General features: G+C 42.5%; 1 protein-coding gene and 1 long non-coding RNA gene across 2 annotated transcripts; one reads left to right on the top strand and one right to left on the bottom strand.

Moving 5' to 3' along the window:
• Positions 1 to 105490: 105490 nt before the first annotated feature.
• CACNA1E (calcium voltage-gated channel subunit alpha1 E) lies at positions 105491 to 487836 on the top strand. The gene is made up of 49 exons (XM_042925223.1): positions 105491 to 105930; positions 178841 to 179107; positions 205909 to 206014; positions 206893 to 207032; positions 265984 to 266087; positions 267123 to 267275; positions 268466 to 268647; positions 339558 to 339661; positions 398541 to 398656; positions 402988 to 403041; positions 403898 to 403987; positions 405485 to 405694; positions 406432 to 406544; positions 408260 to 408372; positions 408728 to 408859; positions 409339 to 409411; positions 411233 to 411350; positions 413146 to 413213; positions 413970 to 414067; positions 418223 to 418279; positions 419407 to 420054; positions 420485 to 420798; positions 423080 to 423239; positions 424381 to 424510; positions 425210 to 425269; positions 426052 to 426158; positions 437197 to 437208; positions 438876 to 438972; positions 441142 to 441302; positions 441818 to 441955; positions 442790 to 442991; positions 443802 to 443966; positions 444641 to 444751; positions 448631 to 448714; positions 449498 to 449623; positions 453113 to 453178; positions 457286 to 457377; positions 457972 to 458137; positions 462310 to 462437; positions 467581 to 467677; positions 469732 to 469837; positions 470701 to 470808; positions 471375 to 471475; positions 471760 to 471866; positions 475746 to 475857; positions 479201 to 479329; positions 480356 to 480536; positions 481567 to 481757; positions 483223 to 487836. Exons 1-49 carry the CDS (start codon positions 105491 to 105493, stop codon positions 483763 to 483765), a joined length of 7380 nt encoding a protein of 2459 aa, XP_042781157.1. The 3' UTR covers positions 483766 to 487836.
• LOC122211804 lies at positions 334887 to 363168 on the bottom strand. The gene is made up of 3 exons (XR_006198847.1): positions 363091 to 363168; positions 335912 to 336056; positions 334887 to 334975 (listed from the first exon to the last, which is right to left on the bottom strand). It is a non-coding gene; the product is annotated as an uncharacterized LOC122211804 (long non-coding RNA).
• Positions 487837 to 576716: the final 88880 nt, after the last annotated feature.

Genomic DNA, 576716 nt, shown 5'->3' with positions numbered 1-576716 from the left:
GTGATGCTTAAATAAAGGCATGACTTTATCTTCACCAACATCAGAGCCGGAGAAAAGGGGCTCTCTTTACTGGGCTGGGAATGAGGGTAGATGCCAGGGGAAAAGTTCCAGTTGACAGTTCCAAGAGGAATCACCAACGGAAAATATAGAAGTTCCTTTCTGCAAGTGTATAGATCTTGTAGGATTGTGCGGCTGTCTCGAGAGCCTAGAAGAAGGCAATCTTTTCTTGTTTGATTCCATTCTAGAGTTTTCTTCACACGCTGAGTCTCTGGCCTGGTAAGAGGTTTTCTTTTGTTTTTGTTTATTTACTTATTTTTTAATACCACTTGGTAGTAATGGGTGATCATGTAATTTATTGTTCAAGCCAGGGCACTTTTGAAAGTGGACAGAGACATTAGTAATGGTTATGTAGGGACAATAGAGGCTGTCCAGACAGGGATGAATGATTGCCCTAAGAGTGACTATATGGTCAGAGGTAGGGACAGTTGATGACATAATATGTGTTACTTTCATGTCATTTGGATCTTGCATGTTCCCTCCTGGCATGGTTCTTTCTGACTCAGATCTCAGATGGACTTTATTTCAGTTCCATCTAAGAGTCCAGCTCTGAATACGAATCTCTTGCCCTTGATGAACTTTTTCCCCCCAGCTCCATCAGTCCCTCTGAAAATCCCATTCCCAGCATGGGACTTCATGCTTTGACTTCAGGGATTGCAAGCAGAGGGTGATTTACATGGAACTGTTTCTATCCCTCTGTCTGCTTCTCTGTGGTATTTATGAGCATGGGGATCCAAGGAGGTGATCCATCTGCCAGGAATTCAAGTGTTGTGTTGACGGCAGTGTGATATACAGTGACCCTCAGAATCACACAGTTGAGTTATTGGATTACTGCCGTCATACCTCCTTGGCTCTCCTGCAACTGGGAATGAGGTGTGTGTGCTTTGGTTTCAAACTGAGAAACCTGTGTTCAGGAAATGTCCTGTTACAGGGTAATACCTGGCTTTGACTTCTCTCGCTTGTGTGCAGGAGTGATGGGGATTCTTAGGGGGATTCTTCATTCCTCTGGGGGCCCATGGGTCTTTCAGGCAGCCAAGTCCTTGCAGGGCTTCAAAAACTTGGCCACCGCTTATTAAGTGCTTATTATTTTCCAAGCAATTTCTAGACTTTATCATAATTAATCCTTATTCAACCTTGTTCAGGAGGTATCTCCATTTTATAGATGAGGAAACTGAAGCTCAGAAAAGTTAGTAACTTGCTCAAGTTCACCCAGATAGTAGGGGGCAGAGCTGGGATTCAAACCCAAAGCTAGCTGACTCCCTCCATGCAGTGGTGCTTTTTTGTGACTTTGATGTGGTCAGTGTTTGGCTCACAGAAATAATCCCACCTATTTGGGGTTTGGGGGGTGAGGGGCAATTCTAGAGTGGGGTGGATAGGGCAGTGCATTTGTCCATCCTGCCTGGTTCTTGACTCATGTTGCCCCTGTCCTTTCTGTCAGCGTTGTTCTTTCTTGGTCTCCATGAAGTTTGTGTCTCTTGTTACCTGCGTTGCTGCTTAGACCATCACTGGAGGGGTCTCTTTCCTGGATCCTACTGCAGTGAACTCATGATTACCTGGGATGGTAGGATTGTTTCTTGGAAAGATAGAACATGTCACCATCTGGTTTTTAGGGTCTGTCTACACCTTAGTTATTAAAGCCTAAGGTCTCTCACTGTCACAGTTCACTGAGTCCAGTTTTTTTCAGAGATTGACCATGACCTGGGCTTGGAGAGATCATCACTACTCAGAAGTAATTCTACAGATTAGCAAAGGAATGGTTGCCCCGAAGTAATTTTATAGATCAGCAAGGAAAGCTGACCATACCCGCTGGCAGTGTCTTGGCCAGGTCCCTCAGATTCTTTCTCTATCATATGGGTGAAAATATACCATTAAGTAGATAGTCCCAGACATTGTTTACACCTAGTCATCATTCTTATTGACCTTGTAGCACCACAGTCAGCCAGACCAAGAACAGCATGCTTGGGGGGAAGGAGGGCATTATCAGGTGGGGGGGGGGGTAGATAAAAAAAGCACTGCTCTGGAAGACTTGATTTCTAGCCTTGGCTCAGCCCCATTAAGTAGCCATGTGACCTTGGGCAAATCATTCACCTCCCTGGGCCTCTTTTACCTTGCCTGAAAATGGAGGTTGGGCAGATGCTCCCCAGGTATGTCCTTGTTCAACCATCTAAGATCTCACAGTTCAGGAGGGCTTTGTGCTCTGTGCTCGCTCTGCAAATCCTAGGCAGAGCCCTCCTCCCTTCTCCTCTCTTGGTGAGGCTAGGGGTGGGTGGGTGGGGTTGATGGATAGGTGTTAGATGGAGGGGCTATGAAAGAGGCATCCTGGGGAGGAACAGAACAGTGACTGCCCTTGGCCTCTTGTGGGCAGGCCTGAGTCCAGTTTGTGTCTGGAGAAATGAGGTGGTTTATCTGGCCAGGGGAGACTCTTTGCTCCCGCCTTGTGTTACCTTGGCATCCCGAATAAGTTATATTACCTTGCATCCTCAATAAGTGGCAGAGAATTGAGAAGAGCAGGAAATACAACACTTTACTAACCAACATCTACAATATGCCCTGAATGATGAGCTAAGCACTGAAGGAGGAGTGGGTTAGGGAGCAGGAAAGTAGGAGATGGTCTACCAAAAAAAGGTGGAGGGGGCACAGTTTTTGTTCTCATGGCACTTATAGTGTGGTGGGGAGCCTGCATCTAGGCCATTGGATGAAGTATACATGTGACAAATTATAAAGCCATGTGGAACCAAAAGGCTCATTTAAAACTATTTGTTACAGTAGATAGTTGGTTATGTGCATGTCAGGTATCTTCCTGGTGGAAGCAAAGGTATGTGGTACCTTTCTCACTGTCACCTGGAAAACATATACCAGGCTATAATCCTCATCTCTGACAGGAGGATTCTAAAGGGTTCTGTTGTCTCCTTACATGCATGGACATGGAGGAACCACAATGAATGAGATTCTAGAACAGAATTGGGCTTTACCAAGGAAAGGCCTTCCCATTTACATTCCTATGGTATTATTGGAAAGATTCATCCTGTGGAATCACAGAGCCTCTGTAACTACTTTGATCACACTTGAAAAAAACATTTTCTCCCTATAAATGCTAGCCTGGTACTGGAGTAAAGAGAGAATGCTCTAGATTATTAATATGGAGTTAGTGTTGGCAGCAGCTCCTAAATGGGTTTTCCGGAAGGGCATAGAACTGGGGAGCACCAGGAGGAAGGCGTGATGCTGTCTTGGGCACAGTCCAGGCACCACGGCCTGTGGCAGGGCAGTGAATCTATCCCTGTGACTTTTTATGTAATTTCTAACCTGGGTAACAAAGTCTAGGGCTGTACTCACGGACACATCTGTCAGCGATGGAAGTATCACTGTTGTTGCAAAAATCCAACTTGATGCCAAAGTAGTTCTTTGTGTCTTCTGTACTACAGAGGCTATATTTATTCTCTCGTATATCTTTTGGGGTTTCCCCCCTTTCTCATGAACCACATGTGTACATGGCCTTTTTCTAGGAGGAGTGGGAAAAAAAGATGAAAATGACATGGTTCTCACTTTCAAATAATTGGTTTCTAGCTCTCAGTACAGTACTTTGAAGAAGTCTTTTTTCTTTTACTAAATTGTATGTTATCTGGCCATGATGTAGGGGATCTGGTCTTGCTCCAGTCCTTACTGGCTGTAGACCACAGACAAATCACTTAACCCCTTGGGCCTCAGCTATGTTATCACTACACAGGCCCAGTACCCCACCTTACAGAGAAGGGGCCTGGAGCCTGTGGTTGCTGGAGATTCCTGCCCATTTTAAGAGTAATGACTGTTCTATGATTTTGTCTCCCATCCCTTTTCTCCTCCTCTCTTTGTTCTTTGTCTCTCCCTCTTACCCTGACACATAATAGAATTTTTTTTTGTTTGCTCTATTTACTGAATAGGAATTTTATTCTTTTTCCTTAATTTAAAAAGTGACGAAGAACATTTTATATTTCTGCCTCTTAAAAGAAGGTAAATTGAATCTCTGTTGACTTATTTGGTTCTTGATTGATGTTTTCTTGAGTATAATGAACCTAGATACAAAGTTTCATGCCTTCCTTAGTGAAGGGATTTGTAATGACAGGTGAACACGTATCCAACAACTTGCTTCTCTTTTTGTCGCATCTCAGACTCTGGGTTAATGAGCTGTTCAGCGCTGATGTCTGAGTCCTGGATACATCTGCCTCTGTACCCAGGCAAGGAAAGTCAGCCTGCCAACCTCAGAACCTGGGCACTGGCCCAGAGTGGTCCCCAAGGTGTGTGGAGGGGAAGGAGTCTGGGCTGGGGAGGGGATAAACCCCCAGATGTAAGCCTCATCTCTGTTATTCTCTGCTGTTAAGCAGCCTCTCTCTGCTTGCCCCCTCCCTCCCTTCTCTTTTCCCACCCTCTCTCCCCACCCTCTTTCCTTTTGCAAATATATCCCGAGTGCCTGTTCTGGGCCAGGCAGTGATTTGGGTACTGGGAATATAGCAGTGCACGAGGCAGAAAAATCTCCTACTTTTGTGAAATTTATATTCTGTTGCAGGGAGAGAGAGGGGAGGGGGAGGGAGGGAGGGGGAGAGAGAGAGAGAGAGAGAGAGGGAGAGAGAGAGAGAGAAAATAGACAAGTAAATTTAAAAAAATGTGGTAAATGTCACCCAGAAAATTAGTATAGGGTGACGTGGCAGTGACTGAGTAGCTCTTTAGATTGGAATGTCAGGGAAGGCTTCCGAGGACGTAATATTTAAGTGGAAGATCAGAATGACAAAAAATGAGATAGGATCCATATCACTGATTCTCTGTGGCCATTATGAGGAATAACTACCACTGCACAAGAAAGTGTTCTGTAGACTATAAAATAAATGCAGCACATTTTATATCTCATTAGCGAAATTCCTTAAGGGCAAGCATTGTGATTAATTAATATTTGCAATCTCAGTACCTAGCATGGTAGTAAATGTGAATTGAAAAAATTTAGGCTTATAAAATTGGGAGTTCAGAGGGGATTTTTAAGAAATAAAATAAGGTGGTGTCTGTGGCAGGCCTTTGTTAAAAGAAAATTCCTTCTGCTCTTGCAATTCCTGGGATTTCCTGGAGATTTCTATACACACTGCTCTGGGGAGAATGGAGAATTTCTCAGAGAAGGGCATCCCCAGGGCAGAGAGGGATGGGCAATACTGAGGAAGTAGACTTCTTGAGGAGATTCCATGTTGCTTTTCTTGCTTTTCGTGGTCATCTTGACCCAGAGCCGAGGTTAATTTATTTGAAATTGGGAAAAGATGCCATAGGCTCACTCTTGTCCTCCATGTCTGGGAGGAAGACTTCCTTTCCCACACATCTGCATCCTTTGTCTTCCTCCAGTCCTGGAGCCTGGCTTGTTAGGTGCCCAGAAGACCTCAGGCCATTCTGCTGATTGTTGGCTGTGACTCTATAGACCTGCTCCCCTCTCTGCCACCCTCTCTGAGACTTGAGTCAATGTAGCCCACCTACTGTATCCAGTGAGTCATGGCTTTTCAAACACCCAGGTATGAATCACTCAACTTGTAGCCTTTGAGATGTCTTGGGTGACAGCTGAGGGAGAAGACTGTGTGCCTGCCCCTGTTCCTCACCTTGCTGTTGCTTTATCACACTTCCTGTACTTAGAACCTAGAGCTCTAATCCTACAGCCCAACTCAACGAGACCAGTTGTTGGGGTATGTGGGCTATTCACTGACATGGTAGAGGTCCTTCAGGGAGACCATCTTGTCCCAAAGTATGGTTCCTGGACTAGCAGGATCAGCATCAGCCCGGACATCCTGAATCAGAAACTTGGGTTGAGACAAACCTTCCAGGTGAGTCTGACTCATGTTAAAGTTTGAGAACCACAGTTAGAAGTATTGGTGAAGGGATGTACCAGAAACATGACATATGTTACACCTGTCTGAGATATAGGAATTGTTGTTCTCGTTTTATAGGAGCAAAACCCTCCAGAGTCCAAGATCACCAGAGGTGGTAGAGCCCAAATTTGACTAAAGTCTTGGTTCCAAAGCCATAATTACTATGAGGTTTAGATGATAATATTTCTAGAGACTTCTGTTACTAACCATTAAACACTTTAGTGCTGATTGCTTTATTATCCATTTACTGTAGGCTTCTAAGAAGAGATCTGGAGCAACCCAGGTATCATTGGTATTTCCTGGGTGCTTTAGCTGCTTGGTAATTTCACTTCTGATTAGCTCTGCCTGGGTTCCTCTTCCAGATGGGAACTGAGAGACTGCTTCTTAAAGGTAGGTCCTGCTGGTCCCAACCTGGGTCCTTTCCACTTCTTATGATACACACTCTTCCAGAGGGATTTTCTCCCCTCCCTTTGCTTGAGCCATCACCCATATACTGATGACTTTCCAACTCAGGATTGTCTTTTGAGTTTCAGAATTTCCCTCTAACTGACTACTGGACATTTCTACTTCAACACTCCATAGTAGCTCAAGCTTACCTTGCCCCAAACTGAACCCATTATTATTTACAATATCTTGTCTTCTGCTTGTGTCACATTTGCTGTCATTTCATTGGCTAAAGCAAGTCACAGGGCCAAGCTCAGTTTCAGTGTGCAAAGCTCCTCCAAGAAGCAGACACCAAGATGGGATTCAATGTACAAGGACTTTATTAGGGGAAATACCTACGAAAGGTAGTGGGCAACGCTGGAAGAGCTATCAGGGCACCAAATGAATCTGACCCTGAGTGATGAGTAGAGGGAAGGAAGATTGAGTGCAAGGATCCCAGCCTGCTGTAAATCTAAGAAGGCTCAGCAAGGCTTCTGGGAAGCCCTTGGACCAAAGTCAGTCATTAGATGGGTTTCATGTCTCCTAGGAGTGGCCTGCCTTAGTGTGCTTGCCCTGTTCCTCTGTGAAAATGCAGTGATGGATTTCAGAGCCCAGAAGCTGGGGCTCTTGGTTAATTAAGTGTCCTATAGTTACACGTCTGCCAGGCACATTCTTATGTCCTGCTGCATAGCCATTAGTCAAATGGTTTCTCATATGTCCCATATTTACACTTGTAGCTCAGACCTCTGTGATAAGCTCCAGACATCCTTATCCAACAACTTTCCTTATTTTTAATACTTATTTATTTTTTGGGGGGCGAGGGGCAGAGAGAGGAGGACAGAGGATCCAAAGCAGGCTCCGAGCTGTCAGCGCAGAGCCCGATGCTAGGCTTGAACTCATGAACGATGAGATTGTGACCTGAGCCGAAGTTTGACGCTTAACCGACTGAGCCACCCAGGCGTCCATCCAAAAGCTTTCTTAATGTCTCCACTTGGCTGTCTTAGGGGCATCTCAAACTTATGATAAGACTCAATTCTTGATCTCTGCCACCAAATGCTTCTCCTCCAGCTTTCTTTGTCTTGGTGAATGGTGTCTTCATCCACCTAACAGTTCAGGGGACACTGTTGATACTTGCACCTCTCTATACCCTTAGGCAATCCATTATGAAATCCTGCCAGTCTAACTACCTGAATGCTGTTTGACCCTGTACTCTCTTCTCCACTCCTACTGCCACAACCTAGACCAAGCCCTCATCATCTTGTACTTAGATGACCATAAGAGCCTCCTAACTGATCTCTCCACTTCCTGTCTTGTCCCTGTTGCAGCTCTCTGCTCTACCTGGTAGCTCATATAATGTTGGATAATAAACATGATCATGCCACTTCTCAGCTAGAAATCCAAGATCTTAGTGATGGCCCATGTGCCATGCATGTTTTAGATCTCTACTTTCTTCAGCTTGAACTCCTACATCTCCTTCACCTACCACTCTGTAGCCATATTGGACTCCTTTGGAATATGCCAAGCTCTCTCAGGGCCTTTGTACATGCTGTTCCCTCTCTTTGTAATTCTTCCAACCTCTAACTCTCCAGTTACCTGGTGAATGGCTGTTCATCATTCCGTTCATCATTCATACCTACTCATCATTCTATTCTCAATTTGATGTCATTTCTTCAGTGAGATCTTCCTAGACAACTGTCCTCCCCCACAGTCTAATTTAGACTCTTCCATTGCACACTTTTATAGCATCCTACACTTTTATAGAACTCATCCCAGTTTATGTGTGTACACTTAATATCTGTGTCCCCAAGGCAGAAAGTTTCTTGAGGATTGGGACCATGTCCCTGTTGTCCACTGCTGTGTCCCAGAGCTCAGCACAGTGCTGGCACATAGCAGTAGCTTAGTAACCCTCACTCTTGGTTGAATGGATACAGGTCCAAGAGAGGGAAGGAGGTAGGGGAGACTGGGTCTTATGGTGATTCACCCCTCCTAGCCCCTGGCTCAGGGTTGGGAAGGACCTGGGTTGCCCAGGAAGAATTGAATGCTCTGATTCTAGACTGTGAGTTCCTTAAGGGGAAATTGTGTTTCTTCTTGCATACTGCTTCCCTTCCTTCTTCATCCTCTCCTCTCCCTCACCCCCCCTTTCGCCACTGGACTGAGGATGCTTCCATGCTGAACAACCAGCTTCCAAAAAGATAGTGTTGATCAGCTGCTCTGGGATGACCCAGTGAAGCTGCGGCCTCTTTCTTAGCCTACCCTCTGACCTGTGAGGGTCTCCTGGTGTTAGGTCTGCATTATGCCTCCAGCTTCCTCTGGCTTTTGCCCATCATGTCTCCCTGCTATGGCCACCACTTCCCAGCCCTCTATCTTTCCCTCTTCTCTGCCTGCTTCCAGTTCATTATGGCTGAAACTAAAGGCCAAAGCACCTCCAAAATGTCCTAAGTGGCTTTGCATAGGTGACTTGTTTTCTCTGAATCTCAGCTTCCTTGGATATGTGTAGGAGTAGTCCCTCCCTCACAGGATTTGTGTGAAGTTTGAATCACTATAAGCAATGAACAGATATTAGCTACAGATTATTGAGACTTGTTTTGGGTCAGAGGAGGTGGTGGTGAGCTCTCAGGGGAGGGGACAGAAGGCACAATGGCAGGAAGATCTGGCTGGGCACTGCCATAGTGCACTTGGGCCGCCCTCTTAATATGCCATATTATAGCATCTCAGAACCTCGAGCCCGTAGGTATCCAGTAAACACTGACTAAATGAGCATATAAAGTATTTGAGGGAGAGAGTCAGAGCATGTTAATCTCACATCCTGTTAGGCATGGCTCTTGTAGGCGTGTATAGTTGTGAGGGTTTGGGGATGCTTATTTGTAGAGGCCATTCAAACCATTAAGACAAACACAATTCAATTAAAAAAATACAGATTGCACCCGCATTTTATTCCTTCATTCTGCTTTTTAAAGTTTTCATAGCAAAATTCTCAAAGCCCAAATATGAAGCGCCAATGAAATTATTTGTCTTGTAAACTGTAGGGCTTGAAAAATAGGTATAATTGTAGTGGTTATGTGGGAAATGGCTCCTGGTAGTTTTGCTATTTTGTTCTGCCTATAAAGGTAGAGGTTGCTTGAGGTTTGCATTGCTGTTAGCCTGCCATTGAGGAATTGCAATTGAAAATTGAAGAATTTTAACTTTTGTTTTCACTGATCCCGATTTCTATTTTGAGGGGTGGGAGGACCTTGGAGGGAGCCCTAGCAGATGTGATTAGACCCCAGACATTACCCAAAATCTAATACATCAAAAAATTGTTAAACTCCTACTACAGTGATTCTTAGGCTTTGCCATCATAGAATCCTTTGAACATTTGATGAAGGCTGTGGACTCAACTTGGTGAAATGCACATCTCAAATATTCATACAATATCAGGGGACCCCAGAACCTCATGAAGCACTTCCTACTTACCCCAGGTTGAGAATATTCTTAGCATCGTGAATCAGCCACAAGAGGACTGGGCAGAGCTCAGAGGACAGAGATGCCAGGTGGAGAGGCAGGTCTGGGCCTTGCCCTCACCGGAGCTTCTGGTGTACAGGACTCATGCAGAGAAGTTTCCATCCTCAGCATGCAAACTTGACCTCCCTGAGGATGCTTCCTGCACCTCACCTGGACAGAGGTTCCCTTCTGCAATTGTGAGCCCTGACGCTGTCTAGAAGGCTGGCTGTGGGTCAGCTTGGCCCATAGGAAATGATCCATAGTGACACAGCAAAGGGTGGCCTGGAGGGTGGATGACAACATTTCTCAGCCCCTTCCAACATGAGCTCTGTAAATAGTCTGTGGAAGAGGTTTCCCTTGGGACTTAGCCTTAGCTTGAATTCCTTTCATTCCGAAAATGCCCTGCTCTTTCCTCTTTGCCCATCTTCCAGAGGCTCATCTCCTCTGGGAAACATTTGGCATCTCTCCCAGGTGGCCCCTGTCCATCACTGCTGTGAACCCCAATATAATTATGGTCCTCCCATCCTCTGTGCTATGTGTTCCCATATTCCTTGCCATTTTTGGTTAACCTTTCAGCTGTAGGACTTGACTTAGCAGTTAGAGGGCAGTTTCTCAAAGTCAGAGACTATACCTTCTGCCTGGCTACCTGGAGGCTCAGAGTGGGAAGTTTAAGAAGAAACCAAATATGTTATTTAGGAGAGCAGCCGGGAGAAGCAATAGAGCTCCAGTGACAGCTGCAGGGGCTGTGAAGGGCGAGTCTGCTGGAAATGACTGTGTTTTTGAAACTCCTCCTTCCTCCCCCAGAAATGGCTTCATTTCTCTTCTCAATGCAGTACGATTCCTCCAAAGAGTTACCTGTACTTGTTGGGTCTAAATTCTCTCCCTTTATTTTCTCCTTTTCCTTTCCTCTTCCTCCTTTCCTCCTCCTTTTCCTCTTTCTTTTTCTTTAGTTTTTTTTTTAATTGAAGTATAATTAATATATAACATATATATTGATTCAATATAATGATTCAACAATTCTATACATTACTCAGTGTTCATTACAATAAGTATATCCTCTTCTTATTGATTAGTTAATTCTATTGAATTAGCTTCTTATTGTGGAAAATTTCACCCAAACATATACTAGAGAGAATAGTATAATAATCCCTCAAATACCCACTACTCAGCTTCAGTAATTATTGACTCATTTGTTTTCACCTGAATCTCCCCACTGGATTATTTTGAAGCGAATTCCAGTCCTCCCATAATTTGATAAATATTTAGGTGCCAATCTCCAAAAGATAATGGACTAGAAGAATAACCAGCATTATCACACTCCTCCAAGTTAATTAATAATAATTTCTTCCGGGTATCTAGTTGGTATTCAAATTTCTCCAATTGTGTCTTCTTCTTCTTGTTATTATGTATATTATTATTATTTTTTTGTTTGAATCAGAATTCAGGGGCGCCTGGGTGGCTCAGTCGGTTAAAGCGTCTGACTTTGGCTCAGGTCATGATCTCACAGTTTGTGGGTTTGAGCCCTGCATTGGGCTCTATGCTGACAGCTCGGAGCCTGGAGCCTGCTTCTGATTCTGTGTCTCCCTCTCTCTCTGCTCCTCCCCTGCTCACGCTGTCTCTCTCTGTCTCTCAAAAATAAATAAATGTGAAAAAAAAAAAAAGAATTCAAAGAAGGGTCACACATTATATTTGATTTAAAGGTTCCTTGGGGCGCCTGGGTAGCTCAGTCAGTTGAGCGTCCGACTTCAGCTCAGGTCACCATCCCGCGGTCCGAGAGTTCGAGCCCCGCATCTGGCTCTGTGCTGATGGCTCAGAGCCTGGAGCCTGCTTCCGATTCTGTGTCTCACTCGCTCTCTGCCCCTCCCCCGCTCATGCTCTGTCTCTCTCTGTCTCAAAAATAAATAAACGTTAAAAAAAAAAAATAAAGGTTCCTTAAGTCAAAATCTGTATGTTTCCTCCCCCACTTTGTTTTTGGCTTTATAGTTGATTTGTTGACAAAACTCGGTTGCTTTTCTATAGATCTTTCCATTCTTGCATCTCCATTGTGTTGTTGAATGTTTTTGTTTCCTGTATTTCCTATAAACTGGCGCTGATTTAGATTTGATTTTTTACTGTTTTGTAAGTAGACTTCCTAGGGAGTAGCACGCACTTCCATCAGAGGTTGTTTCTCTTCTTATGACATTAGCAACTACCGAGGATCATTATCTAGATCAGGGTTGGAAAACCTTTTCTATGAAGGTCAGAAAATATTTTAGTCCGGACGCCATGCAGTCTCTATCACAGTTTTTTAACACTGCCACTATAGTGCATCGGCAGCCATGGCCAATATGTAGACAAATGAGCATACTTGAGTTCCGATAAAACTTTGTATACAAAACCAAGCAGGCCACAGATAGCCCAAGGTCCATGGTTTGCTGACCCCTGCCTAGATTGTTTATTTCATTAGGGGCTTGCAAAATATTATTATAATCCTGTTACTCCTTCTTCATTTATTAGTTGGAATAACTTATTTTTTTTTTTGGAGATTTAAAAAAATTTAAATCCAAGTTAGTTAGCATTTAGAATAATAATGATTTCAGAAATAGGATTTAGTGATTCATCACTTACATATAACACCCAGTGCTCATTCCAACAAGTGCCCTCCTTAAAGACCCTTGCCCATTTAGCCAATTCCCCTACCCAGACCCCTCCAGCAACCCTGTTTGTTCTCTGTATTTAAGAGTCTCTTCTGGTTTGTCTCCCTCTCTGTTTTTATATTATTTTTGCTTCCCTTCCCTTATGTTCATCTGTTTTGCATCTTAAATTCCACTTATGAGTGAAATTATATATTTGTCTTTCTCTGATTGACTTATTTCACTTAGCATTATACACTCTAGTTCCATCCACGTTGTTGCAAATGGCAAGATTTCATTTTTATCACTAATATTCCATTGTATATATACACCACATCTTTTTAAAAAAAATTATTATTATTATTTTTTTAGTTTTGAGAGAGAGAGAGTGCAAGCAGGGGAAGGACAGAGAGAGACGGAGGCAGAATCCAAAGCAGGCTCCAGGCTCTGAGCTGTCAGCACAGAGCCCAATGTGGGGCTTGAACTTATGAGCCGTGAGATCATGATCTGAGCTGAAGTTGGACGCTTAATTGACTGAGCCATCCAGGTACCCCTACCACATCTTCTTTATCCATTCATCAGTTAATGGATATTTGGGCTCTTTTCATACTTTGGCTATTGGTGATAGTGCTTCTATGAACATTGGGGTACATGTGCCCCTTCGAAACAGCAGGCCTGTATCCTTTGGATAAATACCTAGTAGTGCAGTTGCTGGGTCATAGGGTAGTTCTATTTTAAATTTTTTGAGGAACTTCCATACAGTTGTCTAGAGTGGCTGCACCAGTTTGCATTTCCACCAGCAGTGTAAAAGCATTCCTCTTTCTCTTCATTCTCACCAACATCTGTTGTTTACTGAATTGTTAATTTTAGCCATTCTGACAGGTGTGAGGTAATATCTCATTGTGGTTTTGATTTGTATTTCCCTGATAATGAATGATGTTGAGCATTTTTTTTTCATGTGTCTTTAGCCATCTGAATGTCTTCTTTGGAGAAGTGTCTTTTCATGCGTTTTGCCCATTTCTTTACTGGAGTATTTTTTGGGTGTTGAGTTTGATAAATTCTTTATAGATTTTGGATACTAACCCTTTATCTGATATGTCATTTGCAAATATCTTCTCCCATTCCATTCGTTACCTTTTAGTTTTGCTGATTGTTTCCTTCACTGTGCAGAAGCTTTTTGTCTTGATAAAGTCCCAGTAGTTCATTTTTGCATTTGTTTCCCTTGCTTCTGGAGACATGTCAAGTAAGAAGTTGCTAGTGCTGAGGCCAAAGAGGTTGTTGCCTGTTTTCTCCTTTAGTATTTTGATGGCTTCCTGTCTTACATTGAGGTCTTTCATCCATTTTGAGTTTATTTTTGTGTGTGGTGTAAGAAAGTGGTCCAGGTTCATTCTTCTGCATGTTGCCATCCAGTTTTCCCAACACCATTTGCTGAAGAGACTGTCTTATTCCATTGGATATTCTTTCCTGCTTTGTCAAAGATTTGTTGGCCATAGTTTTGTGGGGACATTTCTGGGTTCTCTATTCTGTTCCATTGATCTATGTGTCTGTTTTTGTGCCAGTACCATACTGTCTTGATGATTATAGCTTTGTAATACATCTTGAAGTCTGGAATTATGATGCCTTCAGCTTTGGTTTTCTTTTTCAAGATCACTTTTGCTATTCAGGGTCTTTTCTGGTTCCATACAAATTTTATGATTGTTCTAGCTCTGTGAAGAATACTGCTGTCATTTTTATAGAGATTGCATTGAATATGTAGATTGCTTTGAGTAGTATTGACATTTTAAGAACAATATTTGTTTTTGCAATCCATAAGCATGGAATGTTTTTCCATTTTTTTTATGAGTCATCTTCACTTTCTTTCATAAACTTTCTGTGGTTTTCAGTGTATATATTTTTCACCTCTTTGGTTAGGTTTATTCCTAGGTATTTTATATTTTTTTTGGTGCAATTGTGAATGGGGATGATTCCTTGATTTCTCTTTCTGCTGCTTCATTGTTGGTGTATAGAAATGCAACTGATTTCTATGCATTGATTTTATATCCTGCGACTTTGCTGAATTCATGTATCAGTTCTAGCAGTTTTTTGGTGGAGTCTTTTGGGTTTTCCACATAGAGTATCATGTCGTCTGTAAAGAGTGAAAGTTTGACTTCCTCCTTGCTGATCTGGATTGCCTCCTTGCCTTTTATTTCTTTGTGTTGTCTGATTGTTGAGGCTAGGACTTCCAACACTATGTTGAATAACAGTGGTGAGAGTGGACATTAGTTGGAATAACTTATAAAGAGAGATTTTCTCTGCATTATTTGGCTCCCTCCATTCTTTTTGAATCTTCTTTAATGAGGCTCTCCCTTGCCCTCACTCTACCAAAATTGTTCCAAGGTCATCAATGGCTATCCTGTTGCTACATCCAGTGGTTAATTTTCAGTTCTCATCTGGACATACTTGACCTAACAGCAGTGTCTGACAAAGCTATTACTCCCTCTTCCTTGAAATGCTTCACTCGGCTTTCAGGATGTACATCCTTTCCCAGTATTCTTTCCATGTTATTGGTAACTCCTTCTCGGTGGCTTTGTTAATTTTTCCTCATTAGCCAACCTGTAAGTGTTGGATATCCTAGGTTTAGTTCTCAGACCTCTTCTTTATGCACATTCTTTTATCCAGGACCCTATATGCAGAGGATTTCTAAATATATAAACATATAGCTACATGTAGGTACATATTAAGCATCATATTAATAGTATATTAAATATATAGCTTTAGCCTGGCCTTCTCTCTGAACACTACATCCAGTTGCATGAGACATTTCCACATGGATGTCTAATGAGACACGCCAAACGTTACTCATTCAAATATTAAGTTGATCTTCATAAAACCTTTTTCTTCTTCAGTCTTCTCTGTCTTGGTGAATGACTCCACCCTTTTAGCTGCTTAGGCCAAAAAAATATGAGCATCATCGTTGATACCTCTCTTTCTTTCACTCCCCACATCCAATCTGTCAGCAGTTCCTCTTGGCTGAATCGTCAAATATATCCACTTCTCACCAAGCTGTCAGCCTGGTTCAAGCTATTGTCACTCCTCTCCAGGATTGTTGCAGTAGGCTACTACTAACTGAGGGTGGTCAGGTGGTCATGCTTCCCTACTTGGAGTAAATTCTGAACCTGGCAGCTTTTGAGGATCTTTTGAAATCTGTGTCAGTATATCTCATTCTTTTGCTCAAAACCCTCCAGTGGCTTCCCATCTCATTAAAAGTAGAAGCCAGCATCCTTAAAATGGCCTATAGAACCCTACAAGGTCTGAAAGTCACCCCCATCCCTTACCTCTCTGACTTCCTGTCTTGTAACTTCCCATACCTCTCTGCTCCAATCACACGAACTCCTGATAGGCCAGGCATACTCTTTGTCTCTGGCTCTTTGCACTTGCTGTTTCCTCTGCTTAGAATTCTCTTCTGCAGGTATTAGCATGGCTTGCCCCTTACCACCTTCAGGTCTTTGCTCAAATGTCACCTTGTCAAGGAGGCCTTTCCTAGGTTATTCCCCTGACCCCTGCACTCCAGGGAAGAAGAAAGTCAGGATCTCCAGCAAAGAGAAGCCGGGCTGAAGTCAGGATCTCCAGCAAAGAGAAGCTGGGCTATTTTTCTCTGGGACCCTTAGGGAACTGACTGGCTGAGATCATGTAGCAGTTTCTTCCTGCCCATTCTTTTCATCAGCCCTGAGTTGGCCCTGCAACTGATGTGTGGACTGCAGATGAAGCCTCAAGACTGAAAGGGGAGTCCTGCCTTTCTCTCTCTCTCTCCATGCAGGACACCCTGAAACACCTCAGAAAGAGAACTTTTGCCCTTTATTTAAAAACCTGACTCTCAGAATCCTCTGGGTTGCTGGACTAGCTGTGGTTCCCAGAGCTTGGGGCTTGTGTAGAGGTACCATCTTTGGATTCACAGACAACCTTGGGGTGTTTTCTTCTTGATCTTCACTCATGAATTCTGTTGCAATGTTTTATTCCTAGACCTGGATCCTGCAGCTTGTGCTGGCCCAGAAAAAAGCTGTGGTGGCCTTCTCTTAGGGCCTTTCTGCCCTTCTCTCTGTCTTCTGGGGATGATTGTGCTTTGGTTCCTCTCCATTCATCTATGAGAAAATCGTGTCTGTCATTTTGACTTTGAGTCCACACCAGACATATGGACACTTCTGGCCCCTGCTGGGGGGAATTTGGATGATGTCATGAAGCAGATATGTCTGCAAGGCTGAAACCCTGGAGCCTTTCCCCAGCCAAGCTGCTCATAGTCTAGTCCTTGGCCCTCACCTTATAGCATCACAGACTCTCTGAACCAGATGGGGTCATAGTGATCACCTAGTCTAACCCTCTGAATCTCTTCTGCAACGTATCTGATAAGTAGTTATCCAGACTACTTACTACTTTTAAAGATAGCCCATTCTGTTTTCAGACAGGTCTAATCGTTAGAAAGCAATTTAGACTTTCACCCTAATTGAGTCTTTTATGTATCTTCTTGAGGAATACTTCCATAATGGCTTTTTAAACACTTATTCCTAAAGTGAGGGCTTGAGTGAAGATGGAATCAGTTAAGGTCTCATTTACTTAGTGGTGAGGCTTTTAAAGGCAGGAACCCATTCTGTTGATCTCTGTATGCCCAGCACTTGGCATAGTGCCTGAATATAGTAGGTACTCAATAAATATTTGTTAAAGATAATAATAAGTGAGGAACCACTACTTATGAAGCACATACAGTGTGGCAGTTACTATTCTAAAGGGCTTTATGTTCCTCAGACCAGCCCAGTGTAGTAGGTAGTGCTATTATTTTCATTTTATGGATGAGGAAACTGAGGTGTAGAAAGGCTAAGTACCTTACCAAGTATGTTAAACGAAGGTGACATAGCTCTGAAAAGGAGAGTATGTATATCAATATATATACAATATACATATTGTATATATATCAATATATATACAATATACATATTGTATATATATCAATATATATACTTATATATGTCAGTATATTCCACCTTTTGGCTATTGTGAATGATACTGCTATGAATATGAGTGTACAAATATCTGTTCTAGTCTCTGCTTTAATGCTTTTGGGTATATACCCGGAAATGGCATTGCTGTATTATATGGTAATTCTATGTTTAATTGTTTTGAGGAACTCTTTTACAATTTTCCACAGTGGCTATACCATTTTACATTACTACTGGCAATGTACAAGGGTTCCAATTTCTCCACATCCTCACCTATTTATTTATTTATTTGTTTGTTTATTGGCCATCTTAATGGGTAATGGGTATAAAATGGTATCTCATTGTGGCTTTGATTTGCATTTCCCTAATGATTAGTGATATTGAGAATCTTTTCATGTGTTTATTGGTTATTTGCATATCTTCTTTGGAGAAATGTCTATTCAAGTTTTTTGCCCATTAAAAAAATTTATTTATTTAAAAAATGTTTCTTTTTAGAGAGAGAGAGAGCAAGGGAGGGGCGGAGAGAGAGGGAGAGAGAGAATCTCCAACATGCTCTGTGCTGCCAGTGCAGAGCCTGATGCAGGGCTCCATCTCATGAACTATGAGATCATGCCCTGAGCTGAAATCAAGAGTTGGACGCTTAACCCACTGAGCCACACAAGCGCCCCTCTGTCCATTTTTAAATTGTGCTGTTTGAGTTTTTTGTTGTTGAGTCATAGGGGTGCTTTAGATATTTTGGATATTAACCCCATATCAGATATATGATTTGCAAATATTTTCTCCCATTCCATAGATTGCTTTTTCACTCTGTTGATACTGTCCCTCGGTGTCCAACAGTTTTAAATTTTGATGAAGTTGACTTTTCCTTTTTTTTCATTTATTGCTTGTGCTTTTGGTGTCATATCCAAGAAATCATTGTAAAATCCAATGTCATGAAGTTTTTCTCTTATGTTTTCTTCTAAGAGTGTTATGATTTTAGCTCCTACTTTTAGGTCCTTTTTTTTTTTTTGAGTTAATTTTTATATGGTGTAAGATAAGGGTCCAGATTTATTCTCTTACATGTGAATTTCCAGTTTTTCTAATACCATTTGAAGAGACTATTCTTTCCCCATTGAATGGTCTTGGGACCCTTGTGAAAATCATTTGATCATATACATGAGGGTTTATTTCTGGGCTCTTTAATATATTCCATTTAGCTATATGTCTGTTTTTAAGTTGTACCACATTTGCAATAAATTTTGAAATTAGAAAGTGTGAGACCTCTAACTTTGTTCTTTTTAAAGATTGTTTTGGCTATTTCAGGTCTCTTAAGTTTCCGTGTGAAGTTTAGGCCTGAATTTTCTATTTCTGCAAAAACTGTAGTTGGGATTTTGATAGGGATTTCATTGAATTTGTAGGTTATTTTAGATAGCATCAACATCTTAAGAATGTTACGTCAGGGTGCCTGGGGACCTCAGTCGGCTAAGTGCCTAACCCTTGGTTTCTGCTCAGGTCATGATCTCATGGTTCATGGGATGGAGCCCTGTGTCAGGGTCTGTGCTGATAGCATGGAGCCTGCTTGGGATTCTCTCTCTCCCGTTCTCTCTGCCCCTCCACTGTGCTCGTGCATGCTCTCTCTCTCTCTCTCTCTCTCTCTCAAAATAAATAAATAAACACTAAAAAAAGAATATCAAGTCTTTCAGTTTCTGAACACAGGATGTGTTTCCATTTTTTACTATCTTCTTTAATTTCTTTAAGCAGTGTTTTGCAGTTTTCAGGGTCTATTCTTAAAATTTCTCTTTATTTTGAAAATTTCCCCTAGTTACCTACCTCCCCTCCTAGAAGACAAGTACTATTACCATTTCTTGTGTATCCTTCCATTTCTAGATACATAAATAAAAGTATAATGTTTAGCGTTTTCAAAACCAAATAGTAACATACATAATTTAGCTGTTATGTGCTTAGATATTTTTCCACTTAATAATTAATCTTGGAGATCCTTCCAAATCAGGGCACTGAGATTTGTCTCAATCTTTTTAAAGGCTGTATATATTTTATAATTTATTTAGTGGATCCCTGCTTAATGGATATGTAATGCTTCTTTTTTTGTAATATTTCACTATTATATTAATGCTTCAATAGATAAACATATAAATGAATAAACATATATGTGCACCTATAAAAACATATATTTGCATACATGCAAATATATATATGATGGAAATTTTCCTACAAGTAGAATTGTGGAGCCAAAGAGTGAATTTAGAATTTTGCAGTATAGTCCCAAATTACCTCTCATGGAAGTACCAGTTTATCAATCTAGTAGTACAGTGCCTGTTTCCTTGCATTTTTGCCAACACAGTGTGTATTAGGCCATTGACTATCTAAGGGATTAAAGTGGTATCTCCTAGTTTCAATGTGTCTTTCTCTTATTATGAGATTAAACATCTTTCAGATAAATTAGAGTCATTGATATTTCCCTTTCTGTCAATTGATTGTTCATATCCTTTATATATTTTCTTATTGATTTGTAGAAGTTCTTTATATATTAAGAAAATTAGCCTTTTGTCTATAGTATAGATGCAGAAAATATTTTCCTAATTTGTAATTTGCCTTTTGAAGTTATGCTTTTATGGTAGTATTTACATTTTTATGTAATTAAATGCATCAGTCTTTTTTATTTTATTACTATGTTTTGGTTTTATATTATACTAACAAAGACCTTCACAACTACAAAATTTATACTTTTTTTACTTTTAGAATTTTTAGGGTTTCACGTAGATCTTTGATTCATTGATAATTTTTTTTAAATATAATTCATTGTCAAATTGGCTTACATACAACACCTAGTGCTCATCCCAACAAGTGCCCTCCTCAATGCCCATCACCCATTTTCCCTCTCCCCCACCCCCCATCCACCTACAGTATGTTCTCTGTATTTAAGAATCTCTTGTGGTTTGCCTCCCTTCCTCTCCATTTGTATCTATTTTTTCCCCCCTCTCCTCTCTCCTGGTCTTCTGTTAAGTTTTTCAAGATCCACGTATGAGTGAAAAACATATGATATCTGTCCTTTTCTGACTGACTTATTTCACTACAAAGGCAAGGGAATTAAAAGCAAAAATGAACCGTTGGGACCTCATCAAGATAAATGCTTCTGCACTGCAGAGGATTCATTGATAATTTATTTTAGTGTAAGACTTGTGGGAAGGATCCTACTTAATTTTTTCCTGTATGTTTATGCAGTTGTCCCAATATCATTTTTTCAATATTCATCTTTTCCTCAATGATCTTTATTCTTCCTCCATTGTTCTCAAAAGTATTCACTGCTCTCTATTCTGCTTCCTCCATCTAACTACCACTAGATTGGTTATGCTGACATCTTTCCTGGTGCATTCATTCATCATTCATTCATTCGTTCATTCATCCAACAAGCTTTTATTGAATGCCCACTCTATGTCAGACATGGTTCCAGGTGCAGGCAATACAGAAGTGAACAAGACAGTGTCCCTGAGCTCAGGGGGGTTGGAGGAGACAAAGAGTAAGCGACTAACCAGACGTTTAGATAAGATGGCTTTCCATAATAAAGGGTACCATTAGAAAACAAAACAAAGGGATGTGTGAGAGAGTGCATTGAGGGTGTCTTCCAAAGTAGGTGGTCAAAGGAGTTGTCTGAAGAGGTGATATTTGACTCAAAACTTGAACGACAGAAGCCGGCTATACAAGATCTGCATTCTAGGCAAAGGGAAGAGTTAAGTGTGAGGGCCCTGAGGTAGATGCTAGTATAGTGTGTTCCAGCAGTAGAAAGACTGATGAGGTGGGAACATTGTGAGTAGGGGTGAGAGAGAGAGAAGAGGATGTCAAAGAAGGAAGACCTTATAGGCCATGATAAGGAGTTTGGATTTGAAGTAGGGCAGGAGGCTTTTGGAGAGTTTTAAACAGAGGAGTGATGTCTGATTTGTGAGTTAAGACTATTGTGGCATCAAGAGACAAATAAACTGTTTGTAGCAACCCTACTCATATTATCTGAAAAACTAGAAGCATTCCAATGAGTGAAGGGAGTAGGAGGCATAGGTTCCCAGTTATGGAATGAATGAGCCACAGGAATAAAAGGTACAACAAGGGGAATATGGTCACTGGTATTGTAATGGTGTTGTATGGTGACAGATGGTAGCTACCCTTGTGGTGAGCAGAGCATAACATATAGAGATACGGAATCACTCTGTTGTACACCTAAAGCTGATGTAGCATTGTGTGTCAACTGTACTTCAATTAAAAAAACCAGAAGCAATCCAAATGCCCATCAACAGTAGAATGGATAAATAATGGGCTGCCATAAAACAATAAAAATAAGCAAACTAGAGCTACCCACACAACATGAATGAATCTCATAAACATAATGCTGAATGAAAGAAGTCCCGTACAAAATAACAAATGCAGTAGGATTCCATTTATATAGAGCTAAAACATTAGCCAAAACCTAAACTATTGCTTTTAGAGATTTGTGCTTAGTAAACTTTAAGGAAAGTCAAAGAAGGGATCATCTTAAAAGATAGGATAGTGAGAAGGAGGAGCAGTGATAGGGAGAGAGGACAAGGAGGGCTTCAGGGGTAGAACTGCTAATGCTTTATTCCTTGACCTTGGGGATGAGTTCATGTACGTTTACTTTGTGATAAACCATTGATTTATACACTTGGTTTTTGTACTTTACTGCATATGTGTTATATTTCACAATAAAAATGTATAAAAGCGTCCTTTGGCTGCCATGTGGCAAGTGTGTTGAGGGGAATGAAGAGTGGAGGGAGGACCATTACTTAGGTGACTGCATACATCTAGGTGAATGGTGAGACATCCAGAGTCTGGAACTGTGTTAGTTTTGATGGATTGGATTTGGGATGTGTTTTGGAGATAAAGTCTGCAGGGCTTGTTGATAGATTGGTTACAGTTAGAGTTCGTGATGAGGGAAGCAGCAATCAGGATGCCTCCGGGATATTTGGCTTGAGCGTCTAGTACCATTTACTGAGAAACAGAGGACTTTGGAGGGGCAGTCTTGAAGGGGAGATAAAGAATTCTGCTTCAGTTCTATAAAGCTTGAGATGCTTATATGCATGTAAGTGGAGAAATCAATTAGACACCAGCTTCCTACCTGGCTAGTTGGCCTCCAGGAGGCTGGCTTCATTGTATTCTTGCCCCCATGGTTCAGGTAGTATATCCAAAAAGTAAATCTGGAATGCTGCTTCTCTTCTCAAAAATTCCCCAGTGACTGTTGCTCAGTGGCTACAGGCTGAATACATCATTGTTGTCCCAAACCTGTGTCTGGCTGGGTCCTGCCTTTCCAGCTTTGTCTCTCCCAGCCGCTCCTCTGTCACTCAGGTCATGTAAAAGATGGCATGCTTTTCCTTGGGCTGTCTTCTTTCTCTTCAGCTTCTTCCCTCACCCTTCATCTATCACCTAGGTGACTGCAGACAACCGGGTGAGTGATGAGGGGACTGGGGCTCATTCTTCAAGTCTCACCTGAAATACTTGTTCCTCCAGGAAGCCTTTCAGCACTTCTGAGCCCCCAGGACTGGGTGAGGTGCCTGCCTATGTGCTCCCAACCCCGACTTCACCTCGCTCTTCTGTTAGCAGTCATTCCATTGCCCTACAGGTATCCCTTCTTTTTCTTTTTTGTTCAACTGCAAGCTATTTGAGGGCAGTGACTGGGCCCTGTTCACAGTTACGTCCCAAGCAGTTGCACCACACCTGTTGAGGCAAACTCTGAACAAACACCTCTTGATATTAGTATTTAATATACACCCTGCCCCGCACACATTCCAGGCACGTGCTCTTTCTCTTCTACCAGCACAACTTCCTTTTGGACTGTCTCCATGCTGAGGCACACTTCATACTGCTCCTTTCACAAGAGTCCTGTCTTGGGCTAAACCACTGAGGCTCTAAGGCAGACCTTCAAGGAGAGAGAACACTGGGAGCTTGGTGTCATCCCCTGAAGTCTTCTGAGAGTGCAGATGCTTTTCTGCCTAAGGGCTTGGAGGGTCCCTAAGGAGGAGGCAAGGATGTTATTGGAGCAGCTGCAAAGAAGAGAAGGGAGAACAGAACTCAGCTTTTCTGGTGTCCTCCCGAACAAAATGACTGAAAAATTGCCTCCGGGGGAAAACCTGGGTCTAAGTGGTTGAAAATGCTGTTTGTCCTAGGAAGAGATCTGGCAAGGGCAGTTGAATTATATTATGTGTATCTACCCTGCTTAACACCCCCACTTCCGTTTAGCTTGAATTCTGCAGGAGTCATTAAGTGGAAGAAGAGCCACACAGAGTGCACAATACAGGTTGGCCTTTTGTGGGCTGATAGTGATAAGGTTTCTGGGCTTGCTGTTTGTCTGGGAACCTGAAGTATTTTTTTTAAAGAACCTGTTGGCAGAGCCCTGGTTGCCCCTGCAGTTCATACTGACCAAGTCAGCCTAGGGATTTTGCCAGATCTGAGGTCATTCTTGCAATTATACTATGTCCCTCCTCTGGCTCCACTGCTACCTGCCATCCATAGGTGGCCCAGGTATGATAAACTGAGAAAGAGGTGAGCCACCCCAAACCCTAGAGTGAACGACAGTGGAGTAGGGCTGTCTCAGTGTCAGCTAGCTCCCCATTACCCACTTCAACCGAGGTGCCTGGGCAGGGAGCCCCCGCCTCAGCCTAGATGCACAGACTGCAGAGTCAGCTGCTCAGCTCTCCGTGCACGGAGCTGTGGCGAAGCTGCCTCACAGGGTGAGCTGTCACCTGCCGTGCTGATTGACGATGACTGCCTTGGAGTGCTGGTGGCTCATTTCCTTGTAAAGCCTTTTCATGAGAGTCCGCAGACCCTGGGATTGGAGGCTCTCATGGTCGGTGTGAGCCTTGGCAATGAAAACACTGGCTGATGAAGGGTCTCTCTACATGGAATCGCTTCATTACTCCTCATTGTTTGGCGTGGCCACACACTAAGGGGCTGGGCTGGGTGGCTGTGCCTGTGGTGTGAGGGGCCACTGAGAAGGTCATGGGCTTAAAACAAAAGCCCCCTGGCCTGCTGGCTTCAGAGCCTCCCTTGGGTACCTGGCCATGTGATGTAGGGCCACTGTTAGCATGTCGGCTCGTGGCCTGAGAGGAGACACAGATGAACACACTGGCAAGGAGGGGTTTATCGGCACAGCGTAGGGCTCACCAAGGGCTAGAAGAGGTATTAGAGGTAAGCAACGCAATGTTCTCATTTTACAACGAACAAGCTGAGGCTGGGAAGGTCTGATGGCTTGCTGAGCCCAGATCTTCTACCTAGCCAAGGACCCTCTTGACACTTTTGGGCTCTGACAGAGGGAGGAGTGGGCTCCTGGGCACTGAGTGCTACTGGAGGAGGGGCTGGAGGCACTGAGGGCAAGCTTCACCTGCCCCACGGCTGTGAGAGGCTGCACTCCTCATTACACCTCCCGCTCACGTAGGGCAAGGTGTTCCCAACATTTCACATGGGCAGTTGGGTGTGGAAGGCTAAGCCCAAGACTTTCCCAAAGTAGGTGAGCCCTGGAAGGGTAGGTAATCGAGACCCCTGCATGGCTGGAGTGGGCAGCAGGATGTCAGGAGAACTGGGAGGAGGGTCACTGAAGGTCAGTGGGGGCCACGAGCCTGTCTTCCCTCACCCCGTCACTTAGCTCTCCTTGACCTTCCCTCTGCTTCAGCCAGCAGCCTCCTCCTGTCTCTCACCTCTCTCCTAGGTCTGCTTTCTCAGGGTACCTGCATAGCTCTTCCCTTTGTCTGGAATGTACTTCCTCAGATATTTCCATGGTTCCATCCTCTATACCCTTCAGATCTTTACTCAGAAGTAACCTTCTCTAGAAGAGCTTCCTTGGTTATCTTTTCTAAAAATGTAGGCCAGTATATCTCCCTACTTTATTTTTACTCCTTAACTCTTACCACCATCTAAAATGCCATTTGTTGTGCTTGAAACAAAATCTTGGATATTGTCTGTATACCTCATTCAAAGCAGGCGATAGGAAGACAGGGATCTCGGTAGGGTTTGTTGCTTGCTATCAGCCAGGATGCCAGGCAGCCCCCTGTTAGAGGGAGGGGGCCACTGTGGGGTCACCAACCATAGCTGCTATAGGGTGCTTTTGTAGGTCCCTGTTATCCCTAATTAGTGCAGGTTACTTTAACCTTCCCTAAATCCCTCCTCACAGCTCTCTGGGCAGGGATCCATTTTCCTCAGGGCGCTTCCCGACAGAGAGTCAGACAGTCTGAGGTGTGGGTTATTGCCTTTACCTTCTGTTGGCTTTTTATTTTTTTTATTTTTTTTTATTTTTGAGACAGAGAGAGACAGAGCATGAACAGGGGAGGGGCAGAGAGAGAGGGAGACACAGAATCCGAAGCAGGCTCCAGGCTCTGAGCTGTCAGCACAGAGCCCGACGCGGGGCTCGAACTCACGGACCGCGAGATCGTGACCTGAGCCGAAGTCGGCCGCTCAACCGACTGAGCCACCCAGGCGCCCCTACCTTCTGTTGGCTTTTAACAGAAGGCTCTTGGGACCACATTTCCTTTATGCAAAGGGCATTCCAAGCATGCTAACAGGGACAGGGCCCTCTTGACCCCAGGCCTCCAGGGGTTGCCTCTCATACCGGGGCAAGTGCTGGTTGTCGCCACCTGTCACAGGACCACTGTTTGGACCTTCAGGGAAGTCCTTTTATGGAAACAAACCCTGGGCAGGGCACTCTGAGGGCAGCCTGCCCTACGCCTGGCGTACAGAGTTCCTTGTAGACTTGCTGAGAATAGAGCCAGGCACACAAGAAATACTTGTTGCTTGAATGTCCTGGGCTAATCAGGGAGGACCACAGCACTTAATAGGAAAATCTTAGCATTGCTTTATTAGGAATAAGGAAATTGCTTAGTTAGGAATAAGGAAATCTTTATTCTCCCACATTCCTTTATTTGGATCCCTTGTCTTTGAAGAATGGCCACCACCTTCCTGCACGTTCACCAAGGTCACAGAAGTGAAGCATACCATAGGCTTATTTCAGCTCTCACCTGATTTTTATTAGGACTGGTCTCCTTATCTGTAAAGCATGATTGTTCATGAAGCCAGAAGGTCCCAGAATCTTCCCAAGCTGAAGAGATACAAAATGGGGAGTAAACAATAAAATAAGAATATATTTGCAATTCTTCTCTTCTTTGTTTTTTCTTCATTCCTCCCATCCCCAGATGGTCGTTTGGTGTTTTTGCCCATGAATAATGTGTGGCTTGCTTTTGCATGGTAAGGCAGGCAGGCTTCCTCTTCAAGAAGGCTCCCATCCAAATTCAGAGCCCTTCCTTCATCTCCAACCCCAAACTAAAAACTCACAGGTTCAGGGATGGTAGGTAGTAGGATCTGTACCTACTTCTGCACCTGATTCTCCTCCATTTGTGACTCTGGGGCTTCCCAGGCTCAGGCCTTAATTCATTTTGCTTTAGTCATTTGTGGGGCCAGTGGAAATCTGAACTCAATGATGGTGTCTGCTTTCCCTGGTGACAGAGTTGTGGACAGCAAAAGGGCCTCCGCCTGTTAGGTGGGGCTGGGAGTGGCCCCTTCCACAAAGGGCTTTTCCCCTTATTGTGCTCTGTGGGGATTCCAGTCAGAGTGTTTTAAGATCATAAATATTTTCCCTTCTTGTCAAGAAATAATATCCCAGCTGGAAACATAAAAGGCACTTTGCATACTGTTAATTATTGACACTGCACGACAGTTCACCTTAGGGTGCCAGTGCAGAGGTGGCTGCCCCCCTTACAGTCAGGAGCACAAAAGCAATCCCTGGGAGAGCCCATCCGGGGCCAACCTGGGCTAGGATGTGAGCTGAGCTCTGTACCCTCACCTGCTCAGGTGACTGGTAGGTGACATTTGGGCACTATTGAGGTGGGCCGACTTTCTGCTGGATCACGCCTTTGTTTTGTTTTGTTTTTAAAGTGTATTTATTTATTTTGAGGGATGGGAGGGGCTGAGAGAGAGAGGGAGAGAGAATCCCAAGTAGGTTCCATGCTGTCAGCCCAGAGCCCGACTCGGGGCTTGATTGCACAAACTGTGAGATCACAACCTGAACCGAGATCAAGGGTTGGATGCTTAACTGACTGAGCCACCCAGGCACCCCCGGATCATACCTTGGGATTGCCACAATCTGGTCATTGATATGGACGTCTGTGGGGGTTGGAGTATGGGAAGGAGATGGGCAGGGTCATCTTCTCCAGATGCCTTCTACCTGGTGACTTGTAGTTTTAAAGTGACCAGTTGGCATGACAGTTGTAGCAATGGACTCAACCCTGTTCCTTGAAGTCATTTGTTTTGGGGGTGGGGTGTTAATGTGCCCCAGCACTAAGCTATCGTCTGGGGTCTAGGCAGATAGGATGGCCTTTAGTGGAGATGAAGGGTCATATTTGGGCACAGTTGATCACCAGAGGAAAGCAAGGGTCATATATAATGTGGGACTTCCAAACCTAAAGTCTTTGAGGGTTCCCCACGTCTGAGCCTCCTGTGAGGTTCCCCCACATCTAGTTCATTCCTCCTCATCCCTCCTTTTACAGTCAAAGAAAACATCTGTTACCTGAGGAGCTGACTTAGAGGGCCAGTGTGGTTTGTTTAATAGCAGTTCTGCTTGTTACTGTCTTAGTGATGAGCCTTGATACAAGTTGCTGGGCCACAGATCTAATTAACCATTGCCACGCTCCTGGGAAGCTGTGTGCGGTGGTGATCGAGTGTGTGTGTATCAGGTGGGTGTATTGTTGCCTCAGAGGTTTCCGTGCCTTCTAGTGTTTACTGCACATTCTCTTCTGGGAAAAGCAAGCCAGATTTCCAGGAAAAGGGCTAATTTTCCTCCTTATCTTCTTCCATACCTCAGACTTTTAAAGCTACGTTGTGCTCTCAGCTGCTCTGCTTGTCATTTGTGCACAGAGACATTGCTGTCTAATTAAGACTTTAAAAAGTATAGGGCAGTGAACCTTTAGGGAGCAGCAGTGACCTGTAACACCCTCATTTAACAGACAAGAACCCGCAGTGAGTGAACAAGGGCATGTGGCACTGGTCCCCTTTGTTCCACTCCCCACCCCTGTCAGGCAGGCAGGAGTGGGGAGTGGAACAAAACCCGGGACCCAGCCCAGAGCTCCCCATCCAGTGCTCTTCACACCAGCCACACTGCTCCTCTTCATCTCCAGGGCAGATCCAGAGAGAACACAGAATATGGGCAGGGAAGCAAGGCAGTTGTTGAATGTGCTGTAATGGAGTTCCTTAGACAGCAGTATCCTGGGGGTGCTTTGGGGGACATGCAGAGAAAGCAAGGATGTGGCAGGACTGGGCTGGCTGTTAGAAGGTGCAGAGAGACATCATAATGTGGAATAAAGTTGGTCCTTGGTTGAGTACATGTCCATTGTTTGGGTGGGGGTGGAGACACAGGTCTACTGTGGGGCTTATCCAAGGCTGCAGAAGGCAACAAAACCTGGACCGGCCTTGAATCCCTGATTTTCAAGGAGCAGACAGTGATGGTGCTCTCAATGTGTGCTGGGCTGCGGGTGGGGAGGTTGGGTAGGGGGCTGCTGAGAGAAAATCTGCATGAAATTTGCTGTCTTGTTCAGAATACGAGGTGAAACAGCTCTGCACCATATGAAACAGGGTAGAATTCAGGGCTAACGTCCAAGTGCTAGAGTTGTTCAAAGAAGGGAATGAAGGATATTAAAAGGGAAGACAGTGGAGAAGAGTGGTCTTCAACTAAGGCCTCAAGGATGGGTGAAATTGGGATGGCAGTGAAGGTGTAAGGGCTCCAAGTTCAGGGAGCATCTTGAACAAAAGCATGTAGTTACTGAGTGACATTGGGGAGACAGCTTGTATAGAAAGGATTCACACATGTGAGGGCTTGTGGGTGCATGTATGTGTGTGTGTGTGTGTGTGTGTGTGTATGCGTGCATGTGTGTGGGGGTTTTATGGATGAAGCTCCAAGAAGTGTGTGATGTAACAAGGTTGGAATAGGTATTATCCTGATAGCAAGACATTTGAATACTGGTCTCCACTCTTTCTTTTCTTTCTTTCTTTCTTTCTTTCTTTCTTTCTTTCTTTCTTTCTTTCTTTCTTTCTTTCTTTCTTTCTTTTTTAACGTTTTATTTATTTTTGAGACAGGGAGAGACAGAGCATGAACAGGGGAGGGTCAGAGAGAGGGAGACACAGAATCTGAAACAGGCTCCAGGCTCTGAGCTGTCAGCACAGAGCCCGACGCGGGGCTCAAACTCACGGACCGTGAGATCATGACCTGAGCCAAAGTTGGCCGCTTAACCGACTAAGCCACCCAAGCACCCCTCCACTCTTTCTTACCAACAGCTGTGTGACCTTAAGCAAGTCACTTACCTTTTTCCACCTTGGTTTCCTGGTGCATAGTTCTTTCCAGACCTTCCAGACCTAACTTTGAAGAGGGACATTTTGAGTGAAGACCCTCAACTCCCTGACTTTATCACCTCTGGATATTTCCCCAAGGATGACAGGTAGAGACCTGGAGGGAAGGCGTCTTTTATGACTCTGCACCCTGGCTGGAAGACCGCCTCAGAGCCATCAGTATTTATTGGGAGAGATTTAATGGAGCTCTCAGAAGCCTGTTGCTCTCAGGCAAACCAGAGGCTGAATTAATGCTTTAATTATCCAGACAGCCTTCCCAAAGGCCCTATTCTCCATTTTAATTTTGGAAAACTCATGTATGTGATATTCTTCTTCTCTTGATCTTCCATCAGTCAGGCTGAAAACACTCCCTGGTTCCTGAGTGGAAGTGATCAACATTTCACATCAGTGCCCAAAGGGGTTCTGAACTGGGCCCAAGAGCATCTGATGAGTGGGGATATTACAGCAAGAGTTTCTAGATGGTGCCATGCTTATCAGGTAGAGGTGAGTATGTACAGATGCCGTGGGTCCTGTGGTTGGACAGCTATCTGGATTGGAGCAGGACAGGGGCTAATAGGCAAATCAGGAAGTGGACGCAGCCTTAGGAATTATACAAATCTAGCTAGGGAAGAGGGTAGTCTGCCAGTCCAGAGAGCCTGTGAGGCCAACCTTGAGCATGTAAGTCCTTGGTCTTACAGTGGCCCCATTCTGCACGGGATGAAGTTGCTGGGGTCTTTGCAGGCATGGCTGAGGCTGTAGGAGACAGGCTGAAGGTGCTGGAAGAGGACCTTGGGGGGACCCCTTGGGGACTGATGGACCTTGAAGGATGGTGGAGAGGGGAGAGAGGAAGTATAGAAAGGCACAGTCAGAACAAGCAAGGGTCAGTGAGCACACACACCGTTAGCCATTCAGGCTGGGCTTCTGTCTCAACAGGGCCATCCCCCGTGACTCATACTTGGAAATGGTTGGATATGCCCCCCTACCTCCTTTGCCTCATATATCCCCATTTTTTTCATCCCTAACGTCTGCAGTTAAGGGATTAACTAAGTAATTTTACAAGTATTTATTAGGTGCCTACCATTTACCAGGCACTGTGTTGGTGCTGAGGATATAGGAGGGAACAGGACAAATGCAAACCCCTGCATTGTGGGAGGGAGGTAACCCCAAATTAAAAAAAAATCAAATAAATAATTATAAAAGGTGGTAAATCCTGTGAAGAAAGCAAACAGGAAGATGACAGAGAACAACCAGGAGGAGAACTCTTTTTGATGCTGTGTTAGGAAAGGATTCTCTAAGAATCACTTTAGTTTAGATCTGAGGAAGGAGCCAGCCACTTGGAGAGCAGGAGGAGCAGAATTCCAGCTAGAGGGAGTGGCAGGGAACTTCAGAATAACTGAAGGAGGATTGATGTGTCTGGATTCCTCACTCATGAACAGTGATGGAGTTAAGGTTGAAGGGGTGGTGGTTTATACAGGGGTGAGCAAAGCATGGGGTTTCAGCCTGGGCAACTCCCAGTGCTGAGGTCCCAAGGTCCACAAAAAGTGTTCAGGGTCCATGTATATGTCATGGAACATGGCGGGTACCCTGGACTCTTCAAGATTGAGGAATATGGCTTCAAGTTCCTGGGAATTGCAGAACTTTGGGTTTCTACTATGGAGAAAGACTGATTTGGATGTTGTATCTGTCTTTTTTTTTTTTTTTTTTTGGTGGCAGTTGTATCCAATTACCATGCACTCAGTGTATGGTAAGAAACAGAAATTTATTCTCTTATAATTTTGGAAGAAGTCATAAATCAGTATCATGGAGCCAAAATCAAGGTGCTGTCAGGGCCAAGCTCCTTCTGGAAGCTCTAGAGAAGAATCTGTTCCTTGCCTCTTCTGGCTTTGGTGGCTACTGGCATTCCTTAGCCGTGGTTGCATCACCCTGATTTCTATTTCTGTGGTCACATTGCTTTCTTCTTTCTTGCCTTCTGTGTCCAGTATCCCTTTGCCTCTTTTTTTATAAGGATGCTTGTCATTGCATGGGGGCCTACCCAGATAATTCTGGATATCTACCCATCTCAAGATCTGTAATCACATCTGCAAAGTCCCTTTTGCCATATAAGGCAACATCCACAGGCCCTGGGAATATTGGAGTGTGGACATATTTGGGGCCTATTATTCCGCCTACCACAGATGTGCTTGTAAAGGAGTTGGGGGGAGGAGTGAGGCAGGATCCACATACCAGCTTCTGGAGTAGATGATTCTTGGGGCTTGGTTGAAGCCCCAGTAAGCACTGGTAAAAATACTTGAGGCCATCTGCAGCTATGATATTTTAATTTTTCATTACATCTTAATCCTGTTATTCCCAGAAGAGAATTTGACCAGCAGGATGGAGGGATGAGAAGTTTGGGGTGGCAGAAACCCTGGGCCTTTCAGCTTTATCAACTCTTTGTGTTTTTAACAGAAAGCCTCCTGACACAGGGTAAAATGGCACAGAGCAGTGGGAAATGATGGTGTCCATGTGAGTGGGGGTGGCAGAGGGTGGCAGAGGGTTGGGACTTCCATTGGCATTAACAGGGTCCTTTGCTGACTTCAGTTCTGAGTTACTTATGGTTAGATTTTAAGAATTTATGGACTTAAATAATTATATGAGACAAGATTAAGTAAATAAGAGAATACTGTATTTCCTAGATCTGTCAAAGAAACGTTAAGGTCTCCTACCTAGACAGTCTTTTCAGAAATATTGAATTTCTTTTTATTATTCCTGAAGTTAAACAAGAATAAATTTGAATAATTAATGCATTGGTCTCCCTCTTCACCGCCTCCTCTGCCACTTGTTAGCATCTATATCATCTTAAGGTGCTGAGAGGAAAGAAATAGATCAAAGATGTGGCAGTGCAATTTGTAGGCATCAGCTAAATTGCTCACTGGGCTGTGGGTGGAGGTGGTGGTTATGATTAGAGGGTGAGGGGTCTTGGCTATAAGCTCCAGGGGGACTGTGCCAAGGTCTCCTGTCACTGATCTATCTCAGTATAGGACTTGGGTTGTTAAGCCTGTTAAAATAAGACTTTCTGGGGTGCCTGGGTGGCTCAGTCAGGTGAGCATCCAGCTTTGGCTCAGGTCACGATCTTGCGGTTTGTGAGTTCGAGCTCTGTGTCGGGCTCTGTGCTGACAGCTCAGAGCCTGGAACCTGCTTTGGATTCTGTGTTTCCCTCTCTCTCTGCCCCTCCCCTGCTCATGCTCTGTCTCTTAAAAATAAATAAATCTTAAAAAAAATAAAAAAAAAAGACTTTCTCTTTAATTGTTTTTTATTTTTGGGAGAGAGAGAGAGCGAGCGAGTGCATGAGCCAGGGAGGGAGTCAGAGGGAGAGAGAGAGAATCCCAAACAGGCTCCACACACGCTCAGTGTGGAGCCCGACACAGGGCTTGATGCAGGCGTGATCTCATGACCCTGGGATCATGACTTAAGCCAAAATCAAAAGTCGAACACTCAACCAACTGAGCCACTCAGGCATCCCAAGACTTTCTTTCTGATTGGGTTGGGGAATGGAGCTAAGTGTGGGCCAGGGAAGATGAACAGATGGGTTGGTGCCACCCAGGATCTGAGGGAGGGCAGGACAGGGTCTTGGATTGACCCTGAATGTCCCCTTCAAGGGGGGCTTCTATCATGCTGCCTTGGCTTCTGGACAACTGCTGATTATTGGCTGTGCCAATGCCTGCTGTATCTAATGCAGGTCATTGCCAGCTATACATATTGGGAATTAATGAGATGGCCACTGTTTGGCTTTTGATGAACTGATGGCTTCCTCCACTAACCTAGAAGGGCATGTGGTATATCATTTCTCTGGGGTCCTGCAATAGGCCTTTATTTATATATCCCACAAGCATTTAATGGGAGTCTACTATGGGTCAGGCTGTGGGTATACCACAAGCCTTGGTACAAGCTTGGTCATACCACAAGCTTGGCCCTAAGTAGCTTACATCTGTCACCTTGGCGGAGATGGCTGGAAGTCCAGGCTCAGCTCAGACTCTCCAAGAAAGCTGTCTAAAGGTGGCTGAGCTTCCGGCGTGGAAGCTCAGGATTTCCAGATTGAATATATTCCATGAGAGAAGAATTAGAAATTGTCAGTGTCTCAAGGCAGGGGCTCAGAAACTAGCACTGTATTATTTCCAGTGCATTCTGTTGATGAAAGCAGTCACAAAACCATTCATCGAGATTCAAGGCTAGGGGCAGAGACTATGTTTTGATAGAGGAGTGTCCTATTTGTCAAATTTGTGGCCGCCATACTAAGGAAGGAAGGCATTGGAAGGCTGTAGGAGAAAAGGCTATCCTTATTTATAGGCAAGAAGTTGGAAGAGATTCCTTGACTATTAGTTGATAATTTGTATGCACCAGTACTGCTATATTGGGTTGTCAACAATGAAATATTATTATACATATTTGATAAATAGCCACTGCCCTGAGCTCCTGAGTGTTGTCTAACTGCCCTGGAGGACTTGGTCCTTCTGCTACACAGAAATTGGAATTTTACTTTATTTTTTTATTATTTACATTTAATATTTATCTCCATATCAGACTGTAAGATGAGTAAGTGAAGAAGAGTAATATCTTCTTTTCTTTTTTTAAACCAATGTCCACTGTAATGTGCTTGCCACATAGTAGGCACTCAATCAGTGTTCGCTCAATGAATAAATGAGTGAAATGTGTATTGAATATCTGCTATGTCCCAGGCATGTTCTGGGCGTAGAGACAGAACGTAAACAAAATAAATAGGTGAAATCCATAGTATTTATGTTTATAGTATCTATGTTGATAAGTGCTGTGGAGAAAATCCAGGCAGGAGTACAGGGAGCACAAGGGAGAAGTTGCTATTTAAATTGGGCTCTCAGGGAAGCCCTTAATGAGAAGGTAAATTTTGAGAGAAGATCTGAAGGAATGAATGAACAGGTTTTGGGGCCCTGGGAATCGACCTCATCAAAATCCAGACCTTCCTGGGTCAGAAATGTTATAAGTAGAGATCCCTTCCTGTGGTTTGGGTTGTCTGTATTTCAGCCTGCCTTTCTTTCTTTCTTTCTTTCTTTCTTTCTTTCTTTCTTTTCTTTCTTTCTTTCTTTCTTTCTTTCTTTTTCTTTCTTTCTTTCTCTTTCTTTCTTTCTTTCTTTCTTTCTTTCTTTCTTTCTTTCTTTCTTTCTTATGTTTATTTTTGAGAGAGACAGAGTGTGAATGGGGAAGGGGCAGAGAGGGAGAGGGAGATACAGAATCTGAAACAGGCTCCAGGCTCTGAGCTGTCAGCACAGAGCCGGATGCAGGACTCGAACTCGGGGAACGGAGAGATCATGCCGTAGGCTGAAGTCAGATGCTTAAGCACCTGAGCTGCCCAGGCGCCCCTCAGCCTGTTTCTTTAGAGGGAGACTGAGCCGCAGGTATAGTTAGAGCTTTGCTGTGGAAGATGTGGCTGAAGCCACCCCAAGAGTAGGTTTTCATAGAGTGAGAAGGAAAGAGCCGTAAGGCGCTGGCTGCCTCACAGGGTTCTGAGGAGGAGAGGGTCTAATCGATAGGGTATAGGAGGACAGGGCAGCTCACATTCCTTTCTGGAAAGAGGAAGAGGGAAGAGGGGAAAAGGAAGATTTGTCCATGAAGAACTCCAAACAGAAAAATAAATATGGCTAACCTAAAGCCTAGTGAATGGTATTAACAAGTGAGGTTCTGGATCTTACAACCTTCTGTGCAAGACTCCCAGGAAGTGTGTTCAGTTGTGTGAAGAAAGATGACCAGGGTCTCATGGAGCCCTGCTCCATGAGGAGAGAGAAGTCTCACTGGGAGAAAAACCACAGAGGAAGGGGTGCACTTGACAAAGTAGACTAGTCCTTAGGGGAAAGAGTCCAATGGGGTGGTTAAGCTGGATCAGGCCCTGACTGCTTGGGTTTGAATCCGGACCCTGCCACACACTAGCTGGTGGCCTTCGGCAAGATTATTCCCCTTTCCCTATCAGTTTCCTCATCTGAAAAATGTGGAAAAATAATGAGACCTACCTCACAGGGTGGAGGTGGGGGTTACATGAGGCATGGTGTGGGGACTTACTAGCCCTGGACATCCTATGATGCTTATTTTACTAATGATTAGAAATTAAATCCACCTTGAAGGCCTCCTTTAAAAGAGAGCTCCCAACCACAATGCTTGTTTACAGACCAGTAACTGCTTGACAGTTGCTGGAGGATAGAGATTAAAGCTAAATTGACAGAAGGCATTGCCAAGTATGGAGACATCAGGGACGGGGGACTGTGAGGCAAGCCATCAGATCACTGAGACCCACTTTATAAGACAGTGTCCACACTACTTTGTGATCCAAAATTTCATGCCGTGTTGTTTTAGTGGCTTATTTCCCCCTCTCCTTTTCTGCAGAACCCCTCTTGTACCTTATGTTGACAGGGCATCTCTTCCCACGTCCACAACCGGATGTACCTGGGATGGGGTCCTATTACATAATCCATATTGTGGGGAGAGCTCGCAGGTGTTTCTGGTGAGATGTGGACTGATAACCTGAGCTAACCCCACTGTGCTGTGGTTAAGATAATGCTTTTAGGACAACCTGCCAGCCTGTGAGCCCTACAAAAGGAGGTACAGGTAGATGTGTTGAGAAGCTAGAGCTGGTGTGAATTAAGAATATGCATATTATGACCTGCTGTGTGAGAAGACACGAGTTACCCACCCAGGGTAGGCAGGTAGCTCTCTTAGCATCCAAGGTCTCACCTGGGGGAAATGAACCATCCCCCCCGCCACCAGGATTGTATTGGTTAAAGGTGCACTTTCAATACACCCACATAAAGGAATTCATGTCACAAGATTTATTACTTCCAGATCCCAGAAACCAGGGGGTTAGGGGCTGTAATGAGCCCTCTGTCCTGGGTCACCAGTGAGCAGGAGATAGAGAGCAGGCTAGCAAGCATTTGTTACTTATAACAAAGTTGTGGAAGTACTTTGGTGGAAGTCACTAACTTCTCTCAACTCTAAGTGGTTATTTTAAAAGGTGCCCTGGGGGAAAAGCAAAGTGAGGATTTGGGGCAGGAATCCTAAGCTTAGGTCTTTATCTAAGTATGCGTACTTTGAATGTGAGCAGGGTTGCTATGCTGTAAAATGCCAAGGCTGTGAAAGTCTTCTCACCTTTGCATCCCCAGGCCTGTGTGGTGCCTGGTGCCAGTGGGAGCAGGCACATTGAAAATGCTTGGTTGGTCTTGGTACATGGCCAACATGTGACTTCCTTGACTCATGTGGTTGCTCCTGTGGGCAGATATATAGGGAATGTCCTAGATGGCTTGGAGGTGTCATGGCTGAGTTACTTTTCTTGAACTGTTGAGAAGTGGAGCATGAGGACATAGGGATGGAGAAGGGTAGTGGGACTCTCTCTAGCCACTCTATTCCCTGGCTGTTGCTTTCCAATTGTGTATGTGTGCGTATGCGTGTGTCTAGGTTGATTGTGACCTAATAGAAGGTGGCTCCTATATCATCTATTTGCTCTCTATCTAATCCACACCATCTCCTCTTTCCCTAGTTTAACCTATGGCTTTGTGCCTAGTGCTTGGGACACAATGATGCTTGATGGACTCCTGGTCTGACCTTGTCCCTTAGTGGCTGGACCCACCCCAGCACCGTGCCCTCCCTAGAAGACATGCATGCCCTGGCCTCTGTACCATCTGTCACCAGGCCTTGCTACCAGAAGAGACTTGGAGCCTGCAGGCCTCAGCCTTATTTAGACCCCTCTGCCATCAGCTTCAGAGCCAGAGCCATCTCTGAGGCTGTTCCAGACTCCTCTGCTGTACTCTGTTCCTGCCAGGGTGGGCTCCTGCTGTACCCTGGGAGTTTCCTTGTCCTGGGGCTTGAAGTGGGGGAAGGCTAACTTCTTTACACCCTTGTCTCTTCCTCCTCCCTCCTCCCAAGCCCTGGTAGGAGCCCTTAGAATATTCTTTGGCTCCAGTAGACAAAATAAGTAGTTGCTTAAATAGGTTCTAAATATAACCAGTGCAGCAAAGAAGCTCAGTTAGAGGGTATGGAGAAGTTGTACTTGGGTAAATGACTATTTATTTCTGATTATTTTACCAGTAATTGGACCTGCCCTCTCCCAGGCATCCTCTTTGCCTGTTTTAGCAGCAAATGTATTTGTTTCCATTGAAGCTGTTCCCCTCCTCCCTTTCCACCTGCTGCTTCCTCACCCACCCACTGTTAGAAAGGAGTCTTTACTCTTGTTCTTGTTCTTGGATGAACCCCAACAGCTCAATGAGCAGAAAGATGGGCTGGGGAAAGTCTCTGGGAGCCGTGGCTGATGGAGCTAAGCCCACTCTTGTGTGGCTCACAGCCCTCGGGAATGGGCGTGACCTCACATTGCTATGCTCAGAAGTCCTCTATCAGGCACTTTGGGGACTTCTAAACATCAAAACCACTACTTCTTCCTACCTCCATATGAGAAAACTGAAGTAGGTGCATAATTCTGACTCTTTTTGGGCTCCCTGGTGAGTAGAACTGGTGCCTGCATCCTTGTCCTGGGCCACTAGCCTCTGTAGTGGGGACGGACTTCTGTTCTTGTTTCCCTACTTTCATTTTTCTTGTTTGGAAATAAGGGATGCTGCCAGGCACCCTGTGTGAGCTCAGTAGGAGTAGGCCAATGATGGTAATTCATGGATAGCATTGCCTGGGTATTGTCCAAAGGAAACCTCCCCCTGCTCTACAGGGAAATTCAGCCCTGCCTAACCCATCACTGTTCAATTTGAGGCCAATAAAAGAGTATCTGGTTTTTCCTAGATTTCAAAGCTATATGGATTAACCCCCAAACATCTGAATGACATTTGGTATCGAGATGCTGTGGATATTTGGTGTTTAGATGCCCAGCCCCTGAGGGAGCCTGGGGGGCCCACACTGGTTGGACACCAAACCTGGAATCTCTGCCTCTTGGAGTTATGAATGAGGGCCGCAGGGAGGTCATGTCTACTCCCTGAGGGATTTTTTTCCTGCTGCTCTTTCATTGTGGGCAGAGGAAACGGTGGTGGGCTACTGACATTTGCCATGCAAGGGAGTAAGAGATTTGCTACTGGAGGGTTCTGTTGGTGAGAAAGCAGAGGTCTGGTCATCTGATGAGTATACGGGGAGGGGAGGCAGAGTAGAGAGACCTGAGATGCCTTTCACGAGAACAGGAGAGTGCTGGCTATAGAAACAGACCGGACTGTGTCTGATGGAGGCTCGCTGTCTGTGTGGAGGATGCCATGTCTTCTTCAGAGCAGTGTTAACACTCCTCAGATTTTGAGGGGGACTAGGTGGAAGTAGCCTTTCTTTTGTTTAGAGCGGGTTTTACCAACTACTCCTGTTCGGTGGTCAGAAGCTATTTCTGACTTAGCTAAGACCTTGGAAGCGTGCAGAAACAACTCAGTTTTGTTTTGCTGCAAGATGTAACAATGGGGTTTGTAATGATTTCTCTTCCAGTGTATAAAGGAACATTTTAAAGAGTATCTGGTGAAATCGTATTCAATGTGTAATCTTACGAGAGTTTACAAGGCTGCAGAGGGATTTATTTTGGATAGTAGAAAGAGCTTTGTTATTGTAGGCTGGTGATCCAATGAACTAAGGAACATTCAGGCTTGTCCTTCCATGGAGATTACTCAGAAAAGCCTGGACAGCTGCTCTCTTGTAATGGGTTAAATGTGAATATTCTGTTTTGCAGGAGGAGTGTTGCTGAGTGGGGAATCTGGCTATTGCAGAGCTGTGTGTTATGGCTGATTTATTCATCATGAACTATCATTTCACATCAATGTAAAGCAGACTTCTAGAAACTGTCCTCCCTCAGAAGTACACCCAGCACACTACATAATGTCCTTGTAACATTTCCCCCATATGTCTCTTCCTCAAATGCCAGTCTAATGCATATGCCAGCAATGTTCCCCACTTGTAACACTCTTTACTTCTATCATTTTATCAGAAACTCAGGAAAGCAATTGTGGGATCAACAGGAATTTTGGATGACACCAAAATTGAATGAGAAGTATTCATTTGGATGCAACTTCATTTGGAAAGCACTCTGGATGTGCTGGGTTCGAGCACTGGCTCAGCCATACATTAACTGTCAGAATCTTTGATAAGTCTCTTACCTTTCTTGGCCTTGGGCCCCTATTTATATAATAGAGGGTTGGCCTGATTAATTCACTTAATAGGTATTTATGGAACACCAGCTCTGTGCTAAAAAGCATGGGATGTGTAGTCCAATAAGATACAGCTCTTTAGCTGGAGGGACTCAGAGGGGCTTTGGACAGAAGACAGAGACAGATAAACAAATTACAATGCCAAGTGTGTAACATGCTGAGAGGCATTAATGAGAGATGGATTAATTCTGCCTGAGAGGTCAGGAAACAACTCATTGATGGAAGAGACATTTGCACTTGGCCTTGACAGGGGAAGACAGAAAGAACAGCATGGGCATAGACATAGAGGTTCAAACATGCACCATGGATGTGGGGAAGAGCAAGCAGTCCATTGTGGCTGAAGGGGGAGGTAATGCTGGAAAGGAACTTGGACACCAGCTAAAATGGGTCCAGTTGGCCATTCTAAGGAACACAGGCTTGCACTCCCACTAACGGCCTTCTAGTTCTGATATTCTGCAGATGTGTGCATTTTAAAATGGTGCATATTATGTGATGTGAATTTTATCTCTATTTTGAAGATTGCAGAGAGAGAGAGAGAGAGAGAGAAACCCACTATCTCCATGGACACACCACACAATTATTTCTTCTCTGAGATCTTGTTGCCTCTCTAGGGCTCTACTGGGTAAAGGGGGCAAGGACCCTTAGTGCTCAGATCTCCTAAACCTGTGAGGAGGGTGGTTCTAGTGTCCTCCATGGGTGGGGGGACAGGACATAACATTCCCCTTTCTTAGAGGCTCACTACACTTCTCCACTCCTTGCTTCAGTGCTGATGGCTCCCCACTCCCCGGGGGGTGAGAACCTGTGAACTTCTTCATGTTGTCTGCTGGGTCTGCCGTCTGGGCACTGAATCTTCTCTGCTTCTTCCTGAGGGCTGAACTCTGGAAACCACAAGCTAGGAACTGACTCTTTTTCTTCCTCCGCGATTTTTCTGTGTCGTCCTTCCTGAGGCCACGCCCACAGACTGTCTTGGCAGACCCAGTGCGGGAAGGACAGAAACATGGAGGTGGGTTTGAAAAGTTGGGTTTGGAAATTTCAGAATATTATCCTACCACATGCATCCTGACCTTCTGCTTCATACAGGGCCTCTCCCCCAAGTAGCAGAGAAGGTCTCAGAAGTTTTGTGGGCCAGGAGATTTGCCTGCTTCACTCCTTTTCCCAGGACCCTCTGGGAACACTGGAGGACTGCCATTAGAAGTGAGGGACTGACTCCAGAGAGAGGCAGCATGAAAAGGGGCTTTTCAATACCCTTGAAACCACCCACGGAGGCAGCTGTTTGCTGTCCTGCTCTGTCACCTGCAAATGTATCTTCCCCAGCTGCCTGTCCCCTCCTGCAGGTGCATGCCTTGGTGCCCACCAGTCAGCCTCTGGCCAACCACTGCTCCACTGTGGATCTGAGGATGTTATAGGGAAGGAGACTCAGCTTGATCTTGAAACCTTCAAGATGGCTCCGTTACCCAAAGACTACACGGCCTTGAGCAAATTGACGAGACTCAGTATCCACATCTGTGAACAGTGACATGATTACTTAATGCATTCGGCCTTCAGTCTATGAATTAAGGATCATTAGGATTAAGTGCGTATGTTACTCAGCACAGTGCCTGGAGTGAGGCGGGAGCTCTGTAAATGGCTGAGACCGTATTGACTGTTACCACTGGATGTGTGATCTTGATCGTCACTTACCCTCTCTGAGCTTGTTTTCTCATCTGTCAAGTGGGGCCATTGTTACCTTCTTTACAGGGCTGTTTGGAAGACTAGTTACATGTGGCATTCAGTAGGTAGGTGTTAGACAATCCTTAATCTGCCCCCACATGTTTTCTCCAGCAGCTCTGTCCCTTCCTCTTCAGAGACCAAAAGGGGAGGTGCCTTGTCCCCATCACAACCTCACAACTCTGGGTCTGTTTTACTGACTCTGTTTTTCCCAGAGGCCTAGAGCCCCATGTATTTTCCCAGTGGGTACAGAGATAAAAGGATAGACTCATTTGTGTGCCTGTCTGCCGTGGCTGACAGCAAGACTTCCTCATTATGGGAATGAGCCTTCGCCTTTGTTGCTGTTGCTGACATGGTACCCTCCTTATCTAGCCTTGTCTTTGCTGCTTAGTAGGTATGTGGTCTTGGGCGAGGTACTCCCCCTCTTTAGACCTCAGTTTCCTTGTCTGTAGGATGGGGATAATGGTACTATTTGCGTCACCCATCTTATAGGATTACCGGCACCTCATGGAATGTGAACGTGAAAAGTATTTTGTAAAGTGTTGGGCAGTTGTAGGGGATTAGTGTTCTGGACTCCCTGACGACCTAAAGTGTTGCCATCCCTCTTGAAACACAAGTGTCTCCCAGAAGTGGCTCATAGCAGTGCTTATAGCAGTAGGATTGAGAGCAAAGGCTGGGAGTAAGATTTAGACATGCACATCAAGGAAGGGAAATGGGTGGGGGCGTTGGGGAGAAATGTGAAAGATAGATCTTTTGACCTTATACTTTGTCTCTGGATGACCTAGCGCCTTTGCTGGAACCTTCACCCTGGGGCATCCTCAGGAGCACCATTATGGGTTCACTGAAGAGGCTGAAGGGGAGACTGACAGGGTATAAACATTCCAGTCCAGCTCTGACATCCTGCCTCTTACAGCTCCCCAAAGGCCTTAGGGGCACAGTCTCCGGAGGGTCAAAGCTGCGTGCTGTGGATGGTCACCTGTCATTGCCTTCTTTGAAGCCCCTATTCCAGGTTGCTGTGCTACATACAGGACACAGATAAGCATGCATTCATTTCAGGTTTCATTCTGTAGGTCTTGAAAACATATTTTGTGCCTAGTCTGGTGCAGAAGGTTATAAAGAAGCCAAAAGATCCATCGCTGTTCTCAGGGTAGCCTGATCTCATTAGGAAGGTAAGAAATAGATCTATGAGGAGCGCCTGGGTGGCTCAGTCGGTTGAGCGGCCGACTTCGGCTCAGGTCATGATCTCGCGGTCCGTGAGTTCGAGCCCCGCGTCGGGCTCTGTGCTGACAGCTCAGAGCCTGGAGCCTGTTTCAGATTCTGTGTCTCCCTCTCTCTGACCCTCCCCTGTTCATGCTCTGTCTCTCCCTGTCTCAAAAATAAAAACGTTAAAAAATTAAAAAAAAAAAGAAATAGATCTATGAAAACCATGAGCAAACCCAAACCCAAACCAACCCCCTTGTGAACACTTGCCAAAATGTGTGTGAGATGTCTATTGCTATAATTCAGAGAGTGCTGCCAGAGTGGCTGAGGGAGGAAGGAGGGAATCTGTGTTTGGCAGTGGTAGAAGCTAAATTTGGACAGTGTCTTAGGTCATTTTTCTGGAAGCAGATCCTGCAATAAAGACTGGTATGCAAGTGATTTGTCAAGGAAGTGCTTCCAGGAGAAATGAGTGAGGGGCCAGGGGGAGCAGGACAGGGCAGGGAAGACACCAAGCAAGGCTGACACTCCAGGTGATGTTGCAGCCTCCATCTGCTCCCTCTGGGAATTCTGGGTCATAAATGACATGGCCGACTTTGTCCAACCTCTAGGCAAGGCTTTTATAGTCCTGCTCATTGTCTGCAGGGTGGGAGACACAGACCCTGAGCATTTCTGGCTCTCTGCATAGCAGTGGCAGGGCTCACAGGTGCCAGGGGTTGGGAAAAAGGCACGCAGAACGGAGGGCGGTGCACAGAAGCGGGGAGAGAAATTCAGGTATGGCTGCCAGCAGTGCTCACTATGTAGACAGAGGGGTGGGGGCTAGGGTTAGAAGTCAGTACCAGGGTTAGAAGTCTAGACTGGGTCCTCTGTTAACTATAAGCCCTCATAAATTCCTGAGTAGGTGATTGGCACAAGGAAAGCATAGATTAATCCAGTGGCAAAGTTCAAGGGGATGGGGGGTGTAGGGCAGAGCCTAGAGGCTGGGCAGGCCAGGCATGCACTTTCCTTTGGGGCCTTTGCACTGGCTTTTCCCCAGTGCCTGGATCCTTCACTTCCCATGGACTTGACTGGTGAACTCCCTCACTTCCTTCAGGTTTTTGTTCAGAGTATCTCTCACCAACGCCCATCCTGCGCCTTCCCCTGAATCCTGCTCTCCTTGCAGCTCACACTCCTAATTCCCTTTCTCCTGCTCTGCATTTTCCTTTTTCAGTAACACGGACCAGTTTCCAACGTACTTTATAACCTGTCTAATTATTACAACTTTTGTTGCTGGTCTCCCCTTCTTAGAAAATGTGAGCTCCATGTGGGCAAGGCTCTCTGTTTTGCTCACTGATTCATCTTGAGTGGGCGAGTGGCGGCTGGCCCACGGCACGTATGCAGCACACATTTCATATAATGGATTGCTGTGAGCCAGAGGTGGGTGGAGGCTGGCAGGGAAAGAGCTAGGTGGGGAGGCCTGGACCTCAGTGATACTTGGGGGGATGATGCAATAGGGTGGGTCGACACGGGGGTCGAGTGGAAGGAGGGAGCAGGCATGCTCATGAAGATTTGGACCAGGGAAAGCAGGATGATGCTGTGTCATTGGTGAATCGCTGTACCCTAGGACAGAGTTCTGGCTGGAGCAGCATTGTTGGAGCAACAGGCACAGTGAGGTTCCAGGGGGAAGATTTTCCCTGGAGGGGGCTGTGGGGTGTGGGAGGGGGAAGTATCTGTTCTGAGATTCGTTTGGGCCTGAGTCTGACGCCTGTGGTGGGGAAAGCCAGGTGCCACAGTGGGGGCAGACGGGAGACCTTTCCTGCTCTCCTGCCTGTGGCCTCCTTCCTGCTGACAGGGCTGCTAGGATAATGAGTGGTTCCCCAGGCCTTCCCTCTGCACAAAGGCCTTGGCATATGTTCATCAGCCAAGCTTTGCCACTCCCACTGAGTGGCCCTGGGTAGGTTTCATTTACTGCTGGCATGGTTGAGTAGCAGCGTTGAGCTTGCACTTTGGTGAGGTCAAGCTGTTTAATAGTGCATGTGTGAGCGTGGAGGCAGGTGGGGACAGCCCTACTGTGATGGGGATCCCAGACTGTAGAGCTACCTGGAGTTCAGAAGCACCAGGGTCAATCTGAGGAGCTGGGGTGGGGCGGCCGCAGCCTGTGGGTATGATTTGTTGTTGTTGCACTGAAAAGTCAGCAAGGGAAGAGCTGGGCTGGGACAGCCGCTTCTCCCTTCCCACCCCAAACGCAGGGACACGTGATCTGGGCAGCACTGGGAAGGGAGCCTTGGCAGGAGCTTGAGGACTTGAATTTGCCTTGGTGGGCAGGAAAGGGCCTTCCCCTTGTGGACCCCCTCGCGCCCTGACATTTAGCAGGAAATGCCTCACCAGCCTGTTTGCGAGCACCCCCTTGTGAGGAAGTGGGTGAGGGGGGCAGAGTGGGAGAGCAAGACCGGGGCAGATGCTCTGTGGAAACTGGCTGGTGAGCGCATGTGACTTGCTCCTTGGAGATTGTCCCCTGTGATTGGGGATGGCTTGCCAGAGCCTGTGAACTTGGGGTTACTACCTTGTCCCTCCGCCTCCACACCCCCAGGCTGGTGAGAGCTGGAGACAGGCTGTCAAAAGGAACTAGGATCAGAGCCCCCAGAGGATCTGGTTGTCACATGATGATCCAGCCATCCTCTGGATGGCTGTTCCACCTTACTCCTTCTGTTTCAGAGTTGGAGGAAAAGATTGGCACACTTGCACATATTACATCCTCCCTCTCCAGCGTAATCTGGTCATTTGCCTCTGCTTTCCCCATCTGTCCCTTTTGTCCCTGGCCACACGAGAGGCGAGCTGCCAGCCTGTCAAGTCCAAGCCTGCTGGGATGGCATTCACAGGAGCTGCTGCAGAAGGAGAGAGCATCCCCGCATATGGGTGTACTAAGTCGCAGACTGCAAATGCAAGGAGCAGCAGCGTGAACCCTGACCCCACCACCTGTTTGCTGTGTGACCCCAGACAACGTGTATCACTTCTCTGAATTTTAGACTTTTCTTCAAAGATGGGAGAGGAAACCTGTGCCTTTATGTCAGCCAACTAAAGAGATGATCGATCATTATTAATAATAATAGTAGCTACTGTCCCTTGAGGTCTGTTTTGTGCCAGGTGCTTACTTATATGATCTGTAATCTTCTCAACTGGCATCTGTGTTTTATAAGTGGAAGGACAATGTCTTGGAGGCTTGCTTGTTTTAAAACTTGCTTCTCTTTCCATCATGTGATCCTGTGTCTGTATTGAAAGAGGTGTTCCCTCCCCCCAGCCTAACATATCCTGTTAGCTCCTTTTGGGGCTACCACAGGTGTGGGCCCCAACTGGGCCCTGGACACCCCAGCTTCCTGGGACAGCACTGCACCTCCTGCTCCCCCATCCTGGAAGAGTTGCCATTCAAAAGAGTATTGTCATAGCACCTTTTACATTTGGGGACACTACTGCTCCTTGGGATCAAGGCAATTTTTAGCACAATTCATAATTTGTCAAAGATCTTTGGCCTGGTGGCTGATCCAAAGTGCTGCTTAAGAAGCTCTTTTTTGAATTGAATTGGCACCTTCTCATCTCTCCTTTTAAATTTTCTTTTTCCCATCTCAGGCCTCAGGAGTTACTTTCTTAGTTTGTCCCAGGGTCACCTGGACATTCATGTTTGTTGTGCACCACAATCTTGAAAAACATTTAGGATGCTTGCCATATTGAATGCACAGTTGTAGAAAAAAATAATAAAATACCCCGAAGCTTGAAGCTTTCCAGGTGAAGTTGATTTGGGTTAATAATTATGTTTATAATTTAGTTACAAGTGAAAATAGCAAAGGGTAACTAGTAGACTACTTAAAAGATTATTTCATAAGGGATGAGTAAGATATGGTAAATTTGCTTTTATCTTTTCATTATTTTCCAATGTAACATATAGAATTCTGTTCTAGAACCATGAGAAATATGCCAGCTTATTTGTTTTATATATATATATGTGTGTGTGTGTGTGTGTGTATACACACACACACACACACATATATATGTATATACACACACACACACATATACACACACATATATATATGTATATATATATGTATATATATATATATACATATATATATATAAAAGTCAAGTTAGCTAACATACAGTGTATACAGTGTGCTCTTGGTTTTAGGGGTAGATTCCTGTGGTTCATTGCTTATATACAACATCCAGTGCTCATCCCAACAAGTGCCCTCCTCAATGCCCATCACCCATTTTCCCCTCCTGCCCACCCCCCCATCAACCCTCAGTTTGTTCTCTGTATTTAAGAGTCTCTTATGGTTTGCCTCCCTCTCTGTTTGAAACTAATTTTTCCCCTTCCCTCCCCCCATGGTCTTCTGTTAAGCTTCTCAAGTTCCACATATGAATATGCCAGCTTCTTTGTAGTTTACTCTGCTTCCCTTGAACATGATGCCTTATTTCTCATATAGCATTTCGAATAACCTTACCAGTCCTTTTGATAGATAGCCATGTGAAGTGGTTGGCAAAGAGAAAATGCATCACAGATCTACCAGAATAACTGAAATGAAGATATTTATAACTAGGTGACAAATGAAAACTGTCTCCACAGAGAACCTGTGGTACAAATTTTGTTATCAAAAGGATCTCTAAAAAATTGTTAAAGATACCTGAATTAGAAATAATAAAAGCAGTTGAAAATCAAAATTAGCCAGAAATAAGAATATCAGTTTTAATGGGAAAAAAGGTTGTTTGGTTGTGTGACAGAAACTCTTCAGACATCCTTATGGGGCTTTAGTAAAATTGCTTTTCAAAATTTACATCTGACATTTTCCCTCTTTTGTTTTGTGAAGACAGAGAAAAGCAGATAGTGGTGGAGGATAGGCAGTGAGGAGGGTAGTGGCATTTGCCCCACACTCAGCATGAAGACAAGTGGCCGTGGAACTAATTTTGAAAAAAAGATTTGTATAAAGAAAGCAAGAAAAAAAGGAAAACCTTAAAAAAATTCTATTTACACTGAATTTGTTTCCAGCTTTCCAAAGGGAGAAAAGAAATATGTTAGAGGCAGTCAGTGTGAATGCACATGGGTTTTGGAATCAGATTGCTCAGTCCCACAGCTATAGAATGGATCTAATAATACTCTCCCTGTGGATTCTTAAAGGAGTGGAGAACATGTGTGTAAGCACTCAGGATACAGTAGGCTCATTTTAAATTACCATCAGGATTTGTATTGATGCTGACTTATCAAGATGATGACTCCGCTAAAAGAAGCATAATCAAGAAGCACATGCTGTAGAAGAGAGCGGATTCTTTTGTCTAAGTGACTCCACTAGTTCAGGTTGGGATATTTCCTCACTTAATTATGCAGGAGGACAAGCACACCAGTGAATAGTTGCATGTCAACATTTCAAAGCTAGTTGACTTTAAGGTATTTCTAGCTTGGAAATTTCCACTAATTCAAGCCTTGCACAAAATGCAGTGTGGAGGCTGAAAACTGGAGAAATTACCTGGCTCGCTCCCAAGTCTTTTTAATGGCAGCCTTCTTCAGTCTCTGTTTCCCAGTCTGACTGGGCCACAGGAGAAAATGAATACCTGTTGTGTCATAAACCTTGCTATGACTATCAATCAAAGTTCCCCTCAGAGGGAATGTAATTCTCTACCCATTAACTAAAGTGTTCTGGGACATGCCACAGTCACAGAACTTTCTCTCAAATGAATTTCTGAAAGTCGTCCTATAGTTCCAGTACATTGACCTCAAAGATGGGGACCTCATGCCTGGAGGTAGTTCCTTAGCAATTGGTGCCGGCATGAAATATGACAGCCAGAAGAGCCAAGGAGTTTCAGGTCCCTGGGGCCAGGCTGGACCAGTCACACTGCACTGAAGATCTGGGAAAACCTTGGTCCCTTCTGCAATGCCATCAACATGCCTGAGTGTCTCCTGAGACTCTAACATCACTTAATTAGTAGAAACAGTCTTGGTAGGAAATTCAACTCTGAATTGATTCAATTTTTGCCCCTAGAAGCCTGAGATAATCTGAAAGAAACTCTTTTAGGTCAATAGAGTCTAAAATAACTTGAAACAGCAAGCTTACATTCCCCACTACTACTCAAGGAATCAGGGCTCAAAAATAAAAATGAATTTGGCTTTAAAAAGAGAGGTATGTTTTTACATATCTGAGTTGTGAATATAATTTTTGCATCTCTATGTATATCAAGTAATAAAGATAAAAGACACCAAAGGATGACTACAGTGAAGGGAAAGTAATACAACATAGTTCAGGTCAAACAAAAAGCTGGCACACTGTGCACTATAAATGCCTTCATAGGACTATAAAAGTCCATCAAATGGACTTCAGATTTGGCTCTGAGCTCCTCTGCAGCCAGAATAAGAATAAAAGCACAATTAGTCCCAGGTGTCACATTTTCATAAGGTCAGAGAAAAAGTTACTTTGGAGAAGATTTCCAGACACCAAAGATGGAGAGACCAGAGGTGTTGAGTTATATAGGGGATGCATAACAATACAATGGACATTTGTTACTTCACTCAACCAATATTTATAGAATGTGAACAGTTTGCTTACCATGTCAGGTGCTGGGGATGGAACAATATGTAAGACTCAGGCATTACCCTCATACAGCATACAGCCTAGTGGATTTCCAGGTAGTTGTTTTCTGTAGGTTCGTCATGCAGACTGGGAGCATAAACCTGAAAAGCCATTCTGGCAGAAGAGGTTTCGTTAGGGGTCATATTCATCTCAGTTGGGTTTGTAGCTATTATTAGTCTTGTCTGTGTATTTATATTTTAATAGGCATCTCTTTAAAACTTAAATGGAATTCATTTGTTCCTTAAATATTAGCACTTATTTGTGCCAGTTACCAGGAGAGGCACTGAGAGCACAAAGATGAATATCAGATGTTGTCAAGGCTTCCTAGAACCTCAAATGACAGTGAGGGTAACACACACAGGCAAGCAAATCAGAGTGGAGCATGGCAGATGTTGTTATAGATATGTGAACTGAGATTTCTGGAGATGTCTGACTCTTCCAAAGGGAGTCAAGGAGGGTCTTCCAAGAGGAGGAACTTGAGCTCCTTCCTGAAGGATCAAGAACAACCACAAGGACAATAGCAAACACTAGGTACTTATCTTTTTCAGGAACTATTCTAAACCCTTTGTACATATAATATGTGTTGAATTAACTCATTTTAATCTTCACAACAGCTCTGTGAAGTAGGCACAAAGAACTTAAGCATCATGCCCTGGCTCACCTTGCTGGTAAATGATGGAGCCTCAAGCATGGAGCCTCTCATTCTTCTTGCCTCCTCTGAGTGACCTCTCCTGAGACCCAAATGAAGCCGGGTTTCCTGGTTGCATGCTGCAATGACACTGTATTTTCTTTCTTAGAACTTACTATGTTGTGTAATTACATGCTTATCTGTGCCATTATTCATTTAATGTCTACTTCGTGTAGACTACTATCTCCATTGGGGCTAGAAACTGTGTGAGCATTTTCTTTCTATTTAATCACCAGAGCAAGAATTTGGCACATAGAGGGCACTCAGCAAATACTCATTGAGTGAGTGCAGCCAGGGAAGGACAATGTGAAGAATGTACAGTGGAAACCTAGGTGGCAGAGAAGTGGGAGTGGGGTTTAGAGATGTTTGGGGCAAACTTCCTACAAATGAGGTCATCTGTGTAGATACCGTTGTTCTTGTTTTTGTTCTTGTTGCTGTTTGATTTAGAATAAACCTTGACTGGGGTGCCTGGGTGGCTCAGTCAGTAGAGTATCTGACTCTTGATCTCGGCTCAGGTCTTGATCTCAGGGTTGTGAGTTTGGGCCTTACATTGGGCTCTGTGCTGGGCATAAAGCCTACTTAAAAAATAAAAATAAAAAATAAATAAAACAAATCTTGACTAGGATTGCTCACCCAGGAAGGTAAGCCATTTACTTTCCTGGAGCAGAGACAAGAAATAGGGAAGGAGGTTGGGCAGTGCCAGTTTGCATTCTTTGATGGCATTGGCCTACCTGATGCTTCCTGAGCTAGGTAGGGGCACAGAACCTGCAAGGATGGGTTTTTATATCCTAATTCTCTGTTCCTCCCTCACTCTCTGAGAGACAGAGGCAGAGAACACCTCATGGTGGGAGGTAGCTTGTGACATGCCTTATTTGTTCTCTCTTTTCCCAACCTTTTGGGAAGGCCCCTCAGAGCTTGGGAAGTGGGAAGTGGTTCCCATCCATGGTTTCTCTCTTGCTCACTGCAGGGCTGGCAGGAATAGGCTGGTTCCCACCCTGTGACATCATGTCAATCTTCCTTTGCATCTTGAGCTTCTGCTGCCTCCCAGTTTCTATTTCCAGGGGAACATGGCGGCTGAGTCTATATTTGGTGGGATGTTCTGCTTCCCTTTGGCACATTTGACTCAGGCTGTGTTAATTAGACAAATTCAAGAGCCTGGAAACTGGAAACTGGAGTTCTGTAGCCTTTGCTACTTGTGTACCCCTGAGGCTGCCAGGGATAATGTGGCTGTTTTGGGCATAGTTCTTCCTGCCATTTGCATGATGAGGAATTCATCTTCTTCCAGGAAAAACTGTCTTAGTAAAGAATTTATTGTATGGTCTTTTGCCTTGAATGGCCTCATGAGTCTTCTGAGTCAAATTTATTTGTTCATTGAGTAGATATTTATTGAGTACTGGGTACACAGGTCTCTGATAACAAGTGCTAATAAAGGAAGTAAATAAGAGTCATGTGAAAACCATAGATAGTTGTTTCCAAGGGTGTTGAGAGGATATAGAGATTATATTTTGAAAGTGATCAGTATGGGCTTTATAAGAAGGTGGAGTTTGAGTTGGACTCTCAAGGGTAGGATTTTGATTGGGGGCAGACTTGGGTGGAGGGGGGCTATAAAATGGAATTCCAGGTAGAGGAGATTGTGTGAGCAAAGGTGGGAGAAGGATGTATATGGGATCTGGCAAATGGATCAATATTATTTGAGCAAAGGATTTGTGTGGTGATGTGGTGGTAAGATGAATTCAGAAATGAAGGCTGGGGCTAGACAGTGGGAGCACTTTGGGGGTTACATGGGGCACCACAGAAGGTTTTACAGCAGGGATGTAGTAGATGAAATTTGGATTTTAGGAAGCATCTTCTAAAAGAGCTATCTCCTGGAGGATAAATTAAAGGGAGGAGAAACTGAAAGCAAGGAGACCAGTTCAGCTCAAGTCAATAATATATGCTAATATTTATTTCACATAGGTTAAATCATTTAATTTGCACAGCAATCCTCTGAGGTTGATACTATTATTATCTCTCTGTTTTAGCCAAGAAAATGAATGCATAGTGAGATTAGATGACTTATCCAATGTTATATAGCTGGTGAACCATGTCACTAGGATTTGCACTGAGGCAGTCTGGCTCTAGCATTTACATGCTCTTTACACTGCATGATACATTTTTCTGTATGTGTTGAACCCAAACCATGTGGAAGGAACTACTAGCAACACAGACATGTAAATAAAACACAGTAAAACACATATAGTTTTGTCTTTCATCACTTAGTTGAGAGGTAATTATTTGGATAGTTCGAATGATAATTAAGTCTTGAACTATGGTGATAGTAACAGAAAAAGGGGAATGATTGACAGAATATGGTGCATCTCTGTGAGATGCATCTCTTAAAGATTACTTACGGTCCTTTTTTTTTTGCCTGATGTCCTGTGTCTTACAAACCATTATTTCATATGTTGTGTCTAATTTATGGCATTTCAAATGGTAGTTTAAATATGCTCCCTTTTGTTTCATCTTGGCCAGAAGCCAAATCTCTCATTTTTATTACACCTATATTTCAAATGAGTAAATTGAATAAAGAGCCAGCCCAAGATTCTAAATTGTAAGTGTCCTTAAACCTAATAGCAAGCAAAAAAAAAAAAAAAAAAAAAAAAAAAAAAAAAAACAAAAACAAAAACAAAAAACCACAAAAAAAAACCTAATAGCAAGCAGTCTTTAAGCACGTTCTGGTAGTTATTCTGCTTTTCTATTACCATCACCGTAGTTCAAAATTTAATTATCATCTGAACTGTCCAAATAATGGCTTAATTATTAAGAAGGACAAAACTATGTGTATTTTGTTTACACTTACGTGTTTACATGAAGTGAACTCTATGCTTGTCCCAGTTTATTATCTTGAAAATTTCCAGGCCACACTGCAGAGAAGGGAAAATCAAATAGATGTCAGACTCCTTGAAATGAGGGGACAAAGCTGAGAGTCTGGTCAGTTGTAGTTCTCAGGACAGAATAGCAGAGAGGGGAGAGTTGCATATAGATCTCCAGAGATTTTTAGGTCCCTTTTGAGGATTCAGCTGAGTACTTATGAGTGCCTGTGTGTGAGAAAACTACCTAAGCCTGGATAAAGAACTGCCTGAAAGGATTAGAGGTAACAGCCCTTACACAGAGTCAGAAATAGTGCCTATTCCCAATAGCCACACTAGAAACCTCAAGGTTCAAGGGCATTGAGTGGAGTACACAAAAGAGTTTTCTTCAGCGCTTGGGATTAATGAGCTCTAGATTGGGGTGCCTGGGTGGCGCAGTCGGTTAAGCGTCCGACTTCAGCCAGGTCACGATCTCGCGGTCCGTGAGTTCCAGCCCCGCGTCAGGCTCTGGGCTGATGGCTCGGAGCCTGGAGCCTGTTTCTGATTCTGTGTCTCCCTCTCTCTCTCTGCCCCTCCCCCGTTCATGCTCTGTCTCTCTCTGTCCCAAAAATAAATAAAAAACGTTGAAAAAAAATTAAAAAAAAAATGAGCTCTAGATTAGATACTACTCTGGTTCTGCATAACAAATGTTAAAAGCAGGACACAAAAGGACTGAATTGTTTCCAAGAAACTGCATCAAAAACAAAGATCACAAATACTTGTGGGTAAAAATTTTAGCAAAGAGTAAGATAAAATTTACAGTGTCAGCTATCCAATCAAAAATGATCAGCCATGCAAAGAAGATACAGTCTGTAATGAGATGAGTCAATCAACTGACATTGAATCAGAATTGACCCAGATGTTAGAATTAGCAGACAAGGCCATTAAAAATAATTACAACAGTATGCCATAGGTTAAAAAAGTTAAGACATGGAAGATATAAAAGGCCAGATTCAACTTTTAAAAATGAGAATTACAGTGTGTGGATAATACACTGGATGAGCCTAGTGGTAGGTAAGACTTTGCAGAAGGAAAGTTTGGTGAACTTAAAGTCATAGCAACAGAAAATATCCAGAAAGAAAGGAAGAAAGAAAGAAAGAAAGAAAGAAAGAAAGAAAGAAAGAAAGAAAAAGAACGAACGAATGGAGGGAGGAAAAGAAACAAAGAAAAAGAAAGAATAAAAGAAAGAAGAAAGAAAGGAAGGAAGAAGGGAGGGAGGGAGGAAAAAAGAAAAAGAAAGAAAGAATGAAAGAAAAAAAAGAAAAAGAAAAAAGGAAGGGAGAATTTTAAGAATGAATAGAGCATTAGTAAGCTGTGGAGCAACTTCAAGTGACCTAATATGCATGTAATTGGAGTTTTACAAAGGAGAAGAGAGAGAGAGAGAGAGAGAGAGAGAGAGGACAGAAAAAATTATTTGGAGAAATAATGGGTGAAATTTCTAAATTTGTTGAAAACTATAAACTCTCAGCTCTAAGAAGCTCACAAACTCCAAGCACAAGGAACCTGAAGAAAACTACACCAAGTCACATGACAAGCAAGTTGCTCAAAACCATCAGTAAAGAGAAAATCTGAAAAGCAGCCAGAGGAAGGAGACACATATGTACAGAGTTGGGACAAAGATAAGGATGAGAGCAGATTTCTTTTGGAAAAACAAGCAAATTAAAGGAAGAAGTACTGAAAGACAAGTACCCCTGTCAACCTAGAATTTTATGTCCAAAGAACATATCTTTCAAATATGAAGGAAAAATGAAGATTTTTCAGACATGGAAAAGACATACTTATTATTAAAAACTCTTTAAATTCTTTAAGAGAAAGTAAACTGTTTAAACAAAAGCAGTAACAGTGTAGTGTAGTGTGGGATTTGTAGTATATATAAAAATGATAGGTAGGAGAGCAGCAAAACAAGGGTTAGGAAGAGAAAATAGAAATGCACAATTATAATGTTCTTACACTATATGAAGTAGTATGCTCTCACTTTACTGCATAAGGTAAATATGCATACTATAAACCCTAAAGCAACCATGAAAATAACAAAGCAAAGAGTTATAGAGTAAACTGTGTATAAAATGGAAATAAAATAGAATCATACAAATATTCAACTTATCCAAGATAAGGCAGAAAAAGAAGAGGGAAAGAACTACTAGAATGGACAAATAGAAAGATAAAAAGATAATAGATTAATACAACCATATCCATAAATACCCCAATTAAACAACAGAGATTGTCAGGTTGGAAAAAAACTATATATACTGCCTATAGGAAATACACTGAATATAAAGACACAAACTTTATAGCACTAAAAACCTATATTAGAAAAAAAAAAGTCTCAGATCAGTGACTCAGATTCTGTCCTAAGAAACTAGAAAGAGCAAAGTAAACCCCAAGTAAGTAGGAAAGAAAGAATAAGAGCAGAAATAAATTAGAAAACAGAAAAATAGAAAAAAATTAATGAAACCAAAAGCTAGTTCTTTGAGAAGGCCAATAAAATTGATAAACTTCTAGCCAGACTGATCAGGGAAACAATGAGGGAACATACAATTACCAGTTTCAGGAGAGGTGACATCACTGTAGATTTTACAGGTGTTAAAAAAAGAATAAGGATAATGTTATGAACAATTTTTTACCAGTAAATTCTACAATTTAGATCAAATTGACAAATTCCTTGAAAGATAGAAGCTAACAAAGCTAGCTTAGAAAGAGACAACCTGAATAGCTGCATTATGTATTTAATTTTTGGCTGAAAACGTTTCTACAAAGACAATTCTAGGGCCAGATAATGTCACCAGTGAATTCTACCAAACATTTAAATAGGAAACTTACACAAACTCTTCCCAGAAAATTGAAGAGGAAGGAATACTTCCCAACTCATTTTATAAGGCCAGCATTGCACTGATAACCGAAAACAGACAAAAACACCGGAAGGAAAGAACATTACAAACCATTATCCCTCATGGACATAATTGCAAACATTCTGAACAAAATTTTAACAAACTGAATTCAAAAAGGTGGTAGATAAACCATGAAAATATGCTCAGCGTCATCAGTCATTTGAGAAAGACAAAACTTCCGTGGGGGCACCACTGTATGTCTACCAGAATGACTAAAATTAAAAATGCTGATGATATGAAGTATTGGGAGGTGTGTGGAAGAATTGGAGCTCTTAAATGTTGGTGGTGGGAATGCAAAATGGCACACCACACTGAAAGACAGTTTAGCAATTTTTTAAAAAAGCTAAACATATATCTGCAATATGATACTGGCATTTCACCCATTACTCACCCAAGAACAATGAAAGCATATGCTTATACAATGACTTGTACACAAATGTTCACTGAGGCTTTTTTTTTGGAATAGCCCCAAACTGGAAACAACCCAAATACCCATCAACTAAAGAATGGACAAACTGTTACATCAGTACAATGGAATACTACACAGTAATAAAAAGGAACAAACTATTGATATAAGCTATAACATGGGGTGAATCTCAAAATAATTATGCTGAGTAGAAAAACAGACAAAAATGAGTATATAATGTGTGATTCTATAGATCTCCATTCTAGGAGATACACACTGATGTATAGTGGCAGGAAACAGTGCTTTCCAGGAGAGAATGGAGAAGTGGGGAAGGATGAGGGGGAGATTACCAAGGGGCACAAGAAAACCATTTGGGTCAATGGATATGTTCATTGTCTTGATTTTGGTAATAGTTTGATATCTTATTCAATTATACTTCAGTAGAGCTCTTAAAAAATAATAATGACAACCTCAATGATTAAGAAGATATTGTGTGAGAACTGTATACTACACAGTGCTCCAGAAAAGTTAGTCATTAATTATATATAAGGGATTAAAGATGATATGTGATTGTAAGATTAGGAAATTGTAAGGATGGTGGTAGAAGTAATAGAAATAAAGGATAGGAAATGATTTGCAAAAGATGGTGATTCTGTTTTCCCAACTGTGACATATTGGTGGAATACCCAGAAGCTAGTTGGGAATGTGGAACCACAGCTGCAGAGATGTGAGTGTGGCCACAAATACGTGCAAATGTTCACAGAGGTGAGGCTGGAGGCAGGAGGGTAGAGGAGATATTTGCAAGGACAGCATAGGGCAAGGGGAGAGTAGAAGTCTGTGGACACTCCTAGCAGATTGTATAGCAGTAATTGGGGTACTGTTGATAGAGTAATTAGAGCTTATCTGAAATGACGACATTGGAGTTGAGCCAGCCATGTAGAGATAAAAAAGAAAAGTGTTTCAGGCTGAGGAACAACTGGAGAGACCTAGAGATGGGAAAGACTTTGATGTGTTTTAGCAACTGTTTAGGAGGCCAGCGTGGCTAGAGTTGGTAAAGGAGGAAGAAAGTAGTTTAAGCCTTGGTTAGGTTGATAGGATGTAATGAGTTTAGATTTTATCTTCAGGGTAAAATCTATGATGTGTTTTTAGAAAGGTCATTATGGATAAGTTGCAGGTGGATAAGTACTTGTGGAGGAGACAAGTGAGAAGTTTCTTTCAGTAGTTCAGATGGGGAATGGTAGTGACTTGGACTAGGATCACCATGGAGTGGATAGATTAAAGGTAGAAAGATCAGGGCTTGATAAAAACCAAGGTCAGGAATCTTGCCAGTGACAAAACCATCGGGCCTTAAAATATTAGAGTTGGAAGTGGTATTAAGGATTGCTCGGTAGAACTCCTTAACCAACTACCATGTTTCCCATTTTGCTCTGGACACATACCTTAGCACATAGCAATAATTATCTTTCAAATTAGTGTGGTCCTTCAAAGTTTCCAATGTGTGTTCATATATGGTGTTTCCTTCAAGGGCATGGTCCTACCCTCCCTTTATCTCAGCTCGTTGCTCTGGTGTTCTGCTCCAGCCTATTTGGTCATACCTTGGTACTCAGGTGCAGGGAATGGTGGTTCTTGTGTTATAAAGTGGGACCTGGGGAAGGGTAGGAGATACAGATGATGGAACAGAAGCTGAGGGAAGCAATTCCTCTCGAGACTGACTTCCAAGTACACAACCAGCCATCTTGTCTTCAGAGAAAGGCTAGCACTGCCTCCCTCTCTTCTTCGAAGCTTCTCCTTACATCCCAACCTATTGAAACCAGTCTCAGCATTCAGAAAGCATGCTATACTGTCTTCTCTTCTAGGGAGTCTTTCCCTGCTTCCCTTATCTGTTCTCATCTCACATTGTTTTGAACTCTCACTTTTGTATCTCTCTGGGCATTTGTCTCAGCTCAACATATTATTAATTATTTCAAACTTTCCCTGAGTGATTGTGTCTTTCACCTTTTTTTATGCCCTATGATCCTTACTGCATATAACTCATGCATATAGCAGGGACCTGGTGAAGGTTGTTGAATTGAACCCATTCAAGTTCAAATACAAGCTTCAGACATGGTAGGTACAGAGAAAAGTTAGAAGGGAACTAAGATTCCTATGTGAATGTTTGTTGATTCGAGAGAGAAAGAGAGAGTGCAAGCAGGAGGGAGGGAGGGAGGAAGGGAGAGAGGGAGAGGGAGAGGGAGAGGGAAAGGGAGAGGGAGAGGGAGAGGAAGAGGGAGAGAGAGAGAGAGAGAGAGAGAGAGAGAGAGAGAGAGAGAGAATGAATCCCAAGCAGGCTCCACACTCAGCATAGAACCTGACATGGGGCTTGATCCCATGACCCTGGGATCATGACCTGAGCCAAAATTAAGAGTCAGATGCTCAACCAACTGAGCAACCCAGGTGCTTCTGAATGTTTATTTTTTTAATTAAAGTTTTTCTGGCTGAGATATAATTGACACATATCATTGTATTAGTTTTAGGTGTGCAACATAATGATTTGATATGTCTATATACTGCAAAATGATTATCACAGTAAGTTTGTTACTATCTGTCACCACATATAGTTACAATTTTTTTTTTCTGGAAATGAGACTTTTAAGATAGATCTATTCTTTTAACAACTTTCAAATATACAATACGATATTGGTAATTATAGTCTTCATGTTGTCCATCGCATTCCCAAGGCTTATTTATCTTATAACTGGAAGTTTGTGCTTTTACACCACCTTCCTCCATTTCACCCACCCCCCACTCCCTGCCTCTGGAAACCAAGAGTCTGTTCTCTGTAGCTATGAGTTTGTTTTGTTTTAGATTCTACATATAAGTGAAATCATATGATATTTGTCTTTCTCTGTTTGACTTATTTCACTTAGCATAACATCCTGTAGTTCCATTCGTTGTTGCAAATGGCAAGATCTCATTCCAATGTGTATGGAATATTGGAATGTTCCAATGTACACACACACACACACACACACACACACACACACACACACACAAACGCACCACATCTTCTTTATCCATTCATCTACTGATGGACACTGGGGTGGCTTCCATATCTTGACTATTGTAAATGATGCTACAATAAACCTATGTCTTTTCAAGTTAGTGTTTTCATTTCTTTGGGTAAATAACCCAGTAGTGGCAGTAGTAGAATTACTGGGTCATACGGTATTTCTATTTTTAATTTTTGAGGAACCTCCATTCTGTTTTCCACAGTGGCTGCACCAGTTTATGTTCCCACCAACAATGCACAAGGATTCCCTTTTCTCCACATTCTCACCAACACTTGTTATTTCTTGTCATTTGATGATGGACATTCTAACTGGTGTGAGGTGATATCTCATTGTGGTTTTGATTTTCATTTCCCTGTTGATTAATGATGTTCAGCATCTTTTTCATGTATCCGTTGACCATCTGTATGTCATTTTTGAAAAAATGTCTATGTAGATCCTCTGCTCATTTTTAAATCATATATATGTGTGTATATACATATGTGTGTGTCTGCGCGTGTGTGAGTGTGCACGCGTGTGTGCACACACATATTTTTGGTGTTGAGTTGTATTAGTTCTTTATATATTTTGGATATTAATCCAGTATAAGATATATCATTAGCAAATATCATCTCCCATTTAGTAGGTTGCTCTTTCAATTTGTTGATGGTTTCCCTCCCTGTGCAAAAGCTTTTATTTTGGTGTAGTATTTCCCTTGCCTAGAAGACATATCTAGAAAAATGTTGCTAAGGCTAATGTTAAAGACATTACTACCTATGTTTTCTTCTAGGAGTTTTGTGTCTTCATGTCTAACAATTAGGGGTTTAATCCATTTTGAGTTCATTTTTGTGTATGGTATATAAAAATGATCTAGTCTCATTCTTTTGCATGTAGCTATCCAGTTTTCCCAACACCATTTATTGAAGAGACTGTCTTTTCCCCATTGTATATTCTTACCTCTTTTATTATGGATTAGTTGACCAAATAAACAGGTTTATTTCTGGGTTCTGTATTCTGTCCCATTCATCTGTATGTCTATTTTTGTCAGCACCATACTTTTCTTTATTACTATAGCTTTGTAGTATATACTGAAATCTGGGATTGTGATACCTTAAGTTTCATTCTTCTTTCTCAAGATTGTTTTGATAATTTGTGGTCTTTTGTGGTTCCATAGAAATTTTAGGATTATTTTTTCTAGTTCTGTGAAAACTGTTGTTGGTGTTTTGATAGGGAATGCATTGAATCTGTAGATTTCTTTGGGTAGTATGGACATTTTAACAATATTGATTATTCCAATCCATGGACATGGTAGGTCTTTCCATTTGTTTATATTCTCTTCAGTGTCTTTCATAGTTTTAAGAGTACAGGTCTTTCACCTCCTTGGTTAACTTATTCCTAGGTATTTTATTCCTTTTGATGCAATTTTAAATGGAATTGTTTTCTTAATTTCTCTTTCTGATAGTTTGTTATTAGTTTATGGAAAAGCAACAAATTTTTGTATATTAGTTTTATATCCTGCAGCTTGGCTAAATTAATTACTTCTAATAGTTTTTTTTTGTAGTCTTTAGGGTTTCCTATGTGTAGAATCATGTCATCTGCAAATAGTGACAAATAAGGACAGTCTAACTTATCCTTTCCCAACTTGGATTCCTTTTATTTCTTTTTCTTGTGTGATGGTTGTGGCCAGGACTTCCAGGACCATGTTGAATAAAAGTGGTGAGAATGGACATCCATATCTTGTTCTAATCTCAGAGGAAAAGCTCTCAGTTTCTCACCACCGAATATGATGTTAGCTATGAGTTTCTCATTTATGGCCTTTATTATGTTAAAGTATGTTCCCTCTAAACCCATTTTGTTGAGAGTTCTTACCATGAACAGATATTGCTTTTCTCAAATACTTTCTCTGTATCTATTTATATGATCATATGATTTTTATCTTTCATTTTGTTAATGTGTATCATATTGATTGATTTATGGATATTGAATCATTTTGCATCCCTGAAATAAATCTCACTTGATTGTGGTGAATGGTCCTTTTAATTTATTGTTGAATGTGGTTTGCTAATATTTTGTTGAGGATTTTTGCATATGTGCTCCTCAGAGATATTGGCCTGTAGTTTTCTATCTCTCCCTCCCTCCCTCCCTCCCTCCCTCCCTCCCTCCCTCCTTTCTTTCTTTCTTTCTTTCTTTCTTTCTTTCTTTCTTTCTTTCTTTCTTTCTTTCTTTCTTTCTTTCTTTCCTATCAGGGTAATGCTGGCCTCATAGAATGCATTTATTTGGAAGCTTTTTTTTACCTCTGCTATATTTTGGAATAGTTTGAGGAGAATAGGTATTAACTCTTCTTGAAATGTTTGGTAGAATTTGTCTATGAATCCCTCTGGTCCTGAACTGTTGTTTGTTGGGAGTGTTTTGATTACCAGTTCAATTTTGTTACTAGGCCAATTGGCCTGTTCATATTTTTTATTTCTCTTGATTCAGTTTTGGAAGATTGTATGCTTCTAGGATTTTATCCATTTCTTCTAGGTTGTTCAATTTGTTGGCATATAATTTTTCATTGTAGTCTCCTATAGCCTTTTATGTTTCTGTGGTGTTGGTTATTTCTCTTCTTTGATTTCTGATTTTATTTATTTGGGTTCTCTCTCTTTTTTTCTTGATGAGTCTGGTAAAAGATTTATCAACTTTATCTTTTCAAAGAACCAGCTCTTGGTTTCATTGATTTTTTCTATTGTTTTTTTAAATCTCCATTTCATTTATTTCTGCTCTTACATTTATTATTTGCTTCCTTCTGCTAACTTTGGGTTTTGTTTGTTCTTTTCTAGTTCCTTGAAGTGTAGGGTTAGCTTGTTTATTTGAGATTTTTCTTGTTTCTTGAGGCAGGCCTATATCACTACACATTTTTCTCTTAGAACTACTTTTGCTGTGTCCCAAAGATGTTGGACTATACTGTTTTCATTTTCATTTATCTTCATGTATTTTTTCTTTCCTCTTTGATTTCTTCATTGACTCACTGGTTGCTTAGTAGCATGTTGTTTAACTTGCATGTGCTTGTGTTTTTTTCCAGTTTTTTTTTCTTGTTTCCAACACCATTGTAGTTGGAAAAAATGTGTGATATGATTTCAGTTTTCTTAAATTTAGTGAGATTTATTTTGCGGCCTAACATATGATTTATCCTGGTGACTGTTTCATGTACAGTTGAAATGAATTAGTATTATGTTGTTTTGGGATATATACCCGTATATACCTGTTAAGTTCACCTTGTCTAATGTGATATTCACAGACTGTACCCTTATTGATTTTTTTGTCTGAATGATGTATCCATTGATGTGAGTTAAAGTTTCCTTCTATTATTGTAATACTGTCAATTTTCTCCTTTATGTCTATTAGTATTTGCTTTATGTGTGTTTAGGTTCTCCAGTATTGGGTACATAGATATTTACAACTGTTATATCCTCTTGTTGTGTAATAATTTTATTATTCCTAATTATAGCCTTTTCTTTTCCACTTAAAGAAGTCTGTTTCACACTTCCTATAAGGCCAGTTTAGTGGTGATAAACTCCTTTAACTTTTGTTTGGGAAACTCTTTACTTCTCCTTCAATTGTCATAGATAACCTTGTCAGGTGGAGTATTCTTAGTTGTAGGTTTTTTTTTTCCTTTCAGCACTTTGATATATCATGCCATTCCCTTCTGGCCTGCAAAGTTTCTGCTGAAAACCTAACTGATAGCCTTATGGGGTTTTCCTTGTGGTTTACTAGTTGCTTCTTTCTTGATGCTTTAAAAATTCTCTTTATCTTTAACTTTGACATTTTCATTAAAATATATTGTGGTGTGGACCTGCTTGGGTTCATATTGTTTGGAACTCTCTGTACTTCCAGAATCTGGATGTTCGTTTCCTTCCCCAGGTTAGGGAGGTTTGTAGCTATTATTTTTTCAAAGAACTTTTTTTTTTTTTTGCCACTTTTTCTTTTTCTTTTTTCTCTGGGACACCTATAATGCAAATGTTTGTTTGCTTGATGTTCAAGAGATCTATTCTTATTTTGTTTTATTCTTTTCTCTTTTTGCTGTTAAGCTTGGGTGATTCTTATTACCCTGTTTTCCAGATCACTGATCTGTTTCTGCATCCTCTAATCTACTGTTGAGTCCCTTTAGTGTATTTTTCATTTCAGTTTTTGTATCCTTCAACTACTATTGGTTCTTTTTTATATGTTTTTTGTCTTTTTTGAAGTACTCACTATGTTCATCTACTCTTCCCTCCACTCCAGTGAGCATCTTTATGACCATTATTTTGAAATCTTTGTCAGGTAAGTTGGTTGTCTCCATTTCATTTAGCTTACTTTCTGAGGTTTTGTCTTGTTTTTTTTTTTTCCATTTGGTATGTATTCTTCTGTCTCATTTTGCTTGACTTTCTGTGTTTGTTTCTATTAATTAGGCAGAAGAGCTACTTCTCCTAAACTTGAAGAAATTGTCTGGTGTATGGTCACCCCTGTGCAGACTGTGTGTGCCTGGTAATTTTGGCTGGCTGGTTGGAGTTGTGGCTGACTTGGGTTGTGGGTCCTGGGGCACTTCATGCTGTGGTTGCCCTGGTAGGATGACTAGAGTTGAAGTGGGCATGGGCCAGGGTGGCCCGAGGGTTCCCTGGCAGGACAGCTGAACTTGAAGTGGGTACATGCTGGTGGAGTGCTGGGGCTCTCCATGAAGAAGATATCCTGGGAGGACAGTTGAAGCTGACATAGGTACAGGCTAGGGTGTTGTGTGGCACCCTGTGTATGGGGAGTCCTGGTGGGGTAGCTGGAGGTGAAGTAAGGTATGGGTTGAGGGGTCCTGGCACTCTGTACTGAAGATGTCCTTGTTACTTGTCTGGAGCTGAAGTGGTATGAGCTAGGAGTGGTTCTGGAATGCTTTGTGCCTGGGTCATCTTGGTGATCTGGCTGGAGCTGTAGAGAGCACTGACCAGGGGTTTCCTGCACTGGGGCCACTGTGATAGGAGGATTGGGTTAGTGTGGCCTAGAGGCCTGTGGCTCACTGAGGTGCTAGGCTGGCTGGTCTCTGCTCCCATCCATACTGTCAAGGTAGAGGGGAAATGTAAACTGTGGCTCCCACCAACTTCTTCAACCTGAAGAGAGTTCTAGCAGCTACCCCACATTTGGCAGAGTTCTAGGGCTGGTTCTGTTATATTTTAGTTGCCCTTTTATTTTCTTTTATTTCCCCCCCCAAATTTATATTTAAATTCCAGTTAGTTTCAGGTGTAGAATTTAATGATTAACACTTACATACAATACCCAGTGCTCATCACAAGTACCCTTCTTAATACCCATTGCCTATTTAACTGGTCTCCCTGACCACCTCCTCTCCAACAACCCTCAGTTTGTTCTCTATAGTTAAGAGTCTGTTTCCTGATTTGCATCTTTTGTTTCCCCCTCACTATGTTCATCTGTTTTGTTTCTTAAATTCAAACTGCGGCATTTTTTTTTCTGTGCCCTGGGGCAAGTGAATCTACTCACAGTCTCTTAGTACTATTCCTCCCCACTGCAGTTTGCAATGTTGGGGATGAAGGTTTCCTTTGTTACCTCTGTCTCTTTTGCCATTCTCTCTGTAGTCTGTCTTTCATCGTACAGAAGCTATTAAGTCAGCCCTCTGTTCTTCAGGAGGAACTGTTCTATATATAGGTGTGGATTTGGTATGTCTATGGAGAAGGTGAGTTCAGGGTTTTCTTATGTCACCATCTTGGCTCAGAAGTCCATATTTTATTTATTTATTCATCTGTTGATGGACACTTGAGTTATTTCCATGTTTGGTTATTGTAAACAATGCTGCAGTGAACATGAAGGTGTAGATATGTTTTCAAAAGAGTGATTTCATTCCATTGGGATAAATACCCAGTAGTGTAGTTGCTGGATCATATGGTAATTATGTTTTTAATATTTTGAGGAACCTCCATTCTATTTTCCATGGTGGCTACTCCAATTTACATTCCCACCAACTTCGTACAAAGGTTACGTTTTCTCCACATGCTTGCCAAGGCTTATTATTTCTTGTCATTTTAATGATAACCATTTTAACAGGTGTGAGGTGATAGCTCATTGTGGTTTTGATTTGCATTTCCCAAATGATTAGTGAGATTGAGCACCTTTTCATTTACCTGTTGGCCATTTTGTGTATCTCCTTTGGAAAAATTCCTGTTTAGATCCTCTGCTCATTTTTTGGTTAGAGTGGTTTCTTTTTTCCTTTTGAGTTGTATGAGTTTTTTTTTTATATTTTTGATATTAACCCCTTATCAGATATATGATTTATAAATATTTTCTCCTATTCAGTGTGTTGCCTTTTCATTTTGTTGGTGGTTTTCTTTAATGTGCAGAAGCTTTTTAGTGTAATGTAGTCCTACTTGTTTATCTTTTCTTTGTTGCCTCTGTAAGGGTTAAATTGTAGTGTAGGGCTAATGCTTAGCTTGAAAAATAACAGCTTTGTGTTGACACTGAAGGTTAAGAGATAACAGCCTTGCTTTGCTCTGGTAAACTACGCCTCATACTCTTGTAAATTAGGCTTCACCAATTAAGGAAACAAAAGTTCAAAGAAAAGAGCTTCAGAGGCAGGGTCAAGGAGATCCACTGGTTGCAACTTAGAGGCAGAAAGTCTAAAGTAAACACCTCATTAGGCAACTGTTTCTAACTCATCTGGAAACTGTTTCTTTGTTCTGTTCCCAGGTGATGATAAAACGATGTGATCGGTTATAAAAACTCTGTACCCCGGCTGTTTGAGGCTGCACTCTTATCAAGAGTGTTGGTCCGGATCGGTCGGCCTTGCCTCTCATTGTAATAAACTTTGTTGTGACTGTCACTGGTGCCTGTAGCATTCTGTTTCAGGAGTCGTGTGGATGCAACAGCCTCCCCTGTGAATTTTGATTATAGTATCTCTACGCCAGGTATAAATGATGGAGTAGGAGTGGAGGTGGGGACAGAAAGGAAATAAAGGGAATAAATGGAGCACTTGGGGGTGCTAGAATTAGGAAAGTATGTATGTGGCAAAATGCCCTTAGAGAACTACAATTCTGAGTATGAGCCTGACCACCATCCTAACTCTTCCTTGTTTAAAATTTAAAATAGTCTATGGGGAGATATTCTCTTTTTAGGATCATTATTCTGATTTTATTACAGAGCTCAGTTGGGAAATTAATTTTTTATTTTAGGAATTTGCTAGAATATATCTGTGGCAGAAACTGGTAAATACTCAATAAGCTCATTTCCTCCTCTTCCTGGGCATATAGCTTGACTACATTTCTCTGTCTTTCTTCTCCCTTGTAGTTAGGTATGGATGTAAAATGGAGCCCTGGCCAGTGGAATATGGGCAAAAGTAATGGCTGGCTAGGTCTGGCCCTTCCTGCATTATCATCTATGCTTTTTCTCTTCTTGTGTGCTGGCTGAATGCCAGAGATCCAGTCTAGAGGAGCACTATCCAGTAGAACTTTTGTGGTGATGAAATGTTCTAGAGCTCTGCTATCCAATATGGTAGCCATGCATTTACTGTGCACGTCAAATACAGCTAACAGGACTGGGGTACTGAATTTTTAATTTTATTTAATTTTAGTTAATTTAAATGGCTACAAGTAGCTAGTAGCCACCATGCTGGATAGCACAGCTTTTAATGGAAGGAGTCTGGTCTCTGAGTGACTGGATTGAGCAGAGTTCTTGGCCTACCTGCACAACATGGTAAAGTGCATGAGAAATACATATTTACTGTGTTAAGACACTGAGATATAATATCTGTTCCATAAAATGAGGGATACCTGCTGATATACCTACACTAAAAATTCATATGGTATGCATCTTCAACTGGAAAGCAATGTGGCTGGACAACCCAATATCTAATATCAAACCTAATTATCTAGTGTCATTCCTAAATAGACAATTTAATCTTATTTCACCTCCCTTAAGCTCCCAGTTTTGCCCCCCATCCTATTTTCTTGGAGGGAAGTGATGAACAAAAGGCCATGAGGCAAACACTACCTACCTCCTTTTCCTACTCAGGGTAGAAGAAACTGCTCAGGGTTCTGGTTTCCTCTCCATCCTAGCTCACTGTGTAGGCTTGGGCAAATCACTTGTTATTATCTCTTGTTATTGACTTCCTTACCTATAAAATTATGATTTCTGGGGCGCCTGGGTGGCGCAGTCGGTTAAGCGTCCGACTTCAGCCGGGTCACGATCTCGCGGTCCGTGAGTTCGAGCCCCGCGTCAGGCTCTGGGCTGATGGCTCGGAGCCTGGAGCCTGTTTCCGATTCTGTGTCTCCCTCTCTCTCTGCCCCTCCCCCGTTCATGCTCTGTCTCTCTCTGTCCCAAAAATAAATAAAAAAAAAAATGTTGGAAAAAAAAAATTTAAAATTATGATTTCAGGGTTTGCTTTTTTTTTTTTTTTTAAATATATGCTCTCTTCAGCATCCTGTTTCTTCTTCTTTGCTTGGGTGATCCTTACTCCAAGTGCTTCTGGCTCAGGGCCCTTCCAGGCCTTTCTAAGTTCTATTCTGTGCCTCTGTCTTCCCACCTTCATGTCTTTCCTCTTTATCATTGATTGTGCCCATACCTGTTAATACTGCCTCACACCTCACTCACTTTCAGCCTCTCCAGCCTCATTTCCATGTCAAACTCTGCTCAGATGGCTTTTAGGAATATCACTATAATGCCCTTCTGTTCATCTTCAAAAGGGTGGGATCTGGGGACAGATGAGTCTCCCCTGTCTGAGTACTTAATCCTGTGACATGGTTTTTCTCCCATATCTATAAATTCTAGGCTTTTACTTCCTTCACTCCCAGAGTGTCTGAAGAATTAAAAGTTTGTAAATTGCCTTGAATTCCTTGGGGATAACTAGCAAGTGTAAAGAATAAAAATCATTTCATATAAAGCTGTTGAAAAACAAGCAGTGAATTGATTCACACTCTCCCCCATTGGGCTATGATTATGAGTGTCTCAGATGAAATATCACATTTCAGCAAGACAGGTGATGCCTGTGTTAGGCTGCTAATTGTAATAAAAAGCTTAATTTGCACTTCTGTTTCTCATTCCAGTGGGTTGGGAGTGGGGGTGGCAAGGATGGGGCTATTCAGGGAGTCTTTATAAGCTTGTCCTTGAGTTGGTGATGGGAAAATGATTGTTCCAGCATTGTACAGTCAAAGCTTGACTGCTGTGTGCCATTAGCTCCCCAGCTATTCTGTTTCTCAATAACATTATCATTTTTCCTGTCTCCTAAGGTATAAGCTTTGCATTCATCACTTACTCACCTACCTCTTCCTTTTATTTTCCTTACGCTTGTCCTCCCCTCCTTTCTCCTTTTCTTGTACCCCCCTTTCTCTTTTCTTTCCTTCCTTTCTTTTACCATAATTCCTTAATAATTTTGATTATCTGTTATATTGAAGAGACTGAAATAAGGTGATGAATGAGATAAAAAAGTTCCCTGCCATTGTGTAATTGCAAACTATGATGGTTGACAAACAATGATACAAGGAATTCTGACAAAGAGTTATTTAGTTGTTCATTCAACAAATAATTAAAGAGAGCTTACTGTGAGCCAGGCAGTGTTCTACAGACTTAGGATACACCAGTGAACAACTGATAGTGGGGATATGATGGGCAAAGCACAGCCTTCTCTGAGATTGCAAAGCAGGTAATCTTGTCTCACCTAAAGGGTCGAGAGGGTCCGCAGAGAAGAGGTGCTTTGATTGAACCCAGCAGGATGAGAAGAAATTAGGTTGGCCAAAAGGGTCAGGGGAAATGGTTCAGCTAGCTGTTGCAGGGGAGGAGCTTGTGAGAAAGAAGGAAAAGAGTTTCTTCACTGCTAGTGCATACGGTGTATGGGTCCAGGGTGGCAAAAATGAGTCCTGAGACCCAGGCAGGGACCAATCCATAACGGCCATCTAAGCCACCGCAGTGAGTCCAGAATTCATTCAGGGCATTTGAAGACCACTGAAGGTAAGGACAATTTGTATTGGAACTGTCCAACAGAACTTTCTGTGATGGTGGAGATTCTGCGATGCCCAATATGGTAGCAACTAAGCATGGTAACTTTTGCACACTTGAAATATGGACTATTGTGCCTAAGGAACTGAATTTTATTTATTTTATTTTATTTTATTTTATTTTATTTTATTTTATTTTATTTTATTTAAATTTAAATGGCCACACGTGGCTAAAAGCTACCTTATTGGACAGTGCATGTCTGAATCATCTTTTCAAATCATATCCAGAATTACAACCACATGTTTTCTGCACTGCACCGCCGTGTGGCCTTCTGCTCCTGTGAAGCCTTTCCCAACCACTGAGGCCCGAGGTACCAATCAAATCTCCCAGTTAATTGGATAGCAACTTCCTACAGGTTCTTATGTGTGTCTGCCTTCTTCCTTCACACTCTCAGACTGAGGACTACTCTTGGCTTTTGTTGTTATCCTATGGCAGGGCACATAGCCTCTGTTCACTGAGTAATTTTTGTTTCGGGATTGACTCTTGTTTTCCTTCCTGGGCTGATTATGCGTAAAAAGCTCAAGGATGCAGACACTAGCTTGGTCTATGGGCTGCCCCATTAGATTTGTATATCCCAGCCCCCTGAATGTGCATGGGGGACATCTGCCTGAGAAGCCAACCTGCATGGCCTCTCAGAGTCCTGCCAGAATCTCTCACTTGTCCACCCCTTGGACATTTCAATTCTGTGAATGAAGTGAGGTAGAGGGATTCTCTGCTTCTTCATGGAAAGGCAAGATGTCACTTCATGGCGCCTTGTTGCCACCCAGAAGAACTGTTGGGTTGCTCTTCTAAAAGTCTTATGGTGACAGGGGGCTTGCTTTCCATTCCTGTATTTTCTCTTGACAGTCAAATCACTTTCCCACTGGGGTTTACAGCCTAAAACTGATTGGGAAAGGGTCTTATTTCCACGCTTATGTTTTCAGCTTGAAGCATAAAAGAAACTGTTCTTATGCTTTCAATTGATTTGGGGATAATCAATGATCCACCACTTTTCTTGCTTCCCTCAGTCACCAGAGCCAAAGATGTGTGAAGCTCCCACCTGAGTTCTCTCATGTGATTAGCCCAGGGCTAGTTCTTCTCTCTCTGGAAGTACAGATAGTGTTGCCCCATTTTCAGAGTACATAGAAGATAAGGGATGTGGTAATTTTAGTGATGGCATGAAGATTTTGCCCTGGCAGAGTCTCAGTTCCCACTTGGAGAATGTATCTTCATAGAATTAACAACAGACTGTTGCAAATATCATTTAGTCAGTGCTTATATTTTCTCAGTGTCCCTTCGGTTGTTGTCACCTGCAGTGACAGGGGCCTCATTGCCACTTGAGGCTGTCCTCCTGTCCTCAGGCCCTTCTGACTATTGGAACATACTTCACTGGGCTGAACTAAAATCTGCCCATGGGAGCTTTCACTCCTGGCTTCTGGCCTTCCTCTGGGGACCTGATAAGCCCAGCCTCATCATCCCTCCTTCACATGAATACCCCTGAGTATTTGATGCTAGCCCAGTCTTCTCTTCTCTACTAGGCTCCCAGAGTTCTTTTAATGATTTCTTGGCGGATGGGATATCAAGCCCCAGTCCTCTTGGCTGACCATTTTTAGTTTCTCCTCAGAGCAAGCACCCAGAAAAAAACAGATCAGCTTTATGTAGAGATGTGGAGAATTAGCATCCTGGGCAGAAATGGCATGAAATCTTGTGTAGTTGTGTATCACAGGGAGGCCCAAAGTAGTGGTCCTGCCTGCATAGTGAGGGAATCTTACTTTTTGTCCTGTGTCCTCAGACAGACTCAGCTGTGGGAGGATATGTCTCTCATTTGCATCAACACTGTCTGGCACAGTGTCTCATCCAGAGTGGGTACTTGGTGAATATTTGCTGTTGGGCTGTGGGGATGATATCAGTCCTGCTTTAGAGCAGAGGGCGTCCAGAGAGAGAATGAAATGAGATGGGATGCATGTAGGATCTAAAGAGCACTTAAAGTGAGGACACAGAGCTTACAATTAATTCAAAAAATAAATGAAGAGGCAGTGGAAGGAACTGAAGGAAGAGACTGAAGTGGCTGCAGCCACAAGAAAGATGATATTAGGAGAGGCAGACTCTGTATTGGGATGGGAGAGGTGAGAAGCAGAATGCTTGTTTTCCATTTCTCCAGGAGACTCCTTCTTGAGGCCTCCTCCTCTGCATAAATGATGGCCACTCCTTACAATGGCTCTCAGAAGCAGGAGACAGGGCAGGACTGTTGTGTTCTTTGTTCAGATGAGCAAAGGGCCCAGGGGATTTGCCTCACCTTCCCAAGGGAACAGGATCAGTTATGGACCCAGCGTTCCTGCGGCCATTCATGTCACTGTGGGGATTGGCTTCAGTGAATTCAGGAATGTCCGGAAATGAGAGGTTAGGAAACTGGAGAAAGTTGAGAGAGCTTTTAAAAGAAGCCATGCTGTTCGTGGTGTTTGGTGGTGCCAGTTTGATTCAGTTCAGTAGCTATTTGTTGAGTCTCTGTGTGTCCTTCCTGCTGGAAAGAATAGTCATGCGCTCTATTCCTTCAGAAAAGCAATATGGGCATGAAGGTCAGTGACAGCTACCCATCAACAGGGGAATGCGTTTAATTTATGAGTTGGGGAAAGATGTAACAGGCTCAAAGTGGTTACTGAAAGCCATACCCTTTTGTATAATAAGAGATTAGAACTTGGTGTCTCTGGCTTAGAGGTGATTCTCTTAGGCTGCCAGCTCAGTGCTTGGCCCTGTGGCTCCACGTCTGAGAGCCCTAGGTCCTGTGGAAGTCACAAAGATGAACAAGATATGGTGAGCCACAACAAATTACAATCTAGCAAGGGAAGTAAGTCAAATGGACATGTAGCTATATAATTGTATTATTCCACTATGCTGTTTTTACAAGGGAGGGAGAAATTGCTTCCTAGTGAGAGGATAACTAGAAGCTTCATGAAGCAGGAGATAATTTGACATGCTGTTTGACCTCCAAACTTCCCCTGCCCTTATCTTTCTATCTCTATACTTTCCACCCAGGTAGTCAAACCAAAATTCCAGAGGAGTCATTACTGATGCTTCTCTTTTTCCTCTTCTCTGACATCCAATCTGTTGCTGGTTTGCTTAGCATCTGTCTCCAGCATAGAACTTGATTCTATCCATTTCACTCTATTCACTGTCATCACTGAAACCCTGGACACAACCACCTGTTGCTGGGACTGTTGAAAGAACTTTTTAGTGGCTTAAAATTCTGCTCATTTTCTTAGCCTATCAACAGTTTTTTTGCAGCAGCCAGAGTAATCTCCCCAAAAGGTAATTCAAGATCCTGGCACTACTCTGCTCACAAAACCTATGTGGCTTCTTGTATTAGTCAGTGAAATATTTTTTCACAGGTTTTTTTTTTTTTCCAGTTTGCATTTTGTTGATGTCAGTTTTCAGACCTTGACCACATATTCCTGCAGTGGGAACAGCCTCTCCTCCTGCTGCTGCTTCTTGGTCTTCAGGTTCTGTTTGTGCTTGGTCAGCTGGCAGCACCTGGCATATGTCTTCCTGGGCTGCAGATCCAGGGGCTTTTACTTCTTCTTCTTCTAATGTTTCTTTATTTTTGAGAGGGAGGGAGGGAGGGAGAGAGAGAGGGAGAGAGAGAGAGAGGGAGAGAGAGAGAGAGGGAGAGAGAGAAAGAGAGAAAGTGGGGGGGGGGGGGACAGAGAGAGAGGGAGACAGATCCCAAGCAGGCCCCTTGCTGTCAGTGCAGATCCTGATGTGGGTCTCAAACCTGAGCCAAACTGTGAGATCATGACCTGAGCCAAAACCAAGAATTGGATGCTTAACTGACTGAACTAGCCAGGTGCCCCAGTGGCTTGTACTTCTTTCCCTTGTACACTTTCCTGAGGTTCCCTTTCTGAGTCTGGTTAATGACAGTGAGAACATGGGCAATAGATTTGCTAACAACTCAGATCTTGGAGAGTTTGGAAGGAAGCTGTGTGGCCTGTCACTTTGGTGACACACAGCTGGGACAGTTCCATCTTCAGGTTTTCTAGCTGTTTAGACAGCTCCCTCTTCTTGCTATGAAGGTATTGAGCCTTAATCCTGGCCATGGCTACACAAGCTGCTGCTACCTGCTCCTTGGGGAAGAGAGCAATTTTAGATATTTCAAATAAGGAATATTAATATAGGATTTTGTTGCATAGATGAAATAGAGGATGGGAGGCAACCAGAGAAGGAAACCGCTTCTAACTCTAGGTTGGTAGGACCCAAACCCCAGAACCTAGAAGCTGCTCAAACCATGATGCATCCTGCCTAGTGGGAGCTGTGACCTTAGAGGAAGGGGATGTCTTGTGGGAAGCTGCAAGGACAAAGGAGATGCCACCATTGTTGTAAAATGCCAATTGAAACCAAGAAGAGGGGAATACTCCGGCCTCTCTCTTCTTCCTGTATATTAGTCTTCCATTATCAAGACACCTTGAGAAAGGCTGAATGGTAGAAATAGATTGACAGAAAGTAGGTGAAGACTGGCATACTCCCAGCTCTCTGCCATTGCCTGCAGGGCCTCACCTGATCTGCCCCTGACCACCTGTCCATCCTTGCCTTGTACCAACCTGTTTTCCTCCTGCTCTGCCAGGCCTGCTCTGCCAGTCTCCTTTCTGGTCCTGGAGTATCCCAGGCTCTTCTTTCTGTACTCCTTTGGATAATGTTCTCTCTTTCTGGAATGGGCATCCCTTGGTCACTTTCATGGTTGGCTCCTTCTTTGCATCCTTCAGTCTTAGCTCAAATGGTATCTCCCCAGGGGGCCTTACCTGACCACTTTATTTATTTATTTATTTATTTATTTATTTATTTATTTAAAGTTTATTTATTTTTTAGAGAGAGAGAGAACAGGGGAGGGGAGAGAGAGAGGGAGACACAGAATCCGAAACAGGCTCCAGGCTCTGAGCTGTCAGCACAGAGCCTGACGCGGGGCTTGAACCCATGACTCATGAGATGATGACCTGAACCAAAGTCAGATGCTCAACCAACTGAGCCACCCAGGTGCCACCCCATTTAAAGTAGCTGCCCTCACCTTACAAATGACTACTCTGTGATATCACCCTGGCATTTTGTTGTGGTGCTTATCATAATCAAACTTATTTATTTGTTTGCTATTTATTAGTTGTCTTTCCTGAGTTCATTCAGGTCTGTGCTCAAATATCACCTCCACAGGAAGGCCCTCTATGACCACCCAAGCTGAGGAGTGCCCCTTTCCTATCACATTCTATTTCACTACACAGCTTAATCAATATTCTTTTTTATATAGTTAGTCATTGCTTGGCAAACACACCCACTCCTCTCAGCCCCACCCCCAACCCATACATTTTTCTTCCCCACTAGATTATAAACTCTGTGAAAGCAGTGTGTAGATATTCACTTGAAAGGAAAGCCCCATGAAGGAAGGGGACTTAGGTGTCCCATTCAGCTGCATGAACTGTTATAAACGTCTCCAGCACTTAGAATGATGCCAGACGTGGTACACACTTAGTGAATACCTGTGGCATGAACGAATAAATAGTGTTGAAGTTGAGTAGAATCTCAAAAAGCAGTGATGGGAGAGAAGAAAGAAGATTCTCAACCAATGGAAAAGCAGAGATATTGGAAAGTGTACATTTTGGGAAAGACGAGAACTTGGTTTGTTGGAATGTAAAGACCGTGATGGGTGTTAGGTAGGGGTTAAGTCAAAAAAAGGCAGGTTGAGGCCAGATTATGGAAGACCTTAAAGGCTGTTCATGAGTTTATTCAGTTAGGTATGAGGGAGCTGTGAAATATTCAGACTAAGCCCTGAAATACACATAGAAAGTGTCTGAAGATTTACTTCACTTTTAACACCAGTGACAATTCTGTGGCTTTCTGAGAGTCATAATTGGTTTAGACAGAGGGATGCCATTAGCAAAGATTGGTGAGCTTAAGAGGAATTCTAGTTTGGTTAATTGGTTGAATCATTTATTCATCAAGGATTGAGATACCTGGTAATAACCAAGTTCTGTGCAAGGGAAGAGACATTTAAATGTAAAGCAGGATATTAATGTAAATGTAGAAATGGGATCCCTTCCCTTGGGCTCACTGTCTAATAAGGGAGGTAAACCTGTAAACAGGTCATTAATGCAGTGTGATATGTGCTATTAGAACTCTGTGTACCATGGGTGGGGGCAGAGCAGGGGGTAGCAGCCAGCTCTTCCTGGGGCTGTTAGGAAGGCTGTTCACATCCCAGGCCAAGCTTGGAAGGTGAGCAGGCAATGGCAGGAGAACAAAAGTGTGAAGGGAAATGAAAACAGAGGGGGCAGTATAAAACGTAGAGGGGTACAAGAGCCTGGCTGTCTGGGAAACAGGAAGCAGCAGTTTTGTGTGCAGAGTGTATGGGGGCTGGGCAAGTGACCAGGGCACCATGGATTGGATGTGATGAAATGTGTGAGGTCAGAAATATGGGAGCGGCCAGGTAATGAAGACCTTTATCACCTTGAGGTAAGGAGTTTGAAGAAGAGGTCTGTTTCCTCCCACTCCCTGACTTCTTCTTATAGAAGAAATGCTCTCTTTGTGGCCCCATCATACCCAATTTACACTCATTCGTGTTCAGTTTTTTGCTAAAAGTATTGAATAAGTTTCTATTATATGCCAGACACTATTGTATACATTGAAGATATGGTGGTGAATAAGGTAAACAAGTTGCCCTCATGGAGTTTATAGTCTAATGGGGAAGGTACATACATCTATATGTGTGTATGTACATATTGTGTATATTTATTTGTTACCAAGTAATGATCAATTTTGTGAAAATAACATTTATGTGTGTATATGTGTATACATTATTTTGCCAAGTGAATTATTAGTTCTTGGAAAAATAAAACTCTGTAAAGAAATAAAACACAATGAAAGGGGGTGTTTAAGTTTTGGAAGGTATTTCTGTTCTGTGGAAGTGACATGAAAAAGATCTGAATAGAGGAGCAAGCCAGGTATCATGGGGAAGAGTGTTTTAGTCAGAGAAGACAGCAAGTGCAAAGGCCCTGAGGCAGGAGGTGTTCCAGGAAGAGCAAGGAGGACAGTGTAGCTGAAGTACAGTGAATAAAGAAAGAGGGATAGCAATAAAGGAAGCAGTTAGCAACCAATCATGGTGGGCTTGCAGGTGATGGATGAAGTTACAGATTTTATTCTAAATGTGATGAGAAGTCATTGGAAAGTTTTGAACAATACATTATGAAAGAATCATGCTAATTGTTTGTAAGTAATAGCCTTTAGTGGGACAGGGGTGGAAGCCAAGAGGTAGGTTGGGAGGCTGTTGCAGTAGTGTAGGTGAGAGATGATGGTGGCTTGTTGCAGCTTAGCATTGATGCTGTTGTTGAGAAATGGTCAGATTCTAGATATATTTGAAGATGGAGCCAGTAAGTTTGCTGATGGATTGAATGTGGGGTGTTAAGGAAAGAAAGAGGGAAATCAAGGATGATTCCCATGGTTTTTGACTTGAGCACCTGGGTGAACAGCGGTGCCATTTACTGAGACAAGAGACAGTGATGGAAAAGCAGATTTGTAAGAATGTAAAGAGCAGGGAAGTCAAAAGTGTTAATTTGGAGATGCCTATCAGGCACCCAAGTGGAGATGCCGTGTGGGTAGCTGGATGCACAAATCAGAAGTTAAGGGGCAAAGTCAGAGGTGGAGGTAGAGTTTTGGGAGCATGTACATGTTGGGGTTAAATGCTGTCCCTGTGGTCCTGACCATTTTTCCAGCACAGAGCAGTGCTGCTCCTTCCATGAAGCCTTCCTTGACTGTCCTGGACCTTTCCTTTGCCTTTCTGTTATTTCCTTTAAGCTGAAGACTTTCATTTGGGCAAGCTGTGCCTTCACCTTTGATTTATATCTCTTGAAGCTTCACAGGACCTTGAATGGGGTGCTTAGGCTGAGGGGTGCCGACCTTCTATGTCTAGAGGCAGGTGGGCCATGTTTCCCAAGGTTGTCTATGGCTGATATTTGGGTCTATCAGACACGCATAAAGACAGATTCAAAACATCATCATAGAAACTAAAGGCAAAAGGACACATACTGTATGATTCTGTTTATATGAAATACCCAAAATAGGCAAATCTGTAGAGACCGAAAGCAGATTAGTGGTTGCAGGAGCTGGGGCAGGGGGATTGGCAAAAGTCTGCTTAATGAGTAGAGTTTCCTCTGAAGTAATGAGAAAGTTCTGTAAGTTGGTGATGGTTGCACAACATTGTGAATATGCTTAATGCTGTTGAATTGTATACTTTTAAGTGGTGAATTTTATGTATGTCAATGTTACCAAAATGAAAACAAAAATACCCCAACTATGTCATCAGGGATGGTTTCCACAAGACTCCTCATTGTCTTCCCTTTGAGGAAGCTTCTCCACTCACCCTGACTCCCTGTACTTAGGTAGGAATGGAGGCTAGGGGCTAGGCACTGGGGATGGGGGAGGTTGGATGTGTGTGGCTGGGGGCTGGCACTGATCTGCTTCAAAGGGCAATCTGTCTATTTATAGAGAGAAGTGGAGGAAGGCAAGGTCAGGATTACAGAGCAGGGTCAATTTATTCCTACCCAGTCTGAGGTCTGGTATGCACATGGGGTGGGATAAGGGCTGGCCACAGGGGCTAACAAGCTGGCAGCTGTGATGGCCAGTCATTTGTGGCCCACCAGTACATATCAGGGTGGTTACTGACACCCTTTCTTGCTAAGTCCTTGCTGCCAGAGGTATCTGGGAAGCTCTGGGTGACTTGTGTTGCTGTTTGCAAAGTCTGGCCTTTCTCTTTCCAAGCTAGGGAAGGAGCCCACTAGAGAACCCCATGAGAGAAGCTGGAAAAACCAAGACATTCCTAATGATCTGATTGCCCATCCCCCTATTGGGTGATCACCTTTAGATTTTTAGGGCAAGGTTCTGTGGGCTGTGCTTTGGGGTTTCCTAAGGAACCATTAGCTTGTCAAGCACCTGAAATTACCAGGTAAAATGTAAGATGTTTTTATTTTCGGGCATATATAGTGTTGCCTTTGGTAGACTCTTAGCATATGTGTTACTTGGGAGGAAGAACTTACTAGCTATTGCATTAGCACGGATGAGTGAATCAGTCCAGGGACAGTCACAGGGGGCACCAATGGATTTGAATGAGGAGGGTGGTGATATTTCCAGAGATAGAAGTGGAGGACAGAGATGGAGATCCAGAAAAGTTTGAGACCATGTGGAGTCTTCAATGAAAATAAGCAAAATAAGGGAAATTGTATAAAGATATCTGGTATGCTGATATTTCCAGCATTACTATATTAGGACTGGGTGTTTGCAGCCCCAGGTCTGTAACTTGGGTGTGACTCTGGAAATAGGAGTTGTCTTAGTCAGCTTGGGCTGCCATGACAGAACACCTTAGGCTGGGTGGCTTAAACAACATACATGTACTTCTCACAGTTCTGGAGCTGGAAGTCTAAGACGAAAGTGCTGGCAGAATTGGTGTCTGGTGAGAGCTCTCTTCCTGGCTTGCAGACAGCCACCTTCTTGCTGTGGCCTCACATGGCAGAAAGAGAGGGAGAGAGAGAAAGAGAGCAAGAGCTCTCTGGTGTCTTTTCTTAAAAGGTAACTAATCCTATCAGACCAGCACTCCACTTTATGATCTCATCCTTTCTGACACCTTAATTACTTCCTAATGACCCTATCTCCCAGTGTAGTCACATTGAGAGATAGGACTTCATCATATGAACCAGAGCGGGACAAACTCAGCCCATGGCAGGAGTGATAACCACACAGCCCCAGGAATGCTCTCTGGCAGGGTCCAGAAGTCTAGAGATGAGGCCCAGTGGCCTGGGTTCAGAAACCCACTCTAGGGATTGTGAGTTGTATCCTGGGGTGTTCTTTGTGAAAACCAGCTCAGCTTAGGACTCACCATGTAGATGAAAACTGAGGAGACCCCAGACCTGGAGACCCTGTGTCTCAGGGATGAGTCACAGGTGGACCAAGCTCCCCCTGGTATTCTGAAACACCTTGTAGGGGTCGGGACACATGTGGGGCTAGGGGCCAAGGCAGTCCTGTAGTGAACTGTGTCTGGAAAATAGAGTGCAGTAAATTCTTGGCTTATGGAATGTCTTTAAGGCTCTGGTTGAATAATATATGCAGACTGGGTTTGACTCCTAGGTGGAACAGAAAGCTGCTGAAATTGTCTGTCAGAAAGTGCCATAGCCCAGGAATCTGGTTAATGATTACAGGTGTGTGTGTGTGTGTGTGTGTGTGTGTGTGTGTGTGTGTGTGGTGGAGAGACAGATCTATCCTGGGCCAAGTGCTGGGTAAATGAAGGAGAGCCTCTTGTTGACCCTAGGATGATAGGCACAGAATATTATTCTTAAGAAAATTACATGGCAGGTCAGCACAGAAGGCGTAAAGCCCAGGCAGTTTGGTGCTTCCAGAATACAATCTCAGTGTCTTTTCATTCGACATTAAGATGATCTGATCTTCTGATCTTACCTCCCATTTTTCTCTACAGGGAAAATCTTTAAAAATGTTTATTTATTTATTTGAGAGAGAGAGAGGGAGAGAGAGAGAAAACAGGTGAGTGTGGGGAGGGGCAGAGAGAGAGGGCAAGAGTCCCAAGCAAGCTCCGTGCTGTCAGTACTGAGCCCCACGTGGGGCTCAATCTCATGAGCCTGTGAGATCATGACCGGAGCTTAAATTAAGAGTCAGGCGCTTAACTGACTGAGCCACCCAGGTGCCTTGCCACTGGAAATCTGTTTTCTGATACTTGACTAAACCTTACTAACTTCAACCTTCTTACCTTTGCATATAAGCTTCCTTTTGGCCAAATCCGACCTTCCTATTCTTTCTATTCTTTAAGAACATCTCAATCCTCACCTCCTCCATCCTTCTGATACCTCTAGCCCACAGGGATCACTCTCTCTTTAGACATCTTAAAAGGTTTAAAATTGCTTTCACTTCTTGGTAAAATCATAGCTTTTCCAAAAAGAGAGATTTCAGAGATGTCACCACTATAGTCAGCGACAGAGTGGATGACCGACCAACATCCACTGAATGGCAATTTATGCAATCCTAAAACTCAAGCAGTGTTTAAAAAAGAAGGAAAAGCTAGGCAGGTGGAAATATGTGTGATCAATGATTAATGAGCCTCCTGAAAGGGAGTGCTTTAGGAATAAGAGCAGTACCATCACTGGAAGCAAATATGAAATTGTGGCTCTTGGAGCAAAAGAAAGCTTCCCTTAATTAATGGGTAGCTGGCAAAAAATAAAGAAAACCAGTCATGAGAGGGGCTGAAATGGGGAGCAGACTGAGAAAGGATAGCTTGAAGATGTAGGTAGGTGATGGTGGCAATTTTGAAATGTCATGTTTATCAATGAATAATAAATGACTGATGTAGTGGAAGATGGAGGGCTGGTTCTTTAGAAAGGTAAGGATGGGGTTTGTGAAATGATAAGGGAGTTAAGTGTAGATAGCTCTATTAGAAGATATGTCAGTTTGCTTCCATTCTAGGTGTTGTCTGTGAGCATGAATGGATTTGCTCTGTGGAGTGCTGGAGGCTTCAACAGCTGCAGGTGTTGTTTACATGTTCCGCTCGCTTTCATGCTGAAGTGTGGTGTATCTGTTAAATACAGGCTGTGGGGGTAGGCTGTTTGGGCTCAAATTCTGGCTCTATTACTTACTAATTATGGTTCCTTAGGAATGTTACCAAACCTCCCCATGCCTCAGTTTTTCTCGTCTATAAAATGGGACTAATAATAGTAACCCCCTTATAGTGTTTTTGTGAAGATTATAAGAAGTGTAATGTATGTAAGCATTCAGGAAGGTCTGGGATGTTGAAAGAGCCAGTACAGCGTTAATTCTTATTACCATTGGTTGTGAGTGACTTCACTGATTTTATGCTGTCTTCACGTCTTTGAGGATTGGACTGATAAAGGGCTAGTGCTCTTTTTTGGTGGAGGCATTAAGAAGTTGTGGGCCAGTGTGTACTCATCTGGCCTTAAAGGCTTTGAAAGCCCTGATATTTCAAATGTTTGAAAAAAATGTTTACAACTTTTGAAAAGCGAATACCAAGAACCTCTTCCCAGGTTTGTGGGTTTGAGGGGCTGGAGCTGTTTGTGTCTCTGTCAGTCACCATGTGTCACAGGGGGGACTGGTGCCTGCACCTGGGGACAGAAAGTAAGGTAGAGATTGACTGTTGGCCTTCAGACAGGACCCTTAAGGGATGCCATGGATTGTGATATGGTGGATTCTCTGGGCCAAAGACAGTTGTTTCATGTGACTTTTTTTTTTTTTTTTTTTTTTTAAATTTTTTTTTTCAACATTTTTTATTTTATTTTTGGGACAGAGAGAGACAGAGCATGAACGGGGGAGGGGCAGAGAGAGAGGGAGACACAGAATCGGAAACAGGCTCCAGGCTCCGAGCCATCAGCCCAGAGCCCGACGCGGGGCTCGAACTCACGGACCGCGAGATCGTGACCTGGCTGAAGTCGGACGCTTAACCGACTGCGCCACCCAGGCGCCCCTCATGTGACTTTTGATCCCTGACCAGTCTAGGGTATGGGGAGTGTTTACTGAAGGAATGGTATCCTCAGGGGCTTGAATTCACATCAGGAATTGACTCCTCACCACTTGTGTGACTTTAGACAGCTACCTAACTTCTCTGGGCCTTGAAAAATAGGCGGAATAAATAAGATAACGTATGTAGAGTGTCCGGCACATAGTAAGACTGAGAAATGTTAATTCCCTTTTCCTCAGTGTCCTCATCTCTAAAATGTGGATAATAAAAAATTCTGAGGCTTTAATAATAATTATAGATAGTAGGTATAAATTCATTCATTCAACAAGGTTTTTTTTTGTGTGTGTGTCATCTATATGTCAGGCACCATCTTAAGGGCTTAGGACATAACAGTGAATTAAAGATACTTGCCCTTTGTAGTTTAAATTTTAGAAAGGGAAGATAGACAATAATACAAATGAATAAAGTTTCTAGTGTGTTAAAAGATGCTAAGTGCTGTGGAAAAAATAAAGGTAGGATAAGGAGGCTTGGGGCCGCTAGGGGTGGGGGCAGTGTGCAGTATTAAGTAGGATGGCCAAGACAGGCTTCATTGACAAGGTGGTATTTGTGCAAAGACTTAAGATGAGGAACTGAATCATAATGATATTTAGGGGAAGAGCACTCCATGCAGAAGAAAGAGCAGTGCAGATGCTGTGGGAGTGTGTGTGGCATATTCCAAGAACAGCATGGAGGTCAGTGTGGCTGGAGCAGAGTAAGGGGAGAATAGAAGGAGACCAATTCAGGGGAGTGAGAGAGCGCCAGACCATGTAGGGCTTTGCTGGCTGTTGGGAGGGCTTTGGCTTTTACTCTAAATAAAATGAGGATATGTCGCAGGATTTTGAGTAGAGAGGAATGATTATATCTGCCTATTTAAGGGAATCACACTGCACACTAGCTACTGTATCCAAAACTGACTGCAGAAAGGCAAGGGTGGAAACAGGGAGACCAGTTAGAAGGCTATTGCTGTGTCCAGGTGAGAGATGATGGTGGCTTGAACCAAAATGGTAGCAATGATAGTGAGAAGCAACTGGATCTCATATTCTTGAAGGTGGAGTCAATAGGATTCACTGATGATTGGATATGGGGTATGAAAGAAAGATAGGAATCAAGGATAGTCTGAATAACTAGGAGAATGCCATCAATGAAGAAGAATATGGAATCAGTTTGGGTGGGGAAAATTAGGAGTTTACTTTTGATCAGGTTGAATTTGTGCTAATATTAAATATCTAAGTGGAAAAGTCATACAGATAATTGGTTATATGAGTCAGAAATTTGGGAGCGAGAAATGGGCCAAAATATACATTTTGGAATTGACAACATATAATTGGTGATAATTAAAGTCATGAAGCTGGATGAGGTCACCAAGAAAGTGAGTGTAGACATAGAAGAAAAGGTACCCAGGGCTAGCTCTGGGCCTCCTTAACTTAAAAAAGTTGGGCAGAAGTACAAGAATCAGCGAAGGAAGTTGAGGGGAAGTGATCCATGAGTTAGAAGGAAAACCAAGGGTGGTTTAATGGAAGCTGAACTTAAGAAAGTGTTTCAAGGAGGGAGGAGTGATCAACTGTGTCAAATGATGTGACAGGTCAAGTATATTAGTAACCTATTGTGTAACAAATCACTACAAAACTTAGTAGCTTAAAATAATAAATATTTACTGTATCACAGAGTTTCTGAGGGTCAGGAATCTGGGAGTGGCTAAATTGGGTGCCTCTGACACAAGATCTCTTACAAGGTTGTGGTCAAGCTCTCATCTGGGGCTTCTGTCATCTCAAGTCTAGACTGGGGCTGGAGAATCCTACTCCAAATTCTTATAGTTTTTGGAAGTCCTCAGTTCCTCATTGGCTGTTGTCCAGATATCTCAGTCCCTCACCATGTGGGCTCTTCCATAGGCTGTCTGAGTGGCCTCATGACATAGTAGCAGCTTCTTCTCATGTGATCCAAGAGAAATAGAGTGTAAAAGAGCACCTAAGAGGGTAGTAATGGTCTTCTGTAACCTACTTTTAGAAGTGTTATACCATCACCTCTGGATGTTCTTGGGAAGAGAGGACACAAGAGCATGAGTACCAGAGGGTGGGGAGTCATTTTGGAAGTTGATTACCACACCAAGTATGACAAGAAGAATTGATCATTGGGTTTAGCAATGTGGAGATTATTGGTGACCTTAACAAAATCTGTGAAGAGAAATGTTTGATTGAAGTTGATGTGAGAAATATTGGGAAGAGGAGTACTGGGACAATGAGTATAGACAACTCTTTTGAAGAGTTTTCTGCAGCGAGGAGAAAAGAAATGGGGTAATAGCTGGAGAAGGAAGTGTTTTTTCCTAGGATGAGAGAATAACACTATGCTTGTATGTTGATGGGAATAGTCCAATAGAGAGTAGAAAATAGATTACATAGAAGAGAAAGTACTGTCCTTGAGTGGGAGAGATAAGAACTTGTGTCAGGAAGGAGGGGTTGACTTTAATGTATTTTTATTTTTATTTTTTTTTATTTTTATTTTTTTTTAACATTTATTTATTTTTGGGACAGAGAGAGACAGAACATGAATGGGGGAGGGGCAGAGAGAGAGGGAGACACAGAATCAGAAGCAGGCTCCAGGTTCTGAGCCATCAGCCCAGAGCCCGACACGGGGCTCGAACTCACGAACCGCGAGATCGTGACCTGAGCCGAAGTCGGACGCTCAACCGACTGAGCCACCCAGGCGCCCCATCTTTAATGTATTTTTAAATGTTTATTTGTTTTTGAGAGAGTGCAAGCAAGAGAGGGGCAGAGAGAAGGGGACAGAGGGTCAGAAGTGGGCTGTGCACTGACAGGCTGACAGCAGCGAGCCTGATGTGGGGCTCAAACTCACGAATTGCAAGGTCATGACCTGAACTGAAGTCAGTCGCTCAACTGACTGAGCCACCCAGGTGCCCCTAGGAGGGGTTGACTTTAGATGGAGGCAGGCTGGATTTTATCTATAGCGTTATTTGGGAAGATAACTATGTGGTATGTGGGCAGATATGGTTATGAGAGTTTGTGGAATTATCTTCTGGTTGCTCCATGTTTCTCAGTGAAGTATCATCAGTTGGGCTTGTTAGATAGTGTGTGTGTGTGTGTGTGTGTGTGTGTGTGTGTGTATACATCTATAAATATAAATATAAATATAAATATAAATATAAATATAAATATATATATATAATTTTTGAGAGAGAGAGAGGCAAAAGAGAGAGAGAGAGAGAGAGAGAGAGAGAGAGAGAGAGGAGGAGGAGGAGGGATAGATGGAAAGGGAGAAAGAGAGTCTTAGGCTCCATGCCCAGCACAGAGCCCCATGTGCATTGACTGTGGCATCATGACCTGAGCCAAAATCGAGAGTCAGACGCTTAACCGACTGAGCCATCCAGGTCCCCCAGATGGTATATGTTTTAAAAAATCATGGCTTTGATAGCTTTGGTAACTTTGATGATGATGAGTAACTGTGGCCACAGTAAAAGCCCCTTCCCTGCTTTAAGTTAAAAGTAGAATTTTTGTTCTCATAACTTGTCCAGATAGTGGGACATCTACTCTTCGTAGAGTAACATGGAAACAAAGAGCTATTTAACCTAAAATAAATAACTTATGCTAAGAAACTATAATAGACAAAATTAGAGGTCAATATTCTTGATGAACATAGATGCAAAACATTTCAACAAAATATTAATAAGCTGGATTCAACAATACATTAAAAAGATCATACACCATGATCAAGTGGGATTAATTCCAGGGATGTGAGGATAGTTCAATATCCATAAATCAATTAATGTGATATGCCACATTAACACAATGAAGGATAAAAATCATACAATCATATCAATAGATGCACAAAAAGCATTTTACAGAATTCAACAACCATGTATGATAAAACTCTCAACAGAGTGTATATAGAAGGAGTGTACCTCAACATGATAAAGGTCATATATGACAAACCCACAGTTAATGTTACACTTAATGGTGAAAAGCTGAAAACTTTTCTTCCAAGATTAGAAACAAGACAAGGATGTCCACTTTTGTCACCTTTATTCAACATAATTTTGGAAATCCTAGCCACAGCAATTAGGCAAGAAAAAGAAATAAAATCATTTAAATTGGAAAGGTAGAAGCAAAACTCACTATTTGCAGATGACATGATATTATACATAGAAAATCCTAAAGCTGACAACCAAAAGCTATTAGAACAAATAAATGAACTCAGTAAAGTTGCAGGATACAAAATGAATATATAGAAATCTGTTGCATTTCTATCACCATAATAATGAACTATCAAAAAGGTAAATTAAGAAAACAAGACCAAATACAATTGCATCAAAAAGAAGATACCTAGGAATAAATTTAAGGAGGTGAAAACCTGCACTATGAAAGCTCTAAGATGTTGATGAAAGAAACTGAAGATGAAACAAATAAATGGAAAGATATATTCTGCTGATGGATTGGAAAAGTCAGTATTGTTAAAATGTCTATACTACTCCCCAAAATCTACAGATTCAATGTACCCCTATGAAAATATCAATGACATTTTTCATAGAACTAGAACAAATAATCCTAGAATTTTTATGGAACTACAAAAGACCCCAAATAGTCAAAGCAATCTTGAGCAAGAAGAACAGAGCTGGAGGTATGCTCTCAGATTTCAAACTATACTACAAAACTGTAGTAACCAAAGCAGTATGGTACTGGCGTTGAAATAGACATGTAGATAAATGGGACAAAATTGACAGCTCAGAAATAAACCCACACTTTTATGATCCATTAGTCTACAGCAAAGGAAGCAAGAATATACAATGGGAGAAAGTGTCTTCAATAAGTGGCGTTAGGAAAACAGGACATGAAAAAGAATGAAACTGGACTACTTTCTTGTACCATATACAAAAATAAACTCAAAATGGATTAAAGACTTAGTGTAAGACCTAAAATCATGACATGCCTAAAAGAAAACAGATAGTAAACTCTTTAACATTGGTCTTAGTGATTTTTTGGGGGGTGGGGATCTGCCACCTGAAGTGAAGACAAAAACAAAAGTAAACAAGTGGAACTACATAAAACTAAAAAAAAATCGCACAATGACAGAAACCATTAACAAAATAAGGCAGTGTACTGAATGAGAGAAGATATTTGAAAATGATGTATCTAAGAAAGGGTTAACATTCAAAATATATAAAGAACAAAAAAACCCCCAGAATATATAAAGAACTCATACAACTCAATATAAAAAAAATCCAATAAAAATGGGTAGAGGATCTGCATAGACATTTTTCCAAAGAAGACATAGAGATAGCCAATAGGCATGTGAAGATGTTCAACATAATTATCCATCAAGGAAGTGCAAATCAAAACCACAATGAACTATTACCTTACTCCTGTTAGAATGGCTATTACCAACAAGACAAGAAATAGCAAGCACTGGAAAGGATGCAGAGAAAAGGAAACACTTGTGCACTGTTTGGTGGGAATGTAAATTGGCACAGCCACGGTGGAAAACAATATGGAGGTTCCTTAAAAAATTAAAAATAGAAATACCATACAATCCAGCAAGTCCACATCTAGGTATTTATATGAAGAAAACAAAAACACTAATTTGAAAAGACTTATGTACCCCTATGTTCATTGCAGCATCATATTTACAACAGTCAAGATATGGAAGCAAGTTGGGTGTCCATTGATAGATGAATGACTAAAGATGATGCCAGACACACACACACACACACACATACACACACACACACACACACACACACACACGAATACTACTCAATCATAAAACCAAGAATTCTTGCCATGTGTGGCAACATAGGTGGACATAGAAGGTAGTATACTAAGCAAAATAAGTCAGAGAAAGGCAAATACCATATGATTTCGCTTATATATAGAATCTAAAAAATCAAACAAATGAATAAACTCATATGAAAAACAAATGAGATAGACTCATAGATACAGAGAACAAACTGATGGTTGCCAGAAGGAAGGGGAGTGGGGGAATGGATGACATAGGTGAAGGGGATCAAGAGATACAGTGTTCCAGTTATAAAATAAATAGGACATGCAATGCAATGTTCAGCCATAGGGAATAGAGTTAATAATATTGTAACAACTTTGTATGGTATCATATGATAACTAGACTTACTGTGTTGACCATTTCAAAATGTATATAAGTATTAAATCTCTATGTTGTGTACCTGAAACTAATAAAATATTATGTCAATTATTCTTCATCAAGAAACAATTTTTATTTTTTAATTATTTACTTTTTAAAAGTTTTATTTATTTATTTTGAGAGAGGGAGAGGGAGGGAGGGTCAGAGAGAGAGGAAAAGAGATAGTCCCAAGCAGGTTTTGTGCTGACAATGCAGAGCCTGATGTGGGGCTTGATCTCATGAACTGTGAGATTGTGATCTGAGCCAAAATCAAGAGTCAGATGCTTAACAAACTGAGTAACCCAGGTGCCCCAAGAAGAAGAAACAATTTTTAAAAATAGTTTATGCTAAAACAGACAAAATCACTCACCACATTCTTATGTAGACAAGGAGTAACATCTCAAGAATTTAAGAAAAAAATTGCAGAAGAGAAATCTTAATATTGAGAAGATTCGTTCCATTAACTAATTTTTCCTCTGGGAATTGGGAAAAGACTGGACTCTTTATTTCAGGAGTATAATATACCTGTTCAACCTGGTTTGAAAACCTCTGTAAATGGAAAAACCTTGCGAGCAGAATGGCTGGGACTTTTAGGGTAGTTCAGAGCTCTGAAGATAGGCTTTCTGTCTTTGGATGAGGGAATTGAAGAGCTGACCAGAATACACAGTCAAAAAGGGCAGGGGCCTGTGGGAGCTCTCAGAATGTTTCTGGAAGAGGCAGGAGAACCAGCCCCACCTCAGCACCTCCTGTGCTCCCTTTCTGCTCATTGGATCTCACTAAAATAAATAGCAGTTAGGACTCTTCCCTGGACCCCTCAGCTGCCCAGCATCCTGCCTGGACCAGGTGACTTAATCTCCTCTTGAGCCCACTAGGAAGGCTCCAGAGAAGGAGGAGAGTGAGAGAAGCTTTTGAATGGGTCACATTAATGATGCTTAGAATCCATTTTCACAAATGGCATCCCTCCCCTTCTGCCTTCTTGTCCTCCCTATCTCCTGCCCAGCTCCTCAGCTCTAGAATCTCCAGGTGCAGGCCTGACCATGGGGTCAACCCCTGCCCCTCTTGTCCTGCAGGCAGTTCCCATGGGCACTCTCCTGGTTCTCAAAAAGCCCTTGCCCCATTGGCTGGGACAAAGTAACCCTGGAGATCCTGGATGCTCTCCTAGCAACCATGACAGAGCTGGTGGCCACCTCATTTTTGCAGAAACAGGTGCTCCTGTAACAGGAACAAAATCAATTAGCCAGCCTGATGCTAGTGTGCTAATGTTGCCCTATAAATGGCACTTGGCTCAGGAGAGTGACCTCTTCCTCCTAGGCCTCCTATCCCTGTTTTGGTGCTCAGTTTTCCATTGTTGCTTCAACCCCAGACTTCTGTGGGGCTGCACAGGCCACAGGGGTCCTGCAGAGGGCTAACTCTTGACTTCTCTTTATTCTGAAGTCAGTTGTAAAATCAAATGGCTGCCATCTCCACACCTATGAAGACCATAGGCTCTGCCCAGATGCTTCAGCTGAGGGGAGGGTCAGCTTAATTCCCATTTCTCATAAGGTCTCAGGAGTATGAGGAACAACTATTCTTTTCCTCTTTATTTCTTTAAAAACAGGAAAAAGATACAATAAAACTTTAAATTAGGTGATAACACTTTCCTCCTTAAAACATGCTTTCTCACGTTTATCTTATTTGATCCTTATAATCTGTTGGAGGCAAGGGCAGTATCCCCATTTTGCAGATGAGGGAACTGAGGCCCAGAGAGGGGGCTAACTTACTTACTGACATTAAGCTGGTAAATGGCAAAGCTAGGGATGCAGGAAAGGGCAGAAGGGCCAGGAGGACGATCTCTTTTTGTGACTTCTGGAGGGAAATCCTCCTGGCAGCTGGAGCTGGGCTGTGTGTGGGGAGTGCTCTCCCTCCTTGGGCCTCATTGAAGGAGACTGGGGTTCTATGGAGCACTAACACCTCTCTGCCCCCCCACACCCAACCTGGGTCACCTTTCACTGTGACAACCTGGGTCACCTTTCACTGTGACAACTTTCCATTCGGTCTCATTTTCAAGAAAGATGTCTGAACAGCACGGCTGGACCTACTCTTGTATTAGTTTCCAAGGACTTTCACTTTGTCAAGCAAAACGAGGCACCTCTTTTACATCTGTACCCCATCCCTACAGATCAGCTTTTCAGCTAGATCAAAGGGCAAACAGCAACAGAGAGAGAACTAGAAACAGAACTCTCTTCCTTCCAGGTGGTCTTGCTGTGCAGAATATCGCTTCAGAAATTCTGTCTACACTATGAGGGTATGACTGTGAGGGAGCATCTCCTCTATGGATTTTAGGTGAACCTTGATCTTTCAGTGAGTCCCCTCAGGCCACCTTCTGAATCCCTTAAACATTCATCCTCATATTGTGCCCTTTGTGCCCTTCTTCTGAAGTTGTGGGAGTTGATTCTTCCCAAAATAACCTGAATCAAAAAGTAATGGCTTGCAGGAAAGTTACAATTAGCTTTTCATTGGGAAAAAAAAGCTCAAAGATTTTTTTTTAAAGGAAGAGGTGAAGGAAGGAAAAGAAGCCACTGAAAAATCTGTGGTCTTCTGAGTCAATTGAGAAAACGCTGAATTATTTCAGTGGAGAGCTATTTCGACAGGAGACGCATTGATTTTTGGCTTCTCTTCATTGTTTTTATTGTTGATTACATCCTCTTTTTCTAGAGTGTCAGCAGTGGGCAGAGGTGAATGAATTACTTTTCCTCACAGTCCATTGATTTCTGTGTTGACACACATTGATTTCAACTCAGAATAAGAAAGCACATCCTAATAGAGCTATCTAAAGTTGGAATAGTTGCCTTGGGGGTTGTGAGATCCCTGTCAATGGAGGTGTTCACACATAGGCTGAATGCCTGTGCAGGGAACATCTAGAGCTGATTTGAGCAGTGACTGGGAGGATAGCTTAGGTAATCTTTAATGTCCTCTATTTCGTGTTCAGCATTAAAACCTTGGATGACTTACTCACTTTAGGTAGAGCCTGCCTGTCAACAAGGACAATGTTTCCCACATGGTGGTATGCTAGATGATTTTCATTGGTGAGGATTTATTATTAAAAACAGGAAAAATGTAAAACAATGAGATATCATTATATACCTATTATAATGGTAAAAATCCAAAATACTGACAACACCAAATGCTAGCAAGAATTGGTCCAACAGGAACACTCATTCATTGCAGGTGGGAATGCAAAATGGTACGGCTAGTTTGGAAGATAGTTTTGCAATTCCTTACAAAAATAAATATAGTATTACCATGTGATCCAACAATCAAGGTTGTCGGTATTTACCCAAAGGAGCTGAAACTTATGTCCCTACAAAAACCTGTACACCGAAGTTTTTAGCTTTATTCGTAATTGCCGAAACTTGGAAGCAAGACATTTTTCAGTAAGTGAATGGATAAACTATGGTAATCAGACAATGGAGTATTATTCAGGGCTAAGAAGAAATGAACTATCAAGTCATGAAAAGACAGGAAGTGACCTTAAATGCATATTACTAAGTGATAGAAGTCAATCCCAAAAGGCTAAATCCTGCATTATTCCAACTATATGACATTCTCGAAAAGGCAAGACTATAGGAACAGTAAAAAGACAAGTGGTTGCCAGGGGTTGTGGGGGTTAGGAGTGGATGAATAGGCAGAACAATACTTTTTTTAAGGCAGTAAAAATACTCTGTATGATGCTATAGTGGTTGATACATGTTATTATACATTTGTCCAAACCTACAGAATGCAGGCCACCTAGAGTGAACCATAATGTAAATTCTTAAAAAAAATTTTTTTTAATGTTTATTTATTTTGAGAGAGAGAGAGAGAGAGAGAGAGAGACAGAGACAGAGGCAGAGACAGACATGGAGTGTGAATGGGGGAGGGGCAGAGATAGAGGGAGACACAATCTGAAGCAGGCTGCAGCCTCTGAGCTGTCAGCACAGAGCCCTACGTGGGGCTCAAACTCATGGACTGCAAGATCATGACCTGAGCTGAAGTGGGATGCTTAACCAACTGAGTCCCAGGTGCCCCAACCCTAATGTAAATTCTTTACTATGGGTGATTGTAACGTGTCAATGCAGGTTCATCAATTATAACAAATGTACCGCTCTGGTGGGGGGTGTTGACAATGGGGGAAGACTGTGTATGCGTGAGGCAGGAGGTATATGGGAACTCTCTGTGCCTTCCTCTCAATTTTTCTTTGAACCTAAAATTGGTATAAAATATAAAGTCTTAAAAAAACTGAAAAAAAGAGTAAAAATATAATTAGCATATCAGATCATGATTTTATATATATCATTGCCAAGGATGGAGCTAAGACAATCAATGCCATGGTAACCCACATTAAGACTGTACAAATTACAGGTGGAGTCCTAAAACTTGACCTTGAATATTTAAAACCTTCATTGCTGAATTTCTGCCCTGATCATTCCAAAGAATGGATAGTACAGATGATCCAGATAAATCATATGGAGTTAGATCTACTGTTTCTCTATGCTGTATCTCAGTGCTCTTTTCAGTGATACATTGGAAGCAGATTTGAATTTGCACAGCCACAGAACTCAGGTTATAAAAATGTAGCTTTCATTAGTTCTAGAAACCTGTTTGATTTCTGAGTCCCTAGCTACATTAATGGAAAACAACTTCATTTTTATAAATTCCTGTTTTTGTTAGTTCTGGCCAGAGGTTTTCAGGTTAATTCGCAATTTATCATTCTTTTTAAAAGAATTTTTGTAAGCAATCTCTACACCCAGTGTGGGGCTAAAACACAACTCTGAGATCAAGAGTCACGTGCTGTACCGACTGAGCCAGCCAGGTGCAATTAACTAATATTTTGCCCCCCACCTTTTTCCTTCTTGGAGCTTACATGCCCTTGTATTGGGGTGGGGCATCAGGCCTATAGACCTGCAGGAGCTGGCTGCAGACTGGCCATGGCTGACATGTAGGTATCCTCCCTGTGAATGGGCATTGGCGTCTTGGCTGCTACAGCAGCTGCACACCCCGCCATGCTGCTGGTCCTTATCTGAACCTTGAGCCCCTTCAGGACAGTTGCAAGATCCCCCTGCTCCTCTCGGTGGGCAGGAGTGTGTGTAACAGATAGGAAATCTTCAGAGATTCTTCTTCACCACTCAGGGGACATGGGAGCTTTAGCGGGTGGGCCCAGGCTATCTCAAGACCTCTCTCCCTGCCTCTGCCCAGGCCTGCCCTCCCTCCGTTTTTCCTTGCGGTGTGTTGAACTCCTACTTACAATAACACGTTCAATGGCTGTCTCTGCCCAAGATTCCAGAGAGGAAGCAGGCACACTTACTGGATTATTATTGTAATAGCTGCCAACTGATCTCCTGGCCTCTTACCTTGATCCCTGACTATTCTCAGTAGTAGCTAGGGTCATGTCATAACTCTGCTTCAAGCCTTCCAGTGGCTTCCCATTTCACTCAGAGCAAAAGGCAAAGGGCCTCTGTGTATCAGCCCTTCCCAGTATGTCTCTGACTCTGTCTCTTGCTTCTCCTGTTGGAGCCACATGGTCTCCTGGCTGCTCCTGGAACATGCTAGGCATGTTCCTTCAATACTGTCTTGGCACCTCCTTTTCTGTCTTCCTGAATATCTGAATTGCTCATGCCTTCTCTTTCTTCAAGTTTACTCAAGTCACTTTCTCACTGAGGCCTACCCTGACTGCAACCCACCCCAACTCCCAGCCTCTCTGCCAGGCCCATTCTTACATAATGTACATTCTAAGCTTAAATATCCTATCTTTCAAGCAAACTCTGCAACTCCCCAGTGCCCTTTGTGGACTCTGAAATCACTTATTCTTTGTTCCCATTTGAGCCCTTACCACAGTGGCCTGTCAGGATTGGTTTACTGGTCTGTTTTTGGCCCTAATGCTAGCACAATGCTTGGCATGTAATAGGCGCTCGTCATAAGTGTGTTGTATAAATAAGGGATCAGATGAATGAGTGTGTGATTTCAGTTCATTTAAAAAAAATTAAGGACTGTTGAGAAGATTAGCTAGAAGGCTTACAAAGCCTACAGTATGGTGCTTGGCTCAAAAGGAGTTAATTCATATTTATAATTTATATGCTAAGGAAGGTCTTCTTGCCACAGAGCTTCCATATCGTCTAGAGTTCAACTAGTTCCAGTGAAAATGACACCGATTTTATATAGAAATCAGACTAAAATGCATGGAAAACATGTGTTGGATGGAATGGGCAGTCCTATATTTTTATGGTATCAAGACTAGCAGAGGCCCCTCTTCTTGCCTCACGTCCTTTTATCACTGCCTGGCTGTCAAAGAGCCCACTCTCCCTGGGGCACTGGCACCTTCGATTGTGTGAAGGTATTTCAGTGATTTTGATTTCACCTCTGAGAGCCTGGTGTTGGGGAACTCAAGTTCGAGGTGGGAAAAAAAGGTAGAAGAAAGACAGGGTCAGCTACTTTGGAGCATGTGTGTGGTGATTACATGGTCCAGTCTTTCTGGTGCTTCCCAATTTCATATAATTCTATTTTTTTTCCAACACAGGTAATTATATGAGATGTTCCATATTTGTTAAAACTTTGAAAATCAGAAAAACATCTTGTTTTCAGACCAGTTTTAATTTTTGGATAAAATTTTCTGTAGTAATGGGGAATTTTTTTTTTTTTTTTTTTTTTTTTTTTTTTTGTAAAACATTATGGTGAAGACACGCAGGAATTTGGCAACAGCCAGGCGGCAATATCAGGGTCCTGGCAGCTAAAGGGTGGAGGTGTAGTGGCGAGAAAGAGCTCAGGGACTAAGGAAGGAGTTGGAAAGACCCCAAACTCGTTTTGTCCATTTCTTTCTTGTTTCCTCCCAGAGCAGAGCAGTTCCTTGATTCTTGTCACATGATGCCATGATCTCAAGTGTCACTTCCCCTTTTCCACACATCTGGGCAGTCCTGTGATCATCCTGCATGGTGCTGCCTGGGGATGCCTGGGACTCTGTGCCATGCCAAGAGCATGCTCTGCTCCCACGAAGTGCTGTGCTTATTTAGAGTGTCCCATTGACCATGGCTCTACATCTTCTACACAGACCTGTATAAAGCACAGAGCCAAGCCTGTGGGAGGACTGGGTAGAATCTGTCATAAACGTGCAGGACTTGTTACCCCCTATACATACAGGTACACGTACATACAACCACTGAAACATGCAGATGCTCAAAGAAAGAAGAAAAGGAAGGAAGGAAGGAAGGAAGGAAGAAAGAAAAGACAAGACGCAGATGGTCTTGTACTTAAGAGATAGGACCATTCGAAATCCCATTCACTTATTTTTTTTTAATGTTTATTTATTTTTGAGACAGAGAGAGACAGAGCGTGAACGGGGGAGGGTCAGAGAGAGAGGGAGACACAGAATCCGAAGCAGGCTCCAGGCTCTGAGCTGTCAGCACAGAGTCCGACATGGGGCTCGAACTCACGGACTGTGAGATCATGACCTGAGCTGAAGTTGGACGCTTAACCGACGGAGCCACCCAGGCACCCCAATCCCATTCACTTTCAAGTGAAGAGACATTGGATGAGGAATCAGATATTGAAGTCCAGATTCAGTGTTTACTAGCTAGGTGACTTTAGGTAAGTTTCTGTTATTAAATGAGAATAGTAATAATATTTATCTTATAGGGTGGTTAATAAACATGAATTTCTAGTCCTGAATATGAGTCCAATTAAGTGAAAGTTATCATTACCATTGTTATTGTCTTAGTACTACCATTATTAGAGCCCAGTTGGTACAGTGGGTGACAGAATGGCATTTGGGGTCAAACATGGATCAGATGCTCTACCATTTAACCACAGTATGAACCTAACATTGGGGATATTAATTAGCCCTTTTAAGTCTTAGTTTTCTCATTCATAAAACTGGGTTAATAATAATTGTTTCATAAGACCTTTTCAAGAATTAAATGAATTCTTTAAATGATTTATTCCATGAAAGTCCCTTGCTGGAATATCTAGCATAAAATAAAAATTCAATAAATATTAGCCATTATATTTATTGATGATAATGATGATGGTGGTAGTGCCTACTATGACCACTAAATCCTTTTATACTGTATTTAGTTGCAACAAGTCCTTTTCCATACAATCCAATGCAGTGTTTCCTTCCCTACCTAAAACATACTGCTTGCTCGATTGGATTTAACTTTATTCTATTTGGGTTAAGTCATTTTCCCATTATACCAAGGATTCTTAGAATTAAAATCCTAGTCTCGAGAATTTTATGCAAGACTTAAGTCCCAGTGTCTATGTATAAAAGATGAATTACAACCAAAACATATATGGAGGAGTGTGAGGAGACTTTCCCCCTGCTGTGATCAAAACAATTAAGTGGTTTTGTGGGCTTGTGGAGTAGTAAATCTTATCATTGTGTAGAGCATGTGGGGGCCCCTTCAGTTAGTATATTTGGGGTAGAAGTAACAGAAAATGTAACTCCAACAAATAGGCTTTAACCATCAGGATCTGTATTGCCTCATATTGCTAGTGGTGTAGAGGAGGGGTGGCTTCCAGGTTGACTGAATCTGGTGGCTTTATTTCCATTGCTTGTGATCGTCTTGGCCCTGCTTTTCTGCAGGTGGCAGCTTCATTCTTAGGTTGGTGGAGAGGTAAACAGCTCCACTGTTTACATCTGTGCGGGACGACAAGGCACTTCCCCCAAAATCTTTCCTTACAAGTTGGGAGAATTTTCCTAAAAGCTCCAGTAAGCTTTACTTCATATTTCATTGGCCTTAAATGGGTCATGTGCCCTCCTCTTACTTCATCACTGGCGAAAGGATGGGATTCTCCAGACTGGCTTAATCTAACCAGAATCCACCCTGGAGCCCATTGCCCACACTGTACAGATACTTCACAAGGGTGGGGAATGGCAGGGTCTTGAAGAGGTAACCATAATGCTTGCTACAAGTTTTCTTTTTAAGGGTTTTTATTTTTATTTTTTATTTTAGAGAGAGAGAGAGAGCATAAGTGGGGGACAGAGAGAGAGAGAGAGAGAGAGAGAGAGAGAGAATCTTAAGCAGTCTCCATGCTGAGCAGCACTCAATCCCACGACTCTGGCATCATAACCTGAGCTGAAATCAAGAGTCAGACGCTCAGGTGACTGAGCCACCCAGGCGCCCCACTATGAGTTTTCTTTTTAGTTTATTGGAGGTATGCAGGCGCTTTCAATTTGGTTGTAATTGTTGGTCTAATCTTACAAGTGCTCTGTGTCATATTGCACAACTCCAAGGGGCACCAGTCTGAGTTGCACACGTGGGATTGCCCACACTGTACTCTGTTGTGTATTTATTGAGCAAAAAATCCTTCAGGTCATGTTATCCCTGGAAATGCAAATTTTGTTCTCAATGAATTCTTTGGCTTAAAAAACAGGTTAATTATAATATCATTATTAGTAGTTATGTGGTGAACTACACAATAAATGACCAGAAAGAAAATGCATAAAATTGAACACAGAGTACAGAGATTTTGGTACAATGAAGGAGAGAGTATAAAAGCTTTCAGAAACCAGATGGGCTCTGGAGTCATCGGTGTGTCCTTCTTCCATTCCACTGGTGTCTGAATGTCCAGCTCGTAACCTGTCATCTTTCTACGTGTTGGCGGGCTTCTTTGTATCTTCCATATCTTTGATCACAGCTGAGGAGGTGGCTGGACAGAGGCTGGGCTCTGACACAGGTCTGACATCTGGACTTGACCCCTAGGAGGAGCCAGCCCCAGCAGACAGATGCGGCAGAGCTCAGGATCTGGAATGGACAGCCACCACCATAGGGGCTCATGCCTGGCTAACATGCAAAGCCCTTAGGGGTATAGGCTTTTCCTTCTTCCTGAGGCCACACTATGGAGACCTTGAATGCCGGGCTCAGAGCTTTGCACTTGTTTCTCTATGTGGCATTTCAGACTGGCTCTCCCAGTACAAACAGAGTTCCCTGCTTCCAGCTGAAGAGTGAGGGACTGCTGCTGAGCTGGTGTCTTTGCAAGCACGCACTGGTATTGGGACTCTGATCAGAGAAGAGATTCTATCTGGCTGCACCAACGCTGCTATCTCCCACCCATAACTTTACCACGGCAGTAACTTACTCTTATTTAAAAGAGGGCTTCTTAGGAAATCAATTCAAGTAATCTGGGTCTGCATAGGTGGGAAGGATATTATCAGGCTCTAGTTGAAGACTCCTGGTGCTCCTGAGACTGATACTTGAGAAGTGTTTTGATGGAAATGAGGCTAGTGGAGAAGTTTCTGCAGCATTGTGGATTGAGTTGTCTGAGCCTGATGCTGCAGTGGTTTGGACAGATACCTTTCAGAGACCTGTGGTCTCTTAGATGTTTGCCCACCAGGCCTTCTTTGTCCCAGGTCAGGCAGTTGTGGACCTTGACTCTGTTTCCGCAAGTCCAGTGGGGTGGAAATACTTGTTTTTCTCCCGCTGTAACCATTACTGACTCCTGGTGGGTGTTTTTTCCAGACACTATCTGAGGAGTGGTATCCTGTTCTTTGTTTTCTACTCCCTTTCAGGTCCTCAGAAAAAGGACTTGTTTTGTCTTTGTCTATCTGTCTGTTTTATCTGTGTGCTTTAGGGAAATAGAAGGACTAAGAGAAGTAATAAATTCCAGAAAAGTCACAAATGCTCAAGGAATCTCAAGATAGTCTTGCAGAAGTAATTCTTACTTTATATTAAAAAGTAACTGTGCTAAAACATTTTTTTTTAATTCTGCTAGGTCTAACCTCTTGTGTTTCCTCCTGGACTCCTGTTGTGATATCATAAAGAGTTTCCAGTGCCTTTCTCAGTTCCCAGTACATAGTAGGTGCTCAATAAATATTTGTTGAATGAATCTGTTGTCTTTTCTGATGATTTCTGCACATCATGTATTAAGTCCCCTTTCCTTATTAAAGAGTTTTCCTTCCCTCTTTAAGTCGGGCAGATCCTGTGGAGGTTTGAAGCAGCTTCTAAAGCAGAATAGTAAAGATGAATATTTAAGCAAATTGGAAAGTTGCAGGTAAAAGCCCCTTAAAACCACTTCTATCCACTCAGTGTAGTTGTAAGGTTTTTTGCAGAAGGTAACTCTTAAAGAGGACTAATGTGCCACGTAGCAAAATTGTAGTATGGGAGACTGCATAGCGTCTTTTCTCTCTGCTTCCTGTCCCTGCCCTCTCTTTCCCATGCATTCCTTCCTTTTATAACTATTTACTGAATGCCTATAAGGGCTAGGTGCTAGGGGTACAGTGCTGAATAAAGCAAGTGTGGTTTCTGCCTTCATGTAGCTAAAAGGCCAGTGTGGGAAGGCGTGCCATTAATCAAATGACTGTAGAGATAGATATGTCTATGATGTGAGCTTGCTCTGTAATTTATTAGGACTCACCCACAGTATACATTTTTGAGGTCTTGTTTTCCAAATCATCAAGATCCTTTGGTGAATCGATCATTTGTCACAGTGTTTAGGGTTTCTCCTTTTACATAAAATATATCTGTTTACCTGTGTCTGTATATATTATGATGTTGCTAATTTCCAGCAGTTAATTAATACCCCACTAAATTGGCCAATATTCAGTGTATTTGATATATTTGTTTCCAGAGACTATCTGGAATATGTGGAATATATGGCTTTGTGTTACTTTTGGGGTTATATCACAATACAGATATTATAGTGTAATGGAGATTGCTAGTGCTTATTAGTACTAGTTTTCTCCTCTTCTTACTTGGCATGTAAGTAAACTCACAGTCTCCAGGTTCTTTCCCAGATGCTATCTTATTTGATTCCCACCACAGACTTCTGTAGGACAGATTATATTATTATCCTCATGGAAGAAACTGACCTAGAGAAGAGAAGAGAGTTGCCAAAGGTTACTTGACTAGCAAGTGGAAGAACTGTACCCTGAACCCTGAGATTCTGACACCAGATCATGGGCTCTTTTGACTCCTCCATAGGGACTCTGGCAGACTTAGTGATCATTCCATATTTGAAGCAGAGTGTTTTCCTTGGTCTTGGTTTACATTCAAGATGAACCAGCCTGTCAAATTGCAGTTGGACATTAGCCCGTCCTTGAACAGTCACCATAACAACATAGACATATGGAGAAGAATGTGGGATGGGCAAAACCGATGCCAGTCTAGGCAAGGATAGAGTTTTGCAGGGAGTGGGGGTGGGTCAAGAAACTCCTGGATATGTAGATATAGACTGAAGATGGGTGAGAGGGACACTGTCCCAGGGGCATTTAATATCCTAATTCATCCAGGACAACACCTCTTACCAACTTACCACAACCTCTCATAACTACTTAGTGCTTTTAGGACAGTGTTTCTTAAGACATGATTAATAGAGGAGATGTTTATTAAAACTACAGATTCCTGAGTGCACCAAAGAACTATTGCATGAGAATCTCTGGAGGGAGGTCCCAGGAATCTGCATTTAAAAACCAGCAGTGAAGATGATTCTGGGGTACACTAAAGCTTGAGCACCACAGTCTTGGGAGGTCACAGCGAATGAAAATAACATATAGCTTTTGTTCCTCCCTTGTGGTTGGGTAGCAAGCTGACTCAGAAAAGAAAAATCCCTGGATGAATATTTCTGCACCAGGAATGTCTCCTCTCTGAACAGGTGGGTGAGGATGATGAATAGGGTCATTCTCTGCCTTCCCTTTTGCTTTACAGAAAACCCATGAACCCTATCGGTTCTCATCTCTAGAGAATCGTTTTTAGAGAGGAACTCAACGTGGCATCTCAATCGTGTAGTGTCGCATTTTTAAAAAATGTTTCCTCCTTGTGATTTTTCACTTCTAATAGTTAGGGAATGGGATCCTTCTGCCCTCTTCTTGTGCAGGGCAGACAGAAGGAACAAAGCCAGGAGAGCTTCAGGGCCACCACTCACCTTTTAGTACCATCAGTCTTATTTCTGCCCACTGTCTCCCAGCCTGTGCTAGGTGGTGTTTGCAGTGGAGACTTCCTCCTCATTGTAGGACTCAAGACTTTCAGGGTATGAAGACAGTACATTCACAAGAGCATAGGCTTTGTTGACTTACTGGTGTATCTATTTTTCAGAAGGTGGCTTGAGGATGCACATGTTCTGGAGAAATGAGAAAGTGAGCAGTGGAGGGGTGGGAGTGGGATGGACATGAACCCAATGAGAGAAGGATGCATGTCCTCAATGTGGTAGACTCCCCTGCTGGGCCTGGGAGGCATGGACAAGCCAATGGGATGCATAGGCCATTATTTCTGAAGTAATCAAAAGTAGACAAATAAAAATTAAAACTGATACTGTATAAAGGGAAGGATGGTGCAAATGACGTAATATTTCTCCATGGAGGAAGATCTCGACTCCAACACTGGAAGGCAGAGAGGAGTGAAGATTTTGGAGGCAGGCAGGAGTGGCTCAAGTGGCTTTGGCAGTGCTACATGCTTGGGGTGGGGGTGGGAAGGAGATCCCTTACCCTGCTACTCTGTGTGGACTGACAAGCAAGGGAACAGTTTTTAATGGGGCTACTGGGTTTCAGATATGTCATTTTTCCTCCTTAGGACCGCTGTAATTAAAAATCCCATCCCTAGAGTGCCTGGGTGGCTCTTAGGCATCTGACTCTTGATTTTGGCTCAGGTCGTGAAGTCATGGTTTGTGGGTTTGAGCCCCATGGTTAGTGCAGAGCCTGCTTGGGATTCTCTGTCTCCCTCTCTCTATGCTTCTCTCTCTTTCCCTCTCTCTCTCTCAAAATAAACAAATCAAAAAAATTCTATCCTCTGCCCATTAGCCAAACAAAGCAATAAAGAATAAGAAGAGGGGCGCCTGGGTGGCTTGGTCAGTTGAGAGTCCAGCTCTTGATTTCCGCTGGGTCACGTAATCAGGGTTCATGGGACCAAGCCCCACATCAGTCCCAAGGCCTGATTGGGATTCTGTCTCTCCCTCTCTTTCTGCCCCTCCCTTGCTCACTTGAATGCACAGGTACATTCTCGCAAAATAAATAAAGAAAAAAGAAAGAAAAAGAAGAGAGGTGGATAGAAAGCAAGGGTTAGATGAATGAGATGGGTGCCCTTGGAGATTTCATTAGCTTATTCTTGAGCTAGTATCTCAGAACAGCAAGTCCTGTTTTCTTTCCATTAGGGGCTGGGGCTGGGGGCCACAGGACACCAACTTTGCCCTCAGGAAGCTTCTCATTTAGTATGTCCACCCGTGATTCTGTTTTATGGGTCTCCATTCCCTCTTTTTGCCCGCTGCTGTAGAACCTGCCCCCGTGGACATAGACTGAGTAACAATGATGGAGTCCAAGAGATGCAGTTGAAAGAGCAAAGTTTACAAAAGTTTATAAATAAAGTTCTATGAGAATACAGTCACACACATTTGTTTACATATTATCTGTGTTCATGCTATAAGAACAGAGTTTGAGTAGTTGAACAAAAATTACATGGCCTGCAATATGTAAACTATTTATTATCTGGTCTTTATAGAAACAGTCTGCCAGCCCCTCTAGATCTAGAGATCTCACACTGTATTTAAATGCTTAGCCTTGAAGTGAAATACATCACTCTACTCACAACTCATTGGCCAAAATGGTCACGTGACCCCACTCAACCACAGGGGCCAGGAAGTGCATGCTACTATGTGCCCAGGATGGAGGATGACCAGAATATTTGGCAAACAGTTCTAATGGCCACCACAACAGCCTACTATGTGTTGAACTCAATACTAGGTTCTGGATATAGAAAGATAAGACTTGAGGAAGTCCAGGGATGCCAGAACTTTGGGGCTGGGTGGGGGGAAGACTAAGTATAGAGTACACTCGAATGTCCTTCCCTGGAATATGTAGACTCCAACTCACCTAAATTGCCTGAGATAATAAATGTTTTCTCAGTTTGATGATAGCCAGAGCAGGAGACTGGCCGGCTTGTCAGGCAGTGGGGGTGACAGATTCCCTTGATGAACATTTATATCAATAATAGAAGGGTTGTTTAACAGGAATTCTTAAAGGAAAGATGAGATAATTTCATGTTTTGATATTCGTAAAATTGATTCCGTTGAAGCGGAGCTCTGCAGTGCATATTATTGCTGCTGTAATTTTGGCAAAGATGTGATTCAGATTGGCAAAGTGTCTGGGAAAGGGAAATCCAGTAAGGAGACAGAGAGGGTGGGGTGGGCCAGGAAGCAGATGCCAGGAGCCAGGTCCCGGTGGCCTGGCGAGAGCTGGGAGGGTGGCCGAGGAATCTCAGCCATGTAGGACCATGAGGGAGAGGAGGCTCCTGGTGGCAGAACCGGAGGTTGCTTGAGTTTCTGGTAGTGCTGAAGCCTGGCAGAGGGAGTGGGAGCACCCCAGGGAGGGGTGCGTGCATGTGTGTGGTGAGGGAGAGACATTTAAACATCGTAGGAATGAAGGATAAATTTAAAATCCATCAAGCAGAGTTGAGACAGAATGACAATGTGAAGAACATGAATCACTCTTTCTAGGGACCCACCCAACTGTTTGCAGTTCTGAAATGTATTTTTCCCGTCATTTCTCTTCCCTACCGAGCTTATCCTGGACCCTTACCTTCCTTTCCTTTTGCTCCTTTGACCCGGACTTGGTGGCCGAGTATCTAGCACTGACCAGCACGTTCCCAGAACCTCCAGCCCAGCATCACCGAAGCCTTGGGGTATGGTGCTGGCAGGGCTGGGAAGAGCAGGCCAGGTGCTAGAGATACTGGCAGGGACAGAAGAGGAGGATATCGTAAGGTCCTCTCTCCAGGGAAGTCAGATCTATTCAGTGTTCACATCAGGCTTTATCACACAGGCAGGAAGATCATCCTGGCTTCTTCTTGTCTACCTGCTACTTTAGTGTGATGTGGGGGTGGCTGGGAGAGGCATCTATTTATTCTGTTTCATGTGGTAGAGCAGTGTGGTCAATATAGTGGGAAACACTATGAGCCAGGACTTGAAACCTGAGCTCTCTCCCAGCTCTGACTTTGAGTGGTGATGTGACCTGGGGCAAGTCTCTATCTCTCTGCACATCGGCGTCCTCACTGACAACATGGTATGGCTACACCACAAAGATTCCACTTTAGTATTCGCTATTTTTGAGACTTTCAGTTCAGACCAGGGGAGGTGGTGGGGGTTCTGGAGGGTAGCATTCTGGAAAGATGCCTCCCTAGGGGGCCTAGCACAGTCCCCAGTGCACACTAAGCACGGTTGAGTGATCTGGATACCAGGCCTTTTCTGAGCATGTAGAGCATGTGGCACTGCTTAGTGCCAAGGGGCGTGTGTGTGTGTGTGTGTGTGTGTGTGTGTGTGTCACTTGTGGTCACTAGTGGTGTGGCTTGGAATGTGGGTGGGGAGGAGGCCAAGAATTCAGGTGTTGGGCTCTTGGCTGGGAAGGAGATAGTAAGAAGATATCTCAAAAAGGTCCTCTTGTATCAGAAGGTCTGTCCCCCAGACCTCAGACTTATCAAGGGAGCTCTCGATCCTTGAGTTCCCTGAATCCTCTTTGCACATGCTCTTCCTTTTGTCTGTAATCTGGTCCCATTTCTCACCTGGCAAGCTCTGTTTAAATGCAGAATGAGGGCCATTTCCTCCACATAGCCCTTCCGGCCACCTCCAAGTGGGTTTCCGTGTCCCTACTGTGAGCTCCTACAGCAATCAGGCCTGCCTCAATCATAGCACATCATGTTGTGTGGTCAAAATCGATGTTCTTCCTGTTTCTCCCACGAGGAGGATATGGACTAAATCCAGCTTATGTCAGTGTGCCCAGTCCCTGGCACAGTGCCTGGCACATGGTAAACCCTGTCAGTGTGGACTGAATGAGTACATCTTTCAGAGGCAAATCTGGCCACATCCTCCTTGGCATGGAAAAGGGAAAGGAGGCTCAAAGATGCTAGCAGAGGCATCTGATTCTACACCTGCTCCCCAGATCCTGCGGTGGATGTGCATTAGGAAAGGAGGAAGGAACCTGTACATGGGATCCAGTTCTCAACGCTAGGTTGCCTGTGTCTTGTCCTGGGGAGAGAGTGTTAGAATCAGGGCAGCAGGTGGTGGGTGGGGTTTCCCCAGAGGACGTGGGACACTAGGGAAAGGGTTAGAGAGATTCTTTCACTACAAATGGGAGAGAACAGCCAGCTAGCTTGTCTGAAGTTGGGGCGAGGACAGCCTTTGGTATTCTCTCCTTGTAGCAGTACCCTGAGACATTCATCACTATTGCACATGACTGTTGCTGTAACTTCCGTCTTCTACACTAGCCTGTGAAGTTCTTGGGGCAAAAATCAAGTGTACTTTGTTTAACTCTGGGTAACTCAGCACCTGGCACCCAGCCTGGTCCACAGTGGATTCTTCTGAGTTCAGTGATCATTTACAGAGTTCCTACTGTGTGCCAGTTTCTGGACCAGGCCTGGGCCATAGCACCGAGTCAGCCCAAAGCCTTGCTGTGAAGGACGACTTCATTAACCTCTTTCTCTTCTCTATTTCCCTCTTGCCCGCCTCTCCCTCCCCCCCCCCTCCCCGCCCATCCCGTCTCCCTTCTGTCTCCCCCGCCTCCCCTGCGCAGAGCAATGTTCTGGGATGGTGCCGGAGATGCGTGGACCGAGCCCAGGCCGCAGGCTGCCCGAGCCCGCCCCCTGCCCCGCCGCAGGCGGGAACCCTGAGCCCTGGGCCTTGGGCCGCCGCCACCGCCACGTCCTAGCCCTGCCTGAGGAGGAGGCATGGCGGCCCCAGCAGTGCGCCCTGCTCGAGGCCGACGCCTCGGACGAGGTGGGCATGCTGCCCGCCTCCCCGCGTGCCGTCGCCGCGGGCTTCGACAACTTCTTCCCGGTGCAGGAGGGCGAGGGCCCCGGCTGGGAGGGCGGCGCGGCCCTGGAAGCTGGCTCCAGCCCGTTCCTCCCGGTGAGCCCCGAGGTGATGAAGCGGCGGCGCGGGGGGCTCATCGAGCAGCGCGACATCATCAAGGCCCACGAGGCGCACAAGATGCAGAGCACCCCGCAGGCCCGGCGCAAGGAGTGGGAGTGAGTACGGGAAGGTGGGCGCGGGTGGCAGGGGCACGGGGGCTGGCCCAGTGCGGCGGCGGGGAGGATGGGGTGCGCGTGGCCCTGCTGGGGCGTCCAGTGGGAAAGGGTGGGCCCAGGGAGGCAGGTGCCTTTGTCTCTGCTGCCGCTCAAGAGGGATTTGACCCAGGGAGAGAGGTCCCTGGGGTCAGCCACAATCTCACTAACCAGCTGTAGGCTGCATTCACCGTCACTGAGGTCTACAGCCGTCAGATGGGGGCAGTCACACCTGCCCTCTAAAGCATACCTGTTTACTGAGATCTGGAGAAAGAGCTGGGGTCTGTGTCACACTCTGAGCTTCCCTGAAAAGAGGAGCTGTATAAAGCCGGGGAGAAGCCACCAAAGCATGAATGAATCATCATCCGTCACCTTTCCTCCTGGAATGTAGCCAACCCTGCTCTTTCTAAGGTCAGCTTTGGGTGAATGATTACATTTTGGGGCACGTCTTCAGTGGTGGAAGAGATTGTGGCCTCCGTGACTTTATCACTGATCATTTTGGGGAGAGCAAAAGGATTTATGTTCTTAGACTGCCTTTAACCCAGTTCATACCTGTTGGAAACTTAGGCTTCATTCCAAGGAATCCTACATTAAAGGGAGATAGGATTTCATTTGATTCTCAATTGGTGCTCCAGGTTTACACCCCACCTAGGGACTTTGTCCTTTGGATGCCAGTGTATATTTTGCACGTTTGCATGTCTTGTGGTTTGTATGTCTTTAGCTCCTCTTCCTTAGACTGTTGAGTTGTTAAATGTCATCAGGTGCAAAAAGGCAAATAATCAATGTGTTTTGATGGTGATGGTCATGGTAGGCTTTATCTAACTGGTTTCAGTGGACATTCTAGGTGGTGCAAAGGGGTGTAGATTAGCTGATCTCTGGATGTCTTTTCGTATGGATGTTAAAATATTTATTGGCTCATTCATTCATTCATTCATTCAGTGAGCCCTGATATGTGCCAGGCTCCTAGGATTTAGATAGGAGTCGGGCATCCAGCATTCAACTTCTCTCCTGTTGTTCACCTCCAAGTACTGCTGGTCTTTAAAACCCTACATAGCTCTAAGAGCCAGGCAACATCCTAAGCACCTATATTAATTTATGTTAATCCTCACCATTACTGTGAGATAGGTACAGTTATTATCCATGTTTAACCAGTGAGGCACAGAAAAGTTAGGCGACTTTCCCAAAGTCACTCCAATAATAACTATGTTGTTACTGTGATTTGCTATTGATTCATGATTTGAACCCTGGCAGTCTGGTTCTCGAATTCATGCTTTCCACAATGGCACAGGACCTTTCCTTCCAGTTCCCACAGTATTTAACTTCTATCTCAACCACCAATTGAGATGCCACAAGAGCACCGACTTGGGGGTTAAGAGACTTGGGTCTAATTCCCAGGGTGACCAAACTAGTGGTATGATGTCAAGTCAGTTACCTCATGGCTTTGAAAAATGAGGAGGAGAAAGTAGACTGTGGAAATACTGTGCAGCTCTGATAGTTGGTATTTCTTCATATTCAGAAGTATTATATTTTTCTGTACCTCTGTCTTGTTTTCCTAAGAGGGTCTGAACGATTCGAGGGCAGAGACTCTTAACATTTTTCATGTCACTCAGTGCCTGTCATATGGCCTAACTCAAGAATGTCTATAATACTCACTGAAAAACTAGCTTCACCATGACTAGCAATGCATGAGTAACTCTTATGTCTTTCTTAAAGTTAAACTTTTGCTAGTTGGGGGATATCAAGGTCTAGTAGCAGCCAACTACTTGGAGTAGTGGTGGGGATGGTTGGGAGACTGCTTTCACCTGGACAGGTGCATAAGGAAGTGAAACAGGGCAGACACATCAATGGCCTGGGGGCATGTCAACCTTCCTGAGTGTGGCTGTGGAGGAATTGAGAAGGAGGGGTCAGGGAAATAGGAGGGAAGCCAGAGAGTAAAGGGACAAGGAAGTGAAGAGAGGCATGTGTTCAGAAGGAAGGAGTCATCATCTGTGTAGGAGGTTGCTGAAAGGGCAAATAAAATGAGGATTGAGAAGGGATTACTGCTTTCAGCAATATGGAGGTGACCTTAGTGGGAGCAGTTTCAGTGGGGTTATGGGCCCAGGGTCCAGGTGGAATGGGTTGAGGAGAAAGTGAGAGATGATGGAGATGGTGATGTTACCCGACTCTCTGCCCTGCAACACTCACAGCCTCATCGCTGCAGCCCATATGTAGGCCTCCATGGTTAATATCATCATGCCTTTTTTCCTTACCATCCAAACTCCATCCTCATATGGCTCTCCATGCCTTAATCTGACCCACTTCCTGCTCCTCACCAGCTCCCCAGACCCTAATATTACATTGTCTGGAACTCATTCCATCATCAGAAAATTCTTCTACATTCTCCCACCTTCTCTGGACATTCCCGTTACCTCCTTGTTCTAACTGGTACCTGCCTCTCCCCCCGCAAGAACATGGCTTGATGAGCAGCTGCCTCATGTGGTGGTTGCCTTTCCTCCCACACTTCCTCATACTCTTGAGCCTGGAGGTGGGGTAGGTGGCTCCTTCCTCCCTATTATTGCTTCCAGACCATTATTCCTCATGCCTGTCCTAAAATGCCAGCTCTGGAGCTCATGTCATCATACAATAGCACCTGCTACTCTTTCTTGAAGCCATCTACAGACTCCCAGGTCACTCCCCTTCATTCCAGAAAGATTTTAGCTCTCAGTTTACCACCTGTCTCCCATCTCCTCTCTTGTCATCAGTCTTGGTGATTTTTGTATCCACTTAAATGATCTCTGTGGGACCCTGGCCTCTTGGATCCTTAATCTCTTTTCCCTGATGATTTTCCCTCCATGTTTGCTGCCAAGACCTCACTTGCATGGCCTGCCTGGACCTTGTAATGGGCATGGCTCCCTAATCTCAGTTTCAACCATCTTGTTGTCTGGCCACCACCTCTTTTATGTCCAGTTCACTCCCTCTAATGCTTGATTCCTAAGGTTCTTTAACCTCGCTGGCATCCACAAGAGATCGATTGTATTACGTTTTTGCTGCTCCCCTTCTCAATCATATCCTTACTTCTCATAAAAAAAAAATAAATAAAATAAAATAAAATAAAATAAAATAAAATAATCACATTAAATCCCATTGTAAGAACCAAAAAATACTTTCTGAGCAAAATGGTGATGTTGCCCTTGAAGTCTCCTCCTACCCTCTCAACCCTTTCTCCTGCCAGCTTCTCATACAGAGCCAGTCATCAGCCAAGGGCAAGGATGCTGGATGCCTCCCAAACGGCTCTAGTCTACTTCATGCTTCATCATCCTTGTTTTCACCCTCAACTTCTTTGCCCCTCTGTTGCTCCGCTATACTGGTCTGGCAAGACTCCACCTCTGCTTAAATCCCACTTGCCACCTATTCCTCCCCTGCCCTTGGGTAGTAGAGCTTGCTGTAGAAAGCTGTAGAAATCTCTACAGGGCTTGCTATAAATTCATGTAAATTCTTGACCCCCCTACCACAAGTCGGCCCTTGATCTTGCCCAGAAATCCTGCTACTTTTCCCCTTTCCATTTTACCCTCACACTCTTTTAGAGATTATTTCACATACTTACCCCTTCGTGCTCAGACCCCAACGTCTCCTGCCAGCCCATTTCTAGCTCATAACTGCAACTGCCTTCCTACTTCATTGGGAAAAGAGCAGCAGTCAAAGAGGCTTGGAGGAGCTCTTTGACCACATTGACCACCTGCACCTGGACCCCTGTTACAGGCCTTTCCTCCTGTTTCTGTGACTATCTACTCTGGATGCTCCATGCAGAGGTCTAGATGTAGAGCATGATGAGCCCTTTTGCAGTTCCCTCTAGAGCCCCTTGCAGTCAGGCCTTTGTCCCAGTCAAGCCCACAGCTCTGGCATACTCACACCATCCTCCACGTTGCTGAGTACAGTTGGCAGGTCTCTGTGTCCATCTTCTTTGATCTGGTGGCAGCAGCAGTACCATCTGTCCACTATCACACTGTCTTTCTTGGAACTCTTTTCTCACATGGCCTTTAGGACCCCACTCTAGGTTTTCTTCCTACCTTGACAGTCTTCCCTCTACCTCTTTTGCTGGTTTCCTCTTCCTTTTTCCAATCCCTAAACACCGGGGAACCCGGGGCTCAGTCCTCTACCTGTTTTCTTCTCACCAACCCTTACTTCCTGGTGACCTCACCCTGGCCTGGACCTCTAGTGACCATCACAGACTGCTGACTCTCAAATTTGTATCTTTGGTCAAGACCTCTTCCCTGGATTTTACATGCTACTCACTTAATCAGCACCTTTACTTGTACATCCATAGGCAACTCAAGCAAAACCTGTCCAACAGCAAAAGATTTTTCTCCAAATCTTCTTCTCTTCTAGTCTTTTCTTTCTCAGAAAATGGAATCTGATTCATTCTTTCTTTCTTTTTTAAGTTTTTAATATTTATTTATTTATTTTTGAGAGCGAAAGAGAGCACGCATAGGGGAAAGGCAGAGAGAGAGGGAGACACAGAACCCAAAGCAGGCTCCAGGCTCCGAGCTGTCAGCAGAGAGCCCAACGCAGGGCTTGAACCCAAGAACTGCGGGATCATGACCTGAGCTGAAGTTGGATGCTTGATCAACTGAGCCACCCAGGCACCCCTACATTCATTCTTTCTGTTGCTGGAGCCAGAAGCATTGGAGTCATCTTGATTTCTCTCACACTGACTCCCTATTCTTGCCAGTCCCCATCAGTTTTCCCTTCGAAATGTATCAGATCACATTTTACCATTTCTGCTACTATCTCCCTGGTCCAAATCACCTTTTATTTTTATTTTTATTTTTATTATGTAGACACTTATACAGTACTTCCTAGATACTCAGCACTATTCTTAATACTTTACACTTGATCTTAGCCAAAAGGCCGAGAAGCGATTTTTCTTAATACTTTAATTCCTTTAATCCTTCTAACAGTTGGATGAGACTGGTACTATTATTATCCCCATGTATGCAGTTGAGGCACAGAGTTTGAGTAACTTGTGTAAGAGGGTTACTACAGCCATTCTTAACTAACCAGCCTCCCTGTCTCCATGCATCCCTGGTAGAGTCTCTTTCCCCCACTGGAGCTAAGGATTCTTCTTTGCCTTTTTTTCCTTAAGATTTGCAGAGGAATTGGAAAGACAGTACTTGGAGTTTCCATCAGAGAGTCTTCAGAATTTATCACACTAGTCCTCTGTTGAAACCCTCTAGTGGCTGGCTCCCCATGTCCCGCAGAACAAAGTCCTTAGCACGGTCTTTAAGGCTCTACATGATCTCCCTCCTCTACCACTTGGACCTCTCTCCCACGTCCCTAAACACACACAGGCATTGTTGGCTGCATCCCTTAATCTCTTCCCATTCATTCTGCTCACCTACACTGGCCCCATGCCATTCCTTGAATATGTTCAGACCATTCCCACCTCAGGGAATTTTGCTTTTGCTGTTCCCTCCACCTGGAAAGCTCTTTCCCCATAGACTTTCATGACTCTCATTCACTTCATTTAGGTCTTTGCTCAGAGAGACCTTCCTGATCACCCTATGTAGCATAGCATTCCTCCGTTGTCACTCTCTTTCTCTCTTTATTTTGCTTTTTCCCCATTGCAGCCCTTGTTGCTACTCACACACGCACACACACAGGCACGTAAAGACTCTCTCTCTCTTTCTATATATGTCTGTCTCCCTCCACTGAAGTGTAAGCTTTTTTTAAAAATTTTTTTTAACATTTATTTATTTTTGAGAGAGAGACAGAGAGACAGAGAGACAGAGAGACAGAGTGCAAGCAGGGGAGGGGCAGAGAGAGAGGGAGACACAGAATCCGAAGCAGGCTGCAGGCTCCGAGCTGTCAGCACAGAGCCCGATGTGGGGCTCGAACTCACGAACAGTGAGACCATGACCTGAGGTGAAGTTGGACGCTCAACCCACTGAGCCACCCAGCTGCCCCTGAAGTGTAAGCTTCTTAAAAGGAGGGACTTGGTCTTATCTTCAGAGTATAGGACAGTACCTTGTATGTAGTTGGCTCACAATAAGTATCAGTTGAAGGAATGATGAAGTAAATGCACTGAGGGGAATTGATACCCATTCCAGTCAGCTAGCTTCCAGGGAAAGAGGAGTGTGGTTGTGCAGGTTGCTGACCGCCCAAGGCCCTCCAGTTAAATAATCAGCAGAGGAAGTGGGGAGTCTGTTCTCTGCCCTCCTTCAAGGCTGCTCAGGACCCTGTGTCTACTTAGCGCACCTTGGAGAGGTGGATTCTTCTGCTCCCTCCTGCCTCCTGCCTCCTGGCTTCTCCTGACTTATACTCTATAGTCAGGATCTTCCTGGCACGAGGACAGGGGCAGCCTGGTCCTTAAGAAATGGATTTGCTGCAGTAGGAAGTCAGGAAGGATTCTCTGTCGGTGGCCCTGCCAGCTTCCTGTACCTCCCTCAGCTCTAGCCCCTCCCATGGCCCTGTCCACCGCCCACACAGCTGACAGCCCATGGCACACATGCCAGCCTTACAAATCCTGCCTCCTTGGCACTGACTCAGGACTCTAGTGATGCACGAAGCAGACTAGAAACCAGCCTGGGAGGTTTCCAGCTTTTTTTGCCTTTGGCTGGATGAGCCCAATGTGGTAGGGGAATGAATTAAGAGGATAGGAGGAGCCCTCAAGTAAAGGGTCTTTGTTTTTCTGTGGACAGAGTATAGGTGATTCAGATGAAGCAGAATTTCTTGTGCAGAATGCTATTTCCCAAAGAACCTGTTAAAAGGTTTCCTCAGGCCCACTGTATGGGCTACGAGGACCTCTTGGGTAACACTATTCCTCATGGACTGAGTTTTGTAGCTTTAGTGACTGGCCATGAAAACATGTTTTACTCATACTTTAATAGAATTTCTCCCCAGCTTGCCAAATATTTTCATGTATCTCATCTTTCTCTCACAAGGACCCTGTGGACTAGCTATTATTATTCGTAATTTACAAAGGAGAAAAATGAGCCCAAAAGTCAGAGGTGGTGCTAGTCCAAAAAACCGTGTGTTAATAAAGACTGTCACCATTTATTGAGCACTGGCTATGGGCTGGGTGCTTTGCATGTATTATTTATTCTAATGAAAATCATAGGTACTATTATAAAGAGTAGAAACATTTCATATGGGACTATTATTGCATATGGATTTGGAAGAAAGAAAATTATGTGTAACTTTCAAGTCTGCGTAGGTTGGTACAACATACTCTAAAAAGAGGGAAGCAGTATTTCCATAATCATAGTACTTATCACACTACATTCTAATTGCCTATTTACATGTCTGTATCCCCCACTACACTGTATAGCAGAGCAGTCTGTCTGCTCCCCATGGGTCTCCATCCCTTGGTATAGTGTCCGGCATGCAAGAGACACTTAACAGGTATTTGCAGAATGAAAAAAAAAACCAACTCATGATTTTATACACCCGAAAACTCAGGCTCAGTGAGGTTATCTTTGTTGTCCAGTATCACATAGCTACTGAGGTTTCACTCCAGGCTTTCTGACTTCATTGTGTATCTTGTTCCACTGAGGCCTTATGCCCATATTAGTATCCACCTGCAGTGATTATATAGTGGTAAGCAAGTGACAGGAACCCAGTCATACTATTTAGCGTTAATTCTTGCCATGCTGCTTGTAAACTATGGGACCTGGGGCAAGGTGTAACCTGTCTGCACTTTTAGAGCAAAGATGAATAATAATACTCACCTTGTAGGCCTGTTGTGAATTTGGACCATGTTTACTAGGTCACATATGCTGGTGTGGGTCCTCAAGACGTTGATGAGCGCCACTGTTACTCAGGGACTCTACTCTGCCTACACAGTCTCTGACCTCAATCAGGCCCACACATCTGCAGATGACTCCCGAATGTGGATTTCCCAAGAACCCCAGACTCTTGTAGCCAAATGCGAGGCTGGCATCTCCACACGGTGGTCTACCATAATCTAAAGCTTAGCAGGGCTAAAGGAAAACTCTAGATCCTCTCCTGACCTAACCCAGACTCCTCCCATCTCAGTAGGCAGCACCACATCTACCCGGTTGCTCAAGCCAAAGATTCCCATTGTCTTTTATTACTCTCTTTCCCTTTTCTTCCACTTCCAATCAGTTGGCAAGCCTTGTCAACACATCTCCCGAACATATTCCAAGTCTGAACACTTCTGCTGCCAAGTCCCCAGTGCTACCAATCTCTTCCAAGCCACTGTCACTTAGACCAGTGCAGTGGTCTCCTAATTGGCCTCTCTCCTTATGGCTTTGTTTTTCTGTAACCAGGAATGTGTCTGTTCATACAACAGACAGGGGCATTTAAAAAAGATGTAAATTGAATCATGCTTTTGTGATGTAACTTCTCTTTGCACCTAGCCTTCTTCCTTGGGTGGCTCCCGACCTCAGCCCTACAATTCGCTCCCTTGCTCCCTACACTCCTGCCCACTTTCAGGCCAGACCCCTGCCTGCTATGTCTCTGCCTCGTCCTTCTGCCTGGAATGTTCTTTCTCCAGATCTTTATAAGGTTGGCTCATTCTTGTCATTTAGACCTCAACTTAAGTGATACCTCCTCAGTGATGTTAGTCTTCACCAAACAGTCTAAAATAGACATCTGGAAACTCTAGGTCACATCACCCTGTGCTGCTGCCTCCCCCCAAGAAGAGTGGAAATGACACACAACCCTGTCCACTCCATAGCCTCAGTGCTGGGAGCAGTGCCTGACATCTAGGCTCTCAGTGAATATTTGTGAGTGCATGAATGAATGAATGCCCAAGGAATGGTTGGTGTGGTAATAATTATGATCTGGATGCTCACTAGCCCCTGCCAGCACCCAGACATACTGTCAAGTCTAGTCTAGGGAGCTCAGGACATCAGGGGCTCTAGGTCTAGACCAGGTCAGCCCCTGGGGTGTGAAGCTTCATGGGCTGTGGAAACCCAGGTTGGTTAGGTTGCGGGTTGTTGGGGCACTGTCTCCCTTCTCACCGCTGATCATTACCGAGCCGTGTGTTATTCCACCTTGGGAAAAAGATTCAACCTTTCTGAACCTCAATATTCAACATCATCTCTGTCTATTTGCTGGATTGTGGTTGAGGACAGTCACCTTTCTGAACTGCAATGAGCATATATAGAGTACTTAGTCCAGGGTTTGGTTGGCCCCCCGATCCCCCAATGTCTGGTTCCTCATCTTAGGTGTCCGTCACATGCTATCTACAGCAGGGCACCAGAGGCTGCAGTCAGGGTTGCGATCAGCTGTGTACATCAGTGGACCCCCTCAGGTCATGAAATGAGGAAATGCACAGTGCCCAACACATAGCACAGAGTCCATGCATATCAGCCATTATTGTTATTATTATTATCACCACCACTACCACCATCATCATCTAGTCCAGCTGCCTCATTTACAGATGAGGAAACTAGGGTCCTGAGGGCTGGGTGACTGCTGGTGCTTTACACAAACTGTTCTTCTGATTGCAAGGTCAGCAGGCTACAGTGAGTGACAGGCTCTGAGGAACCAGCCTTGTAAGTCCCATCCACTTCTCCCTGCTGCTACCCTGCTGACCAGGTGGGATGAAAACTCAAATGTCCAACCACATTCTCACCAGCTTTCACACCACACCCAGCATTGCAGACAAATTCTGTCAGGAAACAAGTGTGCTAACCTTGAAGCTTTCCCATTGAATTAAAAAAAATTTTTAATGTTTATTTTTGAAAGAGAGAGACAGAGTGCGATGGGGGTGGGGCAGAGAGGGGGGCACAGAATCTGAAGCAGGCTCCAGGCTCTGAGCTGTCAGCACAGAGCCTGATGCATGCAGGGCTTGAACTCACAAACTGTGAGATCACGACCTGAGCTTAACCGACTGAGCCACCCAGGCATGCCTCAGGCCATTGAATTTTAAAAGCCAGTGGGCCAATATATGAAAGACCCATAGCTAATATCATCTTCAATGGGGAAAAAATGAAAGCCTTTCCCCTATGGTCAGGAACAAGACAAGGATGTCCACTCTCACCATTACTATTTAACATCGTACTGGAAGTGTTAGCCTTAGCGATCAGACAGCACAAAGAAATAAAAGGCATCCAAATTGGCAAGGAGGAAATCAAATTCTCACCCTTCACAGATGACATGATACTCTATGGAGAAAATCCAAAAGGCACCAACAAACTGCTAGAAGTGATATATGAATTCAGCAAGGTTGCAGGATATAAAAACATGCAGAAATTGGTTGCATTTCCATACACCAATAATAAAGCAGCAGAAAAAGAAACTAAGGAATCGATCCCATTTACAACTGTACCAAGAACAAAAAGATACCTAGGAATAAACCTAACTAAAGAGGTAAAAGATCTGTACTCTGAAAACTATAGAAAACTTAGGAAAGAAATTGAAAAGGACACAAAGAAATGGAAAAGCATTTCATGCTCATGGATTGGAAGAACAAACATTGTTAAAATGTCTATACTACCCCAAGCAATCTGCACATTAACACAATCCCTATCAAAATACCACCAGCATTTTTTTGCAGAGCTAGAACAAACAATCCTAAAATTTGTATGGAACCACAAAAGACCCCAAGTAGCCAAAGCAATCCTGAAGAAGAAAAACAAAACTGGAGGCATCACAATTCTGGAATTCAAGCTGTATTAACAAAGCTGTAGCCATCAAGATAGTATGATACTGGCACAAAAACAGACACATAGATTAATGGGACAGAATACAAAACCCAGAGACGGACCCATAACTATATGGTCAACTAATCTTAAACAAAGCAGGAAAGAATATTCAATGGGAAGATTGTCTCTTCAACAAATGGTGCTGGGAAAACTGGACAGCGACATGCAGAAGAATGAACATGGACCACTTTCTTACACCATACACAAAAATAAATTCAAAATGGATGAAGGACCTGAATGTGAGACTGGAAACCATCAAATCCTTAGAGGAAAACATAGGCAGGAACCTGTTTGACTTCAGCTGGAGCAGCTTCTTACTAAACATATTGCCAAAGGCAAGGGAAACAAAAGCAAACATAACTATTGTGACTTCATCAAAATAAAAAGCTTCTGCACAGTGAAGAAAACAATCAACAAAACTAAACATCAGCCTACAGAATGGGAGAAGATATTCACAAATGACATATCTGATAAAGGGTTAGTATCCTAAATCTATAAAGAACTTATCAAACTCAACACCCAAAAAACAAACAAAAAAACTCAGTTCAGAAATGGGTAAAAGACATGAATAGACATTTTTCCAAAGAAGACATCCAGATGGCTAACAGACACATGAAAAGATGCTCAGCATCACTCACCATCAGGGAAATACAAATCAAAACCATGATGAGATACCACCTCACACCTGTTAGAATGGCAAACATTAACAACTCAGGCAACAGCAGATGCTGGTGAGGATGCGGAGAAAGGGGAATCCTCTTGCACTGTTGGTGGAATGCAAATTGGTCAGCCACTCTGGAGAACGGTATGGAGGTTCCTCAAAAAAACTAAAAATAGAACTACCCTATGATCCAGCAATTGTAGTATTAGGTATTTACCCAAAGGACATGAAAATATAGATTCAAAGGGTGCATGCACCCAATGTTTATAGCAACATTATCAACAATAGCCAAACTATGAGAGACCCCAAATGTCCACTGACTGATAAACAGATACAGAAGATGTGGTATATAAATATATAGAAAGGAATATTACTCAGCCATCAAAAAGAATGAAATCTTGCCATTTGCAACAGTATGGATGGAGCTAGAATGTATTATACTAAGTGAAGTAAGTCAATCAGAGAAAGACAAATACCATATGATTTCACTCATATGTGGAATTTAAGAAACAAAACAGATGAACATATGGGAAGGGGAGGGAGAGAAGAGAGGGAAACGAACCACAAGAGACTCTTAATGATAGAGAACACACTGAAAGCTGATGGAGGGAAGTGGATGGGAGACGGGCTAGAAGAGTGATGGGTATTAAGGAGCGCACTTGTGATGAGCACTGGGTGTTACATGTAAGTGATGAATCACTGAAATATCCTGAAACCAATATTGCGCTGTATGTTAACTATGTAAAATTTAAATTAAAAAAAAAAGCCAGTGGGTCAGTTTTTTTCTGAGCTCTTGAAAGGCAGCTAATGTTATGCAGATCTAGTTTGATTGAGTGGGGACATCATTCCACATGCTGCCACTTGCTGGTAAAAGCAGGCATCATTTGGTTTCCTTGAATGCTAGTGTCTATAGAAATGTCATTGCCAGAAAGGTGCATGGGCAGAATTTGTTCAGTTAAATAGAAATGCCTTGTTGACTGATCTGGTAATTTTAATACAATTTATTTGTATACTCTTAGGAGGGGTGGGAATTCTTGAGGTCACTGCAGTCCCCACCCCTCTGCACTGCCTTAGATAGGGTTGATTCACTCATTAGAGGACTGGCTTGGCCCTGAGGATGCCTGAGTCTGTAACCCTGCTGGATTTCACCCCCTTGCTCAAAGATGAGGCATTTCAGGCTTATAGGGTTATAGTATAACAGACTTGCAGAAACCAGAACATATGCCAATGGAATACAAAAATCACGAGACTTCAACACACTGTGCTATCACTAGTCAACAACACGTTTGAAAACCACAAACCAAGTAGGGCCCTGTAGCATATGCCCTGCCTTTTTGGAATTCTGAGCAGAATAGGAAGTCACTGAGAATCCAGAGAACCGGGCTCCTCCTGGGAACTGACACAATTTGGGTGACTCCTTAGAGATTTAAGATGGGCCTTTTGAGGAAATGTCAACACACATTGTTGATTTTTTTTTTTTTTTTTTTTTTTTTTTTTTTTTGTCCTCCAGGGATTTGAAAATAAGGGTCTCTTTCTAGGTCTGGTCTCTAGTGACTTTCCTTTTCCCACATTTTTTTCCCTCTACAGTTCTATAAATGCTTCTTGTAGGGAATAGGCTATGGGGATATGCAGGGTGGTAAGCATGCGCAGTGGGGTTCCTGTGCAGGTGCCCAGCCCCTCACTCAGTGCCTGGTGACGATCACTTCTCAAAGTAAATGAAAGCATTACCTCTCTGCTCCTTTGGCGAAGCCATCGCTTGCCCTAAACGAAAGCAGAATCCTTTCTCCTTCTCCAGAGCATGGTTCCAGGAGCCAAGGTTTAGTGGGGTCAAATGTTTCTCTGCTGTCCTGGCTGTACCCTTCCAGGCCATGCCAGGAAGGAGGAGGCAAGGGAGAAGAGTCTGTGACTCTGCAGCCCTGCTCTCAGTCCTGATATACCCCCTGGGGTCCATTTGATGTCTGTGCCTCCTTTTCCACCACCATCAGAGTTAGGTCCCTGTTTTAGGGAGCAGGTGAGCTAATCTCCCCTCCACCACCCTAAACTCGGCAACCTCTACTCTCCTGGCTTGGGCCATGCCTCAGTATCTTCAAAAGGAGACTGTTCAACCTCCGGACTGTCAAGATCCGAACCAATTCTGCACCCTTCCTGAGTCACCCTTTTGAACAAAATGGGACAAACAGCGCCCTCTAGTGTCAGATGCACAATTTGTCACACTCCCTTTTTCTTGAGATTATTTTTCCTGTTTTACGATGCCTCCGAGTGGTCACTTTTGTGTACTGCATCCACCGTCTCTGACTTGGAAGCTTCACAGAATGCTGTGCCGCTGGAACCAGCTGAGGCAGCCTCGTGACCACCCAGCATATCACAGGTGAGGACACCGCAGCAGAGTGAGAACCCTGAGGGTTCTGGTTCCAGTCCAGCGCTACCATTTTCCTCACCTCCATTCAAGAACTTAACCTGGATGAGTAGCTGCAGATGAGTCAAGGGGGTTTTTCTTTTGGATGCGAAGGGATGGATGAAGACACTTGTAGAAAAGGAAATACTCGGTGCTGAAGCGTTGAAGTGTGAGCGCGTGCACGCGCACACGCGCGCGCGCGCACAACACACACACACACACACACACACACACACACACACTCTCTACAGTATTCCAGGCACTGCGATAAACAAGACCTTTAGAAACATCATCTCACATAATTTCACATGTAATGTTCAGGTGAGAAAGCGGAGGCGCGCAGAATGAAGCGCATCGCCCTGGGCCAAGCAGCCGGTCTGTCTGACCTTTAGACGCTGCTGTTTTCAGTGCAGCTCCTGCTTTCCGTCTCCGGGGACTGCTCCCTAGCCTGCTCCTACCCCACCGCCCCCTCTTCCTCCTCTGCTCTGCTCTTGGCCCCTCTCACCACCTCTCTTCCTCGTTTGCTCTCCAAAGCCCAGAGTGAAGAAGGAATGGATAAATACAGGGTTGGAGTCTTTTTGTGCCTCTTTTCCTTCCCTCCACTCCTACCTAGGAACCTCCGTGTGGACTCTATGGCGGTGCACCCCCCCCCCCCCCCCCCCGTCAGAATGCAGCCCGTTCCCTACTGATTTCTGTGATGGCAAAGCCACATCCCTTCCCAGATTGATGAAGAAAACAGGGAGGAGTCGGGCAAATTCCCTCTGTGTTCTTAGAGTGGAGAAATAATATACAGAAAGGCTTACTTGGGGACCATGCTCTTCCGGGCGGGGCAGTGCTGGCCAGGCACCCTTGGCTTGGGTATACCGGGGTCTAGCCCATCTTCAACCCCCTCCGCCTCATCTCAACCTTTCTCCAGCCACCATCCATTGTGCTTACTCTCTCCCCTCATCCCTGTGCTTTAGCTGAGAGAAACTTGTCCCTCACTTTCTGTCGTGAAAATGGAGTCACAGTACACATATAGGTCTACATTTTGCATTTATTTATTTATTTGCTTTTTAAAGATTAACACTGTATCAGGGGCATCTTCTGTGGCAGTTTCTAGAAAGATGTCCATAATGTCTCTTCAATGCTGTGTAGTATTCCCTAGCATGGGAGTCTCCAGTTACGAGCAGTGCTGTAGTGACCCTCAGCGTTTGTGCCTTTATGATGTGTATTTTCATTTCTCCCACAGAGAGGCCTAGAAGCCGGTCTGTGGAGCAGGCTTTCCCACACTGCACTCTTGCCTCTTGAGGACTGATGCTTTTCCCCAGCACCCTTCCTCTCATCTTAGCTTCAAATTGAAACGTGAACTTTTGCAGTCTGAGTTATCTCTCTGGCCCCACGGGAGAAGCCCCATAAATTAATAACAGACCAGCAGGAAACAGAGAGATGGAGTCATTAATAGTCAGTGTGCCTGACCTCTCCTGGTTGCTAATTAGCACACCGACAGCTAGGGTTTTATCCAGAGCCAGGGAAATACTTTGGGAGGCTTGTGGCTCAGCTTGTGGCATCCGGCACTGAGAGGGAACCCTGGAACCTTCCTGGGTGAGGTGGGGGCGACCTTGCAAGAGACTGGCTGAATTCAGAAGTTCCTTCGGAGAGCCCTGTGTGCCTCCTGGTGGGGGAAAGGAGACAGACATGGGGGTTAACGTCCAGGTGTGTGTTATTCTCAGGGCCCACGTGGCAGGTTTGCGACTCTGGTGCTGGTAAAGGTGAGTGACACTTGCCGAGCTGTGTTGAGCATAGTTGTCTCAGGAAGGATCCTGCCTCCAAAACATAGGCTCTCTTGAGGGGGAGGAGGCCCATAAAGATTGCTTCGGCATAAAGACTATTGTAACCATCCCCCACCTCTGTCATCTTTCACAACAGATACACTCTTAGGTGGTCTCACATTAAATCCTGCACTGGCACAGTGCCAGGCTCCTATAGGGTTGCTCAAGAAATGTTTCTGTAATGGAAGCTGCCACCAAGAAGCTACGAGACCCTGGCCAAGCCTGTTTACCTCTCTGGCCCTTTGTAATGTGGCTTAGAGGTAGCCTTCCTTTGCTGTCTGAGGTAGTGGGGACCAATGGTTAAGAGCACAAATTTTAGGACAGACTGCCTGTTTTTAATCCTGGCTGTAGCCCCTGGAAGCTGGGTGGCCTTAGGTAAGTTCCTTCACCTCTCTGGGCTTTTGTTCCATCATCCCTTTAACATACGGCTAATTTCAGTTTGATACTGAGGTGAATTCGAATCTGATGAAGATAAGAGTTTGTTTGTAAGCTGTTTGACAGATGGACTCCAGCTGAAGTATTTTAGGCCACCTGGTAGGGCCTCAGCCCTCTTCCTTCCCAATGCCCCCCACTCCCCTTTTTCCCAAGCAGGCTGTGGAGCCACTTTGGGACCATGGAACTGAAGACAGAACCACAACCCCCAGGCTGGGACGTGGGCCTGGCCTCGTCCTCCACTCGGCCCTGCTTGCTGAGGGCCAGGCTCTGTCAAGCCCACCATCTGGCTTCCCATGCCAGGACACCAGCCCTCCCGGCTCTGCTCCCGTGCTGCTGCAGGGAGGATGAAGCTGCTTGTGGCGGACTGCATTCCGGGAAACAGACTCTGAGATTTGGATCGATGTACAGGGGGTTTAGGGGGCTCTTGGGATCCACACTTGGGGAAAGGAAGGGAGGGACGCAGGATTGAATGGAAAGAGAAGTCAGGCTATGATGTGTCTCAATAAAGATCTCAGGGGACCTCCTGGGGTGGGGGTTGGGGGGGTCTTCTAGAGTTGTCTCGAGTTGGGACAGAGGCCAGGCCTTTCTTTCCCTCACTGATCAGTTATTGGATGCAGACTTCCTCAGGAAGGTGTCATGACCTTGGTCCAGGTGGCTAGCTTTAGCTAAGGCAGTTCCTGTGGTGGGCCGACAGCCACAGGGGACGGGGCCCGCAGTCTTGAAGGGAGATGGGCACATCACAGCATCCACTGAGCTGCTCTAAGGGCTGCTGGCCCAGAAACTTCTGTACCACATAGAAGGATGCCTTTGTGTCCCACCATCCCCACAGCCCAGACTTGCTTGTGAGCAGACGCACAGTAGCTAGCCAGAACCTTCTGGAATACCAGCCAGGCCCTGCTGTTCTGAGGGCGCTCCTCTGTTGTGAGTGCTTGCCTCTTTGCTCTTACCCCTCCTCATACCTGTGGAGATGGTTGGAACCTCTCGGACTCAGAGGACCTGAGTCTTCTCACTTTCGCCAGCGAGGATCATGTGCCCCACCATCCATGCCTGGCTCTGCATCTCAGGCTCCTCTGAGATGTTTCTGGAAGCAGAGCTTAGTAGAAGCTGAAAGCCTTTGGAATTAGGTAGACCTGGTCTGTTGTTCACTAGCCTGGCATGTCTCTTAATCTTTCTGGGATCGAGGACAGCGACGTCTCAGGGTTGCTTTTGTCTGTGTATTTACCTTTACCGATGAGTCTCATACATTCTTACACTCTTGTGATGTGCTTAATATCATTTTCACTAGTGTTTGTTATTAGTCTTTGTCTTCCTTTGTTTGGGATGCTATGACGAAGTACCACAGACTGGGTAGCTTATAAACAACAGAAATTTATTGCTCATAGTTCTGGAGGCTGGAAGTCTGAGGTCAGGGTGCCAGCGCAGTCAGGTTCTGGTGGGGACTTACTTTGGGTTGTAGATGGCTGACTTCTTGCTGTGTCCTCAGAGGGTGGGTAGAGTTCTCTGGGTTCTTCCTAGAAGGGCACTAAAACCATTCACAGAGGATCTACCCTCATGACCTAATTACCTTCCAAAGTCCTTACCAAAAACCATCATGTTAGGATTAGGATTTCAACATAGTAATTTCAGGGACACACAAACATTCAGTCCATGGTAGTCTTTTTGTCCTGCTTCCCTCAGGCTGTGGCTGGGAAGCAGAACAAGTATTTACACAGTGAACTGCCCAGTGGCCCTACCTTCCTCCCTTCTCAGTTTGCTTTAAAAAATGCAGGTGTCTAGATTCCAACTCTGAGAGAGTCATATTCAGGTATGTGTGGTTGGAGTTTTCGCATTGATAGATCTATGTGTATACATATATGTATATTGATAAATATACTTTTATGGTTCTTCAGGTGATTCTAAGGTGCAGTCATGGTTGAGAACTATTGATCTTTACAGGGTGGACAGGCACCTTTGCCTAGCCTTTGTCAGGAGTGAGTCCTACTGTTGTCTTTCCTGGGATACAGCAGATTGTCCGAGACTATCTCCTGGTGACCTCCACATATTCTGTTCTGAGACTGGGATGTTCATCTGGGTCTTTTGGAAGGCAATTAGAACTTCTCTGAGAGGTTCTGGGTCTCTGTACATGTAAAATAAGGGGGCAGGGCTCACTAGATGATATCTTATGTCCCTTAGGCTGAGTCTGGGGCTTAATGGAGTGCAGGAGTCTTATCTGGATTTGAGTCCAGTTTTAATCCAGCAGTTCTGAGTTAGCTGTCTGATCTTGGGTAATTACTGAGCCTTCTTGAAACTCATTTTCCTCATCTACAGGGAAATATGTGCCTTACAGCAGTAATATTACATTTCTGGAACATTGTATAGTTGACAAAGCACATTCACTACCTTATCTAATTTAGGTTGGTAATGATGCAATTGAGGTTGTAATGGATAAAGAAAAGGCTCAGAGAGATTAAATATCTTACCCAAGATCACACAGCTAGAACTAGGATTGAACCCACATTTTCATTTACCTTACAATTATGCTGACCTTGCCATTCCGTATGATAGTAAATAAGTAGAATCACAGACAGTTCAAGGACTAAGAGACTGTCATAAAGGAACAAGGCTACTTAGCACTTTTTGTAGGCTCAGTAGTTATGAGTTAGTCCTGGAACTGTAATGACCTCATCTGGGTTTTGGAATCCTTCAAGTACCCAGGAAAGCTGTGGAACTCTCCCCACCCCAGAAACACATATACATATACACCATCATGAACAATTTGCCCATAATTAATTTTATTAATTTATTTTACATACAATAAAATACTTTATTTTACATACATAAAAAACTCGGTTAAGCATCTGACTTCAGGTCAGGTCATAATCTCACGGTTCATGGGTTCAGGCCCCATGTTGGGCTCTGTGCTGACAACTCAGAGCCTGGAGCTCACTTTAGATTCTGTGTCTTCCTCTCTCTGTGCACCTCCCTTGCTTGCACGCTCTCAAAAATAAATAAATATTAAAAAAATTAAAGTAAAAAATTGTTTAAGTAAAACAAAAGATATATTGAAGCTCTGCCTAAAAGTAACTTTCAATAGAAGATTATTGTCATTTGCTTACATAAGGAGCCAAAATTGTGGAGTAATTTTAGACATGTCAGGGTGTAAAACATCTTTTCTTTCTAGCTGCTTTTGACTTGGTTTTGATGGCAAACAAATATTGACCCTGAAACTCAGAGGTATGTAATCATCATTTTGAAGACATCATGACTCTTAAAGTTTCCCAAAGACGCTCCCCAAATAAACAATTCTTTTGAGGTGGCATTGACATGTTCCACACCACTGAAACCCAGGGATTGACCGCCTGGCTAGAACTGGCAGTTTCAGATAGTTTAAGTTGAAGAAAACTGGCAGAGGTAATCCCTTCGTGACCTGCTTCAGGAATCTGACAAAAATACCAATGACCCTGGGTACTTACTAGATGTTACTGGACAGCAACATCACTTTCATTTTTTTTCCCCTCTGCACTAAACCACAAAGCAGTTCAGTTGTTTCCAGGGCACGTGGCTTCGGTGGGGGGTGGGGGGATGGGGTGGGGTATCTGCAGCTGCATTTGTTCTCTCTTGTTTGGCAGTCCATAGGATTTCTCAGGGCAAAGCTTTTGCCTTAGGGCACCTGAGATTAGCCATGTTCTGCTTTTTAAAAGAGTGTTCTCATAAAAGCATTTCATGATTTCATGTGATGGATACATGTAAGATGTATTTGTGTTCTGTTGTTTTGGAAATTGAGTTTGGACTTTTGAGTACAGTGACCTGAAGAACAAATTGGGGTCTTATTTTTTTCATTACAGTAAGTAGGCAGGAGGCAGGCTGGGGCTGGTGTGGCAGTTCTGTGATGTTATCAGGGTCTTTCCACCCAGCCATCTTTAGTGTGGGCTTGTTGCCTCATGGTCCCAAGCAGTAGATCTGTGTCCAGCACCGTGGGGAATATGGGAAGAAAGAAAAGGAAGGGCAAAGGGAAGCATGGTATTGGAGTCAGCCTCTTCCTGAAGAACTTCCCCGACAGCATCTATCTAGTAACTTGTGGTTATATCTCCTTGGCCTCATCTGTATCACATGACTTCCTTTAGGAGACAAAGGGGGATGGGAAGTATAGTTTTACTAGTGGGGCACCCAGCTGTTCCTTATGGAATCAGGTTTCTGTTAGGAAGAAAGGAGTAAAAGGCTATTGGGTAGGCAGTTCTCAGCTATAGAACCTTGTAAAGCAAGAAACAGTGCAGCATCGCCTATGTTTGGGAATGAAAGTAAAATCAAAACCTATGTAAGCTTTGTCTTACTGTCATTTTCCAACTTAAACTAGACCTAGTGTTAAATAAAGAATATTTCCCTAAACAAAATGGCAGGATCTAGTTTAATTTTTATCAATGGGAAACTCTTCCAGACCTCATTCCAGGGTGATAGTTTGGACTGGACTATCTGATGGTTTATAGAACGTCCCACACAACCCTACATTTGCTTGGGTTGAAACAATACATGAATGAAAGCATTTTTAAAATGTTGTCACAAAGACAGTTTTTGAAATAACCAAAGGACATTGGGGAAAAAAATCCTTAGTTGTTCCAAGTTGCCCAAACCTCAGATGACAATAACCTCAGTTGTCTGTAGGAACGAAGTACACCATTTATATGTCCCTAAAGTCAAACATGTGATGTGTATGTTGGGTCAAGAGGCAAGAGCACTGGATTGGGTGTTAAGAAATGTGAGATTTGGTCTCGTCTTTCAGTAACTAGCTGTGTGGCAGTCACTAAATAGCTCTAGCCACTTACCTTCTCTAACTTCAAGTTGGTCATCTTTAAATGAAAGGGTTGGTCTAGATCACATCAAGTTGAAATTTTATTTGAGTCACAAATGCAGGCCACATATATAATTTTAAGATTTTTAGTAGCTATATTAAAAAGGTAAAAAGAAACACGTGAAATTCATGATATATTTTATTAATCCTACACATCAGAAATAGTCATTTAAACATGTAGCCAATAAAAATTGAGGTATTTTACATTTTATTCCTACTAAGTCTTTGAAATCAATGTATAGCTACCAATTGATGAAACAGCCACATTTCAAATGCTCATAGTGCATATGGCCACTGGCTACTGGCTACTGTTTTGGACTCTGCACTGTTCTGAATGAGCTTCAGTGTCTTTCATTCTGACCCTTGGGGATTTTACACTTGGGTACTCAAATTTAGAGTATCCTTTCTACCCTAGAATATCCTTACTGTCCTTTCTGATTCAGTCTCTGAGTGTCATAGCTCCTTCTTCCAGATGGCTATCCTGCCTGGGATATTGTGATTTATAAGAAAAACATGTATTTGGTCATTTGATGACCAAAATCTATTACTCATATATATTTGGTCTTTGTCTAGTTCCCAACTCACAGCTCCCCAAATCCTTGGAATTTCCTATATGATGAGAGTGATAAAGATGTCACCGGTTCTTAATGAAGTGACTTTTGGAAAGCACTTAAGGTTGGGGGTTGGTTGCCAGGAGAACCAACCATGTGATTAGAAGGTTGGGACTTTCAGTCCCATTGCAACCTCCTTTTAGGAGAGGCGAGGGGCTAGAGATTGAATCAATCATCAATGGCCAACGAGTTTAACTGCATCTATGGAATAGACCCAAATGAGGAGAAAACTTCTGGTTTGCTGAACACTTGGAGATTGGGGAGAGTTGGTGTTCCTGGAGAGGACATAGAAGCTTCCTGCCTTTCCCCCCATTCCTTGCCCCATGCACCTCTTCCATCTAGCTGTTCCTGAATTATATCCTTTTATAATCAACTAGTAATCTAGTAAGTAATTTTTTTCCGTGAGCTTGTGAGCTGCTCTAGAAAATTAATTGAATCCAAGGGGTAGGTCCTGGGAACTTGTGATTTATAACCAGCAGGTCAGAAATACAGGTAACAACCTGGGTTTGCAGTTGGCATCTGAAGTGTGTCCCAGGGAGGCAGTCTTACAAGACTGAGCCCTTAACCTGTGGAATCTGTTATTTTCTGTGGGTACATAATGTCAGAATTGAATTGGATAGTAGGATACCCAGCTAATATCCAGAGGATTGTTGTTGGTGGAGGAATCCCCTCTCCCCCACCCTTTGACACACATGTTGGAATTGTGTCCAGGAACCTAGAAGACTACCCTGACATGGAACTCACTTCCCTTCTGATTTGGGGGAGTGGGGACCAACTCTTGAAATATAACCTGTCATCTTTCTTCACCTTCACCTCTCTGTCCTGTGCTTACCTCATTTGTAACTACTTCCCTTGCTGCTTTTTCTCAGGTTAAGTGGATGAGACCTCTCCCCACACATCTGGTCTTAGCCTGACCCTGGAGAAACCCTATTTATAGCCCCCCCATCCCTGCTTTATCTGGGCTGTTTAACATCTCTCAATTTTGCTTTCCATTACCTTTAAAATCTTCACCCATTAAAAAAAATGCACTGATAGAGTTTTTTTTTTTTCTCTCTCATTACAAAAGACATGCTTATTGGGAAACAATTGGAAAATAGGGAAAAGTATAAAGAAGAATATAAAAATCATTCACAATCCAATCACTTTAATCCAAACACTGCTAGCACTTGGTGTATTTTTCCCTCTGGTATTTTTCTAAGTATTGTATATACATACAAATGTGTTTTTAATTTCTTTGTTTTCCCCAGAATTGAGCTCTTACAGAACACATAGTTTTCTATTCTGGGTCTTTCACTTTTTATTATATTGTGAGCATTATAACAATATTGTGAAATATTGTTTGAAAACCTGATTTTTAATGGCTAATGGTCGAAGTTCAGAGAGAGATTTTGGTGCTATCATGCTGCTGTTAAGCTAGCAACTCATATAAACTTAGTTCCTGCCCTGGTTCTTAATTCTTCCTCCCCAAAGAGCTCCTGACCAAGGGAACCACCCATATAAAGAGAAGAAGCCAACTGTGAAATAAGGAACTACTTTATTAATAGCTCAGTGAACACCTGAAGCCAGCACTTCCACATTTCTGTGCTCACTGGTCTAAGTGAAGCTTAATCCCCATCCCTGGAATCTTAGATGGTCTATCTAGGTAGCCCTGTGGAACTGACTTGGAATTTACTTACTTGGCTCCCTGTGGCTTTGGACAGATAACCTCTTTGGATATTTGCTCATATGTAAAATGAGCATCACAAGAGTGCTTTCCCCATAGAGTTTTGTACAGATCAGGTGAGGTGAACATATCCTGTGCTTATCACAGTACCTGGAAGATGGTAAATGATCAACAAATGTTAGTTTTATCATTTCCCTCTCATTGGACATTTATGTGGTTTAAACATTCTCACTATTGTAAACTAATCAATGTGTCAGTATTCAACAAATATGTATCAAGTATTTACCGTGTCCCGAGTATTTCCTAAATGCTGGGAGTTACAGGTGTCTGACCTTACGGAGTTTAAATTTTAGTGGAGAAGCATGATAAATAAGCAAGGTAAGTTCAGGTGGTGACAGGGACTGTACAAGGTAAATAGTGAACTAGGGGGTGGCAACTTCAGGTAGGGTGGTCATGGGGGACCTTTCAGAATATGTGACTTGAATGACAGGAAGAAAATCTGGGAAAGGTCAAGTTGAAAGACTCTGAAGTGGAAGTGAACGTGGGGAGTTTAGTCAAATTCAGGAGCAGTGAGTGAGCAAAGAGGGGATGGGGGGGCACCTTGTCATGAAGAGCTTTGGAGGACAAGGTAAGCAGGGTGGACTTGATTGCAAATGTGCTGGACCTGGCTCACATGGGCTTGTGAGAGCCAATTACACCTATCTCTTCCCAACTCCTGTGTGGTGACATCACATGTTGATAATTTGAAACGGCCACAGTAAGAATATTTATACCACGGAAATCTGTAGCAGATGTTACGAATCAGGGCTTTATCCTTCAGAGAGCCAGTTGTTAAACCTTTACAAGCACACCCCTGGAGCGAGCTGATCTAGGTTTTAAAAACACTTTCGTTATCTTCCCTGTGGAAAATGAGTTGTATAGAAGTGATACAGCAATGACCATTCTTCAACATATGGTTTTGAATGCAGGTCTGAATATTTCCTTAGGAGAAATTATTAGAAGCGAAATGACTGCATAAAATTATCTAATTGCTCCCTACTGGAAATTTTCACCAATTTGTTTAATTTTTTTTTAACGTTTATTTATTTTTGAGACAGAGACAGACAGAGCATGAACAGGGGAGGGGCAGAGAGAGAAGGAGATACAGAATCTGAAACAGGCTCCAGGCTCTGAGCTGTCAGCACAGAGCCCGACGCGGGGCTCGAACTCACGGACTGTGAGATCATGACCTGAGCCGAAGCCGATCATGACCTAAGCCTTCGGCTTAACTGACTGAGCCACCCAGGCGCCCCTAGTTTTCACCAATTTGTATATCCACCAGCTAGGAGAGACAATTTTCCTGTGCCCTTATTGATTACTGATCACTAACAAGGGAGAAAAAAAAAGAAAAAGAAAAAGCTAAATGTGTTAGATGAAAAATGGTATTCTATTTGGTTATTAGTGATTAGATGTTTATTGATCATTTGTCTACTTTTTTTATTATTTTTTAATGTTTATTTATTTTTGACAGAGAGAGCGAGCGAGAGAGAGCAAAAATGAGTGGGGGAGGGGCAGAGAGAGAGGGAGACACAGAATCTGAAGCAGACTCCAGGCTCCGAGCAGTCTGCATCAAGCCCGACACGGGGCTCGAACTTTGGACCACGAGATCATGACCTGAGCTGAAGTCAGACAGTCAACCAACTGAGCCACCCAGGCACCCCTCATTTGTCTGTCTTCTTTATGGAATTATTTATTCATGTCCTATGCTCCTTTATGAGAACATTGGGTGTTTGTGTTTTTCTTATTGATTTGTCAGAACTCTTCATAAGTTAAAAGTACTACTTTTTGTTTGCATTATGTTACAAATATTTTCCTTAGTTCACTCTTCTTTCCTTAGTTCACTTTTTAATTTTTTTTTAGTATATAAAAGCTTAGCATTTGTATGGAATGGGATCTATATTGTTTCTGCCAGTGCTTTCAAGTTTGAAAAACTCTTCTCTAGTGGTCTGAGGAATGTTCATTTATGTTTATGTATATTTTCATAAAAAATACATCTTTAGTCAATTTGGAATTGATTTTGGTTTAAGATCTTAGGTAATAATTCAATTTCATTTTATTCTAAATGGTTTACCAATTTTCCCAGCACTAGTTACTGAACATGTATTTCGTTTCCCACTGAATTTTAATTTTACCTCTATCATCATCTACAATTTCATGTATAGTAAGGTCTGTTTCTGTTTCTATTTAGTTCCATTGATCTTTTTATTATTTCCTCATTAGCATGCTGTTTTAATTTTTAGCTTTATATTAGAATATTTGATAAGGCCACATCCGGTTTAGTACACTTTAGAATCACTTCGCAGTAATATAAAATAAATTACAACTTGGCTGGGAATTGCAACAGTCTTTTATTGGTTTAGTCAGAAAGGACATTTATAGAAAGGACATCTTGGAACTTGGTGTTTATTAAAGGCTTCTCTTACCTTTCACAGTCAAATATTATTTCCAGTTTCCTTCCTTGAGGCAAATTCTGTTTCTATGTATCTTGTTAAGGTTTTTTTTTTTTTCTCTAGATACAGTTTTTATTGCTATATGAGCAGGATACTTTTTCTGATGTGTCTGGCAAGCTATAATTTTTTTTTGTTTGTTTCTGTATATTGATCACTTACATTGGTGTCCCAGTGAAATCTAAACTTCCAGGACCTATAAACAGCTGTCTTATCTGGCACCATCTGTCCTCCAGTTCCATCTCCTGCTTCTTCTATGTTTTCTATACCCTAGGCCCCCTGACTTTCTCCAACTTCCTCCAACACCCTAAGGTCTTTGTTTTACTACTTTGTGTGATCTGTTCCTTGCATCTCAGACTTCCCAGTCTCTTCTCTATGCACATAATCCCTTTTTATTCTTCAGGTCTGGGCTTATGTGTCCTCTCCTCCCAGAGGGCTTTACTGACCACGCTATCAATCCGTAATTACTTATTTGCAAGAATCTTGGCTATTTATTTAATTATTTATTTGTTCCTACTGCCCAGGACAGTATCTGTCAGTTAGTAGGCTCTCAGTCTATGTTCTTGGAGTAAATAAATGCATCTGGCTACCTTTCTGTACTTTCTAATTAGTTCTTATATAGACAAAGGAGTTCTTTTACTTGAAATGTCCAGAATTGGCCTATTGCAGCTTCATGATTATTTCTCGAGTTGGGGTAGATTGCAGTGATTGATAAAAAAATATTATGCAATAAAATGCAGCTAAACATCGGTTATCCATGAACACATGATCAACTAAGAAATGGTGCTAACTGCGTGATTGAGAAAGACTGCCAGGTCTTCCCTTTGTGCTCGCCAGTGGCCCCTCTGACCAGCAGACCACCTCATCACCAGGGGTCACATGTGGGCCTTCCCATGTCTCTAAGTGGCTGAGGGTGTAATCTCACTTCTGCCGGTTATGTTTCCACATCTACTCTCAGTCACAGCCGTTCATTTTCCTGTGTTTTCAGTTTCTTTCTAAGAGATCACTTCCACCAGTGTAAATACATGCTATTGAATCTCACATAAAAAAAGCAACCTTCCCTTGACTTCATACCCCTCTCTATCCTCTGTCCCATTTCTCTGCTCTTCTCTGCGGAGTTCTCTTATCAAGAGTTGTCAGTAGCTGTCTCCATTTTCTCATCTGCTGTTACCCTCCTCAAGCTACTCTGAAAGGCTTCAGTTTGCTAAAACTGCTCTTGTGAAGGTCCTCAGGGGTACCATGGTTCCCCTGCATTTTCAGGTTCCTTCTCTGACTTGATTTTATTTGACTTCTTATTTGGTACAGCTGACTGTTCTCTCATTCTGGAAACATTTACTTCTCTCTGCTTTGGGGATAGCATGCTCTTCTGTAGGGTTTCCCTCCCAGCTCTGTGGCTGTTCCTGATAGTCTCTGTTGCTGGCTCCTCCTCTCTGCTAGACCCCTAAGAAAGGTGTGCCCCAGGGCTGGGTTCTGGCCGCCTCTTGTCTGCCTATACTCATCTCTAGGAGCTCATCCATTCTTGTGGGTTTATGCAAATCTGTATGCAGATGACTTCTCCATTTGTAGATCTAGCCTTCGCCTCTCCTCTGAGCTGTAAGTCCAACTGCCTCCTTGACATCTTAACTCAGGTGTCTCGTAGGCATCTTCACCTTAATGTGTCCAAACCAGAACTTTCAGCTTATCCCATCTTCCAATCTGTTCCTCCACTGTGTCTTCCCTGTTCCACAAATGACACCACCATCTATAGTGTGGCTCCAATCCCAGCTTGTGTCAAAGAGTTAAGGAAGGCGTGTGGTGGGAGTAATAGCTCTGTTCTCCAGGGGTGCTCTTACCAGGACGTGTCCTTTCTCCCATGTGACTCTCCTCATTTTGTAGTGGATGTCTCAGAACGCAGGGTGTACAGCCAGTTCTACCCACCCACCCCTCCTACTTTCTCTCCCTTCTTAGGAGTTTTGGACTCATAATGGCTCTAGAAGCAGAGGCACTGAAGGCTGGAGTGGGCAATGGTATTCGGTCTACTTGAAAGTTATACTCATGCAAGAAAAGGTTGGCCTCTTGCTTTTCTGGGTAGCACAGCCTCTGGGTTCCTGTGATGTGGAATAGGAATTGTGGGTGATGGATGGAACATTTATGGAAATTCTTTTAGGCTGGTAGGTTTGTTCTGTTCAATTCCATTCTCAGTTGTTGTTGTTTTTTAAATGCTATTTGTTTTTTTTTTTCTTTATCATCATATGCATTTTGGTGGGGAATGAGTGAGTGTAAATCAAAGACTGTCAGTCAGATGGTATTTTAAGATAGAAATCCCCAGGAAACTGCAAATATAAACAATCATGAGAAACGTCTTCATACTCGTCAGACTGGCAGAATTCAGAAATGTGGATAATTCTCTTATTGGCACTGATGTGGGGAGATGGGAACTTTCATGTATTGCTGGTGAGGACACAATTGGTACAATGATTCTGGAAAGTAATTTGGTGGAATCTAGTGAAATGAAACATGTGTATGACCTACAATCTAGAAACCCCACTCAGGTATACGTATCCTAGAGAAATTCTTTGTATGGGCCATGTACAGAGATTTCATTATTGTATAGCTTGTAAAAATAGCAGGGAGTTAATGGCAACCTAAGTGCCCATTACAAAGGGCACCCAGGTGTCTCAGTCAGTTAAGAATCTGACTCGATTTCAGCTCAGGTCTTGATCTCAGGGTCTTGATGTCAGGGTTGTGAGTTCAAGCCCCGTGTTGGACGCCATGTTGGGCATGGAGCGTACTTAAAAAAAAAAAAAAAGAAAAAGAAAAAGAAAAAAAACAACCAACAACAAAGGGAATAGGTAAGTAAAGTGTGGTGGGAACAGCTGTGGGACATGCAGTAGAGAACCAAGATCCTACATGCAGCAAGAGGGATAGGTTTTAAAAACATTGTTGAGTGAACAAAAATAGAAACTGAATGAAATTGGTAACATAATGTGACTTACATAACTGAAAAACATCCCAGCATCTTATGTTTTATAAAGACAAATGGATACTTAAGATGATGTGTTAAATATATCAGAGAGGGTGCCCATGCTGGGGGAGGGGCTTAAAAGTGTTTTTTAGGGATGAAGAGGGAAAAGCCCTGTTGCCCTCTGAGTCATTTTAGGAACAGGGAATAACATGTCTAAAATCACTCACAGAAAGTTCAGATTTGAAATATTTCCTCCGTAAATTTCAGAAAGCTAGATTTCTATTTCGCAAATGTGGTATCTTTTCTTCACAGAGTCATCTTTAAAACCCTGGTCCAGGACTAGTGTGAGTAAGACATGCCTTAGGTAATGGAAGTTTGGGGTGGGCTTTGTCTCTTTTCTGCCCCCAACCTGCTCCAAGTTGCAGAAGGTGTGAAACCACTCTGTGTAGTCACCCTATTGTCTAGGAAATGAGCACTTACAGACAGAGACTGCACCCATTCACTTCGGTGTCCCCGGCACCGGGCTACCGATTGGCAGGGAATAGTCTGTCAGCACTTCTTGCCAGTTTTAGTTGCGTAACCTCATTGGCAACTTTCCTAGTATATATGCTTGCCTTGAAAGAGGCTTATCAAAGTAATCTCCCTACCTTCCACCCGAAAAGGGTGGTCTCACACCAAGGTCTCACACCAAGAGACAGTATGGCACTGTCTACCCAGAGCATAACATGTCATCTGGTCACAGGTGAAAAGCATAAAAATAGGCTTTACTGAATGATAGATCTATCCCCACAAGGAGACAGCATCTTTTCCATTTAAGAAATACCTTTGTGGAATTCTGCTCAAGTTCATTCAATATCACAAATATATGTGAATGCCTACTAAGTGCAAGGGAACAGAAACCTAGGGAGCAGTTTCAGTGAGATGACCAGAATGCTCTAGAGTGAGCAGTATACAGAGTGGTACATCGAGTACAATCTTTTATGCAACGGTAGGAATAATAGGAAATAATAAGGCCTTACATTTATAGAATGCTTTATACCTTTCCAAAGTACTTGCATGTCAATTATCTCAGCATGGATTGGCGACCACAATATCAAACAGTACCTGTGATCAGGTAGATATTTTCTTTGGAAAATGGTCTCCAGCATTGGACATCCTACTTTTTTGGGGTTGTGTGAGTGTGCGGGGGAAAGAGTCAATTGTCGTGTGCTTCCATAGAAGGATATGGAGGAGCCAAGACTGAAAAGTTTCCCATCCCTAGGAGTGAGACCTTGCATCACTGATTCCCAGCCCTGCTTATTGATTCCCCAGGGGTGTCTTAAAATTCTTCAAAGGAAATTAATTGTAATTCACTTCAATTTTTAAAATACACATATAGACTGCATAGCACAAAGCTTCTGGGCAGGGGTGGACCAAGGGAGGTGGACTTGAAGTTGTATGTGTGTCAAAGAAACTGTCAACCAGGCAAAGAACAATAGGAATCTGAAACTCCCCCAAACTTGGGGGAGTGATTGGTCTGTGTTCACACCTGCAGGGTAGGCAGAGGCAAAAGTGGGTGGTGTTGGTTACTGAAAAAGTTGACATAACTTGTTGGATAACTGCAGTGACTCCAAACTCTCAACAGAAGATGCCCTGCTGTTCCCAGAGTCTGGAAAAGCAGTCTTCCTGGCCCCAGGAAATATATTAAATCTATGTTCTACAGTGGGTGGCAGGGCCTCATTTTGCCATTATTATTTTTAATTGGCTAATTTAATTGTTCAATGCTTTTATTTTCTTTAAGTTTATTTACTTATTTTTGAGAGAGAGACAGCATGGGCAGGGGAGGGGCAGAGAGAGAGGGAGACAGAGAGAGAATCCCAAGCAGCCTCTGCACTGTCTGTTGTGGGGCTTGAACCCACAAAATTGTGAGATCTGCTCTGAGCCGAAAACAAGAGTCAGATGCTTAACTGACTGAGCTGCCCAAGTGCCCCAATGATTCAATGATTTTAACATTTGTTTGTTGAAACCAAGAAAATGCTGTTGGGTGGCTTGGTTTAAGAACACAACCATGGTGTTGGTCATTCTTTTCCTTTCCTACCCAAATTAGAAATGCTAGGTTTGCTCTGTTGTGGCATCTGGTTAATGCAGACACACGGATCACTGCATGTTTTGGTGCTCAGAACTTAAGAGGCATCCTACCAGATGGGGAGGAACTCACTGATGACTGGGTCTCAAAGGACTGTATCAAATGCTGCCCCTGCTTTTCTCCTCTTGCCTTGCTGGGTTTGCATGGGAAGTGGGATTTGAGGGCAGCCAAAAGTATGTTTGGGCTATGTGTTCTTAGCCTGGTTCTGCACAGGAAGGGGGGCAAAGAGGCTAGCAGTAGGGGAGCCTCTGCTTTGGGAACATGAAGCAGTCTGGGAGAGGAAGAAGGAAGTTAAGGCAGGGAGTGTTAGGGAAGCCTTAATTCATTTCATCCAATAGCTCAGAAACAGAAGTTGCAATGTCTCCTCATCTGCAGGTAGTGCCATGAATGGAGTCACAGCATTTTAGAGCCCTCACGGACCTTGGACTACGGCATGTGCATTAATTGGCTGTAAGAAGAGCAGTTGTTCTTCCCATTTCCCTGGGGCACAGTGTTCTGGGTTTTGGGAAGAAGAGCACAGGTGTGAAGGGCACAGGATTTCGTCTTTGCTCCTCATTTTGTTCCTGGGCCTTTTCTTTCCAGCTGCTCTAAAAGAACTTCTCAGTGGCCTGTCTCTCCACTTCCTCTGTTGGAAGCAGGCCAACTGCCTAGCACCCAGATGGCAGGAGGCATCAAAGGCCTCATATAGCTTCAGAATGTCCTGGTTCTATAATATCCCAGAAGGAGTGTGAGGATATGATGATGTCTTGTTTCTTAGTCTTCAGATAAATTCAAACTCCCTTCATTTTCAATTTTTCCATACCCTGCTGTGCTCTTTCTTTCTACCACTCCCCAGAAGGTGGTGAATGTGGTGGGCCATTGGGCTCAATGAGGGATGTTTCTCCCTTTTGAGAGAAGGCATCTCAGTCTGCTATACCCAGCTACCTCATCCTTGGGCCACTCCCTCAGTGGAGGATCTGTTTCTGCAGACCTGCCCTACCCCTACGACTGCCTTGCTCACCCTAACTTCTCTGGCTCATTGTGACTTTTGTCCTCTCCCTCGGCATAGAGGGGGCAGAACAGAATGCTCAAAGGCCAAGGAGAAGAAAAGCACCAACACAGATGAGCTGGCCAAGAGCAAAGGGCAGCTAACATGACAGGAAACATGATAGGTGGGTTCTAGTCCTGCCTGGCTTTGCAAACTATGGAAGTTTGCATGAGTCACTTCACTTTTTGGACTCAGTTTCTTCCTCTACAAAATGCTTCTGCTTCCTCTGCCTTCTGCCTCACAGAATCCATATATAAAGTATGCAAAAGCACTTTGGAGAATATTAAATACTAGATGAAGGTAAGGTACTGGACAGGATTGTACACCTCAGGCTTCTCAACCAGGGTTCCAGGTGCAGTCCTCAGTCTGCCATGAGTAGATGTGCACTGTCCATTCCCATTGTTCCAATCTTTTAAAATTTTTTATTTAAAATCCACTTAGTTAACATACTGTGTAATATTAGTTTCAGGTGTACATTGTAGTGATTCAGCACTTCCATACATCACCTAATGCTCATCACAACAAGTGCACTGCTTAATCCCCATCACATATTTAACCCATCCCCCTTCCCACCTCCCTTCTGGTAACCATCAGTTTGTTCTACATAGTTAAAAGTCTGTTTCTTGGTTTGCCTCTCTCTCCTTCCCCCCCCCCCATCCCTTGCTCATTTGTTTTGTTTCTTGAATGAAATATGAATGAAATCATATGGTATTTGTCTTTCTCTGACTGACTTATTTTGCTTCATATAATACTCTCTAGCTCCATCCACGTCATTGCAAATGGCATGGTTTTATTCTTTTAAGGCTGAGTAATATTCCATTGTGTGTGTGCGTGTATCTCCATTATATATATGTATCTGTCTATATATGCCATGTCTTATTTATCCATTCAGCAATTGATGCAAACTTGTGCTGTTTCCATAATTTGGCTATTGTTGATAATGCTGCTATAAACATTGGGGTGCATGTATCCCTTTGAATTAGTATTTTTGTATTCACTGGGTAAATACTTAGTAGTATGATTGCTGGATCATAGGGTAGTTCTACTTTGAGCTTTTTGAGGAACCTCCATAGTGTTCTCCAGAGTGGCTGCACCGGTTTGCATTCCCACCAGCAGTGCAAGAGGGTTCTCTTTTCTCCACATCCTCGCCAACACCTATTGTTTCTTGTGTTGTTGATTTTAGCCATTAAGTGTGAGGTGATAGCTCACCGTAGTTTTGATTTGGTAATAAGTGATATTGAGCATCTTTTCATGTGTCTGTTGGCCATCTGGGTGTCTTCTTTGGAAAAATGTCTATTCATGTCTTCTGCCCATTTTGTAAATTGGATTATTTGTTTTTCAGGTGTTGAGTTTTATAAGTTCTTTATATATTTTAGATATTAACCCTTTATCAGATATGTCATTTGCAAGTATCTTCTCCCATTCCACAGATTGCCTTTTAGTTTTGTTGATTGTTTTTTCTTTGCTGTGCAGAAGCTTTTTATTTTGAAGTAGTCCCAATAGTTTATTTTTGATTTTGTTTCCTTTGCTTTAGGAGACATATTTAGAAAAAAGTTGGTATGGCCAATGTCAAAGAGGTTATTATTGCCTATCTGCCTGTGTTCTCTTCTAGAATTTCTATGGTTTCAGGTCTCATATTTAGGTCTTTAATCCATTTTGAGTTTATTTTTGTGTATGGTGTAAGAAAATGGCTCAGTTTCATTCTTCTTCATGTTGCTGCCCAGTTTTCCAAACACCATTTGTTGAAGAGACTTTATTTTTCCATTGGATATTCTTTCCTGCTTTGTCAAAGATTGACCATATAACTGTGGGTTCATTTTTGGGTTTTCTATTCTGTTCCTTTGATCTGCATGTCTGCTTTTGTGCCAGTACCATACTGTTTTGATTACTTTAGCTTTGTAATATAACTTGAAGTCTGGAATTTTGATGCCTCAGCTTTGTTTTCCTTTTTCAAGGTCTTTGGCTATTTGGGATATTTTGTGCTTCCACATAAATTTTAGTATTGTTTCTTCTAGCTTTGTGAAAAATTCTGTTGGTATTTTGATAGGGATTGCATTAAATATGTAGATTGATTTGGGTAGGATAGACTTTTTAATGATTTTTTTTTTCAATCTATGAACATGAAATGTCTTTCCATTTCTTTATGTCATCTTCAATTTCTTTCATCAGAGTTTTCAAAGCACAGGTCTTTCACCTCTTCCTCATTGCCCCAATCTTGACCTTACACTTCATGGCTGTCTCTTCCCTGGATTTCCCTCCCTGACAGAAGAGAGATCAGAAAATGTGCTTATTTTGTCTCTGAGATATTGAAATTGACTAAGAAAATGCCTTAAACACATTTTTCAGTCTTGGCACTTTAAAACAAAGTCAATTGTTGAGAAAAAGTACGAGGGGTGTTTGTTGCGGGTTTAAAAAGAGGCAGGTAACCTTTGCAGGCTGGACCACCAGTCTTATCACCTCACTACACTCTTGAGGACAACAGGTTCTGAGATGGGTGTCCCATAGCAATTGTGTAAGGCAGGGATTCTTATTCCTCTTTTACAGATAAGAAAACTGAGCCTGTGTGAGCAGACAGAGCTCATCCCAGTGGTAAGTGGTGAAGACAGGATTTGATCCTAAGCCTGTTAAGCTCCAGAATTCATCTTCTTCCCACTGCAGCATAACGCTGACTGTGCATATGATGTAGATAGGACAGCTCTCATCCTGCTGCTCCAAAATAGTTCAAAGCAGGACTTAGAACTTTGATGAATCTGCAAGATAAATCTAACTTCAAAGCACACAGATGAAAAATAGAGCTTTTACTGAATATTTTCTTGGCCAGATGAGGAAGACATTTGCACTGTATATCATCTAGAAAAACTTTCTTGAATTCCTTGAATTCATTTTTAACATCTCTATTCTCCCTAATGCTTTTCTCTCAGCTCCACTTTTAGGGTTGCTTCATCTATTTTCTCTCCCTCTTTTCCTTTGACTCCTCGGTACTCCCTCCATTGTTCTAAGCGATTCACCGCCCACCCAGGCCAACATGCACAAGGCGGCCAAGCAGAATCTCTGCAGTTAGTTGAGCTGACTTCCTTTGATAGCAATCCAGCGAGCATCTGCAGTTACTTCAGCATGTCCCCAAGTGGCTTAACAAAGTATTCACCCAAAAGAGCTGGTGTCTTCCAGGGGTAGGGAGGACTATGCTGTTAAAAATATAGGATTTTTCTCCGTGCTGTTTCACGTGGGAGAGCATGAAGAAGAAGAGACAGTTCAAAGATGAGAATTAAGCTACAGGGAGGCCAGTGGGGACGGAGAGGAGGAGAACGCCATGAGACACTGAAAGGTAGAATTATAGGACTTGGAGATTATCTGGAGAGATAGAGAAAGGGAAGAATTTTTACTACAGCAAAGAGTAGGATGAGCTGGAGAATTCTAGAAGAGAAACAGATTTGAGATGGAGTGAGAGGAAAATAGTTTAGGGAAGATAATGTATTTTCAGAACATAGGGCTTCCTTGCTATCAACTTGGGACACTGCTCCACCTGTCTGGCCCTAGCAGATGCACTCCCTGCTTTAGCCTTGGATCATCTGCTGGGGAGCTCAGCACCAGTGGGGGAGATGGGAATGGCTGGCTCAGGAGACCGGAATGCAGTTCTGCAGTTCCCCACTGTGAGTGCTCCTTAGACTGAGGACTCTGCTTGGAGTCCCCTGGAGCTGCTCCCTCTGGTAACCTCTGGGGTTACCATTTTTTTCTGGGCATGGTTCCTCAGTCTTCTCTGTCAATTTGTACTCATTGGCTTTTGATCTTTTAGAAATTTCTTGATGATGGCATTTTTGTTTTCTATTTCTAGTTATAGACTAATTCTTAAACAAAACAAAGCAACTGAAGGGAAAGAAAGGGAGACATGCACTTAGACTGCTCTCTTGATCAGCTCTCCTACAGTTGTTTTCCTGGCTTGTTCCCTTCCTGACTGAATTCCTTGAGGTCAGGAAAGATGGCTTATTCATCTTTTTGTTCCCAAGCACTGGCTGATTCTTTTTTTACATGCACTGGGGAACTTAGTATTTAAGGAATTGTATGTTTACTTCTTTTATAAACTAGAAAAAAAAAGATAAAAATATAACACATCATCTCCAACTCAAGATATACCCCCATCCCCGTATTTTCAATTCAACACTATTTCTGAGTGCCACTTCTGTCTTTAGCATGAGTTAATCACAAATGTGAGAAGAATATGAATACTTCAGAAGACTTAAAGCCTTGAAGCTATTTCGCCTGTTCCTGCCTCTAGATTTGAGGGATAGAGAGGATGAAGGATGGGTGATCAGGATGAAGGATGGCAGTGAGGATGAAGAGTGGTGGCAATTCTCTGACTAAAGGAAGTTCTTTGCGTGGCTGTCTGGTGGGGGAGCTTTTCTCAGTCCACCCATGTGTCTTTGTTGCATACCTGCCCTGTGATCAGGATGTGGTAGAGATATGTGGTGCAATGCATGATGCACCACACAGGGTCCTGGCCCTCCTGGAGCCAAAGGGATAAGCCTGACACACAGGTAGCAATTGAAAAACATTCAGAATCAGAGAGTTAAAAAATCATAGCATTTGTAAATTTTGTCTCAGCCTTACTGTACTTGCTAAATTAGTAGCTCATGCAGCAAGAATCATTCAGGTTTCAAAAAGGGAGATATCAGAGTAGGGAAAGCATCTTTGTATCTTTGCATATGGTTCCTGAATTCCCATTGGCTCCAAGAGAGTCCTCAGCAATCCTAATTTTGTGAGGTAATTGCTCTCACAGCCCACCATATTGAGCACCCCCAATATACATGGGGGAAACATACATGGGGGAAGAAGAATATAAGGATGCATTCACATTTTTTTTTCTGCAAATGACTGTCACTGAGTCATCTTGGAGCCTACCTGGCAGTCTGTTATCAAGGTAAAATAGTATCCTGTTTCTAGAATGACTCCTTATATGCTCACCAGCAGTTCTGACCTCAGAGTTTGGGGAATGGGTCAGTCTTAATTACCTTGCTGAACTGTGGCGTTCTTTGGGGGGACTTCCAGGACTGGGAGAAACATGTGACAAGGACCAGTCTGGGGTCTTCCCCCATCTGCGAAGTTACCACATAGGTGTCACTGGACTTGTAGCACAGCCTACATTCTGCTTCTGCCTGTGATAGGGAATGCAGTGAATCTTAGCCGAATGGCTCAGGATTGCTTGATGCCAAGTATTGCATTCTGAGCACGTCAGAATACAGTGGGCCTAATGGATAAAGCTATTATAAATGATCTAATTAATACAGCAGACCGCTGTTTTATTATGGGGGCTGTGGGCTCCCATCAGTGCACGCCGCTTAGAGTTACTGCCATCAGCTTCTTCTTGTTCTTGGTGTTCGGGTGGCTAATGCACTATATAGAGATTCAGAGGCATTTAATAAGATGATAAAATGCCATGCTGAATTAATGTTTAGAGCTTCTTGGCTCAGGCTCTCTAAATCTAGAAGTACTCAGGACTGAAAACTAAGAATTTGTCTTGGTCCCAATGCTCTCTCTGCTCACCCCCATTATTCTTTTGCAGCATGTCCCTCGAAGACTCTTGCATTCTGTCATCCAGTTGGAGAACACCTTCTAACATGATGGGACATATCATGGAATGTGCCATACGTGTTACCAGGGAAGCTCTACTGGTAACTCACGGGGCTGTGGCACCTCCTGGATCATTCTTATTTCCAGATACCCATGTTTGGTACAAATGGCATCTAGTTTGTTTCCTCTCTCCAAACCACACCATTCCTAAAGTGTTGTTCTTTGGAACTGTACCTGTTGGAGCCTTTCTTAATCCCAGAAGAATCTGGTCCATTGCATTTTGAGCTTGTGATGTTATCTTGGATTATAGGGTGATTTGGTAAGGCTATTGTCCCAAGGGTGTCAAATTCTTTCTAGGCGTTGTGCTACATTTCGCTAGTGGACATCAAGGGGGAGTGGCCTGTATTAGAGCCTCAGGGTTCAAATATCCAGAATATCCTGGCTTCTCTAGGAGGGGTTAACTGAGTGAAAAATAAAACAAACCTGATCATTTTTCTATTTGGGTATTTTTTTTTTTTATCAAAATAGAACTCTATTAAAAAGTTAAATCACTATATACATAGTGTAGTGTATTAATTTTTCTATTGCTGCTGTAACAAATTCCTGTGAGGTTAACACCTTAAAAAACCCACAGATTTATTACCTTCCAGTTCTATGCAGCAGAAGTCTGGTATGGGTATCACTGGATTAAACTCAAGGTGTCAGCAGATTGTTCCCTTCTAGAGGCTCTGGGGGAGAATTTGTTTCCTGGTCTTTCTGGTTGTTGGCAGAATTCATTTCTTTGGAGCTATAGGATTACAGTCTCCATTCTCTTGCTAGCTATAACCAGAGGGCATCTCCTTCTGGAGGCTGCTTTATTCTCTGGCTTGTGACCCTCTTCCTCCTTCTTCAAAGCCAACAAGAGCAGGTGGACTTTTCTCATGCTACATCTTTGGCCCAATTTTTTGACTTCCTCATCTACTTTTAAGAGCTCATATGATTGGATTAGAGATTGTGTAAATAGGTAGATGAGACCTTGATAACCCAGGATAATCGCTCCACTTTAAGGTCAGCTGAGTAGCCACTTTAATTCCACCTCCAATCTTAATTCTCTTAATTTATAGGTCCTGGAGATAAGGATGTGGACATCTCTGGGAGGGGTATTATTCTGCCTGCCACATATAGTTTCTTTGCAAAGCCTACATTACATTTAATTTAAATTCTAGAAGTTTACAATAAGGAGGAGGGAAATTGATGCTTATTGAGCACCTGCTGTATGCCAAGCATCATGCTAGACCTGCACATGCATTATGTGCATTAGGTAAGTACTGTCCTCACTCTGTTGATGAGTTAACTAAGATTTGTAGAAATTAAGTTACGTGCCTAAGATCCAAAAGGTAGTAATGACAGAGTCAGGATTTGAGCCCAGGAGGGTAACACTCCAACATCTGAATCCTGCTCTTTCTAACACATCGTATTGTTCTCTCTTGGGATTTCAACCAAGAGCCTCAGAATTAATGTCTTATTTAAACATACATGTTTTCTCTAGATTGGAGTTAGTATGTTTGAGGCCTGGGCTTCAGGTGGAGTGTAGATCTCTAATTTCCCCCTACTTCAGTCTCTCATAAGAGCAGGACTAATTTTATGTTACTCAGGTCTGGGGAAGGACAATGTAGGAAGTGAGGAAACTGTCCTGGAGCCTTTGGCTGGGCCAAGCTCAAAGTCACTTGAGTGCTTAAAGTGGAACCAGGCATCTTGTCCCTGTAGTGCCCAAACTTAGGTGTTGGAAAGCCGCTTGAAGCTCCTCCTCTGTTCTGCTCATCTCAGCTTGCCTGGGACTCTGCAGGAGGCTGGTCTTGGGCAAGTGGCACCTGCTTTCTCAGTTGACTGCAACCCATACACCCATGGTCATCTTGCCACACGTGTCAGAAATGCAGGAGCTCTGCAGGGAAAAACCTTCCAGGAATTGCAGGAACAAAGGAGACGGTACGGCAGAAGGAGGTGACAGATTTGGGACAGCTGTTGGCAGGGTCACATTTGGACACCTCCAGGTCTGTAAAACACCCCACTGATGTGATCATTGATGTCCTACAGATACACTTGGTTTGGATATGGGTAGACTGTTGATACTGTGGTATTTTGGAGGCTCACAGTTCAAGTCAGAGTTATTTGGCTTCTGCATCAATTAGAAAGATCATCAGAGATGTGCAGCCCCATCCCTGAGATAATCGCCAGAGTAATGACTCAGGGGGGGCTGCAGCTATTTCAGTCTTCAGTACATACATGTGTACACTCATGTACATAGTTTAAATAATGTGATCAGCTTATGTCCTGCCTCAGTATTCTTGTTTTTCTCTTCCAATTTTGGTACTGCTCTGACAGGCTGGCAGGGCACCATGATTCTGTCTTTGCATGTTGATTAAAGCAACTGACAGATCAGGATTACAAGTTGCTAACTCGCTTTTGGGCCCTGGCTGCTGAGGAATTTATAATGTCTATCTGAATCTCTTCTCCCTCTTAGCTTCTGTGCTGAGAGTCAGCAGTGTTGCATGAACTGATGTCAGCATCTTCTGTTAGCATCCAGGAGGGCAGAAGCCTGGGTGAGCAGATACTGGGGACCTCTTTCTATTGATGACCAATTCCTACCCACAAATCACCTGAGTGTGAAGGTGCTAGGCTGTGGGCTCCTTTGTTTCATTTCAGCAAATACTGATTAAACCTCTACTTTGGATATTCAATGACAAACCTCTCCCTTAATTAAAAAGGCAAATACAATAGAGTGTTATAAATGTTATGGGAGGTAGGGAAGTATAGGGTATTATGGGGCCACATAGGCAGGTACCCAGCCCAGTCTTGGCAGTGGATGGGCAGGAAAGGCTTTTCTTAAGGAACTGGCATACAAACTAGACCTGTAGACAAATTTGAGACATCCAGGTAAGGGAGGAATGTGTGTGTGTGTGTGTGTGTGTGTGTGTGTGTGTGTGTGTGTGTGTGTGTTTAGAGGGGTCAAGAAGAAGTGAAGAGCTCTAAGCAGAATAAAGTCATGAGTAAAAGCCCAGAGGCCAGAGAGAGGTAGGGAAGTGAAGGAATTAGAAGCAGAGATTAGAGGTGGGACCTAGCACACAGTAGGACAATGGATGGGAGGTAGAGAGAGATTAGATTAGCAGGAACTGAAACACCAGGTAATGACACATGGGCCATGGGAAGAAACTTGTGCTTTAACCTCAGAGAAATGGGATAATGATAGAAGAGTAGTTACATGAACAAATCATCCTTAAAGAAGATTATTTTAGCTGGGATGTGGCGAGTGGCTTGGAGGAGGCAGCACCAGTCAGGGAGACTCACTGAAATAGTCTTAAGTGAAAAAAGCAGTGGTCAGACTTAAGGATTGGGCTGGAGAAAGTGTTTGTATTTGAGAACTATTCAGGAATAGCAAAGAACAGGACTTGCTGATTGGTTCAGTGGGGTTCATGGAGAGGAGGTGGCCACAAGAATACCCAAATTTCTGCCTTAGGCAACTAAATATAGTAGAGCCATTAATTGCTCCAGGGACATAAAAGGCAGAGCAGGTGTGGGAGGCTGGGGTGGAAAAGATGAACGTAGTAGGGACATGTTGAGTGTGAGGAGCTGTGGGATAGCCAGGATGGAGTTTGAGTTGGTCCTGATTGATGTGGCTGGTTGGTTATTGAAATAACAAAATACTTCTGTACTGTTGATAAAGAACTGGTACCCTGAGAAGCTCCTCATCCATGTTCCCCTGTCACTGTCTTGTCTGTCCTAACTTACCCAGTCACTAATAGATCTTCCCAAGATCTGGAAACTAAATGTATAATGAGGATAATGTGCGGCGTAGTAGGACATGTATTCTGACTGGTTAGTGCCCTTGCCATCCCAGTTCAATAATTTTAACATCTCCCCTTGGAGACAGCTAAGTGTCCTGCAGGCAGTTGGTTTTAAAAAGTCAAGAGCTGAGGAGAAAGAGAGGTCATGGCTACAAATACTCTATTTCAAGCCACCAGCCTGAAGGTTGAAGCCTTGAAGTGGCCGAGAGTCTTCAGAAAGAGTGTATAGAGTAAGAAGAGAGGGTCTAGGGCTAATGAATTTGGACTTGACCCTACAGGAAGTGAGGAGCCAATAAAGTATTTTAGGCAGGGGCACAAAGCAACTAGGGAACCCTCAGGACTAAGAAGAATGCCAAAGAAGTCTGACAAGGTTGCTGTCCTCAAGGACATGCTGCTCCAGTTGGGGAAGATGAGATAAGTTGTGGTAGGCGAGATAAATACTGCCCCTTGGAAAGAAACCAGCTCACCACATGTGACGACTGAGTAGCAGGTGAGTAGCACTGTCCCACAGTAAGTAGTTCTGTCCCACAATGTGGTCCAGAGCCATCAGTGGTAAGGATCTTCCTCAACCTGATGGTTAATCTATCAATTTTCCTTTGTTAGAATCTTCAATAAACATTGTTCCTTGGGACTAACTGACTTCTGAGTTCCCCGCCAAAGCCTAGATTCTTGAATAAGTGGGAAGGGTTCTGAATAAAAAGAAATGCTTTGGCACTTTGGAGTTTACCAAACCCTTTGATGTATATTACCTCATTTTAGCATTTCAGCAGGTAAGTTATAGAGGATATTGCAGAGAAGGAGCTAAGATGTACAGAAGTTTGAAGGTAATTCATAGGTAATGGAGCCAGCTTTTAAATCTTAGTCACTGGGTCCAAAAGTTGGTGCTTTCATGCTTCTCCAGTGGTTTGCACACCATATTCCTTGAAACACTTAAGGGACTGTGTTAGGTTGCGGGTGTTGGGAAGCATCTAGAAAGCAGCGCTCAACTCCTAGCCTACCTCAGCCAGGGCTGTCAGATATTTGTCAGTTTTCTGTATCAGCCTTCTTGGGAAGTTTTCTCTCAGGAAAGCATTTCGCAGTGTGGGAAACCTCTCCTGTCTTCAAGACTTTTCTAGTTAGACCTGACTAAACCATCCTCTAAAGTTGTTGTTGGTTCCTTTATCATCTCCAAGACTTAGCAAGCCATGCCTGTTGTTCTTACCCTAACCCTTTGGCTCCAGCTCCAGCCTCTTCCATCTGGACCATGTTCCCTGGTGCTGGTTCTTCTCAGCAGGATGGCTGCCTTGTTTCTGTCCCTCCACCCCTCCTGTGGATTCCTGGCACCCCGGACACTCTAAGAATGAATATAAAATTTTACCACTTGGAGTCTTTCCTGGACGTGCATTGATGCTGAACTTGTGACCACCAGCAGTCCACTTTTAGTATCTTTAAATCCTGTTGGACTTGTATTTGGACCTTTCGTGGCAGTGTTTTCCTGAAACCATTGCATCTCAAACATTTCAATGTACCAATTTCTTTGTTCTCAGAAATTGTACCTTCATTAAAACAATCCCTTTTCCATTAAAGTGTTCTTTAAAAGGCTGAAGTTTGCCTTGATGCACCAGTAGTTATGAGTTAGAGGGTAAAGAGGAAGGACCCAGAGGGAAAGGAAATAATTTTATTTCCTAATTATACAGCAAAATTAAGAGTTCATATTTCTCCGGTTTCCATTTCTGAGAACTGCCTAGAATTTAATGGCAACTTTATAACTCACAATTTGTAAAATACAGGCCTAAGCCTTTCTCCTTTTCTCAGATACTTATTGAGCAACTATAGTGTAAGTGCAAAACTAAGGCTCTCAGTAAGTGTAGTGTGAGTGCAAGTTTTAGTCTCCATAGAGGATGCAAAGATTTTAAGAAATGGTTTCTGCCCTCAAAGGAGTTTATAATCCCAGCATGCACTTAACTAATACAAAGAGGAGGCAGGGAGGGAGGAGTAGATGGGGTAAGTGCTGAGGGTAGCCTGAACATGGAAGTAAACAGACTATCTCTAGGTTCCGAATTAGAACGTTGGTGATATGACAGGCGACCCTTTTATATCCTACTCCAGAAGTGTGGGGGTTGATGGCAGAGTTTCACTGCAGACAGAGTGGGAAAGATCCCGCCAAGGATTGTTGACACTGGTAAACCAATTTCAAATGCTGGTGGGGTTGATGGTGGGGAGTTCTGGACTCAAGTGGAATTTTTACACGAAGGCAAACTCAAGATATTTCAATCTTATGTTTTTGAAGATCCACATGAACACTAATAGTTCTTGACTTCTTAGCCTCTGACAGACTGAAGTGTGGGAGCACCACCCTCTGGAGCAGCTCACCCAGCAGATCCACTGCTAGGAGAACACAGGCTCTGGAATTGGATACCTGGGTTCAAGTCCCTGCTGCCCTTTTCCATTCTGTTGGTTGCTTAACTTCTCTTGCCTCAGTTTTCTTATGGTGCAAAAGGGGACTAATTCCTACCTTGCTGGGTTGTTGAGAGGGTGCAGAATAGTGCAGGGAAAGTACTTGGCATGTGGTAGGCCCTCAGTAAATAGTACCTCATTACTTTTACTGTGAATCCAGGAGTTTCATAGTGGAAACAAGGCACACAAGGCTGAGGTGACCTAGCACGGATGTTACCCTTTACTCTTACAAGTGGATTGAGGGTCTAGAGATCAGGCTCCTCTCCAGAGTTTCTGGGGGAACTTAGATAAGCCTGTTAACCTTCTCTGTGTGTTATTCATGTTCATATACTGATAAAATGGGAGTGAAAGAAAGTCACAGCATTCTGAGTTGGAAAGGAACTTCCAGTACAAGTGTAAAATAAGGGCATTTAACAGGAGAGGCAGCTGAGGCTAGAAGAGATAAAATGACACCCTGAAGACAAAGCAAGAATGTAACCCTGTCTTGCCTCTCAATATAATACTCCTCCTCTACATAGTTGCTCCTAAAATTGGTGACAGCTCAGGGGTTTGGGAGGTAGTTCATGCATCATGAACTAATGAACTAATGATCCCTTGGGATGGACCAGCCAAATTTGTCAGATTTATTATATACAAATCTGTTTTCATCAGCATAATTCAAGGATTCAAAGCATAAATGTAGTATAAAATGGTAGTGGAAATGTGCTATCTTTCCCATCTTCTATTTTTACTTTTATTTTTATTGCTTAACTCCCTCCTTACCTTTGGTTTCTTAAGTATTTCCCTGCTCTAATCTGGAATTCACTTACTTGGTATTTATTCCATGTACTGTGTATACTATGAGGGATACAAAGAAATATACGACAGACCTTGACCTGAAGGGTCTTACTATCTAGCATGTAGGGAAGATGTGCGCAGTTGAAAAGTTGGGTAAACAATATGAGAGCAAGTAAAAGGAAACAAAACATGCAAGGCACTATATGATTAAGTGTCAAATGAGACATCGAGATCTGTGGTTCCCAAATGCTAATTTATGGGTTGGTGCTTGTTGATGACAACATTTTCATCAGTTTTCTGTGAAATGAGGAAAATAGGGCAAGTAGTGATTATCTCATAGGTCTAAATTTATTTGTTTTATAGGATTTTCTGAGAGTATATCCTTCCAACATTTTAGTGCTAAAATGCCCTTTCTTTTTTAAAATGGTGGGGTATAAATAGTGATGGCTTTTTTTGAAAGCCCATACTTAGAAAATAAAAAGTTGGCCACGTTATATTTATTCCCTTTGAAATTTCGCTCATCCTTGAAAGCCAAAAGCAAGGAACCACTGATGTGCACAAATGTCTGGAGTCAAAGAGAGGAACAAATGTGGAGTAGTGGAGTGTTCAGGGAAAGCTCCCAGGGCAAAGACAAACATTGATAAGGAGTTGGAAGGATGGAAGGATTTGATACAGTGGAGAGGTATGAGGAGCCTCCCTGTTGAGGAATAATGTGAGAAGAGTTTTGGGAATAAGACTGGAGGGTTTATTTAGGGTGGTAGGGAGAAAGTTTTGGAAGCCTTATCCATTCACCTGCTATGGCCATAAAAAATTTGCTCTGCTGTTATCACAATAAAAACAGATCTTGGACTCCTTTGAAATAACCAAAGTCCGTATCTTGAACCACTTACTCCAGTCAATGAGTCAATGACCCAGTCCATCTTGTATTCCAGTTCTGGCCTGCTCTCTAACATGCCAAATTTGACCTTGCTTTAATACTCACATGCAGTGAGAAGTATCTCATTTTCAGTTCTGACCTCATTTTCAGTTTCAGGACCCATCCTAGACCATAATGCAGACTCATTATTGGGTTAGACTGACCTTGCTCATTCTGGGTTTGTTCTGAGATGTGCACCATAGGCCATGCCCTTGAGGATGGCACACACACTGAGTTAGTCCCAGCTTCTGAGGAGGGCACAGTGAGCAGTGGCATGCAGGGTGCATTGTGGGGGAGACTGAGAGACGGAAGGAAGCCTCAATAGGACATGTATCTAGGTGGAAAGGGAGGAACCGGTGGCCTAAGCTAGGGGGTCTGAGGCTGGAATGTTCACCATTTACTACAATGGGAAGACAGCCTGTTCAGAGGAGCAAAAGTATTTGTTTCAGGGTTATTGAGCCCAGCAATGGGAAGGGAGATAAACTGTGACTGGAGGAAAAAGATGAGGTCCATTTGGAGCCAAGACATATTCATGATCGAGAACTTCTGTAGGGAGAATGCAATGCTGCTGCAGCTCCAAGTGAGCATAGGGGAGAAGGAGACTGAAAGGAGTATAGCTTCACATGAAGGCTGGAAAGTAGTGTAGGAAGGACTGGGCAGATGGGCAGGAGGGACTGGGTACATGGGCAGGAGCCTGGGGAGCTCATGGGGGACATGATGAGGGGCAGGATGGATTGGGCACATGGGCAGGAGGCTGGAAAGCCCATGGGGGACAAGATGAGTGCAGGATGGATTGGGCACACAGGTAGGAGGCTGGAAAGCCCATGGGGGACAAGATGAGGGAAACCACCAACTTAGAGACCATAAACTTGGATCTTGGCAAGGACCCATACTTTCTGGACTGGAAGGCATGTTTCACTATAGATGAGCAGCCTGAAGATGAGAGAGAAGTGTGCTTATTTCATGGGCCCAAGTGTGATCTGTGGTATTCCCTTGGCACAAACCTCTACCTTCTTTGCTTGCTGTCTTCACACCTTTCCCTGCCTCCTATTCCTCAAGGTAAAGAAGTCCTTGCTTCTAGGAACTGAGTGGCTATAGGACACAGAGAGGGTAGGAGCCTAAGGGGCCGTCCTTCTTTGGGCCTCCCTCATGGGGTGCTAGAAGCAGTGGATCTGTTTGAGCTTATTTATGTGCCTGGAGCTGAGAGCCCATGTTTGCTTATTCAACCAGCTTCCCACGCTGCCAGAAAGGTGCTAAGCAGCAGAAATTCATATTCACCCTCTCCCCTCTCCCTCTCTCTCACACTTTCTCTGGTATTCTTCAACTCCAATGGGAGCTAATATTTACCTGCAGCATTGGCTGTGGGGCCGTGGGATGTGACAGCTGGAGGTGGAGACAACTTTTTTCTCCCTTCCTCCTCCACCTGTCTTTCTCTAGAGGTTTGAAAATGAAAAAAAATTGTAATTGTAATCTTCAAGACTGCCTGGTTGAGAATTCAGAGATTGCAGGGAAGAGTCAGGGGGTCTTGAGTTAGCTTCTCTACTAAAAGGCAAGGAAGGAAGATGAATTTGGTGGGCAAAGGGCTTTTGGGAGATGCTCTGAAGATTCAGCCAGCTACTGGGCAGCCCGGGAGGGGGAGTAGCTGCCAGCCAAGGGACACTGTTACTTACCAGGTGAAGGACTCTAGTATTGGGTATTAGAGAGTATGGATGACACTCTCAGGTATTTCTGTGACTGGTCTCACTTGGTGCTGGCCACACAGGCAACCTCTACAGGGGAGGCTTAGGAGGCTTCACACAACTAGGTGCAGAACTACCTCCTACGCCCTGGGAATATGCATAAAGGGCAAGTTCCCTCCAAGCCCACTGCCTGGTGCTGACTCAGCCTTAGTATTTACCTGCTCACCTATCAGGAGTCAAGCATATATAGTAAGTGGAACAAATGTCTGAGGCCAGGAATAGGAGAAATGCCTCAGCTCAACATGGTTTGTGAATGACAGAAAGATGAATAACTGATGATGTTCTAAGACTTGTTATGTTCCTGCAGTGGGAAAAGAGGTTTCCCAGGAATGCTGGAGGAAGGGACATGCAGGGAGATGGGGGTAGGGATGAAAAAAGGAGTCTCAAAGTTGAGAGTGGGTAGGGATGTCACTCCACGTAGGTTCTGGACATGGTGTGGGTCCATCTGTGTCTGTGAGCTGGCTCCCCACAGTGGGCCAGATGCCCTCCTCCACTCACTCCTCTAGCTGCCTTTTCCTGCCTTTCTAGCCATTTACCAGAAAGCCTGTTTCTGTTCTTTAAACTGCTCTTTTAAGCTGTGTGTCATAATTCTCTCTGCTTCAATTTGTCCTCTCGTTGCCATGGTAGCTGGCTAGGGGTCTCCAGCTGGCCGGGGGTGTCCTGCTGGCAGAGCATGGAGGCAGAAGACACAGGTGATCCTGGGCTGGCACTTCTGGAACTCCTCGTGCTACAAGTCCCCTCCTTGTCTCTCTGCCCCTGCCCCCACATCCATGAAGTTCCCACAACCTATGCCTACCAAAAGGCAAAAGCAGGGGAGGAAACAGTAGTAACATTTGTTGTTGTTGTTCTGGCCATTTCACAAATAGCCTGACAAGACATGGACAGCCTCTTTCAGGGTAGAGCTATAGGAGACCTGAGATGGGATGGCTGTTTGGGGGAAGAACCCTAAGGGATCATGATAGGCTGACTTGTCCCATCCATGACTAGGAAGAGAAAAGGAGGCAGTGGAGAGAGAGCCGGGATTTAGCCTATGAAAAGCAATTTCTAAGAAGCATGCATAATCTGACGTGCAGTGGGCTCTTGACATCTGAGCTGAGCAGCCCTAGCTGGGGCTTTCCAAGCCCATGTATACAGACATTTTCATATGGACTTGTGACTTTACTTTTGAAGGTCATGTGTTTTTGGTGCCTTGTGTCACATGTTAGCCTTTTTAGCTTTCACCCTGGCTTTTTATCATACTTCATGGCTATTTTTCATAAGACAAGATACATTGTAAATAACTTATTTACACATCTGTTAATTTATCCATCTATATCCATCTATCCATTTTTCCATCCATCTATCTATTTATTCAATAAATAGTCAAGAAATAATTATCAACTACCCACAACTATGTACTGATCCAACTATGGAGATACAGCAGTGAACGATATTGACAATCTTTGCTCTCAAGTAGTTTACATTATTTTGAGACAGATCAACAAAAAATAAACAAGAAATTACCAGATAGTAAAAAGTGGAAGATTAATAAAGGGTGATGTCATAAAGGGTATCTGGGTGCATGGTCCAGAAAGGCCACTGACAAGGTAGCATGTTAACTTGAGATCAGAGCACTGGGAAGTAGCCTTTATAAGAAGAGGAGGGAAGAACATTTCCAGCACAGAAAACAACTAGCTTAGATGCCCTAAGGCAGAATATAGCTTGTGACATTTATCAATGTCAGTATGAGTGGAATGAGTGAGGGAGAGGGAGGTAGGTGATATGGTCAAGATAACAAGGTCATTGGGTCATACATGGGCCACGTCAGAGCCTCTTGGCTTTACCTGTCCCTGGGACCTTTGGCCTTTTGCTCTACCCCAGCCACCACTGCAGTGACTGACCAATTCCATGTATGTAAAACCTGACAGCCCCTCACTTCATGCTTTGCATCTCCTACCTCTTACCCTGGAACTTCCCTGTTGACACAGACTCATGAGATACTCAGAACTCTCTTGGGCAACTGCAAGTTGGAGAAGGAAATTAACTCCCTGAATGATGAACTTTTGACCAATAGGAGAATCAGCAGATAAATTTCTTTGGTTTCCTCTTATGGACTGTCCCAAGATGCAGTTACTTGGGTTTTTAGTTCAGCCAGCTTGTAGTACATACTTGTATTGGCTCTAGCTTTTGCGGGCCTTACTACCCTTTCCCCTCACTCCTGCTTTCGTGTGATTGCATGCCTTAATAAGAGGCATCTAAGCCCCTGCCTCAGGCTCTGCTTCTTGGGAAGCTGGGATAAGACAGGCAGCCTTTAGCTGAAGTAGGGTTTTGTAGGACATAGTAAGGCATTTGCATTTCATTCTGAGAATTAGGGCCGCCGTCCTCGTTACTTTGGTGGTGAGTATCCCCGCCTGTCATTCTGAGAATTAGAGGAGGTGGTTAGAGAGTATTAAACAGAGGATTATTGATCTGACTTACTTTTTAAGAAGATGACTCTGGTTGCAGTTGGTAGAATAATTTGAAGGGAGGCAAGAGTGGAACTACACTGTAGTTCAGGTGAGAGATGAATGATAGCTCAAATGAGTGGGAGCAGTGGAGGTCATAAGCATGTGTGTCTGTGACAAGGGCAATCATAAGGTAATGCAACATTGACATTGGTGCTGGGTGGTAGGCCAGGTTGCTCTCAGTAATGGACTCACCTCTGCACAGCCTCCTTTATGCTTGGAATTCCAATATGTGCTTCAGCAAAATGACAAATTGCAACCTGCCATGGACCTTCATCTTTGTTGAAATAGAGAGGCTTCCCCTTGAACCCTGCCAGGGCAAACCAAAGACCTTTACAACAACCTCAGGCCAGCATTATTCAAACTGTTGCTTGCTCAGGAAAAAGGGGCTTGTGTTTCACACTCTCAGCTGAATCAGAGTAGTCCTCTGCCTTTATCTGTTTAATTAATTTATACTTAGAGTAGTATTTCTTTTGCAGAAAAATCTCCATGGCTCAAAATTTAAGGAGATATTGCTTCCATTGGTGAGAAGTAATTTAGCTTAATAAAACAAGACTGAATCTTGGATTCAGATAGCTCTGTGTTTCAATGTCAGCTTGACCAGTTCCTAGCTATATAGCCTAAGTCCATCTGCACTGTCAAGATTAATGACACCAGCTGCCTGGAGTTGTGAGAATTGAATGGTTTAGATGTGTAAAGTGCTTGATAAATGCCTTTTCTATCCCCTTACTGCACCCATCATAAATAAATCCCATGGAAGGTGAAGTTCAGTGGGGTTGACTTGAGGTGGGCTCAGCCTCCTTCCATGGTTGAGGCTGGAGATTCTGGAGTTTGTACCATTAAACAGGGTAATAGATCCTTACCAACCATTCCCCTGGAGATATTCAGGAGGCTGGAATCTTGCCCTTTCTTTTGAGAGGCTCAGAGCAGCATCCATCTATGAATTACTGTGATGGTGCCCGTGTGAGATCGTTTATTGAGACAAGTGTTGTTCAATCCATTTTATAGATGGAAGATTCTAATACTTTAGGCAGTTGTGCCTTTGCAGTCAAATGCTGAGGAATTTCTCCCTTGAAGCTGTATTCTTCACTTGCTCAACCAAAAATAATGGCAGCTCTTGCAGAGTAAATTATCAGATGTTAACAGTGGCTGATGTGAACAACTCTTATGAACCTTAGACCCATCTTAGATATAGTAATGTGGTTATTTTGACATTACAAAAGTATTTTGTGTTTATTTTATAAAACAAGAAAAAGCACACAGAAAAAAAATCTAAGTTATCTATAATCCTGTCATCTAAATTTAATCACTAATATTGGCTAACTATTTCTTTTAGGGTTTCTCTCCCCCTCCCATACATACATATATACAATTGTGTGTATACACACACACACACACACACCTATATACAATTTTATTATATTAAATGGGATTATGGTCTGTACATACTGCTTTTGTAATCTGCTTTACTAATTAATAGTATACTGTGAACAATTTCCTGTTCTTAAATATTATGTTACCATATGGTTTATTTTAGCATATGATTTCTAATAATTGTAAAATATTCCATTATATAACCACATTATAATATGTTAACCAGTTCCTTATTGTTGTTTATTTGGATTATAGTTTTTAATATTCAAATTAACAACCCAATGGGCAATTTTACAAATGCATCTTTGTGTACAAGTTCAATGATCTTATAAGGACCGACTTTTACAATTGGAATTACTGGGGCAAAGGCTATGCATATATTTATGACTCTTTAGAAGCATTGCCCAGTCTCCCTCAGGAGAGTTTGTACTAATTACATCCCTTGCCAGTAGTGGATGAGATTGCCCACATCTTTGCCAACTCTATGTGCTTTAATTAGTAAGAATATCTCCTGAATCTCTCTTAAACATTTATTTGAATTGTGATATATTTCAAACACTTAGTATAAAAAACAGTTAAGAAACACCCATACACCACCATTAAGATTAAATAGATCATAACATTTGTCATATTTGCTTCATCTAGCTCCCATTTTTAAAGGAATAAAATGTTATAGATGTATTTATGCACCCTCATCCCTTATCCCTCTCTCCAGAAGTCACCACTTCTCTGAAATTAAAATTTCATTACCATGTGCATTTTTGTAATTTTACTACATATATATGCATTAATAAAGTATGTGTGTGATTTTGTGTGAGTTTTAAAATTTTATATAAATGATATATTAAATCTGTCCCATTGCAGCAAAGTGAACATTAATTTTTAAGATTAACCAGTGTTATTACATGCACACTTAGTTCATTATTTCACTTTCTGCATAGAACTGCACTGTATGAATAAATTGCAGGTTGGTCATTTACTTCCCTTCTGATGAGAGCCAGGTTGTTCCAGTTCTTTTGCCTATTATAAACAGTGTTAAAACGATCATCCTTTCCCATGTCTCCTTGGGTGCCAGTGTGAGATTTTCTCTAGGATAGATGCCTAAAAGTGGAATTGCTGAGTTTTGGAATGCACATGTCCAACTTTATTAAGTATCACCACATTGCTTTCCAGAGTGACTGCCATCTACATACTCCTGCTGTCATAGATTCTGGGTCTAAAGTTCTCTCTTGTCTAGCAAGAGAATGGGACACAGGATGAAAAGCGAGAGATGGCTAATGTCTGGGAAAAGACAAGGGCCCTGAATAAGTGTCCTTGCCTTGTTTTTATTAGGATCAGAAGGCTTACAAACATCGTGATGGATGTGCACAAAGAGACAATCTGTGAACATTAACTTGCAGATGTGAGGGAAAGGGGTCTTGAAGATATTTGGGGTTAGGGGTTTGGGTTAATACAAAGCAAAATCCTGATGCTGGGCAGTTGGGCAGAAGGTTGTTTACAGAGGACATGAGGCACCACCTCTGTTTATCTTAGCTAGCCTAGGGGATGAGACAGGTAGGACAAATAACCTTAGAGTTAACAAGGCACCTTTTCTTTTGTTAATCATCTCCACTCTGGGCTGCTTCACCTGCAGCGCAGTGGTCTATAGCCCAATTTACCTGTTTACCTAACTTGGTCTTTTCTTCCTGTAAAAGCAGCTTTCTGCTATAGTACTAAATTAGGGGTGCATCCATCCTGAATATCTAATCTTGTTTGTTTCATATATCTATGTATTGGGCGCCTTTGCACTCCTCTATTTTGGGGCCTTTGCCCCTCCCTCTCTATTCTAGGGGCTCTGCACCCCCTCTGTATTCTGGGGTGCCTTTGCACCTCCTTATTCTTGGTTGCCTTGTCTTGTTTACCCAAACTTGGGTGTGAGCATCCTATGGCTTTGTAATTCTTTATGACTTGTTAATCCATTGGTGTAAGCCCAAGGAATTTCTAAACTTATTCCCCACACCTGCCATATGTAGAGTCCCCATTTCTGTGTGTCTTCCACAACACTTGATGAGAATTAGTAAAGTTTGACAATCTGATGGGTGTGAAATGAAATCCAATCATTTCATTAATTGCCTTTTCCCTGATTACTAATGAAGTTGCGCATTTATTATTATTATTTTTTAATGTTTATTCAGTTTTGAGAGACAGAGAAAGACAGAGCGTGAGCGGGGGAGGGGCAGAGAGAGAGGGAGACACAGAATCCGAAGCAGGCTCTGGGCTCCGAGCCATCAGCACAGAGCCCGACGCGGGGCTCGAACCCACGAACGAACCGCGAGATCATGACCTGAGCCGAAGTCGGACGCTTAACCGACTGAGCCACCCAGGCGCCCCTGAAGTTGAGCATTTAACATATGTTTATTGGCCATTTGGATTTTTTTCATATGTGAATCATAGTTTCATATCCTTTTCCCATATTTCTATTAGGTAGTCTGTGTTTTTTTCTTTTGACGTGTTAGGGTTCTTGTATGTACTCTAGATATGATTTGTGGGTTGTAAATATCTTCTCCCTCACATAGCTTGTCTTTTTCACTTTGTTTATGGTGCTTTTTGTCACACAGAGTTATTAATTTTAGTGTGATAAAACTTACCTGCTTTTTTTTATAACTTTAGTTGATTTTGTCTTGTTCAAAAATTATTTCCATATACTGAGATAAAAAGAAGTTATTTGTATTGTATTAAACTTTTTTTTCAGTTTTGCTTATTGTATTTGACTCTTTCAATCCATCCATAATTAATTTTTGTGTATAGTGTGAGGTAGGCTCTAATTTCATCTTTTATCCTATGATTAGTCCTTTGTCCCAACACCATTTAGTGACTAGTCAATTGGTTTCCACTGTTTCTGGGCACCTTATTTTATTGCACTGGTCTAATTGTATATTCCCTGTAGCTGTGTCTCACTAATTTAGTTTTTATGGCTGTGTAGTTTTGCTGCATTAGGGTAATTCTCTCCATACCTCTGCTAGATTGTCTTGGATATTGGCCCTTTATTCATCCATATAACTTTTAGGATCAGCTTGTCACATTTCATTTTAAAAAATGGGATTTTGATTGTAACTGAACTTATGGATTTATTTGGGGGAGGATTGTTATCTTTAAGCTCTTTTGTTTCTTCATCTCCCAATAGGACATGTTTCTTCCTATGCTTAGCTCTATCTTAAAATCCCTCAAGAGAGTTAAAATTTTTTTCTCTACATTTTTATTACATATCTTTTATTATTAAATTTGTTTTTATATGCCATATAGTTTTGATGCTATTGCATGGTATCTTTTTATCATTGTATTTTCTGGTTCTTTGCTGTAGTTATAATAGAACCTGTATGTTTATGTATTGATTTCATATCCAGCATCCTTGTAGAACTCTTCTGTTACTTTGAATTTTTCTTTCTGTTTGTTCTTTTATGTGTATACAGCATTAACCGTGAATAATGACAGCTTTGTGTTTTCCTTAACACTCTATATACCTTTTCTTTCCTTTTTTTTTTCTCTTTGTTGATTACATTGACTAGTATTTCATGTACAGTATTGAATAGAAACAGTTTTTTTAGTAAGTGTCCTGGTCACATACCTTCCTTCACTTGCTTAATTTCAAGTCTGTCCTTCTGAATAATACTTTACCTCTGATCACCCTTCCCACCTTACATGCCCTGTTGTCTAGTGGTATAGCTCTATCTTGTGTGTTTGTGTGTGTGTTCAAAATTAAACTATCTACCTAACCATCTATCTATCTAATCATTTATCTTTATTGTAGATTTCTCCTTAAATTTAGCATTATCTTTTGCTCATCATGCCATTTTCTTGCAAGCCATTCTTTTCTTCCATCTAAATTTCCTGCTTGAGGAATACTGTATAGTACTTTTCTCTTTTAAACCTGAGTAGTAAACCTTTCATTTTTCTGAGAAAGTCTTTATTCTAACCTCAATTTTGAGAAGTAATTTAGCTGAGTGTTTTTAATACTTGAAGGTATTATTCCATTTTTTTCTGGTCTCTGTTATTATAGCTGATAAGCAAATTGCTGTTTCATGTAGGTAATCTGTCTCTTTTCTCAGGATGCTTTTAGGAATTTCTCTTCATAATTTTAGATCTTTTGATATTTCACTGGAATGTGTATAAGTTGGGTTTATTTTTGTTCATCCTGCTTAGAACTCATTGATGGATTTATATCTTTCATTAATACTGGAAAATTTATCCTTTGTCTTAAAATACTGTCTCTACTTTCTCTCCATTCTCTCCTTCTAGAACTCCCATGAGACATATTTTGGATTTTTCATTCTGTTCTCTCTGCCTCTTAACTTGATATTTTCCATCTCTTATCTCTCTGGCTATATTCCAGGGAGCTTTCTTCATATGTGTCTACCTGTTCACTAACACTCTCCTTAGCTGTGTCTAACCTAATAGTGAACTTGCCTATTGCCTTTAATTTCAATAATTACATTTTTCATGACAAGAAATTATATTTGCCACTTAATATTTTTTCATTGTATCCTATTTCTTTATATACATTTTCTATTGTTTCAAGCTCTAGTGCTCTAATTCTCTTATTTATTGTACCAACTAACTTTTCCTTATAGTGAATTGTTTCCTTGCATGATTTAAAAGTTTTGATTGTAAGCTCATGTCTAGTGGTACTTGTTTTCCCTATGGAAATGCAGGAGAGTAAGAGTTGTGAGAGTAGCCTCATAGAATGGTTCATTTGTTCTCTTACTTGATCGAGGGGAGTTACTAGGACTAATTTTTACATTTATTATTATTGGCTTCAGGGGTTCTGAATCCTCCTGAACATGTAGTGTGAATTCAGTCACCCATGTAACATGCAGTCTTGGGTTTTGATTTCTCAGAGTTTTGCTTTTCATTCACTCAGAGACAGGAGCTTCATCATTATCTCCTCTTGCTTGTACAGTTGATTTTATTTGTAGTTGATTGTTTAACTCAGGGTGTAGTCTTTCAAGGGTTCCTGCTTAACACAAGTTTTAGTTTCAAATTCTGTTCACATATGCTGTTAAGACCTCATCTCTTGCTCTTAAATGGGCATTAAATCCATCCATTAAGTCCTCGAGATTACCAGGACTAATCACTGCCCATGGGATAGTAGCTGTGTTGGTTCACATGCTTAGTTTTATGTTTTTCATTTCTTCCTGGGAGTTTCCTTTCATATTTTACAAGTTCACCAATATATATTTTAAAATATATTTTTGAAAATGCATTTATTTTTTAATTTTTTAAATGTTTTTATTTTATTTTTGAGAGAGAAAGAGCACAAGTGGGGAAGGGGCAAAGAGAGAGGGAAACACAGAATCGGAAGCAGGTTCCAGACTCTGAGCTGTTGGCACAGAGCCTGATGTGGGGCTCGAACTCATGAACTGTAAGATCATGACCTGAGCAGAGGTCGAATGCTTAACCAACTGAGCCAACCAGGTGCCCCTGAACATGCATTTCTGTACTTTACCTAGTTTTCTAGAAATTTATAGCAAGTAGTTTCTCTTATTCTACCATTTTGCCAGTTCTAGATCCTTGACTGTCTTTTATAAAGAGAATACTCTAAAATAGGAGAACAGAAGATATTTCTTGGGGGATACACAAAGTCCTCCAGGACTTATAAGTGTGATATTCCTAATGGAGAGGTTAGTCAGAGTGCTGGGCTGAGCATAAGGGAAGGTTTGAGGAAGGAAGTTGGGGAGAAAGAGCAGCACATTAACGGACAGTCATTTTCTGCCTCCCTCAGATGGTACACAGGTGCTTAGCTAAGCAATTCACTTAGGAAAGTGATAATTGATTAGTCTTTACCAGCAGCTCCTAAAAATAGCTTGCCGGAAGTGATTGAGACTTTTTAGGAAATGAAAGATCAGTATCTGGAAGCAGGGAGATGGCTTTCAAATTCTAGTGAAGACAAATTCTAGAAGCAAAGTGGGGGCCACAGAGGGTGTTGGTGAAAGGAGAAGCTTTACAACTTAGAAGGGGAAGCAAATAGAAGGAGAAGCATGGGATGAGGGTGTAAAGAAAGGATTGAGTTGAAAACATGAGTGTAGTAGTTTTCCCTGAAGACAAAGCTGATTTGAGGAGGAGAACCTATTTTCAATGGGGGCCTTGTGACCACATTTCTTAGTATGCAAAGCATCAGGAAAAATGCTACTTGTCTGAGATCCAGTTGCTAAGACTTAAGCAGATAATGTTGGGTTGTGATCACCCTTATATTTTTGCCCTGAGTTTTTCCTTCAGCCACTGCTAAGAATATGTCTTTTTTATATTGAGTTGTGGAACCCCATGTAGGGCTATGAGGCATTAGAAAACCAGAGGTCCTGTTCTGAGTTCACTCCAGCTCCCAAAGGTTGTGTCTTACTAAATATGAGGGATAGCAAAGAAGGCAGTGTGTGGTGTGGCCAGAGCATTCCACTGGGAGTTACTGCATTCCTGGTCAGATTACTGATGAATTGCATGATCTAGAGCAACTCAGTTAGTTATTCTGCACCAGTGGTCTCAACCTGGGGCATTTTTGTCCCCCTAAAGGACATTAGGAAACCTGGAAACATTTTTATTTATTTATTTATTTATTTTATTTTTATTTTTTTAATATAAAACTTATTGTCAAATTGGTTTCCATACAACACCCAGTGCTCATCCCAACAGGTGCCCTCCTCAATGCCCATCACCCACTTTCCCCTCCCTCCCACCCCCCATCAACCGTCAGTTTGTTCTCAGTTTTTAAGAGTCTCTTATGGTTTGCCTCCTTCCCTCTCCGTAACATTTTTTTTCCCTTCCCCTCCCCCGTGGTCTTCTGTTAAGTTTCTCAGGATCCACATAAGAGTGAAAACATATGGTATCTGTTTTTCTCTGTATGACTTATTTCACTTAGCATAACACTCTCCAGTTCCATCCATGTTGCTACAAAAGGCCATATTTCATTCTTTCTCATTGCCAAGTAGTATTCCATTGTGTATATAAACCACAACTTCTTTATCCATTCATCAGTTGATGGACATTTAGGTTCTTTTCATAATTTGGCTGTTGTTGAAAGTGCTGCTGTAAACATTGGGGTACAAGTGCCCCTATGCATCAGTACTCCTATATCCCTTGGGTAAATTCCTAGCAGTGCTATTGCTGGGTCATAGGGTAGATGTATTTTTAATTTTTTGAGGAACCTCCACAATGTTTTGGGCAGCTGCACTAGTTTGCATTCCCACCAACGGTCCAAGAAGTTTCCCATTTCTCCACATCCTGTCCAGCATCTATAGTCCTGACTGGCATGAGGTGATACCTCAGTGTGGTTTTGATTTGTATTTCCCTCATGAGGAGTGACGTTGAGCATTTTTTCATGTGCCTGTTGGCCATCTGGATCTCTTCTTTAGAGAAGTGTCTATTCATGTCTTTTGCCCATTTCTTCACTGGATTATTTATTTTTCAGGTGTGGAGTTTGCTGAGTTCTTTATAGATTTTGGATACTAGCCCTTTGTCCGATATGTCATTTGCAAATATCTTTTCCCATTCTGTCGGTTGCCTTTTAGTTTTGTTGATTGTTTCCTTTGCAGTGCAGAAGCTTTTTATCTTGATGAGGTCCCAATAGTTCATTTTTGCTTTTAATTCCCTTGCCTTTGGAGATGTGTCAAGTAAGAAATTGCTGCGGCTGAGGTCAGAGAGGTTTTTTCCTGCTTCCTGCAAACATTTTTAATTGTCACAAGTTGGGGGTGCATCTGGCATCTAGTGGTAAGAGGCCGGGAATGCTGCTAAACATCCTGCACTGCATAGGACGGCCCCCAACCACCTTTGCAAAGAATGATCTGACTTAAAAATTTCAATAGTGCTGGGGTTGACAAACCCTGGTCTAGATGTCTTTTCTCATCTATAAAGTGGAGGGGTTAGAAGAGGAGGTTGATAATGTGTGTAGCTAGATTAGGTAAACACTATATTCAAATTACCTGTCTACCTGACACAGAATACTTCTGCCCACATCACATGCATAGAAATATGAGTCAAATGAAATGAGTTAAAAAAAATCCCTCCCCTTTCTAGCAAACAACAAAATCTAAAACTCAAAATGCTATGAGCTTTGCAGGCTCATATTCACCACTGTGTTTGCTTCCATGCCCTAGGTCATTCATCTTAACATGTTACGTTTGCAGATTGCACTTATACCTGTGAGGTAAGGGTTGAGGGCCATCTTCCTTAAGCTGAACTGATTGTTTCTAGAACAGGTTTATCACTTCTAGATTTTCCCATACAAACTTCCCGGTATGGTGCAGGTCCTAAGATGTCCATGTCCTATTTGTATCCACTTGGCTTTGCATATAATTATCACTCATTCATTCATTCATTCCGTAAATATGCAGTTAGTACCCACAGTGTACAGGCATTGGTTGCTGTGGGGAACAGAAGGGTATGTAAATATAAGTCAAGCCCCTTACGGTGTAATGGGGGAGAAGAGATACATACACCACAGTATCTGATGCAGGGGGACATAAAGTGCCAGAGGTGCTCAGAGGAGAGACAGATTATGTTTGTTGTATGATCACAAAATGCTTCATGAAGGAGGTGTAGTATGAACTGGGCTTTTAAGTCTGTCCTGTTTTTTAACAGGTGGATAGGAAAGGAGGAGAAGGAAGGGAGAAAGAATGAGAAATGAAATGCAGGAGGATTATTTCAAGGTGTGCTTGTGGAATGATAAGCAGTCCTGCTTCACTGGAGCAGGCAGTGAGCACTGCAGAGTGGTAGGAGATATTGCTGGGAGCACAGACAGGGTGGGGGCGGAACATTTTGTTCAGTCCTGGTCCTTAAAATAAGGACTTGGATTGGATGACATTTAAGTTTCCTTTTAACCCTAAGATTGTAAGATCTCATCATTCCGTCGTGATATTTGATAGGCATTAGAAACTCATTTATTTATCCAATAAATACATTTGTTTAGTGACCTCGTACCAGATGCTCTACTAGACACAGGCAATGCAACACTGAACACGCTCTTGAATTTTATTACACTGAAGGGTGGGACCAGGGTCAGAGTTGAGTTATGCAGTGAACCTCTGAACCAGGTAGAATGTGGAGGAGAAGGAAGCCTCAGAAGGCTCTTTTCCTCCTCTGAGGAGGTTTAAAGTTCTGAGCCTGAGAGGTGGTGGTGCAAACAGAAAAGAAAGGAAGATTATGAGCGTGGAATAAAGAACAAAGAGTGACAGGGCTTGGGGGATGGTTGCTGTGGGAAATGTGCAGGAGAAGAATCAAAGATGCACCTGAAGTTTCTGCCTGAGTTAGGGGGAGTCTGTGATGTTGCAAACAAAATGAGAGACCTGGGAAGGAGCTGGTTTGGAGGCAAAGAGGATGAGTGTTTTTAAATCAGTGTATTGATTCACGGTGCCATCAGGTTATCCAGGTGGGGGAGCCCATTTGAGCAGTTGTAAATGTGGCACCCGACTTTAAAAAGAATAGGGCTAAAGATAAAGATTTGGGCATCTTTTGGGTATTAGCTTTAGTTGCAGCCAGCCAGATGGATGAGATCACCGAGAGAGTGTATATACTTAGAGAAAAGGTAGGAAACAGGCTCTGAAGAATGCACACGTTTAGGAGATGGAAGAAGAAAAGGTGGAGAAGAAGATGAAGGGGCAGTTAGGGAGGTGGGATTAGAATATAGATGGGAAATGCTCCTGAGGGGGAAGCAGGGAGGCAGAGAAGCCAATTCCTGCTGAGTCCCGGATGCAGCAGAATGTGTATACACCCTAATAGCCTCCAGGGAAACAGACTCTGGTTTTAAAAATCCCTTGGATGCATTTAGCTGTAAAAGCGTTGAGCCACCTGATCATTTTATCACTTCTGGGTGCCTCAGCCAGAGGGTGAGGAGGGAGAGGGAAAGGAGGAGGCTCTCCAGTGACTCATCCCTCGTGTGTGTTAAGAGTTTTGGTTAAAAGGTTTGCTGTAAGAGAAAGCTGCTTGACTTATTTTATAATAGGTTCCTGGAGCACTGTGGCAACAGTAGGAAGCTATAGCTTCTGCCTCTGAGAGGGATGCCACCGAAGGGAAGACATTTGGGGACTGTTTGTGATCGATTATGTTTGTGCCATTTTGGAGGGTCGAGTGGTGTGGCAGGGTTTGTAGCTCATTCAAAGCCTATGGTTTCCAGGTAAAGGGACTTTTCATCTTGTAACTTTGGCTGTGGAGGAGGCTCTGTGCCCAGGGCTTGACCCTCACTGACTCCCGAGTGACTCTACACTTGTCTACCATGGTGTCTTGCAGCCATTCCTGTCTGGCCTCAGGGTTCAGGCCACACTCACTCCTGCAGCTTGTCTCTTGCAGTGAGGTGTAGTGGTGGGATGTAAACTCTGGCATCAGGCAGAACCAGGTTCCAGGTCTAGCTCTGCCACTTACTAGCTGTGTGATCTTAGTTTAGAGACTTGGTTTCTCTGATCTCAGTTGCCCCACCTGAAAAATGGTTGAAGCTAAACATAACCTACCTCATAGGATTCTTGTGCAGAGCAAATGAGGTAACATATACACAGTGCTTTCTTAGACCTTCCACAAATGTTACTTATTGTTGCTGCTTTGGAATTTTTTCTTTTTTCTGTTGAATTGTTTTCAGAATTCCTTTCCCTTTCTCCCAGTGTTTTCCACTTTTTTTTTTTTTAAGTACTATATTGAAGAAAATTGATACCTAACACCCATTAGCCAGCTTCTGTCTGGATCCCTATGGAGGGCCTTGAATGCTTTGATTGTTCAGATATAATTCTCTTTTGGAAATAGGGAGCTGTCTTTTGACATCACCTGTAATGTCTGGTGTCTGTCCCTGTAAATATAACAATGATACCACCTACAGTGGTGTGACAATGTAAGTTTACAAAGCATTTTCACACACCCAGATTTAACAATCTTAGCATCATTTGGGAAGCTGGGTCTTTCACCCCATTAAGCTGGTGACTGTCTTCAGTTTTTAGATGTTTGCGCATGCCTCTGTGTGTGTGTGTGTGTGTGTGTGTGTGTGTGCATGCATGCACGCGCATGCGTGCGCATGCATGCACACACGTGCAATCTTGAAGGATTGTTTCTTTTCTTTTAACACAAAAAGCTAAAGTTTCAAAGCAGGTGGGGTGTGGGTTAAACACTGTTCTAAATGGCAGGCCTGCTGTTCGTGGGGAGGGAAAGTGGCCTGAAAGTTTAAAAATAACCCGAACATTATAGACTCCTGTGAATTCTACAGCCCGGAGCACTGTGAGTCTGTGGGTGTCTTACCTGCTGGAGTGCAGGCAGGAAAACAACAAGTTGAGAGGCAGGAGGATTTAAATTTGCTGAATCCTTTAGTGGCATGCGTTGGCAGCAGAAGTTTTCATTAAAAAAATGAAAGCCATACCTAATAATCAGGATCGATATTCCTGAATGGTAGGAATAGTGCTACCCGTGGATTTGTTGAACACCGAACACTGGCTAATATTTGGGGCTGCAGTAAAGCAGACCCTCCTTTCCTACTGCTGAACACCATCTCTCCATCTGTTCCTTACCTTCCTTACTGACCCCTCCAGAGTTTGTCTGATAGTGTTTCTGGGAAGCTGCCTAAGACTGACCCACCAGGGAGCTCAGGGGGTAGGGCATTTTGGGTAGAGTTGGCCATTCATTGAAGAAACAGGTAAATGGTGTGTAAAACCATATTCATCATGAGTAAATTGTGCACAATAATATACCCTTTGGATTTTAAGAAGTTTTGAAGAGTGTAAACAGGTTTTGAAGTAAGACTTGGTTCCCCTTGGCATGCCCATGCTGCCCTGGGACATTGAAATGCAGAACCGCAGCAGCAGGTCAGGCTAATTACACCAGCACATATTGGAATACGATGCACTTGGGCATCTGTTGTCCCGGTTGGTCTATCAATAGTCTCCTGAGATTTAGAGGGCAGGCATTACTGTTGTCATTTTTGCACATGTGGTAATAAGCCAAACAAAGATTGAGGTGCAAGTCTCCCGTCTTGTCTCACACTCATTACTTGCTTATGCTGAGACCCTTCAACACCTGCTGTAGTCTCTGGACATTTTCTTGCATCTTGGAATTGTATGATGGTCATGAAATGAAGTGACTAGCCCATGTCTCTATTAATGGTATCAGTGAGAAGCCTACATTATGGTGGTTAAGAAAATGGATTTTGGAGTCAAATAGACCTAGGGTTGACCTTCTGCTATGTCCTTTACCACCTATCTGACCTTGAGGGAAATTATTTCATTTCTCTCAGTTTTGCTTTTCTTATCTATAAAATGCTTATTATAATAGTACATACCATACAGGATTATTCTGAGAAATAAGGAAAGCAAAGAGCTTAGTGTAGTACCTTTTTATTAAATAATAAGTGTTTAATACCCATTAAAATTAATATCATTAACCAAATTGCCTATACTCTTCTTTGTAATTATTCTTTATTTGTTTGATGCATGTCCATTTTTCTCTTGGATTTTTATAGTCTTGGAATTTGCACTATGAAATCAGGATCTATTAGAGAATAGAGATTATTTTAACAAAGAAAAACTAGCATAATAGGAAACTTTGGGTTATTATATTAATAATACTTGACCACTTCACATCCAACAGAAGTTTTTTGAAGAATGTGACTAAGGGATCGAGTGATTATGTGAAAAAAACAAGAAAAGTCTCTAAGGGAGAAGACTGTAGTATGAGCACATCCATGTGTGTGTTGGGGTTGGTTTGTTAAGGGTCTTAGAGAGGAGTATTTCAGAAATTCTCCCTTTTGATTGAGAATTACATTTTCATCTTTCCCATTTTTAAATGGCTCATTAGGAATATTTAAAAATCTTCAAAAGAACTTGTGATTCTTCCCATTTAAATATAATGGGTTACATTTATGTATAGGTCTGTCTGATAGCTCCCAACAGCATAGGAAGATCAGTTTATATATTTATACAGTTGGCTGGCAGAATGAGATCAGACCAGAATGGAATGTGTGTCTTTGCATATAGGCAAAAGTGTGTGTGTCTCTTCCACATATAATTCTTCATAAGGGAAAGAGGTCTGATGATAACATTTGCCTTTTTGTAGAGAGAAGAGATAGAACTAGTTTAAGATGATGATTGATTTCGAAGCAGAATTTTATTCTTCTGTGTTTTGTATTCTGTGGAAAGAGACCTGAAAATGTTCTTTATATGAGGGTCTGAATGTCTTTTTAAAATACGTGATTCCCTAAATCTTATTTCAACCATATTTTTAAAGAGCGGGAGATATTCCTCATATGAAAATGAACCCTATAATTTGATGATTGATCAAATGAGGGTGAGGCTGTTATTGTGCTGGAAAAGTTCCTGAGTTAGAATATCTGATCTCCTACAGGAGAGGTAGGCATCCTTTCATGCTGTAAGGGGGAGGATGAACACTAAACCCAGGATGAACAGCTGGAAACAGCTGACAAAAGAGCAGAGATTCAGTCTAGTCTAGCTAGACTAGCAGGTTCACAGTCTAGTCAGAGCTAGACTGTGTTAGGGGAAGGGCAGCCCCTCAGACAGGCACCAGCTAACCAGCTGATGCTAAGATCTTTTTCACCAAAAAGAGTTGCAGGAGACTCAATGATTCATTCATTGACGATGTATTTAATAAAGGCCTGCTATGAGTATAACATAATGCAGGCACTCTAGGTAATAAAATGAAGGGGAAGATATGTCCTTTGTACTTGAAAAGCTTATACCATAGTGAAGAAGACAAGGCACACATAATTGAAAAATTAAATGGGAATTTAGTGGTGAAGTTATACCCATGACAACAATGACAGTTAGTAAACAGGTACTATATGAATGACACAGAAGTTCTGTGAGTTTATAGGAGGTAGACATCACAGATAGAGTTGGAGAGGTTATGTAAGGCTTCATGGAAGAGGCAGAATTGAACTGAACCATACTTTCAAGGATACCTAGGAGTTAGAGAAGCAGAAAAGATGAAAGATGTTCTTGGGTCAGTCTGAAGCAGGTGCTCTGAGCAAGAGTTTTGAGGCAGGAGTGGGCATGACATGTTATAGCTATGTTGATACTATGGCACATGGGGAGATGGTGTTAGAAAGGTAGGTTGAATTCATATTTTCTTGAATTGTCAGGCTTAGGAGTTTGGCCATTTTTTAGGCAGGAAGGAACCACAGAAGTTAAGTGATTGACAGGGAGAGTGACGTCACCCCAGTAGAAACTGGAATTTTTGGAGGGGAGCTTGCTTTGAAGGAATTACAATGAATTCACTTTTTAACACATTGAGTTTGAGATGACGAAGGACAGTCTATGTAGAGATACTCATTCCTTAGTTGGGCATTTGGATCTGGAAAGAAGGTGGAAAGGTAAGGATGAGACTAGATGTGGAAGCAGAGGGGATAGTAGAAAGTGTAAGGATATGACCCTGAAAGGAAAGATGTCAGAGAAGATGCAGGGGTTGAGAACAGCCCCTTGGGGGTATTCCCACAATAAAGAGAGGAATAAAAGGAGCAAAAGAAGGAAACAGATATTGAGAAACTGGGAGGTGGGGTGCTAAGATAGGGGAACTCTGAGAAGTAGGGGCAGTCAGTGGTGCCAGATGCTACAGAGGAGTCAAGGGGGGGGGAGGGGGAAAACAGGACCACAGGAGGTCAGTGGGGGTCTCAGTGCAGTTTCAGGGGAGTGGAAGGGGCAGAACCAGCACATGGCCTGCCCAGGTGCACATTTCAAAACTGGCCTTAAGTCCATATCATATGGGAATGCCTTATTCACTCTGATTATTTTATACCAGGTGGGTGTAACCAGCTGCTCAGCGTAGGAGAGAGTGGGAGAGAAAGGGTGTGGTGATGGACAGGTGGTGGCTTAATCTGCTGATGATTCCAACCCAAAGAGTCCTGTAAGAGGCAAGACTGGTGGGTGTGGTAGAAATGAGTTCCCTTCTCTGGGCCTTTAGGGTCCTCTAGGCTCTGTTTCAGCTGTGAGCTGCTTTTCCTGCTAATCAGGACACTGTCTTTAAGAGTGAAGTGTGGGGAATGGATTAAGATCAGCAAGTTCAGGTTATAACTCAGGTACCTTCTCGTCCTGGGCACTGCCTCCTTTGCTCTAGCACCTGACATCATGCCTGACACATGGAAGGTGCTCATTTTATATTTGCTGAATGAATGAATCAGACTAAACCCACCCAGGCTGAGCAAGCTTTGCAATGTGTGGGCTGTATTTTGTTTTCTGAGTCAAGAGGCCAAGGGGGCGGATGGATGGGCGTGCTTCCGTCGGTTGTTCTCACCCTTAGATACTGAAGCATCCTCCGCTCACCCCTACCAGTAAGAGCTGGAGCTCTGCAGAGTCCTCCTGCTGCACTTTGCCTTGACCAGGAAGCAAGGCTGGACCCTGAGGATAGGTGCTGAGGTGAAGTAATGGGGCAGGGATCCTTTGACATCTGGGAATAAACATTGAAGCTCCAAAGGGACCTTCCCAGTAAGGGTTAATGTTTGTTTGATTGAATATATTTGACTTTTGTTCAGATTGAAAAGTCAGCTCGTCTTAGGGAAAAGAAAGGATCGAAGCGGTAATAGATTTTTTGTGATCCTAGTTACACTGAAACACAGTAAACATGCTGACTGGTTAATCAGTCCCGTGCATCTAGCGTTCGCTCCATAGCCTGGGCATTCATGTTCCATGCTGCTTCCATGCTGCTGTTCCATGCTGCTTCTCCCCACCTCCGGTGCCATCTCTTTCAAAGGGATCTCCCTAGTTCTTCCCTTTTCCTGGCTGCTCCCAGCTGGAGGGGATGTCTCCTTTCTCTGTTCTCCCCCTTATGGGGTACACTATTATGGTGCACACTACATTCTGCTTTGTATCAGAGCCCTTCATGGGTATGTTTCACCCTTCCTCTCTCTAAAAATGTAAGCTGTCAGAGGCTGTGACTATGTCTGATTTATCCTTGAACCTCAGAATTCCTGAGAAAAATGCCTGGCACATGAGAATGCTTTCATGAGTGTTCATTAAGGGGACTTATGTATTAATGAATAAGTAAATTAATGAATACCTCTCCCAGGTACCAAGGCCTTTGGGCTCTTTGGACTCCGATCTCTAATGTTTTTCTTTCTTTTCTCTTTTTCTCCATTTGTCCTTCTGACCAAGTCTCAGACACTTCTATTTCTCTGCGCCTCCGTCCACCCCATACACACCAAAGTCATCTCTGACCTGCACTTCTGAAATCTGCTTTCGGAAACGAAAGCTGCCAGATATGTGGTTTGCTATGTGTTACTGTGGTCACAGCTACCATTGCTGAAATGTATTTAACAAACACATATATAGCGCTTGTGTGCCAGGTAGGTAGTGTTCTAAGAGCTTTACACATACTAACTAACTTCATCTTCATAACGGTCCTGAGACAGGTGGCATGCTTTCCTCAAATTTAACCCTTTGGGAGGCTTTCTGGCTCAGGGTCATGCTCCACCTTACAAGATCAGGCCTGTAATGGACTCTGAAGCAAGGAAACCATTATTTTGACATGCAGAATGTTAATAATGGCCACCGATTGTGAAGAGTCCTGACCTTATTATCAGGAGATCCAACTCTGCTATTTCCTAGCTCTGTGCACTTGAACAAATACCTGACCCTTTGGGCCGCAGATAACAGAATGTGCCTTACAGTCCTGCAGCAAAGATGCAGTGAGATGACATTATCACAGTTGGCACTCAGGAAATATTGAGTTGTCATAAATGAATGGTTTTAAAAACATTTTTAAGCAAAATTTGCACATCTATAGTTAGCTGGTGGAGTGTTAGAGCTGTGGAGTTTCTCAAGCATGGGTTTGAGAAATGCTGCTTCTAGGGATGGACATTACATAAGGATGTAAAGTTATGTTTTCACCCAAGTGAGGGCTGTAAGGTATTGTGGAAGCCACCAGATTCCCAAGATGTCTGCATTGCCATAATGCTCCTCTGCTCTGCAATGAATTTGCACATGGTCTCCTGCCAACTTTTTTCTTAAGAACCCACTCCCAAATCCTCTCTGCATTATGTTCCTTAGAGCACTGCTTTGCATAAGAGTCTATTTCTTGGAAAAGCTCAACAGGGGGAAAAATAGAACAAAAGGGGCTCTGATAGCTTAAGCATAAGTTATCTGAGTGTAATTGTTGGAGGGGCGGGGTTGGGGGTGGGGTATGAGGAAGCCGGGATGGTGGGAGGGGCACACGCATTTTGGATGAGGTTAGATTTACAGACTCTGCAGTGACGGGCTAAAATCCCATTTGAAGATGGCCCAAGGCCTGACAGATCTGGGAAGAGCTTTATGAATGAGGGGAATAGGCTAAGTGCCTCTACAATCGCGATGCTCATTCTATCCATCTTAGTACAACCTCCCATGGCCTTCCTGGTCTGCGGGAGTGCAGCCAACTGGTTTCATCCCTTTTCCAAAGGTAACTGGAGGGACCCTCTACCAGTAGCCTTCCCTCCTGCTTGCATTTTGGATGGTACACTGGAATTGAGGGGCTACAGGGTGAGAGTTTGAGATTAAACCATCTATATGGGGTTAATAATCTAGGGAAGTTTTTCACTTGCTTCCTCAGACCCTGTTGGGTTTCTAGTTTGCAGGTGACTGCTTGCTGAAAAACATGCAGGTGGAAAAACATTTGCTTGCACCATCTTAACTGTGTGCGTATTGTCCATATGTGTGCATGTACACATGTGCATGTGCATGCAGTGTGTCGACTTTGTGCCCAGTGTGTGGGGCTGTACTTTCTAAATACTGTGAGATGGGCTGGTTGTATTATAGTGAATTTTGGGGCTTGGACCTCAGCAAAGTCCCACATGGGAGTAGAGGGCTGGTGACAAGAGGTCACTTCTTTAGGCATTACCTAGGCTCTGGAATATCTGGGTGTGCTGGGCTGCCAAGTACCTGAGCTCACAGTGATGTGCTCACAAGTGACCAGTAGATGGTGCTCTAACAACAGGGAAATATGGCCTCTGTTCCTCATGGGCTGGAAAGCGATTTTAGGAAACCGGTTTCCAATCAGTTATGACCAAATGCTGATTTTCTGCATTTCCATATGTGGGTCTTTAAGACATTGGAAAGAGGGACACTGTAAGGAGAATTCCCACCAAGTTCTCTTATGAAGAGCATCATGGCAATGACCTGTTTTTTTCTAAGGATCCTCCTGGATCTTGAGGGCAATAGATGTGTTTAGTTTAGCATCTTCCCAGCATGGTCCCAGGAACGTGTGGCCACTGATCAAATCCAAATTGAGGATGGCAAGCATAGAATTCCCATGGGCTTAGTGTGAGTGTAGAGTTTCTTCTCTTGACAGTGAGAAATTTGGAATTACACTCTTACCATCCACAAGAGATTAGACTGGGTGTTAGAAAGAGCCATAAAGTGCAAGTCAGAAGATCTGTTAGAAGCCCAGGGAAAATTACTTAATGTTTCTGAAACTGCTAATTTGTCCACCAAATCAGGGTCATAATACATGGGTTAGCGGGCTGATCTCAGAGATTTGTTGTGAGGTTTCTGTAAGCTGAAAACTATTAAACACACATAAAATGTAATTCGGCCATTAAAATTCTAGCCCTCTGGGGGCTGGAAGAATGGGGGCATTAGAGAGTCACAGATCTCAAAGGTCTGAAGAGTTGTGACTGTAGGGTGGGGGATGGTAGATGTGGTGAAATATGAGTGTATGCTTCCCTCTCAGCATTGCTGCCCTCGGACCAAGTCCATTACCAAAGACTTTTATACCGTCATGCTTGCCTCTTTCCTCTTGGGCTGCACCCTCCAGGAATTCCCCATTTATAACCTCGCTACAGAGGAGCTCGTACTCGCTGGCATAGTCTACATTATCCCCAACAGATGTGCTCGTGACTGCTGTCTCAGAATGCAAGGAAGGCAGGCCTCAATTCCACTGGGGCTACACATCTCCAAGTCTAATATCCTGTCTTGGGGATCCTAGGTCTCTAAAGAATTACAGCAGCCACAGAGAACACAGAACATTGTAGAGAGAGGAAGCAGAATTAGTACTGCCTCTCTGCTGAGTGGGTGACATTGAAGACCCAAGTCTGGGTGTTCCAGATCTTCCAGGAACCTCTTCCAGGAGGTAAAGCTCAGAGAACCCTGCTTCCTCTGAGCATTAACAAATGGGCACACCACCCTGAAGCCTGCTACGGCCCAGACACAGAGGACAGGGGTGAAGTCGTACTCTGAGAATGAGGTCTTTCAGGCACTCTGGTCGGTAAGGTTATAGAATCTAATTTAATCCAGGAAGAGGACACGTTTTTGGGGGTCATCATTTATTTTGTTCATTATTATATCCTCAGTGCCAACAGTGTCTGGTGCTCAAAAATATTTATCAGATGATTGATTTGAATAAATTTTGTACTATGGATTATGGTTCTGCCTGAAAGCACGGGTTTGCTCACTTCTGAAAGCCCTTTCTAATCTACACAGTTTGCAGGGTTACTGAGACGACCACTTGTGACCATTGTGAGTGACGAACAGGGACCTCATGGTTCATAGCAACATCTTCCCTTTTACTTCTGACTAGGTATCTAACTGAAAAGGACCCTCCAATTAAGGTAGGTAGAATGACAGAGTAAGGCAGTAATGTGAAATCAAAATAATAATTAGAGCTGACACACCTTGTGTAGTAATTTGGCCTGAAACAGGCTACCCTGAATCAAAAGGTCAACATGCCATCCCAAAGGCAGCAGTGACATCATTCCTTTGGGTTTTCAGTACCCAGAGAATTTCCCTTCACACATGTTCTCATATGTTCTCACACAGTAGACCTTGCGTCAGTGCTCACGTGGCCTTGCCCACAGACACATACACATACACATAGGAACACACGTGCCTCTCACTCAGATGTCCCCTCCCTTCCCCTCAGTTAATCTCACACACAGGGACACACTGCCTTTCAGACACATGAAGCTGCATTCACCCAACCTCTTGGACTTGGTCAGACTCTGTTTCTTTCCTCAGCCACCCACCCCTTCCTTTTCTCTAACATTGCTCATGTGGGGAGAATTTGGATAGAGCTGTGTGTTGAGGCTGAGATTGGAAAAAAGCAGAGGCAAGTGTGTTCCAGCTACTGGAGACATGAAAGGGGGCGGCTGGTACCTGTGTTCCGTTCAAACCACTGAGTCACCTGTGGACAAGGGCATGGTTGCTAAACCCTCTTTCTCAGGGCCTTGGAGTCCACCTTTCCCACTTAACGCAGCTCAGATACTAATTGTTTTTTTCTTCATTAACAGGGTGGGTTTGAGGAAGTCAGTGGAGCGGACTTATGAATAAAAGGGGTGGGTGGGAGGATCTCCTGATAAGACTTTGAGAAGGGTAGTGTTAGCCCCAAACTACCATCCCCGGCCCCAGTATCTGGGCCACTCTTCCAGAAATGGATGCGCAGGGCTCCTCCAGAGCTGAACCCAAGAAGCCGCCCCAGATCGCATTTGCCTAGGGAGGGCAGAAGCTCCCGCGGGGAGCTGGCACCAACAGCAGGGTGCGGAGCCCCCAGTGGTCCCAGCGTGCCTCACGGGGCCTGCGGGTTGCTAAGTGGGGAGACAGGGAGAGGGTGCTGCCTTCTCCGCGGAAATCCCTGGGCAGCGTTCCTTGGAGACTGGGAGGTGTGGAGAAGCAGCGACCGGGCCCTGGAGCGCGGCGCGCACGGCGCAAAGGCTTCGACTACCCGCCTGGGCGGGCACTGCGCGGGGCATAGCACCGGCCGGCGCCTCGGCGGGGACGGAAGGCGCGAGTGCGTGCGCGCGTGCGTGTGCGCCCCCGCCGGGCCTGGGCTCGGCTGTCTTGCGGGGACCGTGCCGCCAGCTGCGCCTGCCTCTCTCCTCTGGCGTTACTTGCGGGAGAGGCGACTCTTGCTGGACCTCTGCGGAGGTGGCCCGCTACCTTCTGGCTAAATAAATCTATGAGCCAAACCAACCTCACTTCCCAGGCCCCTGCAGCTGCGGCCGGCCGGGGTCCTTCCGGCTCCATCCCCGCCCCTCCTGTCCTCACCGGCCCCGCCCCCGCCTCTCCAGGCGCTCCAACGCGCGCCTCGCTGCGCCTCTGCGCTCCGCTCGCCCCCCCCTCCCACCCCCAACTCCTCGCCTTCTCCTTTCCTTCCCCACCTCTCCTCTGCTTCCCGGAGTGGGGCTGTTGGTGGCAGAAGACGCCGAGCCGTTCGGCAGGAAGTTCGGTCCTTGGACAACTCCCGTGCCAGGCCACGGCTAGGATCGCCTGCAACCTGTTCCTCCCTCGCCCAAGTGCTCGCCGCCCGCCCGCTCCCGCCCTCGCCCCGGCGCAGCCGCGGATCGCTGTTGCATGCTGATCCGGGGAGGCGGCGGCGACGGCGGCGGCGGCGAGCGCTCCGGCAGGATGCTGGCACTCGGGCTCCGCTGCTCTCCGGAGGCTGCTCAACTTCTATCCCAAGCGCAGGAGCTTTGAAGTCGTTTGTCCCTCTCCGGTTGGATTGACTTCTTCTTTTGATATTTTGGGCGTTGCGGTTTGCGCAGGAACCTCAGTATCGCTCCCCCTCCCTCTCTGTCAACCTTTGGATGCGTCTGTGCTGGCAGATTTAAAGACCCAAGTCTTGGCTGTGGAATTTCTTAGTTGGACTTGCCGGGGCTGGCGTTATAAAGCATGTCACCATAACCCCGTCCTTGTCTTTTTTTTTTTTTTTTTTTTAACTTCTTTTGTTTTCATTTTTCCCTTCCTCCCCAACCCCCACCCCCAATAAATCACCAAACTGTTACCTAGCGGGCCGGTGCCTGCCTCTCTTCCAGAACTAGGTGGTGCGTCTGCCAGAAGAGGAGCTATGTTTGAAGAGCAGCCTACTCCACCCCTCTCTTCTTCAGTCCCCGAATGCCACCGCACACTGGCATTTTGAAAAAAAAAATTGCCTCCAGAAACTGAGCACCCCCAAGCCCTCCCCCCGTTTTTTTTTTTTTGTTTTTTTGTTTTTTCCTCCTTGAGGAATGGAGCTTCGCAGAGGTTGCATTTAGATTCAACAGTTCAGAGCAGCGGGGCTGCTGCTGCCGCCGCCTCTCTCAAGAGCTCGCGAGGCTCCCCGGAGGCGGTGGTCCCCGTGCTCGTCTGGATGCGGCTCTGAGTCTCCGTGTCTCTCTGCTTGTTGCTGTGTGCGGGTGTCCGGCCGCGATCACCTTTGTGTGTCTTCTGTCTGTTTAAACTTCAGGATGGCTCGCTTCGGGGAGGCGGTGGTCGGCAGGCCGGGGTCGGGCGATGGAGACTCGGACCAGAGCAGGAACCGGCAAGGAACCCCGGTGCCGGCCTCGGGGCCAGCGGCCGCCTACAAGCAGTCGAAAGCGCAGAGGGCGCGGACTATGGCTTTGTACAACCCCATTCCCGTCCGGCAGAACTGTTTCACCGTCAACAGATCCCTGTTCATCTTCGGAGAAGATAATATTGTCAGGAAATACGCCAAGAAGCTCATCGATTGGCCATATCCTTTCTTGCCCACCATAACTCCCCTCTCTCCCTTTGCATTTCTTCCGGTAAGGGGGGAAATCTAGCATGGAATTTATCCCCCATCCCCTTCCTGGTGCCAATTTGCCCCTTTGCTGGAGTGCACTCTACTTCGGTGCACCTGAGGGGCAAGCTTGGTGTCTGTAGAGACCAGTGTGGGCACTAGTGCTTTTCAAGGTAAGACTTGGTTTTTGATTTTTCCTATGTGGAAATCTCTGGTGTCCCTGGGTGCATGGTGTTGCTGTGTCTGCCCCTTTCTGGGCTGGGCTTTGTCTGATTTTCAGGCCCCCTCAGGCCCTTCACATAGAATGGATTGCCCCAAATCTCAGGGTTTTCTTTCATACTCACTCCCCTTTCCTCCCTCAAAGACACCCCCTCTGTCTGCATCCCCACCCTCTGGAAAGACACCTGCACTGTCTGCTTGTGGGGAAGTCAAGGCTCCCTGAGGGGATTTATCAGTTCAGAAGCTTCAAGAGTCTGGGCCAAAACCCTGTAGACAAATAGACAAATGGACAAATAAAACAGCCATTTGGCTGGGGATTCAGCTAACTCTGGGGACTGAGTTTAAGTTCCACTGAGAGTGGAGTGAATGAATGTGTCAGCAGAGGCAATCTCTAATGATACAGCCCAGACAGCTCAGAGTGGAGTTTTCTTTTCAGCCAAAGAACAGCTCATCGGAGTCCATCCTTTTCTTAGTCCTGGGTTGGGTACTCCTGCCTCTGAATGTTTGACTCAGCTGAGTGCTCTCCTTGTGCCCAAGATTCAGGTTGATCTGCTGGGCTTGAATTCATCAGCTGTGCCCAGAGATGTGCAAGCTGTCTGTCTCTCCCTACCTCCAAAGGAACTGCTCTCCACAAAGAGCTGGTGGGGGTGTCTCTGATGGTGGCAGTTTCAGGGTGAACAGGCATAGAAGGAGCTTCTTTGCAGGTTTAATCAAGTGCACCAAATACAGGCTGCTGATTAGGCATCTCACCGCCTTGTTCTTCACTAAGAATTTGGGCACCTGGCAAGGTCTTTAGGAATTGGGGGTTGGTGGGGAGGGTGCTTAATAGGAAGCAAGCCAGTGGCATGGCTTTAAATAGGGGAGTAGGTTTGGAGACATGGGACTTTGATGCTTGTGGAAAGAAATTTCTTGGGAAGGATGTACCTGCAAAGGAGGCCCCTAGTCATCTTCTCTAGCCTCCTCTCTCCCCACCCCTACCCTCCAGGTGTGCAGCAGTGAGACAGCTGGAGCTGCATTGGGTCTCTAGTATCAGTGAGGCACGTGGCTCGCTTCCTCCAGGGCCTGGGCATCTCCCTACTACCCCCACCCCAGTCTCTGGCCTTCCCCTCCTTCTTCCCTAGTTCTCTGCCTCAGCAGCACTGCGATTGGCTGGTGCATGGTGCTTCTAGGCAGCACCCCTCATTAGAAACGAAGGAGCATCTCGAAGCAGATATTCTTCCTGCTGCTGCTCAAATCCTCCCACAACCACCCCTGGCTGGGCTTCCTCTCTCCTCCTTTCTGTGCTCCCCTCCTCCTCCCACCCCCACAGAGTGCTTCGGGGCCATTCCGTGCTGAGTTAAACGTATCTAGGGGTGGGGATACTGGGGAGGAGGAAGGGTCCTGTCCCTGCAGTCCCGCCTGCCCGGTGCGCAGCACAAAGCGGACAGATCTCATTGTGTTGCGTGCTGCGGCAGCAAACACTCCTCTAGTCAGGTTTCCACGGATTTCTCCCGCGGGGCTCCGTTCCCCTGTCCGCCTCTACAGTTCTCTAAAATTCCCCACACTCCAGGTGCTGCTTTACTGTGCCCCTCTCTTAGGGTCGTGTTTACCGAGGCGCCTCTCGGTTTCCTGGCGGTAGACAAAGCCGCCCATCCACCCCGCGGGTGGCAAAGGGTGCCAGCAGCCATCGTTGGCACCTAGGACAGCGCCACCGAAACTCCCCAGGCGTGCGCACGGCAGTGGGATCAGCCCGGTTCAGCACCTCGGGCACTTCCGGCTGGGCCCAGACTGGGGGGGGGGGGGGGGGGTTGGGAAATGAAGCATGGGGTCCATACTACGCGGTTGGCGCTTTGCACGTTTTCTCTTCCGCTGCAAAGACACCGCCTTTCTGCCAGGCGTTGCGAGCGCAAGGTGCGACAGTGGTTTTTACTCCGCCCTTTCCTTGTCTTTGGCCAGGATGGACCAAAGAGAGTCAAAGGAGAGAACGGGGAGTTGATTTCAGCATCGTACTCTGCCTTGGCCCAGAGCCTGGTCCCAGTGGCCTCTTCTATCCCCATAGCTGGAAGTTTCTCAGTGGTTCTTCAGCGTGTAGGCTGTTGTAACAGTGTTCAGAGAACATCTGCTAAGGTGTGTAGAGGAGCCTGGTTGGAAAATTTAAAATACACCATGTTTGCTTCTTTTCCCCCTCCTGGCTATACAGCGAGACTGTCTAATATTCCCTCTGGTGGTGACCGTGTGGAAACATTGCGCTTCTTTGGGTTCTGCGTTTTCTCCAGTACTGCATCTGAGATGCTGGTCTCGCTTTCCTTCCTACCTGGACACCCAGCTTCCTGAAATCGCTCCCTTTTTCTTACTGGGTGGCACTGTGAGCCTTGGTTAACCAGTAAAACTTTGGAGCCAGGCTGTCTGCATTCAAATTCCCCGTTCCTTCACCAGCTCTGTGACCTTGAAACGTTACTTCATTACTTTGTGACTCAGTTTCCTTATCTGTAAAATGAAGGTGATAATAATGAGTTACTGGGAGAACTAAATGAGGTAGTAAAAGTCCAGTTTGTAGAACATTGCCTAATTACCCAGTAAACACCAGCTGTTATTTTAATGGGGTCCTTCAGAAATTTCAGCATACCTGAAGAGAGGGGTCTCAGTTCTAAATGAAGCGTGCCTTCTAGATTTTGCTTCTCAAAAAGAGCAAAGAGCCAACAACCAAATCATCTGGGGGCCTGTTCCTGTTAAAAATTCCGGACCTTGAGCCCCACCTCAGATTTACTGTATCAGAATCTGCATTTTAATAAAATCCCCAGGTGGTTAGTACGCACATTAAAGTCTGGAAAGTACTTCTTTACTGTTTGTAAGGGCCAGATTTTTGAAAAAAGAAAGATTGTTCAGAAAATGTGTTAAGACCTCCTGCTTTGAACTGACATAGGAACATGTAACATGCTTGAGGACTTTGATTATTTGTGCACTTTGTCTCTGAGACTTACACATCTTTTATGGGCTGCAGAAAGTCACTGTGGGTCTAGGAGGAAAGGAACACTTCTGTGTGCTGTGTTAGCCTCTCTTCATGCTGCCTATTACTCGTCTTTAACAAATTGGCCTGAAAAGATCAGTTAAGTGAAAGGAATTATTTAATTTATACTTGTAGCATTCTCTGGCTTGCGTGGGTGGGTGGGGTAATCTTTTCCAGTTATTTAATAGGGGAAGTCTAGTTCTTATGGAAAGAAATGCCCACAATAACCCTGATTTGGCATGAAAGATGGTGGTAAGTTACAGCTCACTCTGAATGTGTTTCATTTTTCTTGGAAGCTACATCTGCATAGGGAGATAATTTTATTTTCTTATGGCACTCTTTTCTGCAGTGGATACCGTAACCTTTTTGAAAATGCTAATCTGATTTAAAATGTGTTATTACATTCTATATGATTCTTCCATTTATTTCTTGTTCATCTAATAGATGTAACAAAAGGATTTTCTTTTCCTCACGGAATTGGCTGCTCTGAGTGTCATCCCACATTCACTGCCATATGCTAACCAGCTCTAACCCATCCATTCCCAGACCCAGTTATTCTATGGACACATACAATGTCTCCCTCATGGTTTGTGAGATTCCCCACACTTGTTTGTACTTTTTTAGGTCAGAGGATGAGAGGAGGAAATATATCTGACTTGGGGACTCTGTGCCATTGATGGGCAGTGGGAGATTTCCTCCCCACTGATGATGTGGGTCATCTCAGCAGGGGAACACATGTTTCATGCAGAAATGTACAGGGCCTAAAGTAGGAAGATCAAATGTGTTTGCAGCCGCTGAGATGTTGAAGCTCATTATAATGAACTTGTAGATATTCATCCATGATTTCTTGTTGCAGAGAATTTCATTGTAGTCTCAAAAGACTCTGGCTCTGGGTCAGAGGTTATGTGCTTTATTATGGTAAATTTCCCATTGAAAAATGTGCATTTATTTTGGAGGATTTTGGTGAGGATTACTAAAAGCTTTAGTGTCCACATCTCCCATTTTGACATAAACTTTTCTGCTGTTCTGGTTGTCTATAAATATACAGCACCTTGCAGGATAGTAGACTGTAATCTTGGCAAGAATTTCAGGTTTGATGTAACGCTAATGGATCATGAGTCAGAGTGCCTTGATTAGGGCAGAGGGTGGCAGCTAACAAGGACAGAGTCTGTAATTATATCCTATGATCACATAATGCAGAAGGGTTTCGCATCTTCTGTGTACCTGGGCACAGATGCAGACAATGAAGCAGACAGTGACTGTCACTGGCCCTGCGGCTGCTAGAGAAAAGTCTTCATTTCCTCTGGAAACCAGGCTATGCCTTGTCGTGGGGACCAGTTGCCATTGGGATGCAGCCTGGAAAGCGAGCTGGAGCGAAGGAGTTTGACAGAAATGAAATGACGGGAGGCTGGAGATGAAAATATCTTGGACGCGATAGTTTTGTCTATTGGCTTGCGTGTCACCATGTCTCCTCTTCCCTCCACTTGCTTTCCCTGTAACAGGCGGGATGCACACTATGAATTAAAGGAGGAGGAGGGAAATAATGAGCACAGGTCTTTTTTATCTTCTGAAAGATTCAGACTTTGGAGTTTATTAGCTCCATCCAGAATTGCTGATCTCTTTTTAGCTGCTGCTGTATAAAATGTAGGGTTCCCCCCCCAATCTCTGCAGCTTCCCCCCTCTTCATAGGAACATCTGGTTTCTTCCTATCTTCATGTTCTTAGTTAAAATAAAACGGAGTCAAGATTTGCTAAGCTGTCAGAACTCCTGCAAACCCTTGACTCCTTGGTTTCCACCAGCAGCCCAGCAGCCTCCCTTTTGTCGTTCGCAAGGCTGCACAGGAAGCTGCGGGTCTCCAAAAGCCCAGCCACGCAAGCCAGCTATCAGAGGCCACTCTGTTTCTCACTGACCACACAGACAGGAAAGAGGGAACCTGGACGTGACTGTAATGAATACCCTTTTATTCAAAGAGAGAGACTTTCTCTTTCTGCTGTCCTCTGTCCCTTTTCCATCTTTCTGTATTTCTCCCTCACTCATTTTTAGGTTCAGCCTTTGTGAATAATTCATTATATGTGTGGGTTTTCTCTAGGATTTTCAGAAAAGGAAGGTTATTTGTCTACTTGGATACAAGCAAGGTCTCTTGCCGAGGACCGGCTTCACAGATGGACTTTTTCGTCTACATCCTCTGTTTTTTTGCAGTGGGACTAGGACACAAAGAAAGGTAGTGGGGGAGCTGGCTGGGGAGGGGGGTAGAGCTCTCTTTTAACATGCTTTTTCTTGCTGCTTTTATAATGACTGCCTCCTACCCAGTCCTGTTACATTTGGGTGCCCCATAAATATGCAGCTACCTCCCCTCTTCTATTCAGAGAAATGGTTAACTAGGAGATATTTATGTCCCCCAAGTACTTGTCACTCTGAACCCTCTTGTCATCCCAGGTCTTACGCTAATAAATGCTGAACCATAGAGCTCAGGAGGCTTCTGTAATTGTTTCTTTTCAAATTTGAGTGGGACTTCACACAGGAATTTGGAAGGGTGAGCAGGTACTGAAATTAATGTGTACCACTCCCCATCCGCTCTGTCATCTGCAACGCTACGTGGCTTTTAAAGCAGTCCCTTTTGGGGGTGCCTGGGTGGCTCAGTCCATTGAGCATCTGATTCAGCTCAGGTCATGATGTCACAGTTCATGAGTTCAAGCCCCACATTGGGCTCTGTGCTGACAGATCAGAACCTGGAACCTGCTTCAGATTCTGTGTCTCTCTCTCTGCCCCTCCCCTGCTTCTACTCTGTCTCTCTCTCAAAAATAAATAAACATTAAAAAAATCTGAAAAAGGGTTGCCAGGGTGGCTCAGTCAGTTAAGCGTCTGACTTTGGCTCATGTCACGATCTCACAGTTCATGAGTTCGAGCCCCATGTCAGGCTCTGTGCTAATAGCTCAGAGCCTGGTGCCTGCTTCAGATTCTGTGTCTCCCTCTCTCTCTCTGCCTCTCCCCCACTCTCTCTCTCTCACTCTCTCTCTCTCCCCCCCTCAAAAAATAAATAAACATCAAAAAAAATTTTTTAAGCAATTCCTGTCGAGGAAGGATAGACATGCCAGTGACGTGTGGCAACACTTCCCCTCCCAAGCATTCTGGACCAGCACAGAGAGGACTTGTGTATGGGCTCACTAGCTCATTTCCAGCATCACTCTTACTTAAGGGCAGAAAGTACAGCACTGAGTTTTTAGGCTCCTCCAACCTGATGGTCTCTTATGTGTCAGTCCTACTTTCGGGGGATGGCTGTGGTTACTTTTGCTCACTGAATAGCCCAGGTATGTTTACTTAATCTTCCATTCCCTGTATCTTTCGCCAGTCTTTGGCTATAAACCCTAATGAGCCCCCCATATCACTGTTTCTGGAAAGCAAGGAGCAGCCAGGAGGTGTGTACTTAAGAAGGAAAAATGGGCCAGATTAAGGAGAATGGCACTGAATGACTAAAACGTGTCAGTTATCCGCGATACTTCCCACCCTGCCCCTGGCAGAGCAGTGGGTACTTCTTAGGAGTGCCTTTTTTTTTTAATTGCATGTTGAGTTCCAAATTTGTAGGACTAGGCAGTTCCACTCTTAGTCCTTTGGAATATTAAAAAAAAAAAAAAAAGGTTCATTTTTAAAGTGGTAGTTCATCCCTGACGCAGGTGGGCAGGGCTTGGGAATGTGACTCCAGGCTAGGCTCCAGCTACAGGCTCCTACCGTCTAGCCAGTGCAGGGCTTCAGGGAGAGGCTGTGCATGGCACCTGTGCCAAGTGTGGTCTTTTTGCCTGTGGGTGGTTGATTTGAACTGCTGTTGCAACTCTGCATAATTTTGAGGCTACATTTTTTTTTTTTTTTTTTTGCTGCATTTGTTCATGCTGCATTTGTGGTGCCTCTGTTCTCCCCATCCCTGGAGAATTTGGAAAGCCTGTGTCAGATGTATGCCTTAGCTTTCTAAAGGCTTCTGTCAGTAGAGCCGGGAGTGGGTGTCTATATACCTCCCCCCTTTAAAGAAGGGATGAAGAGGATGTGGCTGATTGGTGGGTAACAGATTAGAGGGGAAAGGAAGAAATTCTCTAGTCAATGTCAAGAACTGAGGCTTGTAGTAATTAGATTCTGCTGTAATTTCTGTGGCTGAGATGCCAGACACTGTGTGTGCCTTGTGGACCCAGAGAAGAGGCTCTGAAAACCAATGCAGGGAGGGAGATTAGTTCTCATAAGCCTTTCTCAACCTTCAACTTAGTGTAGGTTTGAAGTGTTTCAAACTTTCTGTGCCTCTTTCTCAATTTCCACACCATTGTCTCATGGGGCTGGTCAGAGTCAAAAAGCATGAAATGGATTTTCAACAGTCACTCACCAGCATCCTGGCAATTTCCAGCTGTGTGTTGTTGGGAACTGTTTTGCTACTATTCTGTCAGAGACTGTTCCTTCCAGCAGGTGACTTCCATCAGCATCAAGGCTAATTCCTCATCTTGTTTCTTTGTGTCGAAGTCATACATATGCACTGCCCATTTTATCTACATCACTGGTTCTCTAGCTTAGTGGCACTCAGGATCTACTGAAGGCATCATAAAATACAGATTTCTGGGCCCTGTGGCCAGAGTTTCAGATTCAGTAGGTCTGAAGTAGGTCCTGGGAATATGCATTTGTCACAAGTCCCCAGTTCACACTGATGCTGCTGACCGTACTTTGAGAACTGCTGTTTGACACGGTTTCATTATCTGCCCTGCATTGCCTTTAGAGAAGGCCAGTTTTATAAATCACTGAGGAGAGTCTTCATCCCAGATTTCTCTCTCATATTCCAGCCTGAAGCCTTGCTGCTACCTTTAGGTTCAGATAGTGAGGCTTCAGGACTTCTCTGTCATAATACAGATGATCTTGGGAGCAGTGATATAGTAGCTCATACATGGCATTAACACCTTATAAGTGAAGGCAGGCTCTTCTGAGAACTGACACTGGACATTCCCCCTTTAATTTCAGCATCTAATGCAAGACTGGCTCATGTTGAGCATTTGGTAAAATTATGTTGGATGAATTAATTAATTGGTTACTCTTGGTTAACAACAAACATCAATGTGCCCAGTGTTGCAAACATTATGTGCCTAGTGTTGCAGTGACCTGGACCTGTAGGAACAGGTGTGGCCCTAGTGTGGGGAGAGGAGGTTGCTAGGAGGTAGTGAGGGCACAGGATGGCTGGTGGGGTCATTACAATGGGAATTTGGAGGTTGGAAAGACGAACTTCATCTACTTCACAATCTTGGCATCAACCACTTCAGTTTCTATGTTACCCAATAATGACTGTGAAAAAACTACACAGTATTTGTTATCTGGCATTTTATTATATAGAGCTCTTTATTAATTGGTACAGAGGTCTGTAGTATAATAACAATGGAGATTTGTTCCAGTGGCCCCCAGGCACCACAAAATGCCATAGTGCTTTCTGGATTTTACCAATGAAGCATTCGTTACATTGTGATCAGCTTGGTTTGAATGGTGTGTGCACTTTGTTGTGTTCAGAGATTTTGCAAATTATAATCCATTTTGATTATTTAAAGTAGCTCTTTATCACTTTTTTTGTTAAATTGACCAAAGTGTCCTTCTCTAGCTACGCCAGATAACAGAGGAATCCCTGCATTGTTCTAGAAATCAGTCCTTTCAGCTCTATAAATACTCTAGGACCTGGAGATGAATCCTGGTACAATTGTCATATTGTCAGGTGGTGATTAGAACAAAAGTCCTAATTTTTGAAATGGATTGATAGTTCAGCAAGATTTGGATTCACTGGGCAAGTTCTCCAGCTGGTAAACTTGTATTCTATCCGACTGGGTGTGCTTGTTTCTGTGGGCTGTCACTGAAAATGAGCCATCAAGATTTCTGAGAGAGCTTCCAATGGGCATCTCCAGAAGAGGTTGACAAATTCTCTTCTTTCTTCCTACCCCGACTTGACTGAATTATCCAACTTTAGTGCCTTGGGTTGTTTCCATGTCCTTTTATACTCATCTCATCTCTTTTCTCCTTGAACAAGGTCAGGGGATGTTTGACTCAAAATTGCTCAGTTGCAGGGTGATGGTCTTTAGATGCTCAGGTTATAGAACCTTAGAGTCAGGAATGACCTGAGTCTTTTTGGACTCAGTTGGATGATTCTGCCAAGTTGCAATTCTCAGTTGCTATTCTGCCAACTGCCAAGTCCCTCAAGTACAGCGTTTATTTGCTTTCTGTACTGGGGTCACAACTTTGATTGAAATCTGATTGGTGCTATGCACCCCTCTTTCCTGAAAGAAATACACATACAATTTGCATTCAGTTTCAGGGGGTTCATGGATCACAACTTAAAAATGCTGACTATGTTAAAAAATTCCCACATTCTGGGATGTTGGGATGCTGGACCATCAGGAATAGTGACTCCCAAACTAGCATCATATTCTTTAGATTCAAGTGTGACAGGAACTCCATGTGAAGGATCTACAGAGATATGTTTGCACTAGTGAATCAGCTGTACTGCCACGGTCAAACGCAAGCATTCTCACCAAAGAGTGTTAAGTCAATACAGGAATCACTGTAATAGTTGGCCACCAAGCTTCTAGTGATGAGATGCTCTTCTGTCACTGAGGTGTAGGACATTGAAATATTCTTCCTTATAGCTTCCACCTACTTATTTTGTTTCCTGTTTCTATTCTGTAAAGCAATACAAACCCAGTCTACTTCTCATTCACTTAATGGTCCTATGGTGCTGTAGACTACGACTTTCTGTGATGATGGGTATGTTTTTATCTGTGCTTCTACAGTAGCAGTAGCCACATGTGGCTCTTGAGCACTTGACGTGTGGCTATTATGTTTGAGTACTAAATTTTCAATTGCATTTAACTTTAATTAATTTAAATTAAATAGCTACCTATGGCTAGTGCTACAGTATATGACAGCAGAGGTAGAGAGAATAGATAGATAATGAGTCAGAAAGCCTAAGTTCCTATCTGGGTTCTGTCATTTGTTTGCTTTGTATCGGGCAAGATTTCCCTACCTTGGTGTGCAGGGCTCTACTCTACACATGGTGGCAATGTGCCTGAACCACCATAATCACCTTCTTTTCAACTGTTCCAGTGGGCTGCTAATGTCTCATGGCACCAGCCTCCCCCAGGCCTCCATGCCTGTGCACTTACTGCTTGCAGTGCCTGAAACGTCTTTCTCCCCACTTGACTTCCTGGCTTTAAGACTATACTCAGTCACTTCCTACATGAAGCCTTCCTTGATTTCTCTTGGCAGAGTAAGACCAACCCCCTCCTCTGGGCTCCCATATGGCACCCGGTTTATTGCTTTATTGTAACAGTTACCACAAAGCTTTAGTACTGGTTTATTAAAATCCCTGGAAAGGACATTGTTTATTAGTATTTAAATTACTAGAACACAGAGCATTGCTTATTAACGTTGACACATAATACATTTGTTTAAATTAAAATTTTTAGTTGTTTTGTTTTGTTTTAGAAATGGCATTGTGCTTCTGACTTGATTTGATGTCGCAATCAGCTATAAACCCTGGATCTTTTATATGAATTGATGACAGAGTTAGTTTTCTCTCACTCTCTTCTCAATTTAATTTTTGAGTCTAAATTCAGGACTCCATGTTTATTTCAAGTACATTTTATCTCCTTTTGGTGCAACAGCTCTTCCTGTAGAGATTCTTTGTAAGTGGGGACAGGGAATTAACATTCATTGAGTATCCACCAAATTTGAGACTCTCTGCATTTATACAAAACAGCAATCCAGTGAGAGAAATATTATTTATATTTTAACTATAGAAGATTAAGTCACTTGCCCAAGGTCACCACCAGTGATCTTGAACCTCAGTGGTCTAAGATTTAAGTGATTTCCACTACACATGGTCTTCAGACTCTGCTGTTTAATGAGTGAGCTCTCTACCCGGAGCTCCACATCATCTGCAGACTGGATAAACATATGCTTTATGCTTTCATTCGAGTAACTGATAAGAATATCATTAGAATTGGGGGACCTCCCTTCTGCTTATGATTAGTGCATTGGTCAGTGCCCATCAACTGTTCAGCTTTTCTCAAATTTCCCGTACTCTTCTTTAGCCAGCTTATATTTCTTTATTTAGTGAGAATTTTGTGCAAGATATTCTTGTCACATGCCTTGCTGAATCAATACGTACTTTTATGACTATTTCATGTCTATTTTAGGCTAGGGTATAGCATTCTACTTTCTCCAAAGTCCACGCTAAATATCATTTCCAGAGACTCGCTTAGACACTATTTTATCTCTTTACTAGCAAATAGAAGTGTCAAAGCCTAGAACCTCGGCATTTGAAGGGATTAGACATCATCTAATCCAGTGCCCAGCTGGTGAAAGCATCACCTTACTATTAGGATATGGCAGTCGCTGCTTGGAAGCATTAGAGTGTCAACATTAAGAACATGGCCTCTGGATTCAAATCTTGGTACCATCTCCACAGCTTCCTAGCTGTGTGCCTTGGGGAAGCTACTCAACCTTGCTGTGCTTCAGATGCCTCAAACGCAAAATGGAAATAGGACTTTTAACCTATAAGGTGTATTGTATAGAGTTTTTCAGAAGATCAGGTGGGATAATACATATAAAATGTTAGAACAATGTTTGGCACATAGCTGTGACTACAGCTTAATCGATAGTCTCTGGTTAACTCTGGGTAAATCGACATTAAACTTAAGTGTTCTTCTAACAATACCATCTCCTTTCTTCTGACTTTTGTCAGGTTTCAACCTGAGCACTGCCATTACCCAACATTTTTGTGACCTCACGGTGGTTTTGCAACCTCTTTGAGCCTCAGTGATTTCAGGTGTGAGGGGGAAATAGCTATCTCTACTTTGTCTACCTTTCAAGGCTGACATGTATGAAAGCCTTTTGTAAACATGATCTGTATTAGTGCCAGCGCTAATGTTGATAGAGTTAACAAATATCTAACATTTATTGAGTATTTATGAGGTGCCAGATTACTGTGCTAAGTTTGTCCCGCAGACTATTACATTGATTCCTCGTGGCAATTCTGTAGAGATACCCATTCTTGTTTTCCACATCCCACAGTTGGGGGATTAAGGTGTGGAGAGGTTAACTCACTTGCCCACTTACACAGCAAGCGAGAGCTGGAAGCCTGGGGTCCGGGCCCTCAACAACTGCAGATAGAAGGTTTTTCCATGAGCCTTTTTTTCTTTTCAAAGTTACTGAGTTTACTTTTTTTTTTCAGATGAGTTTTTAAAAAACCTACATCAAAGCCTATATTTCTTTGCATGTGTCTCATACAGATTTTATATTGATATTGCCCCTAAGGGCACATTAGGATTTACAGCCAAGAAAAGATATCTTCAGGAGCAATACGATGTGGAATTTTCCCAGCAAGCTTTTTATAAAAGCAGATCAGATATTCAGAACCCTCAGCTTTAAACAAACACAGATTTTGTTTTTGTTTGTACCAAGATGGTAGCCACAGTTTTCAGATAGCTTGATTGATGGCAAGTGGAAGGATCCATCCTAGAATCCAAGCTTGGCCTCTGAGCAGATTTCCTTCTAAGGGGTTGTTGGCCTTCTGGTGAACTACTCCTTACCTGTTTGGGTTTCTGTGTATTCTGGGTCTCCACCTCTGTTCTGTCAGAAGAGGAAGTCAGGATTGGACTCCCTGAACTGTGGAGGAAGCTTCTGAGAGGATTAGAGGGATGTGGGGAGGGGGAACCTCCATGGGTTAGAGCCCTTGGAAATTTGCCTAATGAGCTTGGTGAAGGCATCCAACTGGGATACCAGAGGACATTTTACCTGAGGGCACTGGATACTGGTGTGGATGTGAATGGAGAAGTAGGATGTACCACTTGGCTTCTGGAAACCAGGTGGAAGATTTAAAAGAAATTGAGGAATATTAAAGAATTGTCTCTTCTTTCTGTTAACTTTGGATTGTATTTGCATGGGAATTTGTATTTATGAAATAACTGAGCCATATGGAGGTACAAGGATGCATGTGTTCTCCTGATCTGTTGATATGAGGAGCAGTTGAAGGGCGTGGGCTTGTCTGGAGGTGGGGTGGGTGGGTAGAAGTGGTAACACAAGGAGGAGGCAGGGCTGGGGAATATGGGCCCATGTAAATTCAGAGATCTGAGCCTTTTGGCAAAATAGCATTCCCTTCTCAAAGAGAGTTATGTATGTATATATTTATTTATTTTTGAGATCACCATCTGCCCCCCCACCCAAGTTCTATGGATAAGGATGTTACATAATCTCTGGGTAACCTCTTTCCCTGGTGATGATTAGAGAGTACCAGATGTCCACCCCTGAATATACAGGCTCATAAAGACTGAGCTCATTTCTGCTGCAAATATCAATAGACAGACTCAAAAGAGCAAAACAAAGGAATAGATTGTAGGAAATGAGAACTGTCCCAATAGCTATCCACACTTCTGTGAAAGAGGCTGGGTTCACAACAATCTTGGACAGTCATAAGGGTTATCATCTCTCCTTTTCTCTTACTTTCATATATTTTTGTCATATAATTTTACTGACATTCCATATGAACCATGATCCAGGCCTAGAGAGTCATCCACTCCTCAGTATGCCTTTAATAAATGTCTATTGTGTGACACTCTAAGTGTGTTTTAGAGACATGTATCATTTAACCTAACCTCATGTGAAGTGGACATTGTTGTTCTCCTATTACTGATGATTAGCACAAGGTCACAGGTAAATGTGATCTGACCAATTCCATTGGCTGCTCTCTTTCCATTGTAGCACACTGCCTCTGGTCAGAGTAGAGACTGGCACTCTTCCCTAACAGAGCATTTTTTCAGGATGACTGTGAACTGCTTACCTGTATCTGTAGCACCCGCTGGTTATGGAAGAGTAACGGATCACTAGATGGTAGAAGAACAAAGATCTTTTATCCATCATCATGACCATCATTAAACGGATCTGAGACATCTGGCTCTGTGTCATTGGAATGTGAGCTTGGGTTGGAATTGGGGCATTTTGCCGTTTTGTTTTCCCTTTACCAAAAGTTCCATTGCCACACTTCCTTCATTGCAAAGGACCTTTGTTTTGGAAATGCCATTTCTCACTCTCTTTTTAACATTAACATGTGAAGTCCCGCTTCTTTTTTCCAGCCCTCAAAGAAGTCTACTCTTTTCTGGGATGCCCATAGTTGTAAGTTACGGTGTGGAGGAGTCAACTTTAATGACTTTTTCTTGAATTTTCATCTTACTGAATGCTTTTGCCTTTGCATATTTTTAAAGAAATGGGAGTTCGGGGGGCAGAAAAGACTCTTAGATTCTAATAGAGAGTGTAGAAAAGGCTTACAATAAATTTTTGGAGAAGCAGCTCTGTGTTCACCCCCAGGCCACCATTGCGAACATTCTACCTTTTTATTAACTATCTTTTAGTCAAGTTTTTGGCCAATTCAGCTGTTCTTCTCAGGCCAATGGAGCTCCTGTTCTTGAAAATTTAGAAACATTTCCATTGACTTTGGACACTTTCAAAGTATTCCTAGGTGTGCCAGGATTTCCATTTTGGATGTTATTGTTGGACGTCGTCATTACTAGCTTCATCAAAAATGGCTTCTCTCAGTTGTAACAATAGATACTCCTCCTTTATCCTCTACTCTCCTCCCATCATATTGCCTATTAACACTATAGAATAATAGTGTATTAGAGTAACAGTGACCTAAGAGAAACTTTTAGTGAATGACAATGAACCCAGGGCTCCTGACTCTACATCCAGGGATTCTTGGATCACATTTCCTCTTTTCTTCCCTCAGTACCCTCTCTGCTCAGTCATCTTCCTTTTAGCCCTTTCATCCTTTTCTGGGGCTTCTCATCCTTTTATTAGCTAGCAAGTATGTGTTTTGTTGTTCATCTTGGTTTGGGGCATAGAAGGCTGGATGTAGGGATTGTGATTGATAAGAAAGGGTTTAATTAAGGAGCAGGAATGGATAAGAGAAAGTTGAAGAGAGGCCAATCAGCACTGATCCAACAAGAATAGGAAGCAATGATTCAGAACAATGGTTAATGTTCTCCTTTCCCAGAAATGTTGCTAGAGAGTATCCCTTGTGAGTTGCTGGAGAACTTTATGAATTGATAGTACTGTACTCAGTAGGCACTGGGCTTCTCCCAAGTGTAAAACCAAGACTGTGTTTCAGCATATGGGAGAATGGATGCTCAGGCAAACACACATCTCAGAAATGTTTTCTGTACTCTTAAGTGGCCTTAGGAAAGGTAAACCATCCAGACCCTACCTTAAGAAATACACTCTTGAGAACAATTGAGTATTCTGGGGATGGAGTCAGTAAATGCAAATCAAAAGATCCTTTTTCTTTTAGAATCCTCAATTCAAGCCAAGAAACCAGGGAGTTTTATTTGATTGTTTTGATAATAAGTTCCTAAGCTTTTCAGGGCATGGGGCTATGAATCCAGAGAGGTTTCTAGTTCTGGCTCTGGAAAAGTCTCCTTCCACCTTGGGTCTCAATATCTACATCTTAAAATGAATATAATGGAGTAGTAAGTAGAACTCTAAGGCACCTTTCAGTTCTTACCTTTGTGCCCCTGAAAATCTAGTTTCTTAGTTTCTTCAGTTGTTATGCCACCTGAGTTGAGGACACCATTACCTTTCATGGCCTCCAGAATCTACAGAAGTGTTCTTTACCCTGGCTGTACATTAGAATCAGTTTGGAAACTTCTAGAAATGCTGATGCCCATATGGCAGCTGAGGCAAATCAGAATTTCTAGAGATAGGATACCTGTATCCTTGATTTTTTGTTTTGTAAATGTTTATTTTTGAGAAAGAGAGCATGAGCAGGGAAGGGGCAGGGAGAGGAAGACAGAGGGTCTGAAGCGGGCTCTGCACTGACAGCAGCTAGCCTGATGTGGGGCTCGAACTCCTGAACTGTGAGATCATAACCTGAGCTGAAGTCTGACACTCAACTAACTGAACCACCCAGGCACCCCTGGTATCCTTGATTTTTAAAAGCTTCCCAAGTCTGAGGCGCCTGGGTGGCTCAGTCAGTTGAGTGTCTGACTTCTGCTCAGGTCATGAGCTCGCAGTTTGTGAGTCTGAGCCCCTCGTCGGGCTCTGTGCTGACAGCTCAGAGCCTGGAGCCTGCTTTAGATTCTGTGTGTGTGTGTGTGTGTGTCTCTCTCTCTCTCTCTCTCTCTCTCTGCCCCTCCTTCACTCACGCTCTGTCTCTCTCCCCTTCGGAAATAAATAAACATTAAAAAAAAAAATTAAAAGCTTCCCAGGTGATTCTGTATGCAGCCAAGGCTGAGATCTACCAGTCTTCTAGGAGGAGAGATGAGCCTTTTACCTGATGTATTTCTATCTCTTGGGATTGTACTTTCTTCAGGTGTGTTGTCAGATTCCTCTCTATTCTTTTGTAGGCTGTGGTGAAATAGCAGGAGCCCCTGGGTATCCCAGAATTCAGCATGAGAGAGTGGGGTGATTAATTAATTGTTATGTCTACGGCACTGGCAAACCATTCACCTGTGCTGCTTCTGGCACACATCCAGCTGCATAGGTACCAGCCTTCTGTGATAAGGGTGATTTTCCAAACTTCATGAATGCAGGACTAGCTAATTGGGCAAGTTGAAGCTCATGGACAGAGTGAGTCATCTGACCCAGGAGGCCCTTGAGCAAGTAACTGAAGACCATTGACCTTGCTTCCTACCCATTTGTTAACCCCTTGTTAGCAACAAGGGTTGATCCAGCTTGACTACTATCAAATACAGGAACCTCCTTCTCAATAGCCTTGATGGTCTCCCAGAGTCATAGAACTTAACAGTGAATGATGTATTCAAACTGGCCGGCCCCAACTCTTGGGTGTTTATTGTATCTTTGTACCTCCGTGTGCATTGATGTCAAATTGGTAGCTTGAAATTAGTTATGGAGAGAATATTTATACTAGAAATTGGCAAATGCTATACTTAGACTGGTTGTTAAACATTTATTAGTATAACATTCAGTTTACTACTTAACGAAACAGTCTATTCACATGTGGAAAAGTGATGTTGCTTCTCTGTATTCCCTGAGATCTGCCTTTGGATGGGTATTCTACCCTTTGGCCTTGGTCTTACCTTCTGGAATAACTTACACAATGTTTAAGTCCCCATTATAAGTCAGCCCTTCGGATATTTGAAAACAGCTATGACGTCTCTCTCAAGTCTTCCTCTCCCAAGCTGTATACCCTTAGTACCTTTAACATTTTCTCATGTGATTTGGAGGCTCAGTGTGTGTCTTTGAACTCTGGGGTACAGTTGCTGGGTTTTCAAAGAAAAGCAAGTGTTCTCTCACAGATGATCTTTGGACCCTTTCATAAAAGACTTTTCATTTTCTTTATACATTCAAGTACTGCCTATCACCCCATGAAGCAAGTGTAGATGTGAAGGAGGGTACAGTCTTGGGTGTGGTTCCTGGCTGCAGCCCACATTCTTCTCCCCTTGATGCACACTGCTGCCAGAACTCTTGATGGGCTCGAATGTGTCAGAGTGTCATCAAAACACAGATTTTGGTTTCTGAAACAGGTAATCTTCCCACTGCTGTTTTGTTTTCTTCCAGAGGCTTTTAATACTCCCCTTTTCTTTCTTCCCTTTTCTGTAGTGTTCAATCATCTGTCCCCTAATCACCAAAACTGTGTGTTGAATGACAGCATTTTGAGTCCAGGATTCAGTCAGATACATAAAAAGTGAATTGTTAAGATATATCCACCTGACTGAAACTGAGGCAAAAGGAGGAGGAAAGCGGGTGCTGTCTTAATTCCTCAGAAATTCCACTCCCCATTCTCTTGGAATTGGGGCCCAGATGAGTCTGGAACAGAGCTCAGTATTGGTTAACCAAATTAGCAATAATGTGAACTTCTTTTCACTCATTATGTATAGAGGCAGGGATACAGGAGTCAGATGAGAATTCTTTGGTCTAAAAGCAATGGAAGGTTGAATGTGGCTTCCTTCACAGCCAACATTGAAAGGTTAGTGCTAGGGATCTTTTTTGTTGAGTAACTGAGTCCACTGACCCTCTCCATAAGAGAGCAGTGGGACTGTGCCAGCAAGAGAGAGCCTTTTGGGAGAGGGGGTCTCTGCCTCTTTGCTGTGTTGTCAACATTGCTTTCTTTGTCTTTCATTCATTAGGATTTAAGTCTTTCAGAGTAGGTGTAATGGCATCTCCATGTTCTTGACAGAGAGAGAGAGAGAGAGAGAGAGAGATCGAGAATGGGAGAGGTGTGTATGTATGTTCAGGACTGCCTGTCAGATGGTGAATTTGAACAGAAGCAGCTGTTGTCATGGTGATGGCAGGTTGCATCCCACCACCATGGAAACCAAAGTTAAAAAACTGATGTTAAGGCTGGAAGTCACATGATACATTTTTGTTTTGTTTTGTTTTAAAAAAAGAAAAGGGGTTTGGTTTTTCAATCTGATCCTTTTTTTTTTTTTTAAGACAAAGTTGGGTGGTGAGAAAAACTGCAATAAGGAAAGCAATGAGATAATGAAATGGGACGACATGAAGTACACAGAGCCTTCCACCTCATTTTTCTGTTTGTTAACAGTGCATTTCTCCTGACATGGGGGTAGGAAAGGAGGAGGGAATACAGTGTGATTTTCCAAATTTGCACCCTGTGCACTGCTAACTGTCACATGAAGAAGCCCAGGGGGGTTAGCTCTCCTGCCCTTTGGTGGCAATGCGTGGTCTGCCCTCTATTGATCAGCCCAGGAAGGGAAACCTAAAATTAAGAACTGAGAAAAGAGATGGAAATGGAATTGAAGGTGTGACTTCCTCCATAGATGAGGGTGGTTTATACATTGATAAGTTTAGATGATTAAAAATTGAAAAATTCATCTATAGCCGTCAGAACCCCAAGGAATATAATCCCTCTGCCTATTTCCTTTTCTGGATTGGTTTTTGGGCTACACTGTCCTGCTAGGTCAGCCACAGGAGCAAGTGCAAGTAAGTCTGGAAGGAGCCGAGCCAGGAGCACATTAGCCTCCAAGCCAGGTTCCTTGGACTTCAGCTTACCTCTTAACCTGGCCTTTCCCCTGCGTGGGAAGAGGTATGGTGGAGAAAGCTTGCTGAGAGGCCTCAGGAGGCCCTCTTGGATCTCCATCTTTTTGTCTCATACTCGCTCCTACTTCCTACCATGATCTGGACAAAAAGCGAGGCATCCTTCCACAAAGGGAGATGGCCTCAGGCCTGTTTTAACAGGGTGGGATTTAATTTTCTTTTCAATCTGAAAGGTTGAAGACCTGTATGCATGGCATATTCCTATGAGAATATCAGCCTCTAGAAAGGCTGAAGAGTGTGAGGGGTGCAGACACCCTCTGTGGAAATAATTATGGTGGCTCTAGCCATGTCTGGGTTTGAGACATGAAATCTGTCTCTTCAGTATTACTGGTCCCTCCAGGACAGATGTATCGTTCTCAGCAGCCCAGGCAAGGGGGATGTGATCTCACCAGCATGATCTCACTGTATTTCCATCAGGGTCTGTAGGAGCCGGAGCCGAACTTCTGTGATGGTTCAATCCCTCCTGTTCTTAGCGCTGGCCTTGGGTGTGATTAATGCCCCTTCTAATCACTGGGAGAGATTGCATCAGAGCCATCAGCTTCATAAATCCTGCTCTGGGGACTGGTGTTTGGATGTGCTTTCCATATTCCCAGGAGGTTCTGGGCCAAATGTCTTTGCTCTCTTCCCGGAGGCCCATTACCATATATTTTTTTTTTTTTAAATCCTTTATTGCAGTTGGTCTCTTCAGTGTCAGCTCCTGGCTGCAGCCAGCCAGCCCACTCCCGGAGGCTGTGACCACTAACAGTTGCTTATCCCAAGGCTTTAGAACCACAGCAGATGCTTAAAGAGTGATTTAGTAGGATAATAAAAATGACTGTGCATTTGTGTAGCACCTTATGGTTTTCAAAGGATTTTATATTCATGGATGGTTTTAGACTTTGATCCTTTTGTATTTCATGTTTGATTCCTTGGGAATGGATGGTGGTGATTTTCCCTGCTGTGAGTACCATGTTGGGGCAGATTTTACAGTGGGAACCCTGGCTCTGGTTTCCTATTACCAAGCTACGTTTCTCCATTGCATTGTAGGTCTCAAGGAAGATTCTGATTTTGGTCATAGAAAGAAAGTAGTGGGAAAGCCTTGGATAGCTGCATTTCATTATTGTTCATGTTTAAAATGTCTCTTTGGTGTAGTTCTTGAGGGAATCACAGACTAGGCAGTAACCCTTCCCTATGACTGTCTTTGAGTCAACATCCAACTTGTTTAGAATGGCCCAGGTCATCTTATGAGACTCTTTCATTTCTTAGAATTATACCTCCAAAAAATAGGCAGCTGGGATGGGAGGGAGGGAAAAGAAATAGATCTTTCAGGGAGAGTGTTCTGGGCCTGGGGTGAGAGGTGGAAATGGGTAAAGGAGGCTGAGACAAGCCTTCTCTGAGTCTGTGGGCTATTCTAGACTCTCCCAGGAGTTTACAGGAAGTGCATGAGTGGCCACAGACTGCTCCCCACAAAAGTGCAATCTTCATTAGGCCTGGAGTCGGGGAGAGAGCACAGCAGTCTGTCCCTGGTGGCCTCTCAGCCTCTCTGAGTATATTCAGTCTCCTTAGTGTGCTTTGATGCCATAGCTCTGAGAGGACACAGCTGAGAGTGGAGGAGATCTAGGGTCAGCATCCTGATGGTAGTGGAGATGCATGTTTCCCCTGGGATTCCCCAGGTGTGCTCCTTGAGCCTAAGTCTCTCCCAGTCTTGTCTACAAGGCCCTCCCAGTCCATAAAACTACCCCTCAGAGGGGCTGACAGGGGAAGCTCTGCTGCTCTGGGCAGAAGGTGGCTCATCTCCCAGGCCAGGTCCCCAGGGCTCTGTTGATGAGCAGGGCCAGCACCACAACTGTGGCCTATAGGGCAGCCCTCTTCCTTGCCCTGGCTTTCTGCGCCTTCAGGAAGGAAATGAACAAATGGTAGGTGTGCAGGCCAAGTAGCGCTGCTCAAATTAGCTGTGTTGCTAAGGAAACAAGTCAACCGTTGGAAGGAAGGAGCGTTGGGTAAAGGAGATAAATCAATAAGCAAACCTATTTTTATCATTTCCCTAATGATTGTCTTGAAGCTGCTAGACGGGAAAGGGAGAGATGGAATGGCACAGGTCCTCATTAAGGGGCTCAGAGTGAAGGGGTGTTTGGGGAGATTGCCAGAGAAGATGATGAAATGAGGCCCATAGTGAGCAGGTAGTGAGACAGGTAAGGGATAGGAGGTATCTTGGCAGGGCTCAAGGTACTGCCATGGCCATTTCCTCATTGGATCCGGTCCCTTTGTCCTCCTGCATTAGATCCTCTCGGAAATCTTGCATTGATTTCCATGACCCTCAGGTTGGAATGGTGTTTTTGTGTTGTTTTGTTTTTTTTTCAAAATACCTATAGCTTTGATTGATTTTATAATTCTAAATTAATACATACTCATAGCCCTCAAGACAGTACATAAAGGAGTAAAGAAGAAAGTGGAAATACCCCTTGTACCCCAAGAAAGCTCATTATCCTTCTAGTATGACAGATTTTTTTCTTTGCTTCTTTTTCAAAACTCTTGTTACATTCAAGGGATCTTCTATGCATGCTGCTTTCTATTTTTGAATAGTTAATGTGTATACATAATATATAGTACAGAAAGTTCAAGTGGGTACACGGTGTGGAGAAAGTGTGAGATACCTTTTGCAAGGATACCTCTGGCTCTGGTTTCTCTGTGCAATTCACTAATCAACTGATTAATTTATTAATTAATTAGAAAGCAGTTATTGGGTGCTTACCATGTGGTGGACACCAGGGTTCCAGAGGTGAATAATACAGGCAAAGCTCCTGCCCTAAGGCTCCCACACCTCACTGCCCTGGTAGTTCCATTTATTCAGGATCTCTGTCTATAGCTGACACCAGGGAGAGATACTGTTCTGCAAAATGTGTTTGGTGTCAAGCACAGAATGTAATGGGAGCCACTGAGTTCCTGGGCAGAAGGAATCAAGAGTCCTGGACCGACTTCCATTACTGTCTCATGAAGGGCCTTGTTCTTTGAGGCTTTGGCAACATGGAGCTTCCTTTGACCTTTCCCGGTCACGTCTTTGTCTAGCCTGAGGTGCATTCCCTTGGCCTATGGGCTGTTATTTGCCATCCAGGCTCTTCCCTTTGGAGATGTAGCAGAGCCTCAAGCCTTAGAGCCACGCTTATTTGGCTTGAAGTTATGATGGTAAAGGAGAAGCCATGGGAGCGGCAGCTCTGAGTCAGCTCCCAAGGGTGGGGGTAAGCTGGAGCCCGGGCCTGAGCCAGAGTGAGTGACTACCCTGCAGTCTCTGTGATGGCTCCTCCATGGAGCTGCCGCTCTAGGGGCTGGCTCCCATTCATTCATGCCTGCATTTAACACGGAGTCTGCTCCTACTGTGTACCAGGGGCTCTGGTAAGCACTGCCCTGTGGAGAGGTAAACAAGAGCACGTCCTTGCTTTCAAGGTGCAGTTTCTGGGGGAAGGAAACTATGAGGAGAGATGATAAAGTCATACAGTGTAAAGGAGTAGTGGGGCACAGAGAGAAACCTTCACAAACAAGGTGATATTTTAGCTTGCTCTTGACATATGACCAGAAAAGAGGAGAAAGACCATTGCAGGTGGAGGCAAAAGCACCAAGATATAGGTGCCCATTCTTCATGCTTTCTTCAGAAAGAGGGGGACAGAAGGGGGGAAAGGAAAGAGCTGGAAGGGAGAGTGACTGGGCCTCAGATGGAACTGGATGTTCTCTCCTGTTCTTCTCTCCCCAAATTTCCCAGTCACCATCCTTTCTGTCATGTAGTCCACAGATACACAGGATTCCCATAGTCTCCCCTCTTCTGCAGCAAAATCTCACCTCAGATTCTTAATTGCCCCAAACATGAATTCATCCTGAGGTTGAGATGATCTGTAACGCCCAAAGGGATATCACTTCTGAGGATATATGCATTTAAATAGTTTTCAAAATTTCTTTCTTTAAAAATTTTTTTTAATGTTTATTGTTGAGAGAGAGAGAACGTGTGTGTAAGCTACACGTCAGGGAGGGGCAGAGAGACAGGGAGACAGAGAATCCAAAGCAGGCTCTGCACTGTCAGCACAGAGCCCAATGTGGGGCTTAAACCCTAGAACTGTGAGATCATGATCTGAGCCGAAGTCAGACGCTCAACTGACTGAGCCACCCAGATGGCCTTCAAAATTTCAAGCCAAAGGATTGCTGCTCTGCATGGTCCTTAGACATCAGACTCTAGGCAGAGGATTTGGATGGGGGAGGGCGTGGCAGTGGGGTGTTCTCAGAAGCAATGCATTACCAAACCTTCCTGCTTTGATTGTAGCCTCCAGGGCTTTAGGCAGTGCTATTAGTTGAGACCTCATGAATTCCCAGCCATCCAGATATCTGGCCAGTCGCAGGAAGTTTGGTTCCTTAGCACCTGGAGCCAAGAGCCTTTCTCCTGCCCTAAACACCCTGGGGCGTTCTGGGGTGTGATGGCCACACCTTCCTGTGTTTCTCAGAAGCCTCCTATGTCTGCCACTGGGCATTCTGGACTAGGTGAGCTTAAAGGTCCTTGCAGGGAGTTGTATGCTTAGGTGATCTGGCTAGAGAAACACAGGTGTGGAAGCAGGGAACAAGGAGTGGGGGCCACAGAGGGGCTGCGACAGTCCAAGCGAGTATTGTGGGGTAGAGAGGCCTGGGGGCACATAGCTGCCATGACCTGTTGTGCCTGCAAGTCAGCAACTATGAGCTCATGAACTTTTAAGTCTGTGGTTATCACTTTAAGGTTTTCAGGGGAAGAAGCCCGAATCCCAGAAAGCAATCCTCGAACCCAAGCAGACCGAGGAGAGCTCCTGATGTGGGCCGCTTGAGTGAGAGCATCGTGGTCCCCAGCCCTGCTTCCCAGGTCACTTGCTGGGGTCCTTGGACCTTTTGGGCAGCTTTTGTGAACTTGCTCAGGGCACTTCCGGCCATGGTGAAGGGCAGCTGAGCCTCACACTTTGTGAACAGTTTTGCTGGGAACAAGGATGAGGTGAGAGGTGGCAGAGGCACTAGTGTCACTCCTGCCGGAGCACCGGCCCTCCTCCTCACACCTGGGGACCGGCAGTGAGATATGCCCTTTGTGTCTGAGCTCCCCAAATACGTTCCGCCAACACCATTCCCAAGAGAGATGTTCTGATAGAAGGATGATACAGTGGAGCGAGTCGGGGAATGCTGTGTACCATTCTCACCCCCTTTGGGGGAGGCGGTGCACACTGTTTACAATAGTACAGTCGTGCGAAAGGCTCCAGGAAGTCCTGCTGGGAGGACACCTGCTCGCTTTCCTGAATTCCAGCTTTCCCTCATTGATGTGATTGCAAGTTCCTGTAGTGCTCGTATCCCGTGGGCTGCATTTTAGGAACACTGCCCTAAATGCCCTCAACTTCTGTTGACGTGTGTCGTGACTGGTAGGCATGACGTGTGTCCGTGACTGGTAGACATGTTCTCAGAAAAAGGCCTGGGTGCCTCAGCAACCACTTCCTGGCACTCCCATCTTCATTCTGCCACTTGGTTCTGGGGGATCTTGGGTGGCCCAGGACCAGCTAGCCTCTTCAGAGGGCTTATGGGACAGCAGGTCCCACACTGTCTCTGGACAGTGTGATCCCTGGTCGCTCTACACTTGGTTGGAGCTCTGGGCCAGAGCCCGTGATGGGAGTGAAGAGAACCCCCTTTGTGATCAGTGGGTACTGGGGGCCCTAGGTAGGTTGTGGGTGGGGCTTGTCCCAAGAAAGTGGGCATGCACGCTAGCCGGGCATCTGTGGAGTGTGTCTGCTGGCATGTTTAGCTCTCAGGGGCCTACTTTGGTTCCCAGAGAGACTACATGAGGAGGAATGGCTGGGTGTGCTGAGGGACGATCCCTGAGGTTAGATTTCCCTCTGCCTGGGAGGGTTAAACAGACACAGTGGCATGTGGGAGGCAGGGTGCTGGCTCTGAGGTCCTCTGAGCCCATCCAGTTTTCAGATCTGGGGGCAGAGCCACAGAGCAGCCAAAGCCAGCAGAGCTGTCCCTAGAGTACGGGTCTTGGATGAACTGGGGGTGTGTGGGAAGGAAGGATGGCCAGCTGCAGAAGAGTGGGCGGTGACTCAGGGGTGCATAGTCTTGGGGAGGAGAAGGCCCTGGACACTGCTGAGTATGATGAAAATGTCTGGAGGCTCAGATGCAGCTGGCTGCCTCACCAACTGCAGCCTCCCATTCCTGCACCAGGGCAGCTCACAGCTCCTCGCACAGCACACGCACCTCTGCCTGTAGGTGCCCTGTGCCCTGCCCTTCCTCACAGACACCCTGAATGTCTACCTACCACTGATGGGCACTAACATATCATGGCAGGGATGAGGACGCATCTGGGGCATGTTTATGACTTGTACTCCCTAGGGAAGGTCAAGGCCCTACATGCTACACCGGAGGCCTGGATATGTGGGGAGATAAGGAGCATGGTCCCTTGCCTTGTCCCCACTTGGCCAGATCTACTCTTTTTTCCTGCCTGGATGCTAGAATCTGCCAGAGCATAGGTTGCTTGGTAAGACCAGTGGCAACAGCTCACTTGTGTTTGTTACAACAACAGTTATGGAATGAAATCCAATGTTTAGAATCACTTGACTCCGGAAACTGGTGATTCCCTCTCTCTCTGGTAACAGTCCTCCTTCTAACTCTCCCAGGGCTTGTGACACAACCTTTCTTCAGGATAGGCAGGATGCAGGCTCTTGAATCATAGTCCTGTCTTTCAGAGAGGCCCAGGGAGCCCCCTCATCGGTCTTCAGAAAAATGGAACACAAAAAAGCCTGAATCCATTAGCCATTCATTTGTACTTTGGTTTTTAGATGCCTTGACTTCACTGTCCTGGATTCAGACTCATGATGTGTGTCTCTGTTTGCTATCCATGTAGAAACTTAGGAGAAAATAAGGTGGGACAAGGCAAGCTTCTCCTGACCCCATTAAATATTTTTCTGGATTGGATATTGAAATAGAAGAGAGCTCACATGGAGAGAATTGTTCTTCTTCCAAGGGCTCTTCCACTCAGTTGAGCAGAGGTTCTAGAGGAGGAGACCCCAGACGTGATGCCCAGAGGCAGCAACGGACAGCCACAGCTGGATCCTTGCTGAAGCATCATCGTACAGTGCGGTGGTTTGAAGCCTGGGAAGAACAGCCTGCCACAACATCAGTGTTTCTTCTTCCCTTCTTTCTGTTTCCATTTTCAGCCCTGTTTAATTCCCGGATATGTCATTGAATTCACGAAGTATCTGAAGTATCAACCGTATGTCTAACTGTATTATTTATTGGCTACATTCTTCCTTTTCTTGGACAAGATGCTTTGTGTTTAGAGCCCACTCAGAAATGGTTATGGGTTCCCATGCTAAGGACCATCCACTGCCTTGCCTGCCTGTTTGCTGATCTAGATCTTGCAGACTGTGCAGACATAACATGGATTTTGACGAATTTTGTGTATTTATGTGCACAGCCGTCTTGGAGGCTGCATCCCTGTCTCTTTGGTGAATCTGTTCCTTAACTTCACCTTTCCTACGCCGTTTGAGTACATGATTTTGGCCACCATCATTGCCAACTGCATTGTCTTGGCCCTGGAACAGCATCTTCCTGAGGATGACAAGACCCCAATGTCCCGCAGACTGGTATGTGCCTCCTTCCTTCTTGTCTTTCCCCCTGTCCTTCCCTTCCCTGGTTTCTTCTCCTTTGCTTCATCTCCTGGCCCCCTCCCACCTACAGTTCTGTGAACCTACAGTTCTGTGAGGAGTTTGTTCTTTGCCGAGGGACAAGCTCGTGACAGATCCCATTGGGCTGTATAAGGACGAGAGGACTGACCTTTATAACTCCTGCTCCCAGGAAATTCTCAGGGCATCACAAACACTTGTGTATACACTGCATGGAAGCCAGACAAGATGGAAGGGGGGGGCACAAGGGCCATTAGGTTCGCTCCCCTTTCTAAGGGACTTTTGAAGTGAGAGGGAGAAGGGAGGGTAGAGAAGAGAAGCTGAGGGATCTCAAAGCCTATGTGCGTTCACGGTGGTGAACTTCCTAGATCTTATGTCCATATTCACCTTAAAGCAATGATTCATATGTCTGATGTATTCCCCCTAGAGAGGGCAAATTAATTGCTTAAACTCCAAATGTGTGGATAAGTGGCTCCAGCCTGATTACTAGCAGATGAGAACCCTTGAGCTTCCAATGTAAGTGAAGATCAGCGATGGAAAAGCCACCCCCTTCAAGGCAAAGCTAGAAGCATCAGTTATGCCCCTGGGAAGAAGCCTGGCCTTGGTGTTACCCCTACATCCATCCATTTCTGCAGCTGGCTTTCCTGAGCCTTCCCTTGCTCCTGTGCACTCCCTAAGTCCTTCCCACCTGTACATGGGGCTGGCCCAGGGCAGATGTCCAGCCGTCCTGTAGGAGACAGGACTGGCCAGAGTGGAGGGGGTGGCCAGGATGTGCCTTTGTCTGAATCTGATGAAGTATATTCCCTGCCTTACCGGCACCTCTGCTCCTCATCCCACAGGAGAAGACAGAACCATATTTCATTGGGATCTTTTGCTTTGAAGCTGGTATCAAAATTGTGGCCCTGGGGTTCATCTTCCATAAGGGCTCGTACCTCCGCAATGGCTGGAATGTCATGGATTTCATCGTGGTCCTCAGTGGGTGAGTCTTCTTCCTGTCTTTTTTTTTTTTTGGGTGTGAAGATGCACCTATGTTGTCATGAAGTGGCTGGTGCAAGGAACTCAAGTGTGGGAAGGCAGCAGCCCATGGAATAGGGACAGAGGAAAAAAGTTCAAGGACAAGATTCCCCATGGGGCTAGACCATAGGTAACCCACCTGCAGGGGAGTATGGGTACTCTGCGGAGATGCATGTGGTATTCTACAGAGGTTATAGAACCAAGGTATGGCTGCTACTGCTTCCGGTTTTCCATTCTGTGCTTGGCTAGTGCTGGACACATGTATCCCAGTGAGTCTTTTACTAAAGCAAGCAGCTTGCCATAGCCTGAGGGGCACCCCCAAAAGCTGGGCCCAAAGTGCAGTTTTTCTTTGAACATTGGAGAAGAACCCCAAGGATATTTACTTAACTGAGAATTGAGACTTGTGTCCTGAAAACAGAATTTTTTATGATTTGCAGATTTATTAACGTGAGGAGGTATAAAATTGAATCACATTAAAATGTTTGATACGCAGTACTAAATTGTTGCACATGCACTGTCATAGGCAGCATGTATTTATTGGCAGATTTATTTGAATACTTGATACATCGTTTTTTTGAAAATGAGTATAGTATACCTCTATTGGGGCCTGTCCAGCACCGTCAGCAGCATACGTGATGGACCTTAGGACTGGTGATAATAGGTATGTCTCACTGGGCTTTGTGTCAGGTGGTTTTCGGTTCCTGTATGAAAGGGAAGTGGTCCAGGCCTGATGGGGGTGCCCATGTCCTGTGTGGGTATGACAGCAAGGGGTGTGGAAATCACCACACCCAGATGCTTGTCAGACAGTAGCTCAAATCTGTGTGGGAAAGAAGAGAATGTAGTAGAAAAGTGAGGAGGGGGGCACTAGGAGCCACCATTATGATTGACCAAAAGGAGGGGGAGCAAAGAGGAAATTATTTTCCACAGAACAGAGGAGTGGAAGTCAATAAAGTCTGAGGAGAACAAGAGCTTGAGAATGTTCACGTCTACTCATTGTCTTGTGGAATAGACATAACACTTATACTTTTAACCTTCACACCAATTGTGAGCATGAGAAAGAGAAAAAAGTCAAAGGTGTAAAGGACTGGAATGTTCGAATGGAGCTCATAAGCAGCCAACCCCTCAATCTAGGGAACAGATAAATAGGTAGAGACAATGACAACGATGTTTAAAAACATCTGTTGCCTTACAAAAGGATTTTCTGAAGGTTACTCTTCTAAAAGAAACTTCTACTGAATTTTAAGTATGATTTAGTGTATAAAGATAATTTGTACATAGTGTTTCAGAAGTGCATGGTCATAGACGATGCAGCACACCTGGGCAATGTGTTTTATGTTTTATTTTTTTCAGCTTTATTGAGGTATGATTGACAAAAATTGTGTGTATTTAAGGTGTGCAATGTGATGTTTTGATATACATTGCACAATAATTACCACAATCAGGCTAATTAACATCTCCATCATCTCTCATAGTTACCTGATTTGTGTGTGTGTTGAGAGTACTTGAGTTCTACTCTCTCAGCAGATTCAGGTGTATAATACATTATTATCAACTATAGTCACCATGATGCACATTGGGTCTCCAGGACTTACTCATCAATAGATGACAGTTTGTACTCTTTGACCAATGTCTCCCTCACCCCCAATACCTAGTAACCACCATTCATTTCTCTGTTACTGTGAGTCTGATTTTTTCTTTAAGACTCTACATGTAAGTGAAATCATGCACTATGTATCTTTCTTTTTAGTACTTAAATTATTTCACTTAGCATAATGCCCTCCAGGTTTATCTATGTCATTACAAATGGCAGGGTTTCCTTACTTCCTTTTTTTTTTTTTTGAGGCTACATAACATTCCATTGTGCGTGTGTGTGTGTGTGTGTGTGCGCGCGCGTGTGTGTGTCTGTGCACGCACGCGCACGCACACGTGTGTATTTCTTTATCCATTCATCCATCAGTGGACATTTAGGATGTTGTCATATCTTGGCTATTGTGAATAATGCTGCAATGAATGTGGGGGTGTAAGTATCTCTTCAAGATAGTGATTTTATTTCCTTTGGATATATACTCAGAAGTGGGATTGCTGCATTCATGGTATTTCTATTTTTAATTTTTTGAGGAACCTCTGTACTGTTTTCTATCGTGGCTGTACCAATTTGTATTCCCACTCGCAGTGCACAGGGGCTGCCTTTTTTCCACATCTTCAGCAATGCTTGTTATCTTTTGACTTTTTGATAATAGCTTGGCGATATTTTTAATGTCCCTAAAATAAGTAATACATACTATATAGTGAAAGGTATAAAAGAGAATCTGAGTCATTTAGAAATGTGATTCTGTCTGGAAGAAAAATACTATTACGCATGTGTATTATATGTTAGGATTGTGTGAATTCTTGGTCCTGCTGAATTTTATATTCAGAGGCCATTTGAAATTTCTCATCTAGTCCATTTATTTTTATTTTAAGCTATTAAGTGTCCATTAAAGAAAATAGGTAAAATACTGGAAAGTCAAAAGAAAAAAGCAGTTCACGGATTAAGAAAAGTTCTTATTGTTTTGTGGTGTTTCCTTCCAACCCTTTTAAAGCTAAGGAAGCTTTTCAGTGTTTGTAATTTTGCTGCCTTTTCTGAACATAGTATGGGCATAGTACATGTTACTCCATATTTTGGTAAAAAAGCAATTTATTAAATGGATATACATAGAAGATGTGCATTTCTCCGTTTTTACAATTATTTGACACCTAGATTGCTTTCTGGTTTGGGCTATTGTGATTAATTATTAGAAGTGCTCCAATGTACATCTTTCGGCTGTCACATTTTAAGAGGCATTGTGACAGGTTGAAGTGCTTCTAAAGGAGAATCCACCATTCTGGTGTGGGGTCTGGGAGCGAGAATGTGTGGGAAGGAGGAGGAGTGGACTCTGACAGGAGGAGAGAAGACTGAGACTGATGGAAGCTGTAAGCACTGCCTTCCCGTTAGGGTTGCCATGTGGCCTGAGGAACAGATCTGTAGGAGTCAGCGGGGTCCTTCTGTTGTAACATGGCCAGGAAGGACCTCTGTGTCCTCTCCTGCATGTGTGGGGGTGCACATGAGTGGGCACAGGTGGTGAACTCTAAGCCAAGTTACTTGTCCTCTTTGTTCTTTCCCTACTCAGCCCTCCAATATCCCATTCTTAGCGGCTCTTCAGACTTTGCCAAAAGGCCACTGCTGTCCATCTGAACCAATAAGACTGTCCATCTTCTTTCTACACCTACTGATTTCCTTCTCCCTTTAATTGGCATGTGAATGTGCTCCATGGGAGGGGCTTGACACTCTTGAGATTTGTGCTGAGGGTGCTGAGGGTTGTGGTTCTATCCCACAGGGATGGATCATCAGATTTAGTCTTACGCTCACACAGCGCCCTCATGTACCACATTGCATGGCTTCTGCAATGCACATTTCTCAAGCTGGAGCATCTTCAACATCAGCTTATCTCTTACGATAATGACATCATATAGTTTCATCGACAGCATTTTTCTTTCTTTCTTCACTAAGAAGGAAATCATGGGGCATCTTACAACTGTTAGGGTCTTAGAAGCAGTGAAATACCAATAAATACCAGTTGTTATAATGCCAACCCAGGGAGGCAGGCAGATCAGGCTTTAGATGTGAATTGTCTAGCATGCAGGGTAAGTGCTCAGTGTAAGATCAGCTGCTTCTCGATGGCAGATCCAGGAGTTGGAACTGTGCCTTTTGACCCAGGCCGGTGCTTTGCCTGGCACAGCTCCCTCTCCGCACTTCTTGACGTCCGCTTCTGTAGTAGTCCCTGAAGGCAGCTCCTGCTTCCCACCTCAGCTCCAGGTGTCACCTCTCATTCTCCTCCTGTATACAGGGGGGATGACAAGTGCTGGAGCATGACACAGCACCTCAGGCTGAGGCTGCACAACTTCTCAGCTCTCAGTGTGTGACTAGAGGGGAGGGAGCAAGGAAGGGGGTGCCGAGGTGCCAGACAGCTGGGTCAGTGAAAGACCTTCTGTCACTGACCTTTGCCAAGGAATGGGTAGCTGATGACCTGAGCCACTACATTTTGCCTGTCCTCTGACCTTCTAACCTTCTGTATTCTTAGGTCTGTCAATTGAGAGAGTTCATGGTTTAGAAAGTATATATATGTGCATTCTTCGTCTAATCCTCACAGTCCGCCAAATGAGATCTTGTTCTCCTCATTTTAGATGGAGAAACTGAGGTTCAGAGAGGGTAGGTGATGTACTGGGAGGTATTTGATCCAAGACTTGAGCCCACATCTTCTCACACCACGTTCCTTCTTCAGCACTCGTTTTCTCACACCATCAGCCACCACCCAACCTCACAGCCTCCGTGGTTCTACAGCGGCATGATTGCGTGTTCCTTCAGTTCCACTGAAGTAGTGTGGGCTGGGCAGAGAGGGGCATAATTTGGCAGATGTCCCCGACCCAGAGGTAGGGCTTCACGTGTGACTTGAGGAGGACCAGAGTCCCATCTGTCCATCCTAGGACTTCTCTCTGTGGGCTTGTAATAAAACCCCCAGCTCTGTGGTTAAGAAGGCATGTTACTTAACTCCTGTGGGTTTAGTGTACAAAAACTGAATCATCAGTTCATTAATTGCCTTGTTCATTCATTCACTCATTCATTCATTCATTTATCCATTTATTAAACAGACTCGTATTGTTGAATACGCAAGCAAATGTTGTAACTAAGGAACACCAAAGTTAATGTATTCTCATTTCTTCTAAAAGACAGTGGAATTTGCCATTCCTTTAACAAACTATTACCTTACATAACTTGGGATCTCTTGTATTGGTAACAATTCGGGACATGTTGTTACTAGACATTTGTTAGGCCACCCGGAGGATTTTAAATTATTTGAAGTCATTATTGTATATTGGTTTTTGTAATAAATCAGAATACCAGCAATATGGGCAAATTATAGAGGGGACAGAACACTCAAAGATGCTCCTAAACCCTGGCTAAGAACAGGGAAGTGAAGGCGAGGACTGCCTTTCAACCCTGTTCATGTCTGTCGCCCCAGTGCCTGGATTGTAGTAGGTACTTAGTAAATGCTAATTGAGTCAAATCACTGGCTTCATCTCAGATTCTCTTGTCACCTATGGGATACAAAAGAGAGTGCTGAGGGAAGCCTGGGACTAAAAGTAGGGAATGATTGTCTATTCTCAGTTCTTCCCCTAGGTCTACAGCATCTCTCTCTCTCTCTCTCTCTCTCTCTCTCTGTCTCTCTCTCTCTTTTTCTCTCTCTCGACTCCTGCGAGCTTGCTCACATTCTGATCACTCTGTTAGAGAAAAGAAAACTGGGAACTCAATCTGTAGGTTATTAAGAAGTATGGGGATTTTAGTCACTTGGGCCTATTTACAGGGTTCTCAGGGTTACCTTCTGGGGATTGCTCCCTGGGTGATGGGGGTGGGGGCAGGGCCAGGGCTGAATATTGAAGACACAGCCTTCCAGAACTGACTATAGGGGGGTGGTAAGGAGGAAGCAGCAGTATCGGATCACCTGACATTTGCTATAGAGAGAAAGCTGGCATTTGTTAAGCTATATGCCAAAGACTGTAATACACACACACACACACACACACACACACACACACACACACGTTTGTATGTATGTATGTTACTGCTCAGAATATGCCATGCCGTCAGCGTGGCCAGCCTTGCTGTGGGAGATGACCTGTTATGACTATTCCCTTAACTGTGAGTACATGTGTGCAGACTCTGGATTATGGGCAGGTGTATCGGAGCCTGGGGCTTTTCTCCTTTTTTCTACAAAGGCCCTCATTCCAGGACCTGAGTGATCACCTGTCCCTACCCTACTGTCTTCCTTCAAGAGACATGGCTGAGTACCCACAATGTGCCAGGCCCTGTACGGAGTGTGGGTGGGATGGGGTTGAGCGTCCCCTACTGGGAACCACATGTCATGAAAACCCAGAAGAAGGGCACCCACCCTAGCTCTTGCAGGGGGGTGGTTTGGGAAAGACACATTTAAATTGGGATTGAAGATGGGCAGGTGGGGCTTAGACGAGGAAAGAGAAGAGCTTTCTTTTCTGGGGAAAGAATACCATGTCCAAATCCTTGAAGGTGAGAGAGTGAGAGCAGGCATGACAGCTCTGGGGAGTTGGCTGGCAGAGTCTGAGAGCTGAGCCCGCAAAGGTCAGCAGGGGCCAGGGCCGGCCGTGCTCTGGAGCTTGTTCGTTAGCCGGAGGGCAGTGGGGAACCGCTGAAGGCTTTGAGCAGGGCTGGGATGACTCATTCTAGCTCTGTTCTGGATGCCGCACAGGTCTTTTTTCTCCTGGACTCAGTCCACTCCCAGGAAGGGGCATGAAGAGGGGAAGGGAGCCTTTGCCGAGTCTTTAGCTGTAGTTTGGGGAGGACTTGCATAACCAAGCAGAGAGAGGAAAGACAAAAGAAGAGGGAACAGGGGAGAGAAAAGCCTGAGGAAATGCAGCAGAAGAAATGCTGGGGGCTGTCAGTGCATGTCCCCAGTTTCTTTCCAGTGGCACACGCACAGCGGTTCAGCCTGAAGCCTGTTGGCAGGAGGATGGTATCTGGAGCTAAATATACATTGATAAGTATTTTTAGAGGGTTTCTGTGAGAAGGCCGCCCTAATACACGAGTTTCCCGAGCAGCTAAAGATCGAGGAAAGCACAGTTTTCCCATTGGAGCACTGTCTCTCCGGTGCTGCGAATGTGGAGGAGGTATTGTGAACGCAGTCCCGGGGCCCCCAGCCCAATTTAAATCTCTGTGGTAATAGGACGATAACACTTGGTATTTATATAGCATCTTCCTGCCAGTGAGCCTGGCAGGATTTTACAGACCTGTCTTGTACTCATCCTCTCTGCTCTGAGTGGGCGAAGCAGGGAGGTGGGGAGCAAGCAAGGGCTGGCTGGAGGGAGGGGGCACTGGAGCTTATCATTCTGGAGATGGGGCAGCAGGCTGAGTGAGGTGCGGGGCTCGGCTTCGGAGGAGCCGAGTCAGGAGAAGGGGCCGAGGTCTCCGGTGCTTTAATGCTGGTGGCGGGGTGCTCTGCTGAACTGCTTCTCGACGTCTTGCTCCCGGCGCAGTTGGTGGCTGCTCACCCGAAGACCTCCACCTCCTCACGGGCTCCGTTGTCACGTCTAGCTCCGCACCAGGGGGGACACAGCTCTGCTTGCCGCACCTCCTTTCATCAGGACCTTAGTGTGTTTTTCTAATGCATTCTCCTCCAGATGAATGGTGGGAACCCCGGAGTTAGAATTAGGAGTTTTGGTTGGGGGCAGAGGGGGCCAGAAGGCAAAAAGTGGAGCTTAGAGGGCTCTTCTCAGCTCTGCGCTGATGACAAGCCCAGTTCCTCCAGGGAGGCCCCGAATGAGAATCCCAGTTGGTAGTTGACAAGCAGTTGAGTTGGGATTCCTCCTGGGGTGGTGGGTAATTTTGTTCTCATGTATGAACTCTGTCTTTTTTCTATCTTGAGAGCCATCATTGATTCACTCAGCAGATATTTATTGAGTAGCTACTTTGTTCTGGGAGTAAACCACTGATATTGGCACGGTTTCTCTTTCCTGAAAGACTGCTTCTTGCCTCCCCCACTGAGTGACAGAAGCTCAAACTGGAAAGAACTGAGGCCTGTATTGGCCTCCGTGTCAATAAGGAGGAGGTGGGAAAGGGACTAGAAGAGCCTTCAGAATCCACAGGGAGATTGGTTTCGGGCTATTTTTCTGGATTTACATCCACTTAGAGTTGCGTAAGGAAAACAATTATGGCAAGTTGCTTTCTAAGTCAGACCAAGGCACTGAAATGCGAACGCTCTTAGTTATGTGCATGAGTGTGTGTGGAAGAGGGTGGCAGGGGTGAAAATTCCGAGGCATGTTTGCAAAGCAGAGATGGATATGGCATAAATGTTCATTCTATAGATTTACAAGGTAGAGTTGAGAATTAAAGGGAGTGTTTACATTTCCATCTTGTGGATGATACATGTCTCCTCACTTGGGCAGAGATCTGTGCACTGGTGTCTATGTTGTAAATATAGTCCACAGTTAAGTACAAATGCGTCAGTGTGAAATGTGAAATTCAACAGCACGGTTTAATGTATGTTTCACTGAAGTCAGGAAATAGCAGATGTGATGAGTGCAGAGTGGTTGCCAACAGGAAGGGGTGAGGTGGAGCAGTGCAGATGTTGAAAGGAAAAAGGGGGTGTACTGGTCTTAAAGAGAACATATAAAGGAAAGTCAAGTCTACGGTCACTAAGACTTAATCACTGAACTTTAGGTTTACGAGGATGCTCAATTCATCCAGCTTTCCCTTATTTACTGTTTGTCACAGAAGAAAAAAACTGAGACCCGGTGGTGGCTAAGCAACTTGTGGAGGGTCTTGTAGCTGGAATGTGGTGAGCGGGGGCCCGGCTGCTGGTTTGCGAACTCCAGATCTGGGGTGTGGTTCTGGTTAAGCTTCGCTGTCGCTGACAGTGAGAAGCTGCTGTTGCTTGATCGCACTCAGGCCATCAAGCTGGGGGTTAGGAAACAAATATGATTTTTTATTAGGTAGCTGGAATATATATGTGAATTTATATGAAAACAGTTTAATCTAGTGGATTAAATTATTCGGGTATCCTGCGTTCTGGTCCTGACTGTAATATGTGTTCTCTCCGTGATGCCGGGTGATAACGTAGATGATCTTAGCTTCCGTTTCCTTTACGGAGTGAAGACAACACCTGGCCTAGCTTCTTCACCACCTCTGGTGACAAGCACAATAATGTAATGATGATGCTGATGCTGATGGTGATGGCTCCCATTTTACCAGGAGCTTACGTTGTCCTATTTTATTTTAAATTTTTTAATGTTTATTTATTTCTGAGGCAGAGAGAGACAGAGCGTGAGTAGGGGAGGGTCAGAGAGAGAGGGAGACACAGAATCAGAAGCAGGCTTCAGGCTCTGAGCTGGCAGCACAGAGCCTGACGCGGGGCTCGAACTCACGGACCGTGAGATCATGACCTGAGCTGAAGTCGGTCGCTCAACCGACTGAGCCACCCAGGCGCCCCAACGTTGTCCTATTTTAAATGGGAAAGCCTTCACATACCAGCTCAGCCCTTGCACAGATCATTTTAAATATAGAAACAAAGCAAGGCAGATTCCATCTCCATTTTGCAGGTGAGGAAACCAAAACTCAAAGAGGCTAAGTCACATGCTCATGCCAGATATTTACTAAGGGGAGGAATGCTATTTTAATTCTATTAGCAACAATTCCAAAGCCCGTGCTGTATCCACTGTATGCACAGCTGCCTTAGCATAATGTTTTGGAAGGTAAAGAAGTGAAATACCAAATCAGTGAGTGGTAATACCTCCCCCCAGGACAGTGATATTATGAAGATAAATGTTTAAATACACATGAAGTACCTTTTGGACCTTTAAAAAAAAAAGGTGTGTAAACAAGGAAAGCATTCAAAATACTATGGTTCTGTTGAGCTCATTCAGAATAGTCATTTATCTCCATATAACTTGCAGCCACAGAGACCAGTTTCACTAATCTATTGCAGTTTCCAAAACTGTGGCTAATTAACAAATTTCCATTAGTTGTCATTTTGTTTCAAGAAAGAAGTTTACCACAACTTGAACACACTGTATCTCTTACTTCCTGTTAGTAGTGTATCTAATTGCATCAGAACTAGTCAAATCCTGGGGTGCCTGGGTGACTCAGCTGGCTAAGCCTCTGACTTCAGCTCAGGTCATGATCGAATGGTTCGTGAATTTGAGCCCTCCATTGGGCTCTGTGCTGACAGCTTGGAGCCTGGAGCCTGCTTCGGATTCTGTGTCACCCTCTCTCTCTGCCCCTCCCCGGCTTGCATTCTGTCTCTGTCTCTCAAAAATAAATAAACATAAAAAAAAAAAACAACAGTAGTCAAATCCTTCTACAGTTATTATCAACAGCAACAAAGAAATTCCCAGAGTAAAAGCTGAAACAAAGCCCTTTATTTTAAATCTTATCAATAGTGAAAACATTATATTACCCAGATCCCCTCCCCCTTTTTTTTTATTTTTCTTGGCTTTGACTTCAGGTCCTCCATACTCCTTCCTACTTTGCACAGACACACACACATCAGAGGGGTCTGATTGTTACAAAGAAAGGCTGAAGAGATTACCCCTCTTCCTTCAGGAGGAATGTCCCATTGGAGAACTCTAGTTATCGCCGAGGAGAGCTGACAGGAAAGTCTGAGCTCCTACATCCTCCCACCCTTGTCTTTCATTTCCTTCTGTCTCGGCTGCCACTCTTCTGTCAGGAGCCTGGCCCTTGGTGACACAGTGGTTAGGAGAGGAGCTCAAGGCCATGGCTCTTCTCCCTGGCCTCTCACTCTGGGACTGGGACTGGGAGGTTGAATGACAGGTGTGGCTGCTTCACGCTTGAGATGGCATTTGCATTGAAGTCTCATGACTTATGTCACTATGGGAGTCCCCTGCATCTTACCTCCTTCTCCCACCCCTATGGAGCCAAGCTGGTCTTACCTTAGGGGGTAAAGCTGGTCTTAGGGAGTTGTTCCTTAGCCCAAGGCCACATGACTGGCCATGGGGAGGCTGAAACTAAAATGGACTGGTCTAGTGAGTCTTTGCTGTTGAGTCTGAGTAAAAAATCTGGTGGGTGGAGGGGATGACTAGGATGATGTCTCTCCCAGCCTGGGCCACTCAGGGCTGAGCATGCCTAGTACCCACATCTGAAACTCTGAATTACGGGGTGGGGAAGACACCGGAGGGGTCAGTAGAAGACAGGGAAGAAGGAAGGGTGAAGGCAGCCAGTATTAGTTGAGCACCTTCCATGTTCCAGACATTGTGCTGGCTATGAGGGATATGACCACAGATGGAGATGTCATTTCTATTATCTTAGAGCTTGCTGCCTAGCAGAGAAGACAGACACTAAATATGCTTAACTTTAATGGTGTCTAAAGTGCTGCAAAGGAGAAATTTTAGGGGCCTGGGAGGGTGGTTAAATTGAGAACCTAACCTCATCTGAGAGAGAATGCTCAAGAAGTTGCTGTTGATGTGGCCACCTGGAGACTGAGTAGCATTTGGCTGGAAAAAGAAGAAAAGAGGGAAGGGGCCAGGATGAGGAGAATATAGGCAGAGGGTAGCGTGGGTGGGAGAGGGCATGGCAGGTCTGGGAAACAGACAGAAGGCCAACGGTCTTGTTGTATAGTGACTGGGGTGATGGTAAGCAAGGGTGGCTGGGGAGTGGGAGAGGGGCCACATCATTCATCCAGTGCCTTGTTGGCATCACCAGGGTTGTTCCATGGGGGGCCACTGCATGGTTTGAAGCAGGGAAGTGGACAGGTTTACAGTAAATGAATGGAGATGGAGTAATGCTTGCCGAGAAGACAGAACAACTTCCCTGATTGGTTTTGTGTCTGCTCAAAATTAGGTACATAGAATTAGTGTCCTCAAAGAGTCCCCCTCTTCTATCTTGCCTCCTCCTTCCAACACTGGCCCTCAACTATAATTTTGTTTAACCTATTGGAGTTGTACCAAAACCCAGTCTGTAGACCTTATAATGTAGCCCATTATATGCTAAAGATCTGTTAACCCTGCCCAGAGCAGAGACATAGTCTTGCCTCCCGGGTTCACAGTCTGAGCATCTCCTACTGATTCAAATAATGGGTAAGAATTGATGAGTGTGTGGGCTTTTATTTTTGATATTCAGCAGAGAGATTATTTTAAAAACGCTTTGCTGAGAACATTGCTATATGATTATTACGACTTTTATTTTTCTGATAGAACAATAGTCAAAAGATCAAGCCAACCCACATGCTTGTTTATGGGATGTTTCTCTTTTTCCTGCTTTCATAGCCTGTGACACATCATGATGCTGGATCTGGATCCTAATTGAACTCTGGTTAATAACCACCATAAACATAACCCTTTGTGGTTTAGGGGCCCCATCTGGTGAGAGTTCACAGTGCTCTCTTGTTTATTCTCTACTCACTCCTCATTTGGAAAAGGGAAATACAGGCCTCCTCCTGGTTCCCTTTCTGGGTAAGTGTTATATCCTTTGTTATAGAGAGACAGGTCACCCAGATGGATGCTTCACATCTAGGCTCTGGTGCTGGAGATGGGGAGGTGCTTACTGCCTCCTCCAGTCTTTCCCAATGACTACTTGAATTCCACATCCCCTCTTCAGATGAGTGCAGCCAGCTCCTTAATGTTCTGGCTTCCTCCTCCCTGCTCTTCCCTTGTCCTCTCCTGACTCTCCCTACCTCTTCTCTGTTTTCATTTTTCGCCCTCATTCAAAATAAAAGACTGGGTAAGGTGGAGGCAGGTGCCATGGAGGGTGGTTGTGTGTGTGTGTGTGTGTGTGTGTGTGAGATGTGTGTGTATGTATGATGACAGTTCTCACTGACTCATGTTTTTAAATGTTTATTCAATTTTGAGAGAGAGAGTTAGAGGCAGAGAGAGGGGGGGACAGAGGATCCAAAGCAGGCTCTCTGCTGATAGCAGTGAGCCCAATGTGGAGCTCGAACTCACGAACCATGAGATGATGAGCTGAGCTGAAGTTGGATACTCAATGGACTGAGCTACCCATCCACCCCAGAAACTGGCTCCTTCGTAAAGTTCTATTAAAGTGAATTTGACATCCAGCTCCTCTTCTCCAACAAACAACTTCAAGTTTGGGGTGGATCCCCCCTATTTCTAATAGGATGACTCAAAGGTTTGATCAGATACTACTACAAATAAAGAAGGAACTTCCTTGACTTTAACTCCCCTGAGCTGTGCCTGACTGGAAGCCAGGCTGAAGCTACACACTAAGAAGTCACCCAGAAATTCAGATTTTAGAACCACAGATAGAAAGTTAAAGAAGCAATGTATGTAATGTGTCAGCTAGCTATTCCAGTGGTTTTCTGTCTGTGGGCTATGGGACTCTGGAGACCTCTGGGATTATTGCAGTGGGCGTGCAGATCCATGGCCACACTCAGCATTGGCTTTTTTCTGAACAATGTCTCCCACAGATATGTACCACGGTATCATTTTTCTAAAGTGTGTAAGTGCCATTGTGATTTATAAAATATAAATATATTTAAAGGCATTGTTAATAAGTAGTGGTTTTTTTCCCTCCCGTTTAGTCAGTATAGCATAGTGGTTATCAATTTGAGCTTTGTGGACAACCAAAGCTGAATTCAAATTTCTGCTCTGTTGTTTAGTAGCTCAGTGGTTGTAGGCAAGTGACCCAGCTTTTGTAAGCCTCAATGTCTACAGGACATTATATAGAGGATCTCTATAAAAAAGGAGGTGGATAATGACATCTGTTTAACAAAATTGTTAGGGGGCTGTATTAATGAAATAACTCCTCCAGGGGGCAAAGTAGGTCTTGGATTTTTGACATTAAAAAAGAGAGTCTCACACTTGAAAGATATGAGCTGATCCAGTCTGATCCATTGTTACAGATGAAGGGGTTGAGGCCCTGAGAGGGCCAGTGTATGCCTGGTACTCTTGTCTCTGGTTGTATGTTACTTGCCTGAAGCTAAAGCCTGCTTTTAGTCAAGCTTATAGATTTCTGGTATTTAGTCTGGAGTAGGTGTGATGGGGGAAGTAGAAGTAGAAGTTAGACACAGTGCTCTCACTCATGAATGGAACTGTCTGGTTGGAGTAGAATATGTATATGGATATAAGGCAGCTAAGTACAATGTGGTCAAGACATAGCCTCGTTCTGGCTTGGGTGGTCCAGTATCTAGGAGTGGCTAGAAGGGAAGGATGTAGTTTGGGCCAGAGACACCCAGATCCCTCTCCAGAGTTAGGTATTCCATGGCCAGCCTTTGGGATCTTTGTCTTTTATCATTGATGAGAAATGGCTTCTTGGATGAGTAACTCTCTTTCAGTGGTTACATGCCCATCTTTCCTTCACCCTGTGTGTGTATATATCTTGTTTTACTGTCCTAAAAGAGAAAAGCATATTTTTCTCAAGATTTTTCAGTTTGAATATAGATCTTGATTTGATTACTGCTTGATAGTGGAGAGCAATATTAGATCTTTAAAGGTACAGCTTTTTTCCCTGGAATGCAGGGCAAGAAGGTATAATAGAGAGTCTGCAAAGACTCAGCATCCTTGGCCCTTGCTTTAGGAGGATGTGGGATAGGGGAAGAAGTGGTTGGCCCCCTTTCATCATATGTATCCTAGTACAATATTTATCCAAGTGATACTCCTTTCCCACATGCCTACCCATCCACCTATCCATCTCTCCACCTAACCATCAATCCATCCATCTAAAAAAAGATCATATGTTATTTAAGTGTATACAGAATTCCAAGCACTATATAGGATACTGAATATATCAGTAATGTAACTGCTGTATTCCCTGCCCACCTGGAGCTTACCGTCAATTCAGGCTTAGGGAAGAATGAGAAAGTTTAGTCTGATGTTGCCTGGATTGTACCTGGTAGTGTGGTTTCATAAGTGTGTATCCATCCATTACCAACATCAAATCATCTTAATAGTACTCTGTGGTGGAAAGACGGAGGACTTTAGTGTTAGGCAGAGCTTGAACTTTAGTGAAGTTGAGCTTGAACTTCAGCTTTGCCATTGCAATGTTACTTTGGGCAAGTTATTTAACCTATCTGAACCTTTTTTTTTAAATCTAAAATATCCCATTTGCAAGATTTTATGTACTATATTGAGTAGCACTTGATGCTCTCAGAAACAACTCCTCCCCCTGCAAGACTGCAGTGGCTTAGGTTTATGTCTTTCCCCTTAAATAGGCCAGTGCATTCTTGGCTTTCCTTTACTTTCTGTTCCCTTCTGTCTGGTGGCCCTGCCATCTTTTAGGTTCCCATGGTTTACATCCCTTGATGGGAGTAGAAAGAGAGAGTATGAAGAAGATATACTCATCTTTTACATTTTTTGGCATAGAAGTGACATACATAACTTCTACTAACATCCCATTGGCAAGCACCAGCTTCATGACTCAACCTAGTTGCAAAGGAGACTGAGAGATCTCATCTCTAATTGTGTGGCTGCTTCCCAACAACAACCCTACACGATGGGAAAGAGACCATCAATTTTAGAGGAAGGTTGTGACCTTTTCATCATCTATATGAGAGTTAAATAAGAAAATGCACGTAAATTGTCTGATGTATAGCAGATTTACAATAAATGTCTTCTTCTAATTACTAGTAATACTTATTGATTCAAGGAATATTTGCCATGCATGTACAGAACATTTTACCAAGTATTGGGTCTAAAATGATATATAATAAGATATCTACCCTCAAAGAGCTTTCAGTCTGATATAGAGATAGTGGATAGATAGATTAGATAGATAGATAGATAGATAGATAGATAGATAGATAGATAATGTTGATTTGGACTCAACACCATTTGATCAGGAGGAAAGACTGTGCACATAAATTTGTTCTGTCCATTTAGCTTTCTCTTTGTCCCATCTATCCACCTTTATTAAGTGCTTAACATGTAAAAGGCCTACTTGTGAGTAGTAGGAGGCACAACAGCAGAGTTAAATGAGAAGGAGATGGGAAGCCACTGGGAATTTGGTTTCATTTTGCTCTGTTGACACGTTAACTAGATGCCAGTATAAGCAGTCCCTGAACTCTTTTTGCTACCTCTTCTGATCACACTTTGAAGATAAGATTGAGAAGCAAGTAGTTTATTTTATTTCATTTAATTTTTGTATTTTTTTTCCTCTTTAAGATGACAAAGCCCAGAGGTAGTCAGCCCGGTGAGCTGTTTCTAAAATATGCATGTTGGCCTGGATATCGCTGCTAGTTAACATTTGTCAAGCTTGAAACTCTGTGGCCACTAGGACAGGGTATCAGAAGCAAGTTTCAGAGGGAAAACCAGCATTTCATTTCACTAACATTTTTTTCTGTATAAGATTAAGAAGTCAGAAGTTTACTTCATGTACATCTACAACAAATAAATTGGGGAGTCAGTAACAAGTAAATGGTTGTGGCAGGTCTTTGGAGAAAGATTTATTATTGTGGCCAGAGTATTGGAAGAGTCCTTGAGGATGTTAATTATATTGCTCCTTGCTGCAGTGTATAACATGCCTTTTGTAAGGGGATTATGTAACTGATCTAGGAGAGCTGTCTTTTTCCAAGAGAAGAGGCCAGTTTGGTCCCAAGTTCATGAACTTAAGGAAAGGAGTTGCCTTGATACTTCCTATGTCTAACTCTGGAAGAGGGCTTTTTCATTCACCAGTTGGCCCTTGTCAGTGATGCCAGGTCAGGAGGCAGGGATGAGACGAATGGATAGAGAGCTGGGATTACCTAGTTATTCAAGACTGCTGACTTAGTTGAAAGCTGATCGTCAGTGCTAAGCACTGCATTAAACGTTTTAAAGTGTTTTCTCATTTAATTCTCACAACAGCCCTATAAGGTAGTATTATTACCACTGTTGGATTAGGAAACCAGGGACCTCAGTGGGTTGGGCAATTTCCCCCTTATCACACTGCTAGTAGTTGGTGGAATTAGGATTCAAATGAGGTAGTCTGATTCCAAAGCCCTTATCATTAGCCATGATGCTATCCTGTCTTCCTAATGCATATATCGTGGTGGTTGCCTGCTCTGTAGTGTTTGATCTTGATGCATCGTAACTAACAAAAGTAAAGGGATGTATCTATTGGTATGCCAGAATCCATCCAGGAGAATGTGAAACTCACTATTTGGTTTCAGTTACTGGGAAAACATCTTTTATTGAAAGGGATTAAAAAAACAATATATTATTGGATTTTCTAGAACACTTTGACCTTGAAATCATTTTAGACAGGTTTTCCATTTAGTTCTTAAAAATAGGTTAGTGTTACATTGCAGGATGGGAAGAACAAAGGCTATGGAATTACGTAGTTCTGCATTTGAAGTCTGCATCTGGCTCTGTGACTGACCACGTTATTTAACCTCTTAGCCTCAGTTTCCTCATTAGGAAATTAAGGATTCAGGGTATTTCTGGGTGTTTTATGAGCATCATAATACAGTGTATGTAGAGCACTTGGCACAGCACCTTGCACATAGTAGGTTTTTAATAAATGGCTTCTGTTACTATTCTCTAGTTTATTGATGCTGAAAGGGAAGCACAAAATGAGCAAATATATTCCCTGAGTTACTCTAAGCCCCACAGAAATGCTTGGTATAGCTGAGATGGAGTTGATGTCCCTGTATTTCTAGTCTGTTGTTACTTGCCCTGGGTCATACTAGCTTCTACAATGTCCTGAATCTTGGGCTTCACGGTCCCAGAATCACTTCAATTTGATCTGTATTCACAACTCTTAGTTTACCTAGTAGAATAACTATATTCACCTAACAATAATAAAGCAAGTCTGTATCAAATAAGGGACACTATCAGTTGGCTATGAGCAATAGCAATGCTAGGGTGATGTGTGTGGTTTTCTTTTTCTCTCCTTACCCCCCCCCCCCTTTTTTTTTTAATTCCCTTTTCAGTTCTGGTTTTAAATTTATTTACTCCAAGAAACCGATCCATTTTATTTCTTCTCTACTTCCTTGTTTGCTTCCCAACCCTTCAAACTTAAATAATCAAAATCCTGTGATAGCTCAGTTTTTTGTGTTGCTTTCCAGTGACATGCTTGAATCTTCCTCTTTTGAGAGAGTATACACATCAGTATTTATTGTAATAGGTTGTTTTCATTTCTTTCATCTATATTCTTGCTATTCTTAGATTTTTTTCATTTTTCTTTTCTTATTCTATATTGATCAGAATGTTGTAAATCAGTTTCTTATAATTATCAGCCAAATTATTAAGTTCTTATGATGGAGAATCTACGTTTTATCTTTTTTGTTTTCGCTCCCATCCCCTTCCCCACTCCTTTGTGAGCTGTAAGCATACATACATATACAGAACTAAGCTTGATCCTGCATTTGTAGAGTTTTAATACTAACTATATAACTTGGGGCGCCTGGGTGGCTGAGTCAGTTGAGTGTCAGACTTCAGCTCAGGTCATGATCTCACAGTTTGTGGGTTCAGGCCCCACATTGGGCTCTGTGCTGACAACTCAGAGCCTGGAGCCTGCTTCAGATTCTGTGTCTCCTGCTCTCTCTGCCCCTCCCCCATGCGTACTCTGTCTTTCTTTGTCTCTCTGTCTCTCAAAAATGAATGAATATTAAAAAAAAAATACTAACTGTATAACTGACAGTTTGGCAGTCAGACTTAGTCAATTGCAATGAGAGACCGTGTTTTGGGGTAGAATGCCCATCCAGGTCAAAACTGATCAAATACTGCTACTGGGCCTTATTGGTGATATGACTGTAGGCTAATTGCTTCACCTTTCTGAGTCTTAATTTTCTGCTCTACAAAAAGAAACAGAAATACTAGTCTTCTAGAAGAGTTGAGATGAAATGGAATGGCATATCTGAGAGTGTCTGGTACCTGCCCTGCCGCTAGTACTTTTGTCTGCCTTTTTGCATGCCAGTCACCCGTCGGTAGAAGGAGTCATGGAGACACCTTATGCAGTTCTCTGTATTCAGGCCATGGTGCTGCAGAGAAGGGAGTCCATTAAAGTTTGATGGTGCTCCCAGCAGCTGCCAGGCTGGAGAGGTGAGGTAGAATAAAAAGAATAAGAAGTAAGAATAAGAACTCTTGCAGCTCTTGAAGAAGATCGGCACAGGCTTATAGTTGAAGATCTGTCCATATGTGTGTTTGCTGATCTGTCACGTAGATTCCTGCCTGAAGTTGCAGCAAAGTACAGCCACATCTATACTCACTCGCATCTGTATCCTCCTCACCATGCATTATAGTAAGGAGAAGCCTAAATGCAAACAGCATGGCAGTGTGTTCCCTTAGCAACTTGCTTCCTTTATCAGTGGTTATTTTGTTAAAAGGATTTAAAAACCTTTTCCTTCCTTTGGAGAGACCATAGCTTATTTCTATGAACTATTCTAGGGCTGGATTCCCCTGCCTTTCTGTGATCTGCTCCCTTCTTCTCCCCGCCTTAGCATCCCTAGTCCCTGACCCTGACCACTTTGGTCTTTTGCCAGGACCCGATGCTAAGAATTTACTGGGAATAAACTCTCCCAGGTCACCAGTTCTGGAATGCAAATCGTAGGCCTGGGTGGACATTTGGAAATGAATTTGCCACAGCAAGGACAGCAATTCAGCCCTAATTTTATTCATGACCCTGGCCTGCTGTTTGAAGGCAGACCTGTTTCCCAACAGAGCACACTGAGATTGTCTTCTCTCTACTTATGTGAAGGGAGGGAGAATGGAAAACCTGCCTGATGATTTTTGAAAGACAAACCCCTTCCAAAATTAATTGTATATTAAAAACAAAAGCAAAAACAGAAAGTCAAGAGTTTATAAAAAAAGGTGACTTTTTTTAAGTGCAAACAGAGATTCCAGAAAGAGTAATGACTTCTCTCACTACAATTTTTTATTTCGTTTTTTTTACCTCCTTGATTTTTCTCATTGAACAGGAAATCCTTTCCTACAAAATGACACACTTTCCACCATCACTGTTTCTATCAGTAATGTCACTAGTCTGCATGGTTATGAGGAAAAGACCTTTAGGTGTGTCAGAAATACTGGGATCTGTTCCAGGCACTGTCTGTCCCTTCTAAGGAAAACCCCGTCTACAATTTACTCACCTGCAGCCTGGAAGCTTTGGATGGATGGACTTTAGGGAACCTTGAGTCACTTGAAATGCTATTAAAGGCTAGTATATGTGAGCATTTCCCCCCAGGGAAAGGGTTCATAGATTTTATCAAAGGAGGCTGTGAGCCACATTTCAGGACTATTCTGTTAAATGATCTCGAAGGAACCTACAAGCTTGAGAATTTATTTGGGTTTTATTACCCTTCCTGTCATGTAGACTTTTCTGTTATGTTTGATGTCTTCATCAATCCAAGACTTTGTTTTTCTCTCTGGCTATTTCCATCTCTGTCCTTGTCAGGATTGTCATCAGTGGATCTATTCCCTGCAAGAGCATCACAACTTGACTTCCAGCCTCAGGTTTGCCACTGCCCTGGTCTGTCATGGGAGGTGCAACTGAATCATTTCTTTATTCATATCTCTGTCATGATCAGGACCTTTGGAAAAACTTTTCTTCTTTTATGTGGAAAAGGAACACTTTAGTGTGATATCCCGGATGTGCGTCAGCTGAATGTCCTGCTCCCTGTCCTCATGTCTGTTGCCTGACTTGTGTCATTACTGCCACGGGCCAGACTCGATGCCTTTCTCATCTCAAAGCTTCTCCCCATGCTCTTCTACCTGCTGTCACCCTACCTTGTTTATATACTGTCTGCCTTTTGCCAGTCCATGCCATGATGTTTTGTCTGTGGGAACCAGCTCAAGACCCAACTCCTCAGGAAGGTAGCCTTCCTTTCCTGGACTCACTCAACACTTATCTGTGTTTGCCCTTTATTAGCAAACACTGTGCCCCTTCTCTGGTTATTCGGGTCACCCTCTTGTTACTCCATTGAGATTGAGTGTCATATTCTTCTTTCCCTCTTCTAGGGTGACTTGGGTTTTCTCAGACTTGTAATAGATGCTCAACAAATGTGGGATGAATGAGGAGGTGAAAAGCAAGGGTCAGTGTGTGCCTGCCCACAGAGCTGAGGAGTAAGGTGGGTGTGGGAATCACACAGCATAAGCCTTGTACTCTAGTTTCACTTGTAGTCTTTCCAGGTGTGTTTCCCAGCCCTAAGCCCATGTAGCAGGAATAAAAATGTGGGCCATGAACCTACGTTAGGCCCAGTAGCCATGTGTCTATGGATATTGACCTCCCAGTCAAGCTAAGGGTGGTGAGGCTAAAAGTAGAGAATGAGGTGCCATGGGGTTGAATGCTTTGATTAGGGCTCTGGGGGAAGGCAGTATGTTTCTCCCCTCCTGTTTCAGAGGCAGCCTGTATCCCATATTAGTTATCCAATTAATGTAGAAGAGGCTATTTTCTTTCTCGTTGTGCTTTTTTTTTAATTGTTGTTTTTGTTTAAAATAAATGATGTATTAATACTGCCAATTGTCAAATTGGCACAGATTCCATTTCCTTCGATCAGTCTCTTTTCCCCCTTCACCCCTCCTTCCTGGACAATTAGCAAAACGTTTGGTCTTTGGTTTGGATGAATAATTGATTCAGAAGCTTTCTGAATGATTCATGGCCCATATGGTGGGACAACAGGATATGTGTGTGTGTGTGTGTGTGTGTGTGTGCGTGCGTGTGCCCAGCACTTCATACAAAAGGTCGGAGGTTTCTCCCTTGCTCAGTAGAGGGCCGGTGCAGACCACTCCCCAGGGGCAGAGAAGGTTGCACATGGTCTTTCTCTCTGTATTCTATGAAAGGTAAGACTACTGGAGCTTCTTCTAGGAAAGCAAGATTCTCCATGAGTGTATGCATTTCAGTTCTTCATCAGTGGTTCTTTTTTTGTTTGTTTGATTAGTCAATGAATTGGAGTTTATCCTCTTTAAACCAGCTTGTCACCTTCCCCAAGATGAATGGCTAATTTGATTTTCAAAGCAGTTGAGGAAAGGGGATACATTACCTTTATTCCTTTGCATTACAATATTTCAAACCTTCCTGGTTAGGGGACATTTTTTCTTAACCTAGAGTCTTAACCTAGACACTCCCTGCTACTACATTAATTTGGTTTCCTTGTGTGTCTCCTTCACTAGAGATGGAGAACATCTGGTTACCATTCATTTTGTAGCTTTTCCTTATCTTTAAAAACTGTTAAGAAATACTTGTGTGCATGGGAAAAATGAGACGGATGCCTAGCTTATATTATAAAAGAGTGACATTCCCTACTTACAAACCCTTTCAGTTTTAGTCATTTTGTAGGAAAAATTGGGAGTCCTGAGTATGTCCTGGTGTTCGGAAGTCTGCTAAGAAAATATAATTTTGTTACCTGAACAGAGTTCATTGCCTCCTAGGCAGTCAGACTCCATCCACATTTTATAATAGGAAGTTGGTACAGGTACAGTATATGAGTAAGATGCAAGATTATGATGAAGATATGGCATGTTTATTGGTCATTCAGTTTTTTTTTTCAGGGAGGCTATAAAGATTATTTCTGTATATTTTCTAGTATAATTTAAAAACTATGCTTTTCCTATGTAGGTCCTCATCCTTGTCAAATTTATTTTTGTGTGTTGTGTGAAGTCTGAATATGCCTGTGTATTTCCCCATAGGTTCCCAACTCCATTTAGAGAATAGTACATCTTTTGTCCACTGACTTGTAATGCCACTTCTGTTCATATACAAAGTTCCCACAGGTGAATGGTTTGGCTTTAGGCTCTCAGTTCTATCCCACTGATCATTATTTGCCTATCCTATTAATGAATGTATTTTTATAATGGTTTTTGATAACCAGGAATGCTAATCATCCCCTTTCCATTTGTCTTTAAAATTGGCTAATCTAGGGGCACCTGGGTGGCTCAGTCCGTTGAGCAACCGACTTTGGCTCAGGTCATGATCTCATGGTTTGTGAGTTCGAGCCCCGTGTCAGGCTCTGTGCTGACAGCTCAGAGCCTGGAGCCTGCTTCTGATTCTGTGTCTCCCTCTCTCTCTGCCCCTCTCCCACTCATGCTCTGTCTCTGTCTCAGAAATAAATAGAAACATTAAAAAAAATTAAAATTAGCTAACCTTGAGCCTTATAGTCTCATATGAATTTAGAATTAATTTGTTCAAATCTTGAGATTGTCTTAGGAAATACAGCAATAATGAAGTCATAGAAAAATTAAGAAAACAACCCCATTTGTAATTGTGCCAAAAATAATAAAATACTTAGGAGTAAACTTAACAAAAGTAATGAGAGATCTGTACTCTAAAAACTATAAAACACTGATGAAATAAATTCAAGATGACACACAAATGTAAAGATATTCCATGCTCATGGATTGAAAGAATCAATGTTGTTAAAATGCTCATACTACCCAAAGTTATCTACAGATTTAATGCAATCCCTATCAAAATACCAACAACATTTTTCACAGAACTAGAGAGAATAATCCTAAAGTTTGTATGAAACCACAAAATATCCCCATAGCAAAAACAATCTTAAGAAAGAACAAAGCTAGAGGTATTACAATTCCAGATTTCAAGGTATACCACAAAATTGTAATAATCAAAACAGCATGGTACTGGCACAAAAATAGACACATAGATCAATGGAATGAAATAAAGAATTCAGAAATAAACCCACACTTTTATGGTCAATTAATCTTCAACAAAAGAGGCAAGAATATATAATGGGAAAAAGACCATGTCTTCAACAAATGGTGTTGGGAAAACTGGACAGCTACACAAAAGAATGAAATTATATTACCTTCTACACCATACACAAAAATAAACCCAAAATGGAAATGCAGTGTGTTTACTGACTAATATGGGGAGAACTGACATTTTCACAATGTTAAGTCTTGCCAGTATCTCTTCATTTATTTGGGATATGTTTGACGTCTTATAAGAGTCTGGGAGATTTCTCCATTTAGGATTTGTACATCTTTTATAAGGGTTATTGATTGATTGATTGATTGATTGGAGTGCATGTATGCAATCTGGGGAAAGGGAGAAGGGGAGAAAGAATCTTAAGTAGGCTTCATGCCCAGCATAGAACCCAACATGGAGCTCAATCTCATTACTGTGAGATCATGACCTGAGCTGAAATCAAGAGTCGGATGCTTAAGTGACTGAGCCACCCATTTGCCTCTTATTAAGGTTATTTCTAAGTGTCTTTATAATTTTATTGCTCTTGCAAAGGAATTGGTATTTTTTTTGCATTTCTAATTAAACATTGCTAATGTGTAAAAATGTTATTGTTTTTGTTTATCGATGTTATATCCAGTAGTCATGTCAAAGCCTTTCATTAATTGAAATCATTTATTTGTGGATTGTCTTGGGTTATCTATGTAGAAAATTGCATCAACTGCAAATAACTGTCATTGTATTTCTTTCTTTCCAATTTACTCACAATATATATTTTCTTTTCTTATTGCATTAACTAGAACTTCTAGTACAATGTTGAGTAACAGCAGCATAGAGGCTTTCATATCTTTGTTTTTGATATTAAAAGAAATGTTTTTAAAGCATCTGCATTAAGACAGATGTTATGGTGGGTACCTTTTCTAAAGTAACTAAAGGGTGACAGTTAAATTAGTTTTATGAATATCTTAATGTTTTCATTTAACTTCTAAATTCAAAGTTTTTAGAAGTTCATTCTCTAGAAGATAAGACATTGAAATTATTGTGAATGCCATTGAAAATTCTGTTTAAAGGTTTAAAAATAAGCTTACTTATTTTTGGAGTTATAATATGCATACAATTTTGATGCTATGTGGTATTAGTGTATAAACAAATTTTTTTCTAAATTAAGAAACCTATGGAATGCAAATCTATGGGGTAGTGACAGGCGCATAATTCTCAGTCATAGCCAACAAGGTTTGGTATTCTATGAGTTGAGATAGAAGCTGTAGACAAATACAACCTATAAAGAAAAAAGATAACAAAATTCAGAAAGTCCACTGAAAAGTGAGAAACAAGAGAAAAGAAACAGTTGGTAAGACAAATAAAGAATATGAATGTACAAGTAAGTCCTAACTTAATAGCAATCAGAACAAATGTAAACCAATTAAACTTAAAAACTAGAGACCCTGTGATTTTATTTAATTTTAACCTCATATTGGAAAGATTTAGCTAAATATAAATGATACTAGAAAATGGAAAATAGAGATGGTAAAAGATATGCTAGACAAATACCAACCAAAAGAAAGCAGATATGACAGGTGGTAAAAACATTAAGATGAAAGCATTAAAGGGGACAGTGGTGACTATTTTCTATAAAAACAAAATCATTCAAGAAGATGTAAAAGTTATGAGTCCTTATGTGCCATCAGCATAAATGTCTGATAAATATTGAAGGGTAACTACTAAAGAGGCTTCCAACTGGTTTTGAACAAAATGCAAGCAAAATTTCTTCTTCATAAAAAACTTTCATACCATTTCAATACACACACACACACACACGCGCGCGCACGCACACGATTATCTTTACTACTTACTGTCTTTTATCTTCTGTGATTGACAGCCATTCTAATATCCACCTGGTTATTTCTTTACAGAAAACTGACATTTTCCTCTTATCTTTGGTGTAAAATTTCACTAATATGTCTTATCTGATGGTTTTTATTTTATTTTTTTAATTTTTTTATGCCTCTTTGGGGGCCCCTTTCAAACTGAAGATTCATATTTTATTCAGTTCATTTATGGGATGTGCTTTTTGAATTGTTTTTCCCTCCCTTCAAATTGCTCCCTCCTGTCTTTCATTAAATATTGGTCTCTTTCCCTTTTTTCTGTTCTTTATTTCTAGCATTTATTATATGTGATGCTGAGACGTTTCTATATATCCTCTGTCTTTTAACTCTGCTTTTTTTCAGCTTTTTATTGCTCTATGTTGATTTCTGGGAACATTGCTCAGTTTCACTTTCCAGGTCTCTAAGTCCAGTCATCTCTTTAGCCATGTAATCTGTTTTATCATTTTTTAAATTTTCAGTTACCGAAATTTTCATTTGCACCATCTATAGCTAATTTTTAAAAATGTTTTCAATGTTCTCACACTTTTCCTAAGTTAGTAATTATATGTATTCATTCTTGTTGATTATAAGTTCTTTGGTGGTTCAGTTTCTTCTCTTTGTGTTATTGAATTTCCTCAAGCATTGGGTGACTCTTGATTGTAATGTCATCTGTCATATCTGTTTGTACTAGCTGCTTAAAGGGACTTTAGGCTTTGAGCCTAGCAGTCTAGTGAGAATTTGGGTGGGGTGAGACCTGCTGTTGGGTGGGTCACTTTGGTGGCCAGTCACCTGTTGCTTTCGGGAATAGAAAGACACAAAGATGCTGGGCTACTTCTTACCCAACTTCCACACCCATTGCTCTGGCTTATGGGTAGATATCCCCCTATTGCTGCTTTGATCTGAGGAGGGGAAGGAGGAGAGAGTAAAGTGCTTGCTTGATCTTTCTGCTACTATACCTAGACTGTCACCACATTGGTCATCCCTGGATCAACCCAGACCCCACTGTTCACCATCTGCAAGCAGGGTTACTCATGAAGCCAGACTGTATTTATGGCAGTCTCATCCTCCTCTGGGAGCTGGAGGCTGTGGTGTCCTTTTAAACATCAGACTGCATCTACTTTCTGTCCTAAGGGTATTCATCACAGTCTCTAGTCTACCAAGGGTTTGTTTCCCTTCGTGCTTTTCAGTGTGGTTTGTATTTGTAAAACGATTTCTAGGAATTTCAGGGAAGAAGAGGTCACAGTGTGTGCTCATGCTGCCTGTCTGAGAGAACTTGGGGAAACTTCTCCTAACCTCACTGTGCCTCAGTTTTCTTGTGTCCCAAGTGAGGGTGGTGGTAGTGCGGTGATACTTAGCTAATATTTAAAAGTAGAGTATATGTCAGGCATTATTCACACTGCACATGTGCGAACTCATCTGATTCCTCAACAACATTCTGTTATATATTATTGGCATTTTATAAGATGAAGCAGCTACCTACTTAATACGGCTAGTTTGAGGATTATTGAATTAATACATATGAAGCACTTAACAGGGTGCTTGAAACATATTAAAATCACAAAAGTGGCAGTTGTTATTTTTCTCAGAGCCAACCTGAGCTGGTTGAAACAGAGCTGGCTGAAAATAGGCACTAATAAAATAATAGGTGAGTGAAAAGACACCAAAAAGCTACAGTCTACTTGGTCTGCAGACCCCAAACTCTGAGTGTTTTCTTACATAATAAAAATAAACTGGGTTTCTGGACTTTGGCTGCTTGGTTCCAGCCCTACCAGCTCAAAAAATTTTAGATTTTTACGTATTGAGTTCTTGGTTCTTGAAACCATTTTAACTTTTTCTGCTTTTGTCATGTGATATGACCTAACTTATAACTTAGTTAATAAGTTTTTAAAAATCACTAGCTTTTCATTTCTCATGTTCAGAATACTGGGAAAAAAACTGACTTTTGCTTTAAGGGAATTTACACTTCAGTTTCTATATACATATGTATTATATACACATTTACATATACTGCATGAGAACAGTGTCTTTCTCTTTCATCTGGTACTGTCGTATTGAAAATCAGCGTCTAGCACAATGTCTGGTAGAGAGCAGGTGTTCGATAAACTACTGCGGAGTAAATGAGCATGTATATGTAAATTAGAAGGCAAGTCTCTGCCTTCATGGGATCCATAGTATAATAGAAGGGAGAGACTTGTAAAAAGTAATTAGAACGTATCACCGCAGTTACGTTCTGTAGCATGTATCCTGGGAGGTTGGAGGAAGAAGAAGGTGACTATGTTTGAGGGGAAAAAGAAGTCACAGGGGAGGTGGTGTTTGTTTTAACTGCACTTTGAAGATGGGCGAGGGGTTGCCATGGAGAATGTGGTGATGGGCACTCAATCAGGGCAAGTGGAGGATATCATGTGATATACAAGCAAAGTGAATTGTCAAATCCTGAGAATCTACAAAGTGAATCTATTCAATGATATCCTGTTAATTTAAAAGGCTTCTGTTGAATTTTGAAAAAAAAAATCTTGCAGAAGATGATAACCAAAATGAGATATGATCATGTAATCCTTTGCCTAAAGGCCTTCAGTGATTTGTTGTTGTGTGTGGCAAAGTACAGGAGCTGTTCAGGATCCTTCCTGACCTGACCACATGCGACCTGCTCTTTAGTTATACTGGATTACTTGTAGTTCCTTGAGTTTTGTGCTATTTTATGCCTCTTTCCTTTTGAATATGCTCTTTTGCCTGGTGTTACACCGTCCTTGCCATTCCCTTAGTCAATTCCTCATTTCCCTCCACCTCCCCTTCCTTCCTGGCCAGGTTCTCTCTGAACTTTACTCCCACAGCTGACTTTGGTGTCTCATCCACTAGATGGGTTGCTTGCTGGAGGCTTGAGGGCAGGGTTATATCTTACTCTTATTTGAATTCCTTGTGTGCCTGGCATTGATTCAGCAAATACTACTGAAAAACAGATGAATGAACAAGCTAATGCATAAATTAAGGAACGGCAGATATGAAAGGAAGAAAAATTCAAGAAAGCAGACAAAATGTTTCAAGGACATTCTTAAGGCCAAACAAAGAAATGCCAGATTGATCCAATCTATGTCCAAGGAATACCTGCATGGGAGGAAGAATGTTATCATTTCTAGTCATCTATGCCTTCCCCCTTCTCTAAAGGTCCTTTTTAATATTACTAATGCTGCATGTGAGCCCTTCAGTCCCACATGTTCTACATTGTCTGAGTCCCACTAAAGCCTTTCTTGGCTGAGTAAAAGCAACCTGAAAAAAACTGATAAGCTTTTTTCTTAGTTAATAGAAATCCTTCCTCAGAGCAATGATCTCTGAATATGAGATACAATAAGACCATTACAGTGTTTAATGGGTGAAACTCCTGTTAAAATTCACTTTTTCTCCATAGAAGACAGGGAGAGTCTAGGTTTTGCTGTCAATCTCAATGTATACAAAATGGTGTGCCGTGAAGCTGTGCTGTTTGACCGGGAGGTCTTAAGTTAAAATAGGACATGGGTGAAATCAGAAACCAGGATGTCCGATTTAAGGTCCTCAGTCTTATAACAAATGCTTCCTACAAAAAAATGTTTCTTATTTGTCCTTCTTTGGTTTCCATCCTCATTTCCACCATCAGTAGATACCAAACAAACACCTACTATTTGGGTATGATGTCCTGTTGTATCCTGGTGATGCCATGTTGTACTTAGAATCTGTTTATAATGAGGGAAATGGAAGATCTTCACAAAATCCACTTTAATGTAACCACGTTTCCAACATGCTTTGTGGAGTCCGTCTTAATTACATGCGTAGACACAACAAACATCAGAGGTCTTTGATTAGATGTCTCATCATCAGGGGTTTCCTGTATCCTCATCCCTTATGTTCACTGCTGTAGTCTTCATACCCTAAGGTAAATGGTGTATTATGTGAATTTATATTGGTAATTTTTATTCCCTGTGTGCCTGTATTTAGTAGTCATTCAGCAATATCTAATGAATACTAAACGAGCTAATGAATGAGTGGCAGATATGAAAAAGAGGAGAATTTAACAAAGCAGGCAGGCAAGTATTTCAAGAATCCTTGTTTGTTTGTTTGTTTGTTTGTTTAAAGTTTATTTATGTATCCTGAGAGAGAGACAGAGACAGCATGAATGGGGGAAGCACAGAGAGAGAGAGGGAGACAGAATCTCAGGCAGGCTCCATGCTGCCAGCACAGCATCCAACGTGGGGCTCAAACTCACAAAACCACGAGATCATGACCTGAGCTGAAACCAAGAGTCAGACACTCAATCAACTGAGCCACCCAGGTGCCCCTCAAGAATGTTTTTAAAGTCCTAATAATTTTAGGATTTAACATGGTTTTAGGCAAAAATGTTGTAATTTACATCTGGAAAGAAACTGAGGCTTTATATCAACAGTCTACCGCCATAATAATAGTGGTTAAAGCTTCACCCAAAAAAGAACAGAGGCAATTTCTAAGGAATGGGATTTTTAGGAGCTAGATGTATTAGGAGTTATGAGTTTCCCAATTAGATAGGTGGACAATGAAAGAAAAAAGAGGGGGGGTATAGATTTATAGTTTACTAGTAGCCGGATTCTTGAGAGCACAAACAGAAGTGAATTGATACTTATCTCCCAGATTAGTTAAGAACAGCCCAATTAGCTAATGAACAGTTCCAGCCCTGTGTTCTAAAAAGTTTGGTTTCTGGGCAAGCTGTAATGCTCAGCAGCAGCTGTAAGTATATAAACATGCTAACACCAAGCAGAAGAACACATTCTGAATTCTGACCTATAAAGGCTGGTCTTTTTGAAGTACCCATTCTTAAAGGAGTATCAGAGAGTGTGGTTAGTAAGAATAACAGTCACAGGCACAGTGGCCTGGACTCTGGAGCCAGACTGCCTCAGGTCAAGTTGCAGCCTTGTCAGTTACTAGCAGAACAATGCTCACCTCCTGATCCTTGTGGCCTTGTGTAGTTCTTCCCACATTGTGTCAGGGCTGGTCCATGTGACCAAGAGAACATGGCGGACATAAGGGTGTGACTTTTGAGACTCAGTCACAAAAGACATTGTCACTTCTGCCTTGGATCCCTTGCTCTGGGGGAAGCCAGCTGCCATCTCGTAAGGGCACTCAGTGAGCTCTACAGAAGGTCACGCTGTGAGGAACTGGGCACTCCAGCCAATGCCATGTGAGTGAGCCATCTTAGAAATCTGGGACAGAGTCAAACGTTCAGATAACCACAGCCCGTGGTTACATCTTGACAGCGAGATCATGAAACATCCTGAGCAAGAACCATGTAGCTAAGCCTCTCTCAGATTCCTGTCCCCCTATGTGAGATAATAAATGCTTATTGGTCTGTTAAGACACTATTGCTCTGCTGCAATAGACAACTTAAGCAAAAGCCTTTGTAAAGCACTAGTTTAAAGGATATTGTTAACAATAGACTTGATTTGATAAATAGTAGCATACCCTTTTAATTTCTTTAACAGAAGACCTTTGAAGGAGTGTTTCTCAAAGGAACCTCTAGGGAACCTCTAGGCCTATGAGATGTTCCATGTAAAAGAGGTTTCATGCTTATATAGTATTGGGAAATGCTGCACATTAGATCTCCATCTTGGAGATCCACCTGTGCATACACATTAAAGAAGCTGAGAAGTCCTGAGTAAAGGGTTTTTTGATTAGCCTAATGTTTCCCAAATTTTTGTCACTAAAACATTTCTTTATCAAATATCACCTGGTAAAATACTGTGGAGCACCCTATAAGAGATGCTATTCTACAGCACTGATTTTCGGACTGAAACCTATATCAGAATCACTTGGAGAGCTTTTAAACACACATCGCTGGGCCCCACCCCAGAATTTCTGATTCAGGAGATTTGAGGTAGGGCCTGGGAATTTGCATTTCTTTCTTTCTTTTTTTTTTTTTTTAACATTTATTCATTATTAAGAGACAGAGACAGAGAGAGACAGAGCATGAGCAGGGGAGGGGCAGAGAGAGGTAGACACAGAATCCAAAGCAGGCTCCAGGCTCTGAGCTGTCAGCACAGAGCCTGACGTGGGGCTCAGACCCATGACCCGTGAGATCATGACCTGAGCCAAAGTCAGATACTTAACCAACTGAGCCACCCAGGCACCCCAGGAATTTGCATTTCTAATAAGATTTATGGTTGTGATGATGCTGCTGGTGTGTGTGTGTGTGTGTGTGTGTGTGTGTGTGTGTGGACTGCACTTTGAAACCCACTATTTAATATGGTTCCAGGTTCTTTGGTAAAAGCTTTAAAGAATAAGTGTGCAAATGGACAATAAGCACTGGAAAGGGTGCTCAACATTATTAGCCATTAAAGAAATGCAAAGCTAAACCTCAAGGGGATACCTCTTCACATCCACTAGAATGATTATGATAAAAAAAGACGGACAATAGTAAGTGTTGGGCAGGACTGTGGAGAATTTAGCACCCTTAGACATTGCTGGTGGGAATGTAAAATTGTACAGCCACTTTGCAGAACAGTTTGTCAGCTTCTCAAAATATTAACCATAGAGTTACCATATGCCGCAGCGATTTCACTTTTAGGCATATCCTTAAGAAAAACGAAAACATGTGCCTATCAAAAACTTGTACCTGAATGCCCTTAACAGCATTATTCATAGTAGCGAAAAACTGCTAAGCACCCAGGTGTCCATTAGCTGATGAATGGACAAACAAAATATGATTTATTATATAATGGAATACTATTTGATGATGAAAAGGAAGGAAGTACTGATTTCATGCTACAACATGAATGAACCTGAAAACTGCAAAGTGGAAGTCCTTCAAAAAGGCGACATACTATATGATTCCATTTATATGAGAAGTTCAGGATGGACAAATTCATAGAAACAGAAAATAGAATAGTGGTTACCAAAGGGTGGGGGGAGGCTGGATGGGGAGTGACTGCTAATGGGTATGGGATTTGTTTTTGGAGTGATTAAAATGTCCTGGAATTATATAGCGGTGATGGTTGGACAACTCTTTGAATATATTAAAAACCACTGGATGGGAGAAAACCACTTTAAATGGGAGAATTTTATGATTGTAAACAAACTTAATAAAGCTGGTATATAAACCTGATAAATTAAGAGAGCAACAAAAATACAAATATCCAATTACAGCATATACTGTTACTCTGTTACAATCTATAAGGTGCCAGAGATGTGCTACACGTGGTGGCAGCGGTGGGATGATGGGAACGGGACACATGATAGATATGGGGGACCTTTTAGCTCTGTTCTCTCCCTGTCTCCCTTTCTGAAGATAATAACTATCATTCTTGTTTTATTGTGGCTCTAAGTGAGCCATGGAAGTGACAGGGAAGCAGCAAGCTGACCCATTGGACAGAGTAGAAGGCCTGCTTCTGATCTGTCATTTACATGGAGTAGTAAGTGACAGCAGTTTAAAGGGTCACCCTTCCCAGGGTTAGTTGGTTTGTTTTGGTCAATGTTTTTTTTGTTTTGTTTTGTTTTGGTTTTGGTTTTTTGGCATTTTAAGAAGGCTTAAAGACCTAAGCTAGAACAGTGGCCCTTAAAGCTTTAGTGTGCATTAAAAACATCTGGAGTGCTTATTTAAAAAGCACAATTTTGGCCTTACTCCAAGAAGGTCGGGAATCTGCATGTTAAGCAAGTACCCAGATAACTCTGATGCAGGTGGTTCTTCGACTGTGTTGAAAACAACTGAGCTAGAAAACACCTAGCTCTACTGGGAAGGTGCATAAATCTGTATACAACTGGTACAACCAATTCCACAACAGTGATTACTCTGGACCTAACACCTTCATACCTTTTAAAAAATGATTCGAAGCAAATACCAAAATGGTAAACCCTTGTTAAATAGGAGACTGTAGAACTGTGTACGTTGTGGTGTATGTTTTATTTTCTGAATTTCTGAAATATCTCATCGTGAATATAGTATTTTATAGTCTTCGGAATTTTAGGTTTTAGGGCCCTTTCAGGGACTCTCACATTGGGCTCCGTGTTTCTGGTAGGGCTGCAGGTGATGGTAGTTCTCAGCTGGAAAGCCCACTGGTGGGCCTGGCCCTGCCCCTCTTCTCCCCACTCTGCCTTCTGCATTGAGGGCACCCTTACAACTACTCCTGGCTCCACACAGGCTCCATCAGGGTAGGACACAGGAACTCTAGGAGCCTGAGGAGAGAATTTCTCCTGATACAACAGGAAAGAGAAGAGAAGCCAGGAAACCACAGCCTGCCTGCTTGGTCCTAGGAGCTCTCTGTTGCTGGAGTTCTGGACAATTCCTCATGTAGATCTCTATGGTTATGGATTTCCTTCCTTTTCCCTCATGGGTTTCAAGGCCTCTGCCTTTTACCCCTGTTTCTAGGAGAGAGGAGTTTTTATTTCTTGCTCAAAAGCTATCACTGGGACCCCCTCAACCCCCCATCCCCCAGTCTAACCTCTTTCTTTGCTGTTTTCCTAAAGTATATTCTTTCCTTGGTCCCCTTTTACATGGCAGTATACTGATGTGCAGATGAGGTGACCAAATGCTACTCCAGGGTGGCCACTTTGTGGGGGTGGGGCTCCGAACCTCAAACAGTCATCTTGGGGTGTAGGGAGAGGGTGGGCAGAGGCTGTGGAGCTCTGGGCTAGTCAGCCACTATGAGAGGAAAGCCCGTGCCAGTGGTGGGAAGGCGGCAGGCTGGCCTTTGACAGTTTGGTAGCTGGAGAGTTTGCATCCAGCAGACACAAAGCTTGGCTTGATGGCAGATGTATGCCAAGTCATCAAGTTCTGAAGCGGTCCCAGGCCAGTTGGGAAGCCTGCCAGTGTGTGCCATCCCTGAGGAGCACGGAGGCCTGGCAGAGAGCTCTCTGGCCTGAGTATTGAGACTCAGGCTCTTGCCAGCTTCTTCTTTCCCTGAACCTCTGCCCTCCTGTCTGAAAGCAGGCAGTGCCCTCCTCCTGCCTTGTGGAGGTGATGACACTAAGGTAGGGCATTTGGAAGCTTGCTGATTTATAATCCTATAGTTGCTGCAAGGCCTTACCTCTATCACCTTTTCTTCCCTCTTCCTGTTGCCCTCGGTGTCTTCACATGAGCCCCTGCTGAGGCTGTGCCCTCTGTTTTCTACCTCAGATTGTCCCCTTTCCCTTCTCAGACTTGCTCTCTTCTATGTTTGACGCCTCTTAAGGTTTCTAAAGTTAAATGAGGGATTACTTAAGATTCAGAGTAGGAAGCTCTCACTTAAGCAACTGCTGATCATCCATTCTGTGCCAAGCACCGTGCTAGCTGCTGTCGGAGACACGATGTTAAGTAGTCCCTCTTCTCCATACAAAAGTGTCTGTGGGGTCAGTGCACACTCGTCGGTTGCTATCCTGCCTCTCTATGTCAGCTGCCCATCGCACAGAGCACAGACATTGGTGTTGGGCTATTTCAAACTCTGGGGATTTAGAGTCTGGTGTCAGCCTGGGGTCAGGAGTGATAAGATAGGTATTGGACTCCTCACTTTTCTGCATTCTTCATACCTATATGTTCCAAGTCCCAAGTCTTGTCTTTTAGAATAAGCCCTTTGTTCTTTCCTTCAGTGTCCTCCTCCCAGCCACCAGCCTGCACCCTTATCACCTCAGTAATACAGGTGATTTAATGGCTCATTGGTTGGCTTCTTGCCTTCATTTCCTCCATGATTTCAGTCTGTTGACTGTCATATCTCCTTAATGCCCCTTCTGTGGCAAGACATGACCCTGAGTGGGAACCTAGAATGGCTGGCTATTTCCTGTTGCCTTGGGTCTGACCTCTTCTGAAGGTCTGAAGCCTTTCTCAGTTGGTGATGTTGTCTTCACACTGCCTCGAACACTGTAGCCACGAGCTCAGCTCAGTTCTCTTAAACATGCTTCCTTTCTGACCTTCACATCCCTGCTCAGGATCCACCCTCACCTGGAACCCCTTCTGTCATCCCTCCTTCCTCCTCCTTTGCATCCTTTGTCCTTCTCAAAGCTTTGCACCACGATGTCAGCTGGTTCTTCTGCATTCAGAACCACATTTGAATTGGAAGGGACCTCAGAGATCCTTGAGTCCTGCTTCTCTCTAGAGGCCCCAACAGAGGAAGTAACCTGCTCATGAGTATATACCAGGTGATTGATTCCTGGACCAAGCCCCCCAGTCCCAGGCCAGCACTCCTTTCATCACATGTGGCCTGAAGCCAAAGAGGAAGTGTTGTCATCCACAGCTAGTGAGGATGTTGCCGTTAACAGCAACGGAGATGTGGCAGAAGTAGATAACCATATTTGTGGAGGATTTCTTATTCATTGCCTTTGCCATGCAATTAGCACCTTATTCTAGCCTGATCTCATTCTTATTGTCAGTTCCACACATTGAGTCCTTTTATATCAGAATATAACATTACCTTGTTCACTAATTACTTTATGCACAGAAGTCAAAACTGTCTTAAATATCTTTTGTAGCCCAAAGCATCTCCCATGGTTCCAGGCATGGAATAGAACTCACTGTCTATTTGTTGTTTCACTGGGTTTCAAGGACAGTTCCAGGCAAAGCTCACATTTAAGCTATTAGCTATGATGGGGACCTGTCCACCCACACCAGTGTTGCCTCTGCAACTTCTCAGAACCACCTGGTTAGAATTAGGTACCCCCCTCTCTGTTCTCATAGCACTTCATTAGCACCTTGATTGTTGCTCAGATCGTGTGGATAATTTATGAACAAACCCCTGCTTCTTTCTGGATTCTGAGTTTCCAGGGACAATAAGAAGTCTTTCTCTGTATGGCCTGGAGGTTTCTTTGGCCACACAATTTCTTGCACATGGTTGTGCTCCATACATTGTTGTTGAATTGAATATTATGAATGATGACACAGTCAACACCATCTTATCCACATGTGGTCTATCTACACAGCCCAGGACCTCTTTCCACACTGTGGCCAAACCCCAGGCTGGGATGAAGGCCAGGTTGGGAGGGTTTGGGATGGTTTCCAGATGGGCAGAGATATTTGTATGTCTCTGAGTGTGTCTCTAACTGCCTCTCAAAGTCAAATGCACAATAAATGACTTTGGTTTTATCCATTATGGTTAGTTGGCTAGGTTTCTTCCTACTTTTATCAGCCCAGATAATGAAGAGATGACATTTTATTGTTTACTTTGTGGTACAGAGAATAGAGCAAGTTCCCAGGTAACAGGAGACAGGCAGCATTTTCCAAGCACCTCAACCAATATGGTCTGGGAAGGAAAGGTATGTCTAGAGGAAAAGGAAAGGAAATGCTAGACAGAAAGAGGAGTTGTTCTTCTTTGATTCCAATTCAGAGGTGGAAAGTGTGACCTCATTTTGTGAATAAGGAAATGGAGGTCCAAATAAGGAAAGCCAGCCTAAAGTCACTGGTGGTAAAGGTGTGGGTTATGATTAGCAGAAGGAGCAAGGACTTCTGAGTTATCAGCCTGGTAGCATGGTTTTAGTTTCCTTAACCCCAAAGCTCCATCAGGTGGTTAGGAGAAATGTCACATGACTGGATTGTCAAGCCATGCTTTGAGGGTATTAAGAAAAGAACCGAAGCGGGGTGCCTGGGTGGCTCGGTCAGTTTAACATCCAATTTTTGATTTTGGCTCAGGTCATGATCTCATGGTTTGTGAGTTTGAGCCCCACATTGGGCTCTGCACTAGCCATGCACAGCCTGCTTGGGATTCTCTTTCTCCCTCTCTCTGCCCCTCCCCTGATTGTTCTCTATCTCTCTCTCCCAAATAAATAAACATTAAAAACATTTTTTTAAAGAAAAGGACAGAAGTGAATGGATTAGGATAGGAGTGCAGGGAATGACTGAAGGGCTAGAGAGAGAAGGGAGGAAGAAAGGCTGAAGAGAAAGGGGCCAGCTGTGTTTGCTTTTAATTCAGCCTACTTCCTCTCTCTGGAAAGAGGAATAACTAAGGGAATAAGAGAAGGCCACATTCATGTCACTTATCTTCAGAGGTAGGGAGGTGTAGATATAACAGCTCACCTTCAGGCTGCTTCCAGATTCACTTATCTCTCCTTTACAATGATACTGCCTCAATTTTAGAACTTTTTGAAAACTTATGGGGCGTGAATCTGTCCAAAACAGAAGGATGGAAGAGGGGTGTTGCCCTTGGGGCCCCAAAATACTTGCTGGAGGAGCTATAAATAAGTGGAACCCCATGGGGCTTAGATATGTGTCTTCTGGTAGGGGAAGGGAGTGGATAACAATGATTAGATGTCCCCAGATCCCTAGTTAAGTAGATCCATAGTCCTAAATAAGTAATAAAATGAAAGGGGGAAATTGTAAAGAGCTGAATTAGGATTTTATAATTGAATAACTTAAGAACCAGATAGCAGAGCTATGACTTTCCAGCAATTCACATAAGATTTGTGTTTTTATGGTTTAATATTGTCTTAGTTTGTATTGGTAGAAATGTAGGGTCCAGATAAAAGATAGTAGCAATACATGTGTTCTATTAACTTCACTCCCCATATAAGTGATGTGCTAATTCAAGGGTCATGCTGTATAAGAGATGCTAACCATCTGGAATGCCCTCAGAGGAGGGCAGTGGGACAGTGTGGGGCTCTGGAAACTGGAGCACCTTTTTGACAGGTGTAAGTGCTTATAAAGTGGTAAAACTTCTGATAAGTTCAGGAGACACAAAGGTGGTAGATAGCCCTTCCTGCAGGATTCAGAATATCTTAGAAAATTAGACCTTGAATCCAACCATTACAATAAGGGTGATAGGGCTATGAGAAAGGAAAGTCCAAGGTGCTCAGGGAGTGTGAAGGATGAACTATCTAGCTCTTCTGGGAGGAGACAGGGAAAGAAACCATGCAGAGGAGGTGTTGCTTGAATGGAGACTTATTCAGAGGGGCTTCCTCCACAGTGTGACTGGGAAATAAAGCCACAGAGAGGGAACACAGGCAAAGGCACAGAAGCGAGAGCAGACATGCCGCATTGGAGAATGGCCTGCATATGTAGTGTGCAGGGCTGGAGTGTTGGGAGCATGAGGGAGGGTGGTTCCAGATATAGCTGAGCAGCCAGGTAGGAAGAGTGGGGTCTTGTGTACCATGATAACATGTTTGGATTTTATTGTGAAGGCAATAGAGGGTCATTAAAGGGTTTAAAGCAGGAGAGTAGTAGAATCCCTGGGTGGGTAGACCTTCCATCCTTCAGAGGCTGGTGCATGTGTGTGATTAGGAAGAAAGGTCCTCAGACTGGAACCCTGAGGACCAGTTAGGGGCTATCCTTTATATTCTTTATTGTCTAGAGACAAAATGAAGATATGAACCTGGATTGTGTCAGTGAGACCAGACTGAAGGGGACAGATACAATGTTGGGATCTTTAAATTTATGTGATGAGGGAGAGGGAAGAAGCAAAGATGAATCCAGGTTTGGTGGATGGAATCCCTTCCCTGAGAGATAATACACTGGATGAGGAGTAGTCTGGAGGTGTGAGGTATTTCTGTCTTTGTTGGTTTGGATATGCCTTCTGGACTACTGGGTGTGGAGCTCAGCACAGGCATCTGTGTGGACATCTGTGGTTCATCAGTGTGTGGCTGGCAGGTGAGACCACAGACATTGGTCAGATTGCCCCAGAGGAGGGGAGAGACAGAGAGAGAAGGGGCCAAGGATAGACTCCAGGGGAAAATACGGGGGACCTAAGAGGGAGCCCCAGGTGCAGCAGGAAAAGGAAGGGGAGGCAGATTAGTGGAGACCATTAGCAGGGAAATGAAAGAGGAGTTTCTACAAGAAAAGAATTGTTAACAGGGTCAAATGTAAGGAAAGAATCCACTGTTGGCATTTGTCTGAGAAACGCTGCCCTTTTTATTCTTCCTTGCTAGAAATAAGAGCTTTCTCTTAATGGCAGACAGTGATATACAGGGGCCCTGTCTCTGTGGGATGGAATTATTATTGCTTGGGGTGTTCAGTTCCATACATAAAGTCCATCCTGGTTCTAGGCTTTTGTCAAAGAGCAGAGAACTTTTGCAGTTTGCAGTGAGAGGCAAGGGGGCTGGGTGTGAAGGATGAGCACCTCAATTTTAGCAAGACAGTCTGAGCTCCTTGGAAGGCAAGCTTTATTTCTGTGTAAATAGAAAGCATTATTATTATTATATCCTTACACTGTATCAGAGCCAAACACTGGAGTCCTTAATACTGCATTTATTTCTCTAGGCTTTTGGAGGGGTGGGGAAGAATGGGACATTTAGGTTGCTAAGTGATTTTGCTTCTAAAAATAATGAAATTCCCCAGTGGCGCTCTCTCTCTCCCTCTCTCTTTCTCTCTCCCTCTCTCTCTCCCTCTCTCTTTTGGTTAGAGTAAGAGAATGAGAAGGTCAAGCTATGGATTTATGGATTTATGGATGACAGTCTGTGTCTTGAGGTAGCCTCAGGGCAGCCTGTTGGGGAAGGACAGGAGAAACTTCCCCTCTTCAGTCCTCCTACCTGCATCCCCTTAGGGCTCACTACTTTGGGAAATGACAGGAAAAACTGGGCCTCCCTCTGCCTGAATTGAAATGCCTTGCGAGGTAGTCAGCCCCAGTGGTTGCTATGGTGATGGTGGGCGGTTGGGGGTGGGGAGCTGGTGATGCAGCATTTGGCCTGTGTGGCTGAGGTCCCCAATGCAGGCTGCTTGGAGCCAAGGCTGCTGATGCTCTCTCAACAATTCATTGGGATTCCAGAGGGTCACTTGCTGCGGTGTTGAAATCTTCAGACAGGCCAACCAGTTCAGCCAGCTGAATCCTTCACTGTTGAATAGACATTTCACAGGCCAAATTTTGGCAGGTGTTCATGGGATTGGGAGCTCCACAGTGACCTTGATGGGAGAAGGGGTATGTGGAAGAAAGTTATTAGGAGGGCAGAGGGTGGGGATCATAGCCTCTGAGAATTGAAAATGGCTTTTAAGATCATTTCGTTCATCAGTCTCCTCAACAATATTCCTGACAGCTGGTCACCAAGCCCCTGCTTGGACTTTTCTTATGATGGAGAGCTCACTACTGGGCAAGCCACACTATTCCATTGTTGTTAGATAGCTCCTAGATTTCTTTCCTCCCTCCCTGTCTGTCTTTGTCTTTTTTTGCAAAATCTGGCCCTTTCTAATTTGATCTACTGGCTTACATTATGCCAAGAAGAAAAGCAGTGTAAGTCTTCATCCAAATGACAGCCACTTGGTGCCAAACAGAATATTCATACCTTTCTCAACTGTTTCTCACCTGACATCACCTCAAGACCCCCTGTGCTAACCTTTTCCCCCACATTTCTCCATTTGGTTCTTAAAATATGCCATCCAGAACTGAACCTAGTATTCTAATGGTCTGAGTCACATAGAAGTGCTTTTGGATGATACCATACATCTACAAACACAGTCTGAGCTTACTGTCTATCCCTTTCATCACACCATTGGCTGATATGAAGCTTGTGATTGTCATTCTCAAATCTTTCATATACGAACAGTTGTCACTCCCCTCTAGTTTTCTACATTTTTCTACATTTTTGCTGTTTTCATCTAAGCTGTTGATAACTATGTTGAAATGGATAGAAGTGGTGATAAAACTCAGTAGCGTACCTCTAGGAACCTCCTAAAGGATATAATTACATCAACAGCTAACATTTGCTGTGTGTCTGTTTGTCTGTCTAATCACTGGTCTTTTGAGATGGTTGTTGTTGTTGTTGTTGTTGTTATTATTATTATTATTATTATTATTATTATTATTTCTGATGAGGAAATGGAACTACAGAGAGGTTAGATAAGTTGCCCAAGCTCTCACAAGCTCTAAATAGCAAACTCGATACTTTAACTCCATCTTTTATTCAGTGATCAGTATAATTTGAGCAAGACTTTTCAAATGTCAGCAACTCTGATCCAGTGGTACTCTCTACCATTCTAAAAGTGTAAGAGATTTCGTCAAGGGCTGGTGAAACATAGGAATACCAGATCTTTAGCATTTATTTGATCTATTTTTCCAATAACCCTATTAAAAAAGAAGCAAGGTTAGCTTGGATGGGTTTGTTCCAAGCAATGTCTTGCTAATTCCAGATAATAAGAAACAGTGATAATAGTGACAGTAATAGCCCTTAACGTTTACTGAGCCCTCCTCACCTGTACAAGGCACTGAGTGAAGCTTTCCCAGTCAGTGTTTGACCAGCTTGCTTTCTCATTGCTCATAAACAGTTTAGCCATCTATTGTGGAATTCTTCTGGGATTGACAGTGGGCTCACTGGTTATTTTTATTATTTACTTATTATATTTATATATTATTTATTATTATTTTATTCTAGATTTTTTAAAATCAAGATATTTGTTTGGGTTTGGGTTGTTTTGGGTTTCTACAATCTTTGCTTTTATCTTCACTTTCTTACAAATTCTCTTTCAATTTTCTATATTTTTGTTGTGTTTTCAGTGCTGAGTCTAAATGAGCATTCGACTTGGGAGTTAAAGACTGGATTCAAGTCTAGTTTTACTATGGCTTTTTATCTGTGAGACTAACAGCAAATCACTCAACCATCTTGGGTTTTGGTCCTTTCATTTTTTTTAAATGGGGACACTAATCCCTGCAAAGAATATTTCTAAGGATGTCGAGATGTTCTTGTAAGAGAATGTTTATGTAAAAGTGCTTCTCAGGTTTTAAAGTTTCAGACATATTTGGGCCATTGTTATTATTGAAAATGATTAGGTAGTCTTTCTTATATTATATCCTATTTGGTTTTTACTTTTCTCATAGTAGAATTTGTTTTACTTTTTTAAAGTTACTTTATATATTTATAAGACACACAGTGGTATATGGCCAAATGTTGGTCATCAGGCACAGGAAGATATACTCACCAGCCATCTCCCCACTGATTAGTGCTTGAAGTGGAAGAAATGGAGTTGCAGACTCAAGGAGGGAGAGGGTGTAGTTTTAGAATTCTTTTGTCCACAAAAAAGCTTCTCTGTATTCCACTAAATAGCAGAAGTCCTCAAAGAAGCAAGCCACATTGATCCTGGAAGAAGAGTGCCATAGGCATTGATTTTCATGTTCTTATTTTTTCTTTTACCCACCCCCCCCCAACCGTGTCCACAGGATAATCTGGTGCCCCCTGAAATTTCTTCTGGTGTTACTGTGGGAGGGATGGCTGCATACAGAAGCAAGCAGCTTTTTAACCCTGAAGCATTAGCAGCCCCATTTTCTCACTGGGAAAACTAAGGCACAAAAAACCAGGCAGGAACTTCCATGGTGTCCTGCTACCAGCAGAGCTAGGAGCTGCCCTGGTCGCTCCTTGGTCTTGGTCTGCTGGATTGTCAGCTCTATGAGGGCAGGACCATGACCGTCTTGCTTAGCTCCTCACATTGTCTGGTACCTCATACACATGAAATGAAAACGTACAGGCTTGCAGGAATGAAGGAATGAATAAATGAGGGGAGAATTCATTTCCATGGGGACTGTGGCTCCTGTGGGCCTGAGCACCATGCAGCCTTTAAGCTCTGTGAAGAGGGAGCCCAGAAAGAAATTCACCAGAAAGTCTCCACCAAACTTTATTCCTTAAACCCTGTCAGAAAGAATGGAAATGTTCTGAGATTATTGGAAACACGGCCCTAGACTAGCAAATGATTTTCGAGTGATGTAGGTATGCTTGGTTGTCCAGCTGCTGTCACCAGTGAAGGACACTGCAGAAGTAAGGATGTAGGATGGGCTTTCTGCTTCAGATATGGTTCTGTACCACAGTAGCTCAGGCATCTTCTTACTGGTCTCGCAGCATGACACTGACACGACTTCTTCCTCTGGGATGGGAGGGGTGCAGGATACCTTCATGCAGGTTTACACTAAATACTGCTGATCCCAGAATAGTGAATTCTCATGAATTTTCATTCCACAAAACCCTTGAGAGGTACTCTTAGCTCTTTGTGTCCCCATAATAGCCACCTCTGAAGCAAGAATAGAAATAAGATGCAAAAGTTCAGGCTCCCTTCACGATCACAGCAGATCTGAACTGCTGGAAGGGACAGAGATGGGGGGTATGTGTGGGTGGGGAGGTATGGGAAGGATTGGAGCAGCCTGTCTCATTGTCTCTGGATAGCTCAGTCCCAGAAAACCTCTGTGGGCACTGGTCTTTTGAGCACACCCCTTCCCACAATAGTACCAGGCGTTCGGCCTCAGGCCACATTTTGGGGCTGGTGGGAAGAATTTGAGGAGGTATGAGGAGGCGCTGTGGTCATATTGAGGTAACGAAATGCTAAAGCTTCCAGTTCTGAGGGGCTCAGGTTCCTAATTACCTGAACAGTGACCAGAATGTGTGTAGTACCACTGCCACCGAGACGTGTAAAACCAGTTTGGAGGGAGAACTAGAGAATCTGCTAGTTCGTGACTTTTCTCATGGTTTGCACAGAATTTTTAGTCCCCCACCCATTTCTTTCAAATATGTCAGAAGCAGTGAGATGAGCAGGCACGCAGCCTTACAAGGTGCAAGAACAGGGTGCTGAGTGAGCCCCTCCTTGGCTCTGGGAGAAGACGCGTTGGCGGGGGCCCGTGGAGTGTTAGAGAATCTGCTCAGGTGGGGTCACCATTCCCTCTGCTCTCCCCCCTGTGGCCCTGGTTGCTGCCTCATGGAAAGCCCAGCTGTGGGCCTTCAGCAGGGCTTTTCTGACAGTGCCATCCAGGGTACCCTAAGCATGAGGTTCTGAGAGGAACAAATGGTCAATGCAGTGGGATCCATGGAGGGGATGGCTTGGGAGGCTCTCCTGAGCACCGCCTAATTTTTCTGTCTAGCCTTCGTTTTCCCCTCTGGAAAATTACACCAGCAACTCTCACCTTACTGTAGTCACCCTTTGCCATATAGTGGCTGCCTTGATTCTTTTTGACAGGTTCAGACATTGTAATAGTCCTGCTGACAACCATGTGGAGCAGGCACGTCCTGTCGGCAAGCTGAGTATTCGGAGAAGTCGGGGATAATGGACTTCCTTTTCATCCCAGTTACTGCCCCAAGTTCAGAGCCTCCCAGCAAGACTGTGACAGAACTTCTCCCAGCAACTGTGCCCCTGCAGCTGTCCTCTCTCTGGCCACTCCGTCAACCACTGCTGGATGACCTTCTAAAAGCATAGCTTTGCTCACATTGTTCTCCTAGTCCAGAACCATCCATGCCTCCCCATACTGAAAAGGGGAGGAAACAGAACCGTCTTAGCAGCATTTTGTGAGGAAAGGATTCACAGTACATTAAAACAGAATGGCTGCTAGAAGGGTTAATGCTATGTGGACCTGCTGTAAACGGAGTTTAGGGTCCCAAACAAGATTCAGACTGGTCACACTTTTCAACTCAGTCCTGGTTTTTGAATTGGGTGCTACCTTTGAAGAGGCAGAAAAGTTTGTCCTAATTTTGGAGCATGGGCTTAAAATAATTTCCTACACCTACTGGATCAGAGAAAGTGAACATCTTCAATGCCTGAATACACATTGTCCGATACCTTTGCAAAATAGTTGTACCAATATGCTTTCTTTCTAGTCATGGCAATTTGACAGCAGAACAGCCTATTGTGTTGCTTTAATTTGAATTTCTTTGACTATAATGCTATGGAATTCTTTTATATAATCCTTAAATATTCTATCTTTCTTCTTTTGTGAATTGTATATAGCTTGCTTTTTTTTGATGCTAGATTGGTACAGAAATTTGCCATGGTTCTATCTATACAGGATAGTTATAGAGTATGTGAAGATCAGGGCCAGGATCAGTGGCTTGCAGTATTTTCATTTTTTCATAAAATATTAACCTGGTCTCAGCCTGGTTTCTTTCATGCTCTGAGGCCATGAGCTAATTTGCATAGCTGGCAAGGTAAAAATAACTTCAGAGCTGAAAAGAAAGTTCATTGCCATTGAGTTAAACTTGGACCCTGGGTGCCAGCTCTTCTACAGGGGGCAGCAGTCCCTTGGTCTAGACTCCATTATTAATAAACACACTCCATTGTTCCTTAGAAAAAGAAAAAGGTCCTTTTTAAAATTCTTGTCTGAGAAAATAGCCATGCCTCTTAGCTCTTCTGCTGGGAGAGTAACCTCTTGATTCTTCCAACAATTCAGCATTTTATTTATTCACAACGAAAGTACAATTAAAACCACTTACTTTGTGCTTACATATCTGTATCAAGTAGATTTGGGTAACAATTAAAGAGTTCCTGTATATAGGCACAATTCTTTTTAATTATTAAAATTGCTTGTATGTTATTGTATTCCAAATAGGTGGTATGGGATGTGATATGACTCAGAAGTACTAGAATGAATTTTGGTTTAATGAATCTGAAATGTAAAAAGCACTTTGTTTTCTCTAACAAACAACTCTAGTTCATTTGGGGGCTCTACAGACAGTTGATATTTTATAACAACTTAAAGCTGTCTCTTCATCATGCACTATAATTGTGGGTTTGTCTGCTGTGCAAGTGTGGGAAATTATCTGGTATTTTTTTTTAATACTTGTCATCCTAGAATACAGATGGCATATGCCTGTCATGCAAATCAATCTCTTCAGCATTATAGGCAGAACGAGGAGAGTGGAACAATGGACAAAGATGTTTTATCTAAAATTTATGGATCCATGATTTTTCTGAAAGAGTCACTGATTTGAAAAAGTTTTATAAACTCAGATTCTTTCAGCTAGATATTCCTCATACATCCAAAAAAAAAAAAAAAAAAGCTCCCTACCCCAATACATTATGAGAAGGTAGAATTTTATTACTTAGATTTTTCTTTTCCTCCTATTTTGAAGTATCCCTTCAGTCAGTCCACCATCAAATGTTAACCTCCACTCATCCACATTTGACTTCTTGGCAGCAGGACTCTGGTTCTCCCCAGAATCATGAACATATATAATTTTTCAGTCTTTCCAAAGCTGAAGAGGGAGCAGAGCAGTGTTTCAGTATCTTAGGAGTTAAGTCACTTGCTAAGATGACATCAAGAAAAAGGTTGCACATTCTCTAATTGGTGTATTGGCTCCATGCCAGGGGCATGGTTCTGAGTTTTTCCTTGTTTTTCATGTATCTTACTTAGCTCTTGTCTGGCCAGGCCAGTTATATCAACTTTCACTTTGGTTTCTTATCCAGATAGTATTATCTGGATATAATAGGTGAATGGGTCATTGTGAGTGCCAGAAACCAAAGGTGGAGTCATTTAAGTGAGGAGGACTTTTCAAGGAAGATGTGTCTCACCAAACCATCAAGTTGCAGAAATACCAGGAAGTAGTTGGGTCTCAGGAATTTCAGGATCAAGGTGCTAGCTCCTATCTCCGGAGTCAGCTTTATTCTTCTCTCACACTACAGCCAGCTTTATTCTCTGAGAGAAAACATGAACAGTGACATCTCCTGAAGCCTTTTATTTTAGGGCTTTACCTGCTTCAGGAGAGCTCAGCCAAACTGTAGTCCCAAGTCCAAACATCCCAGGGGAGGAACTGTTCACTGGCCAGCAGTGGCATGTAAGAGCATTACAGTTTTTAAAAAGAACTGTAGGGGGCGAAATGGATGATGGGCATTGAAGAGGGCACTTGCTGGGATTAGCACTGTTCGTTGTATGTAAGTGATAAATCACAGGAATCTACCCCCAAAACCAAGAGCACGCTGTACACACTGTATGTTAGCCAACTTGACAGAAAATGCTATTTAAAAATAAAATAAGATAAAATAAAAATAAATAAAAAGTCTTATCTTTATAAGAAACAAAAAAATAAAATAAATGCAGAAAAAAATAAGAACTGTAGGGGTAGAGTATTATTGCTGGAGGAAAAGGCGGTACTGGCTGTTCAAACAATCGGTGGCCGCTGTGTGTGGGCAGTGTTGGATTATACAGCTGGTCTCTGTCATGTGATACTGGAGGTCACTAGTGCATCCTTCTAATGTGGCCTGCATTAAGAGCTTGGCCCCTACATGGATAATTATCTGGGTTCTGTGTCTTCCCTGGCTTCTGCTCTATCCCAGGCTAGCCATCTCACAAATGCTTGTCCCTGGACCTAAGGGAGACCTGGTGAGAGAAAGTGTGTGGGTGGTGGATCAATAGAAATCCCTCACCGCTACTAGAAAAACAACTGAAAGAACATGTATTTATGTTAGCGAGTTCTTATAATATGGGATTTCCCTCTCCAGCAATTCTCCGTCTTTGCCAGCTCTCTGAAGTATAGTTTTGGTAACATTCATATGATCCTGCAATCACAGGACACCATAAGGCTCTGCAGAGAGGTAGCTCTGTGGTTGTCCTAGAGAAGACATTTGTCAAATACATGTGCCTTTGGGATGTATTTCTAGCTATTAGCCATTATCTTTTGTAGCTACTGAAAGCACTCCAAATTTGGAATCTAAATTTCTGGGCTTGAGTCTCACTTTGACCATTTACTCTCTCAGTGATCTTGGGCCAGCCAGTTTCTCTCTCTGAGCCTTAATTCTCAAACTTACAAAATGGAGGATAATGGTACCTTTATGAGACAGGGTTATGTAAACTATGAAACAACAAGGTATTTATGTTTTTATCATGATCATCACCTGGACCTGAATGACACTCATAGAGTTTCTACCCATTGCTTGGCATTTCTCCTTGTGGTATCTGAGTGAATAACCAGGGACTTTCTCATAAAAAAGGGAAGAAACCTAGGGCTATTGGTAGGAACTAGACCTTTGTTTCCATTACACTGAAGCTAAGTAGATAAAACTCTCCTTTGTACGTTATTGTGTTCTTTACCTTGCATGATTTGGGGAAATTTTTGGATTACAGCTTCCTTGGTAGATATACTGGGGTTAAGCTTCATGTAACTACTAGGAGATGTTTAAAGAAGAAGGCAGAGGGTATTTTTATCAATGTTGGCATCATTGCATTTTCATCAAAATTATGACTTTGTGGCTTGGGGTCACCCTGGCAACATCTTCCTCTCTGCCTGAGGAGCTATGTGTGCTTCTCCCAGAGTGGATGAGGACTGGTTGTGAAACACACACGTTGCATTTAATCAGGCTATTGCTCAGTTAAAAAAAATTTTTAGTGTTTACTTATTTCTGAGACAGAGAGAGACAGAGCATGAGTGGGGGAGGGGCAGAGAGAAAGGGAGACACAGAATCTGAAGCAGGCTCCAGGCTCCGAGCTGTAGGCACAGAGCCCGACGCGGGGCTCGAACCCACAGACCATGAGATCATGACCTGACCAGATGCTCAACGGACTGAGCCACCCAAGAGCCCCAGGCTATTGCTCAGTCTAAAGCTATCACTATCTGAGAGGTTCTCCTTTAGCAGTAGTTTCCAACCAGGGATGTCCCCCCAAAGGACATGTAACAATGTCTAGAGACATTTTTGGTTGTTACAACCTGGGGGGGGTGGGGATTGGAGGAGGGGTTGCTATTGGCATCTAGTGGCTAGAGGTGGAGGATGCTATTAAACATCCTACAATGCACAGAACAGCTTCCTACAACAAAGAATTATCTGGTCTCAAATGTCAATACAAACTCTTCTTGGTGTGACATGCTTTGATTGTTGAACTTTCTTTTGGTGGGAAAGGAATGGGAGAATTTTTAGGCCATGACTTTTCTGTTCATCAAAAGACATATTTGTGGACCACTTCATATCCACTAAGATTCTTAGGAAATTTAATTAGGAGCCCCATTTTAAATTCCAGAAAGCGGGGGGGGGGGGCTTACCTTTATTAAATACAGAACCACTTATCTCTTCTGGAAATGGCATAGACTTTTCTCTTTTGGAAAGGGGAAAATTGACCCTATTGTCCTTCTCATTCTCCCAAGAAATACTATGACTTCTTGCTTAGAATCTTAGAAGGAAGTTCATGTTCCACTTTGGTCATAAATCAACTTGGGCCCAAGCCTTAATAAATAAATAACAGCCAACCAACCAACCAAACCCCAGAAATAGCTGCCTCGTGACAGTTTTGGAGTTAGTGGTCTTTCTTTGAGATTATCCATTCTGAAAGGTAGCAAGATGCTGTTGCTATTTCTGGTAACAGAGGAGGGAACAGGGTCTCTCCTAGACCACTGTGTGTGCAGTTATTAGAAAAGTACAGGAAAACTTTTCAAGGCAAACTGTTTCATCATTTCTAGGAAAACACTAAGATGCTACATGGTGCTATTAAAGCAGCAGTTCATGTTGGTCCATCTTGTCCTCTTTAGAACAGTCTCCTTAGAATGAGCATGTGTAATGCACCCCAATGTTTATAGCAGCACTATCAACAATAGCCAAAGTATGGAAAGAGCCCAAATGTCCATTGATGGATGAACGGATAAAGAAGATGTGGGAAATATATACAATGGAGTATTACTCAGCAACCAAAAAGAATGAAATCTTCCCATTTACAACTATGTGGATGGAACTGGAGGGTATTATGCTAAGTGAAATTAGTCAGAGAAAGACAAATATCATATGACTTCACTCATATGAGGACTTTAGGAGACAAAACAGATGAACATAAGGGAAGGGAAACAAAAATAATATAAAAACAGGGAGGGGGACAAAACATAAGAGACTCACAAATATGGAGAACCAACTGAGGGTTACTGGAGGGGTTGTGGGTGGAAGGATGGGCTAAATGAGTAAAGGGCACTAAGGAATCTGCTCCTGAAATCATTGTTGCACTATATGCTAATTTGGATGTAAATTATTAAAAAAAATTAAAAGAAAAAAATTATTGAATTCAACATGTACTCTCAACAGTAATTCAGTAAATTTTAATATTTAGATCCTTAAAAAAAAGAATGAGCATGTGTATTAGCTAGTCTCTACATTTGGGTTTTTCAAAATGTAGGTCAACCCCATTAGAGAGTCATGACATCAATTTAATTGGTTGCAACCAGAGTGAAACAAAAGATAGCTAGGAAGAATTGAAGAGGAAATGTGAATATATCATACACAGAAAGAGTATTATTTTATGAAGCATTATGTAATTTTACATACATATAACATATATACATTACATATTATATATACACATAATACATACATATTGCATACATACATACAAACATACATACATATATTCACCCTGGCTTGTGATGTAAAATGTATTTTGTACTGCAGGCTGTGTTCAAAAGAAGTTTGAAAATCATTGCTCTATACACTTTTATTTTTGTTCTAAGAACATGGGTGAATTGAAGCAACACAGCATATTTTCCCTTAAAGGCCTTTCATTCCTAAATCAGTCACTATTCAGAACAATGGATGATTTGCTTACGATAATCTAGATTCAGTCTCTGGGCTAGAGAGGCACCTAGTCTTTTTAGCAGGTGTGACTATAGGATATTTCTGTTATTAGGAAAGATTACTGTAGAGGAGGTAGGCAGCAGCAGCTGTTCCAGGAGGGGCCTAAAGGAATAGAAGTTGGCATTAATTCTGGCACAGTGACCAAGGTAGACAGTCATTCATAGCAACTGGAGCTCGGGCTTGGGGATAGGGTAAGAGACCATTTGTTCAATCAGGGGACTTCTGTGGAGCTCAGAGTAGCAGGGTGGGTAACCTGATGTTCCATTACCAAATGTAACCTGGAGCTTTTAAGCACTGCCAGGCTTGGTCCAATTTCTAATATAGGCTATGAAGTTTCCTTTATTTTACATTTTTCATACTCACCTGCCTCTCTGGTCTCCATTCTTTCCTGGATCACTAAGTTCCAGCCACACCGGCCCTTGTTTGAATTTCTCAAGTATGCCAATCTCCTTTGTGCCTCTGTCCCTTCTACGCATGCCTTTTCATATACCTGGGATGCTCTTCCCGCATTGTTTCCTCTGGCCTACTCATACTTCACCTTTGAGTTCATATGTCATTTCCATAGTGAATCCTTCCTTTCCTGACCTTCCACTTACTAAACTTGTGATCTATTTAATGTCTTTTTCATTAAGTTTCATGAGGACAGCCACCATCTCCATTTTGTTCTCTGTTATAATGCCAATGCCTACTGCATGGCATACGTTCAGTAAATATCAGTTGATTGTAGATGGGCTCTGGGTTCTGGGATTGAGCTAAGCCTGAATGGGATCCAAGAGCCCTAGCATAGGGTCTGGGGAGGAACAGGGGGCAGCTTGCAGAGACTATGTACTGTGCAAGACCTGTCACCTATTTTCCCCTTCGCAGCCTCATCCTTTTCCCTCAAATGTATTTTAGTCAAGTTGAATTTTGGGGGGAGCTTGTCTCCATTGAACAGTTTAACACACAGGGGCTTTTTTGTTTTTGATAAAATGAAGTAAAATCTTTAGAAATTGATTCCAAAATCAAATTACACTTTCGGTAATTTATTTAAAAGAAATGGAGAGCCAAACATTGGGGGTAATTTAGATTTTTGATAGATCATCATTATTTGCACACGTAGTTAAATCTCCTTCAGTTTGGATATCTAATTATATAGTTGCCTGTGGGCTCATTCACAGCTCCAGAGAAGTCCATCCAATCTGCCCCAGTGAGGAGGTATTAACACTCATTTATCCCTGAGTCAAGGGTACTTCTTGGGCACCGCTGTTGAATATTGTTAGAGAAGGGACCATAGTAGATGGAAATGTGAAAGGTACTTTCTGCCATCAAGGAGATGGCTTTGAACTGAGTTATGAGGATCTAGCTAATTATCATTAATAATCAGACTTTCGTTCTAAGACCTAAGAACAGTATGTAGTCAGGTATTAAATGTTGTACAGCTTTCAAGATGTTCAGAGAAAGGGGAGATTGCATGGGCTGGAGAAGTGTAGCAGCGTCTGGACAGGTTTTGGGTCAGAGTCTTAGAGCCAGGAGGGATCTGAGAGGTCCCTCTAGTTGATTCCTTCATTTTAGAGATTAAAAAGCAAACAAAACCCCAGATATGTTCTTTCTCCTCTTCCTTCATGACACCTATTTATTAAGTACTTTCTATGAGTCAGACTTAGTAAACACTGTTGTTTTAGCTTTCCCATGTCCAACTTCCCCAGTGGCCTCCAGTCTTCCTTTTGGGGGTATCTTTCATTGTGTGTGCTCTTGGTGGGTGTCTTGCATACTTTGGAAGTAGTAGAAGACTGTCCCAGTGCAGCCAGATGGGATATAAGGGGACATGTGACTTAAGCTCGACCACATGGTTTTCCCCCTATGACTTTTAAGCTGTCGATGTTATGATATTGATACGGTTGGTGGTGATGTGTCTAGCAATATCCACAGTGGCCTAAGAATCAGACTTCCTGGAGTCTCTGACCTTTGCCAAGTGTGTAAGTTTTTTATTCCTGCTGTAACAAATTGCCAGAAACTTGGTGGCTTAAAGCAGATGTATTCTCTTACAGTTCTAGAGGTCAGAACTCTAAAATCAGTTTACCTGGGCTGCATCAGGTATCAGTAGGACTGTACTCTCACCTGAGCCTTTAGGAAGGAAGACATTTCTTTACCTTCCCTGGCTTCTAGGGCTGGGTTTCTTTCATGTTTCCTCCATCTCCAAAGCCAGCAGCATAGCATCATGCTTCAGTCACTACATTGCAACCTTCTTTCTAGCCAGATCTTCCTGTGCCTGCCTCTTATAAGGGCACTTGTGATTGCATTTAGGGCCTACGCAGATAATCCAGAAAAATCTTCCCATCTCAAGATTCTTAATCACCTCTGCAACATCACTTTTGCCATATTAGGTAACATTCACAGCTTCCAGGGTTTAGGATATGGATATCTTTGAATCTGTTTTTCAGCCTACCACACCAAGATTTCTGCTTTCCTATTTTTCCTGCCTGGTCTTCCAGTATCCCTTCAATTCTGTGGGCTCCTGATATCTTTTTAAGTCAGTGCTATGTGAAGAAGTTTATAAGCATCTTATCTTTTTTATTTTATTTTTTTTTTCAATATATGAAATTTATTGTCAAATTGGTTTCCATACAACACCCAGTGCTCATCCCAAAAGGTGCCCTCCTCAATACCCATCACCCACCCTCCCCTCCCTCCCACCCCCCATCAACCCTCAGTTTGTTCTCAGTTTTTAACAGTCTCTTATGCTTTGGCTCTCTCCCACCCTAACCTCTTTTTTTTTTTTTCCTTCCCCTCCCCCATGGGTTTCTGTTAAGTTTCTCGGGATCCACATAAGAGTGAAAATATATGGTATCTGTCTTTCTCTGTATGGCTTATTTCACTTAACATCACACTCTCCAGTTCCATCCACGTTGCTACAAAAGGCCATATATTTCATTCTTTCTAATTGCCACGTAGTATTCCATTGTGTATATAAAGCACAATTTCTTTATCCATTCATCAGTTGATGGACATTTAGGCTCTTTCCATAATTTGGCTATTGTTGAGAGTGCTGCTATATAAACATTGGGGTACAAGTGCCCTTATGCATCAGTACTCCTGTATCCCTTGGGTAAATTCCTAGCAGTGCTATTGCTGGGTCATAGGGTAGGTCTATTTTTAATTTTCTGAGGAACCTCCACACTGCTTTCCAGAGCGGCTGCACCAATTTGCATTCCCACCAACAGTGCAAGAGGGTTCCCGTTTCTCCACATCCTCTCCAGCATCTATAGTCTCCTGATTTGTTCATTTTGGCCACTCTGACTGGCATGAGGTGATATCTGAGTGTGGTTTTGATTTGTATTTCCCTGATAAGGAGCAACATTGAACATCTTTTCATGTGCCTGTTGGCCATCCGAATGTCTTCTTTAGAGAAGTGTCTATTCATGTTTTCTGCCCATTTCTTCACTGGGTTATTTGTTTTTCGGGTGTGGAGTTTGGTGAGCTCTTTATAGATTTTGGATACTAGCCCTTTGTCCAATATGTCATTTGCAAATATCTTTCCCCATTCCGTTGGTTGCCTTTTAGTTTTGTTGGTTGTTTCCTTTGCTGTGCAGAAGCTTTTTATCTTCATAAGGTCCCAGTAATTCATTTTTGCTTTTAATTCCCTTGCTTTTGGGGATGTGTCGAGTAAGAGATTGCTACGGCTGAGGTCAGAGAGGTCTTTTCCTGCTTTCTCCTCTAGGGTTTTGATGGTTTCCTGTCTCACATTCGCATCTTATCTTTTTTAATCCTTACATCAACCCTCTTAGGAAAATATTGTCCCCATTTTACAGATAATAGCACTATAGCTCAGAGAGGCAGTTGCATAAGGCAAGACAGCTGTGTGAGGGAACAGGCATTTGAAACCAGCCAGTATGACTGGAGAGCATGTGCTTTACCACTTCCTCATCATCCTAGTTCAACTCTCTTTTGCCTGTAGATCTTTTCCAAGGAGGAGTTAGGATGCCATCTGGCTCTGAAGTCTGGATCATATTATTTAGGCAGGGAGACAAGGCAAGGGGGTGGGCATTCCAGGCAAGAAAGAGGTGGGAGAATAAGAGGTGAATCCAAGAGATGTGTTAAAGGAAGGATATGTTAGACTTTGGTGCCTCAGTGGAGGTAAAATTATAGAAGAGAAGAAGGAGCCAATCACCTCTGAAACACTTCTAAGTGGACATAACAACTCATTTTGGTGGATTACCCATGGAAATGATATCCTGGCTCAAACTGTGTTAGGAATCCAATTTGAATTAGGTCCCTCCCTGTCTCCTCTTGGTTTCTTATAATGTGGGCTGGTTAAGCACCTAATACCTTTTGCTAGTATTAATCAGCCTTTTTGCACAGATGCTGATGAACAATTTGCCTTTCGAAGGCTCATGAACTTCTCCCTTGGGATTTATATGGGCGGAAGCAAAGAAGTAATTTTGGGAGCTCAGGAGGAACTTTTGGGCCTAACGGTAGGAGACCCCTGGTTTATATCTCCTCTTCAAAAGAGAACTTACACACTTGTTTAAGGCTAGTGCAACAACTGGGAGGGAAGCTATTTACCTGGTCATCCCTTGAATAGAGTTGCCAGATTTAGCAAATAAAAATACAGGATGCCCAGTTAAATTTGAATTGCAGATAAGCAACGGATAATTTTTTAGTGTAATATTTGCATAATGCTTCAGGGAATTTTTAGCCATGGAAGTGTGAAAAGAGACTGTTAGACCTGGGTTGATGAGGAGGCTAAGGCAGAACCCAAGGTCAAAGGGACTCCAGGGTGGGAGAATTCTTTGCGTAATTGACTCGGGGAGAGGTCATTTGGTTGTGATTGCTCAGAGCATTCCTTCCATCTTCTGCCACTGCTGTAATGGGCACACAAGACCCTCAGGATCATATCAGGCTCTAGACTCTTCTTACTTGCTGACAGCTAAGAGCGAAAGCATTAGAGGTAGGTCTGAACCATGACATCCGCTAGGAAACAGTTTTTGAACATTTATAGTGTGCAGAATCCTGCATCTGTCCTGGTCGTAATCAGAGGTTTGTGTCTGTCCTCTGCTTTGGGGGTAGTCACTAAGCACCCCTCTATGTACAGAGCTCTCCACCCAGACCCTGTGCTCATAGTGACAAAAGAAATGGAAAACACAGCCGCTGTTTCTGAAGAGTACTCGCATATGCTGCATGGGATTGCAGAGCTTAGGCTTTTATTAACTCAGAATTAGAGTTTTGCGCAGCGGCCTCACTCTGATTCTGTGGCACAACTGTCTCTTCATGTGTGTATATGTGGATATTATAGCCGTTGTCACCTTAGGTGCAAGGAGCCTCTGTCTGACCTGCTCGTCCGGAGAGGTGTCAGTGACAAGTCTGTGGGAGTTAGTAATTTGTGGTTTGGGGATAAAGGGAACCGAGCTCACTGCCTTGTTGGGAGGCTAAGTATTGTGACCTTGGTATTTTTAGCAATGTACTGGACTAAAGAACAGTGGAGCTGTGCAGTACTGAGAAGACATTGCATGGCATAATGGCAGAGTGGGGAAAGGCTTGGCTTTGATATCAGAAGAGAAAGGACCTTAATGCCTAGTGTTGCCATTTATTAGCATAATTTTTTCAAAGTCCCGATTTCCTCTTCTATGAAGTGGAAACAGTAGTAATATCAGGATATGTTTGAGAATTTAATGAGATAACATATGTGAAAGATGTTAGTAGATAGTGAGCCCTGTGTGTGTTCCTGCAGTGTTCCCATTCTTGAAACACTTTGTAAACATCTCTGTTATGACACTCTTCATGGTGAATTATAATTATTTCATTTCTGTGTCTGTCTACTTCCACCAGACTGAGGACCTGGGCCGTTTCCTACTGTGGACTTACCCTGAACCTCCTGCATACATCTGAGGCCCAGAGTTTTGCTGAGCATATAGACTTTAGCACTGAGGCTTTGCTGAAGGGCAGGTTTTTACATTTTGAGTCTTCTTCCTTCCCTCTCTAACTCTCTTCCTGAGAAGATCCTGTCCTGTGGAATCTCCTTGAGAGCAGGAGTCCTAAACTATATTGGAAGATCCTTATTAGACTCTAAAATGCTCAGGGACAGATTTCTGGTACACGTGCTCCAACAGGCATGTGTTGGAACAGCATCCTGGCTTGCCACCTGCCGTTATCATTGGTAAACTCTAGGGTTTCTCTGGTACTTCTTTCCTTTTGGTTTCTGCTTCAACACATTTACTACCTTCATCAGTGCAGTTCAATCCATCAAGTATTCATTGAGCACCTTTTAACTTTCCAGACCCTGGGCTAGGTGTGGGGATAGAGATGGGGAGGACAGTGCCTCCACTTGAGGTGTTTTGGATCTTGTGGGAGAGACAGATGAGAAACCAGAGAAAACAGAGAATTTCTCTAAGATGTGGTAAGGGCAGTGATGGCAGTGGACACAGAATTCTATGGGGACTTTTTCCTCAATTATCTTTACCCCCTAAGAATTCCATTGCCCCTACTTCTAGCAGGTGGACAGGAACTCCTACCCTCAAACATGATGTGAACACTAGGAAGCAGCCATTGGCCAATGGGCATGAGCTAAAGACCTGGTTTATGAGGAGGCTAAGACAGAACCCAAGGTCAAAGGGTTGGATGAAGGAAAAGAAAATTCCAAGGGCTGGGGGGAGCATGGGCCCCAGGCAGCACAGCCCTGGCTAAAGTTTGGGGCAGCTTAGATGACTTGGGGGGCAGGTTGGTTCAGCTGAAGGCCACACTTGGTGAAAAGAGCATGGATGTGTCTTGTGGGTCACTACTCAAGCTTCTGGCAACAAATGCCATATTTTTGCCTCTCTCTCTTTCAAATTAGCTTCACTGTTATTTTCTTTCCCACATGAGAATTCTTATTTCTCTGACATTTGCTTCTCCACAAGCTCTTATTTCTTCTTATTTCCTTCCTGTTTTCATGTCCCTGTTTCCTTTCACCATTCACTTCCCTGTCCTCTTATCCTCCCTCCCCTCTACCAGTTTTATTTCTCTCTACACTTGTGCCTTCTTGCTTTTTAATTTTGTCTTTTGAACTCTACCTCCATGTTCTGAAATACACCTCCTTCAGCTCAGGGTTGGGGAGGAAATTTTCCTTTTCAGTAGCTCTTTCTTATGATATGAAAGAGCATCTCGTGTGTATCTGGGTATCCTTGGAAACAAAACTCTGGTTTCTGAACAGGGCGGATTCTCCCCACCGCGTTTGTAAGACAGAGCAAACCATAGGGAGAGCTGTCTCCCATGTGCAGTGCACCTCAGAAGACTCAGAGTATGGTGCTTCTTCCTCTGTTAGTGGATTCAGCGGAACAATGACCCCGTTTTCCTGGGGTTCTGGTTCTCTATCACTATGCTTAGCCTTGAGGTTTGTCTGTCTCCTCTTCCCTTTATTTGCTTCTTTGCCTGTTTTATTTTTTAGTCCCGTTTTCTACATTTCTTCTGCTCTCTTTTCTCTTCAGGTTTTCCCTACTTATTGGAAATAATATCACTTCCCTCCCTAATTTCTCTCTTTGGCATTGGCAGATAGAGTCAAAAGCAGCATCAGAGATGTGGCTCCTCTAAATCCCTTTTTTTCAGAGGGCAGTATGGAAGTTTGGGTCAGGAGAGGTAGAGAAGACCTGAGAAGCTTGCCTAGCTCCTGAGATCTTTTATGCGAGTAGAGTTTCTTTCTGGTTCTTATCTTGAGGTTGGGTTAATGTAGGATTATAGTCTTAAAGTTGAGAGAAATCTCTACTGGTTTTTTAGATAACCTTCAATCAATGTTGGAACATTTTTAACTTCCTAATAGAAAGTTCTACAGTCTGTGTTTGAGTACGTTTAATGTTGGGAAGTGTACTACCACATGAACAGTCCCCCTGTTCTTGGGCAGCATGGCTTGTTTCAAAGTTATTGCTCACAATTGTAGAGTCTTGGATCTGTGTCATTTGTACCCATCGATACTCTATCTGCTTTCTAGAGGTGTACAGCATAAACCTTTCATTCAAGTTAGATTTCAAGTATTGAAGGAAATATTTCATCCAAAAATAATTAAATGACATAAACTCTTCCCGCCACCCTTTGACTATGTAGAAAACTCAGTTTTCTGAGTGACTTATTTGCCCATGGCTCCAGACAGCTGAAATTGTTGTGGAGAGGTTGGGAGGGAAGACAGGTACTATTCCACAGAAAGAAGACTAAAATTAGACAAAGTTGCAAAAATAGTATTATTAATATTTGTGTTGGACGTAATATCCAGTTTGCATATTATAGCTATAGAACACTCATAGTTATAGCATCAGTGTGATTGATTTGTTTGGTAAAAACTCTTGATTGCCAAGGTGAACAAGAGTGAGTTACTCCTTTACTGCAGCTGATCCAGGGAAATTCCCTGAAGTAGCCAGGAGACAGGGGAACCTACGAATTCTGATATAAAAAATCCAGGGGCCTCAGTAGGTTGGAAAGGGAGAAAGGAGGTTGGTGAGGGATAGAGAGGAGAGGAGGGGGCAAAGATTGGAGGCAGGAATGGGATAGATGCTAGAGAGCTTGTATTTTACTCATGATTGGGAACCAGGATTCTGATGTAATGACGAGTTTTCCCTCTTTGCAAAGTAAAACCCAGATGTGGCTAAATATAATTTCAGTCGGAACCACTGATGATTCACCCCAGTTCAGGTGCACCCACACGCAGCTGGCATCAGCTCTGTGTACTTTCCAGGCTGATCCTTCTTCAACCCAGCTTCCCCCATGGAACAGGAGGAGAAAGCCAGACGGTGATAACCTTGACCTTCTTTGTTTCCATCTGCAGCATCCTGGCTACGGCAGGAACCCACTTCAACACACATGTGGACCTGAGGACCCTTCGGGCTGTGCGTGTCCTGAGGCCCCTGAAGCTCGTGTCAGGGATACCTAGTGAGCACTTGCCTTTCTTCCTTCTCCTCTGTTAATGGCTTTCCTGAAATGATAAACAGGAAGCTATTTCTCCAGTGGTAAAAAAGAATGGGGATGCAGCAATCTGGCAAAACATTTCACTCTAAAACTTAGCAACTTTTTTTCCAGAATTTAAAGATAGTGGAAGATCTTTGGAGAAAATTTTCAAAGTAAAAAAATATATGTAAAATGAAAAGGAAACACCCTCGTTATCCTATTTTTTAATTCATTTTTTCCTGTGCATTTTAACATGATTGTGATCATACTGTGTGTATACTTTTGGATCCTATCATATAAGCATTTGATTTTCCTGACACTAAAAATTCCTCAAAAATATATTTTAAAAAGTCTGTACTATAGCCCATCTTATACAAGATGACTTATTTAGTCATTTCTACTGGACATTAGATTATTTTCATTTTCCCCCCACTAGAAATAGCACAGCGACATACATCTCTTTTCTTAAATCTTATTCAAATTATTATTTGAAGTATTATTTTCTTAGGCTAGGATCTTAGAAGTACAACTTCTGGGTCAAAGTATATGGTATTTTGTGAATAGTGATTGTACTAATTGTTATCCTAAAACAGTGGATGGAAAGCCAGGTTTCAGGTAGAGTAGTGGGGGAGGTAAACTTTGTCTTTACTCTCATAAGATTTAGAGCCTAGCAAGGCCAGGCTTAATTTCCTTTAGGAAAGAAGCACGTTCTAATAAGTTTATAAGAGATAAGCAGAAAGCAACATGGGCAAAACAAATAAGGGAGGAGTAACAGGTGTGTAAAGGATCAGGGAATGGTGAGAAGGAACATGGAATTGATTCCAGGGGAAGTAGTGATGGCAGTCTTCGGCTCAACTTGCTCTGGTTGTCCCTTTGCAAATTGTCTTCATTGTCTTAGGACCAGTGGTTCTTTTCCCTCAAAGACTTGCCCCTCTCCTCCTAGAAGAGAGTAAAGGGAGCCTCCTATATCACATGGTGCTCTAGGAGGCTCCATTTGTCATTCTCTTCCTTTCCTTCTAGGCCTACAGATTGTGTTGAAGTCCATCATGAAGGCCATGGTGCCTCTTCTGCAAATTGGCCTTCTGCTCTTCTTTGCCATCTTGATGTTCGCCATCATTGGCTTGGAGTTCTACAGTGGGAAGTTGCACCGGGCATGTTTCACGAACAGTTCAGGTAGGATCGTTGTTCCTGGCCTTCTCCTTCTTTCCTTCCTCTCCCCTCTGGTCATTGGAGTAATTTCAGGTCATTGGGGGACTGAGTGGAAAAGTATATTCTATCCCAGCCCTGGGATTAGAATCACAAACTTCTTAGCAGCTTTTTGAGGCACAAGCAGCCTAGACTAAGGATCCCCAGGGGACACTGATATTGCACAGCAAATGGCCTCTTAAGTTTGCAGTCAGAGGATTTCAAACAGGAGGTTTCAGTTCCCCCATCCCATGGTAGAAGGCTATCAGACTGACTGTCAAAAACCACCTGTCTGAAGAAATACCCTTTGTACAATAGCCTCTTTGGCCCACAGGCCAGGTGGGCCTTGGAGCCCAGAGTCAGACTTGGGTCTCTCTAGGTCTGTGGAGACATTTTCCCTCCATGATCCACCTCATGACCTTCCTCCTTCCCTGCTGTGACCCACACACAGTGTGGAAAAGCTGAGAGAGCTCTGAGCGTGACTTGCCAGGGGTGCTTGTGAAATTTGCGGGGTTCACAGACCTCAAATCCGTACCTCTTTGTATCTTATTTGTTCTTTTCAAGTCCAGTAGAATACCCTAGCAGGAAAGGGGGTCAGGGAGAGGTTGAAGAAGCCCAATTTAGTATCATGTGGGTTTTTTTTGTTTGTTTGGTTGGTTTTGGTTTTTGGTTTTTGTTTTGTTTTGTTTTGTTTTTAAATCTTCAAAGGACACCTTCTACCTTGGGAGTTTTGTTTTGTTTTGTTTTTTTCTTATTCAAGACCAGGAACTTAGGCCAGAAAAACAAGGAGTTGAGACCCACTGAAGGGACTTAGTTTATAATTGTCCCCAAGAAACCCGAGAAGAACTCAGGGTCTGTACTGAGTCTGAAGTTGGAAAATCAGGAAGATTCTGCCTTCACCTCAGATTGTTCTATGTGATCCAGTCTGTCCATGCCTGTGGTACTCAGGCAAGGGTAGAAGATGTAGCCTGAAGAAAGTGAAGGCCATGTGGCCTCAGAGGAAGCTGGGAAGCACTGGGATGAACACACAGTATGTAAGCTGTGAGGTATAAAGAAGCCAGAGGTGGGAGCCCGAGACAAAGAAATAGAATTGAGTGTTTGTGGCTTCCTGAAGGTCATTTCTAGGTCATGCTAAAATATCATGTGGTTTATCCCCTACCCTCTGAATGTGTCTGCAGGTATTCTGGAAGGATTTGACCCTCCTCACCCATGTGGTGTGCAGGGCTGCCCAGCTGGTTATGAATGCAAGGACTGGATTGGCCCCAACGATGGGATCACCCAGTTTGATAACATCCTTTTTGCTGTGCTGACTGTCTTCCAATGCATCACCATGGAAGGATGGACCACCGTGCTGTACAATGTGAGTAGAGCTGGCAGGGGGCTGGATCCAGAGGGAAGAGCCCTAGAATGGGGCTTCTGGCATTGTTTGGACTGGTTAGTCTGGGGAAACGGAAGGCTGGGGATATGTCTGTGTATATGTCAGTTTGTGTGCGTGGGGGCGGTGGGGACAGTGGGGCTGGACTCCACTGTGAGAAGTCATAGCACTTCGTATCCTATTGTCTGGCCTCTTGCTGAGTGGAAGTATACAGTTTCTCAACAGAGTTAGGAAGCTACATCCCATTGGATGGGTGAACAAAGCTAGTTATATCAGATCAACTTAGTAGTGATAGAGTATGTTTTACTACAGGTTCAACATGGTGGTGGGGTTCAGTGAGGAGTACCAAAAGGTATCGATTTCTTGGTTGCTTCAAAGAGTTTACCATCAGGTTGGAAAGATATTACGGTAGTTCTCAACCCTGGCTGCAGATTAGAATCAGCTAGGAGCTTTAAAAATTTATACCTTCTGGGCTTCACTCCAGACAAATTAAGTAGGAATGGCTAGGGGTAAAGGCCCATCATTGATTTTTTTTTAAACTTCCTAGCTGATTGTAATATGCAGCTACTGTCAAGAACCACTGCATTATATGCACATAAGAAACTTAATAAATAACAATGCTTAATTGTAAGACTCACTGGGGATGCTTGTTAAAAATTCAGGCTCACGGGCCCTTTTATGCAGGTGTTGATCTTGTGTAGTTTTGAATCGTTAGTGGGCTATACTTTTTACAAGTGCTTCTGGTGATTCATATGATCAGGTATGTTTGGAAGGTTCTGAGTTAGTGCATAAGACAAAGCTGCCTAACTGCCTGTCAGGGATGGCAAGGGACTCCTGCATGGGACACAAGTTAGACAGGGTGACCACTGAAGTGTCTTCTGCCTCTCAGAGTCCTATTTTAACAAGTTATGAAAGGCATGGGCAAAGTTCAAGTTCTAAAATGACAGGGGTCGGGGAGGTGTGTGCTTTGATGCAAAGGGAACCTAAGTGGGCAAAACAGTTTGGGTAGGTTGCCTTTGTACAGGTGCTTACAAGGTCTGCACTCTCATATGAATCCAGCCAGCCCACCCTGAAGCAGGTACTCTGGAATGATCATGCCTCTTATCTCTACTTTCACAGGCTGCCTTTACCCTAAGGTGCCCTCTGTTTCCTTTTAACCTGATTCCATCTGTATAAAACTTACTGGGTGGGGCACGGTATAGGTTACACAAAACACCCTTTGCTTTTTTGTTTTTGTGCTTTGTCTTTGGTTTCACTTTTGTGGATCTCTAGATATAATCCACACTGGAGGGAAAGGAAGTGCTATGTCCCAGGAGAGACTCAACCAGATTGTAATGCCTGAAGAGCCAGGATTTGTGTAAGGCCTGTAGTGGGTGTTTAGTAAATGTTTACCAACCTAGATCCATTTCCATGCAGGTGAGCAATTCAGGCCTGAGGTTTACAGAATAGAGCCACAAGCTGTTATGCTAAAGCTCTAAAGGGCAGTGAAGAAGTCCCAAAGACGAGCTTATGCCCAGCAACCCTAAGGGTTATTTGTGACCTAGAAACACCTTGAGGACATTCTGAGATTCTCACCAGTTGTGGGGGGTAGCAGGAGGGAGGGAAGGGAGAAGAGACTGATGAGTATAGTTGTTCCCTATTTGACATATGAAGGATGTCTTTAGGCCATGTCACTCAGATTAGCCAGGCATCTCTGCACTGGCCCCACAGTGGCTGGTGTCATTTTGGGGCTCTGGGAGTGATGTATTTCAATTATATGTGTAGACTCACCTAAGTGATGTGATAAATGCATTGAAAGCCTAGAAGGAGAAGTGTTGCATTTGAACATACAGGTGTGATCCGTTGGTCCTCCTGAGCCAGGGCTCAAATAGTGCTGAGACAAGTATGAACACAGTTGAAGAATGACCAGTCATTTGCATTAGATCCTTTGTTCATTCATTCATTCAATAAATAATTAAGTGAGCGTCTACTATATGCCAAGCACTGTGCTAGGTACTAGGGAAATGTGGAGGGAAAAAGGGTGCTATGATGCTTGCTTTCATGGTGCTCTCTTTAAATTCCCATTTGTCTCCAGTTACCTGTATAACACAGGTATGGAGGTCACACAGAGACAATGATCTTGCCCTCTTCTCTAGTTTTGGTCCAGTGAGGAAGCAGGGAGGAGAAGAGGTCAAGATGCTAATTCTCTGAAACTTTTCATTACACGGGCTCCCAGGACCACAGGCTCACACTCCCTCTGACTTCCAGTTTGTCGCCACCAAATTTCAGTTTACTGACCTCCTGCTACCCCCTGTGGCTGAAAAACAAGGGTTGAGGGAATTAGTTGAGTTGTGGGGCTGGTTTCCAAAAGTAGCTTGCTGTTCATGGGGCAGAATGAACGTATGTCCACTTTGAAATGAAGTTACTTTCCATCACACTCTCCAGTTCCATCCATGTTGCTACAAAAGGCCATATTTCATTTTTTCTCACTTTCCAAAACATTAGATCTAGGGGCAGGGAGCCAGGAATCCATAGGAAGAAGTGATAGTCAGAGGTGGGTAACTATACCTTGATTCAGGAGAAACTGGATAAAAAAGACACCCATTTTTCAGCCAGTGGAACAAGGACAAGGTCTGGCTCCTTAGGAAGAAAGAGCCGGCAAAGGCTGGGCGTCAGTTGAGCAGGGAACTGGGGCGTGAAGAATGACCCAGGCAGAACTCTGTTACAGAAGCTGGATGTTCATCCTGGCGTTAGCACTGTCTGCTACTGGAAGAGCAGGTTCAGACTAGTCCATTCTTCATGGTGCTGGGGAGAGGTAGACTTACATCATACACAGTGGAGTTACATCACACATGCTTTTAATTTATCCCAATCCAGCCATTCAGCTTGGAGAGGAGATCAGGGGGTCAGGGAGAGAGGAAGATAAATAGTACAGCCTAATTCATTTATCATTCATTTCAGTGTTCCTATACATTGTAAGTGTGAGATGAGAGATGCCCAAGAAAGATGTTGGCTGAAAAAAATTGCAAGAAATAGCCAACTCAGCATTTCCTGAGTATTTGTCCTCTTTTTATTTTAACTCAAGACTTGGTAATGACAAAATTTCACATAGCTATTAGCAGTGGTTGCACACAATGGAATTAACCATGCACAACTAATAAACTCAGTATTATAAATATAGGTAATACATATGCATAGGTTTCTTCGTGTAGAAAATCTCTCTCTGCCATTATCACCGCCGCCACCAATAAGATGCAAATGTAACTGTTGGTTGCCCTTCCTGCCACTCATTCTGGGAAGGTTCAATTCACCCCGTTGGTGGATTTTCTCACATAGGCCACAAGGAACAGGGGAGCTCCTATTTCCCTGTCCAGCACCTCTTCTATTCCATGATGGCAACAAATATGTAAGATATACTGGCGCCAGTTATGCTCAAACCAGTTATTAGAACCTTCAGATTTACACGGTACACAGAAGTTCTCTCAAGCATATGGACCTAGGTTAGCCGTTTTAGATACAATTTAAATGTTTCATCCTGTTTGCATCCCTTTTCTGCTACACAGACTCTTTCCCAATGCCTCCTATGACCTTGTATACTCTGCTGCTGGTTACTTTTAACTTCATTTGCATATAGCTTTTCTCATGATAATACATTTTTGTAAGGGGCTGGGAGGGTTCTTATTGTCAGGGCAACTTGGTGTCATGCTTGCTCAATTTAGTCTACCAAAATTTCAACTCTGCTTGGTCAAACTCCAACTGTATTCTTGGCTTCCCTCCCTCTTGTGGTAGAAAGAATGCAAAGCAGTCTACAATCCTGCTGGCTGCTTCTTCCTGTTTTGACTGTCTCTGTGAAGGTCTCCTCAACTTGCAAATCCTCCCCTATTCTTACTAGTTTAATTCATTTTATTTCTCCTAACCTTGATAGGTATTCTTCAGTACAGTATATTTTCTGTCTGATCAGTGGAGTTCATTCTATAAATGCTACTGTGGCTCTCGTATTAACTTCCAACATTGGTCACCTGGATTGGATGTGGCCCTGAGAACTGGTTGTCTACTGATCTGGTCTGAGTCTTATTTCTGTGTTGTATATCTGGTTTTGTTTTGTCTGCTGTTTGTGTTGCCAGGACTAATATACAGATTGCAGGGGTTCCCAGTCTCTGTCTGCAGTTACTGAAACCTCTGTTCTTAAAGTCCATTATTTTTCATCTATATTTCCATAGCTTGAGCTATTTCTCTTCTCACTGGGTGTTGATAAACTCATGCAGGTGTGCAAATTTCTTGGAGACATGCCCTTTCTCCTGGTATGCCAGCTGTATCTGTTATGACTGAATAGGATGCTCTGTGCTGCTGTGGGAGAAGAGATTTTTACAGACTTTACTGGTTTTTTGTAAGAAGAGGGAACTTGTAGTCTGGATGCTTTCTGAGTCTTCCTCGTGTCTCAGTTCTTTGGTCTATAACAGCCTATGGCTCTGTTTTAAGTTGCCTGCTTCCAGATGCACATAGTCAATATTTGTTAAATAGTTAACAGTTATTCACTTTTTGCCTGTAGATTTTGTTCAAGTGTGTTATGCCCAATGCTAAAAAATAAAATTCAGCTGAGTAAATTTGAAGATCAAGTTGGCTTTATTCAATCATTCATGAATCAGGCAGTATCCCATCTAGCAAATAGAAAGGAACTCCCAGGAGCTATACAAAACGGAAGGCTTTTATAAGCAGACGAGAGCTGAAAACAGAAGTTTCTAAAAAGAGTGGAACGTTTCAGACAAGGTCACCTTCCTTTGGGGGCAGGGTGGGACTCTGTCAGGCAGATTACCTCACTAGTGCTGATCAGGTAATTCTAGATACACTGGTTAAAAATTACATTCCTGGGAGAGGCTGAAACTATATAATGAACCTGATTTCCTGATGTGGGGCTCAGCACAAGTGACTCCACTTGAGGTCCTTCCTTCCTTCCTTCCTTCCTTCCTTCCTTCCTTCCTCCCTTCCTCCCTTCCTCCCTTCCTCCCTTCCTCCCTTCCTTCCTTCCTTCCTTCCTTCTCTTCCTCCTCCTCCTCCTTTCTCTTTTTCTTTAACAATTCCCCCTTTTTGATCAGAATTGTGATTCAGAATTAACTGAAAGGTGTGATGAAAATTTAAAGCATTAGTGCCACTTGCAGCTACTGCCCTGAAGTTCTTATAGCTTTTACTGGTCCTCTATATGATATTCACAGGTCCTGATTTTTTTTTCCCCTGAATCTCAATGGTATTTATAGGCCAAAACTTCAGTTTTGACTTCAGTCATTTTCTTTGTTCCTTTTCTGGCATTTCTGGTCTTAGGGAGATTATTTGCTTGGTGGTTCATGGCTGTAAATTTGCATTTAAAGCTTTTGAGAGAATATAGTGTGCCAGGGAGACTACTACTGCTACTAATATAAGCAGGATAGTTACCAATGTCTACAGTGTACTTTAGAGCGATGGTCCCCAAGATTCAAACCAATCAAAATCCAATAAATCAAAGAAATACCCTGTTGAAGGAGTCAAGGCTTCTTGACTTGGCTCCTTAAGCCAAGTTCAGTGATCTTATATAGCTAAGTTCCAACTTTCCTAGAAGTGTTAGTCTAGTTCAGCAAGTGGTATTGTCCACAGCACAGACACCTTCTTGCGCAGCTAAGACAATCTAGGGCTGCCCTATTATCAAGAAAAACTTTGGCTAGAGAGTCTAAGGACCTTTGTTGGGCAGCTGTTGCTTTACCAGCAGAATCTTAACTTTCAAGAGTTAAGGAGAGTTTCTTGACCAGAGCCTCATTGTACTTGCTCCTAACCAGGGAAGTAGAAAGCTGACAAAAGAAGCAAATCCTGAGTCATAAAACACCTCCTGGTAGGTCTTTTCTAACTCAATCTTGTATATTCAGGGGAGTTGACCAATGAAGTAGCACAGTCTATTAGTGAAAAAGTAGGGGCACAGTTAGATAACCTAAAAGGTATTGCCGAGTTATATACCAGCTATCTAGGCATTCTTAGACTGTGAATGATAACCACTACAGACAAAGATAAATTCTCTGGGGCACAAACCATTCCCACTAAGGAGGCACTGTTAATGGACAAATTAGAGTTTTCGATGACAATTCTAGCTGTCTGAAAGATCACTTCTCTTAGCAATGGCCTAGGAGATACAGATGATGGCATTATCTTTCAAGACCAACGCCAGAACTAAGGAAAGAAAGAAAAGAAGAGTTTTATGTTTAGTTAAAGTATGAAGTCTTGATCCAGCGTCTTGGGTGGTCTCTTCCTCATCAATTTGATTTTGAGGTCTGTAACTGGTGTATAGGACCAGATGTTAGGTGGACCTTCTTCAGCTGTGAGGTGTATATTCAAGGTTTAAATCCCTGAAGTTTGATGTAAGCAATGAACCACAGGAATCTACCCCAAAACCAAGAGCACACTTTACCTGCTGTATGTTAGCCAATTTGACAATAAATTATATTAAAAAAAAAAAAATTCCTGAAGGTTGGCTGGGTAGTAAGGACGATCTAGTATAATGCCTTTCAAGGACATTCAAGGACAGTCTCTGTTTAAGTGATTCCAAATCAGAAGGGAACTAATTGGAAACATTAGTTTGGAGAGTTGTAGCCAGATATTTGAGGAAACTAGAACAATTCAGGATCCAGTCCAGTTTATAGGTATATAATAAAACCTCAAAGACAATTAACAAGACTAGAATCTCATACCTACAAAGGTGCAGACTAATTTTTCTCTCTATAATTACCCCTAGTTTTCTAACCAAAGATAATCGTAGTAATACTACTTTGTTTGCATTAAACATGGCCTGATTATTTACATAAGTGCAGCAAGAATAGTTATTGACTATATAAGCTTTTTAAAAGACTGCTATGCTGGAACTTTTCATAGGAAATCTCAGACTGAATTCTTAAAATTCTCTGAGGCCGGGAAGCTAAGCCAAGGGCTTGCCATAGATTTTGCCTGTAATACCTATAGTTTGGGTAAATTCTTCTCTTCTCAAGGTCCCTCAAAGGATCTTGATGTTCCTGGGTCTACCAGGCAGTGACATTCCTTAATTAACCTGGTAAAGCTGCCAGGAACCTTATAAGCAAAGTATCAGGATGATTTTTCCAAGTAGTTACTTAAGGTCTGTGGTCATATCTGAGTCTGTACATATCTCTCAAATATGACATTCTAATCAAAACCTTGGGAATACTACCAGTGTTTCCATTGTGTCCTTTTACAAAGAGAATGGATTCTTGTTGAACTTGTGCACATAACTAATTATATTGCCATGGAAAAAATAATGAAGAGTTTCCAATTTCTGGACATATTGGGTAGGGAGAAAAAGTAAATGTTTCATCTTTGTTTACAAAGATATACTTTACCAAATTGTGTAAGCCATAGATAGCTTAAGAAAAGGTTTTCTTATATCTAGAAAAACAAAACATTAAAGAACCAGCAATGTTTCAAACAAAAAGTCATAAAGAATTGTAACTATTATAATTAAACTATTATAACTAAAGAATAAACACTATCCTTGGTTTATTCAGTCCCATGTACTTAATACTTGTTCTGCTTGAATACAGTTTTTCCATTAGTTATAGAAATTCTTACCTAGTTAAGTTCTATTATCTTAAAGTTATCAGAACCTGTGCTTGCCAAATCAAAGTCCTTCCAATGGATCTCTTTGAAGATGAAACACCTTTGTGGAACATTTTTGCAAAAGCATCTAAGTAAAACAATAAATGCTTATTATAAATGACAAAAGTGTCCATTGTTAAAGGTCTGATAAGAGTTTGTCATGATGAAATTAAGAAGGAAATTTGGTTATTTCTATCACACACAGCATTTGAACATTTATCATTATGACTTATAACATTATATACCAGGACATATGAGATTTCTAGGAATTTCATACAATTTCTAGAACACTTATAAGATTTCCCTATACAAATACAGCATAAGGACTTAGTATTACTTCTTTTTGACAGTGCTTCCTATGTAATTTAGCATATCAAATAAGCCTAATTAGTTTAACATCTCATTTTTATAAGAAAACAATCTTTTCATATGTTCTAGGGACCTTCTAAAAAATCCCAAAGATAGTTCTAAGTAAAAAACAAAACAAAACAAAAAAAACAAACAAATTTCATTTAGGATTTAATTTTGTGAAGTTTGTCAAAAATATCAAAGGTTTTAAAACAGTCAAATTGGATTATAAATCATTGTGAAACAATACTTAGTTACACATTTAATCATAGTGACACTTAAAGACTTTATAGGCAATTACAGAAAATTAAGTAGTTGGGGGGAAAAAACTTAGCTTTTAAATAGAGAAGACTCAGTTTTCTTAGGTAATCAATGACCTGACATATTGTAAAGATAACATGAAGCATGGCAAATTATTTTGGTAAGACACAAAATCTTTGCTATTTAGGCAGATTACTTAAAAAGAGAAACTTTTCACAGTATGTTATCAAGAGCGGGCCCATAGTCCAATAAAACTTTGTTCTTTTAAGAGAGAGAAAACCAAATTCTAATTTCGCACCAGCTTACTTTTGATATTAAAACACATTCACTTAATTAAATTCATTCCAATCTTAGCCAGTCCTGACCATGCATAAAATTCCTTTCCAAAGATTCCTATTCTACCAACCTTAGTGGCTTTAATTACATATATTAGAATTTTTAACCCTCAAAAATCTTACCTTGTAGAGGCGCCTGGGTGGCTCAGTAAGTTGGACGTTTGACTTCAGCTCACGTCATGATCTCATGGTTCATGGGTTCAAGCCCCACATGGGTCTGTGTGCTGACAGCTGAGAACCTGGAGCCTGCTTCAGATTCTGTGTCTCCTTCTCTCCCTGCCCCTCCCCAGTTTGTGCTCTCTTGCTCTCTCTCTCTCTCTCTCTCAAAAATAAATAAACATTAAAAAAAATCTTACTTTTAGTAAGAATAAAGAAGTAAACAATTATGAGGTGTTTCTTACCCTAGCATTCTGTGGATTAGCAGACATACTTTTTTTATAATTTCTAGAAACACAGGCATTCTCATAGTAAATTTTTCAGCACGGCACAAAACTAATAGAACCAAATATCTTTAGTTCATCTGTAAAAGGAAGTCAAAAGTGGATAAACTTATATTCAGTAATTAATATTTCAGTATTTTATCTTATTTGGAAATGATCCAGATATTTAATGACTATCCATAATTTAATTTAACTTGGCTAAATCTTAAGGTTTCAGGTTACCAAAAAAGATTTGTGGAAACTATTAAAAACATCTTAAGACTTTTATCCCACTTACATCTATTTAATTCACTTCTTCTTAATGAATATGTTTAGACCACTTATGAAAATTTCATCATACCAAGTTATTTTTCTTGCTGACAAGTTTTGTAACAGAAATAATATGAGTTTGCTTGACTAGTAAACCCAGGTAGAATAAAAGTTGTATATCTGCATTATTTTTAATGTTGGTAACTTTAAAGACATGTCTATTTAATTAAACAAACAAACTAGCGTTTAATTACTAAAGATTATTTGAGATCATGGGAACCTGAAAAACATTTGGTTAGTTTTCATTATAATTCTGAGAATTTTATGAATACGGGATTCATATAAGCACTTAATTTTCTTTAGGCCAATCAAATAGAGTTCTTTTACAAATTGTTTTTGGTAATACCATCCCAAGATAGAAAGTTATCATACATGTGTAACACATATATGTAGATACACATAAATGGAGGGATGCAAAAAGACCTTATATCTTCCATTTAAAATTTTAGATATGAGTCAAGTAGTTATAGAAGAGGTTGGATCCAAAATACCTTTCTAGCAGATGGAATAATTTAAGATTACCTGCTCAGATGGCTATGCGTTTTATTAGTATTTATGGAGAAGACACTTAAGATTTTTATTTGCCTAAATTTTAAAGTAACATTTCCCCTTTCTGTTCTTCTTTTGGTAAGAATTACCTTCCTGATGTTTGCATTTCAAAGAGATGGCCTAGCTAAGAGTTCTTGAAGAAGACCAGGTAGGACACTTGTACCTCAAAGGTACAGGGAAAAAATTAAGTTCCTCCAAAGATTTTTGTTTCCCGAGGCCAGAATTTTACAATGTCTACAAGCCTTTTGAAATGAATAGGTGAGGTTGGTTGCTTATCAGAGGACTGACATACCCATTCACTTGTGTTGGAATGTTTTTTCCTTTCATCTGGGTACATATAGTTTAGGGGACAAGGTCTAAAAATATTGCTATTAGGCTCTGAGTATTAGCTTCCAACTGGGCCAGATTTCTGATCATAGTTACTAATTTATTTCAAATATCTTACAGATTTCAGCGGACAGTAAAACTTCTGGCAGTATTAAACAACCTCATAGACCCAAGAGGTGTCCTCAAAGACAGTACAAAAGATAATATCTTCGCAAGATGTAGAGTTACTCCAAAGATAGCCAAAAGAAGGAACTGACAGCTTGCATGTTTCAGGTAGGCAGATAGCCAAGCCAAATTCTTAGGGCACAGAACAAGACAAGGAGGCAGTCATCCTTGGGAGAGAAAAGATCAATAACCAATAAGTCTAGATTTGGAAAGAAAGAGACAAAGTGAAATTTTATCCTCCTTTTTCAACTGGGCCCTACAAACAGAGATCTGAGAGAGCTGACTCTGGCAAGAATTTTTACACTTAGCTGGCTTCTGCCAGTTTCCCTAGGATGTCCTCTGTAGCCTCCATATCTAGCAGAATTTGGCAAGATTTTTCATTAACTTCAATTTAGATTCTCTTGCTATTTAAGAGAATAACAGCAGTTTACCAGAAAATTCCTCAGAGTCCCATCAATCCTGGGAGGGAGCCATATGGGGGCTCTCCTTCAAGAGTAGATGAGGGTATCTATAAGCCTACTAACTTGACAGACTTTGTTTACAGTTTTGTAGCCTCTTCAGAGTGGAAAGGTAATTTGGTTGGGGGATTAGACTGTGAGTACTCAGGTAAAGAAGGATAGAGGGGAGCATGTCTCATTTTAGGTACCTCCTGTCTCTAATTTTTCATTAGCCTTTGCAACAAATTTTTTTAATGTTTATTTATTTTTGAGAAAGAGAGAAAGAGACAGAGCATGAGCAGGGGAGGGGCAGAGAGAGCTGGAGACACAGAATCTGAAGCAGGCTCCAGGCTCTGAGCTGTCAGCACAGAGCCCCACATGGGGCTTGAACTCACAAGTGGTAAGATCATGACCCGAGCTGAAGTCCAATGCTTAACCAACTGAGTCACCCAGGAGGCCATACAACAAAAATTTTTTTTAATGAAGCCATTTTAGAATCTAGAAGCCTTTGGAATCTTTTGCATAGCAATTAAAATAGGTCTACGGTCTGTTTAATACAGGAACCCTTACTTTCAAGTGTACTTCTGAAATGAATGATCTTTTCTGATTGGAATATTCCCCATAATGGCCATTGTAATTCTAGGTGGTCTTTAGTAAGATTTTGCCATTTTTGTAGATATTTATATTCTGGAACCATAGTTTGTAGACATAAAATAAGCTAGTGTGCTGGAAAGTGACACACTCAACTCTTTGGAATTTAAGGATACTATTTGTATTATTTGTTTATTTTTTAGCTAAGCCTTTGGTTGTCTTGGAGACAAATTAATCCCTAAATGGGATATACTGCTGGATTGGGGATTGTGCCATGTTTCACAGTGTACCTCATTGCACAGAAATTTTCTTGAGGTTGGCAGGTTGGCCTGTGCCTATCTAACCTGTCCTGTGACCAGCTTATCCTAACAGGAGTTTAGGGTTATGTGGTAAGTACTCCAACAGCTTTTAAATGCTCTATGTATGCCCACCAATTTTGCAGCTGCTTCTAAGCTTCCCATTAGCAATAGCGTTGGCCTACACAAAATAAGACAAACGAACATGTGCACCTTAACATAGTGGCAGTAACCAAGAGATGTTACTGCGTCTTGGCTAGGAGAAGGCCTTGTGCACACCACCAGCAATTCCTACCATGAAAGGACTGGGGAAGGGACAGAACCAGCAGACTTCAACAAATGGGGTCTGTGGGCTGGGGCTCCACATAAGTGGGGAGTTGTGACCTGCCACTAACAATTCCCATGTAGATCTTGGGACAAAATCAAGGGCTGTGAGTTTCCACCAGTTAAATGAGTACTGCAGTCTGAACTACCAGTAGTTCCCAACATGGAAATGACTCAAAGCCAATTAGGTCTGGAGCTTGATGCAAAGCTATCAGAGCTCAGAACCAAGTGGCATTTAGCAACAGCACTCAGAAATGGTGAGAAAGACAAAGAGCTCAAATAGGTTTGCAGGCATCATACCTGTGTCTCTTCTTGTCCCCAAAGCCCTCAGAAGTGCCTATAACTGCCACCAAATCTGTTAAAGAACAAAATTCAGCTGAGTAAATTTGAAGATCAAATTGGCTTTATTTAATGATTCATGAATCAGGCAGCATCCCATCTAATAAACAGAAAGAAGCCCCAAATTGCTATGCAAAAGAGAAGGCTTTTATAGGCAGAAGGGAGTAGAAAAAAAAAAGTTTCTAACAAATAATGGACTGTTTCAGGCAAAGTCACCTTCTTTTGGGGGAAAAGGAGGACTCTATCAGTCAGATTACCTCACTAATACTGATCAGGTAATTCCAGATAATACTGGTTAAAGGTTACATTGCTGGGAGAGGTTGAAACTACAATTAGATTAGATGTTAAGCCTTGTTTGCTGATGTGGGGCTTAGCACAAGTGACTCCATTTGGGGCCTGTTGTCCCTCTCCCCTCCCCTCCCCTCCCTTCCCCTCCCCTCCCCTCCCCTCCCCTCCCCTCCCCTCCCCTCCCCTCCCCTCCCCTCTCCTTTCCTTCCATCCTTTCTTCCCCAAGCAATAACATTGAAAGAATAACACCATATCCAAGGTTGATGAAAAACTGCCATTCTCTAGCTTCCTAAAGTTTCTCTGATTTTATGGGATCTATAGAGAATGTTTTTGGTTCTATAATCCATGAGACTAGGGAATGTGTCTACTCATCTTTGCTTTAGTCTTCTCTCACTACCTCCTCTACGTGTCCTGGGAGCAGAACATACTCAAAACTCATTTGACAAAGAGCAGGCAGGAAGGAGCCTGCCATCATTGGGTGGTGCTAGAATGGTAAGGTTCACTAGCTGACCTAGGATTACAGATATAGTTGATAAAATTTGTAGACTCCTATATCCAGGATCAGTCATGCTCTGGAATATATTGTTTGTTTATTTGTCCCCCCACCCCATCTGCACTATCCTCTTCCTGTGTTCTTGCAGGTGTCTGGGACCCATAATACAGATGACACTTGGAATCTGATACTAGTGTTTGTTCACCTGTGACTTGTCTTACCCACAGAGGGATTGATAAATGGATGTTAGAAGTTAGTCTGTCTCCTTTTCTGTTAAGGTTGAGAAGCAAGGTGTGTGTGCTTATAAAGAACTATGATACTTTCCCTTAATTCCTCCCAAGTGATGGGCAAGACACATTGCTTGCCAGACTCTTCAAGGAGGGGAAAGAGCAGAGGCAGGAGAAAGCTATTTTCTAAACTCAAAGCAAATTCTTCTGAATCTCCACCTTTTCTCTATTTACATTTTCTCTATTTACATAGATTCATTCATTAACTCATTTATTTAATAAATATCGATTGTTACATGCTAGGAGCTGTCTCGATGTTGGGGATGCAGTAGAGAATAAAATAGAAAAAAGTCCCTGCCCTCATGGAGCTTACATTCTATTGGGAAATACATGCAGGATAAATAACTAAAGCATGCAGTATATCTGTTGTGGTAGGTGTTGTGGAGAAAAATAAAGTGGAGAAGGAGGAAGTTGGTTGCAATTTTAAACTGAGATGTCAGGGAGGACTGTGCTGAGAAGATGGCATTTGAGCAAAGACCTGGAGCCGATGAAGTATTGAACTGGGGAGAAGTGTCCCAGGTAGATGGAACAGCCACTGCAGAGATGCTGAGATGGACACATTCTGGGTCTATTTGAAGAACAACCAAGAGGCCAGTGGGTTGGAGTGTAGAGTGAGAGGTAAAGTAGGAGACCATCAGGTCAGGAGGAGACAGAACAGCCAGCCAGATGGTGTGGAGCCTTCTAGGCCACTGTAAATGCTCTGGTTGGTACTCTGCATCCAATGGAAGCAATGGGAGGGTTTGGGGAAGAAGAGTGACATGACCTGAGTTATGTTTCAAAAGGATCCTTCTAGCTGCTTTGCTGAGTATAGACCATAAAGGAGCAAGGCCAGAAGCATGGAGACAAGTTAAGCGGTATTACAGTGATTTAAGACAGGGATGATGAGACTTGGGCCAGGGAGGTAGCAGTGGGGGAGGTGAAAGTGGCTAGATTCTGGTATTTTTTTAAGGTTAAGCCTGTGATATTCTCTAGTGAATTGGATGCATGGGGAAAGACAACCAGAAAGAAAGGTGGAGTTGATATTAACTAACTTGGGGGAAGACTGTAGGTGAAGTAGGTTGGGGGGAAAGTTAAGAACTTGAATTTGCAAATGAACTCAGACTTTGTGATGCTTATTTGACATGGTGGTGTAAGAGGAAGTTGGTTAAATAAGTTCAGGGTAGAGCCTAGGGTAGAGATGTCAAGTTGGGAGTTTTCCGTGTATAGATGGTATTTAAAGTCACAAGACTGGATAAACCATCAAGGATGTGAATCTCTAACTATAGAGAAGAGGTTCCAGAACTGAGTTCCAATTCTGATGAATTGAGAAGGTAGCAGTAAAAAGACTAATCAGGAGCAGTAGGGAGGAAAGATGGAAATCAGGGGGTGTGGTGTCTTGGAGGCCAAGTTGAGAGAATGCAAGAAAGGGAAAGTGACCAGTTGAGTCAAATACTGCTCCTGGATCAATCCGAGAGCTGGGGCAGTTTGAGTGGAGTAGGAACAGGGAAAGCTTGATTGGAGAAGGGTGAAGATTGGAAACAGTAAGTACAGACCGACCGTTGTGTTGAGGAGCTCAGCAAAATTGTACAGACCATTTTGTTTGAAAGGGACGCAGAGATGATGGGGCAAGTGGAAGAAATCCCATTTCTTGACTGATCAGAATGATCTAGTTGAGATAAAAAAAATCATTGCTGTTGTAGGAGAGGGAGGACCGTGAGTGGAGCATCGTACTGCAGCTGAGAGAATGGGGTTGGAGCACAGGTGGGGAGGGTTCTGCTTGGCTCATGCTCCGATGGTTCATCCACAGTCCTAGAGGGAAAGACTGCAGAGGCTGCCATGTGGGTAGATGAGGTAATGGAAACTTGTGGAAATTCTCCTCCTATTGCTTCTGTTTTCTCAATGAAATAAGTAGTAAGGTCATCAGCAGAGGCTGGGAGGAGGAAGAGGTTGAGGTTGGAAGAGAGAGTGTAACATAGTTTTCGAGGAGAGTGGGGGGTGAATGGAGTGGGGATCTGATCAGGGGCAGCATCCAGGACCCACTTGGGGTTAGCGTCGATGAAGGTGAGGTGAGACCAGTGAATGTGTGTATTTTCCTCTGGTCACATTCCATTACTGAGCTTCAGGCAGGGAGTAGCTAGAGAGCTGGCTTTTTTTTTGTTTGTTTGTTTTGTTTTTGTTAACCTGGGCAGTTTTGCCAGGTGAGTAAAATAAAATGAGAAGGTCAAGAGAGGGGTCTTAGCATGGTAGTGGAATTTGAGCAAGGTAGGGAGGAAAAGAGGTGGGGGAGAGACTGAAAGGGGAGTAGAATAATGGATTCTGGAATAATGGAATATATATAGAATACATATATTCAAACATGATTTGAAATGTTACTCTTAAATCTGCTGGACATATTCAGTCTGTGGAATAAGTTGCGAAACCTGTCTCATTGCATATAGGAAGTAGGAAGTGAGTTTTGAAACCAAATGTTCTGATTTCTAATTTGGTGCTCTAACTGCCCCCAGTAGAGAGAGAATGAGTGTGTGTGTGCCTGTGTGAGTGAGGTATGTGTGTGCCCATGTGCAGGGCAAGCTGTGACTAGAAGTTTCGGCACACCTCCTGTGCCCTCTGACTTAACTCCTGGCCTTGCTTCTGCCTGATTCAGAACACTGATTTGGGGAACATTTGGGCGCCCCAAACCACAGGCCCTCCCACCTTCCTCACTAGCACTGTACTCTGTAATCTTGTTTTCTTCCTCAGAGTGTGTGTCTAACTGTTTTTTAAAATGCATTATGTTTGCTGCTTCTGCTGATGCCTTTGGCAGCCTGTTCTCTACATTAATTGCTTGTCCTCTCACTAAACCCTGAAATGCCTTCCTCCTGCACCCTGCCGGCTGGGCTGGAGCCTGGGGTCTACAGTGCTCCCTGCCCTGGCTCCCTCCACGGGAAGATGCTGTGATTTTCTTTCTTTCTCCCTCATGCTCACATATTCCCATCCATAGTTTCCTCCATCCTGAAATTATCCCTACTCTTTCATATCCATCTTGCTTTCTTAATAATTTATCAAACTAGAGATGCCATAGTGTTTGGGGTTTATTCCAAATATGCTAAGTTTGCCTCCTGATCGGGTGCCTGAATTTCACACCATGCACAGGCCAATCTCCAGATCTTTTGTTTGCACAGAGCAATTAGGCTGGCTCATGGTTTCTTTCCTTTCTTTTAGCCTGCTCTAATATACAGCTTAATTTCTGATCCAAGGCCAGAGGCCTCAGGTGCCTGATGTGTCATGCAGCCTTAGGCTATGATCTCTCTAGTTTGAGGCAACACTAAGCCTTAGGACTAAGGGGCAGAAATTAACTGGGGTGGCGCATTGGTGGCTCAGCAGCTGTTTCAGGTGCTTTCCACTGGATCATTCTGGAGCCCAAAATCCTTATGAAATCTCAGCCAAACAAGGATGGTACAAGGCCATTCTCTGGTACACTGGACAAGCCAAGAGGTCTCTATTATTTTTTCCCTTATCATTCACTGGAAAAGTATTTATTGAGTACTTAATTTCAGTGCCCCTCAGAGTTTGGTCCACCTTAGAATCACCTGGGGGTAATTATTAGAACTGCAGTTTCTGGAGCCCTGCCCCAATCTAATGAACCAGAAGCTCCAGAGGTAGGAGGAAGGAATCTGTATTTCTAACAGTTCCCTCATGTTTGTGAGGCCACACTAAAGTTGGAGAACCAGCCAGTGTTGTACATGACTGTAACTGCTAGGCATGAGGAGGGTAGTGTGGGGTGCAAAGTAGGAGATAGTGAACAAAAAGCCTTCAGCCTGTCTCTCCCACCAGATGGATTTCCGTGAGGTCATGCTTTATTCAATATTTGTCTAATATAACGTGGTTGACACACAGTGGACTCTCAGGAAAAGAGTTAATTTATTGATTTGAGTCTGAAAGGGGTGATCAGTGACCTGCATGGAAACACATTCTTGTAACAAGGCAAAACAATTGGGACATACATAAGCAAAGGTCTTGTGGGAGGATTGAGGAGGGAATGGCTCATTTATAGGGAGCTTCGAGGAGCCTGTGTAGACTGAGCCTGTTTTCAGTGAGGGCCTGTGAACTCAAGGAGGGTTAGTGATATTGAATTGCAGCCATTGGACAGGCTGCTGGACAAAGAAGTCAGAGCAACTGAAAGTAGATCAGGGACATCATTTGCCTACTGTGCACTTAGAAGCTATTTTACATTTTTGCTTTCTTTCAGAGCTAACACTCAGAAACTGACTTTAAAGTTGCAGGGTATTGGGAGAGAGCTAACTCTCTTAAGGACCCTCTCCTTTTCCCTTCCTTGCTTCATGTCTGTTCAAAACAGTACATCTAGATTTACATATCTTTGCCTTCTTCGAGTTTTACATTTTGCAGATGTCAACTTTTTCTGTGTTGAAGTTCCAGCCAATGCTTTTATGCTTTTCCTCTTGACCTACACTCCTACCCTCAATTATACCTCGGTTCCCTCCCAAAGAAAGGGAAGGCCTGAACAGGAGCCTCTTTCCTCCAAGGTGCTAGGCATCATGAGGCCCCCTTTTACGTTTTGGGAACACTTTTTAAAGGGACTCCTGAGAAAGCCCACTTTCCACCGCCTTCCTCCCCCTGCTACCAGCTCCCATTATCTGTCTACAAGAGAAAACGAAGTATCCCCTGTACTCATGGAGAGACAGAGTAGTGGAATTAGTCACAAGAAATAGATTTTATATTTGACTAATAAGTTAGTTTTGGTTTATCATCTGCATATGACTATCTCTGATCTTGTGGGAAATCACAACACTTGCAATAAAACAAAGAAGCCACAGTGTTGAGACCATTCCCTAGGGCACCTGGGATGACCTTTTGATTTTTATCCCTACCAGCGTGTCTTCATTTCCTCCTTTTTTTTTTTAAGTTTTTATTATTTATTTTGGGAGACAGTGCTAGCAGGGTAGGGGCAGATAGAGGGGAGAGAGAGAATCCCAAGCAGGCTCTGAACTGTCAGCGCAGAGCCTGATGCGGGGCTCAAACTCATGAACCGTGAAATCATGACCTGAGTGGAAACCAGGAGTTGGACACTTAACCAACTGAGCCACCCAGGTGCCCCTCTTAGTTTCCTTCCTCTTGAGGAGCAGCAGCCTAAGGCTAAGCCCTTCACCCTTAGGAGCAGACCAATCACAGCAGCCAGCGATGGTCAGAGAACTGTTGGCATTTCCATCCCCTTGAGGGTGCTTTGTCAGGTGCGTCTTTCCCCTGCCCTCTGGGCATTTTGCCCTAGACTGGGGACTTGTCAACTGACATCCATAGACAGGCTTTGGAGGCTTCTACAAAAATGGATTCAAATTTTGTTTTTAAAATACATCTTTTAACTGCGACATTTCCTTAAATCCAAGACACCATTGATTATCAGATTTACTGAAAACATAATAACACCATTTCATGGTGGAAGTGAGGGAGGCCTTACTACACTCTATATGTTATATATTCATATATTTGAGTTCTAAAACTTTCAACTATGAAGAAAGGTATATTGGAGTTGAGGACGTTGGAAATTATGAAAAGAAAAAAAAAACAATTAAAAAGTCACATATCGTCAATGAGTTATAGACCACATTTTCATACTTGGAGACCACCTGTGGTCATACCGGAATAATTCCATTTTCTGCAGACCTCAGAGTAAAGCTCGCTATTCCATCTTCTGCATTCATTTGAACTTTGTGTAAATGTGCTGTTGATTAGAAAGCGTGTATTCTGTGTTAGCCTTTTAAAAAATTCAGGCTTGAGCTTGTTTGCTCATGTAAAGTGATACCAGCAAGTGCGCCATTACTTTGCTGTGTGATTCAGGATTTTCTCAATACTGTGAAACTAAAACAAAATACAGAAATAAACTGGATGCCAATGCTGATTCAAGACTGCAACTGTCATCTGTAGCCCTGGCTTCACATTTGCATCTTTCTAAAAATCATCTCATTTTTTGAGTGAACAATTCCTTATTGAATAAATGCTTTGTATTATAAACCTGTTTACAGGTTTACAGTAGATAAAATGCTTTCATGTCGGAAGGTGTCCTTTTCCAGCAAGTTTTCTGCACTAATGTTCTAATAAGGTCTTTTTTGAAAAACTGTTTTATGGTGCTAGCGGTGGTTTAACAGTGGTTAGGAAGCCTGGTCCCACCTTTATACTGTCTGTGGGATTTGGACAACTTACTTAACCTCTGTGTTTTAGTTTCCTTATCTGTGAAGTGAGGGTAATTATGGGACCCACCTCATGGCATGGTGGGTTTTTAAGTGAGATCACATGGATAAAGCCCTTGGCACCTGCCTGGCACATAGGAAGCACTATGGTGATATGATTCTTACTTGTAACATCTTGTGCCAACCATTCACCCAGAGTACACAGGCAGAACATCTCTGCTGCCGACCCACCATATGGATCTGCTCCTTCCCGTCCCTCTGCTACCTTCCATTTGCATCTTTGCCGATCTTGCACCCATGTTTTCCCCCCAAGATTTTGGTGCTATCTCTTCTAGTGAACCTTTTCTGACTATCCCTGAGAAATTCAAAGGAGAGGGGATCTTTCTGCTGAGCTGTCTCCCCCAGACCTAAATGCGAGTGGCATTTATTTGGTGCTTTTCTCCCCAGATCCTCCTACTTTGACTTGTCTTTTAGGTGTCTCTGTCCCTTTTCCATATGGGAATATCCTTCTGTCTTCTGGCATCAGTCACAGTTCCCCACACATGATTAAATATTCAGCAAATATCCACTGATGGACTGATTTCACAGAGTGTCTGTGTGAACCCACTGAAGGTGCCATGGCTTCCAGATTGCACAGGGTACGTGGTACAGGTTCTGTGTTTGGGTGAGTGAGCCACTGTCAGGAGACACAATGCTGAGGCACCACAGTGGGCTGGCACCTCTCTTACAGTCTGCTTTTCCTGCTTCACCCCAGCTCAGCTCCCTGCTCCCTTTTTCCAGTGGCAGGTAGAGGGAAAAAAATAGTGAAAAGTAGGGGGACGGTAATTATTGTGTTTACAGAGCATTTGCATGTAATTAGCAGTTTATTTCCATGACACAGTTGGCGGCCAGGCTTGGAACCTGGCTCTGAAATGCTCTTAAAGGACCCACACCTAAGCAATCTGAGAGGTAGTTAAGGTTTTGGAACATAACAAAGAAAAAGCATGCTCTGCCTTTTGTGATGAAAGGTGACCAAGAACAGCCCCCAAATTGAAGACCACACACACACACACACACACACACACACACACACACACACACCAGTTTTGCTTCTTGAATCAGTTTCTGTAACTGAATCCACCTTTGACTTGAACCTTTTACAAGCTTCATTTTTTATTTTTGTCTTGGGATTTGATACTCAACTGAGGGTAGGGGCATGGCCATTGGATCCGCTCCTGCCAGGAGCCCTGTGATTGCTGGCAAAACACTTACCTCTCTTTTTAAGTGTTGAGTGGATGAATAAATAAATGTGCATTAGTCTGCTCATTAGTAATATGGGGGTAATACCACCTAATGTTCCTACCTTAGAAGAGTCTTGAGTAATAACGTGAGATAAAACATGCAAAAGTACTTTGAAAAATACACTTATCACTTACCCTCTGAATGTTCTTTTCATGACTTTTTGCTTGAATGAGCTGTGCACTTCTAAACTCAGTTTTGCTAAGTGAGCAAATTTTATTTTATTTTATTTTATTTTATTTTATTTTATTTTATTTTATTTTTTTGCTTATTCAAAGAAAGTGTATGGTGGTTTCAAGGGCATGCAAGGTGAATTCTCCCATCACGTTTTCTGTTCCTTTGCATCTGTTTGCTGTTTAAGTCTCTGCTCTGTGTACTGGATTCTCTAGTGTCTTGTGTTTTGGTTTAGAAATATAGTGTTTATATTATGTGCATATTGAAAACCATACCTGTATTTGGTGAAAAATGGTTTCTGAATGCATTTGAAGACAGTTGTGTTCTTGCCAACTTGTATAACCTCTGAGTAACTGGCAAAATGCTGATACTGCACCGGTACCAAATTCTAACATGCTGCAGGACTTTTTGCACTTGAACTTTATCTACAGCCATATTTCTGAATGGTCTGGGGCTGAGCTCTTGGTAAACTTCTTACCGGTCTGGTACAATTAGACAATAATGGCAGTATAGTTTTTCATGAAACTGAACTTATTCAACTTGATCTTGAATTAAAATTTTAAATATTAATGGCTTTTCTTGGCAAAATAAAATGTTGACCCTATTGCAAGGCCATATTCTTTTGTTTTTGTTCTGTGAAAATTCTCTGATCTGTGAAAGGTAAAAAACATAGGTAATATAGATTTTATCTGCATCATAGATCGATCTGTTAATATAATCACGTTGATGGAAATCATTTACTGTGAATGCACAATATTACTATTAGCAGCTTGGTACTTAGGTTTTCTTTTCCATTCTAGTGACACTGAGTTTTTTACATTAATTTTAACAGAACTTAGTAGTTGCTTATGTGATGTCATTGAAGAATGAATGTCTTAGAAAACCAATGATGCTGGTATAGTGACTGCCATAAGGAATAAAGTAGTATTAGACATGGGATTGTGCTCAGGAGGCTTGGGTTCAATTCAAGGTTTTGTTTCTTATCAACTCCCTGGCTCCCACCGGTCATGAGTTAGACAAGTCACTTGACCTCAATGAGACTCATTTTACTCTTCTGTTAAATTGTAATACCAATTCAGTCCTTAGTTCATATATGGATGTAAGAATTAAGGAAGAATGTATGTGTGAAAGTACTTTGTGCACCGAGATATGCTTTATAAATGTAAGGTATTATTAAAATACTTTAAGGTTATGAAGAGTTATGTTAGGAGGACTTCTATGGAGCTTAACCATGCAGATTTTTCATGTAGCATCTTTAAATGTGTTTTGACAGATATGGTCAATGGGATCCCTTGGAATAAAGGTAGAATATATATTCAAAATATCGTTAGCATCTTTCTCTTTCCTTGGTGCACAACACATCGTACTACCGTGACCTTTTTCAACCGTTTCCTTGATGATGTAAAACAAAGCCGCCGCCCCCCAAGTAATTTGTATAAAAGCAGCAGATTTCTAGATGAAGCAGAAAAGAAAGGGAGTGTGGGAACTGGAGTCCTTCCCCAGGAGCCTCTACCTGTATCTGAATGGTTGTGGTATGTCCCCCACCTGCCTTCATGGGCGCTGCTGGTTGTAACTGTCCTATTGGATCAGAGAGCCTGCCCATAATGATTTGGCAGGAGAGGCAGGAGTCAAAGGGCAGCAGGCACATGCATACCCACCCAGGTGATCATGCTTCCTGCACCACCAGCCACAGTCACATTCAAGTTCTTGGTAGTACATGCCCCCCTGCCCCCCCCCCCCCAAACACAGATGGGGCTGGGGTAGTCAATCAGGCTGGCACATCTCTGTCACAAGCTTCCCATTCTCCCTGGGTTTTCATCCAGGGCTCTCTCTCTTCACCTTCCTCCCCTTTCCCAGATCTCCCACTTCTTCTCTCTGTGAAGGGTTCCTGTTAGCAGGTTGCACTGGAGTGGCATAACATGCCCTCATGGGGCATGCCACCTGAGCGAGTTGGGAAGGAATAGCAGAGAGGCACCCATGGCTGGCCGAGTCACCGGGATCATGCTCCCGAAAGAGGTAGGCATCCATGGCTCCAGTCCTCCTGGGATTACAAACTCCATTGCCTCATTGAGCCAGTCATTTTGGTCTACCATCTAGGACCTTAGTCTACCTGGGAACATGAAATCTGGCCTGCCATCCTGTGCTACTGGAAGCAGCTGAGACTCTCAGCAGGCCGTGCCCAGGAAGGGTTACCACGGAGAGTAATTGCCCGTGTTTAGTCTGTATGTGCATGTGTGTGACAGAGTGAGAGGGAGGGTACGTGCCTCTCTTTTGTGCCCAAGTTATTTATTGCATTTGTCTTACGACTTCCATTTAGAGCTAAATAAACTGTGAAGTAGGTTATTTAAACTGGATCTTGGGTGCCTTTAGGAAGTGGGTAAGTGGGCGGTGAGGAGGGAGAAAGACAGGAGATTGGGCAGAGGAGATTCAGAGGGGCCAAAGAAACATAATGTGGCTTTTCCCCTCCTTTCAGTAGGGCAAGCCATGTGTGCTGCAGCTTGCTACACACAGAGCCCCTGTGCTGGAGGGTCTTCAAGACTATCTGTCTCAGGCATTTGGGAAGCAGTCTCCCGTGGACTTATCTTGATTACAATTTATAAATAAAGCTAAGGCACTGCCTAGGGCTGCAGATTGCATGAAGTCTGCAGTGAGCTTCCCCACCCGGAAAGGTAGGTTCCACCTGACGCGATCCCCTATGTGCCACGGCTTTAAGTAGCCTGCCACAGGCAGATGTGTAGGGGAGAAAGAATGTCCTTTGAGTATCTTATACTCAAACAAGTATCCAAACAAGGATTTGCGGGTCTCATCCAGGGTACCACATCTCCCTCCCACCCCTCCCACCCTGCAGGTGGCTGTATATGTACATATTCAAGCTGGAACTCTCTGCAGGCCTGGGTAGCCCTTTGTCTTTTCAAGAGGCTCTTGGTGGATCAAAATCACTCATGAATTCTCTCTTGTACAGATTTGATAAAGGGTCTTTCTTGAGTACCAGAAGTACCGTACATAATTCATAACATGAAGCAAGATGAAGTAGAAAGAGCAAGAAAAGATAATAACTGGGGAATTAAAAGTTTAAGCTTTGTTACAAGCTGGGAGAATGAGTCAGCAGCACATATGTCTTGAGGGAGAGCTTTGCACAAGGCTGGTTTTGGGGTAGGGGCCTAGGTGTCCAAAAAAGGAGGAAGAGGGATGCCAAGGAGGAGTCAGAAGGAGAGGGTGGGAGGAGATGGGTTGAGGGGCAGAGGGAGGAGAGGGGGGTGAACTCTAGCTCTGACCTGCCTTCTCCCCTCCCCTCCAAGGAAGGAAATATCCTGGGGCCTTCATCATCTCCTCATCTCTCATTTCTCTCTTGGTTTAATTAAATTCCTGTTCTAATTTAGAAGAGCCTGCATATCCCTTTCTGCTGTGGCAACCAGTCTCTTTTATGAGGCCCACCCTGGCACTCAGAAGAGCTATGACCACCATGGGGATGTGGATCCTCCGTGGCTTTTGCAGTCATGGTCACTTCAGTAAGCAGGGGATGGCTCAAGGGGAGAAAGGGAATACCTTGCTCTTCTCAGTCATCTTGCTTCCCATGACTTCACTCTGCCAATTCTTCCGTCACCTGGAGTGAAGCCTCTCCTTCCATCCATATGCCTTTGCATCTTTCTCATTGTGTTACCTCTTTTGTCTCAGGACAAAACGCATTCTGTTGGGATCTCTTTGAACATTAGGGAGTTCTGGAAAGAGAGATGAAAGACAAGAAACGTAGATGATCATACTAATCACCATTTATCTTATACCTACTGTGTTCCAGGCACTGTGCTGGGCACTTTATGTGTATGACCTCTAATTCTTACAGTAGCCTTGAAGTTGACTCTCGTCATACCTTGTTTTACAAATGAGGCAGTTGAAGCCCAGAGAGGGTAAGTGATCTGCCCAAGGTTGTACAGCTATTAAGGTGGAAAGCTTGGGTTGGAACCTAGTTTTGCCTAACTAGAGAAGCCTGGATTCTTTCCACTACTCCCTGCTGCCATTTGTTAGTGCAGAAGGGGAGAGAGAATTGTGGATGATCAGGCAATTTAGTTCAACTTAATTTATACACCAAACGTTAGAGGACCTACTGATTTCCAGGAAAAGAGATTTTGTTCCTAGCCTCAGGGAGGGAAGACAGACTATGTTCAATGCCATGATAAAGTGTTTAATCACTTTTAGCATTAGGGATGGAGTGCTATGGGCACATAAAAATGATGGCCATATTCTATCTGAAGTGGTGAAGAAAGGCTTTGTAGAGAAACCTTACAGTGCCTTGCTTGGCAAAGTGGTTGCTTGATAGGTTCAAAGAACAGCAGGAATGTCAGAACACTCCAAGGGCAGCAGAGAAAGAGAGTTGGGGACAGATCACATTGGGCCTGGTTGGATTTTGTTTCTCATGTAATGGGAAGTCTTTGAAGTATTTTGAGCAGATGAGTGTTATGATCTGATAGATGTCAAAAGTTCACCCTGATTACTGTGTGGAGGACTGGTCGTGGTGGAGGCAAGAGTAGAGGTGGTTAGAAGGCAATGGTGGTGAAGTTTGGGGTGGTTGTGCTGGTGGTGATGAGCAGTAGTCAGATTAGGATGTATTCTGAAGGTAGAGCTGGTAGGACTTGCTGATGGGCTCATGGTAGGCTGTGAGAGAAAGGCAGGGACCAATGATGGCTCCTCAGCAACATTAATGAATCAACAGCAGTGCCATTTACCAAGACAGGGAAACCTAGAGAAGGACCCTGGTTGGGCAGGGTCAGGAGTTCAGTCAGGGGCATGTTAAATTGGAGATGCCTATTGGATATACAAGTTAGAGATGTCATGATGAGTGAGTGGTTGAATAGATGAGTCTGGAGTTCAGAGGAGAGGTCAAGGCAGAGCATACACATTTAAGAAGCATCAATTTATTAATCATTTTAGAGTTGTGAGATTGACAGGCTGATGTCCCATAGCGGGAAGGTGTATATAAAGAAGAGGGCCGAGGACTGAGCTCTGAGAAGCTACAACTTACTGTGTGTTAGGATGGCAGTAGGCCTGTTACTAAGCCTCTGAGAGCTTGGGGGTTTTCTCTTGGAGGTATTTCTTCTGGAATTTAACCCAAATTTAGCATTATTACTCCTGTTAGGAAGTTATTAGGATACTAACATGCTCTAGGTCCAGTGTCTTCATTATGAAGGACTGCTTGGCCCTAGCAAATGAAAATAGGAGTTTCCATTACCAGCCAATGAGCCAGCTGCAGGTGTAGGGCAGATAGAATCTCAGGTGTGGAGAATGTTCTTCAATTTGAGTTTGTTCTGGTTTGGTTCATCTTCCTTTTGTTTGCGCCTCTTCTCCTATAGAAGTTATATTTTCCCTCGAGATGATGTTGTTTGTACAGCTTGGTTTTTAGTCTGTAACTGTACTTCTTTTCATTCCACAAACTTGCATTGGAGGCTCACGGCATGCTGGACACTGTGCTCCCTTTTAAAACACATGGTTCTTCTCCTGATTCCTGTATTGCCCTCAGGGTCCTCTGCTGTCTCCAAGCTCCTCTTGATTTCTTTACATTTGTTGCATCATTCACATACCTGTTATATCATTCATTAGTAGACACTGTAGCTACCCAAACTGGAAACCACTCTTGACCTCTTTTCTTCTCATACCCCACAGTTAATTAATCAATAATTCCTGTTGGCCCCACATTTTGTACTTGTCCAGAATCTGACCACCCCCAGTTCTTACCTCCAGCATTACACCCTGCTCCAAGCCCGAGTTGCTGCAGTGCCTCCCTGATTGCATCATTGTCCCATGTCAGTCTGTCCCTATAACCCTGTTAAGTTTAAGTCAGAGCTTGTCACTCCTTCAGGGAACCCTCTGGTGGCTCCTTCTCCCTTGCTGAGAAATAACCAAAGCTCTCACCAAGTTCCACAGGACTTTATGTGATCTGTTCCCCTCACCCACCTGTTCATCTCCTACTCCCCCCACCCCCTTCATGTATGTGCTCCACCCACAGTGGTTTTCTTGTGCAGACACATCAGACATGCTTCTGCCTTGAAATCTTGGTGTTATGCTGTCTTACTGAAGTGTTCTTCCCCAGTTACCACAGTGGGCTCACTCTTTCACCTCCTCAGGTCTTTACTCAGTGAGCCCTTTCACAACCACTCCATTTAAAATTCAATATCCCCCTTCCCATTTTCTCTTTCCAGAGAATTTACCACAGTGTGTATTTTACCCATTTATTTTGTCTGTAGGTTCATTCGTCTCACTAGAATATAAGCCCCATGAGGGTTGGAATTTTGTCTCACTATTCATAGCACATTGGCACAAGGTAAGTTCTTAATAAATATTTGCTGAATAATTAAATGACAGACTGTGAGTTCGTGGCAGGTGGGTTGGTCAGTGCATTGTCTGTTACCCTCTGGTGACCTTTAGAGTGCCTTTTTGAATTGGCTGGCTGCTATAAGGGATGTGATCTGTGCTCTCAGAACAGCATTCCCATGTTAGAAGTCAGCTGGCCTCCACAGAGTTGAGCTGTTCACCTAGATGTACTTAGTATTATTAGCAAACTGCCCATCCCATTTCTGAGCTTAGATGAATCCACAGAGGGGCTTATTGAGGTCATATTAACCAAAGAAATAGTGATTTATTTGAGGGTCCACAAGAGTCGTATTTATGCATGAAGATAACTGTGGGGTCTCTGGATGGGGGATGGGGAAGAGATCAGAATTCCCAAGGGATTTGTCATGAAGCCTTCATCTAGACTCACAGCTGATGCCATAGTGAGCTTTCAACACCACTGGCTAGAGTTTGAATCTGTGAACGAACTGGAGATATTTGAACCTTAAAACCAGGAAGGGAAACCTACTGGCCTTAAGAATTGGAAAACCTCTTGTTTATATCCTTGGGGATATTTAGTGTTGGGAAAGGTCCAGGGTGAGGAATCACCCTCGTACGTCACGTATTGTGTGCCAGGCAATGTTCTAAGCATATTAGAAATATACATTCACTTAATTTTCTCAGCAACCCTTTCAGGTAGGACTTTTAGGTCCCCACTTTACAGTTGAGAAAATCAAGGCAGTCTGTGCCCAGAGTCTATGCTCTTAACCATTATGCTACAACTGTTTTAAAATAAGTGTTGCCGAAGGGCCATTTAGGAGAACAGACAACTTGTTTAATATGCTTACTTCTTATATTTTTATTTGTGATATAGTTGTAGGGAGTAGCTGTGTGTAAAAACTGACTTTTTAATGAGGTATGCATGTGTGAACACTGTAATTAGTGTTTCTAAGAGAGAACAGGTTTTTTTTCCCCCCCACTGTGCCTAGCTGGAGACTTTGCTCATGACACATCTTTTTTCTTTTCCTGCTTTCTTTTATTTTTTTAGTATTTTCATAAGAGAGAATGTTAAAGTAGGGCTGTCCTTTTGATGAAAGTCCTGGAAGGTCTGGGACACTTAAAGACTGGTCAGATGCTAGTAAGCATTTTTCACTTTTGATCCTTGGTACTAAGGAATTCTTGATTACCAGGAAGGATTCCATAGTTTTTAGAGGGGGCTATTTTTTATCCTCTCCTGTTTTTGCCTCCGCCTGCCTGCCTTTCCGTCTCTGGTGATGTGTTCTGGCTCACCATCAGGTGTCTGGGGCAAGAGGACAGTCAGGTTTGCAGCAGCCCACCTTCTAGACCTCTGAAGGCAGCTCAGGTGGAGAGTGATGGTCAAAGATGTGCAACACTTAACTGAATTGAATCTTGAAAATGGCCCTCTGATCCATTCCCCTCTGCACTTTGCTCTCCCCCATGGAAGACAGAGCTGGGCAACTATTCTCATTCTGGAAGCACTGATTTTCAGAGAAGAGTCAAGATTGTATTTGCTGGACTCATCCTGATTGAGAGGAAGGGTCTTGACTCCCATGAATGGTGCACACGTATCTAAACTTCCAAGTGTCATTGCACTTTGAGGCCGGTAGTAGGTGAGTATTTCCACCCTCACCCTGTCTCAGATGGAGGTCCCATCTAATTCCAGAGTGGGAGCATTAGGGAACTTGCCTCACCTTGGTCAGCCTTCCTTTCGGAGAAGTAATCAGGACCCTTAGACCCTACTGCTATCTTCACAACACATTCTTTTCATGGAAAGAGGCTGGCATAGAGTTGTTTAGGAATAGGAGCTGAGGTTGGCTGTACTTCCCTTGGATAAAGCTGGAAAGTGGGAAGAGATGGAGTGGTTATGCTTGGAGGCAGTGTTTACATCAGGGCTGGTGGGTTCTCTCTGCACAGTGCCAGGCCTCACGCTCATGTAATTAGGCTCCTAACGCCACTTTCTACTGACAAGGGTGAGGCTGCTGCCGAGTCACTTGAGATGAAATTAGGTCACCTGTCATAATTCCTGTGGGACTGAGGTAGAAAGGTTCTTACTATACACCTTACCCTACTTTAACCTCCAACTGGATCTGATCCCACATCCCAGCTGGAGGGAGGAGAGGAAGCCTCTCTGGGCCACTCTCATCTCCTTGGGGTGGGGATCTGCCCAAGGATGCCTCCCTTAACCTAGCACAGAGTTTCTTAATGGAGGTCAAAGTGAGTCTTTTACCATTTTTGTAGTCCAATTTGTAGAACGAGGGGGAGACAGTGACCCTGAAACCCTCCTAGTGTGGGAGAGATGAGAGAGGCCCCATTTGTCATTCTGAACGTGGAGGAAGGAATGGATGATTGTTTGTCTTCTCTTAGAGAGTCATGATCTCTGGTTGATGGCTCTTCTCTGAGAAGGGAAATAAGGAGAGCTGTCCAGAGACTGAGTGAGCAAGGGAGGAGAGGGAGAGAAAAGAAAGTTATCTTGAGTGAGTGCATGCCCATACACTCAAGTGTTTAACTTAGGATGCAATTGAGGAGGAAATGGAGAGGAATTAGAGCAAGTGGGAAGATGTCCCAAGGGGGGGTGGCGAGGGAGGCAGAATGTGGACAAAAGGCTGCCTGAAGAGGTAGTGAGAAACTGCTGTAAGAGAAAAGAAAGAGAGAAGCAGGGGATGGAGGGAGGAACAGGGGCAGCGGGGGATGGGGGGGGGGGCGTTGGGCTGGGGACTGGGAGGAAGTGTCTGCCCGCTGTGTCCCAGATGCTGGGACACCACTCATCCTGTGAGCCAGCACTTAAACCTCGAGCCAATACATGTGCAAGAAAAGAATTCCTTTTGTTGCGCTTTCCTTATGTTTTTGAAACAGGAATAACAACCGAGAAAGAAACACAGAAAAAAGAAAAGAGAGACAGGCAAAAAAGTCTGTCATGGAGGTATGAAAATTCAGTCAACATCCAGCATTCCTAGCAGTTCAGGAGCAAGCACAGATCTTATTATCTATGTGGCTATTTCGGTCACCTTGAGGGGGCCTCAGAGCTGTGTCCACCACTGCCCAGGCTCTGGGACACAGCCAGCACATGGGATCCACTGGCCTGGCCCTGCAGTGGGTAGGGGAAGACAGGGTGACCTTGGGAAGTTTCAGCACAGGGAGGTTTCAGGCTTTACACAGTAGGTTTTTATGCTTCATAGACTGATATCCTGAGGTGCTGGATATAATAATAAATAAACTTGTGATTTGAGCATTTAAACTCAACCATGTTCCCTTCAGTATGTGGATATGGATCAGTCTACCTCTCAGTGACATTCAACATAGCTCCTTCCCTCCCTCTTGAAGCTCCTGGCTTCAGGGCCATCACATCATCCTGTTTCTTTCCATTTTTCTGGTTGCTTCTTCTCCTTCGAGCCCTCATTTCTTCTCATACACTCTTTCCCTTGGGAATGCTGTTGAAAATCCCTTGACTATATGCTGATGATTCTATTTTATATTTCTAGCCCAGAACTCTCTTCTGAGCTCCAGGCGTGTATAGCTAATTACCTATCACCAGCGCGGTTGCTAAATACCTCAGATTAACAAGCCTTAAACAGAAGTATTGATCTTCCTGCTGTCCTGTTTTCTAGCCCCCCATCCTAGTACAAGAGCCCCACCAACTATTTGGTTGCGGGGCGGGAGCCAAAAACCTCCTTTTCATCCTTGTTTCCTCCTACTCCTTCACCATGTATGGCTATCACCATGTATGCCAAGTCCCATGGATGCTCCCTGCAAAATGGGTCCCAGTCCCCAGGTCTCTGTCTATGCTACAGTGACTTTGGTCCAGTAACTGTCTCCTTTCCCAGCTTACAGCAGGGACCTCCTGACTGCCAGTCCAGTTTTCTCTCTTGTGCCTCTTCAGTCCACTGTCTACTCTGCAGCCAGAATGATATTTAACAATGCACATCTCCCGTGTCACTTCCCTTTTCAAATGCTGTATTGGGTTCCTTTGCACTTGAAATATAGACAAAATTCTGTAATGGCACATGATCTGCAAGGCATATGGCCTCTGCTAGCATTTCTAGCCTTGCTGGCACTTGCTTTGTGTGCTGTGGCCATGCTGGTCTTTGTTAGAATCACAGACTTCCCACATCACCATCCTCAGAAAGTTTGATATGGAATTTCTTCCTTCAGTAGCCTCCTTGCTTTTTGGTTAAACTTCTACTTATCTTTTAGATCCTAGTTTACTTTATTTATTTTTTTTAAGTTTGTTTATTTTGAGAGAGAGAGAGTGGAGGAGGGGCAGAGAGGGAGACGGAGACAGAGAACCTCAAGCTGGCTCTGCACTGTCAGTGCAAAACAGAGCTCAAACTCACAAACCACGAGATCACGACCTGAGCCGAAATCAAGAGTCAGACGCTTAACCAACTGAGCCACCCAGGTGCCCCTAGACCCCAGTTTAAAGGGCATACCGTGAGGAAAATCTTTTCTGAACACTAGCCCTAAACAAAGTCAGCTCTCCCAGGAAATCATACTCATGGCTCTATTTTCCTTTGGAGCACTTATACCATCATTATATTATTCCAGTTATTTGTGTAATGTTTTTTTTTTTTAGCATTTGTTTGTTTTTGAGAGAGAGAAGGAGAGACAGAAAGAGAGAGTGCGGGGAAGGGGCAGAGAGAAAGAGGGAGACAGAGGATCCCAATCTGGCTGTGTGCTGACAGCAGAAAGCCGGATGCCGGGCTTAAACTCATGAACCATGAGATCATGACCTAAGCCTAGGTTGGAGGCTTAACTGACTGAGCCACTCAGGCACCCCTGTGTAATGTTTTACGTAATACCATCCCTGCTACTAATCGTAAGCCCCATGACAGCTGGCTGTGTCTGTCCTGTTCACTGTGGTGTCTGGGATATGCCACTCCATTGTAGAAACTGAACACGTGAATGAATTTGTCTTGAATACCTCTGTTCAAGGTGCTTTGATTCAAGTACCTTGGGGGCACTTTCCTTGATTCAAGTGCCTCCCACAGGGTTGGGGAGGAGCAGGACATTCAGAAAGGTGTAACAAAGAGCCCTTGGCCTTAAGGCCCCTTCCTACCTAGTCCTATTCTGTTTTGTGTTATATTATCAGCTTGTGTTCACATGCATGTTTTCTCCCAAATAGACCTTATATATTTCTTGAGTACTCTGTCTTCCACTTTGTGGTCACACATACAGTGGGTTTTATTTTCTTGAATCTCGAGTATACATAGATACCTTCAAGCCCCTGTCTTGCTGGATGCATCTTCCTCCCCTTCAACACTGGCCTGTATCTGTGGGATTTCAGTTCATCCTGTAGCCCAAACTGCCTGCATTATGACAACCTAATAGCTGCGTGTTCTCTGCCATGGCTCTTATTCTCTAGAAGCTTCAGCTCTCTGCAAAATGCGAATGAGATTATTAATGGTAATAATACCTTGTCTATCTTTCAGGGTTGTTGTGAGGAAAAGATGAGTTCATTTATGTCAAATACTTTGAAAACCGTAAAGCTCCATAAGAGTGTTGGAATTAAGTAAGAATGTTGGGGAGTGACGAGAGATGAGCAATCACTCTTAACTGCAGCGCAAAAGAAAGTTTCTTGGAGGAGGTGGGATTTGGAATGAGGCTGGAAAGATGGTGTTTCAGGCAGATCCTGATGGGGAACAGAAAACAGCTTCGGCTGGGATTTGAAGAGTATTTAACAGAGGGAGTATTTAAGATATGTGGACAGGGCCAACAAGGAGTGTTTAGATCCCAGGGACCAGCTACCGTGGGACATAATTTCCATTCCTTCCTGGGTCTGAAGGAGCCAGGGAGGACAGGGGGTTGTCAGAGCCCCAGTGAGATCTGGGAGCAGGAAGATGGACTGCCAGACTGTGATCACAGAGGGACCTTGCTTCAGGCAACAGAATTGTTGCCCTGAAGCTGGGGGGAGCTGGGAAAGACCTACATCCAACCTTCTCCTGCTGCAGGTGCCTCCTGTGAGAAGCAACAGGGCCAAGGAGCCAGGTGAGGAAGTTTGAAGGCGCTACCCTCTCAGGGCACAGGGAAGGGCTGAACATAGATGGGGGAGGGGCAGCACAGATGGGTATAGTTGGCGAAGATAGGAACAAAGAACAGTGAGGATGTCCAGGTGAGGATAATGATGTGAGAAAAGCCAAAAGCTGAAAGTTATTTAGGGGGCAGCTAGAGAAACCAATGGAAAATAGGGTCTAAGAAGTAGGTAACCTCCGCCAAGCCATGAAAAGCTGTTGTCAGACTTGGAAGTTTGGGTTTTATCCTACTGACAACAGAAGTTATGGAAGATGTTTCAACAGAGAAGATCCATTATGAAAACTGTGTGTGGAGAAATGTTTCAGGCAGAGGTATGTGGGTCAGGTTGAGGGAAGCAAGGAATGTCTGGAAGGCTGTTGTTAGGTGCTGTTGTAAGGAGACAGGGAACCCAGACTGAATGGTGGCCGTGTGAGGATGGAAAGTGCTACATGGACATGAGGAACCATTGGGAACGGGTGAGATTTGGATGTGGAGGCTGTCAACCAGTGGGTGTGTCCATAGGACACCCCGGGGCATAGAGAGGCCCCCAATCCTGGCATTTCTGGGTAGGATCCCTTTGCTTGCCCCTTTATGTCCTTCCCATCTCTTCCACTCCCATACCAGGGGTCTTTGTGACCAGAGCTTTTCTCTTCTTTTCCTTGGGGCATCGCTGCTGCAGCTGCCTGCCATCTTGTTTCTGGGGGCTCCTTCCACATCCCTGATCACACTTTATTACCATAAGACTCAGGACTCATGGTCCGAGGCTTCTGAGCCTGCGGGGCTGAGGCAGTCGTGTCTCCTGACTGTATTCCAAAACTTCTGCAGCAGCCTGGACCAGGCATGCAATTTGGGATTCCAAGGAGACAGCCACACCCAGAGGTGGGCCCCCAGGGTGTGGGAAGCTCAGGAAGAAGAAATGAAGAGGGAATATTTTCCCCTGGCTTTTTCCTTAGCACCTGAAAGGCTGCTTTACCAAGCAGGGCCACTTCCTGCCCATCTATCTGGTGCCATTCCTTTATTTTGATGCTAGTTCTTATTTAACATCCACTAAGCACAAAAGGCACATCAGGGCCACATGGAAACAAAGTGAAATACTGGAGGTGCTCCTTGGGTTTAGGCCTGAAATAAGACAAACAAGAAAGTAAAACATAACCCCAGGAGATGAGGGCCCCGGAGAAAGAAGGGCAGTGGGGCTTGCTTGCTTGTTTTCAGGCTGGCAGTGTCCTTCTATTCTCCTTTCCTTAAAACCTCTTATTTGAGAAATGTTTGTATTTTATTTGTTTCTTTTGTTTTTGTCAATGGTAGCTGGAGACAAGATGTTTGGAAGTGATGAATTTTGAGAGGGGTTGTCAAACAGAAAACAGGCAGGTGTGATGGGGAAGCATTAGGAATGATAGCCCCACATGGGACAGAAAAAAGAGAAACAGAGTGGGCAAATGAACAGGGCACACCAGACACAGTGCGGTAGAAGGGGCTCTGGGACAGGATGGGGAGTCAGTGAGGCCTTTGCCTAAGAACTTGTGTGCAAGTTATAAGAAAATTGCTAAATGATCCAAAAGAAATCATAATCATGTATTCATTATGTCATTAAGCACTATGGTTTAGTTCCTTTGTGTATTATCTCCTTTAATTCTCACAGCAGTTTTGTGAGATAGAACTACTATTAGCTTTAGTTTGTAGATAACAAAACTGAGTCTGAAAGTGAGTATCTTGCCTAAGGTCACACAGCTGGTAAGTGGCATAAATGGATCCCAAACTCAAGTGGGCGAACCCAGCATTGTCGAGGGATTGTTCCACCTGGATGTGGTTCCTTAGCGAGAACTCCTAATTGGTCTTAGATGGAGTTAAAGAAGAGTTAGTAGGACAGAGCACATCTCTGCCCTTATCACAACCACCTCCCATGTGCTTGGAGCTGGCCCAGAGATTCCAGCACAAGTGTTCATTAGATGGATGGTCAGGAAAAGTTGGGAAAAGCCCCATCAGTTTGGTGGGTAGAAAGCATCTTCCTGACCTGTAACAGATCTTCTTACTCTAAAATCCCTGATAGTCTACTCCCCATATTGTACAAGAAAAGGGGAGCAAGCCTTTAGCGCCAGGGCTACATAGAGGGTCTGTGGCTTGAGCAGACTTCCTGAAGACCAGCCCATTCACAGGGGGGCCTGGGTGGCTCAGTTGGTTAAGCATCTGACTTTGGCTCAGGTCATGATCTCACGGTTTCTGAGTTCGAGCCCCATGTCAGGCTTTGTGCAGAACAGCTCGAAGCCTGGAGCCTCCTTCAGATTCTGTGTCTCCTTCGCGCTCTCTGCCCCTCCCCCACTAGTGCTCTTTCTCTCTCAGAAATAAAATAAATATTAAAAAAAAAAGACCATCCCTTTCACAGTACCTACACATAATTTTTCCAGCCATTCCTCTCACTCCTATCCCAAATCATAGATAAGTGACCTAAGCAAATAAAGTTGAGAGGTCTCCTTCCAAACGTGTCTTTAGGTAATTAGGGTTCTACCGAATGTATATGAGGATTTGTTGGGAAATACCAAGAACATTTCTTTTTCTATAGCACTTTCTACTTTGCCTATTTTAAAAAAGACAACCAGCCTCAGAGTAGAGTATTGTGTACCTTTGGATTTTAAGCTTGATGTGCCAAATATCCTTAATCATTTTTGGAATAGAGCAAAACATTCTGGTGCAAACATTGTTTCTCACACTCAAATCACTGAAAGAGTTGAAAGCAGTCCTTGTGAACTTGATCATCTAAAGGTCTTATTTGCAAAGACACATCCTTAGGTAACTCTGTCAACACTGGTGTTCTGAGGCTCAAGAAAGCCCTGTTTTGTGGTGAGCTATGGAAAATGGCTATTGAACTTTTACGATACACTAGGCACTGTGTTGACGTCTTTAAATCTATTATTTCCAACTCTTAAAACAACTACAATGTAACATCATTACCATTTTTTAGATGAGGGAGCTGAAATTTAGAAAAATTAATAACTTACCAAGGTCACATAGTAGTAAGTCTATCTGAGGATTCTTTGGTCCATGCCCTTAACCTCCACCCCAGTATGAAAGACCTGTCTCCTGCTGCATAGTAGTTCCTGGGGAATAGTTCACATGCTAAATCCATTTCCACGGTCATGAGCATCAGAGCCAGACCTTGAAAGAATGGTAAAGTGTGTCTTCTAGCTGCGAACCTTCCTTTCCTTTCCCATATAGACCTTTTGTAAAACTCCCCACTCCCCTCACCATGGTCAGCACAGTTTTGTCAGTCAGTGCCTCTCCTATCAAATTTTATTCATTCATTCATTCGTTCATTCATTCATTCATTCCATCAAGTGATACTTGTTAAATGCTCACTGTACTGGGTACCATTGTGGGCATTGCTCTAAGGAAACGTACTCATTTTAGTTGCTTACACTTTTGCTTGATTTTAAGTCCATCTTCTCTCTTGGAAAAAAGTTCATACTAAGCACTTACTTCTAATCGGAGAATGGAAGATCTGCTCAGTTACCAGCAGGCACATGGTGAGGTGTTCTGGTCAGGTGCACCTCTGCTGTCAAGCCAGACAGCAGCCTTCATTCCTCAAGGATAAGATGAGGAGGGCACCTGTTGGGAGGAGCACTGGGTCTTGTATGGAAACCAATTTGACAATAAATTTCATATTAAAAAAGATAGGCTTGAGGTACACAGAGATTTCAAGCATGATTTGGATCTACCTGCAGAGGCTCTATCTCACTTGGTGATTTGTAGATTCAATCAGCAATCATCCCCCCCGGACCCATCCCAGTATTGGCAGCTGGGGAGAACCAGTGGTGTCATGTTTACTGCCATAATTATTCTAATGTATTAAAAGCCACAACATTGTGGTTGTGCAACTGTGTCATTAGTAGATTTTTCATTGCCAGTTGGCTCATGTTACAATTCTTAAGAGAGGACCACCATATCTAGTCATTCTGGAATACAACCAACTCTCTCTGTTACCCTTGGTAAAATTTTAGCTATGGAAAAACTGTTCTTTATTGCATACAGGAGGTAAAATAAGGTATCCTCTAAAATCACAAAAATAAGAGACGATCTCCTTCTGAACATCAGTGTTCAAAGCTAAGAGTAGAAATTGCTAAATCATGTTCCAATCTCCCTCCCAGGACAAATCACAATACTGTTGGTCGATTAACATACCTGAACAAAATATGGCCCTCAGAGGTGTGCTGGCCACCTGCAGAAGCAAGGGAAAGAAGAAGCCTGGAGAGAAGCATAAGTAGGACCCATCCCAGCATCTGTAATGCAGAAGGTGCTCTGCCTAAGGAATAGATTTCCAGATCTATCTGGGGCTTCTACTCTCCTGGAGGGAAGTGGTTAATGCCATGAACCTTTCTAATCATGTAACTCAACTTGTTTTGAGAAATATTTCGATTAGAAATTGAAATTAGAAAAATTTCAATTAGAAATTAGCTTCACAGGTAGCTTCTCTGTAGGAGAGTGATGGGTTAACCTGAGCTCATGTGGGCCATGGTTCTTTTATAGTTCTGTCATTGTAAAGTTTGCTGATGCTGAGTCTGACCTGAGAAATCAATTCTTGAGGTGAATGAATCATGTTTGTAAGCAACCCATGCTCAGGTCCAGACTCTGGAGTATATGGAGTTTCCTCGGGGAAGTTTACCACTGGGGGCCTCCTAAAAGTCTGTCTGACTCCCAAGCAATATCCCTTGGCACTGTCCCTTTCTGGTTTGATGCCACCAGCTTCTAGACCTTCTTTAGTAGCAATTATTTGGGACACTCCCATGGAGTGCAGACATGTGCACACACATGCACGCACACACGCAAATTACATTTAAAATGGTCTTTCCTTCTTAGCTACTATGATCTACAATGCCAAGCAAGATACACCCCTCCATTCACTTGTTGAGTATACACACAAGTGTCAGGTTGATTGAGGAACTTTTCCCACCTCGAGGTCAAGAAGGCCTTATTTCCTAGAAGTTTTACTTAAGGTTTATTTTTCACATTTAGTTTTCAATGCACTCAGAATTGATTTTTATGTATGTTACACATGGGAGTTAAGATTCATTATTTTCCAGGGGTGCCTGGGTGGCTCAGTCAGTTAAGTGTCTAACTCTCTATTTTAGCTCAGGTCATGATCTCATAGCTTGTGAGTTTGAGCCCTGCATCAGACTCCATGCTACTGACATTATAGAGCCTGCTTGGGATTCTCTCTCTCTCTCAACCCCCCTCCCTCCCTCTCTCCCTCTCTCTCTCTCTTCCCCTTCCCTGCTCATGTGCTCTGTCTCTCAAAATAAATAAATAAACTTAAAAAAAATCATTTTTTATATGAACAGCCAATTGAGCCAACACTATTGAAAAGGCTATTTATCATACCACTTTTATCATAAATAGAGTGACTATATGTGTATGAGTCTGTTTCTGGATAATCTGTCCTGTCGTATTGTGTCTCTTTGCACCAAACACCACCATTTCTTAATAATTATAGCTTTATAATGTATTTTGATGTGGGATAATGTAATTCCTCTAAATTTGTTCTCCTTTTTCAGATTTGTCTTGGCTATTAATTTTTCTCCTAATATTTCCATGTATATATTTGAGAATTAACTTGTCAATTTCCATCACAAAAATTCCTGCTAGAACTGCTTTGAATCTGTAGATTTTGGAGGAGAATCAACATCTTTATAATACAGGGCCGTCCCATTCATGCACTAGTATATCCCTCTATATATTATATCTACTTTTTCTCAGTAATGTTTTATAGTATGCTATGTAGAAGTCTGATGTATCTTTTCTTAATCAATGTTTTTAATGTTATAATTGGCATTATTTTTAATAATAACAATAAAAACTTTCTATCACTTATGTATTATAATAGTATATCTGAAACCCTTTTGGATTTTCTACATATGTAATCATGCCAGGTGCAAATAATGATAGTTTTATTTCTTCCTTTCCAATCCTTGTACCATTATTTTTCTTGTCTTATTGCAGTGGCTAGGACCTCTACTACAAATTAAATCAGTGGTAAAAATGAATGTTCCTATTTACAGTCTCATTGAAAAAGCTTTCAATATTTTCTCATTAGTTTGTTGTAGGTTTTTCACATATATTGTTTTTTACGCTAAGAAAGTTTTCTTCTGTTCCTAAATTGATAAATTTTTTTAATCATGAATAGAGATTAAACTTTCTTAAATTCATTTTCTCATATTTATTGCATTGATCATATTATTTTTTGCCCATATTTTAATATAATGAATTACACTGATTTTGCTAGTGTTAAACTTTCAATGCTTGATTAATACCAACTTTATTGTGCTATGCTTTTTCCAGATCACTAGGTTTGATTTGTTATATTCTGGTTTCGAATTGTATTCTTTATGTTTATAATAGAATTGGCCTGTGATTTTCCTTTTCTTGAAATGTCCTAGTTAGATTTTGATATCAAGTTTTGGTTTCTCTCCTGAAACAAGATATGTTCCTTCTTTATTCTTTGAAAGAATTTGTAAGATTGAAGGATTAGGGTTATTTCTCCCCTTAGTATTCACCCATGAAGTCATCTGGGCTTGGTGGGTTTTTTTTAAGCTTTATTTTGTTTTTATCCAACTTAAAAGTTTATTTAACAGTGGAAAATTAATTAATGGAATTCACTGTATTGAAAGAATGAAGGAGAAAAATTGTGATCAATGCAAACATCAATATAGAAAAAATTTAATAAGGTTCAAGTTTTGTTTTTGTGGTTTTTTTAAGTACAGATTTAATTCTTTTCTAGACATCAAGCTTTTGAGTTTTCCTCCTTCTTGTGTTGGTTATTTTAAGTTGTAGTTAAAAAATTATTTATGCATTGCATCTTAATTTTAAAATTTAGTTGCATAAAGTTGTTAATTATTATCTTATTTGATGTTCATAGGATCTGCAGTAATGTCCTCTTATTTTCATTCCTGATATTAGTAATCTCTGCCTTTTATTCTCTTTTATTTTTTATCAGTCTTGATAGAGTTTTGTGAAACTTATCCTTCTCAGAGAACCAATTCTTGATTTTGTTGATTTTATGCATTGCAGATTTATTTTTAAGTTTATTATTTTGTTCTTATTTTGGAGGTTTTAATATGCTATTGTATTCCCAACCTTTCTATGTATCTCTATGTCTAAGGGGTGTTTTTTAAAGCGATTTTTGTCTTTTAATTGGCACTTTTAGTGTCTGTTTTGTTCATGGTGGTAAGTTGTACCTGGAATAGTACTTAGCATATCCTAAGTGTTTCGCCAGAAAATACTGAGCGAATGAGCACCTAGGTCTTTGTGAAGAGCATGCGTTGGGACAGAGATAGTCAGGGATCTGAGTTTGTCCAACCACAAATGAATTGGTGGAATTCCTTTGGGCACCTTTGTTCTGTGTTTAGTTGCTTCTCTGACTCTCTGACTGTGATTTAGCCAGCTTTCATGCTTATCTGCTTTATACCAGTGCCCCCATCAAGGACTTGTGTTTCCCTTCCTCCCCACCCCATCACTCACAATTATAACAGTTAGAGGTGCTGCCGGCTTAAGTATATAACATATTCTTTGCCAACATTCTCATCAGCCCCTCCTTGTCAGTGTTCTTCCAAGGAAAGATTGCCTCCCACACCTCTCTCCATTACAAAAGAGCCCAAATGACTCTGGGTATTTTAAGGGGCACAACGTTGTGACAGTGACAGAGTGATGTGGTATTAGCACAGTGACTCCATTGGAAGTACCATTAGGACTTTTCATGTCATCTGGGTGACTGCTGCTTTGTCCACATTTAGCTGGGTGAGCCCCAGAGCTGAGGGAGTTTATTTTCAGTGTGGGAAGAAAAGCTTCTTGGATCTGCATGGCAGCTCCTTTTTTTTTTTTTTTAAGACTCTAAACTCAGCATGGCTTTTCCTCCCTGCCTTGTCTCTGAGGCCTAAAGCTGCAGACAATGAGTCCCCGTATGACATTTAATTTGCCTACAATGTTGTTTTGAATGTTAAAGATAAACTAAGTATGAATTGGCTATATGTCTATGTTTATGTGGTTATGTGAGACAGGGGAACTCTGTGAACCAGAAACATTATTAGGAAAGGTAGGAAGATGCCAGAGAGGGGATGACAGTGGGCATGCCAGATGAGATTCACGGTGGTAGAAGGGACATCAGAAGATCATCTGGTTGAGTCCTCTGCCTTTGGGTAGGTAAAGCATCCTTGTTCATATTTTATAGATAACACAACTGATATCCAGAGACATTCCATTACTTGATAAAAAAATGAAAATTGGATTCTGCTAGATTGCAAATTTCAGGGGTCAAAGACTATTTGCCATGATCAATGTTGTATCCCCACACCTATTTCAGTAACTAGCACATAAGTGCTCAACAAATGTTTGTTGAATGAACACCAAATACATAGCTACTGCTAGTAAAAATTGCTTCAAGGTTACTCTTTAACATGTTCTTCAGAGTACTTGCCTAATCTGGTTCTGAAGTCCTTACTGCAAGATTATGAAATTTTTTGATTCAATAGATAAACAGTTATAACAGGTAAAATAAGTGGATTTCAGTTTATTCCATTAGGTTTATTCGTATAACAAATTTTTAGCAAGCATCTATTATGTACTACGCACTGATCTAGGTAATGGGGGTACAGCAGGGAGCAAAACAACCCAAATACCTGCATTCATGGAACTTATATTCTAAATAATGTAAAAGCTAAATAAATAAATGATATACATAGTATTATAGAAAGGGATATAATCCTTGGGGATATGGGCAGGTTTCGTAGAAGTGTCTGGTAATGTGATTTTCTAAAAGGCCCCAGAGAGAAGTTGACTTTTGGATAAGGCCTGAAGAAAGTAGAGATTGAGACCTATGCATACCTAGGTAAACAAGCATTTTGAGAAGGAACAGCACATGTGAAAGCCGTGAGGTAGAAGTAGATCTAGAGAGGTCAAGGAAGAGCTAAGGGGAAAGTGTGGGTGGAACTTATCAACAGGAGGCAGTAATAGAAGATGAGGTCAGCTATGGGAGTCAGATCATGTGGGATCCTATAGGTCATGATGAGGCTTTGAGGGGTGAGACAGGAAGCCTTTGGAGAAGGCAGTGGTGTGATTCACCTTCTACTTTAACAGAGTCAGTCTCGCTGCCGTGTTGAGAGTAGACTGGAAGAGGACAGTGGTGAAAGCAGGAAGACCCAGGTAGGAGGCTATTTTGATAGTCCAAGTAAGAGATGATGGTGACTTGGACCAGGATTGAAGCAGTATGGGTGATGAGCAAAATCCTGAAGGTTCTGAAGGAAAGTTTGATAGATTTATTGACGGGCAGAAATTGGATATGAGAGATAAAGAGAAGTCAAGAATGATTTGAAGGTTTTTGGCTTGAACAACTAGTAGGATTGTATTGTAAGGGGAATATCAGGAACTCAGATTTAGATATGTTAAGTTTGAGATAGATATTGGTCATCCACAGAGGAACTTGACTAGGTAGCTGGATATCTGACTCTGAACTTCAGAGAAAAGATTTGTGATAAACATAATATTTCTGGGCTATTATAACATATAAATGACTTTATTATTTTGTATTTTATTTATATTATGTTATGATTATATCATCATTTTAGCATATACACGGCCATTAAAGTTAGATGGGAGCAAAGCTGTTATGCATTCCATTTGGATATGGCCCAGATAGGTTTTATTTTTTTTTCTTTTTTATAAGTTTTTTTAATGTTTATTTATTTTGAGGGAGCGAGAGACAGAATGTGAGCAGGGGAGGGGCAGAGAAAGAGGGAGATACAGAATCCAAAGGCTCCAGGCTCCGAGCTGTCAGCACAGAGCCCAATGAGGGGCCCGAACTCACGAAACGTGAGATCATGACCTGAGCCGAAGTCAGACGCCTAACCGACTGAGCCACCCAGGCGCCCCTAGGTAGGTTTTCTTGTTTGAAGGAGAGGGCACTGAATTGTTTCAGGGCCACTAGCCAGGCTAGCTGTATAGTATAGTACAAGTATGTGTTAACCTTACAGGTTAGCCTCATGAGAGTAGGGGAATAGATCGGCATAAGCCAGCCTCGCTACTGGGAAAGCAGCCTCATGTGGTGAGTCAGCCGTCATCGACGTCCTTTCTGTGAAGGGGAGCACATCCTGATTGCTGTGACAGATATGCAGATACAACTCACCTGGATAATGTCATTTCACCATGCTGACACCCCCTCATCCACATGTTGAGACATGGGCTGACATGTGCAATTGAATTCATTTCTTATTTTTCTTAGGGTTCATTCATCTCAAGGTGAGACTTTGAAATAGAGCTGACAAATGGGCCAGAGTAAACACAGATCAAAGCATACTAGGACTGGTGAACACTGCCTATTAAACTGGGAAGACAGCTTCTCCCAATTTATTGTCAGAAGGCATTTCCTTCAAAGGAGTCCCACATGGGTTGCACTGCCGTCAGCAATGTGGTGGGCATTGGGGGTGCAAAGAGGTAAAAGGCTTAGAGGGCCCTCTTAGGGGACTTATTATCTAATGGACTTATATGAAAGTTCAAATAATAAATAATGCAAGATGGAGGGTGCTAGAAGGCAAGGGCACAGCAAAGGCAGTGTGTGCCATGAGGAACACAGATAAGAGAGAGGCTCCTGAGTGCCATGGAGTCGGAAAAGTCTTATTTCCACAGGATATGAGGCTTGAGCTGGTCTTTGAGGAGTGGAGGCTCTTAAGTAAGAGAAGGAGGAGAAAGCCTCCCATATGTGGTTGTTCAGGCAGTACATAACAACTCTAAATAGCACCATATATATACAAATCATGTGCATAGTCAGTGACCCCAAGACAGAGAGACACTCCAGGAGGTAAGAAGCAGCATGAACAAAAACAAAAAGGCAGAATTGGGTATGATCTGGTGATTTTTTTGATGGTTACCAAACACCCATCTACTTATTCAGCAAGTACTTATTGTCTGGCATCAACGAGCAGGCCACATTGACCATAGCAGAAGATCTGTGTAGGAAGGTAGTGACAAATAATGTGTGCTTGGTGTGCTATATTATGTGAGGCTTTGAATGTCAAACTAAGGAGTTAAGTACTTTATGCTATGGGCAGTTAGTAGCTGACAAAATCTTTTTGCACAAGAGATTGAATGTTTTAAAAATAATGTGCTAGAAAGCTGTCTTGGTAGCACCGTGCTCTCTGGCTTGGGTTATGAGGTAACTCACGGTAGAGAAGTGAAGGAAGGCCATAGGCTAGGAGAAGAGTTGAGAGTCCTAGTATGCTAGTTACGGTTAATGGAAAGACATGGAACCATGGCGTTGATTGTGTATTAGCCAAAGAGGTGCTTGTTAAGTGTTTACACTGCTTGAGTCCACAGTTCTCTAATACATATAAAGGGGAGACTGGAAAAAATTGAACATATGGGTCTCTCTCTCAGTTGCTCAAAGTCTAATTGAATATAAAATGCATGTCCACGTTGCAAGTCAATCTGTCAGTAAGAGAGGACAGAACTTAGATAAGCAGAAGTTGTAGTAAGTAAATTTAATAATTGCCAGGGCAACTAGTATTTATGGAGCTCCTTAATGGCTTAAAACATGACCATATATTACACTTGATTCTCACTACAACCTTATGAGATTGGTATCATCATCCCCATCTTACAGTAAGGAAAGCAGAATGCTGAGAGGCTGAAGAACCAATTTTGTCACCCAGCTTGTGAGTGGCAGGGCATATCTCAAGCTCTTAACTGATAGTTCCAGAAATTATGCTTTTCTACTCTTATGTTGTCTTGTGCTGCATTTTGTGTATCTCTTCTGTAGCCATGGGAGACCCTGGAGCAAGTGTTGGTAGTGTGAGGAGGGGAAGGGGACATTTTCCACTACTAGCTCTATGGGGTGGTGTGGTCCCTGACCCTTGCCAGAGCCTTTGCCTGTGCCAAGTGGTCTCATCTACTCACAGAGACAGCTTTGTCAGCTGTGGTGAGGATCATGCTCAGGCCCACCATGAGTATATGCTTTTCTCAAGATGCATACAGGACCCTGCTGATCTAAGACAGTCAGTACGGGACCTCTCACTGCTCAGAATTCCCTTAGACTAATTATATAGTATCCTTGAGTCACAGAGCCCCTACTCCTTTCTCCTGGGTATGTTTGGTTGACAAGGACTCCACCAACTCTCCTTGGCACAGATCCATCAGAACTGTCTCATGTCTGTTTCCATTCTCAAGTTATGCTTGGCATATCCAAGGTAAGACCCTCTGTTTCCTTCCCCCAAGAGTCTTCTTCCACAGTGTCTTGGAAAGCCAGCTCTTGGCTCAGTAGAGGGCTATTCTCTTTCAAGGAGTCAAGGCTCTTTCATTATTGAGCCATCCTTGATTATGAGGGCAATGTTAGAGTAACTGATAGCTGTGTTCGTTTGCTAGAGAAGCCAAAAATTATCACAGGCTGTGTGGCTTAAACAACAGAAAATTTATTTTCTTGCCCTTCTAGAAGCTAGAAGTCCAAAATGAAGGTGTTGGCAGATTTGGTTTCTCCTGAGACTTCCATCCTTGGCTTGCAGACGGCCACCTTCTTGTTGCATCCTCAGTGTGTATATGCATACCTGGTGTCCCTTCATGTGTCCATAGGAAGGTTGAATTAGGGCCCATCCTAATGGCCTTATTTTAATATAATCACCTGTCTAAATACATCCTATCTCCAAATATAGTCACATGTGGTCATACTGGGAGTATGAATTTTGGAGGGACACAATTCAGACCATAAGAGTGGGGAAACTCTCCACACTTCATCTTTCTCTTGTCTCCACTTCCCCCAACACCTTTTCTGGAAGTTCATTTGGGCTGGATCCAGAGGATAAAGGGTGAAATCTGAAGTGGTTGCTTAAAAACTACACAGTAAGTTCCTTAAGGACAAGGACTACACCTTAAATGATTTTTTTCTGCCAGAGTTTAGCAAAGAGTAGACACAGAGTAGGTTCCCAAATGTTTGCTGAATGATTAATTGATTAGGGGATTTGTCTGAAGCAGGAGTATAAATTTATAAATTTCTGTTTAATCAAATACAGTGCTTAAGACTTGTATAGATTTTGTAGATTATAAATTAAAACATATCAAAATGCAATAAAATACCTTTTAAATTCAAATAATACAAAACAAATCTCATCTTTCTTAGATGTGTGGTATAAAGCAAATGATGCAAAGCTAGAAAGTTTTGCTTCCTGCTCTACTCCTCATGGGCTTTTGGATCTTGGGGGATTAGTCTCTCTCAGGACCTTTTATCATCAGCAAAACCAGGGATGGAATCTCAGATGACAACTAGGCTTCACATTGTATGCAATTTTTAGTCAATGGACACAGTTGTCTGGAAAAAGATTCTGAGGTCATGTGTAAACTCATCTTTGAAGAGTAGCTTGAATGATTAGCCTTATCTACCAAATGCACAGGAGAGAAAAGAGGTGGCATTGATGGAGATGTTCTCTGAGGTCACTCTGAGAAATAAAGTTCTATGAATTTATGATTCAGAGAAGGCACTTCAGAAACTTGCTGGGCCCAAAGTCATCACCAAGAACATCTGCTTGCATTGTACTGTTGATATGTAGGAGTGCTCATTGGCAGCGATTTCTGGTCAACCAAATGCTGGGTGAGTACAGAGTATGTGACTTGATCTAAATTCAGGAAAACATGCACAGGGCGTGGGACTTCCATATGTAAATTTATTTAATTGCATTGATGTAAAATGTGCAATTAAGAGGGTAATGAGAGTGGTTATCTCTAGGTGATGATTGTGGGTAATTTTTGTTTTTCTGTTTATGCTTTTCTTTTCATATGTTCATATATTACTTTTATGACTAGCAGAACAAAATCTTATAAAAATAATTAACATTCTAGCTCTATGGTGAAAGAACAATGAAAAATTTCAAAAGTCAGTTCAGTTCTTTCCAACAAACATTATCTGTCTCATTCAATAAACATTTATTTAGCATTTACAGTGTTACAATAGTACTGTGAGGGTTATAAGTAATTATCATTCAAGATGGATAGCACAGGATAAGATGTTTTACAGAAGAGAAAGCTATTGAACTAGGTCTTATGGGAAGAGTGAGCAATGGATAGAATGTGTAAGGTGGAAATCTCAGTTGAAGGAAATAGCACCTGTATCTAAAAAATGTATGTTATCAAGGGACTGTAAAAGGTCAGGTTTAGGTGTATGGCAGGGATCCTATCAGAGAGTAGGGAGAGGTAAGGTTTGACATGCACGTCAAGCCCAGATGGTTGTGCTCATGGTCTCCAGTTGGTGAGCAGGGCATAGCTACTGCAGAGCTGTGAGCAGAAGAAGGCCATAACAGAGCTGTAGATTGGAAGAATTGACTGTGGTCACAGAGTAGGTTAGAGGGGACTCATCAGTCCAGCACAGTTGCTCAGGTATGGGGAATGTTGTCTAGGCATTCCAGAGTTTAGAAAAATATCTTTCAAGGTGGTAGATACATCTGAGGACATCAGACTTCTTCCACTGTGTTCATAGTTATTACAAATTAAGGAAAATGAGGTTTAAGCTGTGTCACTAACATGCTTATCCAGTGGGTGAGGCTAAAGGTTGCTAAATTTTTGGAATCGTGATACAATAATTTCATTGTTTTAGTGTCGTGTCTTGTCAACCCACCTCTGCTTTCTCTGTCTAGCCTTTTTCCACCCCGTTATTGACATTTAGTTCATATTCATTTTAGTACTAAAGTGAACTAAATTATTTCTGTATTATGAAATTCACATTTGAGATCATTTAGACATATTCTGTAATTCTGGAAGCCAGAATCATAAGACTAGTTAAATCATATTCTTTAAAAAAAAAAAATCACACTAAGAAGCTAGATGGAGTGATGAAGTGCTGAGATCTGTGTCCCTTAGATGACTGGCCAAGGTCAATAACCTGCCCCAGGTGAACCCTGCTCTAGGTGAAGAGCTCAGCTGTTCTACTGCAAAAGCATGTGTCCAGTTATGATCTTTGAGGGTATTTCAAGAAGCTTTCCTTTTCTTAGATTCTTCAGCAACCCCCAGGAATGGAAACACTTTCAGGGAAAACATGAGACTAATTCAGGAAGTAAATGTCCACAGCAATTACAGAGAAGAAGCAGGGGCTGTATTCCTAAAGAAGAACTCTGTGCAACAAGATTATCTTTCTTCTATTAAAAATTGGAAATCCTTTCTCCTAGGAGTTCATTGGCAGACTTCTTTGTAGTCTTATAGTCAATTTAAAAATATATCGCTTCTGAAAGATGTGAGCTTGAAGTGAATGCTATCACATGAATCATTTTTTTTTTATCATAGAAAAGTCTTTTAGGTGGGGTGTTGATGTCAAGATTAACTCAGAGAAAATTGGCTGCAGTTAGGGCTAAATGATAGTGATCATTCCAAAACTCATTAAGAGTCTGAAAAATGAATATTTAGACTTTATCCTTGACCAAAAACCATTTGTCCCAGAGTGAAACATGGTAGCTGGAGAATGGCAGTTCAACAACCTGAAGTGTAGGCGGGCCTTTCTTTATGAACTAGGCATGTTCTTGACATTTTGTGTGTCAATCAGCTTTTTGTAAATGGAATCTTTTTTTTTTTTTTCATTAACTTACCCTGTAATTTCAGCAATGTTTAACATTCTTTCCTGATTGATGTTGAGTTGGCAGTTAACTGTGAACATTCAGCTTTGAAGTTTAGTGCTTCGTTCTCAATTTCTTGCTCTTTTGCTTTGCTCTCTTTCTTTTAATGACTGCTTGAGGAACAAATACTCTGTCAGGTGTAGTCATAGGTGTTGGGGATATAAATATGCATGACAGGTAAATAATTACCAAACGATAGGTAAGTGCAATACTGGGAAATGCAGGGAGCCCATGATAGCACAGTGGTCCTCTGTCTAAGGAGGTGAGGGAAGTGTAGGTGTCTGAGCTGAGTGCTGAAGGAGATGAAGATTAAGAGGAGGAGCTTGCTTGGGTGATGCCCACCCCAAAATGACCAGGATCAGAGGCCTGGCTGAGATCAACTGGCTGTAAGGACTTTGATGTTGAGTAGTTTCGGCATTGGGACAGGCACTTAGCAGTGGATGGTTTTTGCTTAGCCTTCTACATGGAGTGAATATCGGTGGAAATTTGTTCCCAGTCTTTGTTTCTCTAATGGTTGGGAGGAGTTGTTTTACTGTTATTTCCTCCTAACTTTTCCGTCAAATACACTTGTGGAGTTTCTATAATATGGATTGTCTTGCTTCAAGCTGTAATTCAACCTGTAAGACCAAATCTTAATATTCATGAAACAGAGCCACCCCAAATAAGATGAAAGGGAAAAGAATATCAACCTTTTCATTTCCAGTAGGAATTTGATTCTGCAACTTTAAGAAATGGTTATATAGAAATTACAATTTTTTCAGTGGCAGAGGACACCCACCGTAAGTAATGTCAAAAGACAATTGATAGACTGAGAAAAATGACACAAAATAAGCTTCTAACATAACTGATACACAAAGTTTCTACAAATTCATAAGAAAAAGTCACCTAGAAAAAAGGACAAAGGATGTGAACAAGAAATTCAAAGAAAAGGAAATCTATATGGCTAATAAACACCTGAAATGATACTAATACTCAGAAAATGCAAATTTCATAGGGTGCATTTTTGTCCATCTGATTGGCCGACATTTAAGGGTCATAACATCCAGTACCTGTGAGCATGTGGAGGAAAAGTCATTTATGAATTTATGGTGGGGAGTATTTGATGGATTGCTACAACCTTTGAGGGAATTAATACTAAAAACAAGTATTCTCTTTGATTGCGTAAGCCCATTGTTGAGACATCCACCTACTGAAATAAAAAGCTGGTTGATAAGGACATAATAGGTAAGAGAGAATATTTCAGCCTTATTTTATAGCACCAAAAACAAAAGCAAATGCCCCTGTGGTGTGTGTATTTTAACGAATTCAATCTATATGTTTGTCCTGGAGGGATATTCCTAATGTGTTTTAAATAAGAAAAGCAAGTTAGAGTAACGTGTATAGTAGGATTCCATTAAAAAATAGCAAAACACTATACATAAGTTTGAATGTGCATGGAGGTGGGTGGGAAAAGTGTGCACATCAGGCCATAAACACATGCGTAAACACAGCAGGATGGGAAGGGAGATGAGGGGAAGCTAAAGTTTTTCTTTTCTTTTTTTTTTAATGTTTATTTATTTTTGAGAGAGAGTGTGAACGGGACAGGGGCAGAGAGAAAGGGAGACAGAATCCGGAGCAGGCTCCAGGCTCTGAGCAAGCTGTCAGCACCCAGCCTGATGTGGGGGCCCGAACTCACAAACTGCGAGATCATGACCTGAGCCAAAGTCAGACGCTCAACCCACTGAGCCACCCAGGCGCCCCTAAACTTTTTCTCTACACATCTTTGTAGTGTTTGACTATCAGTTATTCCTAATATACATTGCTTTTGCAATTTAAAATATCACAAGTAAAACTGAAGTAATTGCTTAAAAATTAAGAACTGATTAGGACACCTTTGTTACTACTGTTGTTCAAACCAGCTAAAAAACAGTTACATGATGCTGGGTGAGGTGAACTCCTTGACTCACCATCCCATGGAACAGAGTATAATTGACAGTACCCACTGCACCTGTTTTAGCCTCTCTGCTTTTAGGACCTAACATTTATTCATTAATCCATTCTTCAATTTCTTACTTTAGTTATAATTTTAATAAATATGTAAACAAATATGTATGTATGTACACACACACACACACACACACATATATGTTTATCTATATGTAGATAGGTAGGTAGATAGGTAGGTAGGTAGATTGCCTACTATGTGCTAGGCTTTCCATACGTACTTGCTTTGAGTCCTGCACACTTCCCAAGCGGTAGTGTTGTGTTTTTCTAACTCTGACCTAATTCTTCCTAGGCCAGACAGGCTAGCACCTGCTGGAATTGCCCTCAGGTAGCTGAAAGGCCCTACTGGAAGGAGCTTGGTTTTTGTCACCCTCAGCTGGGTGTTGCTCCTTGGAGGCCAGCTCTCCAAGAACAAACCAACCAGGCCTACACTGCATAATAGGGGCATTTTCACAAGCTTGGTGCCCACGGTGGCGGTGGTGGTGGGGTGCCAGCCAGGTGCAGGGTCCTTGGTTAATTAGGCGATTATGGTGGTCCTGCAGTCCGGGTGTGTGCTAATGAGTCTGGGAAGCCTCAGGCTGTGAATGGACTTCTCTGCAAAGAGCTTGAATATTTCAGGTCCCAGGGTAACTTTTCTTTTGGGATAGTTTCATAGGACCACTCACACCCTTAGACCCTATCCTCCCCTCTCTAAATGCCTTTTTTTGGGGGTATATCCTTTGTAATGCCATCAATTATTGCACTTTCCAGTCTCCTTGGCTGGATCTTGGGCAGTCTGAGGTCAGGAATTTTCTCTAGGCATTTGCTCCCCCCAGCACTGTGCTTTGGGCATGGTTGGTGCTCAGTCAGATGACAGATGCCTGAAGTGTTTGAGGATCCTGGGGCAGGCCTGGGGCTGTATCCCAGAGGCGGGGGCTTGTCCTAGTAGGCTTAGTGGAGATAGTGAGGATGGGCCTTTCAGCCCAGGAACTCCTGTTAGCCCCTCAGAGGGAAGTGAACCCTGGAGAAGGTGAGGAGAGGGAGAAGTTGAGTCCTCGATTTCCAGGGAGAATGCTGAAAGCTCACCTATTAAAATGCCCACTTTATTCCCACTCACTAAAGCTGAAAGGAGAGAGTTGAGGAACCTTCCATGTGCCCACTTGTCCTGATTCATGGTGGCTGGGCCCCCAGGAGAGACGTCTGACCCACACGGCCTTTCCCAGGGCCCTTGACTGACCACAAGCCCAGAGAGATGAGGTGTGGTGTGTGTGTGTGTGTGTGTGCGCGCACATATATGCATATATATAGAGAGACACTACATACACATACACACAGAGCTCAGATTTCACGTAGCAATAGGAATACTGCTCAGTGGATCTGAAGGCCCCACAAAAACTCTATTTTGGGGAATCTCAGAGTACACGAAGCAAGAGACGGGTATAAGTAACAGCAAGTTGGTCTTGGAGTCCTGAGGTACAGTTCACCCTAGTGTGGCCCCAAGGATTTTAGACTGAACCAGAGTCACCTTGGACTGAATGAGCTGATGCAGTATTGACAGCTACACATTCTCTATGGAACATCTTTTCTCACTCTCTCTCCACCTTGTAGCCAATGCAGGGATGCCACTGAGGGAGATCAACAGGGATTTGTTGATCCCTGGCTCAGAAGGAACGATGGGTGTGCATTTTCCCTTTTATACCGACATTCCAGAGGAGCTAGTTATAAAGGCATAGTGTAACCCAAGAATGCAGGTTTCAAAATAAGAGAGCTCACTTCTATTCCAAGCACTGTCAGCAGCTTTCTGTGTCACCTTGGTAGGAGGTGGGGCAGAGGGAGAATTCTGGGATCAGCTATCCTCCAAGGAGCTTATGCCATTCTCACCGGGATGCTGGAGGATCAGGTCAGCAACACCTGTCTTTACATAAGTGAGTTTTGTTTAATATTTAACTCTTAAAGAACCAATGATAATAATAGCCTGTATAACCTACTCCCCTGCTTGATTTGTGTAGCCCATTTTTACAAAGCTAATCTGTCAGAGGAACTTCATTTATAAAGTTCCTTACTGCTGAGGCTGTGTGTCCCGACTGTGAGCCATGTATGTGGATACTGTGGAAATGAAATTTGTACCTTCTGAACCCATGCCGGGTGATTTGATTCTGAGCTGAATAGAAATATAGCCTGTACAAATCAAATATGCTTCTAGAGGATCTGTTGTCTTGAAGGTGCTTGGAGGAAAGATAAAGACATTCAAGACACAGTCCTTCTCCTCAAAGAATATGCAGCCCAGCCAATAATTTTATAAAGCTTCTAGGGGTTGCATATGCAATATGATAGTCTTTTGAGTTTGAAGACTATTATGATTACTGTTATCAATTATTCTTTATTGAATACTCTCTAAGATACAGGTATTCCCTTAGATTGAGGTCCATGGAAGTCAGTTCTGCACTGGAGAATTGCGTGCATAATGTGTATTGGGTGTACCTTGGGAAATGTACCTGAGGAAGCCTGGAGGCCAAAGTTGGACAGAGGGAGAACTGACCCACACCAACAGAGCTAGCTAGATGTGAGGTACAAAGGCAATTCCACTGAGGGGTGCAGCTGTGAGCTGTCAGAAGCAGATGTTCCCAGCAGCAGGAAGATGGGAGTGTGTCCTCTCTGAGGAAAAGAATTGGCTAGAACACATAGTGTCCACCTGCAGAATGCTTTCTGCCTGCCATACCTTGAGTTGGGTGTTTTAGCTACATTATTTTTAGTTCATATTTTTTTTAAAGGTGAGGCAATTGTTGCGCAGAAAAGCCAAGTAACTTACCTAAGAATGCACAGCTAATACTTGATGGGCTGTTAACCATCAGACTGTACTCCTCATTTGGTCTTCACAGCACTGTTCCATGATAGAGATTATCATCCCATTATACAGATTGAGAAATTGAGGCATGGAGAGTTTAAATGATTTGCCCAATGTCACATAACTAATAAGAGATGAAGCCATTGTTTTCTCATTGTCCTATAGTGTCTCACAGAGGTAGCCTGTCCAGTGAAAGACATCAGTTTGGGCTGGAATAAACATCACAGCCCTTGGGTAATATATGGACCACCAGTTGTCTCCCCTCTCCATTACTGTAGACAGAATCATGTCCTCTGTTGTGGACAAATGAGCATGGTCTTTGAAGTCAGGCAGACATGGGTTTGAATCCTGGCTCTTTGTTTTACTACTTCTCTGAGTTCAGTTTCATCATCCATAAAATGGGAGTAATAATGACCACTTTATTGGGTCATTATGAGGATTAAAAGAAATCAAATACGAGAACTCTCTCAGCACATCCGTTCCCATCCTCCTTGCCCCCCAAAGAGGGATCAAAGCTCCGCAAGGATTTTCTGAGGGCAGATACTTTGAACATAATGGTGGTTTATTAATTTATCTTTTCCAAATTTGCTTTCTTCTCTCACACCAAGGGATAGCAAGACTAAGTCTTCCATGCAGTTTGCTCAGAATTCTAACACTAGCCTGTTAGTCTAATCATAACAGAGTTCTTGGAAACAAACATAGCAACAGCAATTATATTTTACTTTTAATGTCTGATTAGCTGAAATTTGCTTTTACTAAGTTATTTCCATCAAATGTATGGAGCATTGTGCATTTGGCTTATCTCTGTGTCCTCCTCTTGCAGCCCCATCTAGCCTCATCTAAGGCCTCATCTAGCCTTTATTGTGGAAGCTGATTTGATATGTGTTTGCCTTGTGGGTGCCCTCGAAGCTCCAGCCATTCCCAGCAAAGGGCTGGGATGATCTTGTGAGTCTTCTGTTTCTCATTATCCCTCTGCTCTCCACCAGAATCTCTGGCCTTGAATCTTCATGTGAGTTCTGCTCCTGTGCCCCTTCCCCACTGGGCCTCCTCCCCTGGCTTCTAGACTAATCCTTCCCCAGTCTCTGAGCCCTGCCTCATTGACCTCTTCTGCTTCCGGCCCTGCAGGAAGGTGGGCTCCATTCCTTTCCTCTTAAGTTACTCCTCTTTTCTCACGGTTTGTCCCACAGGGTACCTGAGCCATCTGCCCAAGCCAGGCTGTGTTAGGGTATGAGCCTAGAGCAAACCCAAGTGCCTCTACATTGCTGGGTCTTCACTCCCTGTCAGGACCTATAACTATTCTGCCCTTACAAAGAAATGGTCTTTGCAGGTGGCCCAGCTGGGGGCCAGACCCCATGTGGGGAGCTTTTCCCTTAAGTTTTCCCCTCACTATGTCCTTCCTACTCAAGCTTAGATCCTTCTGCAGAGCTCAGGCCTCAGCGTAGGTGTGTCTAGTGCCTGCCTATCTTGGGGGGCAGAGCAGGGGTGGTGAGAGGAGCTGTACCTGTTGCTATGGCAGCGCCCAGCTGAGATCATGAACCCATTTCATTCCCAGGAGATTTCAAGGTGAATCAGTCTCTCCTCACCCACTCCCTTTCTCTTCCCTCTCCACCTCTCACCACATCCCTCAGTTATCTTCCCTCCCCTTCACTCAACCTCAGGCTTTCTCCTTCCTCAGATTTCTCTTCCTTTTGCTCCAAGATACATCTGCGGAGCAACTGAGGCTGTGCATGGCAGACTTATTTTGTTTATTTTCCTAGACCAGTGTTTCTCAAACTTTAGCAGGCATCCCCTGAAGAGCGTGTTAGAACACAGTTTCTGAGTGTTGAGTTTTATCCCTAGAGTTCTGATCTGAAGGGCTTCGTTGGGGCCCAAGAATGTGCATTTCCAATAAGGTTCCAAAAGATGCTGATGCTGTAGGGCCAAGGACCATCCTTTAAGAATCACTATTCTGGACTAGGTTTGCCCATGTTGAACTAGTTATGGCTGGAATATTCCTTTGTGCTTTGATTCTACATGGTTTGATTAGCTCATTCATCCATTCATACAACATGTTTATTGAGCACCTTTTCAGAGTACTGTGGCAGCTACTCTCTATACAAAGAAACAAAAAACCTTGTCCTCCAAGAGTTCACAGATTTGTACAGCGGACAGACAAGTAAATAATTATTATATGGTGTGATAAATATTATAATAACCTGCAAATAATGAAAAAGGTTTATAAGTAGGCACTGATCTTGTACAAGGAATGTAAAATATTTAAATCAGATGAACATAAATTCATTCATATAAAGTGATTCATTCTTTTTTTTCTTTCCCTCCTTTTCCAGGGTTAGGGGAATCAGAGCTTAACCTACTTAAATAACATTAACATCTAGTGTGTATGGAGCATTTACTATGTTTCAATTACTGAACCACGTACAGAATATATTGATTAAAACTGCTGGGGTCAGACTTCTAGCTGTAACCTGGTCACTTACTCTCTGTGCGGTTTGAGACAGGTTACTCAACCACTCTGTGTCCCAGTTTCCTCGTCAGAGAAAAATGCTATGGAACTAGGATCTGCTTCAAAAGATCTTGAGAAGATTATAGGTGCAAAAAGGGGCAAGATGAACATAGTAATTGCTCTAATAAAAAGTTGCCTCTTACTATCAATATTTTGTAACCTCATGCTGAATATCAAACAGTTTGCTTAAAGAAATGTATACCCTCCAGACTAAATAAATCACCAGGATTTAGCCAAGAGAATGGTTTGGGGCTAGGTCTGAATGTGGGGATTGGAGGAACTCGGAGCAAGCCTGAAAAGTGCCTGGGGCTCTACCCCTACCGGGAAGCAGCCTTAGCTGGGGCAACCAGGGACTCACTTTATCCAGATGAGGCATAAGAAAGGCCTTGAAAAGGGGCACCTGGGTGACTCAGTAGGTTAAGCCTCCCATTTAGGCTTAGGTCATTATCTCCCCATTCATGAGTTCGAGCCCTGTGTAGAGCTCTGTGCTGACAGCTCAGAGGCTGGAGCCCGCTTCAGATTCTGTGTCCCCCCCCCCCCTCTCTCTCTCTCTCCCCCTCCCCCGCTTGTGATGCCTCTCTGTCTTTCTCAAAAATAAACAAACAAACAAACAAAAGGCCTGGAAGGATGGCCAGGATTTTGACTATGCTTTTTTTCTTTTTTCTTTTTCTCCTTCTCAGGGTTAATTATCAGGATTGATTCTTAAAAGCATTTTTAGCAGAGAGAACATCCCTACCCAACAAATCTTAAGAGGGAAGAATCCTCAGGCTGGGATGTAGAATTTCAAACTTAGCTTTGCCATTGAGACAGCCAGGTTCACCTTCCTTGAGAGATGCTTTCTCCCCCATCCCCCATCACCTTCATGCCCAAATGCCATATGGTTGGTGCTGTCAGCATTAACTGGGTATTTCCTAGCAATGCCCTCCAGAGAGGCAATGTTTTCTATTGCTTCCCCTGAAGCATAGTCCTCTCCCCTCCTAGATACCCTCCCCAGCTCCAAGGGATGTGATTCTCCGTTGTGTTTTTATCCTAAGATCAGGGAGTGTTCCCTTAATCTTTGGGGCCCTCTATGGACTGCAGTCCACATTGATGCTGTGTGTCAAGTCTGAATTTTCTGCCTCCCTCAGACCTAACTTTCCAGCTGAAACTGTAGCTGGATGGGAAGGCAGAATCATAGCAGTTTTGTTTTAATCCTTTCCTGACCTCCTCAGAAATAAGGGTGACACAGCCTTTCTTCTTCCAGAGAGGATTAGAAGCTAAAGTCCTTCCTGGAAGATACACCTGGGAAGGGCTTATTAAGTGATAATCCCTGATCAACCCCCTCACATCATCTACTAACTCTGCCCTCTTAGTAATGAAATAGACTTCTAGGTATCTAATTAGCTCTTTGAGAAATTTTCTTTCTCATCACCTTTTCTTTCTTTTCTCCTTTCTGCTTCCCTTGAATTTAATCAGAGCCATGCATTCGGCTTATTAACTTATTTATTCATTCATTCATTCATTCATTCATTCAGCAAGCACTTGCTGAGCACCTACTGAGAGCTAATTTGGGTTCTGGGGCAGATGCATGGACAAATAACACCTATTACTTGTTCTTAAGGGGTATCAAGTCTTGGAGAGGAAGATGACATTCAAGCAGTAATTACAGTACAAAGTTAAGTGGTATGACAGCACCAAGTGCAGGGAGTAATGAGGGTGAATGACTCTGGGAAGGTTTCCCAGCATAGGTAACATTTATGCAGGGTATGTGTAGAGGCTTTCCAGGTGGGAAAAGTGGAGGTTTTCCAGGCGGTGGGGACAACATGACCAAAAGCACAGAGGTATGAAAGAACGTGAAATATGAGGGCATTGCAAGAAGCAGGGTGTGGTCATGTGACTTGGTCTAGGGAGAGGCAGCAGCTGTGAAGTCAACTGGAGAGTTCAGGCTGGGGTCAGTCCTGGGAGGGGATTTGGCAAGGGCGACCATTCGAGGGTGTTAAGCACAGAAGAGACAGAGTGAGATATGTTGGTTACAAAGAACACCTTTCCCCTGCTCTGAAGACTGAAGCTGACTGTGACTGGGAATCACTTGTCCCACTTTACAGGGTTACCCTGGCAACAGAGTGGCATTTGGCCTACTAGCCAAGGAACTAGCTGTGACAGTCTTCCTACCTTATGAAATGTCCATGGCTCAAAATAATCCCATGAGTTAAGATGTGCACACCAAATTACTTGAAGCAATATACCATTGGATGGGATTACCATATGCAGTTGGTCAGAAAGTGTTTACCCTGCTAGCATTGCTGTTGTAAATACTTGCATTCATAACTCTGTTCTCAAGAATGTTCCAAATTAAAACAACATTGTTATTTTTGTCTCCCACCCCTAATACAAGAAGCAACACAATATAATATCTTGAGAAGAGGCCAAATAAGAGTTTGGATATTGGTTCTATAATATACTGACTGTATAGCCTTTCTGAGCTTGGATTTTGTTGCTGTTGTTTGTTTTTAACATGTAAACTTAAAATTGCACCTCTCTTGTACATAGTTGTGAAGATTAGATTTAATGTATATTATGCACCTGGTTCAGTGTCTAGCATAGAGTAGATACGTAACAAGTGGAAGCCATGATTATTTTTCCTCCTAAGCTACACTGGAGTCTTAGGCTATAAGTCACAGGAAAATATTTAGGTAAAGATGTTTTAATCAGGTCCTCTTCATACTTCTAGAAATAGGTTTGACTGGGCCCATGTTGGAGCTGTCATTCAATAGCTTATATAGATTCTTGTATTAATCACCTATCATCATTAATCGTGGTGCATTCCACCTTACTGAGCAACAAAGATAGTTCTGCAGAGAATGGTAAAGGCAAAAACTGATTCTTTCCAGTGACTCCTAGATTGGACAAACAATGAACATCATTGTTCTGTTATCTGTATTGTTTCAACCTTGTTATACCCCAAAACCAAGGGGAATGCTCAATTGCAATGAACTTTGTGTGTCTTACGGGAGTGAGGAAGAACAAGAAGAATTTCTAGCAGCGGAGTGAAGAAGACAGTACAAAATCAAGAGATGAGAAAAGAGAAGGGTTTGGGAGAGTGGTAGACTTGGAACCTAGGAATGAAAGTCCATGAGGGAGAGGAGAAGCAAAGTGAGGAATATGGTCTGAGTGGGAAGGGATCTCACATCTGTTGTCTGATGTAGGCACCTACTCAAGTGAGGAACTCCCTCCTCAGTGTCCCTAACAGATGGTAATCTTGCACAGTTATTCCCATTTTTTTTCACATCATGGCACACATAGAAAATAATATTTGTATAACACTGAGGTAAATGGATGAGGCTGCTTACAAGTGGAGGTGACCAACCTGGGGACTCTGACAGGTGAGTAGAGCAATACCTTGAGTACACCTGTAACCCAGTGTGCTTTGAGAAACTCTAACCCAGCAGGACCAGAGTGGAGAACCTCACCCATGCACTCTCAGGACAGCACCTCAGGTGCTAAATAGACACATTGGACTGGGTATTTCATTATAATCATTCATACAAATGCAAATTTACTGAGCATGTTTTCCAGAGATATGTCTTGGATTCTGAAGTTGGAGAATCCATGGTTTCTTAAAAGCCATGGTTTCTTGCTTTCACAGTGTTCTCACTAGGAAGTAAGACAGTTTCCTCTGGCCACCAAACTTGCCTGTAGCTTCTTCAGGGAACCAACTGGGCTTACCAGCCTTGTGTAGTGTTTGACACACAGTCATTAATTAAGATAGGGATGTTCAATGATACATTAATTCACCTGCTCAGAAGCCAATGTGGAGGGAACAATGAAAGCTAAGAAAAATTATTTGAAGCTTTTTTTCTTGAGTGTCTGCTCTTATGTGCTGTGCTAAATATTTGTTAGCTAAGTGTACTTGCTATACGTCAACAGAGATGCCATTTTACAGGTGATGTATTTATTTCCAGAGAATGAAACTCTTCCAGGCCTGTGACACAGAAGAATGCTAGGGGTGTTATAATCTCCTATGAGACAGCAACATTATTGAGAATCTCTTGTTTGAAGAATAATATTCTAGGCATTAGCAGAGTGAACAGAGAAATAAAAGTTGCAGTTCTGTTCTTGAGAAACATTTAACCCTAATGGGAACGTAGGACCAATATATGAAAGAGACAGAATATATATATCTTTACATATATGTATCTTTATCTATCTATCTATCTAGATAGATAGATAGATAGATAAAGATGGTCTGTAAATAAGCACACATAAAAAACTCAAGTGCAGCACTTAATGTTCTCTTTTCTATTGTAGGTGTTCCTACTCATGACTTAGCCTAGCCTTCCTGCAGATACCAAGGCCCCTGAGGACTGTTTTACATTCTTATTCCTCTTGTGCAGAGTACACACTCAAAAGTGTTAAATGTATATGCTGTGTGGGGTGTGCCTAAGTGCTGGGGCAATTCCAGAGTGAAGTAGAGTGGTGTGCTTAAGGCAAGCCTTATAAAGGCCAAGCAGTGTTTTCCAGTATGAGAAAGCTCATGGTTTGGCAGAGGGAGGGGATAGGGAGTGAGCAGATCTAAATAAACACTTAGGCCACCATTCAGGGTCGACCATGACCTGCTGCTTCTTGTCTTGCTGTCCTAACTACTGCCAACAGCAACTATTTGTGGTCTCATTATTCCCACCCCTTTCTTTCTCCTTAGATTTTGTTCTTCCATTGATTGACCAATCTAAATCCTCCTCCTGCTTTGAGTCCAGGTACAGCCCCAGGAAGCCTTCCATGACACTTTTGCTCTCACTCCTTTCTTCATTAAATCAGATGAGAGTATTCACAGGTCTGAGCTCTGTGTTCTTAATGTTCAGAAAAAGTGGGAGACAGCATCAAATGTCTTCAACATTTGTCTTCAAATGTCTTGGTGTAGCTTCCAAATGAGATCATGAGGCTAGGTTAATTACATAAAAAATAGCCAGAGAGAATGGTGCCATGGATACATAGTTTGAGTACTGAACTAAGTGGTATAGAAGTGCTGTGCAGAGTGGGCTGCAGGACAGAAGTCCTGCATCTCAGTTAGACTTTTTTTTTTAAGTGTATTTGTTTTGAAAGAGAGGGAGAGAGAGAGAAACCTGAATGGGGGAGTGGCTGATGGAGAAAGAGAGAATCCTAAGGGCTCGAGTTCACAAAACCATGAGATCATGACCTGAGTCGAAATCCAGAGTTGGATCCTTAACTGACTGAACCACCCAGGTACCACCCCCCGCCCAGTTCTTCTATAGCCAAGTAGTGGAGTATCTTTCAGCATTCACCCAGCTTTCGATCCTCAGTTCTTCACCTGTGAAATGAGGGGTGTGTGCTATCTCTGTAATCTGCAAGATGATAAAGATTTGAGTTCTTATACTGAATGGAAAGCAGTCATTAGTTAGCTGGAGGGGACAGGGGACCAATGGAAATGCAACAAATGGTTATAATTAGAAGGATTGATCCCTGAGGACCATAAGATAGAGAAGAGAATCAGCTAGGAACTGGTGAAAGACCTGTTGCCCTGGTGTCATCAGCACAGTTTTCTGGAATACAAAGGACTCTCCACAAAGCTCTGCCAGTGTACAGATTCGATCAAGCCTCATGTACCCTTTGTCCCTGAGCCTCAAAGGAATAGTCTTCTGAGACTCTTCCTTCAATCTCTAAGCACTTTTTGCTTCCCGACTTTCTGGAAACAGTACATCAAGTCTCTCATCAGCAAGCCCTGTAGAACGGGTCAAAGGGTGATGTGTTTTAGCTAATCATCATAGGATGCATCCTCTTCAATTTCCTCTTTCAGTCACGTACTTTGGCCAGGCAGCATATGGTGCTTTCAGAACAACACACTCACCTTTTCCCAGAGCAAAGCAGCATCCCAGTCTGGATGGCTTCGCATAGGGTCAGCTGTCCCTGGCCTGGCTTTTCAGTGACTCCAAAAATGCCTGCCTGCCTGCCTGCCTAGTATCTGGGGCTGCAGTTGCAGGGAGGACCTCTCCCCCCACCTCTCTCTTTCTCACCCCACCCCCTCCTTTCCTCACACTCTCTCTCTCCCGCCCTCCCTCTTTTTTTTCCCCAAAAGTCTTTGTTTTCTTTCATTATTAAAAAAAAGTTACTGCAGGTAAGTTTCAAAGTATAGAAAGGTATAAAAACTTTTATTTTAATCGCTTGTTTCTATTCCCACCCCCATTACCATCACTGTTAACATTTTTCACTATTTTGACTAAAACAGAACTTACTGTTAAAATTTGTACATGACCCTGAACTACTTAAGTAAATTGTTCCATTTAATTTTGGAAAAATTGAAAACATTTTATTATAGAAATTTGCAAACATACACAAAGCTAGAGAGAAGAAAATATTGAGCCCCCCCTTTAACCCAAGCCCAGTCTCATAGATACAAGATCTTCCTCCGTGTTGGGCTTCTGGCCTAGAGCTCCAAAAGGGAGATGACAGGATAAACATCACATAACCATGATATTGGAATTATTAGGATTTATCCAAAGAGATTTTAAGGATTTCAGGGCCCTGGGCCATGTGGGTTTTTAAGGCCCTTGCTTATATGGACACATACAGTCATGGCTGCCTTCCTGGTCTGTTGCGGCACCACTTACACTCTCTAAGTTTGATGGCAATTACTTGAGTCCTCTTCCCAGCATCAAGCTGTATGGATGGGTTTTCACTGACGCATCAATGCTTGTATCCCCAGTGCCAACGGTGATCACCACCCATGCCCAGGATGGGGCACTGCTTGCCCGTGATGCTGAGCAGAGCTCCCTGGTATGCAGCTCCTGACCCTGGTCTCATTCACATCATACTGCTGCCTGTGGATGAGGGTGGGAGTGCTGTTTTTTTTCCTGGCTTTTGTTGCCAAACTGGTTCTGCTGTTTTCCCACTGGCAAGAGTAGGAGAGGAATACGTGGTGAAATATCCAATAGGAAGTTACTCCTCGAGGTGCTTTTGCATTGGACTAAGGCACTGCTGCATCCTTGGTGACAGTCAGTGACAATCCAGGCAAGCAAGAGAAAGTGGCTCCTGGCCATCAAGTTCAGGGGCTTGGAATAACCAGAATGTGTGCTGAGTCTTGATTACTTGTAACGGGCCCCTAGCTAAGCCAGATGCTGCCTTTGGAGCTTGTTTGTATGGGGAAGCTTACAATGTTGATTAAATATGCTCAGGAATCTGAGACATAATAAAATGCTTTGCCTTCAGGACTGACAGGTTCAGCCTCCTTGCCAGGTAGCAGCAGGTGGTTGTGTTTTACTTGGAGCTCTCTGTCCTCACTCTTTCCACCTGCTCCTCTACCCTTATTTCTTGCCTGAGGACTGGGAAGACAGCTCTTACTTTCTGGCTGCCAGATCCTAGTTTTTGGCTTTCCTATTCAGTTTTGTTCTCCCCCAGAAAGTGGTAACAGTATGGCTAGGATTGTATTTAAGAGACCTGGGACTAGGGGCGCCTGGGTGTCTCAGTCGGTTAAGCGTCTGACTTCAGCTCAGGTCATGATCTCACAGTTCATGGGTTCGAGCCCTGCGTTGGGCTCTGTGCTGACAGCTCAGAGCCTGGAGCCTGCTTCAGATTCTGTGTCTCCCTCTCTCTCTGCCCCTCCCCCACTGGTACTCTGTCTCCCTCTGTCTCAAAAATAAATAAACATTGTTAAAAAAAATTTAAAAAGAGAGACCTGGGACTACATGAGATATGGAGAGTGAAGAGTTCTAAAGCAGTTGACCAACTGTGGTTCTACATTGTGACTCCAGGTCACTTTGCTCATTTGGGCCTCAGTTTCCTCTTCCACCAAATGATGGGTTGGATAGCATGTTCTCATAATCTTCCAAGACCATTGCTGGAATTCTTGGTATGCAGGGAACCAGGTTGGATAATCCATATGCCTTTAATAGCCCAGTGGTTTTAGAGTCAGCATTTTGTGTCCTTTTCCTGGAATGTGAGTGTGGTCAGAGGAGTATAAATGGCTCTTCCCTTAGAAACACCATCCAACTCTTGACTCAGGGGTGGGGTGTTGCCTCTTTGTAAAGTTGGTCAAAACCCTGATGAGAGAGGCGCCTGGGTGGCTCAGTTGGTTAAGCATCTGACTTTGGCTCAGGTCATGATCTTGCAGTCTGTGGGTTCGAGCCTGTGTTGGGCTCTGTATGGACAGCTCAGAGCCTGGAGCCTGCTTCAGATCCTGTGTCTCCTTCTCTCTGCCCCTCCTCGCTCCTGCCCTGTCTTTCTCAAAAATAAATAAATGTTACAACAACAACAACCTGATGGGAAAAGGTATAATGTATTAAGTCAGATTCCCTGTAAACAGGTACTGGGACAGATTCCTGGGGCAATGATTTCTTGAGTGACTGCTTTCCAGAGAAAGCAGTAAAGGTATGAGGGAACCAGGATAGGTCAGGCGAAAATATTATACAGACGTGATTTCAGAAGTTTTAACCTCAGCCATATCCCACAGGCAGGTCAGGAGTGTGAATTGCAACCCAGAGTTGGTCCCACCCAGAGGAAGAGGGGCTGTGCCATTGATACCCTTATGTCAGTTAGTCATTGGATATAGGTCCCCCAACTCCAAGGGCAGGTATAGACTCCCAGGTGAGGCAGTTTTGTCATCCAAGGCCAAACTTCTGAGAAGGGTCCAGGTGCGAGCCAACACATATGGCTGCTGGAGGATGGGTGCACCTGCAGGTGAAGGGTACCTAATGGGAGCGGCACAGAACTTATGGCATCCAGGTTGGTGAGAGCCAGGCAGGGATCAGGGTAGGAGGCAGGGTGGGAGAGGGCTATTCTGAATGTAAATTCCTGAGCAAGCTAAAGTCCTAAGCAAAGATGGCTCAATGGATGGCTCAGCATATGCGGGAAAGTGCTTAGATATGGCTTTCCAATTAAACTGACATAATTGATGATAATAGAAGTCAGGCTAATGTTATATTTGAGGAAAGGGAGATGGTGTCTAGGATGGGGCATGAGGGAAGAACTGGCCTTATCTGGATGCTGGTCAGACAATTATGTACACTTTGAAAAAATCCATCAAGGGGTGCCCTTACGGTGCATAGATGTTTCAGTATAACATCCATAAAGGAGCAAGGAGACTGCTGTTACAGGGTGGTAGGAGTTCATTCTGAGAGGGCATCCCTATCCTCCTTTTTCTCTTACGTGCCCCCTCCTTCTTGGCACTTCTTAATCACCTTTTTCTCCTCTTTGTTTCCCTTCCATAATAAACCCTTCATCTGCCTTTCTGACCTCTGCTGTCTCAGCCAGGGGTTGTGTGTTAGACTATCATGTGATTCTTTTCTCTCAAAGCTTCATTGAACGTTCCAGGGAATCCTTGCCTGAGCACCTAGACCAGATCAAATGCCCCTTTGCATCCCTGCCCAGTGTGGCCCCTTTATAGCAAACAGCTGAAGGTCGTAGGTGTATATGTGTTCCTCATCTATTTAATGCAGGTCCCTTGTTGTGCTGTGTTTCACAACAGCCAGGACCTGATGCTGGTTTGCTCATCATTTATCCCCAACACCTAGGAGACTATCTGTCACAAAGTACATGGTCCACAAATTTGATGAACAAAATATGGCATTCTGGCTCCAAAACATGAACCCCAGGTCCCTTGAGGGTGGAAGAGGAGCTGTCACACTTGGTGCTGGAATTAAGCAGAGGCCAGGGAAGGCCATCCACTGGGGGATTCCTGGTATGCTGCCCTTTGAGGAAGGTGGTGCTTGGTGGAGCCAGCCTTTGGCTTCTGTCCCTTTCATTCCCATGCTTGCCCTTCCTGAACTTTCTCTCCCTGGGGTGTCAGCAGAGGCCTTGGACAGATGCTTTTGCTGAAATGGATGGGCTGGCCTTTTTGGAAGCCTACAGTGGCCATTCCGACCATGTCTTGACCCGAGATTGGTTGGTGATTCCAAAGATTTCTCCTTGGGACAAAGCCTCTCAGCCTGTCATTCTCCACTGGAAACTGTTTTTATTCCTCAGGACATTTGGCAATTCCAGAAACACCTTTGGTTGTCACAGGTGGGGGAGTGCTACTGGCATCTAGTGGGTAGATGCCAGGGATCCTGCAAATGCACCACATGGGACAGAATTAACCAGAATTACCCTCCAACAAAGAATTATCCAGCCCAAAATGCCAACAGTGCCCTGGCTGAGAAACCCTTCTGTAGGCCAGCCCAGGCTCGCCAACAGATGCTGTCTCCAGCCTAGGAAGCAGGTGTGTCCCAGAGACCCTCTCCTTTCCTGAAATGACCCTAGAATCCATATCCCCCATTTCCCCAGTCCCAGCTCACTCAGTCTCTTGATGAGACTTGCTCTATGAGAGGCATGTACATAGAAGAGGCCCTCCTCTATGAAAGGCATGTACATAGAAGGAAAACAGTATATTCCCAGAGCCCTGTGGAACCCTGATAGAGACCTGAGTTCAAGGTTGGGGGCTTGGCTCTGCATATACAGCTTCAGTCTGGGAGAACCATTGGACCTCCTCCCTTCATCTTGCTGTCTCCATCCTCCTCTTTCTCCTCAATCCTGCTCCTCCCACCCCACCTTGTACCATTTCCCCCAGTCCTCCAGAGATTAATGTGATAATTGCCATGTGTGCCTGTTTACACAGGGAGTGGGTGCACTCACCACCCCCAATCAGGCAGGTTCCCAAAGGAACACATTTCACGGTGTCAGGACTGGTACCCGCTGAGCACACCCTGTGCAGGCGGGCTGCCACCCCCAACTGCTTTCTCTGTCTGTCATTACCCCCATCATGCGCACGTGTACATGTGTGTGTCACTTGGGGAATCAGCAGGTGAGAAAGACAGCAGTCTAGGGGCTTGGCTGGGTTGGGTGGGAGGAGAATCAGCGCTTTAAGTAAGAGGACATTGCCCCAAAGAAAAACACTGTTCTGTAATGGCTGACAAAGAGTAGGTGTTCCATGAATGGTGGGGAATGAAGAGGCTGGCACTCCTTGTGCAGCCTTCTTTGCAGGGAGGAGCCTGGTTTATACTTACTTAGCTGCTCCACAGCAGCGGTCTGGGCAGGGAAGGGTCTACTGTGAGACTCTTGGGCCAGAATCTAGTGGAACATGTTCAGAAGGCTGTGGGTCTCCTTCCCCAGAATCTCGCTCAGAACATTTAGCATGGCCATCCTCTGTTCCTGAAGGAAGAATCACCAGGGTAAGTAGAGTGTGTTGATCCCGCATGCAAGCAGCTTGTCAGAGTCACAGGAGCAGAGGAGTTTGGAGAAAGGATGAGAGAGAGAGAGCTTCTCACCTAGGCAGCCTTCCTCTCTTCCCCCTCCTACTGTGACACAGGCACAGGGACACCTGAGAGAAAACACACTCATAGCTCTGAGGTTATTACACTGGCAACTTTCTCCTTGGTGTTCCTGACTCCCACCTCACATGGTTTCGGGGCTTTTGCTCACTTGAGAGTTGTCGATAACTTTCTTTTTTTTCAGTCTCAAAAGACACTTTAGTAGTTGTCTCTCCTCCACTGGATAATTTTAAGGTTTTAATAATGAATCAGAAGGAGATTGGAGTTCTAATTAGCATCAGAAAGAACCATGTCATTGTGGGGGAGGGAAATGGGAAGTCCTTTGCTCACTTCCTGCTGAGCTATGTCCCCTTGTCCTGATGGATTTGTCATTGATCCACTGAAGGGCATGTGAGATGAGGGTGAGGCCTCCTGGTGGGGAAAGATGGGAGGGAAAGAAATGGGAGGAAACCCAAGGGAGAGGAGAAAGGTGTAGAGAGGGTGCCGGCAAGTCTATTAAAAGGTTTGTGAATAATCTCAGGGCGCTGTCAAGCTGCTTTCTCCAGAAGAACCTTTTAAGCTGTCAGTCATCTATAATAATTCCCTCAGGGGATAGTGCCCCTGGCCTTGGTGTCCTCCTAGTCTTTCTCTTTCTCTTCCCCTTCCTCCTCTTCTCATCAGACAGGTCCCAATGCCATAGTGGAGGACAGTTTTTCTTAAAAAAACAATTCAGACAAAGCTTGAAAGGAGACTATCAGAATGAAAGTTTTGTGGTTTTTTGTTTTTTGGGTTTTTTTTTTGGTTCATTTTAAACACGAGAATTCTCTTATTCAAATTGTGGTTGTTTATTGAGTAGTTGAACCACACACACTCCATGTGCCAAACACTTCATTAGGTGCCAGGTATAGAAATGAACAGACAGTTAAGATTCTTGCCTTAAGGTGGGTTAAACCCAAACCAAAACATTCTCACAACACGTGGATAAAGAGACACTGTCCTTGTCATTGTTTTTTTCTGGGAGAACTGGGAAGTGCATTCTAGACTTTGGGCTCATGAGAAGAGTCTTCTTATCCCTGCATTTTCACAGGCTGTATTTCCTCATGTGTTAATAGATTTTCTTCAAAAAGAGGGGTTTCATAATCAAGGAAGTGTATGAAATGATATTGAAGTTAATAATGTGCCTTTCATGAGTCTTCCCACAGGCTAAGGGGAAAGTATAATCTGTTGTGTTTCCTAAGTCTCTTTGGTCACAGAAGCTCATTTTCCACAGAACACATTAACATCTTGCAGATCACTAGCAGTGAGAACACTTTTTGGGAAATGTTATTCACTCTACAGTGTCTCTGGCAAATCATCACCCAACTGAAATTGCTCTAGCCATTCTCAAACAGTAGCTCAGTCACTCCTGGGACCAAAGACACCTTAACAGTCACAATTTCATCCTTTCCATTTCTGGTACCAACTAATGTTTATTGGCAGCTGAGCCCTGATCTGGGTGCTGGGAGCAGACTTAGTCCTTGCTGCCAAAGAATGCTGGGGGGAGGGGGGGGGACTCTGGCTAAACCATATAGTCACTCACTCCAACTTCTGGTGCACCACTGGTGAGCCCTCCAAGCTAACCAGTCTTTACAAAAATGTTGCATTTGTAATCATGAATAAAGGTAGAGCTATTTATACATGGATCCTGTGATCCTATCCTTCAGCTCACAGGAAGGACCATGTCTCAACTGTCCCGGAAAAAAAAAAAACAAAACAGCTTCTTATGTTCTTTAAAATCCCTTGTGGCCCTTGATAACTAGTTCTTCTGCATCTTCTTTCTGATAATCAGGAGCAGCTTTCTTTGAGGTCTGGCCCACATGTTCCCTGCTTGCATTTAACTGATCAGACCTGTTTGAACCAAAGAGTTAGAACTTACAGACTGAAACTGGCAGATCCCCACTTTTGTCCCATACAGTTCAGAGGGTGTTTGTTTTTAACTTATATTCTGCTTCATTTGCAATCATCTGTCTCTGAACAGTGTGGGGGCAAGACAAAAGATACAAGTTTGGTGAAAGAGGTTTTCTTAAAAGCTATTTATAATGGAAAATTCTACTGTGCAGTGATAGCTTCCATGATCAGTGGGAAGCTATATTCTGTGGACTGACATATTTCAATAGGAGGCAGAAAGAAAATTAGATAATTTGAGAGAAAAGAAAGAATGTCCTCAGAGACCACCAGAAGCATGAGGGCAATGAACCAAAAATATGTTTGTAAAGCTTAGCAGTGAGAAGAGGAAAAGGTAAATCACAGGGATAAGAAGCATTTTGTCATAGAAATTCTGAGTTCAGATCTTAATTTTAGTAATTTAGCCTGTGAATTTTAGTCATGGCATTTGACTTTCATGGCGTTGTTTCTCCAGTGAATTAAGAATAAAATATCTTTTAATTGTTTCAAATGGGTATTACAGTTTGCATGTGAGGGGCTGGTGTGGGGTTGGAGGGGGATTTCAAAAGCCTGCATATATAAAATGCAATTCAAGGAGACTGTTTAGAAAGATTTGGGATTGATATTATGGGGAGGAAGGGTCAAGGTGAAGTTTAGTTGAGAGGCTGAAGTGTTAGAGAAGACTTTTCAAAATGCTCCCAAATGGTTCCTAGGTCCTAATAAGACATCCTGCCAAGGGTTGCTTCTTTTGGCTAAGCCATGTGGTGTAATCCTCCCTCAGCCTCTAAGTATTCAGGGGCCATGAATCTCACTTGTAGCATAAGAATCCAGAATATGGATTTCCATGCATTTTTCACTTCACTGTGTGTTCGGATTAGAGAGGAAAGGATTGATCTTTAAATCTAGATTTATTCCTTATTCTGTCCAGAGCCTTGTTGGGCCCAAGCCTGAGCCAGCTCTGTACTATTGGACTGTGATAGAAGAAAGAAAGAGTGCAGGGTCAAGGACTGAGCAGGATGTGGATGACAGTAATGTCTCCCAAGCAGTCCTGTCCAGGCTTTTGCCAGCATCCATGGAGTAGATGGACACAGCTTGCCTCTGATTTTTGAGAATTTGCCCAATTTAGACTGCAAAAGCTTAGAACCCACTTCGTTAAACACTATAAAAACCAGCAATCGTTTGTATGATCTTGGAAAAGTACTTGACCTCTCTGGGTTCAGTTATCTTAGCTGTTAAGTAAGGGTGTTGGACCGCTCCTACTCAGGGTGTTGTGTGAGGCTAATGCAGTGTCCTATACTGTGTACATGGGAGAATATGAGTTAACCCACAATAACACCAAACTGGGAATAAAGCAGGCAGTGTTTAACTGTATTGCTCCATGCTTGTTATATCACCCTATATGTGAAACTTCAGGAACGGAAGCCTTCTTCTGGCACATGGTTTTGGTAAAATATTAAGGAAGCGTTATTCTTTCTTTCAGACCAATGATGCCTTAGGAGCCACCTGGAATTGGCTGTACTTCATCCCCCTCATCATCATTGGATCCTTCTTTGTTCTCAACCTCGTTCTGGGAGTGCTTTCCGGGTAAGCCAGATGTTCCTCTCTCCTCTTAACTTCTTTCCAACTGTAAACTAATGCTCTGGACTACTGGCCAGTTCATTCATTTAACCTCCCTTTAGGGCAGCCCCTGTGTGAGGTGCTATTCGAGATGCTGGAAATGCAGTAGTGCACATTGTTTAATCATCTTTATTTTTCTTACGAGTTAAAAAAATATTTAAGCCAGGTACAACGTTGAATATAGTATCCAGTGAGAGTTCATTGATTCATATACATCCTTTCATTCAGTCATTCAGCAGTCATAGATCTTCTTTGCCCAACACCAAGCTAGTTGTGAGGGACGTGAGGTTGAATAAGATAGAGGTTTTACCCTCAAAGATTCTTACTCTATCATTTATTGAACATCAAATTCCATATTTGTAGCTTGGATTAGTGTACATCAGTCAGCAAGTACTCAGTGTCTAAAGCCATGGTAAGCATAGCAAAGAGCACATAAAGTCTAAGGCATGGTTCCTATCCAACATGGATGGAACTGGAGAGTGTTATGCTAAGTGAAATAAGTCAGGCAGAGAAAGATACCATATGTTTCACTCATATGTGGATCCTGAGAAACTTAACAGAAGACCAGTGGGGAGGGGAAGGGGACAAAAATGTTAGAGACGGAAGGAGGCAAACCATAAGAGACTCTTAAATACTGAGAACAAACTGAGGGTTGATGGGGGGTGGGGGAGAGGGGAAAGTGGGTGTGGGCATTGAGGAGGGCACCTGTTGGGATGAGCACTGGGTGTTGTATGGAAACCAATTTGACAATAAATTTTATATATATAATAAAAAATTTTATATAACTGTGTTTTGGGGACAGGGCACAAACATTTAGACAGGGAATGGAGTTCTTTTACTGACTAATATGAGATACAGATAATTTGGGGCAAGGAACAGATCTATTATATAGTCTGAGATTATTAGGAATTGCTTCATGAAGGACTGAGATTTTGCTTGGGACACACAATATGTAATAGGATAAAATAGGTTATATGTGAGTGAACATTCCATGAATGAGAGCACCACACCATAAGAAAAATTGAAGAAATGGGACTCATCTTGCAATAGGACAGGATTATAATGAGCCTAATTTACCTAGAGCATTTGGGAAATGTAAAGTGTAAAATAGAGCTACAACAGGGGTTGATTTTAGAAGGTCTTACATTTTTCTAAGCAAAAATGAATTTAATTTCTTCTCTGAGTAGCATAAGTTCTTCAAATGGAAATTACAAGGTAGTGCTTCTGTTAAACATAGAAGGTTGAATGAAATTCACCATGTCTTGTAATTCTACTAACACAGGAAAAAAATAATTTAAGAAGGGCACAGTGACAGAACGGGAGAGGAAATGACAACAGATGAGAGAGGTCAACAAAATTTTTGAAGGCAGAGAGTAAATGGTAACTGATCTAGTGGTGGGAAAGCTGAGGTTTAACTGCCTTTGGTGAGGAATGCCAATAAAAAGGCAAAATGATTTTCCTTCCGAACCTTCCACAGTCCTGGAAAGCCTCCAGAATTCAAGGCACCACATATGTCTGAGAGATGAAATATGGATGGCACTAAAAACAAGAGGATTGGTCAAAAGTCCTCATAAGGAACACTTAGAGGACATCTATCCAACACCCTAGATCTCTATCCCCATCTATCCAACACCCTAGATATCTAGCCCCAAACAAGTCTCACAGGTGTCTGCCCTCTCCAACCCCCACCCCAGCCAAAGTCAGAAGACTTACTATCTCTGTAGAGTCTGAATCAAAAATTTGCAACGGTAACATCAGGTGCTTCTGAGGGTAGGGTTGATATGCTGGAATGAAAGTCCACAAACTGAATGTCATGCTTCCAGCCCACATCTGCCTACTCTTAACTCTCAGAAGTGGATCAATCTGGTATGGTAAGGGTTAGTAGGGTTCCTCTGTGGGGAAACCATCCATCTTAAGAGAAGAATATTATGTGTACTGATACCTGAGGATGGCCAGAGAAACGGTTCCCACCCATTGCCCTCAGTGAGGCTCATATTAGTTTCCTGTGGCTGCCACAACAAATGAACACAACTAGGTGGCTTCACACTGTGAATAAAATTAATTCTCTCACAGTTCTGGATGCTAGAGGTCCAAAATATGGCAGGGTCTTACTTCCTCTAAGGGCTCTAGGGGTGAATTTATTTCCTTCCTTTTCCAGTCACTGGTGACTCCCAAGTATTCCTTGGCTAGTGGCTACATCACCCTGGTCTCTGCCTCTGTGGTCACATTGCCTCCTTGTCTTTTGTCTAAAATCTCCCTGGGCCTCTTTCTTATGAGGACATTTGTCATTGGATTTAGGGTTTCTCAAGACCCTTAACTTAATTACATCTGCAAGGACTTTTTTCCCAAATAAGGTAACATTCATAGGATACAGGAATTAGGATGTGGACATACATTTTTTTGCAGGGTCTTTCAACCCATTACACTTATCATTCTACAAGCTCCAGCCATCCACACACAAGAGTTTCTAATAAGCTTTTTTGACACTGCTCTTAAATATTAAGGCAGAGTAGGGATCATCAGCATTGGAAAAAGATATCCAAAACAAAAGACAAAAACAAAATAATATACAGAAAAAAGGAACTTGAGGGGGCGCCTGGTTAGTCAGTTGAGCATCTGACTCTTGATTTCAGCTTCAGTCATGATCCCGAGGTCATGAAATTGAGTACAGTGTTGGGCTCTGTGCTGAGCATGGAGCCTGCTTAAGATTCTCTCTCTCCCCCACTCCCTCTACCCCTCTCCCTGGCATGCACTCCCTCTCTCTTAAGAAAAAAAAAAAAGGACTACAGGGCGCCTGGGTGGCGCAGTCGGTTAAGCGTCCGACTTCAGCCAGGTCACGATCTCGCGGTCCGTGAGTTCGAGCCCCGCGTCAGGCTCTGGGCTGATGGCTCGGAGCCTGGAGCCTGTTTCCGATTCTGTGTCTCCCTCTCTCTCTGCCCCTCCCCCGTTCATGCTCTGTCTCTCTCTGTCCCAAAAATAAATAAAAAACGTTGAAAAAAAAATTAAAAAAAAAAAAAAAGGACTTGAGGGAATATGAATGATGGAGGGTACAAAAGATAACTCTTAAAAAGTGTAATTGATATTAGCAGAGGTCGAAGAGAAATAATTTTAATCACAAAATAAAAAATAAAGGAGAACATTTAGCAGTTAAGAAGAGCCCTTGGAAATTAATGTAAAATAAATAATGTAAAATTTCATTAATGCAACATGAATTAATGTAAAAAAATATAAATATGTAATGAAAATAATGAGGAGTAAATGGTTGGAATACAAGATTAATGAAATCACCTAGAAAGTAGAACAAAAATTTTTAAAAAATCAGAGGGTTAGTCCAACATTCAGCTTATAAGAGTCCATAAAGAGAACAGGGAAGAGGGCAGGGGGAAACTTACAAGTAAAAATACTAAAAATGTTTCCAGAATCAGTAAACACACATTGCCAGAGTAAAAGTCTGTTGAAACATGCGCAAGGATATTCTTTCCAGCATTAGTTTTTGGTGATGGGAAGTTGGAGAGAACCTGGGCATCCACAGTTGGTAAAGTACACGGGTAAACTGTGAGATGCATCCCATGACATACTATGCAGCAGTTAGGAGCAACAAATACTATGTACACACGAAAACATAGAGTATCTTAAAAGCATAAAATTTAGTGAAAACAAGAAATAGTATATAGTATAATGCATGTAAAAATACATGCACACAAAATACATAGATTGTAAGAATGCATTCAATAAAAAGTATACATTGAGTACAAGTTTCTCTTGAAAGTAGAGCATTCTTTGTTTTTTTTTTTTTTTAAGTTTATTTAATTTTGGAGGAGAGAGAGACAGAGTGTGAGCAGGGGAGGGGCAGAGAGAGAGGGAGACACAGAATCCTAAGTGGGCTCCAGGCTCTGGGCTGTCAGCACAGAGCCCGACACAGAGCTCGAACCCACAAGCCATGAGATAATGACCTGAGCCGAAGTCGAACACTTAACTGACTGAGCCACCCAGATGCCCCCTTTAACATAAAATTTTAAAGTAGTTTCAGATTTACAGTCTATTGATTCAACAATTCTATACATTACTTGGCACTTACTATGATAAGTGTAGTCACCATACAACATTATTACAATATAATTGATTATATTCCCTTTGCTATACTATTTGGCTTCATGACTTACTTGTTTTATAACTGAAAATGTGTAACTCTTAATATTTTTATCTGTTTTGCAACCCCCACCCCACTTACTTCCCCTCTCTGACAACCACGAGTTGTCTATATTTAAGAATCTGGTTTTTGTTTGTTTTTTCATTTGTTTTGTTTTTTTATATTTCACATATAAGTGAAATCATGTGGCGTTTTTCTTTCTCTGACTTATTTCACTTCAATAATATACCCTATGTCCATCCATGTTGTCACAAGTGGCAAGACCCCATTCTTTTTTATAACTTAGTAATATTCCATTGTCTATGTATGCCACATATTCTTTATCCATTTCTCTGTGGATGGACACTTGAGTTACTTCCATATCCTGGCTGTTGTAAATAGTGCTGCAATAACATAGGGGTGCTTATATCTTTTCAAATTAGTGTTTTAATTTTTTGGGGGTAAATATCTGGTAGTGGAATTAATGGATCATATGGTGTTTCTGTTTTTAAATTTTTGAGGAAACTCCATATTATTTACCACAGTGGTTGAACCAACTTACATCCCTACCAACAGTGCACAAGGGTTCACTTTTCTCCTTGCTAACACTTATTTCTTATCCTTTTTGCTACTAGCCATTCTGACTGGTGTGGTATGATACCTAATTATGGTTTTGACTTTCATTTCTTTGATTAGTGATGTTGAGCATCTTTGTGACTGTTGGCCATCTGTACATTGTCTCTGGAAAAAAATATCTATTCAGGTCCTCTCGATTTTTTAATCAGATTTTTTTTGCTATTTATTTGAAAGTAGAGCATTCTTGTGAAAACTTTCATATACCAATGTGGTGTAAAGCAAAGAAACAATTACCATTTTGTAAAAGCAAAAATGCCCTTTGGATTTTTTTCATTTATCAAAAATATGTACTAATGTGGGTTTTTCATGAAAGTGAAGTGGTGTAAACTTTCAGATAGCAGAGGAAACCTGTCTATTGTAAGGGCAGTTTGTATAGCAGAAATATGGGAAGAGGGTATGGATATAAAAGGGAACAAATTAATTTAATTAATTAATAATAAAAATGCCCACTGAGCATTTGACACAACTAATGAAAAGAGACCACACACCAAGATAAACCATCATAAAATTTCAGAACATTTGAATAAAGATAATATTCCAAAAGCTTCTGGTTATTGGGAAGGCAATATATTTTAACAACAAAGAATCAGGAGTTAGGGTGGCTTTGGGCTTCTCAATGATACTTAAAGTTAGAATTGAACAGAGAAGTTCCTAAATATTTCTTAAGGAAGAAAATTTCCAAGATAGAAATCTATACCCAGCCAAAATAGCAATAATTTCTGAGAATGGAATGGCAGTATTTTGAGACTGTCTTTCTGAAGAAGTTACTGGAGAATGTGAATCTCTAAAAATAAGGAATTAATTGAAGAAAGAGAAGGACATGATATTCATGCAAACAAGGGATTCGATAGAGAAAACAGGCAAAGGGGATTCCAGGATGATTATGAAGGGAAGTCTACAATGATAACTGTCAGAAGACCTAGAGAGCAGCAAATTCAGATTTGGATAGGATGACAGCTTAAGAATGATATCTTTAAGGAAAGAATTAAGCAAGTTATTCCCTGATGTACATTGTATTCAGAAAAGTTCAAAGGTTTTGTGAAGATTATATATATGAATATATAATTTATATATATGTGTATATATATATATATATATAAATGTTTGAATTGTGTATAAACATATTCATATATGTATTTATATGCACACACCTCCATCTGAGCAACTCCACAAAATACAAAAGGGTTACCACTAGAGACATGTAAGCATCGTAAGTTAGTTTTGTGTGTAGCTGAGCCTTAATAGATTGTGAAATGACCCCGTATGGTGTTATAATTGCCTTGAGAGGATGGGGGAAGATAAATAAGGGGAGGGGAAGGGAATGTCAAAGACTAAAATCTTAGGTTCCATAGTAAGAAAGTCTTTAAGCAGTATCCTAAATTGAAAAATAGGGGTGCCTGCGTGGCTCAGTTGGTTAAACGACCAACTTTGCCTCAGGTCATAATCTTGCAAGCCCCACATTGGGCTCTGTTCTGACAGATCAGAGCCTGGATCCTGCTTCAGATTCTGTCTGTCTGTCTGTCTGCCTCTCTGTCTCTCTGCCCCTCCCCCACTCTTCCTCTGTCTCTCTCTCAAAAGTAAACAAACATTAAAATTTTTAAAGATAAATATCAATTATGGAGGTATAATATTAAAAAATTAAAAAAGGATACTAGAAAAAAATACAGGTAAAACTTACAAATGATGGTTTCTGGGGAGTGAGAGTCAGGGGTGGGGAGAGGTGTGGCAGTAGATGGCTATCTCTTCATGATAAGTTTTTAAAAAATATTTGAGTTTAAAAGTCAATGTGCATACCTTGAGAAAAATAGAAATAAAATTTTAAAGTAAAATTACTGCATATACAGAAAAGTGTGGGGTGAAAGGAATATATAAGACCATTCATCTAGCATCAGTGGGGGAAGCATTGACATGGAGAGAGACCAGATTCACTAGGATTAAGGGGGAAATGACCATACTAGTCCAAGTATGTGGTATTGAGAGCCTGTGGTGACTTGTGAAATGGTTATGAAATAAAAGCAGGAAGCACTGTGAAGACATTCTTAATACTGTGCATCTTGAGTGGAAAGTCATAAGATGTAATGGGACTTCTTATATATTTACTCATTCAGTGAGCATTTATTGACATCCTTTATGTCCAAGCACTGCTCTAGGTCATTTGCTCCATATTGCCTGTACCTACAACTCAGATACTATCTCTCAGTAACTACGTATGGAAGGAGCTTGACCATAGACTTCATTTGTCATGCATTTATGCAGAAGGGATAATCTCTTATTTATGTAATCTTACTTGATGTTCTTTATCCCTACTTGTTTCCAAAGTGTGTCCATGGTTAATTTAGAAAATTCAAGCCCTGTTCTTACTATTTGAAGAGGGAGGGAAATAGATGCTATGCGAACAAATCAACCATGTTCCAAATAAGGCTTCTATATGGGTTCAAGACATACTTTAACAGAGCTGGAACTAGGACAGAGCACTGCCCTCCAGGACAATTTCTATGTCTAACTGTATCCAGTTTGATAGACCATCTCTGGTTTGGAGTTGTTTCTTTTAGTTCTCCTATGTCCTTCTCTGGATGGGAAAGAGTAGCACATTGGTGGAATCGTGATCTTTTGGCATGTGACAGTCATGAGTGAGACCCTAATCTTGCCACTTACCAGCATTGTGCATTTGAATAAATTACTCTGAGCTCACCTCCTTCTCTGTAAAATGGGATAGTAATGTCTTTCATTGACAGAGACCTAGCCCAGGGTCTGGCATCGAGTAGCCATTAGCTCTTATGTCCTTTGATAATACTGACATTCATTTTCTCCACCTGTTAGGTCTAGGTGGCTATCATCTGAGTAGCAGCCTGTGATATTTTGTGTGAACAGGCTGTAAGACCATCAGCTCCCCTCTGATGGGGAGACAGCCTCCTCAGGTTGGGAGATGAAACAGACCCGGGATGGCATATGTCTCCTTAGCACTTCTGGAGTAGCCTAGGAAGTGAAAACAGCAGCTGGGAACAGCTGGTGTAAATAAATTCTGACATTTAAAAGAGTGTTAACAATAGGGGCCTTACAGGCTGGGAGTGAAATATTTCTGTCCCTGTTTCTTTTTCACATTCTGATGCTCAACACATATGGAGTTTTACCAGTGTCTGCAGAGGGTTTAGCAGTAGCTAGTTCTGTGTACAGAGGGCCAAGGATGCTCTCTTCTGCTTGGTCTGGTTCTCACATGCCTCTGGAGGGGATGTAGACTTTCTCTTTTGAGTAAGCATTTGGTTGGGAGTTGCACTTGAAAGCTAGAGAAAAGCTCTGGAGATTTTATTTCCAGGGGACATGTTCCCAGTGACCTGAAGGCAGTTTGAATGTTATATGAGAAGGCTTTCCTAAAGCAGAGAGAGAAGGCTTTCCTAAAGCAGAGAAAGAAGGCAGTGGAAGGAAGAGCCCCTATGTTGGGCAAGTGACGAGATGAGTCTGAGCGAGAGGGGGCAGGCAGCCTATGCCAGTGCTCATGACTCACTGGATACGAAGTGTGCAAGTAACTGAGCCACCCATCTCAGAGGCATGGGACTCAGTGAAAGGAGGGCTGTGAGGTAAGTTGGTCACCCTCGATGTATTTAAAGAGGAAGTATAGATAGAAGCATTGCAGTGTTTTTACTTGTCTCAGAGGAAATGGGATTTGATGAAAACCATTAGCTTAGGTTTGAAGAGAAGCAGAGCTTCCTGTCTCCATGGAAACAAACCAGAACTGCATAAGCACAGGACTACAGGGCAGAAGGTGCACACAAACAGAAAATGGCCCTAAGCTAGCCCATTGCCTCTATCCACTGCTCCCAGGGCTTCTGGAGGGAGGAAGGTAGGCTTGGGGGAGCAGTTGTGCTGTCTCCAAACTGGGACAGGGACAGCCAGGCCAGAGATGCTTACAAATGCACACCGGAAGCAATTGGAAACCTCATGTATGTGAAGCATGTCATAGTTTTCAAAGCATCTTTGCTTCCATGTGTTTTTAAACGTATCATGTGGCCTCCATCCAGGGATATTGACAACATGGCACAACTAGAGAAAGGCTGCTGAGGGTTAGCCTAGAGTATCCTGTCCATACAGACTTTAGTGTGAGTTTTAATCTGCACATGCATTCACGCACACACTTATTCACATACACTAGTCTTCATGTACACAGTGTGACCTGGTACATACAGGGTATAAAATGCCAAGACCCACTGTCCAGATCCTCTTGCCTTAAGGACTAATGGGGAGTGGTGAACTTTCCCTATTAGAGGAGGAATTCTTCTGGTTCCATCTCTTGAGTGAGTGGAATGGCTCCCATAACAAGCATGGTTACAGCTGTCTGTCTGTCCTGCCACCAACTCATTTGCTGAGTGGGTTTGAGAATTAAGTGCAATTCAGCAAATGCTTATTGAGTATTTACTATACACAAGACACTTTGCTAGACTGAGATCACAAAGATAAAATAAGGAGATTGTAGATTGATTAAGGAAATAATTTAAAATATATGTAATGGAATCTAAATTCAAACAGATCCAGGGTTTTAGCCCTATCCAAAGCAATTTATTTAATATATATACCGTATATTTTTTTAAGATTTGTAGATGTCACATATTTTGAGCACCTACTATCTTGCAAGGCATAACTGAGGATACAAAATTGAATAGGACCTAGGTCCTGTCCAGAAGGAAGAGACCAACAAGTGTATCTTCAATATTAAACTTTGGATCTCCTGAATCACCTGTCATTGCTTCTCTTTGGATATTAGAAGATGGCACCTCAGCATCTCCCAGACCTGACTTGTGTGTAGGTGAACTATACAGTAATTTTCCTGCCGGGATTCAGACACTGGAATCAACCATAGAAATTCAATTATTCATGCAGCTAATATTACTGAGTTCTTGCTGTACATCACCTGCTTCTAGGGGCTGAGGATATATCAAACAAGGACAGAGAGCTGTTACCCTCAAGGAGCTTGTAGTCTAGGTAGAGAGATAGCACAGGGAAAGCATTTAGATTAGAAGAGGCAAAGATCAGTCAAGGCCAAGTGAAGAAATTGCCATTGAGACGTAGTTTAAAAGAATGAGTAATGGTTGACTAGAAGCAAAAGGGAGGACATCCCAGCAGGTTAGTAGTCAAGAAGGTATAAAAGGTATATTCTGAGTAACTTGAATGAATCAAGTCAGGAAAAGTAGAGAACATGAAACTTGAGGCAAAGGCAGAGGCTCATCATGAAGGGCTCATTATATGGGCTAAGCTAATGAGTTTAAATCTGATTCCGGAAGCTCTTGGGAGGTTCTCAAGTTTTAAGCAGGGAAGATGACCAGTTTACAATCAAAGATGATCATCCTGAACATAAGGGAAGGGAAGCAAAAATAATGTAAAAACAGGGAGGGGGACAAAACACAAGAGACTCTTAAATATGGAGAACAAACAAAGGGTTACTGGAGGGGTTGTGGGAGCGGGGATGGGCTAAATGGGTAAAGGGCTTTAAGGAATCTACTCCTGAAATCATTGTACTGTATGCTAACAAACTTAGATGTAAATTAAAAAAATAAATTAAAAAAAAAGATGATCATCCTGAAGAAATTATTTAGAGAAACAAGACTGAAGACAGGGAGACACTTTAGGAGCAAAGCAGAAGAAGCAGTGAGGCCCGAAGCAACCCAGTGGTGTGGCTATGGACAGGATGGGCCAGATCCAAGAGGTGTTGGTTAGACAGCACGTGCATGTCTTGGTGACTCTTTGGGTGTGTCTGAGTGTGGACTGGGGGTAAAAATAAGAGGGAAGTCTCTTGGACTGCTTCTAGATTTCTGAATTGAGTCACTATGTGGCTAGGGGAGAACACAGGACAAAGAGGTTTTGAGGGAAGGAGGATAGGTTTTAGATCTGTTGAGTTGGAGAAAGCATAACACACTTTACACCTGTTGGCTAGTTTACAGCAGTAATATAGGGCTTGTTTCAGGTTGATTTTTTTAAGCTGTAATTTTTTGAGATTGTGCTATACATTGAAAATTACACCAATGCCATGACACACATTGTTTCATTTAATCCTCACAATGACCCTATAAGGTATTACTATCTTCTTTTATGAATAGGGTAACCAAGAGGGAAGTTTGGTAATTTGCCTAAGCTCACAAAGCTGTTAGGCAGCAGGTTCAGAATTTGGAAATGAGAGATGCCATGGCCAAACACCTATGCTGTTAAACACATCCTGCATATGGTTAAATGTCCTTTTTGGAAGGAAACTAGCTGGCATACAGAACAGCACATCTTGATGGAAATGAAGGGGTCTTTGGTGGCTGGCAAGACATGTAGAACTTTCTGGCCCTGCAGACAGAGATTTTATGTTCAACACCAGTAATCACCAGAGTAGTGTTCGAAGTCCCTCCCTTGACTACAAGGACCCTTTCTTGGATGAGTTGTGTGACCATGAAGGTCACATATAAAGCTATGAGAGCTTGTTGGGAGCATCTGCATTTCCCCAAGACACTGTTTCGTATATCAGTTGTCAGAGTTGTATCTTAGATTGGGATAAAAATTATTTGAGGTAGAAGGGACTGTAAGAGACTATAAGTGGCCTCTGTGTTACAATCGAGGAAACCTGAATAGAAAGTGAAGCAACTTGCCCAAGTTATAGTCAGCTATTTAGTGGAGGATCTTGACTGGAACCTAGGTTCTCTGGCTCTCTGTCCAGAGTGCTTTCTTCCTCTGTACAATAGGTGTAGTTTAGTAGTAAAATATGGACACTGTAAACAGTATATCTGGGTTTGAATCCCATCTCTATTACTTGTCATCTTTGTGAACTTAGACAAGTCACTTCATATTTTCATACCCTTAATTACCCAACTGCAAACAAGGATACTAGTATCCACCATGTAGGATGGTTGAGAAAACTAAATCAGATCATGCATGTGAAGTGTTTAGTACCTGGGAGAGAGTTAATACTTAATCAGTGTTAGCTATTAATAGCAGATTTCTTCTCTCCAGAACCTAGTCTACACCTCAGAAGGTAGAGCTGGGAAAGAGTCATTCTTCTTACCTACCAAGTAACCCCTCTGAGTCAGTTACAGGAGCTGAGATGTTTTGGGATACCACTGATAGGGCTAATTGACTATGGCACCCTTCAGGGAATAGTAATAACATACCAGTGGACCACATGCTTGTGCCCCACATGTGGCCATCACCTTAGACATTCCTCTTCTTGCAGTTTCTTGGAAATGCCCTAGACTTTCTGCCTTCTGCTCCTTTGGTCTAGAGTAGGCCCCTGCCCCTTTAGTTTTCCTTGTTGAATTCTTGCCCTCACAGCCTGTTTCAACTTTGACCTCTTTCATGAGATATTTCCAGATCCATACCCCTCCTCCCATTCTTCAATTAGGATTAAAATCTTCCTCCCATATACTCTCATAATACTATGCATCTGTCTATTATAGAATCTATTACTCATAATAACATGCAATTTTGTTATAGAACTTAATAATATTCAAGACAAGAGCTAACATTTATTGAAAGCTCATCTGCCAGATGCTATGCTAAATACTTTATATACATTATTTCAGTTAATTTTTATAACAGCCTTATGAGTAAGGTACTGTTGTTAACCCCAGTTTATAAATGAGAAAATGGAGACTGAGAGACTTTGAGCCATGCCTAAGGCTGCACATTTAAGTGAGTGGAGTGTATTGGAGCCGTAAATGTTCCTGTCACCTGTTAGTTTTTGTTTCTTGTGCTAGAGATGGCTTTCCCTATAATTGGATCTCTCCTAAGATCTTAGTGCCTGGTTCTTGACTCAATAAATAATTGCTGAATTGAAGGGAGATCCAGTAACACCAGGCCCCTCTTAGAGGATGCCATGCCCACTGTGACTTTCTGGAGAATAATATTGCAGAGATGAAGGAAGATGCTGGTATCTTAAAAGTAAGGAGCATAGTCACTGGCACTGGAGATCCAGATGGCAGCCTCAGAGAGACTGTTTATTCTGCAGAGTGATGGCCCCTACCTGCATCTTCCAGACAAGTAATTGTCTCACATTGAGCAGTTTTTTCATGTGGCTATTGCTAGTAATATTTTTTTTTAGTTATTGATCATGTTCCTTGCCACTTTCTTATTGACATGTTTATCTTTTTTATATGAACTGAAAAGACCCATTTGTTTAGCAAAGATATTAACCTTTTTTATCATATGTAGCAATATTTAGGGAATAAATAATTGCTTTTCAAGGATAGTTAAAGTTGTTATCATATCAGTAGTTGTGGGCAACTAAGTCTGTTGGAAGCAGAAAAAGACTATAAAATGGTTATTCTTTTTAAATTTAGAGCACTTCATTTAGAAAGCATTCCATATGTGTTCTTTTGTTTGATTCTCACAGTGGTCCTAGGAATTGTGTTACCATTATTTTACAAATAAGGATATTAAAGCTCAAAGTGAACAAGTATTATGCCCTAAGTCATAAATCTGAAAGTGTGGTATTCTGGTGTGGTGGAAGCCAACCATCGTATCCAGAAAGGTCACCTTCCAGGGGCTGGGTCGAAGTGTTCAGGGAAAAGAAACAGAGAAATCAGTAAGTAGGACAATCAAGATAAATTATCAAGATGAGGGACTGTTCTATCCGTACTCACCATTTTATAGAGACATTTGAACTATTATATTGGGACTTCATTAGGTGCCTATTTGGTGATGTTGAGACAGTAGCCAAATATAAAAAGGCCTGATTGTCTTTTGAAGAATTTTTTACACATGGAATTTCTGGTTGGCTAAGTTCTTAAATTTTTTTTTTAACGTTTATTTATTTTTGAGACAGAGAGAGACAGAGCATGAACAGGGGAGGGTCAGAGAGAGAGGGAGACACAGAATCTGAAACAGGCTCCAGGCTCTGAGCTGTCAGCACTGGGCCCGACGCCGGGCTCGAACTCACGGACCGCGAGATCATGACCTGAGCCGAAGTTGGACGCTTAACCGACTGAGCCACCCAGGCGCCCCTAGTTGGCTAAGTTCTTAAATGGCTGAAACAATCGTGGCATCTCTTCTGCCACACCCTAACTAACTTCGTACAGATTCATCCTTTAATACTCTGATACCTTTATTTAATGTGTGTATATGTGTGTGTGTGTATATATACACACTGCACATATGCACACATATTTATATACATACTTAATAATACACATATTTTCACATGTTTGTGATGCTCTGTATTCATGCTGCAACTCTAATGCACACAATACTGTTCTTCAGTGTTTGTCCTTCCATGAAGTACTTAAGGACCCAGCAGAAGACTGTACCATTCTGAATTCACATTGAACAGCATACACTATATTGTATACTTGTACAATATATTTAAGCCTATTCCAAGAATGTTTCCATCTAAAAATCCCATTTTTCTTACCTGTTTTTCAGAAGAGGAGTTAATGTTTACTTAATAGAATAATATAATAAGAAATAATGTTTAAGAAGATGGCTTTGCTAACATATAGACCTGGATTTAATTTCCTGTCTGCCACTGAGCTGCAAAGAGTACCTCTTTTCTTAGATATCCCTTAGACATCTCACATTCAGAATGCTCTAAAGTGAATTCATTGTCTCATTCTTCTACCCTAAACTCAGCACTCTCCCTTTGTTACCTTTTACCACATTTATTACACAAGATAGCAACCTTAGTTAATGCCTTCTTTTCACTTATTCTCTGCATCTAATTGCTCATCAAGACCTGCTGATTCCACCCTTGAAAGGTTTCATGAACTGTATCCTGGATTGTAGGAATTGTCTCTTTAAGTGCTCTCCTTACTGGAATCTGGCCTGTTGTCCATCACCAAAGCAGTCTTTCCAAAGTAGACATTTAATTACATGATTTGTATATCTTAACTATTTATAATGGCTTCCTATTGCCTAAGTAATGGACTCATTCATGTTTTCACTTGTTCAGGTTTTCAACAAATAGATATTGAACTTCTGCTATGTGCCAGCCAGTGTTCTAGATGCTGCCTGCACAGCAGAGAACAAAACAAACAAAAAGTCCTGTACTCATGAAGCTTGAATTCTAATATGAGCATATCCAATTGTTGCATATTTTCATTTAGATAAATGAAAAGGCAAACCCTGTTCTTGAAAAGGAATATTTTAAATCACAAAGATGTTTCTTTTCTCTAACTTTAATATTAATAAACACAAATAAGACTTTCCTTTTTTAAATGTTTATTTATTTTTGAGAGAGAGAGAACATGCATGCAATGGAGGGGCAGAGGATCTGAAGTGGGCTCTGAGCTGGCAGCAGTGAGCCTGACATGGGACTCAGTCTCATGAACCATGAGATCATGACCTGAGCTGAAGTCAGACACTCAACCGATTGAGCCACCCAGGGGTCCCCAAATAAGATTTTCACTTTACTAAATTGAAACTTACTTGAACACTTATATATCTAAGAATAACCAGGGTATTGCTTATTGCTTAGAACATGAGGAACAGAGACTTTTTCTACAAGTAGTAAATTATATTCTAAAGCTATAGTAATTGAAACAATGTGGTAGGATGTAGAAATAGGAGGACCAAAAAGATGTGTGTGTGTGTGTGTGTGTATGCATGTCTGTGTGTGTGTGTGTGTGTATATATACATATATATATATATATATATATATATATATGTATATATATATGGGTGTATATATCAACACACACACATATATATGAATTTACAATAGTATATATGTCATTTCAAATTAGTGAAAATGACCTATTCAATAAAAGGTGTTAATCTGTGGCCAGCACTTAAAAAGAAAAAATTGAATTAGATCCCTAACTCTCATATCTTATACCATAATAAACTGCAGGTGGAGCTAGTACATATGTATATTTTTTAAGTAAATCATAAAAGTATTCAAAGAGATTATGCACAATTTAAAATTCTTCAAGGGGAAGGCTTTTATAAGGATGATACAAATTAATAAGCCATTAAGGTAATAATTAATACATTTGAATTTGAAAAAATAAAAATATACTACCATAATTCATTAATAAAATCAAAAGACAAAACGAGTTAGTTTTGAATTTTATTTTAATTTTTTATTTTAGAGAAAAAGAGAGTGTGAGGGTGAGTAGGGGAGGGCAGAGGAAGAAAGAGAACATCTTAAGCAGGCTCTGCTCTTAGCATGGAGCCTGATGTGGGGCTGGATCCCACAACCCTGGGACCATGACCTGAGCTGAAATCAAGAGTGGGACGCTCAACCAACTGAGCCACCCAAGTGCCCCTAGTTTTGAATTTTAGATTGAGTCTGTAGTGGATTAGATGTAAATTTTTTTTTAAAGGTGATTGGCTAGTAATAAGACTATAAAAAGATCTGTTTGTGAACAGAAGATGAGGATATCAAGCACTGATGACTGAAATATAAAGAGAAAACTCGTGAAGATTTTAGGCGGTAAAATTGTCAGGATATGGTAAATGAGCGACTGTATTGGGTGAGGAAAGATCATGGAGGATATCCCAAGATTCAGTTGTAAATGTCTTGGAGAACTTTGTTGTCATTTACTGAGATGAATAATAGAGGAGAAAAGAAAAAAAGAGAAAAAAAGCTCTTGTTCTGGGAGAAAGATGCTTTCGATTTTAGACAGAGTTTGAGGTTGGCAAGGGCCAAATAAATAGATAAGATTAGCCAATATCTGTGTTTTAAGAACAGAGAGAGAAAAGATGTGACATGCTATCAGGACATGGTAGAGCAAATGGTAAAAATAGACAAGTTTATCCAGGGAGGACATATAGGAAAGAAAAAAAGGGGCGCCTGGGTGGCTCGGTCGGTTAAGCGTCCAACTTCGGCTCAGGTCATGATCTCACGGTCCGTGAGTTCGAGCCCCGCGTCGGACTCTGTGCTGACCGCTCAGAGCCTGGAACCTGTTTCAGATTCTGTGTCTCCCTCTCTCTCTGCCCCTCCCCTGTTCATGCTCTGTCTCTCTCTGTCTCAAAAATAAATAAACGTTAAAAAAATTTAAAAAAAAAAAAAGAAAAAAAAAACAGAGCCAGAGATAGAGATTTATCAAAAATACTAACCATTAAAGAGTTGGAATATCAAGATTGGTCAAAAGGAGATCATGAAAACACCACATCATGAAAGATGAAGAAGTACAGGGTTTCAAAAAGGAAGAAGAAAATCCCAAATGTTGAATGAGTCCTAGAGTCATTTTCAGTCAGTCATCTTCAGTCAGTACAAACATGACTGAAAAATAGCTGTTGAAGTGGGCAATGTGAGGACCTGGCTGGTTTTTAAAATTTTTTTTTTAATTTTGAAATAATAGAGAACCCAGGAAATTGCAAGAAAAAAAGTACAGAGAACTCTTCATGTACCTTTTACCTGGTTTCCCTCAGTGATAACCTCATGCATAACACCATAGAACAATACCAAAACCAGGAAGTCGGCATTGGTACAATCCAAAGAACTAATTCTGACTTTGCAGGTTTTACATGCGTGTGTGTGTGTGTGTGCATGCACACACGTGTGTATAGTCTCATGCAGTTTTATCAGGTGTAGAACCTGAATTGTGCAGCCACCCCTACAATCAAGATGCAGACATGTTTCGTCACCACAAGACTTGCTCATGCTCTCCCTTTATAACACACCATTGTCCCTTAGCCATTCCCCACAACCCCTGGTGACCACTAATGTGTTCTCCATTTCTAATTCTGTCATTTTAAGAATGCCATATAAATAGAATTATATAGTAGGTAACCTTTTGAAATGGGCAGTTTTTTTCACTAGGTAGAATTTCCTTAAATTCTCCCCAGATTGTTCCATGTAACAATAGCCCATGCCTTTTTACTTCTGAATAGTATTCCATGGTGTGGATGTACCACTGTTTGTTTAACCATAAACCCGTTGGAGGACATTTGGGTTGTTTTTAGTTTGGAGCTATTACAGATAAAGTTAGGATGAATATTTCTGCATAGATTTTTGTGCAAACAAGTTTTCTTTCCTCTGAGATAAATGCTCAAGAGTACAATTGCTAGGTCATATGGTAAGTGCATGTTTAGTTTTATAAGAAACTGTCAATCTTTCTAGCATGGCTGTACCATTTGATATTCCTGCCAGCAATATATGAGAGTCCTATGTTTTCCAGGTCCTCACTGGCTAGCTTAAAAATAAATAATAGACCATGAACATTAATATCACAACTTTATGTTGATATTGTAAGACAATATAAGTAATTTGGCTAACGATGATTAAATATGTGACTTTTTAAACAATATTATGAAACAGTAAATTCTTAGAAAAAGAGAATAAACAAAAACAGAAAGGTAACGTTGAGTGTGTAGAACAGATGAATAACTTTTAATTTTAACAATTAAAGGCTTTAAAGCAAACAGATTAATCAGCACAGCTTCCACTAACTTCCCTCTTCATCTGTTTATTAAAGAATCCAAATTAATGTTCCTTATCTTGCATGACCTCTCAAAGTTTAGCGGAACCTACTTTTCCACCCTTGATCCTACATTCCTCTCCTTTAGCCTTGCCACACACCTGCTGCTACTGGATTTCCCAGGTACACATACCTCCATTTTTTGCTTTGCTTAGAAGAAGCCACCTCTCATAACCCCCTCCACTTGCGTGCTTTATTTGATTGGGGATTCATCTTGTAAGGTGAAATTCCCCATAAGTTTCCTCATCTGTTTCCATCGCACTATGTAAAATCCTCTATTAGAGCCCTTGTCTTATAGTTATCTGTGGATGTCTTTGTCCCTTTCATAAAATTATGAAGGCAGGCACCATGGTGAGTTCATCTTTCTTTCCCTAGCACTTAGCAAGCATAATTAGTATGCACACAGTAGGCTCCCAGTAAATGCCCTCATGTAAACAAATCAAAGGCCATCTTCCTGTTTGTGGGATGTCTGTATTTGTCAGAAATTTTCCTGAGATCTTGGGCATTGTTTTCAATGGGTATAATGCCCTTGAAGCCCAAGTTTAATATTGGCTGAAGAGCTGAGCACAGATTAGTGTAATAGAACTCCCATTATTTTGCTAGTATCAAGGGACAACTCTAAGAGCTGTGTAGACCTTCTCCATTACAGGGAGAAAGAGGGAACATTTGTCATTATCAGTATGGTGGACATGACCCAGTGTAATCAAATCGTTGCTATTTGAGAGGCTTTTAAATGGCTTTCTTTGCTGTCATAATTTGTCCCACATGCTCATTTCACTGTAGCATTTGTGTCAAAATCTTATGCTTTTCAAGATTAGAAAAGAATTTTATGCTTGAACCTAGGTCTCTTTTTCTGGTCTGTGGAATCTCATAGTAATTGCTTTCACCACATGGAAATTTGTAATAGTGTTAGAACCTCACTTCATTCTGAGCTTATGGCCCATAGTCAAGCCCCTATAATTAGACATGTTTTCTGTGCACTTGCAGACATGGGCACACTGAGGTGGCTGAAATAATACCTCCCAATTTCCCCAGTTGATAATCACAGTCTTTACAACTTGGTTATATACTGGGTACTTGGCATTTCTAGCTGTTAAGTTCTGATTCTGTTAGAGTTGTGGTTGAATTAAAAGTTCTTTATTTTCCCCTTGGTGTTAAGTGAGCCACGACATTCTCAACACTTAATTATCATTGCATCCTAAAATATTCCTGATTTAGCAAAAATATTGAAATTACTTTTTCCCAGTTGAAGAAGCAAACTCAGATATGTAGGGAGAACACTGAGATGTGTTCCACAGAGAACCCAGGAAATGGACAGCAACTGAGAGCATTTGGAAGAATAAGAGGGACCCCAAAGCCAGTTTAGGGGTTCACGTTACTATTACCCATATTAAACTAAACTTGATAATCAGTCTGTTTAGCCAGAGGGCACATCCATAAGCTGAAGTTCACCAGTCCAGAGGAGTTCCCCTAACCCTCACCAGAGTTGACTGAAATGGCAATAAAATAGGTTATGATCTTCCTCCCTTCTCCTCCCGTGGCCTTCTGTGCTATACACAGGGCAGTGTCTCCTCTATCACCTTGCCACTACATTTTCACATTACACTATTCCCTTAGATCAAGGTTGCCAGGGGTCAAATACAATACGAGGGAGGGGTGACCTTATTTGCAAATGTTAATATCTCAGTCAGCAAGTGTCTCTGACCAAGAACTGAGGGAAGAAGATACAGATAATTTAAGTGGAGGTAGACAAGGAGACGAAACATTTATTTGCTCCTTTATTAAAATACATTTTCAGCAAACATTTATCAAGCACATGTGTGTTGGGCACTCTGGGTTTGATAGTGAACGAGAAGATGAGGCCCAACCCCCTCATGAGCTTTATATTCTAAGACAGAAAACGAGTGAGTAAACATACAAATACCATGATATTAATGGTAAATGTCATGAAGAAAATGAGCAGGCTTTTGGAATAGCAGCTCTAACTCTCATCTTAGAATGGGGAAGAAAATCAGACTTAAGAGAATAGCTACCATTCCTGGACAGTCTGCATGGGTCTGACCTCTATGTCAGATCTGTGGATAATGCTTTTCTCAGCTGACACAGCCTCTTCCTCACTGTTCCCTACAGGAGAACTGTGTGCTTTTCTCTAAGGGATGGTGCATTTACTCTGAAAATGTCAGTTTCCAGCCAACTTGGCTACAAAAAATAACCAAGCAATAGTATCTTGAATGTATTAATTAACCTGTGTGGATCTCAGTGTCCTTTGCTCAGTGGTGTTCAAAAGGACGCCTCTGTGTTAACTAGTGGTGAAAGATACCTGAGTGGATAAAACAACTTAATATTCTTTCCAGAGATAAGGAGCCAGAATCCAGGACTGTGCTGTTACTGGCATACCCACCCTCTACATTCCCTGTGCATACACCTATGAATAGAAAAAAAAAAAAAAGTCTAAAACGGTCAGAGGGAACCTCAAGGCCAAGTTGTGTCCCAGATTGGGTACCCCCCAGAGAGGAGGTGTGTTATTCATTCAGTCACACGTTTCTGGCCTCTTTCCTCAACACTGTCCTCAGAAGTGGTAGCAAATCACTGTCCCTAGGTTGGGCTGTGCTGGTCATTTTCACAGATGAATTAAGCATAAGTTACCCCTTCTTTCTAGGAATTCTTGTCCATCTAGTCTTTCAACCTTGGTCAAGATTTGCTCCTGGCTAAATTTGAGAAGTAGGTGGTATTTATATTTGAAATCATGCACACTTGCTCTCCCCCAGTTTACTGTCACTCCTTCCTTTTCCCCATGCTTTTGTCAGCAAGGAAAATGATTTGATAGACTAACTAGTTCACATGCGGTGTTTTGGTCTGGGGTTTTCTGAAAGAAGACCCTAAGAAAAGGATTGGGTATTCGTGGTTTATTTGGGAGGTGCTCCCTAACTGCAAAAGGGAGAAAGCAGGAGAAACCGAGACAGAGAAGAGGGAAAAGCCAAAGAATACACATTAATTGAGAGGGTTACTAGTATGGACAGCTGAGGCTTAATCTACTGGGAACCTTCTAAAGAACCATATAGAATGTACCTCAGAATTGCTCTACCAGGGCTTGAGAAATTAGGATATATATTTATATATAATCTCCAACTCCTGTCCCTCCTTGAGTGATGATACTTTTGGGTTGCCCTGTTTGTGAGCTGAGCAAGCTCCCGGGGCACTGGAGAAATCCCTTAGGCAGAGAAACAGAAAGATGTGAGCACCTGAGGTAAGAGCTGTCACATCTGTCAAAGTACACAGGATCTGTCAACTGCAGCTTTAGGACAACTCAGAGGTGGTCTGAGAGGATTTGAAGTGGGACATCCAGGGCATACGCTGTATGTGGTCCATTCAAGGAGTATTTCATTTGTTCAACATTTGTTGAGCACCTATTGTGTGCCATGAATAGTTTTTCTGAGGTTAGTGTCCAGGCGAATTAAAAGAAGCAGGGTGAGAACAGATCTGAGGCATGGAGAGTCTGGGAGAGCAGGTGTTTCGCTGCCCCGAATGATGAGATCCCTCAAAGGGCTGGAAAGATAGGTGCCCTGGGAATAGGTATGTGCTTAGAAGCCATGGGCTGGATAAGACACATCTGTCACATCCTGCAAGGCCAATCAGAGACCTGAACGTTTAGGTCAACATGACCCTACCCCTCCCCTATAACCTTATTCCTCTTCCCAAGCCCACTTGATGGTCCATGCCCTGACACCTGCCATGCCAGCTTGAAGTCACTACCCTTTCCTCTTCTTCCTCCCCTCACCAGCACACCCACGATTGCATTTAATCCCAGTCTGTACTTTTCCTGCTCAGCCTTCCTGCCCTTTTCACCCTTCTCCTCACCGTGAAGTACAGTATTCCCATTATCATTACTTAGTTCCCCATCTACACAGCTAATCCTGTTAAGGACCAATTTATGCAATGCTAGAGTCTGGAGCTTTTATGACTTAAGCAATTGAGGATCTCCTTATGTTACCAATGATGAATGCTATAATAAATAAGCAGTCTCAATTAAAATACTCATTCATCATGTTTGATGTCACAGAAGTCTAATATCGAACTCAATAGGTCTGTAAATTAAAAATATTGCATTTCAGTAGCCAGATGGTCATTCCTTCTTAGAACTTCTGGATGCTGTCCCCTAATCTGTGTCTGGCCCCATATATCAGTTTCATGCCCCCAGCCTGTGTCTTCTAGCCCCAGTCCACTTCTGTTTCCCAGGGGTAAGAGAGCAGAGGAGGGCTATCAGGAAGGAGGGACTCTACTACAGTCCACAGCACTGTGCTCATCCTACCCACCTGTCTTGGGTCACCTGGAACGCAGTCCAGACAGCCAGAGCCGAGATCCTCAGAGTACCAACCCTTTGGCAGCTGTACAAACCAAACAACCATTTCACCTGTAATACTCCCTCAGCTCCCTGTGGGTGAATGAAGCAGATGGGAGCAAGCGCTAGCCTTTCTCAGGTGGCTTCCGTGCAGAGTGGAAGTTCGGGCTCTTTCTGCCCTATTTTGGTTTCCTTTCCCTCTCTGTCTCCACCTGCCTTTTGATAGTAAAGGTTAACATTATAATTAAACAATCAATTTAGCAGATTTTCTTTGGGGATTTCCTTTCTTTTCCTTTTGGCAACTGTAGCTTCTCTTATCTCCAGAGATTCCCTGTGAAGTATGTCTGAGGTGTTTGTACTTTCCTTCATCTACCATTGTTATTTTCATATTCTTAAAAAAAATTTTTAAGATTATTTATTTATTGAGAGAGAGAGAGAGAGAGAGAGAGAGAGAGAATGCATGAGCAGGGGAGGGGCAGAGAGAGAGAGGGAGACAGAGAATCCCAAGCAGGCTCCATGCTGTCAGTGCAGAGCCTGACATGGGGCTGGATCCCACGAACCATGAGATCATGACCTGAGCCAAAATTAAGAGACAGATTGCTCAACCAACTAAGCCACCCAGGTGCCCCCATTGTTGTTTTTTTTAAATGCTGTTTTCCAGGACTAACAAATGGTAAATAAGAAGTAGCATATGCATGATTTATATAAGCAGGAAGGAATATATTTACTTCTCTCTGCAGGAGAAGAGACGGAGGCAAGCTAATGGCTGTTACCCAAGGCCTTGCTCCCAAACATCATGGGGATTTGGGAGTCTAAGAATATTAATTGGATATAGCGAGAACAGTGGCAATTTCAAGTACCCAGTAGGAACATGCTGTGCTGAAGTAGAGTGTAAGAAAAATTTACCTGGTGGTGATTTGGTCTTAATTTCTTCCATGTTTTGTTTCTTGTACAAAACATATATGTGGCAAGAGATGGGAACAGGAAAAGAGAGTTCATGGAGGGGAGAAGAGAAGAAATAAACTTTGAAAATTCTAGTTGCCATGGTAACATAATGAGCTCCAAAAGTGGTATCTCTGAACTAGTTTTGCATGGAAAGGCAGGGGAGCCCAGAAGGAAGGAATTAAAATAATACAAATAATAAAACTGATCATGAAGCAAAAAGCACCTCAGAAGAGCCACTGCTTGCCACTCTCTGGGGGCCTGGACTGCTGAAGCTGCTTGCTCCTGGTTGACCACAGCAGAGCTGGTGGGATTATGCTTCGGGGCTAGAATGCTTTTCACAACCTCCTGGGCTTTGGGCGAGGCGCAGCTCAGAGACTCTGACAAAAGAAATTGTCAGAATTGTGTGTGAAGGTTAGCATGCTGAGAGCCCCCTTAAAGCCAGTCTCTCCTCCTGCCCTGTTCTCCTGCCTTTCCTCCCTCCCACCTGCCATCCTTCATAGCCCAGCATTAGACCTTCCAGTGGATTTCACTGCAGCCCAAGTGACAATGTGTGCTGTATCACTTTTACTGCAGCAGTTTGGAGCAGAGCCCCCATTGCTGAGCATTCATTGTAACTGTAAAGCTCTTCTCCCCAGCCAAGTGCCCCAGAGCTGTGTGAGCTTTAGAAAAGAGCAGGCAGCATTTAGAAGCATAAAATTAGAAGGTTGAGAAGGAGTTGTAAGTAATGGTTTATTGACCACCCTTAAATTGGAAATGCACCTAAAGCATCTTAGAAATGTTTACTCTGAAAAAAAAAGGTATTTTAATAAATCCCTCAAAACCCCCTTATTTCATTCAAATGTTGTTCCATTTTTTTCCTCATTAGACTAGCTATGGACATTGCAATACATATTCTTTTCTCATATAATCAGCATTTATTTTACAGCATTTTGAACAAATCTGTGAGTTAACTCACTTGGGCTTAGAACTGGGTGAATTTGGGGATCCTGCTGCCACCTTGTGCTTGCTCGATACTGGTCCTCACTAGTCTCGTATGTTATTAAATCTCTACCACCAAGCACAGTAGCTGGCACACAATAATTACTTAATATATGTTTGTTGAGTGAATAGAATGAGTGCTTGATTCTGGTTGAAGTATCAGGCCCTCTTTATTATATGTGCTCTGGCTAGACTCCAACAAAGAACTCTCTGGCAATGATCCACATCAAGTTCAACAGATGACGTATAGGTGTATATATACATGAACTAATACCCCCGAGGAGGGCAGCACCTCTATGGAAATAAGCAAATCATTGAGTGAGTTGTTTGGATCAGCAAATACTAATCAACTAAATTTCCAGCCCCTTTCACATATTATTGTGTGCCTAATACTTCTTATGCTTTAGAACCATTTGTTAGTGAGGGGAACCTCCTTTTCCCTGACTTCATGTTTCCATATGGTGGAACTTCCTCTAGAAAAGTCTAGGCTTCTTTCCTCACCCTTCATTCATTCCTCCTGACTTGTAATTGATGAGCTTAGAAGAACTGGCTATGCTTTTGTCAGCCTGTCTCTTTTTAGAACTGATCTGCCCTCCAGGTATATGTATTCTCTCTTCCTCTTTGTTCTGAGCTTATGGGGCCAGCACCCTGGAACAGGGCAGGCCTGGGATCATGTGGTTGTGCCTATGACAAGGTGGCTGAAAATGTTGGGGTAGACATTAGTGATAGAACTAAAGCCACATTATCCAATGGGCTTTATCGAAATATTGCTGATATCTTTATTTATCTGACTCCTGCATATCCTTTTTCTCTCAGTTATATTTAAGAGAATAAATATATTGATCCCCATAGTACTGTTGTGTTTGATTAGAAAGGCTTTTTTTTCCCCTTTAAACGTGCAATTTTCAATAATATAGTGTAGTCTCCAATGTGATTTTCATCACATCCAAGGAATCTAGAAATTCCAGTGCACATACCTTAGGATGTTTATTTTGAAGGTCAGTTGGGAAAGAGTAGTTAGAGAATAGAAATTATCTTTATTGCACACTTGATTAGTGTGTGACCTTCTGGTCACTGAAAATAGGAGAATGTAAAAGAAGTATGGGAACTGGTTCTTTCTCTTGGGGGCTTATATCCTCCCCAGGAAGCTAAAACCCACTGTTCTTTCATATTGGGGGCATCACCGCAGTAGGTATTGTGTGGCTTTTATCATAACAGCAGCTTTACAGAAGATGTGGAATTTGAGCTGGGCTTTGAAGGGTGCCTAAAGTTTACATAAGCCAGGGATGGTGTGGAGTTCAGGGAAGGAGCATTAGGTGTGGGAGTATTAGGTGGGCACCAGCTTTGAGGCAGGCCCTAATCTATTTGTGGGATAGAGAGGGCACTGCATTTGGGAGTGGGGCAGACAAGGTTGGATCAGTTGATTCTGGCCAGATTTGGGAGAGTCTCACAAAAGAGGGGATTAGGCTTGATCCTGCAGGTGGGTGATTATTGTGGGTACCAGATAAAGGATACAGGATGGCCATGTGGGTCATAGAATTTTCGTAAAATTATCTTGCAGACCTGTCCTATGCAAGGATATCTGCTTATCTAACTCCCCAGCTTCTTACTCCTCCAGAAACCTCTGAGCTACTATGGCATGAGGACCATGGCTGGGTCTCTCAGTCAGCCACTCGGAACTGTTGGCTCGATGTGCCTGGCGCAGAAGTTAGGTTAGGCTGCTTCTATAAAGACAGAGCACTTATTTTGCCCAGACCATGGCTTTGAGATTTGAGATTAGATATCAGGATGTGCATTGTTTCAAATGAAAGGTGTTTGCTTTTTGTTTAGATAAATGAAAAATCTGAAATAATAGTCAGCCTTCACCTGTAAACACACCACTATCTGGGAGCCATAGCAAAGGGCTGTATGCAATAACAATAATGGTAATAATAGCTTCTCTCTGTAAAGTGTTTCCTGCTTGCTAGGCCTTTTACTGTATTTTGCTGCATCTCTAATATGTAGGTCTCTGACAAGGACATGCCAAACTGGTGTTAGGATTTTAATGTGCTGGAAATAAATACAGACAAAAAGGCAACACCTGATGGGAAGGTTTTGGAAGGGACCCTTACCAAAAGTGGGAGGTAGTCCAGCATGGTGGTTTCGGAATTAGAGGGCTCAAACTTGACTCCTGACTCTTCATTTTACTAGTTATACGGCCATGGGTGGATTTCTCCACCTCTATAATATAGTTTCAGTTTCCCAGTCTGTAAAATGGGGGTCATAATACGTCATAGTTTTGTTGTTGTTGTTGTTGTTATTGTTGTTGTTGCAAGTGAGATAATTAATGCAACGAACTTAGCACAGTGCCTGGAACATAATAAATGTTCGGTAATTATTATTAAGGGTCTCCTTAACTAGCCTCCTGTGAATCATAATTTTTCTATCATCCATTGTATCTTTGAGTTGAGGCTTTGAAAAAGCCTCTAAATAACTAAAAATATGATATATCATCAAAGTTACACATTTTCTCCCTCATGTTCCTTGAACATCTTTGTGCAATTCGTTTATTAGCACCTCAGAATAACAGAGCGTCGGGAAAAAGGTACCCAGGAAGGACAAAATCATTTTGATAGCTAAGGACTGGAGTTGTAAAAGGTAGAGAAATCTGGGGGGGAAAAGAGGCAGGTTAAAAAAATGTACTGAATAACCACAGTATGGTAGGAAAAAGTCATGTATTATCTATTTAATCCTCATGACAACTCAGTAAGATAGGCTAGGTTCTCCTCACAGTACAGATAGGGAAATATGAACCATTGAAATTAAGTAACTTGCCCAAGAATCCCCAGATACTGAGTGGGGGATCAGGATCTGAACTCAGATCTCTCTTCATCCAAAGCCTGTGTGCTTTGTCTTATATTATGCTGGCCCTTGGGGGAATGCACAGAACAGCAATGCCTATTGTAAGAAGTCAAGCATCCTGGGGAAGCCAAGGGGAGGCTAAGAACATGGTGCCACAGAGCCCAATGTAAATGTGTAAAAGAGGCAAACATTTCCCATTAACAGGTAAGTGGGGGAAGGGTGACGAAAGATATATTTTCACCATTTCTCCTTCCAGTGTCCCTTAGGACTCATGTGGTCTGAGGAAGACAGAGGGACCGAGTCCCTGACCACACTCCCAAGTCACACAGGACAGTGCTTCAGGGACTGGGGTTCTGAGAGGGCTATTCAACATCCTTCCCCTGTCAGTGGCTGGGCATGAGCAGGCCTGACTAGGCAGGGGCCTAGGGAACTTACAATAAAGCAGGCCACCTGTTACTTGCCACAGCAGTGTAAAGAATTGACATGTCCATGTTCAGAAGGGTACCAAAGTCAGAGTGAAGGCTGATGTTCTAAAGCTGGGTCCCTAATCTGAAGAGCTAGACAAAGAACAGGAGTCAAGATACAGGCTGGGGGAGCCAGTGGGTAGGAAGGGGGATGTGAGTGAGGAGAAGCAACATGGGAATTGGGACTTGGTGTTGGAGGTATCCTCTGGGCAGGGAGTGGGCTTTCAGTGTGGTTCCTGTGTCCTTGTGAAGGTGGGCTGGACACTTTTGAAGGAGCCAGGTCTGATGTGCTGTGATGTATGAATCTCCAAACCACTGGGATAAGGGGTACGTTTTGGGGTAAGAGTACAAGCCAAAGATATGACACCCAAATGGACTTGAGTGAGCAAAAACTGCCACAATGAGAAATGTGTAGGCTTCCAACCAACAGGGCCAAAGAGAGTCAAGGAACCATGTGTTCCACCAGTGCATGTTCTCTAATTCACATGCAAACCAGTGCCAGCCCAGCCGACCCTGCTTTTCATACTCCCTGCTTCCAGAAATGAAGAGCCAAAGAAAGAAACCTCAAGAGAATGATCTATGCTTTTTCCAGATGTAAGTCCTCTCAACAGCAAATTTCACCACACTCTTCTACCTGCCCTCAGTTATCCCCAGTGAAGCCACATCACCAAGTCACATCTCCTTCTGGCATGAAGCCCTTTCACTTCCTTGAAGTGTTTAAATACACTGAGGATCTCACTGAGACCTTTCTCTTAAGTTTCTCTTTCACTGCCTGCATTTCTGATCACCCCCTCTCAGCATTAGTCAGTGTAGATTAGGCTATATTGCTGAAACAACCCCCAAATCTCATTAGCTTAAAACAACAGAGGTTTATTTTTTGTTCAGGCTTCAAGGTTGAAGTTGCATATCATAGATGCCTCTAGAGATTTCGGCTGACAGTTAAGTGTTTTGGCACAGAAGTGCCACCCAACAATCCTTCTCCCATTTCATTGGTCAGAACTAGTCACATGGTCTTACTAACATCAAGAGGGAAGAAGAACTGTCTTCCGTGTGCCTGGAAGTCAAGGAGAATGGGTATGAGCGGATATCAGTAATGTCTACCTCACTCTCTTTGCTGATTTCTTTTTCTCTAAGTCCTGGTGAAACATTGGTTCTCCACAAGGTACCATTCTGAGCCATATTGCCCTGCTCTTCCTGGGAGGTCCAATGTACTTCCATTGCTATAAGCTATTCATGCCCTATGACTCTTGGATCCATATCCCCAACTTTTGCCTCTCTCCAGGGCTACAAAGCCATATTTTCTACTGTGTGATTACTTCAAGTTCATCATGCTGCAAAACAAATTAACTTTCTATACCAAAATCCCCACCTCCTCTCTCTACTAACACACCCACTTAACCATCGTGGGGGCCTTGGGAATTTCTGGCTCTTCTAATCTGGTCTACAGGTTGCTTTTTTTAATCTTTTATATGTCTGTTGATCTGTCCATCCTCCTTTCCATTTTCAGTGCCCTTGACCATATGAGGCCCAGGTTCCTGTCATAATTTGTCAAATAATGACCCCCTCATCTTTAGTCTATGGCACAAACATAGCTATTTTCCTAAAAATAGATTTAATCATGTTACTCCCTTGTGAAAAAACCTTTGAGAATTTCCTGCGACCCACAGAATAAATTAAATCACATAAAGTCCTTGGGGAACAGGGTTATATTTGAACAGAGCCAGACAAGGATTTGAATCCTGGTCTACCACCTACTAGCTATGAGTAAGTTATTTAATCTCATTGATTCTAAGTTTATCAATCTATAAAAAAGAAGACAATAATACCTACCTCTCAGGGTTGCTTTATTTTTGTTCATGTTACATGTCCATCATCCAGTTGGCTGGGGACTCCATACCAAGTTGTTGTTGTATTTCCTCTAGAACTTGGGCTGATGGAGTACCCACTCTCTGACCTCATCACCTCCTGCTCTGTATTGGCCCACTGCTCTTCAGCCATACTTTCTCACACTGGGGTAAGGAAAAAGAGAGCTCTGAAGGTTCTAACTCTGGCAGTGAAGTATTTGGCCTCAAATTTATTTGCCAGAGTTGTTCATATGTTCATATCCAAGCTTAGGGGCTAAGAAGGCAGCAAAAGTATTATGTGAGCAGCATTAATCACTACCCCATAATCCCATAGAAGTTACCTCAGATCACTGCCCTTTGGATTGCCTCCTGACCTGATCAAGCTCTGACACAGGGACTCTATGTGACCATTAGTTAGTCAATTGGTTTCAAAGGAGGATGGATGGGATACTTTAAATATGTCAAGGACTTGAGTATAAAAACTGACCCTCAAAGATACTCTAACTAGAAGGGAGATAAACCATTTTTTAGTCAGTTCTACTCATCACAGATGAGGAAACTAAAGGACCAAGAAGAGTAAGACATCTCCACCTAGTGCTCCCTGGCATCTTAGACTCTGCATGTCCATCTCTGAACCCCCATTATCACTTCCAGCAGGCCCCACAACCCAGCCTGTATTTTCTCTGTGGCTGGTGTCATCACTGATTGTGTGTTTATCCTTTGGAACACAATATCTTCTTTCCTAGACACCTTCCCTAGTTCCTCCCATAGAGTCACAGCCTCTCCTCCTTATGTCATCCATGTTCCATTTATAGCATATGCCATTTTGCATTGATTTCTTTGTCTGTATCCTGGGAATATTGGATTTACTTGAATAAGGAATAGTATCTTACACATCTCTGTATTTTTCAATCTAGCAAGTAGTATTTTATCCAGTGAATTGACTAAGAGTCTGTGTCTGAATGATGGGATCGGGGGGGGAAGATTTCCTACAGCCACCCAGGCAGTAGCAGAGTTGGTACCAAAACCCAATACTTTTGATGTTTGTCTCCAATAATTTTCTACTGAATTTTATTCAGCTTGTAATTTTTCAGTCTCTTACAGAATTGTGTCCTGTGCTCTTCTGCTTGGGTGTAAGAGACTGTTTCTTACCAGACTTTTTTTCTTTCTATTCTTCATTAGATTTGCTAACTTGTTTTTTTTGTTTGTTTGTTTCTTATTTGGTGATAATACCACATTCCCATTCAAGATGGATATCATCCATAAACAAAAGATGTCTTGTTTTCATTTTTTGCCTTTTCAGTATCATGCTACAAGATATACACAAGTTAGTTGTAATTTGCAATCTGGCAGACTTTGAATTAAAGGGGTCTATATAGCTTTGGGGGCTTTAATGTATTGAAAATACTGAGTTACTCTTGAGATACTCTGTATGAAATTTTTTTTACAAACTGTAAAGTGGCATACTGTTAAAAGTGTTATATTTAACATTATACTTAATGCCCAGCATCACGTCTGGCAGGTGGTAGATGCCGAATGAGAATTTGGTGAACAAATGAAGACTTTTTTCCCCCAGATCTATTATTTCATGTTGTCCTCATGATAAGTTGTTTGCATCCATAGACTGCACCCCTCAGGTCAGTCAGTACTGTGTTCTAAAGGCCTTGTACAGGTCTCCAGGGGAACCATGCTGGACACTGTAGATAACTAACCCAGTGCAGTTTATTTTCTACTGACAGTAGGTTCACTGCACCTGCTTCTTCCTTCTTGGAGGTCAGTCTTCTTACCCCCCTCCCCCGACTTACTCTTTTGGGATGCCTCTTTATCACCCAGATCTTTCTCCTGATGTTCCAAATTGTCATGTTTTGGGCATGTGGTTCCATTTGTAAAAACCATATCAGAAACCCTTCTTTAGCAGATGTTCTCAGTCCTGGCCTCATTGATTCAGTAAACATATATAGTTCCTCCTCTGAGCCAGGTGCTATGTTCTGTAGGAAAAGCACAAATAGACCTACTTTTAAGAGACCCTCTCAAACTTTGCCTACAAGACTTTTTTAGAATAATTCACCTATATCCCATTATTTTATTACCCCTCACTTCCCAAATCTTCCTCATTTTATACACTGATTGTTTTGCATTTTATATAACATGGCCTTTCCTTCATATACTTCATGCCCTGCATTTTTGTCCTCTACATTTTACTCCCTGGGAGCAATCAGATGTCACTAACATTGGGCTTCATTTGACTTATAACCATAAAGTGCTCAAGCTAGCAAGTCTCTGAGAGAAAGGACATTTCACAGCTGAGGTAAAGCCCCCTGGACCCCACGTTTTGTCTTGACAAAGACCTAGAAGTGGTGAGTGGCAGAGTAGGGCTAGAATCGTAGCCCCCTGGCTGTTATTCAGTACTCTTTGACTGCCTATCCTTATCAGATGAACATTTTGATACTTGACTTCCATTCTTGTTGTCCCTTTCTCTTGATTTGGTGCCAAGACCATGGTTTCCATCCCTCATTAGATTGATTACAGAACCTTAGAGGCCAATAAGAACCCAGGTTTCCAAGCAATGGCTTCATGTCTCTGTGTGTCAGTCTTTGGGGCTGATGTGCTATGGTTGGTAGCAAGATGGTAAGCCTTTTTAAAGTCTTACTGCTATCTAGATGATGCAGCTTGGATTGCCACTGGTAGTAAATATAAGGCCCTTCTAATCTGGTGAGGACACGTTCAGAGGACAAGGTAGGGATGCTAGCAGGACTTTCATGTGAAGAGTTCTCATGTACAGAATTGTTTGGGAAGCAGGCTCATTGGTGAGGGGCAAAGAGAATTCTAAAAAGACTCTACATCATATTTCCTCTAGCTCACCTCAAAGACAGGTGTAGATCCTGAGTGACTTGTGATGCTAATTTTTATTGTTATGCATACTGGAACTATGTGTGTGTCTTTTGTTGTCTCTTTGGCAAGATAATGTGATTGGCTTGATTGGGAATATGAGAGGTTGAGGTTCAAGAGTCTCCCTCTAATTCACAGATTTCAAGAGAGATTTCAAGAAGGGCTCCCACTGAAGGGAGAAGAGCATCACCTAACCTCCATTTACCAAAGGGGAATGGGATGCTGGAGTTACTAGGGCAGCAGGTGTGGAGACAGGGAGAAGAACACATGACCACCAATCTTCACAGTCTTCTATTGGGATTTTTCTATTTTCTGTCATGCCCTTTAGTTTTCCCTTAATGATGTCTGGAATCTGTGGCTCCTTATGCTCTGGAGAGTGACGAGAGCAAAATATACTGAGATGTCAAGTTTGTTATGTACAGATTTAAATGTCCTGAGTGGATGTGTGTGTGTGTGGGGGGGGGGGGGGTTCCTCACCACACTTCTTGTCAGACTCACCCCTCAGGTGGCTGGGCCTTAGTCCTTTGAGAGGGTGTGTGCAGGAGAGGACAGTGGACCTAAGGCTCTATTCAAGTGAATACAAAGCATCAAGGTTTGAGAACCTCAGAGGTTTGCTCCTGTACTTGGTGAGGGTAAAAATTAAGATGACTTCTAACTGCATTTTTATATTTTTGAAAAAAGAGGCATTGGGGCAGATGTAAAAGATAGAGCTGACCATTTCTTGAGCTGGGAGGAAAATTTACCTTCTCTTTGTGTTTTTAGGCTTTCTGTATTCATCTATGATAATATATGGTTTATTACAATTTCTAGATCACCTTTGTATATATTTTATTCTTTATCCCCACCATAACCTCAAAAGAAATTATCATCCATTTTGTAAGAAATAGGCCATTTGGTGACTTACCTAGAATCTCCTAACTAGATTATGTTAAACTTGGGACCAAAAACCAGCCCTTCTTCCAGTCTGGTCCTTTTCTTCTTATTATTCAAGACAACTCAACTGCCTCTTAACCATGAAGCAGTGTGTTTTCATGACTCATGGTTCATTGAGAAAAACCTTCTTCCTGAAATATTTCATTTATATCCCCCCAATATTTGTATAAAGTTTTATATATGCTTTCCACCATATATGCGATATAAACATAAATAAAATATCCAGGTACTCACAATGATGCTTAAGAGAGGAAATATTACCAATAGTGGAAAACCCAGTGGCCTTTCTCCAACTTTATCTCTCCACCTCCCTCTTAATGGTAGTGCTTATTATGCCTTTGCTTTTCATTAGTTTTACTACACACAAACACACACACATATATTTCCATACACAATAAATAATTGAATGTTGGAAAATGTCGGGGGGAAGATGGCGGCGTAGGAGGACGCTGGGCTCACCACGTCCTGCTGATCACTTAGATTCCACCTACACCTGCCTAAATAACCCAGAAAACCACCAGAAGACTAGCAGAATGGAGTCTCCGGAGCCAAGCGAAGACAAGAGGCCCACGGAAGAGGGTAGGAAGGGCAGTGAGGTGCGCGCTACACGGACTGGCGGGAGGGAGCCGGGGTGGAGGGGCAGCCCGCTGGCAAAGCAGAGCCCCCAAGTCTGGCTGGCAAAAGCGGAGGGGCCAGACGGAGTGTGTTTGGACAGCAAGCAGGACTTAACATCTGGAAGGTTATAAGCTAACAGCTCTGCTCGGAGAGCGGGAAGGCTGGAGGACAACAGGAGGGAGAGTTGTTGAGCCCCGGATGACAGAGCACAGCTTGGCAGGGAACAAAAGTGCTCGCCAGCGCCATCTCCCTTACCCATCCCCCAGCCAAAATCCCAAAGGGAACCTGTTCCTGCCAGGGAACTTGATTGCACTGCGCAAACACCCAATGCTGTGCTTCTGCAGATCCATCCCTCCGGCGGGTCTGACTCCATCCCGGTGCTGCAGGGCCCCTTCTGAAGCAGATCTCGGAAGGAAAAGTGAGCTGAGCCTGCCCCTCTTGCCCCTGTGTACCTTGCCGATCCACCCCAGCTAATACGCCAGATCCCCAGCACCACAAGCCTGGCAGGGTGCAAGTAGCCCAGACGGGCCACGCCACCCCACGGTGAATCCCGACCCTAGAAGAGACAAAGAGAAGGCACACACCAGTCTGACTGTGGCCCCAGCGGTGGGTTAGGGGCAGACATCAGGTCTGACTGCGGCCCAGCCCACCAACGGAAGTTATTCAAGACAGCACAGGGGAAGTGCCCCGCAGTTCCGCACCACTCCAGGGACTATCCAAAATGACGAAACGGAAGAATTCCCCTCAAAAAAAATGTCCAGGAAATAACGACAGCTAACGAACTTATCAAAAAGGATTTAAACAATATAACAGAAAGTGAATTTAGAATAATAGTCATAAAATTTATTACTGGGCTTGAAAACAGTGTAAAGGACAGCAGAGAATCTATTGCTACAGAGATCAAGGGACTAAGGAACAGACAGGAGGAGCTAAAAAATGCTATTAATGAGCTCCAAAATAAAATGGAGACAAACACGGCTCGGATTGAAGAGGCAGAGGAGAGAATAGGTGAACTAGAAGATAAAATTATGGAAAAAGAAGAAGCTAAGAAAAAGATAACAAAAATCCAGGAGTATGAGGGGAAAATTAGAGAACTAAGTGATGCACTAAAGAGAAATACGCATAATTGGTATTCCAGAGGAGGAAGAGACAGGCAAAGGTGCTGAAGGTGTACTTGAAGAAATCATAGCTGAGAACTTCCCTGATCTGGGGAAGGAAAAAGGCATTGAAATCCAAGAGGCACAGAGAACTCCCTTCAGACGTAACTTGAATCGATCTTCTGCACAACATATCATAGTGAAACTGGCAAAATACAAGGATAAAGAGAAAATTCTGAAAGCAGCTAGAGATAAACGTGCTCTAACATATAAAGGGAGACCTATAAGACTCGTGACTGATCTCTCTACTGAAACTTGGCAGGCCAGAAAGGAATGGCAGAAGATCTTCAATGTGATGAACAGAAAAAAATATATGCAGCCGAGAATCCTTTATCCAGCAAGTCTGTCATTTAGAATAGAAGGAGAGAGAAAGGTCTTCCCAAACAAACAAAAACTGAAGGAATTTGTCACCACTAAACTAGCCCTACAAGAGATCCTAAGGGGGATCCTGTGAGACAAAGTACCAGAGACATCGCTACAAGCATGAAACCTATGGACATCACAATGACTCTAAACCCATATCTTTCTATAATAACACTGAATGTAAATGGACTAAATGCACCAACCAAAAGACATAGGGTATCAGAATGGATAAAAAAACAAGACCCATCTATTTGCTGTCTACAAGAGACTCATTTTAGACCTGAGGACACCTTCAGATTGAGAGTGAGGGGATGGAGAACTATTTATCATGCCACTGGAAGTCAGAAGAAAGCTGGAGTAGCCATACTTATATCAGACAAACTAGACTTTAAATTAAAGGCTGTAACAAGAGATGAAGAAGGGCATTATGTAATAATCACAGGGTCTATCCATCAGGAAGAGCTAACAATTATAAATGTCTATGCGCCGAATACGGGAGCCCCCAAATATATAAAACAATTAATCACAAACATAAGCAACCTTATTGATAAGAATGTGGTCATTGCAGGGGACTTTAACATTCCACTTACAGAAATGGATGGATCATCTAGACACACGGTCAATAAAGAAACAAGGGCCCTGAATGATACATTGGATCAGATGGACTTGACAGATATATTTAGAACTCTGCATCCCAAAGCAACAGAATATACTTTCTTCTCCAGTGCACATGGAACATTCTCCAAGATAGATCACATACTGGGTCACAAAACAGCCCTTCATAAGTATACAAGAATTGAAATCATACCATGCATACTTTCAGACCACAGTGCTATGAAACTTGAAATCAACCACAGGAAAAAGTCTGGAAAACCTCCAAAAGCATGGAGGTTAAAGAACACCCTACTAACGAATGAGTGGGTCAACCAGGCAATTAGAGAAGAAATTAAAAAATATATGGAAACAAACGAAAATGAAAATACAACAATCCAAACGCTTTGGGATGCAGTGAAGGCAGTCCTGAGAGGAAAATACATTGCAATCCAGGCCTATCTCAAGAAACAAGAAAAATCCCAAATATAAAATCTAACAGCACACGTAAAGGAAATAGAAGCAGAACAGCAAAGACAGCCTAAACCCAGCAGAAGAAGAGAAATAATAAAGATCAGAGCAGAAATAAACAATATAGAATCTAAAAAAACTGTGGAGCAGGTCAACGAAACCAAGAGTTGGTTTTTTGAAAAAATAAACAAAATTGATAAACGTCTACCCAGGCTTCTCAAAAAGAAAAGGGAGATGACCCAAATAGATAAAATCATGAATGAAAATGGAATTTTTACAACCAATCCCTCAGAGATACAAGAAATTATCAGGGAATACTATGAAAAACTGTATGCCAACAAACTGGACAACCTGGAAGAAATGGACAAATTCCTAATAACCCACACACTTCCAAAACTCAATCGGGAGGAAATAGAAAGCTTGAACATACCCATAACCAGTGAAGAAATTGAATCAGTCATCAAAAATCTCCCAACAAATAAGAGTCCAGGACCAGATGGCTTCCCAGGGGAGTTCTACCAGACATTTAAAGCAGAGATAATACCTATCCTTCTCAAGCTATTCCAAAAAATAGAAAGGGAAGGAAAACTTCCAGACTCATTCTATGAAGCCAGTATTACTTTGACTCCTAAACCAGAGACCCAGTAAAAAAAGAGAACTACAGGCCAATATCCCTGATGAATATGGATGCAGAAATTCTCAATAAGATACCAGCAAATCGAATTCAACAGCATATAAAAAGAATTATTCACCATGATCAAGTGGGATTCATTCCTGGCATGCAGGGCTGGTTCAACATTTGCAAATCAATCAACGTGATACATCACATTAATAAAAGAAAAGATAAGAACCATATGATCCTGTCAATCGATGCAGAAAAGGCATTTGACAAAATTCAGCAAACTTTCTTAATAAAAACCCTCGAGAAAGTCGGGATAGGAGGAACATACTTAAAGATCATAAAAGCCATTTATGAAAACGCCACAGCTACCATCATCCTCAATGGGGAAAACTGAGAGCTTTCCCCCTGAGATCAGGAACACAACAGGGATGTCCACTCTCACCACTGTTGTTTAACATAGTGTTGGAAGTTCTAGCATCAGCAATCAGACAACAAAAGGAAATCAAAGGCATCAAAATTGGCAAAGATGAAGTTAAGCTTTCACTATTTGCAGATGACATATTATACATGGAAAATCCGATAGACTCCACCAAAAGTCTGCTAGAACTGATACATGAATTTAGCAAAGTTGCAGGATACAAAATCAATGTACAGAAATCAGTTGCATTCTTATACACTAATAATGAAGCAACAGAAAGACAAATAAAGAAACTGATCCCATTTACAATTGCACCAAGAAGCATAAAATACCTAGGAATAAATCTAACCAAAGATGTAAAACATCTGTATGCTGAAAACTATAGAAAGCTTATGAAGGAAATTGAAGAAGATATAAAGAAATGGAAGATCATTCTGTGCTCATGGGTTGGAAGAATAAATATTGTCAAAATGTCAATACTACCCAAAGCTATCTACACATTCAATGCAATCCCAATCAAAATTGCACCAGCATTCTTCTCGAAACTAGAACAAGCAATCCTAAAATTCATATGGAACCACAAAAGGCCCCAAATAGCCAAAGTAATTTTGAAGAAGAAGACCAAAGCAGGAGGCATCACAATCCCAGACTTTAGCCTCTACTACAAAGCTGTAATCATCAAGACAGCATGGTATTGGCACAAAAACAGACACATAGACCAATGGAATAGAATAGAAACCCCAGAACTAGACCCACAAACGTATGGCCAACTCATCTTTGACAAAGCAGGAAAGAACATCCAATGGAAAAAAGACAGTCTCTTTAACAAATGGTGCTGGGAGAACTGGACAGCAACATGCAGAAGATTGAAACTAGACCACTTTCTCATACCATTCACAAAAATAAACTCAAAATGGATAAAGGACCTGAGTGTGAGACAGGAAACCATCAAAACACTAGAGGAGAAAACAGGAAAAGACCTCTCTGACCTCAGTCGTAGCAATTTCTTACTTGACACATCCCCAAAGACAAGGGAATTAAAAGCAAAAATGAACTACTGGGACCTTATGAAGATAAAAAGCTTCTGCACAGCAAAGGAAACAACCAACAAAACTAAAAGGCATCCAACGGAATGGGAAAATATATTTGCAAATTACATATCGGACCAAGGGCTAGTATCCAAAATCTATAAAGAGCTCACCAAACTCCACACCCAAAAAACAAATAACCCAGTGAAGAAATGGGCAGAAAACATGAATAGACACTTCTCTAAAGAAGACATTTGGATGGCCAACAGGCACATGAAAAGATGCTCAATGTCGCTCCTCATCAAGGGAATACAAATCAAAACCACACTCAGATATCACCTCATGCCAGTCAGAGTGGCCAAAATGAACAAATCAGGAGACTATAGATGCTGGAGAGGATGTGGAGAAACAGGAACCCTCTTGCACTGTTGGTGGGAATGCAAATTGGTGCAGCCACTCTGGAAAACATTGTGGAGGTTCCTCAAAAAATTAAAAATAGACCTACCCTATGACCCAAGAGTAGCACTGCTAGGTATTTACCCAAGGGATACAGGAGTACTGATGCATAGGGGCACCTGTACCCCAATGTTTATAGCAGCACTCTCAACAATAGCCAAATTATGGAAAGAGCCTAAATGTCCATCAACTGATGAATGGATAAAGAAATTGTGGTTTATATACACAATGGAGTACTACGTGGCAATGAGAAAGAATGAAATATGGCCCTTTGTAGCAACGTGGATGGAACTGGAGAGTGTGATGCTAAGTGAAATAAGTCATACAGAGAAAGACAGATACCATATGTTTTCACGCTTATGTGGACTCTGAGAAACTTAACAGAAACCATGGGGGAGGGGAAGGAAAAAAAAAGGTTAGAGTGGGAGAGAGCCAAAGCATAAGAGACTCTTAAAAACTGAGAAGAGACTAAGGGTTGATGGGGGGTGGGAGGGAGGGGAGGGTGGGTGATGGGTATCGAGGAGGGCACCTTTTGGGATGAGCACTGGGTGTTGTATGGAAACCAATTTGACAATAAATTTCATATATTGAAATAAAAGAAATTCAAAATCTAAATAAACCCATATCTATTTAAAAATTAAATTAATCAAAAACCTTCACACCAAAAAAACAAAACATAAGTCCAGGTCACATGTCAATTCTATCAAACATAATACCATTTCTCATGAACTCCTTTAGAATATAGAGGGGTATAGAACACTTCCCAACTCATTTGGTGTGGCAAGCATAGCCCCAGTATGTAAACCTGACAAATATGTTAAAAGAAAATTACAGAAGAGCAGCCATCATGAACATAGATGCAAAATTTCTGAATAAAATATTATTGGTCAAATCTGGCAGAATATAAAGATAATACATAATTAATAACTAATATTTAATCCATGAATGCAAGATGGGCTTAGCATTTGAAAATCAATGTAATATGCCATCGTAACAGTATGAAAGGGAAAAAACACAGAACATCTTGATAGATGCACAAAAAGAATTTAACAAAACCTAATACTTCTTATGATAAAAACTCACAGTAAACTTCTGATAGGAGAGAACTTTCTCAATTTGATAAAAGATCATCTAAAAAACCTACAAGCTAGTACCATACTTAATGGTAAAATATTAATACCTTTTCCCCTATGATCTGGAAATAGGCAAATAATTTGCACTTTTAGCACGTCTTAACACTATTCTGTAGATCTGAGCCTTTTAATAAGGCAGGAAAAGGAAATAAAAGGTAATATTGGAAAGGAAGAAAGAAAATTGTAATTTTTTCACAATATGATCATATATTTTGAAACTAACAATGCAATGTACCAACTACTAGAGCTAATAAACAAATTTAGCAAGATTACAGGACATAAAGTCAATATAAAAAATTAATTGGGTTTTATATGCTTGCAATGATCAGTTTCAACTTGAATGAAAAATGAATTTAAAATTTTTTTAAAGTAACATAAAATCAAATACCTAGGAATAAATCTAACAAAAGATGTGCAAAACCTTTATTCTGAAAAGTACAGAACATTGCTGAAATAAATTTAAGTCCTTTAAGAAATGGAGACATAATATCTTTATAGATTGACAGACTGAATATCATTACGATATCCATTATCCCTAAATCAATATGTAGATTCAGTATATTCCCCATCAAAATTCCAACAGGCTAATTTGAAAAAATAGGCAAGGTGTTTCAAAAATTAAGATGTCAGTGCAAAAGCCTTAGAGAGGCCAGTTTTGTAAAAGGAAAATAAATTTGTGGGACTTGCATTACTTGATTTTAAGATTTACTATAATGCTACTGTATCAAGACAATATGATATTGGTACAAGGATAGAGAAACAGATTAGTGGAACAGAATAGAGAGCCCTCATATATGTGGTTGGTTGATTTTTGACAAAAGTCAGTTTAATAAGAAAAGGAAAGTTTTTAATACATGATTAATAAATGATTTAATCAATGATTTATTTTTATTGCATACTAGATATTGGCATGTGGGGGCAGGGTGGGGTAGTGAATCCAGACCCCTGTCTCTCTCTGAGAGAGAATGTCTATGAGAATTTGGGGTAGGCAAATATTTCTTGGGCAGAATACAAAGAGCACAAACAATGAAATAAAAACATTGGTAAGTTGTGCTTTTTCCACAATCAAAAATTCTGTTCATCCAATAGGCAACATTAAGAAAAGGAAATTAGACAAGCCACAGACTGGGAGAAAATATTTTTATAGCATGTATCTATTTTTTATTTTTTGAACATGGTGATTTCTATTACTTTCAGCTTAGGAATGCATTAATTGCCATGCTTATTGCCACTTTACCCAGCATCTGGGAATTTGGGGTAAAAGGTATTTCAGAACACCAGTGGATCATTCTGCCAGAAGTAGAATCCAGTTTTTTGACTTTTCAGATTCTCTGTAAAATGCAATCACTTTCTGAGTAGCATTAGGTAGAAATACAATCATAGCATCATAGTTACTACCTTATTTCACATTTAAGCAGAATTATTTAGCCAATTCTATCTAGTTTTTTAGAAGTAAAGCCTATGCTTACTAGCTTCCCAGGTAGGAGGCATATCTGCAAAGAAGTAGGTGAACCTCTGGAAAAAAACATTGGCATGGTATATCTTTTCAGGTGCCAACCTTCCTGTAAGTGGGATCTGGCAATATATGTGTGTAACCACATGGGTACATGTACTTTTTCATAACTGTGGAGCCATATGTATGCACAGATAATGTTTTCAAATAAGACGTATTTTCAGGTAAGAATGAAGATTTGGAAAGAAGTAATAGTTAGAATTCGTTGTAATATTTGAATGTAGGATAGCTAAAAAATGATCAATGTTTATTAACAGATCATGTTTACTTGCAAAAGGATATAGCTATTTATGCTATTGAAAACTGGTGCTTTTAATGAGAATCACCTTCTCTTAACTGCTGTTGGATAATAAAAGGGCAATATACATCCCTTGTTTCCTGCATATAATAAGAATGTGAATTTAATGCCTCCGTATGATTCCATCCCCTCAACTGTACGGGGCAGGGTAGAACAGAAATATTCTGTAGCAAAGTTCAGGGGCTTTTGTGACTTCAGGTCCTATCCTTTCAACTGAGTCCATCCTCAGGGATGAGAGACAGAAGAGAAGACAGAAAATAATAAGGTAGAAAAAAAAAGAGTAACAAAAAGCAAAGGAGGGGGTCACACAGAAGGAAAGAAGAAAAAGGCACGTTGAAAAGATGTGGTCAAGTACTTCCTGGATAATCTTAAGGACCTCAAGTGGAACATGCCTCCTGCCTTCTAGATCTATTTGTGGTCAGAAGAATATTGGTTCTGTCACTGCTTCATAATGATCTTGAAGCAGGTTTTGTTTTTGTTTTTGTTTTTCAACATCCTTTGGCCTCTTTTTGAAAATAAGATGACATCCTGTATTTTGGATATTTGTGAAAATTAGACGGTGCTTAGGAAACATTTAGCAGACTTTCTGGTACAGCATAAACACAAAATAAATCGTAATTAGTATGATGATCTTAATACCACATGTTCTAGCCACAAAGAAATGGTTTTACTCTAGGAAGCACTTCTCCAACTCTCTGTGGTGAAGAATCACTTTTTAACATTCACCTGTCTAGTGTGTATGGATAGTTTTGTGAAATGCAATTGTAACAAAAATGATTACCATACAAATGAAAAAATACAAAGAGATATAAAATATAAGCCCCAATTTTTACTCTTATATTCCATAGATTAAAAAATCTATCAAATTGTTATAGAAGTTACTAACCACTTTCAATTTCTGAATGCATTTCATCATGAACTAGTAACTGTATGCATATGGGCATCAGTCCATGGACCACACTTAGAGTAACACTGCTCCATGAGGGGCAGATATGCCAATGGCATTAAATGCATAATGGCGGACTTCAGTAAAAGAAGGACCTTGGAAATTCTTAGAAGTCTGTGCTGAGGTGGGGGTTATAGTCCAGGCTGGCAGCTCCTTCCTTAATGCATTCATTTATACATATATCCCTGATTGGTCCAAACCCTGGGAAATCTTCTCTGATGGAAATCTTCATCAAAAAGCCCTATTAAAAATTTTTATCTCTTTTGAATATGGCAGTGTTACTAAAAACGTCTGTGAGGTGGGGCCCCTGGGTGGCTTAGTCAGTTGAGCATCCGACTCTTGATTTCGACTTGGATCATGATCCCAGGGTCCTGGGATTGAACCCCGCATCAGGCTCCTTGCTGAGCATGGAACTCACTTAAGACTCATATTTCTCTCCCTTTCTCTCTCTCTCTCTCTCTCCTCTCTCTCTCCTCTCTCTCTCCTCTCTCTCTCTCTCTCTCTCTCTCTCTCTCTCTCTCTCTGTAGTCTTTCCTTTCTGGTGTTATTTATATTATCCTTTACTCAAATGTCTATTTTAAGTTAACATCGAAAGGTGATAAAATAGCAGGAGTCATCCACTGATAGTGCTTTGGACTTTAAGAGTACCAGCTACTTTGAGCTTCAGATTCAACTCAAATGTATTTAAGATCTACCATACTAGGTGCTCTTGTGAGCCCACTAACACAACACCTCAGTGAGCCTGGTATTTTTATCAATGCTGTATATTAGAAAATTGAACCTCAGAAAGGTTAAATGATTTGCCTGTGGTCTGTGATTCAAAGCTAGGCATACCTAGCTTCTTTTTTTTTTTTTTTTTACTACGTGTTTAATTATCTTTTATGACATACAGTTCTTTTTTTTTTTTTTACTACGTGTTTAATTATCTTTTATGACATCTTGTTACTTTCCTTGTGTATTTATTGTGACAGAGTCCTCATTGGAAAGTGCATAGCCTACAATAGCCCTAAGCATGAAGGTCCACCACATACATGCTAGCCTTTCAGAAGAAGAACATCTTTGCTGGTACATCACCTGCTTTTGTAGCATTTGTCTCTAATAGATGTTGGAATTCAATGAAATACTAATTAATTACATTTTATCAAAGTACTTAGGCTAACTGTAAGGTAAGTTAAAGAAGTTGATGATTTATTAAATATCTCCAATTTAATGAAGACCTCTAAATAAAAGATAATAACCATCAACTTAAGTGAGTCGACAGAGGGATGAGTTGTCAATTGCAGCAAAAAAATTGAATTCCCTGCAGTGTTGACACTTCGCAGCTTTGGCATGGTTTTGAAAGTTCACATAAAGTGTCAAAGATGTACAGCTTGCTTTCAGAGTGGCTTAGTTGAGAATTAATTCTTAGAGGTAGAAGGATTGATCACACCACCAATAGATGGGATCCACAATGGTCATGACTCATAAAGGTAACTTGCCATCAGAGAAAAGAATGCATAATTCTGAATGTTATGTTCTGTTACCTTTATTCATTCATTCAACAAGTATTTGTTGAGTTCCTTCTAAGGAACTGGGCACTGAGGACATAATGTTGAACATTGTAGAAGAGACACTTTTCTCAGATAGGTTATATTCTTCTGGAAAGAAAAGTAAAAGGTGAAAAAGATCATCTTTTCATGACAAATGTTATTAATGAAATTAAACAGGCTGATATAGTAGAATATGACAACTAATGGGACTATTAACTTAGATTCTGTGATCGGGGAAGGCCCCTGGAAATCAGGGAAATAGACGAGGATCCAACCATCCGACCCATTTAGGGTCTCACAGACTAAAGAGTTTGGATTTTACCAGTGAGATGCCAGGGGGAGCGAGTGTGAAGCAGAGGGTAACATGACTATTTTGTATCTCAAAAGTCACCCCCCAGTTTTCCTTCCATGAAGGAAATAGGGGACCAGGATAAAGATGGAAATAAGAAGTCACTTAGTGAGATTATTGTAGGTTACTGATGGTAGGAAGCATCCAGGAAAGAGAGCAGAGTAGCCTGGGTTCAGGTGGTAGCAATGAGTTGGAGAGAAGGCAGTAGGTAGGACAGCAAGGAATTGCTTATAGATTGGATTGGGCATGCAGTGGGCATTAAAAATGACTATTAGCCTGGGTAGTAGTGTTTATTTATTGAGATGGGAAAGACTAGAAGAGGAACAGTTTGGGGGAGAAATCAAAAGTTCTGCTTTGGCCATGTTAAGTTTGAGATGCCAGCTTGACATTCGTGAAGCAAATATCAGGTAGACAGTTGCATAAATGGCTTTGGAGTTCACTGGTGAGTTGGGGCTGGAGGTATATGTAAATTTGGTCATTAGTATAGGATGGTGTTGACTCCATGGGGCTTTCTGAGATCACCTAGAGGCAGAATGCTCAAGGAGAAAACCCAGGTCTGGATCCTGGGACACACCAGTGGTTGAAGGAGATGCAAAGGAGACTGAGAAGAAGCATCTCCTGGGAAAAATAAGGGGAGTCACAGATCCCCCTGCACCACCCCCCTCCTGTTGACTCTGCATATCCTGGAGCCACACATCTTCAGGACTGAGACCCAGGGTGTATGCCACTAGACCCTCTCTCTCCTCTTGTTCCAAAATATGAAACTTCTCTTTGCCCAGTGGTTGCATGTGGTGTGGGGTACAGTTCATTCACTTAGCAAACGTTTCCTGAGCAGTCAGTGCTAAGTGTGACTATGAGTGTGACATTGAACAAGAACATTTTTTTTAATATATGAAATTTATTGTCAGATTGGTTTCTATACAACACCCAGTGCTCATCCCAATAGGTGCCCTCCTCAATGCCCATCACCCACCCTCCCCTCCCTCCCCTCCCCCATCAGCCCTCAGTTCTCAGTTTTTCCCCCTGAAAATATTTTTATTTATTTATTTATTTATTTATTTATTTATTTATTTTTATTTTTTTTAAGTTTCTTTTTTTAGATATATGAAATTTATTATCAAATTGGTTTCTTTCTTTCTTTCTTTCTTTCTTTCTTTCTTTCTTTCTTTCTTTTTCAATATATGAAATTTATTGTCAGATTGGTTTCCATACAACACCCAGTGCTCATCCCAACAGATGCCCTCCTCAATGCCTATCACCCATCCTCCCCTCCCTCCCACCCCCATCAACTCTCAGTTTGTTCTCAGTTTTTAAGAGTCTCTTATGCTTTGGCTCTCTTCCACTCTAACCTCTTTTTTTTTTTCCTTCCCCTCCCCCATGGGTTCCTGTTAAGTTTCTCAGGATCCACATAAGCGTGAAAACATATGGTATCTGTCTTTCTCTGTATGGCTTATTTCACTTAGCATCACACTCTCCAGTTCCATCCACGTTGCTACGAAGGGCCATATTTCATTCTTTCTCATTGCCATGTAGTACTCCATTGTGTATATAAACCACAATTTCTTTATCCATTCATCAGTTGATGAACATTTAGGCGAACAAGAGCATTTTGACACAGTCCCTACCCTCAGACAGTGGACAACATGATAGGGCCACCAACGAGTAAGTGGACAGTTATAAGTAACAGAAAGGTTTGAGGTACGGCTGTTGCTAGTACAGACTGTGATTTGGGCAAGTTTAGTCGTTGTTCTGAGCCTAGATTTTTCTGTCTGAAAAATGGAACTGAGTTTGAGGGGCTTTTTAATAAACCCTGAAGATGTGAATGTATACATGTGAGTAAAGACTCCTATATAGCCCATCATGGAGATGTTGAAAAGGATAGTGACTGGAAAAGCCTGGTCAACCTTTCTGGGTGGTAAGCTCACATTTGGTGCATAAGCCAATACCAGGTCTGCAAACCTTGTTCCCCTCCCTCGGGACTCTCTCCTTACCAGGTTCTCTCCAGCCCAGGTTTTCCTTCAGATTTCTGCTCTGTATCTCACCTCCACCACTCCCGTTCTCTCATCTGGGCCTTCTCTTTCTTCCACTTGTCCATTCTAAAGCAGAAGAAAGGATTTGTTGTAACAGGGAAGAATCTTTTGATGCTGAACCAGAAGGATTTTACCTCCCTGACAGGAATCTTTAATGTTTAAATTATCTGGGGCTGTTGAACAAAGGATTCTGGGAAATTCAAAGCTTTTTACAAAGAAAAAGGGGAAAAAAGCCCACACAGTGTTAAGTGTATAATGACTCAACTTGGTAATAAACTCTCAGTCACTCCCCTGAAGGCAGCCACACCCGTTCCTCAGAAGCCTCCAAACCTTTGGGGGTGGGGGGGAGGCACTGGTTGCTGCAGCTTCTCAGAAGAGTGCAAAAAGTGTCTCTTAAAAGAACAGCCATTTGTTCTCTGTCAAGATGCCTCTTAACTGGTGTAATTAGAGTGCTGGCAGGGGGAGGGGAAGAGGTGGAAATGAGGGAAAAAGAATATGAAATCCCTTACTTCCCCTGGCTCATTCTTCCTGCACCACAGGGCTTTGAACCCACTGAAATATTGTGACTGAAACATACACTATTCTGTACAGAGAGAAAAAGCGGCTTGTGTGCCCCTGAGTTCGTGCCTTGATAGTATCCATGTGCTACAGTGGGGTGGTGCAGACTGTAGGTAATTATACAGAGCAGGGAGATCTGAATTCCACTGTGTAACTCTGTGTCTTTCATTAAGTCACACTGATCCTTGAGGCTTTTAATTTTGTGATCTGTCAAATAGGGAGAGAAGTATGATGCCCTAGTTCCCATCTTAAAAGCTGGCGAGGACAAGCATGTGAGACCTTGTGACTTTCCCACGTCCACAGTCCATGCTATCCCTTGATCATCCCTGCTAATGGCAGGAGATGTGAAATAGTTGGAGTGGAATAATGCAGGATTCAAGAATATTTGTGGAGTTGTGTTCTCTTTTGAATTTTATTTGCAGCAATAGCAACAATAATTTCTTGGTTATATTTTGCTGAAAAATCAGTCACCATCTTTCTAGCCCATGACAGCAGGGGAGAAGGAGGAGGGGTGGTAGGGAGACAGTCTAATGTGGCTCCACAACAGATACTCCTTGAAGCAGCTGGCACATACCATGTGGATAACAGAATCGGTGCTATGGGGTAATGATTTTGATGTGAATATGTCTGGATATCCAGCTGACTTATATACACAGCTGAACTTTTGATTCCCAGCCCCCCGGAAACCTGCTCCTCTCTGTGTCTTTTCCATTGCAGTTCATTTAACTCCATCCTTTGCCTTGCTCAAGCTAAAAAGCCTTGGGGGTCATCTTTGATGCAGATCTCTCTCTCTCTTTCTCTCAATGTTTGTTTATTTTTGAGAGAAAGAGCCAAGCAGGGGAAGGACAGAGAGAGGGAGACGTAGAATCTGAAGCAGGCTCCAGGCTCTGAGTTGTCAGCACAGAGCCCAATGTGGGGCTTGAACACACAAGCTATGAGATTATGGCCTGAGCCAAAGTCGGATGCTTAACCAACTGAGCCACCCAGGCGCCCCTGACACAGATCTCTCTTATACTCCGCAAAGTGTCAGCAAGTCCTCTTAGTCCTGCCTTCACAATGTGCCCAGAACCCTGGTGTTTCTCAACATCCGCACACCTACAACTCTGTCCAAGGAAACCATGATCTGATTATAACCTGTAGGGTCTCCCTGCTTCCACTCTTAGCCCTCATCTGCCTGTTATCAACAGGGTGACAAGAGACATTCTATGAAAACTTAGGTCATTGACTTCTCTGCGGCAACCCCACCAATGGCTTCCAGATCATATCTAGTAAAAGACAAATCATTAAGGGTCTCTAAAGCCCTACGTCCTCTAGCCCTCCACCTCCCTGCAGCCTGTTAACCACTCTGACCTCATCTCATTATTGTTCTGTTTATTCAGTCCACTTCAAGCCATATTGGCCCCTTTCTGTTTTTGGAACTCTCCTCCAGGATGTTCCCTACCTCACAGCTTTGCCCTGGCTATTGCCTCTCCTGGAATGCTCTCCCTTGGATACCTGCTTGGCTCACTCCCTCACGCCTCTGAAGTCATTTCTCAGGCCTGGGCTTCCCTGGCCACTCTACCCCAAATCCCAGACCTCCTCCCCATATTTACTATTTCTCTTCCATGCCTTATCTTCCCCCTTAGCACTTAGAAGTTTATAACATACTTATATTGCTTATTTATGTTGTTTATTGTGTGTCTCCTGCACTAGAATGTAAGTTCCACGAAGGCAAAGATTTCTGCTTTTATGGTTGCTGTAGTATCCCATATTCTAAAATAATGCCAACCACACGGCAGGCACTCAATCATATTTTGGAGGCAGAATGAATATGTGTAGATCGTTGAATGGACGGATGGATGGATGGATGGGTAGATGGATGAAGGCCTTGATGTAATACGTTATATGTATTATGATACATTCTCAGGAGGGTCAGTGATACTTCAAATAGGCACTTGAAAACACCTACTCTGTACTAAATACTTTGCGTTTTCTCTCTATTATTTAATACTCACAATGCTTTGAGACAGGTATGGTATTTATTCCTATTTTACAAATGAATAAACTGAAGATTCAGATGTTAACTTGCCCCAGATCACACCCTGATGTAGGCAGGATTCAAATCCAGTTTGGTTCAGTTTCAGAGCTTCTAATTATTATGCTCCAATGGTCTGCATTATACCAACTTCAAGGTTAAAGAGCAAAGCAGGAAACATATTCCAGCTTCTTCATTATCCCCTTTGTGTTCATCGCCAGGCCTTCCCCTGCATCTACTCAAACAAATAAATGAAATTTCAATGTAGGGAAGACCAAGGAAAAAAGTAAAAAGACCACACATTCCCCAAGATCCTAAAAGAATATGCCTCTTTGCTTTCTCATGACTGAAATGTCATGAAGATGTGGTATGCACTGGCTTTGGAATCCAGAGATCCAAGTGTCCAGACAAGCCATCACGTGCTGTAGGCCTTGGACTGGCAAGCCATCTGACCCATCTGTACCTCGGTCTCCTTGCATGTCAAAGGCAAGACTTGGAGAATTAATTTGTTGGGCATACCGCACCTGATATTCTGGTCTGTGAGACCCATGGCCTTTGTTTCATTGCTGTGGGTGTCGGGTGGAGGAGTAGGGGTGGGATGCAGCGTTCTGTGTAAGGCAATGCATTTGCCTTAAAGAAGGACTTCTTCTCATTGGAGGAGCCCTCCCAAAGCTCCTGATCTCTGAGGAAGAGTGACATGGTATGAGACAGCACCTGAGTTAAGCATCCCTCACCCTTCTGGACTCACATCCATCCTGCTTATTGGAGTCAACATTGGATGGCATTTAGAGAATTGGGCACTGCTCTGGCCTTTATTTATTAGCAATGTAAGGCTCCTTAAATCCTTTCTGGAATAAGTCAAGGGATAAGGCATAAATAACTAAAATATAGCTGAACTGTGTGACCTTCAGTAAGGTGTTTACCTTCTCTGGGCTGTGTTTGCTTCTCTCAAAAATGGGAGAAAAATTTCCCCAGAGTCTTAAGAAAAACCAAAAGCTGTTTTACCCTCCATCTTCCAGCCCTCGTTCCAATGAGACTGAAATTAAACCACAGCCAACACACAATTGCCTGTCTGACTTCCCCCAATTTCTCTCAGTTTCAGAATATATAGGGTCGAAGAGGTTTTTCTTGGTGTCTAACCCCAATTCCTCCTCCTGAAGCAAACGTCTTGCAGAAGACTGGCCAAGTTCCTTTGAGAGCAGTGAAGCATTTTGAAAATGTGGTCTTTGAAGAGTAATAGGAATATGACCATGTGGCCATTAGTGTGCTTGGCAAAGTGTCTGCATATGCTTCTCCGTGCCGGTGTGAGCATGCGTGTATTTGTGCCAGTGTGTGTGTGTGATGAAGTGTACAAGTGTGTACAGGAGTGTGGGTAAACAGATCTTTGAGTCACACAGGCCAGCCCATCCTGGAGGGCTTTGTCTTCCTTTTGGTTGCCATGACAGCAGCAAAAGGCCTCAGCATCAGTAAACAAAGCTCCCTGTGTGTACTGAATCAGGAGGAGGGGTCTGGAGCTAGAGGCTAAAACAGGAGCCAGAGTCCTCCAACAGAGTGTTTCTTGTCACAGCTTCTTGTCACCAGAACGTTTTCCTCACTAGGTAAACAGATATCTGTCCAGGTGCCCTGTGACTCTGAGGTGACCCAACACGGGCAGGAATTTCAGGCTGCAGCAAGGCTTCATTGAACCTCCCAAGAGTTAGTCCCCATGAGTTAGTCAGTCACCTCATGATAAATTCTAGCAATGTGAACGACCAGGCATCCTCCCAACACCCCATGGATCAAAACCAGCCACTTTAATGTATCAATATACAGATTAGCACTTTGTGAATTATCTGAGGCAGTGGCTCCTTTATAGATGTGTGAGTTCATAAAAGAGAAATCATTTTAATATTAACCTAAATATGATTTAAAAGACAACTCTGCTTTCTTCCTATACACCACCCACCAGTCACACATGACAAATATTTTAGGTGTTATACCTTGTCTGAGATTATCTATATAATCCTTCTACTTCAACTAATTGTGAATAATTTGTAAATAATTGGCTATATAGGAATTGTTGATTTTTACAAATTATGCCTCTCATATAAAGTGCTAGAAAACAAAAACAGTCACAAATGCAAATTCACTGACTAGACTGAAAATTGTATTTAACCAAGCAGAACAAGGAGATCAGCTTTCTTCTTAGTTCCCATAACTGAAATTTAGAAACTCAAACCTTGCATATTTAACTGACAAATAGAATAGAGGCTCATCCATGCTTAGCTTCAACTCACTTTCATCTAGGTGAGAGCTATCATAGGGGGGAACTGCAAGTTATTGTCTTGCACAAAATAAGAGGTGGGGGGGTGGTAATAACTAAAAACTATGGATAGCAGAATTGGGTCTAACGAAACAGAATTTGGATTTTTACTATTATATAGTCTCTTACAAGAACCCAGTCAGGACTACCAGAGTAACCAGATTTATTCCTGTTCTTGGTCACGAGCAGAGGGTTTTTTGTGACTTTCTAATGATTGACAGGGAAATTGAGGCAGAGAGGTTACTGCCCAGTTTATTAGCACAGAAGTTACCTAGAAACCTAACTCTGAGGATAGACCTGATAGTATTTCTGTTATATCACATGGGACTTATTTTTTTTTCCCCTTGTTTGGGATTCTGGAGTCTAGATGCATCCTGTCTTGAGTTCTGTGACATCTGTGGGTGCTGCTGCCAGATGGAGCAAATGAAGAGGAGCAATTTACCCATCCTCTCACCTTAAGCCACAGGCCAATACAAAAAGGGCTGAGGGGTCATGAGCACTCTTTTATAGGCCATATTTCCTCCTTTTAAACTTCCTGTTGCTTGATTCAAAGGAATTAAATAAATTGAGATATTTGGAGGGTCACTCTTTGAGAGTGGTCATCTGGATGGCTAAGTAAGGTAGCAGCCATATACTTTATCTTTGCAAAAGTATCATCATCCAAATAATTCCAGGATCCTCTGTGAAAAGGAGAGAGAGAGTACTCAGGTGTTCAGGGAAGAGAGGAGATCCGTGGAGGGGCATGCTTCCCTTCCCTTGGGGCCAGCCACGTATATACACAATGAGAATGGTGGACACATTGGATCTAAGGTCAGAATAGATACCTATTTTTGGGAGGTAATGGAACTGAATCTTGTCTGTCCCTGTTCTCTCTAGAATGTAATATGCATAAATAAATGATGGCTATATTATGGACACAAGATCAAGCAGTACATCACTAGCTTGACTAATGCTATGAGTTTTATACTGGGTCTTTATTAACCCAACACAGAGCAATGGATTTTTGTGCTGTTCTCTCAATTAAAAAGATCGTCCTTTTAGAAAAAGCAAAGCAAAACAAAACAAAACAAAGCAACAAAAAAAAAAAAACTGTGTTTATGTCCTTATTTTCTTTGACCTTAAGCTGAAACTAAATCTCTTTTGTAGACTTTTAATGTTGAGTTCTAGATAGCATGGAAGACAGCTGAGGCATTGTGGAAACAGCCTAGCTTGAATTCCGGCCCTGCCTTCTGCTAATTAGGTAATCTTGGGCAAGAACCTTTCTGAATCTCCCAGAGTTTTTACATATATAAATGAAATGGTTTACATGCAAGTGATTTGTAAATTAAAACTTTCACAAATGTGTTATGTGAATATTAGCTGTTCTTTATATTTAACTTCCATAATCTGTGGAACCTACTGTAATGCCAAGCCTCGGATCCAGATTCATAGGGCCTTGTTGGAATGTGATATGATGTAGGTTCTGCTTGGCCTTGTGAAGCCTGTAGACTAGTCAGGGAGATAAGCCAGGGCACGAGTATGACAGCAAAGGAGGGGTGACAGATTGTATGAAAGACACTGGTGCCATACTCTCTGCTCTAGGCTCCCAGTAGAAAGAGAAAACAGAAAAGTCCCCTTGATAAACATAGTACAGAACCCTCCCCCTACCCAACCCTTCTTTGTCCACTGACACAGGGGCTGCTCAGGAAGTATCCCCACTGGTGCAGATTCTTTGCTTTACTGATTTTAGCCAAGAGGCTTCTTTAAAAGACCAGGGCAGTTTTATTGGGCTCTGGACCCTTGAGCACTGCCAAGGGGCTAGGTGGAAGGATGAGAGGACACAGGGACCTGCAGTGACAGTAGAGGAGAGCAGGAAAGCCAGCTGAAGAGACCCGGAGCCAGGAAACTGCCAAACATGCAAGGAGGCTAGACTGGGGTTTGTTGGTCTCCTTCACGGAAAATCAAGGTATGTGGTCATTTTGGGGGCCAGGTAGAAGTGACGCACTGTGTACTTCGTACACTAATTCTATGGAGATCTTCGTGGAGACGAACAAAAGAACAGTGGTGGCAGCATCCAGGAGTTACCTGGCAACTGCTGCTCTCTGGCTTGTTCACCTGCCTCCCTTTGAGTCAGTGCAGAGACGGAACGTTTCTTCATTTGAGCCTTTGGGAACCAGGGTAGAGCTATCAGTATGCTCTCCAAGTCAGCCTGGATATTTTTAATTAACAAAAAAATCTATTGGACATATACCATGTGCCAGGCCTAGTCTAGTCTGGGAGGATACAGAGTTGAGTAAGACATGGAATATTTTCACAAGAGGCTCGCATAGAGGGAGAGGCAGTCACATGTACAGCTTACCACAGTGAAGCCTGGCTGTGAGATGAACTGTAAAGGCACAGAGGAAAGAAAGAATGGAGGCTGGAGACTGGGAAAGGGAGAGAGGGAGAGGAGAGGAAAGCTGAACAGAAGAAGTGACATTTCACACTGGACTTGGAGAAGGATTTTGACAGATTTGGGCAGATAAGAAGAGAAACAGTGTGGACCAAGCCTTGATAGCCATACTGCATTCTCCAGAACAGGGAGATGGGTGCTGCCGCTGGAGCATGGCCGTGGTGACTGCAGGCAGGTGGGCGGGTGGGAATGATGGGAGGTGAGGTTTGGAGGAAAGGTTAGGATCAGGCTGTGAAAAACCGTGAAGGTCATGTTAAGTGTTTGTACTTCATTTAGCAGAGGGTGGAGGAGGCTGTGGAGGAGCAGGGGAAGAATAGGAAGAAAATGGAATGTATAGGATCTGAGGGTCATGGTTCCTTTTAGTGACTCTGTGTCCTTGGATGCTTGCTCTCTCACAGGGCCACTTAACTCTCCTTAGATTTAGTGCTCTGAGCTAGAAAATGGTGATGTTGGTAATAATGCTTATCCTTGATGCTAAAGGATTATTGTGTTCCTCTGCTCATAGCCTGCTTAAATCCTCCTTTTTTCAAGGTCTTCCTCAAAATATTACCTCCTTGTTAAACCTTCCCGGATCCCTAGAGTGTATTTGAAAAATCAAGACACATACATATGAAACAATAAAGAAAACAGCATATAAATATGCCATTGGACTAGGGAGACATGTGTGCCGCATGAAGAGCTTGGGCTCTTAGAGCAGACAGGCTTAGGGTCCAATCCTGGATCTGCTTCTTACTTAAATTATCACAAGTTGTTTAACTTTTCTTTTCTTTTCTTTCTTTTTTTTTTTTTTTTTTTTTTTTTGAGAGAGCACGAGAGTGAGAGCGTGAGCAAGTGGGGGGGGGGGGGCAGAGAGAGAGGGAGACACAGAATCTGAAGCAGGCTCCGAGCTCCAGCTGTCAGTACAGAGCCCGACATGGGGCTCAAACCCGTGAACCATGAGATCATGACCTGAGCCAAAGTCAGATGCTCAACTGACTAAGCCACTCAGGCGCCCCGTTTAACTTTTAAATTGGGGACAAAAATACCTGTTCCACCTTCTTCTCAGAGTGATTATAAAAAAATATGAGCAAAATGTATGAAGGTGCTCAGAAACTAGAAAGGGCCTCACAAGTGCTACTCACTGTGATTATTGTTTTAGGTTTAGAAGTGATCAGATCTAATGTGTGTTTTAGAAAGAGTGAGTGAGATGGATAAAACGAAGAGAAGAGAAACAGGTGGTTGCGAGACCATGTAAGTGCTATTGCAATAATCCAGGCATAAAATGATGAGGTCCTGGACCAAGGCAGTTAGGACAAAGAGGAAAGGTTGATCCAAGTGCTGTTTTGAAGATAGAACCAACAGAACATGGCACACTAATTGGACAGGAAGGATAGAAAGAAAACAAAGAGCCAAAGGTAAAAACCTTGATAGATGGTGTTACCATGAACCAATCCAACCCCTTGTTTCTTTCTAATTGTTGACATCCAGGGAAGAAGGCAAGGAAAGGCTGTGCCCCACGGCTTGTATTCTGTTATTCTGACTCTCAATGGCCCTGGACTCTTCATTTTGACTGTCTCCCTCTCCATTCCCCCAAAACAGTGTTAATAGAACCATCTGAACCTGAAGACAAGCTCATGATTTCTCCTTTTAATATGCCTTATTCCCATGCCCTCAGCCTGACCATGACCATGATAAGGTGTCTGTGCCAAGGAATCCATCTATCTTGGTAGGAGAGGGTGAATGAGGTGCCTCCTCTTCCTCTGCCCTGGGGCTGTGACACATCCCTCAACCCCTGGCTGGTATCTTCCTCCCTGGATATGAGCAATGTTTTATTTTGGAAGAAAAATTACGCTCAGAGACTGAGTTTGACTTTTCCAGCAATTTATTTAACGAAAGTTCACTGCAGGAATTTGACAAGCCAATAGTACACAGGATAATTTCTGTTAATAAGCCAATAAAGAAATAACATACTCACCGGGGCGCCTGTGTGGCTTAGTCGGTTGAGCGTCCAACTTCAGCTCAAGTCATGATCTCGTGGTTTGTGGGTTCAAGCCCCGCATCCGGCTCTGTGCTAACAGCTTAGAGCCCGGAGCCTGCTTCGGATTCTGTGTCTTCTCCTCTCTCTGCCCCTCCCATGCTCATGCTTTGTCTCTCTGTCTCTCAATAATAAATACACGCTAAGAAAAAAAAATTTTTTAGAGAAATAACATACTCGAAATCAATGATAGATCAATCACACTGTTGTTCCAGGCAAGAGGAGGTGAAAGGAATAAAGTGCAAATTTAGTTGAGGTGTACCTTTATACAAGTTGGTACTGGGGAGAGACAGCTTAGCCAAACTGGGAGCTGACGTCCAGGTACTAGTGCAAAAGTAAAAGCCCCGTGTGGCTGGAGCATGTTGCTATGGAATGGGGCCTGGTGTTGATGGGCAAGATGATCTTCATGGGGCCTCTGCACAACTCATCACTGCCTGTAAGTGACACCTTTACAGATGTAAAGTTTTATTCAACTTACTACTGGAAGCCCTAGCCACAGAAGTCAGACAAGAACAAGAAATCAAAGTCATGGAAATTGGTAAGGAAGAAGTAAAACTTTCACTATTTGCAGATGACATGATGCTATATACAGAACACCCTCAAGACTCCCTCAAGAAACTACTAGAACTGATCAGTGAATTCAGTAAAGTCCCAGGATACAAAACCTATATACCGATATCCATTGCATTTCTATACACTAATAATGAAATAACAGAAAGAGAAAGTAAGAGAACAATCCCATTTACAGTTGCACCGAAAATAATACCATACCTAGGAATAAACTTAACAAATGAGGTGAAAGACCTGGCTTCTGAAAACTATAAAACATTGATGCAAGAAGTTGAAGAGGACAAAAAGAAATAGAGAGACATTCCATGCTCACAGATTGGGAGAACAAATACTGTTAAAATGTCTATACTACCCAAAGTAATCTACAGATTTAACGAAATCCCTATCAAAATACCAACAGCATTTTTCACAGAGACAGAACAAACAATTCTAACATTTGTATGGAAACACCAGAAACTAATATGACACTGTATGCTAGTTGGAATTAAAATAAACTTCAAAACAAAAGTGTCACTGTTACCAAGGCTGGAGCTGATTGCCCAAGATCTTCAAGAAGGTATCTTAGATCAGCAAAGTATAGCCTTGCTCAGACCAAGCACTCTTGGGTCATCCTCACAAATTCTGCATTCATAGGCTAATGTGCCCTTGCCATAGTTGTTTCTTCATATGCTTTTATTGTTAAGCCCCCAGTGTGGCCCCTCAGCAGCTGAGCGACTGAGTTCTGATACGTGAGAACAGAGATGATGACACCCGGAGACAGCTTACTTCATTCTTAAAGCAAAGCAACTTTCCTTCGAAATACAACTTTTTACAGTGGGTGCTGGGCTCCCTCATTGTCAGGCTGAAGCTCTCTAGTTGTGGGGAGCACCTTGACTAAGGACAACAGCTTCCAGGTAGTAGGGACCATACCTGAGCCGAGGCTGGAGAGGCACTACACTACTAAGGGCATTGTAGCCTGGAGGGGTGTTTGATGAGAAGGGCCTTGGTAGAGGTGGTTGCTAGAGAGGCCTATTAGCAAATGAATATTTCTTTAACCCCATTTGCTCAGCCATTGAATTTGCTCATCTTCCTCTCTACCAGGAAACCCTTGTGTCTCTTTTCCCTTTCCACGCCACCCACCCTCTCCCCCCCACCCGCCACCCAGGGGTTTAGTCTTTTCATTGTCTTGTGCCACAGAGTGGCTCTGGTCCCTTGCACCTGTCAGTGGACTGTGTCTTCTCCCTGACCCTGACCTTGGCTTTCCATCTATCTCATTATCTCCTCTCATATCCCTCCCATCTTCCTACTCTCTTTCTTTTGGAGCCAAGTGCCCTTCCCGTGTCCTTCCCTTTCCTATTTAACCTCCACTAGCCATCTTCACACAGCACTCAGTCCTTCAAGGCATTGGTGTCAATGGTCTTCAGTGGCAGCCCTCATAGAGTGTCACAGGATGCAGGATGCCAGAGGAAGCACGGCACTATGGTTAGACTTTAGATCCCAGCAAGTTACTTCCCTTCTCTAATCCTTGGTTTCCCCAAGGATTAGAGGGAATTTTAATAGTTAAGTAGGAATTTTAATAGTACTTATTACTTCACATGGTGACTGTAATGGATTAAATTAGAGTCCATGGGTATGAAAAACTTCATATAGGGCTGGCACATAATTGGTCCATATAGATTAATCACTGTTGTTATTAAAAGCATAAAGGGTAGGTGTGCCCCTCAGGAGGGTTAAGGGCCTTATGTTGTAGCTGGGGAAACAGAACATAGCATTTTGAACCCTAGTTTGTCACCTGACTAAGAAAGTACCTTTCAAAATAGAGCAAGCAGAGGGTGTTAGTGATGACTGGGATGAAACTGATCTGGGAAAGCTTCTTGAGTGAGGCCGAACAAAGTATGTTTCTGAACAGCATTTTAAGGAGGTGATAGTTGCAGCCTGGAACAAAGCAAAGGGGAAATGGGGCATAGAGAGTCACCTGCTCAAACACTCTCTTGCTCCTACTTGCTTCACCCTTCCTTTTAGTCACGGCATTACCCCAGTTCACTGCTTATGAATCTCATCCTTCTCATCCACAGGGAATTTGCCAAAGAGAGAGAGAGAGTGGAGAACCGGAGAGCTTTCATGAAATTGCGGCGGCAGCAGCAGATTGAGCGTGAGCTGAATGGGTACCGCGCCTGGATAGACAAAGCAGGTGAGGCCTGGCAGGCTGCACAGACATCAGTGTAGATATCCCCCTGAGCACCCCCGGTGCCTCCATTCACAGGAGCAGCCTTGGCCAGAGCAGAGAGTAGCTCTGGATGCCTCACCGGCTTTGTGGGCTCCATGCTGGTCCCTCTTTCTTCCTCGGGGACTAAGTGTTCCTATTCTTCTACCGAACACCTTCACGAGGCTCACAGTTTAGCAAGGTGAACTGAATGAAAGGTAACATAGCTAGCTCCTGGAGCTGGGTTGGGTGGGTGACATTGTACACTACTGCTGATAATTATAATGACCACCAGCAGCAGCAACAACAGTCCATTCATTCCACAAATATTTGAGCGCTTGCTTTGTGCCAGCCCCTGTCCTAGGTACTTGAGATACAGCAATGAACCAAACAGACCACCAGCTCACCAAAGCCCCTTTCATGTGAAGCCCATTCCCCTCTATTGGAGAAGGCAGTGATAAACAAAATAATAAATGAATAACTTGTAAGAAGGTGATAAGTACCATGGAAAACAGATCAAGGTAGGGTTATGGGGTGTAGGGTAGGTTGTGTTTTGAAATAGGGAGATCAGGGAGACCCTTTTGGGGAGAGACTTGAAGGAGTTGAGGTGGTAAGTCATGGGAAGGTCTGAGGAGGATATCTCAGTGCTAAGACTCTAGTATGGAAGCAAGCCAGGAATATTCCAGGAATAGAAAGAAGAATGAGTAAAGGGAGAGGGGCAGGAAGACAGGGTGGGGCCAGTGATGAGAGGAGTGGACAGAACTTATGGGCCGTTGTAAGGGTTCGGGGCTGTGCTGTTAGTGATGCAAGAACCATTGGAGGGTTTGGAGCTGAGGTGGGGCATGGTCTGATTGAAGGTTTTGAGGGGGCCCTTTGGCTGCTGCATTGAGACTACACTGTAGGAGGGCAAGGTCAGAAGCAGGGGACCGACGGCGAGGCCACTGCAGTGAGACGGGTAATACCTGATGGTGAGAAGTGGTGATTCCTATTTCCTGAGCTATCACCAGTTCCTCACTATGAGGCTCCGCCTTGAGGATAGGTCCAAACCTATCATGATTTTGTTAACCCACAGAACCACCAGCTTCAAGTTTGACTGTGGCTCAGCTGCTCATGAAGGGGTATCGATCACCGCATATCTGTCAGTAAAATGGATGCACTTGCTTTCCTTATTATTTTAAAGATTACATTGCATTGGTGTTATATATCTTTATTTTCATCCTGAGCAAAGAGGAATTTATTTTAATAAAAAGATACACATGACAGCATTTTCCCCCTCTATTCTTGGTAGAAAGCATAGCACAGATGTGAGGTCTCTCCAGAAAAATTTGGAATATGATTTGATGCTTAGTTGCCTGAGACTTATTCTTCCATAGCAGCTTAGGAATGACACCATGGCAGTCCTCTTCTACCCACCAAGACAAAAAAGCTCTGTCTCAGCTCTGGAGTCAACTTTTGATCATCTGTCAGGGATGAGAGAGTACGTATGATTAAAAGTGCCATTTCAAAGCCAGACAATAAGCACCTCCCATTTAGGACCATCTGCATTTCTTCGCTGCTTCTAGAAGCATGTACCATACCCACTGACTATACTTTCAATTTGCCCTTTCTCCCCCGAGGTTCTCGGGTAGGGGTGAATGTGAACCTCTCCTCCTTTCCAGAATGTTAACTCAGCCTTACTGAGCAGATTTGTCTCCAGGTCTGGCAGGCAGCTTGAAGTTCCCCACTGTCCTTGGCTTCCTGGGTGGAGGAGCCATCTGACAGACCACCCCAGGGAGCAGTCTGGCAGCAGAACTGGAAAAGAATGTTGCCCGCGCTGTCCATGACCCGACTCGTGGTCAGGCAGCACAGGACGCTGTTCTTTGTGGCTCTGCTTTTCAGATACATGCAGAATTCCAAGGCTCCACTTTCTTCCAGTTGGCAAAGCCAGCTCTCTCCTTCTAAGAAAAAAGACGCACTGCAACGTCAGATTGGGCTTCCTGGCCCTTCCCTTTGCAAATGGGGTGTGAGTGAATCAGAGACATATGGGTTACATTTCCCTGGAAAGAGACTCTCAAGTTCGAGAGAGAACTTGGCAAAAGGCTATGGGGGAAGGTGGGGGCAGCTTCCGCACATCCAGAGCCCTCAAGCACTTCCCAGAGATACTCAGCAGCACCACGCACCCTCCTTCTGCCTTGGGGGGTCCTCAGATTAGCCCACCCAGCACCCAGGCACGGTACAGAGCAGATGTGCCTCCCTGGCTGAGGTCATTCATGTTGCTATGAGGTATTTTAACGAGTACCTAATCTTTAAATGATGTCCTCTGAACAACGTGTGCTGTAAATGACTTTAAAACCTCTATGTCTGCATAAAGGAGCATCTCACCAATAACATTTAACCTGTTAACTTAGAGTTTTGCCAGAGGCTGTACTAAAAAGGAAAGCTAAACATTTATGCCTTGGTATAATAGCTATTCTGAGTGGTACCCTCCGAGCTTCAAAATGTTCCCCTCCCTGGGAAATACATTATATGCTCTCAGTTTTATATGCAGGTGGAATTATGGTAATGACTTTACCCTCTTCTGCTTGTCCTTTTACTTGTTACAATTGCTTAAATGAAACCATCATTTAATAGGGACTGCTGCAAGCTTTTCCCCAGCAGCTGGAATCTTAAGGACTGATGGCTTCCAGCTTCCAGCTTCCTGCCTATGGCTGAGGTTGGGGTGAGGATTAAACTCATCTGCATCACTCCCAATGGAGACACAGAATCCTGTCAGATATGGGACAGAAGGGCTAGTTTGTAAGTTTGGAGGAATTCTAGTGAGGTTTATCCTAACAAGTCTTACTAGAAAATAGCCCACTAGTGATGATACCTCCCTGGAATACAGGACTGTTCCTTGGGAGGTCAAGAGGAAAATCCAAGGAACCATTTGATTCTTTTCCAAATACTGACAACCAGACACAGCATTCCAACACTGGCCAGTCCTTCAGTTCTCCAACTGGGTATCCAAAAATTCAATTCAATTCTGACACTAAACACCATCAGAAGTTAGTGCAGATCCCACAGATTAGGGACTCAGTCCCACAAGCCTGCCATCATTTCACACACCAGCCACAAGTGGAGTCCCCAAGTGACTTGCATTTTTACCCACTCAGCTGCCAATTTAGAGGGTTCCAGGTTGATCATTCCTTGAATGATTTCCAGAACTCAGGAAAGCTATACTTCCTATCACCAGTTTATTACAAAGGATCCAACTCAGGAATAACCAAATGGAAGAGATTCCTCGGGTAAGGTGGAGGGTAGAGGGGGACACAAACTCTCCATGCCCCTTTCAGGCATGTTACTCTCCCAGCACCTTGACATATTCACTAACTCCGAAGCTCCTTGAGCCCCCTCATGGAGGGTTTGTTGTTGTTGTTGTTGTTGTTGTTGTTTTTCCTGAAGATTCCATTATGTAGACATACTTGATTAAATCATTGGGCATTGGTGATTGTGCATTCTCCAGCCTCTCTCCCATCATGGGAACTGGGAGGGGGAATGAGGCTGAAAGTTATAACCTAATCATATGGTTGGTTTTTCTGGTGACCGATGCAGATCCTTAAGTAATGTAGACATCGTCGACATTGAGTTGTCTAATTAGCATACAGAAGACAGTAAATTCCAAGGGTTTTTGGAGCTCTGTGCCAGGAAGGTGGACAAAAACCAGATATTTATTTTTCGTTCTTTCAGAGGGCCAAATTCGCGACAGACCTGAGCCTCTTTTGCCCAAGCAAGGCAGACTGTAGTGTGGGGGTAAGAGGAAGCAAGCCCACAAGATGCCATTAGCATCTTCCGCTGCTCCTCCTCAAAGAAGTAGACTGGCTGGAGCTCAAAACATGGTTTTATCTCCTGAACGAGGCAGTAGATGTTGCCCTGGTATGCCTTGTATGTGCTGCCGACAAGAAAAACCAAGGAAGCGCCTACTGCTAGAAAAAGTTTAAAGAACCTGGATAGAAGGAAAAAAATAGAAATGGAAAATTTTCATTGCTATCAGTTTAGGAGATTTTGGTTAGAAAGAGGTAAGTTCTTCCTCTCAACAAGTATTACCTGACACAGGGCTGAATTTTAACAGTCAACCTCCAAGTGCCCCCTTACTACAAGAACTTCCTTTCTGTTCTCATCTGCACTTGGGAGCTCCCTCTGTGACCCTTGATGTCTTTCTGAAGCTGGTGCCTGCATGGAGCTATGAACTCTTTGCTCTCTCTCTGTTGCCCTGGGGCCACAGCTGGCCCTAGAGGATTTTTCATCTTGTGAAATAATTTGACATTTACAGATAATTTACTAAACCATTTATTTCCATATAGAGGAAGTCATGCTTGCTGAAGAAAATAAAAACGCTGGAACATCAGCCTTAGAAGGTAAGGAAGTGCTCCAACACTTTACTGCATTTGCGCCCTCTTACGCTGTGGCAATCTCTTGATCAAAAGAGAAAGAAATAAAAAGAGTGGTGCTCTGGGATTTGAAATGAAAGTCTCTCTGTCATAAAATCCCTCATGCTTTAAAATGAAGGGAATTGAGTCATGGATTTAAATGCTTTTTGAAGTGATGAAAATGAACTCCAAGAGCTGCTTTGTTCTAGGGCGTGTGATTGCTACTGTGCAATGAAAAGACCATCATACAACCAGTGGCATGGAAAGGGATCTTCTTTGAAAATTTGCAGGGATCGTCTTGGGACCACTTTCATTAGCAGGAAGTGGCATTATTTTGTTTTTTATTTTTTTAACGTTTATTTATTATTGAGAGACAGACAGAGACAGAGCATGAGCAGGGGAGGGGCAGAGGGAGAGGGAGATACAGAATCTGAAGCAGGCTCCAGGCTTTGAGTTGTCAGCACAGAGCCCAATGCGGGGCTCGAACTCATGAACCGTGAGATCATGACCTGAGCCGAAGTCAGATGCTTAACCGACTGAGCCACCCAGGTGCCCCAGGAAGTGGTATTGTTTATGAAGAACCAGAACAAATAGATATGGAGTGCCTATTTACAACTGCGTGTAGATAGGGTCTGGCAAGGATTCTGGAGCACATGTGTTTCAAGGTGCTGCTGAGCACACAAGTCATGTTTCTATAGACATTCGTGACTTCTGTAACCATGGCTCAGCTGTTTCAAGGCAGTCGCCTGTGTCAAGAGGCCTCTGGCACACAGTCCTCAGCTTTGACCTGAATGATCTGATTGTTCTTGTGTTCTTTCACTGGACTTCCCCTTCCCTGGTACAGTGCTTCGAAGGGCAACCATCAAAAGGAGCCGGACAGAGGCCATGACTCGAGACTCCAGCGATGAGCACTGTGTTGATATCTCCTCTGTGGGTGAGTGGAACCAGTTAGATCTTCTTTTATTGGTCTGAATCTTCTATGTAAAGAAATATCATGTCTTTTGAGAAGCGCCACAAAGAGGAACAGAATCCAAAGAATCCAGAAAAAGAGAAAGTCTTAGAAATCTAATAGATGACAGTGAGTTGCAGAGAAAAATGGACCATGGGGTTGAGGGCTAAGAATCCAACCAGATTCTTCAAGTGTGTCAGATGTATCCCTTTTACATATATATATACTTTCTGTCCTGAATGTGATAATGAGAACCCACTTTGGGATATTGTTCAGAAGATCCTGAGGATCTGATGCTTCTAGTGACCCCCATTTGAGAACCTGGAATCATTTGCTTAGCCACAGTGGCACCTACCTACTTCCATGTGATGTTTAAACAGATTGTTACTGACAACCCTTAAAAACCCTCTTCAATCCCAGGTTCCCAGACACTCTGGTCGATGCAGATTTTACCTCCCCAGAAAAAGGGAAGGATCTCACTTCAACCTTTTTAAAAATATATATATATTATCAAATTGGCTTCCATACAACACCCAGTGCTCATCCCAACAAGTGCCCTCCTCATCGCCCATCACCCACTTTCCCCTCTCCCTCACCTCCCCCATCAACCTCAGTTTGTTTTCTGTATTTAAGAGTCTCTAATGGTTTGCCTCCCTCCCTATCTGTTAGTAACTTTTTCTCCCCTTCCCTTCCCCCTGGTCTTCTGTTAAGTTGCTCAAGATCCACATATGAGTGAAAACATATAGTATCTGTCTTTATCTGACTGACTTGTTTCACTTAGCATGATACCCTCCAGTTCCATCCACATTGCTGCAAATGGCAGGATTTCATTCTTTCTCATTGCCAAGTAGCATTCCATTACACACACACACACACACACACACACACACACACACACCCCACATCTTTATCCATTCGTCAGTTGATGGACATTTAGGCTCTTTCTATAATTTGGCTATCGTTGAAAGCATCGCTGTAAATATTGGGGTATGTATGCCCCTATGCTTCGGCTTTCCTGTATTCCTTGGGTAAATTCCTAGCAGTGCTATTGCTGGGTAATAGGGTAAAAGCAGAAGAGTTGTACAGAGCTCATTGCTGCTTTAGGCTGCCAGTGGTAGAAATACCACAAATGCAGCCAATTGACTCCAATGCCTGAAGCATATTTAAAAGGAAAGGCCAGAAAGAAGCTTAATCTATGAAAAACATAAACATCATCCTGTTAGGATTCAGAACACTGGATGTATGTTTCATGTCATGCCCAGGGAATCTTTTGGTTTCCTAAAACTGAGAGTGTCCAGTGAGGATAACTAGGGATCTCTGCTATGGAAACACTTAGCCCATATCAAGGGGATTCCTTGGGCCTGCAACATGGTGGTCACTGAGCCGACTGAAGCTGTCCGTCTCCCCCTTTGAAGGCCCCCTTGCCATGGAGGGTGATCTGTTGTGCAGCCTCATTCTTCTTCTGTACTTGTCTCCCCTTAGGCACACCTCTTGCCCGAGCCAGCATCAAAAGTGCAAAGGTGGATGGGGCCTCCTATTTCCGGCACAAAGAAAGGCTTCTGCGCATCTCTATCCGCCACATGGTCAAATCCCAGGTGTTTTACTGGATTGTGTTGAGCCTTGTGGCTCTCAACACTGCCTGTGTGGCCATCGTCCATCATAACCAGCCCCAGTGGCTCACCCATCTCCTCTGTAAGTGAATAGTGACTACTGGCTGTCACAGGTGCTGCCGAATTGGAGTGTGAATGTAAGAGAGCAGGCATCCTGCTGGACCTGGCAGTGTTCTGTGAGGGAGGCTAGAGTTGTCCTCAAGGGGTTGGGATATCACATGACCATTCCCCTTGTGATTCATCATTGAACCACTAACTTATTGAGAAGTCAATAAGATAGTGTTAGCCTTGGGTACTTTAAAGCCTTCACTTAGGCTCAATGGTGTAGGCTCAGTGGTGTAGCGAGTTTGGTCACCTAAGTCCTGGGGAGAAAGTTCTTAGAGCAATGGTTACCTCCAGTAGACCAATAAGGGAACTTATAGGTCAGCTCTGAGTAAGGCTGCCACTGGGTGTCAGTGAAGATCCAGGATGCTGTCACAGTTGGGTGTGTATAGGTCGAATCCGGCTCTTGCATCAAAGCCATGGTAAAGCTCTTTCTTTCTCTCCTGAGAGCTGTATACCATTTAAAGGATAGTGACAAATCCACCTATTGAAAAAGAGCAAAGCTAATATGCGGAGTGTGCCTGCGACTCCCAGATCAGAGTGTACGCAGGTATCATCAAGTTTTGCCTGGCTTTGACCTGACACGGTCAGCGAATGTCTTTGCATCATGGGTCCTGCTGGTGTTGAGGGCTCTTCTGTAGGTGAGAGTGTCGGGCTGGGGCATGCAGGAGCCCATGCCATCTGTGGAACAAAGGCTTCTTCTCTTGATGCTTTCAGACTATGCAGAATTTCTGTTTCTGGGACTGTTCCTCTTGGAGATGTCCTTGAAGATGTATGGCATGGGGCCTCGACTTTACTTTCACTCTTCATTCAACTGTTTTGATTTTGGGGTAAGTGCTTTGGAGCCCGCCTGTCCTCCTGCTTCGTGTTGATATGCCACGGTTTGAGATAAGCAGCTTGCTCCATTGCTCAGCATGAAGCACTGAAATCAGAATTTATAAAAGGGGAATAAGTAAGTTAGCTACAGGGAGGTCAGGAATGAGTGAATCCTTCCCACTGTAGGGTTGGTTTGTTTGTTTTTTTAAAGCTCTTTTACTTTTAATGTTTTTATTGAAGTATAACACGTATACCATGGTGTACACTTAAGTGGATAGCTGTATGAATTTAACAGATCTACCCATAGTAAGTTTTGAACCACTTATTGTCTTGGGGGAAGCCTGAGAGAGAACAAAGGAACTGATTCCAGAAGGTGGTTCAGTAAAAAAAAAAAAAAAAAAAGAAAAAAAAAAGAAAAAAAAAGAGAGAGAGAGAGAGAAGCTTATATATTTGTGTATTTTTTAGTTCAGTTTAAAATTGGGAAAGTTACCTAGATATACCGTCATGCAAGCGTGCACACACACACACACACGCACACATACACACACACACACACACACACACACACACACACTTGTATTAGCAAGTTCCCACATAGACTATTTCATCCAGTGTTCACTTCCTAAATACTGTTGATATATAAATGTGTTGATATATAAATGTGTGCCTTCAAGATGTTTTGACATACATTTTTGTCCTCCACTGCTTTGGGGACTCCTAACCACTCTATTACATATCAGGAATTATCTTTCTCATTTGAAAATGAGTAAATAGAGAACATCGTGTGCAAGTTCACATAGCCAGTTAGCAGCAGAACTAGGTTGCAAAACTTTGGGTTCCTGAACCACTTCTCTTTCTGCCAAGCCCACTTCTGTTCCTGCCAAATCTTCAGTTATGTGCTAACGATTTTGAGCACTTGCCAATCTGCATTTTAACTTGGAACATATGCTTCTGGGTACGGGCAATTTTCAGGCATAACAGCTAGTGAAAGACCATTCCCTCTCTACATACTTCTCAGCGTTGCAGTGAGGATTAATTTTTGTTATTTGTCCTAGAGCACTGTGTAGAATATAGTAGACATTCAGTGAAAATATAATGAAAACAAAAGCCAAAATGTTAATTTGACACTAGTCCTTCCCACGGCAATCAGATTCTGTGCCACCAAGTAGTACTGTCACATTGGGGTACATGGGACCTGTGTGGCTAAAAGATGCTTCACATATAGGTGAATGAACCTTGTTAGTGCTTCTTGTTAGTGATTCTTGTTAGTGCTAAATTCTCGGATGGTGAGAGAATGTGGACGTTCTCTGAGGTTTTTACATTGGGATGCAACCTGCATTAACTCAAATTTGTTTCTTTGCTTTGAGTATCACTCTTTTGTCTGTCTGTTCAAGGAGTTACTGTGTAAGAACGCTTGTGGCTATCAAATTTGTGCAGAGGCACACTGGCTCTTGTAGTTTTCACCAAGGACAAAACAGCAGTCAGTGAACCAATCTCCAGCATGAAGGATTGAAGTCAGGAAGAGGAGTGGAGAGAAGTGGGGAGGGAGGCAGTAGAGTCTCATTTTCCTTTGGCAGCCTTCACAAATAGGTAGTCCTGTTGGAGCTGTGCCGGGTGGGGTGGGGAGAGTTTCAATTTCACTGTAGCCCAATGAAAAGTGCTGACTGCTGAATGCCAGAAGGCTCTGCTCTTCTCCTCCTCCTCACTGTGGCTGGGTTTGGCTCTTTAGGTCACAGTGGGCAGTATCTTTGAAGTGGTCTGGGCAATCTTCAGACCTGGTACATCTTTTGGAATCAGTGTCTTGCGAGCTCTCCGGCTTCTAAGAATATTTAAAATAACCAAGTAAGTGATCATAAACTGGACTCTTCCCAACCACCTGTGAGAGCGGAAGCTTCTCTCTCCCTTATTATATTATATTTCCTTCCATCCCCTGTTCTCCCTCGCCATATGTTCCCCTTCCCTACCATGTCCCCGCTCCATTCTTCAGTTCCTCCTTCCCCAAATATCAAACCAGAAAAGTATCTATGACGCCAGATCCCATGTCACATTCCCAAGGGGAGCCTCATTGTTGCTGACATCTCTCCTTCACACAAATATACAAATGCAGCACATTTCATACACTACCAGGCAGATTCCCAGCTGGATTGGGGATAAGTTTATATTCAGTGTTCACTGCTACAGTGTTTGGGTTTTGTAGGTATTGGGCATCTCTGCGAAATCTGGTGGTCTCCTTGATGAGTTCTATGAAGTCTATCATCAGTTTGCTCTTCCTCCTCTTCCTCTTCATCGTTGTCTTTGCTCTCCTAGGAATGCAGCTGTTTGGCGGCAGGTAAGCACCAATGAACTTTCCATCCAAAGGAGCCTCAAAACCCAGTCTTCAGCCTGTGAGCACTCGGGTTTCTAATTTGATCACCATGATATCATCTTGTTTGCTTTTTTCCATGGCCCATCAACCACTGAGTGTGTGTGGTGGTCTCTGTTTTTAACCTTTTCACACTGTACAGGATTCTGGTTCTGGAAAAGACCCCTCTCTTGGGAACTGTCCCTGAAATGTACAGCATGGGGCCTTATAACTCAGGGTCAGCCCAAACCCTATCTCATTATCCATGCCCTTCAAAGTGCACAGTGCATCAGTAATAGCCACTAATAATGCCATCTTCATAAGTTACATTGAATAGGGAGAAATGAAGGAAGAAGAGGATGTGGAGAAAGAGTAAAAGAAGTGATAAAAAGGGAACAATCTCAGGAAGGGAAAAACTTGGTATGTGAGATTTTCATTTTATTCTTCTCTCTGAACTTCTTTCTCAGGTTTAACTTTAATGATGGGACTCCTTCAGCAAACTTTGACACCTTTCCGGCAGCCATCATGACTGTATTCCAGGTATGAGGCCAACTGGCAGGTAAAAATGTTAAGTAAGATCTTTTGGAGCTCACACTGAAAAATGGTGATATGTTAATAGAATCCTACTTTTCCTTTCCAGGCTCATCCCAGGCAACTGGGATTCTTGTTGAATAATTATCAACACAATAATTCCTAGAATTTCTGTAACTACGTTCTTACCAATAATGGAAGAGCTCTATTATAACTACCTGATTGGCCTTTTCCCCATACTTGTGAGTTTGCAAGAGATATTAAGGCAAAGACATTCAGTAACTTATGTTATTTATGACCACCATCAAGTGGGCTTTATTCCAGGAATGCAAGGATGGTTTGATATCCATACATCAATTGATATGATATACCACATTAACAAAATAAAGAATAAAAGTCATATGATTATTTTAATAGATGCAGAAAAAGCATGTAACAAAATTTAACATTCATTCATGATAAAACTCTCAACAAAGTGTATATAGGAGGAACATACCTCAACATAATAAAGGCCATATATGACAAACCCACAGCCAAATCATACTCACTGGTGAAAAGCTAAAACCTTTTTCTCTAAGACTAGGAACAAGACAAAGATGTCTACTTGCACCACTTTTTTTAATGTTTACTGTTATTTTATTTATTTTATTTTATCTTATTTTTAAATTTTAGTTAGCCAACATACAGTGCAATATTGGTTTTAGAAGGAAAATTCAGTGATTCATCACTTAACATACAACACCCAGTGCTCATCACAAGTGCCCTCCCTAATACCCATCACCATCTAGCCCATCCCCCACACACCTCCCTCCATCAACCCTCAGTTTGTTCTCTATTGTTAAGAGTCTCTTGTGGTTTGTTTCCCTCTCTCCTCTTTTTCCTCCCCCTACCATATGTTCATCTGTTTTGTTGATGAGTGAAATCATATGGTATTTGTCATTCTCTGATGTGTCTTACTTAGCATAATACCTTCTAGCTCCATCCACATCATTGCAAAATCAAGATTTTCTTTTTTTTGATGGTTGAGTAATATTCCATTGTATCTATGTAGCACATCTTCTTTATCCATGCGTCAATCGATGGACATTTGGGCTCTCTCCATAGCTTGGCAATTGTTGATAATGCCTACTTGCACCACTTTTATCCTACATAGTACTGGAAGTCCTAGCCACCGCAGTCAGACAAGAAAAAGAGGTAAAAGTCATCCAAATTGGTAAGGAAGAAGTAAAACTGTCATATCACATTTATGGTTTTCTAAAATTGGAAGCATCTTCTAACCCATGTGTCCATTTAATGAATTATGTTTTCCACCCACCCCCACTATCCCCCCCCCCCACAAAAAAATATTTTTAAATCACGGGGGCAAACTCAAAAATAAATAATGCCGAGTGCTATAGAAAACACTGTTTAGCTGGAATCTGAGGCTGAACCAGAACCCAGGTTTCCAGAACTGGAGCCCATGAGGCTCTTTCTAATAATGCTGCTATCTCAAGAACTATACACTTGGCTCCCCTGGCATAGTCTGGTAGTGACCAGACCACTTGATCTGTGTGATTACCATAGACTTGGCAAAGCTGGAGATGGAGGGAGTCTGTAGTCTGAGGAATAGAATCTTTCCTTTTGATGCTTTCTTTCTATTTTTCAATGCCTTTCTTCCTTATCAGAAGAAAGTTTAGAATTGCTCATAAAAATGACTTTATTTTTTTCCCTGAAGAATAGCCAAGCAAGAGGTAGATGGAAAAAACCTAGGCGAGAATTTTCCTTTTTGCATTAGCCCCATTTTTTCAACCAACCCAGGTCTCTGACTTGCCTATTGTTTGCTTTGCCTAGATCCTAACAGGTGAGGACTGGAATGAGGTTATGTACAATGGGATCCGCTCCCAGGGTGGAGTTAGCTCAGGCATGTGGTCAGCTATCTATTTCATTGTGCTCACCTTGTTTGGAAACTGTATCCTTTTTAAGATGCTCCTCTTTGTGCTCTTTGCCTGCCTGGACCAGCATTTGAGGAGTGTGGTGATGGTGGTAGAGGTGGGTGGGTTTTTTTTAGGGCATCAGGGTAGCATTGGGGTGGATATAGTTCAGTGTACTAAGAGAAATAAGGATTCTGATTTTAAGGAAATTGTACAGTAGTTGGGTCAAGAAGACAAATATAAACAAGAAGATAAAATATTATCTATATCTACAACATACACAAATAATAACTTATGAGGCTCTTACATTGAACAGTTGGAGATGCTATCAGCTGGGGAAAATAAGAGTTGACAAAGATAACTGTAGGCTGAAATAGTGGCCACACTGTAATACTAATAAATTAATTACATGTTAATATAGAATAGGACTGGTCACATAGTAAGCTTTCAAAAATATTAGTACTATGACTAATACTAATACTCCTAAGCATAGCCAACATTTATTGTATTTGTGCTATTCATGAGACCCCGTGCTAAGTGTTTTACAGGTACTATTTCATCTAATCCTTACCTTACCATCTAATCCTTAAGACTTAGATGAACTAACTTGACCAAAGTCAAACAATTATTAAATTATAAAGGGAGACTGGAAATTGAGTCCATTTAATTCCCAAACCTATGTCTGGTCATAATATATAGACTAGGAAGATTTATGTTTTAATCCCAACAATTCAGTTTACCAGCTGTGTGGCCTTGGGAAAGTCCCTTAATCTCTCTGAACTTCTAGTTTTCACATCTGTGGGGAGGATGACAGCATTTACCCCTTTGTTGTGCATAGTAAATGATATAATTTCCTTGGATGCACCTTATAAACTGTGAACTTCTACACAATCATTAAATGTTTTGGGGGAATGAGATTTGCCTTAAAATGGGGTTGGTGGAGTGAAAAAGGAGAGCCATGTGATATAGCTGGACTTTGGCTTTTCCCATAGCCTCACAGAGAGAAGATACTCCTTTAAGTTATCTGCTGTGAAAATTTCTAGGGGTCAGAGCAGACTATGAACCAAACATGAGAAACCCATAAAAAGAAAGTTAATGCAGTGCATCACAGAAACAGAAGGTCAGTTTGTCACAATGGCACCTTGATTTTCCTATTACGCTGAGGGTAGTTAGACCTGGACTTTTATGCTGGAACCACTTCTGTGTTCCACAACACATGGACCCCAAAAACAGTTGGAAAATTGGGACTTCAGAGGTTAGAGGTTGGAATAGAAATAGGTTCTATAATGACCTTGTGTGCTCTGTGACATTTTTGTTAAATGAAATATGGAAGACTTCCAGGATAAGAAGAATGAGAGAAATAAGTTAGCATCCCATTATTGAGAACCAATCAGTGATGGAGCTGTGGAATCTCATTTCTTTTCGTCTTTAAGAACAGAGTAGTAGGATTGGTCTAGGTGGGCTTCAGTTCCAGCCTCTCAGAAAGGAGACGTGAGCTCCTGCATTGAGCTCCCTGTTGTCATGTTGTTCAGCCGATCTCTATTCAGTAAGCTGTGAGGAGAGGCCATAGCTATCTAAAGGCCTCCTTATTCCACCTTGGCCCCTGAGTGGTTGGATTTAGCTATTTCTTTGTCCTATGCAAAGAGAAGATAAGTGGAAGAGGGAATATATGTTCCCCTTCAGACAGGGCTGCATAACCCCTGCTTAATCAATGCTTTGGGGTAACTTCTGTTCCTGCTGGTATCCCAGGCAGGAAAGACCTAGAGATGCCGTCTCAGTCTTGCTGAAGCCTTTTGTTTTTCTTACTCACCCGTCCTTAACTCATCACCCCAGACACACTGCTGAATGTGTTCTTGGCCATTGCTGTAGACAATCTGGCCAATGCCCAAGAGCTGACCAAGGTAAGCATTCTCTGGGGATCTGATGGTTCTCTAATGCCATTGGGCACTTCATCAACTGGGTAGATGATGAAATGGGAATGATATATCTGTTTTGCATACCTCACAGGATTATTGTTAGGATCAAGTGAAATAATGTATGTGAAAAACAGAGCAGGCTAAGTAAGATGTGTGTTCTTAGTAGCTCTAGTCATTTCACCTGAACTGGCTTTCCCCAGTGTCATCACAAAGAGGAGACATTTACAACAGGAATATAGGTGAGGGGATGGGGTCCCTGCCTGATCACTTGGGATGATGCCACTCAGCTTGGCAGAGGAGAGGGCATGAGTAGAGGCACAGTCTCAGCATTTTACTTCACGGGGTTCTGCCTAGAAGGGCCCTGCTCCATCACTTCCAGATACTGCAGAACATCTGAGAGGTGTTGGCTCTAGCTTCTGACCTCCATAGCTGTGGGTAGCTCCACTGAGGGCTAGGAGCTTGGGGTAGAATTCTATGGATTTCCTGAAGAATTGTGAGGAAACCTTTGGGGCAAGGTGGAAACCAGAAACTGGCCATGCCAGGGCTGAAAGGGTTCTGTTTCCAAAAGGGCCTGGCGCCTGGCCTCCTGAAGTCTCTGAGCCAACCCACCTCAAACTGCCTTGGTTAACCTCTTCTCCTGCCTTCCTCATTTCACCTGGTCTCCAGAACTTGGGGGGAGAGCCAAGGCAGCTATTCTCCTTCACGGGGATACCAGCAAACCCATCCCTGTTCTGTGTCTAGGATGAACAAGAAGAAGAGGAGGCCTTCAACCAGAAACATGCGTTGCAGAAGGCCAAGGAGGTCAGCCCGATGTCTGCACCCAACATGCCTTCTATCGAGTGAGTTGGCTGTCCCCACTTCAGTGACCCCTGGGCTCCTGTGCTAACAGCCAATTAATTCATCAACTCAGAATGGTGTATTATCAGAGGATGCCTACTCCATGCCAGGAGATGTCCTGTGAATATAACAGTGACCAAGATGAAGTATCTGTTCTCCCAGAGCTTTTATTTCAGTGAGCTAGATAAGAAACATACGTAAATAATTTTAGACAGTGATAATTGCAGTAAGGTAAATAAAACAGGGTAATAGTGCAGAGGAATAAGAATTGGGCGGAGTACTTATAGGCAGTCTGGGAGGGATTCCTTGACGAGGTGATATTCAAGCAGAGATCTAAATATGGAGAAGGCAGTCATGTAAAATTATGAAGGAAGAGTGTTCTCCAGCAAGGTGCAGTGAGGCTGATATGCAGGGAGCAAAGAAGACTAGGAGACAAGGCCAGGGAGATCCTGAAGGACCAGGTAAAGGATTTTAGCTTTTATTCTAGTGGCAACCATGGAAGGTCTAAAGTGGAAGGATGGGTATGACATGATTTACACTGATAGTAGGTCACTCTTCCCTGAGAGTGGATTTGTAGGGGCCAAGAGTGGAGGTGGGGAGACAGATTTGGCCATTAGAGTAAAGTAGGTGACATATGATGGTAGTTGAGACCATCGTAGCCATGGAGGAGATGAGAAGCAATCACATTCAGTCTGTGCTTTGGAAAGAGAACCAACGGGAAGAAGTGATAGATTAAATGTCATGGGGGTGGGGATAAAAAAATATTTCTCTCAAGTTTTAAGGTTTGATGCCTAAGCAACTGGGTAGATGGTGGTGGTATTTACTGATAGTCTAGAGAACAGTGCAAGATTCATTTTGGCCACATTAAATTTGAGATACTTAGAGGACATCCAAGTGAGGATGTTGAATAGGCCATTGGTTACATGAGTCTGAAGCTTAGAAGAGAAGTCAGGGTTAGAAATAAAGATTTGGGGGGAGCCATTTGTGTTTGGATGGCATTAAACTCTCAGCATGAGTGAGCTGGCATGGAGTGAATCGTAGTGGAGACAGAGCTGCTAAGGACAGAAACCCAGAGCACTCCTGTGCCTCAAGGTCCAGCAGATGAGAAACCTGCAGAGGAGACTGATGGGGGCAATTAGGAGTACGAAGAAAGAACAAGGAAGGGTCATGTCCTGGAGACCTGGAGAAGAAAACTCTTCAAGAAGTAGCGACTGGACAGTACAGCTAACTACTGTTGAGAGATCACATGAGATGAGGACAGAGAAGGGACCATTTCTTTTGGCAAAATGAAAGTTGTTGTGGACCTTCAGTTTCAGTGGCCCGGTGGGAACAGAATCCAGATGGAATGAATTAGGGGGAGGATGAGAGATTAGAGAGTGGAGCAGCAAGTATAGACTTTGAGGATCCAAGTCTGAACCTGTGGTTGCTGGTAGAACTAGCAGGAACTAGCAGGGTGTGGGCCCTGTGTGGAGCTGGAAGAAGGTGTTGGAGGAAGGGCTGAGAATCCCTGTTGTGACTTCTGAGCCTGTGCAAGGCCTATGTGGGCATCCCTGGGGATCGATGGGGAGACTTTGAGACCCCTGGTAGGTATAACCCTATCCTGACACCAGACCCCGTTATCTATTCCCTGAAGCTGGTAAAGGAGGAGCCTTTCTTTGCCAAGTGCTCATGGGAAGGTCTCTGAATGTCTGCTGCCTTTCCCTGTAGAGGCATTCTTGGTTTTATGTGGGGGTCTCCTTCCCCTGGATGATCCTCATCTTGCCCTCACCTTTCAGAACTGAAGGTTTGGCCTCTCAGCCCCTTCTTTGTGCGTGAGAAAATACTGCCCTGAAAATTTGTTAAAGATTGATGGAGAAAGGCAGAACAACTCCTTCCTCTCTGGAATAATCTCTGGGCCTTGAGTAGTTCTTTCCCCACCTTCCTTGCACTCGTGAGTTTGGGTTAAAAATACACACACACACACAGGTATGCAAACATGCTGGTGGGTAGGGCTGGCTGTCACTTCGGAGTGGGTGGTTCTATTTACTGAGATGAGGAAGCCTGAGGAAGAGTGGGTTTGGAGACGTGAGTTGGGAAGATGCTTGGCCCAGAGTAGAAACTCACTATTTATAGAATGAAAGAATGAATGAAATGCTGGTAGGGCATAGGGCTGTAGGCAGTGAGCTGTGTGTGTATCTGGGCCTGGAGAGGTGGAGGAAGGTGCTGTAACTCTCCACGATGAACAGAGATACGGCTCTGGTTGCAGTACGTTGCTGTAGGGTATGTGCTGCTGCTGGGAACTATGTCAAGGTGGGTGTGTGCTGCTGGGGAGGGCAAACGAGACCCCTGATTTCTGGGCTGCTGTATAACCAAGGTGTGGCTGTCTATAAAGAAACATGAAAAGCGTGTTGTTACAAATCAGAAGGTCTGAGGGCTGGTTCTGTAACTCACATGCTCAGTATACTTGGAGAGAGAGCCACTTAGGATTCTAGAATGTCTGTTTCCCCATCTTTGAAATGGAAAGAACGCCAGCTGCCCTTCCTGATCCACAAGGTTCATGTAAGGTGTATGTGAGGTCACATATGCATGAGTTGGGAGATATGTCGATGCTTCTCTGTATGATTTTAAGAATGAAGGTATATTCATGATGGGGTGTGAATTTGGATCTTCGTACGTGTGAATGGAGGAGTGAAGAGGAGTTTGAAGTGTATCTGATTTGTGTGGGAATTAAAAGTTGGGTCTCTCTTTGACTGGTGTGTGTGTGTGTGTGTGTGTGTGTGTGTGTGTGTGTGTGTGTGTGTGCGCGCGCACCTGTGTGCATTCACAAGAAAGAGAATTCTTCCATGTACTTAAACTCTTACACATGTGCTTCTGGAGAACGGCTATTTGAGTATTTGAGAATTTGCAAATAGACGGCAGAATCTGCCTTCCCTAGTGGGTGTGCATGCTGCCTGGCTAGTGTGTGTGCTTCTATTTCTATATGCTACCCATGCTCCTTGGCACCACCAGCCCACGTGTGCCTTATTGCATTGCAGCTGCCTGTGCTGAAGGGTGCATGCAGACGGGGGGCTCACAGGCATCTCCACTCTGTGGATGCGTGTACACATTGTGCCTCTTCCAGATGCCAAGCGAGGCTCCAACCAGCTGCCTCTACTCCCTCCGCCCACCCACATGTCAGGCTCCCCTGTGCATGTGAGACATGGCAGTTGAGCAGTGCCGCTTTACCTAGCATGTTCTCCATTGGTCAGGGAGGGCGCAGCACTTGCCAGCCTCCTAGGTCTAGTCAGGGGCCCACTGGGCCAAACTGGGGCTGTCAGCCCGGGACTTGGGGCGAGCTCACTCCACAGGTGTCCCAGATGTGTTGTCCTCTACCTGAGCATTGATCTTGCAGTGACGGCTTTGTTTGTACGAGTCCTTTTTGCCTTTGTGGGTGATTCCCACACCCTGCCTGTCTGACCTTCTATCGAGCTTGTAAACAAAAGGAAACAGCATGTGTATGTCTGTAGAAAGATTTTTTTTTCCCCTGTGCATGACTAAGAAGGTTATTACTGTGTTTTACCTGGATGAACAGATGGAACCTGGAAGACCTCTGGCCAGGGTCACTGTGTTGCACAGTTGCAGGGGACATGGCACATATCTTGAAGTACATGGACAGCAGCTCATGGAGTGGTGACCCTGCCTCTGGCCATGGGCTACTGTGTGGCTTTGATGGTGTGCATGGCAAAGCATTTGTTCTTGCATATTTTACAGTGATTGGAGTGATGAGTTGTGAAGTCACACCCCTGTGAATATCCTGGAAATGATGGAGGGAAATACAACTTTCATGCAAGTTTATGCGGTTTCCAGAATAGCTCTCTTGAAGGGTATTTAGGTACAGGTGTGAGTGCCGGGCATGATGATCGAGCACCTGAAGCTACGTACTCTACGAAATGACATATCCATTGTGTCCCTGCATGTACGCTTCAAAAACTAGATCCGCGTGTTTGCACAGAGTAAGAATCAAAGGTCACTCCCTTGGCAAATTGAAGGTCGGGAGTCTACGGAGGGCAGCAGGCATGTGGAGAACGTACGGGCACGTAGAGGACTCTGTGCCTCTTCCTGAAAATTGGCTGGTGGCTGTGGGGCTTGTGGTTCCAGGAGGTTGGGGTGAACTGAACCTGTTCGTTTTTCTTTCCCAGAAGAGACAGAAGGAGAAGACACCACATGTCGATGTGGGAGCCACGCAGCAGCCACCTGTATGTGTGTACCGGTCTGCGTGTTTGTGAGTGGTTATGTGTGTGTGTAGGGACACCGTGTCTTTGTTCTCACCACACAGTGGGCAGAGTGGCACTGGGTGTGTATGTCAGTGTGCGTTGTGGTGTGCGCGTGTGTTCCGTGCACATGGTTTGTGGACACTATCCTCTGCACCTTCCGACATGTGCTTATATCAGTGTGTGTCTAAGGTATGTGACCCTGTGTGTTGTTCACTCCTCTGCGCGGCCTGTGAGTGGGCACGCGTTGGTGTGGGTAATTGGTGTTGGTGGGTGTGCCTTGCACGTAGGCAGTTGTGTACAGCCAGGTGTGGGCCTCAGTGAGGATGCGTGTGGGCACATGTGAGTGAAAGAGTAGGTGACTACCCTTCCGCCCGTGTGAGCCCACTCCCGCGTGCTCTCCTGCGTGCATATGTCTGCGTGTTCCTGCCGCCACATGAGATGTTCAGCAGCGGCTTGGAGAATGAGCTGCTGGTGGGCTCTACACGTGCAGCCTGTGACTTTTATCAGCTGTTGTGGAAGAGATCCACGGCACTCTTATTTTTTGAGGGGGATGACTCCGTGGGTCTGCCTGTCACTGCCGTCCGTCATCCTCCAAGAGTAGCCCACCATTGCGCCTTTCAGCCTGTGCTATCCCAGGCTGTCATCTGAGGGACCAAAGACAGGGAGAGTAGGAGGAAGAAAGATCTCTGACCTTGAATTAAGGGCCAGTGGTGAGCAGAGGGTGGGTACAGGTTGGTGCCCTGAGAGCAAAGGAGAACAGGGGAGTGAAAACCTGGTAAGCCTTCTACTCCTCTCCTGCAGGCCCTGGGGGCTCAGTCCTAGGCTGATCCCTGCCCGCCCTTCGACTACTGCAGAGCAGGGATTAGGGTGGGAAGCCCCACACACCAGGAGGCACTGGTCCAACCACCTACTCGTGCGTGGCCCACTCGGCTCCTTGCATCTCTCTGTGCTTCCTGTCTGCAGGTCCTAGGCTCTCCCGTTTGCTGCCCCCCATGTGTCCCACCCCTTTCCCGTGGCTACTGAGGGCTGGTCTACACCCTTGTTGGCTCCCTCCCTGGCCTTCAGCAGTCAGCTCCTGACCGTGGTCCTCACCCTTTCCTCTTTGGCAGGAGGGAGCGGAGGCGCCGGCACCACATGTCAGTGTGGGAGCAGCGCACCAGCCAGCTGAGAAGGCACATGCAGATGTCTAGCCAGGAGGCCCTCAACAAAGAGGAGGCCCCACCAATGAACCCCCTCAACCCCCTCAACCCGCTGAGCCCCCTCAACCCACTCAACGCCCACCCGAGCCTCTACCGGAGACCCAGACCCATTGAGGGCCTGGGCCTGGGCCTGGAGAAATGTGAGGAGGAGCGCATTAGCCGCGGGGGGTCCCTCAAGGGGGACGGAGGGGACCTGCCGAGTGCCTTGGACAACCAGAGGAGTCCCTTGTCCTTGGGCAAACGGGAGCCACCATGGCTGGCCAGGCCGTGTCATGGGAACTGTGATTCGACCCAGCAGGAGGCTGGGGGAGGGGAGACTGTGGTGACCTTCGAGGACCGGGCCAGGCACAGGCAGAGCCAGCGGCGCAGCAGGCACCGTCGTGTCAGGACCGAAGGCAAGGAACCCTCCTCCACCTCCCGGAGCAGGTCTGCCAGCCAGGAGCGGAGTCTGGATGAAGGGGTGCCCACCGAGGGGGAGAAGGACCGCGAGCCCAGGGCCAGCCACGGGGGCAAGGAACCCACAATCCAGGAAGAGGAAAGAGGCCAAGACTTAAGGAGGTAAGTTAGCCGCAGGAGTGCCCTGGAGGCATAGAGCCCTCCTGGTGTTAAGGATGCTTCAGTACAATCCCGCCTGGCCCTCACTTTTCCCTTTTATAAAATGGAAATGATACTGACACAACCTTTATAAGGCATGTGTAAATATGACACACAGTGGGCTCTGTCCCCCTGAAACCCAGAGACTGGTCTTCTAGGGCATCTCCTGTTGGGTGTGGGTCATAGGTGGATGGATGGGAATAAGGCACGGACAGCGCCCGTGGGTCTTAGCTCCTCTCTGCCTGGGTGGGTGGGGGTGAGAGGCAGCAGATGCCATGCTCCGAGCGAGGCTCCTTGCGCTTCCCCCCACTTTCCCTCTTGCCTGGCTCACCAGCCACTTTAGAACATCTTCTTCTGATCTGAGCACCAGCCGTCTCCTCCTCTGTCTCCGCAGGACCAACAGTCTGATGGTGCCCAGAGGCTCTGGGCTGGCAGGAGCCCTTGATGAGGCCAACACGCCCTTAGTCCAGCCGCAGCCAGAGTTGGAAATGGGGAAGGACACGGCTCTGACAGAGCAGGAGCCGGAGGGCAGCAGTGAGCAAGCTCTGCTGGGGGATGTGCAGTTGGACATGGGCCGGGCCATCAGTCAGAGTGAGCCCGACCTCTCCTGTGTCACGGCCAACACGGACAAGGCCACCACTGAGAGTACCAGCGTCACCGTCGCCATCCCCGACGTGGGCCCCTTGGTGGACTCAACTGTGGTTCACAGTGAGAACACAAGTCCCTGTCCCCCTTCACCCTCACCACCCATCCCACCCAGGGCTGGGGACAGTTATGGCTCCGGAGTCGCTCAGTAAAGCTACGTGAAAAACCCCACCAGCAGGACGAAATCATTCTTCAGCAAGGAAACAATAGGAGCAGTTTTATCTAGGTTTGCAGGAAAAATAAGTTAGAATTTTCTCCATCTTTAGTTTTATCTGTAAAATTTGCTTACGCCTTGGCCCCTGTGACCATCATAGAGACGTCAGAGAGATCACATGTGGTTTTGTAGCCAGATGTATATACGTGGCTATTTGATCTATCGTGTGAACACTCGATGGCACTCTCCAGGACCTCGGAGGGGCCATGTCACCCAGACAAGTTAGGGAACCCATGTGGAGCAGGAGATGGTCCAGACCGCTTAGTGTGTGGCTTCCAAACCTGTTTCTCCTGAGGCCTCAGTTTGTCAACCCTAAAGTGAAGCACTGAACTGGGTGATCACTGAGGTCTTCCTCAGCACTAACATTTTATGAATTTATTACTCTTATTTACTCTTTTCTCCTAGGAGCTTTTACTCAGTTTCTCTGATAGATTCCTCAGGCAATGGATGTTAATCTCCAGACCTCAAAAGGAAACAGCAGAAAGCCCCCATCTACCCCCATCCCTGCCCTAGCCTAACCTCACCCCTATCCTCACTTCAGCCCCACCCCCTTTCCTGCCCTAACCCTGCCTCTATCCCCGTACTAAACCCACCCCCACCCCAACTTCACCCCCACCCCTCACCCCACTTCCATTCCTGCATTAATTCTGGCTGCCGCCTCATGCTCACTGAATTATGACCAGAGGACTCTACCCTTGCTTTTTTTTCCTTCTGATTTTTCCCATATATTTCTATTTTCATAGGACAGTCTCCTCTTCCTGTTTTTCTTTCTTCTCCCTCTCCATTGCTTTACTTTCTGTACACTCAAAATGCCAGTACTGCTTTAAAAAGTGAAGTCTCCCATGTTCACTGCTCCTGAGGTTGGTTGACTTGGGCATGTCTCAGGATGTCAGACTCACAACCTCTTGTGGTGTATGTTTAATTTTATGCTTTAATAAGTAAATCTTTTGGACCCTCTCTTATGAGAAACATCAAGAAAGTTTGGCCTTCCTCTGCTCCTGTCCTGGGGCTAGTCTATGGCCTTGGTCATAGGTAAGGGCATAATGTCAGAGGGATCTGGGATCATTTACCTTTTGGAAGGACCCAGAAAGCCAGAGCTTCAGAGCTCTGCTGCTTGCACAAGGCTCCAGGGTAGAGTTGGTCACTGTGAGAGAACAGTGGGAGAGTTTGGCTGAATCCCTTGCCCACTCAACTTTAGCCTCCCTGCCACTTAACCCACACTGTAAGTTGCATGTGGAAACTGAGGGTGGCGGCCCAAGAGCTCCACTCAGTCTCTGACTCCTTCATCCTCCTAGCCCTGGAAGCCCGTCATGGTCCCATATTTGCATGAATATTGCATTCCCATTTCAACATTAATCACGACTGGAAAAAGCACAGCCAGGGAGTCAGCTGCAAACAGAGTAATGGTTTCTTAAAATCTTCCATTGCAGTGTGATATCATTGAAAGGATATAGGATTTTGAGTTGGGAACTAGCTGTATGAACTGAAGATAGATAACTTGAATTCCCTGAACTTCACTTTTCCCATCTGTATAATGGACATAATGTATGCCGCTCAAGGTGTATTGTTGTGAAAATTCAGTAAGTAAATGTAGACAAAGAATCTAGATTTTTAGATATAACTTTGTAAGCCTTACAACAGAAATAATCGTTCTGTTACCCTGGGAAACATGATTATTACTATTTTTTTAATGTTTACTTATTTTTGAAAGAGTGAGACAGAGTGCAAGTGAGGGAGGGGCAGAGAGAAAGGGAGACCCAGAATCTGAAACAGGCTCCAGGCTCCGAGCTCTCAGCACAGAGCTCGACACAGGGCTTGAACTCATGAACCATAAGATCGTGACCTGAGCTGAAGTCGGACACTCAACCTACTGAGCCACCCAGGTGCCCCACATGATTATTATTTATATGCCCAAAAAGGCTGTCATGTAAAATTAGGGTGAGGGTCAGGCTAGGAGGAGAGTAAGGGCTTCACAGTGTAATCTAACAAACCCAGTGCCTGCAGGGTGCCTGGCTAGATGCATTCCTGTAACCCCTTCCCCTCGTCTCTATCCCATCCCTATGGAAAACAAAAGGTGCTATTCTCACATGCAGTGAGGTTTCTGATGATTTCAACATGTGCCTTTCACAGTCAGCAACAAGACTGATGGAGAAGCCAGTCCTTTGAAGGAGGCAGAGATCAAAGAGGAAGAGGAAGAGGTAGAGAAGAAGCAGCAAAAGAAGGAGAAGCGTGAGACGGGCAAAGCCATGGTTCCCCACAGCTCTATGTTCATCTTCAGCACCACCAACCCGTAAGGCACCTTCCTATTGCTCGCCCTTTGGCACCATGGTAGACGACCAGGGTTAGAGCCAGAGTTGGGGTGATGAGGAGGAGAGACGAGGGTCCGCTCGCCCCCCGATCCTTCTCAGTGAACTGTGGCCAGACATCTGAAACATGCGGGGTGCTCCCTGGTAGAAGTGTGTCATGAGGTTGAATCACCACTGAGCTCTGTGCTGCATCTGAAGAATAATTTAAGACTGAGAAGCATGAGCAATGTCATGAGAAAAGGACCCTTTACCTCAAATTGTTCAGTAGGTTGTGTCGAGGGCTGGGGTGGGAGCAAGGAAATCTACTTGGGATGTGTCACCAAATATTTCTGTGGTGGACAGAACTGAGAATATGGAGCCTGGAATAAATAGACCACCCACTGGAGTTTAAGAGGATTGGTCCCACTGCCCTATATGTGGATTTTGAAATGGCATGTTCCTCAAAGCAGAGGTAGGGCCATGAGATGGAGGTGGCAGAGAAGATTCTGGAAGGTTAGACTGAGCTGCCTTTGCCCTGGAAATGAGCAAGATGTACGCATAGACCAGCTTCTGAGGCTAGGAAGACAGAAAGGTTTTCAGTGACCACACGGGCAGTATTCAACAAGCCTCTGGGAGGGAAGGAACTTGGGCTAAGGTATATCGGGTCACCTGAGTCCAGAATACAATCTATAGAATATGATCACTTTAATCAGAATACCTGGGGCTCATGAAAACCTGTTGTTCCTCTCATCAGGAATCTTAGAATCAAGGTCTATTTTTGCATTTCTGGCTTCTTATGATTTCCTTGCTATGCCCCAGTTTCTGTACAGTGGGGGAGGTGACACTGAGATACAATGGAGGGTCCCATGTAGCTATGCTGAGTGCGTGTAATCTGATGCTGGCTGCTCCCGTGCCTGCAGATAATGTATTTGGCTTGCGTACCGTAGCCTCTAACCGATCTGATTACCTTCTCCCACTGGAGCTTTAAATCAAGGGTGGTGCCTGAGAAATTAAATTGCTCTCCCCATGGCTTCCTCTGGCCAGGGCCTGGCTGTCTGGAAGAGGCTGATGAGCATGAGGGTGGGGAGTAAGAGATGGGGATGGGAGGGAAGCAGAGGCAGCTCAGAAGGCCCTTCCACCCCACAGGATTCGCAGGGCCTGCCACTACATTGTGAACCTGCGCTACTTTGAGATGTGCATTCTCCTGGTGATTGCAGCCAGCAGCATTGCCCTGGCAGCCGAGGACCCTGTCCTGACCAACTCGGAGCGCAACAAAGTGGGTGCACGGGAGCTGTTTGCAACCTCCGTAATACCCTGGTACCCACCCCATCCCAGCCCCTCCCCATCCCAGCATTAAAAGTGAATTAAGGCAGGTTCCTGGGGAGTGAAGAAGGGTTAAGAAATGGTCCATTCCAGTCCCTCAGGGCAAAGTAGGGACCATTTCAAGACCAGCCCCTTTTCTCCAGTCCCCACTCCCCAGCCACACTGTGTGCTGTTATATTTCAGCAGTGGGCCTTCTCCCCCGAGCCAGCCAGGTCTTACAGGGTCATGTAGGGTCATGAGGGATGTGCATGAAGTTGGGGAGCTGAAGCTCTACCCCAGGCTGCTGAGACATCTCCCGGAGGTCCTAAGGGTGTATGTTGGGAAGTATGAGGGAGGTCAGGAGGATTGGAACTGACAAGGATTCTACGTCCTGAGGGAGATATTTGTGGGGCCATTCAGACCCAAGAAGTGAAGTTCTGCCCAAGGGGAGGGAAGAGCCAAGGACTGACTGCTAAGTCATGCCGTTCCAGCAGTAACGCCTGGCCCCCCTCCTCCTGTGTCCAACTAGCAGGCCCAATCCCAAGCTTCTGTCCTGAGGTAGAAACGAGTTGGGGTGGGGGTGCAGGACTGCATGCACACGGGCAGTCAGGCATGTGTATAGCCTGGTGGCCACACGTGATGCTCTTCCCCTTCATGGATATGTGTCTTACAGGTCCTGAGGTATTTTGACTATGTTTTCACTGGCGTGTTCACCTTTGAGATGGTTATAAAGGTAAAAGCCCCTAGAGAAAAGCTGGGCTACGGGGTTTAGATGGGTCATGTGTCTGCTCCTTTAGTTTGGTGCCCTTCCCCAGTGCTGCCACCTACCAGCCAATGACAGAACCTCAGTAGGGCCTCCAGCCACGCCTCCTCTGGCCTCAGAATTCTGATGAAGTCTGTTATGATAAGATGTTGTGGTACAGCACGTCTGCGTGGATCTGTTTAGACTGGGGCAGACCTGTGGGTATGGCCCAAGGGGAGCCAGGCCCACTCTCAGGCAGGCAGTGGGAGTGCAGACAGGGGTGGGGATTGTACTCACCTCCCCAGTGTGCTCCCTGGTCTGAGCCTGGGCACGTGCCAAGGCAAAGGGTTGGCTAGGGATGGGTCTTCCTGGACACCATGTAGTTCAGCTGCCCTCACTGCCCCCCATTCTGTTTCCCACATCCTAACACCCCACATTTCTATTCTTTTCATAGTCTCCCTTATGTGGGGTTCCCTCTGTGCATATGTGGCGACGCCTGGTGCTCTGAGCCACTAATGGAGGAAGGAATGTGGCAGAGTTCTGTGAGAGCCAAGGAGTCTAGTTGAACCCTGGTGGCTATGACAAGGGGCCTCGGGCTTCAGAGTGAGGTGAAGAGAGACTGTGAGACATGTCCTCTTGCTCTTCAGGTCCTTGTGCAGGGTTGATTGTAGAGACAATGGCAGTAGGGGCATTGTCATGGGGAGCCCTGAGCTCAGGGTGCATTGCCGACACCAGTGGGCTCATGCCTGGCTGTTCACATCTTTCTCCTTCAGATGATAGACCAGGGCTTGATCCTGCAGGATGGGTCCTACTTCCGAGACCTATGGAACATCCTGGACTTTGTGGTGGTGGTTGGCGCATTGGTGGCCTTTGCTTTGGCGTAAGTGTAACTCTTTCTTCTTGTTTGATTCCCTTTTGTCTCTTCTTCCTGAGACCTTGATTTTAAGGCCTCTCCAAGGCCAGCCTGAGAAACAGTTCACTCAGAGTGGTGCCAAAGAGAGCTGCCCTTGAAATCTGCTTCCCGCTTGCCCTCTGTGGTACTTCTAGGAGCCTTATATCTTCAGCTCACATGCCCGAAACAGTAGCACTGGTGAAGGAGGAGCCGGGAAAGTCCTTAGGGAGAAGTCAGAGGCCCTGGGGTTCCTTTCTTGGAGATGAGGAAGCATGGGCAGGTGCTCACCCATGTGGGCAGTGCCTCCAGGGGCTCAGGAAGGGACCCAGGGACAGCTTACGTATCTCTCGTTTCTTGATTCTCTCAAACAAAGAATCAGCTTGAAAGAAGAATGTAGAGCGTAGAATAAAGTTAGGGAATCACAGAATCTTGAGCATGAGGAAACTCTCTGCTCATGAGCAGAGATACCCCAGAGAGATTTCAGGGACATCAGAACCATGTTAATACGTTTAACTCCAGAACGTAAGATTTAGGAACTTCCTTGATAACACACTGAGGAAGACAGTCTTAAACTGTTTAGGTAACTAAACCGTGTTCATTACATTTGGGGATTTTTTTCCCCCAAACATTGATCCAGCTGTAGCAGGTTTTCAACCACATTCCGACATTCCTGTGGAATCCGACGAAGGAAGGGGCTCTCATAACCCTCCAGGGTATAGCTGGGAAATACACATGGTGTCAGGGCCTTTTTCCTAAGCTGGTATGTCGAGTACCCTCAGATGAATGACAGCCTTTTGGGCTCTGTCTGTACCTTGTTCCACCACCAGAGCAGCCTCCCCCCTTTCCTAGGTGGTGCAGCAGGCTTCCCTCCAGACTCTTCAACTACAAGAGCTGAATCTTCTAAGCAAGTCTGGCTTCAGTGTGATGAGGCTGAAGAGAAACATTTGGGAGTTGTTGTCAGTGATAGCAACTGAAAGAGGGAAGGGGCAAAATACCTGCATAGGTTTGACCTTCCCAGGTCCAAGAAAGGGGTCATCCATCCCCCTCCCCCCGCTCCCCAAATACCATAAGCTTCCATTTCTGTCTACCCTGGCAGAGAAAGAGGTGGGGTGAGATTTAAGAAGAAACATTCCCCAAGTGGTTGAGGGTAGGGAGCTCTCTGTGGGAGAGATGAAAGGTCTCCAGCTGTCCTAAGAATCTAAGATCTCCCAGAACCTAGAAGTAGGCTATTTGAATTGCTGTCCCAGCCATGAGGGACCCCCCCAAAGGAGAGCCAGGGTGAATGTGGCTTATGACCCTGAGCTGACCTTGCAGATCAGTTTCAGTGTCCCTTGTCCCCCGTGTACACCAGTATATTAACCCCTATTAGAGTCGCATGGAATCACCTGTGTCTCTCACAACAGGAAAGACTCCCGTTAGACATGACTGAGCTATTTCCAAGGAAATTTCACAAAAGCATGGCATTTTCCCAAACATCTCTACCTCATATGAATTCTCACCTCAAGACAAAAATCAAGGCAGCTCTGGCTGTACCAAGGGGACTCCCAGCTCCTCTTCCTCCTTCTTAGAAAGAAGCATTAGAGTCTTTTTCCTAAGGAGGCCTATTTATTTGGTAAGGGATAAATATCACCTTTGAGTTTCTAAAAGGTCAAGTTCCCTTTTCATTTTGTCAATTCATTTGCTTACATTATTCACCATATTGTTCTTCTTATTTTGATCTCAATAAAGTAGTTTGTGTCTTTTTGAAGAAATGAAAGACAAGGAGAGAAGTATATCAAGGAATCCACCCCATCTTTAGGAATCTCATTGGGGTGACAGGACATAGTGGGAGGAAGGTGTGGGCTGTGGACTTAGGCAGGCCCTGTTTTGAATCCCAGCCCCTCTATTTACCTGCATCATGTGCTAGAGCAACATAGCAAGACAGTAACCCTTTTATCCTCAATTTCTCATCTCTGAAATGGAGTGAAAATAATGTGTATAGAGTGCTTAGCATAGGGCCTGGCACAGTGTAAGTGATCAATAAATGTTAATTTCCTTCCTTATGCTTCCATTCTCTCACCAAGCCTAAACATGGAAGACAAGTATGTGTTGATATATAATGTGTGAAAATAGTTGAAGATGAACACAGAGTGGTTTCCAAGACTTGTTTTACACACACGCGTGCACACACACACACACACACACACACCACCTTGTGCCTACGTGCCAGGTATATAGGTGCCCATGGGAAAAAGTTGCATCTTAGAGGAAGCCTTTGCATGCCTGCCCCATGTCCACAGTCCAGCTGTCTCTCCTCAGATCCAGAGCGAGGACGATGGGCTGGAGGGTTGTCACCTGTCTTGTTCTCTTTTTGTACCCTTTGAAAACATGGCGGTGGTGGCTTTGGTGCTGGTGGCAGGGAAGCCTTAACAGCCCCGGAACCGAAGCCTGTCTGTTGGTCCTCAGACCAGGTACAGTGCAGGGAACCCCAAGAACCCTCGGGTTCTGGGGTCCACACTTATGTGATGGATTGAGAGTTATGATCCATCACTTGCTTTTAGTGATGTCACTTTCTGAACTTTTTCTTAATTTCCCTGGAAATGTAAATGGTACCTGCTCACCCTTCTCCATCCACTGTCTTTTGTTACCATCCTTCCAAGCTGGCCATGCACATTTCCTCTCCCCTTCCTCCTGCTCATGGAACAGGCTCACACCCCTCTTCTCTGGCCTTCGTCACATTTGCTGAGGTCCAGGTAATGCTTTCTCTCGCTCATGTGCCATGCTTCCTAACTCTCTTCTCTCCCTTTCCTCATTAAGGGCACCGGAGAATTCAGCTCTTCCATCACTTTGGTAGGGTTGGCCAGGATCTCCCCTGCCAGCAGAGTGAGGGCCTGGCCTGGGGCAGACAGCGGAAGAAAGCCTGTGTTATACTCTGCCGGGCCATGGCAGGAGGCTCAAGCCAACAGGAAGCCAAATGTGGGGTTTTCTGCACACTTTTCAAGGACCTCCCTCCTTGTGGTTACAACTTCCATTGTTATAACCCATATGTTTGCCTCTGGGAATGTCCACCGTTCAGATGACCTTACTCTAGCCCTATCTCTCTCTCCTCTTTGCAATTGAACCTTGCCCTGCCAAGGTTTCTACTCAGGCTGTTGCTCAGTCTGAGTAGAACTGATGATGATTGCCATGGTAACACCTTTATGTGATGCCTTAGAAGTCATAGGTGACTTGGCATCCCTTCCAACACTACCAGCCAGGGCCCTCTCAGAACCCAGCCCAAGTCCCAAGAGCAATACCCCTAGCCAAGGGGAGGGAATGGCCTGTAGCTGAATTCTCAAAGAAAGCTGCGTGGTCCCCTGAGCCCTCCTGCAGAGGTCTGCACCTGCCATCATGTATGTTTTCTATAAGCATATATGCTGTTTGTGTAGTGGCTGAAGAGAACTCTCTCTTCTCTATAGCTGTGTACTTCAAGTGAAGGGATTCTTTATAATGTAAACCTGACAAATTCTGTTTGGGAACTTTTATTATTGACTTTTGAGGAGGAGGGGAAGGGGATTTATTTTCTAAGTGTGGGCATACCAGGAGATGAGAAAATAAACGGAAAGATACTCACATGGCCCCTTTCCTATTCTTCCCTGTACACTTTTACATTATAAAGCATTTATAAGAACACTCAGGTCTCCTGCCTTCAGCCAGATACCTGTGTAGGGAAGTGGGCAGAGTTTTGGCAGAGGTTGGATATGTTTCTCCTCATTCCACTGCCCTCACAACACCCCACTTTCTGGGCCATATGGAGACACAGAGTGTTTGCCAACTATAAATGTACTGACTGTGCCTTTTCCTCTGTGAGGTTTCAAGAAAAGTCTGGTGAGTGACTGGATCTATGAAACCTTTCTCTTTGATCTTTTTCTATCTGAAAAAGAGGGATTCTTCTGTTTGATAATTATTTTACACCAAAGGGCCAGAAACTGCTTTTCCCAGTGTCCTCACACCCTGTTGCCATCGTTTCTGCTTCCCAGCCTCCTGGATGGGAAAACAAAGATGGCTCCAGCCTTGGCATTTCTGGGTATCTGCATATCAGGTACATTCGGTCACTTTGGGGTGTCTTGCCGGAGTCAGCTGCCTTGTAGGGAAGTCATGTGGCCAACACGTCAGGGTGAGTTCATGAGCTTTATGGGATCTTGCACAGTCATGGTGATGCCCCCTGGCCCTCAGGTTTCATACCTTAAATGTTGAGTGAAGGGATTTGGACAGGCAGGTGGGCAGGGACAGGGTCATAGGAAGAAAGGTGAGGGACATATGTATGTGTGATCTTGCACTCCAACCCAAGCTCCTCACCTTCCTCATTCTCATTGTTCTACAACATGTTACTTGACTAGCTCAAGTCAGGTCACCAGGTGAGCTATCCTAGATTGGATTGTAAACAGTAAACTCACAGCTGATAACGGTTTGTCAACACAAACAATTAAAAAAAATAGCAATTTTGCTCCTATCTCCTCCCCCCATCTGGGGCCTGTGCATCAGTCAGAATCATGCAGGCTCTATGGCAGCTGAGGCCAAAGCTTCCCCTTGCTGTTTGCCATCTTAGCAGGGCACAAGGTAAGGTCAGGGCTCCCTGGCACACAGGGGACCTGGATCATAGCCACACTTGGCCTTTAATTATTCCATGCTTAGCCAGGAAGGAAAAACATGAGTCAATCTGCCTCTCGATGCCAGAAGGAACCAGAATTCCCACATTAGCTTTTATTGCATTCTTTTCATTGAAGTGTGTTGCTTTTCTGACATTTGACACTCTGCCCTAGTCTTTAAGATGAATAAGGCCTTCTGAATGCAGCCACAGTGGCAGAGCCAGTTCTGAATTCATTCAGTGAAATATGCAGATACAATTTTAGGTTCGGGAGGGTCCTCGGGAGCCACAGAATATGGTACCCCAGTTCTACTTTTGTATTTATAAAGGTGTGGATGCGTGCTCTGAAAAAGGAGTGGCTATTCAGAACTGAGATACTAGTGTGCACTTACACTCAGCACAGTAATAGTCGTACAGACATTTTACCCTATACCTGGCTCCTTCCTCCTCTTCCTCACTGTGCGCCTGTGTCTGAGGCAGTCCCCTCAAACCTCAAGCTTTGCTGTGCAACTTCTTTCTTGACAACCCCTATTTTTCTAGAACTGAGAGGGGTGTCTCCCAAAGGAAGCTGTGCCTACACATTCATCTTGTGGGGGAAGAAAAGGAGTGGACACAGTCCTGCTTCATGCAGAGAAGACCCATTTACCATTGAGCCAGACAGGTCATCCAGTCCCACTGTTCTGTGGAAGAAAATGAAGGATTAAAATTAAATTTAGCCATCAGGTAGCCAATTAACTGTGGATTTAGGATGCTGGCTGAGCTGGAGTTGGAAATTTCCAGCAGCGAGCAGAGAGAAGGATGTTGTTTCTCGAGACTCCAGCCTTAAGAGTCACCTCGAGAGTGACTTACCATGACTTTCTGCCCAGACAGGAACACTAAAGGTGATGAATGGCCGTGAAGTCTTGGGGTGCCTACTGCTGGATTGTATCTGAGCTGCCTTGAAAAACAGGTTTTGGGGGTGCCTGTGTGGCTCAGTCAGTTGAGTGTCCAACTCTTCATTTTGGCTCAGGTCATGATCTCATCGTTGATGAGATTGAGCCCTGCGTTGGCCTCTGTGCTATCAGCATAGAGCCTGCTTGGGATTCTCTCTCCCTCTCTTGTTGACCCTTGCCCACTTGTTCATTCTCACTCTCTCACTCTCTGTCTCTGTCTCTCTCTCAAAATAAATAACCTTGTAAGAAGACATAGAAAATGGGTTTTGGCATGAATTAGGGGTGACAGAGTAGGAGCCACATGGAGGGGATACCTGAAAGAGATAAGTTCTCAGTCTACCTGCTCTTGGCATTAAGCCCCAGCATGCATGTTTTTTTTGTTTTGTTTTGGGTTTTTTTTTTGACGAACACTGAAAAATGCGTTGTCTGTTATATACACCACTGGTGCTGCTGGGGAATGTGCATTTGGAGACCTTTATCATATGTAGGCAATGGGTGTGAATGCCCAAGCAATTCTCTTTATTAACAAGCACAAATTTGGGAGATGGTTGATTATAAATGGACCTCAGCCTGTGTCCACATAACCAAGCAAAATGAGACGGTCCAGTCAGGGAACACAGCCCCATTCACATAGTAGCCAACAATTTGGCTAACCAGCCTCAGATGCAAGAAACACCCTGCACGTGAGGCAAGCCTACACAGATGGAGGAACAGCGCAGTCCTGCAGGGTGAGTAGAAATCCACCACAGTGCCCTCCGGATTTAAAAGTAAGTTTTAGAATAGCCCAGAGCAGATGTCATGATGGGACTAGGGAAGGATCCGCTCAGATCGTGTGACCTGCAAGCCATCTGCTTAATCCACACTCACAGAGCCACAGCATAGGGGAGTGTATTGGCTGGACTTTTCCAGCACCAAGGCCTTCTTGGGAAGATCAGCACATGAGGGATCTAGGGTATGTACAGAATGTGAACACTAAGAAGCAAAATCACCATTCCCCAGACCAAATAACAAAACTGCTAGGAGACAGTAAGGGGCTTTGCTGTCTCCTGCTCCTCAGTGCTTAGACCTTCCAGTTACAGCATGGTGCAGCATTTGCAAAGGAGAAAGTTTTCAGGAGCAATGCTGAATGTGTACGGGGAGCTCACTGAGATGCATTTGCAAGAAGGAAAGTACTATGCACTAACCACTTAGCATAGAGTTAGTGCCCTGGTCACAGAGCAAAGAAAGTTGGCAGAGTCACAAAGGATTTAGGGCTCATGGGAGACCCCAAGCAATGCTGAGGTATGGGTGAGGAAGAAGAATACACAAATAGATGACCTAGTCTTACCTTACAGGTTCTAGACTTTTCTCTGGAGACTAGAATTGCCAACGCAAAGAGGTAAACTATCATTTCCATGGGTCTTTAGAATTTTTAAAGTGCTTTCTCACTAGTTGATTTATCACTCGAAAGTTTTATAGTTGAGAAGCAGATTGCTGGAGACTTTAACTACTTTGACTCATTGGATTAGTTGCAAAACCATTTTTAAACAACTGGTGCTTTTTATTTCAAGTTTAGGGGCTTTCTCTGTCACATTAAACTTCCTTCTACCTCTGTTGTTGTAGTTATTTCTAAGCCATTAACCCCTGTAAACTCAACTTGGGGGCCTGGCGTGGATCTCTCCTCAGCCTACAGGTCCATCTGTCTCTGCTTAGAGACAGACAAGACATATGGACCAGATTAAGAAGGGCGTCCCTGACCCTGTCCATCTTGCTATTCCATCTGTACCTTTTTCTTTCCATGAACCTTTGCAGACCCTAAACTGATTAAGGTTAACAGAGGATAGATAGGTCAATATTTGAGCTCAGGAACTGCTTTCTTTTGCTGTTCCTTCTTTGGTTAAAACCCCCTGTGATTCCCATCTGAAAAAGCACTGTAACATCACAAATAAGGACGTAGATTTCAGAGCCTGACTTAGTTCTGAATCCCAGCATGACGAATTATTCGCTGCCTTAACTGTCTCTATTTCCTCATCCATAGCGGGAATTAAAAATAACTGTGTTTTGGTCTTGTGAGAGACAAGATAAAATATATTCAGTGTCTGATATAGTGCCAAATACTTAGCAAGTGCATATTAAATTTTAGTTATTATTGCCTACCAAATAATAGTCCCAGACACTTTAGCAAGGCTCAAGGCTCCTCACAGTGTGACCTCCTCTCCCCGCCTTACACTCCAGCAAGCCTGGAGGCTCCTTCTCATGCAAGAGATTCCCTCAAATCCCTGTGCTGTTCTCTCTGGGACTCATGGGGGAGGGCAGAAGGCTATTCCACTTAAGGAGGAAGAGCTCTTCAGACCCCGACTCTGCCCCCCATGGAAAGAGTGGTTCCTTGCAGAAATCACTTTGAGAACATGTCCTTTGAGAAAGGGTTGGAAGGGAGGGCGCTGGAAACTGAAGAGTGAAATTACAGTGAATGATGGGTAATTATGCATGAAAGATCTGGAGGGCAACTGGACAATTGAGCTGGAAAAGTCTCATCTTTTACTGATGAGATGTAAGAGAAATGTGACTTTTTTTTTTCCTGGAGAGCAGCCAGCAACTTACCAAATAAGTAGGAAAGGCGTGGGGAAAACAGGTGGCCCAAATGAGTCCCAATTAAGGTGGGACCAGTACATCCTACCATGTGAAATTATCCTCAAATTTTAACATTAGAGTTAATTTTTAGACCTGATAAATTTCAGTAATTAGCTAGGCAGTATAAAAAAAAATTCTGATTATACATGGAGTAGCAAAGACTAACAAAGTGTTATCAAATGATTATATTTAAATGATTTGTAAAAAAGCACATGAATTATTTCAAAAATAATGTGCCTCAGTTTAAAGTGCTTTAAGAGTTTGTCCCCTGGTTTGATAAAACATTTTCCTTACAATCTTGTTAGCTTTGATAATGGCTTAAATAACTTGTATGCATGACTTTGGTAAAGGTACTTTAGCCTAGTGTATGTGTAAATTATGATATGTTTTAATTAATGTTAAAATTAATATTGGTGCTAAGTTGTTGAGACCTTTCTGGATTCTGTGGCTTTGTTATCCAGTATTCTTTTCATTTCAAATGGCAGTTTTCAAATCAGTGCTGAACATATGTTAACAAAACTGAGAAGCGAGTGTGCTTTTCTTCAACCGCTCAAAATCTGAGCCTGAGTGGCTCCTCCTGTTTGAACAATGTGGAGAGCAATGACTAATCTTTATTTTGCTTTGGGCCTCTGTCTTATTACTATCCCTGGCTCAACTCTGTGGGAGTCAGGAGGGGACAAATCTCTCTCCCAACCCCTGCTGTATATTGGCGGCTACAATCAGTTGTTGAGATCAGAGTGTGCTGTTAAGGAACCCCATTGTCCAAAACAAGAGACACACACATCATACGAGCAATGGGTCAGAGATGCTCTTTGTTCCGTAGCAGAATATTTTACTAGGATCCTGGAGCAAAATTAATTATAGAGAACAAATTCTGTCCTTTATCCAGGTGTGTGGGAAGAGCAAGAAATTTGGGGCCTTCCTTCATAAAATGGGCATCTGTGAGTATGAACCTCTGAGAACCCGTTCAGATGCTACTGGACATAAAGGTCTCAGAGTTGAGGACCTGGGCTAAGCAACAGGTAAAAGCCTGGAGTGTGTGACCCTAAATCACCTGCCCATCCATTGATCCTACTCTGTTATCTCATTTTAGGGATATGGAAGAGTCTCCCTAAGCTTTTCCTTAAGATGAATGTAGCCTAGGGAAAGGAAGGTGACCTATGTAGTTGTTTTGGTGAAATTTTCAATCAAGTGATTACATTTTTCCATGGCACGTAGCTTAAAATTATACTTTTGTTTGCTTGTTTACTTGAGGTCTGTTCTCCCTACTAGACTTGGTAACTTTCAAGAAGCTAGGGACCTCAATTGTTTTATTTACGGTGGTAAACCCACACCTAGAAGAGTACCTGACATATGCTAAGGACTCCATCAGTGCTGTTATATGAGTGGATACAGGTGTGTTGGACCAATCCACCGTGAGTCCAGGCTCGTGTATGAGAAGACACTGTTATAGCTCAGGGGAAGATATTATCTTTGCCTTCTGAACACTCAGAGGGCATCACATGAGCAATGTAAGATTTATAAAACCTTGGGTTTAATTCCCAAATAAACATTAGTGTGTCAATTATATTGAAAATTAATGTAATTTTCAATATGACATCATTTACCAAGTAAAATAATGATTAGAAGTCTTTGCTCGTGACATATAGTGATGTAACCCAGGTTTGTGATACATTAAAAAAAATTAAGAAAGGAGAAAAAGTGCCGTTTAGAGCAACCAGCAACTAAGAACTGCAGCCTGAATTCTAGACAGTTCTACATGGCTGCAGACAGGTTCACCAGTGGCACTGTGGCTCACTTATTTAGTGATCTTATGCAAGGCACATCTTCCTGGGGATGCAGTTTCCTTTGCAATTAAGTGTATTTCAGGGGCCTTTTCCAGGTCTAGAATTTGGTGAGCTGTTTGACAGAGCTTGGAACCAAAACCTGCTGCAGAGGTTTACTGGTTCAGAGCAAGAGCTCCAACCATCATATAGTCTTGGGGATAGTCATTCCTATGTCCTAAAGTTATTAGAAAGTCTAAATAAAGAGTCACACTAAAAGTTCTTAGCATAGAGTCTAGCCAAGAATTAATATTCAGAAAGTTGGCTCTCATTATTTCTATCTTAAGTATTACATATTTATGCTCTCACCCTTTTTGTTATTGGAAAGCCTCAAAATAGAGCTGGGATGATTTTTCTTCAAGCTGCACAGCAAAAACTCATGATAGACAGTCGGTCATTTAATTTATCAAAGCCATCCTCTGTGTGACATCAGGACCTTGAAGACTATGCTTTCCCCTATATTTTGAAGTGGTTTTAGGGTGTTGCTCATCTGTGCTTTTGAGGAGGTCATGCTATCCCTGACAGAGTGACTGTGTACCCCACTGCAAATGAACTCCTTCATAAGCATAGATACACCACTATGGCAGGATATGCCTTTCCCAATAGAGTTTCTGGCCCAGAGCAGAGGAGTAATTCCTCTCTCCTGGTTTCTTATAAATTCCCTGGAAATTGAGTTTGTCTGAAGACTACTAAGGAAGTAAAAGGCTATATTTAGAAAACATCAATAGACTGGGCTCCATGAAAGAAAGCACATTGTGGGGAATGCCATCTGGTTAGAGGCAGCTTCACTAGTGCTTGCAAAGAGCCTTTGCCTTTCCAGGTTGGAGAGGGGGGTGTGGAGCAAATGGTGCGCTGGCCCTTCCTTTCACAAAGCGTGTGGACTCTGCAAGTGCCAAGGCTGTAAGCGGGATCTCCTGGGCCTGTGCTTGTCCAATTCCCTGTCGCTGTAAGGTTCCCTGTCCTCCCTGAAGTTTTCTAACTGTTTCCTTCTCTCCACCCCTCCTCCTTTTTTTTTTTTTTTTTTTTAAACTGCTTTCTGCTTGGATCCTCCATAGGAATGCCTTGGGGTAAATATTGTTTTCTCTTTTCTTTGAAGTAAAGAATACGGGAAGTGGGCTTGGAGGAGGGTGCAAGTACAGTTGGGAGGGAAGGAGCCTGCTCGTTGAGAAAGGAGCGGTGAGTTTATACGAGTGGTAAGTTCTCACTGACAACCAAGAGAACAAAAGTGAGGAGTCACCAAGCCTTCTTGGAAAGTGATCATTTTTATTGGTTGAGGTATGTATTTGTCTTAGAAGTTGCCTTTTTTAGGTAGGTAGCTATATGAATGTAATACAGTAAGAGAGTTTATAAAATATACAAAACCCCTGGATGCAAAAGACCTGATAATGCAATATTTTTGGATTATCTGTATTAAGAGTTCAAATGGAATAAAAGTGGCTTACAGGCCATGGCCTACAGCCATTAAGAGGGTCTTTAAATTCACATTCTGAGCAAAGCCAACATTCCTTGAATTCTATTAAATGTCTTCTTCCTACCTTGCCTTCTGTGGAAGAAGATGATCTTTTATCTCCCTGTCAGAGGGGATGCCGGCTATGGCAGAAGGACAGGGTAAAAGGCAGGCAGAAGCCCTTTAGTTCCCATCTGATGCTCTGGATCCCATTTCCCCGGGCTGTTGGTGTAATGGTACTCTGGGCCAACATGAGGAAAGAACCAGAGCCTGAGCTCAGTCTTTAGAGTCTCATTCCCTACCATCTGTGTCTTTTACAAATTGCAATTGTGTGAATTGAATGTAAAGATCTCAGGGGATAAGAAGGGTGGAGGGAGAAATGCAGGTTGATTTATTCATTTCATTCCTAAAACTAAAAAGGGAAGCATATTTTATCTATTAGGAGCAAACATTTCCAAGTGGCTGAATAGGGAAGCTCATTAGCTGTAGGGCAAGGATAAAAGGTGGGCAGGGACTGGAGTTTGGGCCTTCTCCAACTGTATGGCTCTCTGCAGCTTGTGCTAGGTATAGGGCACCTCCGATGAGAAGGGACCGCGGAAGGAGGCAGCCATCCGCAGGTAGTGTGAGCCAGCGTCCTGGCAGGAAGCCTACGTGACATGCTTTCTCTGGAAGCGGCAGCCAACACAGCAGGGGTGTCCTGTCCCTACTGCCCTTCCTCACCCTGTTCTCCCCTGAACTAATGAGTTCTGCCAAGGTGGCAAATGTAGAGTCAAGGAAAGGACTAGCTTAAGTCCTCTGATGAGACTTGCTTTCAACCAGGGGTTCCCAGTCCATTCAACGAATATCATTTGAGAGCCTGCTACTCAAGAAGCACCAGACCAGGCACCATGGGGATCCAGAATGGGTTACCAGTCATATTCCATAGTCGATCTCTCTTCCATTCTCATTCTGCTAATGTGTTAATAACCAGCATTACTTTAGCCATTGGGGAGAGGAAGTGTTTATTAAAATACTTATTACATGGATGCCTTTGTGCGTGCTCACGTGTTCTTCTGTGTGAATATACATGAGTGTGTGTGTGTGTGCACGCACACGCGCATAAGAGTGTGTTCAAAATAGGGAGTGAATTGAATCTTTTGTGGGGTCTTCCTGAAGGGGGTCTACTCTGACCCAATATCTGGCCTCTTGCCTCACTATCCCCCCTTTTACCTTGTTGTTAATGCGGTAGTGTGAATGCCACTTTCATTTCTCCCCGTCTTCTGGTCCCTGGGGGCCTCTCCCCTGCAGAACTAACAAGGGGCGGGACATCAAGACCATCAAATCTCTGAGGGTGCTCCGAGTTCTGAGGCCGCTGAAGACCATCAAGCGCTTGCCCAAGCTCAAGGTAAGGTTTTCCGAGTCCCCTTCTCCCATCTTTTCTTTAGCCATGGTCAGCCTACTTTCAGAGAATTATTTCTGAGAATAGTCCTTTGGCTTACACAGGGACTGGGGTCCTTTCATCGGCCTGAGTGAAAGGTCTTTGTTTAAAAGAAAAATAACCAACATGCCAAGAAATCTATGAGGGGGTCCAGACCCAGGTGGTATTTTATACATATCTGGCTGTGGCATGTCACCCAGAAAGCACCCTGTGTCATTAAGGTGGACCCAGAACACCAAAATGGAAGTAGCAGAAGTCTTCTAACTGTGTTGTGGCCGAACAGCAGGTCATGCTGAGTAACCAGGGATGGGTAATTCTAGAGAAGGAAAGGATTTACTAGCCCTGCCCCTTCATATTTTTAAGGTACAGATAGGTCAGCAACTTGCCCAAGAACATAGTCATTTTTGGCAGAAGCAGAGAATGGGGAGGAGCTAACATGGATTAAGTTCTTCCTGTTTCCAGGGCCTGCACTTCCATAGGTATATTACCTTGATTCCCCTCCTTTCTAACCAGTGTCTCCCTGCTCAACCCTCCTGGGGCTTCTTCCCTGGCTGAGCCTTCCTGCCCGCAGGGTGTGCTTTACCATTCCAGTCCAGTTGGCTAACACATTGAACCCTCCTCCCCCCACACATATACTGCTGTGAACAGAAGCTGAAGCCTCACTGGGGAAAAAGTTTTTCCTCCTGAATTCCTGTGAGTGAGAGTTAGCCACCCTGAGGGAGGAGGCCAGGACGCCTGGTTCACAGCCCTGAGGTCCACTCCCTGATGCCCAGGCCACATGGCCAGCCAGAGTGAGCCACAGCACCAGGCCTGAGCATGGTCTTCAGGGGCTACGCACACTGTTCACTACAACAACCTTGTACCTGGTAATAGACCCAGCATTGTTCCAGGCCTCGGTCCATGTCCATAAATATTCATTCCTTTCTGCTCCACCCCAACAATACCGCCAGGGGGCTGGGGCCTTAACCAATGTTGTTAGCTGCAGCCCAGGCTCCAACGGTCTCTTCTCTTCTGAGCTATGTTGGGGTCCTAAGGAGATTGCAGACCACATAATTAGATTAGTTAATAGGCTGGAGAATGCGACCCCAGCCTTGGCTAATTCCACTTAATTAGGAAGCGCTGGCTTCTTGCTTTCTCTGCAGCTCCATCACCTGGGGGAAGTGTAGGTGGCTCTGATGATTCTACAAGGCTGCGTGCCGCTCACATACCCCGCAGTGTTGAACTAATTAAACCAGCGATAGTCACCCAGCGCTGTGAAGAAACAACTGTACCGATGTGGCAACTGCACAAATGCAGTCCCACCATGGGGCTCAACTCTCCAGTGAGCTAAACCTAAAAACCTAGAAAATAACCTAAAAATGGCTTGAAATGTGTCGAATTCCTGTGTAACTCCCCACAGCTCAGGGCCTAGAATGGATTCTGCAGAGTGACATCCAGGCTTGTGACCAAAGCACCAGTCTGATTCTATCCACCCAGTCCTCCCTTCTCTATGGGAAGGCTGCTCTCCATCCCTTCCTACATCACCTGTTGACTCCTCATCCCCAATACAGCTGGCTTTAAGCTAGAGAACATGTGAACATGTGAAGTATTGAACATGTTTTGATCGAATGTATGGATTAATTCAAATTATCACTAAAATAAAGGTGTAATTTACCGCGCTCTCTGATCCATTTAGAAAGGTAAAGAGAAAACCATATGCATGCAATATATAAACCAAATCTAAGAAGGCCACCAAATAGATGTAAGGTTAGGGACAAGCCATGTAATGGCTAAAATGGGCTAAATGCTCTCAGAGATCCTTTCTGCGATAGATTTCTGTGCCTCCCACTAACTGGAGTACACCTATTGGGATCCCACAAAGGACTTCCACCACTGCCTGGTGCCTTTTGGCCTCTACTGCTTTGGGGTTTACTTTCAGTTTCAGAGCACATGTGCCCTTCCAGGTGGTAGGTCCTGGCAGTGATGACCAGTTTGGAAGCCACCTCTGAATCCCATGAGGTCACTTGTTAGTAAGGTGATATCTCCTGAGGCACCTTCTCAGTGGGGCTGGCTGGTGGTGATGTGGCTCTAGCTCCGCTCTAGGCAAATGCACAGGCCATTCCAGGGACATACAGTACTCTTTACTTCTCTTTGCAGGCTGTCTTTGATTGCGTGGTGACTTCCTTGAAGAATGTCTTCAACATACTCATTGTCTACAAGCTCTTCATGTTCATCTTCGCTGTCATCGCAGTTCAGCTCTTCAAGGGAAAGTTCTTTTATTGCACGGACAGTTCCAAGGACACAGAGAAGGAGTGCATGTAAGTGCAGCCAGCATAAGCCACTCACTTTCTGCTAAAGCATGTTCCAGTGATGCCCACTTAACCCTCCACAGATAGGTCTTCTCTTTCTCTCTTACCCATCTCTCATTTCTTCTTTTAGGAAAAAAGGCAAAATAGGAAACTGCTAAACTTTTGTGTCACACACAGTACATGGCATTTTACATACTGTTTTTCATTATCAATCTTTACAGTGACCTTTTGAGATAGGTTTCATTTACATACTCTAGATGTGAAAGCTGAGGCTCAGGAAGTTTAAACTGCTCAAGGTTGCACGGTGACTAGTAAAAGGATTAGGATTTCATCTTCCATGTCTACTGGGCACCTAATACCACTTTTATTATGCAATGATAGACTGCCTTTAATAATACACTGCTTTCTTCCTTGCATTTGTATCCTGATTATGACTTAGCCACATGATTGAAGTTTGTAGAATTTCCTTACTCTCCCACGAGCTGTAGTGAAGAGGCCCTATTTCATTTGTACTCTTGTTTTAGAGGCAATTATGTAGATCATGAAAAAAACAAGATGGAGGTGAAAGGCCGGGAATGGAAGCGCCATGAATTCCACTACGACAACATTATCTGGGCCCTGCTGACCCTCTTCACTGTCTCCACAGGGGAAGGATGGCCTCAGTGAGTGATGGGTTTGAGTTGGCATGCTTGTCTGTGAGCTGGGATAGGGCCACATGGTTGCCTTGAGAAGCTTATTCAAGATGAATGAGGCTAACCCTTTGTTATTATACCAGGGAAAGTAAGTGGTTATGAGTGGGTGAGAGATGGAAGAGAGGAGGAATGAAAAAACCTAAAGCAAAAATCAAAAGGGAGATAACAAAGTCAGAGATGTTTGAAACTCTTCTTGTTTTAGCCAATTGAGTTGAGTGGAGTCATCTGACTCTTGTAGAGCAAATGAGTTTTGAATGGCTCTGCACCCCTTAGAAGAATTCCCTGGGGACTGTTTTGAATACATTTATCCTCCACGTTGGCCCTTCACCTTGGGATTGAGGGTTAAGAATGAGTTGGAAGACTCAGAGACACTTTCTGTGGTCACACCTCTATGAAGAAGACAACAGAATGCAGTTTCTTAGGCTGCTAATGTCTGATTTTTCAGAGACTTGGCAATTATTAAGACCCCACTTTCTGGTGGCAGCATACTCTAGTTGGCAGTATGCCAGGAAGTCCAGGGGTCTCTTGGTATTGAATATGACAACCTAAGCTATAGACTAATGTCACTCTGTTGTTTAGCAGTTGGATGCATGATGGAACAGGGCATAGAAAAAGCAGTGGATCTGGGGTCACTGGATCTTCACCACCTTGATTATGGACCCTAAAAATTATGGTGGATCTGCAAAGTCAAAGAAGTCATATAAGAAAATATAATAGGTGGCACATCTCTTAATGAAGCCTTGATTCAGAGCCACTGCCAAGATTTCCATCCACCATCCAAGCCCCCTCATTCTGTCCCTACAGAGTCTTACAGCATTCTGTTGATGTGACAGAGGAAGACCGAGGACCAAGCCGCAGCAACCGCATGGAGATGTCCATCTTTTACGTGGTCTACTTTGTGGTCTTCCCTTTCTTCTTTGTCAATATCTTTGTGGCTCTCATCATCATCACCTTCCAGGAGCAAGGAGACAAGATGATGGAGGAGTGCAGCCTGGAGAAGAACGAGGTAAAAATAAGTGGTCTAGAGCATGGGACAGCAGGGGCTCCCGAAAGGGCTCTTGGACAGCAGTGGTAGGAAGGAGGACTGAATTTTCTTGACTTTATGAAAAAGGACAAAGAGATGGGAAAGATTAATTATTCAGTCATTAAGTAAACATTTTTTTAAGAATCAGCTCTTTTAAGACTTAGGCATGAGGCACAGAGAACTGGAAGGTTTAAGATGTAGTCCCTACCCTTATGCCGTGAGTAGTCTAGAGGTGGTAGTAAAAGATGTGTGCCAAATTTACAACATTAAGACATTTGCGTACCTGGCTCTGTCCCTCTGTGGCATGTATTTGCTATAAGGATAGGGAATATGACTTGCTTATTGCTGCTTTTCCAGTAACAAGCATAGTTCTGGCACATTGTCGAGCTCATTATTTTTGTAATGGAAAGGAACCAGAGACTGTTAGAGACTATGAGAGAAATACAAATAAAGTGCTCGGGGAATGCGTAGGGAGATCGTTTTACTTCTGACCGAGAGCATCAGGTAAGGCTTCCTGCCTAATCATCTCAGCCACAGGCTGTGTAAAAGGACATTACTAGGAACCATAAAGTCCATATCCCATATGATATCCCAGTGCTGTGTACAGTTAAAGTGACCATGCACCTGTAGTTTTGTCTACATAATCCCTGTTGCCATCTTTCCTTTTGCTTGTCTAGCCCTATCTTTGTTTTCATACACTGTCCTGTTTTTCTAGCCACCTAACAGAGAGCCCACCAATGTGCAAGGTTTAGGGAACTTGAGTTTGAGCTAATAGCTGTGACTTTCCTTCAGAGGGCGTGCATCGACTTCGCCATCAGTGCCAAACCTCTCACCCGCTACATGCCGCAGAACAGGCATACCTTCCAGTACCGCGTCTGGCACTTCGTGGTGTCGCCGTCCTTTGAGTACACCATTATGGCCATGATCGCCTTGAACACCGTCGTGCTGATGATGAAGGTGAGGGGGTGGTGGCTTGCAGGCATTCAGGAGACTGAGCCTTGGGGCCCGTTCCCTCACAGAGCAATTACATGTGCACTCAAGACACTGGGCAGACACTCCAGCATTCAAGTCTGTTGCCTCCTTACCTCCTTTAACACTGTGGAATCTCTTTTTGATCTTGTCCCATTCAACAGCCCAGCTTCTGGATCTTTAGAACAAAATGCAGTGAGACACATTGTAGCAAAGAAGTACAGTAGCTCCCAGGACCAGAGATGCTGATGGCAGTCAGATTCAGTCAGATTCAGACAAGAGTGGAAATGTGTGATCTAGGTGATCATGGGGTTCTAAAGGAGTGTTGGAAGAGGTTTGATCTTATTTAATAAAAACTGGTAAAGTAATTAACTCCAGAAAATGTTTCTATCCTGCCCACCTTCACCTCTAGGAAGACTGGCTATTTTGCTAATAAGTAGCCACAGCTAGGCATGGTCTGTGCTCTCCTCTGTTTTGTTTTGTTCTGCTACATGGGATCCATCGTCCTTCTCTCCAGCACTCGATGCACGTCTCTCCTCTGACACCACACACCAGAGTGTCCCCCAAGGGCAGGAATGAGAGATGGCCAGCCTCAGTGACAAAGAATAACCCCCTTACCTTAAGGGTTTGATTCTTTTTCTCCTCTTTTCTCTTCTTGGCAGTACTACTCTGCTCCCTGTACCTATGAACTGGCCCTGAAGTACCTGAATATTGCCTTCACCATGGTGTTTTCTCTGGAATGTGTCCTAAAGATCATCGCGTTTGGCTTCTTGGTATGTCATGGCATTTATCCCAGCATCACACTTGTCTTCCCTTCCTTTTGGATGCATTCCCAGCCTTTGTTGGAAGGGGGGTGGTTACCGCTATTCCAAAAATGGTTCACCTGACCTAATTGTGGGCCTGTTTCAACTCTCAATAAACTGCCATAAAGACAAGAGGATGTGTGAGGGTGTTAGGAGAAAGGGCAAAGGATCCCCAGCTCCAAACTCATCTAGCCATCAGTTCTGGTCCTTTCAGGTTCTGTCAGTGGCTTAGGGGTGACAGTCATTGGGTCTTGCTAGAACTACAATTTATTTGTTGATAGGAACCAAACAAAGATTGGACTAATAAGCCTTGAGTGTTTGTTTATTGGTAAAAGGTATGAGATTTTATAATTCATATGGGAAAATACCTGTCCCTCTTAGCCTCAAACATAGCAGATGCTAGATTTTACCTAATTGTCCTCCTCCCGTTAGTTACATGAAGCGTAATTTCTGCCTACAAAAATAAATGTTTATTGCTTAAGTTTACAAAGGCTAATGACCTTTAAAGTGTGTGTGTGTGTGTGTGTGTGTGTGTGTGTGTGTGAAAGAGGGGGCGTGGAGGGAGAGAGAGGGAGGGAGAGAGAGGTTGATAGGTAGGTATACTGGAATTAGGTTTGAGGGGGATTGGGATGAGTTTTTCTTGTATGAGTCTTTTACTTTTCTTCAACTATTAATTATAATTGCTTGGCACATTCTTGCATCTACTCTCAACAGTGTTAAGCAAACCTAGCCCTTTGCTTCAGTGTCCTATAAACAAAATAATTCTCTCTGCACCCCCCCTCCTTGCTTCAGCGTTTACAGTGAGATCAGTGGGATGCAGATAAACCCACTTGACAGCTGTTTCACACTTATTTAGTGTGTGAGCTACCATTTCAAATTGTGTGTGTATGTGGCTTTCCCTGCAAGAAAAGAAACTTTGCTTATTATCTGAAAACGGGCTTGTCTGGTAGCGGTTTTAGCAGGGACTCTGGGCTGGGCCTGATAATTGTGAGTGTTGATTGTAGGGGCTGCTTTTGGTCTCCTGATGGGTCTTTGAAAAGTCATTAACTTGATGGTTTGGGGAGTGGAGTTGAAGAGAACCCATTGCAGGTGGCTCTATTGTTGTTTGCTTGACTCCCCTTTGAGTATTTTGAGACTTGAGGAAATAAAAAAGTAAAAAGAAACTGCCACCAACAAAGATGCCTTTATAATACAGTCTAGCCGTGAGCAGGGTGAGCAGAGTGAGGGAGAAGCTGGTGCCACAACAGGGAAAGTTTTTCTATGCATCTTGATTACTTGCATGTACTATTGACATTGTCTGTGACTTAAGTCCCCAACTGTGTGTTAATTATGGTGAATGCTGAATACATACTTACAAGCTTAACTAGACTGGCCCCAGAGTCTGCCTCCTTCCCACCCTCACCTCCATATTTTTATTCAAGGTCTAGAGGCATTTTCACCCGTTAAAAGGCACATTAGGTCCAAACAAGTCTTTACACTGATATAGTACTCTAGGTTTCCAGAATATCCTAATGTATACTATTTTGTTAGATCTTCCCAGTGACTCTGAAATACACATGGCAGATGCCATCATTATCATTGTCGATGTTGTTCATTTAAATGAGGAAATTGAAGTTCAGAAAAATGGTATAGCTTTTTTTTTTAATTTTTTTTTAACATTTATTTATTTTTGAGACAGAGAGAGACAGAGCATGAACGGGGGAGGGGCAGAGAGAGAGGGAGACACAGAATCGGAAGCAGGCTCCAAGCTCTGAGCCATCAGCCCAGAGCCCGACGCGGGGCTCGAACTCACGGACCGCGAGATCGTGACCTGAGCTGAAGTCGGACGCTTAACCGACTGAGCCACCCAGGCGCCCCTGGTATAGCTTTTTTAAAGATGACACAATAGGGGCACCTGGGTGGCTCAGTCATGTAAGCATCTGACTCTTGATTTTGGCTCAGGTCATGATCTCATGGTTTGTGGGTTTGAGTCCCATGTTGGGCTCAAAGCAGTGCAGAGCCTGCTTGGGATTCTCTCTCCCTTTCTCTCTGTCCCCTGCGCCTCTCATTCTCATATTCTCTCTCTCTCTCTCTCTCTCTCTCTCTCTTTCTCTCTCTCTCTCTCAAAATGAAAAATAAATAAACTTAAAAAGAAGATGACCCAATAAAAGGCAGTAGAATTGGAAAGTAGGATGGGAATAAAAAAGGAAGAAGAAGAAAGAGGGAGAGAATGAACATATATTGTTTGCCATATTAAGTATTCATTTTAGCCTTATAACAGCTCTTTTAGATAGGTGATACAGTTTCTTGTATGGATGGGTTAGGGCTCGTGAAAATTCAGTACTTTGCCCAAGGTTACTAAAAGGCAGAGCCAGCATTCAGATCCTGGTCTAATCTGACTTGAAAGCCCATGATCTGTCCACAAGAATCTACTAGTCTACACTACACTAAAGCTCCTTCACCTGGAATCCAGAGCTTCTGTCCTCTAAGACCTAGAGTCGTGTTCTCTCTACTGTATGAGGGCCTAAGATCAAGAAGCTCACTCCAGGTTGGGAATAGTAGAGCCCTGAGAAATTATGAACTCGGAGACTCAACTTAGTTCAATTCCTGAGGAAGTAGGTACTCTTCATGGAAAGTGAGTTTGTGAGGCTGTGTAGCCTGTTTCTCTACATGCCCAGCAGATGAGCCTCTCTAAGCCTTAGTTTTGTCTTTCAAAACGAGGATCACAATAGCTATCTTAGAGGTTTATATACTTTATTGTGTATACCCAGTTAGGCAATGTACCCAAGGTCCTTAGGTTCTAGTCCTGAGAAGGTGCTCAATAAAGGTAGCTTTGCTCTTACCACACTCCTTTGCTCTCCCAACTGCATGTCTCTGCTGATTCTTCTTGCCACTCCTGCCACTGAGTGTTTTATGAACATAAGATATTGATCTTGACATACCTGTAGGATCTGTGGGAGACAAAAATGAACTGAAAGAATGCCAAGGGACTACCCCATATCTGGGACATGTCATAAAATTCATTAATGCTCATTGTGAGGGTAGGGGAGTTAACTTCAGCTGTGCTCTGAGAGTCTCCTATGGGAGGTGCTGCCCAAGGACAAGCCAGTGACTTTGGAAACCCAAGTATTCTGTTTCTTTTAAGGAATGTAGTCCAAGGTCTGTGTTCACCTGAGCACTGGAGATAGGAGGAAAGCCTCCTCTCTCTGTTAAGCAGAGTGTTACATGGCTGGTGCATCTTCCAGGTCCTTTATTTCTCCTCCATTTCCTTCAATACACTCATTTTATTACTCAAAAGCTGTAATAAAGCAGAGAAAGAGGGGAAAGATGAAGTCTTGTTTGTCCTATTGCCCCGTGGAGTTAGGAGGAGATTTTTGGCACATCTTTGACCTTTAATCACTTAGAACATCTCTGTGATTTTTATTAATAGTTGAAAGTCAGAACTGTATATTTATAGAATCACATGGTATAATATAGATGACTTAAAGTTGTAGAAAGCCTTAGAGTGATATTGTAAATAATTTTATTGCCTTATGGGTGACAATGATCTTGCCTTTTTTTGGACTTTATAATGTTCTTGGCCACAAATCTCTTTCTTACATATTTTTATGTAGCTTTTTAGTGACAGATTCAAAAACAAGGTCTTCAAGTAGTGATGAGACTGCTTCCCAAATGAGAAATGCCCAAATCAGTAAAGGAGAAATAGCATTTCCGATTAGACATAGGAAACTGAAGTCAAAGTTAGGATGACCTTGTACATGAACTGACAAGTTTTAATTCCAAGTTACAAACTTACGTAATGAAAGGTGTCTCTTCACCATTTCTTTTCCTCCTTTTTCTGATGCTCCCATGACCGAATTCACATGGCAGAACTATTTTCGAGATACCTGGAATATCTTTGACTTTATCACCGTGATTGGCAGTATCACAGAAATCATTCTGACAGACAGCAAGGTGAGTGGCTCATACATCCTTGTCTTTAAGCTTGGCCCTGGAATAGCAAAAAAAAAAAAAAAAAACCTTCTGTGCCTACAGCCCATTTTTAACTCATCCAGCCAAATGTGTAGCCCTCTTGGTGTTGGGAGTTCATTTCCTCACTCCTGAGCATCCACCAGAAAATGCAAACATTGGAGGGCACTGACTGGATCTCATGGAAGGTTCTGTTTCATTTGCGTGACTCAAAAAGCAGCTACTTAATGGGGTGAGTGCAATAGACCATACCAGAAGAGGGCTCGTGTACACAGTGTCCTGCTAGATTCTTTAGGAGGCACAAGAGAGGCATAGTATCTTTGCCATCAAGGTTGTTAGACCTGAATTGTTACCCTAAAACTGTTTATCCTAAAGAAGACTTGGAGGGTTCATCATAACTCTCTTTGAATGTTGACATGGCCACCATATGTCCTGGAGGGGTTATTAGGTATGTTCTTGGGCATCTAAGTGCAGTTAGGACCACTAGGCCTGCTTAGAAGACTAGGGAGGCTAGTTTTGTATGATATATGCAGGGCACTCTTCTGGGGTCCTACCCATACCCTTCTACCTGGGAATAGAGTGCAGGCCTGGGAAGGCTTAGAGAGATGGTCCTCACTGGCCCATCAGTTGACGATGGGGTTGAAAACAAGACAGAATCTGTGTCCAATTCCATGATCTGAATGAGGGATACATATGCAAATACTAGTGCTTAGTTTTTGCTAAATGACCGTAATGTCACTAATTATATGCTTCCTTTTGGTCCACCAGCTGGTGAACACCAGTGGCTTCAATATGAGCTTTCTGAAGCTCTTCCGAGCTGCTCGTCTCATCAAGCTTCTACGTCAGGGCTACACCATCCGTATTTTACTTTGGACTTTTGTACAGTCCTTTAAGGTAAGCAGCACCAGATCCTCCTCTCTTTCTTATCAGACAGCACAGCCGGGCCACACAGTGTCATTACACTGGTCCCTTCACCTCGAGGAATGAGTGTTTGTCAGAAGCATTAAATAGATACAGCAGTTCTTAGTTATAATGCAGCTCAGCCAGGCAGCAAGCAGCTTGTGTTTAACTGGAGAGAATCTCATTCTAGAAAAACACCTCCACATTATAACTCAGTTCCCTTCTTTGTTCACTTGAGGCCTATTTTATCAGGTGTGCTCCCTCTCGAGGTATTCCAAAGCGCCCCCAGCGATCCTGTCCATGTAGAGAGCCAGACACCTGTAGTAATGCATCTTCTGCATTTTGAGGGACTTGCCAATGGCTGTAGGTCACATTAAAAGTTTTTCAACGTGGGGCACCTGGGCGGCTCAGTCGGTTAAACGTCCGACTTCAGCTCAGGTCACGATCTTGTGGCTTGTGAGTTCGAGCCCTGTGTCGGGCTCTGCACTGACAGCTCGGAGCCAGGAGTCTGCTTCTGATTCTGTCTCCCTATCTCTTTACTCCTCCCCTGTTCACGCTCTGTCTCTCCCTCTCCCTCAAAAATAAATAAACATTAAAAAAATTAAAAATAAAAAGTTCTGCGAGATAATTCATAAGTCCCATCCATGTCTTCATCAGTGTGTGTTTCCTGAACCCCTGAATGTATAGCATGCTAATGGTCACCTCTGTGTCTTACTATCTAATAGGATGCTTGGGCAAGGTTAATGTGGTGAGCTTCTTTGAATGGTCTCATGGGGCTATACAGAGGTATATGTGTAATAAATGTAAGTTTTAAAGATACCTGAAACCCACTTTAATGACAGAAACTTCCCATAAAAGAAGTTTCCCAAACATACTTAAATGTCTTCAGGCTGTAGCAGATATCATAGTTTGTTTTTAAGGCTTTGGGAGTCTAAGTGCTGCCCAAATGCCTACTATTTCCTCTTAAAGCTTTTGGGAGCACCTGGGTGGCTCATCTGGTTAAGTGTCCGACTCTTGATTTTGGCTGAGGTTGTGATCTTATGGTCATGAGATTAAGCCCCAGGTTGGGTCCCGAGTCAGGCTCCATGCTGGCCATGAAGCCTGCTTAAGATTCTTTCTTTCCCTCTCCCTCTGCCCTTCCTCTGCTCACACATGCTCGTTCGCTTTCTCTCTCTCTCTCAAAAAAAGCTTTTCAATGAATGTGCTTTAAAAATAAATTTGATGAAATTGATTCAAAGATGAGAAATCATGAATTTACTAAATTGGCTCCTTTATTTTAATTGTTTATGTATTTTAATTGAACTGAAGAGGTTAAGCCAGTGAATTCAGTGATTTCTTCTTCATCATTTGGAAAAGTGTGCACCCTACACCATCATTACTGACTTATTCTCCATTGAGATCCTGCGGGTTTGATATATGAGAAGAGTTGTAAGGATGTTCAGCCTCCTACCAGCAACCTTGACATTTGTATCATATCCATAGTAATTGTTTGGTGTCATAACCCTCTCAATGGGGTTTCTCATCTATTCTCACCTCAATGGAAAGAATTTTTCCAAAGCCACATGACAGAGGAGAAATCTAAAACCTTAGCAAGAATTTACCGAGTCTCAGGTCAATTTGGATTTAGAATCTGATACACAAGCCACTCTTTAAAACCTTTGTGTTAGAGACCTTTCAAATAAGTTACAGTTAGTGAGTCTCTCAAGAAATATGTGTCAGCCTGTCACATTATCATGCTCGCCAGTTCTCTGTAAAACTGCATACTGTTGAGGGCAAAGAAAAGCATGTCAAAAAATTGATGGTCAAATGGTTGGCTTATTGCAGTGAATATAGAACAGTGAAGACAAGGTGAATCAGCCTCTAGGTGACACTGTGATGGATAGGTGTTTCCTTTTCAGAACAGTCCCAGGACACAGTATAGAAATTGTTTTCTGAAAGTCGGCTTAACAAAGGCTCCCTCTGCAAATACACAGCAAGGAGCCACACAATATAAACTGCCCCCTGGGGGCCATGGCGTAGCCACGCCCTCCCCCCCCCCCCAACCAGCCGTGACCATAGCTCAGTTCTCCAACCAATGACTCCTACTTTGTTCTTCCCTCTTTATCCTTATTATGAGTTAGAATTTATAACATGATAAGAAAGGAGATCAGAATAAATCTTTGATCTTTTCCCAAAAGCTGGTGGGGTGTGGTAGGGAGAGATGAGCTAGGGACTGGAGACCTTGGAGTATAGAAGGTAGAATAAGGGCAGAAAGTAAGCAGAAGGTGATAGAAGGTAGTGACACCTCAAGTGGTAAGAAACCTGCCTCCCAGCCCTCTCCTTTCAGCAGACGGAGTCGTCACACGGCCCCTTGAAAGGCAGCCATTTCCCTTATAGATCCTGGGAGTCAGCACCTCACTGGAGAAGGGATTCTCTAGGCAACTTGGTCGCATTTTAATTTTATCCTTTATTCTAAAGTCTATTCTAAAAGTCTCCCAAGGCTCTTCATTTAGTTAGCTCTGTTGATAAGCCCTGCCCTGCCCCTGCAGTCTGAAAGCCTTCAACTAGTCTCCTGGGAGGTGCATTGCACACACTCAGGATAGAATGGAGACTGCAAGCTGCACGGTCCTCCAGGAAGCTTCCTGAATGGTAAAGGAGAGAGGCTTCCATGTCAGCATGGAGATCACCCCCAAATCATAGAGCCCTCCCTGGCCCCCAAAGGAAATTTCCCTACATCCTCCCCCAGCCAGTTCTCTGTAGGTAGGCAGTTCCCTACCTCGCATCTCTTTCACTTGCCCCCTTCACCCCTACAATTGAAATGTTATCATCCCACAGTGGCAGTTAGCTTACATGATATGGAATTTTGTGCCACATGGCTTCATGGCAGAGTTTTGCAGTGGCTAACACTTAAAGGGCTTTTCAGAATTTTGCATGATATGTAATGAAGTGCCAGGAGGCTTAAACATTGGAAAGAGAGTTTCATCGGAAGATGAAGGGGTCTTCTAGGAACTGACGAAAAACTGAGACCCCTAGCCGGCTTCTTTGCTTCCAGATTCTCTATTATGGGCTTGGCATTGAGTGAGGGAGTGGTAAGGGGTAACATAGGTATATGAGGACCCAATCTAGGTGCTTTCTGTGTAATTTGCATCACAATTGCCTTGGTTATTAATATTCTGCATGCAAAGTGGGATGAATCTCAAGCCCAGGAAGTTTCCCTAGCTCTCCTTAAAGATCTGGGCCACACTTCTGGGTGAATGAACATTCTTGACAGAAAGTGAATGACAAGCCTGTCTATGGACAATAGCTTACATATTTGTCAGAGGACATGGACATCTGCAGAAGTGTGGCACTCCAAATCAGAATAGCCCCAGGGAATAGGGAGTCCCAGCCTTCCATTAAAATCAGCTTTAGGGCAAGAGTTCTAGTACTGCCTGTAACTGTGGGTGTGGAGCCTGTGAGCTGCCTCCCTTTGAATTTATGGTCCTATCTCTGCTTTCTCTCCAGGCCCTCCCCTACGTCTGCCTTTTGATTGCCATGCTTTTCTTCATCTATGCCATCATCGGGATGCAGGTGAGCTGGTATATTGGGGCCTGGTTGGGGACAGTGACAGATTGTTACTGGCTCACCAGCCTTAGCATCCAAGGTGGAGGGTGCTTCGAACCCCTTTTTGCCTATGGGCATGCTCGCAAGATCTTATTGCAATGTCACCTTGGGAATTTTACATATGCACGGTTCCCCACTCAGGTTACCAAGGTATTTGCAGTACAAATCTGGTACAGGGGTTTCATCTGAGGTTATCAGATCATGGTGCTGACTTACAAGTAGTGGGACTTCTGTGAACACAACAAAAGGACTAAAGCAAAAGTGACACCACTGTTCTTAGCCAGAGAGGTCTCGCATAAGACTAAGGAGGGGGTGAGGCTCATGATGATCCATTTCTCAGCATCTCCCATATTTGAGCTAGACCTAAAAGAAGGTCAGATGGTTGTTCCCTCATACGCAACAGCACAAAATATATCTGAGTTAAGTCTTGAATGGCTGAGATTTACACCCTAAGACCTACTACTGGGAACAACTCAAAGGGATCCTAGCAGCCTGCCTAATCCTAGGGACACCCAAAGGCCATGTTTCCATCCTGGATATTTATGCAGGTAGCCAGAGGTCCACTGAGCAGAAGATGTCATAAGATCTTCCTAAAGTGACTGTCATTTGTGGCAGGTGGACTCCTACTATAAACAGTCAGTGACACATCCCATGAACATATCCAGTTAGATACACTGGACTGTCTGCTTGTTTCAGGGGGGCTAACTTTCTGACTTGGAGATGTTGAGACTAAAGCCTAGCATGGAAATTCAGCCAAGTGGCAGTCTCCTGCAGTCAGGCAGTCTGGCTGCCTTTGGACTGCCAGCTGCCTTCTCAACAGTGCCTGCCATCTGGAGCCACTGCACACATCTCCCATGCTTGCTGTGTCAGCAGCCTTTTGCCAAAGCATCTCTGAAATGTCTCTTCTTTATGCTCCTCTCTCTTGCATGCACTTCTTAATTTTGTTCATCTCCTAACTGTATTACTGGAGAGATTTTTGTTCTCCCAAAATACAATAGAATGTCAAGTATCACAAAGCGTGAGACTTGGTTGAGAAGTAGTGAGTTCTCCTTTAATGAAGATATTTCAGGAGAAATACCATGATGGCGTCAGAGCTGTGCTGTAAGCAGAATCCCTATGGAAATTTACGATCAGCTTGATGATGTCTATTAAGTCCCTTCTAACTCTCAAATATTTGATTCTAGAATTTAAATGTTCTTGAACAGCCAAATGAAACTTAAATTTTTGTCCATGATTAAAATAGCTCTTACCTCCTTTCATCTTCAGTCAAAATAAACTAGAATAACACCATCTCTAGTAGTAAACTATTAGCATTATTGCTGATAATGATGATAATGCTATTTACCAATACTTGAATTCCTGGGTGTGCCAAACACTCTCCAAAATGTTCTAACCCCATTCTTCCTCCCTGTCTGCAGGCACACGCACAATACGTGACTAACGTATTTGAAAGTGATGTGAAAATGTTTATGGGTGGGTTTCATTGTCTCCATTGACGCTTAACATGGTTAAGTAACTTATAACATACTGAAGGTCCCAGTAAGTGGGAGAGCTGAGTTTAATTAAATCTCAGCTCTGTCTGCTGTACAACCCATATTCTTAGTGTACTACATGTTCTCTCTCCTCCCACCAACAAGCAAATACAAGTATTTATTTGACCTGTTGGTGGGAGGTGGGAGCTGTTCAGTCATGAAATTGTGTGCAATGTCTAATATCTTATTGCCCTTAGACTTCTTCCCCCAAAATAGGAGCACTGTTTCCATTACACAGGGACACAAATGGCTTTCCCACTGTGATTTGCCTTTAGAGAGCCATCCTCCTCCTGGTGCATGATAGAAACCCCACACTGTGCACAATGCAGATACGTAGCTTGTGGCTAAAGAAATTGTATCTGGTATAGTCACAACAAAGTAGAGGGATCCATCCAAACAGAAAGACATAAAGGCAGGAGACCAGTATTGGAAAAATAAATAGGAACAGGATGAATCTGTGAGAAGAACCATTATTCTGAACTTTCACAGTCATCTTGGAAGAAGAGAATTTTGCAGAGGAATCTGAAGAGGGAAGGAAGGAGTAACTTGCTGGGTATGGGAAACAGTCCAGGGGCACAGATCATTAGGAGGTGAGGCTTTCCGCCTCAGCTCCTCCACTGACCAGCTCTACAAACTTGGTCAAGTCACCGAACCTCTCTGGGCCTTAACACCCTCACCGGAACCATAGACAAGTTGGATAGATGTCTTCACAGGTCATTTTATGTTCTAAAGTTCTGTGATTCCGAGTGAAAGTAGATTTAAGCTTGTACTTCTGTTAAGCGTTCTGGTGGGTCTCAGTATCTCTTCTTTTTCTTTCATGCCCTTTTGGTGTAGGAAATTTGGTCTGGGACAAGGACTAAGTGAAAAGCTAAAAAATAAAAAATGAATAAATAAATAGAAGGTGGGATTTTAAAAACTGCCTTCACAATAAATATGTATTTATACATTTTTGGCTTGATAACTATAGTCGATTCAAAACAGCTTCAGTTTCTTTGACTGTTACCCACACACCTCATGCAGAATCACAGCATGCCCTCCCACTAGTTGATAACTGGATAAGGTGTTTGAGAAAATCATAGTGAGGACAATTAATGGTGGTTTCAGGACTGTCAGAGGTAGAAAAAAACATTGTAAGTTGTGTGGATGTGATGTGATAAATTGCAGATGTTGGGCCAAGAGAGTGAAAAGGAGAGAAGGTGATGTGAACACAGGCATAAGGATGTATGACAGTTTCCTCCTGGGGTGCCTGGAACTAAATGTGGTTGTTGGGGATTTTTTCAGTTCTACTGTCTGTCTGTTTGTGGGCCCTCCACCCTCTTATCTTCCTCCTTCCTTTCTTCCCCTGTGCTGCCTACCTTGCCACTTCCGTTCTCCCTGAGAGACAAGTAGTATTTGGGTTTTGAAAAACAGTGTGGAGAACAAATCCCCAAAGCAGGTGTCAGTGGGAGTTACTTGAGTAAAATAGCTGGGGGCAGAGATCGTTCCTCAACTGCACATTCTAAAAACTGTTCGGGGGAAAAATGTGTTCCATTTAGCATATATTAGATAAACTGAAGTATGTTAAATATAGTCTGGAAGGTGTCTCAAAGGGCTGGAAAAGTGACCTGTAAGCCTTCAGTTGTACCATCATTGACTTGTAGGAATAGATCCTGATACCTGAAACATGGTTGGGAGGAAAGTCCATGTGGAAGGGTACCCCTCTCATCCGAAGAGACTTAGGGTCTCAGAGTTCAACATTATTCACTGTCTGTGGATAAAGATCTCTGAGTTTTCCCTTCTTTTTTATCTTTCATGTGAATTTGCATGGTGACCACATTCTGGGCTCAAAGACCGAAAGCGGATTAGCAAATTCATTCTATAGCCAGGTCTGCCCATTCTTTCTCCTTTTCTAAGTATCCAGTTGTCCTGACTTTCTTCATCCTATTAGTCTGGACTTTGCTTTGTGTGCATTCGTTGTCATGGACTCTAGATTATAGATGTTTTGACTTTCTGAAATTGGACTCTCTGGATGGAAACATATCCAAGGAAGATAGAGGTGCCCCTCTGTGACCCAAACCGCTTGCAAATTCCAGGGCAGCACCTGCCCAAGCTGTCAATCACATGTTCTACAAATACACATATTCCAATCATTACTACCTGAGACAGAAAGACAGGGGTAGCTCCTTCCCTGCACTTCTGTTATGGGGTATGTCTTTGATAGACTGCTTGAGTACCATGGTGACAGGTACCATGGAAATAAAAAGACCAAATTAGGTGTGGGAGGAACTATGTACAGGCAGAATGACTTCAAAAAGATCTTGCCTTCTATGGTCTTTGGTCCTCTCTGCTGCAGAAGAATATAATTACTTGTTCATGTCAGGCCAGGAGCATGGGATCCATCAGCCTATTTGGGTTTGAGTTGTCTGCTTCAGGATTGGGCCATTGGGAAAGGCCATGCATATAGATTTGCCAACCCCATTAGATGAGGTGCATCTAATATTCATATGCAGGACACATCACACAGCTCAAGTCATGCTCTTTGTTTTTTGTTTTTCTCTTCAAGGTATTTGGAAACATAAAATTAGATGAGGAGAGTCACATCAACCGACACAACAACTTCCGGAGTTTCTTCGGGTCCCTCATGTTACTCTTCAGGTATCTGGATGCAAAACTCTTATACCGCGGCTCTCTTGTCAAGGGAGACAGAGTTACTCTGCCTCCTCCTCCTATTTGTCTCCTTGTTCTGCGTGTTCTGATCCTATCAGGATGTACAGTAGACTAGAGGCAGGGGTGGGGAGGTCCAGTGCCTCTGAAAAAATGCTCTGATGACAAGAGAAAGTTTCCTTGACATCTTAGACTCAGCAGTTAGTTTGTAAATTGCAAGTTCAGAACACGCATGCCAGGACTCTGAGTAGGGAAGGTGGGGACAGTTTCCTGCGGACCAAATTCCATTTAAGGGCCGAAACCCTGGATGGCCAGGTTTATGTGGCCCTAGAGAGTCCCATCACTATCTCTACCACTGTCAGCAGAGACTCCTGAAAAGACAGAGAAGCAGTGGGTGAGGTGACAGAGCCCAAGAGAGATCTCCTGGGCCCTCTTCTCTGGATAGAAAGTACTGGAGGGACACTAACTGGTCACAAAAGGAACCTGCAGAGAAGAGAAAGGGGTGGGTGAGTTGGGGAAGAGGGCCAAGGAGAGGATGAGACACGCAGACCTGATACTACTAACCAAAATCTCTTTTGGGCTCAGGAGTGCCACAGGTGAGGCCTGGCAGGAGATAATGCTGTCGTGCCTCGGGGAGAAAGGCTGTGAGCCCGACACCACTGCGCCATCAGGGCAGAATGAGAATGAGCGCTGTGGCACCGATCTGGCCTATGTTTACTTTGTCTCCTTCATCTTCTTCTGCTCCTTCTTGGTGAGCAAACCCTGTGCTCTTGGCTTGAGATGTGGCCTACTCTACCCTATCCCGCCCCATCCTCCAAGAAACTCTTATTTATTTTGAAAGAGAGAGAGAGCAGGGAGGAGCAGAGAGAGAGAGGAGAGAGAGAGAATCCCAAGCAGGCTCCACACCATCAAGTACAGAGCCCGATGCGTGGCTTGAACTCATGAACCATGAGATCATGACCTGAGCCGAGATCAAGAGTCGCATGATCAACCAACCGAGCCACCCAGGTCCCCTCCCAAGGAACTTTTAAAGGCCAGGATCCTTAGCCGACTCCTGGGTGGGTGACTTCCCATGGCTGACACTGGACAGTTCTTGCTGCTTCTAGGGAAGGATTACTGTGAGAAGGAACAACAAGTGGAGTGGAGTTTAGGGAATAGAGTATTGAGCTTCATGTTGAATCTGTTGTGACCTGGAGTAAATCTGTCTTCTCTATACTTCAGGTATAGTATCTTACAGGGAGGACTAAGAATATCTTATCTCTCTTTTGGAGACTTTCAAAAGAGAAAAGGTACCTTGGAAATACAAAGTGGTAGCATTAATAAGGTAGAGTGATGACAATATATGATGTAATAGATGTGATCTCTCTTCTGTCATTTTGTTTGATGACAGTTGGCCAGCTTGAGAGGCATGAAAGGAAATGGACTATTTTGGGCATTAGTAAATACTAAGTGATATAGGTGAAGCATACCCACTTTGAAAATGGTGAGAAGCCCTAGATGGCCTTCTTAATTCTTTTTGGGAGAAAGCATGAGTTAGCACACCAGCATCCAGACATCCCTGCCCTGCACAGTCATGGACAAGGTGCTACCAGATAGGTTAAAGGGTCGGTCTGATGTTTCTGGCCACCCTGACACCCCTCAGCTTGGCTTTGCTGCTAATGTCACTCGCTGAACAAGTCTAAAACTAAGGCAATACCACTGAAAAGTGGTTAATTTCACAGCCGTGCAGCAAGTGAATTATCTCATGGCCAAGCGTTTCTACTTCCCTAAAGTGATCATGAGGAGATCTGCCACATGTCTAGCTCTCTGGTGTGGAAAAGCAGCTTGCAGGCAGACTTTGGAGGGTGGTCAGCAGGTTAACGTAGCAGAGAGTGAGCCAGCTAGAGACTTGGGTAGCCTGCCTTGTGTCTTGGCTTTGTTGCTGTTCTAGAATGGGCAAGACACTTTCCCTTTTGTAGCTTCTGTAAATGGGAGGGAAAATGAGTCGATATAAGGGTATTATTTTCATGGTGAGCGGGGATTTGTTTGAATACACTCTCTTCTTGGGGGTGTGAAAGGTTTTCAATGAAAAAGAACACAAAACAGTGTCTTAGAGGCCCTGGGGAGAAACTGTGAGTGGGTTATAGTCGCTCTGTCGGCTGGAGTCCAAGGGAGAAAGGCATACGGGGATATGAGTGCTTGTTGACGGGGCTGCTGTGGGGGTGATACGGAGCAGGTAGAAGGGCATGTGGACATCTCAGCTTTATCCTACATGGTGTAAGTGTTTAATAATAAATATTAAAAGAAACCAAGATATAACTGGAAAATTAATTAGAGACTATAAAGGTACTCAGAATTTTGAGATGGAGGGTGCTGCATAATTCACATTAATGTTATTTTTAAAGAGGCTATATTCAGGATGAGATGATCTGCTTTCAAATCTCAGCCCTGCATGAGACCGACTTTGTGACCTGGGGCAAGTCACACAGCTTCTTAATTCAAACCAACCACTCTAGACTTACTGATCTGCTGTGATGAGCCAGGCTGTGTGCTTGGAGGTGAGAATACAAATGTGTCCTTGGAGGCACATGTGCCCTCGAAGGGCTGATGATAATTAAGCCTGCCTCACAAGGTGAGAGGAGCATTAAAGCAAATAATAGGTGTGAGTGTGCACACCACGCTATAAAAGACTATACAAATATGAAGCGAAGATAATACTGTTTTATTAACATTAATAATAAGTACCTTGAAAGGAGTGTAAAACAAACGTGTGGCTATGTGGAAACCCCTTTAGAACCCAGGCAGTGATTGAATATATGTATTCACGGCGGCTCCAATCTCAGTGACAGAAAGAAAGGCCCAGCCCATGATTAGGTTCAGGTTTCATGAGACAGAGCTCCCCGAATAACAGTGATTTAACCAAAAGAGATGTTTGTTTCTCTTGCACACCAGTGAAGTCTGGAGGAAGGCAGTACAGGCTTGTTTCAGTCGTTCCACAGAGTGGTGAGCACCCCAGACATCACCTCCAGGGGCTACACGGCTAGGCATCTGCTTGTATTCTAGGCAGTGGGACAGAGGAAAACAGAGGAAGGCAAGCAGGAATGAGAGTGGTTGTTAGGAAATAGCCAGCAGTCTGTCTGTATTGCGGAGAAGACTCCAACCACGTCCTGTCTCCAGACTTTCTCCTTATCTTATATGCCGTCTGCATATCTGGCACCTCCATCCACCTGGCCATTTTGCCTGGGAATCAACAGAGATCCAATCCTCTTGTCCCCTCAGGCAGTTCTGTCTCTCAAGCAGGACTGTTTCACTCGTGAAAGACAGGACACGAGGCTACATCTGGCCTAAGCAAAAAGGGATTTTACAGGCATATGTAAATGAAGAGTCTTGGGGCAAGGAGAGGCATTAGCAGGCTTGATCTGGCCCTCAGATGACATCACCAGGACCAAGTTTCTTTATTTATGGATCTCTTCCTCCAGGCTCCTCCTTGTGAGCTCTTTTCCAAACACCCCCAGCCTCTGGCTCCAAGATGGCTGTAGCAGCAGCTCTAGACCCCAGTCCTCACACATTCAAGACTCACAGGGAAGAACAAGTCTATTGCCCAGAAGGTTCAATACCATTTTATTGGCCTTGATTGGATCACCAATCACTGTGGCCCAGGAAAATGGGGTTCAGTGGCTGATTGAGACCTGGGTCATAGGTGGTACCCCACTGAACCATATTAACTGGGTATAGGCGGCTGGGGGGATGCAGGGGGGGTGGTCCTCAAGAGACCAGATGTATAGTAAATGAGTTCTAGGCAGCCAAGAAACAATAAAACAGTGCTATTCAGGTGGTCTAGTTCTGTCAATACCATGTCCTTCGATTCTCCTATCTATACTACTCTCCTGCTACTGCCTTGGTTCAGAAGCACCACAAAACTCTCCCCTGCTTCCAGGGGCTCCTTCTGGATAAAATATATCTAGGTCTTTATCCTAGTTCAAAACCCTTTAGTGGATTCTGTTGCCTACTGCAAAATTGAGACCGGAAATGGGAGAAATATAGCCCGTGGATCATATCCGGCTTGCCACCTCTTTCTGTATGGCCCATGAGCTAGTGGTTTTTACATTCTTAAATGGTTAAGGAAAAAATAAAAGATGGATAATATTTCATGAACTGGAAATGATACGAAATTCACATTCATACCCCTTTCTGGTCCCATTGTAACCTGTCTGTGTATGCTTCTTAAAATGGCTCATAAAAAATTTTACACCATTTGTGTGTTCCTCATACATCACAGTCTGTGCTAAATACTAAGTCTTTAAGAATATTCAAGGAACAGGTGAAGGTCTGCTCTGTTTTAAGCAATGTGCTAGGCATAGGAATGTATCTCTGGACAAAACTTTCTTACTTCCCATCCTTAGCACCTGGATCTCTGCAGCACAGTGGGTGCACAATAAATGCTGTGCAAATGTTGTGCAAATAAGTGAGACAACGGGGTCTTGGAAGCCACTTCAGGGCGTGAACGGCTTCCAGGTCTTCACACAGTAAGCCACGCAGTCAGCTCTAAGGCATCTTACCAGTTCTTCTGTTGGCTCCTTTTGTGGAGCAGGGTTGGGGGTGGGGGAGGCTAGAAGGGAGGATTGGTGTCAGGCCTTGACTTCGAGAATGTTGTCGCTCTTACTGCTCCCTCTGCTGCAATAACAAATTAATTGAACAGATAATGAAGTGACTCTTTTTGTGGGGTTCTTTCCAAATATAAAGTGGCATGGAAGAGTGAAATAATACACAGTGAAATGTGTGGAAATTCTGATGAAAACATGTGGCATTCAACAAGATGAATAGGGCTTTAGTTAGGAACTTCAGCCTCACACACTTTTGAATTCTTTATTGGCCTTGAAACCTGTTTTACTGTGTTAGGTTTGTTTGCACTACTTAACTCTTCTTCTCCCCCATGCCCTCCAGATGCTCAACCTGTTTGTGGCCGTCATCATGGACAACTTTGAGTACCTGACTCGGGACTCATCCATCCTAGGGCCTCACCACTTGGACGAGTTTGTCCGCGTCTGGGCAGAATATGACAGAGCTGCATGGTGCGTAGGCCTCTCGACCATCCCAGTGGGGCCCATATCAAGGGCCTGTGGGGTTCCCAAGGAAGGGGTTGGAACCAGAGCCACCTAAAGGTCTGCCTGTTACAGAAGGAGAGGAGATTCCTCTCAGTCCTGGCCTGGGGAAGAGCTCAGGCCCTCAGATTGGCTCTGGTATCCAGCCAGCCAACAAAAACATAGCTTCTTTATCTTCCTTTTCCCTCTCATTCCTTCTGACAGGCCTTCCTTTTCTTTGCCAATCTCATCACACAGTCTGCACCTCAGAGTGCTTGGTTTCAATCACCAGAGGGGCTTCCAGTAATCTTTTTCTTTTTCTTCCCTACCAGTGGTTAGTGGACTCCTTTGAGTCATTGGGGCGGGGAGAGGGGTGGGTTGACAGGGGTCTTCTGGGCCAGAACATCTGGCCATCACAGTAAGTGACATTAGCATTTTATCTCACTCATCCCTCTCGAAAGACATGGTTTGAGATTGACTAAAATTATGTAGAAAACTGAGCAGGCTGTTCTTCCAACTGATCCCCTAAACACTTAAGGATTTTTATATACAGAATTGAATTAAATGGCAGGAATTTGCATGAATAACCTCCCCCGATTTCTTTCACCGTCCAGTATTTCTCAGATGATGTGCCTCCTGGGCTTCCGAGCAGGGGTTGGCAAACTTCAGCTTCAAGGCTAAACATGGTCCACTGCCTGTTTGTGTGAGTAAAGCTTATTAGAACACAGCCATCCACTCATTTATGTATAGTCTGTGGCAGCTTTCACACCATAAGGAAGAGTTGTGTAGTTGTGACAAAGACAGTGTGACCCTCAAAATACAAAGCATTACCTGATCCTTTACCAAATAAGTTTGCCGATCCCTGCTTTAGAGGACAGAAACAGCATTTTGGCCCCTCACGGTTGAGGACAGGGTGACTATTCTATAAGCACTTCCTTCACAGGAACTTTTCTGTCCCATGTCATTTTAGTTCTAGGATCTTATCTCACCAATCTACCCATTCTGGTCCCCCTCTGAAAATACTACAAGAAATGCCATCCTTCACAGGAATGGCCCACGTTGCTTCCACCTGGAGCCCCTTCATAATCTGAGACTCATCCTAAAATCTTCCCTCCTGTGAGGCTGTTGAACTTGGGTCAAATGTCAGAAGAGTGAATCAGAATTCCTCTTCCCCTCAGTAATTATTAATGACTTAGGGCACAGAGTTCCCTAAATCCATTCCTATTACGATGGCTGAGCAACAGCTTTTCCTCTCAGGATCTACTTTCTGGTAGATGGGCTGCTTAGAAAGCCATGGGTGCTGTGCTAGAGGGAATGTAGCCAGGGCTTGCATCAAATCAGCCCTGTGGCCTTGGACAAGTCACTTAACTACTCTGAGCTTCCTCATCTGTAAATGGTGTTGATACCTGCCTGCTTTGAAGGGTGGTAGTAGGGATGATGTGAAATCATGTATGTAACTGTTGCTATAACTGACAATAACTATACAGGAAAACAACCAGAAACTATGGAAAATTGGTTTGGAAAGCATGGATGGCCATGGGATTGGGAGCCTGAGAAGGGATGTCTTCACTCAACCTGAGAGGAGAACTGCTAGCAGAGAAGTTCATTGCTCACCTGGCCTCACTCAGGTGTCTTTAGCTCTCTGAAACCACAGCTTCCTGTGCTTTCATATTATCTTGGGACCCAAATACTATGTGCATTAAATGTGTTCCTCCCGACTCATTCTGGCTGCTGGGAAGAAATGATTCCATGAGGACTAAAACAAACAAACAAAAAAACAAAAAAAAAACCGTGAGACTCAGATATAGGAGCTGTGAGAGAGCAAAAATAGAATGGAGAATCTCTTCTGCTTTGAAATTCACAGCGTCATGTTCTGGTTAGAGTTTCATTGGCCTTCTTTTTGGGATACAGGGGAAAGAACTAACAGGGATAACGTGAGCCAATGTGTTCAAAAAGAAGACTCATACAGGATGCAGGGAACACCAGCCTATAGGCAGTACCAACCCACCCGCATCCCAATCTCAGTAAGAAACAAAGAGCAAATGGTGAAATGAACTTCCTCTCAAGAATCAAGAGACTTGAAGTACCGATGAGCTGTTATTTAGAAAAAGAGGAGGAATTAACACCAAAATCAAAAAAAGGCTGGAAAGAGTAAAGCTGGGGCAAAGCCTCACGTGGCTGCTGGCAAGGACTGGATGCTCAGAGGTGAACATGTGTGTTTATAATTTCCAGTGGAAACCGTGGTCCATACTGGGATGTTGCTTCCTTGTTCTGGTCTCTGAAAGAGCAGATGCTGTAGTTGCTGAAAAGGAATCAGTTGTTGATTCTGTCCTTCTCACGGAAAGCCAGGACTCTCTAGCAGGCCCTTGTGAAAGAAGGTTGGCGAGATAGGTCACCTTGTTCCTGGAATTCTGGCTGGATCTGACCAGGCTGCCTGTGGGCTGGCCGGCAGGAGCAGAGCCGGAGGGAGAGTGTCCACGGCTCCCTCCCAGGCTGCTCTCCCAGCACAGATCCAGGCGGGCTCCCACCGAGGGAGCAGAGCTCGCCCAAGCTGAACTCGGGAACAATATGCCACCAAGAGAAGCAAAGCCCTATGCAAATTCCCTTGTGCCAACTGAGCTCCTTGCTAATTAGCCTAATGGGAAATTTGTCTCTCACAGTCTGCGGAAAGATGCTGACTTCCCACTGCCCCTGACAAGCGGGTCTGAGTAACTGACTGTAATCAATGTCTGCGAAAAGCAAACAGTTGGGCAGTCCACTTCACGGCAGCCTGGCATCTGCTCTTGACAGCTGTCAGAGGCATTTGTGTGAACTCTCAGGCTGTGCTCTTCAAGGCCTGGCTCGAGCCAGAGTCCATTTTCTGCATCTGACAAAGTGTGGGCCAGATAGGTGTCTCGGGGTGCTCTTGGTCATGCAGCAGCCCCTCTGGGCACTGGACGGGTTCTGATTTCCTTAGAAAATTGGGGGCAGTGCAGTTCAGCAAGGTGATGGTTCTCTGAGGCTCACTGCTCTCAGTCTCTCCTGGTTGGGTTTTACCAGGCCGGAGGGAAAAAGCTGCTCTCCCTCTTCCAGCCCTCAACATCATGGCTAAACTGTCCTGTCTTCCCCACCCTTCTCTGAGTGTCCTATTAACCCACCTGTGCTTCCTTTACAGCGGCAGGATCCCGTATAAGGATATGTACAAATTAGTGCGGGTGATCTCGCCGCCTCTGGGCCTGGGAGAGAACTGCCCCTACAGGGTGGCTTGCAAGGTTTGCCTCCCAGTCCCCAGCCATGACCGGCGGTGGGGTGCCACTTCGAACCCACCTCTCCGTTCTGCTCCACCACCGCTGCGCCACATGAGGGAACCTTCATGTTGCTTTCCTTTGAGTTTAAAGAGGTCCAAACACTCCCAGAACCAGCAGCTGTTACAGAAGGAAGAAGGGCACATTTTGGGGGGAAGACAGAAAAAAGGACTTGATATGGAAGGCCGATTTGACCTCTCTCACTTTTCTGCACATGCACACACTCAGTCATGTGTACGCACACACAAACACACACACACACACACACACACACACACACACACACACACTGTCTCTCTCCCTCTCCCCACTCCATCTTAATCTGTAGATTTCACCAGAAGGACCTCCCGTCCTCCAGAGAATGCAGACGTCTTCACTGGAGAACAGAGAACCTCCTTTTGGTGAAAAGCAGCAGCATCCTCCCATGTGCAATTTAGCAAAATGTGATTCTAGTTGTCCCTACCTCCGCCCATTCTCCAGCCCCTGGATAGTTTGGTCAGAAAGGACTGTAAAAACCTGAGGACAGAAAGGAGGGGAGAAACCATAATGAATCAGGGCAGGAGGTGAGAGTGGTAAGCGAGGGTAGACTTGGGGTGTGTAGAAGAATGCAGTAGCTCAGGGGGTCTGCGAAGGTCTCTGCAGGGCAGCGGAGGCTCCCGAGCAGATTTCTTGCCTTAGGGGTCTTATGTGTAGCGTTGAGGGGATCGAGGGGGCCTGTCATAACTGCGACATCACTGCTTGTTTGTGAGACCAAGGACATTGCTCAGGGGCACATAGGACCCCCTCTTCAACTCTGCCAGACCCTGGGAACTGGAACAGGAGCGGCTCTGCCAAGCCACCGTCCGAGGCCAAACCCGCTAGCTAAGGAAGCATCTCCTGGTGCCGCAGGAGAGAAGGGTGGGCTCTCTGGGCGTAGCTCGGTCCGGCAGCTGGCAGAAGACTTAGGCCCAGGAAGATGCCAGCCGGGGCAATGGGAAGGAGCTGGCGTGGGGTGGTGACACAGTGATTCCTGTACTCAGGAGGCCAAACAGCTGCCTCTGCTGAGACTCTTTAAACTCCGCCCCGGTGAAACCTGCAGCCGCATGTGGGGAGAGCCGGGAGGGCAGCATGGCATGCAAGATGCTCTTCCTCCTCCTGGTTTGGTTTCTTCTGTCCCCAGCATGCCATTGCCCTGGGGCATGCCCGGAGTAGAGAGCACTCTTCCCCGCAGAGCCAGGTGGAAGCAACCGGCCGGCTCCGAAAAGCAGCGCGCCACTTTCAGTGCAAGTTGCCGCCTCCTTTCGCACACACACCACAGAGGGAGATACACGATGTTCCGCCTGTGGGTTCAGAGGAGGAGAAGGGCCTGACATGCAGGTCGGGGCCCCGCCCCAGCTGGGGCCAGAAATCCTAACCCGTGGCTGGAGCACCGTCTATCCGTTTTATACCGCTCGCACACAGCCCTGGGAATTGAAAACAGGCTTGTGTTGTATGGAGGATGGCTAGAGTGAGTAGCGAAGTAGGTAACAATCGACCACGAGGAGAAAACGCGTCCCCATGACTACGCAGCAGAGTCACGGGGACCAGAGGCTGCCACCAACGTTCCCGGGTCTGTGTGGGGCGTGATATAAATCCGCACCAGGATGGAGTCCCGTGTACGATTTGCCTCGATTAACAGGTTTCCTATTCTTTTTCTGTTTGTCCATTTTGTTTTGTTTCTCTTCTCCTGTTCTCTGTATTATTTTGTTTGTTTTGTTTTGGCTCTCTGGGAATGCCTGTTCTCCTTTCCTCCTGGTCTGCATCCTTCTCCTCACTTCCTTCCCTGCCCTGCCCACCCACCCCGTCTCCACTTACCACCCCTCCATGAGCAGTGGCCGCATCCATTACACTGAGATGTATGAAATGCTGACTCTCATGTCACCACCGCTAGGCCTCGGCAAGAGATGTCCCTCCAAAGTGGCATATAAGGTAGACCACCCCTTCCTTTGTTCTGGGCTAGAGACCAACAGGAGGGAGGCCAGAACATGGGGAGGAAGCTGGGCCGGGGAGGCGGAGGAGGGAACCAAGGGGAAAAGGAATGATGAGGTCAAAGGGCAAGGAAGGTTCCTGGAAGTATGGAGTCCCGAAACAATATGAGGAATGATTGGCAAGAGTCTTCACCGTGGGGCTTGTTATGTGTTCTTCTGCGTGTCTCCAAGCGTGTGGCTTCTTGTGAGCAGATGACTAGAAAGGAAGTGTTAAGTAGCGTGTTTGCTCAGAGGAGGCAGAGTGGTGGCCTGCAGGATAGCATATATGGGCAAGAAGGAAGCGAACAGCAAAACTGCTATCAGAGCCTAGAAAAAACCTCCAATCAGATAAGCTGAGGAAATGATGCAGAAATTTGTCTAAACATGGTTCATTTTTAGGAGAGGGGCAAACCCTTAATGCATGTCTTCTTCTTTGATAGAGGAAGGAACTGTGGCATGGTTCCTTCTAGGTATTAGAAAAAAAGAAGAACGCGACTTCTAGGATACATGATGAAGGATCCAGGCCCCTTCCCCCACCAGCCCAGCTGCCCGGTTCTCTTGTCAGTACAAGGGAAAAGGTGACATTGGGCACAAGTTGCACTCAGCATTAGATTTGCATTATTGGCATGACTGATTTGGGGGCTGGCCCTGGAGTTATGGGTGGATTCCCCATGGCTTGCTCAGAGCAGCAGCATACATTGGAAGTCACCCGCCATTAGGGTACTCAGAGCTTTGGGGCCTGATTTTTTTTCCTCCACCCATTAGTAATAGTTACTGTTTGGTGTTTAGACTGACCCAGAACTCTGGAGCTCTTTCATCTAGGAATATACCACAGCAATGTGGCCACTTCTCTAGAAGCTTAAGGAAGTGGGAGAGAGATGGAACTCAGATACAAACAAGAAACTGACTTTACACTCTAAGACATCATGTCTGTAGAATCACATTAGGCCAGATGTTCCACTGGAGCATTAGAGATCCTGCCTTGGGAAGAGACATGTCCCTCCCTGCTAGGCTGGTGGTTCTGCCAGAGGACCTGCTGCTGCTGCTGCCTCCAACTTGTACAGCTCCAGAGAGCATCTCCTTGGAACAGGGCCCTTGAGGGCCCAGTACATGGCTCTTCATGTGCAGCTTATGGGCTGGCATCCTTTTTGCTCATGATGGCCACATCCCAAAGTACCAGGTGGTAGAATGTGGCCTTGAGTTTTTTGAATGTCGGGGATGAAGCTTGGCGGGTTGAAGGGGCGTGGGGACTGGAGGAAAAGTTAAAGGATTCCAAAAGCAATATACTCTCTGGAAAGTGGATTTGGCCATTTCAGTTTGATCCCTTCTTTTGGGTGAGGGGAACAAGGCCTGCCCACTCTGCTCCTGCCTTGGTCACCCTTCTCTCATTCTCTCTCCTCTGCTGTTCCCAGCTTTCTTCCCCTGTACCCTGTTTGCACTCTCCTCCTTTTCCATCCTGCTCCACCTCATCCACCTTTGGATAAGTTGGACTTATGCATGTTCAATCACGTGCTGGCAAATTTCACCTTTTAAAGACTCAAAAAGGGGGGCATCAGGATGCATATTTCAACAGATAAGCAAAGCAAAATCTCTCCCATCACTACCTTTCCATGTGAGTTTTGGGGGTATCCATGGGACAAGGGGAAAGAGAGAGCAGCCTTGCATCAGGGAATGGAGCCACCTCCCAGAGCTGACTCCTTTCTCTGAGCCATTTCTTTTAGAAATCACTTTCCATCCCTATTAAAGACATTCTTAGGACCATGGAGGAGTCCTCAAGAATGATTAGTCCTCCTTCTTTTGGAATTTGGCAACATTCTCGGGGGGGGGGGGGGGGGACTAAACAGCAGCAAATGAGCCATAAGTGAGAAGCAGGGAGAGGAGGTGGGACCGGGGATGGGGAATCCTTGCCCTTCTTTTTTGTCTCAGCATTGACCTCCACACTTTTCTTCTCTTCTCACCAAGGTTTCTTTCGATATTTTTTTCCCTCCTGCTCTTTCTTTTCTCTCTTTCGCACAGAGGTTGGTCCTGATGAATATGCCAGTAGCTGAGGACATGACAGTCCACTTCACCTCCACACTCATGGCTCTGATACGGACAGCACTGGACATCAAAATCGCCAAAGGTAAGCCAGGAAAGGAAAATGGGACTCTGGAACGACTCACCCAAGGTGGCACAGGACAGAGCTGTTTGAACATTGCATCCATCTGACAATGTCGTGATCTGAAAATCAACTATCAGGGTCTAGTTTCACCTCTGACCCAATCACTATAATGTCTGCCATTTCTTCCTGGAAAATAAATGACTGGTCTGACAATCTCTAAGGCTCCTTTCAGCTTTACCAGGATGTGGTCTTCAGTGAATGGTACATAGTAGGCATCTTAGAAATATTTGTTTATTGAACAAATGAGTTTTAATTTTGTTCTTTTTGTTTCTTATGTGGTATCTCTAATGCTCTGGAAGGTTTGTGGCAGATACCATCAGGGCCGTTCTTTGCTCTTCTTGATTTCCGGTTCAGTGATTTAGGAGAAAAAAGGTTTATTACTTCCAGATGGGCATCCAGCCTTCCTGCTCTTGCCTGATCCAAATCCTTCTTAAAATCAGGTCACTCAGACTATGGAGTCAGAGTTGCCGGAAGAATTGATGTATGTATAATGAGGCAGGGGAGGTTCCTTGTGGCTCTTTTCATCTTTCCCTCTGATATATTAAGCACCTGGGAGGTATTTCAAATGAATGAGGAAGCTGATCTTGGTCTTGGGGCCTCAGATCTTGTGGCAGGATATCCCTGAGTCACTAAAAATGGGAGCCAAAATGTGTTCTGCTTCTTCAGCAGAAAGACGTGGTATTACAAGATCCACTATCACGAAGTGCCAAGATTTCCTCTGAGACTATGAGGTGCCATGCTGATTCAGCTCCTCCCCCCACCTGCTCCCTCGGTACTGGTTATTTGTATGTCTTTTTTATTTATTGAAGTTTATTTTATTCTAGGTGGTGCAGACAGACAGCAGCTAGACTCAGAACTACAAAAGGAGACCCTGGCCATCTGGCCTCACCTATCCCAGAAGATGCTGGATCTGCTCGTGCCCATGCCCAAAGGTGTGGGTCTCCTCCTGGGTATCGTTGTCACTTTGAGCTCAGCATACCAAGGCCACATCTTTTAGGACACTGAGTGATCAAGGAGATAAGGGAAGGTTGCTCTTTTATTCTTAGGAAACCCAAATCTCCCACTCCTTAATCCCTTTGGCATGAATTGAAAACATTTTCTCAAGATAGGTCACTGTAGTTGTGGGTGAAACTTCTTGGGTGCATAGCTCTCTCCCTACCCATAAAACTGTTCAGCAAACCCTCATGCAGGTGGGAATAGGGTGCCGTTACTTAGGCATGGAAATCTAGACCAGTGGAGGTGATGCTTACTCACTGTGGTTTCTCATCAGTACCCCTACTCTCACTGGGTGGCTATGGAAGCTCCCAAAGATAGATGTGCAACCTAGTCACTTTGTATCCTCAGGGTCTGGTGCATGTGGAGCTCTCAATAAATACTGGCTAGGTGGATGGCTGAGGGAGCAAACCTGGTTCAAAGAATGGGGAAGCTTGTGAGGTATCCTCACTCTCTGCCACCTGTCTTCTCCCTGTTCCCTTCCATGCCACATTTGTGTTTTTAGCCTCTGACCTGACTGTGGGCAAAATCTATGCAGCAATGATGATCATGGACTACTATAAACAGAGTAAGGTGAAGAAGCAGAGGCAGCAGCTGGAGGAACAGGTGAGGGTCACTGACAGTATGGGAGGTGGGTGGGCCGTGAGGAGTCACATGACTCCCTATAGGGACGGGCCTATGCATAGCTGGGGCACAGTGCCCTGCAAGTGCTTAGAAGCAGAGGTAGGGGTGCAGTGTCCAGGAACTTTCTAGTTGTGGGGATTAGAAACCCAGTGGATCAGAGTATCAGGCATGTTCCTATCTTACCCAAGTGAATTGTATTCCCCACTCCACCAACACACCCCAGGGTCATATGAGTTCCTTTTTCCTCCTTCCTACTTTTAACACAGAAAAACGCACCCATGTTCCAGCGCATGGAGCCTTCATCTCTGCCTCAGGAGATCATTGCTAATGCCAAAGCCCTGCCTTATCTCCAGCAGGACCCTGTCTCAGGCTTGTGAGTATAACCAATGGGTCCACAGCTGCCCTGTTTGCATCCTGTCACCCATGCCATTGTGCAGGCCCAGAAATGCCCCAGAAATAATAGTCTGAGCCAAATGACCCTTTCTCTGAGGTGAAGACGTTTTTTATTTTTATTTATGTATTTAATTTTTTTAATGTTTATTTTTGATAGAAAGAGACAGAGTGCAAGTGGGGGAGGGGCAGAGAGGGAGACACAGAATCTGAAGCAGGATCCAAGCTGTCAGCGCTGAGCCCGATGTGGGGCCCAAACTCACAAAGGAAGTTGGACACCTGACCGACTGAGCCACCCAGGTGCCCCATTACAATTTTTATTTTAAAATGGTTATTCAGCAGGGGTAATAAAAGGCAGACAATGCATATTTGGTATTGTGGCCAGCTCAAGAGACAGCACTGGGAATGGACAAAGGAAAAAGGGCATAAGTTAGTGTCATCATTCAAACAAATAAGAAATTGGACATTAAATTAGCTGCCAAAGCTGAACTGGAATTTAAGTTTGTTGTTCCTAACCTCTAGAGTATTCCCACTACGGTGCTATCTGTAATGAACAAAAGCAACCTTAGATCAGGCACAAAAAAAAAAAAAAAAAAAAAAAAAAAAAAGATGTGTATATTGGAAGCAGAAACAAAACCTCAATTAAGGAATTTGTCAACTCTTCTGAGTTACAAGCCTTAGCCCCTACTTGTTAGTCATAAATGCTTTATTATGCCGTCCCTATCTCATTATAACATGGTTTTTCTCTCCTCAACAAGCATGTACAAGTACCCAAAGGGCAGAAATTCCTCTACCCCATGTAAATGAGGTTTTGTTGTTGGGTTTAACCCAGTCCTGGTTCTCATGGAGCCAATAATGACTAAATATCATGACTTTAGGAATCATCAGGGGAATGAAAGCTATTTGGAGTCTCTCACCATGAGTTCCTTTCTGCCTGTGGTGTTGGATGCCTGTTTTTGAAAAACATTGATTTCAGAGGTCATAATCCAACACATTTACAAGAGAAGCAAAGGACCAACACCATGACCAAGGCAATTCCTCATTTTTACAAATATTTGATGTGATGAGGTAGCAAGGTATGGATTCTCCTGTCTACACAAAACCGGCAGATGTTTATCTTTGATCTGTGCGGGAAGGAGGTATGCCTGGAGCAGTGGAACCTTCCCAGTGGAAGGGTGTGCAGCATTTTTCAAGAGTCCTTGGCTTAGAAAGGAGGCCACCCCTCTACCTAGACCTCTCTCACCGAAACATTTTGCTCTACATAACTCCCATATGGCATCAGTCCAACTTCTCTCTGTTTATTGATTCATTTACTCATTGATTTGACCAATATTTATTAAAACCCAATATGATGGAAAAGCTGGCTCAGGCACTAAGTATTTAGCAGTCAACATGATCACAGTCCCCATGGAGACAAATCCTGAAAAAGAAATTTACAAAAGTGATGAAAGTTCAAATGGAGAAGGGTCGCCTATTGGAATACCACAGGAGGGAAGCAGCACACCTGGTCGGGGGGTCAGGGAAGTCTCTCTGCAGAAGTAATGTTTAAATGAGACTCAGAGGCATGTTCTTCAAGAGAAGGGAGAAGGTGATAAGCTTCAGGAGCCTGATGGCTGGCTGGAGCACAGAGAGCGCAGTGAGGCAGCAGGTGACGAACTCCACTGGGGCCAGCACGTGGGAGCATTATAAATAGGATACGGGAGTGGGGTTTTACTCATCAGTGTGACATGATCAGACTTGAACTTTTCAAAGATCATTCTTGAATCCAGTGTGGGCTTGGATCAGAGGGGAGGAGTTTGAGAGACAGTACTGCTTTTGGTATGTGACTGCAATTGTGTAAATTATTAATGACTGTTCCTTAGACTAACAAGAGGGAGATGGGGAAAGATGCAAAGACTTGAAATATTATCAGTAGGGAGACTGGATGGGAGTTGGTGATTGATTTGCCTCAGGGAGTAAAGGAGGGGGAAAAATAAAAGATGACCCCCAAGTTTCTGGCATGAGCCTTTGGGATCGATGTTGGCACATGTCCTGAAAGGGGGACATTGGTCCCTCCGTACCTTCTGCCCTTACTGAGCTTACACCTGGTGGGAAGCCAGTCATGAAACACAATTATTGGAAAGAAGAAAAGCTGTCATTTTCAGTCATTTGTATAGGAAGAAAACAGCGTGGCAGAATCTGAGTCCATGTGAAAAGGGTACCTGCCAGTTCCAGCAGAGGGAGAGATCAGAGAGCATTTACTTAACAAAGTGAATTTTGAAGGATGAACTCAAAGTAACATGAACAGAGTTTGTGGAGGGCAGAGGAGTTGGAGAGAAGCATTCTGTTCTCTGGGAACAGCCTGTATTAACATCTTGAGGCAGAAAGAAGCCGGGTGGGCACATTCAGTGAACTTAAGAGCATGAAATTCAGGAGCGGGGGGTGAAGGGCAAGAGGAAGCTGGAAAAACAGGAACTAGATCATGAGCAGCCATGTTCCAGACTTTATCCTAACGATGAGAAGACAGACAAGGTTTTTAAAGTTTGAAGCCAACTCTCGGTTGAAGTTAGTCAACTCTGAGGTTGTTCAGTGATTCCAAGGGTCCTCTCTACCTATTAGGGATTCTGTGATTCCTCATACAGCAGTGCCTATCCTACTCCTAGTGGTTCTCAGGAGAAGACACACTGAGTAAGATGAGTAACATGTAAGCAGGTCATTTAAATATCAGATCACTCTGTATCAGTTGTGAAAATTCAGCAAACCTCCTCCCGGCAGCAAGGGGCCAGACAGGGGGGGTGACTCTCTGCTCTTCAGATCTCTCCTTGTGATCCAAGTCAAGGTAAGATTGTGCCTATGGATTATTTTCAAGTAACTGGAACCCCTTGTTTATGCCTCAAATTTTCCAGTGGATGCATTCATGAGTACAGTAGACTCAACCATGAAAGGGCTCTTCCTCGTAGCTCCACCATTACTGAGAGCTGTGGCCCAGCCCCTGACCTTCTTCCCACGATCAGGAAGCCCACTCTGCATCCTTGAGTAGGTCAGAGGGCACCTGTTATTTTACAGCAGCTATCTTCTCAGGAAAGACTGGCTATCTCTTTTTCTCCTAACCTGCCCCATGGATCCCATTGGCTAAGAGTGTCCACAGGTACCCAACAGTGGTTTAATATCAGGCACACAGGGACAGCTGTCCATACCTTTCATTCAGAGGCCTCTTACCTCATCACCACTCAAGCATCCCTGTACATAGCCATCAACCCAGAAGTTACCACCTCCTCACCAGCACCTCTGAGATCATTCCACACGTTCATAAACCAACAGATACTATGTCTGGCACAGTAGTCCTTCAATAAATGTTCATAGCATTGAATTGTTTAGTTTGGCCAGGGATGTTGGCACAATAAAACCATATTTCTACTGAAACTGGAGGAAATTTTTTAAAAGACCATGACTGCTTAATATTTAAACAAATTGTTCGCTGTTTAAACTATGGCATTTTTTTCTGCTGAAGGGAGAAACTGAGCAGAAACAGGTTTGCAATCCAGCATTGGTCTTCCATATGGCTGAGTGTGACAAATAATGTCATTTGTCACAGATACACCAGTCACCAGCAGAATACTGAATGGTTCCCAACACAGGTTGAAAACAGTGGTTTCTCCGGTTTCTCCTTTCCAATGCTTTTTTTTTTTTTTTCACTTTTTTATTCTAGGGTCCAGCTGCCTGTCAGTTACCAGGCTTACAAGCCAGCCAGTATTAAAGGGTGTTACCCTTGGTGGGAAGGAAGTCTTGTCTGGGGTGGGAATTAATAGTGGTGCCTATGACATGGCTTTCTCTCTTTTTCTCTCATGTACACATTACCTCCTACTTTGCCATTGCTTTTCAGGAGTGGCCGTAGTGGATACCCTTCGATGAGTCCGCTCTCCCCCCAGGAAATATTCCAGTTGGCTTGTATGGACCCAGCCGATGATGGACAGTTTCAGGAACAGCAGTCTCTGGTGAATGAATGAGTTACATGACCTCAAAAATCTTTCCTTGGTTTCCTGATCCCTCCCATTCTCATTTCCAAATTTTATTTCATAGCTATGGTTTTTAGGAAAACCCTTTCCAATAGTCCTGCCAGTTAGTTACCCCAGGAGTTTCCTGCTGTCTCTCCTTTCATAGCTGAATTTTTGATGTTCTGTGACAAATGCTTCCTCTGCAGATTTTACAATCCCAGAGGCGCCTTACCTACTGCAGGAACTTACACTGCTTCAGGCCAAACCTTCTTAACTTATGCCTGTAGGCAGCAAATGTAGAAGCAAGAGTCAAAATCTTGCCTTGGATATGGGGCCTTAGGATGGACCGTCAGAATCAATGGCACCAAATGGACAGCTTAGTGTAGCCAGGTACTGCTTCTGGGAACACAGGAATACCCTACACCAGCCCTTGGGAGACGCCCTGCTCCTGGATCACTCAGGGGAGCACGTGTGAGTGACCGGCTGTCAGCCAAGAGTTACAGAACAATCTCTTACCTCTTTTCTGTGTGTCCCTTTGGGTCACAATTCTACCAGCCAAGTACATTCTAAGAGGTCCCTAAAATCCTTCCCATAAGCCTAGAGTTTTGTTTTTGTTTTAATGTTTGAGAGACAGAGCGAAAACGGGGTAAGGACAAGAGAGATGGAGACACAGAATCCAAAGCAGGCTTCAGGCTCTGAGCTGTCAGCACAGAGCCTGATGCGGGGCTCAAACCCTCATGTGTGAGGTCATGACCTGAGCCAAAGTGGGACGCTTAAGCACATGAGCCACCCAGGTGCCCCAAGCCTATAGTTTTTTATTAGCATAAATGATAAAATTCCTGAGAAACCTCTTGAGTCAAGTTTAAGCTTGGAGAAGAGGGGGCACACTGACCTTTAGATTTTGCTAATACAAAGCTAACATGTGATTTCCAATGATAATAGACTTTACCATTATCCTTAGTTCAGGAGTCATCAGATCAGGTTCCTTCCTGAACTTAGAATTAAACCCCAAGTGTTCATTGGCCTGGGAAGAAAAAGACAAAACCCAACATTTGCAAAAGTCCATATAGACAGCTTATAGTAAGTTCTATGCCATTTTGATTATAATTCATCTGTTTTTTCTCTCCCCTTCTCTCCTGACCCCTCTCCACTGCTACCGTGCACCTCAGAGCCATCCTAGATGGATGATGTGGGTGAAATGTGGGACTGATCTGTTTATGGAGTGCATGTCTGCTGGCATGAGTACCCTCAGAGCAGGGCAAAACCCTTTGGTAGCTCAAATGGGTGATTCCATCTCCAGTGACTGCAGAGACAGGGAATTCTTCGTCGCTGTGTTTGGGAGACAGCTAGACCAGACCCTCGCATGGTATGAGTGCCTTAGGTGTTCTTGGTAAGGTAGGCAGGAAGCCTTGAACGAATTTCCTGCCTTTCTTTGTGAGGAATTTAGTACCATGGACTAATTGGTACAGATAGTTTGATTCTTAAAAGTGCCTCTCAGCATTTTACAGCTTGTCTGCCTCATGATGCATCTGGCTGGGAAAATCTCAATAATGTGTCCTTTCTTTCACAGGGAGGCTTTCTTTATTACATCATTATTTCTGTGGGTTCCCCAGGGCTGAGCCGTAGTGCCAGGACTTTTTGGATATGTGTTCATCTCATTGTCAGTGCTGGTGTCTGTAATTCAGTTCAGGTGTCAGCCCATGCTATACTCTCACCACTGTGTACTCCTGCCCATCCCTTGGGGCCCCCTGCTCCACGTCCAGAGGCGTGGCCATGATTTGTGCGTGTGTCTTAACACTACCTCTCACACCCCACAGCCTGTAGTGTTGTTACCACGTCTGTTTCAAGTCGGACCTGTGTGCTTTATAAAGCATGTACTACAAACACTATAATTCCCTCAAGTGCACGTATCACATGTCCTAGGAAGGCAGTCCTCCCATTCACCCCAGTAACCACCCAGCCACAGGGTCTTGGGCACGCTTCCTTCAGCAGTGCCCTATTCAGACAACTAGGTTGTTAAGGTATAATTTCCTAAATATAAAATAGCTTTTTTTTTCTGGTTTATAATCTCCAGATGTCCAGGATATTTCTAGGTCTCTTTGGTGGCCATGTAAACATTTCCAAGGCAGCCCTACCCTTTATGCAATGACAGTAGCTATCTGTATAGATCACGTACATTTGCCAAACTAACATTCTTTAGCCAGGAAAATAACAAAAAAAGTTGCACAGAGACTTAGAAGGGTGGATTAGAAATCTCTAATTCTCTAGAGTGGCACAGCCCAGTATAACAGCCACTACCCACATGTGGCAGTTGAACATTTGAAATGTACTAGTCCAGACTGAGATGTGCGATAGGTAGACTTGGTGCAAAAAAAAAAAAAAAAAAAAAAAAAAAAAAAAAAAAAAAAAATGAAATATCTTCATTTTTTAGATTGATTACATGTTGACATGAGAATATTTGGATATATTGGATTAAATAAAACACACTGACGAAACTACTCTTTTAAATGTAGTTACTAGGAAATTTAAAATTACATAGGTAGTTTGGATTATATTGGACTCTGCTAGTTTAGAGCATCCCTGACAGCATCACCTACCACATTTTTCAAATGGTTTCAATCTTAGGAAAGCTCTCAGCTAACAAAGTCATGTCTTAAGGTTTGAGATGATATATTTGACACCAGAAATTGGTGACTTTCCTTAGAGTAGGAACTTCTATTTGTTTATTTTTCTTAATTTTATCTATTTATTTTGAGAGAGAAAGAGAGTACAAGCAGGGGAGGGCCTGAGAGAGAGGGAATCTGAAGCAGGCTCCCTACCAACAGCTCAGAGCCTGAAGCGGGGCTCAAACTCATGAACCATGAGATCATGACCTGAGCCAAAAGCAAGAGTTGGACGCTTAACTGACTGAGCCACCCAGGCGCCCCCAGTAATTTCTATTTAGTTGATAAATAGGCTTATTCTTTTAATCTGAGGAAGCCAACGCTACCAACTCTCAAAAAGTAGACTTCACATATCTAAGAAGTATTATGACTCATAATACTTTACAGAGCTATACAATCTGAAACATTGCTTAGTAGTAAATAAAAGTGTTAAATACTAGACTAGGAAAGGTAATCTTTACCTTTTAATCCCAGGTAGAGCTTTCTGTTTGGGACATCTGGTATACCACATGTGCATACATAAATGGACACATATATACACATACAACTGAGACCATAAAGATGCAAGTCTGTCTTCTAAAAGCCATTTTTGTTATGGAGGAGGCAGAATCATCCACTGGAGGTGAGAAGCAATGAGATGGAACCAAGTCCCACAAGCGTGGCTGTGTGTTTATTTCCAGGAGCCAGAGGTTAGTGAATTAAAAAGCGTGCAGTCCTCTAACCATGGCATCTACCTTCCTTCGGACACCCAGGAGCATACGGGATCTGGGAGGGCATCCTCTATGCCACGCCTGACTGTGGATCCCCAGGTAAAAAGCTATCACCACCTACCCTATGCAGTGGCATCCTGGGCTGTATTGAATTGATGGGTTATGAAAAAAACATCTGATATTATCAGGTGAGCTCTTGACTTGCCCCCATCCCTTCCCTACAAGAAAAATCTGGCTCATGGGCCATCTTTAATAGAGCCTACTCCTCCACGGTGTGTTTTCAAGGAAGCCCTAACCATAACAGTCTAGCCAGCAAAATGGTATAACTCCTTCTGGATGGGATCAACATTCTCAAGACTCAACCAGCCATGCAAGAAATATTTTACAGGATTTTCCCTGTGTATTTTTCCTTTTCTCCTTTCCTGGTTCCCCCAGCACATATGCAATTACGTACACACACAGCTCTGTGTCAGGACCGTCTGTCCTAACCAGTGCAGGCCACGCCTCATTTGTCTGTTTTCCTGGCTTCTTTTTTTCTGTCTGTCTGTCTCACATCAAGTTTTGACAGAGACAAGAAGTTTTTGTGGATCTGTTTTAACATCTGTGGCAAATCAAAAATGCCAGAGTTTAAGGTGGGACTAGGATGGAACCCATGATAGAGAGCAGTTCAATCTTAGATGCTGCCCAGTGACAGGCTCTCCTAAGCTCCCAGGCTACATGGCAGGGCCTTCTCTGGCGAGGGGAAATAATAAAAGGCAAAGCTGTGCTTCTTGTGTGGTGCAGACTTTTTTTGACAATTGCCTTCACATATTCCAAGGTTCACTGCAGGTCCTGGCTGAGTTCTTCTGGTAAATGGCTGTATGGGAAGCTTACCCTGTATACTCAGCTGCTTGCTTTCCTGAGCACGAAGAAAAGACCCTAGTTGAGTCTCAATATCTGTGTTAATATAGCATAAGACACTTTCTGGAACAGCCTCCTTCAGCTCAGGTCTGAGCAAGAGGGATTCAAGGGAAGTTATGCTTTGCAATGTTCAATAATTTCTATCTCACTTCTTCCCTAATTTTAGAACCTTCCAGTAATTAATCCAGATTTTGTGTTCCTCTGGGGGGGGGTTCACGTTTCCAGGTGGTGACAGACCCTAGCTCCATGAGACGCTCATTTTCCACCATTCGGGATAAGCGTTCAAATTCCTCATGGTTGGAGGAATTCTCTATGGAGAGAAGCAGTGAAAACACCTACAAGTCACGTCGCCGGAGTTACCACTCCTCCCTGAGACTGTCAGCTCATCGCCTGAATTCTGACTCAGGTGAAGGGGTCTTCACTGTTCACCTCTTTTCAGGCTCCTGCCCTGACGACCAATTCTGGCAAGAACTGAAAATCACTGGAACAGGATTCAGATAAGGATGCAGGTTGAGGAGAGTGAGGGAAGGAAGAACACTCATGACCAGAAGTGGCTTCCCTTTGTGACTTATCCCAAAATGAAGTCCTCTATATTCATCATAAAGGCTGAAATTTCTTTCTTTCAGAGTAGGGCTATAGAAATCATTAAAATGTATAGCGTTGTTAAAGCAATTATGTTGTATACCTGAAACTAATTTAACCTTGTATTTCAGTTATATTTCAATAATAAAAAAAAAAATTGAGATTTTCAAATGGCCTTCTGCAAAACCCCTGGGGTTTGCTAGGGGGCCTCTGATATATTCCTGGCAGGGTCTGGGCTCTCACCTCCAACTCCACTTCAACTTCGATAGTGTTACCTGGAATTGTTTTAGGTATTTGAGTTTCATTTTTTGGTTTTTTTTTTGTGTGTTTTTTTGTTTTGTTTTAAGGAAAAGGGTCATACTGATAACAATCATTAGCAAATCATTAGTCTACTTCAAACGCTGTTTTGCTAGATGAGGAAACAGATATTAAAAAGCAGTGACATGCCTGTAGCATAGGGCCAGTAATTCACAGAAATGGGACTAGAAGCCCTCAATGGGACTGAAACCCTTTGACCTCCATCCCTTCTACTGGTGCCATCTTGCCCCCCAAAAGTTACACACCCATGTTTAGGACGTAGAGAATTCCTGGGCCAGGGTGTTGGCAAAGATTCTATCTTAATTGTGTCTAGGGTTAACAGAAGCAGAAGAGAACCAATTGCATCCTTTGGCCTATGTGTCTGCACACTTACCTCTTCACAAAGGGTAGTTTTCCAACCTTTCCCTCCTGCCTCTGACATGCCTGGAGAAGCTGGGGTTCTTTAGGGGCTCAGTCCCAGGCTATAGGACATCTCTTTATGTTCAGAGGCCAGTATGGGTAGAGTTGTGATCAGATGCTTTTGTCTTCTCTCCCAGGCCACAAGTCTGACACCCACCGCTCAGGGGGCAGAGAGCGGGGACGGTCAAAAGAGCGAAAGCATCTTCTCTCTCCCGATGTCTCCCGCTGCAACTCAGAGGAGCGAGGGACCCAGGCTGACTGGGAGTCCCCCGAGCGCCATGAGTCCAGGTCTCCCAGCGAGGGCAGGTCACAGACCCCCAACAGACAGGTGAGCATGGAGAGGAAGTAGAGCCTCTAGAAAGATAGGGAGGAGTGGTCTGTTAACATTAGGTGCAAAATATGGGCACCCACACAGACCTTGGTTTCACAGGAAACTATATCCATTGTGCGCAGAAGTTAGCTACTCATGCTTGTGTACTTACAAAGGATAGGAATTCACAGAAAACCAGATAGTTCCCCCAAGAAAGACAATGGCATTGAGAAGTCATTCCATCTCAGTCCTCAGAACCCAGAGGTACAAAGTCCCAACAAATACGTGCATGAATGTCTCAGTCAGATTTAGGAGGAAAAGATCACCTTTAGCCAGAAAAATTTCTTTGACCAATTACATGATCCTAAGTATTAGTTAGAATGGTGATTCATCCCTCAGCACAGGATTTATAAGTTGGATCAGTTCAACCTTACTGACCTAGCTTCCAGCCATCGCAAGAAGACCACCTTCTTCTTCCAGACTATTGTTGAAACACCATCCTTTGCCTAAAAAACAACTACCCGAGCTATGTGAAAACATGCTCTAGCCCTGCTCTCCTCCTCCCAGCCCTACCATGGGTGTCAGAGCCCAGATGGGAGATCCAGTCAACAGCAGTGAGCAGAGGGGAGGAGGAGGGGCTAATAGAGAATTTTAGAGGCAGTGGAGAACTTTCTTCTAGAGTAGTGGCTTTCAAATTTCAGTGCAGAACATAATCACCAAAGCATAGCCTTGGGGCCTAAAGCATTCTACTTCAGTAGTGAGACCAGCTAGAAAGGGAAACCCATAAGTCTGCAGTTGAAAGGACCCCTTTTTCCCCAAGAGTTTCTGAGCAGGTGGCTCATGGGTCACACATACCTTGAGAAACACCTTCCAGAAAGTCCGTTTACTGGCACTGGGCTCAGGGACCCTTGGGAATAAATAGGTGAGCAGGTCACGTAAGGTCTGAGGAAGCAGCTGGTCATGTGGGTGAGTTAACATCAGCAAGCCACGGAAGACACGAAGGCAAAAGTGAAAAGGAGGGAAGGTGTTTGCCATTCCTTCAGATCCACTTCCCAAGAAGGATTTCCCAGACACCAACCCTAGAGCATTCATTCACCTTTCCTGTAAGTGGTCTTTCTGAAAAGTCCCAAGGCTTTCTTTGGTGAGCCACTTGTAACATACATAGAGCTTCCAGATCTTCGCTACTTGAAGTGTTTGTCGCATGGTCCGGCACCTGGGAGCTTGTTAGAAGTGCAGAGTCTCAGGCCTCAGCTGCAGTTTAAATGGACCTGCCCTGGCCTATGTGGCAGAGACTCCTCAGTCTCAGTTAATCCCTGCATTCCTAGGGGAAGGGACTTGCAGATGGGACCCCAACTCAGCCCTCCCTCCCCCAGAGCCCAGACTCCACAGGCTCTCTGTCAGAAGGGTTAGGGGCTGTAACAGGGCCGCAAGTAGGGATCAGGCCCAGCCCCGTCTAACATGCCATGTCTGTCCCACTGCACAGGGCACGGGTTCCCTGAGTGAGAGCTCCATCCCCTCCATCTCTGACACCAGCACTCCGAGACGAAGTCGCCGGCAGCTCCCGCCCGTGCCACCAAAGCCTCGGCCCCTCCTTTCCTACAGCTCCCTGATTCGACACACCGGGAGCATGTCTCCACCGGCTGATGGAAGCGAGGGTGGCTCTCCTCTGGCCTCCCAAGCCCTGGAGAGCCCTGAGGCCGGCCTGGCAGAGTCTTCCAGCTCCCGGCACGTACAGCAGGGTCAGCACGCCTCCCCACAGCGCTACATCTCCGAGCCCTACCTGGCCCTGCACGAAGACTCCCACGCCTCGGACTGTGGCGAGGAGGAGACGCTCACCTTCGAAGCAGCTGTGGCCACCAGCCTGGGCCGCTCCAACACCATCGGCTCGGCCCCACCGCTGCGGCACAGCTGGCAGATGCCCAATGGGCACTATCGACGGCGGAGGCGCGGGGGGCCCGGGCCAGGTGTGATGTGTGGGGCTGTCAGCGACCTCCTGAGTGACACGGAAGAGGACGACAAGTGCTAGAGGCTGCTCCCCCCTCCGATGCATGCTCTTCTCTCACACGGAGAAAACCAGGACTGAATTGGGAAGCCAGTGCTGCCCGGGGGGGAGGAAGAGGGAGGAGGAAGAGAGAAGGACACCATGCATTATTGGACAAGACGAAGGAAAGGACCCAAGGAAAACCAGTCGAACGTGCCCGATTGCTTTACTTCCCTTTGCAAGATGGGCACTGCCATAGTTTTGCCTCTTTGCTGGGGAAAGGAAATACAAGAACACAGAGGGTTATTCCCACGGCAGAAGGGACGTGAGGATGGCTTTGCTTCCCCTTGCCCCTTCCCACTTTTCTCTAAGCCGTGGAGGGATGGAGCTGGCCTGTGTCTACGCCCCTTGCCCTGAAAAGCCTGGAAGATTTTTCTGGCTCTTAACTGGGGAGTCGTGGAGGCCACAGGAGAGGAACCTCCTCCCTCACCAGCTCTTGCTCCCCGTCCAGCACCACTGCCATCAGGGCAACCGCAACAGCATCTCATGCATTACCCTCTGGCTTGCTTCCCCCAAAGAAGCACAGGCTAAGTTTAGGAGCCTTGGATGCCAAGGATAGGAGGCAAGGAGGGAGGGAAAAGCTGAAGTGGAACAAGGGGTCAGGGTGCCGTGGCAGCAGCAGCAAGGGCTGGTCTGGGTGAGCAAAGCCATAGTCCAGCAGCCCAGACCACAGGGGAGAGACTCAGAGAGATGATGAATGGGTGATGTTGGGGCAACAGTCCTGTCTCTTGGAAGCCTGTCACCCACTCAGTAGGTGCTGCATTAGGGTAGGCCAGGGAGGTCCCTCAGGCTCCACAGAGGTCCCTGACGCTCCAGGAAGGGTGATATTTTAAAAGCATTTAACCCCTCTGGCCAGTGCACCAGCTGGTGTGAGCAGAGTTTCAGCCTTCCTGCTGGGTCCCCGTGCTCTGCCAGGCCTTAGCCCTGCAAATGCTGGTCATAAGGGATCCCTGAGGGGGGTGGGGGCCATTTAAGGCACAGTCTGTTTTCCAACCAGTCTAGAAGAACGTGGAACAGTCCTACAGTTGTATCAGCACATACAGCCGAATGTCAACCTAGACTCTGGCCCAGGAGCCCGCGGGCCTCTCTGCCAGTCCCTGACCAGGCAGCACACATAAACCCAAGGTGGGCCCTACATCACCTGGTAGAGACTTCTAGAGAGAGAGGAAAGGCAGACAGATTGAAATGAGAAGCTTCCATGGGAGCATCAGTGTGAGTTTGCTGAGGACCTCCTGGGAGGAGGGGCCCTTGGTCTGGCAGCTTCCTCAGCCAGCTTGTGCTTAAGGGTCAGTTTGGCATGATACTTGGAAGGTGATCAGTAAATATACCTCAGCTTAGACCTGGGCTGCTCCTCCTAGCAAAGCAGGCTCTGACGGGGCCTCATCACATCATGTGATGAGACTGGGCTTTACCCCTCCCCGAGTAAGAGCTGGGCAGAAGACAGCCTCAGGCCACTGTGTCCTTCTTAACTCCCCAATCTCAGAAGCATTACGAAAAAGAGAGCCTTTCTTGGCTAATCCGTGCTCCTCTTGTTTCGACTGTCCATTCAGGGAAGCACATCACTCTCTTTATCTGGTGGAATGCACCGTCCCCTTCACTTCCTCCCTGGGCTCATCACAGTAAGGAGAAGGATCCCCGGAGAAGGGCGCCAGGCAGGGCTTTCCCTGCTCCACCAGGAGCAGATGGGGCTTGCCTCGCAGGACCCTCCCCTGGCCTGACATCACAGTGGATAAACACTCTTTTTTATCTTCCTCCAGCCAAAACAGACTCCACCTCTTGGGTAGGAGAAGTTAGGGGCTGTTGTTTTTCTTAGAAGGAGCCTCCTTTTACTTATGAAGCTTTTTGTTTGTTTTGGTTGAAATGGAACTAAGGAGTAGTTGCATCAACCCCGAAAAGCCAAATACAATCACGTGGCTGCAGGATCATTTGTGATGGCTCTGCCTTCTCTTCTAGATATTGATGCAGCTTCATGACCCACGGTCAGCCCCTCCGATCAAAGGACTCCCAGGGCAGGAGACCAGTGAGGCAGAACATAAGCTGCCTCCTCTCAGACCTTCCGCTCACTTTCATTTTCCTCTCCCGCTGAGCACTTGTGTACTCGGGAGTAGCTAGCAATGTGAACATGACCGTGGAACGCCCCGATCCTAACAGGCATGCACTTTACACAAGACTCAGGCGCTGGGCCTCATAGTGTGGTAAAGGTTTCCTCTGCTCAGCATCATTTCGTGCCAAAGTGCTGCTGTGGGCTGCTTTCTGTGCACAAAATTGCTTTCTTCCACCTCAGAAATGCAGCTTTCCCTGGGGACAGGCCCACAACAGGACAGCCGTTCTGAGTCAGCAAGTCTATTGCATTGTGTTTTGAGAAAAGGAATTGAAGCGATATCTTAAGCCATTTCAACAGCAGGAGAAATTTGGGCTGGCAGAGCAATTACCAGAAATGGAATTTGCCTGTAAACCACATTATGAACACTAAATTTACCATGCCAGGAAACCTTCCTGGACACCTGAACTCCTTAAACCCTTATACACACAAGAATTTGAGTCTTAAATGAAGTGCTGTAAAGCCCTGTAGACGCAGTCTCCCGACCAACCACCTGCGTTTTTCTAGATCAGTTTCCCCTGACCAAGAAATTGGGTTTCTTCTCCCTTAGCCTGCATTTATCTTTCCATTAAGACCAGAAAATAAAAGACAGTCTTCAGTTAAGTCACAGAACTCATTATCATAATCTTCTAACCATTTCCTTCTGCCTGTTGATAAGTATGAACTCTCACCTTCCCTCTAATAGTTGACCAGGACATCCCTTCCTACTTATCAGATTCTGCCTCTTCTCTTTCCCTTGTAAAGCAGCCCCTTGAGATCTCAAAACATGTGCTTCTCTTTGGATTAAAAAAGTATGGCAGCATCTCAAGAAATGCCAAGCAAACTGGGAACACTATCAGTGTTTCAGACACTCCGTGTTATCAGACTTAGTACTGCAGGTCCCCTCAGAAGAATCTTTATATATCCAGTTTCCCTTGCTAATATTAGTCTTCAGCATCCTCTCAAAGAAGTAATGAGGGAGAGAGGAAGGGGAAAAAAAAGAAGGAAAAGAAACCAAGGTGGAGAGATAGTCTATGTCTGTGTTTAGATACTCCTCTCTTCACTTACAGCTCCAGGCAGACTTCTAGTAACAAACTCACGTGTCTCTCTCTCTCAATCCCCATGAGGTCAGAATGCCAGTCGGCCTTCAGACATAGGAGTAGAGCTCTAGGTCAAGAGGCTCTGTGAACCAGGGTCAGGATAGAATTACCTCCACTATAAAGAGGGTGTACCCTTGAATGTGCCCCCCAGGGTCAACATAAGCCATGAACACAACTGCCCAATGTGGATCTATCCCTTCTTCTAGCTGAGGAATCAGTTTCTATTCTGGGCTTCACTTCTGCTCACTACTCACTGTCCCTACAGGGTACTGAAATCACAGACATTTCTCTGAAGCTGAAATCCAGATGTTCTGGATTTTGCGCTCTCTTGACTCTGGGACCACAAAAAGACAACCCCGTATCCCACCATTCAGCCGGCATCTTCTTTCCATACACACATCCACCTCTCCTACAACCTTTGTGATGAGCCTGTCTCCTGCCTTCTATTCTCCTATCCCAGCCCTTGCTCTGCTGCATGTTAGCACTGACTCCTGAGATGGTTAAATTCACCTAGTCCAGGCTTGTTTGTTGACGTGCCTGCCTCTGCTGTGGGGGAATGCTTTGATCTCATGAAAATGGTTGGGGACTCACCAGGTGATACTCACAAGGTGATCTGAAACAGTATAAGGTGCAGTACTATTGGGGCATGATGGGGATATGAAATGTCTGCATACTCAATGAAAGCCTACTGCAGGCAAATTAGGTCTCTCCTGGCATAATAGAACAAAATTTAATAATTTTGGTTTTTTTTTAAAGAAAGTTCTCAATTTTTCATTACATCCTATTTCTAAAGCCTGTTCTGGATGTCTCATTTTTGGACAGAGTTTGTCTTTAGTAGGTTGAGCCAAGGATACATGGAGATTCATTTCTCAGCTAAGCTATAATAAATATTATGAGGTCATATAAAGAAAAGGTATATGTGTAGCAGGCAGGGAGCAGATAGTCCTCTACCTTGGAGGGACTTTGTGAAACTTGAAGGTTAAGGAATTTTCACCCTTTTATTTTTTTGAATCAGTTTCATGTTTGTTATGATGTGAGACCTTCAAAGGCATGGTGCCAGTGTGCACAAAGATCATGGTGAGGAGAGGCATTTCCATGCCTTGGGGTAGCCTCTTCCTCATCAGATTCTCCCTTCCTGTCCATTCTTCCTCCCTAGATTCCCAGGCCTTGAGCATTGTCTGAGAGGTTTAGGTGAGGTCATTGTAAGGCAAGATAAAAGAGAGAAGTGGTCCCCCTGCAAGTGGCCAGTTGTAGTGTCATGTTTTAATTCCAGACAAGAGCCCCACAAGGAATCAGGTCTAGGTTTGGATAAATCAATCTCCATACTGAGACTCTTAATTTAATAAAAGCCAAACAGAATTAACTCAGGACTTAGGACCTAACCTTTACATGACAGGATCAGAAGAGATGCCACATTAATGAGTGCTGCCTGTATTTGCAGCTCTTTCTGTCTTTAGTTTTCTCTTCGGCGAACCACCCAGTATATTGTAGCCATTTATCCCAACGGAGCCCTAGCTGATGGCTTCTCTGCTGGTTGCAGTAGCAGGCTTAGCTAATGACAGCTGAGGTGATCAGTCAGCCATCATGTGCTGACTGACCCTCATTCAGTCAGAAGAACACAGACATACCACATGGGGGATTGGATAAAAAACTGAAAACGGAAAGAACTATCTTTGGTTTCTGATGGCCATCTTTTTCTTCCCTTAAATCCTTCCTGCTTTGACCCTCTGATGCTTAGGCATCCTGGAGAAATCACTCCAAGCCAAAGATAACAGATCCATAGATTGTCCCAGCCTACCCAAAGGGCCTGGAAAGCTTCGCTTAACAAAACTCAAGCCAGTTGGTAGAGAAATATGAATGAGACTCACACAGAGTCTAATGGAGAGCTGGGGTGCCTCCAAACTGCCCTTCTATTTTTGTAGTCTTCTTCCTTCTGCTCCCTTCCCTCATGATAAAAATGGGGAGAAAGGGACATTGACCCTTTAGACATTGACTCTCAAGGGGTCATTGTCTATGTCCAAAGGGACATTGACCCTCAAGAAAGGTATCTTGACCTAAATGCAAATGATTTTATAATAAGCCATGCTACTATGTAAATACATTATTGAGGCTTGAATTCTTATTTCGGGGGGTATGAAAGAGTTGAGCAAATCTGATTTTAAAAATGGTAAGGGGATCTATGTTTATTTTTATTTGGTATCTTTTTGTTTGGATTTTTTGTAACAGACCTGCTCTAGAATAACAATGAAGGATAAATATGTGCTCTGCAGTGTTTCTGAATCAGCTTCTAATTAATTTCCATCAAACTTAATATATTTAAACCAAAAATCTGAGGTTATATAGTACCAGTTCCCTCTTCTCTGTTTCTTTTGTCTTTCTTCTCCTTCTAAGTCAGTCTCTGTCTCTTGTTTCTAGGGACATAAAATGTAACCTACATTAATGTAAAGTTTCCTGAAAACTTCAGTGAGAGCCAAGGAAAGAATAGAATGAATATAGATTTTTTTCCCCAGTACATCTTTAATCAATAAGTAGGAAATTTAGGTCTTGAGAAGATAAAATGTTTAAGAGTATGGTAATCTGGAAATGAAAATTATTGGGGGTCAAAAATAATTCTATTTCAGCCTTCCATACTAGTGCCTTCAGCAAGGGTATTGCGTCTACATGCTTTATTTCCCTCACTAGGAAAATTGAAATACTAAAGCTTGGCTAATTAATGGGTGTGTCATAGTGTTTGTAAGTAAATTACTATCACATCATTTAAAGTTCTTAGTCTCCACAAATCAACTTAGAAAAATCTTCTGTCCTTATATCCCACTAAGGACCTATGAAATTCTTGGCATTGCTATAAGCATTCCATTTTTTTGGAAGAAACTTCATGTTTACTGGAACCTGAATCCCAGATTCGCTTTATTTTCACCATCTCTTCTTCCCATTTTCCTTCCTCTTTTTTTTTTTTTTTTTTTTTTTTTTTTTAGCTAAGAAAAAAAAAGTTGACTTTTGTTTTTAATGCAGGAAAGAAGTTGAGTTTTCATGGTCAGACCTTCCTGGTACCTTCTTTTTGTGGACACTTAAGCCAGTCCTAGATCAAATAACCATTCTCTAATGCTTAGGATCCTCACAAAGTCCTCTTCTCTAACCCAACATTGACACAGGAGTCTTTTCTCTCTCTCTTTGTTCTGCCAGTTTGTCAGAGGTAAGGGATTCTCTCTGTATTCTGGAAACAGATCGGTAGCATCTATACCAACTACTACTGTTTCCTCTTCGGTTCACTCAGAGGTGGGCCCCAAAACTGAAAGGACACTAAAACAAAGCTGCCAAATCCAAATTTGACCTTATTTGGTGACTCAGTTTTCTTTCCAGTACTCTGATTTCTTTTAGCACTGGTCTGTACCACATAGGAAACCCACTGCTCAAAGCAAGTCTGTTAGAAGTCTGTATAAGGGATGAGCAGGAAAAACACACTCCAGAATCTCAAGGTGCCATTAATCAATTTAAAAAATAAAGGTAAAATGAAATGAGGGCTAAACAATGTAATCTAACTGCCAATTAAAGTATACAGTAGTTCTGGTCTTAGCTACATTTGATATGGTGTTCTACCACATTAAGCAGATCCCAGCAGATATAGTAAAAACATAGGCATTGAATTTTAATGCCTACCAATGGGGATATATACTTAGCCTGCAGGCCAAACTTCAACCAGTGTTTTTCTATTCTGGTGTTTTGTGAACAAGCCAAAATTTATACAAAGCCACCGTAAGTGCTGCACTTGCAGAGGAACCTCCCACTCGGTGATATTAGAGAACAGTGCAACTCCACTCAAATTGAGTCCCAAATTTGAAACTCGTCCAGAAAAACCCAATGGAGGAGAAAAATCTAATGCATCCAGTATAGTTGGCATTTTGTAGCTGGGGCAATGTGGGCAGAGGCTAGGAAGACAAGCTATAGAACAAAGAGAAGGTTGAGATGGAAAATACCAGCTAGTCCCAGGAACAGAAGTGTGTGACCTGAGATCGTCTCTTATACTAGATCACTGGTAAACTTGTTAGCACGATACTGGATTCAGAGAAGTTCTCTCTGCTAAACTCACCAAAGGTAGTGGATTTGAAGCCCTCAAAGGATTAATAGAGAACTTTTCCAGAACTGGGAGATGGAGAGAAAGGAGGTTCTTGCTTTAAAGCAGCCCGAAGACCATCTCTGTGACTTTAGCAACTCTTCATTATAGTAGTGCCAATAGTGGAGAGATTTTACTGATCTTCCTAGTGGTACAAGTTCCACGGGAGGGGAGAGGGATGGTGAGTGGGACAGGGGATGAGCTTTATCAGGAACAGATTTCAAAACTGCAAAGGGTGCACCGGTACCAGCCTCAAAGGATAGCATTACAAAAAAGTAGACAACCGGGTGTCCAGGCCATGCCCTCTGTCCTTTGGGACTTAAGGTCAGGCCATTCCCACCTTGATTTGCTCTTAGAAGATGAGCATGTAAGACAGGATCAAGGGAAAAATTGGGTGCTTTGTCTTAGGCTGTTAAAACGCTGCCACCTGCATTACAAAACATACGTGAGTCAAGACACTAGAGACACTTCCTTACGGGCAGCATCCACTGCGGTGTGCCAGCCTGACACCCCTTCAGTAATGGTGGGGGAATGGCAGCCAGTGCTGGCCCGCCTAGAGTATCGGTGCATCTTTCCTAAAGCCAGAGTTCAGCACTGCATGTTGACCAGGTGGATATCCTGTAATATAAATGCTCGTTTGGATCCAAAAGGAAAATTATTAAAAATAAAAGAAAGATGAACAAATTTAATGTTTTGGGGGGGGGGGTGGTCAAAGAAAAGAATAAATAAAACCTTGTTGTAAAGAATTAATCGGCCTGATTGCCCTCACTCTTGTTTCTTTGCTCCCTAAAAAGGGAGGTCACAGGAGTGAAACCTCGCCAGAACTCTCGGGGTAAGTGGCAGCAGGTTCTGCAGTGCAGTTGGCTGACATCTAGTCAGCCCAGCTAATGAGGAATTCTAGAATTTCTCAAAGTTTTACCCTGGCCCTGAAAGATTTTCTTTTGTTAAAAGTATTGTCTTGGAGGAAACAAACAACAACAACAAAAATAGGTGACAAACTGGTTCCCTGAACACGTTATTTTCTGGCCAGAAAAATACTATCTCTAGGTAAGTAGTTTTAAATTAGGGAATCTATGGAACACAAGGCTTTGTAAGTAAAAGAGCTACAACCAGCCTCCTCTCCAAGAGAGGACACTCACTTAGCTGCCAGGTTCAGGAAGGAGAAGACACCCCAAGACTTGGAGGAGATACTGCCTATTCTTTCCCTCTGCCTGTATTACTCCTCATTTAGTCATAATAGCTCCTGAGTAAAGGAAAGCAGCAGTCCTCAGGTCCCTAGGGAAGCATCATCTTCTAATCCTAGTGTTGGGTTTATTGTTTGAATAAATTCTTCTATCAATTTAATGGAAACCAACTTCTAGAATGAGTCCTCTATCTCTGCAGTTCTATCAAAGATGACTTCTCAAGTCCTAACGTACATGATTTTTTAAAGAGTTTTCTTATGATTAAAACCAACAAAAAATATGTTGGGTGGCCAAGTAGTCAGAACCCTTGGAGTCTGGATTGGAAATGTCAAAGATCTTGTTCAACTCTCAGAGTTTATTTTCCAGTCATAATTTCTTTCCCATGGCTTCTACCTCCACTGAAGTTGGAAAGACAGAATTTGAAGAACAATTTTACCTAATTACACACTTCTATGGGATGACTAGTTGGTTTGGGCAAAGGCTGGTTTGTAAGAAATTTTTACATTGTTTGATGAGGGGTTTGTTTTTGGTTTCTTTCTAATCCATAGTATCCATAGGTCCATAGTATTTCCCAGGCTAATGGCACAAGGAAACACATATAAAGGAAAATAGACCCTACTCTGAACTTCTCTCTGGTGTTCCTGTATTATGCCTCTGAGCATCTATTGGTTACCCTAACACAACTTGTCCCTTAACCTAAGTTTTGCCTCTGGGATATTATAAAACTTGCCTTTACTTGTATACCATGTTCTTTTGCTAATAAACTAGGAAAGTTTGCAAACCAGAGACCAAGATTTCAGTTCCTTAGATACTTAAAACACAAAATGTTGGGACTAGTCACAAGTGCATGTAGCTTTAGAACACCATAAACATAATAGGCAACAAAGAGCAGGAAGACAAATGCAAGTTCTGGGGTCAGATCCGCCCGAATTCCAATCTGTGTACCACCATTCATGAACTGTGTGCCCTTGATCAAGCCATTTAGCCTTAAAGTCACTTTCTTCATCTTTACAATGGGAACAATTATCACAAGACCTGAAAGGGTTATACTACACAGTGAATGTGTTTTCGCATATGAAGAGAACAAACAGTGTGTTCCCATAAGAGGCACTCGGTACAAGTCAGGTACTACCATCATAGTCATCACTGTTGTCACTTACAAGTACATTCCCCAAACCCAAGAAACTGAATGCTTCAGAGACACAGTCCAAAAGGGAATAAATTAGCTTTGAAAAGCAAGCAAGTCATTATTATATATCTATTTTTAAATAATGCCTCCTCTCTTTTCTCAGCAACAAGCTCTAATTTGCTTATTCTTCACTTCTAATTTCCATATTCATTTAATAACAAAATGGGGGAGACATTAGTGGGAGATACTAATTGTAAAAGTAGCAATAAAGTTAATGGCAACATTAAAATACTGTACACATATAAACATAGCAATATTCAAGACAATTTGAAATATCAAGCAACTCCCAAATTAACAACACATGGAAGGGAATCATATATTCAGCATCAATGGCCTGATTATGACTCCACGGGGGTGCCTGGCTGGCTCAGTTGGTAGAACATGGGACTCTTGATCTCAAGGTCGTGAGTTCGAGCCCCACGTTGAACACAGAGATTAAAATATATAAAAAGTCCAAACTTAATCTGTAAACAGTAGTATACATCCCTGAATACTACATTACTTGGAAATCAAAAAATACTCAACTATACAAAAGATAAACATGCTGAGGTTTATGGAGAAGATAAAATAAACTTCTAAACTACAGCATTTTTTTTAAAAAAAGGAAAAAAATAAGATCGATCCTTTTAAAAGACCATTCCTATGTGATCAGTAAAGAACCATTAGTTCATAAGTCATCAGCTCGGGACATAAATAAATTGCACAATACTGTGAAGGTGATTCCTGGGGAAGTATTCAGGATACCGGGCAGCGCAGCAGAAGACTGAAGCCAACCATTATGAGTCCATCCAGGATGGCAACTCCCAAGCCTCAGGGCACTGTTCCCAGATCTCTGGCCTCAGCTTCTGCATACAAGACTACATGTGCTCATAAAAAATAATAACTATAGTCTCCATCTGCTGGTATTTAAATGATCCTTTAACATACAGGGACCATAGAACCCAGAATGTTAGAGCAGGAAAGGGCCTCTGTATCAATTCTGTCCTAGTCTATTTCATATGTGAGGGATTTAAGACTTAGAAAAACTCTAATATGTGTTTTCCAGAGGACAAGGATGTCTCCTATGAATCTAGTCAGCCACAGAAAGCTCTTGAGGTAGCCCCCAGAAACCCTAGCACAACCTTTTAAAAAACAAGAGGAGAAGAAAATAACAGAGAAATACCCCAGGAGGCCCTTTGCTCATGTGTCTAGAATTAATAGACACTATGAACCCTCTCCCTTGTAAAGGGTACAAAGAAATCTGAGTCTTCACATCCCCCAGACCCACCCCAGAGCCTTTTTACAAACCCTGAAACAGTCCCAGGAGATATTAATGAAATACCAGGCATAAGAAAAGCTACTTGCACCAAAGAAAATCAAAGGAAGAGCTGTGACAGATCAAACTATGAGGCCTGAAAATAACAGTGTGGAATCCAGGCCCAGTCCCAAGGCATGTTAGAAACACTGCTTTCCTCTGCCTCCAGATCAGATGGCTTGACTTGGATAGAAATATAGTGTGGATGGCTGGGAGGGTGGTGAGAGGGGAAAAGGTGGTCTCACAAAATACAACTTGGTAAATGCATACATAAAGTATTAGGTAGACCTGGGTCCACATTCCAGTTGTGCACTGAATAGTGTGATCCCAGCCATGGCCATGTTACTTGGCTTCTCACCCTTGGTTTTTTGGGTTTTTTTTGGTTTTTTTTTCAAATGTAGAATTAGGATAACAAGACCAACTGCATGTAGTTGTATTTAGGATAAGAGATTACACAAACACACTGAGTACTTAGCATGGTACCTATCATATTGTAGACATTCAATGAACCCATTGTTATCATTATGAATGTATTTACCCATCCATTAAATGTATTTATTAATCACATACTATGGCACCAAGTACTAGGGTTTCAATAATGAACAAGCCAGGTGAAGTAGTGATCTTGAGTGTCCACAGCCTAATGGAAGTTCTATCAACAAACAAACCATTACATCATTGTGTGATTTTTGTTAGGGTGGGGAACTTTGATGGTACTATGACAGCTCCGAGGAATGACTTGGGGAGTCAAAAAAGGCTTCCTAAGAGAACTGGTATTTGAGCTGAGGCCTAAAGAATGACTGGAGTTAGCTGGGCCACAAGGAGGGAAAAGGGAATGACAGGTAGAGATGTGAGAGAAAATAGCTTGCTGCATTTCAAGGGTGAAGTTTGAGAGGACATACTAAGGGATAAGGCTGGAACATAATGGGGGAGCTCATAAACCATGTTCAGAGTTTAACCTTCAGGCATTCACTGTGTTGGCAAATGGTAATGACAAGTATCACATCATGAAAATACTAGAGGCAGACATAACATGGGTAAGCCAAAACAGCTTTGTTTACCTAAAGGATAAAGAAGAATGTCAGCATAGTCCATATACACCACAGAGAAATAATATTCTGAGGCATCCAACAATATAAGCTTCTGGCCACTGTATCCTACCTGCCCCAATAGCAATGCAGGTGCACAGCTGAAAATGATAATGTGAGGGAGGGAGGGTCACTTCAGACTCAATGGAGGCTGAACTATCTCCTCCAGGTTCTACTCACAGACATGACAACAAAGCTGTTCTCAGTGTAGGTTAATCTGGAGAAGTGTCAGGGTGCGTCTCGGCTGGCTTGCCTCATCAATCTTGAAGTCTTGGTGACGGAGCTTGTGAAGAGCAGAACCCTCAGGCTGGAGAACAATTCACATTTATCACTCTCAACCTCAGCCCCTCCCCAGCCTAAGTAAATCCCCGAGTCTAGTGCCACAGAACCCAACAGTGCCCAGACTCCTGGTTGCCACTATGCCACAAAGTAGGGAGCCCTCTGACCTGTGACCCTGTGTATCACCCAAGCTTTATCCTGACAGCAGTGACCAGCCCCAGAGGTAAAAGAAGCAGAGGAATAACGTGGTCTGATTTGTAAAAACAAAACAAAAACACTTTAGCTGAAATGAGCAGACTGGTACTCAAAGGGGGAAAAAATCCATTGTAGTAGAGCAGGTAAGAGGGGCCTGGGATAGAATAGTGACAGCAGAGATGGAAAAAGGTGGACACAATTGAGAAGTCTATTTACAGGAGGAATAGACAGGATTTGATGATTGGTTGGTGTATCACACTGACATATAAATCTGTGATTTCCAATAAATGAGGGAGCCAGTTAGTTGAGATGGCATATTAAGTCCTTTTGCTCCTGCAACAAATTATTTAAAAAAACAAAACAAAAACCAACGAGTGGATTAAAACAATTCTTATTACTTTCTTATAGTTCTGGAGGTCAGAAATCCAAAGTCCCTTTCAGTAGGCTTAGGTCAAAGTGTTGACCTGGCTGGTTCCTTCTGGAGTCTCTGAAGGAGATTTCCTTTCCCTGCCTTTTTCAGCTTCTAATGGTCATCTCTATCCCCTGGCTCTTGGCCCCTTCCTCCATTTTCAAAATGCATCACTCCAACCTCTGCTTCTAGAATCTCATTGCCTTCTCTGAGAGACTCTTCATATAAGAAATATTGTGATTACATCAGCTCCCTCAGATCATCCAGGTCAGATTTCTCCATCTCAAGATTATTTAATCACATCCACAAAGTCCCTTTTGCCATGAAAGGTGATATTCACAAGTTCCAGGGGTTAGGATGTAGACATTGGGGGGGGGGGGGCATTTTTCAGCCACAGAGGGTTATCCTTCATCTATTTGAGCAGCGGCGGCTCCACATATCTGTACCTCCTCATGGAAGGTGGTGGCCTTGACCAGCACCGTGGAGTCTTCTGGTCCTCCCATCTAGTTGTCCGCTGCTCAAGGAGACCCAAGGGACTCTCAGCAGGATAATTTCCATGTTTCTCTTAACAGCACATGCAGCTGTGTCACTCATATATTCAGCTTCTTTAGAATATTTCTTATAGGGCAAGATAAGGACCAAAAGAAGTCATACCAGCATCTCATTTTCCAATAAGAAATTCTGTCAGAATTCTGTCCGATTCTGTCTGATTCTGTCAGAATCACAACTAGTGGTCAAGATAAATTAAGCTTGTTTTGTCATCAAATCATTCTTTGCTTCATTAAATCCCAATAGTTGTCCCTTTGTGTGTTTAAAAATATGACTGAGTTTTACAATAAATTGATTCATAACTTACAGGAGTACATCTTAAGCAAAAAGTGAAATGCACCTCAAATGTTTGTCTCTGGAGAAGCAAACCTGTTGCAGAGGTCCCCGTCTTGCTCACTTTATAATTGAAAACCTCACTTTCAGGATTAAATCCCTCTATCAGGGACTCTTTATTTCCCTGTTATATTTCTGCCCCAGACCTATTCACCTTTCTTCTTTTCCAGGTATTTAGAATCTATGTTTTTTTTCTTAATCACTTGTGTAAGTATAGACCTTTTCCTTTGGTTTGCACTGTGGGATTTTTAGTACAAATGGAAGACAGGGTCTTCATAAATAGATTGTACTGGGAACAGTCCATGAAGTTTTAAATAATTTCTTACTTCTTAGATTGAATTCAAAATAAGTCACCTTGGAGGGGTCAAAGTGTTTCTTGGGGGGATTGGTAAGCCCTTCCCAGATAGGTACTAAGGGGAGGCAGATGACCTAACAAGGGGTCCCAGGAACTGGGTGGGCCACTTGGCTCCCCACTGAGACACACTGTGCTGTAGCCTTTGCACCCTGAGCCAGACTCCATGAAACACAAGCAGCTGCTGCTCAGATCTGAGCTGACAGGTGGTGGCTTTAACCTTGGCCAGTAATCAGAGTTCCAAATGACAGCTGCTTTGCCAGAAAGATGGATGAAGAGAGGGTTTTCAGGCACCATGACTGGTCACCAGCAGCAGAAATTTCTTAGAGACAAAGGACAGATAGAAGACGGAGGAAGAGAAAGAAGATTAAGGAGAAGTATTAACACAACCAAAGTGTAAATTTATCATTACCAAGCACCACAATCTAATCATCAAACATGGCAGAAAGGTTCTTTTGCAATTAGAAAAATCAGCAGGTTAGTCACACACTAATCGAGACCTATTTTTGCTTGAATTAGGTCAGTCTTCGTTAAATGCCTCTCTAGAAATAGGCGGAGGTCGAACTCCCCACGGGTGGTGTGCACTGATGAAGCAGAGATGACTCACGTTTGTTCATCTTTAAGCTGTACAGATGGCTGATGGAATTCTTCCTGCCAACTCCCCTGAGAATGAAGAACCCCTCCCCCATCTTCACTGGAAGCCCTGCCAATGGACTACAGAGTAGGCAGTGGTTTCTAAACAGATTTTCAGACCAATGGGGCACAAAGTTTCCTTTGGCCACTTGCTAACAGAGTGCCAGGAAATTATACTAGCAGCTAGGTGTGTACTTGTGGCTGGCACAGAGAGGTTCCTGATATCTTTGCAGACTGGTGGTTGCTGCAGTGAAATAAATAACCATTATAGCTGGGTCCTCATGGGGTGACCAACTTGTTCAATTTGCCTGAAAGGCTTGCATTCTGGGAATCCCCCGAGTCCTTGGAAAACCAGCCCTTGGTCACCATAGGCCTCTTCATAAAGGGTAAGATCTCTACCAAATCTTAACTTGACAGATACTTCAGGTTCTTCACAGAGGATACAAATTATTACATGAGAAAATGCAAGACTGAAGGACTATTAGTGACTATCTAATCCAGTGTGCATCCAAATCCACTGGGCTAGTTTTTGAAAATACAGATTCCTGAGTTCTACCTCCACAAATACTAATTCAGTAGGTCTGGAGTGGAGTTCCATGTTTTGCAAGTTTATATTCACTCTGGATGATTCAGACTACAAGTGGTCCAAGAAGCCATGTTTGAGAAACAGGGATTTAATTCCAGCCCCTCATTTTATTGATAAGAAATCTGTGCTGTGTGAGGCTACACAATATGCTAGTTACAACCTGATCTAAAATAAAACCTCAAAAAACACACTCCCTACCTAGTCGAAAGCTATTTTCATTTAAAGCATTGGGGGGCTCTATGGTTCTTTTTTCTTGCAAAAGTCTGTTTACATTGTCCTTCTAGAATATATCATCTGAGAAAATATTTGACAAAAAGGAAAACTGAGACTCACTAGATATAGCCATATTTACAGTGGTTGGCATTTCTTCTCTGTGAGTAGCTGATGTCAGCTTCAAAGAAAAGAGGTATGTTTTGTTTTCCTTCTTGAGGAGTTTCTTAGAAGCATTAGCTGCTTTGAACCAGCCTGCTCTTATATACAACGTTCTCAGACCTCACACTGACTCAGCCAGGATAAAGGATGTTAATTATAAATATTCCTGGGATTAGACACAGGCAAAAAACATCTTAATTCAGGCTCCCAAATTTGTACCTTGTGGAACTGGACCCCGAGTATTTTGTGTCAGTGTGCTTCATCTCTGGTCTGCCCATACCATGTAGAACCAGTCTTTAAATATAAAAGTGTAAGATTTTGAAAGTAGTATTTTAAGGTTGTTCTGGCTAAAAAGATGGCAATTTGGTATGGGCCCCATTTTGTGCTGTTTCATTCCCTCTGGGTGTCACTTTCATCTATTGCAACAGACCTGTCCTCTGGAGCTACTGAAGTCTAATTTCTCTTCCAAAAGACAGTTTTTTAAATATTTGAAGATAGTAATAAGGACTTACTCAGGCTAAATATCTCGAATTTATTTAGGTGTCCCTTTTCCAAACTCTTTGTTCTCCTCCAGGTATGATGTATGTAATGCAGAACTGAACCCACTTCCTGAGTCCCACCCCCCTCCCACACACCAGCATCCATCACTAGAACTGGATGGAAAAGGTTAAGGGAAGGGACACCTCTCACTTGGAAACTTGATTTCCAAGACTAAAAAAGCATTTGTGAACATAGACCCATCCAAGGAACAGAGAAAGACTTCCACACCGCAATCAAAAACAAAAATTTTAAATATTAGTCTAATCAATTTATTTTCTAATTATTGTTGCTCATTTATAAGACATCCACCATATGCAGTGATACTTGACATTCCAGTGAGGTACTAGATACTATAAGAACTCAATAGGAAGGAATGATGAAAAAAAGAGCAATGCACTTCTTAGACAATAAGTGACCCTATTGTACAATGTTAATATGCCACGTATTTCACAGTTTGTATACAGGCTAATAACAAGGACTTAGAGCCAAATTAGTTGAGTTCAGATACTGGATCCACCATTTACTGACCTTGGAAGAGTCAGTTCCATCTGTAAAATTAGGACAATAATTGTTCATACCTCATATGATTCTTATAATAATTAGATTAATATACACAGTGTTTGGATGTAGAACCTGGTTCTACAGGAGTGCTTGCTAACCTGATTATTGTATATAAGTTAATCACACACACACACACACACACACACACACACACACACACTGACCTTCTACAAGGGTAACGCTTTATGATTGTATGGGTTGTGAGATTTTGTATTTAAACATCTAATCTGCTAGCAGTTTGGTATGTATTGAAAGTCTGTGGTTAGAATTAAATCTGTGATATTATTGGTTATTGGATATTTTATTTGGAGGAAAAAATTAGATGGTCTAGTCTTACCTAATGAACACATAGACAAAAAAGAAGGAGGGGTCAAAGATGGTGGCATAGGAAATCCCTGACTTCATTTACTCCCACAAACACACTGAATCTACACCACATACATATACAGCAATTCCTCCTGAAGGTGAACTGATTGAGTAGCTTCTGCACAATAAAGGATAGAGGGACCATATAGAGAATGTTGGGAGAGAAGGAGACACAGTCACAATGGGAACCCCACCAATGATGCTATGAAATGCAGTAGAGAGGATAGCACTGAGGAGCCTATGATCAGATTTCCTGACCTGGGGTACAACAAACAAAAACAAGCAAAAAATCCAGTGATTTAAAGGGCACCTTGACTGTAACTGAAGGAAATCCATTTACTAACCCTAAAGCGTATGCCAAATAGTGGCGGAACTGCAGGAACTCTCTCTGGCTTGGGAGATGCTGACCAGCACCACTGTTTATGTTCCCTCCCAACCATCAATATAGGTAGCTCAGATAACAGCAGGGTCCAGGTGCTCTAACAGGTCTCCGGCAACACCAGGAGCTCTAAGAGGGCTCCTAAACCACACCACTCCAGCTGTACACCCATAGAAGTTCACCTCCCCACTTTACCTGCTATAGTTTCAGCTGTCCAACCAAGGCTACTCCTGGCCTGGCACACACCAAGAAACCCCTTAGCCCATATTGCTCCAGCAAGCCAGCAAAGCTGCCAGAAACATTCAGTCTACACAGCAGACATTCCTACACAAGGACACTCCTTCAAGACTTGGAGAGGTAGTTGTTTTGCCTAATTCATAGAAACAACACAGAAGTCAATGTGAGGGGACGAAGGAATATGTTCCAAAAGAAAGAACAAGACAAAAGTTCAGAAAAAAAAAGAACTAAGTTAAGTGGGGATAAGCAACCTACCTGGAAAAGAGTTTAAAGTAATGGTTATAGGGGCACCTGGGTGGCTCAGTCAGTTAACCATCTGACTTCAGCTCAGGTCATGATCTCACGGTTCCTGAGTTCAAACCCCGCGTCGGGCTCTATGCTGACAGCTCGGAGCCTGGTGCCTGCTTCAGATTCTGGGTCTCCCTCTCTTTCTGTCCCTCACCTGCTCATGCACTGCCTCTCTCTCTCTCTCTCCTCTCTCTCTCAAAAATAAATAAATATTTAAAAAAATAAAGTAATGGTTATAAAGATGTTCAACAGAGTTAAGAGTATATGAACTTAGTGAAACGTCAACAAAGAGATAGGAAATATAAAAAAAGAACCAATCAGAGTTGAAGAGTGAAATAAATGAATAAGTGAAATAAAAGTACACTAGAGGGAATCAACAGCAGATTAGGGGATGCAAAAGAATGAATCCATGATCTGGAAGACTTGGTATGAGAAAGCACCCAAGGTGAACAGCAGAAAGTGAAAAGAATAGTAAAAATATGAGGACAGGATAGGAGACCTCTGCAACAATGTCAAGCATAATAGCATTCACATTATAGAGGTCCCAGAAGAAGAGGAGAGAGAGGAAAGGACAGAAAACTTATTTGAAGAAATAATAGCTGAAAACTTCCCTACCCTGGGAAAGGAAACAGACATCCAAGTTCAGGAAACACAGAGAGTTGTACACAAGGTGAACTAAAGGAGGTCTACACGAAGACACATAATAATTAATATATCAAAAAATAAAGATAAAATGTTAAAAGCAGCAAGAGAAAAGCAACTTGTTATATAGAAGGGAAATCACAGGAGACTAATAGCTGATTTTTCAGAACAAACTTTGCAGGCTAGAAGGGAGTGGCATGATATATTCAAAGTGCTGAGAGGAAAAAAAAACCCTACAGCCAAGAAAACTACTCAGCAAGCCTATAATTTTGAAAGAAGGATAGATTAAAGAATTTCCTAGAAAACAAAAGTTTAAAAAGTTCATAACCATTAAACTGGCCTTACAAGAAATGTTAAAGGAACTTTTTTAAGTGGGAAAGGAAAGGCATTAACTAGAAGAAAATTATGAAAGGAATAAACTTCATTCATAAAAGCAAACATACTACATAAAAATATGTAAAACATGACATTACATATAGAAAATGTGGAGAGGAAGGAGTAAAAATGTAGAGCTTTCAGAATGTGTTTGAACTTAAACAACGATTAACTTAATATAGAGTGCTATATACCTAGGATGTTATAAATTAATTTTATGGCAACCAAAAGCCTAAATAGATATCCAATAAAATAAAGAGAAAGGAACTAAGAATAAAACTAAAGAAAGCCATCAATCACAAAGAGAGTAAAAGAAAGAAACAGAAGAACTATAAAAAAATTTTTAATGACATACCCACCAATAATTATTTTATATTTAAAAGGTCTACATGCTTCAATCAAAAGATATTGGGTGACCAAATGGATAAAAATAAAGTCCATTTATATGCTGTCTATGAGAGACTCACTTCAGACCTAGAGACACATACAGACTGAAAGTAAAGAAATGGAAAAAGATTTTTCATGTAAATGGAAGTGAAAAAAAAACACCCTGGGGTACCAATACTTCTATCAGACAAAATAGACCTTAAAACAAAGACTGTAACAAAGAAGAGGACTACATAGTGATAAAGGGATCAATTAAACAAAAGGATATAAGACTGTAAATATCTATGTATCCAATATAGGAGCACCTAATAGATAAAGCAAATATTAATAGACATAAAGGGAGAATTGACAATAATACAATAATAATAGGGGACATTAACACCCCACTTACATCAATAGATATATTACCAAGACAGAAAATCAATAAAGAAGCAATGGTTTTGAATGACACATTAGACCATATGGACTTAACAGATATATACAAAACATTCTATCCACACACACCAGAATACATATCCTTTTCAAGTGCACATGGAATATTCTCCAGGATAGATCACATGTTAGGCCATAAGACAAATCTCAACAAATTCAAGAAGACTTAAATCATATCAAGCATCTTTTCTGACCACAATGGTAAGATACTAGAAGTCAATTACAAGGGGGAAAAAAAACTGGAAAAAACACAAACACATGGAGACTGAACTACACGCTACCAAAGAGAAAATAAAAAAATACCTGAAGACACATGAAAATGGGAGAAAATTGTTCAAAATCTTTGGGACACAGCAAAAACAGTTCAAAAAGAGAAGTTTATAATGATATAGGCCTCTCAAGAAACAAGAAAAAATCTCAAATAAATAATCTAACCTTACACCTAAATTAACTAGAAAAAAAGGCAAAACAAAGTTCAAAGTTAGAAGGAAGGAAATAAAAATCAGAGCAGAAATAAGTTAAATTGAGACAAAGGAGTAGAAAATATCAATGAAACTAAAGCTGGTTTTGGAAAAATAAACAAAACTGATAAAACTTTAGCCAGACCCATCAGGTTAAAAAAGAGGAGACTCAAACACATAAAATTAGAAATGAAACAGGATGAATGGATAAAGAAGTTGTGGTTTATATACACAATGGAGTACTACGTGGCAATGAGAAAGAATGAAATATGGCCTTTTGTAGCAACATGGATGGAACTGGAGAGTGTTATGCTAAGTGAGATAAGTCATACAGAGAAAGACATACCATATGTTTTCACTCTTATGTGGATCCTGAGAAACTTAACAGAAGACCATGGGGGAGGGGAAGGAAAAAAAAAAGGTTAGAGAGGGAGGGAGCCAAAACATAAGAGACTCTTAAAAACTGAGAACAAACTGAGGGTTGATGGGGGGTGGGAGGGAGGGGAGGGTGGGTGTGGGGTATTGAGGAGGCCATCTTTTGGGATGAGCACTGGGTGTTGTATGGAAACCAATTTGACAATAAATTTCATATTTAAAAAAATAAAATGAAACAGGAGAAGTTAAAACTTATACCACAGAAACACAAAGAGACTACTCTTTGTATTATAAGAGACTACTACTGCAATGAATTATATACCAACAGTTTGGACAACTTAGAATAAATGGATAAATTCCTAGAAACATACAATCTTCCAAAATTGAATTGGGAGGAAATAGAAAACTTGATCAGATCAATTACTAGTAATTAAATTGAATCAATAATAATAATACTCTTAAGAAACAAAAATCCAGGACCAGAAGCCTTCACAGGTGAATTCCACAAAACCTTTCAAGAAAAGTTAATACCTATTCTTCTCAAACTATTCCAAAAAATAGAGAAAGGAAAACTTCCAAAATCATTCTATGCAGCCAGCATTACTCTGATACCAAAACCAAATAAAGACATTACAAAAATGAAAACTACAGCCAATATCTCTGATGAAGATAAATGCAAAAATTCTTGATAAAATGTTAGTAAATCAAATTCAACAATACTATAAATGATCATTCATCACGAAAAAGGAGATTTATTCCAAGGATACAGGGATGATTTGACATCAGCAAATCAATTAAGGTAATGCACCATATTAGCAAAATGAAGAATAGAAACCATATGATCATCCCAATAGATGCAGAAAAAGCATTTTACAAAATTCAATCTTTGTTTATAATAAACTCTCAAGAAAGTGGGTTTAGAGAGAACATAACTTAATAAAGGCCATATACGACAAACCCACAGCTAAGATCACACTCAATGTTAAAAAACAGAAAGCTCTTCCTCTAAAATCAGGAAGACCAAGATGTTCCTCTCATCATTTTTATTCAACATAGTACTGGAAGTCCTAGCCAGAGCAATCAGATGGAGAGAGAAAGCGGGGGGGGGGGGGGGGGGGGGGGGGGGGGGAGAGGAAGGAAGGAAAGGAGGGAGGGAGGAAGGGAGGAGACTGGTAAACAAGAAGTAAAACTCACTATTTACAGATGACATGATCTTCTATAAGAAAACCCTAAATACTTCACCAAAAAAAGCTATTAATATAAATGAATTCAATAAAGTTGCAGAATACACAATCAATATACAGATGTCTTGCATTTCAATACACTAATAATAAACTATCAGAAAGAGAAATTAAGAAAACAATCCTATTTACAATTGCATAAAAGAATAAAATACCCAGGAATAATTTTAACCAAGGGGGTATAAAACCTGTATTCTGAAAACTATAAGACATCAATGAAAGAAATTAAAGATAACACAAATAAATGGGAGAATATACCACACTCATGGTTTGGAACAATTAACATTGTTAAAATGTTCATATTACCCAAAGGAATACACAGAGTCAATGCAATCCCTATCAAAATACCAGTAGTATTTTCTTACAGAACTAGAACAATAATCCTAAAATGTGTATGGAACCACAAAAGTTTTCAAATATTCAAAGCAATCTTTGGAAAGAACAAAGCTGGATAAACAAACAAAATGCCAGATTTCAAGATAAGTCCAAAATTACAGTACTCAAAAGAGTATGGTACTGGCACAAAAATGACACATAAGTCAATGGAATAGAATAGAGAAGCCAGAAATAAACCCATACTTACATGGTCAATCTACAACAAAAGAGGCACGAATATACAATGGGAAAAAGATAGTGTCTTCAACAAATGGTGTTAGGAAAACTGGACAGCTACATACAAAAGAATGAAACTGGACCACTTTCTTCTTACACCATATACAAAAATAAACTCAAAATAGATTTAAGACCTAAATGTAAGATCTAAGGCCGTAAAAGTTTTTTTTTTCTCCTTATACTTTGGTTTAAAAACTACATGCTAGTTATGGGGTGCCTGGGTGATGCAGTCAGTTAAGCATCTGACTTTGGTTCATGTCATGATCTCACTGTTGGTGGGTTCAGGCCCCGTGTTGGACTCTGTGCTGACAGCTCAGAGTCTGGAGCCTGTTTCGGATTCTGTGTCTGCCTCTCTCTCTCTGCCCTTCCCCTGCTCATGCACGTGCTCGCTCTCTCTCTCTGTCACTCAAAAATAAACAAACATAAAAAAAATTTAATTACATGCTAGTTAATTAACATACAGTACAATATTGGCTTCAGAAGTAGGATTCAGTGATTTATCACTTACATACAACACACAGTGCTCATCACAAGTGCCCTCCTTAACACCCATCACTCATCTAGCCCATCCCCCACCCACCTTCCTCCATCAGCCTTAAGTTTATTCTCTATCTTTAAAAACCTCTCATGGTTTGTTTCCTTCTTTTTTCCCCACTCCCATATGTTTGTTCACCTGTCATGTTTCTTAAATTCCATATATGAGTGAAATCATGTAGTATTTGTCTTTCTCTGGCTTATTTTACTTAATATACTCTAGCTCCATCCTGGTCATTGCAAATGGCAAAATTTCATTCTTTTTGATGTCTGAGTAATATTCCATTGTATGTATAGATATAGATATAAATATAGGCACATGTATAGATACAGACTACGTCTTTTTTATCCATTCATCAGTCAATGGACATTTTAGCTCTTTCCATAATTTGGCTATTGTTGATAATGCTGCTATAAACATTGGGTGCATGTGTTTCTTTGAATTAGTATTTTTTTAATGTTTATTAATTTTTGAGAGAGAGAGAGAGAGCATGAGCAGGGGAGGAGCACATAAAGGGGGACAGAGGATCCAAAGCAAGCTCTGCGCTGACAGCAGCCAGCCAGATGTGGGGCTCGAACACATGAATTGTGAGATCATGACCTGAGCTAAAGTTAGACACTCAACCGACTGAACTACCCAGGTGCCCCTTGAATTAGTATTTTTGTATCCTTTGGGTAAATACCTGGTAGTGCAATTGGTGGGTCATAGGGTAGTTCTATTCTTAACTTTATGAGGAACCTCCATACTATTTTCCAGAGTGGCTGCACCAGTTTGCATTCCCACCAACAGTGTAAGAGGGTTCCCCTTTTCTACATCCTCATCAACACCTATTATTTCCTGTATTGTTAATTTTAGCCATTCTAACAGGTGTGAAGTGGTATCTCATTATAATTTTGATTTGTATTCCCTTGATGATGAGTGATGTTGAGCATCTCTTCAGGTGTCTGTTAGACATTTGTAGGTCTTCTTTGGAAAAATGTCTATTCATGTCTTCTGCCCATTTCTTAACTGGACTATTTGTGTCTTGGGTGTTGAGATTGATAAATTCTTTATATATTTTGTATACTGAACCTTTATCAGATATGACATTTGCAAATATCTTCTCCCATTCTTTAGACTGCCTTTAAGTTCTGTTGATTGTTTCCTTTGCTGTGCAGAAGGTTTTATCTTGATGAAGTCCCAATAGTTCGTTTTTGCTTTTGTTTCCCTGTCTCTGGAGATATGTCTAGTAAGAAGTTGCTACAGTGGAGGGCAAAGAGTTTGCTGTGTTCTCCTCTAGGATTTTGATGATTTCCTGTCTCACATTTAGGTATTTCATCCATTTTTAATTTATTTTTGTGTATGGTGTAAAAAAAGTGGTCCAGTTTCATTCTTTTGCATGTTGCTGTCCAGTTTTCCCAACACCATTTGTTGAAGAGACTGTCTTTTTTCCATTGGATATTCTTTGCTGCTTTGCAAAACATTAGTGACCATATAGTTGTGGGCCCATTTCTGGGTTTTCTATTCTGTTCCATTGATCTATGTGTGTCTGTTTTTGTGAAAGTACCATATTGTCTTGATGACTATGGCTTTATAATATAGATTGAAATCCAGAATTGTTGATGCGTCCAGTTTTGTTTTTCTTTTTCAGGATTACTTTGGCTATTCAGGGTCTTTTGTGGTTCCATACAAATTTTAGGATTGTTTGTTCTACCTCTGTGAAAAATGTTGTTGGTATTTTGATGGGGATTGCATTAAATGTGTAGATTGCTTTGGGTAATATAGATATTTTAACAATGTGTGTTCTTCCCATTCATGAGCATGGAATGCTTTTCCATTTCCTTGTGTCCTCTTCAAGTTCTTTCATAAGTATTCTACAGTTTTCAGAGTACAGATCTTTTACCTCTTTGGTTAGGTTTATTCCTAGGTATCTATTTTTGGTGCAATTGCAAATGGGATTGATTCCTTGATTTCTCTTTCTGATGCCTCATTATTGGTGTATAGAAATGCAACAGATTTCTGCACGTTGATTTTTTTTAGCCTGAAACTTTGTTGAATTCATGTATTAGTTCTAGCAATTTTTTGTTACAGTCTTTCAGGTTTTCTACATAGAGTATCATGTTGTCTACAAATAGTGAAGTTTGACTTTTTCCTTGACGATTTGGATGCCTTTTATTTCTCTTTGTTGTCTGATTACTGAGGCTAAGACTTCCAGTACTATGTTAATAACAGTGGTGAGAGTGGACATCCTTGGAATTTTCCTGACTTTAGGGGAAAATCTCTCAGTTTTTCAGCATATTAGCTGTGGGTCTTTCATATATGTCCTTTATGATGTTGAGTTATCTTCCATATATCCCTACTTTTTTGAGGGTTTTTATCAAGAATGAATGCTGTATTTTGTCAAATGCTTTTTCTGCATCTATTGACAGGGTCATATAGTTCTTAGCCTTTATTCTTTTTAATGTGGTGTATCATATTGATTGATTTGCAAATATTAAACTACTCCTGCTGCCCAGGAATAAATCCCAATTGATCATGGTGAGTAATTCCTTTAATGTACTTTTGGGTTCAATTTGTTAGGATCTTGTTGAGAATTTTTTCATTCATCCTCATCAGGAATATTGACCTGTAATTCTCCTTTTTAGTGGGGTCTTTGGTTTTGGAATCAGGATAATGCTGGCCTCATACAAGGAGTTTGGAAGTTTTCCTTCCACTTCCATTCTTTGGAACTGTTTGAGAAGAATTGGTATTAACTCTCTTTTAAGTGTCTGGTAGAATTCCCCTGGGAAACCATATGGCCCTGGACTTTTGTTTGTTGGGAGATTTTTGATTACTGCTTCAATTTCTTTGCTGGTTATGGGTCTGTTCAAATTTTGTATATCTTTCTGTTTCAGTTTTGGTAGTTCATATGTTTCTAGGAATTTATCAATTTCTTCCAGATTGCCTAGTATTTTGGCATATAATTTTTCATAATATTTCCTTATAATTTTGTATTTCTGTGGTGTTGGTTGTGAACTCTCATTTCTCATTCAGGATTTTATTTATCTGTGTTCTTTATCTTTTCTTTTTGATAATTCTGGTTAAGGGACTTATCAGTTTTATTAAATCTTTCAAAGAGCCACTCCTGGTTTCATTGACCTGTTCTATTGTTCTTTTTGTTTGTTTCTATATCATTTATTTCTGCTCTAATATTTATTATTTCCCTTCTTTTGTTGGCTGTAGGCTTCATTGATTGTTCTTTTTTAGCTCCTTGAGGTGCCTGAATAATCAAAGCAATTTTGAAAAAGAAAAGCAAAGCTGGAGGCATCACTATTCTGGACTTCAAGTTATATTACAAAGCCATAGGAATCAAAATGGTATGGTACTGGCACAAAAGAGACACAGAGATCAATGGAATAGAATAGGATAGAAAACCCAGAAATAAACCCACAGTTATACTGCCAATTAATCTTCAACAAAGGAGGCAAGGATGTGCCCATGGTGTTGGGAAAGCTGGATAGCAACATGCAAAAGAATGAAATTGGACCACTTTCTTACACCATACACAAAGATAAACTCAATATGGATTAAAGAACTAGATGTTAGACATGAAAGTATAAAAATTCTGGAAGAGATCACAGGTGGTAACTTCTCTGACATTGGCCATAGCAATTTTTTTCTAGTTATGTCTCCTGAGGCAAGGGAAACAAAATATTGGGACTACATCAAAATAAAGAGCTTGTACACAGAGAAGGAAACCATCAACAAAACTAAAAGACAACCTACAGAATGGGAGAAGATATTTGCAAGTGACATATCTGATAAAGGGTGTATCCAAAATATATAAAGAATTTGTACAACTCAATACCAAAAACCCAAGAATCCAATTAAAATAACCCAAATAATCCAATTTAAAAATGGGCAGAAGATATGAACAGACATTTTCCTAAAGAAGACAGATGGTTAATAGACACATGAAAGGATACTCAATATCACTCATCATCAGGGAAAATCACATCAAAACTATAATGAGATTATCTCCTCACACCTGTTAGGAAATGGCTAAAATCAACAACATAAGATACAACGGGTGCTGGCAAGGACTGGAGAAAAAGGGACCCTCTTGCACTGTTGGTGGGAAAGCAAGCCACTGTAGAAAACAGTATGGAGGTTTCTCAAGAAATTGAAAATAGAACTACCTTATTATCCAGAAATCACACTACTGGTGTTTACCCAAAGAATACAAAACACTAATTCAAAAGGATCATGCACCCCTATGTTTATAGCAGCATTATTTATAACAGTAAAGATATGGAAGCAGCCTAAGTGTCTATCGGTCAATGAATTGGTAAATAAGTGGTGTGTGTATGTATGCATGTATATATACGTAATGTATGTAATATATGCATATATATAATGTAAGTATGTATATGTGTATGTATCATATATATGTAATATATGTAATGTATGCATATATATAATGTAAGTACATATGTAATATATATAATGGATTACTCATCCATAAAAAATGAAATTATACCATTTGTAATACATAGATGGAATAGACCGTATTATGCTAAGCAAAGTAAGTCAGTCAGAGAAAGACAAATGATTTCACTCATATATGGAATTTAAGAAACAAAACAAATATTTAAAGGGGAAAAAAGAGGGAGACAAATCAAGAAACAGGCTCTTAACTATAGAAAACAAACTGATGGTTACCAAGGGGAGGTGGGGGGAATGCGTGAAATAGGTGGTGGGGATGAAGGAGGTCACTTGTGATGAGCACCGGATATTGTATGGAAGTGTTGAACCACAGTGAAACTAACAACACTGCATGTTAATTATATGGGAATTTTCTGCCTTTGGGAATTAAGTACATTTCTATTCTGTTTAACTTCTATTCTTGGTATATTAGCTATAAGTTTTAAGTTTTTAGTGGTTGCTCTAAAATTGACAAAATACATCTTTAACTTTCACAATCCATCTCTAATTTTATTCTATGTTATATGTAGTATAAAGCCTATTCAATAGTATAAACCTATTTTTCTTTCCCAATCTTATGCTATTTTTTCCACTTATTTTACTTCTACATACATCTGTGATAACCTCCACAAAATATCCTAATTGATTTTAAGCAAGTATATTTTTTTTTTGAGGGAGAGAGAGAGAGAGAATGAATAAATGAATGAGTGGGAGTGGGAGAGGAACAGAAGGAGAGGGAGGGAGAGAATCTTAAGCAGGCTCCACACTCTGTGTGGAGGCCTACATGGGGCTCAATCCCATGATCCTAGGATCGTGACCTGTGCCGAAATCAAGAGTCAGATGGTTAACAGGCTGAGCTACCCAGATGTCCCAGCAGTCATTTATGTTTCGAAGAATGTTGAAAATGAAAACAAAGCATTTCATATCTACCCCCATGTTTACTCTTCCTGGGCCTGTTGTTCTTTTGTACCAAATGTGCTTCAATCTATTGTTTTCCTTCTGCCTGAAGGACTTCCTAGAGCAATTCCTGTAGCACAGGTCTGCTACTAATTAAGTCTCTTAGGTTTTGTTTATCTAAAAATTTTTTAAATTTTATCTTGATGTTTTAAAGATATATTCACTGGGTATAGAATAATAGGTTGTTTTATTTTTCTTTCATACCCTTGAAACTGCTATTTTATTGTCTTCTGGATTATATAGTTGTCAGTGAGAAGACTGTAGAAATCCTTCTCTGTCTCCCTCTGTACATAATGTCTTTTTTTTCCCCTTTGGCTCTTGTTAGGCCTCACTTTGTACCGTTAGTTTTTATAAACTGTGCTTATACTATGCCTCAGTGTGGTGTGTGTACATACCTGTGTGTATGGGTATGTGTATTTATCTTACCTGGAGTTAATTGATTTTTTATCTGTGGGTTTAAAAACTTTCCATCAAATTTGGAAAATATTTACTATTTTTTCAAATATTTTTCTACCCTTCTTCCACTCCTACTCCTCTCCCATTTGTACCTATGTTAGACTACTTGTTAATATCTATAAGTCACTAAGGCTCTGACTTACACCTTAGTATTTTTTCCTCCTCTGTGCTTCATTTTATGAATAGGTTACCTTCCTATATCTTTGGGATCATTGATCTTTTCCTCTGCTGTGTCTAACCTGTTGTTAATCCTATTCAGTGAGACTTTAATTTCAAATATTTTAGTTTTTCATCTGAAGCTCCATTTGGTTATTTTTATATCACCATTGATTGCCTCATTATGTTCATCGTTTACTTTAAATATTTGAACATAGTTACAGTAACTATTTTAACATCCTTGTTTCTAATTCTATCATGTCTGCCATTTCTGCATCTGTTCCTATTGACTGATTTTTGCACTAATTATGAGTCATATTTTCCTTTTTCTTGGAATGCCTAGTAATTTTTATTGAATGATGGCCTTTGTGAATATTATGTTGTTGAGTGTCTACATTGCATGGTCTTTCTTTAAAGAGTGTTGGGCAGGCAGTTAAGTAATTTGCAGATGTTCGATCCTTTTGAGACCTGTCTGAACTTTTTAAGAGCAGGTCTAGAGTGCTCACCCTGTGATAGCACAGCCCTACGGTAGGGGTGTAACAGCTTGACTTTACCCTATGTGGTACAGCCCAGTGCTGAGCTGTGGGGTCTCCGATGAATGGCCTGGTATGATAACTAATGGCTCTCCTATCTAACTGGTCATAATTTGAATACCTCTTCACAGCTTAAACATCACACTAACCTGTGTAAGCTTCTAGGGATTATTTTGATTACAGTTCTCTGGGTAATCTGTGCCTGGCATTGTAAAGTTTTCCTTTATGAATGTGCAGCCTAGTACTAAGCAAAGACTCACAAGGATCCTTTTTTCAGGTTTCTGGAGGGTTTTTTCCCCCCAACTCACATCACATATTTTTGAAATTCTACACTAAACATCCAACAACCTTAACTTCCTTGAACTTTAATTTTCTAGGTCAGAAGTCTATCTGAAATGAGAACATTTCTAGATAAGAAATTTCCATCTTCTGAATTCGCTAAGATCACTGGGCCCTACTTAGGTTGACCCCACCTCCACTTATGCACACCATCCAGAAATTGCCTATAGGCAGAAATCCAAGGTGATTATGGGGTTCACAAACCCCGAGGTGATTACGAGGCACAAACATATGCTGCCCATTTTACAATGACTGAAAATAGTTGTTTCATATTGCTATTGACTATTTGTATCCCACCACTGCCACCCTCCCCTCCAATTCATATGTTGAAATATAATGCACAATGTGATAGTATTTGGAGGTGGAGACTTTGGGAGGTGATTAGGTCATGAGAGTTGATTCTCATAAATAGAATTAATGCCTAATAAAAGAACTTCTTGGCCCCTTCTACCATGTGAGGACACAGTGAAAAGATGGCCATCAGTGAACCGGGAAGTGGGCTCTCCCCAGACACCAAATCTGCAGGCGCCTTGATCTTAGACTTTGAAGACTCTAGAATGATGAGAAATAAACTCCTATTGTTTATAAGCCACACAGTCTATGGAAATTGTTATAACAACCTGGATGTGCTAAGACACATATTTAATGATGGGACGTTTGCCCTAGTCCTTTTTAGTTCATCATGGCTTTAAAGAGAAGCCCAGAGACCTTTTACTTAACCAGTTTCTATATATAAGCTAAATTTTTCATCTTGACTCATTCATGTAAATAGAAACTTCATATTAAGTGTAAATAGAGAAAGAATAGGCAAAGAGGAGGTGAAAAAGTGAGTTTTCAAGGTGTGAGTTTAGGTCCCTCATCTTTTAACCCAAATCTGACTTTGATCATCTTCAGTATTGTTTTCAAAGTATAAAAAGGGAATATTAAATTTCCTTTCATTGGCTTCTAGATAAATATTGCAGATTCTAAAAGTAATTAGGCTGAACTAGTAAGCAAAAGGGGTTTCATGCCTTGAGGAAGGTTTTGATATAGGCCTATAACTCCATAGATTCAGGATTAGTTACAAGCGATAAACCTATTCGGGTGTTTTCCAAAGTTCTTTCATCCTGAAGACTGATCAGCCTTCCCCGTAAGCCTGAAAGATTAGGAGAACAAAGATCCATTGATACAACCCTGAATGTCTGCAGAATAGTATATAAAGACAGATCCCAAAAGTTAATTCCCAGTCCTGGTAAAATTTATAAAATAACAAAATAGATACATCAATAGCGTCTAAATAAAGCTGAAAATAACCTCTGCTGCAAACTTTCCTTTACAAGCCTTCATTTGTGAGGTGGGTGGGAGATGGCTAGATGGATGATGGGTATTAAGGAGGGCACTTCTTTTGATGAGCACTGGGTGTTGTATGTAGGTGATAAATCACAGAATTCTACTCCTGAAACCAATATTGCACTGTATGTTAACTAATTAGACTGTAAATTTTTAAAAATTATAAAATAAAAGCCCTCATTTGTTACCATTTAGTCTGAGCTGAAAGCTAGTGGGAGAAAGAGGTACTATCTGTATATTTCTGGATCACCCTTTCTATTTCTCAGAAGCTGAAGCCATAGTACATCCACAGGAAGGATTATGTCCAGTAGATATAAATTATTAGCATCATCACTCCCAGCATTTTCCTCTTATAAGTATTCATATTCATGGGAAACAAAACACTTTCCTTCCCAATTCAACAACCGGGGCCTCTTGGGGAGCTCTTCCCTTGATCACACTTGCAGAGTAGCAGCTGTTACAGCTGTGAAAGGATGAGTTTTAGAAAGAACTATGTTGTCTCCTCAAAACTGTTTTCTCTGTGAAAGCTGCAAGGTGGTAAGGAACACACATACAGGGTATAGGTCTATATACTCAAAAACACAAATGCATGTGTGTATTTAAAAGTTCATTTGCAAATGGAAAACTTTAATTGAGAATTTTCTAGACTCCAGAAACTATAGTAAGTGCAGTGAGGGATATGTAGATGTTACATAAGGCAAGGACTTTTTAAAAATATTTATTTATTTATTTATTTATTTATTTATTTATTTATTTATTTATTTCTGAGAGAGAGAGAGAGAGAGAGAGAGAGAGAGAGAGAGAGAGAGAATGAACACGAGAGGGGGAGAGGCAGAGAGAGAGAGGAACAGAGGATCTGAAGTGGGCTCCGTGCTGACAGCAGAAAGCCGATGTGGGCTCAAACTCAAGAACTGTGAGGTCGTGACCTGGGACAAAGTTGGATGCTTAACCAACTGAGCCACCCAGGCACCCCTATAGGACAAGGACTTTAAATTTTAAAAGCTCACAAACCAGATGAGATATGGACATTAAATACATAATTCTAAGACACAGCAAAAAGTAACAAGGTATAAAATGCCAGAGACACAAACCCAAGAGAGTGAAAGTGCCAACTAGTATCTGACACATAATAGATTCTCAGTAAATATTTATTTAGTGGATGAATTGATGATGAATAAATTTCTCTCCCCTTCCCTTCAATGTAAAATAATTCTACTCTCAAAAATGAGGCCATAGGGACTTTTGCTTCAATCCAACATGGAATAATAGGGACCATATTTAACCTCTTATCTGAAACAATTTTTAAAAATTCAAATAGGGGCGCCTGGGTGGCTCAGTCGGTTGAGCGTCCGACTTTGGCTCAGGTCATGATCTCGTGGTCCGTGGGTTCAAGCCCCGCGTCGGGCTCTGGGCTGATGGCTCGGAGCCTGGAGCCTGTTTCAGATTCTGTGTCTCCCTCTCTCTGACCCTCCCCGTTCATGCTCTGTCTCTCTCTGTCTCAAAAATAGATAATAAAAAAACGTTAAAAAAAATTAAAAAAAAATTCAAATCTATGAAACAATGGTTTGAAGACACTGAATATCAGCCAATAAAGGAGAGTGATTATAGAAATGCTGACAACACTAATTCCACCTTTGGCCCTCCATTGTGTGCTCCCCTCTGGACCACAGATGGCGCCACCTTAGATAACTACCCTGGGGCCTCACTACCATGCCCATCACTTTATAAAAGCTGGGAATTAAATCTGGAGAGGGGTGGGGAGTGCCTGCATAGTACCCTGAATCAGCCCCAAGTGCCCACGTGCCCTGTCAGTAGGTTACTCTGAATGAAACTCTGCATAAACGATATGCAGTGTCTTGCTTTGTTTTCTGTTTGTTTTGTATTTAAGTGCCTCCTCATTCTGGAGGATGCATTATTGACCCTCTTCCAACTTCCAACAGTGATCTCGAGAGGTAGTGTAGAGTGATTCCTGTGAGAGAAAAAAAGGACTAAAACTAAGGCATATCAAAGTCAAATTGCTCAAAACCAGTGATACAAGAAAATCTTAAAAGCATCCAGAGAAAAAAGACATGATATATGCAGAATGTGGAAGGTAGAACAACAGCCTCCCAAAGATGTCCATGTAGTAATCCTTGGAATCTATAAATATGTAAGGTCACATAGCAAAAGGAATTAATGTAAAAGATGTAATACAGTTTGCTAATCAGGCAATCTGAAGACAGGAAGATTATCCTGGATTATGTGAATGGGCCCAGTGTAATCACAAAAGTCCTTGAAAGAGGGAAAGGGAGACAGAAGAGGGAACCAGAGAGATGAGGGTGTGAGAAGGACTTGTTCTGATTTTGCTGTCTTTAAACGTGGGGGAAATGGGCCATGAGCCAAGGAATGCTAGAGGTCTCTAGAAGCTGGAAAAGGCAAGAAAACGCATTATCTCCTGTAGCCTCTAGAAAGGAATGCAGTCTTGCCAACATCTTGATTTTAGCCCAGTGAGACCTATTTCAGACTTCAAGGTTTTTCCAGAATGATGAGATAATTCCACCACTTAATTTATTATTAAGATAATAAATTTGTGCTGTTTTAAGTCACCAAAGTTATCGTAAGTGAAAATATTGTAAGTGCACAGAAGCAAATAAAAACCAATACACAGAAGAACAAAAAAATGATAAAAGTTGATTTCTTATCAGAAGCAATGCAAGAAAGAAAATATTTGAACAACATTTTTAAGTACTAAACTTAAAAATTCAACCTAGAATTCTATACCCAGGGAAATATCTCTTAAAAATAAAGGTGAAATAAAGTTTCTTTTAAATACAAAATCTGAATAGACCTTCAAAAAGAAATGTTAAAGGAGGAAAAGGACACCAGATGGAAATATGAATCTACACAAAGTAATAAGGAGCAATGTAAATAACTACATGAGTAAATACAAAATATTTTTATTACTTAAATACTTTTAAATATAATGTTTAAATAATGTATTCTGTGGCTTACAACATCTGTGAAAGTAAAATATGTGACACCAATAGGGCAAATATCAGAAGAGGGGAAATCAAAGTATGCCACTGGAAGTCTCTTGTATTTTATGAAAAGTGGTATAATATCACTTGAAAATAGGCAACTGATAAGTCATAAATTAAATATGTATACTATAAACTCTAAAGAAATCCCCAAAATGGTAAAACAAAGAGTTACATTGGATAGGACAAAAAATGAGATAAAATGGAATTATAAAAAGTGCTCACTAAATCCAAAAGAAGCTAAGAAAAAAGGAGAAGGGAATGAAAGCTACATTGGACAAACAAAAAACAATTACAAGATGATAAACAGTCTATCAATATCCCAGTTAAAAGGCAAAAAATGTCAAATTGACCTAAAAAAGCAAGATTCAGTTCTTTGCTACCTATAAGAAACACAATTCAAATACAAAGGCACAAATAGATTAAAAGTGTGAAAAATACACAATGCTATCAATAGTAAAAGGTGAAAGAGTCATACAGTTTGAAGAGAAACCAGAGTATTACAACACTAACAATAGTAAAAAAATAAAAAGCTGAAGTGGCTGTACTATTATTAAACAAAATAGGTTGCAGAGAAAACATTATTATTATGTATAAAGATAGTTATTTCATAATAATAAAGGAGTCAATTAATGCAGTAGAAATAACTATCATAGAAATTTAGGCACTATTTAACAGAGTTGCAAAAAAACATGAGGCAAAAACTGACAACTAGAAGTATGAATAAACATTCACAGTTACTGTTGGACATTTCATTACCCTTCTCACAATACTTGATAAACAACTAAACAGGAAATAAGTAATGATATAGCATACTTGAATAACACTCTCATTTAATTTGATCTAGTTAAGACCATAGAGAATTCTATGCAATAGAATACACATTATTTTCAAATGCACAAATATTGGTAAACCATATTGTAGACCATAAAACATATCTCAAGAAATTGAAAAGTATTCAAGTTATACACAGTGTGTTGTCTGATTACTATAGATTTTAAGTGTATTTATTTATTTGGAGAGAGAGAAAGAGAGCGTGAGCATGAGTGGAGGAGGGGCAAAGAGAGAGGGAGAGAGAAACCCAAGCAGGCTCCACACTACCAGCGTGGAGTCCAACATGGGGTTCAAAGTCACGAACCATGAGATCATGACCTGAGTGGAAATCAAGAGTCAGAAGTTTAACCGACTGAACCACCTAGGCACCCCTGATTAATATGGATTTAAATTAAAATTTAATTTTAAATATCCCTGTAAATTTCCAAAGGAATTGGAAACTAACACACATATAAGTTACACATAGGTCAAAGAATAAATCAAAAAGGAAATTTAAAAATATTTCAAGCTTAATGAAAATGAAAACACTACATATAAAAATTTATGGGATGTCACAGTTTTATAGAATTAATGCCAATATTAGAAGGGAAGACAGTACTCATATAAATGACCTCAGCTTCCACTTTAGGCAACTAGAGGAAGAAGAGCCAGTTAAACTCAAAGGAAGTAGAATAAAGGGAATAATAAGTGTCAGAGTATAAATCAACAAAATAGAGAACAGGAAAATAGAGAAAAATCAACACAACCAAAAGCTGATTCTTTGAGATCAAGTGATAAATATCTAGCTAGAGTGGGGATTAATATGAATTATAAATATTAAAAGGGTAATAAGTAAATATTATAAATAAATTTATGCCAATACATTTGACAGCTTATATACAATTTGTAGTTAAGGGGCATCTGGGTAGCTCAGTCGGTTAAGCATTTGACTTTGGCTCAGTTCATGATCCAGAGCAGAGCCTGCTTTGGATCCTTGGTCTCCCTCTCTCTCCCTCTCTGCCTTTCCCTCACCCATGGTCTCTGTCTCTGTCAAAAATAAACATTACAAAAACTTATATGGGTGCCTGGGTGCTTCAGTCAGTTAGCATCTGACTTCAGCTCAGGTCATGATCTCACGGTTCATGAGTTCAAGCCCCAACTCAGGCTCTGTGCTGACTGTTCAGAGCCTGGAGCCTGCTTCAGATTCTGTGTCCCTCTCTCTCTGCCCCTCCCCCACTTATGTTCTCTCTCTCTCTCTCTCAAAAATTATCTCTCTCTCTCTCTCTCTCTCTCAAAAAAAATTTAATTGCTAAAAAACCTTCAGAGTACTCCCAAGGTACTATGGGTTCATCTATGAGTTCATCATTAAACTGATACCAAAACGAGATAAAAAACATTATAAGAAGTAAATTACCAATCAATATCCCTCATAAACATAGTTGCAAATGTCCTAAACAAAATTTTAACAAATCAAATTTGATAAAATATAAAACAATAATATCAAATGACCAAATAGGGGTTTTCCAGAAATGCAAGGTTGGCCTGACATGGAAAATTCAATCAATGGAGGATTCTGAGAAAATGGCACAGTAGGAAGCACCAGAAATAGTCTTCTCACCTAGACAACAATTACACTGGTAGAATCTGTGTGATGTAACTACTTAATAACTCTGCAGTATAGACTCAAGGCTTGTAACTTCCAGGAAAGACTCTGATAAATTGCAGTTAATTTCAGTCAACTTCAGCTCGTAGCACAGAAGTAGCTATGCATTCCCACCCCCGCAGTCCCATTATGGCAAGTAGCTATGCATGTTTTCCTGCTGCAGCTTACAGGGGAAAAGGCAGGTAAGAAGAACCCTGTCCTCCAAATATTAGGGATCTGTGCTCTGACTGCAGATTCTGATCACAGAGGTGCAAATAAAGAAGTAGCAGCTAATGTCGTATCTCCTCCAATTTCTGCAAGCCCATACCCCTCTGACTAAAGTGGCGTCTATGGCATTTAAAGAGCCAGCATAATTTGTAAAGAGTCAGAACCACTGTATTTCATTATTCACTTTTTGGGAGCTAGAAATTGAAGACTAGGACATTCACAAGCAACCACATATATGGAGGAAATTAGAAAGTCACTGTACATGCTCAGGGAAATGTACAGCTTCAGAAAAGACCTAGGAAGAAGTTAAATTTACACCTAAGGTGATCCTTAGCACAGAGATAGCCTACAACAATAAAAAAAGAAAAGAAAACCAAAACAATCTAAAAACAAACCAACAAAAACCAGGAAACCGTGGGGAAGGGTGAAAATCAAATTTTCAGAGTTACCATATTACCACATTATTAGATTCAAGTGCCCAGTTTCCAACTAAAAATCCAGGCATACAAAGAAACAGGAAAACATGGCTCATTTAAAGGAAAAAGTAAACGACCAAAAAGTGTCCCTGAAAAAGAACTGATGATAGATCTACTAGACAAAGACTTCAAAATAGTGGTCTTAAAGATGCTCAAAGAATTAAATGAAGACAAGGATAAAAATCAAGAAAGCGATGAACAAAATGTAAATATCAAGAAAAAGAAAACCTTAAAAAATTAAACCTAAGAAGTTTTGGAACTGAGAAGTACAGTAACTCAAAAAATTTACTAGAGGGATTCAAAGGCAGATATGAACAGACAGTAAAAAGAATCAGCAAATTTGATAATAGAATAATGAAATTATTGAGCCTGAGGAACAGAAAGAAAACAGATTGGAGAAAAAAGTATTCAGAGCGTAAGGAACCTGTGGGATACCAAGAGGACCAACATATACATTGTGGGAGTCCCAGAAGAAGAGAGAGAGAAATGAGCAGAGAGAATATTTGAAAAAGTAGTGGCTGAAAACTTCCCAAATTTGATGAAAGACACGAATGTAAACATCAAGAAGCTCAACAAACTCCAACTAGGATGAACTCAGACTCATGCTGAGCTTATTTATTTATATAATACTGAGACATATTATAATCAAAATGTCAAAAGTCAAAGACAGAATTTTGAAAACAGCAAGAAAGAAACAACTTGTGACATATAAGGGATCCTCAATAAGATTATTAGCATAGTTCCCATCTGAAACTTTGGAGGCCAGAAGACAGTGGAGTGGGCTGATAGAATATGCTAAAAGGAAAAAATATCAACCAAGAATCCTATTATCTGGCAAAACTGTCCTTCAAAAGCAAGGGGAAATTTAAGCTATTTCAGATAAACAAAAGACGAAGGAGTTTATTATGATAATATCCTTTCTTACTAAAAATTCTAAATGGGATCCTATGGTTTGAAATGAACAGATACTAAGAATATACATAAAAGAAGATCAGAAAGGAATTCAAATGTTTCACTACTAAAGGGGGGAAAAAAGTCAACACAAATGATCACAGTAATGCCATAAACAAAAGACCAAAAAGCTATAGGCATATAGAAAAAAAAAAATCAAAATGACAGAAGTCAATCACTCCTTAGCAGTAATTACTTTGTTTTTTTTAATATATGAAATTTATTGTCAAATTGGTTTCCATACAACACCCAGTGCTCATCCCAAAAGGTGCCCTCTTCAATACCCATCTCCCACCCTCCCCTCCCTCCCACCCCCCATCAACCCTCAGTTTGTTCTCAGTTTTTAAGAGTCTCTTATGCTTTGGCTCTCTCTCCCACTCTAACCTCTTTTTTTTCTTTTTTTTTCCTTCCCCTCCCCCATGGGTTTCTGTTAAGTTTCTCAGGATCCACATAAGAATGAAAACATACGGTATCTGTCTCTCTCTGTATGGCTTATTTCACTTAGCATCACACTCTCCAGTCCCATCCATGTTGCTACAAAGGGCCATATTTCATTCTTTCTCATTGCCACGTAGTACTCCATTGTGTATATAAACCACAATTTCTTTATCCATTCATCAGTTGATGGACATTTAGGCTCTTTCCACAATTTGGCTATTGTTGAGAGTGCTGCTATAAACATTGGGGTACAAGTGCCCCTATGCATCAGTATTCCTGTATCCCTTGGGTAAATTCCTAGCAGTGCTACTGCTGGGTCATAGGGTAGGTCTATTTTTAATTTTTTGAGGAACCTCCACACTGTTTTCCAGAGTGGCTGCACCAGTTTGCATTCCCACCAACAGTGCAAGAGGGTTCCTGTTTCTCAACATCCTCTCCAGCATCTATAGTCTCCTGATTTCTTCATTTTGGCCACTCTGACTGGCGTGAGGTGACATCTGAGTGTGGTTTTGATTTGTATTTCCCTGATGAGGAGCGACGTTGAGCATCTTTTCATGTGCCTGTTGACCATCCGAATGTCTTCTTTAGAGAAGTGTCTGTTCATGTTTTCTGCCCATTTCTTCACTGGATTATTTGTTTTTCGGGTGTGGAATTTGGTGAGCTCTTTATAGATTTTGGATACTAGCCCTTTGTCCGATATGTCATTTGCAAATATCTTTTCCCATTCCGTTGGTTGCCTTTTAGTTTTGTTGATTGTTTCCTTTGCTGTGCAGAGGCTTTTTATCTTCATGAGGTCCCAATAGTTCATTTTTGCTTTTAATTCCCTTGCCTTTGGGGATGTGTCAAGTAAGAAATTGCTACGGCTGAGGTCAGAGAGGTCTTTTCCTGCTTTCTCCTCTAGGGTTTTGATGGTTTCCTGTCTCACATTCAAGTCCTTTATCCATTTTGAGTTAATTTTTGTGAATGATGTGAGAAAGTGGTCTAGTTTCATTCTTCTGCATGTTGCTGTCCAGTTCTCCCAGCACCATTTGTTAAAGAGACTGTCTTTTTTCCATTGGATATTCTTTCCTGCTTTGTCAAAGATTAGTTGGCTATACTTTTGTGGGTCTAGCTCTGGGGTTTCTATTCTATTCCATTGGTCTATGTGTCTGTTTTTGTGCCAATACCATGCTGTCTTGATGATTACAGCTTTGTAGTAGAGGCTAAAGTCTGGGATTGTGATGCCTCCTGCTTTGGTCTTCTTCTTCAAAATTACTTTGGGTATTCGGGGCCTTTTGTGGTTCCATATGAATTTTAGGATTGCTTGTTCTAGCCTCGAGAAGAATGCTGGTGCAATTTTGATTGGGATTGCATTGAATGTGTAGATAGCTTTGGGTAGTATTGACATTTTAACAATATTTATTCTTCCAACCCATGAGCACGGAATGTTTTTCCATTTCTTTATATCTTCTTCAATTTCCTTCATAAGCTTTCTATAGTTTTCAGCATACAGATCTTGTACATCTTTGGTTAGATTTATTCCTAGGCATTTTATGCTTCTTGGTGCAGTTGTGAATGGGATCAGTTTCTTTATTTGTCTTTCTGTTGCTTCATTATTAGTGTAGAAGAATGCAAGTAATTTCTGCACACTGATTTTGTATCAGCAGTGGTTACTTTGAATGTAAGTGGATTAAACTCTCATATCAAAAGACAGAGATTGGAAGAATGGATTAAAAAACAACAACAACAACAACAACAACATGATTCAAGTATGTGTTTTCTGGAAGAGACTTGCTTTAGATCCAAAGATACAAATAGATTGAAAGTGAAAAGCTAGGAAAATAATTTCATGTTAATAGTAACTAAAAGAGAGGAGTGGCTCTATGAATATCATATAAAATAGACTCTAAATTGAAAAACTATATAAAAGATAAAGAAAGATATTATATATTAATAAAAAATTCAAGGCTGCAAAAAGATATGATTATAAACACTTACTTATCCAATAACAGATTATCAAACCATATAATGAAAAAATTAGCAGGATGAAAGGGAAAAATAGTTATATAGTAATAGTTGACAAGTTCAATACCCTGGTCTCAATAATGTGTAGAACAACAAGATAGAGATAAGTAAGGAAAGAGAGGAGTTGACAACACAATAAATTAACTAGATCTAATAGACACACACAAAACACTCTACCCAACAGAATACTCATTCTTCTCAAGTACATATGGGATATTTTCCAGGATAGACCATAGGTTAGGCCACAAATTAAGTCTCAATAGATTTTAAAGGATATCATACAAAATATGTTCTCTGACCACAACAGGATGAAGTTAGAAATCAATAACCAGAAAAAACTAGAAAAGTCACATATTTGTGGAAATTAACAATACATTCTTAAACAACCAATGAGTGAAAGAAGAAATCACAAGAGAAATTAGAAAGTACTTAGAGATGAATAGAAACAAAGGCATAGCATACCCAAATTTACACAACATAGTGAAAGCAGTGTTAAAGGGGAAATTTATATCTATAATACTTGCATTAGAAAATAATAAAGATTTCAAACAACTAATTTCACAACCTAAGGAACTTGAAAAAGAAAAAAACTAAACCCTCAGCTAGCAGAAGGCAGACATAATAAACATTAGGAGAGAAACTAAGTAATAGAAAAATAGTAGAGAAAAATTAATGGAACCAAAAGTTGGCTCTTCAAAAAGAGCAACAAAATTAACAAACATTAGCTAGATGTAAGAAAAAAAAAACTCAAATTACTAAAAACAGAAATTAACGTGGTATATTACCACAATTCTGTAGAAATAAAAAGAATTATAAGACAGTATACTGTGAGCAAATATATGCCAACAAATTGGACAACTACATGAAATGGAAAAATTCATAGAAACACAAAATCTACCAAGAATAGACCATGAAGAAATAGAAAATATAAATAGACTTATAACTACTAAGGGTATTGGCTCAGTAATAAAAATATCCCAACAACAATGAAAGAATTCTGGACTAATGGATTCATTGGTGAATTCTACCAAGTAATTAAAGAAAAGTTAACACCAATCCTTCTCAAACACCCATTCCCCCAAATTGAAGAGGATGGAACACTAACTCATCCTCTGAGGCAAGAATTAACCTAGTAGCAAAATCAGACACACGTTACAAGGAAAACAAAAACAAAAACAAAAACAAAACTACAGACCAATATTTATTATGAAAATTGATGTAAAAGTCCTCAATAAAATACTAAGCAAACCAAATTCAGCAGCATGTTAAAAATATTGTATATCACAACCAAGTGGGATTTATTCCTAAAACGCAAGGATGGTTCAAACATAAGAAAATTTATCAGTAGTAGCGCCTGGGTACCTCAGTTAAGCATCTAACTCTTGATTTCAGCTCAGGTCATGATCTCATTGTCATAAGATCAACCCTGGAGTTGCACTGAGTGCTTTGTGTGGAGTTTGTTTGAGATTGTCTCCCTCTCGCTCTGCCCCTTCCCCATTCATGTGCGTGAACACACCCCACAAACACACACACACACTTTCGCTCTCTCCCCCTCCAAAAAAAAAAAAAAAAAATTTATCAGTATACTATACCACATTAACATAATGAAGGGGGAAAAGACTACATGATCATTTCAATTGATACAGAAAAAGCATTTAGCAAAACTCAATACTCTTTCACAATTAAAAAAGAAAAACATTTAAAAAACAAGAAAAAAAAAGAAAACATTCAACATACTTGGAACAGAAGAAAACTATCTCAATATAATAAAAGCTATGTATAAAAAGCCCACAGCAAATATATTTGATGGAAAAAAAAAAAAAAGCCTGAAAGCTTTTTCTGTAAGATCAAACAAGGCAAAAATGCCCACTTTCCCCACTTCCGTTCAACACAATACTGGAAATTCTAGCCAGAATAATTAGGTGAAGAAAGGAAGTTAAATGCACTAAAATTGGAAAGTAAATGATCTCTGTTGGCAGATTATATGATCTTATATGTAAAAAGCTAAAAATTCCACACACAAAAAAAACCTGTTAGAATTAATAAACAAATTCAGCAAAGTAGCAGGACACAAAGTCAATAAACAAAAATCAGTTGCATTTCTACACACTAACAATGAACAACCTGAAAAAAGAAATTAGGAAAACAATTCCATTTACAATAGCTTCCAAAAATATCCTTGAGAATTAACTAAGGTGGCAAAAGACTTGTATGATGAAAACGACATTTCCGAAAGAAAATAAAGACGACATAAATAAATGTACAGACATTCTATGTTCATAGATTAGAAAACTTAATATTGTTAAGATGCCAATATGACCCAAAATGACCTAAACATTTAATGTAATCCCCAATTCTCTTTTTTTTTTCTTCTGCATAAATAGAAAAATCTGTCCTAAAATTTATATATAAATTAAAGTGATCTCAAATCACTAAAACAAGCTGGAAAAAGAACAAAGATAAAGATTCACACTTCCTGCTTCAAAACTTACTACAAATCTACAGTAAGCAAAACTGTGGTACTTGCATGAATTCAGGCATATAGATCAATGGAATAAAGAGTCAGGAAATCAATCCTTGCATATACAGTCAAATGATTTTCAACAAGGGTGCCAAGACCATTCAGTGGGGAAAAGGCCATCTTTTCAACAGATGGTTCTGGAAGAAGTGGATATCCACAATCAAAATAATGGAACTGAATCTTGAACTAAGATCATATACAAAAGTTAACTTAAAGTGGATTCATGACCAAAATATAGACCCTAAACTATCAAACTCTTAGAATAATCTGTAGGACAAAAGATTCATGACATTAGATTTGGCAATGATTTTTGTATATGGCAACAAAGGCACAGGCAACAAAAGAAAAAAATAGACAAATTGAACTTGATAAAAATTTTTAAAATTTGTACATCAAAAGACACTATCAATAGAGTAAACAGGCAATCCATAAAATGGGAAAAATATTTGCAAATTATGTATCTGATAAGAGATTAATATCCAGAATAGATAATTGCTAAACCCAAGGACAAAAATCAAACAACCCATTTAAAAAATAAGCAAAGAACTTGAATAGACATTTATCTAAAGAAGGTATATAAAAAGACAATAAGCATAATTAAAGATGCTAAATATCACTAATCATTAGGGAAATGCAAATCAAAACTACAATGAGGTAGCATCTCATACCCATTAGGATGACTAATATATATTAGAAGAAACAGGGAGCTAAGATGGTAGAGAAGTAGAAGGACCCTGGGCTTGCCCTTGAATACAGCTAGATAAATATCAAATCATTCTGAACACCCAAGAAATCAATCTGAGGACAGAAAGCACAAATGGCACAACTAGAAGGAGAGAAGAGGCCACATCATGGAAGATAGGAGGTGAGGAGACATGATTTGGGGGAGAAAAGGATCATGGAGTGCTGCAAAAGGGAAGGAGCCCTGATCATGGAGAGGAGAGGAGAGGAGAGGAGAGGAGAGGAGAGGAGAGGAAAGGAGAGGAGAGGAGAGGAGAGGAGAGAGAGGGCACACAGGGGATCACACAAAGAAAACATTTCCCCAATGTCACTGACTGGGAAAACAGGAGGGGTGATTGTCATGAGTTTTTACAACCAGTGTAGATCAAAGACTTCTAAGTTTTGGAGGTCCACATTGTGGCCTGTGTGGAGGCTGACAGGTGCTACAGAGCTCCTGTGGAGAAGGAAAACAGACAGTGGAAGGTAAGATCTGAAGATCCCCTGTTGTACTGGAAGGGATCGTTCCCCCTTCTTGGAGCACATCTGGGAGATATGGCATTGCCTCTCTGGGGACAAAAGAGCTGACAGGTGCCATTACTCTCCCCTGCCCCTCAGCATAGGCACAGGGACACCTGCTGAGGGTGGCTAAACTGGACACCGCTTTTTGCTGCACTTTATTTCAAACTCCAAGTTCCTGCATTCTGGTGAGACTGCCCTTCTGGGACTAACCTGCATCAGCCCCATGTGGCAAGACTCTCCCCCAGAGGACCAGCATAGGTCCACACCATGCCAGGTCCCTAAAGTTGGAGGTTTTATTATTTTTTTAATGTTCATTTATTTGAGAAGGAGAGGAGGCGCAGAGAGAGAGAGGGAGAGAGAAAATCCTAAGCAGGCTCTTGTTGTCAGCACAGAGTCCAATGCAGGGCTAGATCCCACAAAACATGAGATCATGACCTGAGCCAAAATCAAGAGTCAGATGCTCCACTGACTGAGCCACCCAGGTGCCCCACGTTTGAAGTTTTAAAACTCAGTCGGCCTGCCTGGGAAAAAACACAGGTACACTGCACCACCAGGTGGGCACACAGCCCAGACGCAGGGTGAAGGCAGGGATCTGAGGGATGGAGCAGAGATTGTTCACTGGTCTGTGAAGTCTATCCAAACAGTGACAGGCACAAACTCCTCTCTCTGGGGATGAAGGAGAACTCTGGTGCCATTTCTCTCCCATGCCCCTCAGCATAAACTAACTTCAGTAAGCAGAGCAATGCCAACAGTGGTGGCCTAAACCAGTATAACAAGCCCCGCCCCCCCCTTTGTGCCGCAGGTGCTGTTTTACTAGGGCAAGTGCGCCTAAGAACCTGAGCAGCAGGCCCACCCCCCCAAGAGGTCCAGCACAAACCGCCCCCACACACCAAGTCTACTGACCATAGAGCACTGCAAAGTTTCAGCTCTGGTGAAAATACCATGAGGTCTCTTTTAACAGACTGGAGCACAGCTAGTTAAAACTTGCCAAACTCTGGCCAAGGTCCAAACATTCCCCACTGCAGGCATGGAGAAACTCTGCAGAGGACTGACCCGAGGAAAAAAACAGCCAAAACGCGGTAGCAGAATGCACACAGCATGCACCAGAAACATTTTCTGAAGCTCTGAGCCCTGGACAGTATATGACCTCTTCTTAATAAAGCCATTACTCTCAGGAGCAGAAAACATAACAGGCTTTCCTAACACAGGAGACAGAGACCTAGACAAAATGCCAAGACACAGGAATTTCACCCTAAAAGAGAACAAGAAAAAGTCACGGCCAGGGATCTAGGTGAAACAGATGTAAATAATATGCCTGATCCCAAATTAAAACAACAGCCATAAGGATACAAGCTGGGTTTGAGAAAAGCATAGAGGCAGGGAATCCCTTATTGCAGAGATAAAAGACCTAAAAACTATCAGGTGGAGATAAAAAAATATTATAACTGAGATGCAAAACTTAACTGAATGTAATGACCACAAAGATTGGAAGACACGGAGGAAGGATTAAGTGACATAGAGAATAAAATTATGGAAAATAATGAAGCTGAAAAGAAGAGGGAAAAAATATTAGGTTATAGAGGTAGACTTGGGGAATTTAGTGATACAAAAGCATAATAACATTTATATCAAAACAATCCCAGAAGAAGAGAAGGGAGAAGAAAGTTTACTTGAAGAAATTATAGCTGAAAACTTCCCTAATCTAGGAAAGGAAATAGACAGCCAAATCCAGGACCAGAGAAATCCCATTTAAAAAAAAAAGGGGGGGGGGGTCAAGCCAACACCAAAGTAGATCATAATTAAATTTGCAAAATACAGAGATAAGGGAAAAAACTCTAAAAGCAGCAAGAGAAAAGAAATCCCTAATTTACAAGGGAAGACAAGTCAGGTTAGCAGCAGATCTCTCCGAAGAAAGTTGGCAGGCCAGAAGGGAGTGGCATGATAATATTCAATGTGCTGAATGGGAAAAATATGCAGCCAACATACTCTATCCAGCAAGGCTCTCATTCAGAATAGAAGGAGAGATAAAGAGTTTCCCAGACAAACAAAAACTAAAGGAGTTCATGGCCACTAAACCAGCCCTGCAAGAAATATTAAAGAGGACTCTTTGAGTGCAAAAAAAGACCAAAAGTGACAAGGACTAGAAAAGAACAGAGAAAACCTCCAGAAACGACTTAATAAGCAATGCGATGGCACTAAATTCCTATCTATCAATAATCCCTCTGAATGTAAATGGTCTAACTGCTCCGATCAAAAAACATAGGGTGTCCGAATGCATAAAAAAAACAAGACCCATCTATATGCTGGCTACAAGAGACCCATTTTAGACCTAAAGACACCTGCAGATTGAAAGGGAGGGGTTAGAGAACCATTTATCACGCTAATGGACATCAAAGAAAGCCAGAGGAGCCATACTTATATCAGACAAAGCAGACTTTTAAACCACAGACTGTAACCAAAGATGAAGAAGGGTACTGTATCATAATAAAGGGGCCTATTCAACAAGAAAATCCAATAATTGTAAATATTTAGGCCCTCAACTTGAAGCACCCAAATATATAAAACAATAACAAAAAATTTTATTGATAATAATACAATAATAGTAGGGGAATTTAACACCCCACTTGCAGCAATGGATAGATCATCTAAGCAGAAAATCAAACAAAGAAATATATTTTTTATTAAAAATTTTTTCATGTTTATTTATTGTGAAAGAGAGAGAGAGGGAGAACATAAGTGGGGGAGGAGAAGAGAGAGGAGAGAGAGAATCCTAAGCAGGCTCTGCACTGTTAACACTGAGCCCAACATGGGGCCCAACAGTCCCATAACTGTGAGATCATGATCTAAGCTGAAATCAAGAGTTGGCTTCTTAACCAACAGAGTCTCCCAGGCACCCCCCTCCCCCCAACACACACTCTTTTTGAGGGCACATAGGACATTCTCCGGAAGAGATTGCATACTGGGTCACAAATCAGGTCTCAACAAGTACAAAAAGACTGAAATCATACCATGCACATTTCCAGACCACAACTCTATGAAACTTAAAGTCAATCACAAGAAAAAAATTTGGAAAAACCACAAATACACGGAAGTTAAAAAACATCTGACTAAAGAATGAATGGGTCAGTCAGGAAAATAAAAGAATTTAAAAAGTACATGGAAATAAAAATGAAAACACAATGGTCCCAAACCTTTGAGATGTAGAACAAGCAGTCATAGGGGAAGTATATAGAAATATAACCTATAGAAACATAAACCTTATAGAAATACAAACCTCAAGGAACAAGAGGAATTTCAAATACACAACCTAACCTTACACCTCAAGAAGCTAGAAAAGAACAATAATTGAAGACTACACTCAGCAGAAGAAAGGAAATAATAAAGATTAGAGCAGAAAGAAATGATATAGAAACAAACAAAAAAGAACAGAGCAGATCGATGAAACCAGGAGCTGGTTCTTTGAAAGAATTAATAAAACTGATAAATCCCTAGGCAGACTTATCAAAAAGAAAAGAGAAAGGACACAAATAAATAAAATCATGAATGGGAAATAAGATCACAACCAACACCACAGAAATACAAATAATTACAAGAGAATATTACCAAAAATTATATGCCAACAAATTGGGGAATCCAGAAGAAATGAATAAATCCCTTGAAATATATGAACTACCAAAACTGAAATAGGAATAAATAGAAAACTCAAACAGACTGATAGCCAGCAAAGAAATCAAATCATTAATCAAATATCTCCCAACAAACACAAGTCCAGGGCCAAATGGCTTCCCAGGGGAATTCTACCAAACATTTAAAGAGGAGTTAATAACTATTATTCTCAAACTGTTCCAAAAAATTGAAATGGAAAGAAAACTTCCAAACTCACTCTATGAAGCCAGTGTTACCTTGATTCGAAAACCAGACTCCTCTAAAAAAGAAAATTACAGGCCAATATTCCTTATGAACATAAATGCAAAAATTCTCAAGAAGATCTTAGAAAAGCAAATCCAACAATACATTAAAAGAATTATTCACCATGATCAAGTGGGATGTATGCCTGGGCTATAGAGGTGGTTCAATGTTCACAAATCAATCAACAAGATATACCACATTAATAAAAGAAAGGATAAGAATCATATGATCCTCTCAATAGATGCAGAATAAATATTTGACCAAAGTACAGCATCCATTCTTGATAAAGATCTTCAACAAAGTAGGGATAGAGGGAACATACCACAACATCACAAAGACCATACAAAAAAGACCCACAGGTAATATCATCCTTAATGGGGAAAAACTGATAGCTTTTCCTCTATGATCAGGAATAATATGGAGATGTCTACTCTCACCACTGTTATTTAACATAGTACTGTAAGTCTTAACCACAGCAATAAGGCAACAAAAAGAAATAAAAGGCATCCAAAATAGCAAGGAAGAAGTTAAAGTTTTACTATTCACAGAAAATATGATACTGTATGTAGGAAACCCAAAAGACTTCACAAGAAATTTTCTAGAACTGGTACACAAGTTCAGTAAAGTCACAGGATAAAAAAATCAACATATAGAAATCTGTTGCATTTCTATACACCAAATAATAAAGCAGCAGAAAGAGAAGTCAAGGAATTGATCCCATTTACCATTGCACCAAAAACAATTAGACCTAAGGAATAAACCTAACCAAGAGGTAAAAAGATCTGTTCTCTGATAACTATAGAACACTTATAAAAGAAATTGAAGATGTCACCAAGAAATGGAAAAACATTCTATTCTCATGGATTGGAAGAAACCTATTGTTAAAATGTCAATACTACCCAAAAAAATCGACACATTTAATGCAATCCCTATCAAAATACTACCAAGTTTTTTACAGAGCTATAAAAAACAATATTAAAACTCACACGGAACCACAAAAGACCCCAAATAGCCAAAGCTATCCTGAAAAAGAAAGCCAAAGCTGGAGGCATTACAATTCTGGACTTCAAGCTATATTACAACCCTATAGTCATCAAGAGAGTATGGTACCGGTACAAAAATAGACCCATAGATCAATGGAACAGAATAGAAAACCCAGAAATTGACCTACAACTATATGGTCAAAGCAGAAAAGAATATCCAGTGGAAAAAAAGACAGTCTCTTCAACAAATGGTGGTGGGTAAACTGAACAGCAACATGCAGAAGAATGAACCTGGATCACTCTCTTACACCATACACAAAAATAAATTCAAAATGGGTGAAAGACCTAAATGTGAGAGAGGAAACCATCAAAATCCTAGAGCAGGACATAGGGCCTAACCTCTTTGACATTGGCCACAGCAATTTCTTTCTAGACATGTCTCTGGAGGCAAGGGAAATAAAAGCAAAAATGAACTATTGGGACCTCATCAAGATAAAAAGCTTCAGCAAAGGAAACAATCACCAAAAATAAAAGGTAACCTTCAAAATGGGAGAAGATATTTGCAAATGATGTATCTGATAAAGGCTTAGTATCCAAAATATATAAAGAACCTATCAATCTCAGTACCTTGCCCCGCCCCAAAAATAATCCAGTTAAGAAATGAGCAGAAGACATGAATAGACATTTTTCCAAAGACGACATCTAGATGGCTAATAGACACATGAGAAGATGCTCAACATCACTCATCATTAGGGAAACACAAATCAAAACCACAATGAGATATTATTTCATATCTGTCAGAATGGCTACAATTGACAATGAAGGAAACAACAGATGTTGGTGAGGATGCAGAGAACGGGGAACCCTCTTGCACTGATGGTGGGAATGAAGACTGGTGCAGCCACTCTGGAAAACAGTATGGAGGTTCCTCAAAAAGTTAAAAATAGAACTACCCTATGACTTAGCAATTGCACTACTAGGTATTTACCCAAAGGATACAAAAATACTGATTTGAAGGGACACATGCACCCTGGTGTTTATAGCACCATTATCAGTAATAGCCAAACTATGGAAAAAGCCCAAATGTCCACCAACTGATGAATGGATAAAGAAGTTGTGGTATGTATGTGTGTACACACGCACACACACAAGGGAAGATTAGTTATAAAAAAGAATTAAATCTTGCCATTTGCAGTGATGTTGATGGAGCCAGATTATATTATGCTAAGTGTAATCAGTCAGAGAAAGAAATATACCTATGATTTCACTCATTTGTGGAATTTAAGAAACAAAATAGATGGGGCACCTGGGTGGCTCAGTCTGTTGAGCATCCAACTTTGACTGAGGTCAAAGTGGCTTGTGGCTTGTGAGTTTGAGCCCCGTGTCGGGCTCTGCGTTGACAGCTCAGAGCCTGGATCCTGCTTCGAATTCTGTATCTCCCTCTCTCTCTGCCCCTCCCCTGCTCGTGCTCTGTCTCTGTGTCTCTGTCTCTGTCTCAAAGATAAACAAACAATTAAAAAAATATAGTACATGGAACTGGGAGGGGGGAAGGGAAGAGAGGTAAACCATACTTATAATTACAGAAAACAAACAGGATTGTTAGAGAGGAAGTGGGTGGGGAGATGGTTTAAATGGGTGATGGGTGTTAAGAAGGGCACTTGTGATGAGCACTGGGTGTCATATGTAATTGGTGAATTACTAAATTCTTTTTTTTTAATTTTTTTAACATTTATTTATTGTTGAGAGACAGAGAGAGACAGAGTGTGAGCAGGAGAGGGGGCAGATAGAGAGGGAGACACAGAATCCAAAGCAGGCTCCAGGCTCTGGGCTGTCAGTACAGAGCCTGATGTGGGGCTCAAAACCACAAATCGTGAGATCATGACCTGAGCCAAAGTTGGACACTCAACTGACTGAGCCACCCAGGTGCCCTATGAATCACCAAATTCTACTCCTGAAACTAATCTGACACTATATGTTAACTAACTGGATTGACTGATGAGAAAGAGAGCACAGGGGAGAGGGGCAAAGGGAGAGAGAGAGAATCTTAAGCAGGTTCCATGGTCAGCATGGAGTCCGACGTGGGCTCAATCCCATGACTCTGGGATCATGACCTTAGCTGAAACCAAGAGTCAGACGCTTAACTGACTGAGCCACCCAAGTACCCCAAGTAATTGTAATTTAAATAAAAACCTGAAACAAAAAAAAATGGAATAAAAAAACAGAAAGAAGTGATAGCAAGGTTGTGGAAAAACTGGAACCCTGGGTGAACTGTTCATTGGAATGTAAAATGGTACAGTCACTGTGGAAAACAGTATAGTGGACCCTCAAAAAATTAAAAATAGAATTACCATATGATCCAGCAATCCTAATTTTGGGTATTTACTCAAAAGAATTAAAATCAGGGTCTCAAAGAGATATTTGTGTACTATGTTCACAGCAGTACTCACAATAGCTAAAAATTGGAAGCAAGTGTCCACGGACAGATGAATGGATAAGCAAAATGGGGGGGGGGATATATCTATATATATCTATGTAGATATATATAGATATCTCCAGCCTTACAAAGGAAATAAATTCTGACATATAATACCACATGAATGAACCTTGAGTACATTATCCTAAGTGAAATAAGCCAGTCACAAAAAAATAAGTACTGTATGATTCCACTTACACAAGGTACTTAGAGTCATCATAATCAGAGACAGAAAGTAGAATGGTGGTTGCTGAGGCTGGGGGCAGGGGGAAGAGGTAATCAGGAGTTATTGTTTAATGCAAATAGAATTTCAATTTTGCAGGGTAAGAAGAGTTCTGGATTGATGATGTTGATGTTTGCACAATAATAAGAATGTACTTAATCCCACTGACTGTATACTTAAAAAGTGGCTAACATTGTAAATTTTGTTCTATGTATTTTACCAGCAAACTGTGAAAGATTTTCTTCTGCTTTTCTCCTCAGCTTCATTGGAATTAAAAACTTACCCGACAGTTTCAACAGCAGACTGGACAGAGAAGAAGACAGAATTGGTGAAGCAAAGAAATATCAGGAGAAAATACCCAAGAAAAAGCATAATAAGGAAGAAGTTTTTAAAAACAGAGAAGAGAGTAATTGATGTATAGAATACAGTTTAAAAATAAACTTACAATATGTCTATAAATCCCAGAAGGAGAGGGAGACATTGGGGCAGAAATAATAACTGAGGAGATCATGGTCGAGAATCAAACTCCAAACAGGATAAATGCAAAGGCAGCCAACCAAAGCACACGGAGTTAACATGCTGAAAACCAAAGACTGCTAATTTCAGTTTTCCCCAGTATCCAGCCTCTGCCTGGGCCCAAGCTAATATCCAGTCCTTTTCCTGATTTGTAAACTACCCTCAGGCAACAAAATGATGCCATTATCAGCTCACATAGGAATAGGTCTTCCCTTCTCAAGAATCTTTTATCTAGTTTGTCTGGTCCTATTGCTTCCACATTTCTCTGTCTTAAAAAATAATTTTTGCAATTTTTCCATTATTTCTTAATTGTTGCAGATGTAGTCTCCAATTCTCTAATGAAAATTGGAGTGCCAATCTTCTGCTAACAATCAATGGATATCAACTTTGGTACGGAAGCTCCCTTGTATTACATTTTATTTAGAGAAAAAAGCAATTAAAAGCATCATTTCAGAAATTTGAGAAGCCTAAACATCCATTAGTCTTAATGACATTTTATTTAAATGTCCATGAAAAATAAAGAAGTTTCATAAATTACTTAATCAGTGTTAAAAGCCCATAAAATCTCAAACATTAAAATTTTTTAAAAACATAGGTCATAGGAATATGAAAAGATGATATATAAGTGTTGTATTTAGACCTTGCTTCTATTCACAATATGATTATTATTATACACTTATAATGCAACAGGCTTGAATTAAGAAGCTCTTTTCAGTTTTCTGTGAAATATACAGGTGACTAGATCCCTATTTCAGTATCCTTTGACCTCATCGAGCTAACACATTGCTATGACCATAACTTTGGACAATAGTTTGCTGCTAAATGTCTGGCAACTGACACTTCAAGAAAAAAAAAAACAAACAAACTTTAATTTGTAGCATTTGCCAATTTCCATGGTACAAATACTCCCATTATGTCTGTTTTTAAGCTACCAATATGAAGTTACTGAATATGGGGCTTGGGAAGAGATACGAACAATTGGTTTGTCATTTGTGACAACATGGAGAGACCTCAAGGGTAAATAAGTCAGACTGACAAAGACAAATACCATATGATTTCACTCATATATGGAATCTGAAAAAACAAATGAATAAACAAAAAGCAGAATTAGACCTATAAATACAGAGAACTGATGGTTACCAGAAAGAAAGGGGTGGGGGGACGGGGAGGAGATGGGCAAATGGGTAAAGGGGAGTGGGAGATTCAGGCTTCCAGGTATGGAATGGAGTAAGTCATGGGAATAAAAGAGCATAGGGAATATAGTCAGCAATATTGTATGCATGGTGACAGGTGGTAGCCCCCGTTGTGGTGAGCACAGCACAACATATAGAGAGGCTGAATCACTACCTTATACACCTGAAACTAATGCAACATTGTGTGTCAACTACACTCAAAACCAAAGAAGCAAACAATTGGCTTGCATAAGCCAATGCCAACCAGCTTCCCTATGCCCCTGAGTTCCCAGGATTGGCTAAGCACAGGGCAGTGAGAGGGAATGCTTTAACAAAGCCCATTCAGGCTCCCTTGAGGCCTTACCACAGCCATTCTTATGTGGTCTAAGTGAACAGAAGATGGCCTTGAATGATAACCCTCCTTATCCCTTGGCCCATTATTCATTTTACACAGGCAACTCAGAAACCTAGCATCTCCTATGGAAGCACTAAGAGAATAACAATAAAATGAAAAAAAAAATCCTAAAATCCAGGGTGCTGCTCCACCTGGGACATTTATTAAGATGCTATACACAGATTTCAATTGAGAGCTAGTTCTCAATGGGAAAGGAATTTCAGTGGAAGGTGGGGAGAGGCCAGTGGCAAAAACATAGTCTGGAGCAGCTACTAGACATACAGTTACTCCAAGAAAAAGTGGCTGAGGAGCCTAAGAAGAGCCATTAAGCTCCAAAATGTCAGGGTTGGAAGAGCTCTTGAGGATCACGTAAGTTTTACTTTCCACCCAGGACACTGGTGTCCCCCACAGAGCAATCTCAACATCCCCTGGAATTCAGAGATTTATTTTTCACTCTTTACTCAGTTTCTCCATATTTTAATCAAGTAATATCCAAACAAAATTATGACTCTGATAGTCTTAAAATATGTCGAGAATTTATGTCTTCACCAGTGACAAAACTTAAAAAGGGATAGGAATGTTTCATGTCGGTTGCAAAGTTCAGATGACTAACTCAGCCAAGATCCAGAACTGACACTGGCCACAGACACAGGAGAGGCAAGTGACTATGCTAACACCACAAATCTGTCATCCTTCCCTTAAAAGAGTCTATTCCTCTTGGGTCTTTCTAAGTCTGATAATTGATTAATACAGCATTAAGGGAGAAGAAATAAGGAGAAACCTCAAAGCAGAAGGAAGTTGTTTACTTCTTCTATGCCATACTTTATTTTTTTTTGTAATTTACAGTGGATACTTAGAGGCAAAAAAAGACACTATCCAGAATTTAGGAAGGCAGTAGATTTGCCTTACAGAATTATGACTCAGCACATAATAGGTTACAAGAGAGATATGCAAAAGCATCTTAAAAGACAGTAAACTTTGACTGTAACCCAAATGAATATATGAGTACAACTCAAGAAAGCATGTAATAGGGTGGGGTTGATTAGCAAAGGAAACTTAGAAAAAGGTAATTCAGAGGGATTAAACTTAAACTACATAAAAAGTATACAGCAGAAAGTATACAGCAAGAGGCCAATGTTGGCAGAACTTTTAAGTCCTTACTGGTAAGGTCCTCTCTATAGTGCACTAAAGGATTTTAAGCCTTCTTATCTGGGGAGCAGAACCTCATCTAAATAAATGCCTTTATTCTGTTTGCCTATTCCTGGAGCATTTAGCTTTCCAGAGAGCTCTGCTTCTATATGGTGGATGTGGTTCAAGAGGAGAGAGTGGAAGATAGGGTGGTTATCTGAGAATCACCTAGTGTACTTTCTACAGGTTTTGGGGACACCACGATGGAGAAGGCAAGTAGGCATGTATGGGCTGAAATGCCCTTCAGGTGACTCCTGATATCCCACCCCTTTCATCCATCCCTGAATATCACCAGACTTTTAAAAAAGAGTATATTGGGGTACCTGGGTGGCTCCGTCAAGTGGCCAACTCTTGGTTTTAGGTCAGGTCATTATACCCTGGCTCATGAGTTCAAGCCCCACATCGGTCTCTGCACTGACAGTGCGGAGCCTGCTTGGGATTCTCTCTCTCTCCCCCTTCTCTCTGCCCCTTCCATACCTGTGCTCTTTCAAAATAAAGAAAAAAAAAACTTTTTTACAGAGTACATCACACCTACATGAAATTCTAGCCAACATGACAATTATTATTTCTTTTCATAAGTTAGTAAATTATTAAAGTGACATACACAGCAATTCCTGTGAGTTTAGCTAATGTAAAGCTACTTTGAGTAACTAATTCACTCTCAGCAAGCCAAAATCACTTTCTGGTGCTCAGAATTGATGACTGAAATCTGGACTGAAGTGAGATCACCTGGTTAAATGGTAGCCAGTTGTTCAACTTCCTTGATGCTACCTCGTGAAGAGAACTCAATTTTGGGTAACACGATGTGGAGTGACTAAGAGTGTAAACTCTTTCCAGTCTCTGTCTATAAGACGGGGATAATGATACCTTCCACATAGGGTTGCTGTGAGGAATGAGATAACAATGATAAAGAACCTGGAACATCCTGGGGCACCTGGCTGGCTCAGTTGGTTGAGTATCCAACTTTGGCTCAGGTTATGATCTCACAGTTTGTGGGTTCGAGCCCCGCATCAGGCTCTGTGCTGACAGCTCAGAGCCTGGAGCCTGCTTCAGATTCTGTGTCTCCTTCTATGTCTGTCCTTCCCCCACTTGTTCTCTGTCTCTCAAAAATAAATAAATGTAAACACACACACACACACACGCACGCACAAACCTGGAACATCCTTAGTGTGGCAGAAGGAGGCTAGATGCTCGTCAATCCAATTTCTTGTGCACAAAGAAATGCTACATTTCTCAGTCTCCTTTGAAATCAGATTGAGGCCACCACATTCTGCCTACTGGGATGTGGGGTAGAAGTGATACACATCACTTTCAGTACTGACCATAAAAATTTTCACACAATTACCCCTTCTCTCTCTTCCTTTTTAATGGTGCTTTTGGAAGCCACATGTTGTATGTGTTTTATGTATGTATGTATGTATGTATGTATGTATGTATGTATGTATGTATTTTGAGAGAATGCATGAGCAGGGGAAATGGGGCAGAGGGAAAGAGAATCCCAACTAGGCTCCACACTCTGCATGGAGCCTTACATGGGGCTCAAACTCAAGAACCATGAGATCATGACCTGAGTTGAAATCAAGAGTTGGATGATTCACCAACTGAGCCACCAGGCACCCCAGAAGCCACATGTTTAAATGACAATTTCACAGGTTACAAAAAAACTGAGACCTGGAGTCACTGCCAAGCAGACAGCCCCCAAGCCAAGCCTTTAACCAGCACTGGATAAGGTGTAAGCAAGAAATGAACCTTTGTGGTGCTAAGCCACTGAGCCTTGCGAGCTGTGGTTAGAGCAGTGAGTATAAATTCCTCCAACATAGAAATTGGTATCCTGAATTGAGATGCTGCTGAAAGCAAAAGCCTAGAATTTGTGCCAGTGCCTAAAAAATCAGCACTGAGTGGCAAGCAAACCAATGTTGGAGGCTAAAAAAAAGAAAATCAAAATACATGTTAAGCAGTTCCATACATTTGGTGAAACATTAGAACTTGAAATACCATATTGTGACCTGGATGTCAGATCACATGTATAATGACCTTGGAGCTTTAGGGGAAGAATTCAGAAGGCAGGATGGTACTAGCATGTGTTGCCTACTATTGGCTGCATTTTACAAGGTATTAAAAGAAAGAGATGAATTCCTAAGAGAATCAGCTTGCTTGTAAGCAGAAATGAAATGAATAGAGAGTCCAGGAATTTTTCAGGATTGTAAAATCGGACTGCTTCTAACTCTAAAGTGTTAGAAGAAAGTGGGTATGGTTACTGGCATATGAAATAGACTGAAAATAGATTAGAAGCCCACTACATTTTTTGAGGGGATTAGATTGCCTAAGAAACCATGAATCTGGACTAAAAAAAGGCTTTGACTGTTCAAAACTTAGAACAATTCTTAAAATTTCCATGAGCCAGGCAAGCTTCAAAATCTGCACAATTCCCCCAAAGAGCATTTCATATGTGGTTAAGAAAAATTATGCACTGAGGGGTAGGGGGTGGGGTGGCTCCTGGTTCCTCCAGGAGGAGCCACCCCTGGAGGAACCAGGAGCCACAAAGAACAATGAATAAGAGAACTGTTCCCAGAATCAGGGTATAATCAAAGAATCACCCACCTCAAGCATGGATGCATTTATAACACCTGCCTACACTGAATTCCAGAATTGCTCCAGACAAGTAGTTGTACAGCGTCTCTACTCTTCCTGTTTCTGATGGAGTATTTACTGTAGTTATCCCAGCCCTGTTCCATCAGTTTATATTGGTGTAAGGGGGACAGACAAGGAGAAGCATATAAATTTCTATTTATTTTATCAGTTGCCAAGCTAATAAAAGCTGCATCTGGACTTGAGGAAGAAGACTGCATGACACCAGGGCTCCTGAACTTTAAGCAAGGTGCAGGCACTAAGTGAACCCTTGAGTGGTATGTGTTATGTGTGAAACAAGAGTAAAAAAAGACCTTTATGACCAGATGGACAATCTATGAAACAGGCTTGCTAGATGTTCACCAATTCTATTTTCCTCATCTTGAGCCCATGGAAGACTACATTTCCCAGTATAGTTTGCAATTAGGTTGAAACAATAAGAATGGGTTCTGGCCAGTGGGATGTCGATAGAAGTGATCCTGCATAGCCTCTGTGCTCTCTGATAATAGGACCACTAAACTTAAATTAAAAAAGACGAGGCGCCTGGGTGGCTCAGTCGGTTAAGCGTCCGACTTCAGCTCAGGTCATGATCTCACAGTTTGTGGATTCGAGCCCTGCATCGGGCTCTGTGCTGACAGCTCAGAGCCTGGAGCCTGCTTCACATTCTGTGTCTCCCTCTCTCTCTGCCCCTTCCCTGCTCATGCTGTGTCTCTCTGTCTCAAAAATAAATAAAACATTAAAAAAAATTAAAAAAAAAAGAATTCAGCTTCTCAGTCACATTATATTTCAAGTGCGCAATAGTCCTATACCTAGTGGCTACCACACTGAATAGAACAGATATGAAACATTTCTTTCATCGAAGAAGATTCTATTCAACAGTGCTGGTCTAGCCCTTCTGCAGTGAACTTGACAGTCATTCCCTAAATGAGATCAAGGCTCTGGAGGCCCAAATAGTGATTCTAAGGATTAGGACAAATTTCATAGGTTCAAGTGTCAATTGAAATAACAGATTCCTGAAAGTAATCAATTAAGTGGCCAATGGGTAGAACAGTCCTACTTATGTCTATAGCAGAAAGTTGGGGACAATGGGAGTCTTTGCTACTTTAATAACAATGCTATCTTCCTCAACACTGAAAAATGTTTGTATCATTTATCTGATTATGGATTTGCAAAGTGCTATGAAAATAAGCCAACAGATTATCCTGACTTCTACACTGATATCCCTTCAGAAATCTTACGAGCACTCTTGAATTATGCTCTCTATGAAGGGAGAGTTTGTAAATCAAAGGTAAACCTCAGGGCTTGTTGAAACAAATTCCTAATCAATGTAGTCCTAGGATGCCTGTAAAAATGCTTTTGGAACTATTGAATATTGTCCAAATTATTATTAGGGCCAATGACTGCCAGTGTGACTGAAAGATTCCCTGTGGGAGTCATAAAACTCCAACCTAGCAGAATCAGGTTAACCAGAGCATTTTGTGAAAATTTTCAGAAGGAAATGAAGTGGATTGTTTTTCCTAAAGAAAACAGAATCCACATAATTTCCAACCTGAACTTGTTATCTTTCTTGATTTGGTTACTTGAACATTTCTCCAAAAGAACCTAATGGGTAACAAAGCATCATTTAGCACACTAGCGTTTTCTCTGATGATTCTGACAAGGTCAAATGGCCCATGTTATTCTGGAGCCACAGATGTTGTCTGTTTGTTTTTCATGTATGAGTATGTGTCTATATGTATCTAAATGTTATAGTCCCTTTTTAAGATTTTGCCCTTCTGCACATTCCTACACACAAACACATCATACTGGTAGCATTTTGAGGCTAAAGACAAACAGCATGATTCGACCACTATGTGGCCATATGCAAAGTCTCTTAATTATTCAGGACCTTGGTTCACTCTACTTTAGAAATGCATACATAAAAAATAAATAAAATGCCTGCATGAACAAAATAATCCCCAAGACACATTCTTATTAACTTACATTATTTATGACTTTAATATAAAGGAGAACCAAATAGAAAAATATATTAATAAATCTGCTACTTAAAATTTCATTGTCCAGTTTAACCATTTGTTAGTGTTAGGTAAGAATATTTGACTTATTTATTATGCCCATAAATAAATTAAACTTTGTTTGAATTTCCCTATGTATTCTTGAATTCACAAGAACCCCTGGCTATAATGGCAAACTATCACGCCATTGAATGCCATCTCACATTTGCCATGATACAGAATTTGACCAAACCAAATGTATATTTTTGTCCTATTAACTGAAAAATTGCCCTGCTGACATCGTTATCACATGTGAGATTGCATCTATCTAACTTTGGGTCACTCTAATCTTTCAGATATTCCTCGTTCATCAGGTACTTTTGAAATACCACAAGTAATCATTGGTGCCTGGGTGACTCAGTTGGTTAAGTGTCCAACTTCGGCTCAGGTCATGATCTTGCAGTTTGTGGATTCAAGCCCCAGATCGGGCTCTGTGCTGACAGCTCGGAGCCTGGAGCCTGCTTCCCATTCTGTGTCTCCCTCTCTGTCTGCCCCTCCCCCCGCCCACACACTGTCATTCTCTCTCTCTCTCAAAAATAAATAAACATCAAAAAAATTTTAATATAAACACCACAAGTAATCAGATGATCCTCAGAGAAAATACTTGATCTTTGTCAATATCCACTAACACCTTCATAGGAAAATAATGTTCAACCAGGACGCAAGACCATAGTGTGAAATAATGCCACACCAGGAACCAGAGAAACTAAATTTGGGTCCTGGTTTCCATTTAACCTAATAAATATATAGAGAGCAACCACTGCATCCAAAAATGATTGGCTGGCATTTGGAGCTATAGCAGGAAATAAGACAAAAATATCTTACTAATTTATTGGGGAATATAAGCATTAAACATGTAATTGCAAGTGTGATGAGCATTTCCAAGGGTGATAAAAAGGGTTCCATGGGAACATAGAAGGCTTTTACTCAGTCAAGGGGATAAGCTCAGAAAGAAAATTAAGTGAGAGTTCTCCAGACAAAGATAACGGAGAATTAATCCAAACAGTGGGAAAAGCATGTGCAAAGGCTTAGATGTAAAAGAGAGTATCATACCTATGAGGAATTAAAGGAAGTTCAGACCAGCTAGAGTAGAAAGAATAGGGGAAATAGTCTGAGATAAAGATAAGGTACACAGGAGCAACAATGTAGAAGACCCCAAAAGAAAGTTAACCGTCTGCGGTTTTGGGAAGTCCTCCTAACCTCTCTAAGTCATTGTAGTATAGGAGATTAGGTAGATGGACTGTAAGGACCCTTCCAGCTCTGGGGTTCAAAGGATCCATGATGTCCAATTATTCCATGTCCCAGAAGTCCACTAGCTTAAAATCAAGGCTTGAAAGAAAAGCAGATATTTAGGGTAAACCTTAGCCTGACATCTCAAGCAATTTTTCAGTATTCCATGAATTTCATGGATGTCTCTGTATGTTGTTAGGGCAAAACAAGCACAAAGATGCCAAATTTCCATGCTGTGGGGTCTAGTCATTGAGTGAAGATTCTGAGATTGTTAGATCTTTGGACATGCTGTCGACCTTTGCTGACTCACCAAGTCTCTATTTGTCCCTCTGAAATCATCATGGGGTACTGAAATGCTTCTCATAGGACAGTCATGATGATTACACTGTATAAAATGTTTTAAGAATCTGAAATGAAAGGCATGGGCAGTATAATTTGTTCAGTTCAGCCTGGCCAAATAAGTTGCTTGAATTTCAGAGAGATGACATTTCCTGATATTCTTAGGTGCGAGGTAGAATAATTTGGCTCAGAACAAAGTTCCAGTAAGCAGTCACAGCTGGCAAGTAACAACTGCCAGGACTGTGTGCCTTATAAAATCAGAAAAATATCTTTTTTGTTCTGCTATATTTGGGACAACTAGATGGTGTCAGGGCCAAAGCTCAATAAATATTTACAGAACATGCAAATTAATAACGGTATCTATTGATACAGTTTATGTTGACTCAATTTACCTTGAACATGCAGTAAGAACTCATAAAAATCATCAAGGATACTAACCCACATTTTCAAAACTGGCCCAGCCCCTCTTTTGTTGACCCATTCTGATTAACTTTGTGTAAATCTTGCTGACTTCCTTGGTTTTCCAAACTTAGTTTGGCTCAGTCACTCCACGTTAACTTTCCTTTAATGCACTCCTGTCTTGGAAAATCCATTTTTGATTCTCTACTCCAGCTTAACTTAGCATCTCACTTTTTTACCAAAAGCTAATATTAGACTTTTGGAATAACACACACCATGACTAGAACCTTTAACCTTCTAGTGATACAGAATAAGCCACTTAGGAAACCAAGGTCCATGCATCACTAGGAAGACCTTTGTTGCATTAATGGCAAAAATTGCTTCCTTTAAAATTTTTTTAATGTTTTATTTATTTTTGAGAGAGAGAGAGAGAGAACACGAGCAGGGGAGGGGCCGAGAGAGAGGGAGACACAGAATCCAAAGCAGGCTCCAGGCTTTGAGCTGTCAGCACAGAGTTTGATGCGGGACTCGAACCCACTAACTGTGAGATCATTATCTGAGCCAAAGTTGGCTGCTTAACTGACCGAGCCACCCATGCGCCCCTGTTGCTTCCTTTAAATTCAAGTCATTTAACCGAATTCTTTACCTTAGAGAAACACTAAATAAGTCTACCCCTCTTTCACACGATAGTCATTCAAATGTATAAAAATTAGTGATCATATTCTATCTTAAGCCCTTTACTGGAAACTCAACCATCTTATAGGACATAGTTTTTAAATCATCTATCTTTCTGATAAATTTGAGTACAAAAAAATAGAAACTGTATGGCAAGAACCACCATACCCTAAGTTATGGAAACTGGTAAACCAGGAGAAAGTGTTTACAAGACATATCACAAACAAAAGCTTATATCCCTAATATGTAAACAGTTCATAATAATTAAGAATAGAGGCCCCAAAATCTGATAAAAAGACAGGCCAGGTAAAATTAGACAATTTACAAAAATATATTTAAAATGGCCCTTAAGCATATGAAAAGACATTCAATCTCAATTAGATTTTATCAAAATAAGTCAATGCAAATTAAACTATACTGAGATACTATCTCTTATCCATTAGAAGGGTAAAAGATAAAAAAATAAACAAAAATCAAATAAACAACACAAAACCCCACATTTTGTTAGTTGATGCTATGTAGAAACAGGTACTCTCATACACTGTTGATGGGAATATACACTAGTATAATTTTTTTTAGAGGGGAATTTAGGCTTATATAATAAAAATATATATATGTGCTTACTTATCGACCCAGCAAAAGAGTCAAGACAATTATTAGAAGCAGTTGGAGGAGTTTATACCAAAGATACACTCCGCAGTGTAAAAATACACATACAGAATTATAATTGCACAGTATTAGAAACAATTTAGATCCAGCAAAGTGATTGAATAAACTATGGTACATCCACACAATGCAATACTATGTAGCTATAAAAAGAATGAAGAAGTTATCTATGAACTGATACAGACTCATTTTTAGGGTATAATGTTAGGAGAATAGAAGCAGCCTTCATAAGAGAGTCTGTACTATGCTTAAAGTGTAAGAGGGAAAATACAAAAATATATATAAATGTGCTTATTTATGAAAAAAAGAAAATAGAATAAACCCTAAACTACTAAGATTTGAGATAGTAGGTTGAAACAGGGTAAAAAATGGAAATGTGGTACAAGAGACAGGAGAGTGACACTTTTTGATTAAAAAAGAAATTACAGTTTTGTCTTAGAATAAGGACAGTATCTCACATACTTAAAGGATAGGTGTATGATTAAAATGGATGGTGGGGAAGACGACCCCCAATGGGACATAAAATCGAATTCTATTATCAATAACATAACCACACTGAAGAGGTAGTGGTGGTGAATAACTCATCAAAGTAACTTTGGAAAACTTTGACTACATACTCTAGGGATAAAAATAAAGAAAGAAAAACTGTATATAAACATTGTACTTTCATTACTAGGTTTATTTCCCACAGGTTATGGGTTAGTTATTCCGAAACTCCTTTATGTGTATTCTGTGAGACAACAAATATATTGCGGATAATGAGAGTTAGGTTGCTCTTTGTCAGAAAGGGGTTGTGAATCAGGAAAGGAGGAAGGCTAGAGTAAGTCTTGTGGGCTTGGATTTATATGGGAAGCATCAGTATAAGCTCAAGGATTAAAAAATGTATACAGATAGATATACAAATACCTCTAGGTGTGTGTATACATTCATACATACAGTTCATAGCTCTACTGAGAATGCCTAAAAAGCAATTATACTCTTAGATCAATGAGCACAACTAGTGCCCATTCTCTCTAGAAAAAGTAACTGTCTTAATAAAATACGATTCTCAAAAAAAGAACCAGGGCTCCTCAAAGAAAGGGCACATTTCAGGCTAGGGTAGGAAAAGTACAAGATGAGCTTGGAACATCTTGTGAGGTTAGGATTTAGAAAATGCTCAAAGAATAAAAGGAGAAAAATACTCATATCAAAAGGACACCTTTGCAGCCAACAAAATGAGCTCCCAATGACCAAATCCTGAACAATTTGAGCATAAAAATAATTGATTATAATGTTGGGTTATAAGTCATAGATAAAAAATAAAATTCAGAGTCCACACAGATATAAATAAATAATTGAGGGGTGCTTGGGTGGCTCAGTCGGTTGGGCGTCCGACTTCAGCTCAGGTCATGATCTCACAGTCCGTGAGTGTGAGCCCCACGTCGGGCTCTGTGCTGACAGCTCGGAGCCTGGAGCCTACTTCAGATTCGGTGTCTCCCTCTCTCTCTACCCCTCCCCTGCTCATGCTCTGTCTCAAAAATAAAAACATTTTTAAAATAAATAAATAATTGAACAGTTACACAAAGGTGGGGGGAAGGAAATCTCTTCCTTGAATTAGACTAGAATTAATAAATGGAGAAGGAATATTAGAAATAGAAAATCATCATTTAACAAACACCAAAGTCATAGTTGTTAGGCAAGAATCATCAATGGAAGCTAAAATTAGACAAAAGTATGAGAAAAAATATACACTGTCTCAAAGTATCTCCCCATAAGGTACTTATTTATTACAAAGGAAAAAATACAGTGGAGAGCCTCACAGACACCACCCTTACCAAAGATAACATCACCAGCAATGGGACAAATAAACATTGTATGCCTCTTGATATGATGCACCAAGAGGGACAAAACATCATGTCTATGTCATTCTTAAAAATATGAATAAACTGAATTTAACCACAGGGAAACATCGTACAAATTAAGGGACATTGTCTAAAGTAACTGAACAGTACTCTTCAAAATGTTAAGGTCATGAAAGACAGAAAAATGGAAGAACTGTTCCAGACTAAGAGGCAAGATAACTAAATGCAATGTGTGATCCTGGATTGGATCCTCAATCGGGAGATGACATACCTATGGTAACTGGCAACATGTGAACAAGGTATATAGAATACCAAATAAAATTGTATCATTATTAACTTCCTGATTTTTATAACTGTACCATGGGTGTTATGGGCTGAATTGTGCCCCACCCACCCAAAAGTCATGTGTTGAATCCTAACCCCCCACTACCTCAGAGTGTGACTACATGGAGACAGGGCCTTTAAAGAGGTGATTAAGGTAAACTGAGGTCATATGGATAGGACCTAATCCCATATAACTGACGCTCTTATGAAAAGAGATTAGCGCCATGACAACACTGATGGAGGGATGACCATATGAGGATACAATGAGACTATATGAGGACACAATGACTATACGAGGCCATCTACAAGCCAAGGAGATGGGCCTTGAGAAGACTCCAAACCTGCTGACACTTTAATCTTAGATTTCTGACTTCCAGATCCATGAGAAGATAAATTTCTGTTGTCTAAGCCACCTAGTCTGTACTATTTTATAACGGCAGCCCCAGAAAACTAATACAACATACAATGGAATGTTATTTAGCCTTAAAAAGGAAGGAGATTTTGACACATGCTCTAACATGGATAAGCTTTGAAGATATCATAGCAAGTGAAATAAGCCAGTGACAAAAGGGCAGTACTGTATGATTCCACTCATATGAGACAACTAGAGTGGTCACGTTCCTACAGACAGAAGGAAGAATGGTAGGAATGGAATGTCCTACAGACAGAAGGTAGAATGATGGCTGCCAGGGGCTGAGGGAGGAGGGGGATGGGGAGTTAGTATTTAATGGGTACAGAGTTTCAGCGATGCAAGATGGAGAGAGCTCTGACAATTAATGTGGTGATGGTTGTACAACAGTGTGAATGCACTTAATGCCACTGAATCATATGCTTAAAAAATGGTTAAAGTGATAAATTTCATGTTTTATATACTTTACCAGAATTAAAAATAAAAATAGAGGGGCGCCTGGGTGGCTCAGCCGGTTAAGCGGCCGACTTCCGCTCAGGTCACGATCCCGCCGTCCGTGAGTTCGAGCCCCGCGTCGGGCTCTGTGCTGACAGCTCAGAGCCTGGAGCCTGCTTCGGATTCTGTGTCTCCCTCTCTCTCTGCCCCTGCCCCGTTCATGCTCTGTCTCTCTCTGTCTCAAAAATAAATAAAACGGTATAAAAAAAATTTAAAAAAAATAAATAAAAATAGAGAAGAGGAGAATTTGGTTACATAGGGTGAAGACCAATGGGGAACAAAAACATGATGATAGAGGGAGAGACGAGGTGGTGCAGTATGAGCTAAGGAGCACCATGGATTTCTGGGAGGCCCCAAAAGCTAGAAAAGGCAAGAAAGGATTCTCCCCTACAGTCCTCAGAGGGAGCATGGCCCCGCTGACACACCTGGTTTCCAGCCTTGAGAACCGTAAAACTATTTAGTTTTGTTGTTTTAAGCAAAGTAAAGAAGGGAGGGAAGGAGGGAAGGAAAGTGAGAGAAATAGGGAAAGAAAAGAAAAAGGAGGAAAAAAAAAAAAAGGAAATCATGAGCCTGAGAGCCCGTCTGAAGTTCTGTGATACATAACACCATGTTATATATCTAGCCAGCTTGGAATGGGTTCAAGAGAGTGAACTATCATTATTTCATGTGGATTAAGTGCTTGAAATGTGCAGGTCTGAAGCATCTATAAGTGCATCTGCCCAAACAACAGCCAAGGATCATTCCTTTCCCTGGAGAATACACTTGTCTTTGTAAATCATTGCCTAAACACAGAATTACCCAGAAGAAAGGGTGAAGTAGATAAACTTTGTCTCCTGTGACCCCACTTCGACTTCTCCCATGCTTGCTTTTCACCAGAGCAATAACGGTGGTGGGCAAATTGTAAAACAGTTAGGAAACTTGCTTCTATTTGTTTTATGTTCACTTATCCTTTTACTTGCTCATATTCAACAAACAACTATTAAGTAACTTATATGTTCTAAGGAGCAATTCATTTAGTTGACAAACATTTATTGAGCATCTGCCATATGCTAGACATTGGCCTAGGTGTCAGAGATATGGTAGTGAACAAAACAATATCCCTGTGGCCACCATGAAAATGCACATCACAGAACTCCTACTGAGGGAATGCCATTAACTGCCAGCACCATCTGCTGTGCTCTGAAATCTATCACCATATTCCTGCCCGGGCTATACTTCCCACAGGCTGTTCCCAGATAATGACTAAACTTAGCAGAGGCACTAGAGCAAACCAGGTCCTAGAAGACATAAGACTCCTCTGACAGATGATTCTGACTGAGCTTCATGAAATTTTCTTCAAACTGTGCTGCCATCTATGGTCTTCCTCCTTTCCTTACTTCCTCCTTTTTTCCATCTCTCCTTCACAAGAGTCAAAACTGCACCATAGTCTAACCTCTCTTCCAGCTTCCTCTGGTTCCTTTCCCATACTCCTTTACTAGTGTTTCCCCAATAAACCTCTTGCAAGTGTAATCCCATCTTGGTGTCAGCTTTTGGAGGACCTTCACTAACACAGTCCCCACCTCCCTGCTGGAGGGGCCATAGGGAGCAGTTAAGAATATGCATTCTGGAATCAGACTGCCTGGGTTTGAAGCCCTACACTGCCACTTACCAACAGTTTATTTCATCTCTCTCCCTGCCTCAATTTCATTGCAGACTCTGACTCAGTTTCATCACCTGTAAAATGAAGGCAATAACAGTAACCTAAACTTGCAGGGTCATTGTTAGGACCAAACATATTATATGTAAGTTGCCTTGATTGGAGCAAGGGTGAATGGTCTGTGTACATGCTAATCATTAAAATAGGTTGCACTTTAGTGAAGGAGCTAGACAAAAGCACACAAATACCAGTTGATGATAATTATAAGGTGAATATAAGGAGAGTAATAAGATAGGGTGACTAATTAGATTAGGAAGTCAGGAAAAATCAATAAGAAAGAGTCCACCATGTTGAAATCTGGAGAAGGGCTGATCAGGCAAAGGAAACACCTTGTGCAAAGACCTTAAGGCAAGAATGTGCAGTCATGCTTTAGAAAGATCAAGAGGGTCAGAGAAACTAGACAGTAGTGAACAACAAGAAGGATGACAGGTAGGAAAACAAAAAGGTAGGCGGAGGCTGGATCAAGGAGGGCTGAGTAGGCTAGAAGGAGTTTCATTTCAAGCATGAATAGACACTTCTCTAAAGAAGACATCCAGATGGCCAACAGGCACATGAAAAGATGCTCAACGTTGCTCCTCATCAGGGAAATACAAATCAAAACCACACTCAGATATCACCTCACGCCAGTCAGAGTGGCCAAAATGAAGAAATCAGGAGACTATAGATGCTGGAGAGGATGTGGAGAAACAGGAACCCTCTTGCACTGTTGGTGGGAATGCAAATTGGTGCAGCCACTCTGGAAAACAGTGTGGAGGTTCCTCAAAAAATTAAAAATAGACCTACCCTATGACCCAGCAATAGCACTGCTAGGAATTTACCCAAGGGATACAGGAGTACTGATGCGTAGGGGCACCTGTACCCCAATGTTTATAGCAGCACTCTCAACAATAGCCAAATTGTGGAAAGAGCCTAAATGTCCATCAACTGATGAATGGATAAAGAAACTGTGGTTTATATACACAATGGAGTACTACAGGACAATGAGAAAGAATGAAATATGGCCCTTTGTAGCAACGTGGATGGGACTGGAGAGTGTGATGCTAAGTGAAATAAGCCATACAGAGAAAGACAGATACCATATGGTTTCACTCTTATGTGGATCCTGAGAAACTTAACAGAAACCCATGGGGGAGGGGAAGAAAAAAAAAAAAGAAAAAGAGGTTAGAGTGGGAGAGAGCCAAAGCATAAGAGACTGTTAAAAACTGAGAACAAACTGAGGGTTGATGGGGGGTGGGAGGGAGGGGAGGGTGGGTGATGGGTATTGAGGAGGGCACCTTTTGGGATGAGCACTGGGTGTTGTATGGAAACCAATCTGACAATAAATTTCATATATTGAAAAAAAAAATAAATAATTAAAAATAAAAAAAATAAAAAAATAAAAGGGGTTTCATTTCTTCTTTCATTTACTCAATGTGTATTTGTCAGCCGCCCAACTAAGTAGCAAGAACCCTGGCAATTCCATTTCTACATTTTCTAGTTACATGAGTATTGGCAACAAGAAGCAGTAGTTAAGTAGTGGTAGTAAAGCCCAGACAGTACTCAGTCATACAAGAGGCAAAACCATCTTCTGAAAACATTCCTTCTTTGTATTTTAACTTGACTCAAATTTTCTGCCCTTGGCACATTTTTTTTTCCCTACTCATAGACATTTTTTATTTTTCACATATAATTATATTATTTGCATACATTTACATAATGACCTATATGTTTTTTACATATGGAATTATATATAAAACAACTAGATTCAGTTTAACTGTCAAAGTTCTGATGGCTTGAAAACAACAACACACATCCAGCAACTCTGTGATTGGCTATTATTCTAAGCATTGCTATGATCTATTTGCCTCAACTTGACTGTACTGCAAGTGCTCTGGTCGGTCAGTGAGTACCTTTCATTAGGTGGCAAAGTTTGGCAACCACTCTAGCAGTTACACTATAGTCTTGAGATGCCCAGGAAGGGGTGTTTGTTTTACCTCATTGTGTAGTCTATTGTGAAACCAGAGACAAAAGTTTTGTGTCTTCGAGGTCCTGAGCACTCACTTAGTTCTCCTTAACATAGAGCTATATCTGCACAGGCCCACAGTCACTGAATTCATCAGGGACTTCCATTTCCTTGTTTATAAAGTGGGGATAATGTACCTTTTCTACTTGCCTTTGCAACCTGAGTGAGTGAAGTTTTCTCCAGTGGATGCCCCTGAATCTGGAGCCATGAGGCAAGGAGAGGATTTCAAAGTTATTTTTGTTTAGCCCTTTTCCCCACAAGTTCAGTGAAGCTGAAAAAAATCTTTAGCTGAAATTCTAGGTGGGGAAGTGATAACTAGAGTGTTGAGATAGACAAGCTGTTGTGTTTTCATCCCAAATTAGAGTCCTGAGGACAAGAATAGCATTTGCAGTAGCACTTGCCTGGGACAAATTACAAGGGAATTCAGTCTCCAGGTTTCAAGCTGCAGGTTGGTAGTTTTGAGTCCTTCCCCAAGGGTTGCCTTTCTCTCTGTTAAAATCTATGGACTCTGCAGGGAACACAGAGGTTTCCCTGTTAGATCTACCTCTGGTTGAGGGGAGGCCCTATGCCTTTTACTGGCCCGTGGGCTTCAACTTTTCAGTCTGCAAAATAAAACATATAATCAACCTATCTTCCTCCAAAGATTATTTTTGAGGTTTACTAGTAACTATGTATGAGGGAGAGAGAGGGAAATTTAGAGTTAGAGACAGAACAGACAGTTACAGAAAGCATTTCCTGGAATCTTAACCTTGAAGGAGAATATATGATTGGCTGTACTCTAGGCTAAATAAAGGACCATAGCATCAGGAAGGAAATATTCCCTAATTTTGGAATATGGAGGATTATGGAGGAAAGAAAACAAGACCTCCCTAAGGACATCATTTTTCCTGAGGTTATCCTTTAGTCTAGAGCACTGGCTCTCAAGCTTCTCAGAGTCATTTGTTGAGCCCAATCCAATATTTTCTGAGAGAGAATCACTGGGACTTCTACTTCTGGCTAAGAGGGAATAGCATATATTATGTTTATTTTCCCACTGAAAACTGCCAAAAAATGGGCAAAACATATAAAACAATGGTTTCTAAGACACTGGACATAAGAAAACAAAGGACAGTGAACTCTGAGTCACAGGAAAGAAAAAAAATGTCTTATGATTACCCCAGCTTGCAAGCCTTGAGAAAATTGTTAGGTTTGTGCAAGGCAGAGCCTAGCTGACTACTTGAGCTGGAAGGAGGAAGGTGAGACTGTGGCAAAATTAAGTCGGTAGAATTCTCAGGACAGAGTAACAGAGAAAAAAGCTACAGAGAGAGAGAGCACACTTTAGATTTCTGCAGATCTCCAGTATTCATATGAGTATTGATCAAAGCAGATGTGTAAGAAAATGAAGACTGGTGGGAACCATCTGAAAGGATTGAAGATAATAATGTCCAGCAGTCACACCGGGTCAATAACAGTGTCTATTCTCAACACTTTGAATGGAAAACCTCAAGATTCAAGAGGCAATGTGTAGATTCAAGAAAAGGTTTTTGCTTCAGTGGTGGGAATAAGTACCCCTAAACTGATAACTGTTCAGTCCTGCCTAACTAATCTTAAAACAGCAAAGAACTAGTGTTTCCAAATAATTTAACTTGATCCCAGAACTAAGCTCAAGAATATTTGTAAGAATACAAAAATATTTAGCTTTCAAAAAATATATATATTTAGCTTTCAACAAGGTAAAATTCACAATGTTGAGTGTTTACAAAAAAAAATACTGGCCATAAAAGAAGAAAATGCAACCCATAATGAGAAGATAAATAAAATCACTGAAAATAACCCAGAACTAATATGGCCAATGATATTGTAACATTGTTGCATGACAGATGGTAGGTACACTTGGAGTGAGCATAGCATAATATATAGAGAAGTTGAATCACTATGGTATATACCCGAAATTAATGTAATATTATGTGTCAGCTAGAGGCAAATTAAAAAAAAGAAAAAAGTAAAAAGAAATCCCTTTTGTTAATACGATGAGCTTGAATCAGGAGGGAAAAAAAGAAAGAAAGAAAATAACCCTGAACTGATGCTAGAATCACCAAAGACATTGAAACAGTTTTATGCTGTATTCTATATAATTTAAAAGTAAGTAGAGACATGGAATATCTAAAAAAGACCTAAGACAAACTTATAGAAATAGAAACTACAATGTCTGAGGTAAAAATTCACTGGTTGGGAATAATAGATTAGACATGGCAAACCAAAGATTTGCAAACTATGAAAACAAAGCAATAAAAACTATTCAAAATGAAACAAGAAAAGGATAATTTTTTAAAAAATGAACAAAACACCAGTGAGCTGTGGGATACTTTCAAGTAATCTAATATAAGTTTAATTAAAGAACCCAGAGTGCAGAAGAGTATTAGAATAAATATTTGAAGGGGCGCCTGGGTGGCTCAGTCGGTTAAGCGGCCGACTTTGGCTCAGGTCATGATCTCGTGGTCCGTGAGTTCGAGCCCCGCGTCGGGCTCTGTGCTGACAGCTCAGAGCCTGGAGCCTGTTTCAGATTCTGTGTCTCCCTCTCTCTGACCCTCCCCCGTTCATGCTCTGTCTCTCTCTGTCTCAAAAATAAATAAACGTTAAAAAAAATTAAAAAAAAAAGAATAAGTATTTGAAGAAATAATGACTGAAATGTTCCCAAATTTGATGAATATAATAAAAACAGATCTAAAAAATTCAACAAACCCTATGCATAAGAAACATTGATAGAATTACACCAAGGCACATCATAATAAAATTTCAAACCAGTCATAGAGAGAAAACCTGTTGTATATAAGTGATGAAGCATGGAATATACCCCAAAAACCAAGAGCACACCTTACACACTATATGTTAGCCAATTTGATAATAAATTATACATTTTTTAAAAAAGAGAAATTAATAAAAGACACATGATCTGCAGCAGAAATCTTGCAGGCCAGGATAGAGTGACAAACTTACAGAAATAAGTACTCTATTTAGAGTACTGAAAGAAAAAAAAACCCTCCTAATCAAGAATACTATACTCAGTGGGGCACCTGGGTGGCTCAGTTGGTTAAGCATCTGACTTCAGCTCAGGTTATAATCACACTTTGTGAGTTCAAGCCCCATGTCAGGCTCTGTGCTGACAGCTTGGAGCCTACAGCCTGCTTCAGATTCTCTCTCCCTCACTTTCTACCCCTCCTCCCCTGATCCCACTGTATCTCTGTCTCTCTCTCAAAAATACACATTACAAATTTTTAAAATAAAAAAAGAATACTATACTTGGCAAAATTATCCTTCAAAAATGAAGAAGAGATAAAGTCTTTCCCAAACAAAAACTAAGGGAATTTCTTATCTACTAAACCTGTCTTACAAAAGCTGCTTAAGAAAACTCTTCAATCTAAAAAGCAACACAAAAACATATGAAAACATACATTTCATTGGTAAAGGTAAATATTTAAACAAGCAGGATAATATAACACTATAATGGTGATATATAAACTACTTTTAGCCAGGCACTCAGGAAAGATGGCAGAGTAGGAGAATTCTAAGTGCACCTTGCCCCACAGACACGTCAAGGTAACAGCTACATCTATGCATCTATCTAACTCTGAAAATGACCCAAAGACTGGCAGAACAGACCTTACACAGCTCATCATAGAGAGGCGGCCACATAGAAAGGAGAAGGAGGGCTGGAGATGTGTTTGGGAGAAAAATATTCCAGCATGACCCACCACAAATGGGAGAGACAGGACAAGAATGGAGAAGTGGGAGGATCAGACCCTATGTGGGGCACCCCTGGCACTGGGGATCCACACTGGGAAGATGAGTCCCCATAACATTTGGATTTGAAAGCCAGCAGGGCTTAACACTGGAAGTTTTAAAAATCTACAGTTTTAGCCCCATTAGATCTGGAGAACAATAGGAAACTGAGTTCTGGCCCTGAAGGAGCCAAAATACTAAATAACTTGCTTGGAGACATAGAACAGGGGCAGCACTTTGAAAAGCATCTGGGGTATGTGTAAAGAAGAGTTATTGACCTACCTTAGAACTAATCAAAGAGGCAGGAATCTACAGGAGATTTCTCCAGGAATAAAAGTGCTGGTGGATGCCATTTGTCTTTCCTCCCCCAGCCTATATAGTCAGATGCTTGTGGGAGCCGGTGCTAACACTTTCCATCTATTCTGCAAACACTGAATGTCCTGTCCTGGCATTCTCCTGAAGACCTGCCACATCCAACCAGCTCACTTCAGCATATGTCCTTCCAAAGCAACTTCTGCCCTACCACACCCATCAGGTAGCCCAAGCTGGAAACTGTGCCACTCCAAAGTGACTACTGCCCTGGGGAAGGGGGAAATAACCCCACATGTCATCTCACCTGCAGATCCTGCAGCCAGACTTCTTAGCTGGCTGTGCAGGGAACAAACTCTGCCATGTGCCAGCAGCTACAGCAGAGAGGGTAATTGCAGACAGCTAAGATGACTGACAGCCCATCCACCAACAAGCTTATGGTGGCCATAGACAGGCTTCTTGACAGTACAGGAGGAGCCCCTGCCCAGTGCAACCACAGCAGGCAAAGTGGGTCATTAGAGCTAGCTTGGCTGAAGACAACTGCAGCTTAGTCAAAACAGGAGGATGCACACAGTCCACACAGGGGACATCCTGTAACACCTAGTTCTGGTGACCAGGGGAGACTGCACTATAGGGCACCACAGGACTTCTTCTACACAAGACCATTACTTTCAAGACCAGAAGACATAGCTGATTTACCTAATATGTAAAAACAAACACAGAGAGTTAGACAAAGAGAAGAAACAGGGATGTGCTCCACCCAAGTAAAAGAACAAGACAAAATCACAGTAAAAAAAGCTAAATTAAATGGAGATAAGCAATATACCTGATAAAGAATTCAAAGTACTGCTCATAAAGATACTCAGTGGACATGAGAAAAGAGTGGATAAACTCAGTGAGAACTTCAACAGAGATTTAAAAAAAATACAAAAAAGAACTAGTCAGAGCTGAAGACTCATTAACTGAAATAAAATATACACTAGAGGGTATCAATAGCAGAGTAGAGGATGCAGAAGAACAGATCAGAATTCTGGAAGACAGGCTAATGGAAAGCAACCAATCTAAACAGCAAAAAGAAAAAAATTATAAAAAAAATGAGAATAGATTAAGAGAACTTGTGACATCAACAAGCATAATAATTTTCATATTACAGGGATTCCAGAATAAGAAGAGATAGGGGTGCCTGGGTGGTTCAGTCAGTTAAGCATCCAACTTTGGCTCAGGTCATGATCTCACAGTTCAAGGATTTGAGCTCTGCATTGGGCTCCACACTGAGTGTGAAGCCTGCTTGAGATTCTCTACCTCTCTCTCTGCCCTTTCCCTACTCATGCTTTCTCTAAACAAACAAACAAACAAACAAACCTAAAAAAAAAAAAAAAAAAAAAAAAACAGAGACAGAGAAGGGGACAGAAAACTTATTTGAAAGAATAGTAGCTAAAAATCTTCCCTAATCTGGGGAAGGAAACAGACATCCAGGTCCAGGAAACAAACAGAGTCCCTAACAAGATGAACACAAGGAGGTCCACACCAAGGCATATAATAATTGAAATGGCAAAAATTAATGTTAAAGACAGAATTTTAAAAGCAGAAAAACAACACAGTTTCATATAAGGAAAACCCCATAGGCTATCAGCCGATTTTTCAGCAGAAACTTTGTGCACCAGAAGGGATTAACACAGTATCTTCAAAGTGATGAAAAGAAAAAACCTACAACCAAGAATACTCTGCCTGGCAAGGTTATCATTCAGAATAGAAAGAGAAATCGTTTCCCAGACAAACAAAAGTTAAAAAGTTAACACCACTAAACCAGCCTTTTAAGAAATGTTAAAGGGAATTATCTAGGTGTTTAAAAAAAAAAAAAAAAGCCATGACTAGAAGAAAATTATAAAAGGAAAAAATTCCACAGGCAAAAGTAACCATGTAGTAAATACAGTAGATTAATCAGTTATAAAGCCAGTTTGGAAGTCAGAATACAAATGTTGTAAAAATCAGTTATAGCTACAAAAATTAGTAAAAGTATTAAAAGATGTAAAATGTAAGATCATGTAAAATATGAAAAGGGGAGTAAAAATTTAGTGCTTTTGGAATGTGTTCAAACTTAAGTGACCATTAATATAGACTGCTATACAAATAAGATGTTATATATAAACCATGAATCAAAAATCTATAATAGATACCAAAAAATAAAATAAAGAGAAAGGAATCCAAGCACAACACTTAAAGTCATCAAACCACAAAGGAAGAGAGCAAATAAAGGAGAAAGAAACAGAGGAGAACTACAAAAACCACCAGAAAACAATTAACAAAATGGCAATAAGTACATACTTGTCAATTTTTACTTTAAGTGTAAATGGTCTACGTGCTCCAATCAAAAGGATAGGGTGACTGAATGGATTAAAAAAAGACCCATCTACATGTTGCATTCAACAGACTCACTTCAGACCACAGACCACACACATATACAGACTAAAAGTGAAGGAATGGAAAACATATACCAGGCAAATGCAAACAAAAACAAAAACAAAAAAAAACTGGGGTACCAATACTTATGTCAAACAAAATGGATTTTAAAAGAAACACTGTAGCAAGAGACAAAGAAGGGACCTACATAATAACCAAGGCAATAATACAACAAGAGGATATAACAACTGTAAGGATCTATGCATCCAGCATGGTAACACCTAAAAGATAAAGTAAATATTAACATACATAAAGGGAGAAATTGACAGTAAGACAATAATAGCATGAGACTTTAATACCCCATTTACATTAATGGAGATTTCATCCATACAGAAAATCAACAAGGAAACAATGGTTTGAATGACACACTAGAACTGAGGGACTTAACAGATACATACAGAACATCCCATCCAAAAACAGCAGAATAAGTGCACAGGGATCATTCTCCAGGACAGATCACATGTTAGGCCACAAAACAAGTCTCAATAAACTAAAGAAAACTGAAATCATATTAAGCATCTTTTCCAACCACAAGAGTTCAAAACTAGAATTCAGTTACAAGAAAAAAACTGGTAAAAAAAAAAAAAAAGCCACAAATACAAGAAGGTTAAAACAACATGCAACTAAACAATAAATGCATCAAAGAAATCAAAGAGGAAATAAAACATTCATGGAAACAAATTAAACTGGAAACACAGTGGGTAAAAATCTTTAGGACGCAGAAAAGCAGTTCTAAGAAGTTTGTATGATACAGTCCTACCTCATAGAAGCAATAAAAATCTCATATAAACAAACCCAACCTTACTTCTAAAGGAGCTAGAAAAAGGAAAAAAAAGTCCAAATTTAGTAGAGGAAAGGAAATAATAAAGATTAGAGTGAAAATAAATGAAATAGAGACAAAGAAAACAGTAGTTGGTTCTTCAAAAAGAGAAAACAAAATTGATAAACCTTTAACTAAACTCATCAGGAAAAAAAGACTCCATGAAATCAGAAATGAAGGAGAAATAACTGACACCACAGAAATACAAAGAATTATAAGAGAATATTGTGAAAATTAAATACCAATAAATTGGACAATGCAGAAGAAATAGATAAAATCCTGGAAACATACAGTCTTCCAAAACTGAATCAGGAAGAAATAAGAAAATTTAAATGGACAAATTACTAGTAATGAAATTGAATCAGTAATACACAGAAATCTGTTGTGTTCCTATACACTAATAATGAAGTAGTAGAAAGATAAATTAAGAATTCCATTTACAACTGCACCAAAAAGAATAAAACACCTAGGGATAAGTAAAATCAAGGAAGTGCACAAACTATACTCTGAAAACTATAAAACATTTATGAAAAAAACACTACACAAACAAATGGAAAGATATACCATGATCATGGTTTGAGAATTAATATTGTTATGTCGGTACTATCTAAAGCAATCTACAGATTCAATTCAATACCTATCACAATACCAATGGTATTTTTCACATAACTAGAATAATCCTCAAATTTGTATGGAACCACAAAAGATCTAAAATAGCCAAAGCACCATTGAGAAAAAACAACAAACCCGGAGGTATCACAACCCTAGATTTCAAGATATACCACTAAGCTATAGTAATCAAGACAGTATTGTATTGGCTCAAAAATAGACATACAGATGAATAGAATAGGATAGAAAGACCAGAAATACCCACACTTATATGATAAATTAATCTATGACAAAAGGAGTCAAGAATATACAGTGAGGAAGAGACAATCTCTTCAATAAATGATGCTGGGAAAACTGGACAGTTACATGCAAAGAATGAAACTGGGCCACTTTCTTACACCAGAAAGAAAAATTAACTAAAAAATGTACTAAAGACCTAAAAGTGAGGCCTGAAACCATAAAACTCCTAAAAGAAAACATAAGCAGTAATTTCTTGCATAACAGCTTTAGCAATTTATTTATGGATATGTCTCCTGAGGAAAGGGAAACAAAAGCAAAAACAAACTATTGGAGCTACACCAAAATAAAAACCTTTTGCACAGTGAAGGAAACCATCAACAAAACAAAAAGGCAACCTCGTGAGTGCAAGAAGTTATTTATAAATGGCATATGATAAGAGGTTAAAATACAAACTATATAAAGAATTTATACACCACCAAAAAAAAAAAACAACACCACCACAGACAATCTGATTTAAAAACTGACAGAAGAAATGAATATAGGAAAAATGGACAAAGGAATTTATTTTTCCAAAGAAGACATACAGATGTCAAACATACACATAAAATGATGCTCAGCATCACTAATCATCAGGGAAATGCAAATGAATCTCACAGTGAGATTTTGCCTTAAACCAAAGACAAGAAGGATCAAGTGTTGGTGAAGATGTGGAGTAACTATACCTTTGTGCAGTGTTGATGAAAATGCAAATTGGTGCAACCACTGTGGAAAACAATATGGGGTGTTCGCTCAAGCAATTAAAAATAGAAATACAATACCATTCAGTAATTCCAATATTGGATATTGACCCAAAGAAAATGAAAATGTGAATTCAAAAAGAGATATGCATCCCTATGTTTACTGCAGCACTATTTACAGTATCCCAGATATGGAAGCAACCCAAGTGTTTATCCAGAAATGAATGGATTAAGAGGATGTGGTGTATATATACAATAGAATATTCCTCACCCATAAAAAAAAATGAGATCTTACCATTTAGAGAAACGTGGATGGACCTAGAGGGTATTATGCTAAGTGAAATAAGTCAAAGACAAATACCATAGGATTTCACTTACATGTGGAATCTAAAAAAACAAAAACAAAACAAAACAAAGCAAAAAGACCGAACAGACTCTTAAATACAAAGAACAAACTGGTGCTTGCCAGAGGGGAGGTGGGTGGGTCAGTGGGTATGGGAGATTAAGAGATACAAACTTTTAGCTATAAAATAAATAAATCATGGAGATGAAAAGTACAGCATAGGGAATATAGTCAGTAATATTATAATAACAATGTATGGTGATAGATGGTGACTACACTTGTTATGGTGAGCATTAAGTAACATAGAACTGTTGAGTCAATATGTTGTAAACCTGAAAGTAGTCTAAAGTTGTATGTCATTTATACTTCAATAAGAAAAATTACTTTAAGCCTGATATGAAGGTTAAGAGATAAAACTTTGTTAATGGATACCTAATATAAAAAGAACCAAACTTTATGAGGACACAAAGCATAAAGGAGGGAATAAAAATTGTAAAATATTTATTATGATTGAAGTCAAGTTGTTATCTTTAAATAGGTTATAACTACAAGATATTTTATGCAAGACTTGAGTTAACCACAAAGAAAGAAAAGATGTAATAAGTATGAAAAAAAGATAAGAAGGATCAAATCACTACAAAAATTTATCAAATAACAATAAAAGACAGCAAGAGAAGAGAGGGACAAAACAACTACAAAACAAAAAACAACAAAATGACAATAGTAAGTCCTTACCTATCAACAATTACGCTAAATGTAAATGGATTAAACTTAAAAATTAAGAGGAATAGAGGGTCAAATGGATAATAAAAGGCAAGATCTAGCAATATGCTTCCTACATGAGTCTCAATTTAGACTTACAGACACACATAGGCTGAAAGTAAAGTGATAGAAAAAGACATTTCATGCAAGTGGTAACCAAAACAAAACAGGGATGGTTGTACTTATATCAGGCAAAATATAGTTTAAGTCTAAATGTTAATTCTTTGTCTAATGCTAAGAGGATCAATTCAACAGGAATAAATAACAATTTTAAATATATAAGCACACATCAGAGAAAACAACATAATTATATAAAGCAAACAAATATATAAAGCAAATATTGACATATCTGAAGGGAGATAATGATAGCAATACAATAAGAGTATGGAACTTCAATATCCCACTTAAAATAATGGACAGAACAACCAGACAAAAGATTCTATAAAGGAACAACTGATCTGAACAACACTATAGACCAAATGGATCTAACAGATAAATACAGAACTTTCCACCCAACAGTAGAAGAATACACATTCTTCCTAAGCATACATGGAACACTCTCCAGGATATATCACATATTAGGTCACAAAACAAGTCTTAACAAACTTTTTAAAAGATTGAAATCATTCCAAGTATCTTTTCCAACCACAATGGTAAGAATAGGAATCAATAATAAGAAAATTGGGAAATTCACAAATAAATGAAAACTAAACAACACACTCTTTAACAACCATTGAGCCAAGGTTGGAGGGAAGATGGCGGCGTAGGAGGACGCTGGGCTCACCGCGCGTCCTGCTGATCACTTAGATTCCACCTACACCTGCCTAAAGAACCCAGAAAACCGCCAGAGGATTAGCAGAACAGAGTCTCCAGAGCCAAGCGCAGACGAGAGGCCCACGGAAGAGGGTAGGAAGGGCGGCGAGGCGGTGCGCGCTCCACGGACTGTCGGGAGGGAGCCGGGGCAGAGGGGCGGCTCGCCGGCCAAGCAGAGCCCCTGAGTCTGGCTGGCAAAAGCGGAGGGGCCGGACGGAGTGTGTTCCGACAGCAAGCGCGACTTAGCGTCTGGGAGGTCATAAGTTAACAGCTCTGCTCGGAAAGCGGGAAGGCTGGAGGACAAAGGGAGGGAGAGCTGCTGAGCCCCCGGACGACAGAGCTCAGTTTGGTGGAGAACAAAGGCGCTCGCCAGCGCCATCTCCCCTGCCCATCCCCCAGCCAAAATCCCAAAGAGAACCAGTTCCTGCCAGGGAACTTGCTCGCTCCGCGCAAAAACCCACCTCTGTGCTTCTGCGGAGCCAAACCTCCGGCAGCGGATCTGACTCCCTCCCGCTGCCACAGGGCCCCTCCTGAAGTGGATCACCTAAGGAGAAGCGAGCTAAGCCTGCCCCTCCTGCCCCGTGCACCTTGCCTACCCACCCCAGCTAATACACCAGATCCCCAGCACCACAAGCCTGGTAGTGTGCAAGTAGCCCAGAAGGGCCACGCCACCCCACAGTGAATCCCGCCCCTAGGAGAGGGGAAGAGAAGGCACACACCAGTCTGACTGTGGCCCCAGCGGTGGGCTGGGGGAGGACATCAGGTCGGACTGCGGCCCCGCCCACCAACTCCAGTTTTACACCACAGCACAGGGGAAGTGCCCTGCAGGTCCTCACCACTCCAGGGACTATCCAAAATGACCAAACGGAAGATTCCCCTCAGAAGAATCTCCAGGAAATAACAACAGCTAATGAACTGATCAAAAAGGATTTAAATAATATAACAGAAAGTGAATTTAGAATAATAGTCATAAAATTAATTGCTGGGCTTGAAAACAGTATACAGGACAGCAGAGAATCTCTTGCCACAGAGATCAAGGGACTAAGGAACAGTCACGAGGAGCTGAAAAGCGCTTTAAACGAAATGCAAAACAAAATGGAAACGACGACGGCTCGGATTGAAGAGGCAGAGGAGAGAATAGGTGAACTAGAAGATAAAGTTATGGAAAAAGAGGAAGCTGAGAGAAAGAGAGATAAAAAAATCCAGGAGTATGAGGGAAAAATTAGAGAACTAAGTGATACACTAAAAAGAAATAATATACGCATAATTGGTATTCCAGAGGAGGAAGAGAGAGGGAAAGGTGCTGAAGGGGTACTTGAAGAAATTATAGCTGAGAACTTCCCTGAACTGGGGAAGGAAAAAGGCATTGAAATCCAAGAGGCACAGAGAACTCCCTTCAGACGTAACTTGAATCGATCTTCTGCACGACATATCATAGTGAAACTGGCAAAATACAAGGATAAAGAGAAAATTCTGAAAGCAGCAAGGGATAAACGTGCCCTCACATATAAAGGGAGACCTATAAGACTCGTGACTGATCTCTCCTTTGAAACTTGGCAGGCCAGAAAGGCTTGGCACGATATCTTCAGTGTGCTAAACAGAAAAAATATGCAGCCGAGAATCCTTTATCCAGCAAGTCTGTCATTTAGAATAGAAGGAGAGATAAAGGTCTTCCCAAACAAACAAAAACTGAAGGAATTCATCACCACTAAACCAGCCCTACAAGAGATCCTAAGGGGGATCCTGTGAGACAAAGTACCAGAGACATCACTACAAGCATAAAACATACAGACATCACAATGACTCTAAACCCGTATCTTTCTATAATAACACTGAATGTAAATGGATTAAATGCGCCAACCAAAAGACATAGGGTATCAGAATGGATAAAAAAACAAGACCCATTTATTTGCTGTCTACAAGAGACTCATTTTAGATCTGAGGACACCTTTAGATTGAGAGTGAGGGGATGGAGAACTATTTATCATGCTCCTGGAAGCCAAAAGAAAGCTGGAGTAGCCATACTTATATCAGACAAACTAGACTTTAAATTAAAGGCTGTAACAAGAGACGAAGAAGGGCATTATGTAATAATCACAGGGTCTATCCATCAGGAAGAGCTAACAATTATAAATGTCTATGCACCGAATACCGGAGCCCCCAGATATATAAAACAATTACTCATAAACATAAGCAACCTTATTGATAAGAATGTGGTCATTGCAGGGGACTTTAACACCCCGCTTACAGAAATGGATAGATCATCTAGACACACGGTCAATAAAGAAACAAGGGCCCTGAATGATACATTGGATCAGATGGACTTGACAGATATATTTAGAACTCTGCATCCCAAAGCAACAGAATATACTTTCTTCTCCAGTGCACATGGAACATTCTCCAAGATAGATCATATACTGGGTCACAAAACAGCCCTTCATAAGTTTACAAGAATTGAAATTATACCATGCATACTTTCAGACCACAATGCTATGAAGCTTGAAATCAACCACAGGAAAAAGTCTGGAAAACCACCAAAAGCATGGAGGTTAAAGAACACCCTACTAACGAATGAGTGGGTCAACCAGGCAATTAGAGAAGAAATTAAAAAATATATGGAAACAAACGAAAATGAAAATACAACAATCCAAACGCTTTGGGACGCAGTGAAGGCAGTCCTGAGAGGAAAATACATTGCAATCCAGGCCTATCTCAAGAAACAAGAAAAATCCCAAATACAAAATCTAACAGCACACCTAAAGGAAATAGAAGCAGAACAGCAAAGGCAGCCTAAACCCAGCAGAAGAAGAGAAATAATAAAGATCAGAGCAGAAATAAACAATATAGAATCTAAAAAAACTGTAGAGCAGATCAACGAAACCAAGAGTTGGTTTTTTGAAAAAATAAACAAAATTGACAAACCTCTAGCCAGGCTTCTCAAAAAGAAAAGGGAGATGACCCAAATAGATAAAATCATGAATGAAAATGGAATTTTTACAACCAATCCCTCAGAGATACAAACAATTATCAGGGAATACTATGAAAAATTATATGCCAACAAATTGGACAACCTGGAAGAAATGGACAAATTCCTAAACACCCACACTCTTCCAAAACTCAATCAGGAGGAAATAGAAAGCTTGAACAGACCCATAACCAGTGAAGAAATTGAATCAGTTATCAAAAATCTCCCAACAAATAAGAGTCCAGGACCAGATGGCTTCCCAGGGGAGTTCTACCAGACATTTAAAGCAGAGGTAATACCTATCCTTCTCAAGCTATTCCAAGAAATAGAAAGGGAAGGAAAACTTCCAGACTCATTCTATGAAGCCAGTATTACTTTGATTCCTAAACCAGACAGAGACCCAGTAAAAAAAAGAGAACTACAGGCCAATATCCCTGATGAATATGGATGCAAAAATTCTCAATAAGATACTAGCAAATCGAATTCAACAGCATATAAAAAGAATTATTCACCATGATCAAGTGGGATTCATTCCTGGGATGCAGGGCTGGTTCAACATTCGCAAATCGATCAACGTGATACATCACATTAACAAAAAAAAAGAGAAGAACCATATGATCCTGTCAATCGATGCAGAAAAGGCCTTTGACAAAATCCAGCACCCTTTCTTAATAAAAACCCTTGAGAAAGTCAGGATAGAAGGAACATACTTAAAGATCATAAAAGCCATTTATGAAAAGCCCACAGCTAACATCATCCTCAACGGGAAAAACTGAGAGCTTTTCCCCTGAGATCAGGAACACGACACGGATGCCCACTCTCACCGCTGTTGTTTAACATAGTGTTGGAAGTTCTAGCATCAGCAATCAGACAACAAAAGGAAATCAAAGGCATCAAAATTGGCAAAGATGAAATCAAGCTTTCGCTTTTTGCAGATGACATGATATTATACATGGAAAATCCGATAGACTCCACCCAAAGTCTGCTAGAACTGATACATGAATTCAGCAAAGTTGCAGGCTACAAAATCAATGTACAGAAATCAGTTGCATTCTTATACACTAACAATGAAGCAACAGAAAGACAAATAAAGAAACTGATCCCATTTACAATTGCACCAAGAAGCATAAAATACCTAGGAATAAATCTAACCAAAGATGTAAAAGATCTGTATGCTGAAAACTATAGAAAGCTTATGCAGGTAATTGAAGAAGATATAAAGAAATGGAAAGACATTCCCTGCTCATGGATTGGAAGAATAAATATTGTCAAAATGTCAATACTACCCAAAGCTATCTACACATTCAATGCAATCCCAATCAAAATTGCACCAGCATTCTTCTCGAAACTAGAACAAGCAATCCTAAAATTCATATGGAACCACAAAAGGCCCCGAATAGCCAAAGTAATTTTGAAGAAGACCAAAGCAGGAGGCATCACAATCCCAGACTTTAGCCTCTACTACAAAGCTGTCATCATCAAGACAGCATGGTATTGGCATAAAAACAGACACATAGACCAATGGAATAGAATAGAAACCCCAGAACTAGACCCACAAACGTATGGCCAACTAATCTTTGACAAAGCAGGAAAGAACATCCAATGGAAAAAAGACAGTCTCTTTAACAAATGGTGCTGGGAGAACTGGACAGCAACATGCAGAAGGTTGAAACTAGACCACTTTCTCACACCATTCACAAAAATAAACTCAAAATGGATAAAGGACCTGAATGTGAGACAGGAAACCATCAAAACCTTAGAGGAGAAAGCAGGAAAAGACCTCTCTGACCTCAGCCGTAGCAATCTCTTACTTGGCACATCCCCAAAGGCAAGGGAATTAAAAGCAAAAGTGAATTACTGGGACCTTATGAAGATAAAAAGTTTCTGTACAGCAAAGGAAACAACCAACAAAACTAAAATGCAACCAACGGAATGGGAAACGATATTTGCAAATGACATATCGGACAAGGGGCTAGTATCCAAAATCTATAAAGAGCTCATCAAACTCCACACCCAAAAAACAAATAACCCAGTGAAGAAATGGGCAGAAAACATGAATAGACACTTCTCTAAAGAAGACATCCGGATGGCCAACAGGCACATGAAAAGATGCTCAACGTCGCTCCTTATCAGGGAAATACAAATAAAAACCACACTCAGATATCACCTCACGCCAGTCAGAGTGGCCAAAATGAAGAAATCAGGAGACTATAGATGCTGGAGAGGATGTGGAGAAACGGGAACCCTCTTGCACTGTTGGTGGGAATGCAAATTGGTGCAGCCGCTCTGGAAAGCAGTGTGGAGGTTCCTCAGAAAATTAAAAATAGACCTACCCTATGACCCAGCAATAGCACTGCTAGGAATTTATCCAAGGGATACAGGAGTTCTGATGCATAGGGGCACTTGTACCCCAATGTTTATAGCAGCACTCTGAACAATAGCCAAATTGTGGAAAGAGCCTAAATGTCCATCAACTGATGAATGGATAAAGAAATTGTGGTTTATATACACAATGGAATACTACGTGGCAATGGGAAAAAATGAAATATGGCCTTTTGTAGCAACGTGGTGGAACTGGAGAGTGTGATGCTAAGTGAAATAAGCCATACAGAGAAAGACAGATACCATATGGTTTCACTCTTATGTGGATCCTGAGAAACTTAACAGAAACCCATGGAGGAGGGGAAGGAAAAAAAAAAAAAAAAGAGGTTAGAGTGGGAGAGAGCCAAAGCATAAGAGACTGTTAAAAACTGAGAACAAACTGAGGGTTGATGGGGGGTGGGAGGGAGGGGAGGGTGGGTGATGGGTATTGAGGAGGGCACCTTTTGGGATGAGCACTGGGTGTTGTATGGAAACCAATTTGACAGTAAATTTCATATATTAAAAAATAAATTAAAAAAAAAGAAAGTAAAAAAAAACAACAACAACAACAACAACAACCATTGAGCCAATGAGAAAGTCAAAAGAGAATTTTAAAGTATCTCAAAACAGAAGAAAATGAAAGTATAACACATGAAAACTTACAGGGATACAGAAAAAGCAGTACTAAGAGGGAAGTTTATAGTGATAAATGACTAATTTAAAATGTCTCAAATAAACAACCTACCTATACACCTCAAGAAACGAGAAACAGAAGAACAAATAACCCCAATATTTGAAAAAAAGAAAGTAATAAAAACTAGAGTTGAACTAAGTCAAATTGAGGAAAAATAGAATTAACAGTCGCTTTTTTAAAAAATAAAATTGATAAACTCTTAGACAAAAAAAAAATAGAAGATTCAAATAAGTATAATCAGAAATGAGAGAGGAGACATTACACTAGACATACCAAAAGTAAAAAGAATCATAAAGGCTATTATGAGTAATTATACTTCAACAATTTGGATAACCTAGAAGAAATGGATAAATTCCTAGAAACTCACAACCTACCAAAACTAAATCAAGAAGAGATAGAAAGCCTTAAAGATCTATATCAAATAAAAAGATTGAATCAGTAATCAACAACTTACCAACAAAGAATCACCCAGGACCACATAGCTTCACAGGTGAATTCTACCAAATATTCAAAGAAGGACTAATACCAATTCTTCTTTAATTCTTGCAAAAACTAGAAAAAGAGAAAGCACTTCCAAATTCATGTTATGAGACCAGAATCATCCTAATACTAAAACCAGACAAAGACACTACAAGAAAAGAAATAGGCCAATATCCCTAAGGATCACAGAGGCAAAAATCCTTAATAAAATACCAGAAAACCAAATTGGACAAACACATTAAAAGAATCATACACCATGACCAAGAGGGATTTATCCCTGAGATGCCAGAATGGTTCAACATATGCAAATCAATGTGATACATCATGTTAGCAAAATAGTTCAACACCCACTTATGATTAAAACTCTCAACAAACATAACTGTATAGAAGAAATTTAACCCAACATAATAAAAGCCATATCTAATGAGCCCAAGCTAACATCATAATGGAAAAAGACTAAATGCTTTCCCTTCAAGATTGAGTGCAAGGCAAAGACACTCTCACCACTTCTTTTTATCATAGTACTGGAAATCCTAGCCACAGCAATTAAATAAGAAAAAGAAATGAAAGTCATCCAAATTGGAAAGAAAGTAGTAAAGTGATCACATACATAGAAAACTATAAAGATTCAATAACAATAAAAACGGTTAGAAAATAATCCATGAATTCAATAAAGTTTCAGGATATAAAATCAACAAATATCAATCATATTTCTATATACAAACAATGAACTCTCACAAAAGAAAATAACTCCATTTACAATAGCAATATAAAGAATAAAATACTTTGGGTTAAACTTTGCCAAAAGTTGAAAGACATGTACCTTAAAAATTATAAAACATTGATGAAGGAAATTAAAGATGACACTGATAAATGGAAAAGCACCCTGTGTTTATGGGTGAAGGAATTAATATTGTTTAAATGTCCATACTAACCAAAATGATCTATAGATTCAACATAATCCCTATCAAAGTACCAATAACTTTATTCACAGATATAGAAAAACAATTCTAAAAAATTCCTTGGAATTATAAAAGATAAACAAATAGACAAAGCTCCCTTGAGCAAGAAGAACAAAGTGGCAGGTGTAACACTTCCAATTTTGTAATATATCACAAAGTTGCAGTAATCAGAACACTGAGGTACTGGCATAAAAACAGGCATGTACACTCTGGAAAACAGTGTGGAGGTTCCTCAAAAAATTAAAAATAGACCTACCCTATGACCCAGCAGTAGCACTGCTAGGAATTTACCTAAGGGATACAGGAGTACTGATGCATAGGGGCACTTGTACCCCAACGTTTATAGCAGCACTCTCAACAATAGCCAAATTATGGAAAGAGCCTAAATGTCCATCAACTGATGAATGGATAAAGAAATTGTGGTTTATATACACAATGGAGTACTACGTGGCAATGAGAAAGAATGAAATATGGCCCTTTGTAGCAACATGGATGGAACTGGAGAGTGTGATGCTAAGTGAAATAAGCCATACAGAGAAAGATACCATATGTTTTCACTCTTATGTGGATCCTGAGAAACTTAACAGGAACCCACGGGGGAGGGGAAGGAAAAAAAAAAAAGAGGTTAGAGTGGATGAGAGCCAAAGCATAAGAGACTCTTAAATAAAACTGAGAACAAACTGAGGGTTGATGGGGGGTGGGAGGGAGGGGAGGGTGGGTGATAGGTATTGAGGAGGGCACCTTTTGGGATGAGCAATGGGTGTTGTATGGAAACCAATTTGACAATAAACTTCATATATTAAAAAAAAAAAAACAGGCATGTAGACCAATGGGAAAAAAATAGAGTCCATAAATAAATTCATGCATCTACAGTCCATTGATCTTTGACAAGTGTGCCAAAACACACAATGGGGGAAAGGATAGTTTCTTCAATTAGTGATGTTGAGAAAACTGGATATCCACATGCAGAATGAAATTGGACACTAGTTTTACACATATGTAAAAACAATTTAAAGTGATGTAAAGATTTACATAAAACCTTAAAGCATAAAACTAGTAGAAGAAAACATAGGGGAAAAGCTTCTTGATATTGGGATAAACAATAATTATTTTTCTTATATAACACCATAAGCACAGGCAACAAAAGCAAAAATAGATAAATGGGGTTGGGATTTCATCAAACTAAAAAGCTTCTGTACAGTAAAGCAAATAATAAACAGAATGAAAAGCCAACCCACAGAATGGTAGAAAATAGTCATAAACCATGTAGCTGATAAGGGATTAATATCCTAAATCCAAAATATATAAGGAACTCCTATAACTTACTAGCCAAAACCAAATAATCCAATTTAAAATGGGCAAAGAACACAAGTAGACCTCTCAAAAGAAGAAATACAAATGGTCAACAGGAATATAGAAAGGTGTTCAACTCACTAATCACCAGGGAAAGGCAGATCAGAACCACAATGAGGTATCACTTCACACCTGTTAGAATGTCTATTATGTAACAATTGTTGGTGTAGATATAGACAAAAAGGCAACCCTTACACACTGTAAATTGGGATAGGATTATAAACTGGTATAGCCATTATAGAAAACAGGATGGACACTTTTGAGAAATTTCCAAAAAATTAAAAATAGAACTATCTTATGATCCAATAACCCCACCACCTCTGGGTATGTATCCAAGGAAATGAAATGAGAATCTTGAAGCAGTATCTGTACTCCCATATTGATTTCAGCATTATTCACAATAGCCAAGATATGCAAACAACCTAAATGTTCCTCAATGGATAAATGGATAAAGAAAATGTAGTTATCTATCTATCTATCTATCTATCTATCTATCTATCTATCTACATACCTAACACACACACACACACACACACACACACACATACACACCACATGCAGTATTCAGCCTTTAATAAATCATGCCATTTGTGATAACATGATGAACCTGGAGGACATTATGCTAAGTGAAATAAGTCAGAAACAAATTTGCATTGTATCTTTCTTATATATGGAACCTAAAATACTTGAACTCATAGAAGTAGAGAGTAGAATAGTGGTTTCCAGGAACTGCAAGGAGGTGAAAATGGGAAGATGTTGATCAAAAGGTACAAAGTTTCACTTATACAAGATGAATAAGCTCTGGAGACCTAATGTATACAATGTGACTATAGTTAATAATACTGTATTGTATACTTGATAGTTGCTAAGAGGGTAGATCTTAAGTGTTCTTATCACAAGAAAAAAAAGAAAATAACTATGTGAGGTGATGGATATGAAATTAGATTGTGATTATTATTTATTATATATGTATGTATATCAAATCATTAAGTTATGTGCCTTAAATATATATAATTTTTATTTGTCAATTATACCTCAATAAAGGTGATAGGGGGAGAAAGCTCTAAGGACAAATGGCTTCACTTATGAGTTGTATTAAACATTTAAGGAAGAAATAATACTAATGATACACAAACTCTTTCAGAAAATTGCAAAGAGGGAATATTTCTCAATTCATTCTACAAGACCATCAATATCTTGATTAAAACCAGATAAAGATAATACAAGAAGAGAAAACTACAAATCAATATGCTTTGTAAACATAAATGCAAAAATTCTAAACTGAATTTTAGCAAATAAAATCCTACAAAATACAAAAATACATCATAAAATCAGTTGGGGTTTCCCAAGGATGCAAGGTTGTTTTAACATTTCAAAATTAGTCGGTATATTTCACTGTCTGTCATATTAAAGAACTAAAAAGAGAACCTGTATGATTTTTTCAATAAATGCAGAAAAATCATTGATAAAATCCACTATTCATTTTTCATAAAAACAATCAGCAAACAAGGAAGAAAACTGTTTCTTTTTTTTTTTAATTTTTTTTAACGTTTTATTTATTTTTGAGACAGAGAAAGACAGAGCATGAATGGGGGAGGGGCAGAGAGAGGGAAACACAGAATCGGAAGCAGGCTCCAGGCTCTGAGCCATCAGCCCAGAGCCCGCCGATGCGGGGCTCGAACTCACGGACCCCGAGATCGTGACCTGAGCTGAAGTCGGCCGCTTAACCGACTGAGCCACCCAGGCGCCCCGAAAACTGTTTCTTAAATCAATAAAAGGCAGCTACAAAAAATCTACACCTGATAGTGAAATAATAAATGTTTACTCCCCAAGACAATGATGTCTGCTATCATCATTTCTAGTCAACATTGTACTGGAGGTTCAAACTAGTTTAGGAAGGTAAGAAAAACAAATTGAAGGTATCCAGGTTAGAAAAGAAGAGTAAAACTCTTCCTGTTCAGAGACAACATGACCATCTATGTAAAAAGACCCATGAAATTTATGAAATATTAAGAATTAATATCAAGAATATTAAGAATATTAATATTAAGAACAAATATTAATAATAAGAATTAATTCTTGCTAGAATTAACAAGCAAATTTAGCAATGTGGCAGGACAGAAATCAATATGTAAAAATCAATTTTATTTCTATATACCATCACCCAACAATTGAAAACTGAAATTAAAAAAAACATGGCAATAATACAAAAATATAACATGCTTACAGATAACTTTTGTTACAAAACATGTGCGATATTAAAAAATAGAAAACATTACTCATTGAGAAATTAGAGACCTAACTAAATGGAGATTTACCATGTTCATGAGTGCAAACACTCAATTTTATTTCCAAATTACAGAAAGACAGTACTTTGTCATCTCAGTCTTCTTGAACATTTTATTCTGCTTTATCCACAGTCTTTGTCTGTTTTATTACTTGCTATAGCCACAGGACCCATAAGCATATCTCGCATATATAGGGAGTCAATAAATATTTGTTTGAATGAATTTAATGTAGTGACATACTTACTGAAGTTTGGGTAACAATTATAATGAAAGAAATTCATTGGATGACCTCAGCAGCATTTTATACAATTGATTACCTCCCTCCTTTTTTTTTGGGGGGGGGGAGTTGATTCTGCTTTTTGTTTATTCTTTTTGTTGTTGTTGTTTCACTTATAAATGGAATCATAGGATATTTGATATTCTCAGTCTTACTTATTTCATTTAGCATAATACCCTCTAAGTCCATCCATATTGTCTCAAATACCATGATCTCATGCTTTTTATGGCTGTGTAATATTACACTACATATGTGTGCCTATGCATATATACTACATTTTCTTTATCCATTCACCAATCAAAGGATATTTGGACTTAGGCTACTTCCATATCTTAGCTATTATAGGTAATACTGCAATAAA

This window comes from Panthera leo, chromosome F3 (assembly GCF_018350215.1).
Source record: "Panthera leo isolate Ple1 chromosome F3, P.leo_Ple1_pat1.1, whole genome shotgun sequence".
NCBI classification, from domain to species: Eukaryota; Metazoa; Chordata; class Mammalia; order Carnivora; family Felidae; genus Panthera; species Panthera leo.
This window is presented reverse-complemented; position numbering and strand designations above follow the sequence as displayed.

What these genes read in the sequence shown, in the direction of transcription:
- CACNA1E (XM_042925223.1), top strand. Translation starts at nt 105,491, where the DNA reads ATGGTGCCGGAGATGCGTGGACCGAGCCCAGGCCGCAGGCTGCCCGAG. An exon ending in GGACCACCGTGCTGTACAAT is followed by an intron (nt 268,648 to 339,557) that starts GTGAGTAGAGCT and finishes TCTTTCTTTCAG; the next exon opens with ACCAATGATGCCTTAGGAGC. An exon ending in TCAACTGTTTTGATTTTGGG is followed by an intron (nt 406,545 to 408,259) that starts GTAAGTGCTTTG and finishes TTGGCTCTTTAG; the next exon opens with GTCACAGTGGGCAGTATCTT.